This window comes from Vulpes lagopus, chromosome 17 (genome assembly GCF_018345385.1).
Source record: "Vulpes lagopus strain Blue_001 chromosome 17, ASM1834538v1, whole genome shotgun sequence".
NCBI classification, from domain to species: domain Eukaryota; kingdom Metazoa; phylum Chordata; class Mammalia; order Carnivora; family Canidae; genus Vulpes; species Vulpes lagopus.
In genome coordinates, this window is record NC_054840.1 from 14,889,639 (window position 1) to 15,348,992 (window position 459,354).

The following is a 459,354-nucleotide window of genomic DNA, read 5'->3' on the forward strand; positions in this document are numbered from 1 at the left end:
GAAAGAACCTTTATCTCTTCTCACACCTCTCTCCCCTCCAGATAAGATCTCCAGATATCAGAAGTAAGTGCTTGGTGTCAAATGTCTCTGCCACAAGCACAGTGTGAACTTGCTAAGTAAGATTCATCTCAAAACGAGGTAATACAGGCAAATTACACCAGAGAGAAATTTGGTTTGCACAGTTAATTTAATCCTCAAATCAAAAAAAAAAAAAAAAATCCTCAAATCTCATCTTGGAGAAATGGGTTCTCTTGTCCCATACTCTGTATATTAAGGATCTCTGTGCTTATTCAAATATTTGCTTTAGTGTGTCTTTACAAACTTAAATTCTATGTGTTTGACCATGGCATTAAAATGGAATTCCTGGGGCACTGGGGTGGCTCAGTGAGTTAGGCATCTGACTCTTGATTTCAGCTCAGGCCATGATCTCAGAGTCATTAGATCCAGCCCCACATTGGGCTCTGCTCTAGGTGTGGAGTCTACTTAAGATTCTCCCTCTTCTACTCCCTCTGCCCTTCTTCCCCATGCTCTCTCTCTCTCTAAAAAAAAAAGAAAGAAAAGAAAAGAAAAAAAAAGAAAAAAAAAGAAAAGAAAAAAAAAAAGAAAAGAAAAAAGAAGAAAAGGAAAATAAAGAGATTATAAATACTGAAATTTCAGTGTTCAGTTTGTAAAATTCATTTATCCATAATATGATCCATGCAGGGACGCCTGGGTGGCTCAGTAGTTTAGCACCTGCCTTTGGCCCAGGGTGTGATCCTGGAGTCCCTGGATTGAGTCCCACATGGGGCTCCCTGTGTGGAGCCTTCTTCTCCCTCTGCCTGCGTCTCTGCCTCTCTCTCTGTGTTTCTCATGAATAAATAAATAAAATATTTTAAAAATACGATCCATGCATATATATTATACTTCAATGAAAGCTTTAAAAATACAAAAAAAAAAATAAATCACATAATATCCCAGTAAATAAATCAGAAAAAATAAGGATGCCTGGGTGACTCAGCAGTTGAGCATTTGCCTTTGGCCTAGAGTGTGATCCCAGAGTCCCAGGATTGAGTCCTGAGTTGGGAGGACTCGATCCTCCACCCTTGTATGGAGCCTGTTTCTCCCTCTGCCTATGTCTCTTCCTCTCTCTCTGTCTCTCTGTCATGAATAAGTAAATAAAATCTTAAGAAAAAACAGAAAATAAAATTACAATAATACTCAAGAAATCTCTTCATTTTTTGCGAATTCCAAAATTCATATTGACTGAATTTGTAATGTTTTACTGTAGTTTTTTTTTTAAGATTTATATATTTACTTATTTGAGAGAGAGTGTGTGTACATGCAAGCAGGGGGAGGGGCAGAGGGAGAGGGAAAGGAGCAGATTCCCTGCTGAGCATGGAGCCCTATGTAGGGCAATCCATAACTCTGAGATCACAACTGTAGCCAAAATCAAGAGTCAGATGCTCAATCAACTTAGCCACCCAGGTGCCCCTACTATAGTTTTAAAAAGATGTAATCACTGAATGACCTCTAGCTTTAAGATGTTAATGATAGAAGAGAATTACTACTATAGTAATAGATGAAGAAATTAGAAATACCAAAATAAATTTCAACAATAAAACTTTGGATGTACTGGGTCCCAAAGAGCTGAGAATCTGGAGATATGAAACTGACAGTTTTGCTCTAATCCTTCTTTTCAGTAATTGCTACCATGTCATTGACCCATTCATGCTGAGATCCTCCTCACCTATTCCTCTCAGGTGATCTCAAAGATTGCCAGTGCTGTTCTCTCATTTCACTCCTGTAGCAAGAATGGAGAAGACATCAAAACTGTACTTGCAGTGACCAGCAAGTCTGGAGATGATGGGGAAAATGTGCCTTTCAAGACTCTTTAGAAGTGAACTTACTTCTATTATGTTGGTATTCTATGGCATCTGAAGTTGCATTTAAGGACACATCCCAAAGATGTACATGGAGTATAAGTAAGCAAATTTAGGTGCCAGAAAAAGAACTTTCTAAAATGTCTGGATAAGGATGCCTGGCTTCGGTAGTGTCTGGCTTCGGTACAGGGCATGACTCCAGGGTCTAGGATCAAGTCCTATATCAGGCTCCTTGCAGGGAGCCTGCTTCTCCCTCTGCCTATGTCTCTGCCTCTTTCTCTGTGTCTCTCATGAATAATTTTAAAAATCTTTAAATAAAATAAATACCTGGGTATGTAGCTGATTTGTTTTAGGACGCTTTTCAGTTAGTTGCCTATGGTGTCCCAATTAACCTCCCAAATTATTATAAAAATTATTATTGAAAAACTAATCCAAGAAATATTTTCCAAAATGTATGGACATGAATTTACAAATTGAAAGGATCTGCCATATTCTTATCAAAATGAGTATTAATAGGTATATACCAGAGATCATTGTCATGAGATTTAGAACACTGATGATAAAAGAAAGATCCTGGAAACTTCTGGGAAGAAAAAAAACAAGTCACATATAGAGGATCAAAATCAGAATAACTTTGAATTTTCAAAAGCAATGCCAGAAACAAGAAAACAAAGAAGAAATACTTTGAAAACTCTGAAGTAAAATTATTTCCAAACTTCAATTGTATTCTAAGCCAAAATTATCAATAAAATATGAGTGTATAATAAAAATATTTTTAGTCTCACCCTCCTGAGGAAGTTACTGATAGATATAGACCAAGAAAAAGGATGGCATAGGACTCAGGAAACAGGAGAGAAGTTAAGCAAAATTAAGGTGACAGCTTGATGGTACACAGAGAGTGCAATAAGATGGCTCCAGGGATGCTTCAGTAGCTCAGTCAGTTGAGCATCTGACTCTTGATATCTGCTTGGGTCATGATCTCAGGGTCATGGGGTTGAGCAACCAGCATAGAGCCTGCTTGGGATTCCCTCTCTCCCTCTCCCTTGCCCCTCCCCTACTCATACTCTCTAACAATAAACACATAAATAAGATGGCTCCATATTGGAGCAGTAAGAGGGATCTGAGAGAGATTTCTACAAGGAACTAAAAATTGATGATATATACAATGTTTATGAATATCTTGAAGATTTAGATTGCTAGTAAAGAGTCAGAGACTGATAAGGAAATACTACAAACAAATCTACATGCAAAAATTTGAAAACTTAGATGAATAGATCAAGTCCTGAAAAGGCACAAACGACTACAGCTCACACCAAATTTAGTAGATGATTTGAATAACCCAATAATTAGTAAGGAAACTGAATTTGTAATTTAAAAATCCCAACTTCCCCCCAAAAAACCTTCCAGATACTTCCCTGGAGAATTCCACCAGATGTTTAAAGAAGAATTAGCATTAATTCTACAAAATCTCTTACAGAAAATAGAAGAGAAGGGAACACTTTCCAATTCATTTTATGAAACTTTTATCACCTTGATACCAAAACCAGATGAAAGAAAGAAAGAAATTAAGAAAGAAATGAAAGAAAGAAATTAAGAAAGAAAAGAAAGAAAGAAAGAAAGAAAGAAAGAAAGAAAGAAGAAAAGAAAACTAAAGACCAATAACCTCATAAATATAGATGCAAAAAATCTTTAACAAAATATCAGCAAGAAGAGTTTAGGAATATTTACAAAAAATTATACACCATGACTAAGTGGAGTTTATATCCAGGATGCAAGCCTGGTTCAATACTAGAAAATCAATGTAGTCCACTATATTAACAGGGTAAAAAAGGAAAATCACATAATTATATCAACTGCTGCAGAAGAAACATTTAAAAAATTCAACAACCATTCATGATAAAAATTCCTAGTAAAATAGAAATAGAGCAGAACCTGTTCAACTTGATAGAGAACATCAACAAAAACCTTACAGGTAACATTATATTCAATGGTAAAAGATTGAATACTTCCCCTGAAGATTAGGAACAAGGCAACCATGCTCACTCTTACCACTCCTGTATAGTATAGTGTTGGAAGTTCTATTCAGTGCAATAAGGTAAGAAAAGGATATAAGTACACGTATGATAAAGGAAAATATGGGGTGCTCGGGTTGCTCAGTTGATTAAGCAAGCACCCAACTCTTGATATCAGCTCAGGTCTCAATCTCAGGGTTGTGCGTTCAAGCCCCACATTGGGCTCCATGCTGAGTGTGGAGCCTACTTAAAAAAAAGAAGAAAAATCAAATGCATTTATATATACTAGCAATGAACATGCAACTCCCAAACTAAAAATACAATACTATTTACAATGGGAAAAAAGGAAAACATAGGTAAATCTAAGAAAATATGCACAAAATTTGTATGCTGAATACTACAAAATGCTAATGAAAGAAAACAAAGATCTAGACCAGTGCAGAGACATGCTCTGTTCATGGACTCAAAAACTCATCACAGTAAAGATGTCAATCCTTCTCAAATTAACATATAAACTTAATTCAGCTCCTGGCAAAATTCTGATAAGGTATTTTTTTGTAGATGTAGACAACGTTATTCTTAAACCTATATGGAGGGATGCCTGGGTGGCTCTGTGGTTGAGCGTCTGCCTTTGGCTCAGGTTGTGATCCTGGAGTCCTGGAATCAAGTTCCACATCAGGCTCAAGGAAGACTGCTTCTCCCTCTGCCTATGTCTCTGCCTCTCTCTCTCTTTCTCTGTCTCTCATGAATAAATAAATAAAATCTTTTTAAAAAATAAAACATATATGGAAAGTCAAAGGAAATGAAATAGCTAAAACAATTTTAAAAAATAAGTAAAATGATAAGAATCTTTCTAACAGATTCCAAGATTTATTATGGAACTACAGTATTCGAGATCACATGGTATTGGTGGAGAGATAGATGCACAGGTCATTGGAACAAAATAAAGAAACCAGAAATGGACTCCCACAAATATGCCCAAATGATTTTTTGAAAAAATATAAAAGAAATTCAATAGAGGAAAGATCATCTTCTCAACAATGGTGTTAGAACAAATGATAAAGTGATATCCATCCAGTAGCAAAAATTAATAAATAAACTTCAACTTAAGTATCACATCTTCTATAAAAGTTAACTCAAAATGGATCACAGATTTAAGATGAAATGTAAAACTATGAAATTAAAAAAATAAAAATAAAAAAAATAAAACTATGAAATTTTTGCAAAAAATTAGGAAAAAATCTTTGGGATCTAAGATTAGGCAAACAATTCTTACATTTGACTCCAAAAGCATGATCCATAAAATAAAAACAATTGGTTAAGTTGGACATCATCAAAATTAAAAAGTTGGGGGATCCCTGGGTGGCTCAGCGGTTTGGCACCTGCCTTCGGCCCAGGGCATGATCCTAGAAACCCAGGATCGAGTCCCACGTCGGGCTCTCTGCATGGAGCCTGGCTTCTCCCTCTGCCTGTTCCTGTGCCTCTCTGTGAGTCTCTCATGAAGAAATAAATAAAATCTTAAAAAAAAATTAAAAGTTGCTCTGTGAAAGACCCTATTGAGAGGATTAAAACAAACTACAGAGTAGGAGAAAATATGTTCAAATCATATTTAACTAGTAAAGACTAGCTCTTGAACATATAAAAAACTCTTGTGGTGCCTTGTTGGCTCAGTTGTAAGAGCATGGAATTCTTGATTTCTGGGTTATGAATTTGAGCCCCACATTGGTTGTGGATTTTTTAAAAAAATAAACTTTAAAAATAGTAAAATAAAAAACTCTCAACACTTACAAGTGAAAAAAAAGATTCAATTAGAAAATGAACAAAAAAACATAGACATTTCACTGAAGAGGATATCCAATAGTCAAACAAGCAAATATGAAGATGTTTAACATCATTCATTAGCCATTAGGAGTGTGCAAATTAAAAACACAATGATATATTACTACCCATGTATCAGAATGGCTAAAATAAAAAATAGTGATAATACCATATGCTGGTAAGGATGCAAAGAACGTGGATTACTCATACACTACTGGTAGGAATGCAAAATGGTATAGCCACTCTAGGAAACAACTTAGCAGTTTCTTAAAAAGTCAAAAATGCAACTACTATGCAATCTAGCAATTGTACTCCTACGTAGTTCTGATGAAATTAAAACTTACGTTCACATAAAGACTTGTACACAAATATTTATAGCAGACCTTTTTTTTTTTTTTTTTGGCAAAGCCAAAACAACGCAGGTATCTTTCAACAGGTAAATAAACTGTGTTATATCCATACCATGAAATGCCATTCAGAAATAAGAAGAAATAAACTATTGTACAAACAACAACCTGGATGAATCTCCTGATTCTCCAGAGAATTATGCTGAGTCAAAAAGCCATTTCCAAAAGGTTATACACCATCTGATTCCACTTATGTAACATTCTCGAAATGACAAAATTAGAGAGCTGGAGAACAGATGAGTGGTTGCCAGAAATTAAGAATGAAGGAAAGGGCAGGAGGGAAGTAGATGAAGCTATAAAAGGACAACATAATGGATCCTTGTGGTGATGGAAGTGATCTGTATTTTGATTATATCCAAGTCAATATCCTAGCTGTGGTATTATTACTTACAGTTTTGCACGATGTGACCCTTTGTGGGGACAGGTTAAAGGGTTCAGGAGATCACTCTGTATTGTTTCTGACAAGTGCATGTGAATCTACAATAATTTGAAATTGTTAGATTAATTTAAAAAATAGGGTAAAATTTTCTGTTAAGGAAAACAACCCCCTGCTTTCATCTCTTGTAGTAATTTTTTTTCACAAGGCTTCCATACTTTTGTCTACTCCCTTGGTTGGCTGCCTAACCCCTGCTCCCCAGTATCCAGTTGTACCACTTGAAACAACCATGAGATACAATTTTGGCCCGCAGTTTAGTAGGAGAAGTCTACTGGGCAATTTTCCAGGTAAATTTCAGCTTTCTTAATAAAAAGGCACAGACTCAATGGATATGCCATTTTGCCCTCGCTCTTTGCTCCTTTGCCTTTCTGTCGGCTTCCTGTCTGGAATGCAAATGTGATGCCATTTCCTGACCAAGGCAACAAGCAGTAAAGGCTGATGCCATCATGCTAAGGATGGTGAGGAAGAGAACTAGGAAAAACTGTGTCCTGGCCGTGTTCTTATAAGGTGGCACCAACTCGGCTGCCTACCTTTAGAGTTCTTTCTATTTAAGAAAAATAATTTTTTTTCTTTAAGCCAGTGTTGGGCAGGCTTTCTATTATTTGTAATCAAACATATTTCTAACAAACTCCTCACTCATGGGAGATTCTCCGCAGGGCTGATATATTTTCCCTACCTTAAAAGACTATTGTAAGGATGAAAAGCATGATAGCTACTTAATATTCTTTGTGTGTTTCAGAAACCAAATTGCTGACACTGCATTTTCCTTTCTTCGTTCTCTACAGTATTTTATGTTTCTTATTCTCCTCAGCTAGGCCTGAATTTGTATTATAATCAGACTCTTGCCAGTTGCTCTCCTAATTGAATTGGGCTTTTGTTGTAGCTCAGACGCTCAGAATTTTTTAATGGTCTTCCAAAACCATTCCAGCCCAGGGCAGATGCTCTCTTCTTCGACCTCACAGCACTTACTGTCTGCACTTCCCAATCGCCGATTCATCATGCACTGCCCCATGACACTTCTTATACAGCTGTCATAGAATAATCGATGTTCAGAGCTGGAAGGGACATTAAAGATCATCTTCTCCAGCCACCTCAGTGCCTGTGAGTTGTGGCTTAACTCCTGGATTTTTCTTTACCCCCTCCTGGGTGTTTATGGCATTATAGTCCCAACTGCATCTTAAGCTCTTAGAGAAGATACAGAACACATATTTGTTAAATTACCTATGACAAGCCAGACACCTTACCCTCACTATTTAATTTAATTTTCACAACAATCCCAAGAAATGTGTAGTGATCCCCATTTAACAGGTAAAGGAACTGAAGCTCAGGGAAGTTGTTACTTAGCTAAGGTATGATACCTAGAAAGAATGGAAGCCCAGAGATTTTGACTCAGGTCTTAAAATACATAAATGCCTTTAACCTCCTTCCAAGTGCTAGGCCACTTAATTGGATTTTGCCTTTTGTGGTTCTTCAAACTCTAAGCTTCAAGAAATTCTACATTCTGTTTATAGGCTTTCTTTCTTAGTAAGAGATTTAAATTCTATCTGTGACATTGGGAAGCATAATAAGAAATATATATTTGGTCTTTATCCTGAATCCCTGACAAAGGGCTCCTAAAACCCTTGTAAATTCCTAGGTGATAAGAGCACTAAGAGTGTTTTTTGTTTTATTGAGGTGACTCTGGGCGGGATCCTCTTTGGTTCCTGGGTGAGCGTTGGTTATCAGAAAGACCAAGTCATTTTTAGAAGCTTGAAATTGTTAGCTTCACCGACCCCCATCCTCCAGAGGGGGAAATGGGCTGGAAATGAAATTAATAATTCATCTGCTTACGTAAGGGAAGCCTCCATAAAATCCCAACAGTAAGGGTTTCAGAGAGCTTCCAAGTAGGTGAACACATCCATGTACTGGGAGGGTGATGCACCCCAATTTCATGGGGGACAGAAGCTCCTGTGCTCAGGACCCTGATAGACATAGCTGTATGTATCTTTTCATATGAATGTTTACCTGTATCCTCAATCATATCCTTTAATACATTGGTAACATTACTAAGCATTTCCCTGAGTTCTGCAAGCTGCCCAGTTCTGCGAATCTAGGGAGTGGATGGTGGAAACCACTGATTTGTACCCATGTCAGACAGAAATTGTAGGTAGGCTAAGGACCTGTTACTTGAGACTGACATCTGAAATGGGGTGAGAGCAGTATTGTGGGACTGAGCCTTTAACCTGTAGGATCTGACACTATCACTGTCTCCAGGTAGACAATGTCAGAATTGTAGGACACCTACCAGGTATGCTGGAGAATTGCTTGATATGGGAAAACCTCTACACATTTGGTGACCAGAAGTATCAAAAGTGCTATGAGTGTGGCAGAAGCATGAGACTCAAGGGGAAACACGAAAGAACCATAGGTTTTTCCAACTCAGTATCTAATAGCCAAATAAGAAAATGGTTGTGTTTATTTTTTTAAAGATTTTATTTATTTGTTCATGAGAGACACAAAGAGGGAGAGGTACAGACACAGGCAGAGGGAGAAGCAGGGTCCACGTAGGGAGCCCAACATGGGACTCAATCCTGGGTCTCCAGGATCACACCCTGGGCAGAAGGCAGCGCTAAACCGCTGAGCCACAGGGGCTGCCCCTGTTCTTTAGGTTTAACATTAACGTTTTTTAAATGCAATGCTGATAGTACAAAAATATTATATTTGTTTTAGTGGAAAAATTGTTAGATGTTTGCCATGATAAAATTTTATAGCAAAAATACATATACTGTTAATGCAGAACAGTTTTTGTTCTACAGCAAATAAAAGTGCTTTGTAGAGAATGACTTTGTAACCTAATCGAGATAACTTGTACCACTAAGAAAAACTAATAGAAATATTTAGAGAAATGAAATTTAATAGTTCAAGATTCAAAGAAATGTCAACGACTTTTGATTCTATCCAATAAACCAACTGTATCTTTCTTTTTCATCTGCAACATTCCCAATTTTAATCCAAGCCTAGCAGGTTTTAATTTGCAGTTTGAAAAGCCTTTCAATTGCACTATCTTTTTGCAGAATGTTCTTAAATGCTAGATTGACAATTAAAATGCGGGGGTAATTTCCTTTTTAATGCCATTGCTATTGCTTATATACCAAAAAAAAAAAAAAAGTTATGTAATTGGCTTTGAAGAGTACAGTCCTGTAGCTGATATCCATCTCTGATATAAATCAAATTTGATTTTTGAAGTATATAGATAACCTATTCACTTAAAAGGAAGTGTAACTTTATATCTCTGCATTTTCAAAAGAGGTTTGTCATAATTTTATTTTATTTTATTTTTTTAGAGAAAGAAAGAAAACATATATGTGTTTGAGCAGGGGCAGAGGGAGAGGGAGAGTCACACTCCCAAGCTTGAGCTTGGGCTCGGGCTTGGACTCACTCTCACAACCCTGAGGTCATGATCTGAACTGAAATCAAGAATCAGAGACTTAACCAACTGAGCCACCCAGGCATCCCATGAGATTAGTCATAATTTTAGATGCATGCTTTTAGTTAATGTACCTGTACATGTCACCTTTGGGTACATGGGAATTTTATAACTTGCTGGTTATAAAATACTTAAATCTGTAAATTGGAGCTACTGCAACAAACATCTTTTTTTTTTTTTTAAACATCATAGGCTCTGGTAATTGGTTGTACATGTCTAAAATGTTAGCTGAAAATAAATAACCTAGTAAGTAAATAAATATATCTAATACGCTCCTGTGTACCATCAGGCCACACAGGTATCTAGGCTTTGGAATAATGGTACTCACTAAGCATAAGCTTCAGAGGACAAGAGCTGTAATTTGTATACCTTTGTATCCATTGTATCTCATAAAATAGCATGTAATAAACATTTGAAAGATGAATGAATGAATGTGTTTCCTTCAAGGGTATTCAGGGGACTCACAATTCTTTGAGTTTTTCCAGATTGCTAGCATAATGTTTTGCTTAAAATAGACAACATTTACTGATTGGCATGAATGTTAAAAGAAAGAAAGGGAAAAGTCTCCATTGTTTTTCTCACCAGGCTACACTATTTTTCCAGGTATTAGGAAGTATGCTTCCACAGTGTGCCAAGAGCTGTGTGGGATCCCTGGGTGGTGCAGCGGTTTAGCGCCTGCCTTTGGCCCAGGGCGCGATCCTGGAGATCCGGGATCGAATCCCACATCGGGCTCCTGGCGCATGGAGCCTGCTTCTCCCTCTGCCTGTGTCTCTGCCTCTCTCTCTCTCTCTCTCTGTGACTATCATACATAAATAAAAAAAAATAAAAATTAAAAAAAAAAAAAGAGCTCTGGCACCTAGGTATGCCCTATCAGCCATTCTACCTCGATCCTTGCCTTTTCTTTGAACCTATAACAACCTGTTAAAGAATTATTATATAATTATTCCTCCGTTAAAAACACCGTTTTAATTTTTTTAAATGAGGAGGGAAAAAATGAAGAAGCCTAACTTGTATGGATTCTGTTCGTATTTTTCTATTTTCCCCCTTCATTGATAAAAGGAGCTTATCACTTGTCAGGGAGGTCTCAAATTGGCCACACCAAATCCACCCAATCCGTGAAAATTTTGACAGCCTAACACTGGCTTTTAAAAAATTGAATTAATAGCTCCATCACATAATAATCCTAGTTACGAGCAAGAGAGACTGACTCTGGCTTATTTAGCAGAAAGGAATTTGTGAACATGCTTTTGGTAGGTCCCAGAACACAAAGGAAGGTGGAGGACCAGACTTGGGCCATGCAGCCAGGAACATCACCCAACATCACACATTAGAGCCAACTCACCCCGTCAAACCCACACAGACATCACTCTTGCAGGATGCACACAGCAGTCTGCACCTCAGACACAGCTATTCCTGTTAACGCTGTGGTCCCTGCTTCCCTGGGAACTTGGCTAGGTAACACCTGAGGGGCTTCCTGCAGGCCCTGCTTCTTTGCATAAGTTAACACAGAAGTTCAGGGCCGGCATCTGTAATCAGGTGAGCCTAGTTCATGTGAGTGGATGGAGACTGGGCAATAACCAGAGATGGAAAGAGAGTTGAGCCATTGCCTGTTACTGTCCTGTCCCTTTCTTGCTAATTTTCAAAGAACTCCCTCTATATCCCCATCTCTGCTCCTTCCAAGTTTAGAATCCTTAAACGAGCTTAGCAATTTGCACATTCATTGCCCAAATTAACACAGTTGGGAGCACAAAGTTAAGAAGTCTAATAGCCGGATGATCTTGGTAAATATTTATTAGACCATTTTTAGACAGTGGTAATGTGTTCAATTAATATTTATAAATGTAAAATAGAAAGCCCTAAATGGTCATGACTGCAATCTTCCAGTATTCCTTTAAAATTCAGAATTAGTTCCTGAATAGTCTGCAAGTGCCTTGAGAAACCAATTAAAACTGTAATCCCTACGTAGCGTCATTTTCCTTGCCTGCATTGTTGTGCAGGCTCACTCTTTCCTAGTCCATCAGCTGCCCTGTCAACTATGCCCCTCTCTCATCTAACAAAGTGGGCAAACAAACAGCTCAGTGAAAATTTACTTGAGTTCAACAAACTCTTGGCTACACTCATTAATTTTCTCAAAAAGCTTCCAAGAAAGTAAGTGGTGGCCCAGAATATGATATGTATTTGTGAGTCACTTGGCATGTAGTCATGAGCCTTAGTTTCATGTACAAGGAAATGCTTTTAGCTGCAAGCATTTTTATTTCTGTTCAGAACATAACAAACTTAACTTCTGGCAATTAATTTACTGCTGAAGTTTAAAGGTTTTCAATAAAACCCATCCCTGGCAGTAGAAATTGTGGACAATAAAGAATTTTGGCATATGCTACATATTCTAAAAGACCAAACTGTCAGATTTAGACTTAATTTATTTATTTACCAAACATAGACTATGAGTCAATCACTGTTCTAGTCAAGGTTACAAACCTTATCTTAACTGTCATTTCAAATCCACGAGGTAGATTTAATCCCACCTTACTCAAGGTCTACGACCCTAATAAACATTATAGAACCAGAGGTGGTAAAGTCAGGGTGTGAATCTGGCTTCTGATTCTAACCAGTTCTCTGCCTTAGCAGAATGACCCAGGACGAATAAGAGTTTCAGCATGAAAAAGTAGTGAAAGTAGGCTATGCTTTAGGCAGAGACATGTAACATCTAGCAATTCTTCCCCAATTAACACATTATGGATTAATCCAATGATGAACCTGAATTGCTGGGATTGCATGTAGACACTGCAACTTTACATCCTATCACTTATTTATTTTTTAAAATTTTTTAATTTAAATTCAATTTGCCAACATATAGTATAACATCCAGTGCTCAGTCCATCAAGTGCCCTCCTTAGTGCCCATGACTCAGTCACCCCATCTCTCCCATCCCCTTCCTCCATTCTTTGTTTGTTTCCCAGAGTTAGGGGTCTTTCATCGTTTGTCTTCCTCTCTAATTTTTCCCCACTCAGTTTCCCTCCTCTCCCTTATAGTCCCTTTCATACATCCCATCATGTAAAACTGGGTTGAAAGGAAGGACATGTCCCAACCAAATGGTTATTTCACCCAATTAAAGGATAACTAGATATAATACTCTTCATAATTCAATGAAGAGGTTTAGAAGGCAAAAACAAATGAACAAAATAAAATCATGTAAAAAATAATGATGTGGAGAAATTGTCTTATAATGGCTAGTGACTACATAATTAGACAGACTATTGGCTGGGGCAGATATTTTGCAGTCTCTTTTCCTTCCTTCAAGTCTTATGATTCCTTGTCAACCTAAGTAAATCCGGACTTGTAGAATAGGCCCTAGAACTGGCCCAATGGTGCATTAACATGACTTCCAGGCCATCAGGGTAAAGGATTCTTGTTCTGCTCCACAACACGGAAATCAGGCTTACATCTGGCCCAAGGTATTTTAGCTTGGGGGGGTTAGACTAATGAATGAAATGTTTGTTTAGGAGTACAAGTACTATTTACTGCACACCTACAAGCCTTATATGTATCATATGCCTCTGAGATAGATGACGTATACCTGGCCATAGGACAGCTGTCTCCAGCATGTACCCAAGCGAGACCACGTCCTAGACTACTTTAGTGCCAAGTGTGTAAGACTAGGTCTGAAGTGGCATCTGAGCTTTGAAAGGTATAATGTGAACTTCATTTGCTCAGATTTACCATCTGCAACTGTGTGTCTGCTGGTGTGGCCTTTTTGAGGGATATTTAAGGAAGTGAGAACTGATCTCTTTACTGTATATCCTACATGTTCCAACTTTATGCTGTACTTCTAAATATATAAACCTTGTTTGACTTAACCAAGTGGTATCTGCATCCGGATGTTCTGTTGATCTGAGCCTATTCACATTTATTAATTTGGTTATATGTGCAGAGCCAAATGTGTAAAAGAATTCCAAGATCTTTGATTGTTGATTAAAGCAACTTTTCAGAGATATGTAGCATTATTGCCAAACTGGTGGTGCTCAGTGGTGGTGTTCGTTCTTGACCAAAACATAAAGCTCACAGGAATCTTCAAGAAAGGATTTCTTTCCATCACATTAACCTAAAATGAATACTCTTTTAGACATATCACATATTCTTTAGCTAAGTTCTGCTAAGCAACTCACACAGAAAGGAAAGTCTAGGTCAAAGCAGGCATAAAAATTTATGAAATGTGAAATGTGCTGTAGCAGTAAAACTTCTAGGAGGGTCTTTGTGTAGCAACAGAATCTAATGTCTTTTTTACATAATATTTTGATATGCTATATATGGGAGGAGAAAACCTTCAAAATTAATTTGATACTAATTTGAAAATGTAGGTATAGATTTATAGGAATTAATAATCTCTGGAAAGTATTTTTTATCTGCAATATACATTGCTAAATTAACTTCCATTCAGCAGAAAGCTGCTTCTTGCCTTTCCCCATGTTTATAGCTGATGGAACCTTCACTCCATTTCCAATATTCATTTAACCATTTATCCATATCTTTCACTAGGAAGCACTCCTTTTTTATTTTATTGGCCTGCAGCGGTTTCCCTTCTGTGGATCCAAGCCAAAGGCAAAAATGAACAAGGTTATTATGTCTTTGAAGACTTTTAAAATGGCTACTTCATTCTTATCATGAAAGCCATATTTTTAGGGAAAACATAGCATTTTTTTCTCTGACATAATTTTGCTTCATAAAACATTTAGATATTTTTAAGGTTAATACAGATATTTGGGGCAGCCCCGGTGGCGCAGCGGTTTAGCGCCGCCTGCAGCCCAGGGTATGACCCTGAAGACCCCGGATCAAGTCCCACATCGGACTCCTTGCATGGAGCCTGCTTCTCCCTCTGCCTGTGTCTCTGCCTCTCTCTCTCTCTGTGTGTGTGTCTCTCATGAATAAATAAATAAATAAATAAATAAATAAATAAATAAATCTTAAAAAAATACAGATATTTGATAAGCTTCTTCTTTCAGCAGTTTTCTGATTTGTGTAATTCACCAATACTACTGTCTTATAGTAGAAAGGATTGAGTCACAAAAGGAATAAAATTCCTTTCACATAGTCTCATGGTTAGATAATGTGACTCCATTACCTAGTCTTCCGGTTTCTACTCTTCTACTCCTTCAGATATAATCAAATCAACCAATTTATTTGAAATTAACAGGTCAGTTTTAGTTTTTTGAAATTGAGAGGGTGCATTTAAACATGTTTTAAAGTAAATATATTTTTGAAGTGCAGCAACCATGGAAAAACACACAGGTCTCCAGTTGTATATTTTGATGAATATTCATAAACTGGACACATTTGTATACACAATGCCAGATAAGAAAAAGAACATTGGGTGCTTGGCTGGCTCAGTTGATATAGCATGTGTCTCTTGATCTTGGGTTCATGAGTCTAAACCCCAAATTAGGGGTAAGGATTATTTTTTTAAAAAAGGATTAGGTTAAGAAAAAGAACATAACCAGGGCCCTAAACTTTGAGCCCTAAACCCTAAAAGGTATTCATTCTCCTCACCTTTATACTGTAGATTAATTTTGCCTATTTCTGAACTTTATATATGTGTAAACATACAGCATGTATGCTTTGGTCTGGCTTCTTTCACTCAACATTACATCTATGAGATTCATCCATATTGGTACCACGAAATAATAGTTGGTTTATAATCGCTGAATACACTGTGATTTATTTATCTATTCTTTTTTTTTTATGATAGTCACACAGAGAGAGAGAGAGAGAGAGAGGCAGAGACACAGGCAGAGGGAGAAGCAGGCTCCATGCACCAGGAGCCCGACGTGGGATTCGATCCCGGGTCTCCAGGATCGCGCCCTGGGCCAAAGGCAGGCGCCAAACCGCTGCGCCACCCAGGGTTCCTGATTTATTTATCTATTCTATTACTGATGGACTTTGGGTTGTTTTGGTTCAGGGCTATCATAAATAGCGCTGCTGTGAACATTCTTGTATATATCTTTGATGAATATATGTGTGCATTTCTGTCATATGTCTGGGAATTGAATTGTCAGGTCATAGAGCCACACTTGGTATTGGCTATTTTTTTCCTTCTCTAGGTTGAAGAGTATGCTAAAGTTGGCTTATACCAGCTGTCAGGAGCCAATGGTTAAATTTTCTATTATTTTGAGAGCTATTTGTTAAACACAATCATTATTAAAAATTAAATTATATATAAACTTAAGTAGGTTATATTAACAAGGTAATAAGTATTCAAATTTCATTACTTTCTATTTTACTACATCTGATGATCATCAATGCTATCAAGGCTATTTACACCAATTGTATTTGTATGGTGGAAAGAACTATATAATGGTGCACCGCCATGCATCACTTCAGCAGAATCTTGTGGGTAATATGAAATTGACTACAGCTCAGTGTTTATACCATAGAAATTGAGAAATGTTACTTATCAGGGCTTGATTTATTGTACTGTTGATTTATATAGACTTAAGAAAGTGATGGAGAAATGTTAATAATGCAGGTTAAACTCAAAAGTGTCATATTTGTAGCTGATATGTTGTGAATAGCTAAAAAAAAGTCATCAAAGCATGGTTGAATTACAGATATGGATTACAAGAGTTCAGCAAAGTGATGCCTGGGTGGCTCAGGGGTTGAACGTCTGCCTTTGGCTCAGGGCATGATCTCATGTCGAGGATCAAGTCCCACATCAGGTTCCTTATGAGGGGCCTGCTTCTCCCTCTATGTCTCTGCCTCTCTCTCTGTGTCTTTCATGAATAAGTACATAAAATCTTAAAAAGAAAAAAAAGAGTTCAGCAAAAACCAATAAAAGCATTCATTCTATAAACATCAATTGGCTAAATGGAATTTAGAAGAATTTATATTATATTGTATTTTTTTATTATATGTCAATTTGTGATATACTTTTTTTCCCCTACTGGAAAGCCCATTGTCCAACATTTGCCACTACAGTTCTGGTTATTATAGTGCTACCTGTCACACTGTGATTTAAGTTTACTTTCCCTGATGACTAAGGAAGTTGAACACATTTTCATAAGTTTATTGCTCCTTAGAATTTTTTCGCAAAATTCCTATTAAATTGTTGTCCATTTTTTCTACTGTATTCTTTTTCTTATTGATTTATAAGAATTCCTTACATATTCTTGATGAGTCCTTTATTGAATACATGTATTGCAAATGTCTTCTCCCAGCATGTGATTTGCCTTTCCACTCTTTTTAGAGTCTTTTTTATTTAAAGAAGCTCTTAATTTTTGTTTACTACAATTATCAAAAATTTCCTTTGTAGGCATTATTTGTATACAGTTTGAGAAATATTTGCTATCAAAGATGCCTATGTTTTCTTCTAGAAGCTCCTTTTTTACCTTTTACATTTAGATCTACAATCCACCTGGAATCAATTTTTCTCTATGATGTGAGGGGGAAGTTAAGATTCATATTTTTTTGTCCTGACAGATATCCAATTGGCCTAGAATTTTTTTTAAAAGACCACAAAATTAATTCTACACATTCAATTTCCTTTATCCTTTTATCTCCTTTTCAACCATTATCAACACTGGAAGTCATATAATAAGCATTTCTGTCAACATCTTTCTTTTCTAATATTTATCATTATCTCTTTTGATAACTTTACAAACTATTTACTTTCATAATATTAAAATAGTTTCTTTCATAAAATTAAAGCAAATTCTGATAACACATTCAGATTGTCTATTGAACAAGTCAATATTTACTTACATAAACTTGTAAGAGTAGATATACTTGTCAATAAAGAGTGACCAATTCTTTTTTCAAAAAAGAAAACAGACTGTTGACCATGACAATTTTGTTTTCCCTATTTATAAGATAATGTGCCATGGAAGTAATTAAATAAAATCCATCCAAGAAGAGCATATGAATGGGAATATAATTTAATATGTAAGAAAATTAATTTCTTAATTCTTTATTGATTTTATTGTTCAGAAAGAAAGCAAAAACCCTACATCTCAATTGCATATGTAGAGCAGTGTAAAGTAAAACGATGGATAGCAGATTTTTTTCATGCTTTCAGTTTGATTGTAGAGAGGACCTAACTTTCCACTAGAGGGCATCTTTACCCTATTTGGTCTTTTGTAAAAAAATAACAGCAACAAATCTTTTGCTTCATGTTGTCTTATTAACCTTTCTTAAAAATTTTTATTTAATTTAAATTCAATGAGTTAACAAACAGTGTATCATTAGTTTCAGATGTAGAGTTCAGTTATTCATCCATTGCATATAACACCCAATGTTCATTATATCACTTGTCCTCCTTAATGCTTATCACCTAGTTAACCCATTCCCCTACTCACCTCCCCTCTAGCAACCCTCAGTTTTTTTCCTATAGTTAGGAGTCTCTTACAGATTGTCTCCCTCTCTGACTTGGTTTTATTTCACTTTTCCCTCCCTTTGCCTGTGTTCATCTGTTTTGTTTCTTAAGTTCCACATACCTTTTAACTATATCTGACCCTAAGGAGAAAATTGTGAATGATCCTGGTGTTAAAAGAGATCTTATAAACACACACACAATCTTCCTCACTAACAGTTCCAGTATTAATAACTGTTACTATTATGAAATTATCTTTGGAACTAATCACCATAATTCTTTATCTGTTCTTCTGCGTGCGCACACACACACACACACACACACACGAAGCCTCTTTCATATAGGCAGCATGAATATAATCAACACTAAAATATTATGTAATTTATTATGTACTATATAAAACATACTTTCTAATTATTATATAATGAAAAAATCACAAAGGAAAACATGGATAAATTTGACTCAAAAAATGTTTATTTATGGGGATCCCTGGTGGCTCAGTGGTTTAGTGCCTGCCTTCGGCCCAGGGTGTGATCCTGGAGTCCCAGGATCGAGTCCCACATCAGGCTCCCTGCCTGGAGCCTGCTTCTCCCTCTGCCTGGATCTCTGCCTCTCTCTCTCTCTGTGTCTCTCATGAATAAATAAATAAAATCTTATTAAAAATTATTTATTTTATTTTTTAGAGAGAGAGCCCACAAGTAGAGGGGGGAGAAGGAAAAGGGGGAGAAGGAGAGAATCTCAAGCAGGCTCCACACCCAGAGCAGAGCCGGATGCAGGGCTGGATCTCATGACCCTGACGCCATGACCTGAGCTGAAATCAAGAGTCTGATGCTTAACTGACCAAGTCACCCATGTGCCCCCAATGTAGAAATAATTAGATATAAGATCAAGGTATAAGCAAAGGTATAAGCAATATGAAATGCAAATAACAAACTAGAAAAATAACTGTCACAAATATGAGAATGAGTTAACAGCATTAAAATATATACATACCTCATACAAATATATAAAACACGAAGCTCCTAATAAAAGTAGATATAATATGAATAGATAATTTAATGAACAAAGTTAAAATTAATAAGCCTTATTAATAACATAGAAACACAAAAATTATGATGTACTTTCTAACCTACAAAGTTAAGCAAAAGATAATAAATGTTAATGAGGGTGGAGAGAGAAGCACAATTTCATGCACTGCAGGTGTAAGAAAGTGCTAACTCATTAATATGAAAAGAGTAGTTGCATGGGAAAATCTTCGTTTTTCAGCCAAAGTAGTAAAGATTGCCTCAGGTACAAATCATCAATAAATATTAAATCTACAGGGAATTTTTTTTTAAGATTTATTCATTTGAGAGAGAGAGAGAAAGAGCATGAATGAGAGGGATAGAGAGAGAAGAGAGAATCACCCTGCACTGAGCACAGAGCCTGACATGGGGCTCAATCTCATGACCCTAAGATCATGACCTGGCTGAAAAAGAGTTGGTGACTTAACTGACTGCACCACCAAAGCACCCTGAGAGGGAAATTTTTGATGAAGAGGTGAGAGTATTTGCAGGGTCTTATGGTATCTTCCCACTGTAAAGAGGGAAACAATTGTCCCTTTACCTTTCAGGGATTGTGGCTAAAATCCCCCCATAATAAAAGACAGATTAACACAAGAAAAAGCAAACAGAAGTATACTAACATGTTTATTTCATACATGGAATATCTTTAAAAAATAGACTAAAAAGATGTGACAACTAAATATAATCTCTGATCCTAGATTGAATCCCGTGCTGAAGGGGAAAAAATTGCTACAAAATACATTATTGGGTCAATTGACAAAATTGGATGGTGGATGGTAGATTAGGAAATATAATTATATCAATGTTAAACATGCTAAAGTTGATAACTGCACTGTGGTTATACAACAGATCTACCCATTCTTAGCAATGTTATATTAAGTAAACAAGGAGGCCATTAGACTGAGGTGGTTTTAATACCTTAGCATTCTACATAAGCAAACTAAAACCCAAGACAAAATACTTAACATTAAGAAATCAAAACCAAAGGACAACCAATAATACTCAGCCAGCTAGGTTTTTACAAATAAAGCAATTTTAAACTGAAGATTAAAACTTAAATAAATCTAGGGATCCCTGGGTGGCGCAGCGGTTTGGCGCCTGCCTTTGGCCCAGGGCGCGATCCTGGAGACCCGGGATCGAATCCCACGTCGGGCTCCCGGTGCATGGAGCCTGCTTCTCCCTCCGCCTGTGTCTCTGCCTCTCTCTCTCTCTCTGTGACTATCATAAATAAATAAAAAATTAAAAAAAAAACAACAAAAAAAAAAACTTAAATAAATCTAAGTTATAGTCAATCAAATAATTTCCTTACTTTGTTTCCACACTTTCCCTATATAAATCTCGACCTGCTTCTGTCAGTGGAGCAGCTCTGACCACTTCTGGTGTGGCTCTACTTGATTCTAGTCAGCTTTTGCTCAAATAAACTAAAAATGATATCTATGCTTCAGGGGGCACCTGGGTGTCTTAGTCCATTAAGCGTCTGCCTTAGGCTCAGGTCCTGATCCTAAGGTCCTGAGATGGAGCTCCGCATTGGACACCTTGCTCAGCAGGGAGTCTGCTTCTCCCTCTTTCCCTCTGCCCCTCCTCCCAACTCGTGCATGTGCACTCTCTCTCCCTCAAATAAATGAATAAAATCTTAAAAAAATTATCCCTTGTTATCTTTTAACCATTCATACAGACTGGAGTATTAGGGTTAAATATAGTAGGAAGAAATGTTCACAAAAAGATACTATTCTCTGAGTTTAAGTCTATATATCCATCTAGATAGATACATAGATTATAGGGGCAGAAAATTTTCTTTTTTATCCTTCTAGATTCTTTGGTTGGTCTAATAATTAAATTGATATAAGACAGATTAACAGAAGAAAAACAAAAGTTTAATAACATGTATACTTCCTGTTTCTGTGGGAGCGACCCAGGAAAACTGAGTAACCCCCTGAATGGCCGAAGGCATCAGTTTAAGCACCATCCTCTGCTAAAGGGAAAAGGAGATGTTGAGGGTTGGAGTCAGTTGTGGGAGGTTACCAGGAAAAGCAGAGTAAACAAGAGTAAGATTGTAATGCAGATAGAAGTCCTTGCCTTCTGCACTAATAAGAGTTTCTAGATTTAGATATCCTCCTCTTCCTGGTATAGAGAAGGAGACACCCTTACAAATGGAGATTTTTCCTATAAATGGAACATCCATTGGGTTTTCAGAGCTTCTCTTGTGTTGGCAGTTTCTTAAAATTAACCAGCTTAAAATAATCAATATGCCATAGAGGCATATTTAGGGTTGGTATCTTTTGTTCCCCTTCAGTTTCATCTTTGAAGCTTTAAAAAAGTTTCAAAATCCAGAAGCTAAGTTGATAGACTGCTCTATATCTCATTGAACCAGTCTCTGTCTTGAGAATATGTCAGTTTAGTTGAACATTTGTGTCTCATTGAAATGAGGGGGTGATCATGCAAGGGACTCCCAAATTCCGGTCTATATTGTACAAGCAATCAGGTAATTAGTAAGAGGCCTTTTTATGGAAACAAAAGAAAAACAAAGGTTAATGACCGGAGCAGATTAAAAACCAGTTTCTGATCCTAGGTAGGAGCCAGTCAAGATTTCTACATGTTAGGATCAAAGCATCTGCAGATAAAGTGAGGGCAGGCAGTGGAAATCTGAAAGATTTTCTTGGTTTGTAGTTTGAATGTCTCTGGTGATCTTTCTGAGTGGCCCACATGAAAACAGGCATGAACACTGTTTAAACATGGGCTATAGTAGCAATTTTCTGAAGTTGATATCAAGTTGACCAGCTTCAGTTTGCAGGGCTTCAGAAAAAAAGAACAGTTTTAGTTCTCAATGATTCCAAATCATAAGGATGTGAGGAAATTGGAAACATTAATTTGGGGAGTCAGACAGATATTTGAGGAAACCAGAATAATTTAGGATCCAGTCCAATTTGTAAGCAAACAATAAATCCTCAAAGCCAATTAATCCGAACTAGAATGTATGTTATTGAAGCATACTTTTTCTCTCTAAAATCATCCTCATTTCTACCAAAGAGAGCCAAATTAGGACTAATATTTTGCAAAATAAATCTAGTTCCAATAAACTTGGCCTGATTATTTACGTAAGTGTGGCAAGAATAGTGGCTGATCAAGTAGGCTCTTTTTAAATTTTCTCTGCTGGAACCTTGCATAAGGAGTCTCATATCGAACGTTAAAAAGTTTCTCCAGGCCAGAAAGCCAAGCCAAAGATTTGCCATCAGATTTACCTGTAATACCTATAGATTTGGGTAAATTCCTCTTATCAAGGTTCCCAAAATATCCTGAGGTTCCTGCATCTGCCAGAAATTGACCTTCTTACACACCTAACTGGACACTCTGTAAACAAGGTACTGGGCTGTTTTTCCAAGGGGCTTTATTAGCTCCATAAAGTCAACTTTAGTTTCTTAAGGCTGTCTGTTTATATCTGAGTCTATGAATGTCTCTCTCAAATATGGCATGCCAGTCAAAGCCTTGGTATATAACCAACGTTTATAATTTTGTCCTTTACCAGGAGAACAGGTGATTATTGAATTTAAGCAAATAAATACATTATCATGAAAATATAAGAATGCTTACTGACAGTTTCTGAATTCCGGAGGGATTGGGAAGAAAAATTGAAATGCTTCAGTTTGTTCACAAAGGTGTATTTCATCAAATTGCTGTAAATCATAGTTAGCTTAAGAGAAAAAGTTTCATTAAATTTGGAAAGACAAAATATTCTTAAAAATCAGGAATGTTTCTTAGGGCAGCCCCAGTGGCTTAGCCGTTTAGAGTCGCCTTCAGCCCAGGGCCTGATCCTAGAGACCCGGGATCGAGTCCAAAGTCGGGCTCCCTGCATAGAGCCTGCTTCTCCCTCTGCCTGTGTCTCTGCTTTTCTCTGTGTCTCATGAATAAATAAATAAAATCTTAAAAAAAAAAAATCATCCCCTTCAGTTCATTCAGTCCCATGCTATTAATTTTTTTTTTTTTTTTTTTTTTTTTTTGCTGAATCCAGTTTTCCCACCTGTTCCAGAAATTCTTACCCAATTCGGTTTTGTGACCTTTAGGTTATCAGAATGCCATATTTGTCAAAAGTCCTGTCCATGAATCTCTGAAGACAAACACACCTGCAAAATTATCAGAGTAAAACAATAACTATCTATAAGACTTAAAAATGCCCATGATTAAAGATCTGCTGAGAGTTCACTGTGATGTATTGACAAAGAAATTTGGTTATTTCTGTGACACACAACACTTCAAGATAATAACTAGAATTATAAGTGCTAACATTATACCAAGACAAACGAGACTTTTTAAAACTTCACACATTCTTTAGAACACTTATTAATAACATATATCTTCACAAATATAATCTAAGAAGGTTTAACATCACTTATTTGACAATGATTCCCACATAATTTAATATACCAAATAAGCCTAATTAGTTTAACAAATCTTTTAAGAACTTCCTGGGACCTCCTAAAATATCCCAAAATTTCTTCCAGATCAAAAAATAACTTCATTAAGAATTTAATTTTGAAGAAACAATAACTCTTGGCAAGGATGTGGGGAAAAAGAAACTCTTATGCACTTTGGTGGGAATGCAAACTGGCACAGTCACTGTGGAAAACAGTATGGAGGTTCCCCAAACAATCTAAAATAGAACTAGTCCACTATCCAGTAATCGTACTATTGAGTACTTACTCAAATAATACAAAAACACTAATTTGAAAGGGTATATGCACCCCTATGTTTATAACAGGGTTATTTACAATAGCCAAATCATGAAAGCAGCCTAAGTGATGTCCATCAATAGATGAATGGGTGAAGGTCCAAAACACACACACACACACACACACACACACACGACAGACACTAGAATATTATTCAGCTGTAAAAAATGAAATCTTGCCATTTGCAACATGGATAGAGCTAGAGAGTATAAAGCCAAGCAAAGTCAGTCAGAGAAAGACAAATATCATACGATTTCACTCATATGTGTAATTTAAGAAATAAAACAAATGAGTGAAGGAAAAAGAAAAGAGAGACAAAACAATAAAAAGACTCTTAACTATAGATGGTAACCAGAGAGGAGCTGAGTAGGGGGAGGGTGAAATAGGTAAAGGAGATAAAGGGTATATTTACAATGATGAGCACTAAATGCATAGAATTGTTGGATCACTATACTGTACACTTGAAACTGATATAACACTGTCTGTTAACTATACTGGGATTAAAATTAAAAACAAAAAATTTTTTTAAAGAATTTGATTTTGAAAACTTTGTCAGAAATGTCAAAATGTTTGAACACTTGACTAAATAGGATTATGGATTACTGTGAAATATCAGCATTGCTCTAGGACAAAATTACTTTCTTTTCCCTCAACAAAAATGCAAGTCCATTCCTCATACTTTTTCTTACTAAAAGTACACATTCTATTTTCTTTGCATATAGAAATGTGTTCCTCATTATTTCTAGCAGTTTTAATTACATATATTAGAGTTCTTTTTTTTTAAGATTTTATTTATTTATTCATGAGACACAGAGTGTGAGAAAGGCAGAGACACAGGCAGAGGGAGAAGCAGAGACACAGGCGGAAGGAGAAGCAGGCTCCACACAGGAAGCCCAACCTGGGACCTGGTCCCAGGACTTCAGGATCACGCCCTGGGCCGAAGGCAGGCGCTAAACTGCTGAGCCACCCAGGGATCCCCATATATTAGAATTGATATATATATAGAATTCAACTTTGGCTTTTATCAGTCCCTGAACATTAGCCTGCAGCTGATCACTTTAGGGGGCCTAGGAGGAATTTTGGTCATTTGTTTCCTCTGTGAGGTGGGTTATAAATGGACACTAATCTTTGTAACTCCTCTGTAAATTTGGAAAGATATGCTGAAGTGGAGGTAGAAGGGCTTTATAATTTAAAAGATCTGTTGCTGTCCAGGGGACATGACTTCTTTGGGTGGGATGTCTAGGATACCTCCACAAAGAAGATTGCATAGGAAATCTGAAGCTGGCTGATTTCAGAGCCCTGGAAAGTCAGAGAGGTAAGAAATAGCAAAGTGAGCCCCATTACCTGTCCTAGATGCTTCTGCTAAATTTACTTTCTGGCTTTCAGCATTTACATGAGTAATCTGTATACTTTGGGCCTAGAGATTAAGCCAGAGTGTTCTTTATAAATCTTGTAAGGAAAGAGAAGTTAAAACAGGCAGATGGGGCCAGGATTTGGGGAAGGGAATTTACATTGGATGTGGATATTCATTTTTGTCTTATTTCTGTTCTTTCATCCTGTAGAGGGAGACTTTAAGGCTAGCTATTATACCTTGGTGTCCACTTTTTAATCTGGTCTTTTCATAGGTACCAATAAGACCATTGTTTAGGAGGAGAACTCTCTTTTTAAAAAATTCAAATATAAAAGTTTGTCCAGGGGCACCTGGGTGGCTTAGTGGTTGAGTGTCTGCCTTTGGCTCAGGTCATGATCCCAAAGTCCTGGGATCGAGTCCCACATTGGGTTTTCTGTGGGGAGCCTGCTTCTCCCTCTGCCTAGGTCTTTGCTTCTCTGTGTGTCTCTCATGAGTAAATAAATAAAATCTTAAAAAAAAAAAGTTTGTCCACTTCGAAGGAGTCATCATATGGCCATTGATGAGTAGGGTCTATTTTTTAAGATTTTATTTATTTATTCATGAGAGAGAGAGAGACAGAGACAGAGACACAGGCAGAGGGAGAAGCAGGCTCCATGCAGGAAGCCTGATGTAGGACTCGATCCCATCCCGGGACTGCAGGATTACGCCCTGGACTGAAGATAGGCGCTAAACCACTGAGCCACCCAGGGATCACTGAGTAGGGTATATTAATCTTACTAGTAACTCAAATCAATAAGCCTTTTCATGGCTTAACCAAAGATGAAAGAGCCATCCTACAAGACAGTGCAAAATTTGCAGACCTCTCAGGATCTAGAAAGCTTGCTCCCAAAGACATTCTAAGAAAGCAAAGGCCTTCATTTTTACAGGTGGTAAGAAGGGTATGATGAATATATTTCTGGTTTCCCACAAGAACATGAGATATCTCCAGATACAGACCCACTAATCTGTGACAGCAGGAAGATGCCACAGTGATGGGATTTTTTTCAGCACTAACCAAACAATGGAGGTTGGGATGGCAAAAGTCCCTTATGGACCAGGACCTCCTATCACAAACTCCCTGAGAGCTGGCACAGTTGGACAAAGAGAATACTGCTTGTGACTTTGTATCTCAGAATCCCCGTCAACTGGCCACCAAAATGCACACCAATAAATGCACCTTCTGACTGGGAGACCAGTCAGAATATTCTCAGTGGTCACAAAGCCACACTCTCAGGACACAGAGCAAGATAACAACACAATAGACAGAGAGAAAAAGAAAAATAGTGACTATCTCTGGGATGGAAAGGATCAATAAAAAACAAAAGTACTCATTACCAATGTAGAGGCTACTTTTCGGAGCAGGGTTTGAGTAATAGAAACCTGAATAAGGTAAAAGAGTCCACAGTGACCACTGGAATGAATGTGAACAGGCTTATTAGTTAGGCAACCCACCTCAAAATATCTGCAAGTCCTAGCAGACCAATAGGCTACTTATAACCAGGCACAGTCTCCAAATAAGGAAAATTCCATACATTCCCATACCTCCTTACTCCCCCTCTTAATTATTACCCCCTATCACTGCCTCTGGGCAGTCTCTCCTTTGCTGTCCTGCCCACTGCTCCCTTGCAGTGAATTCAGTAAATGTCTATCTCCCTCTGTTCTGCCTTGGGTGAATTCTTTGATCAGTTGTCCACAATCAATTCTTTACCAGAGTCACTGTACCAAAGGAACTAGTTCCACAGATATTTTCTCCTGCTAATCTACATTCAGAAAAAGAAAAGTTCACTCATCACTCTTGTTTTAACCAGTCCCTGCAAACAGAACTGGGAGACAAATATGGTAAGAATTCTTACCTTGGGCTGGCCCTGTCAGAGATCCCAGGATTTCAGCTGCTGCAGCCTCACAGCAAGCAAAATCAAGCCAGTGAAGTTTGTCCTTCGTGGTCGCCATCTGCAGGGGTGGGAGATTTTTCCCTTCTTGTCTAGGTTCTTTGGCTGAACTAATAATTAAGTTGATGTAAGACAGATCAACAGGACAAAAACAAGAAAAAGTTCGATAACATGTATACCTTCTATATACATGGGAGAGACCCAGGAAAACTGAGTAACCCTCCCAAATGGCCAAACGCATCACCTTAAACACCATCCTCAGCTAAAGACAAAAGAAGATGTTGCAGGGAAGTCAGTTGTGGGAGATTACCAGGAATAAAACAGTAAAAAAAAGAGTAAGATTGTAATGCAGATGTAACTCCAGGCCTTCTCCATTGGTAAATTACTGGAGATTAAGAAACCACATAGTTTCCTCCTCTTCCTGGTACAGCCAGGAAGACACCCTTACAAATAGATTTTTCTTATAAATGTACATGTCTCTAATAGAAACAGTTACTTCCACTGGGTTTTCAGAGTTTCTTGTGTCTGCAATTTCTTAAAAATAACCAGCTTAGGGGCACCAGGGTCGCTCAGTCAGTTAAGCATATGACTCTTCATTTGGTTTAGGTCACGATCTCAAATTGTAGGATTGAGCCCCAGCTGGATCTCCAGGCTCAGCAGAGAGTCTCCCTCTCCCTTTGCCCCTCTCTCTGCTTGCATGCTCTCTCTCTCAATCAAATATAAAAACAAAATCTTAAAAAAAAAAATAAATAACCAGCTTAAAATACTGAATATGCCAAAGAGGCCTATTTTGGGGTGGCATATTTTGCTTCCTTTCTATAAATGTAAATATATATATGTATATACTTACACATATATGTGTGTGCATGCTGCAGATACATACACATGGAGCAGGAAAGATGAGAATACTAATAACTCACCAGAAAGTCATAAAGATTATTTAAAATGAGAAACATTTGAACTACAAAAGGTGCACAAACCTTTTCTGAAATTTCCTTATCTAACTAAAACAGAGCACCTGGAATGTACAGCTAACATTAACCCCCCTTTGGGGAATTTTCCTGTTTGTGAGTAAACAAACTCTTAGCACCAGTAGTTGAGAATTCAGCTGCCGAAAATTGCCCTCAAGGGGAGTTTCCATCCAGGAAGGAGATGGCCTATTAATATCAGGATGAAAAAGCCCAGTAGAATCTTGCATACATTCCCACTGAAGCTCTTAACTACCCACACCCTTTTCCCCCTAAGCTGCTAGATAAACTATTGTGACTGCTCCCACATGTATGTAAGTAAATCTTTTCCCCCTGTAAAACTGGAAATTGTCAGTTAATTCACAGGTCACCATACCCCCAATCTGACCCAAGTTGGTAGAGAAAAATTTTCCCCCAACAAAAAGCAAATGATAGAGCAAGTGAGGCAAGATGTTAATGGTAGGTGAATTTAGGAATAGTGTATATAGGTGTTCTCTGTACTATTCTTGCAAATATCTGGAAGTTGGAAATTATATCTAAATAAAAATATAAGGAAAATACAAACTAAACAAAAAACAGAGCTACTCATCTAAATATTATAACAAAAAAGGGTAAATTTATTAAATAAATTTTTATGTATCCATTCAATGTTATCATACAATCATCAAGTTGATGTTTTAAAAAATGTCCCATAACATGGAAGATGTTACACAAATGTTCCTTCTTAAAAAAGATTAGAGGGGTGCTTGCTGGCTCAGTCAGTGGAGCATACAACTAACTCTTGATCTTGGGGTCATGAGTTTGAGCCCCACATTGGGTGTAGAGATTACTTAAAAAAATTACATCAGGGCAGCCCTGGTGGCTTAGCGGTTTAGCGCCACCTTTAGCCCAGGGCGTGACCCAGGAGACCCGGGTAGAGTCCCACGTCAGGCTCCCTGCATGGAGCTGCCTGTGTCTTTGCCTCTCTCTCTTTCTCTCTCTCTCTCTTTCTGTGCCTCTCATGAGTAAACAAATAAAATCTTTTTAAAAAATTACATCAAAACATTCCATGCAGGGTAATCTGCATTATTATTTTGTGTTTGTCCCAGATGTCAACTAAGGTAAGAAGATACTCTGTATTGAGGTGGGAGTGGGTATGGAGGAGGAGGTACTACATTTCTCCTTGTCTTCTCTGGCTCCAAACTTTTGCTTTTGATAAATTATTTGTGTGCAGATGCTATATCTCTTCTTTAGAGCATGGTCCCCAATAGAAGTCACATCTCCTTTTTCTTAATTTCTTTCTAAAGCCTAAAAGACATGTGTTAGGCAAATAAAAGTCCTATGAACAAAAGAGACACCTCCACATCAATGCAGAAAATAAAGAAAATTGATTTAGTACTTGTGATACTGTGATTTCTAAGAAATATATATGACCAAAATATATTTCTCATATATATTTGGTCTTTGTCCACTGTTCCTGGCTCACACAGCTCCCTAAACCCTTGGAATTTCCTAAGTGTGGAGAGTGATATAGGTGTCTTTGTTAATGAGATGACTTTTGAAAGCACAGAAGGATGAAGTCTGGTGGCCAATGGAGCCAATGATGTGATTATAGATTTGGAACTTTCAATCCCACTCCAACTACCTCCTGTAGGGTGGGGAAAGGGAGTAGGTGCTGGAGGTTGAATCAATCACCAATGGCCAATGATTCAATTAATCATAAATGTTTAATAAAGGCTCCATTAAAACTCAAAAGGATGGGGTTTAGAGAGTTTCCAGGTTGTGAACATGTGGAGATAGGAGAGGGTGACAAGCTTGGAGAAAGCATAGAAACTCCAACCCCTTTCCCCATACCTTACCTTAGCATTTCTTCCATCTGTGGGAAATTAAACCCAAGTAGGAGGTCATGGGAATCTGATTTATAGCTAGTTGTTTAGAAGCATGGGTAACAGTCTGGACTTATGACTGACTAGTGTCTTAAGTAGGGGGAGTGGATAGGTAGCAAGCAGTCTTGTAGAACTGAACCTATAGTCTGTGGAATCTGAAACTATCTCCTCCAGGACAATAGTGCCAGAATTGAGTTAAACTCTTGGACATCTTGCTGGTGTCTGAGAATTGCTTGGTGTTGGGACATGCTCTCACTGCCAAATACACATATTGGAATTGAGTCCAAGGATCTAATTTACTACTCAGTAAGCCAATAGAGTAGTACATGCACATAGGTAGACTATGAGTATGAAGTTATAATAAAATTTCACATAATTAATTGAATAAAGCAGAAGAAAGCATAATTAAACTCCTCTTATCTACTTCAGAGACAAATAGTTACTCAAGATAGTCTGCTAGATTAACTTCAGAATTTGTGTGGAACTTTCAAGGGGGTATGAAGCCCAGATTTGGGAAACGTCTTTGCATAGGGAAACAGGAGATGAGGTTTATCTAGCCTTGGAGAGATTTATCTATCTTCCCAAATGTTAGAGTAGGGAATCAAGGACTCCTTTGTTTTAAAGAGACCCTTTCAAGGAAGAAGGAGAAGGGAATAATTTTCTTCTCCTTTACAAACAGAGAAAAACCATTTTATTTATCCTAACACACATGCAGCAGCTTTACAGATTCCGGAATGCTGTGTATGAAGGATGAGACTTCAAGATAGTGGCACCTGGCAAAAAACTTAAAGTTGAATTTTAGATGTCCTTGTTAAATTCTGTGGGCCACACCAATGACTGAAATTCTGCACAGATGACCTCCATCTCCAAAGGCTATGGCCTCCTGTCATATTTTTATATTCCCTTTTCACACTTCCTATTTCTCCTCTTTAGACACCTTCCTTCTCTAGATTTCCCTAGTAAATTCAATTTCCCTTGTATTATTATGCAGAGCAATTTTGTTTCCCAACCACTAACTAGGCTCTGGCACATGAGATATTTCCACTCCTAAATGCTTTAACAACTGTGGGCATTGACTGCAGGTCCCACTCTTTATCTGCAGAGAATAATGGACAGAGGATTTGCAATTTCAGTCTTTTTCCTTCTTCCTTTCTCACTAGCATCTGAAGAAAGAGAGAAGTAAAGATACATTGCTCAGCTGCTAATAGGAGTTATGCTATTGTAGGAGCCAAGGAGAGGTTGCCCCAAAACAGGCTACCTTGGATGTCAATTATTTGAAAACAATCAAGGCCCAGAAGGCTCAAGAAGAAACTCTGATATCTCTTCAAACTGCCTGGAAAGAATAGAAGACTTGCTCCAAGAAGAGAAACATCACCATAGATAATTATATTATAATATGAATTAGGGATTGTAGAGAAGTTTAGCAAAGTGTGTTTGTTAAAATTCCTATATCCCATTATATCTGCATGACCCAGCAAACATTTATTTACCATTTAGACTTTTTCATCTTCCAGTGAATTGTATTCTTTCCCTTTGAAGTCCCAGACTCCTACCTCTTTCTCCTTAGTACAGAATGAGATATATACCTAATTTTGCCTGGTTTTGGAATTTCATGTCTGTGTGGATTCCCCTCATGTAGAAAATTAAATTTGATTTTCTCCTGTTAATCTCCTTCGAGTTAATTTAATTCTTAGTCCAGTTAGAAGAATATTTTTTTAAAAAATATTTTATTTTTAAATAATCTCCACACCCAACATAGGGCTCGAACTCATAACCCCGAGATCAAGAGCTGCATGCTCTACCAACAGAGCCAGCCAGCTGCCCCTGGTTAAAAGAACCTTGAACAGTGGAAAATTCCTTTCTCCCCAACATAATCTTTCACCTTCATATCCCCCCTCAGAAGGCAGAAATATCTATATTTGTGTTTAGTTTTGAATTATTATTTTTCTTTGATTTTTCATATTTCTTTGTTCTCAGATACTATTTTTATTCATATCTAAAAATTGAGATATATCTTTTATTTGCTAACAAGTGATGATACTTTTATATGAAATTAGCAAAGATTTTTGTACAACCAGCGGGGTTAAGAAATATGTTGTCAATGCCTAGCTGAATAAAAAATGGGACTGATAACTGTATTCAAGGCTCAATTTTAACCTAAGTTTGGAGTCCTAATGCTTTTAAATTGTCTTCAAAAATTGTGTATCCTGGGCAGCCCAGGTGGCTCAGCGGTTTAGCGCCTCTGCCTTCAGCCCAGGGTGTGATCCTGGAGTCCCGGGATCGAGTCCCACGTTGGGCTCCCTGCATGGAGCCTGCTTCTCCCTCTGCCTGTGTCTCTGCCTCTCTCTCTCTCTCTCTCTCTCTGTGTGTGTGTGTGTGTGTGTGTGTCTCACGAATAAATAAATAAAATCTTAAAAATATATATAAAAAATTGTGTATCCAAAGAGCACAGAGATAGAGCTATAGAAAATATAAATCATATAAAGTAAGTAATAGCCACTGAGGAATGACCACATATCGATAAAGCTGTCTTTCTTATTGTCACTAATACAGGTGCAAAATAACTGCCTGTCACATGCCAGAAAGTGCTGTCAAAAGATTAGAGAAATTATCAGAGTTTTGTAATAGATCATAGAATTTTCAAGGCTAGAGGAGGTTGGTGTGACTCATCCATGCTTCATGAAGGACTCACAGCAAGATGTTGACCATCAATCTGTTAAAAGCCTCATGCTGACTTTTAGGAGAGCTATTTATCTTCCTTCAAAATAGAATTCAGTTAAGGAATGCGACAAAGCGTATGAGTTTAACCAAATACATAACATAGTCAAAACCCTGAAATTCAGAAGCGCATGTTCTGGACATTTTCATATCTCCACGATGATCTGCAGGGAATCTGCATATTGAAAAATGTGGGAAAGTCCTGGACTTAGATATCAGTTACAATAGTGAAGAGAAGAGAGTTAATTATGCCGATGAATTGTATTAGTTGCTCAGGCTGCCATAACAAACCTAGCACAAAAGTACAAAGGTCCAACTACTTCTTTGGGTGTTTATTTTCTTATGAGGGCTTCTATGTCACATAAAACTTAAATAAATCTGTATGCTTTTCTTCTGTTTAAAAAAATTTTTTTTTCTGGCACACCTGGGTGGCTCATTTGGTTAAATAATCAGCTTTTGAATTAGGCTCAGGTCATGATCTCAGAAACATGAGATTGAGCCTGGTATGGGGCTCCACTCAGTGGAGAGTCTGCTTGGGATTCTCTCCCTCTTCTTCTCCCTCTGCCCTCCACCCCACTCAATATGAATGTGCACATGCTCTCTCTTTTTCTCTTGCTCTCTCTCTTTCTAAAATGAATACATAAATCTTTAAAAAATGAGATAAATAAAAATTTTAAAATAATAAAAAAGTTTCTTAGTCCAATCCAACAGAACTGAATTGCTTCTGTTGCTCCAACTTGTCTCTATCAATTTTGTAAAGTTTTAGACCCTCTAGGTTATCTACCTGCTTTCCAATCTTCTTTATCTTTTCTAGCAGAGTTTGTTTCCTACTAAAAAGACTGAAAATGGCAAACTATCACTGCCCTGACTCTACTGCACTTAGGACAAGGACATATCACTCCATTCTGGTCCCATTTCTCTGAAAAGTACTGATTTTTGTTGTTGTTTTAGCAGGCAGCTTACTTGGGTGGAACCAAACTTCAAACTTTGTCTCCCCCATAATGTGTGTATATCTGAAATCATTCAGTTTTTTTAGCCTTACCTAGGCTGCTTAGAGCCTTCCCCGTGTATGCATGGTTTAGGCCCACCAAAAAATTGGGACAGAACTCATATGCAGAATGTGAGGTTCCCTCCCAGGTTCTCTTCTTGTTGGGATGTTTCCTTTTATTCTCCTGCTGTTGTGGTCCCTCCAAACTCTATCCTCTGGTTCCTCAAGCCAATAAAATTGTGGATTTCAATGCAAGAGGTTCTAGCCACACTGACTAGGGCTTTTCCTCAAGCTAAAAGTCTTTGAAAAATGGAGAAACTCACCCAGTGCAATTTTCCTTTTCTGACTGTTGACGACCCAATTTCTAACTGCTTTTGGTCTCCAATGCCTCTAGGTAGTTGTTTATTTTTGCTCAGAGTTTATAGGTGTCATATGCAGGAGGATTGGACTGGGAAAAGCTAGTTCACACTTACTTTATATTTCTCTTTCAAAAGACAAAAGAAATACAACAATGGACTCACCATTCATTTTCAGGTATTCAATCTTATTAAATACATAATATAAAGAGGATCAAAATCTGTATAGAAATTGCTTAATCTTCCTTTCTACAAAATATCCTCATTCTTTAAAGAATTGCTAATATTGAACGTGTTCATTTTTACCAATAGGCTAATGAAAAATGTCCTTGTCTACTATATGTAAAGCAGAAAAAACTACTGATTTTTCTTATATATAAAGTAAATATTGTTAATGATCAATTGTCTCCCACTTGGATTGACTTCACTAATTTAGGGTCTTGCTCAATATTTTATCATCAATAGCAGCCTGGGAAAGTATGACCACTTAGTAAATTTTTAAAATAAACTTTATCCAATGAGTAATGTCTACCATTAATGGAGCCATTCTCTCTGCAATTGGGAAATTGGGAAAGTATAGTTTCAGTTCAAACTTTAAGATGCAATAAATCTTACCTAACAGACCTCTCAGAAAAACAAAGTAGTCTATATTATTCTTTTCAGTAGCCAGAAATCAATAGGTTCAAGAGAACAGCTATAAGAACAATACATATGGTAGAAATAGCAGAATGTGATCCTACCTGGAAGAGGCTAAAGATATCATCTTTTCTCATTTCCCAGCAATTCAAAATGTAGTTCCTGCCATATAATTATGCATTAATAATATTCTTAAGATTATGACAAAAGATTCGCATTTTACATGAGTAGTCGTGCTGAATAAAGTAACAAACATTGTGAAAGTGAAAAGAGTAAAGGTCAAAAGCAGAGCACGTTTATTTAGTACCCTGCAGGTTGCTGGCATACTTGAGGTGATGGTGATAGAATCCTGGCCCTTGTGATGATGAATCAGTGCTAACCAACTGACAGATGACCTTTTCTATATTGGCTTCCATTTATTGTTTTTGCAGCTGGTTAAACAGCAGTGTTGTAACACAGGCCACTGTGAATCCACAGGAAAGTGATTATAGGCATGGGGGAAATGTTTTTCTTTGAAATTTAAACTAGTTTGACTGTATGAATGAGAACATTTGATGAGAAGACTTTAAACACTATATTTGTCTGATGATGCAGTGTCAGAGATGGCCTCCTTTTAGAAACCATGCATTATTTATCCAAACACCTGGAAAACACAAGCTTCTGAAACTTTCTTCCAGTACATACAGGTTTTGTCCACAAAATAGTAACTGCAGTCTATACACTCAGCTTCTCTCTCAGCTCTTTGTATCTGGGAAATGACTATAGTTCAGAGATATATCTTATCCAATCTGCAGATGTTTAAAACAAATAAAACAATGTTTTAAAATATGGAGAGTTTTCTCTAAAAATTTTTCAAAAACACATAAATTCAAACCCAGATTTCCATCTTCCCTTGAAACCAGAAGAATCTGGCAACACAGAATTCAAATTCCTGCAGAAGAACACTAGTTGAGCTGAGTATTTGCAATTCCCAGAGGACCTATGCTCCCCATTCAGCTCACCTCATTCATTTTCCTGATCTGCTCGGTCCCTAGAAGAATTGAGTTTGAGATCTAGGCCTTAAGTGATTGAAATACTATCTTGTAAAGATTATCCACCAGTGGATATAAAGATGAAGTTGCTATAGATAAGGCCCAGTGATCTTTGAGAAATAATCCAAAATATAGGAGATCATAGAGTGACCACTCTTTAATCAAACCCCTACAGAGAATATGTAGGCTTTGCTAAAGTGACTTTTCAGCATACCAGGCAGACGCTAATTTTTTTTATTCACCTATATACAAATGAATAGTTGAATATTTTTTCAATGTATTTTATTTTTATTATAAGATCTAGGAATTCACTATATTTGCCAATCATATATTTCCAGTATGAAATGAAAGTAGAAATGTCTGTAATCTCTAATTTAAGAGTGGTGAGAGAATTTGGAGAAATTTAAAACAAGAACAGAAAGTTATCAGAACATCAAAAAGTTCAGCTTGTCAAGAGAATAGGTACAAACTATATGAAAGGAGTAACTTCTGATCATTTCTGATAGACCAACCTAAAAATGATAATCTGTATTATTCACTTGCTCTCATTTAGTCATCAAGACAATCTTATGATAATAGGTTGTAGATGTTATCTATTACCACATAAAAATTACCCCAAAACTTAGAAGCTTAAAACAACAAGCAGTTACTGTTTGACTACCTCTAAATAAGACTTGGGAAAACCTATAATTACCAAACTAAAATATTGATATGTACATTCCCTTCAATTTGTTCAGATGCTGGCTTATGCAAATGTCCTCCAAAATATACACTACCCATGAAAAAAATACCGGTAAGGTAAGTTTTCAAAAGTTAACATCATACCACAACTTGGAATGTTTTCCATGTGAACTACTTCCCCCACCCATCACAAAGCTGTTCTTAAAATGGATCCACATCCTTGGCAGGCTAGAGCTTCACTGTTCTCTTCACTTTCCTTGTTTTCTTTGCTTTACTTTTTTCCTCTATTTGTCTCATCCCCTCTTCAAACAAAACTAATTTTAAAATATTGCTTGAGTTTTATGAACCCAATTTTGCTCTTGGGATATTCTATGTGAATTAAGAAAATAAAATATATCCTATTTTTATACCAACATTTTGGAGGAAATTAAAACCACACTATAACATCACATACACATACACACACACACACACACACACACAAACCCTGATAAATTGCTATTATAGGCTCTTCTATAATGTAAATTAAATAGTTGACTGCAGCACACATAGAACATCTGCTAACCCAAATTAAAATGAAGGAGGAACTAAATTAGAATTGCTTTTTCCAACTAATCATCAAGAAGATGAAACATATTATGAGTCAGATATTCTCAATGTTTTAAGGCATTGCCTATTAGTAAGCTTAGTACAGTAAATTGAAGCAATAACTAAGTAGTGTCCTGGGGACCTGAAAGAGTTAATGACTGTGGCTGCCTAAGTGCTTAATTAACAGCTGGGTAGAGTTACGAGGCAACTCTAATTCAGTAATAACAACAGGTACAGCTTTGTTCACAATCTCAAGCCATGGTCTTTTTTCTGGAATTGAACCTATTTTATGCTTTCTTGCTTTTATTACCTGTTATCAAATTTATTATTTCAATATACATATTATAAAACAGTGGTCAGTGGAAAACTATGGAAGGCAGAAAATAATTCTTAGAAACTTCTCATTCTCAAAAATTTGAAACGGTAATTTGAATGCCTGGCAGAAAGGGACAAAATATAATGCTTATTTCTCTACAGAGAACAGCCCATTGCTAGTTTCTCTCTCCCCTTCCTTGGCTCTCCGCACTGACTCCTGTAATTATCATTAAGGATGACAAGATTTGGGGATCCCTGGGTGGCGCAGTGGTTTGGCGCTTGCCTTTGGCCCAGGGCGCGATCCTGGAGACCCGGGATCGAATCCCGCATCAGGCTCCCGGTGCATGGAGCCTGCTTCTCCCTCTGCCTGTGTCTCTGCCTCTCTCTCTCTCTCTCTCTCTCTCTCTGTGACTATCATTAAAAAAAAAAAAAAAAATTAAAAAAAAAAAAAAAGGATGACAAGATTTGCTTGACCTTGATGACCTGACTTTCCTCTTAAACTTTTTTTCACCATCAAAGAAGAAGCACTATCCTGGTCTTTTTAGTAGCACATACATCAAAATTGGAGCGAATCTCAAAGATGAGATTAGCATGGCTCTATCTCAAAATGACACGAAAACTATTGAAGTACTCCACACTTTTTACATTGCCGAAAATTAAATGAATGGTTTGTAATAATTGGAATTGTTTTCAATTGTGTGTAACAGGAAACTTAAGAAATGTTTAAACAAACAATGGTGTAATTTTTTGATTCTTCAAAGAAGCTATCAAAGATCTAATTAGCTTTCTGCTCTAGCATCTCTAAGGTATAGCTCTTATCTCAAGATAGCTCTTCTCCTTCCACCTTACATCTATCATCTAGAAGGAAATAAGGAGGAAAAAAGACAAAAGACATAAGACATGCACCAGCTTAGACGGCTTTCAGAGACCTTTCCTAAATATCCCACGTGGTAGACTTACACAGTATCACCTTGGCCAGAACTGTGTTGTATGTCATCCATCCAACCTGCTTCAAGAAAGCCCTGTAAATCAACTAATTAAGCTATATCTATTGCCACCAAAACTAAAATAGAGTTCTGTTCGTGAGGAAGAAGAGGGAAACTTTTATCAGACAGGCAACTGCCATTGTCTGCTAGTTGACATGAAAGAAAGATGTGAGGATATCACAATGAATGCAGAGAAGAAAGGCAAAGAAATTAAAACAATTTTAGAGAACAAAATAAAATGAAGAACAAACATGACTTGTCCAATAATTGAAGTTCCTGTGGGGAGCTCCCAATAGCAGTTAGTATATCTTTAGTGCTTACCACACTCTAAGTATTATTGCAGATAATTAATATAGATGCTTTCATATGGTAACTCATTTATTTTTCACAATAATCCTTGCAGATATATATTCACCGTTTGTTTCTTGAAACTGGTTATTTTCCATCAACCTCATTTCCATTTTTTTGCCTTTGAGGAAGAGCATCTTAAGACCACTCAGGAATTGTTCCTACCCTTTCAGTGGCCTGAGCAGTGGGAGCTGCAGACCAGTCTTCAGTGGCCGGCTAACCACTCCTGTCTTTGTAAGGAACTGCTGAATAGGCACAGAGGACACCATGCCTTTGGGCAGCCTGCAACCCTAGGTTGTATAGCAGTGAACTCAGGAGCTGGAACAGTCCATTCACCCTGAAATTCCTCTTTGGTCATGGCCATTTCAACAGTGGCCTGCTCCTCCTTTGCAGGCTCTTCAGGCTCTCTGCAGAAAGAGAGATCAGGGAGGCCTCCCATGAATGTTCATAGGAGATGGTGCCAGGCATGTACAGAACTTCCCAGGCCAGCATCCACCACCTCCAGCCCACTGAGTGATCTCCCTTGCTGTTGCATGGGATGGCAATGCCCACACAGTGCAGAGGAGAGACTGCGTTACACAGAGTGATGATGGTAGGTGGATTAACATAAGACATCTCCGTGAGAGGCTGGTGGTCAGCCCTGGGATCAGTAACCTCCTAAAGACACTGGGAAGGCTGCCTGGATCTGGAGGTTAGTGGAGGTTTTAAGAGTGAAGCAACTGGTAATAGGAGAGGTTCCAATGGCAGCAACCAACTTCAGCGTAGCCCATGAGCCAGTACTCCTGGAAGATATGATGCTCATCATTGGAGTTTTCAATGGTGACAATGGCCTGAGCTGCCTGCAGAAGCTTCTAACAGGTTCTCTTCAGACTTATGATGTAGACGCCATCACTTTTCCTTTTGTAGATGGACTGTTCTATTTGGAAGTCAAGATTGGTGCCACCTAAAGTGGGTTCCTGCTGCAAGGAATTTGAGGACGTCCTCCTCCCTTTGCAGGATGTCGAGGCTCTAGACATTGTAAAAGTTTCTCATTGAGTTATAATGGGAATATAGAACAAAGCCCTATGTTTCCTTCCCCTGGGTAGTGCGGAAAAGGTGTTTTATCACCATTTTAGTGATGAGGAAAAAAAGCCATTTGCTCGTGATAAAGAGAAAATAAGCTGAAGAGCCAATTCTCAAATGTAGGTGTTAGAATCTACAGTCTTAGCACATATGCCCCAATGCTTTTCATTAGGGTGACCAAAGTTACTGGGCTTAGCACAGTTAGTCCTGAGGTCCAATACACCCCTCATTCCCAGGCACCCTGGGATGGTTGGACACCCTATGTCCCAGAGTTAATCCTGTTATTTTTTGTACTAGGAAAATTTTCAATGCTAAAATTAACACATAGTCTTAAAGAATGATGAAAACATAATGACTACAAATCTTTAATGGTTTTCATAATCTTTTGTCTTAAATTTAGAAGATAGGAGACACAATACGTCTGAATGGTGAAGAAATATTTATCCAAAGTTGACAATTCTTTAAATTTCACTTCATGAATGTGAGGATATTTTTATGGTCACAGAAAAGGCAATTTAGAAGTCACTTTGGTTTTTAAATTGAGTAATCAATTTATTAATTTACAGGTTCTAATTTCATTCTTCCTTAAGCATTTAACTTCAGCTTACAAATCTCATTTCATTATAAGTCTAGCAGATTTGAACTGTCACTTTGTATGGCCTTCAGTTAATACTTGGTTACATTCTCAAATGTAGTTAATTGAACTCTTTTAAATGTTTTAAACAGGGTTTAGAAATTTAATATATTGACTTTCTTTTAAGTCCTTCAATTGTCTAAATGCCAAACATTCCCAAGTAATTAAATCATTCTTATGAACTAAATTAGTTAAACTTAAAAATATGGTGAAACAAAAAAAAAAAAAAAAAAAGGGATCCCTGGGTGGCGCAGCGGTTTGGCGCCTGCCTTTGGCCCAGGGCGCGATCCTGGAGACCCGGGATCGAATCCCACGTCGGGCTCCCGGTGCATGGAGCCTGCTTCTCCCTCTGCCTGTGTCTCTGACTCTCTCTCTCTCTCTCTGTGCCTATCATAAATAAATAAATAGAAAAAAAAAAATATGGTGAAACTTATGGTCCACTAAATGTTCTAATACTATATATAAAGAGTAAAATTTCTTCTTAAATTCATAAATTTAAATCAATTACTCAGTTCTACATTTATTTATTTATTTAAAGATTTTATTAATTTATTTAACAGAGAATGCCAGAGAGCACAAGCAGCGGGAATAGTAGAGGGACTGGGAGAAGCACTGAGCAGGGAGCCCTATGCAGAGCTCAATCCCAGGACTCTGGGATCACGATCTGAGCTGAAGACAGCTGTTTAACCAACTGAGCCACCTAGGTGCTCCCAGAATTGAACACTTTTTAATAGGTTTTGTAAGTTTCTCTGTCTCACCTTCCCACATGAGTAGGTGTGTATATTTGCATGTGTGTGATTGTGTGTTGTGTATATTTGTGTGCATATTTGTGTATAAGTGTATTTGTGTCTATATTTGTTATTATTTGACTGTACGTATGTGTGTGAATGTGTATACACATGTACATGAAGGTGGTAGTGGGAGAATGACTCCCAGTATTTTCAGAGAGAGCTGATAGACAGAATGCTTATCAATAATAATCCGAGTTATTTTAAAATAGTGGAATTTAGGGACATTTGCTGCTTTTTACTTAAAGTTTTTCTCTATTTCTAGAACAAGTGTCACTTTTAAAAGAAAAGAAAAAAGAAAATCTATTTTATATTTTTAAGATTTTTTCTTTCTTTTTAGGGAGAGAAAGAGTGCAAGTGGAAGAAAGAGAGATGGAGAAGGAGAGAAAGAGAATCTTAAGCAGGTTCTACACTCCACACAGAACCCGAATTGGGGTTCCATCTCATGACCCTGATATTGTGACCTGAGCTGAAATCAAGAGTAGCTGCTTAACTGACTGAGCCACCCAGGTGCCTCTAGACCATATTCTTCAGTCAAAAGAGAAGGTTCAGAATAATACATACATTTTGGGGAAAAAACTTGAATAAAAATTTAATGTGCTATGAATATAGATGGGTCTTAAAAAAATACATACCATATCTGGGGTGGGTTTGGAATTGGGGGCTGGAAGTATGTAATACGTAGCTGCTTAGAACAGGAATATGAATATAAACAAAAAAGGAGTTTATTTTGGTCACATAAATCCAGGGTCTAAGCTCTTTCTAAGCTTAGACCCACCATCTTTCAGGTGTGTGTCTCATATTCACAGTCACAAGATTGTTGTTTTAACTCCAGGCATTCCCTCCAAATTCTAGTCCTGAAGAAGATAAAAGAAAATGTGTTCCAGATTTATCTCTTTCTCAGGGGAAAAAACAGCTTTGCCAGAAGTCTTTCCCAGTAAGCTTACATCCCATTGGCAGAACTATGCCATGTGATCACACAACGGCAAGAAACCTGGAAAACCTAGCTTATCAGTCAGCACATCAATCCCCCAAACATAACAGAACTTTTTGACATTAGAGGAGAAAAGATATTTTATATATGTACTCACATACTATTTCCATTTTTATAATAGGAATATACTTATATAGTGTGTGATTTTTAATTTATAAAGAATTTATGTATACAATGAGTGGAGGAAGGGCATTCCAGATAGAGAAAATTGTCTGATTTAAAATACTAAATATGTGGAAAATATTCTAGTATAAAAGATTAAAAACTGGTTTGGGGTGCCTGCGTGGCATAGTTGGTTGAGTAGACTGTTGGTTTCAGATCAGGTCGTGATCTCAGAGTCCTAAGATCAAGCCCTGCAACAGGCTTCATGCTGAGCATAGAGTCTACTTAAGACTCTCTCCCTCTTCCTCTGCCCCTCCCCACTGTGGACTCTCTTTCTCTCAAATAAATAAATAAATAAATAAATCTTAAGGGGGAAAAATAACTGGTTTGATTGTTATTATGGCATTCACTCACTTCCAGGCAGTTAAGAAACTAGCTGAAGATAATCGAGCACAAGCCCAAGTGAAAAAAAAAATCCATATTTGCACATCATACACAAATTAGTTTATTTTAAAATAGTAACATTAGATCAAAGCTTGAAAATGGCAAAAATTTACCCTCAATTACTCTATACAACTGTTTTTTGTTTTATTTCTTTTAAGTGAATATTTTTTCAATTTTATTTATTTAAGTAATCTCTGCACTGTATGTGGGGCTCTAACACATGACCCCGAGATCAAGAGTCATGTGGTCTTCCACCTGAGCCCACCAGGCACCCTACAATGATTTTTAAATTTAAAATATTTTCTTTTTTTTTTTAAAGATTTTATTTATTTATTCATGAGACACACACACACACACACACACACACAGAGGCAGAGACACAGGCAGAGGGAGAAGCAGGCTCCATGCAGGGAGCCTGACAGGGGACTCGATCCTGGCACCCCAGGATCACACTCTGAGCTGAAGGCAGACACTTAACCGCTGAGCCACCCAGGAGTCCCAATTTAAAAGATTTCCATCCTTCTATTCCCTGTCCTTCTGTGTACATGCTTTACCTATCTGTAATTTCAAAGAACTTTTATCTTTGTAACCTGGAAATCAATTATTACAGAGAAGAAATAATGCAAACTGTTTTTCTTATTTGCATAAACAAATAAAGAGATACAAAGCAGTGAGTCTAAGAGAATAAACCCAAGCATTGGAAGGGGAGGCTTCAGAAGGTGAGGCTCTGGAAATAGATGGTGCACTGTGGTTGGAGGAAGCAGCTGCCTGAGGAGGAACAGGGTGAACCTTACAGCCTAGAGCTGACAAGAGGCACTGAGGTTATGAAGGATGAGTCAGAAGCCTGAGCTGGGGAAATTCAGAGGATGTGGGGACAAAGTAAGATCCTCATCTCAACTATTGACTGCTGGAGGGAGGTAGTTCCCTCTGACTCTTGTGTGTTTGGGGGAAATTCTAGAGTATGGCACAAAGTAAGCAAGGAGATTGCATAGGACAGAGAAAAAAGTCCTATGATTTCAATAAAACTTTCACACGTCTAGGAGTGAAAATTAAATTAAATTAAATTAAATTAAATTAATTAAATGACATTGCAAAGTCTCCAGCAATGTACCTTGGATACAATAGATCTTCAAAAATGTTAGTCCCTTCTGCCCCCCTGGCTTTGATGGCCCCTTGGTGCCTATACTGTGCTTTGCATTTGTTAAGTGTTCACTAAGAACATATTAGATGACTGAGAATTGGACAGGTGGCCACAGATTGATCATCCTAGGAGATAACATTTTTACAAGATGCCTTTCAGATTTATAATCCTAGCTTTCTCTATATCAGTCTTTGCCCAGTATCTCCTGAGCTGATTTCTCTGTCTCAACTATCTTCCAGAGAGAGCAGGAATCTGCTTGTTTTATGGAGCTCGCTACCCTGTAGTCTATGGGATCTCTTTCCTTGTTGATGTTCTAATCCAGTACTTCAGATTTGTCTGTCACTTGCTGGTGGTTTCACAGTGCCTCTCTCCCTCACACCAATGCTATCCCTAATTGTGCTGCTCCTTGTCCTCCACGGAGACACCAGCCATGGCATCAGGCTTGGACCAAGCAGAGGAATCCATCCTAACCACTGGCCTGGGGCCACCAGTCCTCTGGTGTGCAGAAAGCTATCTATACAACAGGGAAAAGACAGTGTGTTCCAGAAATGGTGCTGGTGAAACAGGGAAACCAAAGGGAGACCTCCATGAGGAAAAAAAAAAGTTCTTTTTCCTTTGCTTCTTTTCAGTTTCTATTCTTGCTAAGACCTTCACCTTCATCCACTCTACATATACCTCTTAATATAAATATCATATGTCCTCCTTGTGAGGGACAAGGAATTAATGATTTTTCTAGAATAGAAAACATCTAAGGAAGAATTAGGGGAGAATGCCTCAAAGAAGCTACCATAAACATATTCTAGACCACCTGCATTAGACATCTTGATGCCAAGTTCCCCTGGCTCCAAGGAACAACACCTGGGCCCTCATCTTTGGTCTAACTGGTTCCTGGATGCCGAGAGGACATGTGCACTAGATCACCATCTTCAGTGGCAACTCCCAGGCACCCAAACAAAAATGCGACTCATTCTCTCTTTCTTTCTGAAACTCCCAGAGGATATGTCTGTATCTGCTCTCTATATATCTTTAATAAACTCTGCTTTCACTTCCTTCTGGCTCATGTTTGATTTCCATCCTGCGTGAAGCCAAGGACCCTCTTGGCTGGATCCATGAGACTGACTCCCTCCTTCAACATGGTTCTCAGACCTGGCCTGCCTGCATCACTTGGAAAACTGAATAGCTATATGTAAAAAAAAGGAAAGAAGAAAAAGAAACAAAAAAGAAACTGGACCACTTTCTTACACTACACACAAAAATCAAAATGGATTGAAGACCTAAATGTGAGACCTGAAACCATAAAATTTCTAGAAGAAAAGATAGGCAGAAATGTCTGTGACATCAGCTGTAGAAACATTTTTTCTAAAGGGTATTTCTTCTCAGGCAAGGGAAACAAAAGCAAAAATAAATAGTTGGGGGCAGCCTGGGTGGCTCAGCAGTTTAGCACCACCTTCAGCCCAGGGCCTGATCCTGGAGACCCAGGATTGAGTCCCATGTCAGGCTCCCTGCATGGAGCCTGCTTTTCCCTCTGCCTGTGTCTCTGCCTCTCTCTGTCTCTCATGAAAAAATAAATAAAATCTTTTAAAAAAATTAAAATAAAAAAATAAACAGTTGGATTACATCAAAATAAAAGGCTTTTGCACAGAGGAAAAAGCATCAACAAAATAAAAAGGCAACCTACTGAATGGGAGAAGATATTTGCAAATAATATATGTGATAAGGGGTTAATATTCAAAGTATATAAAGATACATATAACTCAGCACACACCAAAAAAACCCACAAATAATCTGAATGAAAAATGGGCAAAGGACCTGGATAGATATTTTTCTGAAGGCATATGGATGGCCAACAGATAGATCAAAAGATGTTCAACATCACTAATCATCAGGGAAATGCAAATCAAAAGCATAATGAGATATTACCTTACACCCCTCAGAATGTTTAGTATCAACAAGACAAGAAATAACCAGTATTGGCAGGATGTGGAGAAAAAGAAACCCTTGTGCACTGTTGATGGGAATGCACACTGGTACAGCCACTGTGGAAAACAGTATGGAGTTTCCTCAAAAAATTAAAAATAGGGCAGCAGTTTAGCACTGCCTGCAGCCCAGGGTGTGATCCTGGAGACCCGGGATCGAGTCCCACATCCGGCTCCTTGCATGGAGCCTGCTTCTCCCTCTCTTCTCCCTGTGTCTCTGCCTCTCTCTCTCTCTCTCTCTCTCTCTCTCTCTCTCTCTGTGTTTCTCATGAATAAATAAATAAATAAATCTTAAAAAAATTAAAAATAGAAATACAATACAATCCAGTAGTTTCACTACTAGGTATTCACCCAAAGAAAATGAAAACACTAATGCAGAAAGGTCTGTGCATCCTTATGTTTGTTGCAGCATGATTTACAATAGTCAAGATATGGAAGCAACCTTCATATCCATCAATAGATAAATAAAAAAGATGTGTATATATATGCCATATGCATATAAAAATATATATACCATATACATACAATATATAATATATTTGTTATATATAAAATATATATAACATATACATAAATATATATATACCATATACATATAAAAATATATACAACAGAATAATCCTCAGTCATAAAAAGAAAAGAAATCTTGCCATTCACAACAATGTGGATGAACTAGAGAGTATAATGTTAAGTGAAATAAGTCAGACAGAGAAAGACAAATAGTGTATGATTCGCTCACATGTGTAACTTAAGAAACAAATGAACAACAACATAGAAGAAATCAAGAAACAGACTCTTTTTTAAAAATTTATTTTACTGGAGTTCAATTTGCCAACATATAGCATAACACCCAGTGCTCATCCCGCCAAGTGCCCCCCTCAGTGCCCGTCACCCAGTCATCCCAACCACCCCGCCCACCCCCCCTTCCATTACCCCTTGTTCTTTTCCCAGAGTTAGGAACCTCTCATGTTCTGTCTCCCTCTCTGATATTTCCCACTCATTTTCTCTCCTTTCCCCTTTATTCCCTTTCACTATTTTTTATATTCCCCAAATGAATGAGACCATATAATGTTTGTCCTTCTCCGATTGACTTGCTTCACTCAGCATAATACCCTCCAGTTCTATCCAGGTTGAAGCAAATAGTGGGTATTCATCGTTTCTAATGGCTGAGGAATATTCCATTGTATACATAGACCACAGCTTCTTTATCCATTAATCTTTCAATGGACACTGAGGCTCCTTCCACAGTTTGGCTATTGTGGACATTGCTGCTACAAACATTGGGGTGCAGGTGTTCCGGCATTTCACTGCATCTGCATCTTTGGGGTAAACCCCCAGCAGTGCAATTGCTGGGTCATAGGGTAGCTCTATTTTTAACTCTTTGAGGAACCTCCACACAGTAAGAAACAGACTCTTAATGATAGAGAACTGATGGCTGCCAGAGGGGAGGTGGGGGTGGGTGGGTGAAATAGGTGAAGGGGATTAAGGGGTACAAACTTGCAGTTACAAAGTACTCACAGAGATGAAAAGTACAGCCCAGGAATACAATTAGATTGTAATTACATTGTTTTGTGACAGATGGTGACTACACTTACTGTTGTGAGTGCTGAGTAATGTATAGAATTGTTGAATCGGGGATGCCTTGGTAGCTCAGCCCTGATAGGCTCAGGGCGTGATCCCGGGTCTGGGGATCAAGTCCCACGTGGGGCTCCCTGTGAGGAGCCTGCTTCTTTGTCTGTCTGTGTCTCTGTCTCTCTCTCTGTATGTGTCTCATGAATAAATCAATTAAATTAAAAAAAAAGAATTTTTCAATCATTATGTTGTATACCTAAAACAAATATAATACTGTATGTTGGGCAGCTGCCTTCAGTCCAGGGCGTAATCCTGGAGACCCGGGATCAAGTCCCACTCCCACATCGGGCTCCCTCCATGGAGCCTGCTTCTCCCTCTGCCTGTGTCTCTGCCTCTCTTTCTCTGGGTCTCTCATGAGTAAATAAATAAAATCTTAAAAAAAAATACTGTATGCTAATTATACTTCAATAAAAAATAATAATGGAGGAAAAATTAACTATATAAAAATCATGCCAGATTTTACTAGGAATATTTAACATCTTGCCATCACTCTAAACTCCAGTTATTACTTATAAAGTCCACAGGAAAGTTACATCGTCTTTGTTAAATATAATGTTTATTTGTGAGCACTCTATTCCATGGCTTTTCTCCTAATTCACACCATTAATCCACCTCATGCAGGTTCATGGATCTGTCTAGCTCCTGGAGGAGGACAGAAGTTCCAGGCTCTACATTACCTTCAATTTATCTAACTGTTCTGTTCTGACATTTTCATGAAGCACAAATTTGATCATGTGACTCTCCTGATCAAAAATCTTGATCCCCTGTTGTAGAAGATAAACACCAGCTGCCTCTCAAGTCATGTCCACCTCCATTACCCCACATTGACTTGGGCTTCATTTCACACTCCTCTCCACTGTTGTTTAAGGTATTCCTGATACTGAGTGTTCAGCCACCATAGAAGTTTTCCTAGACCCTCCTCCATACTCCAGGAGCTTTTTGAACCTCTTTTAACAATCTGTCTTGTGCTAAAATGACCTATGTATTGGTTTCTTCCATAAGACCGAAACCCAGGGACAAGAACTGGTATTACATTCATCCTCCTCACTCCCATTTCTTCTTTGATAATTTGCCTGTGTGGTATAAAAGTATAAAAGGGGCATCACTGGGATCCCTGGATGGCTCAGCGGTTTAGCGCCTGCCTTTGGCCCAGGGCATTATCCTGGAGTGTTCGGATCGAGTCCCACATCAGGCTCCCTGCATGGAGCCTGCTTCTCCGTCTGCCTGTGTCTCTGCCTCTCTCTCTGTCTCCATGTCTCTCATGAATAAATAAATAAAATATTTAAAAAAATAAAATAAAAGGGGCATCACTAACCACACATGACCTCTGAACTCTTCTTCCTGCGGCAACAGCTAATTGGAGCAAAATGGATACTTGCTTTAGGCTATGCCAATCAGATTCTATCCTTCTGAATTTGGAAACAGAACACACATAAACTCAAGTTGGAAGCTCATGTAGACATGGAGCCTGAAAGTATTATTTGAGGGTAGCTCCTATGGGTCATGGAATAAACAGGTCAGAGAGCAGAAAGGAGGCTGATAGAAGGCAGAATGAAGCAGATATATGGCAGGGATAAAATGTCATGCGTGGGATAAAAAAACAAAAGAAGGAAACAGAAAGGAAAAGGGTGTGGAAGTCAGGGGAAGGGAAGAAGATGTCTGGGCAGCTTTCTAGATTCAGTGAGGTCAGCCTGTCCTGCTAGCATGGGCTCTATGAAACTGCACCCTTACCCTTTATGTAAACAAACCTCAATTAAAACGGTCTTCCCGGGATCCTTGGGTGGCGCAGCGGTTTGGCGCCTGCCTTTGGCCCAGGGCGCGATCCTGGAGACCCGGGGTCGAATCCCACGTCGGGCTCCCGGTGCATGGAGCCTGCTTCTCCCTCTGCCTGTGTCTCTGCCTCTCTCTCTCTCTCTGTGACTATCATAAGTAAATAAAAATTTTAAAAAAAGAAAAAAAAATGGTCTTCCCTTACAACTAGGGGATACCTTATTAATACAACCTAGCATTGTGCTTTGCTTATTAAGTGTTTATTAAATTGAAGTGTTAGACAACATTGCATTAAATAGAATTTCCTCAAGTTGAATCGGCTCTGGGCAGCTTCAGGAATATAAGACACAAGACGACCAACATCTTACGTATGATGGCTGCTAGTCATTCCCACTGAGCAGATCCTCCAACATGGAGGAAAGAAGGAAGAACTTTCTCCACTGTTCCAAATGGTCTCATAAATTTTACATTAAAAAATCAAGAGTGATTTCTCCAGAGAAATACACATTTATGACCTATGCTATTAAAAATGAATGATTCAATATTTTATATTTTATTCCAGATTTTCAGTAATCTTGGGGTTAACTTGATATTGATTGATAGAATGAGCACTATTACTGGAAGCTACATATAAAATATTCATAAGCATAATCCTATGGACTGAATTAGTCATAGGAGATATGATTAAGATGTATAGAATTCTATCTTTGCTGACCTTAATAAGAGGGCCAAAGTACAGCTTCCACTATAATTGGACCCTGCATACTAGGTCAGAATTGACCTATGGTAAAATTCAATCATTATTTAAACATTTCTATTCTGAAATCCCTTCCTAAATTGGAATAAATGAATTATATACTAGTCAGTGCTTAAACGAGAAACACTTTAAACATGAAATTTAGCTTGCATACAACATAGAGGCTATGTTGTTAGAACACATTTTAAGAATATATTTTACATGTTATTGCACCTTGTAACTGTTACCTTTTGTGTGTGCAGTTAAATGTACACGTGGGACCAGAAGTATACCACAATGCCTATGCAATAATGGGTTCTTTTCACCACAATGAGAAATATTTAGAGAATAATATGATTGCTTCATCAAGTAAAAGGAAAGACGTGTTTTGTATGTTCCTACTCTTACCTCATTCAATATTATTTTTAGATGTTCATTTGTGTAGCTAGTTATGCAGAATAGAGCAAAACACAGGATCCTGGTCATTTGGGCCAAAGAAATGGAAAATTGACTGTTTTTTGACTTGGCTTCACCTCTGGAGGAGAAAAGTAGTCAGCCAGGAAATTTGATGCTAGTGCAGACTGAAGGAGGTGCTACTGAGTAAGAAATTAAGAAATGCTACTCATATTGGGAATACATATACTTTAGGGATTCTCTGGGTGGCTCAGCGGTTGAGCGGTTGAGCGTTGGCCTTCAGCTCAGGGTGTGACCCCAGAATCCCGGGATTGAGTCCCACATCAGGCTCCCTGCATGGAGCCTGCTTCTCCCTCTACCTATGCTCTGCCTCTCTCTCTCTCTCTCTCTCTGTGTCTCTCATGAATAAATAAAATCTTTTAAAAAAAGGAAATACATATACTTTGGAACTGTATGCATACATATTTCCAATGAAATTCATTGAAAAGCAATTTGGGTAGATTGCATGTACATTAAAATGACAAAGAAGAAATAAAATGACAGTGTTCCAGCGTTCTTGAGTCTTTTCACACATTTCCTGTTCCTGTGAGCTTGTTAGTCTGGAAGGTTATAGTACAGAATTGGCCAGGTTTGCACAGCCAAAGCAGAGCAAAAATCCAGCTTTCTCACTCAGAAGGTACCAAATCTAGGGTAGAAAAATCCATGGTGATGTGAGCTGGGAACAGACACTGCCCACATTTACCAGCTAACTCTTGCTTCCCCATTTGATCTGTGTCAAAACTGGTTGGCAGGACAAGTTCTACATTGTTAACACATGTGACACTTTACTTTTAGAGATTAGTGCTTTGGACCAATATTTGAACTTGATTCATAATAAGCCAAGATATATTCAGGGAAAAGATCACACATAGGATAAGAAGTAATTAAAATTATTCTTTTTAATGTACATCTCACAGATATATTTTTACTTTTTCCTCTTTTTTTTTAAGGAATATAATAGGTATTAAAAGATCAGTTGAGGTGTGCTTGGGTAGCTAAATTGGTTAAGCTTTCAACTCTTGATTTCATCTCAGGTCATAATCTCAGGGTCCTGAGAAGAAGCCCTGTGTCAGGCTCCATGCTAGGTGTGAAACCTGCTTAAAATTCTCTCTCTCCTTCTCCCTCTGCCCTTCCCCCTCTCCCTAGTTGTACTCTGTCTCTCTCTTAATAAAGAAACACACAAATAAATAAAACCTAAAGAAAAGATCAGTTGACTGAACTCTGGGATATTATGCAGTGGAATATTAAAGGAATAATATACACTTAACTTATAGATACAGAGATAAAGAAAAGCTCTTTGATATATTATTAAATAAAAAGAACTAAAATCCTATATATATGATGTGATTTCAACTATGTAAGAAAGCCTATTCATAGAAAAAACACTGGAAGGAAATACATTAAAATATTTATAGTAATTGCTTTTGGTTACCTTAGAGTTATATTTTTCTTTTATTTTCAAACTTCACAAATACTCATTAATGAACACACATATCTGTTAACAATAAGCTTAAATATTTACTCATTTTATGAACAGATACGCAGTGAGAATATGGCCTTTAAAAATTTCTCCATAATTGATCTGATCTTTTTAATAAGCCCCCAAACAAATAGATAAGAAGAAAACATTAACTTTTATTCCAATCTGGTAAGCATAGTCCAATCCAGCTAATTAAACTATATATTTTTAAGTAACTCAGTCTTTGTCTGAATGACCCAAGTAAATGCTGTTTTTCAGAGTTTCACATCTTTTCCCAGATTCTCTCTAAGGTAGGCTCTAGATCCACTCATGAATTGTGCAGCTATAGGAGGTCATCACCGGGAAATGGAGACAAGATAGGTCCTGGGAAATACATAGTGTCCTCTATATTCTCGGTTGTCTAAGATAGAGAGGCTGGTCTCTACTGCTTCCTGGACTGACTCCCAGTCAGGCAGGTGCCTTGGAATATCCTACAGCTATCCACCACCAAAGTCTATAGCTGGTGTCACTGTGATCTGTTCTCAGTTCAGTGATGGCAGTGCTCTCCCTCACAGACTCAGCTTTTATTGACATAGCCCAGAAGCCTGATCAAGGATCATTTGAAGCTAGCTGGATTTCCAGATTTTTCAGTTACCATTCAGAAACCATCTACTTCTATTTATTGTTTAACCCGATTTAAGTTTATGTGTGCTGAAACATCAAGACTTGTAATTGACTTTAATTTCTATATTTTTATGTACAAGTTAGCATTGCTGTGACAGTCACCATGGTTAAAAATGTTTTGCTGACTGTTATAAAAGAATAAAAAGGAAATGATTATGCAGGAAACCAGTAAGGCATAAAATAACAAGATCTTGCTTCCAAAGACTTTCTTCTCTCCTGTTGAGCTTGAAAGAGACAGACAGATGATCCCTCAAAGAAAACCAAACAGTGCCTTTGATCTGCTGTTGGCCTTAAACTTCTCCGGTGATTAATCTGTTTCAAAGGTGTTGTCCCAGAGATGCTCTGTTCTAGAATCTTTGCTGGTATGTCTACAAGTAGTGGATATAAATAAATAGCAATGACATGTAGGGTTTGAAGTAGCACCTTCCAGAACCAGAGCACCAAATGAGGGGCTGTAGTCAAAAAGCAGGTAGTTGTGATATCTGAGGAACAGGTCATTTTCTTGATCAATGACAGTGACTGCTCCAGTGGAGTGAGGATGGGAAGGGTAGGGTAGGCCAGCCCATTGTAGTGATGATGCTCAATATCAATAGGATGTCCTCAGGACCTGGACCATCTCATGACGGTATCCCAGTGACCTGGGCCCACATACATGTATGTAGATTAGTTATGTGCTTAAGGTATCATACTGAATGGAGAGGCACCAAAAGTATTCGAAGACCATGTGAAAAATTTCAAATCAGCAGGATGACCTACTGTTGATTTTGTGGTAAAGCAAGAGTATTAGCTACCAGTTCATCTGTAACCAGTCATCCTGGTAGAATAAGCATCTTCTTCCAGGAGTGCTTTGGGTGGCTTTCAAGCACAGTTAACCAGAGCTGTTTATAGACATTTATTTGCTGCCTGTACTGGATGGTTTCCATCAACTGTGCTCAAGAACAGAGGTGCCTAGGAAGGTGCTGATGAGAAAGGCTCCATAAAAGGGGATGATATCTGCTCAGAGTCTTTAACAATGTCCGGAAGAAAAAAGAGCATGAATATGCAAAGGAGTTGCAAAATAATGACTTACCTGAGGAACTGCTAGTAGTTGGGCATGGTCATATTGTGTACATATGGAGAAGAGAGATGAGACCAAGGAAAGTATGCACTTATATGTGGAGTCATCATTTACTTGTGGTGAAAGTCCTTGTCTGACAAGGATTTTTCATTTAAGCTGTGGGTGATGAGATCCCATCAGAGGATTTAAACAAAGAAATGACATTGTCAGATTCATATTTTCTGGAGAAAAACAGGAGAAGAAAGAAACCAAAAAGACCAACAAATAATAAGAAAGGAAATGGTAAGGACCTATACCAGAGTCAGGTCTAGACAGTAAAGGAAGATTGGATCATCAGGAGTTGGGATGAGCTAGAACAAGCAACAAATTAAAAGTGGAGGTACAGACAAGAGTCTAGGTGGAGTCCCAGAGTTCCCCATTTGATAACAGATGAATAGTAAATGAGAGCATAAGAGAAGGTATGTGTTTGAGGCGTGAATACAAGAAGATATTTTCATTTAGAGTTTATGAGACATCTAAATGAATTTAAGTGAATATGTCTAGTGGCCAGGAGAGTAGTCAGGTATAGAGAAAAAAATGAGGATTGAGAGACAGATTTAAGTTATAGACATGGAAAGCAATTAAAGTCATTAGACCTTGCCTAGAGAGATGCAGAGACTATGCCTTGAACCTAAGAATTTCCTCATGACAGGAGGAAAGCAAGACTTTTATTACAAATATATGTGTAGCAATTTCTTTATTTTATTTATTTATTTTAATATATGTGCTGCCGAAGCGAGCCCTTATTTATTTATTTATTTTAGGGAGAAAGTGGGTGCATATGTGCACATGAGTGGGGTGGGGAAGGGGGGGACAGAGAGAGAGGATTTGAAGCAGATGCTATGATGAATGTGAAGCCCGACAAAGGTCTCCATCTCACAACCCTGAGATCACAACCTGAGCTGAAATTAAGAATCAGATGTTCAATGGACCAAACCACCCAGGCATCCCAGGTAGCAATTTCTTTATTAAACCTTCACAGACTTCCCTGAGCAAAATTAAGACTTCCCACATGTATTATTTCGCAAGGGCTGCCGTAACAAAATATAACAGACAGGGTGATTTAAACAACGGAAATTTATTTGCTCATAAGCCTGGAGACTAAAAGCCCAAGATCAAGATGTTATTGGTTATTTTTTTGGTTTGGTTATTTTTTCTTTTAAAGATTTTATTTATTTATTCATGAGAGACAGAGAGAGAGAGAGAGAGAGAGGCAGAGACATGTTTGGTTTGGTTATTTTTTCTTTTAAAGATTTTATTTATTTATTCATGAGAGACAGAGAGAGAGAGAGAGAGAGAGAGAGAGGCAGAGACATAGGCAGAGGGAGAAGCAGGCTCCCGGTGGGGAGGCCAATGCAGGACTCGATCCCAGGACTCTGGGATTATGCCCTGAGCCAAAAGGCAGATGCTCAACCACTGAGCCGCCCAGGGATCTCAACAGGTTTGTTTAATTCTGAGGCTGCTCTCCTTAGCTTGCAAATGGCTATCTTCCGGCTGTGTCTTCACATGGTCTTCTGTGTATGTATATGTGTCTGTATCCTAATCTCTTCTCCTTTTTAAAAATTTTGTTTAAACAAGTCATTTGGATGACCAGCTTCTTTGGTTTTAATTGAAATATAATTGATACACAGTATTACAATTATATTACTTTCAGGTATATGACATAGTAATTTGATAATCATACACATTATAAAATGCTCACTATGAAAAGTATAGTTACCATCTGTCACCATACAACTTTATTACAGTACTATTGACTATATTTTATAACTGGAAGTTTGTACCTCTTAATCCCCTTCAACTACTTTGCCAATCCCCTTTGCCCTCCCCTCGGGCAACAATGAGTTTGTTCTCTGTATTTATGTGTCTGTTTCTGCTTTTTGTTTATTTTTTAGATTCTACATATGAGCGCAATCATATAGTATTTGTCTTTCTTTGTCTAACTTATTTCACTTAGTATAATACGCCCTAAGTCCATCCATGTTGTTGCAAATGGCAAGATTTTATTTCTTTAATGGCTGATATATATACCATGTTGTATATATAACATTTCTTTATTCATTCACCTATTGATGGACACTTGGGTTGCTTCCAAATCGTGGCAATGGTAAATCATGCTGCAGTAAGTATAGTGATGCATATATCTTTTCAAATTACTGTTTGTGTTTTCTTTGGTAAATATCCAGAAGTAGAATACTGGGTCATATGGTATTTCTTTTTAATTTTTTGAGGAAACTCCATAATATTTTCCACTGTGGCTGCATCAATTTACATTACCACCAACAGTGCATGAGGGTTCCTTTTTCTCCACATCCTGCCAATACTTGTTATTTCTTGTCATTTTGATACTAGCCACTCTGACAGGTGTTAAGGTGATATCTCATTATGGTTTTGATTTGCATTTCCCTGATGATTAGTGATTTTGAATATCTTTTCATGTATCTGTTGGCCATCTGTATGTCTTTGGGAAAATGTCTATTCAGGTATCTACCCATTTTCTTTTTACTTTTAATATATTTATTATCCCTGTTTTAAAAAATATGGAATGCTTCACGAATTTGTGTGTCATCCCTGCACAGGGGCCATGCTAATCTCCTCTGTATCATTCCAATTTTAGTATATATGCTGCCAAAATGAGCATCCTCTGCCCATTTTCTAATTGGATTATTTGTGTGTGGGGGGGTTTGTGTGTTGAATTTTATGAGTTCTTTATATATTTTGGATATTAATCCCTTATCAGATATCTTGTCTCATTCAAATGTAAATAAAAGTGGTGAGAGAAGACGTCCTTGTCTTGTTCCTGATCTTAGAGGAAAAGCTTTCAGCTTTTCACCATGAGGTATGATGTTAGTTGTGGGTTTGTCATATATAGCCTTTATTACGTTGAGGTACATTTACCTACTTTTGGAGAGCTTTTTATCATGAATATTGAATTTTATTAAATGTTTTTTCTGCATCTATTAAGATTATTGTATGATTTTAATCCTTCATTTCATTAACGTGGTGTATTATGTTAATTGATTTGTGCATATTGAATCATCCTTGTGTCCCTGGAATAAATCCTACTTGATCATGGTGAATGATCTTAATGTATTGTTGAATTCAGTTTGCTAATATTTTGTTGAGGATTTTTGCATCTCAGTCCATCGGGGATATTGATCTGTAATTTTTTTTGTAGTGTCTCTGTCTGGTTTTGGTATCAGGGTAATAGTGGGCTCACAGAATGAATTTATAAGCATCCCTTCCTCTTCTTTTTGGGGGAACGATAGTTTGAGAAGGATAGATATTAACTCTTCTTTAAAGTGTTTGGTAGAATCTACTTGACATCTGGTCTCAGATTTTTTTGTTGGTAGGTTTTTGTTTTTGTTTTTTTTATTACTGATTCAATTTCATTACTAGTAATCAGTCTGTTCTATTACTTCCTGATTCAGTCTCAGAAGATTGTATGTCTCTAAGAATTTATCAATTTCTTCTAGGTTGTCCAATTTGTTGGCATAAAATTTTTTGTACTAGTCTCATAATCCTTTGTATTTCTGTGATTTTAGTTGTAACTTCTCCTCTTTCATTTATTTTTTATTTTTAAAGAAGATTTTACTTATTTATTTTAGAGAGAAAAAGCACAAGAGCGGGGAGGGGTGAAGGGGGAGAGAGAGGGAGAGAATTTCATGCAGACTCCATGTTGAGCATGGAGCCCCATGCAGGCTCCATCTCATGACCCTGAGATCTCGACCCAAGTAAGAGTCAGATGCTTAACCAACTGAGCCACCCAGCTGCCCCCTCTCTGTCATTTCTTATTTTATTTACTTGAGGTTTTGCTTTTTCTTGGTGAGTCTGGCTAAAGGATTATCCATTTTGTTTACCTTTCCAAAGAATCAGCTCTTGGTTTCATTTATCTTTTCTATTGTTTTATGTCTCATTTTTAAAATTTGTTCTGATTTTTATTATTTCCTTTTTTAAAAATATTTTATTTAGGAGAGACATGGAGAGAGAGAGAGAGAGGCAGAGACACAGGCAGAGGGAGAAGCAGGCTCCACGCAGGGAGCCTGATGTGGGACTCGACCCGGGTCTCCAGGATCACGCCCTGGGCTGAAGGCAGGGCTAAACTGCTGAGCCACCCAGGCTGCCCTATTATTTCCTGTCTTATAACAGCTATGGGCTTTGTTATTTTTTTCCAGATCCTTTAGGTATAAGGTTAGACTGCTTATTTGAGATTTTTCTTGTTTCTTGAGGTAGGTCTGTATTATGGTAAACTTCCCTCTTAAATCTGTTTTTGCTGTATCCAAAGATTCTGAACTATTGTATTTCCATTTCCATTTGTTCCCACGTATTTTTTTTTTTATCTCTTTGGGTTTTTTGTTTTGTTTTTTTTGTTTTTTTTGTGGGTTTTTTTTCGACCATTTGGTTGTTTAATAGCATGCTGTTTAGCCTCCAGGTGTTTGTATTTTTTCCAGTTTTTTAACTTGTAATTGATTTCTGGTTTCATGATGTTGTGGTTGGAAAAGATGCCTAATATGATTTCAACATTTTTCAATTTATGGAGACGTGTGTTGTAGCCTAATATGTGATCTACCCTGTAAAATGTTCCATGTGCCTTGAAAAAAATGTGTATTCTGCTGTTTGGATGAAATGTTCAGTATTATTTATTAATTCCATCTGGTCTATTGTGTTGCTCAAAGCCACTGTTTCCTTGTTGATTTTCTGTCTAGATTATCTATCCATTGATGCAAGTGGGTTGTTAAAGTCCCCTACTATTTTTGTACTACTGTGATTTTCTCCCTTTATGTCTGTTAATATTTGCTTTATATAGTTAGGTGATCCTACGCTGGGTATATAAATATTTACAATTGTTAAATACTCTTTTTAGATCATTCCTTTTATCATTATGTAGTGCCCTTCTTTGTTTCTTGTTACTGTTTTTGTTTATTTTGTCTGATATAAATATTGCTACTCAGTTTTTGCTTTTGTTTTGCTTTGCTTTGCTTCTGTTTGCATGGAATATCTTTTCCCATCCCTTCAATTTCAGTCTATGTGTGTCTTTAGGTCTAAAGTGAGTCTATTGGGCAGCCCGGTGGCTCAGCGGTTTAGTGCCACCTTCCTCCCAGGGCGTGATCCTGGAGACCAGGGATCAAGTACCATGTCGGGCTCCCTGCATGGAGCCTGCTTCTCCCTCTGCCTCTCTCTCTCTCTCTCTCCCCATCTCTCCCCCTCTCTCTGTGTGTCTCTCATGAATAAATAAATAAAATAGTTAAAAAATAAAAAAAATAAAGTGAGTCTCTTGTAAGGAACATATAGTCAGTCTTATATTTTAATCCACTAAATTCGCCCTATTTCTTTTGATTGGAGCATTTAGTCCATTTATATTTAAGGTAATTATTGATAGGTACATACTTACTGCCATTTTGTTCATTGTTTTCTGGTTGCTTTTGTAGTTCTCTGTTCCTTTCTTCTTCTCTTACTCTCTTCCCTTGACGTTTGATGACTCTCTTTAGTATCATGCTGAGACCCTTTTCTCTTTATTTTATGTGTGTGATTGTCTATTATAGGATTTTGATTACTAGTAGGTTCATATATAACATTCTATGTATATAGGAGTCTATATTAAATTGACACTTGCTTAAGTTCAAATACATTCTAAATGTACTATATTTCCCCCTTCCACATTTTATGTGATGGTACCATATTTCACATCTTTATTTTGTGTATCTCTTCAGTAATTTTGGTAGATATAATTGATTTTACTATGTCTGTCTTCTAACCTTCATACTAGAAGTATAAGTAATTGATCTACTGCCTTTACAACCTGGATATGTTTCCTTTCCCAGGTTAGAAAGTTTTCAGCTGTTACTTCTTCAAATAAACTTTCTTCCCCTTCTCTCTGGTTTCTCCTTGTGGAACCCCTATAATGCTAATGTTAGTATGCTTGATATTGTTTCATCCTAACCTATCCTCACTTTTTTTTCTTTTTGCTGTTCAGATTGGTTGCTTTCAACTATTCTGTGTTCCAGATTGCTGATCTGTTCTTCTGCATCCTCTAATCTATTATTTACTTTAGTGTGCTTTTCTTTTCTCTTTTTTAAAAAAATTTTTTTAAGTATTCATGAGAGACACATAGAGAGAGGCAGAAAGAGAAGCAGGCTCCACGCAGGGAGCCCAATGCGGGACCCGATCCCAGGACTCCAGGATCATGTCCTGGGCCAAAGGCAGATGGTTAACTGCTGAGCCACCCAGGCGTCCTTAGTGTGTTTTTCATACCACTTATTGTTTTCTTCAGCTCTGACTGGTTCTTTTTAAGTTGTTTTTGTTGTTGTTGCTGCTGTTGTTGGTTTTTTTTTATCTTTGTTGAAGTTCTCATTGGGTTCATCCACTCTACTCTCAGGTCTGTTGAATATCTTTATGACCATTACTTTGAACTCTTTATCAGGTAGATTGCATTTCTCCATTTCATTTAGCTATTTTTCTGGAGTTTTTTCTTGTTCTTTCATTGGAGCATATTCCTTTATCTCCTTATTTTGTCTCTTGGTTTGTTTCTGTATGTTAGGTAGGTCAGCTATATCTCCTGGTCTTAAAAGCAGTGGTTTGTGTAAAAGTCCTGTGATGCCCTATAGTGCAATCCCCCTTTGTGACCAGAACCTGGTGCTCTAGGAGTGTCCCCTGTATGGGCTCTGTGAGCCCTCCTATTATGGTTGGGCTGCAACTGCTGTTGTCACACTGGTAGGTGGGGCTGCTGCTAGCTGGCTATCAGTAATAACTGACTAGGACTGATTTGTGTACATTGGTGACCAGGTCTTACCCTCACCTTTACACTGCTGGCTGAGAAGCCTGGCTGTGGCTACTGCAGGAATGCTAGTTGGTGAGGCTAGCTCCCTCTCCCTGGGCGGGAGTCACTGGATAGGAGCAAGTCTCAGCGGGGGCTGCTCACTGGATGTGGCAGGTGGTAGTCACTCCGGAAGGATATCAGTCCCAACTGAGGCTACTTGCTAGGTGTGGCAATGTAAGAGCCACTTTGGATTTCTGCCAGAGCAGGTTGGTTGGGTGGGGCAGGTCTGATGGAGAAAGCTGGGGTGGGGCAAGCAGTGTTAGCAAGGTAAATGGAGGATATCAGAATTGCCTCCCAAAGGTGTTTGATTAGAAAAGCTGAAGGAAAGCAAGAAAAATGGTGGTGCCCACTAGCTCTTCCAATCCCAGAGAAAGCTTTTGCAGATCCCTGCCCCTCTAGTATATCTCCTAAAATGATTCAATAAGTCTTTCACATTTAACCCAGGCACTTTTCAAATTGCTCCTTCCCTGCTAGGTCTCTGACCAAGTGATACAGTGCACTGGCCCTTTAAGAGCAGTTATAGCCCTCTAGTTCTTTCAGAGTTAAGCCCTGCTGATTTCTGAAGTCAGACATTCTGGAAGCTCATCTTTCCTAGTGCAGGTCCCCAGGGCTGGGAGTACCCTATGTGGGACTTGATCCCCTCACTCCTCTGTGCCTATGATATCCCTCCCACTTGTAGGTTGCCTCCCGGGGTTTGGTTGGCAACAGCACCTCTGCTTCTACCTACTTCCTGATGTAGTCTTCTTTTTATGTTTTGAGCTGTGTATAGTCCCTTCTACTAGTCTTCAGGTCATTTTTAGAGTGAGTTGCATTACATGTAGTTGTTGCCTCAGTGTGTAGGAGGATGTGAATTCAGGATCCTCTTACTTTGCCATCTTCCCTGGCTCTCTTCCTAATCTATTCTGATAAGGACATCAGTCATATTGGATTAGGGCCCACTCTAAAGACTCTATTTCAGCTTCATTAGCTCTCTAATGTTCCTATTTCCAAATAAAGTCACATTCTGAGGTACCAGGGGTTAGGACTTTAATATATAAGTGTGTGTGTGTGTGTGTGTGTGTGTGTGTGTGTGTGTACAATTCAGCTCCTAACACCATGGCAGGACCAATACTGCATCTCTGCCTTTTTCTCTCTGCATACACTTATGTTGTGATCTAAGCCTTTGGCTACACGCCCTTCCCCTAACAAGACTCAGAGCTCCACTTGGGTAGTAGCAATGTGTCACTCATCTCTGAGTTCCCAGACACTGAACCACTAACCACTGGTTTCCAGAAGTTATTCAAAAGCTTGAACACACTATAAATTTGGGGGGAAACAGCTCATTAACAAAACAAGTTTTTCCTAGAGAAGAAACAGATGGCGAAGGACAAATTCCAGCCCACTGATGTATTTTGTTTGGCCACATTGTTGTTGTTTTATGAAATCAAGAGATTTTATTTTTTAAAAATCTGGAGTTTTCACTTTGAAAAATGTAGAGATTTGGCAACTCAAGGCATTATTCCTGTATAGCAAGAGTTAGCAGCTGCCACCTTTATTTCTTTTTCTGATATTTATTGTGAACATCATAATGAATTCTCATGTACTTGTCACATAACTAGCAATTATTGAAATGTTTCCAACCTCATTTTACCTATCCCTCTTCATTATTTTGCTTTTTCCTTAAATATTTTTAATTTTTTAAAATTTATTTATGATAGTCACACACACAGAGAGAGAGAGAGAGAGAGAGGCAGAGACACAGGCAGAGGGAGAAGCAGGCTCCATGCACTGGGAGTCCGACGTGGGTTTCGATCCTGGGTCTCCAGGATCGCGCCCTGGGCCAAAGGCAGGCGCTAAACCGCTGCGCCACCCAGGGATCCCTTCCTTAAATATTTTTAAAGCACATCCCAGACATTTTAGTATGCCTTTGTAACTGAAAAATATTTTTTAACATAACCACTATGCCATTGTTATATCTTTAAAAATAAGCATATTTACTTAATAGCATTTAATATACAGTATATATTTATATTTTCTCATCTCAAAATTTGTCTTTTTTATAGTTAGTTGTTCCAATCAAGATCCAAAATTACTAATCACATTTGAATGTTATGTCTCTTAAAATCCTTTTAAAATATCATTTAATTGATACAACTGGGTCATTTATCTTACAGAATGCCCAGAATTTAGAATTCCGCTGGTTTGTTTCCTCGTGCATCATTTAATTTGTTCTTCTTGCTTTCATACCTCCTATAAGCTATAGTTTGACCCAAGGCAGCACTGTTCAGTGTCACTTTCTATAGGGATGCAAATTTTCATGTCTATGCTGTTCAATAGAGTAGCCATGACTGCATGTGATGAATAAGCCCTTGCAATAACTGAGGAATTGAAATTTCCAGCCTGCTTTGTACTATCTACAGTTATGAACTAAGATTTAGTGGATATAAGAAGAAGGAAGTGATGGAATTGACTTCTGGATCTTGTCTCTAAAGGGAAGGGAGTTAGCCTTCACTCTCCCTTCTTCAGACTTCAGACTTTTGCCTGACATGTGAATGTAGTGATGAGTATGAAAAACCATAAGCATGCAAGCAATATTCTAGAGATGACAGAGCAATTAGAATAAACCTGGATCCCCAAAACCATAGTAACCCCAGGCTGTTGATGTTTAGGCTATTATGGGAGACTTAAACTTCTTTTTTTTTTTTTTTTTTTTGAGACTTAAACTTCTATTTTAAGCCACTGTTAAGTTGGATCTTACTACAAAGCAAACAGATCACTAACTAATACATACCCATTTAACTCATCATGCAAGGCCATGGGGGTAGAAAAATGCTATTAATAACCATATACATAGGATACTGTTTCTGTAGACGCCAGTTATCCCTTTTCCTCAACTTGTTGTGTATGTCTTCAGTTATCTAATAGACAAGCTACTTGTCTATTAGATAATTATTTAATACCAATAGTTTTTGCAGGGACAGTATATTCATGAACTCTATAAGGGATCTTCGCTCAGAGAAGCCAACCCTATCACTCTTGAGTACCTAATTTCTAGCAGGGTAACAAGCCCTAGCACCAGTATGGTACCGTTCCTCTAAGGTCCTAACAGCTAGCTACCCATTGTTAGGCTAATTTTTTTTTTTACCTCTTTCATCATGTAGACTATAATAAGAATAAATGCTTAAATGTGCATTTGAATAGGCTTTCGCTATCCACCATTCCTCTGCCAGCACTAACATCTGTTCACTTATTGAACATCCTATATCAACATGCTTTCTTAGTCAATATTGCCTCGATACAAAAATCTACTTAATGGCAAAAAAATGTAAAGCACTAGTATAATGTTCCTGCTGTTCTTATCATGTACTCTAGCCTTAAAGAACAAAACAGTGAATGGATAACAGAGGAGGGAAATCATTAACACCAAGCTAAAGCTGCATGACCACTTATGAAAATGAGAATAAGGCCTGTACTGTATTTTCTTGCAGGCAACTGGCCAACAGAATAATAATTACATTGTACAGTCTTACTTACTACTGTCTATGACTGTGAACTAAGGGTTACTGGATAGAAGGAAGTGATGGACTCGGCTTCTGGATTTTTGTCTCTAAAGAAAAGATAATAGCTTTCACTTCTTCAGATTTCAGACTTCTGCCTGGCATGAGAAAGTAGTGCAGAAGATTGAATAATTGCCCCTTCCCCTTATTCTTTTTAAGAATTAGCATAATTGAAACAGAATCTTTCATCTCTTTCCTCTTTCCCCTGTTGTTGTTTATTATAGTAGCCTTCAAACTTCTTTGCTGTAATTATTCAAAAGAATATTTTAAAAACATTATTGCATGATTTTAAGTAACCTAAAATTTTTCAGCATACATTAGATGGTTATAATTTGTGGCATATTATATATATTGACATTTTAAAAGATAAAATGCATCATTCTTTTAAAAAAAATTCAATAGTGGAATGCCTGGGTGGTTCAGCAGTTGAGCTCCTGTCTTTGGCCCAGGGTGTGATCCTGGAGTTCAGGGATCGAGTCCCACATCAGGCTCCCGGCAGGGAGCCTGCTTCTCTCTCTGCCTTTGTCTCTGCCGCCCCCCTCTCTGTGTCTCTCATGAATAAATAAATAAGATATTAAAAATAAATAAATAAATAAATAAATAAATAAATAAATAAATAAATAAATATTTAAAAAATCAGTAGAAACTTTACAGTATAGTAATTTGAAAGTTATTAGCATTCATTAAAAACATATGAACAGTCCCTCTTTTTAATTGCAGTGCAGTTAACATAACCGTATTATATTAGCTTCAAGTGTATGATATAGTGATTCAACAATTCTATACATTTTTTGGTGCTCATGATGGTAACAGTACTCTTAATCCCCTTCACCTATTTCACCCATCCTCCCCACAACTTGCCCTCTGGTAGTCATCAGTTTTGAACTAGTTCTTTTTTTAATAGTCAAAAAGTTCTGTATCATTTTTTTCATCTTAAATTCATATCTGCATTCTACTTCCTCATTATTTTATCCTCATTATTATATTTTCATCCTGGAGTGTCTTATATTGATCATTCTTTCCTACTTGGTGTCAAAAAAATACATATATACACTGAATTAATGTGTTTAGATTCTCTGGAATACAAGACTTTAAGGTCAAAAATATGTCTCCCACATTGAATCAACCCTACAGTTATTATGTAAACACATGATCAAAACAATGTACATACACAAACATTTTGATAAAAAATAATCAATATAAAAATAAAAGATTTATTGGATATTCATCTCTTATTGAATTCATCTCATATTAAACTATACAGCTATGCATTTACGGATGAAAAATATTCATTATAGAATGAGATGGGGTACTGCATCAAGTATATTCTAATTTTTAAATCTTTACAGATTTTATTTCTGCGAAATACTATAAGATAGTACATATGTAAATATACAGAGAGAGAGGGAGAGTGCAATTTCATTTCCCTTTTTTATCCCAAGCAATCTCCACTCCCAACATGGGGCTTGAACTCCAGACCTTGAGAGCAAGAGTTGCATGTTCCACCGACTGAGCCAGCCAGGCATCCCACATGCAATTGCATTTAATGTCTGAAAATGATAGTTGGTAATTATGCATTTGACAGAATTAGAACAGCAAATCATCATTTGCAAAAACGGAACTAATCTTAGTTGTATAAAATATTTAATTTGGGGCATTACATCCTGACTTCATTTGAATAACACTTATCATAATTGCAGTTTCTAAGAGTATAGTTTAATCTATTTTGTGCAAATTAACAAATTTAATCTATTATGTGCAAATTAAAATAAAAGAAAAATGTAGGGTTACTAGTAAAGCAGATCTAAAGAAAGCATTTCAGTGAATGCATTACTTCTAAAATTAAAAATATACTCCTGTTAGTTAATATATATCTAATTAGTACCTTTTAGGAATAAATAAATGAGTAGGAATTGGTTAATGAGTGACAGCCAACAGTAGACTTCAAGTAAAAATAAATATGGATTTAGAGTAAGCAATACATTGTTTTTTAAAAAAGATTTTGTTTATTTGAGAAAGGAAGAGTGCAAATGAGCAGGGGAAGTGTGGGCAGAGGAAGAGGGACAAGCAGACCCCTGCTGAGCACAGAGCTAGATCCCAGGATGCTGGGATCAGCACCTGAGTCGAAGTCAGACACTTAACTGACTGAGCCACCCAGGTGCCCCTAGAGTAAGCAATACTCTTGTTAAAGTTAATGAAAATGGGGATCCTTGGCAGCAGTTTAGCGCCTGCCTTTGGCCCAGGGCATGATCCTGGATACCCGGGATTGAGTCCGACATTGGGCTCCCTGGCTCCCTGTATGGAGCCTGCTTCTCTCTCTCTCTCTCTCTCTCTCTCTCTCTCTCTCTCTCTGTGTCATGAATAAATAAATAAAATCTTTAAAAAAAAGTTAATGAAATTGATTCTTTTACCAGTCTGAATAGCATTTAACAAAAGATATATTTTTTGGCTAATTCATGGGCTGTAGAATATATGAGGATATTTTGACAGAACTGGAGGAGTAAGCATGCTCTAGGAAATCCTTGGCTTACAAGTGCATGATTCCTATGGCATTTCCTCTACAGTAATAAAGGGACACAAGTTTGTATCATCTTCTATTGGAAAGGGATGACTGCAAATTGTATGTGGGAGAATTGCGCAATGAGGAGATAGGAAAGCTTCAAGTGTATGAAATGGGTTGGTCGGCATCAGGGAGAAGACAGTTTTCAAAGTACTGTTCAGCTTACAATATTTTATGTTCCTTTGGAAACTTTCCTTGATACACAAGGTTGACCACTCATCAATCATATCTATAATATATAAACTTGTTTCCCCAGAATAGATCATCAATTCCGGGATTGATACCCAGCCTAAGCTGAGCCAATTAAATATTGCTAGGAATTTGACATTTTTGGACTAAAGTCACCAGGAACATGAATTGTTAGATGTAAGTCACCTTAGTGGTAAAATTCTTTAAAAAAATAAAAATAAAAGAGCTATTTCTTGAAGCTTCCAGATTTCTGACATTCCTAAGGCTTAGATTTTTAGTAGTTCTTTGTAGTTCATGCAATGATACAGCATTCCTCATAGTAGCATTTTTAAAAATTCAGTAGTGCTACATATATAAGTAGATCAATGAAACAGAATGGAACCCACAACTAGACACAAATACATATGAGAATTTAATATATTATAAAGGTAGTATTTCAGACATTAGTGGAAAAAGAACTATTCAACAGATGGCCTAGAGACAGCCTCATTCTTTTTAGCAAAATAAATTTAAGATAGATCAAATATCTCAAATGAAAAAAATTTCATAAATTTGTCAGGAGGATTTTCCTGGTATGTTTTCTTCTAAGATTTCATTTCAGATGTGATTTGGGAGGCTGCCATTCTTGGGGGTGCACATGTTTTGCAGCTAATTTCATGCCTTTTGGCCCTGGGATTATTTTAAGAGTTGAAATTCACAAGCTGAGGTGTGAAGAATTTGGAAATTTTTGGCAATGTGATTATCCCAAAACTTAGTAGCATTCTAGTCTACAAGTGAGAACCATAACCAAAGACTTTGACCATACATATTTTTTATGTGTATGGTTATAATTTACTTATTAGCCTCTCTATTCTACACCCCTCTCACCTATAGCTAGCTCCAGACCATTTGGAAGATAACATTTTTTAAGTCTGATATTCATTAGTGAGTTTCCTCCTACTGTCTAGTTGAAGGCTCTTAGGAGAACATACTGGAGAAGGGGTTGAGACACAATTCTCAGTAGGGGACTGTTTTTCTTACAGCCACCAAATATTTAATACAACTTTAGGGCACTAGGATGACTCAGTCGGTAAAGCATCTCCCTTCAATCAGGTCATGATCCTGGGGTCCTGGGATGGAGTTCTGCATCAGGTTCCTGGCTCAGTGGGGAGTCTGCTTCACCCTCCCTCTGCTCCTCCTCCCACTTGTTCTCTCTCTCTCTCTCTCTCTCTCGCTCACTGTCTCTCAAATGAAAAAATAAATTCTTTAAAAAAAAAGAAATTAAAACAACGTTAGTCTGAGGCACAGAAGCAGTTGGGTTTTTCAAGCTTCAAAATAGAGTGGTCATAACTTGGACTACAGGCCACAATAGGAAGTACCTTCCTGTATTTCCAGACTGAGTCACGTTCAAGTTTGCTTATTGTGACTAATTTTGGGGGGACAAATACTACTTTATAGGTGGTGGCGTGTTCTTCTAGGCACGAAATATCTGTTTATCTGTCTTTTTGTGAAGCTAACAGCTACTGATGCTCGATGCTTAGATTTTATAATTCATTAGTGACTGTCAAAAAATGTTGATATTCAAATTCTATTCTTCTTTGGACTGTTTCTGTAAGGAGAAACTTCACATCATGCACTACTTGATTACCTGGTGTTACAGTTTCTATAGAAAAGGTAGGATAAATGCTTGTTTTCTCTTTTTTGCCAATTTTCAAAATAAAGAGTTGGTTGCCTAGCATCCTTCAGTGATGATCAATTAATTTTTGGGGTCAGGATGAAATCATGGATTTAAATATATTTAATGTGTTTTGATCCATTGCAGTTATTGTACTTAAGTGATACTATTCCATCTTCAGTCAGTAGGAGCCAGTAACACCACCACCAATGTGATGCCTAGAAAGAGTTAGAAATACAATTGCATATGCTTTCCCCATTCTCACCCCACTTCTTTTTACAATTATACTGAAGCCACATTGTCAGAGCATTCCGCCATTACTATATTCTCCTCCTTATATCTCTTATTTAGTTTTAGTTCCACATAGAAGTTCTATGCTCATCATGTCATTTTATCAATGTCACTTTAAGTATTTTGTCTTAATCCTCTTCTCCTGTAAATTTATAAAAAATACTAGCTCCTGAGTTCTTATGTTGATGACAGCTTGTATTTTTTTTTAAGGATTTTATTTATTTATTCATGAAAGACAAAGAGAGAGGCAGAGACACAGGCAGAGGGAGAAGCAGGCTCCATGAAGCAAGCCCGAAGTGGACTCGATCCCGGGACTCCAGGATCATGCCCTGGGCCAAAGGCAGGTGCTCAACTGCTGAGTCACCCAGGTGTCCCGACAGCTTGTATTGATATAAAATTCTTGCTTCATATTTTCCTGCTTTGAATATCTTAAATATATTAATTTTCCTTAAGCATAAAGTATTGATGTTGAAAAGTGTAAATACAGGGGTGCCTGGGTAGCTCAATTAAGTGTCTGCCTTTGGCTCAGGTCATGATCCTAGGGTTCTGGGATTAAGCCCCGCATCAGGGTTCTCTGCTCAGCAAGGAGGCTGCTTCTCCCTCTCCCTCTGCACTCCTCCTCATGCTCTCTCTCAAATAAATGAAATCTTTCAAAAAAAAAAGTATAAAGACAGTATTACTTTTTTCCCTATATAAATGACTTGGCTTTTTCTCTTAAGTGCCTAAAGGATTTTTTATTTCTTTCTCTTTAAAGTTCCAATAATTTCACTAGACTAGGTCTCAGTGATGGCCACTCTGGGTCAATTTTTTCAGAGAAACTGAGTGCCCTTTCAATATTTCATTTTAATTCTCATTTCAGTTTCTCAAATTACAGATTTCAGGATTTTTTTTGTCAGGATTTTCTTCAGATATTCCTATTTATGTTGGACCTTCTGTGTCTTATTGCTTCTTTCTTTTCTTTTAAGTAAGCTCCACACCCAGCATGCAGCCCAACGTGGGCTTGAACTCATGACCCTGAGATCAAGACCTAAGATGAGGGGCATCTGGGTGTCTCAGTTGGTTAGGCATCTGACTTTTGGTTTTGGCTCAGGTCATCATCTCATAGATCATGAAATCAAGCCTGACCTCAGACTCCATTCTCAGCAGGGACGATGTTTGAAGATTCTCTCCCTCTGCCCCTCCCTGCACTTGTGCAGGGGCTCTCTCTAAAATCAATCAATCAATCTTTAAAAAAAAATCTGAGCTGAGATCAAGTGTTGGACACTTACCCAACTAAGCCATCCAGGAACCTATCTTAATGCTTCTTGAATCCTTTTCATCTCTTTCTTTGTGATTTTTTAAAATTTCCCTTCTTTTCATCTTCCATTGAGGCATTATCTTGTATTATTTCTAGTTTTGATTTTATTTCAATTCTTCATTTTTATTTTTTTAGCACATGAAAGTGATAAAAAGTGTTTTTCTGTATGTTGGTAAATTGAACACCAATAAAAATTAATTAAAAAATAAATAAATAAAAAAATAAAAAGTGGTAGTTTATTAATAGACATTTGTAATATAAACTCAAGTTTATAATACCTAGTACAAAGTCAATAAAAACAAAAGTGAACATAAAATTAGTGAACATAAAATTTTTATTTCATTTATTTTTAATTTTTAAAAAAGATTTTATTTGTTTATTCATGACAAAGAGAGAGAGAGAGGCAGAGACACAGGCAGAGGGAGAAGCAGGCTCCACGCAAAGAGCCCAATGTGGGACCCGATCCCGGAATACCGGGATCATGCCCTGAACCGAAGGCAGACACCCAACTGCTGAGCCACCCAGTGATCCCAGTGAACATAAAATTTTTAACAGGGAGATATGGAAAACAGTGGCAATCTACCAACCTTATCATCCAAACTATTTCTGTATTTTTAGTTACAAAATATCAAGAAAATTTTGGTTAACAAGGATTTGTTTAAAAAGGCACCATTTGGGCACCTGGGGTCGCTCTGGCATTTAACGCCGCCCTTAGCCCAAGGCCTAATCCTGGAAACCCGGATCGAGTCCCATGTTGGCTCCCTGCGTGGAGCCTGCTTCTTCCTCTGCCTCTGTCTCTGCCTCTTTTGTGCTCTCTCTCTCTCTGTGTCTCTCATGAATAAACAAATAAAATCTTTAAAATAAATAAATAAATAGGCACCATTTGCAACTACTTCCTAGTTTGCAATCTCAAGATGTTCTCAAATTAGAGGATACAGAAGAAACTGTATAATAAGGTCTACATCAAAAATTGCATTAATTTGATAGTAAATGATAACATCTTGGTAATCTCTAATTTTTGTAATCATTGTGTATATATTGTTTTTCAGCACATACTTTTAATAGCTTAGATTAAAAATTTTCACTTGAAGTATAGTTGACATACAATGTTATATTGGCTTCAGGTGTACAATATAGTGAGTAGACAAGTCTACGTATTCTGCGGTGCTCACCACAATAAGGGTAGTTAGCCATTTGTCACCACAGTTATTATAGTATTATTGACTATATTGCCTATGTTATATTTTTCATTCCTTATTTATTTTATAACTGGAAGTTTGTACCTCTTAATAATAATGTACCTCTTCACGCATTTTGCCTCTCCTCTCTCCCCTACAGTGCTTACCCATTTATTCTCTGTATTTGAATCTGTTTCTATTTTATTTTTTTGTAGTTTGTTTTTTGGATTCCACAAATAAGTAAAATCATGTGATATTTGTCTTTCTCTGACTTATTTCACTTTGCATAATATTATCTACGTCCATCCATATTATTGTAAATGGAAAGATTTCATTGTTTTTGTATGGCTGAGCAACATTCTGTTGTATATACATAACCATATCTTTATCCATTGAACTATCAATGGACACTTAATGTTGTTTCTAAATCTTTTGTATCTGGCGATTATTAATAATATATCAAGAATTGAATTACTGTTGAATTACAGTAATTTAAATTACTGTTTTGTTTTCTTTTGGTAAATACCCAGCAGTGAAATTACTAAGTTATGTGGTATTTCTTTTTAACTTTCTGAAGAAATTCCACAGTTTTCCATGGTAGCGGCACCAATTTACATTCCCACCCACAGTGCACAAGGGTTCCTTTAAATTTTATTATTATTATTTATTTATTCATGAGAGACAGAAAGAGAGAGAGAGACAGACAGACAAACACAGAAGGGAGAAGCAGGCTCCATGCAGGGAGCCCAATGTGGGACTCCATCCCGGGACTCCAGGATCACGCCCTGGGCCAAAGGCAGGTGCTAAACCGCTGAGCCACCCAGGGATCCCCACAAGGGTTCCTTTTTCTCCACATCCTTGCCAATACGTGTTATTCCTTGTCTTTTTGATAATAGCCATTCTGACTGGTGTGAGGTCAGATTGTGGTTTGATTTGCATTTCCCTGATTATTAGTGATGGTGAGCATTTTTTCATGTGTCTGTTCACCCTCTGTATGTCTTCTTTGAAAAAATGACTATTCAGGCTCTCTGTTCACTTTTTAACCAGATTTTTTTATGTTAAATATGTTGTATCAATTCTTTATGTAGTTTGGATATTTATCCTTTATTGGATATGTCATTTGCAAATATCCTGTCCTGTTCAGTAGGTTGCCTTTTCATTTTGTTCATTTCTTAAAAATTTTAATTCTTTTCTGAGTTCTATCAACTCCAATAAAATTGATTTGTTCCTTCATTTAATATGTTATTTTCTTTGTGTTGATTTGAGATATTATAGTTTTTAATCTGCTTTATGAGAATGTCTTCTGGGCAAGTTTTCATCATCTATAGGTATATTATCCTCTCATTCCTGAACTTTGATGGAATTTGATCTCCATCTCTATTTCATAATTTTTATGTTAAGGTTGGTTCCCTAAGCTTTAAAAAAATGATGTTTTTGATAACTTTTTAGAAGAAAATTTTCTACCTAAATATTGATAGGCTTATATTAGAACATTATAATTCTAGATTCTCTTGTTTCAATGTTTTTTCTAATGAAAAACTGGCAAGAATATGGCAAGCTTACATTTTGAAATTTAACTGTTCCGTCCTACCTCCATTCCAGTATTAAGCTGGATGTTCCTTTTCTTTGGCTTTTGCTGTGTCCTGCTAAATTTGGATTCTATTCCCAAGTGTTTCTCCTCTTTGAGGAGTTTTATCCCTAAAGGGAGCTTTAGAGAATGTATATGGACCATATCATTCTGGCCTTTTCAGATTTTCCTGCAACTGTTTCCATTCCCTTCATAGAGAGACATGTAATATTTATTCTATCAAGGAAAGAAGAAAGATTAAGGTATTAATTATGTGAATCTGAGGTTTTTTAAAAAGTAAGAAAAATTCTCTGAGGAAAGTCCTTTTGTGGCTATTACAACAGCTAACAGAAAGAATCAAGAAAATAAGAGAAATTCCCCCTGAAGTTTCAGGTAGAAAGCACCATACTGGTTAACATTTCTCTTATAAGTAGCAGGAACCATTTCTTACTAGCTGAAATTTTATAAAGATAATTTATCATAAAAAAGCAGAGCTGATTCAAATGGGCCAAGGGTAAGACACAGCCAGGCCAGGAAGATGAGCCACTGCCACCCTTCAACTCTGCTTCAATCTATGTATGTTCTTTTTTCCTCCTCTCTTATTAGACACTGGTTTAGCCTACTTCCTGGTTCCAAGGTGGAAATTATCCATCGATACCTGATATCGATTCCATCTCTTATATTCCAAAAATGAGGCAAAATAAGCCTAGAAATTCTAGTCTACATTCCAAATGTCCTCAGAAGGATTCTGATTGGCCTAGCTTTGATTCAGATGCTCTGAGTGCATGACGAGGGCAAAGAGAGTGGGGGCAAGTTGTTAGAACAGGAGTGTTCCCATTGTGACCAAATGTTGGCATGGATTGAGCCTGAGGATAAGAAAGAAGAGAGAGACCTTTTCTATTCCATCTTCAACATTATTTTCTGAAACAAAATCAAGACTGTGAGACATACAATTGCTACCTGGGAGGTTAGAAGCAATAAAAACCATGTAAAGCAAAAACCCAAACCGAATCCTGAGTTTTAAAAAGGATATGTTTGCTGAGCACTGTTCTGTTACTTTTTCAGAAGCAAATTTAGATTCTCCAGTAAACTGAAGATGTGAGTAGTATGAGCTTCTGAAATATTTTGTTTAAATGGACATGGAGAGGTTAGCTACTGAAGTTAATATAAACAATATAAACAAAATAGAAGCAAATACTTTACAAACTATACTACAGGCTCCACTTGAGAAAGGTCAGCTATTTGAAATAGCTTTGGATAGTGAATAGTGAGAAAGTTTAAATCCCCAAGAGATTCATTTTCAGAAGAATACAAGTTGCAGATCCTAGAAAATATTTACTGTCAGCTGTCACTGAGTTTTTTTAATTTATTGTTTTACTAGTTTTTCATTTTTAAGATGAACAGAACAATAAATCCTCTCTGTCTTTGGAGAGCAAATATTTTGAAGATAAATATCTCAATTCTTCATATCATAGTCTTGATAAAGTCTTCTGGGGAAGATGCATATTACTCATAAATATCTATGGTACATAATTTTTTAAAACAAATTTGAAGTTTAAAATACATGCATGAATTTACATTGTATAAAAATCCAGTTACAGTTACCTGAGGTGGGCTTCTGTCATAGGAGAAGCCCTCCAGAGAATGAATTGTGCTGTGTCATTTTTGGTGAGGAAAGTTGGCATTGCTTCAACCATTTTCAAATACAAAGAATCTTCCTACAAATGTACCATGATGGTAAGGGATATTGGTAATGGGGAAGGCTGCACACCAGTGGGGGCAGGAAATATATGGGAAGTCTCTATACTTTCCTTTCAATTTTGCTGTGAACCTAAAACATAAAATCTTCAGAAAAAAAATCTTCCTGATCTTCAGAATAGCATTTGAGTTTCCCTCTTAGATATGTAGGTATCTAGTGTCCCTGATTGATTGCCTAAATTGTGAAGAAGAGGCTGATGTCTGGTAGGCCCTCCAAGAATAACATCCAAACTTGCATCTGTACACGCGAGCAATGACAATTTAGCCATGCCTGATGTCTAGTTAATCACATTCATAAGACACTAGCAACAGTTAAATGCATCTCAGGTTCAGAGATGTTAAATTTAACAAAAGTGCAGCTTAGAAGCAACATGATTAATCCAGATGCCTCTCTGATGAGAGCGGTCATTTGAGCTGAAAAAACAGAGCCATGCAAAAATCTGGGAGAAAAGCATTCTAGGCAGAGGGAACACCAAGTGCAAATATCCAAAGGTAGGATGAACTTGTGTGTGTGTTTATTTCAAGTTTTTATTTAAATCTTAGTTAACATATATGCAAAGTTGATTTCAGGTGTAGAATTTAATGATTCATCACTTACACATTACAACCAGTGTTCATCAAAAATGCTCTCCCTAACACCCATCACCCAGTTAGTGCATCCTTCATCCACTTCCCTCCACCAACCTTCAGTTTGTTCTACAGTTAAGAGTCTTTTATGGTTTGATTCCCTCTCTCATTTTTCCCCCTTTCTCTAGGTTCATCTGTTTTGTTTCTTAAATTCCACATATGAATGAAATTATATGGTACTTGTCTTTTCTCTGATTTACTTCAATTAGCATAATACACTCTAGCTCCATCCACATTGTTGCAAATGGCAAGATTTCATCCCTTCTGATGGTTAATATTTCACTATATATATATATATATATATAATACCACATGTCTTTTATCCATTCATCAGTTGATGGACATTTATTTGGGCTCTTTCCATAATTTGGCTATTGTTAATAATGCTATAAACATTAAGGTACACGTACCACTTTGAATCAGTATTTTTGTATCCTTTGGGTGAATTTGATGTGTCTAACAGAAGGAAAGAAGGCAAGCATAATGGATAAAATGAGCCATTAATGGAGAGGGTAGAAGGCAGATGAAGTACGGAGTCCAGTTTTGAGGCTGGTTTCAAACAGGGCAAAATGAGATGCTGTCCAAAGGTGAAGACCACATATTGGTTATGCGTCTACATGCAATTATTATTTTATTTATCCTACATCTAAATATTGCTGATGCAGCTACTTAACCAATTAACCAATGATAATTTTTTAAAAGATTTTATTTATTTGTTCATGAGACACACAGAAAGGCAGAGACATAGGCAGGGGGAGAAGTGGGCTAGGCTCCCCACAGAGAGCCCAATACAGGACTCAGTCCCAGAACCCTGTGATCACAACCTAAGCCAAAGGCAGATGCTCAACTACTGAGCCACCAGGTGCCCCTTAACCAATGACCTTAATTGAAACTGAATGTCACTAAATTTTTTTAAGGTTATTAAATAATTAGGCTTTACAGAAGTCTCAGGAAGGCCCAAGCAGCTTAAGACTGAGACTGCTTACCCCTTGGATTTAGCTAGATGAATATCATTTAGAATCATCATTGTGATAGAGCTTCATCCTAATTCTTTGCACAGATTTCTACTAAATAGAAATTAAAAAAATTGGACTCCCTTGAACTTGAGGCCCAGAATAAATGGTCTTGAACACTGCGTCTGCCAACATGCAGTTTTGCAGATAGTTCACATTCAACTCAGGAGAAATAGTAGGGCTACAATCCAGCCCAAGTTCCACTAACCCAGCTATGAGTCCTGGCACTGAGCTGTGTCCACCAAAGGGGGCTCTTTTTCTAATCTGCACAAAGTCCCCATGTGACCTAGCTTTGGCCCATTCCAACTACTCCCCTCATCTTTCTGGTTTTTGTAACTATTATAATTTGTTTGTATAATACTTTCTAATTTCCATGGGCTTTAAACTTAGCCTCTTGTCACACAAGGCAATCTTCTCATATGGATGAAAGACCAGCAAGACCATTTGGTTGGTCCAAGGTTTTTCCCTGAGAGTGGAAGAATTGATCGTAAGTCACAGATCTTCAGCTGGGATCTCACTCTATACCTCACTGCTTCAAGTATGATTATTGTGGGGGGGGGGGTGTGGAGAACCACAGTACTGGTTGAACTGATGTTCCTGACTTAGAATGCTCCAGAGCCTTCCTTTCCTTCTTTCCTAATGAGTTTAAGTAATCTCTATGCCCAATGTGGGGCTCAAACTCACACCCCCAAGATCAAGAATCGCATGCACTACCTACTGAACTGGCCAGGTGCCCCATCTCCAGGGCCTTTCTAACCATGGAAAGTACTTCTCCATCCTTCTGTTCTTCACACTCACTTTTCTGCTGGGCCAACATTTCTCCCTCTTCTCCTTGTCTTTGAAATTGGACAGCTGCTATGACTACTAAAAATGGCTTTTTATTTCAAAAGACAACCAGTTTTTTCACTTCATATGAACTTTATATTCTCACAATTTTTTCATATAGAAGGGAAATGTGTTAAAGAAAGCAGCATAAAGATGACATAATAGATTCAGGTATTATCTCTAAATAACTTGTTCTGGTCTCTATAATTGTGGTACCATTGCACAGCATACTGGGTCACAGCATTTTCCCAATGGGTTTCAATCTCTTTGAGCAACTTCACGCTCATCTTTCCATGCCATGCCTCCTTTTGGTTGAGACCTCAAGAACCCAGTTTTAATTCTCTCCAACTCATCCTAGAAGCACTGCCTAGGTCAGAGTCCAAGGAAACATCCTTAACCATCTTTTCTTAGGTTGCAATCTCTCCATTTGTCTGAAGGCAGGAACTTTCTCACTTTATCTTCCAAATTCTTCATTAATCTAGAAGTCAGAATAATATTAAGGCAGTTGCTTCTGATGCATATGGAGACCGAAACAGGTGAGTGACAAAGCATTCACCTGCTGAATACAAAGAGAGAATAAAGACACTGCAGTGAATTTTGAATAAAATTGAATTGATTCAATTCACCCATACATTAAATTGAGGTTATCTCTATGCTTTTAAGTTAAAATATCCTGGGGTGTTTGTTTTTTAATTATTTCTTTAAGATTTATTTATTTATCTGGCGGTACAGCAGAGGGAGAGAGAGTCTCAAGCAGACTCCATGCTGAACATGGAGCCTGACTCAGGGCTCGATCTCATGACTCAGATCATGACCTGAGCCAAAATGAGGAGTTGGATGCTCAACTGGCTGAGCTACCCAGCACCCCTAAAATAGCCTGTTTTTGAAATGATGATGGTAATAGAAAGTTGTTCTGTTTTGCTTTTTAAAAAATGTCCTTACTTGGAAAAATAGGTCACAAAGCCATAAGAAGGGGAGCAATTGTCCTAAGGTCTGTGATACAGGATGAACAAATCCTCACTGTGGAAAGTACTTCCATTTTCTTCTCATGTGTGTTTCACCCTTTGGCCACGACTGACTCAGCAATACTCAATCTATAATGGAAGCAACCTACTTTGCCAGAATGTTGCATAAAATTATTCTGAGAATAGAACACAGTCAGAACTTACGTACCTAACAAAAAGGAAATGGTTAAACATACCATAGAACAAAGGATATAATAGAGCATTTAAAAGAATGAGGCTGATGTAAATGTATGCCCTCTAATGTTCTCCTTGACCAAGTATCTTATGTATTCATTATCTAGTGTTTTAGTTTGAGATCTCCAGAGAAAGGGAAACAATAAATGTATATACTGTAAATCTATTTACTGGGATGCAAGGGTGGCTCAGCGGTTGAGTACCTGCCTTTTGTCCAGGACGTGATCCTGGAGTCCCAGGATCGAGTCCCACATCGAGCTCCCTGCATGGAGCCTGCTTCTCCCTCTGCTTGTGTCTCTGCTCTCTCTGTGTTTCTCATGAATGAATAAATAAAATCTTTTTAAAAAGTAGTCTTACTTTAAAAAAAATCTACCTACTTACCTATTTATAAACACATATTTATAGAGACAGAGATTTATCATAAGAATTGGCTGATGCATATATGGAGGCTGAGGAGTCCAAGATCTTCATTTGGCAAACTTACCAAAAAACATTAATTTTTCAAAATCATTGGGATTTCCCCTATTGATAGGAGATTGTAAATTTATTACAAGGAAAAGAAAGAACCAATGAATAATGGGTACACACTCCATTAATTGATGATTTAAACAGAAGTTATGCCCTTTGGAAAGCATTGTGTATCTTTGCTAACTTGGGACATCCTTATTATCATTCCTTAGTTCTACAGAAGACAGGCAGCATTTTGGCCTTTACCAATGACTACTCGATGGGACAAGCCCTTTCCTAAGCCATCCCCCCACCCCGCCCTCATAGCTGGGATACATTGGCAGGGAAATTTAGGGCAGGCAGTAACTTCTCAATGCCCTTAGAAATGGCTTCTGTCAAAGATGCCACCCTCAACAGGACCCTGTGTTAACAGTCTCTTTGTTTGGCCCCCATCTATTTTGATATCTCAAGGTCCACATCATATTCCCAGCAAGGACTCAAAAGAGAAAAAATTCTCTCTAGTTCCTGTCATCCTTAAATTTTGCACCCCAATAATTTACAATTATTAGTTATGTGGATGATTGCCAGTACAATTGTTTCCCGTCAAAAGAATCACCACTCAAACAGGGCTACGGTTATTCTAAGCTCCACCTCTCATATCCCTCAGGATTAATTGTGACATGAGAGCAGCCAACATCAGGACATTCCAGGTTATAGAATGTGAGGGGGCATATCCACAATCTAGTCTGTGCTAAACTGGACTCAGTCCAGGTCACTTCTTCAAAGTCCCAGAGGTAGATTAGGTATGCCTATCTTTCCGGCAGCTGTAGAGGTTCTGCTCCTAATTCCCTGTGTGTTAGTCCACAAAGAAGAACACATACATACATATTTCCGGCAATAAAAACCAAACAGAATAAATCCAAATATGGAAAATGATCCTTTCTCCTGTGGAAGACACAAGTCTGCATGATCTTGGCTTTGCTAAAATACCACTCTTTGGCAAGACAAACCAGTTTTACATTACAAAGTAAAATATTTGGCTTGGCTTCTCAACCTAAGCATCTCCATCCTAGTAGGCTCAGTTTCTCTCAGGAACAATACTTTTGTGTCTCTAGACGTGAGGAGCATTCCAAAACAACACACACAGGAAAGTCTCCTATTCCTGAGGATTACTGTTGAAGATCTTATAAAAGATCTTCCCCTATTCCTGAGCCACTGAAAGTTTACAAACATCAGGGTACAATTTCAATACATTGTGGGTATTATATTGCAATCTGCAGGGTGATAACATGCTAATGTGTGAACATCCCATTGCCCAATAATCCTCAAAAATTTTCCACCCAGTAATTTTAGCATCCTTTGATGATCTTTGCCTGAATTATTACAATAGTGGTTACAAATGGTGATTTTTCTAATTCTATAATTTTTTTCTACCTTTATTAGCTGGCAGCCTTTGAAAGAAGAAAACTCACCTCCACCAACCCCTTTATTTTGAGTGTCACTATGGATTAATGGGCTCTTTTCTGACTCAGAATGATATAATCCATTATCACCACTGTTCTTTTTGATGTTAAATTTTTCACAAATTTGGGCAGCAAGAAAAACTTTAGGCTAATTCCTGTATCTTTTTGATATGTCCCCATTAATTTTGAGCACTTCCTCAGTTTTGTGCACAAGATGTTTCCAACTTACTGTGCATTTCCTGTATTCCAGGCTTAAAATAAGCCATTTCCCCAAAGAACCTGGGTTCCTTTCAGTGGAAAATAGTATTTAGAAATCAGCATCTGGGGATGCCTGGGTGGCTCAGTGGTTGTGCGTCTGCCTTTGGATCAGGTCGTGATCCCCGGAGTCTCACATCAGGCTCCCCCCAGGGAGCCTGCTTCTCCCTCTGCCTATGTCTCTTCCTCTCTTTCTGTCTCTCTCATGAATAAATAAATAAATAAAATCTTTAGAAATCAGCATCTGTGTACAAGGTATGCCCAGTGTTATTAGAATGTTATTGTTTCTAGGCTTCTAAGAAATAAATTTTAAAGAAGGATGAGTTAATACTGATACCTCCAATTCAAATCAAATCTAATTTCAAAATAACATGATCCTTTCTAACCTCCTCTTATTCCAATTGGTATCTCTCTTCCCCTGTAGTGATGAAAAACCTCCTGGTTTCCAATAATTTTCTCAACATATACAAAATAACTTCAGAATTTCTTTACTGATAGATAGCATTATTAAAAACAAACTTATGAAGAAAATGTCATTATTTGCAATTCTTTTTTGTACTTAAAATACATTCTGTTAAGGGAGTACTATTCTTAAAAGTAAATTGAATTAATTCTTTCTTTTCTGAGTGGTTATAGTATCAGTGTGATAGTTTCAGTAGTGAGGTTAGTTTGTAGCTGTGTTCAATATGAGCGTTTGTTTTTTAAAATTTTTATTGATTTAATATGCAAAACATTTACATGGTTCAAAAGTCAAAACTATATAAAGAAGTAAGCTTAGAGAAGTCATACTATTTCAACATTTTCAATAGTTTCTGGTTTATCCTTTTATTTCTTTTTAAGATAATATGCACATACAGGGGTGCCTGGATGGCTCAGTTGGTTAAGCATTTGATGTTAATTTTGGCTCAGGTCATGATCTCAGGCTCATGAGATCAAGCCCCAAGCTGGGCTCCCCTGCCTGGATTCGCTTTCCCTTTTCCTTTCCTGCCTCCCGCCCCCCACCGCCCATGTGTGCTCTCTCTAATAAAACAATAATATGCGAACATATATGTCATCTTATTTCTCCCATTCCTACAAAAATGTAGGAATTTAAAAATTTTTAAACTTCCTTTTTGAAAAGTTAACAATATTCATTGAATATACTCCATGTTGGTTTCAGAAATTTCTGCTGCATAGGCTGTTCTCTGTCCCTGCCATGAAAACTGATTTGTTTAAACTTTTATCTCTATTAGGGACAGTTCTGGAAATTTTTAATTTCCTAGGATATTATTTATTTCAATAACTAGATTTCCAAGTGCATTTGCATGAAGCTGCACATAATCTTAAACTTTAAAAAATTTCTACTGTTACAAAGCTTAGATCTTCCTTGCCATTTCTTGTTTTGTCTATTTTCTCCCTTTGTTTCTTCTCTTGAACCTAAGTTAGCTGGTAGGGTGTCTATTTATTTTTTGCTTAAGAACTATTTAGTTTCATTTTCCCGAAGATTTATTTACTACTTCTGTTATTTTTTCCTATTCCAATAATTAATTTCTACTTCTTGATCTTTATCATTTTCTTCTTCCTGCTTTCTTTGGTTTCTTTTACTGTTTGCTTTCTAGGTTTGGAATTGAAAATTACATTCATTTATTTCCATTCTACTTTTACTGATAAAAGTATTTTAAGCTATTCGTGTTCCTTCTATCACTGCTCTAATTAACCCTCTACCCCACCCCCATTTCCTAAAAATAAGTTAGAAGCCTAATTAGTTTCACGCAAGAATACTTAACTGATGGTTTTGTATACTTCCAATTACATCACAACACAAAGCACACATTATTGTCCTAGTTTTATTGTTGCCAAAATTGATCATTGGGCTCTGGTGGTATCAGCCAGTTTTCTCCACTGTAACATTCCCTATCAACATTTTATCTAATATTTTTAGTAACCTTAGGTGATAGTTAACATAATTATAGGTTGCAAAATAGCGATGATATATCCTATCACTGCTTCTTTAATTCATTAGCTGGCACTCATCTACAAAAAAACTTTTCTCAGGGTACCTGGAGGGCTCAGTCAGTGGGATGTGTGACTCTTGATCTCAGGGTGTGAGTTTGAGCCGCACATTGGGTGTAGAGATTACTTAAGGGTAAATCTTTAAAAAAAGAAAACTTTTTTTAAAAAAATGAGATTACATAGCAATATGGCAACCTTCAATGGTAACTAATGTGTCCTTTAAAAATCATAATGAACAGATTTATACATATTTGATGTTTCAGTTCATCACAGTCACTACTGTTTTTTCTTCTAAAATTTTATACTTGTATCTTTTCTCATATAATGAAAATCTCAAGTTCACATGGTATTAACACAATTATTTATCTACCTTTTCCTCCTATGTCATGTCACTATTTTTACTACAAGACAACCAAATGGAGTATAAAATTACTTCAGTTCTTTTTTCTTTAGAATACATCCTACTAAAGGTATACTATATTTTAATGTGAAGTAATTATTTATCTACATAGGTATCATACCAAATTTATATATGGTTATGTTCATTTTTTCCATTCATTTTTCAACTTCAGGGATTTATTTTTCCCATTTTCTAACTATATAAACCATTTACATGGTTCAGAAGCCAAAACTATATAACAAGATGCACCCACAGAACTTTTTCTTCTATCTTTACCCTTTTATCCTGCACTGTCTCTCCCAATATAGGAAACCATTTTTATTTATTGATATATTGTTTCATTGTTATTTTGTGAAAAATGTTTTCCCACCATACCAATATTTTCTCACCATTTCTCATACAAAAGGTAATGTACAAACACTCTCTTGCATTTTGCTTTATTTCACTTAAAAATATAGCCTGGAGATTGTTGTATACCAACATATCCAGATATTTCTCATTCCTTTCTAGAGCTGCATAGTTCTCTACCACTTAGATGCACCAAAATTTATTAAACCAGTTCCCTATCATTGGGATTTGTGTGGTTTACAGTTTAACAGGTTTGTGCCTATAATTTCATATTTTTGCCAGTATATTTTTGGGAGACATTCGTAGAAGTGAGATTATTGGGTCAAAGGTAACATTGTCAAATCTCCCCACCCCCTTGCGGTTATACATTTTGCCTTTCTATAAGCAATGAATTTTGGAGCACGACCTCAACGTCATGAAGATTTTCCTCTATGTTTTCTTCTATGAGTTTCATGGTTTTAGCTTCTATGCGTTAAGTCTTTGGTCCATTTTTAGTTAACTTTTGTGTATGATGTTAGGTCAGCACCCAACTTCATTCTTTTGAACATGGATATCAGTTTTCCCCAGCACCATTTGCTGAAAAGACTGTACTTTCATCATGAATGATACTGGGACCCTTGAAGAAGTCATTCAAACATATATGTAACAGGTTATTTCTGGGCTTTCTGGTCTGTTCCATTGGCCTTACTGCCAATATCACACTGTTTTAATTACTATAGCTTTGTTAATAAATTTTTAAATCAGGAAACATGAGATCTACAACCTTGTTCCCCTTTTTCAAGATTATTTTGGCTATTTGGGGGTCTCATGAAATTTTAAAATGGATATTTCTATTTCTGAAAAAAATGCTATTTGAATTCTGATAGGGACTGCACTGAATCTATAGATCACTTTGGGTAATACTGACATCTTATTAATAAAGTCTTTCATTCCATGAATACAGAATATCTTTTTTTCTTTTTTCAGATTGTATTTATTTTTGGGAGGGTTGGGGGGTGGTGAGGAGCAGACAGAAGAGGGACAAACAGACTCTGAGCTAAGTATGGAAGCTGGCATGGGGCTTGATTTCGGGACCCTGAGATCATGACTTGAGCTGAAACCATGATTGGACACTTAACCGACTGAGCCACCCAGGCACCCCCAGAATATCTTTCCATTTATGTCTTCTTTCATTTCTTTGAGCAATGTTTTATAGTTTCCACTGTAGGAGTCTTTCACCTCCTTGGCTAATTCATAAGTACTTTATTCTTTTTGATGCTGTTGTAAATGGAACTGTTTTCTTAATTTCCTTTTCTGATTGTTTATTGTCAAATATTTTCTTATTACGGAAAGGCTGAGCAATTTTTCAGATATTGAGAGGCTGTTTTTCTTCTTTTTGTGGAACTGTTCGCATTTTTAATCACTTTCTCATTGTGCTGTTGGTATTTGTCTTCTCAACTTTCAGCAGCTCTTTATATATTACTATTATTAGCTTTCTGGATAGGAGATTGAATTACACAGGTGTATGCATGTCAAAAATCAGTGAATATACACTTAAGTTTTGTGCATTCATTGCATTAAAATTTTATATCTGGAGACACCTGTAAACAAATACTGAACTCTGATTAATGATAAACAGGCACAGGTACTTAAAAGCCGCATACTGATGTTTGCAATTTACTCTGAAATGCATCGAAGAAAATGAGTGGAGGGACACCTGGGTGGCTCAGCAGTTGAGTATTTGCATTCAGCTCAGGGCGTGATCCTGGAGTCCTGGGATCAAGTTCTACATCAGGCTCCCTGCATGGAGACTGCTTCTCCTGCTGCCATTCTCTCTCTGTCTCTCTCATGAATAGATGAATAAAATCTTTAAGAAAAAAAGAAAAGGAAAAAAATGAGTGGATATATGGGTGCTCCCTATACATTTTTTTCAAATTTGCTGTATGTTTGACAATGTTCAGAATGAAATACTGAGAAAAAAAATTAGCCCTTTAATCATATACAAGTATTTTCTCTAAGTTGTAATCTTTTTAAACTTTTCTTGAGGCTTCTTCTCATGAAAAAATGTTTTTGAAATTGTTTATATAGATGCACTTGTCAATGTTTTATTACTTAACTTTGAATCACATTGTGCAAAGTTTTCCTTCTCTTATAAAACAATTCATCCATTACTTTCTTCTAGTACTTGCATTGTTTCCTTTGTGTGTGTGTGTGTGTGTGTGTGTCAGTGAAATCATTTTTTTAATCATTATTTTTTTAAGAAATAAATCATTGTGGATCCAGTGAAGTGCTCTGGGAACCCTAGTCTCTGCCCCTTTATCCTATCCCAAGAAGTAATCACTGAGCTGATTTTGGCATTTATTACTTTTGTGCTTTGGTTATATATGTTCACCATATATGTATATTTACAAACAATATATAGCTATGGCTTTCACATCTGTAAAACATATTCATAAATAGCACCTTTCTGGAACTTGCTTTCTTTGATCAATATTATATTTTAAAAAATTATCCAAGATAAAAAATTTAGCTCTAATTCATCTACTTTAGCTATTATATAAAATTCTTCCTAAGAAAATACTGCATTTATTTATCAGTCTCCCATTTGTGTATTTTTAGTTTGTTTCAAATTCCTTTTATTAAAAGACAGCTGTCATAACCATTCTTGCAGATATCTTCTTGTACACATGTGCAAGAGTTTCTCTAGGAACACCTAAGAGTGGATCTGCTGGTTTGCAGGACATATGCATCTTCAATTTTGCTAGACAAATGGTTGTGCCAGTTTATACCCTCATCAGCAGTGATTATATGGTACTACCAGACTTCAAAATTTCTGCCAATGAGGAGGTATGGAAGTTTACCTCATTATGGCTTTAATTTGAACTTTTTTGATTCCTATGAAAATATGTATCTTTTCAAATATTTATTGACCATGAAGATTTCCTTTTTAGTAAATTACCTGTTCACATCCTTTGTTAGTTTTTTTCCTGGTCCATGCAAGGTAGTCTTCATGGGCATGGGATTCACACACTTAGAACCGAGCTTTGTTAATGCTCTACTGTTGCTATCCTGAAACTCTTAATAATTTTTTAACAAGGGTCCCTACATATTCATTTTGCACTGGGCTCCACAAAATAGGTGGTCCTGAGGTTGAATCATGTTTGAAATGAGTTTTGAAGGATGAAAAGGGATTCATATAGATCTGCACTGTTCAATCTGGTGGCCACTTAGCTACATGTAGCTATTTAAGTAAAATTAAAAATTCAATTCTTCAGTCTCATTAGTTATATTTCAAGTGCTCAATAGTACTTTCTCTATTAGAAAATAGAGAGTATGTTTATCTTTACAGAAAGTTCTACTGGACATTACAGCTCTAGACTCTTCTGCTTGAGCATACTAGGAGTGCCCTATCACCAATCAGTCTGTTAAGATGCAGAATCTCATGCTTTAACCAAGGGCCTACTGAATCAGAATTTGCTTTTAACATGATACCCCCAACCCCTCAGTGATTCTCATGTACCTTCAAGTTTGAGAAGCACTAATATAGGAGACACAGGTCTTGGGTGAGTTAGGTAGGTAAGTTTCTAGGGTGGAGGGAATCAGAGGCTGAAACTACATTCTGAGGGTACAGTGGGTGGAAAGACAAGTGCATGAAAATGTACCCAGAGTAGAAACCAGAACAGCAGGAACTGGTAGGCTGATGTTGACTGTGAAGAGCTTTGTACTCCTTTGGATTAGGACCTGTAGGGAACCACTGACCAATTGAAAAGAAGAGTGCGTCAAAAGATTTGAGTTTGAGGAAGACCACTCTTGTGGTAATGTGAAAGAGCAGATAGGCAACCTGAAAGTCAGAGGAGCCAATAGAGAGTCAGACACAAACCCAGGTGCGAGATGAAGCTTTCTAGGGAGCAGGTAATGGATCAGAAGGGCAGGGATCTCAGAGAGAGAGAGAATCCACAGGATCTTGGTGACTGACTGGGCCTGTAAAGTTAAGGAAGAAAAAGGAAGAACTGAAGGCCGAACTTGGGTGACTGATAAATGGGGCTGCTTTTAACAAAATCAGTTATCTGGAGAATAGAAAGATTGTACAAAGTTGACTTAGACATGTTAAATTTGAGATACTCTGGGACATCCATTCACCAGTTTCCTCACCTGCCAAATGAAGACAGTGATAACATCCATCCCACAGGACCGATGCATTAACAATCAGCTGATACAGTATATGTGAATACACTTTGTTTATGTTCAAGTGTCATATACATGTCATCTAGTATCAGCCCCGCATGTATCCACAGTCTGATGGAAGGACATAGAGGAAAGACTGAAATACTGCCTGCCTTTGCACAAAAGCAGTACCATCCATCTAGTTCAGTAAGACAAGAGACGCTGGAGGAAAATGCTGAAGAGAATGAAAAATGTGGACAGGCAAGTAAGAAATATAAGATAACAAATCATCAATTAGAAATACACCCCAGCTGCTTCTAAACATAATAAATTGTCAAAGCTTTCCATCAAGTAGAAGAAGACAGAGTTACAATGAGATTTGGGAGAAAACACATATTAAAAAATTCAACTGAGCAATTAGTAGCAGCATTTACTGTAGATTAGAAACCCTCTCCAGAATCACTTCTGTCTTGGAACACACACAGCATATATTACAAACTGTTACATTTCGATTTTCATCTGCAGACAAATTTAAAGCTAAAATGTAATAAGTCTTTAAAGGTGATTGCTAGTTCAAACTTATCATTACGTAGACTGCTTCCTAACTCTTGATTATATGTTTGTAAAACGTCTAGGAAGTTTAACCATCTGATTGGTTAGACAATATCTGGGTAAGAAATGTAATTCTTTGATACATGCTGTTCATTTTAGAATTTATAGTAGTGTTAGATTCTTAAATTTGTTTTGCTTTTGTGAAATAAGACAGTAATCTGACTTTAAACTTCATAAAACTATTTTACCAAATTTAATACATACCTTTTGACAGCCAGGCAAGGTGGGAGGGAATGGTCACTTCTCAGGGAGTGGGGTAATCTCAAGGCAGGGACACTTCTAAACAAGTACTGAGGAGAGTGAGTGTTCAAGGAGCCAGAAACAGGCTGGTAAATATATAGGCATTATAAAGTGTGAAGAATTCTATCTCATCAAATCTCTCGACTTTCCTGCTACCTTACAGGAAACACAGTAGCTAGAGAAATGCAGCATGGACAAAGGAGAGAGTAAGACAATAAGCTAGCATCAGAGATCATTAACTCAAAGCTTTATGACTCAGTTTGAAATGATCTGAATAAGGTTCTCAGAGCCAGTCTAGTGTCAAGGTCACCACCAGCCCTTCATCAGCCTTGGTGGGGCACACAGGAAAAGTTGGTCATTTAGTTCAGCTAGCTGTGGCCATAGTATTTACAGCAACAACCATAGACAGTGAGAGACTATTTGCCCAGCTCTTGAATACAAGTTGGCCTCTGGGTTTCCTCTGATCCACAGAACGTGGCCTATGTGACCTTGTTGGTTCCCCAACCTATGCTTTAACAAATCTGACAGCTTCCACATGCACTCGCTTAGATGCTGACCACAGATGGAGAATGTAGCCTATGAAGGATGAGGAGCCACAGCCTCCTGTCTATGAGAGAATCCTCCTGCAAGATTCTCCAGAAGAATCGTGGCTCTCAGTGGATAGCATCACCAACTGCCAGACATGTGAGGCCACTTTGGACCTTCAGCTCAGCTGATTCTCCAGTTCATGGTTTGGAAGTCTATAGTTTAAGGGCCAAATCTGGCCTTTAGCCTGTTTTTAATGGTGGGCCCTTGAGCTAAGAATAGCTTTTGGTTTTCAAAGGTTTATAAAAAATGAAATAAAAATTAACAAAGAATAATATGCAACAGAGACAAAGCCTAAAATATGCATTATCTGGATCTTCACAGAAAATTTTGCTGATCCCTGCTACTATGGCTGAACATAACTATTACGCAAGCCCAAACAAAACCACAAAGGAACCATCCAGCCAATTCTCAGAATTGTGAAGAATATTAAAGGTATACTTTTAATACAGGGGACAGTTTGCTCTACTGCAATGGATAACTGAATCACAAGTTGCTAAATGCTACGCAATGAACAAAGAGACTGCCTCAGAGAAAATATCTCTTAAAAGTTTAAGACCTTTTCTTCTCACTCACTTAATTTAGGAGGATTTCTTATCCCAATCTGGCTGTCCATGGCTCTGCTTTGCATTCTAGAGAGATTCTGGCAGCTACAAGCATGCATACATACTAGTTATTCATGGGATATTCAAAACATTTTAAAAACAAGTATGGGGGGGGGCGTGCCTGGTTGCTCAGTAAAGCATGTGACTCTTGATCTCAGGGATCTACACCCATGTTGGGTGTAAAGATTACTTAAAAATAAAAAATCTTGGGATGCCTGGGTGGCTCAGTGGTTGAGCACCTGCCTTCGGCCCAGGGCGTGATTCTGGGGTCCGGGGATTGAGGTCTGCATTGGGCTTCCTGCATGGAGCCTGCTTCTCCCTCTGCCTGTGTCTCTGCCTCTCTCTCTCTCTCTCTGTGTCTCTCATGAATAAATAAATAAAATCTTTAAAAAAAAATAAAAAAACCTTTAAAAAAAGTATTGGACTGTAACTTTCTAAAATAAAAATACAGAATTTCTAGGACATTATATCAATGTCCTAAAGCATCCTTCCAAATACAGAAGTCTTTTTTCCCCCCCATAGATTAACCTATTTGCAATGGGGCCTGCTGAGTTATGTTACCAATGGATTTCCTTTACTCAGTGAGGTAAACTGTCAGCCAAAGGTGGGGTGAAGAATGGCTGTGATAAAGGCATTAGCCAGCAGCTATCAGTTTAGCCTTTGCAAAGGGCACAGCTACCTGCCAAGGCTGGAATCAGGAAAGAATCACAACAATGATTTGGACGTGAATATTCACTCAGCCTGAACATCCACTATTATCTATTATAGTTTCTTTCTTTTTTTTTTTTTTAAGATTTTATTTATTTATTCATGAGAGATACAGAGAGAGAGAGAGAGAGAGAGGCAGAAACACAGGCAGAGGGAGAAGCAGTCTCCATGTAGGCAGCCCGACATGGGACTCAATCCCGGGTCTCTAGGATCATGCCATGGGCTGAAGGCAGTGCTAAGCCGCTGAGCCACCCGGGCTGCCCTCTATTATAGTTTCTATTATAGTTTATTAACTATTATAGTTTTGTTGTACATCCATTTTAACACCTATACTCACCTATATTGTTTTCAGAGAACCTTCAAATTATCACAAGTGATTTTTTTTTTTTTTACGATTTAATTTATTTGACAGAGAGCGAGTGCATGTATGTGCACAAGCAGGCAGAGCTGAGCAGAGCACCCTACTTGGGGCTCAATTCCAGGACCCTGGGATCATGACCTGAGCTAATGGCGAACTTTTAATTGACTGAGCCACCCAGGTGCTCTACAAATGATTTTTAAGGGTGAAAGATTTATGCGGTCTGAAGAGAAACCAGAGTATACAAATGATTTTTAAATGCATATTTCATTCTATTCTTTCCCTTTTGCAGACAAAGGAAAGCAGCAGTTAGATAAGGAAGCAACAGTTGAACCAAGGAACCTGTAAACAAAAAGAAACAGTAGGCCATATTTACAGTCGATGCAAATGTGTGGGTCACAATTGGGGATAGGCAGTTATGGCTAGGCTCAAAGTTAAATAAATGACCCAGACCCACAAGATTTTGAGCAAAGGACTAATACAATCAATACTACACATCTGAATTTGCATTTGGCCTAGAGCAGTGTTGTAGCTCCTTTCCCAGTATTTCCCTCCTCTCCCACAGTGGGTCTCTGCTCCAGGCGATCCCCCTTGTCTGATCCCCTTCACTTGAATCTTGAATAGTCTTACACTTGTTCTGACCAACAGAATGTGACAAAAGTGATGCTACATAACTTACAAGGCTTGCTTCCGCCTTGCAGCTTCTGGTCTTGGGACTCTCAGTATGCGGACTCTAATGAAATTCAGATCAACTGTTAGAGGCAAGAGCAGACACCAATTTGCTGATGCCAATGAAAGTCACTGATACAGGGCAGCCCGGGTGGCTCAGCAGTTTAGCGCCGTCTTCAGCCCAGGGCCTGATCCTGGTAGACCCAGGATCGAGTCCCACGTCAGGCTCCCTGCATGGAGCTTGCTTCTCCCTCTGCCTGTATCTCTGCCTCTCTCTCTGTCTTTCATGAATAAGTCTCTCTCTCTCTCTGTATCTCCCATGAATAAATAAATAAAATCTTTTTTAAAAAATGAAAAAGAAAGTTACTGATACAACCTACTGACTTAGACTAACTTACTAAAAACTGTCCTCTTTTGAGAAATGGGGATACAGGCTATCTGTTTAGAACTCTCCATTTGTCTGTGCATTAGATGATGCCTTTGAGAGTGCTCTTGTGGAAGTTGAAGTAGTCATTGTTATATAGAGTAAACTTGACATAGCCCCTGCCCAGCACAGTTTATGAGCTTAAAACCAATGAGCTCACATCCATAGATATGTACATGAGGCAGAGACCAGAGGACCACAGGCAGAGATTACACACAGCATTACACACTCTTGATTTGTTTCTGTTATTAGAAGGAAGCTGGTAGGATACTAAATATAGGACACTCCTGGATTTTATGAAATCTTCTTAAAGCATACATCACAAGACCTGTAGAAAGCATCACTGCTTTTACAGAATTAACCATGGAAACCCTAAGGTGGTCCATTTAATTCAATGAAGCATCTATTACAAGGTGATCTGAGGTAGTAGGTACTAGAATGAACCAGGGGATTACTTTACCCATCCAAGTGAATGGATTTTTAACCTGTGTTCTCCTTGCAGGAATCTAAGATTTTCTTCTACAAATAGTTCCAAAGTCTCCACCCTCTAGATGACTTATTAGCCACAAAAGGGAAAGTAGACTTTCTAATAAACTATATAGAGAAATCTGGAGGACAATTCAGATTTCAGTTATTGACACTGGGGCAACCTAATATCATATCTTTAAAAATTAATATTTTATGTTTACTATTTAATACTCTGTTATTCCTGATGGGAAACAATAGAAAGGGCACCTCCTAAAGTCTGAAGGATTTTTGACATCTATCAGACCTCTTGATCTTCCTTCTAACTTATAGTAAATGTGGGAACTAGAGAAAAGGTTAAATGATATCAGGAGGAAAAAAAGGTCAAATGGAGAGAGCAGTAGTACCTCTGCCAGGTAACTGGCTTAGACTCTCCAAAAGGTTAATGCCATGAAAACAAAATACATGGTGTGTGTGTGTATGTGCACGCACACGGGGGGGGGGGGGGGTGTTATTCTGCATATAAGAGATGAGCAGGGCAGCCTGGGTGGCTCAGCGGTTTAGGGCTGCCTTCAGCCCAGGGCCTGATCCTGGAGACCAGGATCCTGGAGTCCCACATTGCGCTCCCTGCATCTGTGCCCCGCCCCCCTCTGTGTCTCTCATGAATAAATAAATAAAATCTAAAAAAAAAAAAAAAGGGTGGGGCAGCCTGGGTGGCTCAGCAGTTTAGTGCTGCCCTCAGCCCAGGGTGTGATCCTGGAGTTCTGGGATTGAGTCCCACATCGGGCTCCCTGCATGGAGCCTGCTTCTCCCTCTGCCTGTATCTCTGCCTCTCTCTCTGTCTTTCATGAATAAGTAAATAAAAAGAGAGAGAGAGAGAGAGAGAGATGAGCATAACAAATGCAATGCATGCATCTTCATTGGAATACCTTTCAACCAAAGCAATATATAAGACACCTTTTGACAACTGAGAAAAATTTGTAAATGGGCTAGATCAGGTTATCGCATCACTAAGTTTCTTAGACGTGATCAGGCTCCTTGTGTGGTTGCACAGAGGGATGTGTGTCTATTAGTAGCAAATGCAGGCTGAAATATTTCGGAGAGAGACCAGGCCAGTATGGCAAACTGTTAACACTTACTCAACCTGGGAGTTGAGTACTTGGGTGCTCCCTGAACTATTCTTCCAACTTCCCACGTGGTGATGCTGGAGCCAAGCTGTTCGCAGTCCCGCAGCGAGGCGGCCAGAATGGGCAACTGTTTTCACATGGCTCTGTGCCAGCGGTGCTGGGAGAGGAGAGGAAATATTATTTCTGGATTAATTCAACCTCCTCCACCCAAACACCGGCACAACCAGCAACACCCAGCTCCCACCCTAAAGAAGCCTCACCGCTTCTCCCACTTAGTGACCCACTCCGGGTAGGACAGACTTTCTGTGAATTCTCCAAGGAAGAGTTTCCAGGGGCAGCCCGGGTGGCCCAGCGGGCCCAGGGCGTGACCCTGGGGACCTGGGATCGGGTCCCGCGCGGGGCTCCCTGCGTGGAGCCTGCTTGTGTCTCTGTCTCTATATGTGTGTGTGTGTGTGTGAACGGATGAATAAAATCTTTTTTAAAAAATTATTATTTTAAGAGTTTCCTGATGGATTCCCCGAAAGCAGGCGCCTTCCGGGGATTCCTGGCCGGACACCAGTCCACGGTAACCTGCCGCGTCCCACCTCACCCCACCCCCTTCGTCCTCCGTGGATTCTAGAAGGACGCACCTCCCTTCTGCGATTGAAGGACTTCCCGAGGCTGCTTCTCCACCTCACAGCTCCTCGCGGCCTGGAACAAGCGAGTCCCCTCAGGGCCGCCTCGACGCCAGGCGTCCCCGCGGCCTAAACAGGGCAGAATCCTGGCCGCAGCCCCGCGGGCCTCTGAGGTGAATCGCGTACCTGAGGGCCCCGCGGCGGGAACGCGAGGCGGCGGCGAGGCGGCGGCGAGGAGGCGGCGCGGGGGCGCCCCGACGGCGGGCGGCGGGGGTCGCGGCCTCGGCGCTCGGGGCCCGCGCGTGCGTGCGTGCGTGCGTGCGAGCGAGCGTGCGAGGGGCTCCCGCGTGGTCTGCGCGCGCCCGGCCGTGCGTGCGGCTGCGGGAGGCCGCGAGCGCGCGCGGGGCGGCAGCGGCGGCCGCCAGCCCGGGGCGTGGGGGCGGCTCCGTGCGGCGCGCGGGAGGTGAGCGCGAGGTCGGGCGGCCGGGGGCGGCCCGAAAGCCCGGAGACCGCGGGGCGCGCTGGCGGGCGTGGCCCCGGGGCTCGCTCCTCCGCTGCCGGGGCGGCGAGGCCGGCGAGGCCGGGGGCGGGCGGGCCCTCTCCCGGAGCAGCCGCGCCCGGGGCTCCGGCCTCCGCGACGAGCCGCCGCCGGCCCCGCGGTGAGCGCGCCGGGAGGGGCTCGGCGGGGCCCCGGGGGACGCGGAGGGGCGCGGGGGGGCCCGGGCGCGGCTGCGGGGAGCTCGCGGTCCTCCTGCGCGCTCGGCCGGAGGGCGCGGCCCCGGATCCCCGTCGCCTCGGGCCGCTCCCGTTCCGGGACCCGCCCGGGGACCCGCTCCGGGGCGCGTTGGCCGCGCCGCGGGGGAGGCCGGGGACAGGGGCTCGGGTTCCGTGGCTTTCCCGGCAGGCCCGGGCGGGAACGCAGCCCGAGGCGGTGGGGAGAGGGCCTGGGAGGCCCGCGGGGGAGGGCTCCTGTAGGGGAGGGATCCTGAGCAATGTGCGCCCGAGGAGGGAGGAGAACGGGGAATTAGGCGGAGGGACCGGGAAGCCCCGGGGAGCTGGGGCTGCACGATTTGGAAGAGGCGGACTTGACGGGCGCACAGGCATTTTAAGAGAAACCCGAAAGGTGCAGTGGAGCCTCACTTCTCCAGGCAGCGAGGAATGATGCCAGCAGTAACCAGCGCGCGTTGCATTCCCTGTTTCCTTCTCTTCCACTCCTCACTGTTGGCCTGGGAGGGAGATTTGCAGGGCAGAGATGGGGTTTTTTTTTTGTTTGTTTTGTCCTCCCCCCCCCACCCCCCCGTATTGTATACATAATGCCAGCGTTTAAGGACCTGGCTCCTTGGTCAGGAAAAGCTAGTAGCAAGGAACAGATGACCAAACCGTATCTTTTTTTTTTTTTTTTCTGTGCTCAGAGGTTAAGTGAGATCTGAGTTTGCAGTCTTCAACAACTGGGAGTAAGTTTGTGTTTCCGCTCTCCCCAGGTGTCTTAGGATGTAGGGAGGTGATTTTGTGCTCCCAGGAAGTGTTGATGCCTGATGAAAAGCACATCTGAGCTGGTATCAGTCTGGAGGAGGGAGCTATTTATTGAGAGATAAGAGTCTAAAACGTTAAAAAAAAAAAAAAAAAAGAGTCTAAAACGTTTCTTTCTCCTAGACTAGAAGGTTCACTCAAGTGAATCGGTCGTTGTAAATTCCAGCCACGAAAATAAAGCCTGTTATCACAACAGTGGCCAAATTATAATTCCAGATTGGATACCTAAGGCGGTTTGAGAGCAGGGAGGAAGAAGGGAGGACCAAGGCTTTCCCAAAAATGAAGAGATGCTGAGGTATAATAACTTCTGTAGCAGCTTGCTGGGCATAGAGAACATTGATTTTAGATGTCATGTTGCTCAGTGCTGTTGAGTTGTGACTTAGATGTATTCTTTTTCTGTCCTTTTGCTCGGTAGTTCACAGCAGATCGCTTAATTAAAGCATGGAATATGGAAAACAGCAGAAAAGCATCTCATCTGATTTAGTCTCATCTGAAATTCTGTAGGTAAGTTCATCTTATTTTAATTAAGAAATTATTCTGACTGGTTAAAATGGACTGTAATAATCTCCTTTACAAGGTTTTAAGGACCATTTACACAACCGCAAATTCTGTTGTATATTCTAATATATATATATGTTTTTTTTCCCTGAAGGATTTAAGGAGTTGTAAGTGTTAAGCTTTATTATTTTATTTTTTTTAAAGACTTTATTTATTCAAGAGAGACACAGAGAGAGAGAGAGAGAGAGAGGCAGAGATACAAGCAGAGGAAGAAGTAGGCTCCATGCAGGGAACCCGATGCAGGACTCAATCCCAGGACCCCAGGATCACGCCCTCAGCCAAAGGCAGACACTCAACCACTGAGCCACCCAGGCGTCCCAGTATTAAGCTTTATTAAACCATTTTGGATGATACATATGTTTCTAAAAGTTCGGTTATTGTTAAACTACTGTGGTATCTCAGGAAAAATTAATTATATAAACTTAATTTGGTTGTCATATTCACATTCACCTTCATATTCACCTTTTTATTCCTAAAAAGATACTCAAGTGAATATTTTTTTCTCCTATTCTTTCCCCTTGAAATGGCTTGCCTTCTCTCTGTGCCCTGTCTGCAGCTCTGTTCTTTCCACCATTAGGTGATACAGGGGTAGTCCCATTTGAGGAAGTGCCTTTATTGCATTCACAACTATATAATGTGCAGGCCAAATATGCTTTTTTTCTTACAGTTCTGACAGTTGTCATTGCTCATCCCTGCTCACTGCATGGTAACCACACTGTACAACTTGATGAATGGGGTCAAATGTGGGGGATCAGATAGGATGCCCTTAAATGGCCTTGTACAGCAGATGCATTCGGAAATTGCAGTTCATTTGACAGCCTGTCTTTTGCAGATAATATCTTTTTGGGACCACGAACAATGGTTTTGTTTCAGTAAAAATTGCCTATTATAAATATTGATTTGCTTTTGGCACCAGAGCTTTTGGTGCATTGTGAATTAGATGAGAGGGGAAGGTGAGGGTATGTGCAGGAAGCGTGGTTTGTAGGAGGTTTGTCTAGATGAGGGTGAGATGAAGCTACAGAACATCCCTAGGGTGAGGCCCTGAGATGCTGCAGGATGGAAGATTTGGCTAGGGAGATAATCTGTACCCCTTGAAGCTCTGAGAAATGAGGTATACAGATAGGAGCCAGAAAGCTAGAATAGATTATTAACTTTTCATTCTATGTGTTTCTGACCCTGAGTTAGTCAGGAAGCCAGGCCTTTTGTTGTCCCCTTAGAGTATCCGTAGCCTAGGTTAATACTTATCAGCCCTGTCAACCCTCCAGGAACCATGTTATATGGGGAACATGTTACCACCACCACTAGGATCCCCTCTTCAGTAATGAGGAAACACAGAGAAGAAAGATCTTAGGAGATTGAGATCTTCTTTTCTTTCCTTTCCTTCCTTTCTTTCTTTCTTTCTCTCTCTCTCTCTCTTTCTCTCTTCTCTTCTTTTATCTTCTCTTTTTTCTTTTCTTTTCTTTCTTTTCTTTCAGCTCCATGCCCACTGTAGGGCTTGAACTCAGGACCCTGAGATCAGGAGTCACATGCTCTACCAACTGAAACAGCCAGGCTTCCCAGGAGATTAAGATTTTCTTGATGTTCTAAGGTATGCCATTTCATGGGGCTTAGAACTCTTCCAGACCAGCAGCCTGTTTGGTAAATAAGGTTTATTAGAGCACAGCCACACCTATTTGTTTAATATTGTCTATGGCTCCATTTTTGCTACAAACAGAATCATGTGTCTGAGACAGAGACTGTGTGGCCCATAAAGAAAATAATTTGCTCTCTGCCCTTTTACTTAAAAAATTTTTTTTCCATTCTGTGGCTGAAACATAGATTTCCGCTAAACTCCCAAGCTGTGCATTTGGAACAGGCTTTTTAAACTTAGCATAAAGAAGCACTATATTTGGCTTCTATTTTTGGTAACAGACTTTGTTTTTAAGGATGGAGATACCCATTTTCTAAGACAAAAAAAAAGTATTATCAAATCTTCTTTCTTTCCTTTCTCTAAACTGATAGTAGGTTCTATAATTTGCATTTTTATCAAGCATCTCTACATTCTTAGAGTGCAAAGTTGGCTCCCTGCCATGTACCCTGACCACACATTTAGAGACATCTGGGAGGTCTCCCTCCCATCCTCTCTAGGTGGGCTTTACTCATAATGTTCAGTCTGGCCCTTAGAGTCCTAAACCTTCCTCCATGCTCTGCCTGGTGTCAGCAACTTGAAGGCAAGGCAGGTATCTTTTTACCCATTGCAGGAAAGCCTCTAACACAGGTCTGGCATATCAAATGAATAAATGAAGGACATACACTCAGATATCCAAGGGAAAGGTAATCAGTGACTTAGCCTAACAAACAAGAATGACAGAGATATGTAATATTCCTAACCTAGGTCAACAATGAGAAGAAATATTAACTAGAGCAGTTTCCCCTGTCCTTTTCCTCCAATGGGTAAAGCTGTTTATAACAAAACAGAGACAGGAAGCTCAGCTTTCAAGCCAGCCTTCCTGCTGTTCAGCCTGACTTGTACGATCTCTGCTCTGCTCCAGTTTTCCTAGATTCTCTCCGGACCCAGTCATCTTGTTACCTCTTCCCTCAGGCTGTTCCGTTCACGTGGCTGTTCAGGGGTGCCTCTCGCCCCTGAGTGCAGAGGTACACTTTTGCTCTGTTTGGGTGTTTAGGTCAGTATTATATCCTCACAGTCCAGCATGAGCCCAAGAAGTATATGTTGAACACATGACTGGCTATAGAAAGCACGCTGGCTGTGATTAATCAGCCGATTTTGAAACCAATGAGACAGTGTTTTGGGGCTCACTTTTCCAGGAAGACCATTTGGTGCCCTGCCCTCTTCAGAGAAGCTTAACTCTTGTGTGTTATCTAAGGCTTTCCTTGATCCTCAGGTGGAGGAACCCTTTTGAATATGGAGATAAGTTAGTCAGAAAAGTGCTCTGAATCTCTTTTGGCTCCTGATGGTCATTACTTTTGTATCTGAGTATTTGCTAGTGTTTACCAAAGCTCAGTAATTTATTCAGGGTTATTTGGAATATAAACTCATTATTAACATTATTCTTCTCAGTAATTCCTCCATTTCTGAAAAGTGGACTTGAAACACTAGTTGGAAATTGGGTGAGAATTAAAAAGAGCATGATTTGCTTGGAATTGAACAGTGTTTGCACATAGAATTCCCCCTTTTTTTTTAAGATTCTGGGTTAGCTTTGACAGTTCTGCATCCCTGAGGAAGATCAGAGGTATTGTGCTACGTGGAAGAGAGCCACATGGAAGATGGCAGGCCAGTGCAATTAACACAAATTAGGAAGGATGCATTGTGGTGCAGTGGTTGTGGAGTCCTCTGGATGATGACCCCTGGATCCCCAGCCTTGCTTTTAGTTGTGAGACCCTAATTAATGATCAGGTCTCCACATCTCCGTCTCCTCAACTGGAAAATAAATGCTGTAGTAGTAGTGCCTACCTCAAGATTGTTTTAATCAACATATAGTGGAAGTACAGAAAGTTCTTACTGCAGTGCCAGGACCAAGCCAGGGCTTTGGCTAAAATTTTGGAGAGAGGACAATGTGAAGAAATTGGATAAAGTAGAAAGCAAGTTCTTTTTGACGTTAATTTTGTTTGCCCTGACAGAGTAAAGCATATTTCATTTTTGAGTGTTATTAAATTCAGCTAGGATAGTGGTTACAGTTCGTCCACTCAGTAAATAAAATTTGATTTTCTGTTATATGTCCAGCTGTGCTTGAAAGTAAGAAGGAGGGATGTACACGTTATCAAATATGCATAATCCTTAAAATAGATTGATGCCACTTGAATATTTCACACCTTGGTTTGAAAAGACTAATGTATTTTGTAGTTCTCCTCCAGTTGCCAGAAGTACCTATTGTAGGACTTTTGACAGTTCAAATCATTCTCAGTTATGGGAAGATCATAGGCAGGAGGAAGATCATGGGAGAGGGGAGCTTATACGGAAGAGGAAGTGAAGAAGTTCACATTTGGCATGTGAGCCTCTACTAGTAGTTCCTGTGGGCTTATATGTTCAGGGTAGTAAAACGTTAGGAACCTTAAGAGCTAGAGGAAACACCATCTTTGGACTCTAAAAGGAAGCTTATTGGAGTGCCTAGCTGGCTCAATTAGAGCGTGTAACTCTTGATCTCAGGGTCGTGAGTTCAAGCCCCACATTGAGTGTAGAGGTTACTAGGAAAAAAAAAAAAAAAAGGAAAGCTCACTGACTTGGAGGGAGACTGTAGATAAACTAGAATTTATTTGCAAGTTTACATATACTGTAGACAATATGGTATCATATAAGAGACATTGGGAGTTAGCTGCAGGCTGTATAAATGGAACAAATGTAAGCAAGAGTAATATGTAGTAAGTTAGAGGAATATGTAGTGGACTCTATAATGGCTCTATAAATGGAACAAATGTAAGCAAGAGTAATATGTAGTAAGTTAGAGGAATATGTAGTGGACTCTAATAATGATAGGAATACCATCTACAGAGTTCTGATTCGCTGGGATCAGATGGGGTTGGGCCTGAGGCTCTGCATTTCTAGCAAGCTCCCAGGTAGTGCTCATGCACTGTACTTTGAATAGTGAGATCTAGAACAGCACATTGGAATCACCAGGAAAGCTTTAAAAATCCTGCCATCTGAGCCTAACCTCTCTCTGCAACTCTCATTTAGTTAGTCCCCAGTATAAACTGGCTTCCAGAGTTTTTCAGGTTCTCTAAGATACTGTAATACAATAGCCAAATTTAAGAACCAGTGGGTTTGGAAAGAAAGGGAAGAGAGAGGTAGCAGTCAGGCATCACTGGTTTTGTTTGTTTCTAGTATAATGAGAGGAGGTCAGAATGATAAGCTTTATATTGCTTTATTTATGAATTAACATGTTCAATTTGAAAGGATGCTGGTAGGGAAATTTTCTTCATGATGTGTATTGATACGTAGTTCTCCCTCTTTATATGAAATAAGACACAACTGATGTGTGTAATTATGATTTGTATTAAACTCAGTGTGCGCAGGACCTTGTTTGGACTATTAGGATTTCTGCCCTTTGCAGGACTGTTTTTTATGTGGAAGAGGAGTCGTAATATTGCACAACTGGCAGTAGTTTTGTGATTATTCTTTAGTGATGGCACGCATTTTTCACCTTGGATGACTCTAAATCTAGTATGCCCTGGCTTAGAATTTTATTGAAATGGGGTTTTTTGGTTTGTTTTTGCATTTTCATGTCTGGATCTTTAATATGAACATGATCAGAATTAGTGTAGCCTATTAGAAGAAGGCTTTGTATCACAAGAGAGCTGAAGAAAAATAAGCATATCTAACAGATTCTGGAGTTTGCTTTTGGATTCAAATTATTCTTGGGGATATTTTCTTAATATATTAAATGGATAAAAGCACACTACCAGGCCATTTGTACGGCATTGAGATATCCACCTAGCACCCACTGTGTTGTAGGCTCCAGGGACGTGGCAGTGAACAAGACATGTAAGACCTTTTCCTTTACAAACCTCAGATTCTTGCAAAGGGAACCGACAGTAGGCAAATAGAAAATCCAAGTGGGTTCATTGCCTAGAGGAGAATAGCGAGGGGTGTGCTAGAAAGTAGAGATGGGGAAACAACTTGAGAAAAGAGGTCAGGGAAGGACTCTCCTAAGTGGCATTTTGCTGAGATCTGAGGCAGGAGAAGGAGCCAGCCTTTTCAGGAACCAGCTTTTGGGTTTGGGGACAGTAAGTACAGACTTCCTGAGGGAAAGTTTGACACATTTGGGGCTCAGAAACGAAGCCATTATGGCTGAAATAGGGATGGGAGGAGGCATGGCAGCAAGCAAGATGAGGTGGGGGGACTTGTGTTTCCCTGAGAAACAGTATAGAGAGACAGACAGGATAGATAGATCTCCCTCAAAAAATGTTAACCAAAGCACTTTTTTTTTTTTTTTTTTTTTTTTTGTGGGTTGTCTTGAAGATTATGTGAGTTAGTGCCTGGTAGCAGTTCCTGGTGCTCTCACCATAGCTGGGCACCTAGGGCCAGGATATCATGTAGATTCCTGCCAACATTGATTGTGCACAGTAACCAAATAAACAGAATGGCTGATCGGATAGCCAAGCTGTTCTAACTTTTTTTTAAAGTATAACATGCAAAAGAAAAAGTACAAATTAAAAAATTAATTATCATAGTGAACACACTTGTAAGCACCATCTAGGTCAAGAAATAGAATATGGCCAGAATGCCAGAAAGCCCCTTCATGCTCCTACCAGTTATTTTTCCTAACTGTCTCCAGGGATTACCAGTGCCCTTGGTAATCTCTGACACCAGAGATTATTTTTGCCTGCTTTTCAACTTTGTATAAATGGAATTATAGTGCCTGTTCTTTATGTGTCTGGTGGCTTCTTTAGCTCAACATTGTTGTGTTTGAGAGGCTCTCTAGAATGTCAAGTGAGGTAGTTTGTTCATTTCCATTTTGTGTAACGGCCTATTATATGAATTTATTTCTCTCTTATACCGTGGTGGTTTCCATGTTATAGTGATCATGGATAGTGTGCTGTTGTGAATGTTCTTGAACATTTTTTGGTGTTCCTATTTGCATATTAGTGAGTGTTCTCCATAGGACTGGAGTCGCTCTATTGTAGGGTACATGTTTGTTCAGGTTTAGTGAATAATACCAAAAAGTTTTCCAAAAAAAATGAACCAGTTTGTATAATTTTTTGACTCCAAACTACTACTTAAATTTTTATTTATTCACCAAAATTAGTTTATTAATTCAGTGAATACAAAGATGATCTAGAACAAGAGTTTCCAAAGTGTGAGTTCAGTCCTGCCAGAGGCACTGAAGATTAAAATAGGTTCTTTTTTTTTTTTTAAGATTTTATTTATTTATTCATGAGAGACACAGAGACAGAAACCTAGAGGGAGAAGCAGGCTCCATGCAGACAGCCCAATGTGGGACTCCATCCCGGGACTGCAGGATCAAGCCCTGAGCTGAAGGCAGATGCTCAACCACTGAGTCACCCAAGCGTCCCTAAAATTGGTTCTTCAGATAAACTTGAGAAATACTGCATAATATATCCTCTTCTCAGACAATATACAATAGCATATTAAAAACTGAGAAGCCCTCCATAAGAAATACTAATTTAAGTTTATTTGAATGATTTCCATGTTTTTTTGGTCTCTGGAGCCGATTTGAAGGCTCTATAACACTTATGGATAAGAGATAGATGCAGCTATCTTTGCTGCCAGAAAGTTCTGGTGTTAATAAATGAGATGCAGATTTCTTCTCTGAGGGTGGAGGTTTTATTTGATGATTAAAGCATTGGAAGCACCATCCTGTTTTGTCCCTGGAAGTTTTCTGGGCATTTCTATTATTTGAAATGTTTCTTCAGGTATTGTGGATCAACGACCATATGGACAAGTGGTTACTGGTGGCCTCCTGTGCATTAGCATCGTGCTAGGCTTGTGGGATAGAGATTTTTTTGTTTAAATTATATAGAATCTACTTGGTGCATACGTGTTTAGTTAATATAATCACAAATTTAACTTTTATAAAATAGAAATTATTTTTAAATTATAAATATAATTTCTTCACAGTGATAAATGGCATTATTATTTAAAAAGTCAGTAACAAAATAATGGCACTTTTTCCTGTTGGGCCTTTTTATATTTTTCTGTTCATTGATGTTTTAGATTCTTTCTATCCCTCTCTTGGACGTGTGATTTAGAACAGTATCAGAGTTCGCAAAGCTCGACCTTCCTGATAAAGCTTGTGCTAGGAGAGCAGCTGCCCTGTGCTCCCACTGTCAGGGTATGAGCCAACCCCAATTCTTAGGTCAGACCAGCTTGAGTCCTGTGACAGCATAGCGTGTCCACATATATCTACATAATGTGCAGATACTGAGTGTCACTTTAACTTCAGAAACTACTTAGTGTACTCACTGAATAGTCTGTGTTCTCCGCATAAACCTCAGTAACTGAATTGGTATTGCGGTGCTAGGTTTATAGCTGGAAAAGATACTTTTGAGAAGTTAAGTAACTTCCCCAAAGTCACACAACCATTAAGTATTACATACAAGATTTAGGTGAGCCATTTAACTCTAATACCCAAACATTTTTATTATAGTTTTTTTCCCTGTTTTGATAAATTTAAAATACAGAGAAAACTGAAAATATAAGAGAAAGCCTATATTTCCATCACCCTGAATTAACAAATGCTAATACTTCATAGTATTTGTGGCTAGTCTTCTCTTTCCCCTTTTCACCACATGCCCCATTCATTCTTCCACAGCAACACCCACACTGCTGAGTGTGGAAGGTAGTCCAGCAGTTTCTTTAAAAAATAGTGTTGTGGGGGCACCTGGATGGCTCAGTGGTTGAATGTCTGCCTTCGGATCAAGTGGTGATCTCCAGGTCCTGCGATGAGCCCCACAGTCCCGCATCAGGCTTCCTGCATGGAGCCTGCTTCTCCCTCTCCCTATGTCTCTGCCTCTCTGTGTCTTTCATGAATAAACAAAATCTTTAAAAAAAAAAAAAAGTTTTGTGTGGGGGCACCTGGGTGGCTCAGTTGGTTGAGCAGCTAACTGGCTGTGGTGGGTGGGTAGCCTGCTTCTCTCTTTCCCTCTGTCCCTCCCCCTCCCCCAGCTCATGTGCATGTGCTCACATTCTCTCTTTCTCTCTTTCTCTCTCTCTCTCTCTCTAATAAATAAAATCTTTGGAGAGAAAAATAGTTTTGTGTCTGTACTGCTTCTGAAAGCTCACTGTTTCTTGTGTGCAGTTTAAAACTACTCATATAAATGGTATGACATATGTATTTAATTTTTCAACTTACATATTTTACTCACCATTTTATTTTGGGGGGATTACTGAGTGGCTCAGCGGTTTAGTGCCTGCCTTCGGCCCAGGGCAAGATCCTGGAGTCCCGGGATCGAGTCCCGCATCAGGCTCCCTGCATGGAGCCTGCTTCTCCCTCTGCCTGTGTCTCTGCCTCTCTCTCTCTGTGTCTCTCATGAATAAATAAATAAAACATTTAAAACAAAACAAAAAATATTTTATTTTTTGGTACTATCCAAATTGATACTCTGTGTATAAATCCAGTTCATTCCTTTTAACTGTTTCGTAGGAGTCCATTGGAAGACAGTACTAGATTTTATTTATTATCTTATGGATAGATATTTCCTTTGCCTCAGATTATCTGTTTTCATAGCCCCATAGTGAGCATGCTTGTGCATGTCTCCATATGTGTACACAAATGAAAGTTTTTCTAGGATATAGTCCCAGGAAAGGAAAGTCTATTTTTTATTTTGCTAGATGCAACCATATTGCTTGCCTACCAAAGGGCCAGTAATGGTGTGTACTTTGACTGACAGTGTATGACAAATAGCATTTACTCTAATATCTTATTAATAATGAACTTTTTGATATTTCCTGATGGGTTAAAAATTTGGTATCTGACTTTAATTTGAATTTCCCTGATCACTAGTGAGGCTGACCCTCTTTTCATGTTTATTGGCCTTTCTGAGTTCCTTTTATGTGAACTTTTTACTTACGTGTCACCCATTATTTTGATTTATAAACTTTATACAAACAACAGATGATTACAAATATATACTGTATATAAAATATAATGAAAAGATTCTGGATGCCAGCCCTTTGTTTTACTTCTATGTATCTTCTCTGAGTCTGTGGCTCTCCTTTTAACTTGTCTTGTTCTGTAAGCTTTATTTATTTATTTTTTGTAAGCTTTATATTTTAATGTTACCCAATGTATTTCTCATCTTTTTGGTGGGATATGCTTTTTGTAACTTGTTTACAAAGGCTTTCCCAACACATAGGTTCACAAAGATATTCTGCTGTATTTTCTATAATAGTTTGAGCTTTCCTTTTTAAAATTTTTTTTTTTTTCCTTTTTAAAATTCTTATATCTACTTGGAATTTTATTTTGAAAATAAATATGAATATGGTTTTACTTTTGCCACATTTATTCCAAAACCATTTTATTGAATCTTTTCCCCATTGGTTTGTGATGCACTCTGCCATTTTTCAAGTCCCAGTGTAGGTGTAGATCTGCTTCCGGGTCTTAGTGCTATTCAACTGTTTAATCTGTTTTTCTGCTGCTCTGTTTTAATTATTATAGCTCTGCGAGATGACTTCATAACACCTCACCCCAGCTTCATTCTTTGTGTTCAAAATTGTGTTGGTTATTCCTAGATCATTAAGTTCCTTTCATTAATCCTATGAATTTATTAATTTGGAAAAGTGGAATCTTTACTTTTGAGTTATCTTATACCTGAGAATGCTCTTTCTTGTTTATTCACTTTTTTTTTTTTTTGATTCTTCAGAAAAGATTTTTACTGTTCTGCACCAGGGTCCAGCACACTTTTGTTAGTTTTATTTGACACTCTGTAGTTTTTGTTGGTGCTGTATTTTTCCTTAGATTTTTGGCTTTTTTATGTTTCAGATACATATGTGAGTTCATATCCAGCATCTTGGTAAACCTGTTCGTTCTTGTATGTTCTTTCTCCCTTTGAGTTTTCGATGTAGGTGATTACATAATATAAAAATAATAGCAGGTTTTCTTTTCTTCCTTAACAGTTTTTTCATCTTATCTCCTCTTCTTGTTTTAGTGGACAGTAACACTTTCTAGAGCAACACTGAACAGTAGAGGCAATAATGGCCGTCCTTGTCTTTTTCCTGACTTTTTAATAGAAATATTTCTAAAGTTTCATCATTAAGTTTGCTACAGTTTCTCTGACAGGTTAAATGCTTCCCTTCTGTTCCTAATGTTTGTTTTTTAATAATTGTCTTTTTTGTTTTTCATTGTTCTCTGCTTTATCTTATCCCTTCTGTTTTCTTGTTTCTGTAATAACATTAGAATTATCTTTTAACTTCTTGAGTTAAGTACTCAGCTCATTTATTTTCAGTCTTTTAAAAAAATCTATTATTATGCTTGAAAGTCTGCATACTGTGTTATTATATTTACATGACATTTTCTGGTTTGGCAAAACTAAAGGGATGAAAATGGAGGTCAGGGAAGAATTGATTAGGAGACATTAGTAGGGGGATTCCTGGGGGGCTCAGCGGTTTAGCTCCTGCCTTCAGCTCAGGTTGTTATCCTGGGGTCCTGGGATTGAGTCCCACATCGGGCTCCTGCATGGAGCCTGCTTCTCCCTCTGCCTGTGTCTCTGCCTCTCTCTCTGTCTCTCATGAATGAATGAATGAATGAATGAATAAATAAATAAATAAATAAATAAATAAATAAATAAATAAATAAAATCTTCTAAAAAAAAGGAGACATTAGTAGAATTTTTGTTGTGATGCAATTGCTTGATCTTGATCAATTGCAATATCTTGATTGTGCTGGTATCTACTTGTACAGAACAGTAAAATTAAAAGGGTGAATTTTATTGTATATAAATTATACACCATCTTTAAAAAATTAGTTTTCTTTAAAAAGTTAGCTTTCTCTAAGGACTGCTTTAGTTATATCCAGTGTGTTTTTTTTTATATGTACCACTTTAAAATGAAAAGGGAAAAATTTTTATTTTCATTGTTTTGAATTTTGATGTATTCAAGTGTTTTAAGAATCAAGATATTATAAAAACTGTATAACTTACAAAGTAATATAACCAAATAACATTATTAAGTAATATAACAGGGAAATATAAAGTAATATAAGAAAGGGATGCTCTTGTGGTGGCTGGGTGGCTTAGCTGGTTAAGTGTCCGCCTTTGGCTCAGATCATGAGCTCTGCATCAGGCTGTCTGCTTAGTAGGGAGCCTGCTTCTCCCTCTGTCCCCTGGCTTGTGCTCTCTCTCTTGCTCCATCTCAAATAAATAAAATCTTAAAAAAAAAAAAAAAAGAATGTTCCTACTCCTTTTCTGATTTCCTCTATTCCTCCCTGCCCATTGTATGTGTCTTTCCATTGTTTTTCTCATACACATACAAATATATATATATATTTTTTCTTTTCATTTTTTAAAAAAAGATTTATTTATTTTAGAGGTGGGGAGCAGGTGGAGGGGCAGAGGAAGAGAATTTCAAGATTTCAGACAGACTCCCTGCTGAGCGAGATTCCCAACATGGAACTCTGTCTCACAACCCTGAAATCATGACCTGAGCCAAAATCAAGAGTTGGATGCTTAACAGACTCGGTCACCCAGGTGCCCTATTTCTCTTTCTTTTAATACGAAAGTTAGCACATTGTAAACATTGTTCTATATCTTCCTTCTCCACTTAATATTTTCCAAAAATCTTTCATGTCAGTACTTAGAAAATATCTTCATTCTTTTTTTAAAAACATCTGTATAGTATCCCATTGTTTTGGATGTATCATTGTTTATGTAAGTAATACTTTGTTAATGATTCCTTGGGTTATTTCTAATTATTTGCTATTATAATGTTGTATCTAATAACAATAAAATGTCTTATCATTTTAGACATAAATGACTGTGCCTAAAATAAATTCCAGGAACAAAATTACTGAGAAAAGAGTAAATGTATAAGTAATTTGTACAAATTAATTACCCTCCAGAGAAGTGTTAACCATTTTCTATTCCACCATAAAGGAATGAGAGAGGTAATTTCTTTCCTTAATTCTCTTTAATTTTTATTACTGAAAATTTTAAAAATAAATACAAATATCTTGACTTTCTATTCTTAAATATATACTCTTAATAATAGGACAAATGTTTTGAATTTTATTTTTAACAGCTTTTTTATGGTATGACTTACATACCATAAACTTATTTCATCTTAATCATACAATTCAGTGACTTTTACTAAATTTACAGTTCTACAGCCATCACTAAATCAAATTTTAAATATTTCCATTACTCCAAAATGATTCTTTATCTCCATTTGCAGCCAGTTGTTGATGCTACCCCTAAGCAACCACTAACCTGTCCATAAATTTGCCTTTTCTGGATATTTCATAGTAATAAGAGTCACACACACACACACACACACACACACACACACACACACATATGGTCTTTTGTTTCAGGCCTCTTTTACTTAGCTTAATGTTTTTTAGATTCATCCATGTTTTGAGTTTTTTTTTTAAAGGTGTTTGTTTTTATTTATTTTGAAAGAGAGAGAGGGTGCATGCAAACAGGGGAGGGGCAGAGTCAGAGGGAGAGAGAATCCCAGTCAGACTCCACACCGAGCATGGAGCTCAATGCAAGGCTTGATCCCAAAACCCCAAGATATGACCAGAGCTGAAATCAAGAATCAGACACTCATCCAACTGTGCCACCCAGGTGCCCCCATGTCCTGAATTCTTAAAACTGATATTTATTATAGCTTGTATTAGTACTTTGTTTCTTTTTGTAACTGAATAGTATTCCATTGTATAGATATGCCACATTTATTTACTGGAACATTTTCTTTTGTAGCTGGTTAACATTTTTGCACATAAATAGATTAATAATCTTTTTGGCATCAGCTAATACATATGTTGTATTCACATTTCTCCAGGACCCAGTCCAGGACTATACATAGCAATTTGTGTGTCCTTAAATCATTTTAAATCTATAGCTATCCCTTTTTCCTCTTGGTAATAACTAGCTGAAGATTTCATGCTAATTGACAATCCCAGCTCTTAGATTTCTTTGAATGTTGCCTATGGTGTTCCTTAGCTTGTTCTGTTCTCGGTATTTTGTATAAATTTTGATTTGGTTCCAATTGAACAGTTTTGGCTAGGATTCATCAGAGATAATATTGTCATTCCATACTGTATCTCGGTGGGAGATAAATAGTATGAATAGTATGTGTTTGTTCTACCATTTATAATGCTAACTTTGATTATTAGCACTCTAATTCTGCCAGTATAAAATTTATATTGTTTCAGTCCTTGTAGGTAAAGGGTCATCTTTGTTGTGTTACTTTAGCACCACACAGATGTCCGATTCCTTATTAATCTTTACTTTGATGACTAAAACACTGATTAATAATCATTGCCTGGAAGCATCTGCGTGGCTCAGTGGTTGAGCATCTGCCTTTGGCTCAGGTCGTGATCCCAGGGTCCTGGGATCAAGTCCCACATCACACCCCCCACAGGGAGCCTGCTTCTCTTTCTGCCTGTGTCTCTACCTCTTGCTCTGTGTCTCTCATGAAAAATAAATAAAGTAAAATAAAAAATCATTGCCTGAATCCATAATTTCACGAGAGGTTGCAAAATGATACTTTACTTGTTTTGTCTTTCTACCTACATTTATAATTGGCATTTTTCTTCAGAGAGGAGTTTTTCCTCTTTGGTTAGAGCTATTTGTCTTCCCTGAACTACAGAGGATTCTTTAAAACAAAAAACAAAAACAAACCCCACAAGCCTTGTCTTCTTTCCAACCCCTTGCCCCAAACCAATAGTTTTATATTAAGGAGTTGATGTAATAATGCCTCACTGAAATGTAGTAAATTCATCTTATTCAGTTGTACATATTTTACACTTTCCAGTATGGTATTCTCTTTAAATTTATGGATTAAACAGAAATTGTGTGTGTATAAGGATGTTGAGTTTCCAAACAAGTTTCTTTTGTTAAGAGTTTTTCAAATTACATTTTTGTTCTATTGTGGTCAAATAATGTGGTCTCTGTTAAATTAAGGTTTGTTTTTGTTTTATTTAAGTAATCTCTACATCTAACATGGGGCTTGAACTCCTGACCCTGGGATCAGGAGTCACATGCTCTATCAGCTAAGCCAGCCAGGCATCCCTGTTAAATTGAATTTTAAAGATTCTTAAAATGGCTTATATAACCTAACATCAATTTTTAAATAAATGTCTCATGTGATTTTGAAACAAATATTACTGTTCTATTAAATTACATTTGTTAATATTATTTGAAATACTCATATCCTTATTTTTGGCCTGCTTGATGTATTAGTTATTTAGAGGGATTTGTTAAAAACCTCCCATTAGGATTATAGATTTTTCCATTTGTACTCATACTTTTCAGAGGTTGCTTTATATATTTTTGAGGCTTTGTTTTTATGTTTATGTAGCTTCATGATTGTTAAATTATCTTATTGGATGGCTCCTTTATTGGTAGCACAATTTTCTTGTCCCTTTTAATTTCTGTTTATTTAAAATATGTGACATTAATATTTAATTGTAGCAGCCTTCTGATTGGCATTTTCCTGATATGTTTTCTTATTTACTAATTTTAAAATTTTTGTTGTTTTAGGCATGTGTCTTATAAGCAGTATAATGGCAGAATTTTAAGCCAATTTTAGAGTCTCTTATCTTTTAGTAGGTGAGTTTATATTCACTCTGACAATATATTTACTTCTTTTATTTTTTTAAACTTCTCATTTTACTTTTTTTTAGAAGGGGTGGGGTAGGGGCAGAGGGAGAGGGAGAGAGAATCTTGAGCAGACTCCATGCCCAGGGCAGAGCGAGACATGAGACTTGATCTCATGACCCTGAGATCATGACCTGAGCTTAAACCATGAGCTGGATGCCCAACCAAAAGCCACCTGGGGCCCCCATTTGTATTTAGTTCTGACATATTTTGTGTTTTCTATTTGCCATGCATTTTCTCTGTTTTTTTTTTTTTTTCTCTTCTCCTACTCTCTATTGAATTGATAGTTTGCTTTGTTCCTTTTATTTCTCAGTGTGGAAGATATATATTCCACCTATCTGTTATATCAATGGTCCTTCTGAAGGTTAATATATATTCTTAAATGAATTTTTTTGTATAGTGTTAAAGTTTATCACTCTTTCCTTGTGCCTTCTGAATTAGGTAAGACTATTAACATTTTAATTTTGTAAAAATCTTTTTACAGCAACCCTGTCATTTTTATATGTTATTTTAGTTTCACTTTTTCTGACCACATTAAAAAAAAAATCATTTTTGTTCTTCTTCTTCTCTCTTTGTTTTACTATCTGTATTAGTTTTTACTATCTTTTAATTATCTCCTTGCTTCTGTTTGTTTCTTTGATGCCATTCCATCCTCCTGAGTTCATTTTTCTACATTCTGAAGTATAGTCCTTTGGTACTTTCAGCTAGAGTTTGTGGACTTTATAAGTCCTGCTCTGTTTGAAAGTGTCTTTATTTCACTTGAAATCTCTAAAATTTAGCTATAAAATAGGTACAGTAAAATCAACTGGCCTAGTATATAGAGTTATTGAGGGGAACTAATATTTGTTGTGAATACTTCATAAACTATTTTAGATATATGTGAGTGTGTGTGTGTATATATATATACATATGTAAAGTGCTAATATTATTAGCTAATATAAATTCTATTAGATTTATATTAATATAAATATATTTATATTAATATATAAATATAATTTAATATCACATAAATATAATTATATAATTACATATAAATATTATAATTATGTAAATATAATATAATATTATAATTATATAAATATAACCTAATATAAATCCAGTTACTATGTTTTGAGATTTTTATTTTTATTTTTTATTTTTTTATTTTTTATTTTAAAGATTTTATTTATTTATTTGAGAGACGCAGAGAGAGACAGAGAGAGGTAGAGACACAAGCAGAGGGAGAAGCAGGCTCCACTCAGGGAGCCCGATGTGGGACTTGATCCTGGGACTCTGGGGTCACACCCTGAGCCGAAGGCAGACACTTAACCACTGAGCCGCCCAGACATCCCTTGAGTAGATTTTTAAAATCATTCCTTACTATATTGAGATAATATTCACTGGAATAAGAGAGAATAATACCAAATAGAAATATCATGAATTGGTCACACTTTGAGAGAAGAACTAGGATAAGATGAAACTCAGATCCTGACTACAAGCTTAGGGTTGCTGCTGCTCAGTGAACTTTGAGATACACAAGGATAAAATTAAATTTTTTGGCTTTGTTTTTATGTATTTACAAAGACTGTGCATCATAGCATGGAAAAATCCATATGATACAGAAAGAAAAATGAAAGAAAGAAGAAATCTGCCAGAAATCCCACAGAATAAAAACCATTGACATATTAGAACACATGATTCTAGAAATCTTGCTCAGCATATGTGACTCTGTGTGTTTATAGATCATTATCTTTTCATATTTCAAAAGGACTCATAGCACATAAGCAGTTTTGCAACTGCATTTTTCATTTAGTAACATATCAAGGGAATATAAGTAAGCTTCATTGCATATAATGAATAAACATACGTTCCTGTATAGATGTATCATAATTTTGTTGAACCAGTTCCCTAGTGGGAGGCATTTAAATCAGATATTTTTCATATTATAAATTAGGCATAGTCACCTGTTTATTTCTGTAGGATAAATTGCTAGCAGTAGTATTGCTTGGTCAAAGGGTGTACATATTTAAAATTTTGCTATATGTTTTCAAATCCCCCCCCCCCCCAAGTGCACAAGAATGTCTTTTTCCTCACACATACTGAGTATTGTTATATTTTTTCCTTGGATTTGCTGGTTTGCGATTTTTGTCAATATTTCTACTTGTGCATTTGAACATCTTTTCCTGTTTTATTGATCACTTTTGAGGGATCAGTAGTTCTTTTGAGAATTTCTCTTTTGACCATTTATTCTCTTATAGTATATTCATCTTGTTCTTAATTTATGTTAAGTCTCTATTTTTATTGGGCTTACAAATCTTTGTCATGAAATTTCAGGTGTTTTTTTTCCCCCAGGTGGCTTTTTTATTTATTTATTTATTTATTTATTTATTTATTTATTTATTTATTTATTTATGATGGTCACACAGAGAGAGAGACAGAGGCAGAGACATAGGCAGAGGGAGAAGCAGGCTCCATGAACCGGGAGCCCGACGTGGGATTCGATCCCAGGTCTCCAGGATCGCGCCCTGGGCCAAAGGCAGGCGCTAAACCGCTGCGCCACCCAGGGATCCCCCCCCCCAGGTGGCTTTTTATCTTTAACCTTGTTTGTGCTTCATATTGTTGTTTATTTTTTCAGTTTTTTGTTTTTATATTTTTGCTTTTCAATCTTGTTAAGAAATTTTTGAAATTTTTATCAAAATTTCCTTTATGGGTTCTTTTGGGTTCTATGCTGTTTCCTTACAGTTGAGTAATTAAAAGATCTTCCGCACTTCAAAACTATTAAAATATTCATATTTTCTTTTAGTGCTATGAAAGGTTCATTTTTCTCTCGCTTGAATCTTTAATCCATTGGGAAAATTTTTTGTATGAGAGGTATCTGATATATGTCAGTGCCTCCCTGCTTTTCGTATCTTGCTCTGGTTTTCAGACTGACTAGTAGAAATCAAGATATGAACATACTGAATCATGGCAGGAAGTGGGATTTGCCTCACTGTTTCTCTTCTCACAGTTTATTAATGCTCCTGGGGTATTTGTGAATAGAGATGTAGGTTCAAAGGAGAAGGGTGGGTTGAGAAGTGGTAGTTGACAGTCGCATGACAGGGTTGCCTCCTGTGAATGCATCTGTGGAACAGACAGTTAAAGAGAGGATACCAGACAGTGTCTCTTAGAAGTTTTGTGTATCACTTATTTTAGTGACCCTCAAGTTCTTAATCAGGGAAATGAAACTGGTAGCATGACCTAGGACAGCGGTTAAGGTAAGAACTTGAATGTATGTTTTAAGCCTTGAATACCAAGTGCTCTTTTTCCATGATGAAGCCATGAACTCTCTGAGTTCTGTGGACTGTTGGTGACTTAACTTTTTATTTCAGTATCTGTTGCTAGTTAAGAAAGAAATTAGAGGAGGTGGGCTGGCTTCTTTTCCCTTCTTTGACCTCTGATCTCCTGACTCATAAGTAAATGCTGTTAAGTTTCTTATCTATCTTACAGAAATTTCAAACATTATTTTTGACTGCTACAGACTACTGAATATCCAGTTGATGAAATTGAAGGTCTTTTACTCAGAAGAAATAAATCAAGAAGTAGGTAAGAAATGGAAATACATTCATGGCTCTGAAACATTTTTCTTAAAGTAGTAAGAGTTCATAAGGATTATTTTTGTAGGATAACTCCTTTGACAATAAAAATCAATGTAGAGAACACAAACAGGATAGAATAGCTGCCAAGAGAGGAACCACAGCTGGTGATGATAGACTCTATTTATTGAACACTTAACGGCCAGCAATGTGTTTTGTACACGTTATCCCCCATTTACACTGTCCTGGCATCTTTAGTGTAGAGATACAGAAACTGAGGTTATAAGAGAATAAGAACCCACCTGCTCACCTTGTTTGTTGAAGGACAGAGCTGGGGGGTGGACTCTGGTCTCTCCCTTTAGAACCACCTGTGCTGTGGGTAATCTACAGTCTGGCCGGTCCTTTAAAGACCTTTCCCCTTTTTTGGACCAGAAAGCTCCTCTTCTCCTCGCTGGCACTTTATTATCTTTGTGGGCCCACAAGGAGTAGATGTCACAACCACAGTCCCATTTTCACATTTAGAAACTGTGGCTTATAGGATGCACGTAAGATAACTTTTGTCATAAGATTTGCTGTTTTGAGTTCTTCCCATTACTGAAGGGGAACAGGGCCTTCCTTGCCTATGTGCAATTATAAATGCTGCTCCTCACACAGGATACTTTCTTCCTGTTTGTCTGAAATGTATTATAATGGGCTGGTTTGTTAGATGAGACGTAAAACTGTCATCTGACAACTATTGTCATAAATTTACAAATCGTCGTTGGCTAAGGTGTAAATTGAGCATCGTAAGGCTGTGCAGTGTCTAGTAGCCAGATGAGGAGAAAATGTAAGAGGTTAATTATTTCTCTAATCCTTTCTCTAGGTCTCTCTGTTTCATGTTTTTCCGAGCTGGCTGTGTAGCCTAGTAAGGTGGAGAAAGAAAAATGAAGTGGGATACACAGACCTACCTTTTATTCATATACAACTAGAAATAGCATAACACAAAAGTCTGTGTTCATTGCGCTCCTGCTGTAGGTCTTTCTCTGTCTTGCACTTTCATTATGTGAGAAAAACTTTGCCAACAAAGTCATGGACTATAAACCAAGAGGCAAGATGCATATATGTGAAACGAGAGTTTGTCAGAACATTCCATTGTATCATGCACCAAAGAAAGGAAAGATTACCGTGGCCATAACTAATCAGGGCAGGTAAGATATGGCCAGATAGAGAGGACACGGAGTCTTGGGATCCTGTCATCTTCATAGTATTAAGCGTAAGAAGAGCTGTGGGTCCAAAGACCTAAGATTGACCCAGGGTGGAACCCTTGGGAGGCCAGCCATTCCATATAATGACATTAATGTATACTTTCCATAACAAATTCTGGCTTCCGAGGAGCCCTACCCACAGCTGATTGTGGATGAAAGGACACCGTCAGAGCCTACTCCGCCTGCCCCTCATGTTGTTGATTTGTCCCTTATTTTGAGGTCCCATAACATTTGATATAAACAGGTTGTGCTACATCGTCCTGCCATGTTTCCCTGTTGCCTTGGGATTTTCTTCTTCTCCCATCTTCCTTTGGTCTTGGTGCCTCGTATAGTCTGTGAATGAGGAAGATCTAGGAACCACTTAGTATGTGTTTGTCTTTATATCTTGATCCCAGGAAAGCTGTGCAAGGTCCTGAATTGTAAACCAGCCTTGTCCTTGGGATCTAGCGCAGAGCAGGGGCTGCACTGTCACTGCGGGCTGAGTGCTCTGTGTCTCCTACCTCTGTTCTCATCTCAGCTAGGTGGGGGGGATTGAGTATAAAAGCACGTGTTCTTGGAGGTTCCATCCCACGATTCTGATCTGGCACAGGGTTACTGAAATAGACTAGAATGGGAAACACTTGAACACTCAGTACTAGGGACAGGCCTTTAATATTAAGCCCTTGCTATTCAGACTGAGCATTGAGTTCAGCCAGTGAGGTAAAAGGGGAGCTGGGATGTGTTTTGGGCAAATAAAAGCTATTTCAGTCTTGAGCATTTAAAAAGCTATGGAGATGGTTATCCTGTTTATGTGTAGAGGGCTTGCCTCTCAGGTGAAGAGTCTCTGCTTTCATCTCATTTCACATGAATAATTAATTGTAGCTACTGGGTTTTCCCTTATTCCAGATTTGCTAGAATGCACATCAGATCATACATAGGAGAAAGACCTTTGGTTTAATGGGACATGTTGTTGGTAATAGCTCCTTGCATTAATTTCTTTACTTCTTTTCCATAGCAGTGAAGAAGAAATGTGGCTTTTTTTGTTTTTGTTTTTGTTGAAGGTTTATTTTTTAACCTCCATTACACGTCTCTCCCTGTCCCTCTGGACATTCAGGACAAAATCCTATTTCAACAGTTATTTAAACCAAACAAAAATTATTTTCCCAAAGCAAAGAAGGATATGTTTTTAACCTCGGTCTTGATGTAAAAAGCTAAAATGTACTCTTGGTTGTTGGTATACATTTGCTTAGAGTTAAATGAAATTAAGTAGGTTCAGATCAGGATGCTGGGTTTTGTTTGGGAGCTTTTGTCCCAACTCTTTCACTTTAAGTAGATGAATCAATTATCATTTAATAATGAATCTTGGGTACTGGACTACTAACCAGCTCTCTGATAAATATTGCAGGACCTGAGGCTCACGTGCTTCTGAGCTGCTGTGGATGGCCCTCTCTCTCTTGACCACCCTTCCGAGTAGGATGTCACTGAGATCCCTCAAATGGAGCCTCCTCCTGCTGTCACTCCTGAGTTTCCTTGTGATGTGGTACCTCAGCCTGCCCCACTACAATGTAATAGAACGTGTAAACTGGATGTACTTCTATGAGTATGAGCCAATTTACAGACAAGACTTTCGCTTCACACTTCGAGAGCATTCAAACTGCTCTCATCAGAACCCATTTCTTGTCATCCTGGTGACCTCACACCCTTCAGATGTGAAAGCCAGACAGGCCATTAGAGTTACTTGGGGTGAAAAAAAGTCTTGGTGGGGATATGAAGTTCTTACATTTTTCTTACTAGGCCAACAGGCTGAAAAGGAAGACAAAATGTTAGCATTGTCCTTAGAGGATGAACACCTTCTTTATGGTGACATAATACGACAGGATTTTTTAGACACATATAATAATCTGACCTTGAAAACAATTATGGCATTCAGGTGGGTAACTGAGTTTTGCCCCAATGCCAAGTACATCATGAAGACAGACACTGATGTTTTCATCAATACTGGCAATTTAGTGAAGTATCTTTTAAATGTAAACCACTCAGAGAAGTTTTTCACAGGTTATCCTTTGATTGATAACTATTCCTATAGAGGATTTTATCAAAAAGCCCATATTTCATACCAGGAGTATCCCTTCAAGGTGTTTCCTCCATACTGCAGTGGGTTGGGTTATATAATGTCCAGAGATTTGGTGCCAAGAATCTATGAAATGATGAGTCATGTAAAACCCATCAAGTTTGAAGATGTTTATGTTGGGATCTGTTTGAACTTATTAAAAGTAGACATCCATATTCCAGAAGACACCAACCTTTTCTTTTTGTATAGGATCCATTTGGATGTCTGTCAACTCAGACGTGTGATTGCAGCTCATGGCTTTTCTTCGAAGGAAATTATCACATTTTGGCAGGTTATGCTAAGGAATACCACATGCCATTATTAATTTGATGAAAGCCCAGAGAAAGGGTATTCTGTGGAAAGTATTAAAATGACTAAAATCTCCAATGGCAAACTCATGGGAAGGTCACTGTGTTGACTTAACACTGAACTCATGAGGCTCACTTCATGAGGCTCATGAAGTGCCCACGGACTAGGGACTGGAGGGTTACTCTCATGGTTTATTTAGACAGAAATCAAGTCTGGCCCTTTGAAGGTGATAATAAGAGGAATTACATGTGTTATAAAGGAAGCAGAGATTTTTGTTAATAAAATTAATAGGACAAAACTATCTGAACATGCCATTCTAGAAACTAGAACTTGTGAAAAGGGTTTCATTGAATTATAAGCTCATTAGTTGGTAACAAAGAGCAACGTGGAGTTCTATTCATCGAACAGTCTAGTCAGGTAAGGGTTTTGTGTATATCTTACGTGGATTACCAGTTTTTCAAAATATATAGTTCTGTGTAAAAAAACTAAAATTATACTAAGCAAAATTTCATCCATTCTGGTCATTCAGAAAGTACTTTAAGATGTTACAGCATTTCACAGTTATGAACTGTTATGAATTACTGTTTAATATTACTTAGGACTTTCTGGTGTTTGAGTGTTATGGTCATTTCAATACTGTATAAAGAGAATAGTAAATCACCCTTTACATTTGAACTTTTTTCCGGTTACTTCACTGATGAGTTTATTTAATGTAAAGTCATTGGTCATTATAGCACATCGGTAATCTCTTGGACTTTGATAAATGTTTTACCATGGTAATGTAGAGAAGAATTAAAACAAGATCTGAATTATTGTCTTGTTTTTAAAAATATATTCCCAGTGTTTTTATGTCACTTCATCTGTCTCATTTTTTTCACCGAGAAATTAGGAATAAAACAATGCCAGGCAGCACTTTTTCCTTTCGGAAAGGACTCTGAAGACAGAAAAGGAAAGAGAAAACCCCTTGGCCAGAATATTATGAATATTATTGATCTGTGTGTTCTCATTAACAATCAGTTTGAGAATAAAGAGGGGGGAAAATGGTGCTGCTATTATTACTAGTTTCACATCAAAAGGAAAACCCTAATCTGCAGTCAAAGATCATAACTGAGTTCCATGTCACGTAGAAGCATGTTTCTTCATAGGAGTGGCGATGGAGTCACCTCTGACTACTGGTAGGTCAAAGAGGAAGACTCCTTGTCCATAACCTTGAGATTGTGCAATTTCCCATTGTGGCCCATATGGGACAAGTGATTGCTTTTTCTGGATGACAGGTTGGCAAAAGATCAAATCCATTGGCAAAAAATACAAACTTGAAAATATGTAGTTAGCTCTAGTAATACTCAAGTATTTATAATTCTCCTATAAGATGTGCTTAATTTCAATTAGACCTATTTTAATTTCTTAAAGATTTAGAGAGAGGGAGGGGGTGGGGCAGAGAGAGGGGAAGAAAGAATCTTAAGCAGAGACTCCCCACTGAGCTCAGAGCCTGACTCGGGGCTTGATCCCAAGGACTGAGATCATGATCTGAACTGAACTTAAGAGTTGGATGCTTAACTGACTGAACCACCCAGGTACCCCCAAATAGAACTATTTTAATGTGTGATTCTCTATAAGACAGTTATTTCCATTTTCCTGGTCTGAGATCAGTTACAATAAAATCAATTAAATGAAATATCCTGTGGAATCAATCTATGCCCTTGCTAATCCCCATTCACGTAAGAGTCACTTTCTTTAAGACAGATGGTGGTTATTTTTGTGTTATGATTAGTTTAGTTTTGTAGAAGTTTATATTGATGTTGGGGGAGCTATGTCAAAGAATTTCTTAAAACTTTTAAAATAAAAAATAATTTCCCTTTAAAACAAAAAAAAATCACAATGAAATGTAAACAATTACCAATTTCAGAAGGTTGTATCTTTCAAGTAGAAATTGGTGCCTAAAAGATCTCTAAGAAGTTAAATGATTATGAAAATCAAGAGGTTGGGTCATTATGCTTTTTGTTTTTAGTTACATGCTTCTTAATAGTCTAAACTTTTAGTAGTAAATACCAGTCAGCAGCGTTATTAAAATCTTAGCCTCAGATGTTTAACCAAATAGCATTTTTTATTTTAACTCATAACACAGCTTAATGCTGGAGGCTGACCTTAAGCTGATCCTCTCCCATCTGCCACCTCCCCGCTACCACCATGGCCTTGCACACTCTCCCTCACTCGTTTGCTTTGCTTCTCCATTGCATTGAGTTTGACCCCAGCACATTAACTTTTGCCAGATTATGCTGCAAGAATAACTCTCAAGTCTCAGGGTGACATAGTCACGTTTTCTTTTCACCCACATGGCATGCCACTGGTGGCGGGCATTGGCTTGAATCGTCTCATCTCAGGATACCCGATGCAAGGCAAATCTCATGCCAAGTCCAGGGCCAGTGCGGGTGGGGGTGGTGTATTCTCACAGGAAATAGTGCAAGTCATGTGGTGGCAGAAGGAATGTGTTGTATAGGACAGGGTACAGTCCTACAACCTGCCACACCTGGTATGTGAAAGGGAGAGGAAGCCCAGGGATCTGCAGGTCTGCGGCTGGCCTGAGTGGATCAGAAGTTTTCTGGCTCACTTGGAGCTGGTGCTTTGATCCCTTCCCCGAGCTGGCTACCCTTGCACCCCTGTTAATCTTTCCCTAGCTCCACCCTAACATGCTGGGCATTACCGTGTTCCAAACAACTCGGTAAATGCAGAGTGGTCAGAGCTGAGCTATTTATGACAATAGTATTTTCTGAGCATTAGGTTCAGGACAAAGGCCTGTTCCCTTGCAATTACCGCAGGCAGTCACTGCAGGATGGAGGGAGAGCAGGAGGCATCGGAAGGGGGATCCAGACTTAAGTGGCAGGGAGGGTGAATATGTGCCAGGTCCATCCTGCCATCTTTGGGGTTGTTCCATCCTTTAATCTGCTGGGAATTAATCAATATTAAGCCAACTCCTCTGGATTTTGTGTGAGCTGAACTAACACTAATTGGGCATCTCCTCACACTCTCCACCAGCTCCCTGATTGTCCCAGTGTGGTTGATATGGGAGTAAGCCCTCCAGCAAGCCATCAAAATCGATGGCACATGTTGATGGTGTTGGTAGGCGATGAAAGTGAGCAAGACCCTGAAAGCGAAGGGGAGGTTTGAGAGGTCACTCCCTTGACAGAGTTTGTGCTCAAGGGAAGGGCCACGTGATGGGTCTTGTAAGGACAAAGGGCCCAAAAGGACAGAAACCTCACTCTGTATTTAAGATAAGTGATGGAGGCACCAAACTTGGGCTTCGTCTTTGAGTCCCCGGTATGGTCCACACAGCCAGGGGTGGTGGTTAGTGGAGTCTGCACAATTTTCAAAATTCCAAAAGCTGAAGGGAATCCATACATTTACATAAGATAAGGTTGCCCAAGCTAAGGAAAACGTCTCCGTTGGCTAGAATCTACTCAGCTAAGACAACAGCCATGATCAGCTTATACTACACAGAAAAGTAATTGGAGGTTGTTTTTGTTTGATTAATAAAATAGAGAAACTATAGTAAGCGCAGAGTCATGGATGTGCAGCTCATCGAGGGCAAGGGGGCCTTTGCCAAAAAAAGACTTCCGAACTCTTGTTCTCGGATGGGAAGGCTTGTAACTTGTCCAAGGCCATTGTCAAGCCAGAACTAGGATGTTCCAGGCCCAGCTCCCCTGCTCTTCCCATGCTAACAGCGAGCTGGGTTAGGGCACATCCCACAGTGGAAGTGGAGAAATTTATATGAATACCCCTGACTCGGGGGTGAGGGGAACCTGGAGGAGCCGGGCCATGGTCTCCAAAGGAATTATGGAACCGTGTGGCCGCCGGGCGTCCTGGGAAGGTATGCGGGCTGCCGGGGAGAGGCCAGCGGGGGTGGCCGGTGGGGCAGAGCGCCCGCTGCCCCGCACTGTGACAGGTGCCTGTCGCGGGGCCGCAGGAGGGGAGCCCCGGGTCCCTGATAACATCACGCAAAGCTTGCCGCTGGGGCATTTCCAAGTAAGTACGTGTCCAGCGCCTTGGGCTGGGTAGGAGGAGAGGTGGGGCGAGGGCCGAGACCAGGGAGGTGGTTACAGGGGACCCGGGGCTTTGTGCCACAGGCTTCCGCCGCTTTCTTACAAGTGCAGGGAAGAGGCCTGGGTCCCCGGGAGGGAGGACCACGCCGGGCGCGGGGACTCGGATTTGCAGTCAGGCCCGGTGCCCCCCGGGTACGGACTGTGTCCCCCCCAAATTCCCATGTGGAAGTCTAATCCCCATGGTGATGTGTTAGGAGGCGGAGTTGGGGCGGTGACCGGGTCACGAGGGTAGAGCCTTCCTGAATGCCATTAGCGCCCTAGAAGGAGAGGTCGGGAGCTGGCCTCTCTTTTCTCCACCATCAGAGGATGCAACAGCTTCGCCATCTGGACCCGGGAGGGGGCCCCACAGACCCCACTGTGCGTGCGGCTGCCCTCAGCTCGGACTTGCAGCCTCCCCAGCGGTGACAAATACCTTTCTGCGGTTCCTAAGCCACCCAGTCTGTGGGACTTCGTCAGAGCGACCCTCGCAGCCCCTCCCTGGGCCCCGGGCCAAGCCTTCTCTCCCCGCATCGGGCCCTTTCGCTATAGTCACCAGCCCTCAAGCCTGTTTTAGGTCATCAACGAATAATTTTTAAAATGTCTTTTTTTTTTTTTGAAAGACTTTGTTAATGAGAGAGACAGAGGCAGAGACACAGGCAGAGAGAGAAGCAGGCTCCCTGCAGGGATCCTAATACAGGACTTGATCCCAGGATCCCGCAATCGGGACCTGAGCTGAAGGCAGATGCTCAACCACTGAGCCACCCAGGTGCCCCCTAAAAATGTCTTTCAATTTAGTCCTCTTTATGTCTCACTGTTGCCTTTTAGACTGGGAGGCAGGCAGGGTGCAGGTGAGTGCCACTTGTTTCCCCCTCGAGGAAGGCCTTTCAACACATTTCCCAGTTAAGAAATCAACTTCCCTCAAGATAAATTATGGCATTCTCTTGAAAGTTTGCAGCAGCTGCAGGGACGATTTTTAAGTGCCGCCTCCCCAGCTACAGCTACAGATGTAGGAACTGTACGGAAACAGGCAGGATGAGGATGTACTGAAATGTTAACAGGAATTGCCCCTCAACGACTTTATCCTGTTTAAAGTACCTTTTATTACTTCATTTTCAACAAGGACGAATTACTTCCCTAAATGTTTTAACAAATTTAGGTAAACAGCAGGGTCAGACACTGTCCTGGGGAGGCCGGTGGGTGATAGGATCTAGTGCGGTGCTCGCACTGGGTGCCCTCCCACCCCTGCCCGCACGGAGGGAGGCCTGGCGTGCAAGCCCGTCCCCGCCGGCAGGGCGGGAGTGTCTGCTGGTGCTCTTCTGGGAGGTCTCCATCATCATCAATCATCATCATCATCATCATCATCATCATCAATCATCATCATCATCATTGGACAGCCCGGGTGGACCAGCGGTTTAGTGTCGCCTTCAGTCCAGGGCGTGATCCTGGAGACCTGAGATCGAGTCCCAAGTCGGGCTCCCTGCATGGAGCCTGCTTCTCCCCCTGCCTGTGTCTCTGCCTCTCTGTGTGTGTCATGAATGAATAAAAAAAGTCTTTAAAACTAATAATAATAAAATAATAAAAAGACAAGGGAGAAAAGCTCTCTTCTTTGCTCAGGTGTTCCGTCTGTGATGCTGGGATCCCTGCTGCGCCCAAGGACAAACAAGCCTCCGTATCAGGGCAGCAGACTGAGGCATGAGCCTGGGCCACCCCGAAACTGCTTCCTTCTAGAAACCTTTCTGTTTGTTTTGGTTTAAGATTTTATTTATTTATTCGTAAGAGACAACAGGCAGAGACAGGGGCAGGGGGGAAGCAGGCGCCCTGCGGGGGCCCATGCGGGACTCGAACCCGGGAGCCGGGATGGGGAGGCGGCCGCTCAGGCGCTGAGCCCCCGGGGGTGTGGTCGTCCCGGCCGCGGGGCCCTGGGACGTGCCCTCCTGCAGCCCGAGGTGGGGGGGGGGCGGGCAGAGCAACCCGGAGAGGCCCGGAGGAAGCTGGCCTGGGTCTGGGAGCCTCGGGGTGGGCGGCCGCGGGGGCGGGGGCGGGGGCTGCTCGGGGCCACCTGCGGGCCCGTCAGGCTCGCCCGGACTGCGGCCAGCGAAGGGCTGTGCCAGGAGCTGGGCACCTGGGCACCTGGGCACCTGGGCACCAAGGCGGCTGTGCGCGCGGGGCCAGCTGCGCAACCTTGGCAGGTGCGGAGTTGGCGGTGCAAGGTCGGGCCCAGGCCGCAGGCCTCCGTGCTTCCCGCCGCGGGGCTGCTGCAACCCCAAGGTTTCAGGGTAGTCGAAACCTAGGAACAGTGATGAGTCTGAGGGCCCAAGGTCAAGGGCTAATCAACCCCATCTCTCCACTTTTTTTTTTTTTTTAATATTCCGCTTATTTATGAGAGACACAGAGAAATAGAGACACAGAGAGAGAGGCACAGACCCAGGCAGAGGGAGAAGCAGGCCCCATGCAGGGAGCCCAACGTGGGACTCGATCCCGGGTCTCCAGGATCACACCCTGGGCTGAAGGCAGGTGCTAAACCGCTGAGCCACCCGGCCGCCCCATCTTTTCGCTTAATGAGTAGCAGGAAAGTAACCGAATCTCACTTTTGTTATCGGAACTCCTTTGGTATGTACCCAAAGTAAAAATTTAAAAAGCCTTGTATTTGTGGAAATGAAATTTCATATTTCTCAGCCTTAAATATGAAAACAGAGTGGGCATTGTTGCTTTCCCGGCCAGATAACCTCTTTTCTAGAAACTTGGAGAATTTTCTGAGAAATGTGTCCTCAGCTAACTCCGCCTACAGGGTCATACAAGTCACCACTTTCGAACGATGTGACCCGAGCCATGAGGATTCGCGCCTCCTAAGACCCCAGGCCCCGGAGGCAGTCGGTTGGGCTACTTGACACTCTCTGGGCCGCAGCAGCCGCTCTCAGGTTTACAATGAGAGCTAAGCAACCCAAGCTACGTCTGAGCATTGTCTCCAACTAAGGAGATGTGAATCTGGCAAATTTTGGTGTTAGCTTTTTTTTTCTTCTAAAATTAGATTTCATTTTTTAGAGAAGTTTTAAATTCGCAGCAACGTGAAGAGGAAGGTATAGCAACTTTCCCTATGGTTCCTTGACCCCCGCACGTGCGCAGCCTGTCCTACTACCAACACGCCTTCCTCACCTGTGTGTTGCATTTATTAGGGTGGCCAACACCACAGGGACACAACATGATCCCCCAAAGGCCATAGTTCGAACACATTGGACTCTTGGTGGACCCTCAGTGAGGCTAACATTGTAATCTCTGGGGAGAGCTTCAGAAATGGAGTCCAGGGCTCATGGAAGGGCAGAGAAATGCCCACATTCAGACCAACCCTTAACCAAGGCCAGTACCCTTCCTCCATGGCTGGTCTGTGGCCTGGCTGGTAGACCCAAGACTCTATAGGCTTCTCTGCCATTTGGATCTTGCAAGACCCAGCAAGGATTACCAGGGATGGCAACCCCAGATTGGCCTCCCACTGGGCAGGCCAGCTAGAGGCCAAGCAGATAAAGGGTTAACATCTGGGTTCAAAAGGTCTTGAGGGGGATCTAGCACTTCAGGAGGTTTCTGGTTCCAGATCACAAATGTGTTATTCTTCTTATTGCTGAAAATTATTCTGTTATATGAGTAAGCAACATAGCCATTTTGGTGGTTTCCAGTTTGGCGCTACCATGAATAAGTCTGCAACAAGGAGCCTTGTACCGTTTTTTTCTGTGTGTTACTAGTTTTTGTTTCTCTTGTGTAAACACGGAGGAACAGAATCCTGGGGTGTTGAGTAGGTGTGTGTATAACTTTATTATAAAATGCCAAATACACAAAAACAGACACATAGATCAATGGAACAGAATAGAGAACCCAGAAGTGCACCCTCAACTTTATGGTCAACTAATATTCGACAAAGGAGGAAAGACTATCCACTGGAAGAAAGACCATCTCTTCAATAAATGGTGCTGGGAAAATTGGACATCCACATGCAGAAGAATGAAACTAGACCACTCTCTTTCACCATACACAAAGATAAACTCAAAATGGATGAAAGATCTAAATGTGAGACAAGATTCCATCAAAATCCTAGAGGAGAACACAGGCAACATCCTTTTTGAACTTGGCCACAGTAACTTCTTGCAAGATACATCCACGAAGGCAAGAGAAACAAAAGCAAAAATGAACTATTGGGACTTCATCAAGATAAGAAGCTTCTGCACAGCAAAAGAAACAGTCAACAAAACTAAAAGACAACCTACAGAATGGGAGACGATATTTGCAAATGACATATCAGATAAAGGGCTAGTTTCCAAGATCTATAAAGAACTTATTAAACTCAACACCAAAGAAACAAACAATCCAATCATGAAATGGGCAAAAGACATGAAGAGAAATCTCACAGAGGAAGACATGGACATGGCCAACATGCACATGAGAAAATGCTCTGCATCACTTGCCATCAGGGAAATACAAATCAAAACCACAATGAGATACCACCTCACACCAGTGAGAATGGGGAAAATTAACAAGGCAGGAAACCACAAATGTTGGAGAGGATGCGGAGAAAAGGGAACCCTCTTACACTGTTGGTGGGAATGTGAACTGGTGCAGCCACTCTGGAAAACTGTGTGGAGGTTCCTCAAAGAGTTGAAAATAGACCTGCCCTACGACCCAGCAATTGCACTGTTGGGGATTTACCCCAAAGATGCAGTGAAACGCCGGGACACCTGCACCCCGATGTTTCTATCAGCAATGGCCACAATAGCCAAACTGTGGAAGGAGCCTCGGTGTCCATCGAAAGATGAATGGATAAAGAAGATGTGGTTTATGTATACAATGGAATATTACTCAGCAATTAGAAACGACAAATACCCACCATTTGCTTCAACGTGGATGGAACTGGAGGGTATTATGCTGAGTGAAGTAAGTCAATCGGAGAAGGACAAACAGTGTATGTCCTCATTCATTTGGGGAATATAAATAATAGTGAAAGGGAATATAAGGGAAGGGAGAAGAAATGGGTAGGAAATATCAGGGAGGGAGACAGAACATGAAGACTCCTAACTCTGGGAAACGAACTAGGGGTGGTGGAAGGGGAGGAGGGCGGGGGTGGGGGTGACTGAGTGACGGGCACTGAGTGGGGCACTTGATGGGATGAGCACTGGGTGTTATTCTATATGTTGGCAAATTGAACACCAATAAAAAATAAATTTATCATAAAAAAATAAAAAAAGAATAAGAAAAAATAAAATGCCAAATAGTTCTCAAAAGTGTATCACTGTACATTCCTACACATTTTTTTCTTTTATAGTTCATGCTTTTTGTGTCCCACCTAAGAAATCTTTACCTACACCAAGGTCAGTGAGATTTTCTCTTATATTTTCTTCTAGAAGCTTTATGAGTTTTAAGTTTCAGATTTAGGTCTATAATCCATCTCTAATTTAAATTTTTAATCAGAGTGAGACAGGGATTGAAGTTCATTTTTTCCATACAAATACCCAGTTGTCTCAGCAACATCCAAAAAGAGAGAGAGAGAGAGAGAGAGAGAGAGAGAGACTTGCCTCATTAAGAAGTGCTTAGTCCATTGATATTTAATGTAATTATTGATATGATTGGATTTAAGTATACCATCCCATTATCTACTTTCCATTTTGTACCTATGTGTCTCCTCCCTCCCCTTTTGAGTTAATTAAGCACAAATATTCCGTGTAATTTCCTCAATTGCCTTCTTAGCTACTTCTCTTTTTTAAAATTCTTTTTTGAATTGATTGTTTCAGAGCAGGACCTTTCAGCCATTATGAATTTTAGGTTGGATCATTCTTTGTGGGGTGTGCTTTCTTTGTATTTAACTTCCCTATGGTTTGCTCATCTTCCCGGCTCCATATATTGATATTTTTCCTGCTATTTGAGAAATTCATGGCCATTGTTTCTTCAAATATTCTTCTGCCCCATTCTCACTCTTGTATTTTTCTGGCATTTGAGTAACATGTATCTTACACTGTTTTACAGTGTCCTATGAATCCCTGAGTTTCCATTGCTTTTCCTTCAACTTTTTTTTTCACCTTTTCTTCAAATTGAATAATTTGTATTAATCGAGTTCACTGACTCCTTTTGTCATCTCCAAGTTCTATGATGCCAATCTAGTGAATTTTTCATTCCAGTTACTTTCTGTTATAGAATTTTCACTTGTAATATTCCATTTCTCTGTTGAGATTCGTTACCTTTTTTTTTTTTCCATTAAGACCATAGCTACCTTTAGTTCCTTGAATATACTTATTATGACTGCTGACAATATGCTAAGATCAATTAACTAGGCCTCTCAGAGGTGGTTGCTATTGACTGTTGTTTCGTCATGACTATTGGTCACATCTTCCTGTTGTTTTGTGTGTCTGGTGATTCTTGGTTTTATATTATACTAGACAATGTGAGTGATATATTATAAATATATAAATATTCTGGATTCTATTATCTTCCTCTAAAGATTTTTAACTTTTGTGTTTTGTTCTAATAAGTAGTTCAGTTATTAGCTGATCATCTTGATCTTGTTTTGGGGGGAAGGCTTGGGGAGGGATGGACGAAGGAAGGGAGTACATGTTAGGGTTTGTTTCAGCCAGTCTATAAAAGCCTAAGGTGTTCTCAAGCCCCTCTAACTTGTTGGAACTCAACTTCCTACCTCAGCCTCCCTTGTAGATCTTGCCAGAACTTGGTTTTAGGCTCAGTTAGGTTAGATCTGATGTAAGCCTTAATCTAGATAGTTTTTACTCTTAAGGCATACCCTAAAGTGTCTCAGGTTGGATGTGAGGATTGTTAATAGTAGGGGTTTTTTTGTTTTGTTTTGTTGTTGTTTTGTTTTTAAGATTTTTGTTTTGTTTATTTAAGAGAGTGAGCAAGCAAGAGAGCACATGAGTGTGGGAGAGGGGCAGAGGGAGAAGCAGACTCCCCACTGTGCAGGGAGCCCTGGCATGGGGATTCGGTCCCAGGGCCCTAAGATCATGACCTGAGCCAAAGGCATATGCCTAACCGACTGAGCTCCCAGGCACCCCAGGGTTGTTCACAGTATTAAGGAGGTCTCCACTCTGCTTGGGCCAGAACTTGGTATTCCCCAGCAATGCTCAGTATCCAGTATTTCTCTCCCAGTCTCAATGTAGCAGTGGCCACTTTCTGTTAAGCTTCATCCTGGGCACACTCAGTAAAATCCCTCAGCTAAGGGCTCCCAAGGGGCCCACCCATAACTCCTGAAGTTCCCCCTCTGTACAGCTCCCCACAGATTCCAGTCACATCATTTGCCCCAAACTCTGATTTCTGTATCTTCATTTCAGTCCAGCTTGGACTTTAGCTTGTTGTGCTACAATCAGAAAACTGTTCCCTTGGGGCACCTGGATAGTTCAGTTAAGTTTCTGCCTTTGTCTCAGGTCCTGGGGTCAAGCCTGGCCACTGGGCTCCCTGCTCAGAGGAGAGTCTGCTTCTCCCTCTCCCTCTGCCCCTCCCCCACTGCTTGTGCACTCTCTCTCTCTCTCTCAAATAAATAAAAATCTTAAAAAAAAGAAACCTGTCCCCTTACACAGCTGAGTTGATCATGGAACAATTTGTGATCCCTTCTCTAAAGGATTGCTGTCTTGCACTGTCTGTTGTCTAAAGCCTGAAAACAGTTGCTTAATATAGAGTGTCCAGTTTTAGAGTTGTTTATGGTAGGTGGCCTAGTTCAATACCAGTTAATCTGTTCGAGCTGGAAGAGGAAGCCCTGTAGACTCCTTCACAGCTTTTGAGTCTTAGGTGTGAATTGTTCCCAAGACTACCCTTTAATACTGACTGACCTTGAATTGCACAAGGCACCACTTATATTAAAATCCTTAAAGTCCTCTTTCTGCTTAAGCTACCAGAATCTTTTGTTGTTACCTCAAAAAACTATAGAGATTGCCACTACTATATTTTTAAAACAAAACAAAAGGAGGGAAAGAAAGAGAGAATATAACCCATCTCTGTAAGTGAAATTGGAGTGTTCGTAGCTTTTGATTCCTGTTTCTTTGGTCTGTGGCTGATATTGGAAAAGTCTTGAGAAAAAAAAAAAAAGGAAAAGTCTATTCTTCTTCTACCCCAGATGACAAACATTCATCTTGAAATTTTGAATCATATCCCTCATTCTATATTAGAGATTTTCTGGGGCACCTGGGTGACTCAGTTACTTGAGCATCAGACTCTTGATTTCAGCTTGAGTCATGATCTTGGAGGTGGAGTTGAACCCTGTCTTGGGCCCTGTGTGGAGCCTGCTTGAGCTTCTCTCTTTCCTTCTCCCCCCACCCCACCCCTCTAAAAAATATTTAAAGAAGAAAAGAAATTTCCTACCTAGAGAATGGAATAGAAGACTAGAATTTGTGGGCGGCGTCTTCTACTCTGGCTATCATATATTATTTTAATGAAAAGGAGAAAAATAATCCAAAGCCATATTTTTCTGCTTTGTTACACACAATTCCAAAATCAGCAATCTGCAGAGTCACTTTTATTGTTCTTCATCTAGGTTCCATGTACTATTCACACTTGAGCATTTTGCCTTTAGAATACTTAAAAGTACTATCTTACGTGTATGCATGTGTATAGATGTATAGCTCCTTCTCTGTGTCCAGACTCCACAGTGTTCATTTCTGCATCTGTGAGAAACTTTGCAGATGGTTGTTCTCTTCTGAACACTCTTCTCAGAGGTGTGTAATACCATGTTGCGAGAGTTGGCATGTATGTAGAACTTCCCTAACCCTTATCACCTAATGCTGATTATATACTATATAAACTTGGTTGACGGGGCATAAAGCTGGGTAAAAGTTGTGTTGTGTGAACAACAAGCCATTTTAGTTGCATTTGCTTTTAAAAGTTACCTTGTTTTGAGCCAGAGCCAGGCTTATTCCTGTTCTAAATGAAAACACCCAAAGTTTCAACATCTCCTGTCTCTTGCTTCTGTTGTGCTTTGGTCTTGGCTCGTGAATTGTTCTTCTGTTTTCTACCTGGCATCTCAACTCCACAGCTACTCTCACTGAAAAGCACTGGGAAATGGTAAAACTCCAGAGCAGATATTAGAGTGGAAAATGAGTTGAACCAAAGGAAAAGAATAGCAGCAATCCCATGTATAAAGTCCAATAACTTTAATGTGTTTATTTTTGCTTTAATCTTGTCATCAAGGGTGAATTTTTAGCTGTTCATTTTGTATACAACAACACAGAATCAGTGATTGCATGAACACATTAGTCTCTACAAGGCTAAATCTACCCCTAGCACACATCAAAGGACCTGAATGACACGCCATGCATCTTGAGGGACTGCACCGCCATATCCTCTGAGCTCTACACCAAACTGACATTTTAACATTGTTTCAAATGTCTCTTAGAGACAAATATAGAATTGTAGGTATAAAAACCTTTGAGGAGTACCAAGAGTAATGATGTTTTGCCAAGGTTTTGTTGTATTTATTATGGATAGTTTCCAGGGACCAACTTATCGGAAAGCCTGATTGATTTGAGCAGTCATTTTGACCTGCAACTTAATTATTAAACACAATCTGAAGATTCCTAAAAGAAACCATTATCTAATAAATTATGGATCCTAGAATCTTTTTATATACAACCTCTTATAATTTTTAAAATATCAAGAAAAGGCTGATGGAAAAACTTTCATGGTGGTAAAATTGTTTAGTAAAAGCTTATATACAAAGTCACTGTTTCAAAATCCAGCGGCGGGGATGAGATCAGAACTTGGGGGATATACCATTCATAAAAACACTACTCAGTTATGTGGGGTTTTTTTTCTCTTCCTCTCTCCAACTCTCCTTTCCTTCTTTCCCTTCCTGAATAATGGGGCTCCATCTCTGGTTTTAATCTTACCAAATCACAATTTGTTTTGACTTAATTTGAATTTTCTTTTATATGTTCTCATGCTTAAAAACAAAATGGCAACAAAATCCTCCCACTTCTAATCACTATGAGATATTCCCAGTCTCTTATCATTCACTTTCTATTATTCTAATTCAATATGATTCTAATGTAATTGGCAGTAGCTACTATTACTTGGATAAAGAAGCAATTGGCATAAACAGAAAGAGATGTCCAGGGAGAATGACCAGGCAAAGAACTTAGAGAGAAGTGCTGCCCTATATGGTTAAAAATAAAAGTCTGGTATTTAGTTTTGCTTTGCCCTACTGAAAATAGATGTTGCAATTTTCTTCAAAATATAAAACTTAAATTCCATGCCTAGACTCTGGAATGTCTAAAGTTACTATGGATACCAACTTTATGTTTTTTTTTAAAAAAATCTGGCATTTAGTTTTCTGTTCATATTTAAAACCAAGAAATTATTATCTTCCTGAGACATGTCAATTTTCTGTGTAATGAATTCACTAATTTATAGATTCAGGAACACTGCTGATAAACACTCACAGTTCTCGGTTCTGTTTTGGGGGTATAAGGTTGTTACACTACATAGCTTCTTGGGAACAAAAATTAAGATGGGCCATGGAGAGATGTTCTCATTATTCCCTATTCTCTTTTCCAATAATTCTCTTTTTCCTCCAGGAAAGGGTCTTGGAAGGAGGGACACCTTGGCTTCGACCATACTACTGCTGAGTCCTTGTATAGCACCTGTCCCACTTGGGTGGAGGCCTCAGTGATGGCCTCCCGCTGGGACAGCCTTACCCCTTCCCTGGTCCCCAGGGGCTCCCTGTCTCACTTTCTCACTGTATCCTTGGGAAACTTAGGTGATCTAACATGGAGTAATTATCTGATGGAATTTGCAAGATATCCCTAGTCTTTTGGGGAAAGAGTCATGCACTCTCCTATGCATAGGAAAGAATGTCTAATTCTGCACTGTTCTCACAAACCCAAGGCTATTGGAGGAAATCATGAAAGATGCCAATTTTCACCCCATTCAGCCGATAATGAGTGTCATAATATCTATGAAGCCTCTGCTGGGCTGTAAACGCCAAGAAGGCAGAGGTGATGCCTGAGTGCTCACCCCTAGATCTACTCAGACTGTCTCTGCTTGGCACATGGCAGATGCTCAGAAAAAAAAAAAAAAAAAAGAAAAGAAAAAAGGAAAGGGAAGAACAAAACATACAACCAGATATACTTACAGCAAAAATAATTTTTCTTTTTTTTTTTTTTTTAAGATTTTATTTATTTACGAGAGACACACAGAGAGAGACAGAGACACAGGCAGAGGGAGAAGCAGGCTCCATGCAGGGAGCCCGACACAGGACTCGATCCCGGGACTCCAGGATCACGCCCTGGGCTGTAGGCAGGCGCTCAACTGCTGAGCCACCCAGGGGTCCCAATAATGACTTTTCTAATTAAATCTGATCACAAGGTAGAACAATCTGTTATAAATGCAGTGACGCTTATAGTTAAAAATAGAAATTATGTACATGAACATAGTTCACCTTGAAGTGTTTTGGAATTAACTTTACTATTTTCCAGGTTTGTCAGAATAACCATTCTCTGACCTTACTAAAATGTTTTCTTTTTGTCTTTGTTTTCTTTTTCCTGGCTCGCCATAGGAACACTGAGGCATTGCAAAATAGACAGCCTGAATTGAAGTGCGTAAGTGCTATAAATCAAATCTATTTGCATTAGTAATTAAAGGGTAAACTGAAGACAAAGTTGGAGGTGTTAATGTTTCAATATGAACAGGTATTTCAGACAAATTAAAGAGGCCTAACACTGCTTTTTAATTTTTTTTAAAGTAATCTCTATGCTCAACATGAAGCTTGAACTCATGACCCCCTAGATCAAGAGTTGCATGCTCCCCTGACTGAGCCAGCCAGGTGCCCCTGCTTTCTAAAATAGAAGGAAAAGTTAGTGGATTTTCTCCATTTTTATATTTATTACTCTATTTTCTGAATGTATACCTGAGGTAAAAAGACAATCAAAATGATCAACACATGAAGACTGTTTGATTGTAGTCTTAAAGCCTAAATGGTGGGGCAGTAGTCTCACTTAACATCCCATGGCTTTAGGTTTTTCTCAAACATCAGGATGTAGATCTATCTCTTCATTAGTACACTAAGCATTGTTCTTACATGAACTGATAAGGACAGAAATTTAAAATTTGCACAAGAGATAACATTCTGTTGGGTTAAAGATGTCTAAAACATCATTTCTCTGTGATTGGCATTTTAAAAAATTATATGAGTAAATACGATCCTTTGTATTATATGGGTTAGAAAACCCCCCAGAGCAAGAACATTGAATCTTCCTGTTGTTTTTGTAGTTTGTCTGTTTTAAATTAGTACTCTGGCTCAGTCGGTTAGGCGTCTACCTTAGGCTGGGGTCGTGATCTAGGGGTCCTGGGATGGAGCCCCATATCAAGCTCCCTGCTCAGTCGGGGGTCTGCTTTTGCCTCTCCTTCTGCCCCTCCCCCTGTTTGTGTTCTCTTTCAAATAAATAAGATCTTCTAAAAAAAAGTAAATAAATTGAATACTCACTGGCATTCATGTTGGCATTTGAAAATTATGTCTACATAATTTATGTAGAAAGTTATGTCTACAACTCGCTCTTGTAGCTGACTGCATTGATCTGACTTCAGTTTTATCTGGGCACTCTAAAATGAAAGGGTTATTACTCTAGCTCACTATTTAAAAAATTCTAAAAAAGGGGTATTTCCTCCTGCAAAATGCAAAAATTCTAAGGATGCAGAGTAAAACTACGTCTAAGTCTAAGATTTGCAAAGAGAACCTGGGACAATGAAGGTGGTTTAGGACAGCAATAAATAAGACCACACATTTTCATTTTCACAGGGAAAGAATGGAATAGGGGCTCTAATTTTACTAACTTTACAAATAACTCAATGTTCATTTCCTTATTTCAGTGTTGTGTCCTTAACTTCAGAAAAAAACACAAATATCAGAAAGCATGATTCATAATGTCATAAAATATGCCTCCTTTTCTTAATTTAAAATATTTCCTTTTATATCACTCTTTTACTTTTGTCTTTTATATTTTCTTTAAAATGCTTTTCTTTACGTTCCAACTTGGAGCATACTGAAATTAAATTTGCCTTTTTTCAAATTAAAAAATGTTCCAAACTATTTTTCTTAGATGTGACTGTCTGTACTAACAGTCCTATAAAAAAAGCTTTAGAATTCTGTCTTTATTAACATGTAAAAAAGGCATTAGCCAATATGCTAAGTAGGAAGCCTCCTGTTTGAATAGGTAACATGTGGGGACAAGAGCCTTCTACTGATCTGTGTGCAGGTGTTCGCAATTGCTATGACCGAAGTCTGATAATCCAAATTTTGGGAAACCTACTTTTTACATTTTTAATATCTGGATGCCCTAAAGGTTTTCTTTCTTTCTTTTTTAAAGATTTATTTATTTTCTTTAAGTTTATTTATTTATTCATGATAGAGAGAGAGAGAGAGAGGCAGAGACACAGGCAGAGGGAGAAGCAGGCTTCATGCGGGGAGCCTGACGTGGGACTCGATCCCGGGTCTCCAGCATCACGCCCTGGGCCAAAGGCAGGCGCTAAACCACTGAGCCACCCAGGGATCCCCACTAAAGGTTTTCTTCTCCAATTCCTTGATTATTACTTCTACCTTTGCGTCTGTGTAAACACGTTTTAAATTATTCATTGTCAGATTTATATAGAACCATGTTGAGATAATGCATGATATTCATCTTTAACGTCTGAATTTCCTCATGACAAAAGGTGAAGAGAGAGGGTGGCTGATAGTCCCTCTCCTATAGACACAGTGAGTGAGCCAGGCATGCTGTCCTGCCCCCACCCTCCCCATCACAATCTGCCACCAGAACCTTCATAGCAATCTGTTTGTGCTCAGAGCCAAGGACTCATGTCCTTGGAGATTTTAAGATTAATTTGGATTTGGCAAATGTCAGAGGGGATTTTGTGTTTAAATAATGCCAGATTATAGGATTTCTAGAATTAATGGAACCACATCTCTCAATATAAACTACACCTTTGCTGTTTGCTTGCTTATTGGCAGAGTTTCAAACTGTGAAAATGCCTACCTATGATGATTTGTTAAAATGAACAGCTACTATGTGCTTTCTTCAAAGTCCTTAACTGGAATTTATTAGAGTGTTTGTACAAATGATGGTGTGGTCATTACTAAACACATCAAAATTATCATAATCCACCCTTACTTAAACAGCCTGAGCTGAACAGTAGTAAAAAGAAAAAATAATAAAGCATTGAGAATTAGCAAAAAATTTACATACTACCAAACATGTTTAGAAGCACATATCTCATGGGAAGCCTTATAGTGTCAACTGTCGCTTGTCCTCTGAAATCTGCCACCCAGCTTAATCAATTTTACTTTGGGTTTCTTACTATTTTGGATAATGTCCACAGGGTGGATATATTCCTACACACTGGAAGTAATTCTGAGTTAATGACTTTACCCTAAATTCACTGTGCACTGTGTTTTGGACAAAATTGATTTCATCCATTATTTTGGGATTACCCAGAGCTTCCCAGCCTTGCCCAGGCTAAGAGTGATGAGTATGGAGCTATAGTCAAGCCCTACATTTTAGGCAAAAGATAACTCACCAAACTTAATCCTACACAAATTGTGAAAGGTGGGACAACATGGAATAGGGATTTTAGAATGAATGAGCTTTGATTGATTTTTGATTATTTCACTGAATCTGGAAAGAATGATGGAGGAAAGAGTAAATTAAGTGTTAATAGTTTACATTTCCATTACTATACAATGGATAAATAATTTAAAAATCTAGTTAAAATTTTAAAATGAATTATATAACTAAATGTCTTTCCCCCGTTTTCTTTTTTTTTAATATTTTATTTATTTATTCATGAGAGACACACACACAGAGAGAGAGGCAGAGACACAAGTCAGGGGAGAAGCAGGCTTCATGCAGGGAGCCCAATGCTGGACTCGATCCCGGGTCTCCAGGATCATGCCCTGGGCTGAAGGCGGCACTAAACCGCTGAGCCACCTGGGCTGCCCCTTCCCCCCCTTTTCTATTAAATGTGTATTTTAAAACTTTCACATGGTGATAAAATGTAAAAATATTTATTTTGATTCAATCTGGAAAGCAAAGATAACTTCAAAAACCCAACTGAAAGCTCTTGGAATGAATTTGAGAAATTCCTAGCTATAGGGCAAGGCTCCTGCTTATTATTCACAGACAAGAAGAGAGAAGTTTATTTATTTATTTATTTATTTATTTATTTATTTATTTATTTATTTATTTATTTATTTAAGGAAGAGAGAAGTTTAGAGCTTCAGGTAGCATTGCTGGGCTTCTGTTATCAATGGGAGGCTGCTGAGGGTCTTATTAGGTCATACGGTTTCTTAACACTGCTTTCATTAACAAATCAGCCTCATAGGGAAAGGACTAGTGTTTCAAAATTGCAAATTGTGCTGCTACTACTAAGAGTCACAGTGAATGAGAAGATACTAATATTTCCATACACCAGAATTTCCCAATGTGGGCCCTATGGAGCATGAGCTCCTTGGAATGTTATTAGGTGTCACTCAAAAAAGTTTCTCTGGCCAAATTAATCTGGAAAACAAACAATAAGCTACCTGAAATTACAGTTGTGGTGTGTCATGTCCCCCCCCCCCCCCCGCACCCCCCTTGCCACTCAGCCATAGGAAATTTATATTAAAACCTTCTATGTGCTTATATGCACTAACTTTTAAGATATTTTCCCAAACTCACTTAACCATGAAACCCTATAGTTAGAAGATCATCTTTGAAACTTGTGTTCTTGGAACACACTTGGGGGAACAGCAGATTCTTTTACTTCTGCAGTGTTCCACTAAGTAGCCCAGAAGTCTAGATACCAATGATTTAATCTAGAGGCAATTAAGTAGGCCCCAGCGTGGTATCTAACAGTCAAGTCATTTCTGCAAAGCTGGTTCAGGAATGTTGGTGTGACCAGCTAAGGCAATTTTAGGAGAATATTAAGGGAAGATCAGTCTAATGATGATGGGTCAAAGGAGAAAAATATCATTTCTGAATCATTGAAGAATAAAACTTCATCCAGAGCATGTATTCTTATACTTTCAAATGTACAGTAAAATGTTGCCCTTTTTAACCCTTCTTCCTTGATGAGGTTCTGAGAATATTAGGTATGGCATAACTCAGGGGGAAAAGATCTGGAAAATCAAGATATACCTGGTAAAGGAAAAAGTGATCACTCCCTTGTGTATCCTTCATGTATTGCTGGATATCCCAGTGATCCAATCAAATAATGTAATCAATATCCCAGAATTACTTCACATAGGAATAAAATGATGCCATCATTCTCATGCAATCCTGTTTGCACAGAATGTATGTGGGTTCAAATCATTACAGTTGTATGAAATAAGCCCTGTTTTAAATGACCTAGATTGCATATGCTCCTTCACTCCATAAAACACTCTCTGTTATGCTCTCATTACATAGACAAGAGGCCAATACCTTCTGTCTAAGGAAAGGAATTGAATGTAGCCACTGATTATAAGTAATGTGTACACATGCGCACAGTCAAGTTATATTAGAATAGTGACTTCATTGTTCAGTGCCTTGGGCAAGTTGGTCACATAAAATGAATGCAGGTCTTGGGAACTGCTTTGGAGTTTTTAATGTAAGTATTTATTCCTTTGATTAGAGAACTGCAGATACAATGAATTTTTAAAAAATTTTCCCTATCTTGTCCTACCCCCCACCCCCAATCCCAACTCATTGTTAAGAGTACAAATGACCCATGGGGCAGCAGCAGAGCAGTGCATTAATGAGGATCTGGGCTTGGCATCTTGCTGGGGGTTCGCAAGCATGTGGACGGTCATTCATTCCCAAGTTCATTTCTAAAAGACTGTAAAACCATCCCCAAATTTGGCACCGTGGGGCTATTGGCAATGTGAACTCAGGCTGGGGAGTCTGGGCAGCCTCGTGACAATTTCAAAGCTTTGGCAGTGCTGTTTAGGGAAGCTTCACATGCAAACTTCTCAAATCAATTTCCCTAAAGGCTAGATTCAGCTTCCCTCTTCCCTAGAAAATGAGCCACAGGGCACCCCCGGGGTGATGCCTGCAGATCCCTAATAGCTGGATAAGGGTCAAAGAGAGCTCCAGGACAGAGGAAGGAAGCAAAGTTCTCTGATTATAGCCATAACTCTTAATCAAACTGCTACCATTTTGCCTAAAATGTCTATCTTTTACAAAATCTACAAGCCAATGTGGGAGGGAAAAAGGCAGAAAGGCAGTAGGAAAGACATATACTACATGGTTAAATTCAGAAATGAATTAATTCTACAAAGCAAATTTTAGAAGACACCCGGTGAACCTCAGCTGGAGGGGGAAGTAAGCACTCCTGCCCTCGGCATCACTGAGGAAGACCTCGTAAAGGGTAAACAAACACTGATTTCCTGTAGCTTTGCTTTTTCATCTTCACCAAAACATGTCTATTTTCATTTTAGATTTTATCAATGATCATGGAATTTAAAAATCTCTTTCCCTTGTCATTATGAGTTTTAGAGCTAAGTTAAAAATAAAAAAGGAAAATGGACTGCATAGCATAAAATGCTAAAACTGCTTATTCCTTAACTTCACTTAGATGGTGGGCTTTGGTAACTCTCCAGAGTCAGAATGTCCGAGGTCTCCAAGCTCAGGCCACCTGGTTTGACCAACCCATTGCTGAACACAACCAGAATGTCTCCTACATTCCTCTCATGACCTCTGCCCCAAATACATACATCCAAATGTCCACTGCCTCTCAATAGGCAAATATTTCGATCTAAAATGGTGACAGATATTTTGCACTAGAACACTCTATAGTTAAAAAAAAACAAACAAACAACATTCTAATTCTAATGTTGGAAATGCTATTGTTACAGTTTACAAAAGTGAGCAAATCTCTTGGGAAATCTTTATTAATTCTCATTGCAGTCAAAGAAAGGTAAGCGCTTGGAGGAATCGAGACAGGTTGCGGTCCTTGGGAGCCACAAGGGAATCGTTTCATCCTCCCAAGTTCTCCCCTGGAATCTGCTTTGGGAGAGCTCCACCGTTGAAGAAGGGCAGGGGAGGGAGGGGACTGAGGGCTGGACGTGCATGGCCACTGCACTAGACCTTTGAGAAGCTCTAAAGACAAGTGCCCACTTGAGAAGCACAAAACCAGGTGGACACCTTGACATTTTAGACACAGAGCGGTAGGGACACAACAAAAATCTTGTTTGGTTGTTGGAGTCACCTCAGGCAAACAAGATGACCCAGAACTCTCTATCAATTAATTTATAAAATACTGAGATTGGACACATGACTTTGGTGATAGGAAATGAAGAGCAGCAAGCTTGGCCCTGGGATAACCCTGAGCCAGTTAACAATACAGGTCAGAGCATGAATTCCCAGCCAGCGTGGTTGCCGCAGAATGCAGGACGGTGTGGGGCAGTCTGTGTTTGCCTGGGGCAACCTACCTGGTGTGGACAGTGAGCTGCAACCAGACGTTACAGGCTGCTGCCTTCCCACTGTCAAGGAGAAACACATGCCAGCATCTTACCACCAAATGTCAAAGTGCACTGGGAACAGTGTACTTGGCTTCAGGGAACACACACACACTCAGTTCTAGGCTGCTGCTTCTCGAAACACCTCTGGAGAGACACCTGAAAGCTACTAGGACAGGAGAGAAACAAAAAACCCCCACACAAAAATGGCCACTGGAGCTCAATTCAGGGTGTTGACCTTCCCTAGCTTTCTCTCCTAATGCAAATGGCAGATTGCCCAAAGGGCACCTTGACTTATTTGGCTTCTATTTTCCTCTCTCTACCTTTAAAGATGGAAGAAATTATGGTATTGTGATTTACTCTATTCGCTTCCCCTAATAGGTTTCTTAGACAAAAAAAAAAATTGTGGTGTCTGGTGAAGTTTCACAGCTGCCTATTACATAAGGTCAGGTATAAGTAGAAGGTTAAGGTCATGCACGACTAGGATAAATGCACGAAGACTGGTCAGGTGGTACAGGGAGTCTATTAAACTAATAAAGGAAGCCAAGGCAAAAGGTTATGTCTGCTGTGCAGGCAGCTCTCATCCTCCCCACTTCCTTCCCTCAGTCTCCAAAAGCAGCCACGGAATATTAAACCATCTCAAATCTGTGTCTGGGCTGCTGCTGAGCAGAAAAGCTGGGTTCAGGAGGCCAGAGCAGTCTCAGGATAGCTCTGCCCTCAGCAGTGGGCCTCGACCCATCAGCCGAGACTCACGGGGGACGCTGCAGCCCATCTCCTGCAGCCCTGGAGGCCCGCTCTGCGCACTGCTCCAAAGAGAGGACAAAGTCTGATGTTGGAGAGAATCCTGTAGGAGATCTTGCAAAGACTCTCAAATGGGAGAATATATGGCACATGTGCCGTTCACCTCATACATGTGAATCTACAGCTATATATTTATATATTTTGAACATCGGATGAAAGAATTGGGAAAACACGAAGAAACCATTTTTCCAGCCTCTCAGCTACGCTGGCCAAGAGCACCCTCTGTCCATTCCTGCATAGAGACCTATGTCCACCAGGGAGGGGGAATCCCACATCTAGGTGGCTCATCCTAACTGTAACTCCCACACCTTTGACTACATTAAAAGAGACCAGTGTGTTGGAAAGTCCTTTAGTCTAAGGCAGCCGAGACCCCGAAGGGTTCACTGCTCTTCTGTTTTGCTGCTATTCCTGAACTTCACCACCATGACTGTTATATTGTCAGGGCAGCCTCTGTAAAATGACTGTAAAACTATGCTCTTAGCCCCAAAGTGAGGTTCATCCAAGCGCTCCTTGATGAATCGAACAGCTTCTTCGTTGCTGAAAGCATCCCAGAGGCCATCTGATGCCAAGATCATAAACTCGGGCTGGAGCTTGTCCAGGTCAAAGGTCAGGATATCTGGATCTGGGATGACCACGTTGAGATTTTTCAGCGGATAATCCCCCAGGGACCGAGACATGGCCAGGATTCCCTGGACCCTCCAGGAGCCATTGAAACTGATAAAACCACCTGCAAAGAAAGATGGAGCCCATTAGCTGGAGCGGCCAATATCACACACACACACACACACACACACACACACACACACACACACACACACACACGGTAGAGTCTGGGTGCGCATACAAAAGGCCCATCCATCGTATGTGCCCCCTCACCTCCCCTGGGCACTGCCAGGAAGGAGTAGCATTCACCTCACATGGCTTGAGGTTTCACACTCTACCAGTAGATCCTCATCCTTGGCATCTTAAAGGCTCTGAGGAATATATCAGTAAAAATAACTGAGGTTAGGAAGATCCATATAGGTGAGGGCATTGGTTTTAATAACACCTTGGTGGCTCATTGATTGACAGTAGGAAGCCCTAGGGTAAGGATTCAAGGACAATGGCAAAAGAGTGCTGAAAGGCAGGAGGACGGGAACCAGAGACCACCACTGCGCTATTCATTTAGCTCGAGGCCGCCCTTGGGTGCATCTAGATTGCAAAATAGATCCCCAGATAGGATCGGAATTAAAGAAAGGTGTATTTTTTAGCACAGTGGTTAAAGGCTTGGGCTTTTGGGTCAGGCTGCTTCGATTTGATACTTGGCTCTGTCACTTGTAGCCATGTGTAGCTTCAGATGAGTGGTTCTAGCTTCTAGGTTTCCCTGGCTACAAAATGAGGGCTATCACAGTACCTATTCCACTGTTGTGAGAAATAAAGGAATTACTCCATATAAATCACTTAGCATAGTGCCTGAATATCACATGCACTCGATATTCTCTATTATTTTTTCTTTAAGGGAGCTAGAACTTTGCTCATTCACATATTATTTGTCAGATATTTATTAAATGTATACTCCATGCAAGGCAATTTGTAGGCTACGGAGTTATACAAGATCCAGACCTCTCTCTAAAGAAGTAGATAGTTTGGCAGAAAGGAAAAGCTACACATATTAACAACTGTAAGCACCAAGCAGTCTTCTTTCAGGAAGAAACTAGTACCTGTTAAATGCTGTAGTCAGATGGAGGAGGAGCAATATATCTGGTTGTGATGATCATGGAGGAATGAGCAATAAAGCTGGGCTTTGAGCAATGGGTAGGACTTCTATGGGCAGGGATATATGAGAACATTCCAGGAAGTATGGTCTAGTAGGCAAGAGCATGGGCTCTGGGGTCAGTGTCCTGGGTCTTGATTCTTGTCTTACCATTCACTAGCTGTGTGTTCTGGGGCACATACGCCTCTTTAAGGCTCTGCTTCCTTGGTTGTCAAATGAGGGTAACATTATCAACCTCATAGGGTAAGTAAAGATAAAGCATATGGAAAGAACTAGGCTTGGCTCCCAGCAGAGAGCAAAAAATAAATGGCAGCTGATACCATTACTGTTGTTGGCAACAACAAAAGGAGTGAAGACAGAGGGACCAACAAGTATTTGGCCCAGGCTGCTTGCAGTATATTGTTATGCTAAGCAGGACAAGGAAAAAATGTCCTGAAAGGAAGGCTGAAGTCAGAGAAAATACACATAAAAGTAATAAAACCAATCACTGTCCCTTAAGCCTTGCTATAAAATACACCCTTGACATAGCAGTTTAGATTAACCACCTTAGAGACAGTGTCCAAATTGGCTTCTATAAAGCATTCCTGTAGGGTGGGGGTGCAGCTGCGGGGTACGGCAGGGATGAGGAGGGAGGATCGAATGGGAACACCATTTCAGAAGGGCATGCTGGATGCTAAGATGACATTTCCAGGTATCGTATACACATCCTTCCTTGCCTGTGCTTCCACAAGAGTAGGCTAATTGTATTTTAAGTCCAGGGTCACAGCAGACTCATGGGGAAATGGTGTCTTTGTAAGGAAGGAAGCCAGACTATTTGCCTGCAGCTCATCAAAGCTTGCTAGATGCTCCTAAAGCATCGTTTGTTCCATCCCACCAACAAAAACCCTGACTAAAGCTTTCATTAAAAATTATTCTGCATCTCAAGCAGTTACTGAAGCAGGAGGTTGTAATAAAATTCAACACTTTCTGACTCAACAGTACAGTTCCCTACTGTGAAAACTCAGATGTTGATTAGGTTCTGGGCAGAGGCTGACCCACAGAGGCCAAGAGTCAGCTGCAATTACCCTGGGCAGCAGGGGCCCATTCTGGTTAGAGACCCAGGGTACAGGAGCTCCCCTTGGACAGCTGGAGGGCCTGCCGCCTGGCATGTCATGCAGAGCCTACATGCTGCACTTGCTAGCGTGGAGAGGAAGGGATTCCTCCCATCCGTACGTAGAAAAGAATCCCCCAAAGTGAATCATGAAAACTGATAATCTTCCCTCAAGTCTTTGTCCTAATATCACTTTGGTGAGGCTTGTAGTGACCACTCCCGATACTCTCCAGATAAGAGAGCCAAGTATGTTCCTACATTGCGAAAGGTAACCCAGTTGGCTAGCCCCATAGGATGTTGGGAAAGATGAAGGGGCACCTAACGCAGACTGGGGGAACCTTTGGCGCGGTGACAGGGAAGGCTTCCAAAAGGATACCCTTAAACTGGCTCTTCAAGGCCAAATCACTGTCAACCACTGGACGGTGGGGACGCACTTGCCAAGGCACAGAGCTAGCAGAAACATGGTTCACTGGGGGAATGGTTAGTAGTTTGGTATGGCTGGAGGGAAACAGGGTATGGCAAGCAGGAGCCCAAAGATCTCATTAGGCTTTAAACTAGTAAAGGGCTTTTTGGGGGTGGGGGTGGGGCTCTTTTGGAATGTTGGCCATAAAGAAGGGCAAGTTCAGTGGCCATTTATTTGACAAGAAATGTCACAAAGTCAAGTCTCCGCTACCTCAGCAGCAGCCTCTGCGCTGATCTCTACTAATCACCAGGTAACTGAACATCTTATCCCCCACAGGCCATCCAAGCAAGCCACCTGGTTCACAGAACAGGATGGCAGATAGTCCTTGGAGGTGTTCACAAGCTCACCCGCTCTCTTTATCCTCTTTCTCTCCTTCAGCTGGTAAGGCTTGTGATCATGAGACAGAGGAATGGCGTTCCCGTCCTTGTCACACAGGACCCCTCTGGAGTCACCCACGTTGGCCACGGTGAGGTCCTTATCTGACAGCAGAGCAATCAGACACGTTGTACCTGAAAGACCGAAGAGAGAGGCGATGGAAGAGGTGAGCAGTGCATCGAGATTCAGCTACTTCTTGTTGTTAGCGGATTCTTCAGTCATTAAAACTGCCCCTGCTGGGTGAGAATTTAACTCCAGACACTCTGAGAATGATGGCTGTTCACTTCAACAACACTGATCAAATCTGACAGTCAATTTTCCTAACCATGTTAGAATGTTACAGAAATACGCTAGGCTAACATTATCATCTTCCCAAATCATTTTTGTTTCTGCTCCTCTTAATTTAAACACGTATCACATCTAAAAGGATTAGGAGAGAATAAAAATCAGTCTGAAGCTTCTGACAACTGATAGCTATTTTTTTGCTTCTCATTGGTGCCTCATTTCTATGGAGCTCCTGTTCAAAGTGGGGAGGAAGGGGGTTGTGTGGGCTCCTTGGCTAGAGGGTCTGGGAAAGGCAGTGAATGACAGACGTCAACAGCCCAATCCCGTGGTGCTCCAGGGAGCCGTTAAGGAGCTGCCTATACAAACTTGCCTTTACAAAGCCTGACGCAAAGACTGGTCACCAGAAACAGGGCAGCTCCAGGGGGCGATGGGGGAAGACTATAAACATAGAAGCAGAAAACCCGGCAGTGATGACAGAAATGAGATGTAGGTGGATGGGAGGTGGGGTGGGGGTGGTCGGAGTCAGAAGGGGAGCCAGACTGACTGAGGCTCAGACTGTTCAAAGGACAAGCTCTTCTGAAACCCTTTGAAATGAGAATGGATAAAAGCAAACAGAGAGGGATGGTCTGGTCCACCTGGGGCCTGGCCTTATTCCCTGCCTCGTGTCCTCTGCCCAGCCCTTTCCTCTCTCCTCCCTCCCTTCTGACAGTGTCACGGAGGATGCGGATGCCTGCTGGAATGTTCAACCCATTAAGCTGTTGCTTCAAACTGTTAACGCCTTTGCTTGTGAAAATTATCCATCAGTGCCTTCATTAATATTTCCCTCCTCATTTAGAAGGTCATATTCTACAACAGCATGTAAACTGCATCTAAAAAGCTCTTTAGCCTTCACAGAACAATAAACAAGACTGAACTCTCAAGTGGACATAAAGAATAAATACAAGTCAATAGCAAGAGGAAGGAGGATAATTAGAATATTCGGTATATTCAAGTATTAGATTTCAGTTTGAAATTCCATTCTGAAGCCCATTTAACTCAGAACTGCCTTGATCAGAAATGGAAATATGGGGGTGTCTGGGGTGGCTCAGTCCTTTAAGCAGCTGCCTTCAGCTCAGGTCACGATCCTAGGGTCCTGGGATTGAGCCCCATGTTGGCAGGGGCAGGCTCCCTGCTCAGTGGGGAGTCTGCTTCTCCCTCTCCTTATGCCTCTGCCCTCCCCCGGCAATGCCTGTGCTTGCTGTCTCTTGTGCTCCCTCTCTCTCTCTCAAATAAATAAAATCTTAAAAAAAAAAAAAAAGAAGTGGAAATACATGAAATAACTCAGGATTTCTGATATGAAAAGCTTTGTGAAAGAAAGAAAATGGCTAATCTCAGGTATTCCAAGCAAACTGCAAATCTTTTACCTTAAAAAACACTCTAAAAGTGAAAATGTAAACACAAAAACAATTCATACAATCAGAAATTATTATTCTCAGTTTTTGCTATGAGTTGCCTTTTGGTCTTCAACCATTTTCACTTTGTTCTCAAGCATCTGTTGGATTAACTTATCTAGCACAATCAAAGAATATAAGGCACATTTCTGAAGTTTGAAGGTGAAACAGAAACTTTTTGGGATATGCACTGCTGGGAGCCAGAGCACGTACAGACCTCTTGGAGATGTCTCTTTGACCCTCTTCCTTTCTTTGCTTCTCACTCTGCACACTCTGAGAGACCGCGTTCCTGACCTTGGCCTCCACTACCATCTAAGCCTGTGCCACTAGCCTGGTTGACATTCCTGAGGTCCACATCAACTGGTGTGTAGGTGTTCTGATTTGCCTGTACTGCTGGGGATCCAGGGAAGGGCTTTGGGGCCTCTTGGTGAGAAGAGCAGAGGGATCCACCTGGCTATGGGCCCTTTCCCTACCCCATTTCAGCACAGCAGCTCTACACTCATCTGTAAGCTGTACTGAGCTGCCATGTAAGTCTTTTTTTTAATAAAAGAGGGAAGGGAGAGGTCATTCCTACAGCTAGAAAAAATTTGAAATTTAATTGTATATGTGATTAAGAATCACTGAAGGGTTTTAAGCAGAATAGTGTCATGATGAGATATGTGTTCTAAAAGATCGTCTCAGTGGTAATATGGAAGATAAAGAGGAACCAGGGAGAAAGATAGAGATAATGAAGGTCTGAAATAATGCAGTAAACAGAGATAGAGGGTAGGAGACAGATGATTTAAAACCTGAATGGAGAGGTCATAGAGAGTGAAGGAAATAAAAGAGAGGGGAACAAGTCTAGGCTCAAGTCCTACTATCTAGGCGGGGGGAGCTGGGTGCTCCACAGACAAGCACTTAAGGGGATGTCTGCTTGGGGCTTCTGGGAAAGGCTTTCTCTCTCACTACAGGAAACACAGTGAAGAGAACGATCCACCTCTTTGGTCCAGTGTTAGCTCAGGTGTTTTCCAGAAGTGTGGCAGCCATCGTGAACTACGAGGCGATATGCCTCAGGGTCAAGGCTCTCTCTGCAGGAAGAGCAGAGAGGTAAAGAGCCTGAGTCCCTAAGATATCACGGAACTGCTGAACCAACCTGAAACGGACTTGTTTTGTGAGACATTAAGTATCTTTACTGCTCATGGCTTTTTAAGTTGGATTTTTCTGTTCCTTGTAGCATCTTAATTGATTCAGGGGCTTATAGTCCAATAAGGGGGTCTATGGATAGATTTAGAGTGGCTGCTTTGCTCTACTCACATGCTGTTGGATATACTTAAGATTCATGGCTTGCCAATTCCTTTGTCAAGAACACGATTCCAATGTTTCTGTGGGTTTAAAAGATCTATCCTATGTCGCGGATTTCAGGAATTTACTGCTTTGAGACAGTGGGGACTGCTTTTCTTAGCATTAGAATCTTAGACCTGGCCAAAATGGGTTAGCCCCAGATGGTGGAATTAGAGCTGCAGGCAGTTCTTTAGGATCACTGAAATGTCACCATTTCCTTTCTGTAGAAACCTGCCTGACTCCTGCGTGGAGTCCCAAGCATAATTTTTAAAAAACTGCTTCACTGTAAGCAATTTATCCTTTGGGCTTTGTAGTCTTAGTTAGGGGTTGCAAGCGGCAGTTTATACTTTACAGAACAAACTACCTTGTTGCTGAAAGACTCATGAAAAACATTGTGTCCCAAGAGAAAACGGACCAAAATCACCTCTTCTTTTGTTTGCATGAGTAAAAAAACACTTCCTCAAATTTGGATACAAGTTTTGATATAAAAGATTAATTCCAAAATAATACCATTTATCAAATACCAGGATCTGACAATATTACTTAATATGTCAGGATGTTTCTATATTCACAGTTTAATCTAGATGAGAACCTAATTGCCAATCTGGAAGGTATCTCGGAAATTTAGCCTATCAATCTCACTTCACAGATTAAAAAGATGAAGAAAGCAAATTCACACAGACTACACTTCGATGTCCCAACTGAGTGAGGTCTGGCAAATTATGTCTCTTAAGCCTCATAAAATGGCACCACAATCCAATCAGTCAAGCTAGGAGTCCTCCTTGTTTTCCCTGTTTCTTTTCTTTACCTCATTCCTGACCTTCAATCCCTCATTAAGTTCTGTCACTCTTAACCTCTAAGATACATCTTAAACCCTTCCAGCTCTCTTGTTCTCATTGCGTTGACTCCAGTCCAAGCCACTGTCCTTTCTAAGCACTGCTATTTCAGCAGTCAGGTGAGAAACAATGGTGGCCAGGTCCTGCATGGTCTGGCCCCCTCCCAAACCATCCAAGGTCATGCCATACTACTCTTTCCCTTGCCTTCCCTCCCTTCTGTTGTGCAAACATGCCAGTCCTTTTGTTGTCTTTGGGCTTTTGTACTCATTGTTCCCTCTGCCCAGTCTATTTCCCCGTTGTTGACACTGGCTAACTAACACATACGGGGAGGTCTTAATACAAGTGTGATATCATCAAAGAGGTCTTCTCTGATGGGAAGGATCTTATCTCCTCTTTACTTCCCTTATTGCCCTCACAACACACAATTATGTAAATATCTTGTACATTTATTTAGACTATTTAATTAATGCCAATCTTCCCCTATACAATGTAAACTTCACAAGGGTACAGATATTGCTCGTTTTCCTTCCTTACAATGCTGATGCCTAGAACATGGCAGGTACTCAATACCTGCTGAATAAGCAAATTAATAAGTGAATGCATAAATAACCACACACTGTCTCTTTGATCCCGCTCTGACATAATGCTGAGCTCCCTCTGACTTGCTCTGAACATGTCCACCTAGGTCAATAATACAATGTACACCATCTTCCAGACACCACCACAACAGGGAGACACTCAACTAGAAAAATATACTTTATACACTGATCAACCATGAGGACCCTCCTGTACATGTATAGCCAGGCTCACAGGCACACTGCCAGTAACTAGAAAGAACTTCTGGCCCAGGCCTGTCCTGGGTTCTTCCCTCCAGTCCAGGCTCCAGGTCCGATGTAAATGAAACATGGGTAGGCCTTCTATCCTCACCACACCTTTCAAAGCCACGGCCCCTTGTCATGTGATAAAAAAGTGCCTCATGGTGCTCATTGCGTGCACATTTTTTGTCTGCTTCTGACCTCAATTTATACTTGAGTAAAATAGGCACATTTTCATGTTGTCCTGTTAGTTCATGCTTTTGTTTTGTTTTGTTTTAGGAAAAATCCACAAATGCAAATTATTCATTAGTCTATTCCTTTAAACCAGCATTCTTTCCTCTGATTTAATTTCTGGGAAGCAGATAAAGTAAAGGCATGTAAGAAAATCTCCTCTAGACTTATCTCAATATTCTGGTTGGATAATACTGGGCACTTCATTCACTTGGTGAGTTGAGCTTGAGAAAAATGTAAATCCTTTTCTTCTTCTTCTTCTTCTTCTTCTTCTTCTTCTTCTTCTTCTTCTTCTTCTTCTTCTTCTTCTTCTTCTTTTTTTTTTTTAAAGTAGACTCCACATCCAGTGTGGATCTCATGACCCCGAGATTAAGACCTGAGGGGAGATCAGGAGCTGAAAGTTTAACCAACTGAGCCACTGGGGCACCCCAAGAAAAATATAAATCCTAATGAAGGTTAAGTAACTTGGGTTAGTTCAGGCATCTTTGGAAACCCTAGTTATCAATACTTTAACAACTTAGTTTAAACAGCAAAGTGGTAATAACAATTTGTTCAGCACTATAAACACCACTAAGTGGCTCACAAACACACTCGTAGTGGATTTCCTGACTCGTCAGTGTTGGGGAGGGCCCGGCATTATCCTCCCTTTGAGCCGACAAGAAAATGGGACACAGAGACTTCGAGTGTCTTATACATGGTGACACTGCTCAATGCATATGTACTGAATGACTATGTGACTAAAAACCTTGGGGTCCAGGATGATTATTCTAGTAATAATAACAAATATAGACCCTGCTACTTAAACTTTTCATTATCATGCTAAACATTTACTTACATTGTGTAAATTACTCTGCAGTACCCTTTGAAATAAGGCATAATTACCCCCATTTCACAGATGGGGGAACTAGGTCTTGGGTAGGATGACACTCTGTCCAGGTCACATACCGGGACTGACTCCACCAGGCCACATCTTGTAATAATCAGCGCTTCTTCCTGTTTTAAGCTGTTCTCTTCCTACTCCCGGAAGTAAAGATTTCTGTGATCCATTTCTAGTTTTGAATAGTCCCCATCCACTCGCCCCCTTTTACATGTTGGTGTACACGTTGGTGCAAGTCACAGAAAAGTTGGTAAATCAGGAAAAAATGTGATCATGTGATACAAAGTTTGTTTACTATAATTGTGACTGTATTAACTTAACCAAAGCTGCTACGTTGAAAATTCTCAATAAGGAGCAATCAGAAGGCAGCCAAACCTCTCTGAAATAAAAAACAAGTGGCTGGGATTAATTGACCTCTAAGTCCTTTTCAGCTCCAACATTCTGCTGGTCTTGAATTGGAACTGCAAACTCTAATGCCTTCAGGGAGGTCGGCCAAGTATAAGAAAAAGCTTGTGACCCTCCTGGAATAGCTCTATCCCCCTACTTTTGATAGAACCACGGGTTCTGAAATGTTTTACTCTAAGAAAGGGCAGGCCTGAGGATAAGTAACAAGAGACCTCAGGCTTCAGCACCAGGTCCACCACGGGGCATGTGGATGGCGCTTGTGGCAAACGGGAGGACACCCACTAAGGGGGCTCAGGTCCCCAGCAATTAAGGTCATTACCATGTAGGGATGCAGGCCCCTTGTGAATAGTTCTTAAGATTTTTTTTAAAGTTTATTTATTTATTTAAGTAATCTCCACACCCAATGTAGGGCTGGAACTCACAACCCAGGGATCAAGAGTCAGTCAGTCTTCTGACTGAGCCAGCCAGGCACCCTTTCTTCAGATTTTTTTAAAGGAAACCATTATTATGTGAACTCTCCTGATTTTTAAATGTTGGCAACTTTTATTTTAAAAAACAGTGCAAGACAAACAAAAGGCAACTGTGAATCAAATAATTCTTTGATTCATTAGATTAACAGCCTCTTTTTTGGGCCAGGGTGATGCTTTCCTTATTCATTTTTGTATATACATTTTTTTAATTAGAAAGTCCTTTAAAAGAACGTGCTTCTTATAATACTCATGGCCTCATCGCTATATTCCATAATAGGGCTTTGTACACTGCACAGACTCTAATGCGAAGGGTGGTGCTAAGTATTGAGATGACATCAAGTGCTTTTACCACGTGTACTAATGGTAGCATTGGTACAGCTCACACTTTGCACTTTGTAAATATATATATTTTGGCCATGTAAATATTCATTCTTTAAAAGAATACATGAACAAGGTTATCTAGGTGATGAGACTTTAGACTACTTTGTTTTCTTTATTCTTTTCTGTATTAAGATGAATGCAATATGTCATTTAAAACCAAAATGTGTTCACAACACTTAAGGAGCACATCCACCGCACAGAGCAGAGTATACAAGACATAAAACAGGAAAAGCAGAACTGACAATCTTGGTGCAGGTGGAAACAAAGCCCAGGAGAATAGTGACAATGGTGACAGCAGCACTGCTTACAGACAGTTCAAGTTCAGATTCAAATTCTTACCATCAGTGATTATCCATCAATGACTCGGTGACAGACAGGCAAGTCTCAGCTGCCTTTAGGCTCCTCACCTCCCCGACCCCCTGCCGAATAGCCTCACCTTATCTCTGAGAAGAGCTACCTCTGATTTCTACTCAGAGCAGACCTCCCTGCCCTGGTGCCAATCAGAGCACATCACCCTCAATCCCTACACTCCCCACCCCCACTTTCTGGACACCCACAGCTGTGATTTAAAAATTGAAGTCACGGTGCAGGGGAGCACCTGGAGGGGTGCAGTCAGTTAAGCAGCCAACTCTTGGTTTCAGCTCAGGTCATGAACTCAAGGTTGTGAGATCAAGCCCCATGTCAGGCTCTGCACTCAAAGTGGAGCTTGCTTAAGATTCTCTCTCCCTCTGCGCCCCTGCCTCTCCCCCCACCGACACATGCACTCTTTCTCTCTAAATTAAATAAATCTTTAAAAAAAAAAAAGATAAAAATTGGGAGTCATGAGAATCCTTATTTTCCGAAAGTTCACTTTACCACATTTTCTTATACGAGAGACACTGTAGTTTTACTTTTTCTTGGAGTGGGAGTGGGAGGCTGGACAGAATTAGTGTAGCTCAGGAGGCTGGCTTCCTAATGCTCCGGGACACGCTCCCATACAATGCCACATAGTGACTCCCCTCTGTGACATCAAGTCTTTTGTAAAAGTACAAGGAACAGTGACATTTTTTTTCTTTAGGAACGGGAGCAAGAAATTGGGTGTGGGATGGAGAAGAGGTCACCCCTCTTCCGGTAGGGAAGGGGAGGCGGAAAAGGGAACACACACCCACACCCACACACACACATGTGAGAAAGGATTTCAGTGAAGACATTAATAGTCTAAAGGTCCTTCAATATACGCAGCATAGGAAAATCAACACATTTATAGGTTGAGGAGAAACAGGTTTATCTTGTAAAGTTTTGACAATGAATGTTAGCTCAATAACACAATTCCCAAGCCTAGATGACATCAGGGCCCAGTGACTGACACAAATTATATTGGTGAGCAACATATTGGAAAAGAGCAGGCGAAGCCAGTCATCAATGAAAGACTCATGGGGAATGATAAGATCGCTGTCAGCAGGGACTCCAGCCTCCCCCTCCCACCGCCACCGCTGTGCTGAGCCCTGAAACACAGATAAAGGGCCAGGTATTTGTAGATAAGACTCCCTGGCCTCCAATCCCTGTCTACATAATCTTTAAGTCCGCCCAAGTTTGACCTGCTCAGAGCTTGTGGTAATAATTAATGCCATGTCAGAGACAGACCTGTCAGGGCCAATCTGTTGTCTGGAAAACTAAAGAGTAAATTCTAATGTTTTCCTTCTTTATCCCTTTTCTCTCACCTACTGCCTGGGTCCTTGTACCCCCTGCTCTGAATTCTCTCAGATGCTGGCCCTCCTCAATGTTACTTGAATGTGTGTAGCTGGGCGGGGAGAATCACCACTCATTCATCTAACTCCATGCACAAGGTTATTGAATTAGTACTAATTAATGATTCATACTAAAAAAAAAAATCAATAGTTCCACTCTAATAAGTCTTGTAGTAATGAGCCTCAAAGTTATTTTATGCTATGAGAGCCTTGGGTGGAACGTGTTTGGAAAGAGATCTATGTGTGTAGAGAGACTTGTACCGGCCAAGTGATGAGAACTACCACACACTGACCATTAATTACGTGTTAGGCCCTATGCCCAGTCCTTGGCATATGTAACTTCTCTAACCTTAACAGTTTATGAGGTACTGTTATCTCCACTTTGCAGATGATGAAACTGAGATTAAGGGATTAGCTCAAGGGATGCCTGGGCGGCTCAGTGGTTGGGCATCTGCCTTTGGCCCAGGGCATGAACCCGGGGTCCTGGGATCGGGTCCTGCGTCGGGCTCCCTGCGGGGAGCTTGCTTCTCTCTCTGCCTGTGTCTGCCTCTCTCTCTGTGTCTCTCATGGATAAATGGGTAAAATCTTAAAAAAAAAAAAGGGGGGGGGGATTAGCTCAAGTCACACAGCTGGTGAATGGGAGAGCCCAAGCACTGTGTTGCAGGAGTATTCCAACCTCGAGGCAGGCTGTTGCTAACCCATATTTAATACTTTTGTGCAAACCAGAAACAGGTTTATTTCTCCTCTAAGACATTTTACTACCATCTCCATAAAATGACTAAAATACATACTCAAATTGATAATGACCACAATGTGAACGGTGCCTCCTAGAGCTGTGTGGTCAAACCTGCACAACGATATGGGGGGCCCTGCTTCTAGGCTGTATCCTGCTTCTACCCACCCCAGAAAGAAGGCCACCATAGAAGAAGGTTACTCGGTGAGGAATTCCATCAGAAGAGCACATTAGAGGGTTTCTATTTCACACAGAGACTAGCAGTAGCCGTAAAGCCAACCTGAAGATGAAATATTGTTAGCAACACATCTAAGGCCACATTTGAGTGTTACTGAGGACACATTAAGGACTTCTTTACTCAAGATCTGAAATACTAATATGGCAAACTATCTTGGAAGGTTTCCAAATGGAGGAAGCAGTGATGGGACACCTCCATATATGCAGGGTGGCTTATGTGAGTCCCTGGGCGGGGCACAGACAGAAAGCTCCTTGAAATCACAATCCCGCTCATCACATTCCAGAGGGCAGAGGGGCAGGAATAACATTTTATGAGAAAAAGATCTATTACAAATTGCGAATTTTCACTTCCTTAGAGAGATTTTTTTTGCCTGAGCAAAAATTTCCACCATCGAATTTGACGCTGGCTGAATGGGAGCCCATTAAATAGAATAGAATTTGATGACAAATTCTATTATTTTAAACCCTAGTGCTATGTAGTTTAATTCTAGATTTAGGTATACTGGGGCTCTTCCTTGGCAAACACATAGTAATTAATAAAATGACTAGAAGAAAGAAGAAATAGTGTATGAATGCCAGAAAGGTTTTTTCCACCAATGAGGTATGACATCCTAAATATGAAAAATAATCTATCTAATGGGGTTGGGGAGGTAATAATTCAAGCTTTTAAAATCTGCTTGAATATTCACTTAACTTTCATACTTTGCCAGAAGGAAAATATAGATGCATCGTCTGATGCTCTTGAACACCATTTTGAAATTGAATAGTTCTTCAACTTTACTTTCAACTGCTGTAATAATAATCTTTATTTCACCCCTGAGTGTGGCCTGTGGACACCCTTCTAATCCTTCCTTTTCAGTTAAGTATGAGCATGTTAAAGACACTTGGTTCCTATTAAACTGATCACACGCATTGGGGAGTCTTAGAAAACCCTAGCAGGTCCTCTTGCTACAGGAGCTTTCATCTATACTCGCTGGGCATGACTATTTTGAGGTACAAGTAAGCAGACGAGCTTTTTTGATGCTCGCTGATACTCTTCTCGTATCTATTGCTGACATTTAGTTCAGATGGTAGCATGCTACTGAAAGTAATTTATAATTACATTATCACATCCTGGATCCTAAGTCCAGTATCTTTTAATGATAAATAAAATTAATTTCATGGTTCTTTGATTCTTCCTACATAAGCCAGAGATGTGCTGGCTACATTTTTTCATGTCTTCGTTATTTGAGGATTCTTCAGTGAGATATCTCACTTCTCTTTAGGGTTTCCAGCAAATTACAAGTACTGTCTCTGCTTCTTTATGAATGCTGTGGGAGTGGGTATAATAGGAACTTCAGAAACTGAGCTTTATAAAAGGGGCGTTTGCTTTTTAACAAAAGGCAGAGAAAAGGGGAGGGGAGAGGAAGGCTGGAAATGAGAGGTGCAGCCTAATTCTTCTGGTGCTTTAACAAATTACACTTTCTTTGACTTTTTTTCTCTTAGCATAAAAATCAACCCCCTTTCCTTTGGTTTCAATTAAAAATAAACCTGGGCTTTGAGTTTATTCAGTTATCATCACTTAAATTACCCTATAGCTATAAATGTACATATTCACGTTCTGGAAGAACGACATGTGGAGATATCCACTGAAGTTCCTGTCCCCTTGCATGTACCTGACTCTCCCTCATGCAGTCTGTGGCACTCATCATCCTAGGGAAGACTAGGATTGCTGTGCCCAAAGTGCACAGAGGAAGTAGTCATGTTTAGTCTCTTGAGCTTCCAAGAGGCTATGGAAACTCACAAAGAAACAGTATTCTCAAGAGAAAAATCTTTTTGGGCATCCATCAACCCAGGTTCTATACTAAACCACAGGCCTATGAAGATGGAGCAAACAGCGAGTTTTCCTGCCCATGAGTCCTCCCTTCCCTGTTCCTGACCACTAATGTTGGCCACGTGGTGGGAGTTGGGGGAATGGAGGGGAGACAAAGCGGAAAACAGGAGGGAATCTTTGATGTGCGGGTCTCCAAGAGTCACCGCTTCTGGAGCTTGAAGCAAAGAAGACATAGACCTTGCTCTCCAGGCCACAGTCTGAGAAATCCTAAACCTCTGTCCCAATATGGAGAGGCAAAGGCTGCATGAGCTCATGCTGGCAACCTCATGTGAAGCAGACAGGACCACTGAGAACTGCTGGGCTTCCCCTGAGGGAGGAATGGCAACTCTCAGGTGTTTCAAAGCTGGGATGAGTGGGCCTGCCAACCGCAGGTTCTGGAGAACCTCAGTCATCCCCCAGATACTAGGTCAGTAACAACATCCAGACACTCAGATCATCCCTGGTGAAGAGGGGGATGAAAACATGAACTTAATATAAGAACCTGAGAAAAATCAGGAAATGATGGGCTATACCTGGAAGTAAATAGACCAAGATTTTAGTATCAGATCCAATATGGACTCAAAATCCAAGGTACATTCAGTTCTAGAGAGATAAATTAAGTTACATCTTTATATGTTTATTTTATAGCTATATAATGTATGTGGATGGATAGATGTTAGATATCTCATGTCAACTGCACATTACACACCTTAAATTTTACCCTGGCCCAGAAATTATGAAATTTAATTTTAAATATACTATAGCTAGTACCAACATGTTTGATAACCAAACACGACACCTTCCCTGGCCACTGAATCAACACACATTTATTACTGAAGAATTCTAGCTGGAAGGAGAAACAAAGCCAACTTTGTCCTTGAGAAGCATGCCATCAGCAGGTTCTGCAGTTACCATAGATTATTTCTAGACAATCTCTTCCACCCAAACACAACACAGTCACTGATATCCCCATTTAAAGGGATAAAATAAAGGCCATACGATGGGATGCCTGGGTGGCTCAGCAGTTGAACATCTGTCTTTGGCTCAGGTTGTGATCCCCGGGTCCTAGGATCGAGTCCCACATCATACTTCCTGTGGGAAGCCTGCTTCTCCCTTTGCCTCCCTCTCTGTATCTCTCATGAATAAATAAATAAAATCTTTAAAAAAAAGGTCGTACAAATATGTTCAGTTAGGACAAATAAAAGCAATTAGATTTGGGGCCAATTTGATCTAATAATTATTAACTTCCCAACTTGGTTTGGGTTCAGTGGCCTATGGAACTGACTCTCCAAGCTGTGTCTCCAAGGCAAGCAGCTGCCTCAAAGGTCAAAAAAATCCTTCTGGCCCATCTGGGCACATACCAAAAGTGATATCCCATCTATGCATCAACAACTGGGAAAATACCAGGTCCCTGGGTAGCACAGTCATTTGGGCAACCGGTTCTTGGTTTCAGCTCAGGTCTTGATCTCTGGGTCGTGAGATCGAACCTCACGTTTGGCTCTACACTCAGGGCCGAGTCTGCTTGGGATTCTTTCTGCCTCACCCTCTGCCCCTTCCCCGCCCCCCCCCCCCACACTCATGCTTTCTCTCTCTCTTTCCCAAATAAATAAATAAATCTTAAAAAAAATAAAACCTGGGAAAATACAACCATGTTACTTTGTGAAAATGATCCCCTCCTTCTTCTTTCTCAGACTTCTATCTTCTACACCTACTAATAATATAAGATTGTGTTTGTGGACACATGTTAAATAGTTTTATGTTCTCTGTTCCCTCACTGAGTGCCTACTGCATGCAAATTACTAGGTTTGATGCTGGAACAATAAAGATGAGCAAGATACAGTCCTTAATCCCAAGGCATTTACTGCCTAACGACCAGATGGAAACAGACTGTAGAATCCTGCCTGGTAAATGCTTTGACAGTGCTGTCTGTGAGAGCCTGGGTGTGTGGACAGAAGTAATGGCAGGGAGGGAGCTTAGCTCAGTCTGGGGAGATAGTAGGTGGTGGGGAGAAATCCAGGGAGGAAATGAGACCATAACCCTCTCTTGAAGGTATAGCAGGTTAATGAATTCGCATACCAAATATGGTTCTTGGCATAAAGAAAGAGGTAAAAAAAAAAAAATGAATCTGTAGAATAAAAAGGAAAGGAAAAGCTTCCTCAAGGGGATTTCTTCATATTTCACTTTCTAAAAAAAGAACAGAGTAAACATTTGCTTATAGTCTTTGACTCAATAATGCCAATTCTTGGATTTTATCCTAAGAAAATAATCAGATGTGAACAGAGCCTCATGTACAAGGACTGACCTCACAGAATTACTTAAAACAGCGACAAGAGAAATAATGAAAATGAGCAGACATATATTCATTATGAAGTACTCAAATAATAAAGCATAGTGTAAACATTAAATGTAGTATTTCTGAAGAATATATATTGTCATGGGAAAGTGCTCTTAAAAGAAAAGTAAAACAGTACACAAAATTTCTTTCAATATGTAAAAATATGTTACATTAGTATTTTCATTTGAAAGAAACTATCTAAAATATTATTCCCATTTTCCTTTAATAAATATGTATGTAAATATACACAGAAGAATATTAGATGGAAACAAAAAGAAAATACTGGTTATTAAAGTTGGTTTAAATTATTTTTTGTAAAGTTTTCTGAATTTTCCACATTTAATGTAACTCATTTATAGGAATTTTTTCACCTTTACCGAATTCAGTGCTTTTTATTTCGGTGTTCTTAATGTTAGGCATTTATTGCCCCTTTCCTCCTACTCGAGGAAAGGTAGGTATTTATTTATTTATTTTTATTTTTATTTTATGATAGTCACAGAGAGAGAGAGAGAAAGAGAGAGAGAGAGAGAGAGAGAGGCAGAGTCCACAATGACTTGACCAGACTTTCTGTTTAGCTGTTCAGTTTTCCTTGTGGAGCCATCCTGCCATTTCAGTTAGACTGAGGCTATCCAACTGAAGTACTGATAAGCATTCCTGCCTTCCCTTGTTCCATTTCGCCCAGTGTCACTCCAGGAAAGAAGAAACAGTGTCAGGGAGAGTGCCAGGACCCACACTCATCATGGGCAGCACTCAGAAAGCTCTGGGTTTGCTGACATCACACTTCTGGCACACTGCCACGTGACATGATTAAATGCTGCTGCCCGGAAAGTGGCAAGGGATGACCATGGAGGGTGGGGGGCAGCAGGAACAGGCTGATTGTGACACACTTGTTGCACAAGGAGCTCTGACCAGGGACAGCCAGTTCCCCAAGGCAGCCAGGTGGTTCCTGCCACAGGCCCTTGCTGACTGGGGGTCACCTTACAGAAGGTGAGGCTGATTGAGGGGGTTGCAGGGGGTGGGAGCAGGAAACAAAAGAGGAGACCTTATAGGATGCCGGAACTTTAAGTAACAGAAGAAACTGAACGTCATTAAGTACACAAGCTACAACGGGCCAGGGACTCTGCTTGCTGCTCACACATACCTGACCACATTTAGTTTGCCAAAAATCCTGCATGGTGTATATCATCATCATCATCATCATCATTGTCCCTCCATTGTACAGATTTGGAACAAGAGGCTCAGCTTTTGGGTGGAAGAGTGGAATTTGAACCCAGGTCTGACACCTTCAGTGAGGCTTTGAAAATTTTCTCTAAGATGCAGAATCTTCTCAGGAGCATGGCAAGGAAGCAGTCAGGGCAGCAAATAGCTTTATTTAAGGATTCTGAAGTTTGTATGTGCCTTCTACTAAGGAAATATACAGGACAATACATAAACTAGATATTCAAAGAAAACTTTTTGGTAAACTACACTAACGCTATATAAAATGTTCTAAATTTTTTTTTTTTTAATACATAGCCAAGCTGGAAAATAAGGACGTCGTTTTCTTAGGGGGCAGAAACAATAATAAAGTGAGAAGGCCAAGGCATAGATGAGGGAGAGGGGCTGATCAGGAAACCCCGTCGGACACACACAGTCTCCCACATCCCTGAGACTAAGTCCTCCTGGAAGGGGCCCTGAGGTATGTAGAATGTAATGTTTCCAGTGCCAGATGGAGGGTTGGATAGTATTCAGAGTTTGTGAAGTGATACCAGATACTTCTTCCAGTGATCTCGAGTGACATTATTAATTTCCATTTATTAAATGAGGCAACAGCTCAGGAACTAAGACCAGTGGCTGGCTTGCAAGGGAACCAGAACTTAAGCTGCCTCTCAGCTGCTCAGTCTGGTGCTCGGGGCACCTCCCCAGTGCCGGGGCATATTCCAGGCTGCTAGTGCGGGCCTCTGTTGAACCTAAAATCTCATGTTTTCCAAGTGTGGGTAGAAAACCTCAGCAGTGACAGGCCCAAGAGTTGAAATTGACACTTAAGGCATGAGCCACGGGACTCTAACTGAGAAAGGACCTGGCCGGGTCAGATAAGGAGGAGATTCCATAATTAAATAGGGAACACTGTGCTCTAAGCAGGTCTAAAGGCCCTCTTGCTCCCTAACTTCTTACTACAGTGAACTGCTGGAGACATCTTTTGAACTGAAAAGCAGAAAACTCAAGGGGCACCACCTCCGTTTATCTAAGCACCCCTTCCAGCATCCCCAGAAACCTTCCCCCCCACCCCCCCACCCCCTGGCCGTGCTTGGCGGCAAGAAGGGAAGCTTCCCACATCCCCACTGGTGCTCCCTTGGATCCACCCAAAGTTGAGCTGGCTTCTTCTGAAGGTAATTTCTTCACTTGTCACCAGTCTATTTTCTAGGACTTGAACAGCAAACAAGGTTTTTAAAGCATTAAGTATGATTCATGTAATTGAATTTTGTTCAAAGCCCCACAGGGGGTATGTTTCTCTCCATCTATTTCACTTCTTGGAGGTCCTGAATAAGCAAAATGTTTGCAGGAGTCTCGCTCACACAGGGATGGTTCTGGCCCACAGACAGTGCAAAAGTGCCAGGCAGCAGGGATGTGGGATGGGAGGGCACCCCAGCACGCGGTTTCCCGTGTTGGTCTGGCTTCATACAGACCCTGAATCAGGAGCTATAAACCCCAGGGTGGCATTGTCTCTGACTTGCTGAGTTTCTGTCACCTTGGCTGCAACGAGGTACTGGCTGAGCTTATAAATGATGCATATATAGCCTCTGAACTCATCTGCTAGCTAGCCTGGAGGCTAAAGTCATTCATCCATTTAGCAAGCTTTTAACTAGCACTTTCTGGTTATAAATAGCTTCAGATGAACTGTCACTCCTTGCCAGGCATTCTGGTAGGAACTGGGGACTCAAAAACAAAAGACACAGTCTGGAGGTGAAGAAGTCACAGTTTGGTGGGGTGCCAGAGGGGAGAGGATAGAAAAATCATTCTGTTTCAATTGAAGCTGAAGAGGCAAGCACAGAAACCTGCTTGCAGTGGTATGAGAAGAAGATATTTGAGCTGAGTTTTGACTGATGAATAGGAGTTAGCTGAACAAAGTTGGCGGGGACCAAGGCTCAGATCGTGTGTGTGTGTGTGTGTGTGCATATGTGTACATGCATGTGTCTCTGTGTGTGTGTGCACGTGGTGGCAGGGGTTAGGAAATAAATGAAAGGGGATCTTTTTTCCTCTTCCGCACTCGAGAAAGATTTTTCGAATTTTTTTTAACGTAATGATGACTAGGACATCTGAGTTAATGTGAGTCCAAATATATGTCAAGTCTTAATATGGAAATTAGTGACATTAAGAAATGTCAAAGCTCTTAAACATCACTGAGTCGTAAATATGAACACAGACCCACATGCTATTTAAGAAAATTGTGTTAAGAAAGAAAATATGATAAAGAATCAAATTCCCAGCCTGACTTTGGAATGTCCACAAATCATCTACACAGAATTTTTTGTGATTACCTAATTAATAGTAAAAGCTTTGACCATATGCTGTCGTGCCCAATTTCCACACTGGAGATAGTAAATTACTGTGCTTGATTTTTTTCTTTTGCTCTATTTTCAGTTTTCGTGTTTAACCTTATAAAGAGCTTTTGCTTGCTTGCAAATTTAAACTAATGTACAATGGGAAATTCCCAGCCTTCAGGAACTTAAATTAAAACACACTTTATATCAGTCCTTTGTTACAATGGCTGACTGACATTCATCTGAAGAGTTTTAATACAGGAGGGGAGGAGGTTCTCAGCACTATTTAAGAATTAAATCTCCAAGGCTATAATTTAGAGATAATTATAAAACTATGTATCATACTGAAAGTTTCTGATTACAAAACATTGAACTGTCATTCCATGAAAGAAATATTTTTTTAAGAAATATCTTAATATAGGGCAGCCCCAGTGGCACAGCGGTTTGGCGCCGCCTGCACCCAGGGTGTGATCCTGGAGACCCGGGATCGAGTCCCACATCGGGCTCCCTGCATGGAGCCTGCTTCTCCCTCTGCCTGTGACTCTGCCTCTCTCTCTCTCTCTCTGTGTCTATGAATAAATAAATAAAGTCTTAAAAAAAAAGAAATATCTTAATATAAAGAAGAAAGTAAAGATTTATCCAAGGATAACTGGATGTATTTCACTAAGCATGAGTGAAGGATGTAATTCACAAGGAATTGACCAGCTAATACTTTTCAAAATGTGATCATGAACTGTAGCATATTCTTATGGCATTTGAGAGGGCACACAAATGGAATAAAGCATCTTAGACCCAAACCTGGTAGATTTATACCTAGTTCCCAAAGGGAGTATAGATTGCCTGAGATTTAGGACCACCTTTCTGGAAGTCAACTTTTAAAGATACAAAGGCTTGTGGGAACCAGACTTTGGCATCTGTACTGGAGGAGTTTATTTAATTCAGACTCCAGTTGATCAGCAGATGGAAAGCAGGTTTATTCAATGCCTTCTACTTAAACTTGCCAAATGGTACAAGTTATGTATTATAATTTAAAACACGATGAGGTATGAGCTTCATAAAATTCTAAGAGAAATTGAACCTTGGCAGTTCCAGTACTAAGATAGCTTCAGAGGGGAAAAAAAAAAACACATGCTTCCTCCTTACTGCTTCCCCAATCACTTACCCTGCTTCCTAATAGGGCAGAGCACCAAGAACCTGGATCATTTTTCCAGAGGTTGAATTCTTGGGGCTGGCTCTTCCTTGACTAGTAAGAGACAGAACCACTGAAGATAATGGAAGAATCTTCACATGATTGTCAGACTAATTACTAAAGAGGGAAGACTGAATTATAATATATACCAAGAAGATGTACTTATGATAAAGAATGAAAAGGTGTCAGGATGGAGACAATTTTGCTTTTTAAAAGAAAAGTAAAACTCTTGGCTACACCTATTGTTATACACCACCTATAACCAGCCTTCTGCTATAAATTATGTGAGGCAATGCGACTTACAAGAAATGGATACAAGATAGATTCATTTATCATACTCGCAGCTTAAAACATTTATTATTTCACACAGCTTCTGAAGGAATCCTGGAATGGTTTAGCTCGGTGGTTGGGACTCAGTGTTTCTCATGAAGTTGCAGTCAAGCTGTCAGTTATCTCAGGCTCAAGGAGGAGAGGGTATCTTTCCAACCACAAAGTCACATGGCTTTGGCCAGGCCTCAGTTCCTCACTTGGTGGGTCTCTCCAATGGTGGCCCGAGTGCCCTCATGACATGGCAGCTGATTTCCCATTCCCCAGGCCTGCCTCATGATGACAGCTGACCTCCCTCAGAGCAAGTGATTCATGAAACAAAGGGAGAGCGTGAGAGATATCCAAGAAAGAAGCCACAGTCTTTTTAGAACCTAGTATCAGTCATTCCACCATTTTTGGTCACTAGAAGGGGCTTTACTAGGTCCACACCACACTCAAGAGGAAAACTTGAGGGAAGAAACATCAAAGAATATGCAGGCATATCTTTAAAACCATCACAGTAAACTTTTGCTAATGGTTACTATAATCAGAAAATAAAAATCTAAACTAGCAAAGCACAGACCTGAATATGAAGAATTTTTTTAAAGGATTTTTACTTTGAATACTGACTTCTTTTAGGATTAAAAAATGAGGGGCTTCCTAGAGAACTAATCCTCATCAGCTCAAGAAATATAGTCACATGGGATTTCATAGAAGCCACTCACATTCTTGGCAGGAAAAATGGACTTGTCATATTATCTTTTTAGCTTTCGTGGGAATCTCATAAAATCATGGATCTCTGCTCTGAAAGCACCCTTGAATTTCCATCATTAAACACAAGTAGAGTGCCCTGACTGGTGACCACAGATTGATGATGATGAGCACAGAGAATGATGGTAACATTAATAAAGAGGAAAAAAAACCCCAGATAAACAAGAAGGAATGCATACTGTTTAACAAAACTCCCCCACAGCTCTGCAATATTTTGAACAGTGTGTGGCTTGGCTTAACCAAACTCTATGACTATGTATATATGTACAATTCACTATTTAATGAAAGAGAATAACAACAGTTTACATTTATTGAGCACCTACTCTGTACCAAGCATTGCTCTAACTGTTTTACACACCTTAATTCTCACAATAATTCTATTAATCAAACTCTCAGTATTCCCACTTTACAGATACAAAGAGGTTAAGTAATTTGCCCAAGGTCACATCGGTGTTAAAGGAGAAGATGGGACTTGAACCCACATACCCTGGAACCACTGCCTTCCATATATACACTTATAATGAGCCATTCCCCAGGAATGAAAACTTAGCAATAAAGATCTGTCAAGTCAGTAAGTACACTGTGCAAAGAGGATGACTAGGGAAGATCTGTTTATTTACACACCGACTTGGATATTAGTTAACATTGCCCCCAAAGTGGTTCTGATTTTAAGACTAAATAGGTCAAAGTAGGTTCTGATCTTTTCTTTCTTAAGAAATCTGAGTCATAGCCTGATTCAAACTTCTTGGTATTCTGTTTCCCCTTTACTTCTGTGGTTTTTGGTGATAAAAATAAAAAAGGCTATCACATGTACAGCCTACTAACGGGAGACAACCAAGATGTGTTGAAATCAGCTGGCTGGGCTACTGCCTTTCTGCATATGTTAGGAAAAGCCCTGCAAAACAGAACTGCCATGTTCTCACCTGAAGGATGTCCTAAAGAGAGAAAAACCATCTATTAGAAATGTCCTGGAACTGGGAAGACTGCATATGGACTATAGAGTCACTTTATTTTAAAAAAATTTTTTTAAAGATTTTATTTATTTATTCGTGAGAGATACACACACAGAGAGAGGCAGAGACATAGGCAGAGGGAGAAGCAGGCTCCCCAACAGGAGCCTGATGTAGGACTTGATCCCAGGACCCCGGGATTACGACCTGAGCCAAAGGCAGAGGCTCAACCACTGAGCCACCCAGGTGTCCCTATAGAGTCACTTTAATGTTTGTAGCAGGAATCACTATTTATACTCAGACATGACATGATTTTTATTTAGTTGGGAAATCAGCCAATCATTCTGATGTGGGTCAGTTTTAGCCCTGTACTTCTCCTACTCATGTCATTTTAATTTTGCACCTCCTATTTTTATTGATTTCTCAGCAGGTATTTCTAATATCAACAACAAGAAGGTATATCTTACTTTCAAACAATGAGACAAAGCTCTCAGCACTTCTGAAGACAAGTCAAAACCACTTTCTAGAGACTTAAAAGCAATGGTTAATTCTCTCAAAATTAGCTCTTTCCTCTTTCATCAAGGAGCTCTGTATCACATAACCATGAAAACTCTGTATGTTTTACCACAGGATTGAGAGTTTCCTGCACTGCCTGCCACATCCTTTCCCTTAGGTTACTCACCATTCAATAGGCAGAACTCACCATTCTCAAGCAAAACTGTGAGATGGTCCCTTGTTGTCTCAAAGGGTTTCATACTCTATTTCCTCTCCAAAGGTGGGGAGGGGCCCTGACTCCCTTCCCGAACACCCAAAACTTTAAAGCTTTCTGGTTGTTTTTTTTGGAAAGCTTTCTGGTTTTTGAGGCACTCTTCCTGGGTGTGTTCTTCACAAGCAATGCTTCAAGCCTCCAAATATCCTACTCCCACCCCTTCCCTCTCTATCTCTGCCCCCTCCAGTAGGATTCCTATTACCTTGGTTTGAGGATCCCAGGTATTAGGTGAACACTGAATATTAGCAACTTGATCTAGTAACACAAGGTCAGGAATCTGCAATGGCAGGATTTCAGGGAATGTCATATGCTAGTAGGAGAGTTAAATATATATATATATATATATATATATATGTATATATATACACATATATATATATTTGGTTAAATATATATATATATATATATTTGGGAAAGGAAATCTCTCTTGTGCTTTTCAAAGTATATCAGGTAGGTGATGCTAACTCCATTTATTTTTTAATTATTTATTTATTTTAAAGATTCCATTTGTTCATCAGAGACACAGAGAGAGAGGCAGAGACACAGGCAGAGACAGAGAGGCAGAGAGAGAGAAGCAGGATCCATGCAGGGAGCCCGACATGGGACTCAATCCCGGGTCTCCAGGATCATACCCTGGGCTGAAGGCAGGCACCAAACCACTGAGCCACCCAGGCATCCCATAGCCTTTATTTAAGGCTAGCCCTTGTAATAAATTTATAAGTCACTCTGGATGTTCACAAGTTACTCAGGGGTGACATTTTGGGTGATAGAACAATGAACCAGGGTAAGGGCAGGATCTCTTTTTGAAACACTGTAATGAATACCCAATCCTAATAGGATACAGTGGAGGTGATTTCATTACCGACACACAGGAAAAGGAACTGGCTCCTCTTTAACCATTTGATGAAATCTATTGATACCATTAAAAGGAAGTAGTTTCAAAATTTGGCCTCTTGTGTTCAAGCCCTGAAATAAAGTGAGTTGGGGAAAAATGGGAGGTGGGAAGGGAAACCAAAAGGTAGAAAGGTCAGCTCTGTCAGACTGTGATTTCTCTCCTGCATTTCTCCCCTAGGCAGAGGAAGATGCTACTAGGGCACCCTTGTTGCCCTATTTCACATTCCGGTGGCCTCAACAGGAAAGCTGTTTGGGATTCAACAGCACCACCAGCAGGTGAGCTAAATCAGCTGAACCTTCACTGCAGACTGGCTGTTTCTGCTTCAGGATGCAGAACACATGGCTGCCATCCACCAGGATGGGGAAGAGCTGTTCTGACAGAGAGGGATGGAAAGAAGGTGAGCTTTAGATTATACAACCTAACTTCGTGTTCTAGCTAGATGCCTTCAGGCAAATGCACAAAGCTGTCTTGGTTTCTGCAATATGTAACAAGACCCAAGAAATTATCTGGTACATAGTTGTTGCTCAGTGATTGTTCTCTGTGGTTTTCCTTCCAGGTCATGACAAGGCCACCATAACTCCTGCTGCCAGCTTGCATCTCGTGTCTTTCTGAACTTTCAGTCCTCTAACTTCACCTGATCTCTTGCCTACTCAGACAGATAAAGAATATCTGATTCTTCCTTTGTACTTCTCAGAATTACAAGCTTCTGACCTGTCTAGATTTGTGCTGGAAGGGACCTGACCGTTCATCTGGTCTTGGTGGCAGCTTACAAAGGCAATGAAACAGAATGAGGGTGAATCATTTCAGGAGCCTATTTCAGGAGGAAGGATGGGGAGCAATCTTTAGGGTGAAGCCTACTTGCCTAAGATCTTTTTCTTTCTGTTCTCTTACTTAGAAGTCTTGTCTGACACCTCATTCTTCTTCTAAGGTCTGATGGATTATACCAAATGAAGGACTTCTGAAAACCTTCATTTTTGGCTCATAGGAGGTCGTTTCTGTAATCTCTGTTGTGATTAGAATATAGTAGGTATATTAGGGACCTCCTCTCATTTCATATCACTTAGGATTTTGAATTATAGATACTGTACAAAGGGAAAACTTTGAAAAACACTTTCGGAAGCAAAAATATTGGAAGCCTGGACCCATCTAGATGTCTGAGTCCATCTAGAAGCCTAGAAGTGGTCCTCTAAAGACCCAAATTCCCACGTTTGCCTCTCTTGATAATAGATGTTACTGTGATGATCACAGGAGACTGCTAAATGGGAAATGACGGAGAGGTTACTGGAAAACAGGAGAGAGTGCAGGATTTTGTCTGAGCTCGTGATGTGCTCCCATGGTACTGGCAAGCATGAGGTCAAGAAAGTTTCCTCACACATCTTGGTAATGGAGTGGCCTTGGGCAGTCTCTTCTGTAAATGGGCTCCGTGGCCTGCCACCTGTGATCATGCACAGAGATTTCTGCCAGCCCACAAGTGACAGCATGGCAGCCATCCCCTCCGGTAGCTTGCTCATGGCCACCCATCACTATTACTGGCCCTGCTTGGCTTCCACTTCCAGTAACAGCTCCCACGGAAGTCCTCACCACCCCAGTCTCCCCAAGGCCACCCCCGGTCACTGATAGACAAGCTTCTTTATTGAGAAGTTTACTCTCCTGTTCACGGCTACGGTGTTGGAGTCTCCAGAATGCTTGGACTCTCCCCAGGCCTCCAGTGGCATGATCACTTGTGACTTGGCTCTGCAAGCCACGAGGAAGCAGTGTGGTGGTCAGCCAGGCAAAGCCAAAACTGGGCCCCAATCCTAAATGGCCACCACCAGGCTTCAGGAGGCGCTAGCTCATCAGAGCCCATTGCTTCCCCTCCTCATAGAGTAGGCAGGCTGCAGCAAGCAGAAGATACTTTTATATCAAAACAGCAAACACCAAAAAAGAAGTTGAGAGAACCCTCTTACTATCCAAGCTACGCACAAGCCTTCCTGACACCTTGTAACCATGTGCCTCACACCAAGTGGAAAATAAACCCCAAGCAGCCAGGTAGCCCTGAAAAAAAAAAAAAAAAGAAAGAAAAGAAAAAGAAAAAGAAAAAGAAAAAGAAAAAACAGAACTTCCCAAGCTTCCACAGGCCAGCTTGGGCCCAGCCTTTTCTTTATGATTTTCAGGATCTTGGGGAGGCCATGGTGGGTGAGGGCAGGAAGGTCCTGATCTCAGGAATACAATCAAGTTACATCTTTTATAAAACAGCCACAGAGAGACAGAGATTAAAGGCTTGCTCTCTTTTGATTCCTCTTGCCAGTACTGTTCTGTATCCTAGTGGCATAGCAAGGAGAAGAAGCATTTCCATGGGTGAGTGTATTAAGGGTGATAGGAGAGGGGAAGATGGTTCTCACGAAGTGGTATGAATAAAAATGAGCTCCTGCAAGGAGAGATAAACAGCAAAGAGAAAATGGTAATATATTAAAATCCTCTTTGGGGGGCTAGTGAGAACATATTTTTAGAGATTATTTAGAGGCATCTTTTATATTTTCAGGTACTATTTCTAATGTTAACAGTCAAAAATGTCCCGTCCACATTATGTATAGCTTTCTTCCCAAAGTTTAAAAGTGCTTTCACATGGCTTATTTATTTAAACTTTATGACATCCTTATAAGGCATGCAAGTCAATTTAATACACTTCTGTTTTGACACCATTAATGGAAATACTATGAGCTTTGGAGTGAGATGGGCAGGGGTTTCAAGTCTTAGCTCCATACTTAGTAGTTATATTATTCAACTTCTCCATTTGCTCCCTAAGTCTGGCTCTTTCTTCCAGCTACTTCAGAGGGTAAGTGAGAGAATAAAATGAAATGACCTATATAAAATGTTGGGCATAACGAGCACTCTATACATGCTATTTCCCATGTGTGAGACTTCAAATCCACACCTGCCCTTTCACATACAAGCTGCTCTCAGAAGATTTAGTCAAGTTTTTGTTTGCATATGTGCTAGCTCTGACCCTAGAGTTGAGATGAAAAAGCCAATAAGCATCATAATCACTGTTTAATGGCACTGTGAGTGTAATATAAAGCCATAAATCCATTAAGTGTGATGAATTAGACTTCCGTTAGTACATATGACCTCCCTGAATCCACACTGACCAGAGTTCATCAAGATTACTGCTGTCATGGAGTTGCATGTTAAGGAATTTAATCTCACCAATTAAAATTTTATAGGGCGTGCACACTGGCATTCTCTCAGCATCCTGATGAGTTTTTATTAATGACCGCCTCAGGGCCGGGTACCCTCTCCTAACAGTCTGCCATCTGGGAGGGCCTTTTTGTCTTTGATGTCCTGTATCCCTGTTCACTGTGGTGGGGGGCACGGTGTGAAAGGGGATGGCTATCAGATTCGGCCTCACAGTGTAGCTGCAAACAGCAACAGCTGCTGCTTAACCCAGCCCCTGTTTGCACTGACTGGGAGCAGATTTTCCCCTGGATTTCTGAGCCCTGTCCCTATCTCTTTTCTCCACGCACTGCCTTTTTACAGTCTACTTTACAGAAGTTTCTTCCTCCACTCTGTCCTTGGTGCCCTGTCCTCTGTTGTGCTTGCTAGGACCCCCTCACCCACATCCACATCTTCAGCCCCACCAATCTGTATACTTCCGTCTGCTAAATCTGTATTGCTAGCCTGAGTGTCCAACCTATCAGGACTCTGCATTCTGTTTTCCTATAGGGACCTCAAACTAAATATATAAATATATATTTTTTTTTTCTTTCTTTGCTTTAACTTGCTTCTTCATTCATGTAGCCTAAATCAGAGAATGGCATCAACATTAATACAAATCCAGAGACTGGGGAGTCAACATCAACACCTCCCTCTATGCCCATAGCCAATCACCTAGTGTTTTTGCTAATTCTATCACTTTACTGTCTCCAAAATTACCTTGTCTGTCAGTCACTTGATGATTATGAGAAGAAGAGCATAGTGGTTCAAAGCACTAGTTTTGGGTCTGATCCTGTTTTACCACATAATAGCTGTGTGGTCATGAACAAGGACCCTAGCCTTTCTGAGCCTTCGTTCCATCATCTGTAAAATGGAGATAGCACCTGATTTGGTAATGTTTTGTACCTGGACCACAAGGGGCCCTCCCTAGGGTTCTATTTCATTCAGTTTCTCATTTTTTCTCAGCTAGACCTGAGTTTTGCAAAATTGAACACACATAAGATTCACCTGGAAGGTTTGGTGCACCCTAGATTTCTGGGCCCCAACCCAGAAAACATGCATTGCTAACAAGTTTCCAGGGATGCTGACTCTGCAGCTCCTAAGCCTACACTTCCACTGCTCCAGGTGGCTAAGGGTCTCTTGGCCTGCTGGCTCCCCAGCCTCACCCTATACCTCTCTACCGAGCTGTCAAAGCCATTCTCCTAAAACATTATCTACTCTTTACATCAAAGTGACTTGAAGTTCTTAGTAATTGTTAAAGCACTTATGTGGTCAGACTGCCCTAAATCCTTAACATGAATGAACTTAAAGCTGAGAACAGCTTGTGAGGTAGATAATGTTATAGAGGAGGAAACCAAAGCAAAGAGAGTTAAAGTAACTTGTCCAAGGTTGCAAAGATAGAAAATTTCAGAACCAGGATTTGAGACCAGATTCCAGCCTTTGGTTCCAGAGGCCAGGATCACAACCGTTGGACTCACTGCCCTTACACTCTGTCATTTCCCTATCTTAAAAATCCTTCATGTCAACATGCACATGAAAAAATGCTCTGCATCACTTGCCATCAGGGAAATACAAATCAAAACCACAATGAGATACCACCTCACACCCGTGAGAATGAGGAAAATTAACAAGGCAGGAAACCACAAATGTTGGAGAGGATGCAGAGAAAAGGGAACCCTCTTACACTGTTGGTGGGAATGTGAAATGGTGCAGCCACTCTGGAAAACTGTGTGGAGGTTCCTCAAAGAGTGAAAAATAGAGCTACCCTAAGACCCAGCAATTGCACTCCTGGGGGTTTACCCCAAAGATTCAGATGCAATGAAACGCCGGGACACCTGCACCCCGATGTTTCTAGCAGCAATGTCCACAATAGCCAAACTGTGGAAGGAGCCTTGGTGTCCATCGAAAGATGAATGGATAAAGAAGATGTGGTCTATGTATACAATGGAATATTCCTCAGCCATTAGAAATGACAAATACCCACTATTTGCTTCAACGTGGATGGAACTGGAGGGTATTATGCTGAGTGAAGTAAGTCAATCGGAGAAGGACAAACAGTGTATGTCCTCATTCATTTGGGGAATATAAATAATAGTGAAAGGGAAGAGAAGGGAAGGGAGAAGAAATGAGTAGGAAATATCAGAAAGGAAGACAGAACATGAAGACTCCTAACTCTGGGAAACGAACTAGGGGTGATGGAAGGGGAGGAGGGCGGGGGTGGGGGTGAATGGGTGACGGGCACTAAGGGGGGCACTTGACGGGATGAACACTGGGTGTTATTCTGTATGTTGGCAAATTGAACACCAATAAAAAATAAATTTATTATTAAAAAAATCCTTCAAAGAGCAACATAGCCTAGGGGATTAAACCCAACCCTTAGCACAGCTTATGTGACCCTTAAGCCTCCTTTCCCCCCTTGTTTCCTGAGCTCCAATCATTACACACTTGCTTGTCAAGTACACTTTGCCCTGCATGAAACACATCCCTTCCATCTCCTATTTATAGAGTTTAGTTAAGAAGGTCACTCTGCTTTTCCCCACCAACTGTGGATTGAGGGCCCTCCTTTTGTGAAAGTTCCCATCACACCTTCACTGTCTCTTGGAACTATATTGTGCACACTTGCTTACTTGTCTGACCCTTCACCACACGGTGAGCACCCCTCCGCAGGGCAGTGCAGACTCTTGGCAAAGTAGCTGGCAGGCAGTTAATGAGTCAGTGTAAGCTATATATGATGCCCCTTTCAAGCTCTCTCCTATTACCTCCTCAGTGGGTTCCTTCTTTGGTCTCCCTCAGGCCTATGTGCAGAACCAGTCCTGATTATATACATATTTTTTAGAGATTTATTTACTTGAGAGAGAGAGAGTGTGTGTGTGGGGGGGAGCAGTAGAGGGAGAGGGAGAGAATCTCAAGTAGATTCTGTGCTGAGCATGGAGCCCTATGCCAGGCTTGATCTCATGACCATGAGATTACAACCTAAGCAAGAACCAAAAGTCAGACATTTAACCATTTATACAATCAAAATGCCCCTTGATTACGTATTTTTAAAATACATATATATAGTTATAATACATGTTTTAAACAGTATATATTTGCACTTATTATTGAACATTTCCCTAATTGATAAAATGTAAAATGTAACAAGTATCCATATATCTACTATCCAGTTTTAATAACTTTTAACATGTTACTTTGTTTCAGATCTTTTAAATATTATGTTACGGAAAAATACCTGCAGCAACCAGTTTCCTAATGAATTAGAAAAGATACTTAATCTCAGAGATTTGTTTAGATTTAAATTGCTTAATCTAATAATTTAATTTTAGTAAACCCATATATGGGGGATTCCTGGAATTGTAGAGTAAGGACCTCCAAAAATCTGCTCCTCCATAAAGCAATGAGAACATGGTAAAAGTTGTCAAAATCAACTTTTTCAGAATTCTAGAAATTAATCTAAGGAGTGTTTATTCAAGGACAAAAAAAAGGCTGAATTTTGGTAGGCAGAGTGAGCTTTATATTTTAACTTGACCTATTTCTATTCCTCTCTTCCCAGCACTGTCGTAGCCTTGAAAACCAGAAGCCTTATGAACACAGCAGCTGTAAAAATTAGCCTAACAGCCAACAGAAGGGGAAAAGCAAGTTTGGAGCTCCTAAAAAAGCCTCATCTCCAGAAAATGGTCACTATTTGAATTATCTGGCAGCAACTTGGAAAGGCTCCATATGTAGGGCTTATTATTATTGACCTGATTTAGAGTTTCCTCAATGGGAAAGCCTTAACTCTAGAGCATCAGTTTAAAACAACCCATGGCAATTGATAGGCACCACTGCTGTCTATGGGTACAAACAAGAGACTAGCCAAAAAACTCAAGAGAATAACTCATTTAGGTGAATGAGATATCCATAGTGTTTGAGAAGCTCCAACACATTTCTGAGAATCTAGAAAGCTATGTCTATGTGTAGAGACAGTGTTCATGCCCAGAAAAATGCCTGAAAAGGCCGTAATTTTTTACCTCTACCTGACCCTAAGGCCCTACACAAGCAGAAGTAAAAGATAATTATGATACATACTAAGAAACAGAAAAGTATGGCCTATACGCAGAAAGAAAAGCAGCAAATAGAAATTGCCCCTGAAAAAGCCCAGGTGGTGGACTTTCTAGAAAAAGTCTTTACTTGCTATCACAAATGTGTTTCAAAAAATAAAGGAAACTATATCTAAAGAATTAAAGGAAAGTGTACACTACCCAATATTTACCCAAAGAATACAAAAGTACTAATTCGAAAAGATATATGCACCCCTGTTTACTGCAGCATTATTTATAATAGTCAAATTATGGAAGCAGCCCAAGTGTCCATCACCTGATGAATGGATAAAGAAGATGTATTCACACACACACACAGACACACACACACACACACACAGAGGACTATTACTTAGCCATAAAAAAAGGAATGAAATCTTGCCGCTTGCAACATGGATGGATCTACAGAGCATAATGCTAAGTGAAATAAGTCAGTCAGAGAGACACATACATAGCATATGATACCATATGATATCACTCATATTATATCATTCATATGTAGAATTTAAGAAATAAAACAAGTGAATTTAAAAATTGACAAACCAAAAAACAGACTCATGACTATATAGAACAAACTGATGGTTACCAGAGAGGAAGTGGGTGGCAGGATGGGTGAAATAGGTGAAGGGGATAAGAGTAGGCTTATTATGATGAGTAATGAGTAATGTATATAGAATTGTTGAATCACTATACTGTATGTCTGAAACTAAGATAACACTGTATGTTAACTACACTTGAATTAAAAAAAAAGAATTAACAAAAAGTATGAAAATGATATCTTACTAATGGAGAATATCAACAAAGAGACAAAAGTTATATATATGTCTGTGTATATATATGTGTATGCATGTGCTGTGTGTGTATGTATAGGTATATATTATATGTATATAATATATATTATATATATATAATTTCTAGAGTGGTAAGTATAGTAAATGAAATGAAAAAACTCAAAGGGCTTGGCGTGCTTAAGTGGCTCAGTTGGTTAAACATTTACCTTTGGTTCAGGTCATAATCCCAGTGTCTTGGGATCAAACCCCACATCAGGCTCTGAGCTCTTTGTCCCTCTCCCCCACTTGTGCTCTCTCTCAAATAAATAAATAAAATATTTTAAAAAAACCCATAACCTCAAAGGGCTCAATAAAAGGCATTAGTAAAAATCAGTAAATTTGAGAATAAATCAATTGAAATTATCCAGTCTAAAAAACAGAAAGAAAAAAGATTGAAAAAAAATTAATAGAGCCTCAGAGACCTGTGGGACATTAAGTATAACAACATATGCATAATGAGAGTCTCCGAAACAAACAAAAGAGAAGAAGACAAAGAATACTTGAAGAAATAATGGCCAAAGAATTACCAAATTTGATTTAAAACATTAAAGCACACATCCTAGAAACCCAACAAACTTTAAGTGAGATAAAAATCAAAGTGATCAAGACTAAGACATAGGATCAAACTGTAGAAAGCCCCAAACCAGAAGAGAATCTTGAGAGCAGTAAGAGAAAAATGACTCATCATGTAGAAAAGATCTTCAAAGAGACTAATATCTAATTTCTCTTCTGAAACCAGGGGGTCAGAAGGCAGGGGATGACATATTCAACATGCTGAAAGGAAAAGACTGTCAACCAAGAACTCTACGTCCATTGAAATAAAATAAACAATAACTGAGAAGGTCTGTCATTTGAAACCCTTAACAAACACAAAATACTAAAGAGAACCCTTTAGGCTGAAATGAAAAAAAATACAAGATAGTAATTTGAATCCACATAAATAAATGGAAAACTGAAAAAAAAATCTTAAATAGGTAAATATAATAAACAATAAAATGTATTTGTAACTTTTTTCTCCTGTTAATTTAAAAAACAACTGCATAAAGAAATAATGATGGGGTTAAAATATATAAACATGTAATTTGACAGTGACAACATAGAGAATGGGGAGGGAATGGAGCTGTACTAAGCAAAGTTTTTGTATACAGTTTTTGTGTACAAATTAAGTTGGAATTAAAATAAATACATTTTTAAAAGATTTTATTTATTTACTTGAGAGAGAGAAGGAAGAGAGAAAGAGAGCAAGCATGAGTGAGGGGAGAGGCAAAAGGAACAGCAGACTCCTCGCTGACCAGGGAGTCTGTTGTGGGGCTTGATGCCAGCACCCTGGGATCATGATCTGAGCTGATGGCAAATACTTAACTGACTGAGCCACCCAGGTGCCCCAGACTAGATACTTTTAAGATGTTAACTGTAATCTTGAAAGCAATCACTAATAAAATAACTAAAAAATATAGTAAAAGAAACAAGAATGGAATAAAAGAGAAAACATCTAGTTAATGCAAAAGAAAGCAATAATGAAAAAACAGGGACAAAAAGACATGACATACAGAAGACAAGCAGCAAGTGGCAGACATAAATCCTACCTTATCAGTAATTACTTTAAACATAAAAACTCTAATCAAAAGGCATGGATTGGTAGAATGAATTTGAAAAATGATCCAACATATTAACCTAGTATGTCTAGGAAATATTTTTTTTTAAATTTTTATTTATTTATGATAGTCACACAGAGAGAGAGAGAGAGAGAAAGAGAGGCAGAGACACAGGCAGAGGGGGAAGCAGGCTCCATGCACCGGGAGCCCGATGTGGGATTCGATCCCAGGTCTCCAGGATCGCGCCCTGAGCCAAAGGCAGGCGCTAAACCACTGCGCCACCCAGGGATCTGTCTAGGAAATATTTTAAAGACACAAATAGGTAGACAGTAAAAAGGAAAAAACTATACCACACAAAGACAATCAAAAAAGAACTGAAGTGACTATACTAATATTAGACATAATAGACTTCACACAAAAATTATTACTAAAGATATACAGGGATATTTTAATATGATAAAAGGATGAATCCATCAGGGAGATACAACAATTACAAACATGCAAGCATGTAACAACAGAGCTCTTCAATGCATGAAGCCAAAGCTGACAACTGAAGGGAGAAACAGATAATGTAACAGATGGAGACTTCAAAACCTCACTTTCAGTGATGAATAGAACAACGAGGCAGAAGATAAACAAGGAAACAGAAGACATGAACAACACTATAAATCACAAGATCTAACAGACATCTGTAGAACAGGCCACCCAACAGTAGCAGAATATACATTCTTATCAACTGTATATAGCACATTCTCCAGGATAGACCATATGCTAGAGCATAAAACAAACTTCAATAAATTTAAGAGTGGGATCATATAAAGTATGTCCTTTGACCACAAAGGAATGAAATTAGAAATCCATAGCAGGAATACTTTGGGAAATTCAACAACATGTAAAAAGTAATGAACACAACCCTGAATAACCCATGAGTTAAAGAAGAAATCACAAGGGAAATTAGAAAATACTTTGAGATGGATTAAAATGAAACACCTGTTTCCACCCTGGGAAACTAGAAAAAGAGGAGAAAACCAAAGTAAGGAAATAATAAAGATTAGAGCAAAAAACAACAAAAACTAAACAAAAAAAAAATTTCAACCAAAACTAATGTTGGTTCTTTGAAAATATCACCAAAATTAACAAAACTTTAGCCAGATATATGAAGGAAAAAAAAAACTCAAATTACTGTGGTAAAGAATGAAAGAAGTGATCGATAATCTTACAGAAATAAAAAGAATTCTAAGGAATACTTTGAACAATTGGACATCAATAAATTAGATATCCTGGATGAAATTAATACATTTCTATAAAAACAAAACTACTGAAACTTAACTGGAGAAGAAATTGAAAGTTTGAATAGACCCATAGCAAGTTAAGAGATGGAATTAATAATCAAAAAATTCTCATGAAGAAAAGCCCAAGTCTAGATGGATTCACTGGTAAGTTCCACTAAACATGAAAAGAATTAATACTAATCCTTCACAAACTCTTCCAAAAAATAGAAGAGGAGGGAACATTTCCAATTCATTCTATGAGGCTAGTGTTACCCTGGTAACAAAACCAGACAAAGACATCACAAGAAGACTACATACCAGGATATCTTATCTTTTATGAAACTAGTATAAAAACTCTCAAAAAAAAAAAAAAACCCTAGCAAACAAAATTCAACAATATATAAAAGGTATTATATACCCTGCTCAAGAGTAATTCATCTCAGGTATGTAAGATTGATTCATCATATGAAAATCCATGTAACACACCATCTTAAGAAAGAATAAAAAACAAAAACCACATGCTCACCTCAATACACTAAAAAAAAAAAAAAAAAAAAAGCACTTGACAAAAACCAGCACCTATTCATATAGGAATACAAGAGAACTTGCTCAACCAGGTAAAGGACATCTACCAAAAATAAAGCTAACATCATATTTAATTTTGAGAGGCTGAATGCTTTGTCTCTAATTAAGGAACCAGACAAAGATGTCCACTCTTGCCAGTTATATTCAGTAGCCAGGGAATTAGGCAAGAAAATGAAATAAAAGGCATCCAGAGAGAGGGGAAAGACAACATAGATAACATGATCTTGCATACAGATAATCCAAAAGAATCCACATACATACACATTATATTAGAATAAATGAGCTGCACAGATTGCAAAATCCAATAACAAACATACTATTTCTAAACACTAGCAATGAATAACCTGAAAATAAAATTAAGAAAATAATACCACATATAATTGCATTGAAAAGATAAAATACAGAGGTGCCTGGCTGGCTCAGTCATGTGACTCTTGATCTTGGAGTTGTAAGTTCAAGTCCCATACTGAGCATAGAGCTTACTTAAAAGAAATTTTTTTAAATGAGAAAATATGGAAGAATGCATTTAACAAAATAAAAGAAAAACTTATACACTGAAAACTATAAAACACTATTAAATGAATTTTTAAAAGATCGAATTAAATGCAAAGTTCCATGTTCATGGATTAGAAAAGTTAATATTGTTAAGATGGCAAAATTCCCAAAACTGAGATTCAACTCCATCCCTGTCAAAATCACAACTCATTTTTGGGGGAAGAAATTGACACGTTGCTTCTAAAATTCATATGGTAATGCAAAATATTCAGAATAGCCAATGCCATCCTAAAAAATGAGTAAGTTGGAAAATTCAGACTTCCCAATTACAAAACTTATTTACAGAGCTTTGTAAGAAGAACAATCTTATATTGCCATAAAGATGGAACTATCAATGGAATAGAAATAAGAACCAAAAATAAACTCTTACAATCATGGTCAATTAATTTTTGACAAGGGTGCCAATATAATTTGATGGGGAAAGCATAGTCTATTCAACATTGGTGGACAGACAACAGGATAACCACATGCAAAAGGGATGAATCCACATTGATCCCTACCTCACACTATATAAAAAATTAATTTAAAATGGGTCATAGACCTAAATATAAGAACTAAAACTATGAAACTCTTAGGGCTAAAGCGTTGTGACCTTCTATTATGCAATGGTTCTTAGCTATAACACTAAAAGCAAAGGAAATAAATAAATTGGACTTCATCAAAATTAGAAACTGTTGTTGCTTCAAAGAACATCGTCAAAAAAGGAAAAGACCTACAGAAGGGGAGAAAATATTTGCAATTCATATATCTGATAAAGAATTTATACCTTGAACATAAAGAACAGTTACAACTCAACAATAAAAAGACAAACAACACAACTTATAAATAGGCAAAGGGTACAGATGTTTCTCCCAGGATGTACAAATGGTCAATAAACATATAGAATGATGCTCAACATCATCAGTTATTAGGGAAATGCAAATCCACAGTGAGGTATCAACTCCTACCTGATTGGATGGCTAAAATTAAATATACAGGAACACCTTTTTGGCAAGTATGTGGAGAAACTAGAATCTCCATACATTGCTGATAGGAATGTGAAATGATGCAGTCACTTGGGAAAACAGTTTAGCAGTTCCTGAAAAAGTTGTGCACAGACTTATAAGACCCAGCAATTATACTCCTACATATATACCCAAGAGAAATGAAAAACATGGCCACACAAAAATCTGTACATCCTTGTGTGTGTTTGTCACAATAGCCAAAAAGTGAAAACAACCTAAATGTCCATCGATTGATGTAGAGATAAACAAAATAGGGCATCCATATAGTAGAATATTATTCTACTATAAGGAGGAATGGAGTCGTGATAGATGCTACAACATGGATAAAACTTGAAAACATGCTAAATGAAAGAAATCGGCTGCAGGAGATCACATACTGTATAATTCCATTTACTTGAAATGTCCAGAATAAGCAAATCTCTATGGATAGAAAGTAGTTCAGTGGTTGTTTAGGGCTGGAGGGTCTGGAGGTGGAGGACCAGGGAATGACAGTCAAAGGGGATGGAGGCTTCTTTTGTGGGTGATGAAAATATTTTAAAAGTGTGATGGCTGCACAATTCTGAATGTACTACAAGGCACTGAACGGCATTCTTCAAAGGCATGCATTTTATGGTCTGTGCATTATTTTATTTTTCAAAGCTGTTTCAGAGATATATTAAAAAACAAGCAGGTATACTCCAAACTACTCTGGTATCTATCTCCTGAGACCCTGAACAATCCTTGCAGAGAAGCAAAAGTCAAACACCACGTTTGTTCCTTTAGAAAACCAACTCTTATGGAAGCAGTATTTGCGCTGGAATCTAAGCACCTCAGCTATGAATCTGTAATGAGTTATTTTTCATTACTGGATCTTTCTGTGGCTATTTACACTGACCATCTGGATGGTTCCCCTAAATCTGGACAGTATATCTTGTGCAGAGGCTGCCTGTCTCTCTCCCCACCATTCTAGTTTCTGCGTCTATAGAACATGACCCCATTTATCCAATTTAAGTCAAATGGAGAAGAAGAATGCCGAGGATGGCAACATTGGTGACAGTGTCTATAATTAAAGCTCGGATAGCAAAATGATGGTGTGAAACGAAATGAAAGCCTCCATGTAAGTGGACCTTCACATAAAATCTCATGTAGCACAGTCAGGAAAGCTAATTCCCAAATAACAGAATGCCTTTGGGGGCCTCTTCATCTTCTGAATGTTCACCCCACAGAGACATCAAGCAATTTATTTCTGAATGTTGGTAAAAGGACAGCAATAAAAAGTAGCCCTTGAGCCAAAGGCCAAGACTAAGCTGTCTTCTAGAGCTGTTTTTATATATTTTTTTAAATGTTCTTTAGAAATGCCACCAGTAAGCAATCGAACATAGGTTTGGTATTTAGAAGAGTAGAAGTGTTTAGCTTGGTTCTGTGGTTGCTTTTCTTCATCTGTGACCCCAGGATTTGGTAGGACCTATTTTAACTTGGAAATCGAAGCACTATAAACAAAGTTCTTTTTTTTTCGATGACGGCAACTTGTTTTCATTATATTCATCTAACTTTGTCTTTGGTTAAAACTGCCTAGGTACAGTACAGACATCTAGAGAACCTGTTATAAAAGCTGGTTATCAACATCGGTTTAACACGGCCATTTCTAGATATAAGACATAGTGCAAGTGTAAAATGTTCTAATTATAAAACTCTGGAAGCGTCAGCCGCAGAAACAGCTGCAAGCATTACCAACAAATGGTTATTTTGTACTCCTGCCACTTTTAATGTTTCAGGATAATGTTTCTGAAATCATATTCAACTATTAGGACAAACTCCACACTTTGAAAAAACACAAAAGACATCATCAATGGCCTGGCTCAAACTTCGAGGGAAATGTAGGCTTAAAATCCCAATCTGCTCCCTCCACTTCCTGCCTGCCATCTACGTAATGACTCACAAATCGGTTTAAAAGAACCTCATCGTTTCTGAACAGCAATGTAGTGATTTAAGTGAGAATCAACTTCTACTGAGACCAAAGATTTTATTTATACAGGATGCTAATGAGTGTGTATGAGAAAACGGAGGGAGTGGGTGTGTGGCAACAGGAAAGGAGATTCTAGCATAATTACCTTCTTCTGTCTCCCACTCCTGAGCTGCTTGTTCAAGAGCAGAGAAAGCAGAGAAATCCACCATGTGGTCATTCGTCTCTACCATTAGTGAACTCCTTAAAGAAAAAGACTGCTTTCTTTACCCCTGCAAGCCTGGGACATAGCACAGCGTTGCTCAAAAAAATGTTTGTGAAGGGAAAGAAGGAAAGAAGGAAGGAAGGGAGGCAAGGGCAGAGGAAGGAAGGTTGGCTTGTCCTGCCAGGGTGACACCACCCTGGCAGCCTGTCTGTCTGTCCCTGGCACATGATGAGGGCGTATCTTGGGAAGAAGGGGAGGGACAACTGTCTGGAATGCAGGCTTTAAACTGTGGCACTCTTCTTTCTTATTCATGGTGAAAGAGGAGGGTATCAGCTCCGGCCTGGACCCAGACATTTGTAACTTTATGAAAAGGTGAGGAAAGGAAAGAAAGGAGGACCAGACCAGGTTGACAGCCCAAATTTTTTTAGCAGTTACAAACAATGACAGGGGGTGTAGTAATTTTCTGTTGCTGCCTAACAACTTGTGGCAAATTCGGCAGCTTAAAACCACACAAATCTACTATTGTATAATTTCTTTGGGTCCCAGGAGTCCGGTCTTAGCTTTACTGGGTAGTCTTCTCAGAGTTGCCCCAGGGTGCAATCCGGGTGTCAGCTGAGCTATGGTTCTCATCTGGACCTTGGTGTCCTCTTCAAGCTCATTCAGGTTGGTGACAATTCAGGTTTTTTTTTTTTTTTAAGATTTATTTATTTATTTGTTAATGTGTGTGTGTGTGTGTGAGAGAGAGAGAGAGAGAGAGAGAAAGAAAGAGAGAGAGAGGGAGAGAGCGAGCAGCAGAGACAGGCAGAGGGAGAAGCAGGCTCCATGTAGGGAGCCCGACGTGGGACTCGATCCCGGGTTTCCAGGATCAGGCCCTGGGCTGAAGGCGGCGCTAAACCTCTGAGCCACCTGGGCTGCCCAGAATTCAAGTTTTTGAAGTCATAGAGCTGAAGCCATTTTCTGTCTGGCTGTCGGTCGGCAGTCCCTCTCAGCTCCTAGGCTGCCCCTAGTTGCTAGCCACATGGCCCTCTCACAACACAACATTAAAGCCAGCAGAGGCAGTAATCTTATATAACATAATATCATCATGGGATGCCCACCCCCACGTTCATCAACATGCTCATATGACATAACCCAATCCAACCACAAGCCCAGCACGTTCCCAGGCTCCTCCACACAGAGGGTTCCTCTGACTTCTGATGGGATTCCGGGCAGTTTCCCACAGGTTATGGAGCTTGAAACTCTTCCCTCAACGTCAACAAAAGAAAACTTTTTAATCTTACCCAGGACACTCCAATCTAACAAAGACACCAGTTAAACACCAAAACAATGAAAGGCAACCTGAATACCATGCAGAACCAGTGATGTATGTGGATTATGGCTGAGGCTGGATGTCACAGTAACCAGGAAGCCTTTAGCATGCCCTTTCTGGACCACATCCCGCTCCCCTCCACCATGAAGCAGGTGCTTATCAGTCTCTTTGCTTTTCTTTATAGTTTAATCATACGTGGATGGTTCTCTAAGCAGTATATTATTTTGTGTTGTCATGTCTTTACAAAAATAGAATCAATCTGTGCACATTCTTCAACTTGCTTTTTCCATGTAGTACATTCTTGAGATTTATCTATGTTGACATATATGGCTGTAATACATTTTCACTGATGTACAGTATTCCCTTCTTTGTATATAGAATATTTTATTTATCCATTTTCCTAGTGATCAACATTTTTGTTTCCGTTTTTTTCTATCTTTATTTAAAGACTGATTTATTTATTTGAGAGACAGAGAGAGCAAGCATGAGCAGGAGGAGCAGATGGAGAGGGAGACAGAATCTTAAGAAGACTCCTCACAGAGTGTGGAGCCCATCAAGAGGCTTGATTCCACAACCTAGAGATCATGACCTGAGCTCAAACCAAGAGTTAATGCCCAACGAACTGCACTACCCAGGGACCCCTCCAGGTTTTTTTCTAATTATAAGCAAGTGACTATAAATATTGTCGCACATGTTTTCTGATACAAATATATACATTTCTCTAAGAAATGTACCTAGGGATGAATCTGTTGGGTCACAACATGCACAGTTTTACTAGACAATGCCAAATTGTTTTCCAAAGTGATTTTGACACTCCACATCCTCAGCAATACTTCCTATTGCTGATTTTTTAATTTTTGCTAATCTGATGTGGTTAGCATAGGGCCTCACGATCATTTTAATTTGCATTTGCCTGATTAGTAGTGAGATTGAGCATCATTTTAATGCTTATTCCTATTTTGTCTTCTCTGAAATGCTGGCTCATGTTAAAGTCAAGGTTCTTCAATCAGCTTTATCAAAATAAAACTGTTATTTTGATTGCTTCTTGACTGTCTCTGATGTCTTAATTCTCAATTGCTCATAAACTTTAGAGGGAAAAGAGAGTATTATTTTAGATGTCCTGCTGAAGCAATAAATAAAGAACAAATTTGACTACATAAGAGTTCATTACTTAAGCACATGTTCAAATATTTTGAAGTACTAGAATATATTAGAAAATAAAATTGAGTCATGAGATGGCTATTTTTTTTTAACAGTTAGCTTGGTTTAAGATTTTAGAGGATAAGGCCAACATGCTCTCTGACACATCATATTATTAATATGTCACTGTGATCCTAGCAGATGTATGTCATGCAGCAGACGCTCAGCAAATATGAGCAGACTGATGATACAGTAATGTCAGAAAACAGAGACTTATTCAAATTTACTTATTTATTGTTTTATACCCAAGACTCTTACCACTAAATGATGCTTTGATTCTATTTTACTTCTGAATGAATTTTAATACGTTTAAAATATTTAAAAACTAGTTATTGACCTCAGCAAAACGTATCTAGAATTTATCTTAATAGTTAAAAAAAAAAACAATTACCAAAAATCTCTGGATTTGGATTGAGATCGTACTATGTAAAATTGACTAAATTCATCAAATAATCGTATCTTCTACTTCAGTGTTTCCCAAAGTGATTTCCATGGAGTACCACTTAGCCGAGGTTATTCAGAAAAGGGTTCATACTTTAGTAAGTATGGGAAATACCAAGTTATCAAGGTTAAACCAGTTAAACTATTGGTCTTTACAGATCCTTTAATGTACTGTCAAATGGTGGATCCCAAAAAGAGATACGGTGTGCAACATATCCCAAATGTTTTTCACCCCAAAATAGCTGGAATACCTGAGTTCTAAAAAATGTATGTTGGAGAATGTGCAGCTCTGCTTTGACTCTTGTCATCAGTGTCCTACATGAATAAAAATCTTTGTTTTCTTAATTTTTCCCTATAGTTATATGTTTTGGAAATGTTATTCTTGGATTTAAATTTTATATCAGCTTTATTGCAGTTGGACAATGTGTACCAAATTTATGCAAGAAAAATATTCACAAGCCTGAAAGTCTACAAAATTCCTTTTTAAAAAGATACAATTCAAGTTCAATAAAATGCTAATTAAACCTAATCCTAAACTAATTAAATATTGTTATCAAATGTAGTTTGACACCTCCTTACAAAATATGGTGCCTTAAATCCAAAATTTTAAAAAGCCCAAAGCAATAATAGCAGAATTTCATTTATAAAAATATTCATGCTACCTTCCATGTTAATAGAAAAATAAGACAAGATAGGCAAACCACTTGATCTTATTACTTTTGAATAAACAAAATATATTTGAAGATTTCTACTTGAGAAATTCTTGTTCAGAGCCAATTTACTTATAAAATGAAAAGAGCACTTTAAAAATTGACTCGTCATGGTTTTTTTATGGGTAAATGCAAATCCTGTATTTGTGATGTGCCATGGAGCATTCTTCTATAAAGATGGCTCTTCTTGACAAACTGCTGTAGAAGATGGGGTTGCCAGCACTTAATCTATATGAGGAGACAAACACATTCACACACAGTCTGCATGCAAATTTAATTTGGTTTATAATCTGCTCAGTTTCTTTTAAGATTGATAGCTGAATTAAATAATGCCAGGCTATATGCCCCATTTACTCTTATAAAGACAGGCTGGCACCTTTGCTCCAAGGACAGAATGGAACACGGAGGAGGATTTAAATGAGGTAATTACCCTCTCTCTTTGACCACTGAAATGTTTTCAACCTCCCATGACAATTCTGAGCTTAGTGAAATTGTAACATGATAAGCATAATGGGCACTTACTTCTGAGGTTGGCATTTACTTATGAAGATGGAATCCAGTGGACCTTCAATAAAACACCAAAATGTAGGCAGGCCATTAAGCAATATGCTAGAACCCTGAAGGTCTTTTGAGAATAGGAAAATCGGTGAAGAAATGAAACTGCCACTGAAGAGCCAATCAGCATAATCAGTTGAGTCAAGATGCCCAGACTCCATAATTGGGCAAAAAAAGAAAAATGAAGCACTGCTCTATATCTATCTCCTTCAAACTCCTTACAGTTCTGACAACTTGCTGTTTGCTGTATTCTGTGACATTTCCTTTCCCCTTCATTTTCACCATGACATCGATTCAAAAAATGTTCTTTAACTTGGGATCATTGCGGGGAGAATATGATCATGTTTCTTGAGATAACTGGACACACACCCTCAATTCCCTTTTTCTCAGGAGTCGCATGCAAAAACTAAGGCTGTGAATCACCTCTACTCACAGTTCTACATTAAAAATAAAGATGTATTCTATAAATCCATTCACTTCTAGCTACAAATGCCAGTTGAAATATTTCAAATAAGCTCTTTCATGATCTAGTGTGATAAGCATAAGCAAAAACGAAAAAAAAGTGAATTGTGCTGGGTTCAAACAACATTCCAAATATTATCTTCTAAGAAACTAGAAAAGCGAATCTTCTCCAAATGAATATCCAATCCATGAGCATGTGCTTTTCTCTTAAAGAATCATTGATTAGTTAACCTCTCAAGAAGTTTCTGAATCACAGACATACTGTTATAAACAGGGCCCACTCTAAAAACAATTGAGAATTAGGAAAGCTGCTCTTCACAAGCTTCCCAGTGTCCTCTCATTGTGTCCTCTACTCTCAATATTTTATTTATTTCTCTCTCCTATCAAAACCTATTTGTATCATGCCTTACTTTTCTGACAGGGACATGATAAAGTATTAGTTTCCTGCAAGAAGCAGTTCATCTGTTCTCAGAAACACACAGGTCACATCTCTCCTTGCCATAGGATCCCCCAAAGACTGGAAGGCTCTTTTCAAATGGGAATATACTTTCAAAGGGCATGCAATTAAAAAGCAAACACTGGGGTCAGATTGGCTGGGGGTAAATCACAATGCCCATCTGTTCTAATGAATAAAAATGGCACTCCAGTTCTGCGCAGGGCAGTATTTGGCTTGGAGGCTGCTTACACTCACACTGAGCATGTTTTAATCAGCCAGTCTAAACAGCAGCTAGCTTGCTATACAGATTCCTGCTGAAGAAATAAAGCAGACCAACAAGACAACCACTGAATCCAGTTGGACAAAAAGAATCAGAGCTAAAATATATATTCTGACATGAAACACAAGGGTCCAGACCTGGCTCAGCTGCCTGCCACAAGAAAGCCTTTGTCTAGAGACTGGTCCCAGGTGGTAGGTGTCAGAGAGAACTCAGGGGATTTAATTAGTGCATGCAGCTGAAGGATATAAATAATGACCAGTTTTGAGATGCAGCTTGCATCTTCTGATCAACTCGGTCAGCACCAGTATTAACAGAACACATCTGCTGGAAAATCCCCTTTAGGATTTCAGATCACACTTGACAAATTGTTTTTCTACAACTGCATTATCTCCAGGCCCCAGCAGTGAGGTTTTATGAAGAACTTGCACATTTCAGTGGCAGAGCCATATTTCAGTCTACTGCTAATTTCACTGTGGTACCTGGTAAATAACTACTGAGCTTTCTAGCTAGTTTGGAAGCACTGAAAAGAAAGAAGGATCACCAGCATTAACTCACAAATGAGACAGAGTCTGCAGTGGGATTCTAGATCTACAATGCCAAAATCTGGAATGTAGAACCCAATGTAGTGCATGGCTATTCATTAAAAATTAGAATATGTCCAAATAAAAACATATTACAATGCTGTTGGTGGGGGGAGGGAAGGGGGGTAGTTAGAGAATTCATTAGCAATTTTCCCCATTTTCTCCTTTGTGCTTCCCCTATCAACTGCCTTCCACACACCTCGACTTAGTGCTCCTTGGTTTACAACTGTGACTTCTCCTCAGGTAGCAGCTTTCTTCTTTGCCAGCTCCTTAAATATGGAAGTGGAATTGTCAGCACAAAACTCAAGCATCCTCATTTTGCTCCGTGAGTGGTAGGAGCACTACCACTCCTACCACTTCAGTTGCTTGGAGGTAGTGTAAAATAATCCCCAAACTAAAGGTGAAGGCGAGGAGAGAGATATCTGAGGAGTTAGTGCTTCTGCTACTTTCTGCTGCTGTACTATTAAAAATCTTGACCTGGAAAAAGAAAGTGATATTGTTTGGCTTTATGAGCCAATAATGTCCATTTCTTACTCCCTAATTTAGAGAATAGGGACACAAAAACAATAAGAATATTTTATGTTTTGGGGTCTGTGTTACAATGACTTTGGTTAAGTGACACACTGGATTTGAATATCTTCTATAACATACTTTTAGGAAAAGGTAAGTCATGGCAAGCAATGCTTCCTGTGCTTAACTAATAGGGTAGAACAGGCTAAAGTACAAAGGATTCCGACAGTAGGACGCATAGCTTGCAGCTGGTTTTGAGCTTGGCTTCTGTCACCTTCTAGTTAAAAAAAAAAAAAAAAAGGCTTCTGTAAAGAATAGAAAAGGACAGTCTATATATAGCCTTTTTATCTCACAGACTTTTCTGACTCACACTAATTTGTGGCCAGAGGCAAGGGAGGAGGTGTAATAACCGGTGAAATCAATAGGTTCTTACACTGCATTTTTACAGGCTACATTGAATGTCCAGGGTGGGAGATGAATGAGAAGACGGGTTAGGTAACAAATCTAGTTGGGCTGGGATTTCAAAATATTATTTTCAGTGAGATGATGGAGAGAGTTGATTTGCATCCTCTTAAAAAAAAAATCCACCATATACTGCATCTTTAAATAGTATGGGTGATATGTGGTTTTATATATATATACATATACATATATATATAATTTATCTATTTATAACTTCTGGATAAAGTTAACTTTCCATACATAAGCTTACATAATAATAAGTGTTCCATTCCAAAGGGAAAAAAACCAACAAACCAACAAACCAAAACTGAAACCACCTCCGGGAGAAACCCTGGGCAAACAATCCAGGACACTGGTTTTACTATTAAAGAGTAATTCAAGATCAACACCATCTACATAAGCAGGAGTAAAGATCATACTGGCAACTAATAAAAACAGGATAGAGATATGTATTAATCAGAGTCACTTGCAAAAGGGATTTTTTCGGAGACAGCAATCTCACCTCACTGACTGCTCCCAGTCTCTACAGCTTCTTCCTCATTTGTCCCACCCTGAAGTGGGGGTACCTGAGGGCTCAGTCCATAGAAGACAACCTCAGTTACACTTACTCCCTAGCTGGTCTCATGCAGTCTAATGGCTTTAAACATCGTCTATATGCTAGTTATTTCTAGATTTTTCTTTCTAGCCCCGATCTTTCCACTGAACTGTAGACTCATATATTCAATTCCTACTTGACCTAATTTAGCCTCTCAGACTTAACATGTCCAAAGCTAATGTCCAGATATTATCCCAGTAGACATGTTCCTCCTGTAGTGCTCCCTGTCTCAGAATATAGTAATTCCATCCCGGTAGCAGCTCGGGTCAAAAAACTTGGAGTCGTCCTTGATTCTTCTTTCTCTCATCCACCACATGCAAACCATTAGAATCTCCCCTGGGTCTACCTTCACAATCTACCCAGAAGCTGACTGAACTTTTCACACCTCTGGGGCTACCATTTGGTCTCTACCACCACCATTTCTCTCCTTGCTTGCTTCTCTGCTTCCCTTTTCTCCCTCCTACAATCTATTATCTACCCAGGTGTCAGAGAGACCATCAAAATAAGTTAGATCATCCCTCTGCCCAACATCCTCTGATGGCTCCTATCTCACAGTAAAAGTGATGTCTACATAATGGCCCACAAAGTCAATGCTCTGCTCCCAACTTCTCTGATCTAATCTCGATTCCTCCCCCACCTGCTTGTTCTCCTCCAGCTCCACTGGATTCCTCACTCTTCCGCAAACCCATCAAGCTGCTTCTGCCTCTGGGGCCTTTGCCTTCCGTGGTCCCTCTACACTGAACAGTCTTTCCCCAGATATCTACCATTTATCTTCCTTCATTTTTTTCAGATATACTTATTCAAATGTCACCTTCTATGTGAGGCTTCTTTTGATTACATTGTATGTAATAGCATTCCTCATGCCCTGACATTCCTTTCCAGGTCACTCTATTTTCTCTAAACCCTTAACACCATCTGACATACTATATATTTACTTGTCATTTAGTATCTGTCTCCCCCATTAGAATAGAATTAAGGCTGTAAGGATTCTGTTTTCTTCACTGCTAAATCCCTACTGTCTAAAATAATACCTAGCACATCGTATATGCTCAATAAATATTAGATGAATGAATGACTGGGAGCGTAAGAGTAGCAATTAGAAGTGGCACCTTTTCCTTTTTCTTTTTTTAAGTCCAGAATACTGACTTCCTGCCTTTTTTTTTTAAGACTTTATTTATTTATTCATGAGAGAGAGACAGAGAGGCAGGGACACAGGTAGAGGGAGAAGCAGGCTCCATGCAGGGAGCCTGATGTGGGACTCAATCCTCGGTCTCCAGGATCAGGCCCTGGGCTGAAGGTGGCGCTAAACCGCTGAGCCACCCAGGCTGCCCGTGGCACCTTTTCCTAATGGCAAAAGGAAAGGCGTAACATTGGAGAGGGTAGGATTTCAGAAGGTATTATATAGCACAAAAGCTTCAAACACCAGAGCAAAGAGGGAAAACATGGGATTTTGAAGAAAACTGATGATTTTTAAAAAATGTTTTTTCCACTTTGTCTTCAGTATTATTCAAAGTTTACTTAAATTTTTTAAACAAAGAATTATGGTAAACATATATGATAAAATTTACTTAACTATTTTTAAGTATACCTTTCAGTACTGTTAACCATATTCAGATTGTTTCATAATAGATCTCTAGAATTTTTTCACTTGCAAAACTGAACCTTGATACCCGCCAAACAACTCTCCATTTCCCTCATCCCTAGCCCCTTGCTACCATTCTACTTTCCATTCTACTAACATTCTACTTTCTTCTTCCATGAATTTGACCACTCTAGATTATCTCCTATAAATCGACTTATACAACATTTTCCCTTTTGGGGACTGGTTTATTTCATATTGTAGTATGTAATGGAGCTTCTTTTTTAAAAAAAATTTGAGAGAGAGAGCGAGCACACATGTGCGCGCATACACACACACACACACACACACACACACACACACACACGACACCCCAATGGGGTAAGGGCAGAGGGAGAGAGAGAGGCACAGACTCCTCGCTGAGCAGGGAGCCGGATATGGTGCTCAATTCCAGGACCCTGAGATCAGGATCTAAGCCAAGGGCAGACACTTAACTGACTGAACTACCATGCGCCATGGACTTTCCTTTTTTTTAAGGGCTGATTATTCCCTCCTATGTATGTGCCACATTTTCTTATACAGTCAGCTGTGGATGGACATCTAGGCTACTGCCACCTCCTGGTCATTGAGAATAATGTTGTGATGAACATGGCTGTGCAAATACCATCTTGAGATTCTGCTTTCAGTTCTTTTGGATATAGATCCAGAAATGGGATTGCTGGATCCATATGGTAACTGTATTTAATTGTATTTTTTGTTTTTTGAAGAATCTTCATACTGTTTTCATAGTGGCTGCATCATTTAACATTCCCACCAACAGTGCATGAGAGTTCCAACTTTTCTACATCTTCACAAACACTTGTTATTTTCTGGGGTTTTGTTTACTTGTTGTTGTTTTTCTTGTTGTTTATAGTGGCTACCCTAATGTTTGTGAGATGATATTGTGGTTTTGATTTGCACTTCTCTAATAACTAGAGATACTAAACATCTTCATATGCTTGTTGAACGTTTATATATCTTCTTTGGAAAAATGTCTATTTAGGTCTTTTGCACATTTTAAAATCAGGTTTTGTTGTCGTCGTTGTTGTTTTTAAAGTAGTTCTTTGTATATTGGATATTATTCCATATTAGATACGTGATTTGTAACTGCTCCAATTCTACAGGTTGCCTTTTCATTCTACTCATTATTTCCTTTGATGTGTGAAAGCTTTTAAATTTGTGTGGTCCCATTTGTCTATTTTTGCTTTTGTTGCCTTTGCCTTTGGTGTCATATCTGAGAAATTATTGCCAAATTCAAGAAGTTCTCCCCTTATGTTTCCTTTTAGAAGTTTTATAGTTAAATGTTCGAAGTTTACTTTTTAAAAATAATCACAAAGGCAGTTAATCTGTTAATAAGTTAATCTTTGTTGGTCAACCTTATTCAATTATGTAGAATGTTGGTGTTGTTTATGGAATTTTTTATGCAGTTCTTAATTTAATTTAGTTTTTTAAAAAGATTTTATTTATTTATTCATGAGAGACACAGAGAAAGAGAGGCAGAGACACAGGCAGAGGGAGGAGCAGGCTCCATGCAGGGAGACTGATGCGGGACTTGATCCCGGGTCTCCAGGATCACACCCTGAGCTGAAGGTGGCACTAAACTGCTGAGCCACAGGGGCTGGCTGCCCAGTTTTTTATTTTAATGGCAAACTTATCAACCTTTTAATTTACAGCTTCTGGATCTGGAATCATACCAGGAAGGCCTTCCCTACCCTGAGATTATAAGTAAAAAATATTTGTATTTCTTTTTTTTTTTTAAAGATTTTATTTGTTTATTCATGAGACACACACAGAGAGAGAGAGAGAGAGAGAGAGAGAGAGGGAGAGAGGAGAGACACAGGCAGGGGGAGGAGTAGGCTCTGTGCAAGGAACCTGATGTGGGACTCATCCCAGATCCTCGGATCTCGCCCTGAGCCAAAGACAGATGCTCAAACACGGAGCCATCCAGGTGTCCCTATTTATATTTAAGACTTCTTCTGTGGTTTAATTTTTTACATTTTAATCTTTGTTCCTTCCAAAATTCATGTCATTCTGACTCATTTTTGCCTGTCTAAATCCTACTTATCCTGTCTACCAAGATCTAATCTAAAGAATAATGGCTAATAAATCTTTTGTGGAGGAATTTTATTGTGTTTTAAGTGCTTTACATATCATCACTCAATATTCAAAGGAGATCCATAGGTAAATACTACTATTTGCATTTCATAGATGAGGAACCTGAGTCATGGATAGCTTATTGAGTAACTTGCCACTTACTTGTCAGTAAGTGACAGGTAGGATCTAAAACAGGTAAGGCTGTTTCTAGATCCTGTTTTTAATCATATTGTGTTAACCTTCTCAACTATCACTCTTTTTATAACACTTTCCCACTCTGAGCATAAGATGGCTCTCTCTTTTCCCTAAACTCTAGGAGACCTATACTTAATTTTTTTTAAATCTCAGATCATAGTTAATTGCACACATTTCAAGTTACTTGAAAAGGTAGCTTTCATATTTAATTTATCTTCTATTTCTCACAGAAACTAGTATTACACAGAAAGCTCAATAAATATTTATTGGGTGAATAAATACATATATTAGAAAAATGCTTAAAATGTAAATACCTTGAGAAGGTTCATATTAAATTCACATTGTTATGAATGCTTGAAAAAAATCCTTTCCAATCTTAAATTCCTTTTTTTTTTTTTTTAAGATTTTATTTATTTATTCATGGGAGACACACAGAAATAGGCAGAGACACAGGCAGAGGGAGAAGCAGGCTCCATGCAGGGAGCCCGATGTGGGACTCGATCTTGAGACTAGGGGATCACACCCTGAGTCAGAGGCAGATGCTCAATCACTAAGCTAAGGGGTCCCTCCAATCCTAAATTCTAATTAGAGGGAGAGGAAAGAGGGCTTGAGGGCACTGACAGCTCATCATATTTGATAGGGAAGAAGCAGGCCTGGGGGTGTGTAATTAAGATTTTTCTTATGGCTGGCCTGCTATATAAACATATCATATAGAGTTTCATCTATTTTCCCATCATTATGAAAATCTGATTTTATTTGCTTTAAAACAACAGCCTTTTAGTTCTTGGATGTTTTCTTGTAGTCTATAGAATGCTCTAGAATTAGTCAAATAATTGGTCTGTGATTATTAGAAAGATAAAAACTAAGAGGAACAAATAATTATTGTTATTTGACTTACTGAGAAATTACAATTACTTATAGCATACCTTAAAACTTGATAGTTTGAAGTATGCTCAAGCCATGTTCCCGAAATTAGGAAGAGTTTAAAATACATCTGAATCTTAGGAAGTAAAATTAATTCTTCTCTTACCATGGTGTTGTTATTCCCCTGCAAGAAACAACCCATCATGGCCTTTAATGTCATCACTGATGGGTTAACAAGGTGTTTTATTTTTATTTATTTATTAATGAGAGACACAGAGGGAGACAGAGAGAGAGAGGCACAGAGACACAGGCAGAGGGAGAAGCTGGCTCCATGTAGGGAGCCCAACATGGGACTGGATCCCAGGTCTCCAGGAGTACCCCTGGGTTGAAGGCGGCACTAAACCGCTGAGCCACTGGGGCTGCCCGGTTAACGAGGTTTTAATCAGATGTGTTTTTGAGCTGTGTAAAGTGTTGAGAGATAAAAAATCCAATGACGTATTAACAAATACACTCTTGGGTGCCTGGCTGGCTCAGTAGGTAGAGCATGTGACTCCTGATGTGGGGGTCATGAATTCAAGCCGCATGTGTGGCACAGAGATCACTTAAAATTTAAAAAAAAGATTATACAGTGCTAATGGGGAGAAATTCTTCAAGTTATTCTAGTGAACCTGGGATCAACCCAAATGATTATTTCTAAATGATGTCTCCAGTATATCTTTTTAAAAATATTATAAAAATGACAAAAGGCTACATATTGGGAAATACTTTTTTTAAAAAGTGATGCAGTCAATATAAACAAGTCATAAATGTGAAAAACAAACTACCTACTAGAAATGAAATCTTAAAGGTCTAATAACTTTTTTGTTGTTGCCAAATTCATTGACTTTTTGTCCCTCATTTTTCTTGACTCATAGATCTGACCCTGCTTACTGCTCATGTGTTTCATTTGTTTGTTTTTACTGGTCACTTTTTGAAACTTACTTCCTTCTTAGCTTCTGATATATGCATGTTCTTGAATTGCTTCTAACCTCTCTGAATGATACTATTCTCCCTCCTTTGTTGGATTTCATTCACCCACACTTTACGTGTGTTCCTCAAGGCACACTCTTTGCTGTCCCATCCTTCACTGCTTTCCTAAGACCGATCTTGAATTACAGCTTTAACCTTGAATTCTTTAGTAGAAATCTGAGCATCTGTATGTATAGCTCCACTTCTTATCCAATTTCTGGCTTTTAATATCTAATTATTTAAAGCACATGTGTACTTGAATATTTCATTATCAACTTGCTGTACCTTTCTATGATCCGTGTATTCAATCATCTGCTGTGCAGTAATTTACTAAATATCTGTTATGTGCTAGATTCTATGGATACAAAGGTACTCTGGAGTACCTTGGTGTCTTGGGAAGGAAAAATACCTGTAAATAAGTACTTAAAATACATACACAGAAAAGATTTTAAAGCCATAAAACTGCCATGTTAAGGGTTGCAATTAGAATTGGGCTACACATCCCCTCCTGATTCTGGAAAGGACACTTCTAGGAAACGAAAAGTAAGAAACTTTTTTCTTTGGTGAAGTCCTGAACAAAGCAACATGACCCAGATTATAGAAGCTGCAGGCTGGTATATTGGCTTTGTATACTGGGCATGTGGGCAGGACTTTGAAAATCACTAGGTGGTTTCAACTGAACTCCTAGGAACTGCTGAAGGCTATGTCCTTCCTGAGAACAGAGTTGGGGGATTGAGATAGTTGCATCCACAAAATGATTAGGCCCAGTAGAGCAGCAATCTCCTAAGAGGGTAACAGAAGCACAGCAGCAAGGTGAGAAGTCCAAGGAAAAAACACTGAGCATATAGGAAGCTGTACCCTGGGAAGCACAGCTGAAGTTTGAGAGGTTCCTATTTCCCTCAAGCTGGTCAGGGCTTATGGTACAATAATCTGGATTCAAAATGTTTATGACATGTCACAGATTAGGACAGTGAAACACAGCTTACTAAGTGCAACACAGGATGACATAAAGCTGTGGTAGACTAGAGGCTCAGGAATCAGACTGTCTACAGTAGAAGCCTGGCGTGGCCATTTATAAGTAATGGCATCTTGAGCAAGTTACTTTTCCTTTCTGTGCCTTGATCTTTTCACCTATAAAAATGGACATATTAATTATGCCTTCCTTCCTCATAGGATGGCTGTCAGGATTAAATGAGTTACTATATCTAGAATGCAGAAAAGAGTACAGATACATAGAAGGTGCTAAAAAAAATCTAAGCTATAATTAGGTTTTTACATTTTACTTCAAGTTCTACCAAAACTGCATGTATTTTGCTAGGAAGTTAGCAACCATGTCATACTTTGAGTGGCTTTACTGAGAAAACAACTCCTTTCACAAGTGGGTTTTTTTTTTTTTTTAATGGAGTCATAAAAACTGAAACCTGTTCTCTTACCAGGTCAAGTTCTTTCCGAAACAGCCATGTACCTTTGTAACTCAGTATTAATAAATGAAATTATGAAATAACTTTCAGGTTGATCCTGTCTGTTCTAGGCTTATAGGGATCATATCACCTTCCATCGACAGTAGTTTACAAATAATCACCATTATATTTATATAACTCAATAGTCAATATTTATTCTTGCTTCATAAAAATTTATACTAAAGACTTTTATAGTCTTGCTAATACTGCCAATTAATTTATTCATTCTTGCTCAATTTCCTAAAATGTCATCTAGGGGCTCCAAGTCTCCCCAGACACCTCTTTAAAGATGCCTGTCAAAAATCTCCCTCAAAAAAGTCCTTTTGAATTCTGTGACTCTAATGAAGGTGACAACAAAGTTACCTTTATGATTTGCTATAAAGAAAAAAGAGAGGAAGAAGGAAGAAAAAGTATAAGAAAATCAATGCTAAGAACTACAATAAACAATGTTTTCATTCTTGTTTTATTAATTTGAATTTTTTTTTTTAATTTTTTTTTTAAATTTTTATTTATTTATGATAGGCACACAGTGAGAGAGAGAGAGAGGCAGAGACACAGGCAGAGGGAGAAGCAGGCTCCATGCACCGGGAGCATGATGTGGGATTCGATCCCGGGTCTCCAGGATCGCGCCCTGGGCCAAAGGCAGGCGCTAAACCACTGCGCCACCCAGGGATCCCTGTTTTATTAATTTGAATATGCTTTTTGCTAGTTGGCAAATAAATACATATTCTAGCAGAGGTGATAACAAAAACATTAACAACCGGCAAGGCACGAATGCTAAACAGATGCTGGCTGTAAACAACTGGAATAGTGAGTCCCAGGTGACAATCAATCCTGTTATGCCTAAGTATGGTATCTGTGGTCATTTCAATACAATTTGGGGCACTTTCATTAAGCTGTTTTAATGTGGAAAATGGAATGTGGAAATGTCTTCCAACAGAGAGAAACTTTCCCAGTAATGTTATTTGACTCAAATACAACAATTATTTTTCTTTTCTTTTCTTTTCTTTTTATTTTCCTTTCTCTCCTTCTTTATTTCTTTTTAAATGAGGGGGGTGTACTCATGAAGGAGGGTAGGCGAGAAAGAGGGAGAGAGAGAGAGAATCTGAGGCAGACTCCATGCTCAGCCTGGGGCTGATACAGGACATGATCTCATGAACCTGAGATCATGACCCAAGCCAAAATCAAAAGTTGGACGCTTAACTGACTGAGCTGCCTGGGCACCCCACTACTTATATTTTCAAAGTAATCTGTACAATTGGAGCTCTTAGTTACATATAACTTTTCTTCTATTATATTTTCCAAATAAGTTCTGTGATACACGCTTCTCAAGTTTCTCAGGGGAAGAATTAAGATGACAGACTGGAAGGGGGACTCCATACTTGCTTTGTTCCTCAAACACAGCTAGATAAATATCAAATCATTTTAAACACCCAAGAAATTGATCTGAGGACTGAGACAACAAACTGCACAACTAGAGGTTAGAAAAGAGGTCACATTGTGGAGAGTAGGAGGTGTGGAGACATGATTTGGGGGAGAAAAGAACTGGAGGTGCTAAGGAGGAAAGGAAGTCTTGATCACTGAGAGAGAGAGAGAGAGAGAGAGAGAGACCACCACACAGGGGATTGCACAAGAAAAATACTTCCCCAAAACCATTTACTGGGAAGACAAAAAGGGCTGATTATTCCAAGTTCTTACAAGTTTTACTTATTGCAGTGGAGCTCAAAGACTGAAGTTTTAGAAGTCTACACCATTACTGGGATGGAGTCTGGCAGGTGTAAAGGTGTTCCTGTGGAGAGGGAGGGCAGAGGCCTGGGAGCAGAGAGCATGGTTTGAGGATCCCCTGGGTTGCACTGGGAGAGACAGTTCCTCTTCTTGGAGTACATTTGGGAGAGGTAGCACTGCCTCTCAGGGGACAAAAGAGCCAGCAGGTACTATTGCATGACCCTGTTAATTAGCATAGCAGCAGAGGCAGCTGCTGAGGGTAATTAACCTGGACACCAGCTTTTCACTGAACTTTATCATAAACTTCAAGCTTCTGTGCATTCATGTGACTACCCTTCTGCTGGTACCCCAGCACCAGTACCAGTGTGGTGAGGCCATCCCCCAGAGGATCAATGTGAATCCGTGCTGTGCTGTGTCCCTAAAATTTGGAGTTTTTAAACCCAGCCATGTCTGAGATAAAACACAGGAGTACTGCACCACTGGTTGGGCAGACAGCTTGGACATAGAGGGTGAAGGCAGGGATCTGAGGGATGCCTGGGACACGAGAGGAAAATTATTCACTCTTCTGTGAGGGCTTCCTGAACAGTGGCCCATGTGAACTCCTTTCTTCTGGGACAAGAGAGTAGGTTGATGCCAATCTCCCTGCCCATCAGCACAGATAGACTTCAGTAAGCAGCATAGCACCCTACTTACTAGGGCAAGTGTGCCTGAGAGTTAGAGCAGCAACAGGACCCTCTCTTAGAAGACCAGCACTAACTCCCCACATGGACCAAGTCTACTGACCACAGAGTGCTGCACAGCTTTAACTTTACTGGAAATAGGATCAGTCCTTTTTTTTCCCCTTTTTTTAAAGTAATCTGTACACCCAATGTAGGGCTCAAACTCACAACTCTGTGATCAAGAGTTGCATGCTCCACCCTGTGAGTCAGCCAAGAGCTTCCAGGTCTCTTTTAACAAGCAGACCAGAGCACACTTAATTTAAACCCACCACACACTGGACAAGGTCCAAGCACTCCCCACTGCAGGCAAGGAGAAACTCTGCAGAGGACTCACCTGAGGGAAAGAGCAGAGGAAACACAACAGCAGAGTGCACACAGAATACACAAGAAACATTCACAAGAAACATTTCCTCAAGTGCCTGTCCTGGACAGTATATGAACTCTTCTTAATATGGCCATTACTCTCAGAAGCAGGAAATATAACAGGCTTAACACAGAGAAAAAGACAGAGACCTAGACAAAATGCCAAGATGGTGGAATTCATCCCAAAAGAGAGAACAAGAAATGATCACGGCCAGAGATCTAATTGAAACAGATATAAGTAATATGCCTGAACCAGAATTTAAAACAACAATCTTAAGGATACTAGCTGGGCTTGAGAAAAGCACAGAAAACACCAGGGAGTCCTTGACTGCAGAGATAAAAGACCTAAAATCTAGTCAGGCTGAAATAAAAAATGCTATAACTACGATGCAAAACTGACTTGATGTAATGATCACAAAGCTGGAAGAAGCAGAGGACTGGATAAGTGATATATAAGATAACATTATGGAAAATAACGAAGCTGAAAAGAGAGAAAGAAAAATATTGGATCATGAATGTAGACTTAGGGAACTCAGCAATTCCATAAAGCACTATAACATTCATATCAGAGGAGTCCCAGAAGAAGAGAGGGGAAAAAAGAGCAGGAGGTTTATTTAAACAAATTATAGCTGAAACACATCCAAATCCAGGAGGCACAGAGAACTCTCATCAAAATCAGCAAAAATAGCCAATACTCAAGACATATCATAGTAAAATTTGCAGAATACAGAAATAAGGAAAAAATCCTGAAAGCAGCAAGGGAAAGAAATCCCTAGTTTATAAAGGAAGACAAATAAGGTTAGCAGCAGATCTATCCGCAGAAACTTGGCAGGCCAGAAGAGAGTGGCATGATATATTTAATGCGCTGAATGGGAAAAATATGCAGCCAAAAATACTTTATCCAGCAAAGCTGTCATTCAGAAAAGGAGAGATAAAGAGTTTCCCAGGCAAATAAAAGCTAAAGGAGTTTGTGACCACTAAACCAGCCCTGCAAGAAATATTAAAGGGGACTCTCTGAATAGGGAAGACAGACCAAAAGCAACAAAGACTAAAAAGAAACAGAAAATCTCTAGAAACAACAACTTTACAGGTAAAACAACAGCACTAAATTCATATCTATGAATAGTCACTCTGACTGTAAATGAACTACATGCTCCAATAAAAAGACATAGGGTATCAGAATGGAAACAAACAAACAAACAACACCCATCTATATGCTACCTACAAGAGACTCATTTTAGACCTATGGAAAATGAGGGGATGGAGAACCACTTATCACTAATGGTCAAAGGAAAGCCAGAGGAGCCATACTTTCATCAGACAAACTAGATATTATACCAAAGACTGTAACAAGAGATGAAGAGGGCACTATATCATAATAGAGGTCTGTCAAACAAGATCTAACAATTGTAAATACTTAAGCCCCCAACTTGGGGGCACCCAAATATATAAATCAACTAATAACAGACATAAAGAAACTTGTTGATAATAATACAATAATAGTAGGTAACTTTAACACCACACTTACAGCAATGGACAGATAATCTAAGCAGAAAACCAACAAGGAAGCAATGGCTTTGAATGACACACACTGGACCAGATGGACTTAACAGATATATTCAGAACGTTTCATTCTAAAGCAGCAGAATACACATTTTTTTGAGTGCATATGGAACATTCTCTAGAAGAGATCACAAACTAAGTCGCAAATTAGGCCTCAACCAATACAAAAAAAACTGAGATCATAACATATGTATTTCCTGACCACAATGCTGTAAAACTTAAAGTCAACCACAAGAACAATTTGGAAAGACCATTAATACATGGAGATTAAAGAACATCCTACTAAAGAGTGAAAGGGTTAACCAGGAAATTAAAGAAGAAATTTTAAAAATACATAGAAGCAAATGAAAATGAAAACATGACAGTCCAAAACCTTTGGGATGCAAAAAAAAAAAGGCAGTCATAAGAAGAAAATATATAACAATACAGGCCTATCATAAGGAGCAAGAAAAAAAGCTCAAATACACAACTTAAGCTTACACTTAAAAGAGCTATAAAAGAAACAGCAACTGAAGCCTAAAGCCAGATGAAGGGAAATAATAAAGATTAGAGCAGAAATAAATAATATATAAATGAAAAAAACACAGGAGAAAAAGTCAATGAAACTAGGAACTGGTTCTTTGAAAGAATTAATAAAACTGAAAATAAAATAAAACCCCTACCCAGATTTATCAAAAAAGAAAAGAAAAAGGACTAAAATAAATAAAATTGCAAATGAGAGAGGAGAGAATACAACCCAACATCACATAAATACAAACAATTATAAGAGAATATTATGAAGAATCATATGCCAACAAATTGGGTAATTAGGAAGAAATGGATAAATTCCTAGAAACATATAAACTTACCAAAATTGAAACAGGAAGGAAAAAAAAAACATTTGTTCAAATGTTCAGACCCATAACCAGCAAAGAAATTGAATCAATAATCAAAAAATCTCCCAACAAATAAAAGTCCGAGGCCAGATAGCTTCCCAGTGGAATCCTACCAGACATTTAAAGAAGAGTTAATACCTGTTCTTCCTAAACTGTTTCAAAAAATGGAAATGAAAGGAAAACTTCCAAGCTCATTCTATAAGGCCAGTATTACCTTGTTTCCAAAACCAAAAACCCCACTAAAAAGGAGAATTGCAGGTCAATATCCCAGATGAACAGGGATGCAAAAATGCTCAATGAGATACTACCAAATCAAATCTGACAGTACATTGAAAGGATTATTCACCACGATCAAGTGCAATTTATTCCTGGGATGCAAGGGTGGTTCAATACTCACAAATCAATAACATGGTACACCACACTAATAAAAGAAAGGATATGAACCATATGATCCTTCATACATGCAGAAAAGGCATTTGACAAAGTACAGCATCCATTCTTGATAAAAACCCTCAACAAAGTAGGGATAGAGAGAATATACCTCAATATCATAAAGGCCATATGTGAAAGACCCACAGAGAATATCATCCTCAATAGGGAGGATAAACTGAAAGCCTTTCCCCTAAAGTCAGGAACATGACAGGGCTGTCCACTCTCATCACTGTTATTTAACATAGTACTGAAAGTCCTAGCCTCAACAATCAGACAACAAAAAAGAAATAAAAAGCATCCAAAGTGGCAAACAAGAAGTCAAACTTTCTCTATTGACAGATGACATATTACTCTATGTGGAAAACCTAGAAGACACCACCAAAAAATTGCCTGAACTGATACACAAATTCAGCAAAGCTTCAGAATATAAAATCAATGTACAGAAATCTGTTGCATTTCTATACACCAATAATGAAGTAGCAAAAAGAGAAATCAAGGAATTCTTCCCATTTACAATTGCACCAAAACCCATAAAATACCTAGGACTAAATCTAACCAAAGAGGTAAAAGATCTATAATCTGAAAACTATAGAACACTTATGAAAGAAATTGAGGAAGACACAAAGAAATGGTAAAACATTCCATGCACATGGGTTGGAAGAACAAATATTGTTAAAATATCTCTACTACTCAAAGCAATCTATACATTTAAAGCAATCCCTATCAAAATACCACCAGTATTTTTCAAATAACTAGAATAAACAACCCTAAAATTTGTTTAGAACCACAGAAGACTGTGAATAGCCAAAGCAATCTTGAAAAAGAAAAGCAAATCTAGAGGCATCACAATTCTAGACTTTCAGCTATATTACAAAGCTGTAGTCATCAATACAGTATAGTCCTGGCATGAGAACAGACACATAGATTAATGGAACAGAATAGAAAACCCAGAAATGGACCCACAACTATATAGTCAATTAACTTTTGACAAAGCAGGAAAGAATATCCAATGGAAAAAAGACAGTCTCTTCAACAAATGGTGTTGGGAAAATTGGACAGCCACATGCGGAAGAATGGAACTGGACCACTTTCTTACACCACACACAAAAATAAATTCAAAGTGGATGAAAGACCTAAATGTGAGACAAGAAATCATCAAAATCCTAGAGGAGAACACAGGGAGCAACCGTTTTGACACTGGCCATAGCAACTTCTTACTAGACCTGTGTACTAGACCTGTTTCCACAGGCAAGGGAAACAAAATAAAAAATAAACTAGTGGAATTTCATCAAGATAAAAAGCTTCTACACAGTGAAGGAAATAATCAATAAAACTAAAAGGCAATCTACAGAATGGGAGAAAATATTCACAAATAACATATCTGATAAAGGGTTAGTATAGAACATCTGTAAATAATTTTTAAAACTCAACATCCAAAAAACAAATAATCCAGTTAAGAAATGGGCAGAAGACGTGAATAGGCATTTTTCCAAAGAAGATATATACATGGCTAACAGACACGTAAAGATGCTCAACATCACTCATCACCAGGGAAATACAAATCCAAACCACAATGAGATACAACCTGACACCTTTCAGAATGGCTAAAATTAATAACACATGAAACAACAGATGTTGGCGAGGATGTGGAAAAAAGTGACCCCTCTTACACTAGTGGGAGTGCAAGCTGGTACAGCACTCTGGAAAACAGTATGGAGAGTCCTCAAAAAGGTAAAAATAGAATTACCTTCTGACCAAGTTGAAGGGGCACATGTTTTCTGATGTTTATAGCAGCCTTATCAACAAAAGCCAAAATATGGAAAGAGCCCAAATGTCCATTGACTGATGAATGGCTAAAGAAATTGTAATATATAGGGCACCTGGGTGGCCCAGCAGTTGAGTGTCTGCCTTTGGCCCCTGGGATCAAGTCCCGCAACAGGCTCTACACAGGGAGCCTGCTTCCCCTCTGCTTCTCTTTCTGTGTCTCTCCATGAATAAATAAATAAAATCTAAAAAAAAAAAAGAAGTTGTGATATATTCACACACACACACACACACACACACACACACACACACACACAGGAATATTGTGTGTCCACAAAAAAGAATAAAACCTGCCATTTGCAGTGACATGGATCCACAAAAAAGAATGAAATCTGCCATTTGCAGTGACATGGATGGAGCTAGAGAGTATTATTCTAAGTGAAATAAGTCAGAGAAAGACAAATACCATATAATTTCACTCATATGTGGAATTTAGGAAACAAAACATATGAACATAGGGGAAGAAAGAAAAAAAAAGAAAGGGGGGGCAAACTAGGAGACAGACTAGACTCTTAACTATGGAGAACAAACTGAGGGTTGCTGGAGGTGAAGGGGCAGGGGATGGTCTAATTGGATATTAAGGAGGGCACTTGTGATGAGCAATGGGTGTTATATGTAAGTGATGAATCAATGAAATCAATATTACATTATATGTTAACTAGGATTTATTTTTAAAATATTATTTATTTATTTATTTATTTATTTATTTATTTATTTATTTATTCATGAGAGAAAGAGAGAGTGAGAGAGAGACAGAGAGAGAGGCAGAGGGAGAAGCAGGCTTCATGCAGGGAGCCTGACGTGGGACTCGATCCCGGGTCTCCAGGATCATACCCTCGGCTGAAGGCAGGCGCCAAATTGCTGAGCCACCCGGGCTGCCCACTAACTAGAATTTAAATAAAAGGTTGAAACAAGCAAACAAACAAAAAGTTTCTCATGAAACCTATTTCCTTTTGTATGAGACTAGGATCCTGCTTTCTGTGTTCTCAGCTATTCTAATTACTGGTAAGGTCTTTGGGACATGCACAATTTTATTTTGAGATTGTAAGTAATAGGTTGTCCTTATTTAATCCAGAAAAGAAGCATCAATCTATATTACTAGAAAAACACAATTGCAAAATATACCAACTTCTTTGCTTCCTGCTTGTCCATCTGATGTTTTAAAAACCTCATCAAGAGAATTTTAGAGCCAGAATAAGACCAGCTATGAAGACTTGGGGTCAGTCAGTCTTGTACAAGCTCAACCTAATGTCCTTAAGATGACAATGAGTTAGTCCTTAAATCAGCCCATTCGGCATGTGACTGCTTAGGACTGCCAGATTTCATATGATGTACCTAAACAGCCATAACCAATATGTATAAAAGAATATAAGAAATAGTTTCCCAATCTGGTTTCCTCTGTTGCCATCCATAATTCTGCCAAAAGCATTAACATTCTTTTTCAGTCAAGGTCCAAAACTCAGAAGTCATCTGAAGTGGATATTTAATATATTTGGAAATATCCTCATTTTTTTTAATAAAAGGGGAGACAGAGTCCAATTTCTGTTACAGAAGCTGAAAAGCCAAGAGACCTCACTCTTGCAGCTTCCCTTGCCAGCCAGGATGCTGCACACAAGCAAGACCTAGTCAATCAGAGGTCTCTTGGCCCAAGATGCTGGAATCCAGAGCTAAGCATAAAAAATTGCAGGGGTGGGTAGTGGTAGTATCAGCCAGTTTTCAGGAGAAACAACAGCAGTAATAGTGTCCAGAAGCCAGTGTAGGTAATAGAAACTGTGGAAACAGCGGCCTTACTGGATTGCTTCAGTGATGATATTTTAGCTGTTGTTCTGATATGCTGCCTCTGTTCCTGCATATTTTTCAAGCCTGGTTGCCCAACCTGATCAAATTTTAAGTGCAGTAGCAACTCCCTTAGCCAGCACATTTGAGACTGCTAGTTTGCCCAGTCCTCAAGTTCAAGATTGTCTTTTTGCATAAACCACATCCATTAGGTACCATCTGGAACAGTTCTTCTCAAAATGTAGCCCCTGGACCACCAGCAACAGCAGCAGCATTTGGGAACTTGACAGGAATACAGATATTCAGAGCCCACTCCAGACTTAACTGAATTTGAAATCCCAAAGTGGGACCCAAGCCTCTGGGTGATTCTGATGTATGCTAAAGTTTGAGAACCGCTGATCTTAGAATGTCCAATTTCATATTCCCTAAGCAGAACAAAATGTCATCCATTTAAAGACAAAAAAAACCTGCGAGCAGAATCTTCTTAATTTTTACATATTTCCTCTTATTACTTTGTTCATTCAGTCATTCAGTAAATGCCAAGCAGTTCTAAAGCACCTGGAATATACCATTAAATAGAACAAACAAAAATCCTAGTCTTGGTGGAGCTGATATTCCAGAGTATATGCTCTAGAGCAGCTGTCTTCCATGAGGGTTTGGCTTCTGTGGGTGTTGGTCAGTTTTACATGGGGATCAGAAATGGTCAGTTAACCTGACAAGTCATTTAAGTGGAGGTTGGTTAGGAGAACCTCCTCAATAGACTTGTGATTTTTTAATATTGGTTTATTTATTACTGTTGTCTCATGTAATTCCTACTTCATGTTTGACCAATTATGCCTATTGTTGCCAATAGTGAAAAGTTAGAACAGTCTAACTTTTCTAACAGTAAATGAATGATTAGTCAGAACAAATTAAAGGCCCACAATAGGGATTAGTTGGAATAGCTGAAATATTCAGAATTAGTGGGTGGCTTGAATAAATTATGGTTAAGTTATTATAAAACAGCATGTACAGAATGATTTCCAGTTTACAGAAAATAATAACATGATTATATATGTATAGAAAAAGGATTCTGGCCAAATAATATATACCATGATGAAAGCAGTATTTGTCTCTAAATAGAATTACAGATTTTTAAATATACTTTTGGTGGCATTTTCTAGTTTCTCTAGAATAAATACCCATTGCTTTTATGATAAATAAGATAAAACATTAAAAAGTAAACCACAATTTCCCCCAAACTGAGATTATAAGGGATTTGTGATATGTTTTCTATTTTAAATGTTTTTCTAATTAATTTTAAGGCAATTATGTTTGTTTGCCCTTATTCATTTATATTTTTAATTTTCATGTATAAAGTTGGAAGTATATTTAGGTCTTTCTAGTTATTAGCCGTTTCATTTTTCCATTTAATCCCTTATTTTGAAGCACTGAGGTTGTTCTAATTAATCCTCAATGGGTGATATTACAGGCTATTTTGAACTTGTAGCTTGTTCCAATTATCTCCTATTGTCAGGGATGTAGATTGTTTGATTTTATGCTAACGCAAATTACCCAAGAACTCCCTTTCTCAATCCTCTTGGCAGCTGGCAGTAGCAGCACCTGGCCCATGCCTGGCAATCAGAATAATGTCCCCTAGACTTTGAATCCCAAGCAGTTATGCTAAGTCCCACCTGGCTGCAAGAAAGGCTAGGAAATACAGTTTTTAGTCTAGACAGCATTGTGTCCAAATAAAAATCAAGTTTCTAAGACATTAGTTTCTTAGACATTAGGTCTGAGACATTAGGGTGGGCAGTTGGCAGGCTCTAGTCCAGACAGCAAACCCTAAAAGGAGGTTCCATTCATGTTCCCCTAAATGATCATCACTCACCTTTTTGCATGTCCTTGTCCATGGAAAGTCCAAGCCTCATTACCAGGACTCATCCCAATTTACCTTTATACATCCCCTAAGCTGTACCCTATCTCCTGTTTCTCCCTTTTGCTATCCCTTTCCAACTTTTCCAGTAGGTCCACTAGAACATCTAATCAGCAAAATCTCCTGATGCTTACAACTCTTTTTATGACCATTGCCTTTACCTTCTTGCTCCAACTAAGCCTGGCTCTAAGCAGAGGGCATTGCTTCTCCAGCATTCCTCTGAAGTGGTGGCTGTCTTCTTTCACATCCCTAAAACCAAAATGTCAAAGGGCAGGGTAGAGCACTCTGTTTCTCAATGCTGCATCCACACCACTTCCCCTCCCATAAACACCCAGCTCCTTGGAAGCATTTGCAGTTAGACTATTTGATCTCTTGCTCTATGTTGTAACCATTTACTGTCCTCAGGAGGACTAGCACCTCTCTCCCTATCACCTTCTGTATCACTGGCATTGTCAGCAGCCACATAGACCATCCATTGGAAGCGCTGCCACTTAGTTCCTTGATCCACCTCAGAAATCTTTACTTGAAGCATCTTTTTCTGCAACCACTACCTCCTAACTTTCCACAGCACTCTCACTGGCACTTGGACTCCAAAAATTCTTCAGCTCAACAGAATATATGCTCCATTAGCTCTACCACTTTTTTACTGTCCTTCACCCCTCTTAAATCCTCATATCATGTCTCTTACCCAGCACATCACTGAAATGCCTCCTTGCTCTTCTCTTTGTTGCTTTGCCTGAAAAATCTCCAATCCAAATTTGACTTCACGTACGCACTCTATAAACACAATCATCCTGATTGTCTCGCCTTTAATTTTATGACCATTAATCTCAGGACACCCATCACTGCATTTTAATTCTATTTTCCCAGTTAATTCCATCTCTCAGCGTCTGAGTTGACTGTTTCATATATCTCCACCTTTTCTCTAATTTCCAAAACCACTTTCCCTATTCTCACTCTCAATTCATGACCTCCCTATTTTACTAAGAAAAGTGATGCAATCAGAGAAACTAAGGTCTTCTCCCATCATTAATTTATTCACTCACAGAACCAAAAATCTCTTGCTTTCCTTCCTCGTCATTCCTGGGTCCCTCACCTACTCAAGAGCTTTCCTTTTAAAATTATTCTCTCTCCTGTATCAGGCATTTCTCCCATTCTAGCGGATCATTCATTAGCATATCGACATGCTGTTATTTCTCTCATTTTAAAAAATCTCTACCTAAATACCACAAACCCTCTGGCTACTGACATAGTTCTTTCCTTATCTTCATAGCAAGTTGTAAGCAAAATTTGTCTTTACTTGAAATTTCCACTTCCGTACCTTTCACAGTTTTTCCTTACCCCACTCCAAAGAGGATTTTGTTCTCAGAGTGCCAACAAACCCGCCTTGTGGAAGACAATGACAATCGTTATCTTGCCAAATCTAATTGTCAACCTTTGTTGTTCATCTTGTACCACCATTTAACAGCATTTGTAGCATTTGAAGTAAGTTTCATGACTCTCTTCATCTCTCTAATTTTACATCCTACCTCCACTGGCCTGCTCATTCTGTTATTCCTTGAAAAGACCAAACATTCCTGTCTCGGGGTCCCTGCATTTCCTGGTCACTTTGCCTGGAATGCTCTTGCTGAGCTCTTAATGACAAGGCCTCATTTCATTCAGGCCTGTGTTCTGAAGATTTGCTCACCCATTCACCTCTGTCCCTCCTGTGCCCCACCCATCAAATTCTAGTGTCTTATCCTGCTTTATTTTTCTCCAGAGCACGTAATCATCTATTTGCCATCCTATCAATCACTTGTTCATCATTTTGTCTCTGTCACTATCCTATAATCTGCATGAGCGCTAGACACTTGTCTGGTTTGTTCACAGCTTAATTTCTGGTACCCAAACTTTGCTTGGCACAAAGTAGGTGCCCAATAACTATTTCCTGAATGAATGAATAAAATTTATCAACTATATTTAAGGCTATTATTATTCATGAACAAATAGAATATTTCCCCTCCAAAATAAATCTTGAGTGAGAGTTGCAAAAGAGATCAGGAAATGTGTCAGGAGGAATTTGATTATATGCATGAGAAAGAAACTGTTGAAAGTGAAATTGACTGAGCAGTAAAAGAAAAAGGGAAAATTGGGGAGGGAGTGGAAGAGAAAAGAATAGGCTTTGTGTATCAGTACTTGATGGGAGAAAAATGAGGAACTAAGGAGGACTTGTTAGTCATGCTGAGTCTAGAATGGTTCCATCATCAAAAAAGGGGGCAGATGTGAATATGCTTATGTTTGTAGATACCATCTGAAGGTTCAGTTTTTGTAGCTTGGGTGTACCTGAACCACTGCTCTCTGTTACTATAGCATATGCTCCTCTGTAAATTACAGAGGTTAATTATTGCAGTTCTCATGTTTAGCAGCACATCAGACTTGCCCTAGGAATTTGGGCCCTTCCCCATTTACCAAATCAGTCTCCAGGGTTAAGGCCTATGAGCTATAGTTTTACAAAACTCCCCAAGTTACCCAATGTAGGCAGAGTGATATCAATGGTTTAGAATCATTATCAGAACAAAGTCTTCCAACTGGGATACCTAGGGCAGGCAAGAGGCAATTTTTTGCCACCTTGTGACCATTTTGTTCCAACCCTCTTTAGCATGAAATGTTGTGGTTCAGTTCCCCTGTTTTCTTAACTGACTTCCTTTTTGCCTCCTCAATTTGGTTTCAGAGAATCAGATACTTTATCAAACATGAGAGCAATCTAGATTAGAATATCTTGCACTATAATTCATGTAGTTGTTGACAAGCCTTGGGATATTGTTGCTTGGTGTCACCTGAGACTAGGATGCACTGTGATAAGTTCTTTGTTGGACATTCATTACTGAAGCAATAGCAAAAATATCATTTTTCCTTATGAGCATGTAATAACATCAGCTAACAATTAATGAACTATTATCCTCTGCCAGGTACTATTTATAATTCTATATCCTGATGTACAAAACAAAGAGGAAAAAAACCTCATTGTAACAACAGTGTACCTGGATCAACAATTCTGGTACAAATTGGGAGATACAATGGCCTGCAATGCAGAAATAACAATAGCCAGGTTCTGGCTCAGTTTGGGTCCTTGAAGTACTGACCTTTTATTTATAAATGTCCAGCACTGCTTTCCCCAGGGAGCCACCTATCTTCCAAGCCATGAGGTTCCCAGTTCCTGCTGACCCTCCTGTGGAGGGATTAGGCTGATAAGCAAATAGCTCAGGCTAGTCAATTAGAGTTCCTCCTCCTTGGCCCTTGGCTCAAAGATAGTCATATGATCCACAACGGCCAATCAAAATCTCCCCTGTAGGTATCAGGAAAGTCTCTCTCTTCCTCTGGAATTGCAGGTAATGAATTGCAAGCCATCTTTTGTGACTTCTAGGCTGAAACTATTTGCAATGTATAAGAAGAAGGTTAACATGCAAAGAAAAGCAGAGCACAAGGAGGGAGAGTTAGAGCTTTGATAGCATTTGAGACCTGGATCAAGACATTTCTAAATTCAGTGTATCCCCTGGACTTTTCATTTACAGACCCAATAAATTCCACATTCCATTTGTTTTGTTTTCTTTCTGCCTAAAAGAGTCAGAATTGAATGTCTGTCAGTTGGAATGGAGAGTTCTGGGCCCAAATTTTTATGAATTGGGTGAAGGCTACACTTACTTCCTCAGTTTTAGACACTGCTGTTCATGTGTTTCTGGTTACATTGGACTTGACACAGGGAGTTCCCTGTAGACACTTAAGGAATAAAGCTGTAACAGCACTATCCATTTTCTCAGACATCATCACCTCCAAACATTTAGCTTGATCAGACCTGGGAACAGGATGATATATAAAGAGGCACAACTTTGTGTATCATAAATTGACAACACATATCATTTACTAGGACATGTGAGGCATAATGGTGAGGAATATGCGTTCTAAAAACACAGACTGCCTGGGTTCAAATTCTGGCTTTGCTACTTATTATAGAATCTTAGATGAGTCAATTAACCTCTTTGTGCCTCAGTTTACATGTAAAAATTCTCCCTGAAAGTAAATAATACCTCCTACTTAGGGCTCTTGAGATATTGTAACATATGAAATGCTTGGAATAGCATCCAGCACATAAAAGTGTTCAATAATTTTTAGTTGTCATTATTAGTTATATTACCTAGGGGAAACTAGAGATTAAGCTCTCTTCATTAATTTATTATAAAGGCAAATACATAGGAATGGTTTTGTTATATGTTGAATTTTCCAGGAATGCAACTACTGTGAAAATGAAGAGGAGTTTGCACTTCGATTTGTTTAGAACTTTATGAAGAGTTAGCCTCATCTTGGAAAAATCAGTTCACTAACAACAGAACCACTTACTGTATTTGAGCTGTCAGAACAATCCAAAGTCTGCTTTCATAACTGTTGTATTTATGGAGGTGTCATGAGCATCTAAGTGCAGGCATCTGACCATTATGATTTCTGGTGTATTAGCGCCTAAATATTTACAGATTAAAATACATAAAGTTTTATTATACATTACTTTCCCTTTGTATTATTAGGACATTTCATTGAATTTTAGAAACATTATGCGCATGAATTTCTGAAATTCATTTCAAGATGATAAACAGAATGTTATAAAAATATTTGTTATAAAAAGAAAGTGTTGGGATCCCTGGGTGGTGCAGTGGTTTAGCGCCTGCCTTTGGCCCAGGGCGCGATCCTGGAGACCTGGGATCAAATCCCACGTCGGGCTCCCGGTGCATGGAGCCTGCTTTTCCCTCTGCCTGTGTCTCTGCCTCTCTCTCTCTCTCTCTCTCTCTCTCTCTCTCTCTCTCTTTCTCTGTGTGACTATCATAAATTTAAAAAAAATAATAATAATAAAATAAAAAGAAAAAGAAAGTGTTGGTTCTGTAAGGATGAGAATTACTGTTTTAGCATATTAATACCAATGAAAGAAATGCTTAAGTTGTTCCCACTACAGAGGAACATATTGCAGGACTTGGTTCAATAAAAATTAAAGCAAAAGAAAGGAAAAACGGGCAGTAAACAGATCAGAAGTAAATGAATTATGAGATACTGATAGGAAACATGAAGCACTAAATTCCTCAAAGTCTTCAGGTGACAGATTTTCCTGAGGTATTGTTCGATTCATTTCATTCTATTTCCTCCTTTCTTTCTCTTGACAGAAAAAGTGAGTAACAATACTCACTTTAATCAATACATTGGGTTTTATATCAGCCAGCGCTGGTTTGGTCTCTCCTACAAAAGAACCGTGCCTTCTTCCTTTCCATAGCAAATATTTGTTCTAGTAAAGGTTCTGATTATCCTTACAGTCTGCTGCTCTTGAGATCCACAGAACTAGTTTATGAAATCATAGACAGTCCTTGCCCTCTTCTCAAGCATAAAGAATCACACAGTTTCAGCTAACTGCACTACCAATAAATTCTCTCTGAACAGAAAAAGCAGGTTAGTAGAGCATAAAATTTTGGTTCCCAGGGAAGCTTTGGTAGTTAAAGCCTGGCTATTCTATTCTACTAAGTTGTTCTGAGACCCTGAGAAAGTCCCTTCACCTCCCCATGAATTAGTTTCCCAAGCAGAAAGAAAGATGAGAAAACAATTTCTTTTTTTTTTTTTTTTTAGTGCCTGCTCTAGTAGCACAAACACCAAAATTGGAACCATATTTTCCCTTTGCTAACTATCCCAGGATGCTCAGCTAAGCTAAGCTGATCAGTTAAGCAGCTTGAGAATCTCACGAAAGATGTTTCATTCAGTGTTGTTAATTATTGACCGGGACAGACACACTAAAAGCCAAGAAAATCTGATATTTAACATCTGCTTCTAAAAGTCAGAAATGTGTAGCAGCTGTGAAATGGTTCTAGCACTCTTTGATTTTGCTCAAGGTCAAAACTGTTCTCCTTTCAATAACAAGGTTGATTTTCTCATATCATTTACGGCTTAACCTGAATGTTTCCAGATCTCACTTTCTTGTAGATGTCATATAAACACAAATGAGTCAAATGTTATCCTCTTGAAAGAATCTGTTCCTCCCACGAGCTTCAGTCACTTCATAGCATTTGCCCTGTTCTCTCTCTTGCCCAGGTTCCCTCTATTCACCAAACTGCTTGTGGAAGTCAGTAATATGGTTACTCTCTCAAGAGCATGTATGACTCCTCTTAGAGGGCCTGCTTCTTTCAGAGCCAGGGAAGACCCTTTCTACTAACCATGTAAGCCTGCTCCTTTTGCAGACCTGACAGGACCAGAGGCCACAGAATGAGCTGAGCCAATCAAATTCCATAATTCAAGAAAAAGCGGAGTCTCTGTTCCCTCACTGAATCTGAGTGGGCTTTTGACTACTTTGGCAAAAGTGACTTCCAGGTTATGTAAAATAAGGTATGCAACTCCTACCTGGATCTTCTGGAATGATCATTCTTTGGATACCCTCCTTTTAGGACATTCCCTCTCAAAATACTACATTGCTATATAAAAAGCACAATTATCTTTTGGCCCCCAATGCTAATGAGCCCATCTGTGGGTACACTGGCCAAAAGTCCCAGTGAAGCCATTCCTACACCAAGGTACTAGAAGTATGAATATGAAGAAACCATCTTGAAAGTGGCTCCTCCAGCACTAAGTCCCCAGCCATATAAATCTTTCCAGCTGAGGCCCTGCACATCAAGAGGCAAAGACAAGCCATTCCTCTTATGCCTTAATCCCTAGGATCCATGAGCACAATAAGATGTTGTGGGGTCCCTTTCCACAAAGCTTGAGGTGCTTTGTTACATAGCAGTAATTAAACACACAAACATGACAGTGCCCCAGAATGAAGATCTATATACTTCTATGAGAGTTTCCAGAGCTGCCTTTGTTATATCTTTCTCTAGCTCTGTCTATTCAGCTCTTCCTAAGCCCTCCAAATATTCTACTCCTCTAATAATCCTTCCTTTTTTCTTGAGATAATCTGAATAAATTTCTTCCTTATAATATAATGTGCTGAAAGGGAATGCCCATCACAAAGCTGTCCATGACAAAGGTGCTACCTCCTACTGCAATCCAAAATGCCAATTCTCACGGAACCTCAGGGTTGTCAGGATAGTCCCATGAAGTGGGGTAAAACTGGTCCTCTGCTATAATGCACCTTGACCTCTTGGTCCTAAGGCAGCACTAACAATGCCCAGAGTCTCCCATAAGAGAGACTAAGAGAGACACTTTAAATTCCTTTAAGTTTCTTGCCCCAGTCCTTCTTCCCATTGGAATTCAGATCCAGAAGAGGAGTTTAGCAGAAGACAGATGTGATACTTGTGATTGGAGAAGCAGCACTGTCCAAAAGTGACACTGAGGTTTCACTATACTTGCTTGGATGCTGAGCTAGTTAGGACTAAGGATTTTCTCAGCAGGAAGGGCTCACCCAACTCAGCTTCCCACAGTATCTGGAGTTTCCTCCTGTCATCAGACGGGCTACAATTTCCCATGGCCCAAGGTCTCCAATGGCTGGGAAGCTGGTATTCCCAGACAACAACTATTAAAAGATGGCATCTAAATCTATATTTCTTGAGAAGTTTGTGCCCCAATACTGAGAAGGATCTATCACATTTACTTATAAACAAGGGAAAATAATGTGAGGTGTGAAGATGTGGTTTTTCTTTGTAATACAGACACTATGACACTTTTAGCATGACATTATCACATCCTCTTTGTTGTCCTCAGGTGCATGTCCATCCCGTATATTAGGAATCAATTTTAAAAAGATACCCACTCCTTCTCTTAGCCAAACAAAAACAAACAAATAAACCCCATGCATGAAACCCCTGCATGCTGCTTTACATGTAATATGTCAGCTAATCTCTTTTTTCAAGATTTGATTTATTCATTTGAGACAGAGAGATAGAGACACAGAGAGAGAGAGAGAGAGAAAGAGAGAGAGAGAGAGAGGGAGAGAGGATATGAGCAGGGGAGGGGTAGAGGGAGAGGGAGAAGCAGGCTCCCCGCTGAGCCAGGAGCTGGAGTTAACAGTAATCCTATACTGTCAGTGCCACTCTTTATTAGCCCCATTTTACAGATGAGGAAACTATTAATTGGGAAAATTAAGTAATTATCCCAAAGTTACACAGCTGATAACTGGATGGGGCAGGACTTAAAGCCAGTTTGGGTCAAAGTAAGAACCCTTATGCCAATAGTCTGACTAAACTTTGAAGTATTACGCAACAGATTATAATATGAGAGCCTAGTTACCACTATCACATCTTCATAAATTTCTTCCCATACTGTGAAATGTATCAAAACATAATTATCTAGGTAGTCTCCCCTTAGATGTCCCTGACTCTGCTGTTCAGTCAAGTAAAACACTATTGCTTTTTGTCTTTAATTTTACTTTAAGAGGAAATACAAAAACCTCCCAGAAGACATGTGGACACTGAGTTTTAAGAAATCAATTTCAGATCCCATTCCTCAGATCTTTCTTTAGTAACTTTGGTCGGCCTGAGATCGTTCTCCTTTCTCATTTTTCCTTCAAATTTGACCTCCTCCCGTATTACAAAACAACAGTATTTCCCACAATCATCAGAATCTTACAATGTAACATTGTCCAGAGTATAAAAACTTATTGGCGATCAAAGGAAGAATTTGAAAGTGTACTTTCTCCTAGCTGACATACCTAGGGCAAGGTGTCACTCAGATGATGATCTATCCATCCATCTTTCTCCCTCCCCCAACCTTCCTTTCTTTCCTTCAGCATATCCATCCATTTATCCATCATCTAACTATCAATCTTAGAATGCGAATTCAGACATAGGATGACTTTTATTAGGAGTTGTTTTCATATCTTTACTTTGGGTTGAAAAATGAAAACAGGCATTGTGTGATAGAAAAGCAAGTCTAAGTTGCCCCTTTTGTTTGACAGTAAGGACTGACTTTAACAACAAGCTAAAAAGTAGTCATTTCTCAAAATTTAAGATCTAAATATGTGGCTCAAGATTTGGTTAAAATATTTAAAGCTCATATGTAATATGCCAGAAATTATATCCCTTCTAACTATTTAAACTTAATGATGAAAGGTTTTATATGTTGATTTATAAATGTGCAAGAGGACTCTGTAGTTTTCAAAATTCTTTCAGAAGATATACAAACATTTTTTTTTCTGAAAGCATGATTTTAAAATATTAATAAGTGCCTTTCCCTAGCTTCTGCTTCCCACAGCTAAACTAAGTCCTCTGGGGCAGGGTTCATACCTGCATGATTCAGGACAAAATGTCACCATCCAGCATCTGGTTGCTATGGGCCTCCTATTCCTACAACTCTGCTTTCCTCTAGAAACCTTAAGATCAACGACTACTTAAACTATGATGCACTTGTTATACTCTTTCGACTTTCCTATCATCATCTCTCACTTTTGGATGGATGGGGTGACTGGTCATGCTGTGACTGGTGTTAGATCCTGGCCTAACCTGAATAATTATCCTACCTTCTGCCTGAGTTTTAATATCAGACATCTATGTTCCTTTGCTTGGGTTTTATGACCTAGTCTAAAATGTAATCAGAGTCTATCTTTCCTATATTACTGTCAGAAATGATAGTAAGTGCCTAAATAATCGCATTAAAAATCTCCTATCTCATTCTAAAGTTATAGAGGAGGGAAAGAATCAGCCCTGACCAAAGGCAGATTTACCTGAAGCTAATGCAGCTTAAACTTGAGGGCCATCCGTACACAAGCCCTTTCTAAGGCCTGGCTTATACGTTTTTGGAAAATCTGGAGAAGGCATTTGAAGTGAGAAGTAATCAGGTAAGACCATTGTCTCTTTTTACTCTGACATCCCTTGTTTATATTTTCCCTGTATAGAGTGAAGTTAGATTAGCCTCCAGTGGGGATCTAGCTAAGGGGCACTTGAGTTGAGGATATGTTATTTGAGCATAGTGAAATATATTTTTATAGCTTGCAGTTACTTTCACATATAGTTAAGGTTTTGATAGCAAGTTTCACAGGCCCACTGGGGGAAGAGCTAGGATTCAAATAAGAATTTGGTGGGCTCTAAAGCCAGCGATACTGATAATATACCATGCTTCTTTCATATGCTTGATGGTCCACCGATGGCCTTGGACTTCTTAAATTAAAAGTATACCAGATAATCTAACCTGAGGCACCTGCCAAATTGTGATGCTTTCCCACTTTCTTGCCTGGCTCCAGCACACCCTCCTAGTCCTGTTCCCCACAGCTGCCCTACTTGTACACTATACTGTATCCAAACCGGATACCATGCCTTTGCCAGATCTTTGCCATTGTTCTTCTTTGACCTAAAATGGCCTCACTCAGAGACACCTGGGTGGCTCAGTCAGTTAAGTGGCTGATTCTTGATTTTGGCTCAGGTTTGTGATCTCAGGGTTGTGAGATTGAGCCCCATGTCTGGCTCTGCACTTAGGGAGAAGTCTGCTTGGGATTCTCTTTCTTTCTCTGAGAGGGAGGCCTCTGTTCATATGCTCTCTCCCTCTTTGTCTCAAAATAAAATAGTAATAATAAAAAAATGGCTTCACTCCATCACATCTCAACATGTTCTTATTGGTAATTGACATTCAGTGAAGATACAAAACTCATAATGCACCATTACAACAAGGATAATAATAACCAATCGGTTTATGAGTGTTATAAATTCAATGAGTATTTATGATTAGCGACTGCATCAGAAGACTTCAAATGTCCTAAAATCTTTCATCTCATGCATGTAAGAAACTGTGATAGAGGCTTTCCCAGGTTAGGCAGCAATTCTCAAAATTGACATTACCAATAACAAGCTGAAAAGCTGAAGACTTTCTAAGACATCAGTTAAAAACCAAACAAGGGGTCCCTGGGTGGCTCAGTGGTTGAACGTCTGCCTTCGGCCCAGGGAGTGATCCTGGAGACCCGGGATTGAGTTCCGCATCAGGCTCCCTGCATGGAGCTTCTCCCTCTGCCTGTGCCTCCCCCCACCCCCCCGCCCTGTGTCTTTCATGAATAAATAAATAAAGTCTTAAAAAAAAAAGCAAACAAAATAAAATCCTGCAAATTTTGTTCAAGCATTCTAAAGCAGAGATTAAGTTATCTTCTTAGTCCCTCTAGAGGAAATACTGTTACAAATGCAAATTGTAGGAAGAGGTAAACAAAGAGTATGCCAAAAATGTGGGGAAAATACAGCATATGTCAGACTATAGCATATATTAGGCAATTAATAAAAATATTGTTATCAGGGGAGGAGGCACCTGGGTGGCGCAGTTAGTTAAGCATCCGATTCTTGATTTCAGCTCAGTTGTGATCTCAAGATCGTGAGATCGGTTCCAAGTCAGGCTCCATGCTCAGCATGGAGTCTGCTGGAGATTCTCCCTCCCTCTCCTTCTGCCCCTCCTGTTCATGAGCGTTCTCTCTCTCTCAAATAAATAAATAAATATCTAAAAAATAAGAATAAAAAAGATATTTTCTGGGTTCTGTAATATTTGGGTATTTGTTACCTCTTTATTTTTTTTTTAAATTTTTATTTATTTATTATAGTCAGAGAAAGAGAGAGAGAGAGAGAGAGGCAGAGACAGGCAGAGGGAGAAGCAGGCTCCATGCACTGGGAGCCCGACGTGGGATTTGATCCCGGGTCTCCAGGATCACGCCCTGGGCCAAAGGCAGGCGCCAAACCGCTGCGCCACCCAGGGATCCCTTGTTACCTCTTTAGATTTGCAATTTATTATGGTTTCTTTTTTCATTCTAAATAAATCTGCATTGTATACCTAATTTTTATTCTTTTTTCCTAAAGAGGTTTTCTCCAAATTATGTAAAATAAACTTCAGGCCTCAGGAAACCTGGCTCTCTCTGTTCTGCCTAAAGAACCTGACAAATCAACAGAACATGGGCAGCCTCTGGATTCTGTGGTCACCACCATTTTCTTCCTTATTCTCATTCTGGGGATCCCTGGATGGCTCAGCGGTTTAGCGCCTGCCTTCGGCCCAGGGTGTGATCCTGGAGTCCTGGGATTGAGTCCCACATTGGGCTCCTTCTTTTTTTTATTTTATTTTTTTTATTTTTTATTTTTAATTTTTTTTTCCACATTGGGCTCCTTGTACGGAGCCTGCTTCTACCTCTGCCTATGTCTGCCTCTCTCTGTGTGTGTATATCATGAATAAATAAATAAATAAATAATCTTTAAAAGAAATCTTATTCCCATTCCCCTTGACTACTGTCCAGCATCTACTGACAGGCTTGTGGGACACAGGTAGAAGAGCAGGTTAATGACCCAAATTTCAGGTGGATCTCCATGAGTTACACTATACTCCTTCAAAGGAGCTGGAGTTGGAAAACCTGATCTCCCCTGGGCTTGGGACAAATGTGGACAAGGACAGTTGTCCTGTCCACTAGGCGAGGATGTGCTGATTTTTAAAAAAAATTTTTTTAATTTATTTATGATAGTCACAGAGAGAGAGAGAGAGAGGCAGAGACACGGGCAGAGGGAGAAGCAGGCTCCATGCACCGGGAGCCCGACGTGGGACTCGATCCTGGGTCTCCAGGATCACGCCCTGGGCCAAAGGCAGGCGCCAAACTGCTGCGCCACCCAGGGATCCCGGATGTGCTGATTTTTATAAATACAATGCTTTTGACGATATAATACATCACTAAGAATTGTTCCATCTAACCTAACTGTCAAAAGCTTTGAGATGCATTTCTGATTTGCGGGGAGCCAGTTTGGGGTTCCCTGAGAATCTGTGCCATCAACACAGGCATCTAAAGAAAAATAAAAAGTTACACATTAATATTAATTAGAGAATATTTATTTGTTTAGAGTTCAGAGTGATTGTCCATGCACTTGAAGATTTGCTTTTCGGTGAAAGAACGTGGTTAGGAAGAGATACAAGGGGAAATATTCAAAGCAAATATTCTTAGAGAGATACTTCAGCTGTTTTGCATAGCACACCGATTCAGATAGATACAAATGATGAGGCTTGTTCACCAAGTCATAAAAACACATTGAAAACCTTCAAGGAAACTAAATCTCCAATACTCCAAACATCCCAAATGTTATCTGAGAGAACTTCCCTGACTAGTAAATACTTGTTATCTCCATTTGCCAGCAGGAGAAAAGAACATATTTTATTACACAGAATCAAGGGAAAGGAACTTCCAATATGGCCATGAGAATAGAAGTTCTTCACGTTTTAAGTGCTGGCTTTAGAGAATAGAAAAAGTTACTACAAATTCATTCGAACTTCATAATAATACTATAATGGGGCATTGCCCATAGATCAATCTACATTTTAATGAGGCCCTTTCGGGTACTTTAGTAAGGAAGCTACCTGGGATGATGCCCTACACTAGTCTTGCCCTCCAAAATCATTTGCTCTAAAGTAGTGGCTCTCAATCTTGGCTGTGCACTGGGATTGCCTGGGGGAGATTTAAGAAATATCGAGGCTTGGGTCCCACTGCTCAGAGATACTGATTTAATTGGCCTAGGTGCAGTTGGGGCATAAGTCCCCCTCCCCCAAAATGATTCTAATAAGCCACAAAGGTTGAGAACGACTGCTCTAAAGCAGCTCTCAACATCAGCACTACCAACATTTGGGGCTAGATAATTCTTTGCTGTGAGGGCTGTCCTCTACATTCCAGCATATTTTACCAGCATCCTTAGCTTCTACACATTAGATATTACTAGTTCTCTGCCTGACTCCTCTTCCTTAGTTTTGACACTAAAAATACCTCAAGACATTGCCAACTGTCAGGCGATGGGGGAGATATGTTAAAAAATGTCCCTGGTTGAGAACTACAGCTGCAGAATATTATAGTAAACCAATTTTATTATTTAGGGCTGTTAGAAAACAATTCCTGACAAATAAAAGAAGGGCAAAACAGAACCCCATTTGAGACTCTAGTAAATAGGACCCAGTGGACACCAGGGGATAGAGTGCACTGATCACCAAAGCACAGAATGTAACTGAGTATCCCCAAATGCTTAGAAATATAGAAAATGCTGAGGATGTCATAAATCCAGTACTACTTCAAAATATACATTTAAAAATGAACACAACTGGGCTAACAAGGGATTTACAGATTAGAAATGGACTTGACCACATCTGTCACATTTGACCTCATTCCATTTTGTAAAGCTTTCATAGTACCAAAAAAAAAAAAAAAAAAAACCTGCTAAAATCTTGCCAACAGGCAACTATTTTTAGACAAGCTCATTTTCCTTGGTGGCTCTGGAATACTGATTTCCCCTACAGGGTAAGATTTACAAGGAAGTATAGTCAACTGAAGAAGCTTGATGTTCTGATGTTATAGCCAAAAGGGAAAATTAACACACTTATTGTACTCTGAGCCCTAGACCTTCTTACATTTTATTTGAAAATGCAATTACACTAGGCCCATAACATTTTCAGGTATGATTTTAAGGACATCTAGGCCTTCAGATAAGTAGGTGAATTTGGCTGAGTTTACTTCCTTCTATTTGTTTGGGCCAATACCTTCCACATGCTGAGTCTAAGTGCAAAAATCAAATGCATCTCTAATTCTTTGAGGACATTTTTATGTGTACTTAATCTCAGACTGAATTTCGTGTAGATCAGAAAGTAATTTTAAAAGAGTGGTAGGTAAAAAAATATATGCATTCTCTCAAAAATAACACTTTTCTCAAAATATTTTTTAAAAATTTAGCCACAGGGGCACCCAGGTGGCTCAGTCGCTTTGGCATTCAACTATCAATTTCGGCTCAGGTCATGATCTCAGGGTCCTAAAGTCGATCCCCCTGTGGGGCTCTGTGCTCAGCTAGGAGTCTGCTTCAGACTCTCCTTCTCCCTCTGCCCTTCACCCTCCTCATGTGTGCTCTCTCTCTTTCTCTGTTTCAAATAAATAAATAAATCTTTTTAGAAAAATTTAGCCACAATGAAGCAGTTTCTAGGAAATGGGGGAAAGTTACTTGTTAGTTCCATCCCCATTCTTCTTGCACTACCACCAACACAGTGAGAGACTCAGTTGTTTACTGCTGTTTTTCTAGGAGAAGAATCTGAGGTAGGAATTTGGTAGGAAAGGAGAAGGCCACAAGCATAGGAAATGAGGGACTAGTAAAAAGTGGAAAAGACAGACAAGATATTCAATGAATTCTTCATTTTTGCTTCTTTACTTTTTCTCTACACAAAGAAGAGGCAGCCAAGAAGCAATAAAGAAAGGATAGGAAACTCTCTTTACTGAGAGCAACTTCTGGGTCAAATATAAAAATAACTTCTCTAGTTATACTATTCATCTATTTAAAAAATTTAAAACAGAACAGGTCATCAAATTATTTAATAAATATAAAAAATTTAAATGTGATGGATTTGAGCACTCAGTCAGCTAACAGGAAGAAACAAAGACAGAAAAAGAAAGTGAAGGAATGATGGAGGAGGAGAGACAGGAACTATTACCAGCCACAGAACAACGCCTTAATCTCGAAACAGGATAGTGCTGTGAAAATGAAACTGCAGTTTCACATCTGAAGACTCTGGTCCAGATGTTTGCCTCCCCGCCAAATTCTCATGTTGAAATCCTAATATGATGGCATTTGTGTTGGGCCTTTTCGGAGGTGATGAAGTCACGAGGGCAGCACCCTCTGGAATGGGCTTAGTGTCCTTATAAAAGAGGCCAGAGAGAGCTCCCTAGCCCCTTTCACTGTGTGAGGATGTAATGAGGAGTCAGAAGTCTGTGAGCAAGAAGAGGGCCCTTACCAGATCATGCTGGCATCCTGATCTCAGACTCTAGAGTCTGCAAAACTGTGAGATATTAATTTCTGCTGTTTATAAGCCACCCAGCCTGTGACATTTGTTTTAGCAGTCTGAATGGACTAAGATACTGGGTATTGTGTTAGGAAGCTCTGGAAGGAAAGGTCCTCATGAACTAGAGGAGTAAGAAGTAACATTCAAAATATTTAACAACTGATGGATTGGTGGCATTGGCACTGGCCAAATGAAATACAAGCTGCAGTTGTGGGAAAGGATGGTAAGTCTAAACAATCCTAAGACTATCCTGGCGCTGGGTGCAGGGCTGAATGCTCCAGCTTTGGACTTAAGGGAAGCAGAATGAAGGTGTGGATGAGAAAATGAGAGGAAGGGTGATAACAGAGAAAGAAGGTAAAGGAGTTGGCATTGTTAAGAGTAGATATTTTTATGACTCAGAGCGTGGTAGTCTCCAAGATGGCCCCAGTGATCCCCACCTTCTGGTATTTGTAACCTTGTGTGGTCCCCTCCCACACTGAATTAGGGTTGGTCTTTGTGACCAATAGCATATGGCAGAAATCATGGTATGTAACTTTCACTATTAGGTTATAAAAGTCTGCCCTTTCAGCGTTGGGTCCTTCCTTGCTCTCTCTTACATCTCTCAGAGGAAAACCATGTAGCAAACAGCCTTATGGAGAGGCCATGGGGAAAGAATTGGGGCCCCTGCCAAGAGCCACATGAGTAAGCTTGAAAGTAGTACTTCACAAAAGAATCAATAATATTCTGGGTCTTCAGAAACTGTGGGAGGTGATAAACAGTTATTGTTTGAAGCTGCTAAGTTTTGGAGTTATGCAGCAAGAGATAACTAATACACTGCACTGGGTTTTCCCAGTGCAAAAACATAAAACATAGTACTAATACACTTGAGGAGTTGCTTTTCTATTCAGGACAGCACAAGGAAGAAAGAGGAGATTGACAGAGGCAGTATTTTGTTGGTTTCTGTTGTGCCCTGTGTGGGAAGTTAGTTTATGCACAGTATTTGATAGGTAATCTCCTCTACCATGAAGGGTTAGAAAAAAATGCCCCTGTATACCAAACTAAAAATCTGCCAAGTTAGGTGACAGCAAAGGTAATAACAGAAAGGCCATCATATTAGAACATCTACCCTACGTATGTCATTTTCCATACATTATCTTTATTCCTCATAAAGCCCCATAAGGCATGATATATCATCATAAGAAATGATCTTGAAGCCACATTGGCTTCAAAGCCTAGGCTCTTTCTACTGTGTTATACTTCCTTGCAAGAAAATCGGTAGAGGTTTGGCTATAGTTAGGGATAGAGAATCAGACTAAAAGACTAAGTAAAGCAGCAAGTCAGGTAACTTGTCAGACACAGGAAGATCAACCATGGGCAAAGCAGAGGCAACCACCAGGGAGTAAGATAAAAAAAAATGCTGAGTCCAATACAAATTCAAAGGGGTACATGCACCCTGATGTTTATGGCAGCATTATCAGAAAGAGCTCAAGTGTCCATCAACTGATGACTAGATAAAGAAGATGGCTACAATACTACTCAGCCATCAAAAAGAATGAAATCTTGCCATGACGTGGATGGAACTAGAGGGTCTGATGTTAAGCAAAATAAATCAGTCAGAAAAAGACAAATACTATGATTCCCCTCATATGTGGAATTTAAGAAACAGAAAGATGAACAGAGGGGAAGGGGGATAAAAGAGAGAAGGAAGGAAACCATAAGAGATTCTTAACTATAGAGAACAAACCGAGGGTTGACGGAAGGAGGTGGGTGGGGGGTGGGCTAAGTGGGTGATGGTCATTAAAGAGGGCACTTGTGATGAGAACTGGGTGTATATGTAAGTGATGAGTCACTAAATTCTGCTCCCGAAACCAATGTTACACTATATGCTAACTAACTAGAACTTAAATAAAAATTTGAAGCGAAAGAAAAAAAAGACAATGCTGGATCCATATCAGCTCACTGCCCATGAGCTCTGTTCTCTCTCAGGTGAATTTTCTTTTTTTTTTTTTCTTTTTTTTTTTTTGCAATAAGGCTAGCACTCACTGGACTCTGGTACCAGTGCTGGCTCAGGGCATAAAGACTACCAAGAACACTATGGCAGAAGCCCTGGAGCCCAGGTGTCTGTCCATTGGCAGGGTACTGAGTTGGTCTCACTACTGACCTTCTCTGACCTTGACATTGCAGTTCCATGATGGCTGACCTTGTTGCTGAGTTCTTTTCTTGACTTATTCTAGGGATATATATGACTTAGGAGTGATAAGCTCTATTGAAGACAAGGAGAATGGCTTTCAGACTTATTATATTCTATTTCCAGCATTGAAGATAAGGGGAAATGTGCTAGGAAGGCTTGTTTAGTTTTATTTATTTTTTGAAAATTAAAAAAAAATAGAAAATGCATGAACGAAGTTAAAAATTCAAACAATACAATAAGAGGATAGAAATGTAAGTCTCCTTCCCCAGCTTCTCCTCTTCAGAGTAACCACTGTTGTGAGTTATCTATGGAAGGTAATTAATTTTTATACTGGTGAAAAGCTGGATCTCACTGTGCTTCTCAGGTTGAAAAGCCCAGGTACTTGAATTCATTAGCCATAAAAATGAGGATTAGTCAATTATTTTGGTTTGAGCTGGGAAGCTGCCAGCTGTTACATCAAACAAAATACTCTCTCCTTTTGTCTTCTGCTGTATGTAAGATTTTCCTATAAATGCATTTGAACAATCTCTGCATTGGATAGAGCCACATGCTATACCAGAGCTTTGAAAAATATGAATAATGTATCCTTGGCTTTTATAGATGGTTGTTATACAAGAAATGACAATAAAACAAACTCACATGTATTTCCCATAAAGTTGTTTTAAGATTTCATTTGTTGCGCTCATATGAGACTTCTCCTACTTACCATTTTGCATGCTCTTGGTCCCACCTTTTAACCTGGTGACTGGTGCTGGCACCAGGTCAGCCCCAATTCAGCCTTGCCCTGAGCCATTTATTACTAGCTTCCTTCCCGGGAGCTTCCCCGATGCCAAGGTGTGGCAAGCCTGCTGGATCCACTCAGCACTCAGGCATATGTAAACCAGAAGTGCAGAGAAGTTCACATGCGTGGAGCTACAGTTGACAAGTGAGGAGTGGGACTAGTACCTAATGCTTCTACTTTCACCTCCTAGTGGGTGGTCTGGGATGCAGTTCATAAGCTTCCTCTGTAGGCAGAAGCAGCAGTCACCCTCAGGGGAGGCCAACTCCATAATGTGTCCTCATTAATGTTAGCTTTCCCTGGTTTCTCTTTTCCCTTGCTTCCTTTTCCACTCCCAATGCCCCTCACTCCTCCGTTCTTTGGGACCCCATTCCTAAATTAACTATCTGCACTCAGGGCTTTTGTTCTAGGCTCTGCTTTAAGGGAATCCAGGTTGATAAAATGTTGTTCAATGTCCCTTTTACAAGATGCCTTTTGAAAAAATCTACATAAGCTCTAGTACCAGAAAAGAAGTTATGCCTGTTGCAAAAAACAGTTTTATTTTGTCTATTCTTCATGGCTAGTACATCTGCTGCCTTCTCTTTTTTTGACTTTGATTTTTTATTTTTATTGTAACATCATTATTATATGTGTATATATATTGATTGTATGTAAATCAAACTCTGAGGAAGAAAGTAGGATAGAAACAGCAAGAGTGTAATTTGTGTTACCTCCTTGAACGAGGAGGGCCGAGGTGAGAGGAATGGAAAGCCCTGACTCAGGTAAGGAAGGAGCCAGTAAAGGTGTCATTTCGAGGCAAGTCTCAGTTAGAAGATGGGTTTACAGAGACCACAGTCAACAGTAGCAATAAATTCAAAGGGAAAAGACTTCATAGTCGACTGTCCTTCCCCATTTCTTAGACTCTCAGCACCTAGCCAGGGCCCCGTACACAGCGTGTGTGTTGGATGAACAGGGTTTGTCATGGTGATCTCTCTGTGGTTGATTTATAGCTCCCTTGGACTGGTTACAGACCTACAAGAGCACATTCAGGTGCTTCTGGAGGGGAGGTACTGCAGAGACTCTTCATCACTTCGGCCTCATCAGAAATGGCCTAAGCGACACAGCCTCAAGACAAGGACATTAACTAAAGAAGCAAACACATTGAAAACTTCTCTGGGCAAGAGAGGGTGGCTTGAAAACGGTGCCTTTCAGAAGGCCATTTACCGAATGAAACTTTGGAGTGTCGGGTAGCTCCCAAAGATTAAATTTAACATTCTTGCAAAATGACATTAAACAGCAGTCCAGCTGCCTATGATTACAGATCTTCCGAGTCTGAAAATCAGCCAGAGGATGCATTTTGCTTACATCTCACTACTGCAAATGGACAGTCACGGTACATTAGAAATTCTGGCACTTTAAAAACTCGCCTATTTTTCCCTACAGACTGAAGGTTTTACAATTAACTTGGATCTCATTAAAATTTATTACAAGCATTCCAACTAAGTCTGTAGAATCGTGGTTACAAAATTCCAATAGTGCAGAGAGGAAAAGATACAGATAGTATCAGCAGCCTGTCTCTGGCTGGCCAATGCAGTCTAAATTATGACCACCTGGTACAATTATTTTCTTTGAAGTGTACACATTTTCTTAAGTCCTTGTAATCAAATACTACTTTACAGCAGGTAATAACATTACTTCCCTTGTGGCAAACAATGACAACTTGATTAGAAAGATAAACACAGCTCCATTGAAATGTTTTAATCACTAGAGGTGGCACTTCCTGATTCTGAATCTCAGTGTCAGCTTGCGGTTTGTAGTATTCTCAGCACAGTTCTTCAAAATTAAAAATTTTTTTTCTGCACACTACAAAACTTGGATCAATGTATTTTCAGAGTGGATATGAGGCTTTCTGCTAAAAATGCAAAATGAAGTTGGGGAATGTGATTTTTTTTAAAAAAAATAACTCCCCATTATATGACTTCCACAAAATTCAGTCTGAATTATTTTTTCTTTAAATTTTGGAGATCTCATAAGAAAACAGGCAATGCTGATAACATATTGATGTAAGCTAATTAATGTAAACTAATTAATATTAGTTGGAGAGCAACACTTAAAAATGTGGAAGGTGGGGGCACCCAGGTGGCTCAGTTGCTTAAGTGTCCAACTGACTCTTGGTTTCAGCTGAGGTCATGATCTCAGGGTCATGGGATTAAGCCCTGCATTGGACTTCAGATTCTCTCTGTCCCTCTCCCTACTTGCACGCATGTGTGCGTGCTCTCGAGTGCGCTCTCTCTCAAATTAGTACATAAATAAATCTTAAAAAAAAAAAGTAAAATGCGGAAGAGGCACAATAGGCAGAGGGCAAGAGCAGGTCTGTATGAGGCACTACATAATCACAGGAAGCAAAGAAGACATAAAGCATTAGCCACAATAAGCCTGCCTTTAAAAATGCAACTGACATTATGGTTCAAGAGGCTTATGGATTCTCTTATGATTTTCTAATTTAAGAACACTTCCTCATTCCAAACCTAATTCCTTTCTCCTCCACACATACACTGTCCTCTGAACATACCCTCTACAGGACCGACTCCACGTATTCCAGTTATACTCCTGCCATCTCTCTGGCCTCCTACCACTATGCACATGTGCACACACACATATGCATGCACACACACCTGGTCACATGGTCACTGGGGCATTCCTAGGGGAAGGCACCATGCCGGGCTCACAGGTGCTCAAATGTTTACAGAGTGGGTACTTAAATAAACCAATGAATGCTAAATGAACTAAAGACAGAGTCACACATTGGTAAAGCTGAGAGAAACTTAAGAAAATACCTAATGCAATGTCCTTTTTAACAGTGGAAGAAAGCAAGCAGAGCTAGGTGCAATGTCCCATCACAGACACGGAAACTGGCCCCGAGCTCATGGACATGTTTGGATACTTTCCAACATCTATGGCCTAGAGTTTTCTAGTTTATAGATGGTAAAGTTACTTTGTTACTATTCCCTGACCCCTTGGCTTTCCGAATCTATGATAAAAAGGGGAAATGTAAGAATTTAACTAAAATTCAAATAAATTAGCATGATTAAAAAGATTGCTATCATTGGCCAGAAAGAAGTTCTCAGTTTATAAATGGTTTCTGAACACCTATTTTAGTCTTCTGCTCCCACTGTCAAATGACTAATAATTGGCTGCATTACGAAAGTCCTCATTATGTTTTTATTAATAATACTATCATCCTCATCTTTTCACAGACCTTCAAACTCAGGGATTCTATGTGGTGATGAGAACTCAACTGTGGATAAAAAAGGAAGGCACCATGTTAGAAATATTAAAAGGTTATGTGAATGGTAACTATGGCATATCCACTCAATAGGTTATTTTGTAACCATTACAATTACTTTTCTGAGCAGTTTATAAGAGCATAGAGAGATATGACTACATTTCAGGCTTACATGAAAAAAAATATAATTGGGCATAAAGAACTAAAACCCAATAGAGAAAAATGAGTGGAAGTAATTATACTAAAGACAGTGGTTATATTTAAGTGGTAGAATTAGAGATTATCTTTTCTGTTTTGCCAATAAAAAAAAGTCCTAGAATGTATTTATATCACTCTTATAATGGAAAAATAACAGATTTAGTCTTTTACAGAAATACAGAAGTTGGGGGGCACCTGGGTGGCTCAGTCAGTTAAGCATCTGACTCCTGATCTCAGCTTCAGGCTTGATCTCAGGGTCATGAGGTTAAGCCTCATGTTGGGCTCCAGGGAGCCTACTTAGAAAAGAAAAGAAAAGAAAAGAAAAAAGAAAAGAAAAGAAAAGGAAGAAAAGAAAAGAAAAGAAAGAAAAGAAAAGAAAAGAAAAGAAAAGAAAAGAAAAGAAAGAAAAGAAGAAAAGAAAAGAAAAGAAAAAAAAGAAAAGAAAAGAAAAGAAAAGAAAAGAAAAGAAAAGAAAAGAAAAGAAAAGAAAAGAAAAGAAAAGAAAAGAAATTCAGAAGTTAGTGTTGGAGATCGTACAATCAATACTGAATTTCCCTTAATAAGTTTCTTTTGGGTCCCTATTTTTCCCTTTTTTCCAAATCCTGTAATCAAGGCTCTGGCAAGAGTATCTTTTGAGCTCAGAAATGAGGTCCTGATTGAAGATATAAAGTGAGGAAACCTTAGTGCTACTCCTTCCCTCAGGATGTGTTTGAGAAACATACTGAGAAATTTACTCTATTTGTTAGAGTGAAGAACTTCCTGCAAATGCCTTTTACTGCATTTTTTATGTTCTTAGAAAACCTGAAAGGGCCCTAAATAATTCACAGTCTCTTTCTTTGGTTTAGTTTCCCAATGTGTGTTCAATTTTTTTCCCATGACAGTAAATGGCTTTCCTTTTGAGATCACTGATTACTCTGACATTAATGGCTCAATTAAATCGTAGGTGTAACTTTAAGGTACCATCTATTTTGAGAAGAATAAAATAAGCTCAGTAGGAGGTAAACCCTCTGGCTACTTCCTAAACTGCTTAGAGCACACTCTCCACCCTTTTTAAAAGCTATTTCTCCAAAACTACATTATAGGACTTGGTGCGTCTTCACGGCAGGTAGCTTTGCTTGGGCACAGCTCCCGGGAATTTCTAATACAGAGCTGCATCAGGGAATCACAAAGCAAAGGCTAAAAAATTAATGCCGCTCTTTCTATCTCACCTCCTCTGGGAAAGTTGTATGTGATTGCCTGACACTTGTAAATGGATCTGCAGGTCCCCAGCTTTACTGATGCCCAAATGAACACAACAAACAGCCAGCTGAGTTCTCTCCCTTGCCTCATCTGCACTATCTGGTGCTCTCCGGACAAGGTGGAAACATATGCTCATCGGAAAGCTATATGGGTTTTTAGTGAACTGTCAGAAGTAAAACCCTTGCTGGTCTTAGGTTTAACTCTGAGATGAAGCTCTAATCAAGTAAGTAACTTAGGCAACTGTGTCCGAGGCCTGCAGAGGAGGGCAGGAGTAGGCAGGTTGCCCACTACAGGTACACTGGGCAGACAGCTCTTCACTCCCATTTCCAATGCCTTCGGGTTCCTGAGTGTGAGGCAGAGAATCTTACTCTCAAATGAATGGCCCTACTCGTCTCACAATTCCCTCAAATACAAGGCATTACAAGCCATCCTACTTTATCCCTAACCAGAGCAAATGTCGGCTATCTATTCATGCCTAAACTAGAAAAACCCCAAACAAACACACACACACAAAAAAAACCCTTAAAAACAACTTGAGATTATTTGAAGAAATATGAATGATATACCAGCATAAAAATAAATAGTACGAAGAAGGATCCCCTCTCCAGCTATTTCAACCCTTCCACTTTGCCCACTATGACAAATTAAGAAAATGTATGCTAATGATGCTCTGTGAGACAGTGTGAAATGCTATTTTGATCTCTTCTCAAATCATGCCACTGCTTTCTTTGTAAATTTTTCTATGCTAAACCCGACCTGTTGAAATGTGTATGAACCTGTACTTCAATTCAAAGAAAAACATTCATGGATCAAATGCAAAATACACCCTACTTCTTACTCTGAATTCTGCTTAGTATTAATAAATGCTAACAGAAATATCTAAGCTTTTTTTAAAAGATTTTATTTATTTATTCATGAAAGACAGAGAGAGAGAAAGAGGCAGAGACACAGGCAGAGGGAGAAGCAGGCTCCATGCAGGGAGCCCGATGTGGGACTCCATCATCACGCCCTGAGCTGAAGGCAGGCACATAACCGCTGAGCCACCCAGGTGTCCCTCTAAGCTGTCATAATGAGGATCCATGAATGATGGCTCAGAACCTCTCCTTCCAAAATCTTGTTTTGCTTGACTCTTACAGTCTCATTCCCCATCCCACTAACAAAAGTATGTCTAGGCATTTTCTTGTGCCAATGCCAGGAAAGCTGTGAGATGGTTTTTTTGTTTTGTTTTGTTTTAGCAGATATTTTGTACAGATTATGTGGGCTATGTGGGGGGGGGGAGAAAAAGGCAATAGAGCAAGCAGAAGGTTCAAGATAAAGTCACATACCAACTTGCAGAAACTATGGCAACCTGACTTTTCCAGTGTCGAGATCAGTTACAGTTTTAGAAATGGAAGACATCTATGGAATCCTGTTCATGTCTTTTATTCAAATATTCATTTATTTAAGGTTTGCTTGTTCACTTTAGAGAGAGAGAGCGAGAGAGAGCATGAGTTCAAGAAGGAGTAGAGGGAGAGGGAGAAAGAAACCTTAGCAGATTCCTCACTGAGCATGGAGTGCAATGCGGGGCATGATCTCATGACCTTAGCCAAAACCAAGTCAGATGCTTAACCAACTGGGTCACCCAGGTGCCCCTATCCCTTTGATTTATGGGAAAATGGGCCTCTGGGAGGTTGGGTGACTCACTCAAGATCATATACCTGGTTGGCACTAGAGTTAGAATATAGTCTGGGTCTTTTGGTTCCAACACCTCTTTCAATTATACCACAAAACAGCTTTATTCCTGTCAAAACTTAAAAATAAACCACTTTGATGAAAGTCTTTCTAAACTGGTTTACACAATTTCTATTTTTATATACAAAATATAATTAACATTCTCTGTGAGTCAAGATCACTACTCTGAAGATCAGTCATGTCAGTTCTCTAATAGAGTCTACAAATGCCGATTTCACAGAGCGTAGTGCATGCAATGCTGGGAATATGACAACTGCTTTTTACAGATTTCTGCGGATTTCCTCTTTACTCATATTCCTTGCTGTCCTCAGTGTCTGCTCCAATTGTCATCCCCTTCCCCCACCTTCTAATTCTAATTTTAAACTCCTGTTTTCTAAAGTCTATTCTCTAGATTAATATGAAACACAGGCAAATGCCCACCATATTCATTGCAGCACGATTCATTATAGCAGAAACAAATAAGAACCATAAATGTCCAACATAGGAGAACTTTTAGTGAGTAGTACTTTTAAGAACTGAATATTGTGCGGCCATTAAAATTATCTTCACATAAAGAGGTTTTAATGAAATGAGGGAGCCTGATGTTCTAATGTTAAGTGAGTAAAGCAGAATATAAAACCACAGAATATCAACCATATTTCAAAAATGCTTTGAGTGAGAGAAATGCACCAAATGTTTACAAAGGTAGGATTATTTATAATTACTATTCTCTTATACCATTCTACTTATCTCTATTCCTGCAAGAAAATGCACTCCAAGCCAGAAAAAGAATTTTAAGAAAGAAAATATCACATTGGAAAATATAACCTAATTAATCAGAACAATATAAAATAAATATATATAGATGATAGGTAAGAATCTAAAGCCTCTGTTGTATGGGCTTGTCCACAAATTTTGCAACATGGTATAGTTGCATGTGGCATATCCTAACTTCTAATTTCTTTGCTAAATTTCAGGTTTGTCAGTTTGCCAGATATTTGAACTGTGAGTGAGTAAAGTATTAAGGATGGATACTTAAGGAAAAGAGAGGAGGATGCTGAGAAGAAAAGACTAAGAAAGAGAAGGGAGGGAGAAAAGGTTCTGAGCCAATGCTTTCAGACAAGTGTCTAAGTATTTTTTCATTAATTGGTTTTTAGAAGTTTAGAAGCCACAGATGGTGGCAACTGTCAGTAAGTCACTTGGGCTGATTTATCAGTGGATAAGCATTAAAGACAAATTAACCTCTCAAGAGACCAGGCTAGTGTCCAATTAACAATTAACTACTTCCTCAAACTAGGAAAGCTGAATTAAGAATGTGAGAACATCAAAGCAGGGATAGTATAAGAAGCTAAACAGTAGAAGCAATGAGTGTCTTAGTATAGGATGTTTGTCTCTGAAGGTATTGGATATATACATATATATTTTTTTTTTTTTTTTACCAATTTTCTATCCCAATTCTTTTGTATTACAATGAAATATTTTTTCTGTTAAATAGCAGTATCTTTTTTTTTTTTTTGTATTTTCTCTTTCTTTAAATGGAATCTTTAGTATATGAGTAATGGAGGAGGAGGCAGTGACCTTTTGATCTGACAACACATAGTGACATTCATTTATTCATACACATATACTCAGCCCCCACAAAATGTGTCATCTCATGCAGGAATGACGACCAAGGGTAAATCAGGCCCAGATAGGTGACTTAACAAATAGATGTTGCTTGACTTCTCAAAGTGTCTGAAGATCATTTATTAAAATCTCATTTAAAAAAAATTTCCCTCTGTCTTCCCAAACATTATATGCCAAGAAAACACTCTTAAAGGCATTTTAAACTGGTCTGAGGGACAGACAAGATCCAAATCTGTTCTCATTCAACATTAGTAGCATTTGCAATATGATCTCTAAGGACTTCTGCAAACATGCTATATTTTATCATAATAACCCTGTGAGTAATTACTAGCCCAACTCTATAGATGCAGAAACAGAGGCTCTATGAGATGAATTTGCTTAAAGCTCACACCAGTATTAAGCCAGAGGAAAGTCCCCCAATGTAGACCTCCAGCTTCTGACCCTGTATGCCTTCCACTGCTTCACACTGCAGGCTTTACTGACAAATCCCATCCCAAACTATTTGCCCCTAATGTCCACGGACAAGTGTCTCCATGCAGAGTAGTAGTTGCTTCACAACAGTGCAGGTGAGTGGAAAATTATTCCCAAAGAAGGTAAAATTGACTGGGAGGAGGTTGAGGCTGATGGTCATTGCCACCTCCGTGTCCACTTGAGCCCCGTCATCCACACAGACTATGTCTCTCTTCTCTTCATAAAACCACGTTCATCATTTGAACTTCAGGGTTTAAACTAATGTTGGTCCCAAAAGAAATCCTTTGAAAATCTGAGCCACTTTCACTATCCCTTTACTCCACATCCCTCAGCTTACCTCTGATAGTTTGTCGTCATTATGGAGCCTCAGGCATTGTTTTCCAGAAGTCATACACAGATGTTTCAGCTCCCCAGCTAGACTTTAAGCAAGATTTGTATTTTCTACATCTCAGATTTCTCCCCCTCTTTTCAACACTCTTTCCTCTTTCTTCCAACTACCTAGGATATTGCTATGCATTCCACAAATGCCTTCTGAGGGAATGAGAACCTGTCTGAGTGTGGTGAAAGCCCAGCTTGATTAGTAATTAGGAGGCTGGAGTCCCAGCTCTACATCTAAGTATGTGATTTCAGGCAGGTCTGTGGGTCCCAGCTTTCTCAGCATAAAATGGTTATGGGAACAGGAAGTGGGTGGGCTACAAGTTCTATGATCTCTGAGATTCTAAGAATATTTATATTATTTTGATTGGGCTGATCATAGCCTTACTTTATTTCATTAGGGATGAGAGAGGAGACAAATGTGAAGTCCAAAGAAAAGAATGTTAAAAACAAGACAAATACAGAGATCAAATAACCAACCACCCAACAGGCAGAGGAAAGCCAACGTGTCTGGAAAATTAATAAGCAAAAGAGAAAGAGAGTAGAGATGTCTTGGGCTAGAAATGTAGATTCTAACAGGGATGTAAAGGGTTTAGAGGGCAAAATGTAAATGGCAGCAGATTGGCAACTCGAAAATTCCTGTAGTGCTTAGACATAGGTAGCATAATGTTTGCTTTTTATATTTGCTCTTCTGTTTGCTATTCAAGCTTGAAATCAAATGTTGAGAATGTCAGCACTGAGACTGCTTAGATCATGAGGAAGAAAATAAAATGCAAAGTAACAACTTCCTTGTGAAACCAGAGACAGAAGTTCCTGATATTGAAATGGGGATTGATATTATCAACATTTGACCATTAGCAACCGATTTTCCTATATTTTCCTCCATTTAGGGGGAGTAAGGGGCAAGTAATAACAATTTTAATCCGGGTATTTCTCCTAAGTGTAATTTTATTAAAGATTTAAAAATCCAGGTAATAGTGTACTGGTTTCATTAAAATTGGGCTTTAGCTGACAGACCTTATATTAAATTAAAGTGGTGTTACAAGGAAGTCTGTCTGTGCCTTTATTAAGAAATTCCCTTAAATAGGATGAACTTAAAGCAGGTAGTAAGCCAAAGCCTCCAATGTGGTATTAGGGGTGGGAATTCATCAGAGGAGGTAAAGGAAAAGAAATTGAAGTTTACCTTGAAACTTCAAGGGGAAAAAAGGTACCTCTTTAGAAAAAGAAAAAAAAATCTCTGAAATTAAAAAATAATACTTGAAGTAATAACAATCCTGGGATTATCAGGTGTAAAAGTTTTTAGTTGGTATCCAAAACTGAAGTGACACTTCAAACGATTAAATCAATAAGAGTACATGGTTCATGAAAGGTCAGAAAAATTCCATTTAAAAAAGAGCAAAAATTTTAAAGGGATTTGATTTAAGAGCCATTTTTGATACTAAATTTTTTGATACTAATTTTTGATACTAAAGCTGCAGAGAAAAAACTTACTGTTAATCCAAAGTTATATAACTTTGAATCCAGTCTGCCCTCCATCTTCTACCTCAGAAAAGGGCCTAATTGTAACCAAAGTCTATAAAGACACTTCTGCAAGGAGAAAAAAGTGTATGTATGTGTGTGTAAAGACAAACATACCTGCTTCATCATAGGATACAGTCAATTTTTCTAGCATTTCTCGGTCAATTGACAGAATCTGCTGTTCAAGGATGGTCTGGTAAGACAAAACACTATTTTCTTTGTCCTTCTCGTAGTCCTGAAGATGCTGTTTAAGAGCCTCTGGGAGTCTTGATTTTACATATTCAGCTGCAGTCTGCAGTTAAAACAGATAGAAAACCCATTAGTTTTTTTTCATCTTAGGCTTTTCCTTCCCCTCACATGCTGTAGGGAAAACTCAAAGCACTGTAGAATCAATGCTTTGGACAAGCATATCCTCGTCGTTGTCATTTTTAGAGTCCACTCTACTAAGTATGGATATTCAAATAGATTCACAGAGCTGCATGAATTTTCCACCAGGCTTAAAGGTATGAGAGATGATGGATTTGGTTTGGCATACAACGAGTTAATACTCAGTTTCAACTATTCCACTGAACTCTGAAGGCTCCATGATCATAATTTTATCCTATTTATTGGATATAAATCTCACTTGCCCTTGTCTAGAATGTAGAAGCTAGTCACTCATCTCAGCAGTGAGCCCACCTATGCTATGACATCCACATCTCTGCTTTGATGTTCTACGCTCATTAATGCTTCATAGGAACTCTTATGAAGTGAATAGAAAGGAGAGTGCTCTGCTGGGGCTGATGATGGAATAATGGGATAAACAGAGAACGAAGAGATCTAAGACAATGATACTCCTTACCCTGAAAAAATAACTGTTTACCACTTAAATATATATATATATATTTCTTATAAATATATAAAAAATAAGAAGTTTCTTAATTTCTTATAAGAAATTTCATATTTCTTTATATATATATATTTATTTATTTCTTACGTGCGCGCACACACACACAGACATCATTCTTAACTTGTTTTTTCTCTGCTACAAAATCTGCCCAAAGCCTCCAGATGAGTAACCTCTGAAATTACATGCAGTGATTTTTCAACCCAGTAAGTATGCTTCCATTTAAGGTAGGAAGGAAAGCATGCGTACTTTGAAAAAGACCTCCCCAAAGATTCTGATATGCTCATGCTGGAGAAAGCATACTTTTCTCCCTCTCAGTTGAGAATCATAGCTAAAAGCTAAACAGAACTTTAAGAGAGAAATTAAATGATAGAGAGGCATGTATGAATCAGGGGAATTCTGAAATTTTTAAAACACCCCTTTTAAGAATGCCAAGAGTTTGGCATCTCCTTGCAGTATGGCCCTGCATCACATGCATAAAGTCTGAAGTTGATAAAATAAATAAAGGCATACATATATTGTTTAAAATTTTACTCACAACCACTTGGAAATGTAAATAAAAGAAACTGTTAAGAAGGACTGCCTAGCAGTGCCTAGAAGACCCCTCCACATAGTTTAATATTTAAAAAAAATTCCCATATAGCTATTAATTGCATAATTTAAGACCAGTTTGAGTTAAACACACCCACAGACATATATACCATACATGCCCATCAACAGGGGTTTGTTGTGGTTTTTTTTTTTTCATTTATCAAACAGCATGTTCTATAACCCTTGGAAAAAAATGAGATAGGTCTATAGGTAGCAGCAAGGAAGAATGCCATGGTATTACTGTTAAGATTAAAAAACAAAGTCACAGAGTACCAGTCACAGTATATCCTTTTCATGGAAAGCATACACATATGTATATGTGCTATTCTGTAATATCATACATGTGGGAGAAGATATTGAGGGCTATATTCCAATTGCAGAACATACTCACTTTTTACTCCCCACATTTCTGTATTGTTTCAGTGCTCTTACTATTGTAATTTCTAAGAATTATCTTAAAATGTTTTTTTGTGACCTTCAGAGTTTTCCTTTTAAATGTTAGCACAATTTAAGATGAAGAGAAGCTTGCCAGAACAATGACAATTGACCTCCCAGGAAAGGCCTACCGGGAAATGATGAGGAAAAGTTATAGATCAGTCCTCAGAGTGGTCAAATATAGCACACAACACTTTTTATTTCCAGATTTACATTTAGATTTCATAAGTCAGTTGTTGATGAAATTACAATTTTAAAATATCACCAAACATTGTTCAATTTCCTTGCCAGCCAGCTAGTGCAGAACAAATAAAATTATTCCATGAAATGTAAATGGACTCAGAACATTAGCACAGCATATTTAATTCTAGAATTTAATAACAATTTTCTCCTGACACTGGAAAAGGAAGAGACACACAGTCAAATAACTATTCTTAGACTCATACTACCTTGCTATTCAGTGTAACATCTGTCTGTAATTTTTTTCCCCTGGAGATAATCTATGAGATACCAGAAGTAATTTAAAATGTACAGTTTATAGGTATTGGTATACTCTCTATTACTGAAAGTATATACATTTCCTTCTGATTATATCTACTGATTTACTTTTCTAACTAAAATCATGATGTAGGTCTTTGGACAGAGTCTATATCTTTTTACTATATAGGAGTTATATTTTGGCATCTCTTTTTTTTTTAAGATTTCATTTATTTATTTGAGAGAGAGAGAGAGAGAGAATAGGTGGAGGAGCAAAGGGAGAAGGACAAGCAGATTTTGCACTGGAGTGCCAGGCCAGTCATGGGCTTGATCTCACAATCCTGAGATCATGACCTGAGTCAAAAGCAAGAGTCAGTTGCTTAACCAACTGAGCCACCCAGGGACCCTGACATTTCATTTCTAAAACAGTATAACTTCATGCATGGGGTTCTTTCTGTTGGGAAAGATTTTTAAGAGGAAAAGAAAGAAAGCAACTCTAGCAAAATACTAGATTCTGTTAAGATCTTTCAAGAAATCACCTTTATACCAAGGTAATGTTCTAAATGTATTCAAATGGCAGTTAAAAACTTATGTTTGTTCAAGCTTGAATCTATGTTTAAAAAGAGGCTGTCATACAACTACCATATGACCTCACTTATATATGCAATCTAAAACAAAACAAAAGAAAACTGTACTCATAGATGCTGAAAACAGATTGGTGGGATGGGGGTGGATAAAACAGGTGAAGGTAGTTAAAAGTTACAAACTTCCAGTTATAAAATAAATAAGTCTTGGGGATATAATGTTTTGCATAGTGGCTACAGTTGATAATACTGTATTGTATATTTGAAAGTTGCTAAGAGAACAGATCCTAAAGATTCTTATCATAAGAAAAGAACTTGTAACTGTGTGTGGTGGCAGATGTTAATCAGACTTATTGTGATGATCATTTCATAACATATACAAATAGCAAATCATTATGTTGTACACCTGAATCTGTCAATTATATCTTAATCCAAAACCAGGCTGTCATCTTATTAACTGAGATTGTAATTATTCTACAAGTGATAGATAATACAAAGAAAAATTTACATTTAAAATTTTCATTGGAATTCTAAAAAAGTGAAAAATTAAATTAAAATTTAAGATTACTTATCTATTCTTTAATCAATGAAAAGTGCTACTGGAAGCTTAAATCCTAAATTGCATGTTCTTATAATTAACCAATTCAGAAACAATAATATTATTACCATTATCAATATCTTGCATTTGTGTGGTACTTTATATTTTTCAACAATTTATGCCATTACCATTCTGTATGTTCTTTTTTTAAATTTTATTTATTTATTCATGGGGGGGGGGAGCGGCAAGAGACACAGGCAGAGGGAGAAGCAGGCTCCATGCAGGAAGCCCGATGTGGGACTCGATCCCAGGGCCCCAGGATCAAGCCCTGGGCTGAAGGTAGCGCTAAACCGCTGAACCGCTGGGCACCCGGGCTGCCCCAGAGTAACTTTCAATGAAAGTACACAACTTCCTGGTTTGGGCCAGTCCTTCACATCCTTGAACGTTTGGCTCAAATGCTACAAATTCTGTTAGTGAACACACCAAACAACAACCAACAGCCTTTCAAGTATTTATACAGGCATTTGTATAGGGGTAAGTATTTTAATTCTCCAGTTTGGCTGACATAAGAACTGTATCTTATACATCCTTGAATTCCCCAATATCTGCTTCAGTGCTTTGCACCAAAGAAATTTAATATCTTGACTATATCCAAGAATCAGGTACTTTGAGATAGCCTTTGGAGAAAATCTTCTGACAGCTCAATTCTTTGCCTACATTCCAAACTTGCTTTCATGATTCCAGATAGAGCCTGGGAGTCATCTTCCACCAGCAAATGGTACTACACTTACTTTTTAATTATCACTGATGCCATTATTTTAGGAAAGTAAGCAGCTTAAACCCAAATCATTATTTATATGCCAAAATAGCAAACTATGTACTTCACATGCAAAGCTATATTTAATGTCCTCTTCATACTTGTTTGATCTTCTCCATCCTTATCTGTTTCAATTCATTGGACAATGAGCTTGCTTCTACTTAGGGACCCTGTGAGGTGTCATGCAGACTGTACTTCCCAATGGGGCCCCTCAGTTAAGGGCTGCCTTGCAGAGGTTCACTCTGCCTATAAGCTCAAGTTTGTGCCTGTTCAGCTGGTGGCAGAGAAGCCTCAGGGCAGAAAGTGGAAGATATGGAGTTCCTCGGCTCCCCAGGTTACACATGAGAAGATGGTTAACAGCCGGAAAGATGAACTAAAAGCTTGTGAGGTAGGACACAGAATGTGCCCAGCCAATGTATCTTCTTACGGAAGTTGTATACATGCCAACTTCAGTCTGTAAGACAGTAAAGGGCCAGAGCAGACCCTGTAAAAAACAAAAACAAAAACAAAACAAAACAAAACAAAACAAAACAAAAAAAACACTCACAAAGATAAAAGAAAAGCAGAATGACTAAGGGCCTAAATTTGGGAACCTAGTAGGTTAATGCTGATACTGATCATTAGGCTAAGAAACTATGTACTATTACAGTGGTTTGTTCTTTAAGAAATAATCAATATATATGAAAGAATGGGGGAGGGTGCAAAGTATTTTAAAGATACCTAAATGCTTCACAATTCATCTTAAAAACCTGTCAGCCAGCCAATTCCAACATATTGAGTGTCTGCCGAGTAAAGTGCATCAGCCCTGCTGCTGGGAGAACAAACTTCTGCCATAAAGGTACCTGCAAGCTTAATGTGCAAATAAAACACACGTGAAATACTGGAAAAACACACTTCACAAAGCCATAAAAAAAAAAAAAAGCATGACTCTCAAGATAAATTAACATATTTATTTAATATATGACCCATATTAAGTGCTGAATGGCCTCTAGGGAGAAAAATTAAGGAGCAGGGCCAAGAAAAGAATCAGGAAATCACTGGAGTTTAAAGATCATTGTTGAGGTAAGAGGCACTTTTATTGGAGGAAAGAAAAGCAATCTAGAAAGTAGTGAATGTGAGTTCAGAGGAAGAAATATTAAGAAATGGAGTTGGTAAAAACTAAGGTAAAAGAGAACTCGGCAGTTGGAGAAGTTTTAACTCACTGTTAAACCAGGGTGTTTTGATTTGTAGCAGTTAGTAACAGGAAATACTGAACATCTTAGAGTGAAATAAATGATCACATCTTGTTTGAGAAAGATTGTGGCTGGAACTGAGTTTAAAATGACTTGAGGGGGGCGCCTGGGTGGCTCAGTCAGTTAAGCATACAACTCTTCATTTCGGCTCAGGTCATGATCTTAGGGTTGTGAGACTGAGCCACATGTCAGGCTCCTCATTGGGTGTGGAGTCTGCTAAAAGTCTCTCTCTCTCTCTCTCTCTCTTTCTGTGTGTGTGTGTGTGTGTGTGTCCCCCTGCCCCCTTCTCTCCTGCTCTTTCTCTCTCTAAAAAATTAATTAATTAGAAATAAAATGCAATTGAATAAAATTAAAGAGATAAGTAAGAAGTCTGAAGGAAAGGAAAACTGGCCTTCTATATTGTGGTTGGTGTATAAACTGGACAATCTCTTTGGACAGCAAATGAAAAAATGTAATATGAATTTTAAAATGCTTTCTAGCTTTTACCTACAGTACTTGCTTTTCTAGGAACTTATTTTAAGAAAAAAGTTAAAGATGAGCCTGAAGATTTGGGTGTAAACATGTTTATCAAAGTATTATTCATGATAATGAAATCAGTCTTGAAATTGGTTGATTCAATTATGAGGCACCCATGCAATGGAATATAATGCAGCTATTCAAAATCATATTATGAAAGAACACTAAATTATCTGTGGAAATGTTCATAATGAAAAGCAGATTACAAAGCAGTTTGCATACTACATGTGTGAGGAAAAAACTGGCTGAACTATATTAATATTGATCACAGTTATTTCAGAGTAGTAAGAGTTCAGGGGATATTAATTTTTTTCTCTATGTAGTTTTCTGCATTTTCCAATTTTTCAAAAATAAAAATGGTAGGAAACGTTTGCCCACTTTCTATGTTCCAGGCACTGAGGTGAATGCTTTATGTGTATTCCCTTATTTAATCCTCACAATAACCCTGATAGGTTTCTACAGATGAGGAAACAGACTCAGAGAGGTTAAGTAATTTATCCCTGGCTCTGCAATGAGTGGTGGAGCAGGAAATACCAATCGTTTGTGAGCCAAAAGAGAAAAAGATCAATTTTTGAAAAAAAGAAGGCGATGCATACTGTGGCCATTTCTTTTTAAGGTAAAGCAGCCCCAAGCTGGGATAAAGTCCCTGAGAAGAGAACAAAAGAGCACTTGAACCAAGCCTGGTGATAGATGGGAATAAAAACATGTAAAATGGCTTCCATTTTGCAAAATTGGAAACTAAAGATGAGGTAGTGATATTGAGAGGAAACGGGAAAATTGAATAAGTAAAACAGAATAAACTTACTTTTGAACACTGAACTATAAGCCTGAAGACTATCCACCTCCACCACCACCTCACAAGGAGAAAGTATTAGATTTTTTAAATAGAATTCTAAAGAAAAATACCAGACGAATAACTTTGGTTACAAGTTCTAGGGAGGCAAAAGCTATTTTCAAGAAAAGATACTAGATGATATTGAATTAAATTCTAATAGAGCTCCCATTAGAGAAAGATTGCAAGCAAATTAGACCTATGTTCAAGTCACTTATAGTATTTTTCTCAGAGAATTTGCAGAGTTCAAGTTACTATCCATTTTGAACTTTAACAGACAGATTCAGGCTTCTGATATCATTGATGAAAGTGCACTTTACAATTTTTATTTAATACTGCATACTTCATAGCTTTGGGAGTTTTAAATTTTTTGCCTTTTCCTTTCTAATCAAATATTCTATCTTATTACCAATTCTCAGTCTTAGTTTATCACATGTAATTGTATATTTAAAAATTTTAGGTATGGTATTCAAAAAAAAGAAAGCTCCCTCTAAACTCAATAAATTCTTACTTAGAAGATATTTTTGAAACCAAGGAATGGATTTTTTAAAGATCTTATTTTTTAAGTAATCTCTACACCCAACGTGGGGCCTGAACTCACAATCCTGACTAGACCAAGAGTCACATCCTCCACCTACTGAGCCAGTCAAGCACCCCCTCTAAAGAATAGCCTTTATCATTAAGTTTGTAATGATCTTTGTCATAAAGCCCTGATGTAAAGACCCAATTTCAAAGCAATGTTGAAAAATTAACAAATGAGATCCTCAGATTACAGAATCTGAAAATGCATCTTAAAAAGACATAGCCACTTTTGCCTCAAGGATGGGCTGGAGTATGCTTTGCCAAGATAGAAAGAAGTTTCAGAATTTTAATATCTTTCAAATTCTCTGACTTTATAAATTTACCATTCTCCTTTTGTTTTCCTTAATGCAAGCGTGCACATGCACACACACATAGCAATTGTAATTTGGCTAAAAGAAATCCTCCATTGACATGAATGGGGCAAATAAGATGGAGTATAGTTCAGTTTATATTTATGCCACATTTTTGCCTCATTTGGAACACAGAGGGCTACTGCTTTGGATGAGTGTTCATTCTGAATGAACACAGGCTTTTAAAACTGGATCAGAAGAGACTAAAAGGGCTGATCCTTGGACCCATGTTACCCACAGGTAACAGTGATCTTGTATACAGGTGCTGGATCGGGCATCTGACCAGTGAACCTTTAGGTGAGAAGTGGACTTTGGTGCTGACAAAGACATGAGGGAGTTAAGATGGAAAATCAATTCTGCAAGTACTGAGTAGAGAGAAAAGCTGAATTTTGGGACATGGTGACCAAGGAATGATAGCTAGGTATTCACAAGATAAAGGAGAGACCATAAAGGAGATCCTTCATAATTCGTGCCACAGGAAGATAGAGGAGAGAAGGGAATGAGGAATATTTTTATTGCAGACAAGGATTGCCTGCCCTTGAAGAGACGTGAATGTGCCTGTGCTGATTTGGCAGCAGCCAGCACACAGATCACACGTTAATTTACTTAGGTCCACCTTGGAATCCATCTTTCTTCGGGTAACATATCATTAACTTTTGACAACTGCTCTTTGGCTCCAGGCGCTTTAAAACCAAGTCAGAGTGAATGCCCTTGCTCACCAGAAAGAGGACATAAGGCAAGAGAGTTGTTCCTCTCTCGCACACCTGCCAAGAGCCTCATTTCTTGCCATTTTTAGTCTCTGCCTCTTTGAACCTGGAAGATGGTTATTTAAATAAGAAAAGCATCCCAGAGAGGACCATCTTGCACTCCTGAATTCATAATTCCGGCTCAAGAAGGTGAATTTGATTCCTCCAAGAGAGAAGGCATCAGGAAAAAGTTCCAGGCTTATGCTTGAAGTATAAAAATGAAATCCTTGGCTTATTATGGAGATTTGAGATTGCTCTGGAGAACCTACGCTGGGGATGTGCAAATGTTAGTCAGGCATGTGACAAAATGACCACCACAGAGGGCATAACACTCATCAAGGGAGGGAGCTGAAATCCTATTACCTACTTAATATGGAGATTGAAGTTTTCATTTAGTTTAATCATAAAGGTGCTGACTGCTAAGTTCTAGATTATTCAGGATGATTTGCCTGGGATTCTTCAAGTGACAAACCGTTAATAACTTTATCAGTCATCTGATCCATATTTGATCTGAGGCCTTATTCACGTGGTAGCACCAAGCATATCAGAGTATGAAAATATAACTCAAATTTCACTATTCCACTCCCTGAATGACAGCTTCCCAGACTGCAGATGGTTGTTTTTTATGTATATAAAAACCAAATTACCTTCCTTTTCTAGATCCCTATTCTTGAATCACAGTAAGATATCATTAACTAAGGTATCAAATATTGTTTAGCCGCATGGTCTATTTTCCTAATCCTACTACTTTGGTCAAATCTACATTCAAACTCCAAGGGATTAAAAGTTTCATCTATTTACAGTCTGAAAAAAAAGGTGAAGTTATTTCCCTACTATCAGAAGGATGATTAGGAAGCCTCTGCACCTTAGTTAACACACACAGTCTAGAGAGTCAGAGGGGATTAGACTACATAAAGGCCATGGTCCTTCTTTTTTTTCTCAAAGCACACATATGCAGCAGTGTTCTCCTGAGAGATGGCAACATAAGAACAGCCAACAATCAGACTTTCTCATAAATCTGTTGAGAAAACAAGCAGCACTCCACCAAAGAAGTCTTGTTAAATTTTTGTGATAGGTGAGTTCCTATCATTTCAGCAAATATAGAAAGAAGTAAGGAACTGTTTCACGTTCTGTACACTTGAGATCTATAAAAGAAAAAAGCAAGGTAATGTTTGTTTACAGAGAGAAAAATGTATATTTCAAAGAAAATTATGGTTAATTACTGATAAAATTCCCTTCCATTTCTGAATCTTGGGCTTGGGGAAATACTAATTTCCCTAGGTGCTATCCAAACGTGTTCTAGAAAGTTCCATGCAGAATGCTAACTGAAAATGCCCTTGTTGGTTCAGGAAGCTAATGGGACCAACTGTTATAAATGAATTATAAAACACTCACGAGTTATTAATCAAAAAGAACTCCGTAACTATAACAATAGAGCAATCCCCCAGGGAGGCAGCCAAAACACAGTCAGAAAAAATGTTCCTTGGCTGGCAGTTAGAGCCAGAGAACCCCTCTTGGGCCTCACTTGGCTTCTGCTTCACGGCTGCCTGTCAGGCTCTTTGGGGATCACCTCCAAAGAGCAGGTATGGTCAGGGTGGTGGGGAAGTCCAAAGCCAATGCCAATTGTGCTGATGTCTCCAGCCTGATATGACTTTAAAAAAATGCCTTCAAAGCCAGTATTAGATTTAAGCTCCTTGTATGTGCCTTGGAAATGTTGAGAAGCATCCATCTTTCTGTTCAGGAAACTAGGAGCTATCTCATTCTACCATTCTATTTTCTGCATAGAACTTTCGATGACTGGTTTTTTGTTTTTGTTTTTGTTTTTGCTTTTTTCGATGACTGGTTTATTGCTAGTTCTCCACCTATCAAAAGGCAAATTCTGAAGGAGTAATACACTAAGAAATGTTCAGTCTTAACATGGACAAAATGAACCATTTTTTTACATATAGGTATGTAAAGTGAGCAGCAGTAAAGCACCCAGAGAAATTCCTGTGAATGAGACATAAAGTGGGAAAGTAAAGGTCAGGACAGACAGACATTTTTACTCTGAAATTTAACTCTGCATGGAGGAAAACACAAAAATCTGCACTATCTTAATGTTTAATTTACTCTTCTCCATCTCTGGCCCCACTTGCAAGGCCCACCATCAAAACTTTTTTGAGGCTAACCTAACAAACAAACAAACAAAAACCCAAACCTGGGGCACCTACGTGGCTCAGATGGTTAAACATCTGCCCTCAGCTCAGGTCATGATCCCAGGGTTCTGGGATTGAGCTCCATGTGGGGCTCCCCCGCTCAGTGGGGAGTCTGTTTTTCTCTCTCTCCCTCTGCTGTTCCCCCTGCTTGTGCTCACTTGCTCTTCCTCTGTCAAATAAATAAGTAAAAATCTTAAAAATAAATAAATAAATAAATAAATAAATAAATAAATAAATAAATAAATAAACCCCCCCCCCCAACCTTAATCTGTTGCATCTCACACTTAGGGAAGTAAAGAAATGCATTCGGTAGTATCTACTGCATGCACATGGTTCTAAAACTTCTCCTGTGCAGATAGGAGTCATACTTAGGTTGCAAAACTAGTCTTCCAGAACAAAAACTATTGTTTTCCTCACCTGTACTGCCACAGCACCATCCTTTGTTGGGACCTCTGTCACAGCTCTCAACCACTTGCACTGTCTCTCCAGTCACCTATTTTCCTCCTCACGAATTTATGAACAACTAACAGGTGGGGCAAGCATGTTTTTCACATATATGGGTTTCCCTAACATCAAACTCAGTTTGATGGCATGCTGGGAGGAAAGGGTGGAGAGGGTGTACTTGAAAACTAAGCTTAATGCTCTATGAATGTTAATTGTATATGATCACACACATAAAAGATAAAAGGACCAGGCCCATTGTGTTTCCTTCTATCACTCTGACATTTCCCACTCTTCTGCCATTTATATAAATGTCATACTAGTTTACAGTTTTTGAGCACTAAATTTTATTTAATACAACAGGAAACAGGACTGCTAGTTTGGACACAGCCAGCCCCTATTATATCTCAAACTTAGTGTTTCTTATTGTTTTTGTATAATTTTGAATGTAAATGAAAATCTGAGGAGAGCAATGGATCTCTTCCCAGAAATACACACACACACACACACACACACACACACACACACACACACTATGCATACATACAGATGACAAAAAGAAATAAAAAATATACAAAAGCTAAAAAAGACTCAAATGTATATATGTATAAAAAGACTCACGTATGTATGTTACATATATGTATATGTATACACATCTCTATGTATGTATGTGTGTATGACTCATGTACGTATATGTTACATATGTGTACACATATCTCTACGTATATGTGTGTGTGTGTGTGTGTGTGTGTGTGTGTGTGTAGTGTCTCATTTTAGGAACCCGAGTATGAAGTTCATGAACCAGGTCTCAGGGAAGCCGTATTAGATCCAGTCATGGAAAGGACACTAGCAACAGGGCTTTAGTTTTCTCTATAAAATTTGGTGGATGGACCTGATCAGTGTTTCTCAGGGGTATTACTAGGATCAACTGCTTCTGAACCACCTGGGATGGGAGCAGGGGATGTCTTCTTAAAAATGCAGACTATGGGTTCTGCTCCATATTTAGTAAATCAAGATATTTCTGGTGGGACTCTAAAATCTGCTTTTTAAACTTGGCTATGTTTTTACAAGCTCACTAAAGCATGAAACCTACCAGTTTCTACCCCTTAAGAGTTCTGATCTTATAAGGTGTAGGCATGCATGCATATTTTTGTAAAGCTATACAACAAATTCTGATGTATATCCAAAGCTATATCAGACCCTCCACAATAACAGCCCTGCTGCATCCCCCAGGACTCAATTTGGCAAGTAAATATTTTTAATTCTTGTAAAAACCTTGACTGTATGCAGTGACATTCCCACACGGCCTGTCTACCCTCCTTGCCACAGGCCTTTTTTATTGTATAAAATTGCCAATCTGTTCAGCCTCTCAAAGGCTGAGCCCTCCCTAAAGCAAGCTAACTGACCTTGAGTACTTCTGATGCCAGGAGCACCTGGAACCCTTTTTCCAACAGCTTGTGCGCAATCAAGCAAGTCTCAGCAAGCTGTGTGAAACAGGCCACAAAATGACCTGTGGCAAAGCACCTTGAAAACACAGTGATAGCCTTTTGACCATGCCCAGGCATGGTTAGAACACTGTCTTGACCTCTGCCAGGAACTGCCAGTGGAATTTTGAAGCCTGAAGAGTGGCAACAAAACGTGGCAGAAAGGAAAGCAAATCAGCCTCACCAGCAGTGTTGCATAACTTTGCATACAGAGTTTGAAAGGGTATCTTATTTTAGCAAGAGGAAAATGGGATACCTAATTGCGTGGCAAAGCTATAATTTAGCAGTGAATGCACCTGCTTATGTAAATATAAAATGACACATTTTAAAATTTGAATGGGCAAATAGTTCACGGACCTTACAGAGAAAAATACATCCTTTCCCCAGTCCTACTTCAACCCCAAACAACAAGGGCTGGATGAGCAGGCACGCAGTCATGGGCTAGACCTACATCCTCTCAATTCATATTTATTGCTTCCTATGTGCCTGGCACTGTGCTGGTTGCTAGGAATAAATGGTGGGCAAAGGTAGACATGTCTCTGCTCTCATGGTGGGGAGACAAAAACTAACCAAATATGTAGTCTCTTAAGTAAGTGTATAAATACAAACAGAAGTGCTCTAAGGAGAGGAATAAGGTGTTTTGAGGGATATAGCAAACCTGAATAACCCGGTGGGGAGAAAGGAGGCTTCCCTGAGAGAATAATGCTTGAGCAGAGATCTGAACACTAAGGTGCACAGGTAAAGGAGTTAAGAGCTAAGAAGAGGTCAATACAGGCAGTAAAAAAAAGCCTATTTTATTGATATGGATTTTCTAAAATGTGGTCAATGAGAGCCATAAATGAATAAAAGTTGCAATTTTATAGGAGGGAAGGCTTCAAGATGGGCTTGTACTCTGAGGTGTTACATATGGGCCACTGAGTCCTTTGAAGAGCATATATGCAGGGGAGCGATATACACTACAGTTGTCCAAATAAAACCAAAAATAACTTTCTATTGTTGAGGGGGTTTGCTTCTGAATTTCTTTTCATTAACATGGGTTCCTTATAAAGAAGTTAAGAACAACAATAGGCCCCAACAAGCTCTTGAGCTCCCCAGGTAATGCCTCGTGTATTTTTAATTTTTTATCTTGCTCACTTAGTCTTCACACTGTTGCCTAACTTTGTTTAGTATACACAACTGGAAGAGCCTTTGCTCTCCTTCCACATCACTCTCAAGTGTTGAATTTACACCAGATTTTGATCTTTTTGCAATCACATACATAAATAAATGCCATCACACTTCTAGGGGTCTTATACTATTCTTTTTTTTTTTTCTTTAAGTCAGAGAAGATGTTCATTTTATTTATTTATTTATTTATTTATTTATTTATTTATTTATTTATGATGTTCATTTATAAAGATAACTATGAACTAAAATAGCATTGACTAATAAGTATAAACTATCTTGGAATCATTCCTCACAACTTGTAAAATTCTTGCCCCAAAAGTCAGAGGAATAAAACCAAAATGAGATAAATAAAACTAAATCTCTTGTAAGAAATGTATGGAAGTTGCCTCAGCAGGGTAAGAAAGAAGCCCAATGGTCTTGCCACTTCATGATCCTTCTATGTGGATAACATGGTCCTATTCCATGCAGAAAGTTCCCCACAAAGAAAAGAGTAGAATAAAAGACTCAAATGGATACTATAACTATAGCTTAGTATTTCCCCCTGGGAGAGACTTAGTTCAGAAAGATAAAATCTGAGTAATTGAGACATCTCCAGGGTTTTTCCCACCTACCTGGGAGAATGGCTAGAGAATCATAAGAAATGTAATTTACCCTTCAGTTTGGGCTAGTCCAGCTTTTTCACATGCATATATTTGACAGCTACCATTTACAGAGTTCTTATTGTGAGCTGGGTACTAATCTTGGTACTTTCTATAAATTACTTCATTTAAACCACACAACAACCCTAAAAGGTAGATAGGATTGTCAATGTTTTGCAGATGTGCCCCTGCAAAGGACCTCTCATAGTCCTTTGCTCTTCAACAAAATCTAGAGTTTCATAAGTATTCTGTGTGGGCAAGTTTTAGGAATTTGGGGCTAAGAAAAATAAGATAGTAAAACTGAGATGAATCCAGGGATGAACTTGAGACACAAAATATATGCCTTCAGATTGTTTGTTTGTTAAAGATGAATTAAAAACCGATTGGGTTCCCTAGCACCCAAAGAAAAGAAATAAAGGCGACCATCGGTACAAGTTACAGTGCCCTTTGAACAAATTCTAGAAAGAACCAAAATAATGCTTAGGGCAGACATCGTTATTCATTATTATTCAAATAAAGAATTATCCAACATTGAACACAGACCCATATTGAGAATCCCCCTCAATACTGTATTCCAGGCAGCCGCCAACCAAAAGTAGCACAAGAGATGAAACCTGTTTATGAGCCTGTGTCTAAATCCAGGGTGGCAAACTATGGCCCAAACACCTGTTTTTGTAAATATGATTTTACTGGGACACAGCCCCAACCAATTGTTTACATATTGTCTATGGCTGCTTCCAATTTCAATGGCAGAGCTGAACAGTTAAAACAGAGTACATATGACAAACAAAGCCTAAAAACATTTATTATATGGCTCCTTACAGAAAAAGGTTTGCCAGACCCTGTTGTAGATGAATAGCCAAATTAGAGCAAAATCAGCAGATGTGTGTATACGTCTACATATAAATATATGTATTTATATTATTGATGTTGTTGAGCTCACATTTATTATTTGCCTTGATATATTGAAGAGTGTGGCATTCTAGCTGTATACAAATAAGTTATATGGATTCATCACCTAGAAATAGCTCAAAGCCTGGCTAAAGAAATGACTAAAGAGGTAATCACAAAACAATTTCTTAATCAGTTCATTTTAGAACTAGATCAGTTTTAAAATGTTAAGAACATAGAATTTACTATGTGAACCCAACAGAGTGATTTAAAATATCTAACATCCTCGAGAGATTTCTCATTCTATTGCTTTCTACTTGACCATATAACCTAAAAAGTCAGCAGGAACAGCAGCTCTGTAGCAACCCTCAGAGGAAATGGATGGATAAAAATGCAGACAGGCATTATAAAGAGTAGCTGCTTTAACTTGATATAACATTAAAAATGAAAAGTCATTAGGCATTCTAGAAACAATGGACAACTGGTGATGCACCATAAAAAAACTAACTTGAGCAACTTTGGATTCTCACGACTGTCATTTATCAGGAACCACATTATCACAAGAAAATTAACAAGGTTCCAAAGAGACAGGTAAAGTTTGAATTAGGATTCATAGTAGATTGGCAGGGACATAATAAATTCATAATTATAGTAATCCACAGCTGCTTCAACCTTAGAAAATAATGAATTCCTTAGTAACGGCTGGTGTCTATGAAACGGCAAGCAAAAACCATTTGCTATGGTGCAGTGTCCTATCTTTATGTCCTGTACCCAGATAGTCCAAATCCAAGGGAAATCCACCTAAAGATTTATTGTTGCAACAAGCAATTTCCAAATGTCATAAATCAGCATGGAAATTGTCAGACTAGAAAAAAGTATAAACTTTGTCATCTATGTCTTCCTTTTATTCCACAAGATAGTACCTAAGATTCTTCTTCAAAACATATTATGTTGAGCTAAATGCTCTAGGATGGAAGAGGTCATTAAATAAGTCAACATGACTTATGAGACACACTCAACAAACCAAGCTTTCTTTCCTAACACAAATCATATATCTACATTCAGGCAATTAAATAGTGAAGGTTAATAGAACTTGAGAAGACAGGTAGCTGGCCATTTGGCTTTGAATAGATATTAACATTAAGTGAGTTGCCAGTTTGTTTTGAAATCTTTCCTTCAAGACCTGTACAAAACAAAATTTTATATATAACATGTTTTAATCTAATATTTTAATGGCATCCTTCCCAAGAACTAGGTAAATTCTCAGAGTCCATTCCAGTTCTTCAGTTAAAGAGAAAATTAGATTTGGATATATGTGTGTCCTATGTAATTTTTCAAATGAGAGTTCTATAAATGATAGCTCAATTCTGTAATACCTCATTTAACAAGTGTCATCAGGGAATGAAGAGTTCCACATAAGTGAATGTCCCATTTAACTCTACTATTCTAAATAATGAAAAATTATTTTAACCTCTTTTGATGGAAATGTTTCTAAAGTGAAACACACACTTCCACAGTTTTTCAATGAGAATACACAGAGGAAAATCTAGCATTCTTTGATGCCTTAAGGCCATCTTTGGAACATGAAGGGATGTGGAGACACTCATTTCTCCTGCACATGAAGTTGGTTCTCACACTCAAGCAACCTGATTGGTTCTTGGTTCTCTTTTCTCTCCATAGGTGGATAATCCTGCATGTAAGCGGCTACTTTATTGCATAATTATCTAGCCTAAAGACTTGGAAAATGTTTAACCTTCTTATTGGAGAAATATGCATGGGCCTTATTATTATCTTCTCCTTAGTCCTTTTTTGTTTACTGCCTGGTTCATTATGGTGCTCCAAGTAGTTGAAATGGTGTGGGTGGGAGGGAGTCCAGTCTTCGGAGAGGTGGAATTTAAGTAAAAAATGTGAATATTGGTGCATATCTACTTTCTATTAAAAATTGTAAAGAATTTCCCTTTAAATTCACGTACACTAAGAAAACCCATCAAAATGACATGAATAAAACTGGTAACTTTATACCTATGATGCTTATGATGCACATGGATGGGTCAATGAATATAAGGAACTCATGAAAATCTAAATGGAGTTGGTATGATTTGTCTTATGTAAAGTTATTTAGCTTTCCATTCTTACCTAAATATTCACTGTTTGGGCAAAAATTAGAACTATGTTTTTCATCTCTGGTTCTTTAGCACTTTGTACAATATCAGGCATTAGGTACTTATTAGGCTCATAAATACTTGGGGAATGAAAGAATCAAAAGACCTAAGTGTCACAGAAACATTTTAAAAATTCAATATCTAACTTTCAAATGATCAGATGATCTTACCTCACTTAAGTTATTACACAGATTCTTTTCCATTTTATTATAAAAATTCATATGCAATCTAAGAAGTTAGAGTTGTATATACTGGATGGCCCATTTGCTCTCAGATCTCTGCCATTGGTTTTCACTATTTTCTATATGAGCTAAAGCAATTAGAAATTGGGGTCTGGAAAGTTCCTAACTTCACAGAATTTAAATATCTTTATAAACAAGCATTATAAAGTTTTCCAGTTTTATTCTATCACACACTGGAATAGGTAAACAATACTTAGTTATATAATCTGACTAGCCAAAGTAATGTTTGAAAACATTACTCATAATTGACCAACTTCCTAAAATACTAAGAAACCAAATGTACATGAACAAAAGAACAACGATTAGGGAGTTTTTCCTGACGATGCTTCTGGAAACCACTGTAAAACAGTGGAAACTTCCATATTAATGAACACTAATCATTTTCACTTCCATATGGTTTTGGTTAAGCATGAATCTGTAGTAACCCTTTCCTCCACCAGATGGCATCCATGAATCAAGCGAAATGCCCAATTTCCATGCTACTCAAGAGGGAAACTGAAAAAATTTAGTAAGGTGCGGTTGTCCTTGTGTCTACTAGATGAAAAACAGTTAAAATTCAGTTATGAGATGAAGATGGCTGCCTGTACTGGGTTGCAAAGCAGGCCTAAGAATTCATTCGAGTATTCATTCTTTCAACATTTATTGAGTGGTAACAATGCTCCTAGCATTACACTGACCACAGCAAAAAGAAGAGTCCTTGCCCTCAAAGACCTTATGATTTAAAGAAGCGGATGAGTGGTAGAGTACAATAAATGTCTCTAGCTGAGACACCTTGAAAACTCCAAGACACACAAGATATAAGAGTTGACTCTTGGAGGGATGTAAGGAAGGAACAGAATAATGGGCAGGGTAGCAATCCAGGCAAAGAGCACAGCCCATATGAAGACCCAGGCATGAAAAATCCTGGTATGTTTGAGGCTGAAATTGACTTTAGGGCTGGAGTGAAGAGTGTTTACCTAGTTTCAAGATGGGAAGGGTAGGTGGAATAAAAGGCAAAAGATGAACACCAGGCAGGAACCATGTATGTATACTTATGAATTTAAATTTTTTTTAAGATTTTATTTATTTATTCATGAGAGACACACAGAGAGAGAGAGAGAGAGAGAGAGAGAGAGAGGCAAAGACACAGGCAGGGGGAGAAGCAGGCCCCATGCAAGGAGCCCAACATGGGACTCGATTCGGGGTCTCCAGGATCAGGCTCTGGGCCAAAGGCAGCGCTAAACCGCTGAGCCACCCAAGCTGCCCAAATTCTATAATAATAATAAAGAGCAATAACTAATATTTATTGAAACAGTTCTATGTACAGAACACTAAGCTAAGCACTCAAATTTATTGCATTTATTCTTCATTATGACTCAACCCATTTTTCAGATAAGGCCAAAAAAAGTTAGCTAATTTGCTTAGCTTATTAAATGGTAGTGTTAGGATTTGAACCCAATTCACTTTTGACTGTAGGATCAATTTATTAAATCTGTAGTTTGGAAAGGATCTTCTTGTAGAGTCTATAATATAAACAATTCCTTAAAGTGTTTTAAACAAAAGAAGGGACTGCCAGGTTTGTGATTTAAAATAGTAAGTGGGGCAGCAGTGTGGAAGATCTATTGATAGGGGGGACTTCTGGCAGAAGGGAGACCTGAAGTAGATATATTAATTTCATTAAATTAAACCAGATGGAAACAGATAAATTATTTTCAAACACCATTGCTTACCAGGGCCTTACACTGACTTTATCATATTGAGATTAAAAAAAGGGTTTTTTTTTTTAGAAAAAATTTCCAGGCTGCACAGTTAATTATGCTTTGGTGTTTTATAAACTAAGTACTTCCCATGGAAATTCCAAGGTATGATTAAATCAAATTTCAGTTCTTTTTTTTCAGCTTTATTGAGGTGTAAGTTGACATATACAGTTGTAAGATATTTTAAGTTCAACTCTCAACAAATGTCAATGATACAATTCACTTGTTCTTTAAGTAGGGAGTAATCAGGGAAGGAATGACTTAGAACAATCTATAAGATAACTTACTTTTCTAATTTACTTTCTAAATAGAAAAGGAAGAAATATAACATTTTTGTTAAGCTATTTCATGGACCTGTGAATTAAATGGATCAAAGCTTGAGAGTAAAAAAAAAGGAGTTACTATTCTCTCTCTAACTTTAAAAGATGAACTGAACCAATTTTGGATGCTTTTAAAAAGAAATTTCCCAGCTACATCTCAGAACTCATTCTAAACAGTATGTTGGAACAATCCTATTGGTCTGTCCTTGGGTTCTTTCTCACTGTGGACCTGTTCTAGTAATAGTCTCTTCCCACCACCCACCTACTTTAAAAACCTTTGAAGTAGGCATTCTTTCCTTGGGCAATTCCTTTTACTCCAAAGTAAACTGAAAGACAATAAAGTTTTGTCAGGACACCTGGGTGGCTCAGTGGTTGAGTCCCTGCCTTTGGCTCAGGGCATGATCTTGGGGTCCTGGGATGAGTCCCAGATCAGACTCCCTTGCAGGGAGCCTGCTATGCCCTCTGCCTATGTCTCTGCCTCTCTCTGTGTGCCTCTCATGAATAAATAAATTAAAATCTTGTTTTAAAAAAGTTTTCTGTTGTTCCAACTTCATTTGGAAGGACTCCTGAACAAGATAGGAAAGCTGAATCCTAGATCACACTGCAATTGGCCAGCTCTGCAGTTATGTACTCTTGAACACAACCTTTCTTGCCTTCTCTTTCTTTCCTTCCTTCTTTCCTTCTTTCCTTCTTTCCTTCTTTCCTTCTTTCCTTCTTTCCTTCTTTCCTTCCTTCCTTCCTTCCTTCCTTCCTTCCTTCCTTCCTTCCTTCCTTCCAAGATTTTATCTTGAGAAAGAGACAGCATATGTAAATGGGGGGAAGGGCAGAGGGAGAGGGAGAAACTCAAGCAGACTCCCACTGAGCACAGGGCCGATGCAGGGCTGGCTCTCACAACCTGAGCTGAAACAAAAGGTGGATGCTTAACCAATTGCACCACCCAAGTGCCTCTTGAATACATCTCTTAAACATGTTTGGCCTTAAGAAAGGCCATCTGTGAGACAGGGGAGTGGGCTAAAGGGAAAATACTGGGTCCAAGGATCTTCAAAATCCCTTTGTGTCTTAAATTTTACTCTATGAATTTTTAAATTTTATTTATCATCTATTTCCTTCTATCATACCATCCTACTTTGGAGGTGCTAATGAGTAATATAAAGCAGTATACAAAGAATTTATAAGATCTATATGACCTAGAAAGCCTGAGAATTAATTATAATTTGGTCGACTAATTGCAGAAGAAAATAATAGCTCATGGGTTCTTAATACCTGTTTTGCAAACTTTCTCTTTTGCAGGTATTATATTAAGTAGTAATCTCTCAAAGTTAAATTGTATACGCCTAACCAAGAGAAGGCATACTGATTATCCAGTTAAAAACATGCTCATATTTTCATGTATCATTGGAACAGAAGTTTCTTGCAAACCTCTATGTTAGCTTTAGTGACTTAGCAGCCATCAATCGGCAGTATGAAGCCATTACTGAATTAACAGAACCAGCTAAGAAATCAGATGGCTTCAAATTCCTTCTGTCACATAAGCGACAATGAACAAATCCATCTCTTAAAGAACAGCAATTCTCTAACTGAGTCTTAACTAAGGCAGCAAAAATGAGACCTAGTACGACTGTCTTTCAACATTACAAGAGTATAATATTAATAAGCAGTCATGACTTAAGAATAGAGCAGAAAAAATGCTTGTAAGAATTTAAAAACACAACACTTAGGCCATGCACTATTGATGCCAGTCTTTAAAAAAAAATTATTTTAAATATCTGGCGCACCCGGAGTGGCTCAGTAGGTTAAGCTTCTGACTCTTTTTTTTTTTTTTTAGATTTTATTTATTTATTCATGAGAGACACACACAGAGAGAAAGAGAGGCAGAGACACAGGCAGAGGGAGAAGCAGGCTCCATGAAGGGAGCCTGATGTGGGACTCGGTCCCAGGACTCCAGGATCCTGCCCCGGGCTGAAGCCAGGTGCTAAACTGTTGAGCCACCCAGGGATCCCCTAAGCTTCCAACTCTTGATTCAGCTCAGGTGATCAGGATCCATATCAGGATCACAGGATGGAGCCCTGTGTGGGGACTCTGTGCTCTGTGGGGAGTCTGCTTCTCTCTCTTTCCCTCCCTCACCCTCTGCCCCCGCTTTGCTCATGCACACATGCGCATGTGCTCTTTCTCTAAAATAAATAAGTTTTTAAAAAGTATTTTAAAGATTGAAATATCATCAAACTTAAAACCACATGCTCTTAATTTTATGTAAATCTATACCTGTTAAAAATAATATTCAACAATAATTTAAATATTGAAATACACTACACACACTTAGAAGATATCCTGAATGTATGGCATAAGTTCGTACCATTCAATGACTCATACTAATTCATTGCACTTTTGGGCATCAAACATCTGGGACTAGATGAATATAGAATTTTTAAAATAGTACAAAGTGTTGAAATGCTTTAACCAGACAACAGGCATTTTATTCTTGTTGTGTCAAAGATTACCCTTACGTGCTTTTGCATTTCTTTATCAGCAAGTGGAATGGACAATAAATAAGAAGAGTTTTAATTCAGAGATGACTATGAAATGAATTTAAATTATTTTACTAGCTCCTGGGAAACATACTTTATTAAAATTTATTGAGTTTGCTTTTAATTCTGTGAGACTATGCAAATAATCAGAAATTTAATTATTTCAAACAAAAACATAGAAGCTGCTACTAGAGGTTAAAAAAAAAGAACTAAAGTTATTTTGGTGAATATACTAAAAATGCTTACAACTGCTAACATTTATTGAGCATTTACTATGGGCTAGACACTGAGCTCAGAACCACACACACATTATTGCAATGAAAGTAAACAAAAATTGAGAGGAAATAATACCCACTTGGTCAGCATAAAAATCCCACTAGATTGGTTTTCTCAAGTGAAAATCATTCTACTTCAGAGTGGTTTTGTCAAACATTGCATAATTATTAATATACATGAGGTTCCACCTATGTGAAATGAAAAATATAAGAAAGCAATTTAAAAGGTCACGGCCAATAGCATCATTATGATGACAAATTAATTAAACTCTCCTAAAAAAGAGATATAATATTATTAGGCAGGAATTATTAAGCCCATCTGGGAAACATAAATCTCACAACTATTTCTAATGCTTCATAGTTCAGGTTGTTTTGCATTACGTTTCTGCCATTAGCTATCTGGTATAATTACACAAGCAAAACACCTAGTATGTTAAAACACAATTCTGTTGCTCCCGAAGTCATGTTTCAAAACACAAAACCAAATTCCAAAACCTTGGGAATATTAAAACCTATTCAAGTTCTATTCACTTATAGCTGTTTAGAGAAGATACTGCAGAAGTTCTTCATGTGTCCTTAGACTGATACCTAGGACTGAATGAATCTTGGGCCATGAAAATAACGTCAAGAAATTGAATTAAAGGGGCACCGGGGTGGCTCAGTGATTGAGTGTCTGTCTTTGGCTCAGGTGATCATCCCGGGGTCCCCCACAGGGGGCCTGCTTCTCCCTCTGCCTATATTCTCTGCCTCGCTCTCTGCCTCTCACAAGAAGAAAGAAAGAAAGAAAAGAAAGAAAGAAAGAAAGAAAGAAAGAAAGAAAGAAAGAAAGAAAGAAAGAAAGAAAGAAAGAAAGAAACTGAATTTAAAATTCTGCCCCAATTCTCTGCACAAGACAGTTGTACTAGAGGAGAGAGACAAACAGAACAGCTAAATGGAGAAACTGCCTCAGATCTGACCCAGGTGAGTCTTAGATTATTGCCAAATCTTCAAATTTCTTCTGCAGGGCCTCACGAGCCATCAGATGGTAGCCTGGGAGAGCAACGGCGGCCGAGGACACAGCAGCTGGCACCTCTAGCTTTACTAGATTGTCAAAATGTTTTTCTGATCTTTCTACAGTACAACAAAACACGAACCATTCAAAGGGAGCATGCATTCTTTAGGAGCTAATTTAGTACAAGGGCCCGATGACATTTTCCAGCAGTGGAGCGGCTAGTAATTAAATATCAAGGAGTTAATGACCTGGCTGACTCAATGAGCCTTGATTTGGTGCAATTAGGACTCCTTTACTGAGGCTGACTCTCCTCTCAGGCTCCTGAGGTGCTCAGCCCCAGGCCCCAGCCCCAGGCAGCATCCACTATTTATACACCACTACTTCGGCACTGCCTAAGCATACGCTGTCTTCACATTTCCAGTGTCTCTGCTGCACTGCAGCATATCTGCACCGGCAAACTGTAACTGATGGATCACTATTCTTTTGACTACATGAAACCAAATATGAGAAAAAGGCATTGATATACCCATACAGACATAGGCAGCCAATCACGCTCCCTTAGTCTCCCCATCACCATCCCACCAGAAAGGTTATCCTGGCAGTTGCAAATGACACAGTTCTTTAAAGATGGAGCTGGAGCAGAGCTTAGATTAATAGATCAGAATCTAGACTACATTCTGCAGGATGACAGAATGAAATGAGTGCCAATATAAAGTTCACAGGAGTCATTATTCATAATTAAAAGGAGTTGAACAGTCCCTGCAGAGTCCATGTCCTCATGGCTTTCAAGGGAAAAAAAAAACCCTACATATAAATGATCTTGTTCATTTTAAGTGATGATAGCTGAGAAACCCTCTCCTCAGGCTTTTATCAGCCACTAAGGAAGTAAAGCACCAGGCATGTGAACACTGGGATGGAACGGTCCAGACCCTCCTCAAAGTCCTCTGGGTCATCCCAGCAGCTAGCCTTCAGCAAGCAGACACATTTCGATGATAGAACACCACATAGCCATCAAAAATGATGAGGTAAAAGAAGTTCTCACAACATTAGCAAAATATTCACAATACATTGCTAACTGAAACAGAGAGTGTAGCGAACTGCCCTATGGTGTGAACACCCATCCCCATAAAACAAGAGTGCGCATCACTACATAGAATCACTATCGATAGCGGTTCTCTCTGGGTCGAGAAATTATAAGAGATTTTTTCTTCAAGTTTTTTGGTATTTCTTAGGATTTCTTACAATGAGTACATATTACTTTTGTAATAAAATAATCTGGGGTCAAAAGAAGAGAAGAAGGAAAAACAGGAAGATCGTCAGACCACCTCCTTCTGCCAAAGAAGAGAGAGCCAAGGAACTCTGAATCATCTCTTAAGTGTACCCCTTAAATGCTAACCTTTCCTCTTTTCCCGTTGTTTGACTTTGGTCGCAGCAGGAAACCTACCAAAAAAGTATTTGGGGTGGGGAAGAGCAGAGCTGGCACAGAAGCAACCTACAGAAAATCAAAGTCCAAAAATAGAAGATGCAGCAAGAAGTTGTTCTGCGCTAATACCAGCACAGGCAGGGGAAGGGGGCTGTGAGGCATTCTTCTTAACACAGTTTAATGGTTTCTACTTTCTTAAAAAAAATTATAATCTCGATTTCTTGTTTTTCATATCCTCAACTTGTCAACTCACATTTAAAATGAATAATGGCTAACACTGAAAACATTTGCTCTTGTTACCCTCTAGCTTTGAAAGGGGAAAAAAAAAGATAAATTCCCTGTGGGAATCGGATTAATGACATATGGTAATTACACCATTAGGTTGAAATATCCATAACAGCCTAAACCTCCATTAAACACATTCCTCAAGAGGCACTTTTATGAAAGAGAAATTCAGTCATTTTCAATTCATAAACAGAAAGCTATGTGTCAAAATCTTTTTTTCTGTAATCAGATTGTCTGAAGTCATTTGCTCCACTATTCCTGGCTGGGAAACATTTCAGATAAAGAGAGAAAGTTAGGTTATATCCCAGGCAAAGGATCACACACATGCAGATGCAATGTCTGAGGCTCTCAATTCAAGAAAAACTGTCAAGGCAACAAAAAGAATGTACACTTTCTATTTGTGTGCTCAAATTCTTGGTCAGCGTTGGCTCATTTCCCACCAACCTCCTGAGCACCCGTGTCTCCCATTCCCGCAAAGGAAGAGGCAGGGCAGGGAGGTAGGTGGGGCCCACTCCAAAAGGATCATGAAAACTGCTGATACACAGACAAGAAACCCAAAAAACAAGGAGAGCTCTTGCTGTTCTCTTCCCTAAAAGGGACTTCTCATTGCTTATCACCAAGGCCTCTGAAGATGGCTAACTGCTTATCTTATTTTTGTTCCAATTATATTTTTAATTGCTTTGTTTTCTATCAGGCTTAATTTTGTAGACAATTTTAAAACTTTTCTGAAAAAGGGCAAGATACAAATCCCATATAAAAAAATAATTTATTCAAGTGGTAACATTTCAAATTGTAATAAAATAAAAATAAATTGCTTCCTATAATATTTTTTTCTTCCTATAATATTTCTATTAAAAAACAGCTGTCCTCAGTTCCATTATTAATAATAGGTGTACAGTACTAAAATACTTTAAAATATGATTTTATTAGTAAACAAGTGCACCTGGATGGCTCAGTCAATTAAGTGTCTGCCTCCAGCTTGGGTCATGATCTCAGATTCCTGGGATCAGTCCCGTATCAGGCTCCCTGCTCCCAGAGTCAGCTTCTCCCTTTCCCTCTGCCCCTCCCCCCTCCTCATGGTCGTGCATGCTGTCTCTCTGTCTCTCTCTCTCTCTCAAATAGATAGATAAACAAAATCTTTTTAAAAAATTAAAGTGCGGAGGTGTTTCATTTTCTCAGCTGCAGCACAATATGAAAAGAAGCTGAGTTTGTGTTCATCCTAACTGTCGATCCTGTTATTTAACTGTTTTAGAGGCAACTGGGTGGCTCAGTTGGTTAAGCATCAGACTCTTGATTTCAGCTCAGATCACGATCTCAGGGTGGTGAGATCGAGCCCTATGTCAGGCTCTGCACTGGGCATGAAGTCTGTTCAGGATTCTCTCTTCCTCTCCCTCTGCCCCTCCCTGCTCACATGGTGCTTTCTATAAATAAATAAATAAATAAATAAATAAATAAATAAATAAATAAATAAATATTTAAAAAGCTAAAATTTAAAAATCTGTTTTGCAAATCCTTGGTTCCATACTGTTTGTTTTAAAGGGGAGGAGCACTAGCACAAAAAGCCTAACTCCAGGTAGTGTGGTAAGCGTTTTCATAATTTGTATCATTTAATCCTCAAAGCCATTTTGCAGGATAAGGAAACAGAAGCACAGACAGTGGCCCAGAGGTTTAGCGCCGCCTGCAGCCCAGGCTGTGATCCTGGAGACCCAGGATCAAGTCCCAAGTCGGGCTCCCTGCATGGAGCCTGCTTCTCCCTCTGCCTGTGTCTCTGCCTATCTCTCTCTCTCTCTCTCTCTCTCTCTCTCTCTGTGTGTGTGTCTCTATGAATAAACAAACAAAATCTTTTAAAAAAAGAAGCACAGACGAAGAAATCCACCCCCCTCCCCCTTAAGGGTATTTAGAACTAAATGACAGGGCTCAGTTCTCTTGTACTTCAACAGACACACTTCTGTAATATGCACCCCCATGAGGAATACCTGCATGAGTGGCAGCCATGTGACACTTTTACCCAACCAGATGCACAGATAAGAGGTCATAAATCTTGGCCTCAAGATAAATGAACTTAGGGAGAATGGCTTTACAGGCTAAGATCACTCATGAACAGAAAATTCAAAAACAGACAGATGGTCATGATAATGATGCATCAAATGTGAAAGCTTTTATTATCAAAACACCTTAAGGTTACTTCATTAATCCTCACAACAAACCTGAGAGGCAAGTGGCAGGTATTACCACTCCCCGCACCTTGCACCTAGGGAAAGTACCACCAAATGACTCACCAAGGATAACCACTAGTCCGTGGCAAATGAGAAGCCATAAACCAAGTTTCTTAATGCACTGCCCAGTGCTACTTCTCCCATGTCAGGCAGCACTCAGGAAATAGTTCTTATCAAAATGAAACTAAGAACTGACAGCTTGGGCAGGTGTAGTCCTCATTTCAAGCAGACATTGCATCCCAGTGGAAATACAGGCCTTTAATGAATTCATCACATTTCAGTCTAGACAAATTATTTTGTGTTCACAATATGCTCCTAACCATATTCACCTTTTTTGCTTTTTTTTTAAATTTTTTATTTATTTATTCATGAAAGACACAGAGAGAGGCAGAGACATAGGTAGAGGGAGAAGCAGGCTCCGAGGGGAGCCTGATGTAGGACTTGATGCCAGGACCCCAGGATCACGACCTGAGCCAAAGGCAGGTGATCAAACACTGAGCCACGCCGGGTGCCCCCATTTCTTTGCTTTCTTGAAGATAATGTTAAGTAATTTGTTTTGGAGGCGATATTCTTATCAGTAAACTATTCATAGCCAGAAGGCTTTCCTCACTCATCTTTTTGACCCTTCCTCTTCCCTGCGATCCCTGCTTTGAAATGGAATAAACAGAGGGATTAACCACAGATAGAGAAAGCAGAAAACAAAAAGAACAACTCTGCTGGCAGAGCTCTTCAGATTTCTGATAACAAGAAGCTCTGAGAGGGCAGACTTGACCACTTAGAGAAATTATTATACACAAACTTCTATTCCACTAAACAGCAATGTCTCCCAAAGTAGTCTTGTTAAACAAATTCTAAGCTCTATTTGGAAAGAGGGTAGAGAACCATCTGAAGAAAACATTAGGAAGAACAGGCCTGAGTGGTACCCTTGGAAAACTCAAGTCCTAATTAAATGTAATATTTCATTTAGAATTACTGACGACTTTTACTACATTAGGAATGCATGGAAACTGCAGGCTTGGACAAATAGTGGGGGACCCACCCTTCACACTTCCTTTTCCAAGAATGCCTCCTAGACATGAACCCCAAAGTAAGGTAGGAGATCTCTGCCCTCCCTTGTCCTGTCATTATTCTTCTTGTCACTTAGCACAATCTCCCATTGTACAGTTAAGTGTTTATCTGTTTCCCCCATTAGATCACTAACTCTGATGGTTTGGCTCACTACAGACCGAGCAGCTAGCATAAATGCCTGGTAAAAATAAGCATCCAATAAATAACTAAATGGATGAATGAGGACTTGTGGATTCCAAGTGATGGGTGCAGTTTCCCACTGGCTCTCTACTTTTCTGACAATTCCTCCAACCCTTGAGTGAAGTTTTCTTTGAGTGAAGTATGAGATAGTCAGTTTACGGACCTTTGCAAAATATAACCACTGAGTGTGTGGACATGGTGTGTATTTGTACAAACTGTAGGCTGTGTAAACTGAAAGGGAGAGAAATGTTGGGCTCCATGGATGACTCTCATCTTTCATTTCATATGTTTGCCCCCTACTGTCCTGATTACTGGCATTTATACATTTAGTTAGAAGAGCAGCACTGGGTAGTATTAACAATTCTACCTTAACTAAGTAATGAAGTATGTTTTTTTTTCTTTTCTTTTCTTTTTTTTTTTGAAGTATGTTTTAACTAGACACAAAGTAAAGTCACCCAGACTAACCTATATAAATGTCTTAGAGATGTTTGCTTCTTCAAGAAGTAGAGCCACATTTTATTTTTCATTCTATCTCATTGAGTCCCTATACCTCTTCAAGGCAAAGGGAGTTAATTCCTGACATTTGTGTAGCACTTCACAGTTTACAAAGCACTTTTTCCTTTAAAGGTCTGTTAAATTAGAAGTTCCAACTGAGATACCAAGACAGCAGTCAAGACATTCCAACTTGAAGTCCAGGCTCACACACACATTTGTCAGAGAAATACTGAACAACCTACTTTGGATTCTAAAAAGCCCTAATCCACATTCAAAATGAGAGGGTCAAGAGAATGAAAATGAAGAAGGTATCTGAGGAAGATTTCTTGGGAGAATGCTGTGTTATTGTCCCTTCTCATGTATAACACGGAAGGAAGGGTGCATCTCCCCTCACTTCATACTGGGACAAGAGGGGCTTCGGAAGGGCCATTGAGGAAGCCTAGCATGTACCCCAGGCAGGAGTCCATGGGGGATGCAGATCTGAATCCCACCTGGAAAAGGTAAAGAAATAAGAACTTATGGAGAAGTGGGAGGGTGACATCACTATGCCAGACAGGCCTATACTACCAGTCTGTCCAAGGAGCACAAGGGACAGATGACTTCCCAAGACAGATGTGGGCCACGTGGGGGAGGGGGCTGGTCTAAAGCCACTTAGGTCCTGCTCAAGAAGGCTGCCTCGAAGGGTGCAAGGACTCCACAGTGGCAGGAACCACTAAAAACCAGGAGGCTAGGAAAATGCATTGCTTCCATTACAAGGAAGTAAAATGTAGGGGCATTTACACTGTGGCTGAAAACCCCCCACAAGAGACCAGGAAAGAAAGAGTGCGCTCTAAGCACTTATGGAACACTAAGGGCATGAGGCCATCTTGTGTTACTGTCAGTGAAGAAGCACTTCCCCGTCCTTCTCTTTTCCTCTCCTTCTTTTCATTCCTTTCCAGTTGGACCCTAGTGAGATCAGAAACTTAAGGTAGGATTCCCAATTGTCAAAGGCCTTGGCTAGGGGACAGAAGCAGAGAGATTTACTTTCAAATCAAGTTTGAAGTTTTGATTACCTCATTGAACTGGCCATTCTCTCTGATCCAACACTGTATTTACAACTTAAAAGGGACTGTAATCAAGTGTATTGCTTACAAATTACCAGGCAGGTCATAGGATCACTCAAGTTTTCATTCTTGGGTATTGGAAGAACTTCCCCTACTAAATACATTCTAATGGGCAGTGGGAAACAAAAACAAAGATGTGTTCTGACTGGAGCCCATGAATCTTGTTTATTCAATTGATGGTTTCTAGATTAACTGAAATTCCTTCAGTAGAAAGTCATAGAAACCGGGACACCTGGGTAGCTCAGTGGTGGAGCATCTGCCTTTGGCTCATGTTGGATCCCAGGATCCTGGGATTCTGGATCTGGTTCCCCACAGGGAGCCTGCTTCTCCACCCCTGCCTATGTCTCTGCCTTTCTGTCTGTGTCTCTCATGAATAAGTAAATAAAATTTAAAAAAAGAAGTCATAGAAACCCAACAAAAATACCTGTTATGAGCTGTAGCCTCTAAAATTCATATGTTGAAGTCCTAACCCTCAGTATCCTACAATGTGACTAGATTCGGAGACAGGGCCTTTGAAGAGGTAACTATGTTAAAATGAGGTAATTGAGGCGACTCCTAATCCAATATGATTGATGCCCTTATAGGAAGAGACGATTAAGACACAGACACATACAAAAGGAAGATCATGTGAAGACACAGAGAAAAGTCAGCCATCTGCAAGCCAAAGAGAGAGGTCTCAGAAGAAACCAACCCTGCCAACACCTTGATTTTGGCCTCCAGCATCTATAATTGTGAGAAAATACATTACTGCGATTTAGCCACCAGTCTATGATACTCTATTCTGCCATCACAGCAAACTACCTTACACACTAAGTAGGAATTATAGACTTTATTTATTTACTCATGAGAGACACAGAGAGAGAGGCAGAGACACAGGCAGAGGGGGAAGCAGGCTCACTCAGGGAGCCCATGTAGGACTCCATCCCAGGACTCCAGGATCAGGCCCTGGGCAGGAGGCAGGCACCAAACTGCTGAGTCACCCAGGTGTCCCACTAAGTAGGAATTTTGAGGCTAGAAAGGAGGAAACCTGTAGCAAAGACAAGAGGTTTACCTCACGGCCAAGGAACTTAAGTCTCCTTGGCCCTTTATCTCTACCCCTCAGCATCTTACTCTCCACAGTGGGAAGAGGAAAGCACTACACTACTAGCAGCTCCAAGCTCAAGTCCTCACTCAGTACCTGGTTAGAAAAAAAAAGGCCTTGTCAGGTTTGGTTTGAAGAATCCCACAGAAAGACTTTTTTTTTTTTTTTCATTTTAAGTTTTTATTTAAAGTTACATATAAGGTTACTTTACTCCTGCATCTTCTCAATGGTTTCTTCCTTATATTTGCCCTTTTCCTTTCCTACTTGGCGAGATTTGGCTTTACGCTCAAGGATCTTTTTGCGGTCTTTGTCCAGTTTTAGTCTAGTGATAACCACCTTGCTAGGGTGAATGCCCACGTGGACAGTTGTGCCATTTGCCTTCTCTCGCTGTACTCGTTCAATGTAGATGACATACTTCTTCCTGTAAACCTGGACTACTTTGCCGATCTGCTGACCTTTGTAGTGTCCCCGCACAACTTGCACTTCGTCATCCTTCCGGATGGGCATGGACCGCACGTTGTACTTCTGCCTCAACTCTTTGGAAAGCGGGGTGTGAAAAAGAAAACCACAGGCCCAAAATGGTGTCATTTAGGGAGTCCCAAAACTGGGGCTTAATACATATTCTAATTGCAGTTTTAACCTCCCCCAGTAATTAGTCTTAACTGGTCAGTCAGGTGTTTTTGGATCAGCACCAAACTGTCTGCCTCCTGGGCCCTTTCATCCCCCAAAGGAAGAGGAGATAATCTGCATGCTAAGACCCCCAAGGGAAAGCTGACCTTGCCTAGAACAATCCTTTTCTTGCTCCACCTTCCTTCTATGAAAACCTTTTACTCTGTACAACTCCTCAGAGTTCCCAACCTACTTCCTGGATAAGATGCTGTCCAATTCATAAAGCCAACTAGATCTTCAAATTTACTTGGTCGAATTTTGTATTTTAACAACAGTCCTGCTTCCGTCATGTTTCTACCTCCCAGAGCAGTTGCTGTATCTAGCTGGGGTGAGGTACCAGGCCCTGTTCAGGATGCATATATCATCTGTTGCTAAAAGTGCAAAAGGGTACCAAGCAGATTAAATACACAAACTCTACAATTTGCATCCATTGTCTCATTTTATCTGTTGGAGAGCAAAAAATTGAATAACATAATCAAGGTCATACAGAAAAGCATGTGGTTAGCTGGTATGGCACCCGGATCATCTAGCTGTATGTAAATCTAGTATCCTTTCTAATACTCTAAATCTCTTTTAAAGAAGATTTTCTAGAGCAAATAGATCTAGTTCATTTGATATCTCCTAATAGAAACCTAGACTGACCTCTAATGTCACTTTCAGCTGTAGCATTATATGATTCTAAAATAGGTCATTAAATGATTTTTTCTGATTTTGTGGTATACTCTGGAGTCATTCATTCTGCTGTTTATTTAGTCCATTCAATGTATGTTTACAGAGCACCTATTATCTACTACATGCCTGGCAACCTCTTCTCTTACTGTACTTCTCATGTAGGAGCCCCAAAACAGAACTGAACCACTGAACCACACAGCAGCTACCTGACAATAGAATGGAAAAATTAGTATAATAAATTCGTATAGTCACCAATTAAAATAAGCCATTAGTAGCAAGATTCATTTGACTAGCCACAGGGGAAGACAGAAGCAAACAGATTTTCTTATAGACATGTTAATCACTAATACACACACACACACACACACAAAGGAAATGATAGATGTCATAAAAACAGGAAACCTCATGGTATAAAAATCACATAATGTGTAATAGTTTCACCACCAGCCTGTATAAGTGTCTAATTTAAAAAGAAAATTTGCCAACATCAGAATCTAGACACACCTACAAAGTAAAGGAGGAAAGTAAAATTTTATGTTGGTTACTTTTTAGGCCTTAAATGTAGTTGTTCAAACAGTTCTTCTATTTATCACTTTATAATTTCTCCCTATTTTTAAAATATCCACAGTAGGTATTAGAAACCCATGATAACACACCACACAACTTCAAAGACACAACTGGAAATTATTTTGCTTTTCCAACTGTACTTTCTTGAGAGAGCTTCTGGTTAGAAGAGATAACATAGCCGGCTTTGATTCTGGGCCTCTGCTGATGTTGGTGTATTAAAGTGACACAGGGTAGGGTTTTCTATCTTCCCTTCAGGCATGGGATGTTCCTTGTACACACATCTGGCAAAGGCAAAGATGCAGAGAAAGGCCCCCTGCCTCATCATCCTTCAGAGTATCTATTTGCATGATATCAACCCATTTGCCTTAGGTAGAAAACTTAACAACTCTGGCTTTCTTGATTCATCTATAAAACAGAAATACTTGCTGTGAGGCATCCTGGGAAGATCAATGATTATTTATAGGGCTATAACAAGCTCCTTGGAATATACTTGAAATAAAACAAGCACGAGTGTCTTGCCTCTTAAGGAAGTTTCTCTATCAATTCATGCTCTACACATCCGATATTCCAAACAACTACGGAGGCTCAGGAGAATATTTCCATGATGACCATTTATTTAGGGCAGAGTGCAGTCCTGTGAAATTAGTACTTGACTTTGTATCCACCACCCACAGCCACCACCACTACAGCACATTCATAGCAGAGCTAGAAAAGGGTTTTTCAAATTGAGACAAATATCCCCTCTACTTGGTTCGAGGGAGTCAGAGCTAGCACAACCAGCAAAATTCTTTTGCTCCAAATCAATTCAGTACCTACTTCCATGACCTTAGGAATGTATTTAGCACCGTGGAATGGTCTGGAGAGATCTAAGAAGTCCTTGTCCTCCAAAATCTTAAATTCTTGGTGTGGAATCTGGCTTATGAAAATGATAATACAGAAAACAATCATGTGGTGTAAAGAGATATGAAATAGGAGTTCTGGTTCCAGGCCTACTATTTATTAGCTGCTTCATCTCAAACATGGTAGCCTCCTCACTCAATTCATTTGAACAAAGGGCTTAGCTAGATGATCTTTTGTTCCCAGATTTTGGAATTCTAATTAAGTATAAAAACGCATGATGCAATCTATTAAGGTTCAGAAATCATAAAGGGAGGGAGGGTACTGCTGGAGCCCTCCAGAAAGAGGAATGTACTAGGTTAAGATATAAATTGGCAGAGAAGCAGATATAATAATCTGCCACCCTCAACTCTGTCAAGACCATCCTATAAAGAATGCTAGCGGGATCCCTGGGTGGCGCAGCGGTTTAGCGCCTGCCTTTGGCCGAGGGCGCGATCCTGGAGACCCGGGATTGAATCCCACATGAGGCTCCCGGTGCATGGAGCCTGCTTCTCCCTATGTCTCTGCCTCTCTCTCTCTCTCTCTCTCTCTCTCTCTCTCTGTGACTATCATAAATAAATAAAAATTTAAAAAATTAAAAAAAAAAAAAAGAATGCTAGCACCTTGTAAGAGTAAAATGAGCAGGGTTTTGGCTGACTGGCCTTAGCCTTAACTAATTCTTCAAACCTGGACCAGTCATTTGCTTCTCTGGGCTTCAATTTCCTCCTTCAAAATAACTGCTTTAGATATATCATCAATTTTATTTGAAGAAACTACATGATATAATAAGTATGACTGGGGGAACCTGGCTGGCTCACTCAGTAGAGCTTGTGACTCTTGATTTCAGGGTCGTGAGTTCCAGCCCCACATCGGGCATAAAAGTTTACTTAAAATAATAATAATAATAAGCATGACTAAACCTTAAGCTTTTTAAAATTATAAGGTAGTTCTTTTTATCCTTATTAATAATGATATAGATATTAAAACTCAATGAGACAAAGAACTAAAAGAGTTTGATATTCTACTCCCAGCAATGGGGGCCTACTTTATGCAGAACGGCCTTCTGAGAATCCAAGGACAACTGCTGTAAAAATTCAAAACCACAAATTCTGTGGTTAAAACAATATGCCAAACTCAACTCAACCATTGTTTTGATCACCAAATGGCTAGCTTAAAGTAAAACTATATTGTATTTCCATCTATGTGCTCCATGACATATGGATACTAAATAAAATAAAAAGCCTCTCCAAAATTTCATGTTTCCTACTTCCAAAACTCACTGGCAGCATGGATTGGAATGAGAAGTTCAATTTTATGCATGCAATACACTTATAAATAGGGGTTTTAGTGAACTGGTAAATCAGATTTGCAGAACAGCGGCTGTTGCAAATGGTCACGACTGCTTCTCATTTGATAATAACACATACTTTCCATATTTAAAATTCCAAGAGCTGATTTCAATGATTAGGAATAGCTTCCTGATTTTCTGATTTTTACAAGTTGAATTTGTTTGGACAGATGCAGTTTATTCTTAAAGGGAATATAAAACAAACAGAAGAAAATAGTCATTTCACACTTTTTTGCTGAGCTAGGTAAATATGAACCTTCTAGCACTTCTGCAATAAGGTTTTATGTCAGTAAAGAGCTGAAAAAAGGATAACATATCTGCAAGGAAATCTAAATGTGAATTATTTCCTACCATCAGACATAAGTCAGAATTTAACTTGTAGTTTTAGGTTCACTTTGCAGAAATATAATTGACCTATCTTAGTCCCATATGGAGAAGTCAGCCTCACTATTATATAACTGCTCCCTCTGCTCTAGAGATTTTTGTCTATGATATGCCATGAGGTGCTATATATTACATTTAGATTGAGGAGGACATGTGCCAGTACCTCTGTCAAGCCTTCAAAAAGCAAATGTTTTTCTCGGCATCAACTATACTAAAGATGCTGCATTTTCCTAACACAAAAGCTCTATGACTTATTAAACTATTTTATATTGTCCTAGACAAATGTGCAGGTAAGTGAGCGCTGAATTCCGCATTTGGAAGTTGCCCCACTGACTATCAGGCTACATTTGGCTGGCTAGATTTGATTCTTTCATTCTTTATGACAGAACATGCCAAAGCTGCAGATGATTCATTTTCTGGGATAGACCTTCCTTTGATTCTGGAAGTTTCAGAATAAAAAATGACAGAAAAAAACCAAAAGTTTTAAATGTTCCTCTCAAATAGTCATTTGTTATTACTCACACTGCTTCTAACTTTCTACCAAAGATTTGATTCTTCAATGTATACAATCTTCCTAGGCTTCAAGCTGATGCGGCTGGGTTTTACTCATAGCCCATAGCCAAGCACTGTGGGAGCAACCCCACTGACTGTTCCAAAGAGGATAATTATTTCCCATGGGGCAAAAGTTGTGTCTCATTGACACATCCAATCACATCCTCCTTCATCATTTGGTAAGCCTTATACTCTTTTTTAAAAGAAATAGAAACAAGTGATTATAATTTCTAAAGAGAGACTTTTAACAGGACATTTGCAGAAAAATTTACATCTTTTTTTGCTAAAGTAGCTCATCCTCTGGAAAAGGGGGGCACAGATCTTGGTTTTACTTGCCCAAGAATAGCAGATAATGGGGGCTGTAAATTCCATCTGCTTCTCCTGAGAAGAAAAAGAAATCATCTTGTGAAGGTGTCAGGACTCCCAGAGTCCTAGGAAAAGATCGTCCTGAGACTTTATTATGCTCAAAGGTTCAAATGCACTCCTGTATGCTTTGTTGAAAAAGACGATTTTGCCTAGCAGAGAATCATTCTTGGGTCCTGTCAAATACAAGTAGTATCTGAATTTCCTCAATATTCATTTAAAATGATGACAACTAAAGAGGAAACTGGTATTTCCTATAGCTAACTACTTTCCAATTTAGCCTTCAAGGACCCATTTCCATAATCTTTGATGCTATATTATTTGAGAGCAGTGGTGAGAGAAGAATAAAACTCTTTTCCAAGAGTTGCCATGAGTTGAACTCACTTGGGAAACCAGTTTGCATATACTATTTAATGACCTAAAATTTATGAAAATAAGGCCACAATTTTTAAGTCATCCTGAGTGATTAGAATAGCTTCTAAAGCCTTTTCTTGAGAATCAGGAAGTAAAGCATGTCATTTTCATATGAAGATCTTTCAGAATGATAAATATTCATTCAAAAATATCTTCCAGTGGAAATAAAGCAGGAACCGGCCTAACTGGTTTCTGTAATGTGTGACTCATCCCAATTTCCAATGATCAGGCTTTATTGTGATATCTATAGTAAGATCTTAAAAGGCAGAGTAGCTTCATTTAAAAATAAACCTCATCAGTGAACAGGGAATAAACTGATTGCTTTTGGAAGTGAACTTTTTTCCTTGTCATGAGGTTACTTTTGATGTAACCAAACACAAATTCTAGTTATTATTTGCTAGTAATTATCTCCAAGTTAATTTTATAACGAGTCCAACTGAACAAGGCATTCGTTTCACTCCAGAGAAGGGGAAAATTAGTACCTTTAGTAGTTTATTCATTGGCAGAAATCAGGCCCAATATGTAAATACTTGCCCTTATCATCTTCAAATTTCACTGCTAGGATGATCAACCTCACTTTATCATGTGCTTTAAGAAAAGAGAATCCATGTTTGCCTTAACAGTGATTGCATTCCTTTTTTTTTTTTTTTATTTCTTTATTTTACTTTTTTATTTATGATAGTCACAGAGACAGAGAGAGAGAGAGAGGCAGAGACATAGGCAGAGGGAGAAGCAGGCTCCATGCACCGGGAGCCCGACGTGGGATTCAATCCCGGGTCTCCGGGATCGCGCCCTGGGCCAAAGGCAGGCGCCAAACCGCTGCGCCACCCAGGGATCCCAGTGATTGCATTCTTTTGTCTAGTATAGTGCCTGCCATAGAGATGGTTCTTTTAAAAAAAAAAAGAAAGTTTTTACATATGTTTGCTTATCTGTAAATACCAAAAATGCATAAATCTTTTCACTTTTTACTGCTGTGGGAATTATGATTTCATGAGAGGTGACTTTAAGGTAGATACTGAAATATTCCTAGTTAATCAATATCATTTTAAGTTAGAGTTATGTGGTCCTAAGAATATGTAAGAAGATCTCATCTAGCTCAAAAGTCTTCAGATGTAAATGGAAGAGTCTTTTATATAACTTAGGAACCAAAAAGATGCAAACAATGATCCTGGTATATGATGGAGACTTGTGTCAGTTATCAGTAGAACTTGGTAAGGTGTAGATCATCTAAACCCAAGGCCATATGAGCATGCAATGTTGTGGCTGGTTTGATTTTCTATCAAGACCATCGAAACTTTCTCCATGTCAGCAGTAGCCTGTTACTTCCTTATCATCCATGTGTTCACTGGGGTAGCATTTTAAATTTCCTTTAAAAAATTTTTCTCGTGCATTCAAAACTTGGCTTACTGTTTGGTGTAAGAGACCTAGCTTTCAGCCTGTCTTGGCTTCCAACATGCCTTCCTCACTAAGCTTAATCATTTCTAGTTTTTAATTTAAAGTGAGAGACTTGTGACTTGTCCTTTCACAAACACTTAGAGGTCATCACAGGGTTACTAATTGGCTTAATTTCAATATTGTTGTGTCTCAGAGAATAGGAAAGCCCCAGGAAAGGGAAAGAGATGGGGAATGGCCAGTCAGTGGAGTAGTCAGATCACATACAAACATCCATCCATTAAGTTCACCATCTTATATGGGCATGGTTCCTAACACCCCAAAATAATTACAATAGTAATATCAAAGATCATTGATCACAGATCACCATAACAAATATACTAAAAATGAAAAAGTTTGAAATATTGTGAAAATTACCAAAACATGACACAGAGACACAAAGTGAGCAAACCCTCTTGGAAAAGTGGTGCCCAGAGACTTGCTTGATGCAAACTTTGAATATGCAAAACTTTCAATATGTAAAGATGCAAAATCTACAAGGCACAATAAAGTGAAGTACAAGAGAATGAGGTACGCTTATATTAATTTTCTGTTCTTTGTTTTCTGATATCCTTTATAGGAACACAATACAGTGAAGAAAAGAAATTATCTAAACTAAATTTCAGGAGTTTTAATGACTTTTGATAGAGAAATCTGATCAGATTTGTATATCTTTGGCAATATCAGAGTTTTTTTTTAATCAGAGTTTAGAAAGTAATTTGTAAATTTCTGATTTAAGCTAAGCAAGATAGGACTGGAAAGCCAAATAAAAATAGAAGGACAGACTGCCATAGTCACTACTGTGCACTGTCTCACAAATGTGGCCACAGTATAATGAGGACCTTCTGGTAACTATGCCTTCTTAGCTGCTGGGTATATGCTAAATTCCATGCTAAACCTGGATGGTACTATAGTCAGTCTCTAATATATGGAGAAAGTTTGGTGAATGAGTAAAATAACTCTAACATTAGCATTCTGAGACAAAGATTACCTCACCACCACCCTTTGATTGCTAAGAGATTTTCCAAAATAAATACTCAGATCTTTAAAAGTGTATGTGTGTATGCGTGTGTGAGACAGAGACAGAGACACAGACGGAAATAAGGAGACAGACCAAGAAAGATGAAAGACAGAGAGAGACAAATAGACCCATCTTTAAGATTATGTGACAGCCACACACTTGCAAAGAATATAAGACCCTAAATCCTTACACTGTAGAACATGCCATGATTAAACTTGCAAAAACTTGGGTGGGGATGGAAAGCGGGTGATAGAGAATTTAACGCGAGAGTATATGAAAACTCAAGCATACATGCAACTGCTGGCTTCCAACAGCCTCACATAAAGGTGCAGTCTATCCTTGAGGGGGAGGAAAGGCCATATTACTGAATTCTTAAAAACTAAACCCTCTTACGTGCAGTTTTATCCATTTAGAACTTCCAGATGGGTCACTGAACCTCACTGTGAAAGAGGAGGCCAAGAAAGGCCCTTCCAGATCTGAGATACTAGGAGGCTGGGAAGAGGAGGAGCAGGCTGGGGGTCTAGTGAGTCCAGTCTGGGGGCCCCGGTCCTTATTCCCATAGTGCATCCAGAGATGGCAGACCTCTGAGCAGACAATTAGGTGACTCTGGAGCAGGCTGTCCTTGACTGGCACTCGTAAAGCCTGACTTCAAGGCCGAGGACCACGGGTAGGCACTTTTGGGAGTTCCCCACGCCCAAGCAGTGGAGTGTCTTGGCAGAGTGAACAGAAGGAGCCATGGTGACCATGATGATAGCTCACGACCAGGCCTCTCCCAGTGTTCCCAGGACCAAATAAGCCCTGAGAGACCAAGACCAGGGCAATACAGTGTGCACGTGTGTTTGTGGGGCGGGGGGGAGGGCTGTGGGAATGGGAGGTGGAGAACCCAAATAATGGTTGACATCAGGTTCCTCACCAGCCCTGGCAAGAAAGGCTCAGAAGTTGATTTAATTTGAGTGATATAAATAGACAAGTAATGTTTTCTTGAGCCCAAGTTTCATAGAGTAATTCACACCATCTACTCTCTTATTAACTTTCTAAAGCAAAACAGGAAGAAGCAGGTATCTGACATTTTGATGCAGCTATTTCTGTCATGAGGAAATTTTTATTCAGTCTAAAAACAAACTATTACTTTAGCTTTTGTATAACAAATAATACAATCTGTTCAACAGACATCTTCTTCCTTCCCAAGAGTCTTACTTCATCCTTGAGCCTAGGAGGGTACCCTCCATAGGTGGCATGAGAATGAGGTCGTGCATACCTGTCATATTAATTGGTTTGGTTTTTTGTTAAGTGCACCTTTTTATTTTTAAGACAACACTGTTCCTACTTCTCCCTCTCTGGCTCCTGCTGCTTGTGTTCTCTCCCTCTCTCTCTCTCTCTCTCTCTCCCTCTCAAATAAATAAATAAAATCTAAAAAAAAAAAAAAAAAAAAAGGACAACACTGTTAAATGGCCACAACCAAATATCCTATTTTGGAAGAAAGCCCAGTTCTTAAGTGGCTCAATTATGATCTCAGATAATGAAAAAGCAGAACATAGTTGACATAGGCCAGATGAAGCGGGTAAAGGAAAAAAGAGAAGACTTCAGAAAAGGCCTCTCAGGCAGTCATCCTAAGTCAGAGGGTTCACACAGCTGGCCCTAAAATATCCAGTCTAACTCAACTCTTCCTGTGCTTTGTGTGTTTCACCAATTTTATTCTAAATAGTACTAATGGCTATAATTCTCACTCAAACAAAAGGAATTTCAAAGCCATTATCCTACTCTGAGGAAATTTCACAATCTTTTTCACTAACCATCCAAGGTTTAATAACGCTTCTTTTTAATCTTTGTTTTATTCCTGGTGCTGTACTTTAAGCCTGGTGCCCTCTTCATTCATATGGATTATTGTGCTTCTGAGTCTAATGACATGAATGTGGCATTTTGAAATTTAATGCTATCACCTAATGTTTTCTACTGCTATCTAATTTTTGGTCATTAGCAAACTTGTCAGTAATATGCTTTTCTCTTTTTCTGGATTCAAATTATTCCATATAACAGCATTTTATTAATTACTAGATCCAAGAAATGACACGTTTCTTATTGCTCTCTTTCAGCCAAGTCAATGCTGAACTATTAATGGTTCTTAAGGTATCATTTTCTAAAATAACTTTTTAAATTATAGGAATATATAGTCCATTCAATTGTATAATTTGATGTGGCTATTTTAATATCAACCAAGAGCTCTTAAGGAACAATATATTTAATCCATAATTTCTGTATTATATCAGAATATTTCTATATAGTACCACTTTTTTTTTTTTTAAGATTTTATTTTTAAGTAATCTCTACACCCAATGTGGGGTTTGAACTCACAACCCTGAGATCAAGAGTTGCATGTTCCAGGGACTGAGCAAGCCAGGAGCCCCCATAGTACAGCATTTTTTAGATTCACTTTTGTTTTTCACATCTGAAAGACACTCTTGATCCTACTCTGAATTCTAATCCACTGTGATGCTTTGTGATAGCAATTTCCAAACATATTAGAGGACAAATTTTCAAAAGTTTGGGCATGCTGTTTTTCCAAACTACTATACAAATAAGCCTTGACTACCTAGAAGTTATTTTGGATTCATTCACATTTATTCAACCATTCATTTATTCAAGAACTATCTATGAAGCATTTATTATGTGCCAGGTACTACTGTGCAAAGTGGTAGGCATGCATGTTAGTGAATAGCTTTGGTTTGATGGGAAAGATGAGCAAGTAAACAGGCCATTACCATACAGGGTTGTGAAAGTCATGAGAGTACAAGTAAAGGACATCCAAAGGAGGGGCAGCAAAACCAGCCTTTCCTAAGGGAAATGACTTTAACAGGTGAGTCCTAGGTGAGGAGTGTGGGCACAGAGGCAACAGGTCAGGGAACAAGAAAAAGTTTTCCTGATGGTCAAGACCTTAAATCTTGAGGCAAAACAACTTATATTTAATCATTCTGGTTTGAAATCTGTCTAGAATTTTATTGTAAAGAACAAAAAGAACACTGATGATATTTTAATGTTTTCTTTATAATTCAGGGCCACCACATCACATAACAAAAGGATGCCCTCAGGCTCCATTGGGATTTGCTACACTTATATTAAACAGTTCTAAATTGCCTTGTCTTCAAAGTCATGTCCTTTATTTTATTTTAATTCTAGAATAGTTAATATACAGTGTTATACTAGCTTCAAGTGTACAATATAGTGATTCAACAATTCCATACATTACTTAGTGGTCATCACAAAAGGTGCACTCCTCAATCTCCATCACCTATTTCACCTATCCCCTGCCCACCTCCCCTCTGATAACCATCTGCTTGTTCTCTATAGTTAACAGTCTGGTTCTTGGTTAGTCTCCCTCTGTCTCTTGTCTTTCTCTTTTTTTTTCCTTTGCTCATTTGTTTTGCTTCTTCAATTCCACATATGATTGAAATCATTTGGTATTTGTCTTTCTCTGACTGGCTTATTTTGCTTACAATATACTCTCTAGAGCAGCCCAGGTGGCGCAGCGGTTTAGTGCTGCCTGCAGCCCAGGGCGTGATCCTGGAGACCCTGGATCGAGTCCCACGTCAGGCTCTCTGTATGATGCCTGCTTCTCCCTCTGCCTGTGTCTCTGCCTCTCTCTCTCTCTGTCTCTATGAATAAATAAATAAGTAAATAAATATTTAAAAAAAAGAATATACTCTCTAGTTCCACCCATATCACTGCAAATTGGAAGGCCTCATTCTTTTTTATGGCTGAATAATTCAGCCATAAAAATAATATGTGATATATTATATAATAATATATAATACATTAATATATTATATAACATATACTGGATTATTATATATTATATCCATCATATTTATCATATATATGATGTGACATATACACACATATACATATATCACATCTTCTTTAGCCATTTATCTATCAATGGATACTTGGGCTGTTTCCATAATTTGGCTATTGTAAATAATGCTGCAATAAACATAGGGGTGCATGTATGTCTTTGAATTACTGTTTCTGTATTTTGGGGGTAAATACCCAGTAGAACAATTACTGAATCATAGGGTAGTTCTAATTTTAACTTTTTGAGAAACCTTCATACTCTTTCCATAGTGGCCTCACCAGTTTGCATTCCCATCAACAGTGCAGTGTTCCTTTTTCTCCACATTCTTATAACACTTGTTGTTTCTTGCGTTTTTTATTTTAGCCATTCTGACGGGTGTGAGGTGATATCTCATTGTAGTTTTGATTTACATTTCCCTGATTTTAAGTGATGTTGAACATCCTTCCATGTGTCTGCTATGTCCTTTTTTATATGGTGGCATCTTCCTCTGATCTCCTATCAGTGTTTCTGCACATAGAAGTCCTTCTCCATCCCACCTACCTTTTTGCTTTGAAGAACTGTGGACATGGAAACCAGATAACCAGGCTTATGCAAATCATGTCTAATATAAGAATACTAAGCTATGCATAAGGCTGAAGGAATTCTACTATGCCTAAAGTGTATGAGATAGGAAGGAAGGACCTTATGAAATCTATTCTAGTCATCCAGCGATCACTTTGTTTACTGTCCATTGATTAATTATATTCAAAATAATCGGGCCAAAAATGCAAGTTCTAGAAAGGTCAACAATTTCTAAAAGTAGAAACACTTTCACTGGCCTGTCACTCTATAGTTTACATAACAACAGAAGCTTAGATGAATCTACCTAGAACACACTATTTATAATGCCAGTAGATTGGGAGATTTCTCTAATACCTTTAAGCATTAGTGGGATTGTGAGACCAAATTTGTCCTACTAATGCATTCACAGAATGCCTACTCAATGTCACTGAACCTAATACTGTCATGTAAAGCCTCTAAGTCAATGAGAGCAGATGATGCTATCCAGTTGTAGAGGAACAGAAATGAATGGCACTGGAAGCATTCAAGAATCCTAATTCCCTCTCTTGTCCTCAGCACCTGTTCTCTAAGCTCTTGAGAGTGGTGTCTGTGTTCTGCCCCCATGAAGTTAAGCTTAGAAGAATGCACAGAGATGGAACAATAAATAGCTCATGAACAACTGTTCCTGTAGCTTAAACATTAAAGTTCCTGGCAGAAAAGGGTTTGGCACTATATTTTCTAAGTCACTTTAAAAACTGGTGGTGGTCAAATTTTCTTTTCTCTCATATTTGGAAAGCCTGACTCCCTCAATAAGCTCCATGATCTTAATCATGCACATATTCAGCCCAAATGCCTTTCTGATACCTAGAAATGGAACAAGAAGCATATGGAGCAAAAAGCAGTAGCTAAAGTTGGAAGCATATGTTTCTCAAAGGTGCTGCCAGAAAAAAAACTCAAATATAAAACTGGCACTCAACTGGCAGCTGTCTAAAAAAATATATTTTAAAAAAGGTGGATTTCAGAGTGTACTGAAAAGAGATATGTAGGCAGGCATCTTGGTTGAAATCTGAGATCATGAAAGTTGAAGATGACAGAGTATTTTTAATCTGTATTTTTCTATTAATCTGTATACTCAAATGAATGACATTAGAGCAGATGTGTTACATTTTTAGCATCTAGATCATTATTTTTATTTCAATTATGCACCGAATCCACTACTATGGCAAGATTTCCAATAATTTCTAGTGGCCAAAAATTAGTTTCAATATTCACAGCACATATATCTGATTTAAAAAATCTCTATCCAGAATATATATAGAAATATTACAATTCAACAATACAAAGGCAAACAACACAATTATATAAAATTGACCAAGGCTTGAATAGACACAAGCCACTGTATGATGTAGAAATTCCACTCCTCCGTATTCACCCAAGAAAAATGAAAAGATATTTCTATTCAGAGATTTGTAACATGAATGTTCACAGCAGTTTTACTGATGATAGTCAAAAATTGGAAATGACCCAAATATCCATCAATAGCTGAATGAATACATATTATTCAGAAATGAAAAGAAAAGAACTACTGATATATACAGATGAGTCTCAGAGACATACTGAGCAAAAACAAGCCAGACACAAAAGACAGTGTATTGTACGAGTCCATTCAGATGAAACTCTAGAAAAGACTAGTTTAATCTATAGTGACAGAAAGCATACCAGTGGCTGCCTGGGACCAAAAGTCAAGGTAGAGGATAACTGAGCAGAGGCACAAAGGAACTTTCTGGAATGAGGAAATGTTCTGTGTCTCGGCTGTGGTGGTCATTACACAGCTATACAACTATATCAAAACTCACTGACATGTACTTAATATGGTTTGCTTTATTACAGATAAATTATACCTCAAGATAAAGACAAATTATACTTTAAGAATTAGTTTCATATTAACAAAACTAAAAAGTCAGATTTTCTTCAGTCTATGACATCATTGTTCACTGCCCACTCTTTGAGAGCCAGATTCCCTAATTTTGTTCAGAATACAGCATTTACCTATTTTGCGACTTCATAATTTAACTTTTCCTACATTAACTCTTTCAAACTCATTAATTCAACTCTACTAGCTATTGAGAGATCCAGAACTCTACATGCTGTTAGGAATCTCTGCTCTTCCTCCCTTTAAACACAGCCCCAGAGACAGCTCATTTATTTCAAAAAATTCATGTATCATCTGCATGGAACACTCATGTGTTATTCACAGACATCTTAGTTATAGGACATCCCACTAAACATCTCATCTATCTTCTGAAAACTTGCTTCATATTCAACTTACCCCATCACAGCACATAATGCCACTAAATAAATCTCTTAAATTGGTTACCAAATCCAACTTTCACAAAAGAAAACTTAGGGTTATTTATATCACTGTTCTTCACTTCCCACAGCTACTCTGTTTCCAAAATCTCCCCCTCTCCCCACTGGAGGATCTCCTACTATATTGTAAAATCTCTGGGAAAGAGATAATTTATTATTCCACATTTTATCCCTCACAGTACCTACAGCAATGTCCTAAACTTCAACAATTTCATAATAACTGTTTGTCACATAAATCTGTAGATCAAACTACCAACCAATCTGCTATAATTACTACGTCTTCAACTATTTCTATATGACACACTTCAATTTAAGCAAATAATCTCTTGCATGGACAGTCACATTCTTATAGAAGATCATAGGAGATTTAAAGAAGTAAATTACTATAATTGATGGAATTTCAGGTCTTAGAAGAGGAAAGGGAATGCCTTCAGAATCTCTCATACAACTGCCTCTTAGTATCCTTTTCCCTGCATTTAAGGATTTGCTCTCCCAATACAGAATCATATGAACAAAGGTAGTTCCACAGTGGTTTAGAGTGTACCAACCCTAGACAGAGGCTCTACACAGAGTGCATCAGTATCTTCCTCTGTTTAATGGACTGGATTAAATGTTAATATATAGGGAAGTCCTTTGTAAATGCAACACTAACAAATATAAAGGATTATTTCCCTATAAGAGGTAGGGAGGTATAGATTTGCAAAGGGATGGCAAGTAGACCCCATCTTGCAGAATAATTTGCCTGAAGCACTACATGAGGAAAAGCAAAAAGGTTTACCCTGGCTCAGGAGGAGTTTTGAAGACTAAATATCCCAGGTATACTCTAAATTCTGTTCAATTTTCAGGGTGTGTGATTCTAGCCTTGTCAAAACCATGTATCTTATAGCTTTGGCACACCATTGTTTGGTCTTCCCAAGCCTTTTAAATCCCCCACTCTCCCTTCTCACTACTGCTCCTGATTTAACACAGATTAATCTCACAAACTGAAAAGTCTTTTCTACCAACCTCTCTGCTTTCCTTCTTATATGCAGAGATACAAACTACCCTCAAGATTTCAAGACTCCACCTCTTTCACGCAAGAAACAGAAGAGAGGCGCCTGGGTGGCTCAGTTGGTTAAGTGTCCGACTCGTGATTTCAGCTCAGGTCATGACCTCAGGGTTGTGGGACTGAGCCCTGAATGAGGCTCTGCGTTGGGCATGGAGCCTGCTTAAGATTCTCTCTCTCCCTCTCTGCGCCCCCTGCCTTCTCCCTACCTGAAAAAGAAAGAGAAAAAGAAGAAGCAGAAGAACTGATGTTCATGTAGGGTAAATACCATGTGATCCACATATTGGAAAGTGGGAAAATCTGAACCTTTTAGGGATGTTCCTTTTGGATTAGAATCAATAGAGTCAATAGAAGTTATATTAGAGTCAATAGGGGTTATTGACTCTATTAGGTTAGAGTCAATAGAGGTTACTGTTCTTCCTTTGAAATGCCTCCTTCCATGTGTAATAAGCTGCCTCTTGCTTGGTACAACCCTTGTCCCATAAAGGCCTAGACTAGGAAGCAATGCTAGTATACTCTTCTTTCTGCCACTGGGGTTTATTTTTTCCATATCATTGAAGTGACAAGAACCCATGAATAAAAATAAGAAGGTTGTACCTTGTGAGAGGAGTTCACGGAGTGTCCTTTTAGTGTAAATCATAGATTAGAGGGGTAAAATCAGTACCTACTCATAAGTGGTTGAGCTAGGGCTTCCACAGAGAGCTTTGGCATCAAAGCCCAGCAACAGGGATGCCTGGGTGGCTCAGTGGTTGAGCGTCTGCCTTTGGCTCAGGGTGTGATCCTGGGGTCCTGGGATCGATTCCCACATCAGGCTCCCTCTGAGGAGCCTGCTTCTCCCTCTGTCTATGTCTCTGCCTCTTTCTCTGTGTCTTTCATGAATAAATAAATAAAGTCTTAAAAAAAAAAAAAAGCCCAGCAATAATGAGCAGTGTGCATGTGCTAGGAAAAGCTACACTACAGAGCTCTCTGCAGAACCTATGGCAGTGCTACATGGCTATGGTGGAGGTTGGGGCTCCTGTCTGGCCAACCCTCTCTATCACAGACACATACAATACAACCTCATTCTAAATCTCATTACTCTCCAGTAATTGACATTCCTACCAAGAACAAACTCAACATTAATCTTTATTGAGATCTCTTACTTATATTCCGCCATAGCTAAAAGAGAGGTAAAAGATGAAGCTGTTATTATCAGAACAATACAGCTGTGGCATAAAAAATACCAAAAAAAAAAAAAATCCTAGTTGTCCATGAAGCTACAGATGCACATCAACGATGTGCAAACCATCATACACTAACAGCTAATTTTGCTGGCCCTAAATGAATGCTAACCTATCTTGTTTGTTCATGTTATTTAATTTTTAAACTATGTATAAAAATGCCGTATTGTTGAAGTTGTTTATAGAGTAAATTCAAATTTAATTTCCTAAATCCCTGAGTTCAAGAAATGTCTTTGAGTCCCAAAAGAAATGGCTTACCATGGTGCATATCATCTTGGTTACCTACTCAGCCTCCAACCAAGACAACATTTATTTATTTATTTTTAAAGATATTTATCTATTTATTCATGAGAGATACAGAGAGAGAGGCAGAAACATAGGCAGAAGGAGAGGCAGTGGTGTGGGACTCGGTCCCAGGATCCTGGGATCATGACCTGAGCCAAAGGCAGATGCTCAACCACTGAGCCATCCAAGTGCTCCCAAGACAACATTTAAAAAGTTATTTCAATTTCTTTGAAAAAAATGGAAACACAAAAACCAAAAGAAACACTTCATAGACCTCATTTAACATAAACAGTTCTTAAGAAAACTTCTGGGGGTGCCTGTGGGGCTCAGTTGGTTAAGCATCCAACTCTTGATTTCGGCTCAGATTATGTTCTCATGGTTGTGAGACTGAGCCCCCATCAGGCTCCGTGCTGAGTGTGGAGACTGTTTAAGATTCCCTTTCTCCCTCTTCTCCCTCCCCCTAAAAAAAAGAAAAGAAAACTTTTAAACACACGTATTAAAAAAAAAAAAGGGTTTAGGAAACAACTGGCTTTAAAAAGAGAAAGAAAAGCCATGAAATTAACTGACAGAAAAGTGAAAAGTTTCAAGTTCTGATTATATTTGAAGACGGAAAATCCATGATAGAAAGCATTATAGTTCTTCCCACATGTTGAATGCTTTAACAGAACAGCCACTTTCTTCTCTCACTTATGGCTTCAAGAGGGAACATAGTTAATATTTATGGCAAGATTTGACACGACATGACATGACCTATCATAACAAGAAATGGAATCTGCCACCACAGCCCCTTCCTTCTTCTCAGAACTAAGGGGTATGAACTAGGCCATAGCACCACCTCAGCAACAGAGACCACTTTCGCAGCTTTTAGAGATCCAAAGTTACTCCTGCAAATGAAGACCCCCCCTCAACCCACCATGGGATCTCCTGGGGGCGCGGAGGGGGGCGGCGCCAACCTACAAGTTGCTATAAATACAGTTCTCTTAATGTCACATTGTCAACTTCTAAAAACTCCTTAGCTTCTATGATAACTGCAGTCCTCTGATTTTCCTCCTCTTTGATTTTTCCTTCTTGGTCTTCTTTATAGCCTTTTGTTCAACCTCTCCTTAAACAGTTCTCTCTTTGGCCCACTCTGAATTCTGAACTCTCTCTGTGGGGGAGGGTTCACTTATTCTCATGGCTTTAAAAATATCCTCAGGCTGATGTTCCCAGATTTCTATTCTGAGCCCAGGCAACTCCTGAGCTTCTGACTAAAATTTCTAATGAATCTAGCGGACATCTATACTAGACCAATGCTCCAAAACCTTGAATGCAACCAGTCTAAAATTGAACTTGTTAACATGCTTCCTAGGGCCAACTCTTTCTCTTCTATTGACTGTTAGGTAACAGCATCACCTCCTAACAATCATCCCAGATGAAAATCAAGAAAGCTCCTCACACATCTATTATCAGCACCTAAGGTATCTCATATTTGTGGTCTCCATTTTATTCCCATGCCATGGCCTTCATGCAATTCCTCCTCATTCTTCTTGCACTACTGCCTGAAGCCTCTGTGTACCATTCTCTTACATCTCCAGATGATCCCTTAACTTCATCACTATTTATCTCCTCTTTTCAAAAAAAAAAAATCCATAGAGGCCATATACAAAACATAAAGTTCTTAGCAAAGCACTCAAGGACCTTGAAAATCTGGTCCTATTCTCTCTTGCTGGTGTACTCTTCTATCAAATGCTTCTGAGCACCCTTTACATTATTACTGCTTGTACATGTAAGAGTTCACCTGTCTTCATAGTTGTATTTTTATTCAGCTGTGCCTTATTCATGCTGTTCCCTGAGCCCAAAATGAATTCCCCTCTCCTCTACTGTAATATCATTCTTACTATCCAAGGCTCAGCTCAAATACTAGTCCCTTTGTGATCACTAAGCACTCTCATAAAGGAGCGCAGAGAGCCTATATCTCCAACACAGTACATGGGGCCCTGCCTATCATTAGTGTCAGTTGTTTACACATTTAACTACCCTACTTGGTGGTGAAATGCTTGAGAGCAAAGACTATCTTGGTAATCATCATATTCTTACACTATTTATCTCCATACATTCACATTAGGTAGACAGGCCCCCATAAATATTTGGTGAATAAATTTCATCAATCCTTAGTCTCTGTGGAATGATTACTATTTCCAAATATAAGATATGCTTTTTAAAAAGGAGAGTACTGATAAGCAGATTACATATAGTCTCAAGTTATGTTAAACAGACTTTCTCCTCCAAGTTTATGGGTATTTAAAAATAGGGCTCAAGAAACTGATGAACAACTATTTAACAAAAATTATTTATTTGCATAAACAGCATGGCATCCATTTCTTATTGTTCCAAATTTAACAAGGATCCATATTTCTTCCTTGTAAGTCACTTTAAGGACAAACACCCACAGTAAAAGCAACTCTTAGGTCACGACTTTGATCATAAATAGAATCTAATATAAACATGATCTAATACTTAAAAAGGAAAGCTTAAGACCAACTTTCTTGAGTTAGCTGTAACCATTATAGGGTCATTCTTCAAAGACTAGTAAAAATTCAAAACTTTTTAGAGGAGACAGTGGGTACATCCAAAGGAGTTCATATTCCAAACAAGGACAATACAAAGAAATTAAAAGACTTTTCTTTTTCCTTTCGTCCCTCCAGAATCATTTTCCACCCTCTCCCATGCTCTGCCCTGAAAGACTGATCTATATAGCCAGCATCAATTGGGCTCCCTTGCCTCTGGCTTCTCATTGGGTCTGTCTGGCCAATGGGAAGCAGGAGATCAGAAGGTAGGAAGAGAAAGAAGTTAAGACATTTATCTACTTGGATTCCTCCCTGCCAGACTACAGGCTGGCAGTGTGTGTTGTTCCTGTAGAACAGTGCCTCTCTCCTATCTTCAGCTTTTGCTGGTTTCCACCAACATGATACCCCTTGTCTTAAGGCTTAGGGATATTAACAGCTTTCCACTATTGCTGGCCCAAGGATGCTTCACCATCTCTCTTTGATTTCCCTTAACTCTGACTTTTGTAAATAGTCTTTTCATTAAACATAGTGACAACACTTAGAAAGGAATTTGGCAAGTTAGTTTATAATGAAGAAAATACTGAATCTCAGCAACAAATAAAACAAAACAAATAAACACAATATATACACCTAAGAGGGAAAACAATTAAGAAAAATGGAGAAAGGCAGAATAAAAAATATAAACTTGAGAGAAAAAGAGAAAAGCATGCATAAGTTCTTCAAATTTTATGATAATTTCTTAAACATAAATTTTGTAAATATTTTTTTTAAAGATTTTATATATTTGAGAGAGAGAAAGAGAGCAGGAGTGAGAGAGAGAGAGAGCAGGAGCCGGGGAGCAGAGGGAGAGGGAGCAGTAGGCTTCCCACCAAGCAGGGAGCCCAACATGGGGCTCAATGCCTAAGAGTTGTTGCTCATGACATGAGCTAAAGGCAGATGCTTAACTGACTGAGCCACCCAGGCACACCAATTATTCTGTTTTTGATATGATTTTCTTCCTTAATACACTGGAAATAATGATTTAAAAAGTTTAATTTTTATCCTAAGCTGCTTATTATCTATATTTTTACAAAGTTATGCTACTGTTCCAGTGTTGAAACTCAAGGAATTATTTCAAATTTGTACCTTTTACTGCCTTCCATGTTCTCTGGACACTATGCTTTTGTTGCATCCAAGTATGTACTATGTTTCATTTTTTTAAAAATATTTATTTATTTATTTTTGAGGAGAGAGAGTGCAAGCACAAGGAGGGGCAGAGGGAGAGAACCTCTAGCAGACTCCCCACTAAGCATGGAGCTGGATGCAGGGCTTGATCTCACGATTCCAAGATCATGATCTGAGCTGAAACCAAGAGTTAGACACTCAACCAACTGAGCCACCCAGATGTTCTGATATTTCATTCTTAACACACATTCAATGGTATATGTCTCCTAAGATTGCCCCCAATAATCCCTGGATTCTAGTATTTTTTTTTAAGATTTTTATTTATTTATTTTAGAGAGAGAAAGAGAGACCAAGTGAGGCAGGGGAGGGGCAGAGGTACAGGGAGAGAATCTCCAGCAGATTTCCCGCTGAGCATGGAGTTGGATATGGGACTCAATTTCACGACCCTAAGATCATGACCTGAGTCAAAATCAAGAGTCAGATCCTTAACTGCCTAAGCTATCCATGTGCCCCTGCCTCCCAGTATTTATGCCCTTATGTAACCTCTCCCCTTGAATGTCTGTTAGAGCAAGTCACTTGCTTCAAAAAAAAAAAAAAAAGAATATGGCAAAAGTGATGATTCCAGAGTTAGAAAAAGATTATAGCTTCTACCTTGGGTGCTCTGTCTTGTGTTACATATTTGTGATATTTTTAAAAAGTTTTAAAATACGTTTTCTCTAAAGGTGCCTGGGTGGCCCACTCGGTTTAGCATCTGACTCTTGGTTTTGGCTCAGGTCATGACCTCAGAGTTGTGAGATTGAGTCCCACATCAGGATCCTTGCTCACGGTAGAGTCTACTCAAGACTCTTTCCTTCTCCTCCTGCACCACCCCCCCCATCATGTGCATGCACTCCCTCTCTCTCAAATAAATCTTTTATTTATTTTCATTCTTTTTAAAGATTTATTTTTTATTTATTCAGAGAGAGAGAGAGAGAGAGAGAGAGAGAGAGAGAGGCAGAGATACAGGCAGAGGGAGAAGCAGGCTCCATACAGGAAGCCCGATGTGGGACTCGATCCAGGGTCTCCAGGATCACACCCCGAGCTACAGGCGGTGCTAAACTGCTGCGCCACCGGGGCTTCCCTCAAATAAATCTTAAAAAAAAAAAAAAAAAAAAAGTTTTCTCTATTTCCACTTTTCCCATTAAAAAGTAAAATGGGAAAATGTTAGCCAATACTAGAATTTTAACAACAGAAAACTGTTCTTATTTTTTTTTTGTTTTTTTTTTGTTTTTTTTTTTTTTCAGAAAACTGTTCTTAAAGGCAACAAGGACTAAGGGAGGAAAAGAATTAGTGAAAGATAATATAAGGAGCTACATAGATTTGAATCTATAGATGTGATGACTTGCTCTGAGGGTACTGAAAGAAACTGCTTAAACCTCTTGATGTTCACTTGTCCTAATATCGAAAACAAAGTATCTGTAATGTACGAAAATTATAAATACATTATGATTCTGATTAGGACTATTAAAAGAAGATAGCCTTACAAGTTACTGTTTTGTAAGCTTAACTTTAATGAGAGTCACCAAAAAGTCAGGAAAGTAAAATACAGTTCTCAGAACTATCAGATGGACATTCAAGTGATTGAAAGGTCAAAATTCCATGCTTATCAATCAATCAGTTTCAACCTATAAAAACAATGTCCCAAGGTGAACAAGATTCAGTTGGGATGTAATGAAACAGAATGACCAGCTGGCTGAACAAGCTCTTTATAATGATTATTTCAAAGTAGGGCCACAATGGGAACAGAACACTTAATCTGAAAGAAAATATTATATACTAGAACTGGAAAGAAAATGCAAACGGGAAATTCAGTACAGTAACTTTATATGAAGTTAGGGTCGCAAATCACACGATCAGAATTACCCTTAAGACCTCTTAGAAAGTGTCATGGAAATATAGATTGTAGCACCTCTCAGCCAGGCCTTCCTCCAGCACTGAATCAGGCCTTTATTTTTCTGCTGTAAACCAAATGAAGAAGTTGGAGCATGTTGTACAAAATAACATCTTTCAACACCAAAATAATACCAAGAATGGCAAAAGGCTCATAACACGAAAGGCACAAAGCAACCAAGATGACTGAGCAACAGCAGGTTCACGTCTCACATTGCAAGCTAAGCTTGCTCCAGGAATAGCACAGGGGAATCACTCATATCATGAAACATGTTCTATTCTCTCTCTCTCTCTCCCTCCCTCCTTTCCTTGGCCTCCTTCTCTCCCTCTCCATTCCCATAACATAAAATGCATATGACAATAAGCCACTACGGTTAACGAAGGTAGAAAACATCCAGTTATAATGGCCGCTGACAGCAATGTAGCACTGATACTTTTAAAAAACGAGGTCACTAGCAATTTGGCCCATTGACTTGAGCTCAACTTCTGAACACAACCGGCCATAGTCATATCCTTACCATTTGTTCCTTTTCTATGCTGGGATTACACTAAGTACTCCCCTACCACAGAGGATAGACACATGGAGGGGTGGGGGGAGAGAGTGGGAATAGCACCATTCTAAAAGTCAAAAGACCTGGGCTCTAGATTGGTTCTACCCTACACTAGCTGTGTGAATATGGCCATGTCCCAAGACTTTTCTAGACCTCAACTTTCTCTTTTTAGAAATATAAGCATTATCCTAGACAGTGATCTAAGACAATTTTTGGCTTTAGATTATGCATCTAAATAAATCATAATTTCAGAACTACATCATGTTCTGAAATCTGTTTTTTTCCTGCTACTGTAATGAATCTCTTGTGAAGTGTTACAGTCTAATGCTTAAGAGCTGGGGCTCTGGAGTCCAGTAAATCTGGATTCATATCCCAGTGCTGTCACTTTCTGAGACAATGGGCAAGTTGCTAACCTCTATGAGCTTCTGTTTTCCCTTCTGAAATGGGGACAATAATCTCCCTTTTGCAATAAGACTCTTATGAAGATATAGCAGGTAACATATATAAATACCTAGTACAGCGTCTAGCACACTCTAAGCTTTAAATAAATGTTATCATTGATGATGATGATGATGATGATGATGATGATGATGATGATGTTACTGGAATAAAATGTTTTAAATGTCTGTTTAGGGGGAAGCCCCAGGCCTTTATTACAGAAAAATGGGAAGCAAATAACATCCTAGGATGTCAAACCAATGCCCTTCCCTCATTAGCAACGAGTGCTGATCCACAAAACTCTCCAAATCAAATCCTGTCCAAGGTATCATATCTATTCTGGCTTCATAGTCTAGGACAGGCTTCCAAAGTATAGACAGTGGTCTTTGTCTACACAGAAATAGGAAACCTGTTTATTTTATTTTTTTTAAAGATTTTATTTGTTTATTCATGAGAGACAGAGACAGAGACAGAGAGAGAGAGGCAGAGACACAGGCAGAGAGAGAAGCAGACTCCATGCAGGGAGCCTGATGTGGGACTCGATCCTGGAATTCCAGGATCACACTCTGAGCCGAAGGCAGACACTCAACCACTGAGCCACCCAGGCATCCCGTGAGAAACCTGTTTAAAACAGATTATATGCTTATGTGACAAAGTCAAAGAAGCTTATCTGAGATTTTATTCTGCTACAAAAACCACACACCCACTTCTTATCAACTTTTTTTAAGTTTAAAAGGTAGATTTAAAAAGGAAGAAACAGAAAAAGAAACAAAAATGCCTATAGTTAAAATTCTGTTAATAGAAAAGTTGAAGACAAGAACTTGTATACCATACAAGAAAGTTAATTAAAAACAAATTATTTGAAAAGGCATTATGATAACAGAAAACACAATTAGCATGTTTGTTTTAGTTAGCTTTTATCCATCAAAGAGCAACTTAATCCCCAAACACAGAACCAATTCAAATCTATACAATAGTGACAATAAAATGAGTATTTCTTCTCTTAAAAAAACCTGTTCTTCTAATGGATATTAACTTAAGAAAACCTTACTTTTACATGATATATACTATATATCCATTCTGTGCAAGAAAATGAATTCATTTGGCTGGTAAATTGCTTTAGCTGATGAGCTTTCCACTCACATCAGCTTCTGGAACACTGAGTTTCAACTGTTCTGTTTTTACTTGTCTGTTCTAAGTGGCATGTATTTCACTATATTTTATCCACACCTTGTACTGCCCTAAATCCCAACTGATTTTCATCCTCAAACACTTGTTCTTGATTTTTCTGATGATTTTCACTTCATCATAGCTACTGGAAAATAAATAGAACTTCAAAAGAAAGTAAAGATGAAATCAAATAAACATCTTAAAGCACTGATCTTGATTTGTCTTACCTTTGAAGGTAAAACAGAGCTTTGCTAAAAACTAACCAAGAGAAAGAAATCTAGATTCTCTAAAGTCACCCAAAGGGCCCAAAATGGTTTCCTTTGCTGGTCAGTTCAGGGTACCTAGAACTAAGAATAAACAGCAATAGGGTGTGATAGTACAGAGAGCAAAACAACAACAAAACAAATTTATCTAATAACAATTTTAATTAATTAACATCAATTAATATCTGTATTATTAAAAACAAAAGAACAAAAAAACTACTATGATTAAGTTTTATAATTTGTCAGTTTGTTGATAGGAAAACCTGAGCAATTTGCTCCTGTAGACAGAGTTCTGAATCTGAAGCCCTGAGTCTATTTCTAACAATGCGTCCACAGCCTTTGAATATGTAAGTTCTATGCCTCAGATTCCTTGCAACTTCATCCAGATGTTGCAAGGATCAATTTGACAGAGTAAAAAAGATAAGAAATATCACCTTCCTATTCCTACAAAATATATATATATATATATATATAAATTTCCATGTGTGTGTGTATATATATATATATATATATATACACACACACACACAGAAAACTTTCAAATAGAGCAAAGGACAGAAAGGAATAGTATAGATATTGAACTTCAACTTAAGGATTGTAATAAATGGATTACATGTATTAGCATTTTTATTTATTTAAGTTTTTTTTTAAGTAATCTCCACCTCCAGTGTGTGGCTTGAACTCATGACCCCGACATCAAGAGTTACATGCTCTTCTGAATGAGCCAGCCAGGTGCCCCTCTGTATTAACATTTTTAAACCAAGCATTATAATATTCACAAAGCATTATACTATAACAAAATATTCAAAGAGAAAAAGGCAGAATACAAAATTATAAAAGGCAAGAAAGTAACAGGCTTCCCATGGAGACTTCCACTTTTCCATGCTTTTCATTCCCTCCAGTGAGCTCACATGAACTCTAAGGAATTCCAGGAGCAGAACCACTATAGAACAGTGGTTCTCAAATTTTAGCACACCTCAAAATCATCTGGATGACTTGTTAAATGAAGAAGACTCTCTCCCTGAGTAGAATTTACCTAACAGGTTACTCGGTGATATTGATGCTGATATGGCTGATAAGGACCACACTTTTAAAATACTGTTTTAGAATGCTGGATGGTATGCCACAGCCACTATCCACACAATCTCCATAAGTGTTGGGGAAGGTAATCAGCAAACAAATTCTTGTCCATCCACACAATACCTCATTTCCCCTCTCCCTAGCATTCATCCACTCACTAGAAAACAATTTTTGTAATACCCTTAAGATGATTTCTATAAAGTGCAAGATGGATGCTTTCATAATCCAGAGGAAGAGAGAGAGAGAGAGAGAGAGAGAAGGGAGCAGAGAGAAAATTTGAAAAAATAATGGCTGAAAACGTCCCAAATTTGATGAAAAACATGAATATAAACATCCAAGAAGCCCAACAAATTCCAAGCAAAATAAACTCAAACAGACTCACGCTGAGACACAGTATAATCAAACTTTCAAAAGACAAAGAATTTTGAAAGCAGCATGAGAAAAGTGAATCAATACATACAACAGATTTTACCACAATTTTTCAAAAAAGGAAAAAAGTAATAGACATTCATATTAGAAAACTTTAGAAAACCAGAAACATATAAAGCATACAATCAAAACCAGCTATAATCCCTTTACCCCAAAATAGCTACTATGGACTTTTTGGCATATTCCCTTCCAGTCATTTTCAACACATTAACGCAATTTCAATGCATTTCAATTCAATTTCAATGCATTGAAATGCAATAACATTTTATATGAATTTCCTCCTACCTAACAAATTATAAGAATGTCAAATATTCTTTTAGAATGATATAATAACATCATACTATTTTATCATATGGATGAGTCATAATTTAACAGTACACATTATTTAGAACAACATTACAAAACCTATAGGGAAGTGGAGTTTCAGCCTTGGTCCCATACAAAAGTATTTTTTTTAAATACTTTATTTATTTATTCCTGAGAGACACACAGAGAAAAGCAGAGACACAGGCAGAGGGAGAAGCAGGCTCCATGCAGGGAGCCAGATGCGAGACTCAATCCCAGAACTCCGGGATCACGCCCTGAGCCAAAGGCAGATACTTAACCGCTGAGCCACCCGGGCGTCCCTTTGCAACACCTTTTTAAACAACAGAGCTGCCTGACCCACTATCATCATGACAGATTGACATCAACAACTTATCCAGAGTAAGCTCATTCAAGACCATTTTTTTTTCTTCTCTTCAACTCAGGGTAAAAATGGAAACAAGGCTCCAATGATTAGATGGATAGATGGATAGATGGATGGATGGATGATGGATGGGTACAAAGAGAATCTGAGTAAAGATAAATATAAGTATAGATATAAATATAAATATATATCAATGGCATACATACATATTTTACAGTGTTACTTATGCACAATTTCTAGCATATTATAATTTCCCCACAATTAGAGTATAAACTCCTAGAGAATAAGTGATTTATCTTATCCATCTTTATCCTCCTCACACACACACCTAACACACGCCGATATATGGTAGACCCTTAATGAATGTTTACTGGATTAAAAAAAAATGATAAAGCAACAGAAAATGTCATCCTTAAAAATTATAGCCACCATTTATTAAATATCTTTCCCATAAAATATTCTTAAAAATTGGTCTGATCACAATACTAAGAAAAAAAGGATTAGGATATAAAATTTTATACCCATTCTTGATAAAGACATTTTTCAACTATGCACAGACATCAACAAATGTTTACTGAGGAATTACAATATGTGAGGCACATTCCAAGCACAGGAGAAAAGGTGACCTATGAGCAGAGACCTGAAGGAAGTAAAGGAGGGAGTCACGTTGAAAGGGAGAAAGCATGCAGACAGAAGGAACAACAAATGCAAAGGGCTTGAAATAAACGCTTGCTGTGAAGGAGGAACAGTAAGGAGATCAATGTGGCTAGAGAAGAGTGGATGAGGAGGACAGTGTTTGGGTACAGAAAATGAGAGTTCAGTTAATTGGAACATATCAGGGGCATGTAACTTTGGACTTATCAGGTATATAGGGGAAGGTACTCATTCACAGGAGACGTAAGAGCTAACAATGTAAACTCTGGATTTATACAGATGGTATTTAAAGCCATGAACCTAAATGAGATCACCTAGGGAACGAGAGTAAAGAGAAGACAGCAGAGTTGAAAAACAAGCCCTGAGACATCTCAACACAAAGAGATTAGAGGGAATAAAGAAAACCAGCAAAGAAATAGTGTCTAGTGAGCTAAAAGGAGAATCTGATTTTTTTTCATTCCAGTGTAGTTAACATACTGTGTTCTATTAATTTCAGGTGTACAATACAGTGATTCAACAGTTCCATATATTACTCAGTGCTCATCAAGATAAGTGTACTCTTAACCTCCTTCATCTATTTCACCCATTTCCCCCACCCATCTCCCCTCTGGTAACCATCTGATTGTTCTCTATAGTTAAGATAAAAGGAGAATTGTTTTAAAGTGGCATCTTAGAAGCCAAATGAATACAAGAGAAAATGAGTACGTCAGTTGTTACAGAAAGCTTAGGATGAGGACAAAGAACTGATTGTTAGGTATAATGATATGAAAGTCACTAGCGGTACCAATATACTGTTCACTCATTTACCCTTCCTGGAAAAAATACCTGAGGAAGAAAAATTACTCCAGCCAAATGAAAAATTAATTCAAACAAAAAACTCAAAAAATAGGTGTGATAACAGGCACAAAGTGGTTAAGAGAAATGAACCCAGTAAAACAAGGTTAAATTACTTCACTGTGGCTATAAATGTTCATGTAATTAATTACCAAGAAAATATTTTTAAAAGAGACAGTATAGTAAAATACACCTACATGGATGATGATGTGAAAATAAATTTTCAGATTATTTCTATAAAATACTTGAAGTATTGAAGGAAGAGGAAGGAGTAAGAAAGGATAAATTAAAGCATGCTAAATGTTTTCTTATCCATTTGGAGGTTATAGATATTTTTGTTTTGAATATTAATGAAGTGTGTATGTATTGATTAAAAGGCACCACAGTAGGAAACAAAATGAATAATAATTTTCAAGTATTTGTAAAAGAAGTCAATAAAGCAAAAGAAAGAAAGGAAGGCTAAAATAAAACATACCAACAAAATATCAGAAAACACAAACAAAATGCTGGCAGGCATAAGACTTATCATATGAGCAATCAAAATAAATACTAATTGGCTACATTTTTAACAAAAGTAAAAAAAACTATTAATATAAAAGACAATCCTAAAACAAAATAACACAGAAGAGTGGTGGATACAATGTATCTCATATATAACAGATTAACTATGACAATTTTTACAGTAAATTTTTTATCTTATTTTTTTAACTTAAGTATAGTTGATGCACAATGTTACATTAGTTTCAGGTGTACCATTTAGTGATTCAACAAGTTATATATTTTGCTATGTTTATCAGAAGTCTAGCTACCACCTGTCCCCTTATATCACTATTACAATATCACAGCCTGCGTGCCCTATGCTGTATCTTTTATTCCCTTGACTTATTCGTTCCATAACTGGAAGCCTGTATCTCTCTGTCTCCTGTTTCATAGTAAATTTAATTCACAAAAATTAAATGGAGCAACATAGATATTTTATATTCATTAGCAAGTATAATTTAAGAAGACACAACAATCCCACATTTTTATATACCAAAACACACAGCATCTAGTCACATAAAGTAAAAACTGAGAAATATAAGAATTTCATGAATTCAAAATATCAGTGGAAGACTGTTGTCTCAGAATTTGTTAGCTCTTCAGACAAAGAAAAAAAAGTAAGGATTAGAATCATCCCATTAAAAAACTTGATAAATGAATAGGTTCATACCTTTGACTCTTTGGAATATTTATCACATTTGAATATTCATTTCAAATATCCATGGAGGGCAGCCCCGGTGGCTTAGCGGTTTAGCACCACCTTCAACCCAGGGCGTGATCCTGGAGACCCGGGATCGAGTCCCACATCGGGCTCCCTGCATGGAGCCTGCTTCTCCCTCTGCCTGTGTCTCTGCCTCTCTCTCTCTCTCTCTCTCTCTCTCTCTCTCTCTCTGTGTGTGTGTGTGTCTCATGAATAAATAAATTTTAAAAATTTAAAAAATATATCCATGGAACACTTATTTTTTTAAAGATTTATTTATTTATTTTAGAGGGGAATTGGAACAAAAGGAGGAGAGAGAGAATCTCCAGCAGACTCCCTGCTGAGCAGGGAGCAGGACGCGGGGCTGGATCTCACAACCCCAAGATCATGCCCTGAGCTGAAATCAAGAGTCGGATGCTTAACTGACTGAGCAGCCCTCCAGGCACCTCTTCATGGAACGTTTATAAAAATTGATCATTTTATAGGTCACACAGAAAACCTTAATGAATTCCTAAACCAAGAATAGTAATTTTCTCTCACCCCAAAATAGTACAAACAAAATAACTTAATAGGTAACAACAACAAAAAATCTAACCAGTTATAGATTCTGACAACCAAAAATTAAGTCACGAACCAATGAGAAAATTAAAACTAAGGTTATGAACTATTTAAAATTAATAACAAAAACACTACACCTTCTAATCTAAGAAATATGGCCAAAGCTGTACTCAAGAGGAAATTAGTTCCTTGGCCTGAAATGTGTTTCCTTTCATTTTCTGTATTTTGAAATCCAATTCATTAAATGCCTCCGTCTTGGCAAAACTATTCTGTACCTTTTATTTGGCAATTTTTTCCTACCTCTGTGCTTTCTCACCATGTTTTAAAAATCACTTCATTTCATATTTACATCATTCTGCTGGGCTTTATAGACCCTTGAATTTGTGCCCATCTCAACTTAGTGGACTTCCTGCTACTAGAGTGTAGGGAGCAGCCGTTGCCACCTTTCTATCAACTCAGGTTCAGCACAGTTGGAGTTCTGGCTCTCTAACAGTAAGAACATAGGTTGGGAAGGTCAGATAGACCCAGGTTAGAATCCTAGCCCCGTTATCTTGGAACTGTCTGACTTGGGACACACTGCTTAACCCTCCAGCCCTCCTTCTTCACTCAGAAGTCTATTTTAGAAGCTTACATAATAAAATACCAAGTATAATATCTGAAACATATATTTGCTAAATACATGGAAGCTGCTGTGAACATTAAGAAGTTACACAAGTAAAGGAAAAATCTAGGAAATAGGTGAATAGTGGAAAACGATGGACTTTGGAGCCAGACTTATCAAATACTGGTTCTGCCAATCACTTAACAGTAGGATCTTGAGCAAGTGACTTAACATCTCTGAGTCTCCATCTCCTTATCTGTAATTCACTAAAGCTATAGTTGAGTTTAGAAATTGGCAATATAAAATGCTTAACAGGTCACCTGGCCCACAGTTAGTGTTTATAAATAGTAGTCCTTGTCACTCCCACATTGCCTCAGTGAGAGGTCAGCATGAATGCCTGCTGAATTGAATTAGAACTTTACTGTCAGAATCTCATTTGGGTTGGCTTGGTCCCCTGATAACCCACCAAGGGCCAGAAATGACAATAAGTTATCAATTTAGTGAGGCAGGTCCTCAAGAAGCTCCAACATGTGACAGTGGTTCAGCTGAGGTCAGAGTAACTGAGGCCTCACAATTAAAAAGTAATCTCATATGAGGTTGTCTTGCTGAATAATTTGTTAAAAATCCTTTTCATGAAGTTAGATCATTAAAATTGACACCAGAGCAATCTCTGAGAGAGCCCTAGGCAGGTCTCACTCCTCATTAATATAAATTAAATTTCTCAGGAGATGTTGTGAGTCTCCCCACCTGACAAACAGTGTTGACATTTACTGGATTTCCCTCTGACCTTTCTGGACCTAAGAAATACCTCCAAATATTAGCTATGAATAAGTTATTATTTTGGTTTTTTACTTCACAATTATTCTTGAGAGTAAAGTGATTTTGTCTACTTTATTTTTCAGAAAGACCCTTCATTTAATGTGTCACCTTCCATTTTATGCTTAAGAACACATGAGGTTCTGCATGCCTAAAGAGGAGCAAGTGTGAAATGAATGACAATTCTGGGACATTATTCTTTATCGGAGATCTTTTTTCTTCCATTGAATAAAAACAGGTGATTTTTTTTTCCTTCCTTAGAAGTCATAGCTAAAAGTCTTTCAATTGGTTTCTCAAATACAAGGAATGATATTAAAGGTATATTAAAATATCACTGTTACTCCCTTTGTTGGTACTAATGAATTTCATTAAATTACATAGTTGTAAAATGTTAAGAGGGAGAAAGCTTCTTGCTAAGTGAGTGATTGGGTGGAGGTGGGATGCTAAGAATATTGTTATTAAAATATGCAAACATGAATGTTCACCAGGGATAGTGTAGACTGAAGCTTTTAGCTCTGCCATTTCCCTGCATCCAGCTGTCATTCTATCTAATTAGATAGTGCCATTCTGGCAGATGAATTTTGAAGAATTACAGAATCTTAGAGCCAGAGGCATCTTTGAAATTACCTAATACAACTTACATATTACTGATCAGAAAAACGAAGTCTGGAGTCATTTGCTCAAAGCTTTAAACCTCATTAGTGGTCAGAGCCAATGCTAGCACTGAGCTCTCTTGGTTTCTTTGCCCCATTTCACATTCCTTTATATTAGAATTAAAAGTAAAGACTACCTCCACTATAGAGGTTCATGGAGGGGTGACAGTAAATGACTAAGAAAAGTAGAGTGACTATCGCGTCAGAGACTTTAGGAGTACTGTCATCATCTGATAATGAATCTTTATGAAAGCAATAACATAAATGTCAGTTGGTCACTGTGGCTAGACTTGTAATCATGATAAAAGATGTCAAAGGAAGAGTGCACACTAAAGTTATACTTAGTGGGTCCACCCAAAGATTGAAACACAAAAGATAAAACACTGTTTCTACTTGGCCATAGAACCATCTGATTATCTAAAGTTTCCAAATGACCTTCTAATAAGGCTAGACAAAATCATAATGAAGCGATCCCCATTAATGTCAGCTTGAGTTGATTCTATCAAAATTTCCATCAAACTCCAGACAAAGATTTTAAACACAAGGCTCTCAGCCAACAAATATCTTTTCTTTTTGACTATAATATTGTAAAGAATGATTTTTATCATGTTAGAACACTCTAGCAGTGGAAAACAAACTGTAAAGCATCGTTGTTCACAATGGCTCCTACACATACTTTTGAAAGAGGGTAGTAATACTCTGGTCACTATCTTGAACATGTCATCAATCTTTGAGACAACACACTTTTCTCCTAAAAATTGATTTTTCTATGAGTAAATGGGAATAAATTTCCTTTTAAAAAGTGAATATAATTTTTTGAGGAATCATTTGTCAAAGACTCAGTTTTTAGTTTTAAATGCTTAAATATGATCACTAGAAAAAAATGAATGGAAAATAAGATTTAAAAATCAAGATGTGCAGCTGAATTGACATATAAAATAAATTATGATCCTCTAAAATACCACTTTTTTTCAACATCTCTAATTCCAGTTAATAAAAAACATATATACTAAAAGAATTTGAAGGTAAAGATTTTTCCATATTATATTATATTATATTATATTAATTATATATACATATTATATTATATTACCTAGAGTTATCTAGGTAAAAAACTCAAAGTAAAATTATAAGGAAGGAATGGAGAAACAGTACTTTAAAAAATGCATTTCCCCCCAAATTCAATTTAAGATATATTACTGAGCAACTACAATGTGCAGGATTTCTCCTAAATGCTTCATGAGAGCAATCCCTGAAAAAGTTTTCACTCAACTTATACAGTAAGTACAACAAAACCACTATGATATCCAACCTAATGTGGGAGAGGAGAGGGGAATCAGAGAAGCTTTAAGAAGAGTAGCACATGAGAGAGGACTTTTAAAAAGGGTAAGATTTGGGGGCACCTGGTGGTTCAGTGGTTGAGCGTCTGCCTTTGGCTCAGGTCATGATACTGGAGTCCCACATCAGGCACCTTGCAGGGAAACTGCTTCTCCCTCTGCCTATGTCTCCGCCTCTCTGTGTCTCTCATTAATAAATAAATAAATAACTGGGGGGAAAAAGAAAGAAAAGGATAAGATTTTGAAAAATAGGACAGGACAGCAAATGGCAGAGTAGAGCAATTTCCTGGCCCTAAAGTATCAATTAAAAAACTTTTGAAGGAGAGGGAGTTTCCTGCTAACAATATTAGATCACACTTTACACTGTCTTTAGATAACACTTTTCAATTTATAAAACATTTTTCCTTCTCCTCCCCCTTTTCCTCTTCTCCTCCTCCTTCTTCAGGAACAGATATTAGGGGTTTGAGGTGACTCCTTAATGTCTCTTTGAAAGAAAATACCCAACAGGATCAAAGGCTTCCAAACAAAATCGAGTACTCTTTTATAAATTTCTCAGAAATGCTATGAGTGTCAGATTCTAAGACACAGATTAGACAAGTATTATTCCCATTGTATCTATCACAAAACAGGTTCAGAGGGTACAGTGATGACCCAAATGAAAACAGTGGGTGAAAAGTAGGAACTCAGCCAGGGCTTCCAACGTTAAGAGCTTTTCACACCAGCTCACCAATGTGAGGATGAAATTCAGCCAGGCTATATACCATAGTGAAGTCCCAAGTGACATCTAGCCTCTGTTCTTAAGCAATAATGTGAATGTAACATCAGATACAAGCTATGAAAACTTCCTTTTCTTCCCCAGGACACAGTATAATAAAAGGCATGGGAGAGGGCACCTGGGTTGCTCAGTGGTTGAGTATCTGCCTTCGGTTCAGGTCATGATCCCGGAGTTCTGGGATCAAGTCCGACATCAGGCTCCCTACAGGGAGCCTGCTTCTCCCTCTGCCTATGTCTCTGCCTCTCTCTGTGTTTCTCTCATGAATAAATTTTAAAAAAATATTTTTTTAAAGGCACAGGAGAAAAAAGTGTATTTTTTAAACCTTTAAATATTACTTTAAAAAAGTAATAAAACAGATAACAATAAATTAGCAAGTTTCTATGAAGTGAATTAAAATAGCATAAAATTGTAAAATTTCAAAATCGTTAGATCCACACTTCTAAATTGATCATGATGCCTGATTATGGGAAAATCAAATCTGCTGAAATCAGATTTATTATTGAGCATATTTTTATGCAAAAAAAGTATGCTAAAAATATGAGCAAAGCCAACATGCTTTGTGTTGTTGATATTGTTGCTGAACAATATTCCATATCTATTGAACTGAAACATGAATAATAAACTGGGGATCTGGCTAGATGGCTAGACAGCTCCTAATTCCACAGTTATTAACTGGCTTGGTCAAGGTACCTCTCTCTCTAGAACTTAGTTTCTGATCTGAAAAATGAAGCAACTCAACTAGGTATTATTTATGGATCCTTCTTTTCTAAAACTGAGCCTATTAATACCCAAGCTTCTGGACGTATGAGAGGCAATTCAAAAGACTACATGAGCCATTTTCCTCTAATGGAATATAATAAAACTTGCACACCTGAAAACCTAAAGTGCACACAGAACAGATAAGTCAAGCTTCATGAAACCAATATAATACCCCAATAGTTACATAGCACTTTGGTGTTTCACAGTGCATTTTCACTTCGTGTTTCCTCAACCCCTTGAAGCCACACTCAGCTAAGTATTTGCAACAGAAACCCAAACAAATGATCTATATCTTTCTTGCAATGCTGGAGATGTTAAAATAGCAACAGAGTTTCAGTGTAGTATTTATAAAGGTCCTAAAAGCATTTGTTACAATGATTATCCAAGGCCCATGATAATTTTACTCTGGCAGAATTTATAACAGCAGATTATATAACTCAGCTAAAATGGCCTCAAGTATTATATATTGTTTTAAACTACAATGAAGGTTAAAGATGATTTAGAAACTCATAGGGTCATGGGTGGCAGGGGATAATCTTGGTTTGATTTAAGGAGGTCTGTAAATAAAAACAATTTCATTCACTTTCACCTTTATATTTTGACATCTGGAGAGTGGTTTGTGGAATCAGGAAAATGACAGATGAGACTGAACAGGAAATGCTATTCAGATATTATTTAACAAAAATGCTGAGTGAGCTATTTCAAAGGCTCAGCTGGAGGGAAGGCATTCACTATATGCTATTTATGATGCTCATAGAAACATCTCAGAGGTATAAATTTTGGCAACTTATACACATTCCTTTAGGCATTTTCCTATATTGGTTCCCTGCCTTCTATATATAAAAAATTCTTATCCATCACAAAAAGAAGAGATATTATCATTTCCAATAGGAAGCATATGCATTTTGATGATGAAAGGAAAGCAAGTTCAACATATTTTGAGGTACTTGGTCAGGAAGTAAACACATCTTGCTTCTGAGAATCACTGAAGACAGTGTCTTCTATGGGTCCACTATATGATAGTACAGTATGTATGCAATTTTGCATGTGTGCACATGGGCGTGCATGCACACACACACATACACACACTTCTAAAAAACTATTAAGAAAAAATTATCATAGAGATCTTTGTCAAAGTACAGAACATGTATACTTTAAAAAGAAATACAGTTATGCAGCCAAAAGAATAATGATTTCTACTGAAATGATTGATCCCTATTATTAGTGAATTCCAAGAATCTAATAAGCAATCGTGATCTTCCCCAACTTCCACAAATCACAGCATGTAGCAAAAATTTAATTTTACTTTTTTCTGGCTTCTCAAAAAAGTGCTAAGAATCTAAGAATCAAATGTGCAAAGAGAAGTAATATCAGTTGCAGAACATACCCTTGAAAATCTGAGCCAAATTATGTGTTTGCTTTATTTAAATCTCAAAATATCAAACCTCAATCTTTAGCGGAAAGTTTTCTATACTTTGTATTGTTTGGTTTGAGGATACATTAACGTGGGTTTACAATATTCATATCAAAGTAAATTGGGTTTAGAAATAAACTTATAGGGATCCCTGGGTGGCTCAGCAGTTTAGCGCCTGCCTTCAGCCCAGGGCGTGACCCTGGAGACCAGGGATTGAGTCCCACATGAGGCTCTCTGCATGGAGCCTGCTTCTCTCTCTGCCTGTGTCTTTGCCTCTCTCTCTGTCTCTCATGAATGAAGAAATAAAGTCTCAAAAAAAAAAAAAAGAAAGAAACATAAATTTTCAGGGCACCTGGGTGGTGCAGCCAGTTAAGAGCCCAACTCTTGGTTTCCACTCAGGTTGGGATCTCAGGGTAGTGATCTCAGGGTCGTGATCTCAGGGTCATGATCTGAGGATCATGAGATGGAGCCTTCCCATTACCCCCACGATTTAGGCCCCCACCCAATAAGCCCCAGGTTCATCATGGAGTCGGCTTGGGTTTCTATCCCCCTCTCTCTGCCCCTCCCCCCTACTCTTGCGCTCTCTCTCTCTCTCTCTCTCTAAAATAAATAAATACATCTTAAAAAAAACAGAAATAAACTTGTGAATTCAAAATCGTATTCTCTTTGTGTGATAATAGTCCAGATATGATATTTGCCAGTATTTTAGGGGTGATCTATAACCTTTGTCTTTGCTTATATGTTTATATTTTTCTTCACAACTTTATAATAAGATTTTTCTTATAAAAGTTGAGCAATTAGGGTTTAAGCCTTAACTGTTCATGCAACTCACAGCATAATTTACACCTTATGTCAAGTCGTAGATGGGAGAGAGATAGGGAGTGGGAGGTTGCAGGAATGGATGGGAGATATCAGAATCACCAGGGAGCCTACATTGCTCCTAAACTTTTTTAAAATTAATTAATTTATTTATCTATTTTTGCTCCTAACCTTCTAGGTACCCTCCTAGTCCTGTCCCCCCAGTTTTACACTGGTAAGGATAAAGATAAGTTTAACGTCTGTCTTTCAAAAAGCTCCACAGGTATAAGAATACTGACCCCTGACAACTGGAAGAGAACATCACTGGGGAGATATTAATATAAACTCAAGGAAAAAAAGGTTCTGAGGTTCAATAAAGCCCTGGAAATGACACACACTAGTAAATCTTCCTTCATGGGACTCATACTGCATATTAGCACAGTAAATTTTCAGAAAAGTTTGGGAGTAAAGAAATCTGTTTAACTTTATTTAATGATGTTAAAATTTTATTCATCTATTAAGCTTTCCCTCAACACCAATTTGGGCAGATAATTTAGGAATCCTGAAATATTTATGAAAATGTCCCTATTCCATTGTATGTGGGCTCTGTGCCAGATTATATGTGTGCTGGCTCTTTACTACAGTGACCAGATTTTTAAGAACATCCAGTAAAAGCTTAATCTTATTCAAGTACAAGGTTATTTACTTGGTAACAGTGCCATAGTGGTTATTAAATGCATTAGTCTACTCAAAAGCCGCCATTAGCACTGCTAAAACTATCTGTACCACTGGGTCCCTGATAGCACATAGGCCACAAATTTATAATGGCTGCTTAATCTCCATTGTCTCTGAAGAAATAAGGCCACTTGTTACATCTCAAGTCTCTTCTTTCTCATCTCCATATCATTGCTTTCGTTTTTTGCTCTGCCTGGAATGCTCCCCCTACTAGGTCTATAAATGTCAGTCTTACTAACCCAGGTACATCTACCTACCTAAACACCAGCTCCTCCACAAAGCCTTTCCTGATCTTACACAACTGGCTGGATTCTACCTCCTTTAAAACTCCCCAACCACTGTGAGTATCTCTTAAAGAATCAAATTCTTGTGATATAACCATAGGTCTTCTCATCTCATCCTCCAATTAAGTGATAAATTCTTGAGGTATAGAAACTGTGTTTTTTTTTCCCCATATAGATGAAGAAATTTAAGCCTAGAAAAATGTAGCAGCTTGTCAAAGGTCACATAACTAGTATGTGGCAGTGCTGGGACTTATACCAGATCTGTCCAACCCCAAACGCAGGATTTCCCCCCTTCTACTCCATCCCTTCATCTCTCAGACAGCAAGCAAATGGTTCCTATGGCAACAGAAAGACTATAACCTCTTATTGGAGACAGGTACCATAAAAGTTCTACCTATCTGCCCTAACTCATTGCCTGGCTTCTGACTTGATGTGTTCACTCTATCTTCTGCATTTAGACCTTCTTTTCTCCAAGTATATTCTGGGAAACAATAGTAATGAGAGATGCAAACTGTTTCTTAAAAAGAACTTTATGGGAAACCGTATGCTAAACAAAGTTAAAAATATTGGTTGCTTACTGCACAACTTTGCATATCATTTAATATGCTACTATGCAGCATTATATATAGTTTTTGTATATATATTTCATATTTTTAGAAGGTGTAAGATATTGGTACATATTTTAAGTATCAAAGAACAGAACACAAATTTCATCAAATTCAATAGAGCAGTGCCTCAAAGAGTTTTATTTTAATAGCATCATTTTCACAATATAACATATACAAATTCATTTCAAAACCACTTAATAACATGCATCTAAATAAGAAATATCACAACCAAATGCTATAGGATTTAATGTTACTATGATTTAAAACTAGCAACAATATACTTTGTGTCAGCAAGTGATTAAGTGCTACCCACACAATGTCTGACATTTAATGAGGGAGTCGCATGGATATAGAATATGTTTCACTCAGTGATTAATATAGGTTCACTATATTTAGTTTCTACTTGAACATTTCACCTTTTTTTCCCCATCCCTGAACTCAGCCAAGGACATGGGATAAATTTGATGACTAAAAATCAGGAAGTTTTGATGAATGAAACTGATGAGAACAGGACTGACTCTTCTAGGAGAAAATGAGACTTTCCTCCATTAAGTCATATTCAGACCAGTTGCAATTATTTAAAATAAACTCAGATAATATTGGTGATCTCTCAGGAGGGCAACTGGTTGACTTGGGGACACAGGTGAGAAAGAAACTTTTCATTTACACAGTTTGATATCTGTAGTAGGTAGAACTGTGTCCCCAAAAAAGGACATGTTAGAGTCCCAACACCCCTCTCCCCATACTTATGAACGTGACTTTATTTGAAAAATAGGTTTTTGCAGATACAATCAAGTTAAAAAGAGGTCATAGTGGACTAGGGTGGGCCTTTATCCAATAACCAATGTCCTTAAAGGAAGAGGGAAAATTGAATGCAGGCAGAGAGGGACACCAAGGAGAACCCCACTAATGACAGAAGCAGAGAATGGAGTGATAAAGTTGCAAACCAAGCAACACCAAGAATTTCCCTAACCAGTAGAAGCTAGAAGAGGCAAGGAAAGATTCTTTCCCAGAGTGTTCAAAAGGACCATGGCCCTACCAACACCTTTGTTTTCAGACGTGTAGCCTCTAGGACATAAGAGAATGCATTTCTGTTGTTCAAAAGCACTCACAATGGTACTTTGTTATGGCAACCTTAGGAAAATAATAGAACACTTTAAAAATTGTATACATTGCAATTATGGTACATATTGAAAATTAATCAAATTTTAAAAAGTAAGTTCAAGGGAATGAAAAACAAGACACAGACTGAAAGAAAATATTAGCAAAAGATATATCTGATAAAGGAGACTATCACTTAAGATATTAAAAAAAAAATCTCTTAAAACTCAATCGTAGGAAAATAGACAAGTTAATAAACAGTAGGAAAACAGAAAACAGCCCAATTGAAAATCAGCTAAAAACCTAACAGACATCTCACTAAAGAAGATACACAGATGGCAAGTAAGAAAATGAAAACGTGCTTCATCGATATCATATGTCATCAAGGAAATGCAAATTAAGACAACAATGAGATATCACTACTTATCTAATGAAATGGTCATAATCTGGAACAATGACACCATCAAATAAATGCTGGCCAGGAAATCTGATTCACTGCTGGGAGGAATGTGAAATGGTACAGCTGCTTTGGAAGACAGTAAGACAGTTTCTCACAAAACTCAACATACTCTTACCACCCAAGCCAGCAATCACACTCTTTGGTATTTACGCAAAGATATTGAAACTGTCCACACAAAGATCTCCACAAAAATGCTTATAGCAGTTTATTTATAACTGCCAAAACTTCAAAGAACCAAGATGTCCTTCAGTAGGTGAATGAATAAATAAACCGTGGTACATCCAGACAATGGAATATTATTCAGTCCTAACAAGAAATGAGCTACCAAGCTATGAAACAACAGGGAAGAAACTTCAAGGCTCCTAAGGTAAGAAGCTAATCAGGAAAGGTGACACATGCACAATTCCAACTACATGACATTCTGGGAAAGGCAAAACTATAGAGATAATAAAAAGATTAGCAATTGCCAGGAATTAGGGTGGAGGGAGGGATGAATAGACATAGCATGGAGGATTTTTAGAGCAGTGGAACTTTTCTGTTCCACTAATTAGTTATGAAACTAATTATGATAGATCCATGTCATTATATATTTGTCTAAACCACAGAGTGTAAAACACCAAGTGATCCCTAATGTAAATTATGAACTTTGGGTGATAATGCTGTGTCAACATAGTTATATCGATTGTAAGAAATGTACCACTCTAGTGCGGAATATTGCTAATTGAGGTCATCCGTATGTGGCAGGGGGAAAATGGGAAATCTTTGTACTTTCCACTCAATTTTGCTGTGAATTTAAAACTACTCTCAAGAATAAAGTCGAATAAAAAATATTTTTAAGTCATAACGTAAGCCACAAGTTCTGCTCTTTTAAAAATAAATAAACAAACAAACAAACTCTACCCCCTGGGGCACCTTGTTGGCTCAGTCAGTTAGAGCACAGGACTCATGATTTTAGGGTTGTGAGTTTGAGTCCCATGTTGGGTGTAGAAATTCCTTTTTTAAAAAAATAGGGATCCCTGGGTGGCGCAGCGGTTTGGCGCCTGCCTTTGGCCCAGGGCGCGATCCTGGAGACCCGGGATTGAGTCCCACGTCGGGCTCCCGGTGCATGGAGCCTGCTTCTCCCTCTGCCTGTGTTGTGTCTCTGCCTCTCTCTCTCTCTGTGTGTGTGTGTGTGACTATCATAAATTAAAAAAAAAAATTTTTAAAAAAATAAATAAATAAACTTTAGGGATCCCTGGGTGGCGCAGCGGTTTGGCGCCTGCCTTTGGCCCAGGGCGCGATCCTGGAGACCCAGGATCGAATCCCACATCAGGCTCCCGGTGCATGGAGCCTGCTTCTCCCTCCGCCTGTGTCTCTGCCTCTCTCTCTCTCTGTGACTATCATAAATAAATTAAAATAAATAAATAAATAAATAAATAAAGTCTTTTTAGGAAAAACAAAAGTAAACTCTACTCCCAATGTGGGGTTTGAACTCACAGCCCCAAGGTCAAGAGTCATATGCTCTATCGACTGAGCCAATCAGGTGCCCCAAGTTCTGCTCTTTAAAAAAAAAAAAAAGATTTTATTTATTTATTGGAGAGAGAGAAAGTGTAAGCAAGGAGAAGGACAAAAGGAGAGGGAGAAGCAAGCTCCCCACTGAACAGGGAATTCGACGTGGGGCTTGATCCCAGGACCCCAGGATCAAAACCTGAGCCAACGGCAGATGCTTACCCAACTGAGCCACCAACCCAGGCACCCACTGCTCTTTTTTATATTATAAATTTGCTAACCATGTTGAACCCATGACTAAAATATACTATTTTCCTTCAAATCTTTACATGTTCTTTGTTTCATTTGTTCATTCAGATTTCAACTAAATTGCTAATTCTATGCCAGAATACAGTGGTAGACTGGGAAAGGTTCTAGAGAATCCAGAAATCAGATGCTTCTTGCCCTTTAAGATGATATCTACTCCGATAAATAATTGTAGAGGAAAGATATTATATCAACTGGTAGTGAAAGCATTATTCATGTATCTTGGGGAATTAAGATTAAGATCAAGTTTTTAAGTGCTATTCAACTATGTATACAAGAAAGATGATCTTTCTCCTTCCCTCTATTCAAAGATTAATGATATCAAATATACATCAGTTACTTGACTTTCAAGAAGGATCTTGGGAGATAAGACACAAACTGCAAGAGAGTGAAGTCACTTCGTATGTATCACGGCATAAAAACCCTATTAAAATTCTTAAAAGGAAGAATACAGAAAAACCTTTATTTTTTTAAGATTTTATTTATTTATTCACAAGAGACACAGAGAGAGAGGCAGAGACACAGGCAGAGGGAGAAGCAGGCTCCATGCAGGGAGCCCAATGCAGGACTCGATCCCAGGACTCCGGGACCACGCCCTGAGTCGAAGGCAGCCGCTCAACCACTGAGCCACTCAGGCATCGCCATATAAAAACTTTAAAAACACACCTGAGAGAACAGTTGAAAATGGAAGAAGATGCTGAAATCACTAAAACTCTAGTATTAAGAGAATGAAAACTAAAGACAAATGAGCCATGTTGGAGGATTCTATCATCTTAAAAAAGTATGAGTATCTTGAATTTATTCTAAAAAGATACTGATCAAAAACATTATGTACAAGAAGCTCAACAAACTTCACAGTATCCTCTCTCCTAACCTTCTGTGACAATGCTATTGCCAAATTAAGAAAAAATAGATGACTCAGTTTCCTGAAATTGACAGCATAATTTAGTGTTTCCTCATCATGAAAAAAAGCTTAAAGAAAACACTTAAAAGAAATGATGCCCTCTCTAGGAACCAGGTCCTCAATCTTTTTAGAAGTAAAAATAGAGCAAAAGTATCAGACACTATGTTAACATGCTTCTTCACACTCAAAGGATTATTGTGTGAACATGCAGTTTAAATCATTGCCAAAAAAAAAAAAAAGTACAGTCTTCCTTAGTGCCTAATTATATGTATGCATTGATATGCTTCAAGATAAAAGAACATTACCTTAGAGAATGGTGTTTTTTAAATGCTGCTGAAAAAGAAAAATAACAAGCTGCTCTCTATATTAGGAACCACATGCAACCAGTATTTAAAAAATTACCATAAAGTAAAACAAAGAACTACTGCCCTATGAAATACACACTGAGTTTCACTATATCGCAAATCCTAATACCACTGTATTTGGGGAGTTGATTGTGTATCATTGGAAAAGAATGAAGGAAAAGGATAAAGCTGCAACATCTGGGTTGGAGGGGAGGACTTACAGTTACTTGTTCTTGTTTAGAATGCTCCCAAGTCAACTTGATGAGATCAACCTTAGGTTATCAGGAGGTTAGGAGCTGGTTTCCCCAGAGGACAGAGATACTTTAGCAAAACTTCTTATTCTGCTTATAAACTAAAAACTTGCTAAAAACTTCAAATGCATTTAAAGTAAGGATTCCTTGCTTAAAAAAAAAAACTGCATAATGCTTTTTCCTCAGTAATACAAAGTAGAAGGAACACATATCTGAGAGTAGAATCATTTGGATTGCTACTAACTTAATAGCAATGAAATCTTCCATTTTGCTGCAGTAAAACATTATGACAAACCCCCATCTAGAGGATGGGAAAATGTTACTGCATTTCTTTTCCAGAAATGAATATACTCAATAAGCAAGTGTTCTTCTCCAAGCACCAAATAACCTCTTCCACAGAAGCTTATTTTCTGAACTCTTCACCCTACGTTATTCCTAAATTTTACTCCTCTCCATTTTCCTAATTTTAACCTAACTGGTCCTGAATCCAAAGACACATGTTTCCAATTTGCATTTGGCTGCAGAAAAAAAAAATCTTAATGTACATTAGGGAATGCAGAAGTGAATGTGAGAGGCAGGAGCACGGTGAAAAATAAAATAATAATAGTCAAAGCAAAAACAAGAATAGAGTTTCCTTCCTATTGTTGCCAAGTAGATGATACAAATTTCCATTCCTTGTAAAGAATTACCTAATTATAGGAAAGAGCTTGCTCTCTACTTACAATATCACAAGTGAATATTTTAAAGAGTGCTACAAGCTGTCCTCTTAAATAGGGGCCAGAAAAGCAAAGCATGGGTAACTGCATCACATGAGCGACAACAAGAAGCACCATCTCAATACCTGTCAATCATACCTTTGCCATCATCTCTCTATTCCCTAATCTCCTAGGGCAGCAGTTAGCAAGTCTTCAGATCAGCAGCTCAGCACCAATTGGGAAATTAAAATTCCAAATTCTTGGGCTCTACTGTACACCTACAGAATCAGGAACTCTAGGGGCAGGACACAGGAATCTGTTTCAACAAGCATTCGATGGGATTCTGACTTGATTAACCATATCCTACAGCAACTACTATCTGCCAATTCATTCTGGCTCTTAATCATATGCTACTGGAATTGTTACTAAACATTTTGATGTGTATACATTCTCCAACTAATTTATAAGGTCCTTGGGGCAAAAATTCTATCTTCTCTTGTCCCCTTTGCTTACTCTTCTCCGCTAGTACCTTTCCTAAAGCTAATAAGCAAAAGGAAAGATAATGAGCATTTCTAATGACAGGAACTGGGGAGGGAGACCTTGGAAAGAGTTACCCTCTTTTTAATATGATGCTTCTATCCACCTGAGATATATATTTCCCTTAATTATGATCAAGCAATAAAGGACCTGAGTTCTCCAATTTACAGTCTAGAGAGGATTCGCTCATTCTTAAGATAGAACTGCTCAGCTTCAGAATTTGGATAATCCAACTGAAAAACAAATTAAAAGTTCTATAAAATATTTCCCTCAAAGGCCTGGCAAACTTCAATAGAGAGGAGAGGAAGATGAGGCAGCACTTCTTTCTCAGAAGCACACAGTAGGAATCATATACATGGGAACATTCATTAGTTACCCCTGTGGCAAGATCTAACCTTCCAAACTCTTTTAATATGAAAGTGGTCTTTTGTTTGCCTTCTCTTTCTTTGCTACATTCACAACATGAAAGGCAAATATCTCCCCTCTCACACAGGGTGTCCTCTTTATCCTTGAGCAAAATGGAACTGGATGCTCAGTGGCTAATGATTCAGGTTCTGAGTTTTAAAAATGTTGGGAACTTAGTGGTGGTTCCTGGGGAGGCTCTAACCACAGGGGAATTTCTCCATCTGGCATAAATAAATGAAATTTGTTCAGATGTGTTCTGTTAGCATTGAGCACGTATCCTGTTAAACTGAATGTGCAGAGATGTTCTACATTGTGATGGAAAGGATCACCCTATACCCACTCTGTCCTAAACCCCATATTTTTTAAGTGTCTGCACACTTAAGAGTAAGGCGGTCTCCTAGGTTCTTCCACTCTTCCATAAATCTGGTTGGTTCCTCAAGCAGATCTGAAAAGCAGATCTGTCCTTCTTTTGGACAGAATGCTTATATGCACGCCCCCGGACCCCCCCAATTTATATGTTGAAACTCTAATCCCCAGGGTATTTGGAGATCTCCATATCTCCTTTAGAAGGTAATTAGGTTTAGATGAGGTCATGAACTTGGGTCCTCATAACAGTATTAGTGCCCTCCTAAGACATCAGAGAGCTCATGCTTAAGCCTGTTCTCACTCTGCCATGTGAGGACAAAGCAAAAAGATAGCTGTCTATAAGCTGGAAAGAGCTCTCACAAGGAACCAAATCTGCCAGTACCTTGATCTTGGCCTTTAAAGAGCTGTGAGAAATAAATGTTTATTGTTTAAGCCACTTGGTCTACCGTATTTTGTTACAGCAGCCTGAGCAGACTAATGAAGGCCCTAACCCTGAGCTTCTCTTCCATGGCTTCTTACTAGACCTCTGACCCCAAATCCTTAGTAAAGATAAGAAAACCTTTTGTATGTATATGCCAATGCAGGTGTAAGCTGAATTACCTGCGTGCTGTCCAACTGGGCCAATGTAAGTGGTGCCCTATGGAGAGGAGATGGCAGGCACTGGGTGCCCAGCCTCAAAAACCAAATGGTTGGGTGGCTCAGTGGTTGAGCATCTGCCTTCACCTGAGGACGTGATCCTGGGGTCCTGGGATGGAGTCCTGCATCGGGCTCCCTGTAGGGAGCCCACTTCTCCCTCTACCTATGTCTCTGCCTCTCTTTCTCTGTCTCTTATGAATAAATAAATAAAATTTTAAAAAATGGTTTCTATAACTAGGCATAATCAGAAAGCAAGAGTTGCCAGACCTGAAGAGAAGGTAAGTACTGAGGCAAGACGCATCTCAGCAGAAACGACTGTACTCCCCAGCTTGCCATGAACTCAGACTTAGGAAGAACTTTAAAGATCAAATTTCTCTCCAGCCTGGTTGGAATGAACGAAGTTCTCTGCTGAAAATTCAGGTAACCAAAAAGTATTTTTAAACTGTGATATTTCTTATAGACTTGAGTTTGGAGTCAGATTTATACCTGTGACACACACGGCTCATAATAAATAGCCCTTGGAGAAGAATTCAAGTTAAATCCAAGTCTCTGCAGTGAAAACCAGAGCAAATATTAGACTTAAAAAAAAAATGCAAACCTTTGTCCTAGGCTGGATTCTTGCAAACCTAGATGCTCTAGAATGTGGCAATGTCCCTTTCTCTGTGACAAACTAGTAAAACTGCTCTTTTCCTCTCTGGTTGGGGGTCCACAGACTATGATTGGTTACCTAGGTGCAGAAAATCACTCTCAAAGGATATAAAAACAGCAAAGGCTTTCTGTCCCATGCTAGGCTCAGATTGCTGTGTGTAAGACTCAAAAAGAACATGACGTCTCTTTTCACTCCCTCTGTGTCATTAGGGAAAATGGGACATGCCCATCTCCCAATAAGGCACTTCAATCATTGTAGTTGTGCTCTCATAGAACCTCTGCATTAAAAGGACTTTTGGCAACTCAATGCAGGGTATATGGGAGTTCTGAATTTCCAGGACCCCGTTGTTTGCTAGGAAATCATTTCCTCTAAATATAAAATTCAGCAGTGCCAGCATATGGTATAGCATTGTATCTGCAGTAACATACAGGAACACTTTCAGAGAAGAGATTTGGGCTTTGGTGAGGAACACAGAGTTGATTTTTTTTCTAACATCTTGTTTGCAAATTTTCTCCTATAAATCATCTATGCTGATGAAACTAAGCAAGATATATACAATTTTTTTTAAAACAAAAAAAGCTAAAGTAATCAGGATCTCATTCAATATCAATATTTTCTTTGTTCTCCTTCAACTCAAGGTCTGCAGTTTGCCATCATCCCATACTAACAATATGGCAGGGAGAGTACATACACACAAACACACAAAACCAGCATTGTCTCCAAATTCTTCCCTCAGAAGCCCTCAATCCCTTGCATTACTGTCCCAAATCTCTCAAATTTCAAGTATTAGAGGTAAGAATCTTCTACTTTAAACACTTACCAATTAATGTCATTATGAAGAATAAATTAGTTTGCATCATTTGTATACAATTTGTACTCTTCCTACAAAAAATAGATTTGATTAAAAGAATTGGTGGGAACAGGTACCACAGAAGCCACTAAGATCCCCATAAAGCTCCTGTACTTATGCTTTTCCTAAAAGAATAAGTGGAGCCTCTTAAAACACTTCAAGACTAAGGCTTAACACAAATGGGAGGTGTGAAAAGTGTCTCCTTGACTGACTCCAAGAGGGAAATTTGCAAAAAACAGCTAGGGTTATTGTGTGTTTCACTGAATATTAGGGGCCCCAAAGGTAATCCAGGACAGGGAAGAGAAGGCGGGAGCTAAATGCTCAAGTATCACTCATAGTCATTCTGGCTGTACAGGATGGTGGTTACAAACACATATATGGTCTTAGAGACACATATAGTCATGGGTTCAAATCCCAGCTGCTAGCTATGTGATTTGAGCAAGTTTTATTTACCCTAAGTGTGTTTCCTTACCTATAAAATCAGGAGAGTAATAAAATCTACCTCATAAAATTATTGTGATGATTAAATGAAAAGACCTAGAGGTATTTAGCATAGTGTCCGACACATAGTTAAATTCTCAATAAAAAAAATTCTGGCTATTTTTCCTTCATTACTAAAACTCCCTCTAAATCCCCTGGTTGGGACATCCAACCCAAAAGAAAATCAAGATTTTTATTTTACTTCATGAAAGATGTGTTAAGAGTCTCAACAGAGGGAATGAATTTATATTTATAGACTTATTTATACAGAGGATGCCCAAGCAACATTTTATCATGGCCACGATTGGAATCAGATGTAAAGCTGCTATAAATACTCAGAAAACTAGCATTTTTAATATCTCAATATTGAACATAGACTTGATATTTCATATTTCCAACAATAAAAAAGCTCTGCAATAATATTCCAGGTAAATAATTCCATAACAAACCAAATAAATACCACTCTCTTAATTTACAGAATGCAAAATGAGGGAAATTAGATCAGCAAGTCCATTTTATATCAATAATCCTGTCTTTAAGAATCTGAAGACTTGATTCTATGCTAGGAGTTATAACTAAGTACTCTGGTTTGAATATTTTATTATAGTCATAGTTCTGGATTATATAATGTTGTATAATGAACCCAAAGTGTCTTAAAATAATAGCAATACCTGGTCTGTTTATGAATCTGTATGTGGGCTCAATAGAGATAGTTTATTTCTGCTCCAATCAGCATCTGCTGGGCCAGCTCAAAGGCTGGGGGCTGAAATCACCTGAACACTTACTCACTATATGTCATCTAAACTGGGAAAACTCAATCAGCTGGGAGCTGGAACAGTTGGGACTCCTCTGGCATCCCCTCTGATTTGATGTAATTGTCTTTCCATGTGATCTCTCCAATACGGCAGATTCAGGATACCTAGACTCAGGTTCATAAGGAACAGGTCACAAAAGAAGAAAGAGAACGAACCAAGAGGAAACTATATTGCCTTTTATGGCTTCACATTGGAAGTGACCCATCATCAATTCCATCACATTCTATTGATCTGCCCAGGTTTAAGGCGTGAGAACACACATCTCCTCGTGGTCTATGAAACCACACTGTAAAAAGGGCATCTAGGAGAGGATATATATTGGTGGGGCCATTTTTTGGAAGATATAATCAGCCGCAGTTAGCTTTCACACAACAAATCAGTCAGGGTTTTTGGTTATAAACAACAGGAACCAGCTTTGGCAGACTTTAAGGAAGAAAAAAAAAGTAGTTTATTTGAAGGATATTGAGAATTCTAAGACTCAAAGAAAAGCCTGGTTGCCTGTCCTGGAAATGAGCCAGAATTAAGGGAGGGTAGGAAACAGAAGTCTCAGCCACAGAAGAAACCCCGTGAACACACCATTCCCCTGCCAACCGCCATGACAATAGTGATGCTGCTGGACTCTCAAACCACCACTGCTAATAAGAATAAACTGCCCATGCTTCTTTGAGTCATATTTTCAAGACTCAAAGATCTGAGTGATTCCAATTGGCTTAGCCTACCACATGTCCAAGACCTAGCAAACAGGGACTAGAAAAGGGAAGATCTGGTTCCCTGCCTTCTACAAAGGCCTATACAGCAAGTAACTCACTCAAATAAGAATAGAAGTTTGGGTGCTGGGTAGCCAAAATCCCAACAAATGTCTGATACACAAAGAAAACTAACAGTCTTCTACAACTTTGAAGTGAAAGATCATGTCATTTTCTGTTAGCAAAGAGCAAGAACAGAGGCTGATTAAGAATCAGATTTTAACATGGAATAAAGGCCAAATCTTCAATCCAAGTTGCAATCCAGGAGAATGAAAAAATTCCTCAGAGTGAAATATATTGAGTAAACTAAGATAATAATTGAACTGGAGCCTAGTGGATTCTAACACTATGGACATCCCACAAATAGAAATATGCTTGTTCTCTTCACAGAGGATGGCCTTATATACACCCAGTACAAGGGCAAGTAATATTCCAACATTCACCTATGGGTCAGCTCTTCTGAATTTAAAACAAAATCTTCCAAACAATGACTAGATTGCCAGGTTGACACATAAGCATCTAATTAATCTGAAACAAATGTATGCAGTGGACTACAGACAATAATATTGCCCATAGGACGTAAGCAGTATTCAGAACATGGCTTTTATGGGGGAGGAATGTCCACATGCTCATCAGAACTTTGAACACCCTTGCTTTAGCTTTGGCATCACAAAGAGTATCCTTGCCTCATCTTTGGTGGCAGCAAAAGAGGTATGCTGATATGGTGGGAAGAAAAGGCTTCCCATGGCACGATGACTGTATGGAAGGAAATTCTGCATACTGACTTTTTAAAAATCATCTTAGACACTACCTACATATCAGGCAAAGGTGGCTAAATCTTCCACAAACTTTTCAATGCAAATGTTGACAGACAAGTAACTCTCTCAACATCCTCAACAGTATAGTTACTATCTTTATATAAGCTCTGAATGTGTAAAACCAGTAGTACCTTCAGTGTTTCTCTTACATTACTTTAACAAATTAAACTATAATCGAAATATTACTATGTGCCACATCTCAGACACTGATTCTAGTTTGTTCCTTGTCATGCAGGTGTACACAAAATAATGGAAAATAATATAACCTCCATGCAGGCAGGAACCTGACCTATCTGGTTCAAGGCTTTGTCCCTAGTTCCTAGCATGGGGAATGTGGCAGGTGCTTGACAAAAATTAATTGTTGTTGTTGCAGCTTTACATGTGTTGGAAAGAGAGAGGATTTAAAAAAAAAAAAAACAGTAAAAAGAAAATAATAATGGTGTTTTTTTAGAAAAATATTTGGGCCAATGATATCTTTTGTAAGCACTGTTCAGTCCTTTCTTCTGGATAGCGAGATGCTGTAAATAACCCCTAAACCTTTCTTCTCCAAAATTCAGATGCCTCATCTCTTTGCCCCTGCCCCACCCCCAACCCCCAAGAATGACAGGAAATGGCCAACAAACATTTCTTAAATTGCTGAGTGATTGCCAGCTATTAGCTTCAGTGCACACTAAAAGCCCAGATCACCTTTCAACACTATAGGAGTGTCTCACTTGGGGCAGAGATTTACTTCTCTGGAAATTACTGTTCTGAGTAAGATGGAGAAAAGATCTGTATTGCATATAACATAGCTTCATTGTTCAGGAATTGCTTTAAAAAATAAATAATGGATTAAAAGGATGCTTTAATTGGAACACAAAAGTGGACATTTTCTCCTCATTAAAAATGTTTCAGTTACACTATCTGAACATACACATGAACCACAGTAAAAAGGGACACTTTAATATAAATTTTTAAACTAACATCTATGTAAAATAGTGTTCAGTATTACACAATATAAGGAAAAAAGAGAGGGAGGGAAGAAGGGAAGGAAGAGGGAAAATACACATAATTCACCCACAGAGACTGCTGAAATAAACCACTAGATCTTAGGATTGGAAATAACCTTGAGACATACCTAACCATCTCATGTCAGTTTAAAGGCTATCTAAGAAGACTCAAGATTCTACAACCTAATCAGACTAATAGGGTAGAATTATCGGCATAGTTAGTCTTGTCTAGATGGTGAAGGTACTTGGTTTAACAAACAAATATTTCTAAATGCTTCTTTGTCTCACCTTAACCTCCTTATGTTTCAGTCTTAAAACTATTTCCTTTTATTTTTGCCCGTAGCAGAGATGAAGAACAGCTAATCCCCAAAGTCTAAAATCAAACAGTTCATGTGCATGAAGACCTTTATGATAATATATCAGCTTTCTACACCTGCTCCAGTGGAATAAATCAGATCTTTTCTTTCAATCTCTTTTTGTTTTCGTTTTTAGATCCCACTGTTATATACTTCTTGATTCTTCCAAATCATCTTCTCTTTCCACCCAAGTTCAAATCCTATTCCAAAAAGGATTTGAACACTGCCAATTATAAGAAAATAGTTTAGAGGAAGTATAACAGCAGACTTTGAAACTGAAGTCTTGACATTAATTATGTGTCTGTATACACACACACACACACACACACACACACACATACACACACACATATATACGCACACATACATATATTTAAGGCTGAGGTGAAAAGGGAATAAAAATTTCTAAAATATCCCACAGTAGATCCTTGGATTTCAAGACAATTACTTTGAAGTTACCTATTTAAATTTCCAGATTTGGATTCAATCAACGGGTCATGCTATTTAATTTCTGAGAAATCACAAAGGTGTACTCAATAGATGATTGGGCAGGTCCCACTTGTCTACTGAGATTTAAAAATAACTTTCTTTTCTACAGCTGCTTTCACTCTATGATGATGATGATGATGTCAGAATTTTCCAAGAGCTAAAACCATACTACAACCTTTGTCTAAATCAAATATTACAGAAGATAATTTAAATAATTCTCTATTAATTATTGTTTTCATAAATTGTGTGTAAAGACCTGTCTTATGTAGAAGTACCTCAGGAAGCCTAATATCAGCTACAGAACAACAAATTATAATTTTAAGGTTTTAGATTCAATGGCTTTAAAGCCACCATTACCTGCCAAAACACAGAAATGACAAAGAACAGTTCATGAATTACCACGGAGACACAGCAATGTTCTGCTGAGTGTTCACCACCCTGTGTTGTGGGTCTTGGGCCACCGTGACATCAACAGCTAATGATTTGCTGGTCCTGCACCAGAGCAAGTGGCTATTAATTATTACAGTGGCATAATTTTTTTAAATGGGTAATAAATGTAAAATCCTTTTTGAACTAATTGGATGTTCCTGCTGTCTTAACTCCCAATAAGCAATCTTCCATTATATTCTTATATTCTTGGGTTACTTTAGAAGGATAGTTGCTTCTTGGCCTTAGACTAACCTTGATCCTCTGTTGGAAAAGAGGACAGGATGACTTTCTCACAGTGGTAAAGAGGTAGTGATAGCACTTTGCCCTGAGAACTTTTACCTAGTATTTTAGCCTTCTATTCTGTGGCCTGTTTTATAGGATCTGTCATCCTCCTCCCCACCTCTCTTTTATAGTTAGGGTCTGGCAGGTGCAGGCAAGAAATACTAACCCAAGGCCAATTCTAAACTATTGCCACTGAAGATATTAGGAGGGGTTGAGTTACTGTGTGACAGCTGGATAAAAGCATCAGCCAGGGCAGCACATGATTCTGGTAACAGACAAGTCAAGACTAAAGCATCCTATAGCAATACCTGAAGTACATGCCAGGGCCTTTGCGCTACAACTACATGTGTCAACTACATCCTTTCTAGAATTTTCTTGGCTGGAGAGAAATGTTTCAGTACTCAAAGATAATACAAACATGACCAGCCATACTGAGTCATGTTTGCATTATCTTTGAGTACTGAAAATAAGTACATTTTACATAAAAACCTTCCTCCACTTAATGATATGGTTATGTCCTGATAAACCCATTATAAGTTGAAAATATCATAATTTGGGATCCCTGGGTGGCACAGGGGTTTGGCGCCTGCCTTTGGCCCAGGGCGCAATCCTGGAGACCCGGGATCGAATCCCACATCGGGCTCCCAGTGCATGGAGCTTGCTTCTCCCTCTGCCTGTGTCTCTGCCTCTCTCTCTCTCTCTGTGTGTGACTATCATAAATAAATTTAAAAAAATTAAAAAAGAAAATGTCATAATTCAAAAATGCATTTAATACACCTAACACACTGAACATCACATCGTAGTCTAGCCGACCCTAAACATGCTTAGAACACTTACATAAGGGATTCCTGGGTGGCTCCGTGGTTAAGTGCCTGCCTTCAGTCCAGGGCGTGATCCTGGAGACCCAGGATCAAATCCCATGTCAGGCTCACTGCATGGAGCCTGCTTCTCTCTCCGCCTCTCTCTCTCTCTCTCTCATGAATAAATAAATAAAATCTTAAAAAAAAATCTCTTTAAAAAAAAAAGAACACTTACATAAATTAGCCTATAATTGGGTAAAATCATTTAACACAAAGTCTACATTACAATAAAGTAGTAAATATCTCATGTAATTTACTGAATTCTGTACTGAAAGTGGATAACAGAATGGATGTATGGGTTCAGATTCCCAGTTCAGAGCTCTGATACAGCTTCTGAGCATAGTGCAATCCTAGAAATTCTATTCAGATAAAACATGCTCCCTGAGAACAAGGGCAAGAACTCAGAGTTTAGACCCAAAGCAGCAACTTAAGGCCAGAGGCATCACATTTCGTGAATCTGAAATGTTTGTATCTAGCTGCATAGGAAATTTCTTAGAGTTCTTTTTTTGGGAGGTGGGGAAGAGGCAGAGGAGAAAGAGAAAGAGAACCTTAAGCAGGCTCCATGCCCAGTGGGAAGCCGGATGTGGGGCTTAGTTCTGAGATCATGACCCAAGCCAAAATCAAGAGTCAAAAGCTTAACCGCCTCAGCCCACTCAGGCACCCCAAAACTTCTTACAGTTCTGATTGCAATTTTTTCACACTTTGGAAAAGGCAAAGTTCAGAGTCATATTAAAAATGTTTAGATTCAAAGATTAAGTGTGTTTGATTGAAAATAGATAACTTTGTAATAGTGAAACCTTGACTTGAAAAAAAATTTTTAATTCTTAAGTGTTACTAAAACACCTTAGTAAAATAAAGCAGCTGCATTAAAAGTAATTAGGTCCCTATTCCTCAGTTTTAGGTAGGAAAAAAACAAAACAAAAAATAACCCCTCACTTTTACTGAAGCCCATCCAAGGAAGAGGGACCAGTTACAAGCAAGCCCTGCTCTGAAGGCCAGGGGGTAAAGAACGCTATCTAAATGGTCTGACACGAGGGCTACTGGAGTTAATGTTACGGTCATGTTGTACACATGCGGCCCTGAAACATGACTCTAACCCTCCAGCTCCTCCAACACTGAAGTCTTGGCACGGTGCCTTGAAGACAAGTCACCGTCTAGGGAGTCACCAATGTTGCATATGCTGTTAGCTGCCTACACTTCCAGGTGAAAAATGGCAGGGCCCTCCTTCTCTCAGACCAGGGTTGGGGCAATAGGGAGAACAGGCAATAGACGTCACTTTCATATTTGTCACTATACAGAAAAGCAGGTCTGTTAACCTTTTTAAAAATATCAGGTATTAACAGCGCTCAGTATGACGCACGTGGCTGGGTTATAGTGGATTAAAACAGGATGCCTCCAATTCCTTAGTCTTAGAAACCTAAGGTTTCTATGATACTTCTCAAGTTCATCAAAGACTAATATTTATTCATAACCTTTTTTGCAGACCAGCCTGCTCTTTTAAAAACCAACTATATTCTTTTTCTTGACAACCAAAATGTAATCTAGTAGGAAGTCAAGCATTTGAAGTTACTTAGCCTAAACTCTGATCATTTTTGAGAATATGTTAAATACGTTAGAGTGTCATGGCCATTCTGTCCTGGAACTCAGCCTCCTAAAAAGTTCCCAATTAAAAGGACTAAATCAAAATGACTCTTTTCAGCACAGCTGTTTAACCTTTAGGATGACAGCATGCCACCAACTGCACTGTGCCAGCTGCATTTCACCAGCCATTCATCAAAACATTGCCATAGTTTTTTAACCAAAACAACAAAGAAAATGGATCCTATTTTCACATACTTCATCAACAAAGATGAGGTTTACAATTGTCTGTTTGCAATACTGACTAAAAAATATTTTATTCATGATAAAAATTTCTTCTAGATTTAAACATCTAAGGAAAAGGGAGGGAAGGGAGGAGGGCTAGGAAATGTGAAATATCAAGAAAAACTCTATACTGTTAATATGTCACTGAAATTATATTAGTTATGGATAAGAGCGAGATTGGAAGAGGGAAACAGAGGACCCATAACACATAGGTATATGTACTTAAAACTGAATGTACAAGGATAGAAATACAAGCAACAAGCTGTTTGCCATACTGCAAAAAATAGAATATGGAACTGATTTTAGGCCAGAATAATAAATTGGAGTCTGATTTTAAAGATTCCTGCTAAATCAAGTAAGCTTTCAGGTACTTTTAAGAGTTCATGAAAAATTCAAAAACAGTCAGGTTCAGGTAATTTCCAGTAACTACATATTATTTGCTGATCATCTTTTCTCTCAGTTCTTTTAAAAGTTATAAAATCAATTGATTCTAAGAGTATAAAAAAGGCATTTTAAAAAAGAGTATAAAAAGGCAATGAAAAAAAGCTTTTGTTTGAGAGGGAATGAGATGTCATATTAGTTGCCCAAAATACCTCAAGAATAAAGACAAAGCACCTAAAATATAAAAGAGAATAGATTCTTTATTTGGGGATAGATGATTTCCATGATCACACCTTTGTGCAGTACCATGGATATCACAATCAACTTTTAAGAGAAATCTATTAAAGTGGTTTTGAGCTGAAAATCTTAAGATTCAAAGACATAATGCTTATATTATGTGGCGATATATATCGTTATTTCAGTATCATTACTCTCATCATGAACACATCATCATCTAAAATAGTAAAAATTCAGCACTCAATGTGCAATATTTCTTTTTTTAAATCCAATTTAATTAACATATTCTGTATTATTAGTTTCAGAGATAGAATTTAGTAATTCTTCAGTTGCATGCAACCTCTCATGCTCATTACTTCAAGTGCCCTCCTTAATGCCCATCACTCAATTACCCCATCTCTCCACTGACCTCCCCTCCAGAAACTGTTTCCTATAGTTAAGTCTTTTATGGTTTGCCTCCCTCTCTATTTTCATCTTATTTTGTTTTTCCTTCCCTTCGCTTATGTTCATATATTTTCTTTCTTAAATTCCACTTATGAGTGAAATCATGGTATTTGTCTCTCTCTGATTGACTTATTTTGCTTGGCATAATACCCTCTAGTTCTATCCATGTCATTGTGAATGGCAAGATTTCATTCTTTTTGTTGGCTGAGTGTGTATACACACACACACATGCATATACACACACACACAAACTGAGTCTTTATCCATTCATCTATCAATGGATATCTGGACTCTTTCCATATTTTGACTATTGTGAATACTGCTGCTATAAACACTGGGGTACATGTGCCCCTTCAAATCACTATGTTTGTATCCTTTGGATAAATACTCAATAGTGCAATTTCTCAGTTGTACGGTAGCTCTATTTTTAACTTTTTGAGGAATCGCCACACTGTTTTCCAGAGTGGCTGTACCAATTTACATTCCCACCAATAGTGTAAGAGGGCTCCCCCTTCATATCTCGCCAACATCTGTTGTTTCCTGAGTTGTTAATTTTAGCCATTCTGACTGATGTATCTCATTGTGGTTTTGATTTCTATTTCCCTGATACCAGTAGTTCTAAAGGAAATGTAAGTCATAAAGTATGCATGGGACATGGATCTTTCCAACAAAGCAGAATGACATTGTAAAGATGAATCATGTTTCCATAGATTAAGGCCCCTCTTGCTTGAGTCCATCGTGAAATGCAGTAAACAGTTCTACCAGCCTTATAATTTATAAAACTAATGAAGTTAAACCATCCCATTAATATTAAAAGCCCAAAGATTGTCTACATGACCATTCTTCATAGCACTAAATCCAAAGCAGATATTTTGTAAGTAGGAGGCTTTACACTCTTGATATTCAAAAGCACTTTAGCCAATACTACTTTTCTAGACACAGAGAGGAAAAAACTTCCCTGATTATCTGATGGGAGATGAGGGACCAGGGGAGAACACAGTAGGTGTAATAGTTTAGGATAAGAGATGCCTTTTGAATAACATTAATTGTGGACTTGGCATTTGGTCCCTGACACTGATATCACAACACTTTTTAAGAAAAAATACATTTGCTCTCCAAGATGCTAAGTGACATATATTTAACATTGTCTGTTTCTTTAATAATCCACTATGAATTTACCATCCACTAATTAACAGATATTAATTTAATAAGTCTTTATCACTCACTGAAATAATTTCTACATATATCTGAAAATCTGTTAAAAGACTCATTTGCCTTATAACTATAAATTCAGAAGTAAAAAAAAAAAAAGAATGATTTTGAAACTAATCCAAGGGGGGATAATTACTACAATAGCAAAAGACAGTCTTCTTATAGTAGTTTCATATTAGGCAATCTTATGGCTTAGACCTTAAGGTCAACAATAAAAGATGATCTCTGTGGCCTTTCATCTACCCTAAAATTACTTTCTCAAAGCTTTAAAATGTTTCTAGAATTTTATGAATAAGTTCATATTTGCCCTATTCACATACTTCATGATTTTAGAAACCTGGATCGTGTGTCCTCTGAGACTTTGTCTTTCTGGAAAATCAGTCCTCCTGGTTAGTTATTATACTGAAGCCACTTCAGAGCCTCAATTACTGACTTTCTCAGAACACCTCAGCTCTCTGCTTTCAAATATTTGACATCAGAACTGGATACATGAAAAACAAACTATGACTAGGACAAAAATACTAGAATTTTTTAAATTTCCTTATTTGTCTGGGTTTTCCTGAACTATATAAACCGCTACAGTGGATTGTCTTCATCTGCAGACAACACTTGATAGATTAAAGTGCTAGATTTTTACCTGAAACTGGGACACTTGATAGATTCAAACCCATCTTTTTAGAAATAGCATTGGATTTTTTGGTATATGCATTTATTTAAACTTGCAACTCTGAATTCATCGCCAATTTTTCTACTCACTCGTAAGATATAATCTCCTAGACAATCTTGGTTAATACTTTATCCAGAAATTTCTGCAACCTTCTACTCTTCACTTCCCACTGAGAATAAAGCACTGTAATTCCTCAAGGAACAGTGAGCATCGGGCCTTTCTCTGAGGATAAGAACGATTTCTTGTGGAAATGGCACCATGTCAGTGGTGGTGGTTATCCGTGAGGACAAGACTAATCCATTTATGCCTAGCACCTGGCAAATAGTAGCTGCTCAAAAAAAAAAAAAAATATTTGCTGAAACAAATGATCCAAGATTTGAAAGCAACTACATGGATATAAATGGATTGCTCTGGAATTCTAATTTTCTAATTTCTAATTTTCATTCACATATCCTTTCACACCTTCCTTCTGGGGCAGTGGTAGACAGTAGTCAAGAAAGACAGAGAGAATGAGGTTCGAAGATCTTCTTGGGACATGATTTTCCAAATAGAGTTAGAAGGACCTACAGTTTGATATAGGGTGATAGCAAATTTAATAGAATTCTGAGTGATCAAGAAAGATTCTGAGATGTCCATCAGAAGGCTTTCAGGCACTACTGAGATCAGCTTCTTTACCTACCCAAGAGTCCTTCATATAGCTATATCCATCCAGCTAGTTTTTCCAGCTCAAATATTTCAATTAGATTAGTTAAATTCTTCACATAATGAACTTTCTTACCCCACGTTCTCCATGGGAGCTTTCCAGGGACTATCAAGTCCCTAGGACTCCCTTTGACCCTTGGAAGAAAAGACGATTCAAGGAGAAAAGTGGAACATGAGGGTTTCAGAGAGGAAGAACAGTTTATTTGAAGAATTAGGCTTATTTGACCAAGGGGCCAACTACTAATTTTAAATTGTGAAGGTTCTAACTGCAGCAACATACTTGATCACACCCAATCTAGAAAGTGGCCCTCACAATCTCATAACTTCAGAGTCACACTTTATGCAGATACTAGACACTTTTCACAGCAGCACATGACTTAACACAGGGCCAGAACCAATGGCTGGAGTTTTAATGATAAATGACAACCTGTTTCATTACTGGGTAATGAGAGCCAAGCTGTCTCCAGGTAGCAATAATGATGGATGAAGTTAAATTTCTATAGGAAATAATAATTTAATCCCAAAAGGCAATTAGTGGGGTGAAGGGAAACATATAAATGCCAAGCAAGAAAGAGTGAGGTTAGCTGGCTGGTAGACAGCACTGGGAACCCCAGGAGCTGGGAAAGAAGGCTACAAAGCTATAGTCAGACCAGATAACTGAGGCCTTAGGTTTACTACAGATTGTTTTGAATGTGGTCTCCAGGCCTGTATTTTTAAAATTCTACAGATCTGTGCTATTTTATTTGAAGAAAATAACTCTAATTTATGCTATAAATTTATAAAAGCACACAATGTGTGAAAATGTATTGGTGGAAGAGTCTGGAAAAATAAAAGCTACATAAGCATTTTGTCTGAGAAAGGCTAGTAAATGAACACATTAAGTGGTTATCAAAATTAGTGCAATACCCTTGTGCTGTGTAACAATTTATCTGGTTTCTGTTTTTAAAGGACATGACAGCTTGTTCTTTATTTTTTTCTCTTCGGGAGACCTATAATTTATACTAAATTAGAAAAATTAAAGCAAGAGGTATTCTCCACACTAGTGTTTTTAAAAAGCTGATCATCATTTTATTCTACTGCTACTTCACTCAAGCTTTTTTTTTTTTTTTTTTTTACTACTTTCCTAAACATCGTCTCTTCGTATTTGTGGTTTTTAATTTTTTTTTCTTCCAAATTTTTATTTAAATTCTAGTTAGTTAACATATAGTGTAGGGCAGCCCCGGTGGCTCAGCGGTTTAGTGCCACCTGCAGCCCAGGGTGTGATCCTGGAGACCCGGGATCGAGTCCCACGTCAGGCTCCCTGCATGGAGCCTGCTTCTCCCTCTGCCTGTGTCTCTGCCCCTCTCTCTCTCTGTCTCTCATAAATAAATAAAATCTTAAAAAAAATATATAGTGTAATATTAGTTCCTGGAGTAGAACTTAGTGGTTAATCAGTTACATATAACACTCAAGGCTCATTATACAAGTGCCCTCTTGGCCTCTTCATTTCAAAACTCTATAGTTTTCCCTGAAAACTAACACTCTTTTGGGAATTCAGCAATATTATGGTTTCAGAACTCTGTGTGTGTGTGCACACACATGTAGGATCAGAGGTGAGATAGAAACGTTCTGTGGATCTTCTGAACAAGACTATCCCCTCACCAGGGCACCTGAGTGGCTCAGTTGGTTAAGCATCTGCCTTCGGTTCAGGTCATGATCTCAGGGGCCTGGGATGGAGTCGTGCATCATGGGACTCCCTGCTCAGTGGGGAGTCTGCTTCTCTCTCTCCCTCTGTCCCTTCCCCATTCATATATGTATGTGCACACACACACACGCACTCTCTCAAATAAGTAAGTTAAAATTTTAAAAGAATAAAAATCAACTTTAAAAAAGACTGTCCCCTCGCCAAGTTTTAGCCAAATTGTTCAGTATTTCAAATATGAAAAATGACCTTCTGCTATGAACAATTCCTTTACCTCATTCTAAATCAAAACCCACCTGCCTTGTTTCACATCTCATCAGTGCCTCATTTGATTTTCCTAACAGTCACTTGTGCTAGGCTGATAGTTGGTTTCTCTCCAGAAAACATAATTGCATTTTGCTAGCCTTTCAATGCTTAAATCAAAAGGATGACTAATGTAAACATTCCAGGGGTTTCCAGGCAGCCTTGTGAAAGAAACCATTTTCATCTGCAGGGTGAAGAAAGTTTTATCAAATCAACTCAATCCCCTTAAAAGGCCAGCCTTGCTCTTCGTACATGTTTTGGGACAGAAGAGTTTATTCTCCTTGACAAAATAGTAGAAGTAATTTAAGGAGCAAGTGAAATATTAATAGTAGCTACTATTTCTCATTATCTTCATTAGTATAATCATTATCATCAGTATGGTAGGCTATGTCCCTCTCTCTCTCTCTGGCTAACTAGTAAAACTGCTTATCATCATCAGTATGGTAGGCAAAACAATGATTCCCAAAGATGTCCACATCCTAATCCCTGACAGGGATTATCTTACATAGCAGATGAAACTTGGCAGGTATGATGATGTTAAGAATCTTGAGGTGAGGGGCAGCTGGGTGGCTCAGTTGATTAAGCATCCAACTCTTAATTTTACCTCAGGTCATGATCTCAGGGTTGTGAGACTGAACCCTGCATCAGGCTCCCCATTGGGCATGGAACCTGCTTAAGATTCTCTCTCTCCTTCTTCCTCTAACCCTCCTGCACCTCTCTCCTTCTCTTAAAAAAGATTCTTGAGATGAGAAGATCATCCTGGATTATCCTTATGTGAAAGAAGCAGGACCATCACAGTCAGGAAATGTGACAATAGAAACAGTCAGAGTGATGCCACTGGTGGAAGGGGCTGTAAATCAAGGAATGTGGCAGTCTCTAAGAGCTAGAAAAGGCAAAGGGCAAATTTTCCTTATGTGATGGATTGAACTCCTCCTCCCCCACCCCCCAATTCATATGTTGAAGCCTTAATCTACAATGTAGTTGTATTTGGAGGTAGGGCCTTGAGGAAATAATTAGGTCACGAAGGTGAAGCCCTCACACCTGGGTTTAGGGGCCTCAGAGGAGTCACAAGAGAGATTGCTTCCTTTGTTTTTCTAATTATTTTTTTTATTTGAATTCAATTTGCCAACATATAACACCCAGTGCTCATCCTATCAAGTGCCCTCCTCAGTGCCTGTAGAGCTTGCTTCCTTTTCCTCTCTTTCGGCCATGTGAGGATATTGCAAGAAGGCGGTGTCTGCAAACCAGAAAGACGGCCCTGACTAAACATAGAACCTTCCAGAATCTTGATCTTGGACTTCACAGCCTTCAGAACTGTGAGAAAAACAGGTTTACTGCTCAAACCACCTATTCTGTGATAATTTGTTATAGCAGCCCAATCTAAGACAGGATCCTTTAAGATATAAAGTTCAATAACTTTATCACTTCCAAATATAACTTCCAAATCCATTCAGGGACTCCACTCCTTTCAATAAGTGCTTGTCCTAAATCTACAACTCCTTACGCAGTGATTCCAGTTGGATGTCTTATCACCTCATCACCTCATCTTTACTAACCTGCCTCCTTCTGTTAATAACACCCCGATTGTCTCAGTCTCTCAGATATATTTTTACTTAATCTTCGACCCTATCTTTCACTCAATATATTTATCAGTCACAACATCCAGCTGCCTACTTCATGCAATTAGAGTATATTACTTCTGAGGAAGAGAAATGAGGCAGTAGGATGTTGAATATGGAATAGACTGGCATCAACCAGGTTTTACTGGTTGTAGGAATAAAGAGAAAAGAACAAAGGTTAAGATATGTTCTGGAGGAAGGCACCTACAAAAGGTAGCTAATGCTCACATTTTTATACAAGTTGAAACTTTTCAGGCTGGATTTCAAAATCTGAACTGTTTGCCTATCTAATCTTATCTCCTAATATTTACCAATCTGTTCCTTCTGTCACAAATTCATCAATGAAACTCACTATATCAGCTAGGCTCATTCATCCCCAAATGATTTCAGCCATCATCAAATTGTACATGAAAATTGCTTTCACACACTTTAAACTGTGTTATCCTCACAACAACCCAGACATGAGGGCAGATGAGGATAGTTTACAGACTTATCTAGGTTATAGCCAAATAAAGAGTAGAGTCAGGACTCTCACCCAGGATTTCTGCAACCACATTACTTCATTATTGCGTACCAGTTACCATGTTACTGGTAACTGCATCCATTCTACTTCCCTACTTCGTGAGCACTCTCACAAACACATAGTTTTTCAGACATTTTATAGGTGCTTTCCTTTATATCTATATGCAGTTTTCTTAGAAAGTCATCATCACAAAATGTACATATTAACCCAGGGATGGAGTGGCTTATGAAGGGACCATTTGCACATGTGATTCAGAAAGGAATAATTTTTGTTTATTATTTCTAGTATCAAGCAGAGTTTTTCGTCTCTTTCTTTTCTTTCTTTTTTTTTATATTGTTGTTGTCATTTTATTTTGTAGGCTGTAGTGAATATAACTGGATCAAGAATGTGTAAAAGTTACAGAAGGTGAAGTATGCTATAAAATAAAGATAAATGAGATCAAAATGTAGAACAACTACTCTTGACCCTTCCTCACTGATATTTCTCAAATGGAGAAGCTACTACTCCATAAAATATCCATTATTATTTGTCTAACCTTGCTCAACCAAAGTAATTTAACTTGCATATGATACAGAAAGGCAGGGAATCAGAGAATGTGTAAAATGGAACAGCTTTGGAGGTTAACTAAAATGAATTAGCCTGTACTTTGCCATTTGCACGAGGCAAAAGAAAGGACAACTCAAACTGACAGAAGAAAAACAAATATTATTGGGCAAATATCTGGAAAGGCAGTAGTAGATCTAGGTATCTATTGGATCTGCTTTCCTCTGTAGAGGCTTCACCTCCATCACCCCATGTAGATTTTCCCTATAATTCCAGCTTTTCATCCTACTTAATTTAGGAACCTTATAAGTAAATTCTCAATAGTTCCAAACAAAACCTAGCAGTTGACTTCTGATTTGTCCATCCTGGGGTTGCCCACTGACCCTAACCAACTACAGTGACCAGAAGAGGCAGCAATTAATTGATCTAGTCTGGGTCACACACACACACACACACACACACACACACACACACACCTCTAGATAAAAGCAACTGGACTGGGTTGGATCCACCTGAACAATGAAGACCAAATATGGGAAAGCAGCAAATCCCCTAAGAACAGCAAGGAATGGAAGCTGAGCAGAAAAAACAAATATCTATCATATCAACCACTTATTACAGCTGAAAAAACTGAAGAGTCCAGGCTCAGAGTTAAGTCTATATCTCAAGATTTCTGTAACTCATTCAGAAATTAAGCAGATAAATACCACCTACATAGAAAATCTTGGATTTTATTTACCATGCTTCATTGTTTAGCAAACATTCGTAAGCCCTTTACTATTACTCAAAATATATTATGAAATATAAAGGGAGAAATCTCCCTTTAAGGGTAATATATTCTCTTTCACTATAAAAACAAATCAGGAGGTAAGTCTCTATTGTGATTCATAGCACTTGAAGCTGGCTTTGAAAGTTTCTCATTCTGAAATGCTTTACTTACTGCATACATATGTATATGTGTATTTATATATATACCTGATTCCATATTCTATAAACAGCTCACATTATATAAAATGGATATTTTCCTTTTAGGACAATAGGCTTTGCCATTTTTCATAACAACTGTGACACCTTAAATGCTTCACAAGTAATGAGACACATTATTTTTTCTCTATTAATATTTAAAGGTAAAGCTGGAATATTAAAGAGAGCTACCAGAATAGTCAGGAAAGAAAGCAGTCATAGGGAAAAGTTTTTAGACCTTAAATGGGGAAAACTAAAAGCAGAAAAGAGGAAGTAAGCAATATGTACAAGTGTGTATCTAAAAAAGAAGTTGAGGGACACAGAGAAAAGACCCACAGAAGAAAATAATCAGTTGGGGAATGTGGGTAGAGAGTTTAAGCCACAACGGGGACTTTGTCTTACCACTATAAAAGCATTTATTATTTTAGGCCATAATTGTTTATATGCCTGCCTCTCCCACAGCCTATAACCTCTTCAGCAGGGGAATCATGCCTTCCATTTCTGTACTCACAGGACTGGTACAGAACAGATACTCAATATGAAAGAATGGACAAACAGAAGAATATAAATGAAATGGAGTCCACAGAAAAAAGAAGTATACATATGAAGTTCAGAAAATGATATGGTCCCAAACGACAAGAGATGAATGGCTTTTGCATTATACTTTTTCAGGCAGCCATCTTACTTTACCATTTAGTCACAGAGTCTAACCTTGATAATCCAACCAGAAACACAACCAAAACGATTTTAGTTGTATAGCAAAGTAGAAGTTCTGTTTTGGTTTTTAATTCTAAACTTGTAGTTTTTATGAATAATGGTTTAAATCTTAAGAACTATTAGGGCTAATGATGAAACATGTTGAATTTTATGAAAAGTAATTTAAAAGTTATGGTAGTAAAATTTGCAGGGCACACACTGTTAGAATTCTAAAAAACATAATTAGAAAAAAGAAACCACGACTTCTAGAAGCAAATTTCCGTAGTTTGCCTGAAAACCAAAAGCATTTTTTAAAGATATGTGTAACATCAAGAATATTAACCTCTTTCTTTTTCTATAAAGTGGTAGAACCTTTAAAAATTCAAAATCCATAGGCACCTGGGTGGCTCAGTTGGTTAAGTATCTGCCTTCAGCTTAGGTCATGATCTTAGGGTCCTGAGTTCAAGCTCTGAGTCAGGCTCCCTACTCAGTGGAGAATCTGCTTCTCCCTTTCCCTCTGCCCCTCCCCACTCTCACTTGTGCTCTCTCTGTCTCTATCTCTCTCTCAAATAAATTTTTAAAAATCTTTCAAAAAAAATTCAAAACCCAGGTATTTTTGTTTGTTGCTTTTGACCAAGTGAAGGATAGAAAATTTAGAATCAAACCTCAAAACACACTTTTGAAAAGGAGTTTCAGAAATCTGTTTAAAATTATTAGAAAGGAAAGTATTACTAATTGAAACACACACACACACACACAAATTAAGCAAATCCACTGCCTGCCTGTTCTAGGATAAAACAAGTAGGAAGAAGGATATTAAATGAGAGGATCAGAAAAAGTAGAAAATCCAAATTTCTAAGCCTAGTATTCAAGGCCTTCCATGATTCGGATTCAATGAACAGTTCCACTCTTATCTCCCACTGTTCCCTACTCACTCTCTGTGACACCCAGACAAGTATATTCTAAAAAGACCTCATCTTGTACATTCCACCATTTTTATCACTCTACAGAAGTAGGAAAACACCATCCAGACAAAAGTCTAATGACAGTCCCAAATGGCTCTGGCTCCTTCAAAAGGAGTTCCCTGAATTTCAGGTAAATAAATGTGAGCAAACAAGAGTAGCTCCTTCCTAGGCCCTAGTCTTCATTTTTAAACTAGCTGAACCACATCAGGGAGTTAGATATCTATCCGGTTTACACATAAAAGACATTTTTAAGGTCCAAAACAGAAATCTCTAAATGACTTAGCATTGTCTGCTTAGCAAGCCGCCACCTAAAAATTCAGTAAACTTTACTACTCGAGTACACACTAACTTGATACTGCTATCAATAATTGATGTATGTGGATTCATAATTATAAACACCTGCCTATGTAAGGAAGGTCCAGGTACAGGCAGAGAAAGTTTAATTGAAATTTGACATTACATGTTCTCTTTCTTCTGAATACTATAAAAAGATGAAACATTTTGATGGCATCTACCAAAATGAATTAAATTGGAAACAAATCCAGTGCAAACTATCTTTAGTTTCACAAATACTTTGTATCAAAATATTCTTGCTAAATTGCTTAAAATGTATGTACTTTATGGATTATTTCATTGACAAAATTTCAACCCCAAATAAGTTATTTTCAATACCCATTCAAAATAACACAAATGTACCCCTTATCATTTAATGCTTTCCAGTTGTGTAAATGATGGTAAAAATGACTTTTAATATTTTAATGATTTTAAAATTTTTATACTTCATAATTGGCCAAGGCCAAATATAAGAAATACTAGGATTATTTTCCCTTTCGTGTTTTCTATTTTCTATTCCACTAGTGCAATCTAGAGCATTACTCAGAAAGGCAGAAGTTCATATTTTCACCTCTATCTAGATCTATTCAGAATTTTGGAAAAAGGGCAGCCCGGGTGGCTCAGTGGTTTAACGCCGCCTTCAGCCCAGGGTGTGATCCTGGAGACCAGGATCGAGTCCCACATCAGGTTCCCTGCATGGAGCCTGCTTCTCCCTCTGCCTGTATCTCTGCCTCTCTCTCTCTCTTTCTCTCTCTCTCTTTCTCTCTCTCTGTGTGTCTCTCATGAATAAATAAATAAAATCTTTAAAAAAAAGAATTTTGGAAAGATTATGATGATATATCCTTAATGCAGGTAGGAATACATACATTGAACATTCTCAATTCTCAGTATTATAGATCAATGAGAAAGGGCAAAGTGGGCTGAATCATGGGTCTCCAAAAAGACAGTTCCATGCCCTACTACTTGAAATCTGTACATATTACCTTACATGGCAAAAACATGATTAAATCAAGGATCTTGAGGAGTTTGGTGGGTTCTAAATGTAATCAGAGGGAGTTTTCAGAGAAGGAGGCAATATGACCACAGAGACAGAAAATAGAGCCACAAATCAAAAAATGCCAGGAGCCACTAAAAGCTAACAGAGGCAAGGAAAGGCATTTTCCTTGAGTCTCCATAAGGAGTGCAGCCTCCAGAAATATGAGAACAAATTTCTATTGTTTTAAGCCACCAGCTTTATATATAATAATTTGTAACAGCAGCAACAAGAAACTAATCCAGTATCATAAAGAATATCTGTTTTCAGTTAATTGGGGGAAATGACACTGCTTTTGTGTGAACTCCAAAGAAAATAAAATATAGATACCATTGTATTATAAACATAAATTCTACAATAAATCACCTCAAGTACCTTTAGAGGTGACTATGCACAGAATATGGGTGGAAAAGTACAATGTTAAAAGCATAGTTGCTCACTGACAGAAAAGTTGGAAAAGTCCCACCAGTTTGAAGGGAATGAATTGGTTTTTGCAGTGTAAGGGTCTGACTTTTTGCATTTGGATAATATGCTCCATTGGATGATCAAGATAAAATTACCAATCCACCACATCCTAAATCAATAGATTATCTAACTATAACAATTTTATTTGCAGGGGAAAATAACATGACAAAAATGGGGGAAGCTCTTTCTGGTATCCTTTTTCACTGAACTCTGTCAGGAATTAACATGCTTCTTTAAAATACGGTTCTACTTTTAAAGAGTAAATATTTTCCTTCATTGCTCTGAAGGGAGAAGACTATATAAATGTGCAGTTTTTTTGTAAGATATAGACTGCACAAGAAATCTCAGTTGTCCCAGTTGCCCCGATTGTCCTGGATGCTTAGCTGCCCCAAATTCTCTAGCTTCTGATGTTGACATAAATCTTACTTCTCAAAATGGTTTCTTATCAACAATTTCCTTCTGAGAAGGGATAATAGCAAGCATCTCCTTTGTGAAACACTTGTCATGAACATTAAACTCACAGAGTTTAATACATCCTAACTAATCTTCATTTGCTATAAAGATTAAAGCTGAATTTCACTTGACAGTTCAGAAAATGATTATCTATAAAACAGACCATGGGACCTTTTCTTCATCAGAGAGTTCTAATTATCTATCCCATGGGGGGAAAATAGACATGATATCAAAAACAACAATGAACTCATTTTCTATGAAGAGCAAAACCAGGACTGACACTTGAAAGAATGGAAGATCTTTGCTCAGAGAAAATAAGATCAAGCCAGGGTCACCCTAAGGAAAAATGACACTGTGTGTCTAGGCCTTACCACATTCCTCCTTCCTTTCAGTTTCCTGGCTTGCCTCCCTCCATTCCCTGAATACTGGTCTTGAACTCTAGTTAATCAATGTTCCTACGAGGCACTCTACCCAAGACATCGTCCTTATAAAAAGTCTTATTCTCAAAAATTTATCTCTTTTCTTCCCCCATCAAAGCTTCGTGTAAGATGTTCAACAAATATTTTCAATATTTTGATAAGTTATTCTTCTCAAAGACGAAGTGTTTACTTCTTCCAGGAAGATCTAACTTCCTAAATTTAAGGAATAATTTACCTCAACTTAGAAAGCATTGTACTAAACCAAATTACTCTTGCTAAGCAGCCATGGAATCTACTTGCAGAGGTAATTTACTCCTAAGAAAAAAACAGTCACTTAAATTGCCTTTTTTCATAGGTTAGCCTCAAGTTTAGACATAGCCCTCAGCTTTCTAAAGAAAAAAATACAGTCACTGCTTTTTTTTTTTTTTTTTTTATTCATGCTAGACACAGAGAGAGACGCAGAGACATAGGCAGAGGGAGAAGCAGACTCCACGCAGGGAGCCCACTGTGGGACTCAATCCCGGGGATCCTGGCATCAACCCCAAGCCGAAGGCTCAAGCCACCCAGGCACCCCTCAGTTACTGCTTTGAGGCCTTTTTTAACCTTAGATGATAGACAATCAAAAATATATCTACTTAAGTAAATACAGATCAATAAGAGGTAGGTACTGTCTTTAATTTGTAAACATCTCTGATGGCAGAGGCTATCCCTCTGGTTTTCTAAGCAAGATCCCACGAGACCACTCCCATGTTTAAAATAAATCCTGCCTACAAGATAAGTGAAATTTAACATCTGTCAGGTCTTACACCTGCATAATACTTCAAATCCTTTGTGATAGAAGGAGGGAATAAAAATAAATGTGTAGATTGGTAATATTTACAAGGATGGCTTTAGAAAGGGATAGGCACTGGGAACGGAAAGGACATAGAAACCCCTGCAGGAATGACTGTGGAAAGAAATTACTCTTTGACAAGTATGGGGAAGGAAAGGGAGAATAATGACAAAAAAGCAGCCTTCCTTAAAGTGAAATAAGCTCCTTCCTCCTGTGGAATCAGCAGTGGAGCCATGACATGGAGCCAGCTAAGCTTCCCTACTCCTTGCTCAGCTCAGAAAAAATTTTAATTGCCCCTAATTCTAGTCCAAGCTCTGTGACAACCAAGAGAATACAGGTCTCCTTGACATAACTGAATCCTCTGTCTGCCACCCAAATAATGGAGTATGTTGAATGTGAGAGAGAGAACATTCCTTAATGGACATGCCACATGGCATTTGTTAAAGACCCATGTCTTTTTAGGTCTAGGGCAGTCCAAAGCATTCAAAGGCAGTCCACACCAGCAGAGAAATCATGAAAAGGTGCATGTGTAGGTGAGGAGGAAAAAGATAGGTTTCTGGTATAGAAATGTCAGGACCAGAAAACAACACAAATATTAACGTTTGATACATGTCCACATAACTAACAAATCCTGAATTACTACCCTGAGATTCAAAATGAAATCACTGGGCTGGATGGTATCAATTTCTCCACTCCCCATATGAACTCTCCATCCTGCAGCATTACCAGAGAGAGAAGGCAATAGCTTTGGAATATCAAAATTAATTCACAAAATATCTGAGTCTTCTTGGTTAATTTAAAAGACATAGCGAGGAAGAATGATGGTAGAGAGGTGGTAGGTTGCTAGCTTCAGTAATTGAGTAGATGGTGGTTTCACCAAATGAAAGAAAATGAGAATATAGAAGAATTAATTCAGCAAGAAAGAAGGGTAATTTCATTTTTTAAAAAGATTTTTATTTATTTATTCATGAGAGACACAGAGAGAGGCAGAGACATAGACATAGGGAGAAGCAGACTCCCCTTGGTGAGCCTGATACAGGACTCCATCCCAGGAAGCCAGGATCACAACCTGAGTCAAAGGCAGAAGCTCAACCACTGAGACACCCAGGTGCCCTGGGTAATTTCATTTTAGACATGTAGAGTCTGTGAGGCTTTGGATTATCCTAGTAGCAATGTCAAGGAGGCAGCCATAGAGATGAGAAGAATGCTCACTCAAAAGGAGTACACTAAGGACCCCAATCTGGGGATTATGGTCAGAGAACAGAAACAGGGAGAGTGGCTGAGATGTTCCAATGCAGTGTAGAGAAGGATGGGAACAGAAGACACAACCTGGGAACACCAACTTAAGATGCAGTCAGAGGAAGAGGAGCCTATGGAGGTATGAAGAATGATGTAAAGGGGATGTGAGAGAGGGCACTGTTCCAGAAATAAGAGAGTAAAGAGCTTCAGAGGTGGAGAAGTTATAACAGTGTCAAATCAGCAGAGAGCTTCAAAAAGATAGCATTGAGGGGGGAAAGGTACATTGGATTTGGAAACTAGGTCACTGTTGACTTACCAAGAACAATTTCAGTACTCTGATGGGTGCTAGAAGCCCAACTGCAATGCACTAAAGAGGGTATAAAAAGCACCAAAAGCTCAATTTATTCTGAAATTAAAAAAAAAAAAAAAAAAACTTCGAAGCTTCAAAAAACAAAGTTATCTGCACTATTATACTCCACCAATTTTTGTCAACCAGAATTCATTCATTAATTCAAGAAAATATTTATTAAACATCCTCTTTGTGTCAGAACCCATATGATGTACCAAAATACAAAGATAAATAAAAGACAAGCCCCATCTTTGAGGAGTCAACAGTTACAAAGAGATACACAACCATTACCACCTCTCTCTACCTAACCAGACTGCCCGAGATTCCATAATTACATACCATGGTAATTACAGCAACAGAGACAGGAAGAAGGTATCTGAGCAGCATAATAATAGGGAAGACAGGGACAGAAACTATGTGAGCTGGAAATGGAGGAAGGAGTGGGGAATCTGACAGGATGGGGCAAATGGGTTGACAGTGGGGGCATCCCATGCAGAAAGAATCTGAAAAGGGTTGGATATTGATCCAGATCTGTGAGAAGTTTAACATATTGGGAAGAAATTTCATACCAGTCTAAGGATTGTAGGCAGGGCTTTGGAGTTTGTTGGGTTGTTCTGGTTGTGTATTTGTTTTGGAATGCCAGAACTTTATAGTTATTTTCAAGGCAGAATTACTAGTAGCAAAGAGAGAATGTGAATTAGGAAGGGTTCTTGGGATCATACCTCTTACCAGTTGAGATCAAGCACAACAACTATTTGAAGTCTAATGTAGTTCATGCGAATTTCGCATTCTACCCTTTTGTATTTTTTATATTAAGCAACATCTTCAAATTAATATAAAATATTGGTTTTTCTCTAAAATGTTTAGATAGAATTGATGCTATAAAAAGTTGTGCAAAGTTGACCCACACACACAAGCCCCTACTTAGCCACCAAGGTTATATATATAACCTTGAATGAGTCTCATCCATTAACTTTGAAACATGACCTTTGGCTGTAGGAATCAGAAGGGAGTTTTAAGGAGGGAAGCAGAGTGATGCAACCTGTTTTTAGGAATATAAGTTTGGATTCATGATAGAGGTGAAGCACTATCAGACTCAAAGTTGTAAATTGAAATGCTTTGCTTAAAAGAATATTACATTAGCTTCAGTTTACATTTTTGGTATATTTATTCCTCCCTTCCAACTAATGTTTTTGAACTCTTAGGTCATACTGTTACAACAAGCATCCTATTGTAAACTACCTTGACTTTGTTTTTGACATATAAAATTGGCAAACATTAACCAAAAAGGATTGACAAATAATCAACAGAACATTCTAGAATTAGTGGTGATGATTGCACAACCTTGTGAACATACTAAAAACCACTATTTGTATACTTTAAAAAGGTAAATTTTATGGTATGTGAATTATAAAATTGCATGCCAATAAAAATGTTTTTAAAAAAACATAGCAAAAGTACTATACATATTGTCAAAGTATACTTTATAACTAACCACCTGATTTTATTGATAACCCACCTATAGTATATATACTTCTGTTATTCAGTATTCTATATAAAAGAGGACTGTTGTAAAAAAAAAATTTTTTAAAGGTGGGGGGAGATTGTTGTATTTTTTTTTAAGTAGGCTCCATGCCCAGCATGGAGTCCAACATGGGACTTGAATTCAAGACCCGGAGATCAAGACCTGAGCTGAGATCAAGAGTTGATCACTCAACTGACTGAGTCACCAAGGCACCTCAAGATTGTTGTACTATTAAAGGCTTATTTTACATGCCATAATCTTTTTTGAAATACATCTTTCAAATTGAGCAACTTAATGATTCAAATTTTTGAAGGAATACAATGAGGTATACAGCATCTAATGCATGGCTGCAAAACTTAAGAGAAAATGGGTAATTTAAAACAAATATAAAGTATCTGCAGAGATTTCCCAGGACAGAAAGGCCAAACTTTCATAAAACAGAAGTTTGTCTTAAAGCAAAAAACTGCAAAGAAAGAGGCAACAAAACCACATGGAAAATTTATTTTCTATTAATGAGGTGTAACTGCACCATATGTGCACCAACTGTTCACAAACAACCTAATAAAAAGCCATGGATGAACAAAGTTCCAGGCAAAAAGACTTGAAATATGAAAAGCCAGTTCTTTTTTTTTTTATTGTAGTTCATTATTTTAGCTTGAAATCTTTAGAACTTTAAAGCATGTGTTTTCATCTTCAAGGAGAAACTTCCTTTCCATTTTATTTATTGGGAGGTAATTTTATCAAGTGCTATTCCATTTGTAAGTCTTTTAATGATATTATCAAGTACCTTTATAACAAGAAATTTGTATTTCTTATTTTAATCCTATTTTTATTTTGGCAAGAAGTAAGTATTATCTTCCTTCTGCAGGTGGAAAACTAAGGTGGTACAACCACTTCTTAGATTCTTGATACCTCTACTTTTTATTTATTTTTCTCCTTTAAAGGCTAATAATAAGTGGGGGGTGGGTGGGTGGCTCAGTCGCCTAAGCATCTGCCTTCAGTTCAGGTCATGATCTCAGGATCCTGGGATGGAGCCCCACATTGAGGCCTGCCCAGTCCTGCCTCAGGTTCTGTGCTCAGTGGGGAGTCTGCCTCTCCCTCTCCCTACGCCCTCCTCCCCCCATCAAGCCTCCAACCCCCCACTCATTCTCTCTCTCTCTCTCTCTCTCAAATAAATAAACAAAATTTTCAAATAAAATAGAGGCTAATAAATGGAAGATTCCATCTCAGATGTACTTCCTTCTCAGAAGAAAAACCAGCTTGAAGTCTGACTGCATATTAAATGCAGTTAAATTTCAACCTAAAAATTTTATTTGAGTTCACCAAATGGTAGTGTCACAAGTGGACATAATTTTTACAAAAATAATTGAAATGGATCACAGAATTAAATGTAAAACTTAAACTTGTAAAACTTTAAAGCATAAGATACATGATGAATAAGTTCTGAGATGTAATGTATAGCATGGTGACTATAATTAACAATACTGTATAACTTGCAATTTGCTAAGAGAATGGATCTTAAATGTTACCACTACAAAAAAAAAAAAGTAATTTTGTGAGCTAAGAGAGGTCTTAACCAACATTATCATGGTAATCATTTCACAATACAACAGATGTGTATCAAATCTTTACGTTGTACAACTTAAACTTATATAATGTTATATGTCAATTATATCTCAATAAAGCTGAAAAGAATTTTAAAGCATAAGAAATATTTATGCCAAAAAAAGAAATATTTATGCCATACACAAAAAAATTAATTCAGAATGGACCATAGACCTAAATATAAAAGTTAAAACTATAAAACTCTTAAAAGAAAACATTGAGGTAAATTTGTGACCTTGAGGTAATGGATTCTTAGATATAACACCAAAACCACAGGAAAGACAAGAAAGATAAATCTTACTTCAGTGAAATTAAAAATCTTTGCATTGCAAATGACACCATCAAGAAAGTAAAAAGACAACTCAAAGAATGGCAGAAAATATTGGTAAGTCATCTGTCTGATAAAAGATTTACCTCCAGAATATATAAAGAACTCCTACAAGTCAACAATTAAAGATAAATAACTCAATGCAAAAATGGACAAAGGTGGGGGCGCCTGGGAGGCTCAGTCAGTTAAGCATCTGACTCTTGATTTCTGCTTAGGTCATGATCTCAGGGTTGTGAAATCTTGCTTAAGATCCTCTCAAAAAAAATAAATAAATAAAAATAAAAATTTTTTAAAAATTAAAAAAAAAAGATCCTCTCTCTCCCTCTCCTTTTGTCTTTCCCCTCCCCCACTCTCTCTCTTTTAAAAAAAAGGAGGCAAAGGATTCAAATAGATATTTGTCTGAAAAAGATATACCATATTCTCTTCATGTGCATGAACACACACACACAGGAGCACATATTCCCATTAGGGAAATGCTAATTAAAATCACAATGAACTATCACTACACATTTATCAGATTAGCTAATGTAAAAAATAATAATAATAATAATAATAATAATAATACCAATTCTGGTAGGGATTCAGAGAATGCAGAGAAACTGGATCTCTCATACTTCACTTATAGAAATGTAAAATGCTACAGCCACTCTGGAAAGAGTATGGCAGTTTCTTTTTTTTTTTTTAAGATTATTTATTTATTTATTCATGAGAGACACAAAGAGAGACACAAACAAAGGGAGAGGGAGAAGCAGGCTCCCTGCAGGGAGCCTGATGTGGGACTCAATCCCAGGATCTCGAGATCATGAGCTGGGCCAAAAGGCAGAGATGCTCAGCCACCCAGGTGCCCCTAGTATGGCAGTTTCTTATAAAACTAAACATGTGTCTCCCAAGACAGCAATTATACTGTTGGGTATTTATCCTACAAAAAAGAAAACTTACAGCTACACAAAAACCTGTACACACACACACACACACACAGAAAACCCTGTACGCAAACGTTCATAGCAACTTTAAAAGTATTAGCCAAAACCTGAAAACAATCCAAATGTCCTTCTAGTGGGTGAATGGTTAAACCAACAGTAGTACATCTATACCATGAGATGCTACTCAACATTAAAAAGGAATGAGCTACTGATAGACACAATAACTTGGATGGATCTCAAGGGAATTAGGCTGAGTGGAAAAAGTCAATCTGAAAAGCTTACCTATATAATTACCTTAATAAAAAATTCAATTAATAAAAAAAATCATGCATATCAGATTTATGTATTTTCACAAATATCTGTGTGAAATATGGAAAGTATCTAGAGCCTGGAGGATTAGCTGTTGTTTGTCCTTCTCCTGTGGTAAATGACTTAGACTTAAAGAGTGGTTCCTAGGCCTGGAATGTTTGCCTAAAAAAGAACACATACTGCATGATTCCAGTTATATAATATTCTTGAAATGGCAAAGATGGAGAACAGATTAGTGGTTGCCAGGAGTCAGGGAGGCAGAGAAGGAGAGAAAGGTAGTTAGGGCTAAAGAGGGTAACACAAAGGGGTCTTGCATTGATGGAACTGCTCTATACCTTGATGGTGATGGGGTCCCATGAATCTATACATGTGATAAAACTGCACAGAACCACACACACATACACACACACTCACTCACATGGGTGCATGTGAAACTAGTGAAATCTAAATAAGCACTGTGAATTGTGGTTGTGATAATTGCACTACTATTGGGGAATGCTACTATTGGGGAAAAGTGGGTGAAGGGTGTGTGGGATATCTTTGTATTATTTCTTGCAACTGCATGATTATCCCAAAATTTTTAAAAAATTTAATCCAGTTTAAAGACCCAAATAGATAGATGATAAAAAATATATAAGAGCTTCTACAATTGGAGGTCTGAGTACACAAAGATATTTTCAGATATGTGACAAATGTTTATATATATATTTGTTGTTACATGATTATGGTATATATTTTACTGAGTCTGACTCTCAGAATTCCAGAGGTGATGACCAGTACAGGTATCTGCAACTGCAAAGCAGAAACTGGCACAAAGTATATGTCAGTGGAGGCTGCGAGGTGAGACTCTGTTGAGATCAGATCCCAAATTCTAAGACCTCATAACTATAAAAAGGATTAATGGTAATGCTAGACTCAGTGATTACAAACAAAATCTTAAACTTTTTAACTGGAAAGTCAAAATGCTTCATAGATTAAAAACTGAGGATAAAATATTCTACATTAAGAGTATTGGTCAAATGGAAACACATTTGTGGAATATTTGATTATACATCCATGAGAAAAACATCATAATTGGTTTTGCTTCTATGGTGTCACTGGCATAGCATATTGAATACCTTGGCAGAGACTATTAGTTACCCATCAAAATCTGATCTTCCCCTCTTCCACGTAGAGACCACTCAGGGAGGAGACAACATGTCCCAGCCTCCACTCCAGCCAGGTATGGCCATGTGACTAACTTTTAGAATGAAACTGTACATATCACATGATAGTGTCTTGGCACCCTCCTTAAAAGACTAAGGATTTTTTTGTCTTTTCTTTCTCCTAAGTCAAGATCCTAGGCTCTGAACATATCCACATCCTCTAGGGTGGTAGGAAGGGAAATAAAATACAGGAAAAAGAATAACGCAGTCGGGGAAAAAATTAAATTAATAGGAGGACTAGGAATGAAAAAAAATTTTAAGAATTATTACCCAATATTTGGAAAGATTCCTTAATAAGTATCGTTTTTTATAGTGGAAGCCAAAAACTACTCTGGAAAAAAATGGAATGAAGAGGAATCTAAATATTCTTAGCTCTGAGTTATATGCCTTTGGAGTCTGAAAGAGCCAGACAAATATTTAAGCAGAGAAGAAAAAACACATCTACTTTCAGTTAAATGGTGAGTTAGAAGTAGGCCACATCTCATTTTTCTATCCCAAAGTGCTTAATTTAGAATCAGATTTTAAAAACAATCCTCCACAGGCCAGGTTTGGCCCTTCCAGTTGGCACCTGGACATCACACTCTTGCGACAATCTGGAACAATTGAAAATAGCTTTGGGCATTCAAGCTATCATGCAGTAAGAAAGGTCAAATTTGAATTAATGTATTTTAAGACTTTAAAAAAAAAAAGGTTTTATGCAACCCTTAAAAGAGAACAGGAAAAAGAAAGGGAAGAATGAAAATTAAGCAGCTAATCCAACCTATATCCCCATCACAAATGAAGACAGAGCCGCTCAGACTTCTTATTACTGTCTTCCACTGTAAGGCAGCTCAGTTCAGAGATGTGCCCTGCTTCTACTTTAACTACAAAGCCATTTCTTGCATTTTGTGCTCGTTTTTGTTCAAGAACTTTCACTATTTATCCATTTTCTACAGAATAAAGTCCCAACTCTTTTGCCTGGCATTCAAAGCCCTTTCCAGGGTGCCTGGGTGGCTCAGCAGTTGAGCGTCTGCCTTTGGCCAGGGCATGATCCCAGGAGTCCCAGGATTCAGTCTCACATTGGGTTCCCCGCATGGAGCCTGCTTCTCTCTCTGCCTATGTCTCTGCCTCTATTTCTGTGTCTCATTATTTTAAAAAAAAGCCTTTTCCAATTTGAGTTCAACCTACCTCTCCAGCTTTATTTTTCATTATCGTCTGTGAGTCCTCTAGTAGAGCCAAACTGGGGAAGAGGCTGGCACATTCTGGCCTAGCTGCCTTTGGTAATGCCATCCACATCCCGCCTAACCAGCTCCTGCATGAGTGCTCCCTAACTGCCTCAGGAGGCATAAGAAGCCTCTCACCTCCAAAATCTTTATACCAGTTATGTAATATTCCAAATCACTCATTTGGATCTCATCACAACCTCTCTCATACCAACATTTATTTATCTTCATTCTACCTCCTCAAATAGACCTGAAGTTCCCTGAGGGAAAGAGCTTCAATCTTCCTTATCACTATATTTTACATAACAACTAACCAGAAACAAATTAATGTTATATGACCTTCAGCTAATAGAATTTTAAAGCACTCGTGCAAGGATGCTAAGCAAATTGCTATTTGTAAGCCAAAGGGAGGAATATATATCACCAGAGAATTTCAATACTTCATTGTTTCCATATTTCATACAACAATAGTTCTTTTAATCTCTTTAATCAAAATAAAACTACAGGCATCCTGTTGTGTTATCAAGTCAGGAAAGTGTAACTACTGAAGACAAAGTTATTTGCACCAGCTGGAAAAAGCAGCAATAAGTTTAATCGCAGCAAGCAGGTTTCTCCGCTTGACTCCACATAAAATATGACTGTGCTGCTCCCTGCAGTCTATGAAAGAAAAGGATTATAAGAAAGCCTATTCAAAGACTAATCAATGTTTGGGCAGGAAATAATTTTCCTGCTGTTTTAAAAATACTAATCAATTTTCCTCTCAATGTTATCATTACACACTAAGAATACACAATTGAGTTGTACCTGCAATCACCATTGTGTATTTGGAAACAGATCTACATTCATTTTCTTATTCTAGAATTAAAGAAAATGATGTGTCTCTAAAACCATATTACTCTATGATCTCTGATTCTCTGAAAATAATCTCTATATAGTTAACAATCATGTTCATTGGGTCCTAGCTGTGAGAATATGGCTGAGTTCCAGGATAGGTCTTAAGAAATAATCCCAAATTCCCTTTTAAGAGGTGATCTACCAGGAGAAGAAACATACTAATAAAGGAAGTCTTGGACTCTGGGAATTCCAGGCTGACTCACAATATGTACATTCAAGTTCCCAAATCCAGATTGCCAAGTTCCATTTCTGCCCAGGTCAATGCTGGGAAAATTCCAGGTACAAATAGCTGGTAAGCAAACACTTCAGAACACTCAGGTAGATCTTGCACTTATGGAACCCAGTGCAAACTGGGATTCAACAAAAATTCTGTAAACTGATTAAACACACATCTCTCCCCCGGAGAATTCCAGAAATACTTCAAAATCAGTGTGTTCTTAAAGACATGCTTTGCAAATATTTCATGATGTTTTCCAAAGGCTCTGATTGCCAAAGGAAACATTTTAAAGGTGCCATTAGCAAATTAAGTTGGGAAAAACTACACACAATGTATTTGTACTGGAGATCACTGGTTAGATGAAATGTTTTGGAAAAGTACTCTTAAAAAGAAATCAATTTTTAAAAAAAGAAATCAGTTTACCTTCACTTAAGCCAACATTTCCCAAACTTACCTGAAATCCTAGTAATACTTCCATGGGGCTACCCCATTTCACCCCATGATTTTTATGTACTTTATGTCTCATCTCTATTACTAAAGAAATTCAAATAGGAAAGATATATACACTCAAGGTATATTTTTGGTATCACTTAGGGAAAGGTCCCCCAGAGGACCTCTCAAAGTAGCATTCATGACTTTGGCAAATTTGCCATAGTATAAGTATGTCTGGCCCTGAGCTGTGCAAGTTCAAAATAGAGTTTGTCAGCATATCAAAGAGAATCTACATTTCACTGCCAGCTCCACAATAACCAGTCATAAGCACAACACCAGAATGTCATTTATTCAATTACAATTAATAATATGTAGCCATAGAAACACCTATATTCTAACCTATGGAACTCACTCATTCCCTCCCTCTGGTAGATCCATTCAGTAGGTCAAATTGTATTCAGGTGAGCACACAGTGGGGGTGGGGGAGGCAATGGTTAGATAAATTGCATTTTTAATGGCATCAGACTAAGAAAAGCCTGAACCGTCCATCTCATAATATCTTCTTTTAACAATAAACCATAATAGTACTGGGCAAAAGTTTGGTCTGGAGGTGTGAGAATCTTGTATTCCTCCTTAAATCTCTGGCTGAAGCAGAACACAGACCATGATTCCCCTAGTGCCCACACCCCTGCCTACCACCTCCTGTTGTCTTATACCCACTCTTCGTGGGTATTTCCATTTGCCAGCCCCTGCTTGATCCATCGTGGGTTGATTTTACAATGTAATTCATAGAGAACAACCTTACTGCACAAAGTTTTCAAGTTCTTAAGGATGAGTTCATTGTACCACCCAGGTTTTCTTTGTATAATTTGCTATTCCCTTTACCACCCTATAACTATGAAAGTAAGGTAGGAAGGCAAAGCACCACCATAGGATTTTAAGGCAAAAGAAATCCTTGTTAGATCCCTTAACCTATGAACCAAGGTCAATCAGAAGGGACCCACCAGGGAAGACCTGAAACTGACTTTTCACAACTCATTTCTAGTTTTCATTCTTCCATTTCTACCCCATGAACCTAAACCATGAAGCCTTCTACAAACATCTCCCTACCCTACCCCAAGAACTGGCTACATTTGCAGGGCCCAGTATAAAATAAAAATGTAGGGCCCCTTTTTCAAAAATTATTAATTATTTTGAGATGAGATGATGATAGCAGAGCATTAAACAGTGCCCTTCTAAATGTGGGAACCTGTGCAACCACACAGGTTGCATCCCTATGAAGCTAGCCCTACCCACCCCCTTTCTTTTAACATTGCTCTCCAGTTTGTTTTTCTCGCTTCCAAGGGTCCTGCCCTACACTTGGCAACCTGAATCTGATCTCATTTGCTTCTGACTCTGTTTTACCTTCCTGCAATAAGGACAAGTATTCCTTTCTCTGGCACAGACACTAACCTTCTTGACAAGATGCACAGCATATCATTTACATCTATATGGTCTTATGACTCCAGTTACTGAATGAAGCAAGAGTCATCAAAAAGAGTGTGCAAATATTTAAGGCCCAAAATGGAGTATCATTTTGTTAGACTTCCTTCTTTATATGCACCATTTACCTTGACAATAACAGTGGCTTGAAATCAAGGAAACTTACTTCTTTATCTTTTATAAATTCATGTTTCCATTTTCACTTATCACTCATATAACTTATACACTTAAAACAGCATCATTTTTATTTAGCTCTTTTTTAGATCTTTTCTATTCCTCCCTCTTTCACCATTCAACCAATAGACCCAGATAGTCTTAAGGTTTTCTAAAGCATAGTATATACACACAAGAAAGTTTTAGGTGGCATAAGGATTTTTTTATATTAGTTAATTACTTAAGCAAATTGGAAACAATATAATGAAACAAATATACAATAAACAATATATAATATATAAAATATATATTGAACAAATATAATGATATCAACCTGTGAGTTCATGGTTATTACATTTTTAAAATTTACTTAGGTGTTATAAAGTATGTCATTTTAATGAAAAACAGTTAAGGAAATAACAGTAATGATGACACTCTGAAAGGAAAAAACATCAATGTGGAACTCAAATAAATTAATGCAGAAAAGATGCTTTAGATAATAGGGCAAGAAAACTCTGATTCTTAAGATGAAAGAAGCTTTTGTCTTTTTCCTCCACTGGAATTAATGTCTCCTTAAGAAGAGAAGTGGAGTATCAGTTTGTATTTAGAGAACATTATTTAGGGCTTCCATAATCCTTATCAAATGAGACTGATAAAAATCCACTGAAAGGTCAAAAGGATACCAGCCAACTAAGGAACCTAAAAATGTTTGGAATGTACATAGTAATAACCAAGACTGCTCAGTTGACTAAAGGAGTCCATTCATAAAGAATAGAAGGGGTCCAACCTCCACTCATCTAATTGACTATCCATGTACAAAGCAGTTGCTATATGGACCGAGATTAGGGAGGAAAGCGGAATGTAAAAGTGACATTAGAGTTCCAACACTGGCCCTACCATGAGTGAATCATGTGACCTTAAGTGCTATGGTCAGATATTGTTGTCTGCCCTAAAATTTGTATGTTAAAGCCCAAATTTCCAATGCGATGGTATTTGGAGGTGAAGGCTTTGGGAAGTAATTCATTTTAGATGAAGTCATAAGGGTGGAGCCCCTATGCTGAGATTAGTGCTCTTATAAGACAAGGAGGAGACAGAGCTTTCTCTCTCTCCCCCTCCCTTTTCTCCCTCCCTCTATCATATGAGGATATAGCAAGAAGGCAGTCATTTGTAAACCAGGAAGAAAGCCCTCCCTTTCCAGACACCAAATCTGCTGGCACCTTGATCTTGGACCCTCGCTTTTAGAACTGTGAGAAATATTTGTTGTTTAAGCCACTCAATCTATGGCATCATTGCAGCAGCCCAAACCGACTAAAACATTAAACAATTCATTTAGCTTCTCTGCATCTGTGGATCACAAATACCAAGATTTTAGAGTTGAAAAAAACCCACTTGAGCCCCCATATTCTACAAATTATGAAAATCAGGTTAAATGACTGGGTCAAAGGCACACATCTTGCTAGAGAGCTACAAGAACAGAACTACCGCAGAAAGCTTCTGAGTCCCCAGACCAGCATTCTATGCCTCTCTCAGGCTGTCTCCTCTTGCTGGAATGCCCTTCCATACCACCCCTTCTGTATTTCTCAGCACTCCATTAAATCTCAGGACTCACTCAATTACATCTCTGGAAAGCACTGCCTGGGCTGAGTCGCCCCCACCCCACCAAGAATTCAGACTGTTCTCCTTCATCCCCATAATCCATAGCAATGTATCTATTCAGAGTAAAACTTTACCCCATTGTACTCTGGACAGTTAACTTTGAGTTAACTTTTTCCCTATACACTGTGAATCTTTGAATAAAATGAAGTCTTATTCATCTTTATACTTCTAATATTCCAAAAAGCCTGTTGCATAAAAGGTATGCAAAAAGTAAATATAGATTTACACCTGATTTATAATGAACACACTACATTCCAAACTGCAGTGTAAGAACTAGTTATAGAACAATATAAAACTATCATTAACTACATAAATACTACTTGTAGAACAATCCAAGTTATCTGCCCCAGCACCATTTCCCAGCTGGAAATCACTGGGAGTTGAAGAGAGACTGCCAGCACTGACCTGAAACATGTCAAGCATTGTGCTAGGTGCTTTGAACTTAATCTTCACAACCTGCAAGTAAGTAATATATCCATTTTGCTGATAAGAAGACCAAACTTTAGAGAGCTTCAGCTTCATTAAGATAACACGAGTGGGATAAAATAACATAAGAGGGAGCTGGCACTCAAATCTATATTTCTTATGCCTCTGTTCACTGCTTCACACAGATCTTGAGCTTCTCACAAACAGCCTGTCTGACCCTAGAAGGTAGCCTAGGGGGAAAAACACAAAATACTAAATCAGTTCCATGAAGTAGCAATGCAGGGAGCCTAGCCACCTGCCTCTCATCCTCTCTGTATCAGCCTTTGTGTGGCAGAGGTCATGTTAGCTGCCTGAGATTAACTTGGAATAGTATTTGAAACATAATGTCTTAGTGATATAATTCTGAACAGTTTAAACTTAATTCCACTCAGATTACAGAATAACACCAAGCATCACAAAGGATTGCTGACAAAAAGAAGATATATATGAGCAAAGCTTCTACTGCCATCAACTCATATTCAAACCACACCTAATACCCCATACTCCTAACTCATCACTGATTTTTATTAAAAAGTTAATCCAGACCACACATAGGTTGATTTGTAATCATGTGGCCAGTAATGAAAAACCCGGTTTCTCCCTGGCAGCATATGAAACATATTCAAACAAGTGCATTCCAGTGTGTCCAATATTAAACCCTCTTGGGTGCTGTCCAAGGTAGGTGGTGGCTATAGTTGGTACTGTTCAACTGAATTCCATCCATAACACCCAACATAGTTCCTGGCATAGAAGAGGAATTTGGAAAATGTTTTGTTGATTTATAATCTGTGCTAAAGTAGGTAATTAGAAAGCTTCTCTAAATAGTTCTTAAATACTCCTAAATCTACTACTGCTGTAATCTTATACACACTTACAAGTAGCAGACTTAAGGATATTTTTAAACTATTTAGTTTTGAAATTTCATGAGAAATTATAATATCAAGATTTACCAAGAAAAAAAAGCTTTGAGTACAATTTTTAGGTCTTAATTTTCCCTGCTGCAGAATGTGCAACTATAGACAGAGTAGAATATGACCTATCAATCTTACATAATCTTGAAACCAAAAAATTCAGCAATAAATGAAAATTTATTTTCAGAGCAACACAGTATAATTATGATTGACTTGTTTCTCTTCCATGTGAATCCAAACCTCTCTAATCCATTTAGAAAACTAGATATTAAACTTTTAGGGTAAGGTGGGAATAGTACAAAGTACTCTCACTCCCAGGAAAAAGTTTACAAGTGATTTCCCTTCATGGCTTTACCCTACCCCAAACTAATGCCTCCAAAGGCATTTATATGCTCTTTATATTTATATGCTCTTTCTTTCTGATCTAGTATAGATTAGGGTTTAAAGCTCAGGGTCAATCTTTTCTTGGGAAGGTTATTGGGAGATTAAAGGAGTTAATCCATGTAAAGCATAAAGACCATGGCTGGCTCAGAGTTGACATTCAATAAATAGCAGCTATGACAATGACCAAAAGGATAATAAGGATAAGAATGATGATGATGATGATAACAAAAAGAAAACCTAACACTGTTTTTAAATTAAGCTAAAAACCACTGTATTCAAAGAAATGCCTTTAGCAGAGAGCAAGGTCAGCTCATAAAGCCACGATTCATCATGCCACACTTTTAAAATTCTTTCTTGTTTTTTCAACTACCCTAAAGATTTCAGTCCTGTCTATGTCACAGGCCAACCCACTTGAGTTTCCCAGGGCTGAGAAGCAGCTTCCAGGCTACACCTTTGCAGGCTGAGGTGCAGCATGTGTGAAGGACAGCCTGATGTGTTGAGGAACAGGCCAGGAAAGGTATGCCAATGGGACCAAAGCTTGAGATTTTTGCCCTCTTTAATGAACTGGAAAGTATCTGTGTGTTCATCTTGCACCTCCCACCCCCTGATAAACCAAAGGTGCTGCTCCTGTAATAACCCTACTTCCCAAGCCCCTCTTAATGCTCAACCATATCTCTGCCAGCTGACAAGTAGAGCTGACAGGCTACAAATGAAACCTGTTCCAGCCTGTCTACCTGCAGGATGTGAATGGAGTTAGTGAGGCAAGAAGGGAACAGAAGGCCCCCAATAAGGGAAAATTAGCCATTTTTTAAAGGTGGATGGAAAAATAGTAAACTCTATCTGACATACTTAAAGATATAAAAGCAAAACTACCCTCTCTGGTAGTTGAGCGAGTTATCTGGCAGCCTCCTTAACCTCAGTTTTGCTTCGTTTTAATTAGAGAAATGTGGTAGGAAGGAAAGTCTAAGACAAATCAGAGATAGAAGCATAAAAGTTGCTTCTTACAGCTAGCTGTGGACTAAAAAGTGAGGTAGGCAAATGCCAACTGTGCTCCCCTCTTTCATTCCACTCACCTGTTCATATATCATACATTTATTGACCGCTTACTGGTGACAGGTACCACAGGCGCTGTTAGGATACAGAGATTGGGTCCCTATCTTCCAGGAGATGGATGGGGTTTTGATAAACAAAAACAAGGAGTGGTGCATTCCAGGTCAAAGAAATCCACTTAACTGGTAGGGGGAAAACATGCAAAGGTAGGCAGCAGGTGCAGAGCATGTTCTGGAATACTGAGGAGACCAGAGTCTTCTATCATTTGCTCTTCTTTGGGCCAATAAATGACAACATGTATCATGTTCTGTGTGACTTCCCTGCCCTGGAATTAGTGCTTCCTTCTAACAACTGGTCTCCCTAACTAAGCTAAGAATGACAATCCTAGTGGAGGTACACAGTTCAGACACAAATGTTTCAACTGACAGCAGGGTTTTTGTGTTTTTTACCTTATGCATCTCTCTCAGGGTATCTAAGCCATTTTAGCTGATTTTGGTAATCTATTATAAATAAAAGGTGTTTGGGGTGTTATGCTTTGGTTTAGTTTCTAGTGGTTCTACTTATCTATGTGGAAAGGTTCAATTTCCCTAAGGTTACAGCAGGTTGTGGAATCTAGGGGGAGACTATAGGAGACTCAAGAGCTGTGGCTGAGCAAAACACACAGGTAGCCCATGACCATGTATCCCACTCCTTATCAAAAACTGTCATCCCTAACCACCCAGCAACACTTGTTAACCCCTTTCTATACCTTTTTTCTCCTTAGTACCCATCACTATTTAACCTACCCTATTTTTTTTTACTTATTTATCTATTTATTGTCTATCTTCCCCTCTCTAGAACATAAGGAATTTCTCTTATTTTGTCACTACTGCATCCCCAGCATCCATAAAAATGTCTAGCATATAGCAAGCATTCAATGAGTACTTGCTGAATGCATGGTGAATATACAAACTCTATGGGATAGTCCCAATTCTAAATATTCTGTTGCACAATCCCCATAAATAACTCCCTAACTACATCATGTGTCATGATTTAGGGTTTGGCAAATACAATCAAGCAAGGCATGGAATACATACATACGTAGCTAAAGTAGCTTACATCTGCTAATCATAGTTAAAAATACTTAATAGTTGTTTTTTCCAAAGATGCTTAAGCACCATACCTACATAGCATCAAGAAGCACTAAACCCACATGGCTTCTACATACAAGTAACTACACTAATGACATTAAATCATCAGTCAATTGATGGAACACAGAGGCCTGTGTGAAAACAGCTAATATCTATCCCTTTTTCAAGCATTGTGATTTGGCCATACACTTTTTTTTTTTAAGATTTATTTATTTATTCATGAGAGACACAGAGAGAGAGGCAGAGACATAGGCAGAGGGAGGAGCAGGCTCCATGTGGAGAGCCTGACATGGGACTTGATCCTGGGACCCGGGATCATGCCCTGAGCCAAAGGCAGATGCTCAACCACTGAGCCACCCAGGCATCCCTGGCCATACACTTTCATACTTTCTGTCCTACCTCTCCAAGTGTCTTCTTTAAAAGTAGAAGTCTGGGCAGCCCCAGTGGCACAGCGGTTTGGCGCCGTCTGCAGCCCAGGGCATGATCCTCGAGACCCGGGATCAAGTCCCACATCGGGCTCCCTGCATGGAGCCTGCTTCTCCCTCTCTGCCTGTGTCTCTGCCTCTCTCTCTGTCTCTCTCTCTCTGTGTTGCTCATGAATAAATAAATAAAACCTTAAAAATAATAAATAAATAAATAAAAGTAGAAGTCTTTCTGGATATTAGAGTATGCACACACTTTTCCCAGTTCTGCTAGTCCTATCCTTGGAATTTAAAATACATGCATACCTGAGCACACATCTTATACCAAAACACTTTCGCAGTAGGCATTTTATATATCAAGGCGTGTGTGCGTACCTCTAGAAAGGGGAAAGAAAGAATAACAAAAAAGAATATTACTTATCTATCTTTAAAGATTTTTTTAATCAGCCAGTAAAAACATATCTCAGAGGATAACAAGATTTCTGCTGGAAGCTAGCCCTTGCACAGGCTGACCACATTTGCAGATGCAAAATTCCATTACATCCCCCAACAACCTCAGCAACACTAGTCTCTGGTCAAAGGATCAGAGGAGGAGGGAGGGGGACTGTCCTCCTTCTAAATGGGGAGGGAAAGCAGCCAAGCAAAAAGAGTTTGAGAAAGAACAATGGCCTCCCAGTGAGAAAGCGTGTTAAGTAGGTCGGTATTGGAACCGTATTTTGTTGCACACAAATCCATCATTGTTCTTTTATATTTTCTTTTCCTTTTCTTTCCCACTTCTTTTCTTTCTTCTGCCCTATTCACCATTATTGTCATCTAATGTGAGAGTTTTTTTTAAACCATGATATATTTGTTCAATTATCTGTAGACCTAGAGCCTCTTCATCAAATTAGTGGATCTCTATTTATAGCTGATAATTCTGTACAGGGGATCTAATAAAAATTCCTGAGGGTGATAAAAACTAAGTCAAATTTTGCATTGCTGCTTTTGACCCAAGGATCATTGCCATTATCTAATAAATTTGCTTCAATGAGTGTTGTACGTACATATTTTCTTTTAAAGATAACACGTTTCAATAAGCAAAACTAGGCTGAGTAGTATCAGGAGATAACATTTTCACAATTTGCTTCATTCTCTACTCCAAGATCACATTACCTTTAAAAATGAAATTTAAGAGATATAACGATGAAATAAATTTAAATAGACTCTGCATAATGATTCTATCAGGGAGAGGATTCATCTGTACCTTGTAAGTATAATCAAGTAAAATGTATTGATACATTTTTACCAATTAATATGTAAAATTGCCAAAGAAACTCTATACTACTCAATACTCAAGTGTGACTTTTTTGTTGCTATCAATACATCTCCATACCCATAAATTTAACAAAACATTTCATTTACTATACTCAATTTACCAATTGTTCTACTGGCTTCTGATGATATTTAAAAATATAATGAAGGAAAAAACTAAAACAAACAGCATCATTAAGCCAGAGTCTAATAAAGTCCCCAACCCAGAATCTGAGTCATGGATCAAAATCCATGTGAAAGCCCAAGCTGCAGTTCATCATATTCTTTCAACAATTAAGGTTGAAACACCCAATGCCAATACATTTCTGTCTATCATAAGACTAATCTCAGAGGCAAGACTATTACTTTTACCTACAGTGAAGTCATGTCTGCAAACAATGAAATCCTGCCAAGATTAGTGAAATCTCAGAAAGCAACATCAGATAAGGGAAGACTGACTACAGGATACAATTGTTTTTTTCACTGGGGCTTTCAGTGACAGAGCTTGGATTTGTGACCATCATCCTAGCAATGGAGGTACACTGATCTATCCACATCCTCACATCTGACACCCATTATGCCCAAATGCCCACTTTTGTCAGATGGACAGCTAGGGTTAAAAGGACAGACTCTGACCACACAGAATGAGCAAGCTAACGGACACCCACAGGATTCCAGCCTATGACCTTTCCCTCATAAGAACTCCCTCCCCTAGTCACACAGTAACAATGCAAAAACATGCATTCAAAATACCACGAAGTTTATGATTCAGTAATTTAACAAGCACTCATAAATAACTGTTTTTGAAATTCAATAAGAACTTTATGTCTAGATATGAACTGCATAATAAAAGCAAGAGTTCTTCTAGTCTCTGGATATTACGTCCACAATAATTCAAATAAACCAACTTTACTATCATAAATAAAAAAAAAATAAAATAAAATAAATTAAAAAAAACAAATAAACCAACTTTAGATTAAATCAGACCTGATCACCTATACTGAATAGCACTGTTGTCAAGGCTACTGGTATTTAAATTTCAGGCTTAGAAGCTATAGAACTTAAATTATTTAACTTCTCTGTGCCTCACTTCATCATCTATAAATGAGGGGCACTAACATGCCTACCTAATAGGGTTCTTACGAGAATTAAATGTGCTAATATATAAAAAGTACTTATCTGAGTACCTGGCACATAGTAAATATTGAAAAACAGTAAAAGTTATTTAGTATTCGTGTTATACTAGTTACCTCTGGTCATATCTATACTAATAATTATTTTATAAATATAGAAAATGAAAGATGAATATTAGAAAGATGAATCACATATGATGATCAAAAGTACAATCATTTACACATTTGCACAAGAGATGAAGAGCCTTAACATTACCTCATACGAATATATGATACATTTTTTAAAACTCCCTCACTACTCTAGCCATCTGTAATCAAGAGGAGCATTAAGAAAAATCAAAAGCAGTAAACAACTAGATAAAGAACAGAAAACAACATTAACTGGTTTCTTGTAAATTAGAACTCCCCTGAACTTTGTCTCACTAAAGGCTATGCTGGCAACCTTCCAGGAATCCAGAGCTTGTACAAATGATGCAGACTAATTTATGTAAATTGGGCTTTTTTCTTTCAAGATAACAGAAGACAGTTCCAATCTTATGAGTAGTGACTTTTTTTTTTTTACTTTGTCTTCTAAGATTCACTTTTCATATTCTTTTTGTCTCATAGTTTTTGTTTTTATGTTTTCCCCTTTTGTTTTTTATCTCCAAATTTTTATTTAAATTCCTATTCATTAATATACTTTGTAGTATTAATTTAAGGTGTAGAAGTTAAGTGATTTATGACTTCTTTTTTTTTAAGATTTTATTTATTTATTCATGAGAGACACAAAAAGAGTCAGAGACATAGGCAGGAGAAGCAGGTTCCATGCAGGGAGCCTGATGTGGGAATCGATCCCAGGACTCAGAGATCACACCCCGAGCCAAAGGCAGATGCTCAACCGCAGAGTCACCAGGCATCCCTAAGTGATTTATGACTTACATACAACACCCAGTGCTCATTACAACCAGTGCCCTCTTTAATATCCATCGCCCAATTAATCCATTCCCCCACCCATCTGCCCTTCAGTAATATTGAGTTTGTTCTCCATAGTTTAGAGTCTGTTTCTTAGTTTGCCTCTCTTTTTTCTCCTCCCGTGTTCATTTGTTTTGTTTCTTAAATTCTCCGTATGAAACTATGATACTTGTCTTTCTCTGGCTGACTTATTTCTTAGCATAATATTCTCTAGTTCCATCAATGTCATTGCAACATGCAAAAGCATGAAACTGTACCACTTTGTTACACCATACACAAAAACAAATTCAAAATGGATGAAAGACCTAAACGTGAGATAGGAAACCATCAAAATTGTAGAGGAGAACATGGGCAGAACATAGTAACCTCTTGGACATCAGCCATAGGAAATTCTTATTAGATATGTCTCCAAAGGCAGGGAAACAAAAGCAAAAATAAACTAGTGAGACTTCATCAAGATAAAAACTTCTGCACAGTGAAGGAAAGAATTCAACAAAACTAAAAGACAACCTATGGAATGGGAGAATATATTTGCAAATGAAATATCTGATAAAGGGTTAGTATCTAAAATATATAAAGAACTTATAAAACTCAACGCTCAAAAAACAAATAATCCAGTTAAGAAAAGGGCAGAAGACATGAGTAGATATTTTTCCAGAGAAGATATATACATGGCTAAAAGATATATGAAAAGAGACTCAACATCACTCATCATCAGGGAAATACAAATCCAGACCACAGTGAGATACCACCTCATGCCTGTCAAAATGGCTAAAATTAACAACACGGGAACAACAGATGTTGGTGAGGATTCAGAAAAGGGGAACCTTCTTACCCTGTTGGTGGGAAGGCAAACTGGCACAGCCACTCTGGAAAACAGTATGGAGGTTCTTCAAAAAGTTAAAAATAGAACTACCCTACAATCCAGCAATTGCACTATTAGGTATTTACCCAAAGGATATGAAAAAACTGATTTGAAGGGATACATGCACCCTGATGTTTACAGCAGAACGATCAACAATAGCCAAATTACGGAAAGAGCCCAAGTGACCATTGACTAATGAATGGATAAAGAAGATGTGGTGTATGTATGTGTGTGTAAAGACAGAGGGAGAATGGAATATTACTCAGCCATAAAAAAGAATAAAATCATGTTCTTTTAAACACAGTTCTTTTTTGAAAATTCTTCCTTTTAGATATTCTAATTCAACTTTTCTTAATTTAGCATTCAATTTTATGCACTCTAGGGCCTAGGATAGTGCCTTAAACATAATAGACACTTCAGTTATTTGTTCAATAATTGTAGCAGAGTATCTATGAACAGCCCTGTCGTTTCAACATTCTTAGATCTGGTGAATGTTAGTTTTCATTACTACTAAAACATTTTCACCATCATGGGACTACATAAATTATCACTTACACTTGGGTAATTTCTATTGACCACATTTCAAATTGAAATATGCTTTCCAATCTATACTGTTCATGGGTAATTACTATTATTATGCTCAATTTAGTTAGGAAGGGGGGGGGCCCTGGATGACTCCATTGGTTAAGCATCCGACTCTTGGCTTCAGCTCAGGTCCTGATCGTAGGGAGGCAAGATCGAGCTCGGAGACGGCTCTGTATAGAGTCAGCTTAAGACTCTACCCCTCTTGCCCCTCCTCTCTCTCTCTCTCTCAAAGAAATAAATATTATATAAACAAATAAAGTTAAGAAGGAAGTTTATTTATGGAAAATAAGGCAATTTTGTAAAGAGAGACTTTTAAGGAACCTAAAGACAATGGCATTACATTAAATACTAAATGCACAAACCAAAATTTTTGAACCCAGAAACACCAATATTTTACATAAACATACTCATAAATTACATATATATATATATATATATACACACAAACATATGTGTGTTAGATAGATATGAAATAGGTATAAAACATCTAGTAGATATAAAATAGCCCTAGGAAATTTTTCCTTTGAAAGGACACTAATCATGGAAGGTGTCCTATAATAAAAAAGTAATTACAAAAGGAGCAAAGATCAGAGAAGATAAGAACTATTTTAGTTATTTAAATGATAAGAATTTTGATTCCTTTAGATCCAAGAATCCTAGGATGCATAATTTCTTCATACAAATAATATCTCATTTGATAATCTGCCAAGAGGTCAACTTTTATAAGATGAGGATTTGTGAAAGTGAAAAGATTTTAAAAGAATAACAATTATGTTGGGTAATTTCTCTTACATCTTACTAATTATAGCATACAATTAACACTGTTACAAAAAAAAGAACACAAAATAAACACATACACACTGTATTATAAATCTTTTTCAAATTTTATTTTTTAAAAAAAGCCTAGAGGCTATGTGGCATAGTGGGAAGAACACAGTCTTGGCCACCAAAAGATATCAGGTCTGATTCCACCTTTGCCTCTTTAGTCCTAAAGCTATCAAGAAAATAAATAAAATTACATAGGTAATATATTCAGTGCAGTACCTAACACATATTAAGGGCTCCATAAACAATACCACTACCATTAAAAAAAGACACACTGAATTCATATTTAGTTTTGTACTCCCTTGAAATTCTACTAGAATGTAATGGAAATCAAAATAAAGAAAGAACCCCACAAATATAATAAAAAGAGAAGATTAACAAAATTTGAGAGCTAGGAAGCAGATGAATAAGTCATAACTAACCTAGCAGAGTTGACAAGGCTGAACCCTAGATCTCTTCCAGGACTCTTAGCCATACTGTTTTAAACTAAAATTTATCAAAGAAATGTAATTATCTATTATGGTGTTACTTTGTTAAAACATTAGGGGTTAAAACCCCTAATGTTTTAACACTAGGGGTGCCTGGCTGGCTCAGTTGGTAGAGCACGTGACTCCTGATCTCAGGGTTGTGGGTTCAAGCTCCATGCTGGAGAGAGAGCTTACTTTAAAAAAAAAAAAAAAATCCTATCTTTAAAATACTAGCTAAGCAAAAAAATTTAAGGTTACATATAAAACTGTAATCCATTGTCTCACACTGGAGATAAAAATTCTAATATATTCCCATTTGTTTTAACTGCAGAAATAAAGAAAAAAACAAATTATTAGAATTGGGCAAATTCACCAATAAACAAAACAAATTAGAATGAGGGGTTATAATGGCTTTAGATTTGTTATATAAGGATTAAATCAATCAGTCACCAAGTTGAAGGTTCTCAAAGAGCAAGTAAGGCTCACCAAGTAAGAATAAGAACTTCTTATAGTTAAATTTCCCAGTTCCCAGTACCAACAACGCATACACACCAATGGATCAAAACATAGATGGAAACAAAAAGTGGAACAGTGTGTGCTTTGCGACGTGGTTCTCCTACATCACATACTGACTGTTAAGAAGCACTAGTCTACAAAATATAGGCCCACTTCCCAGCTGTCAAGTTCAAGAACAGTCTCTGCAATGCACACTGATGAAACTGCAAATTGGTGAAACCTATTTGGAGAACAATTTAGTAATATCTAGTACAGTATAAGGTGTACATATCTTACCATCCAGCAATTCCACTCCTACAATATATCCTAAAAACTCTCATACATATAAAGGGGCACTTAGGTGGCTCAGTTTGTTAAGCATCTGACTTTGGCTCACGTCATTATCTCAGAGTCCTGGGATGGAGCCCAGCATCAGGCTCCCTGCTCAGCAAGGGGTCTATTTCTCGCTCTCCCTCTCCCTTTGCCCCTCCCCCTCCCCGCTCATGCTCACTCTCTCTCTCAAATAAATCAATAAAATACCTTTAAAATTTTCTTTAAAAAAAAACTCTTATACATGTTCAAAAAAGAAACACGTACAAAAATGTTCATAGCAACACTGTCTATAGTATCAAAACATGGAAAACACTGAAATGTCCATTAACAGAAAATGAGATAAATGAATCCATGATATAGCCACACAATGAGCAGCAGTGTAAAGGAGTGAACTAATGCTACATGCAGCTAAATAGTGCAACAAAAAACATATATACATATATACGTATATATGTATAATACTATACATATATACATATATATGTATAATACTATACATATAAAGTTTAAGACTATACAAAATGATACTATAAATTTCTTAGAGATACAAACATATATAGTTTGGGGTTGGTTTTTTTAAAGAGAATGATACACAGCCAATTTAAATGGGGTTTCTACTGAGGCTGAAAAGAAAGAAATCAAGGAACAGAATACAAAGGTAATACATTTAATTTCTTACAGTAGGAGGTATGAGTGTGGGAGTCTAATGCATTAAATTTTATATCCTTTTGCATATCTTTTTATGTCTTAAATATTTTATAATAAAAATTTAAATTTCATATAAAAATTCTGAGACTCTCTAACTTTGTAGGACTAAATGTTGAAAGTATGAAACCAAATAAAATCAACAGTGATTTTTGTCATCATGCACCTTATCTAAACACATGTGAAGAGTTAGTGAATAATAACTCTGTGCCATAATAGAGATGCAATAATGCATTCTCTCTTAAATGCTACCCCATACAGTCCTTTATTCCACTCTCACTGCTTAGGCTACGCCTCATCATCCCTCACCTGAACTGGTCACCTCACTTCATTCCCTGCCCACCTCTTGTCTAGACTTTATATTATCCCCACTGCCCACTTTAAAAAATCACTTCAACATACAGGTGACCAACAGACACATAAAATGCTCAAATCACTCATCAGTTAATGCAATTCAAAGCATCCTATCAGGATGGCTAAAATCAAAAACATAAGAAACAAGTGTTGGTGAGGATATGGAGAAAAAGGAACTCCCATGCACCAATGCAAACTGATGTAGCCACTGAGGAAAAGAATATGGAGGTTCCACAAAAAATTAAAAATATAATTACTACATGATCCAGTAATTCCACTACTGGGTATTTACCCAAAGAATACGAAAACATTAACTCAAGGAGATATGTGTATCCCTATGTCTATTGCAGTATTATTTACAATAGTCAAATTATGTAAGCAACCCAAGTTTTTGTCAATAGATGAATGTATAAAGAGGTGGTATATACATACATTGGAATATTACTCAGCCATAAAAAAGGACAAAACCTTGCCATTTGCAACAGCATGGGTGGATCTAGAAGGTATAATGCTAAATGAAATAAGTCAGAGAAAGACAAACACCATTTGATTTCACTCATATGTGGAATTTAAGAAACAAAACAAAAAAAAGAGACAAACCCAGGGCACCTGGGTGTCTCAATCAGTTGAAGTGACCAACTCTTGATTTCAGCTGAGGTCATGATCTCAGGGTCCTGGGATCTAGCCCCACATTGGGCTCTGCACTCTGTGGGGAGTGTACTTGAGCATTCTCCCTCTCCTCTCACTCTGCCCCTCCCCCTGCTCACTCACACACACATGTGCTTGCTCTCTCTCTCTCTCTCTCTCTCTCTCTCTCAAACAAATAAATCTCAAAAAAAGGGGGGTGGGGAATGCCTGGGTGGCTCAGCAGTTGAGTGGATGCCCTTGGCTTAGGGCACGATCACCGTCCGGTGATTGAGTCCCACATCGGGCTCCCTACAGAGAGCCTGCCTCTCCCTCAGTCTATGTCTCTGCCTCTTTCTCTGTGTCTCTCATGAATAAATAAATAAAATCTTAAAAAAGAGAGACAAACCAAGAAGCAGACTCTTAACAAATTGATAGTTAACAGAAAGGAGATGTGTAGGGGAGAAGTGAAATAGGTGAAGGGGATTAAGAAAACACTTATCATGTTGAGCACCAAGCAATGAATAGAATTGTTGAATCATTACATGGTACACGTAAAACTAATATAACACTCTAATTATACTGGAAATAAAAATTTTAAAAATAATAATGATAAAAAAGTCCTTTAAAAATCACTTCAAAATAAGACACAAATAGAACCTATCTAGTAGATCAAAATTATTGTTGATGTTCTAGTTTCTGGCATTGGTGATGGGCTCATAGGTATTCCTTACATTATTAGTACATTAAGAAACTAACAATAAAATGACCAATGATGCACTCTGTCATGAAGCAAAGACTATGATCAATCTAAATCTATATATCTAAGGTCCATTAAAAAAATAATAATAATGGTGTCAACCTACCTCTCCAGGCTAATCTATTTCCCTCATGGATCCTACAGGCTAGTGGAAAAAGAAAGACTACTAATAAAAGTGATGCATAAAATTTAGGCAGTGAAACTTATTTTGTTTACTACCAGTTACTTTTTTCTAAAATGTAAGCTCCAAGAGGGCAAGAATTTTTCATTATTGTATCCCCAGCACCCAGAATACCACTTGACACATAGTAGGTGATCAATAAATATTTGTTGAAGGAATGATCAACATATGGCAAAATAAATATTCAGCCAATATTAACTGCTACAGTTCTTATCACTGTATCTCTAGTACGGCCTGTTCTACTAGACATTCAATGATAATGGGAATTGAATTTTGGAAAGGCAAAACCTTTTCCCTTCAACAAGGCTGGAATCTGAATGAAAACTTAAGTCTATAGTCTAGACCTCCGCCAAATGACTCTTATGACTTAAACTACTCAGTTTCTTATTCAATGAGACTATGTAACATCACTAATCCACATATCTGAGCATGCCTTGCACAATATTTTTAACCTTAAAAATGTTTTGTCAGGGATCCCTGGGTGGCTCAGCGGTTGAGCATCTGCCTTCAGCCCAGGGCATGATTCTGCAGCCCTGGGATCAAGTCCCACATCGGGCTCCTGTGTTGAGCCTGCTTCTCCCTCTGCCTCTGTCTCTGCTTCTCTCTCACTCTGTGTCTCTCATGAATAAATAAATAAAATCTTTTAAAAAAATGTTTTTGTCTTAATGGTAAAGAAAAAATTCAGACCAATTGTCATTAAGCAATATGCCTAAAGTCAGACCTATTAAAGACAGGTTTAGAATTCTTGAACTCATAATATTACTTCAGATTCAGCACTACCCTCTCCCACAATAATGATACTCAGTTTATACTCCTGAATTTCTTTCCACCTACTGTTCAACTTTGCCACCGAGGTAGTTAAACAGCTATATATCTATCACTTTTGACCAAATCATAAATATCAAGGCAAGACTTCTGGCAGCACACAAAAAGAGAGACAGGGCAACAGAAGTTAGAAGTTACCATGCACAAATAAACAAAGAAAGCCTTGCTTTTGCTTGTCCCATAACATATCAGAAGATACCACAAAATGACAGCAGAAGAATAAAATGACAGCAGAAGAATGGTAGTTGAAAAATAAGGAGTATCAGATTTCTAATAGGATAACTGCTACATTTTTCTGTGGGCTATATTTTTTCCAGAATTTAAAAAACTATCAATTGATTATTTTTGTTTTGTTTTTTTCTTTTTAAAGATTTTATTTATTTTTAGACACATGGAGAGAGCATAGCAGGGGGAGCAGCAGGCCGAGGGAGAGGGAGAAGCAGACTCCTCACTGAGTAGGAGCCTGACGGGCTCCATCCCAGGACTCTAGGATCATGACGCTTAAGCAACTGAGCCACACAGGCGCCCTGATGCATGATTTTTTTTTTTGTATATTTTTTTATTGGAGTTCGATTTGCCAACATATAGTATAATATCCAGTGCTCATCCCATCAAGTGCCCCCTCAGTGCCTGTCACCCAGTCACCCCATCCCCTCCGCCCACCTCCCCTTCCAGTACCCCTTGTTCATTTCCCTAATTTTTCCCACTCATTTTCTCTCCTTATTTTAGTGAGTATTTTGGCGTACTAGGAATGTTACTAAGTGGGGTAAGGAAGTGAAAGAAATGTAGGGCAGCGAGCTCAATGACTCTGTAGGACATCAGATCAAAGACATTCCAGTTTACTAGAACTGTGTCACAAGTACTAGACAAAGGCTTTCAAACAAATACTCGGTGAGCAACCTTGAGTAAGGCACTAAGTTCATACAAAACATGTCCTATTCTCATTAAGGTTACACTGGGCTCCATTTCACCACCAACCTTTCTTAAGCTGTAGTTTTGTCTTTGCTCTGTAACTTTTCCTTTGTGTTTGATACTGCCCTTAAATTTCAAACTTTTTCCTCAAAGGCTTTCCTCCTTGAGCTTCTCTGACTTGTACATTTCTGGTTTTTTCATACTACGATTCTACCTCTCTTTAAATTATCCCTTTTCCTCCATCTGCTAACTACCCCTGGACTGCATTCCACAGTTTTAGCCAACTGCTCTGCATCATGGATTCTCAAATCTCTACTTCCAGTCCCTGTCCCCCCTTACCCATTCAGGTTCTAGCCAATACCAGATAAGTATCTGCCAATTGTCTCCTCAATCTAAATATGTCCAAAACTGAACTCACACTCTTCCAAACCACCCTTGCCTCACAATCAACCAACTCCCATTTTCAACTTCTGTGTCTTTATTAATGGCACCACAGCTCTCTCCGTTCCTAAGACACAGATCTTCAGTCACCTTTGCCTCTCTGTCTCCTTCAGCCTATTAAGGTACTAAAATCTTGACTTCTGGAGACAAAATCAGGAAATGATCTATAAAACTGGAAGAAAAAGAAAAGTGTCACCATGAAAGCAAAGCAATTAAGGAAAAAAATAGTTTGAATACTGAAATACTAGGATCTGTCAAATATTACTACAGTTTGATGACAGATATTTGTTAAGTGTGTGCTATGTAAAATTCCAAATGTGTGGCTCTCATACACATCCAATTACTGTCACCCTATCTTAGAATTTCTTGTCTTCATAGCCATCCCCTCCTGTCTACTCATCAACACCATTGCTCTAATTCAGGCTTTCTTCATCTCATATCTTAACAAATCTTGCCCCTCTCTCCATCCACTTTGCCCATCAACCCCTGACATTGATCAGTGCTTCAAATTTATTATACCACTCACTTGCCCAAAGATCTTCAATGACTCTACAAACTCCCTAGTGTGGCACATAATCCTTTTTTTTTTTTTTGGCATATAATCTTATATTTCATTCTGCCTCTGGGATTGGGAGCCTTTCCACTTCATATACAGCCTCACAGTTCACAGATTGAAGGTGCCCATGCAGGTGAGAGATCAAGAAATGACTGGTAGATCCAACTCACATCTACAGCTTCCTTTTCATTCTCGCTCTCCTCTTATTTTTCTCTTCAAAACTTTTCTTCTTTTCTACCATTTTCTTATACTTAATTTCATTTTCACTTTCTTCTCTATGCCAGTGGCACCAACAGGAATTTCTAATCCACAGTGATTCTAAGCACTAAAAAGATTGACCACTGTTCTAGTCAATAGTTTCCTACAAGAAAGATACAGACATAGGGTGCCTGTCTGGCACAGTCAGGAGAGTATGGACTCTTGATCTTGGGGTCGTGAGTTTGAGCCCCACGTTGGGTGTAGAGATTACTTAAATAAATAAATAAAAATTTAAAGGAAAAAAAGGAAGAAAGCCATAACAGAATGGAAAATGGAAGAAAGGAGATTTTAGCTGTAGAATAATCATGTACCCAACTTTCTTATTGCAGTCCTAACACAAAGTCAGGGGTAAGGCCATACAAGCTCCCACATCTGACAATGGAGGCCTCACTGAGAATGAAGAGTATGCCTTACTGTATTCAGGAATACAGAAGTGCATGAACATAGTATCTTTCAATATAGTTTTGTAGATTTGCCCCTATATCTCATGAGAATCTAGACAGAGCCCTGAGTTTTCCTCCAGGATAAACAAATATCACATGGAAAAGAACTCAATATAAAATAAAGAAATCCTGGGAAAGTTTTATTATTATCCTCCCCCCCAACAAACCAAGGACATTTTGTGTTTCCAGAGCCTGTAATTTGTTGAGTTAAAAAACATACTTTCTCTGCCTTTCACAAATTTCACATTTCAACTGCATTTTCTTCTTAGGCCGAATTTACATCTTCGAAGGAAAATGAATTTCCTTTCCTATTTCATAAAACATTCTGTTTTTCATGGAAATGAAATATAACAAACAATTCTCACTGTACTCACAAATATTTAAAGCCCCAATCTGAGGTCTATGGGTTTCACCTAAAAATGAAATTGCTGTTGATCACAAATATATCATACACAATTCACTCCTTTCACCTTAGCTGTGATACTTTTTACTCTTAAGAAGAAAGAATCCGTTTAATTGATATCCAAGTAATTTTAAACTTCTTTCCTCTGTGTCTTCCTGAGTTGAAGGAAAAGATGGGGGCTCTGTGCAAAAGGCAAGACCATATGTATTCTGACAGTGTATTATCTTTGTGAGAATGCAAAAAAAAAAAAAAAGCAGAGGAGAGAAAGATGACTTCTAGATAACTGAGAAGCAGTGTTTACATTTAGGATTTCTCTTCCTTTCAGTTTTTGGCATCTCAGTTTAACACCCTAACCTTCCTAGAGAAAAAGAGGACCCAAAACATTTGTAACCTTTCATCGCTCCCGTATCTGTCCACCAGATCAAATGTGAATCCTCATTTAGACCTCTGCCCTAGGCAAAATGTAAAATGTTGGGTTTATTTTAGCAAAATTCCCTTTCTACATTCTTCACCCTTCTCCTTCTCTCTGATTTGTAACTGTATATCTCAGAAATCTGGTGCTTCCTGCACAGCCTCTGGGAATAATGTCTAATGGTAGAATATTAAACATTATGAGACTATCAGGATACTTACTCATAGGAAGAATACTTACTACTAAGTATCAACTATGGACCATTTGGGCCTTCCTCAAAATGTCAATCATTGTTCCTAGAAAAGTTCTGTAATCAAAATTTGGTTTGGGTCAAAAAAAAAAAAAAACCACTAAGTTAAACAGGTTTCTAGAACATTTAATATGCTAATGAGCACTCAGGACTCTACAAGAAGCAGTTCTGGCATGCAAGGAATCCCAGACTTGTTTGACCAGCACTATTTTCAATGAATGTCTATTTGCTGCTCTGAAAAAGATTTTGGAAGAAGCTGTGCTTGGAGAATTCAGAGAAAGCAGAGAGTATCTGTGTTAGAGTGGAAGAATTAGAAATAGCCTCATGGAAGAACATTTGAGCCAGGTCCTGAGGATGGAAAAAATGCGACTGTGCAGAAACAGGAAGAAAGAGAAGTGCGGGGCTGTCATGGGCAGACCCTCAGATCACTCTCTTTGTGTCATTTGCCCCGCCGTGTGCCCTGGGCCCAACCTACTCTGAGGCAGATCTATTGTTCGGACCCCACCAGGCCAGAGACAGGCATGAAGACACAGTTCCAAAGAAGAGGTGAGCAATGAGACATCAGGTGGGAGAAAAGAGGCAACTTCCTGGTAGGAGGTTGTGAGCTGACTCTCATCCTCCCCTAACTTCTTCCAAACATTTCCTTATTTAACTCTCTTTGGTCTAAGCTATATATATATCTTGCTAGTTGCTGTTTTTAAATGACAAAATCCTTGAGAATAAAAAAATCTTTACTTTTCTATGTACCTACAAGAAAAGTTTCCCAACTGTGCAAACTATACTATTGCTCCACTTTGTTTCAGATGTAAAGATCTGCATGTCGAGTTGTCAAAAATTACTGCTTTCTAGCTCAAAAAAGATGCATACTGTGTGCAGATAGTTCCAATGAATCAAAATCATTCCCTTCACTTCCGAATCTCTCAGGCAGGGATTATTAAAGAAAAATATTTTTGAATTTCAAAGTAAACATTTGCCTTAAATGTAGGCATGAAGCTAAACCAATGGTTAAATTAGCTCTAGAAGTATGAGGAGAGGGGTGCCTAGGCTGGTTCAGTTGGTTAAGCATCTGACTCCTGATTTTGGCTCAGGTCATGATTGAGCCCCACATGGGCTCTGCCCTCAGCCCAAAGTCCGCTTGAGATTCTCTTTCCTTCTCCCTCTCCCTCTGCCTCTCCCCTTGCTCATCACATGCTCTCGCTCACTCTCTCTAAAACTAATTAATTAGTTAATTAATTAAAAAATAAGTATGAGGAGATAAGAAGTACTTGTTAGTATTTGTAGAACACTGCTTTAAAAAAACCAATTCAATGTATATTTATTGAAAAATAACAATAAGAAGAAAAATGGAATATGCTTAAAAAAAGAGAAAAAATTGAAATTACCGAGATATAACACCTATTTAATAATTTCTTTAAAACTAAATTTTGATAGTTTAAAACAGATTTTCAAAAGTTGTGGTAAAATATACACATGAAATTTGCTCTCAACAATTTTAAGTATACAGTTCAATGACATTAAGTATATAAAATTGCCTTTCACATGCAGAAAACTTGGGTTTCTCAGACCAGTTCAGAAGAGCCATTAGGCCCTTAAACAACAACAACAAAAACTATTTATTGATAATACATTAGGGGACAAAAGAAATATCCTCACAGAATATTTAAGTAACATCTTAATAAAGCCTTCTATACTTAAAAAGAAAACGATATATGAAAAAGAGGCATTATAAACATCATCTACCTTCTTACCAGGCTGGCAAGGATCATCTCACATTTGGGTTTCTTCACTTCCTGCTACATACAACCACCTGCTAGAGGTGCAGAGCCCTAATTCAGCATTGGTGATAAATTCAGCATTGAATTAGAGCCCTAATTCAGCATTGGTGTAATTGGTGTTAAAAATCCTGGCAAGCAGCCCTGTTCCTGAGGTCACACACTAAACACTGCTGTATGGCCAGGCTTGACCAGCCAGCAGCCTTACCCTTCCAGGAAAAGGACAACAGCCTGATCTTTGCACACATCTCTCAGAATCTCATAGATTGAGGGTGGGAGTTCATAGAAATAATCTATCAAGCTTTTCCTTGGAAAGTCAAGCAGTGCATAACTACACAGCCAAAGAACCTCTAGTCCCCAATCATTTCAAAACAGCAAGTGTAAAGGAGATTTTTTCTAAAACCCACACCCACAGCTCCAGCCCAGGTGCTCTCACCTCTGAGTCCTCTTGATATAAAGCAGAGATGTAGAAGATGTAGACTATTTCGCTTGGTTTAGAAAGAAAAAGAAATAACAGTTTAAATCCCTTGCCTGAAGTCCTTGAAAATCATAGTGACAACTTAGAAAAGGGACAATTAAGAAGGATCAATTCCTTTTGACTCTGTTAATGCTCACACTATCTTTAAAGAAAAAGAGAAGACAGGAGAAAGCACAGTTCCTGGTAGCAAATCAAAGACCCACATGTTCACATATATCTGGATTAAGCACCCAGTGCTTATACTCAGAGACATGACTACCTTCAAGTGGCTGAGGAACACTGAAAGTGTCTGAAGCAAGGGCCAGCTTTGGAGGAGCAACATTAGTACCACAGTCCAGGGGAACCTGCACTGGGACAGAAGTGATAAGATGATGCCTCCCTGGTATTAACCAAGTGCTCAGCATGTCCTCTTTGCCCATTTACAGACAAGCCTGTTGCAATCCTTTTTACAGCTCTTGACAGCTTTACAAATGATCCTGTAAGTGCAAGAACAGAGACACAACCCTGAAACCCTAAAGAAGCTGAGGCTTAGAGGAATAAAGTAACTTCTCCTGAGGCTCTCAGGTAGAAGCCACACAGCCAGGATTCAGAACCAGCTCCATCTAGCTCTGAAGCCCATGCCTATTCCACTCTTCCTCTATGCTTGACTTCCCAGAGGGCACAGTTTAGAAAGTCCAATTGAAGCTCATAAAGAGAAAGATCTTACAATATATTAAAACGAGAGTTGGGGATCCCTGGGTGGCGCAGCGGTTTGGCGCCTGCCTTTGGCCCAGGGCGCGATCTTGGAGACCCGGGATCGAATCCCACATCGGGCTCCCGGTGCATGGAGCCTGCTTCTCCCTCTGCCTATGTCTCTGCCTCTCTCTCTCTCTGTGACTATCATAAAAAAAAAAAATTAAAAAAAAAAAAAAAAAAAACGAGAGTTGGAAAACTTTTCTGTAAAGAGACAGTGAATATTTCAGGCTTTGCAAGCCATGCCGAATATTCATGTGGGTTTTTTTTTTCCTCTTACAACCCTTCAAGAACATAAAAACCACTCCTAGCTCATGAGGCTATACAAAAACCGGTCATGGGGCAGCCCGGATGGCTCAGCAGTTTAATGCCACCTTCAGCCCAGAGCCTGATCCTGGAGACCCAGGATCAAGTCCCATGTTGGGCTCCCTGCATGGAGCCTGCTTCTCCCTCTGCCTGCATCTCTGCCTCTCTTTCTCTCTGTGTCTCTCATGAATAAATAAATAAAACCTTAAAAAAAAAAAAAAAAAGCCATAGCCCAGTGTGCCGAGTCCTGTGTTAGAACACATGGTCCAAGCAAAGCTTAGTGATTCTAATGGATAAGAACTGGGGCACTGACTCGATGTCTTAATTCACCAAGGTGCTTTTTGCTACAGGATGGGGAGAAAAGAAGAAGCTAGAAGAGAATCAGCACTCAATCTAGTCACTTCATATACATTCCACCAGTATGTGTAAAGAATAGCGGTCCCTTACGTAGACTTCCTCATTAGAGTAGTTTTAGAAGCTATCTTGCATTTATTTCATTTATTTCTTCTTTGTAAATCCATGCCTTTGTATATTCCAAGTTGGGCATTAATCTGTCACTAAAAGTCAATTATTTCTGCAGTCTAATTAAAACTATTTCAGAGGGCCATAACATAATGAACAGAAACGTAGCTAGATTAGAGCTGACCATGGGCTCTTTCAATATGATCAAAGGCCTCTGGGGTTCTGTTATTTGAAATTATAAAAAATATTTTCCATTCACTTTATGACACTTGTAAAATAGGCTTTTGAACACTCCCTGCAACTTACAATAACCATCAAGTCAACCTAACAGATGTTGCAAACTGGATCCAGTTCATCAACACTAGAGCACATAATGAAATGCACTTTAAATGACATTCAGATTTTGCTATGCAAGGCAAAATAATGAACAATTTATGACCTCCTTAATTGTCTTAGATACTGAACTTGCATCCAGGACCTGCCCTCGGGCCATCCATAAAGCATACACTAGCATGTGCCCTGTCAGTTGGCTGGCTAACCTCTGCCTTGGTCTGGGCAATACAACCTTAGTGCCAGGTCCAAGTGTTTCTGGTTAAAGTATTTTCAGCTCTGCTGATTCATGCCTAGCTGCTTGGTAGCTACAGAGCAGAAACAGAAGATGGCCACTAGGGACCAATTTAACAGCAACAACTGTTATTTTCACTGTTGGGCCAAACAAGTTGGAAGCTAGAAGACGAGAGTCCAAAAACTGATACCTTATCTCATAAGCCTACGTGCAGGACCATGTAACCCATTCTACAGGTAAATATTCACAGGCCAATTTTAATCACGGGAACAGCTAGCAAATTGGAACAAGAGTGAGAGCAATTAAAATGCTCCCTTCTTGGATTTTGCTCCCTTTGTCCAATTGCATAATCCCTTCTCATGAAACCCAGGGCAGTCAGGAAAAAGAGCTGGCCTAAGACCTACTAACCCAGATAAACAAAGACTGGAAAAGTGACCAACTAAAAAAGCCAATAACATGGTGTAGCCAAGCAAGTAAAGTGCTCCCTTGTGTAAAAAGGGCATGGCAATTTCAGTCATGATGAAGACATCAAACAGAGAAAGGAAAGGAATCAAATGTGAGTTCTTCCTAAGGACTTATAAGTGTGCTAGGCATTTTATGTATAGCATACGATACAACCATCCTTAACTCGTAAAATAGGAATTAGCACTTCCATTTTACAGACGGAAAAACTGAGCCTTGGAGAGAAACTTATCCAAGATTACACAAGTAGGAAGTGCCAGGGCTGGCATCTGAACTGAGTCTGTCTGGGATCAAACTTGTCCTTTTATTCCATCAGCTGTTGTCACCCACAGGAAAAACACCAAAAGAGAGCATGGAGTAGACAACATTCAGGAGGAGTTAGACAGGCAAGTAGTATTGGTAAGCAGGAGGACTCCAAGCTCAGGACAGGAATCTACTGTCTCAAGAGAGATGGCAAGAGCAAGCCAGGATGCAAGGGCCATAGGAGCAAATGACATCATACTTGGCATCAACAATCTTCCCAAAGTCAGTTCCCAAGGCCCAGCACTGTCAACATGAAGCAAAAAAGTTGAAGGGCATCAACTAGAGAAGAGGGAGAACTGAGACTCAGCTGGAACCATGGGAGTCCTGAGGGGTCACCTCTCTTTACTCTGGGTAACCTGGACTCCACTGACCAAGAGGCTGAAGCTGTTTGAATACTGTCCATCTTGGCACCAGATTGGTCCAGGAACTAAAGTTGAGTCTTCAGATTAGAAACTCGATGTGGTGAAGAAGAGGAGGTAGAGGCTGGTGTCATTAGATAGAACTGGCAATTTTTTACTTCAGGGCCATGGCAAATACAATCAACTCTCCTTTCCATTTCATCATGTTGATAACCTTCACAGAAGGCCAAACCTCCACAATCAAAGGAACAGAGGGAATCCGGATAATAACCTGAGCAAACTCAAGAAAAAAAAGAAGTATTTTTGGCAGAATTAAATCAGAATTTTGTATTTCCAAACACAGCAGCCTCATGCCGGCAGAGCTGGGCCTCAGGAGCAGATTCTGGGAAGAACACTGGTGCCAGGCACACCAACATTAGCAGCTGGCATCCCTCCCTGCCCTTGTTGCCAGCACTCTCACCCTTCTGTGGGCTACTGCCTACCACTTCTTTACCCAAGTCATCCAAGCAAATGTATGAAGCCAGACCTGGATCATGTGAGGCAGAAGGGAAGGCAGCTGGCAGCAGAAGCAGTCAGCAGAAGGACAGGTGTCCAGGAAGCAGAAAATGCCTCCAATGGCGACCTTCCTCTCCTCTCCAGAAAAAACTGCTCTACAAATATGGGGTGGGGGGAGTCGGGTGGGGGGAAGCAGGATTTCAAAATTCAACTAGGCTATGACTGAAGAGAGAGCCAACTAAGTGTTCCAGGCTGACTAGGTGATTAATCAGTCCCCTTCTCTGCTCTGTGATGGAACACACTGTGTCAAGACATGAAATTATATCCCAGGTGTCCTCAGATCCCAGCAAGTGACACCCAGGCTGGGCAGAGCTTTGGGTCTGGCCCTTCTGAGCTGGCTGCCTCTCTCTCCAGGGCAAGTAATGCTATTGCTCCAGGCCTGGGAATGAGCCAGCCAAGGTCAAGGGGAAGAGGTCGGGCTGGAAAATGAGGCCACAGCTCCTGGTAAGGGCTCCCCAGGCAGCTCCTGGATCCCTCCAGAAGCCCAGCACCTCCCCCACCCTCCTCCCGTGAGGAGGAGAATCCCTGTGAAGAGAGCTCAGAACAAGCAGATCCCTCTCCTAGCCTCTGTTAGCCCAAATGGAAAAACGAGAGTGGAGTAGGCAAAAAATTTTTAGAAAAGCTTATTTGAATAAGGTACTACTGCTGGAGTCAATCTAGATAAATCAGCTTTCACAGTAAGATAAATGGGAAGTTTGAAAAAAGATTATTTGCTTCAGATACAAAAGATTAATTGGAAGAGATTTTCTAATCACAGAGATAAATCTCAAGAAGTTAACCAGATACTGGTCAATCTTCATAAAAATCTCTGAAAAAAAGAGATTATACACTTCTAAGAGTCTTTATAAACAAGAAATGATTCTTCAGACATAAATCCCTAAAACTCTCTTAATTTTAAACCAAATGCCTACTTCCTCATTTTTCATGGAGACAAAAATTACCATCCACAGAAAAAAGTGTCCATACAGAAATTCTTTTGCCTCAGTCTATTCTTCTCCAACATAAAGACAATCTCAAGTCATAAATGTTTCCTCAATTCTTTCACTATTTTCTTGTCTTTCCTTTCCTTTTTTTTTTTTTTTTCCTGAACCCTCTCCAAACTAATCATGAGCTCAGGACTGATAGGACTGATCATTTAATTACTAGACAATGTAGCTGGTGATAGCTTTCACCAAGTTAAAATGGCTTTTATCCCAAGTGTGTTTTCCACATGACACCAATTAATGTTTTGGCTTTGTCTATTTTCCAACTAGCAGTTCCAATATAAAACAAAAAAGAATATGCAGAAAAGAGAAGCAGTTGGTATTGGAAACTCAACAAATGCCTGAGCTAATTTATAGAGTAGACTGGAAAATAATTCACTTGAAATTTAAATCAAAATGCAGCAACGTGGAAAATGGCACATGGCTACACAACATAAACTACCAAAATTATAAAAAGCTGTTAATGTACTGCACATGACATCGCTGATTAGCTATCTGTCACCATTATAGCATGCAAAATTATTTGACTGTTGTAAGGGAAACTGATTTCTTGAAAATAGGTTCCTACTTATTTAAATGCCCACATGCTGCCAAAGTTAAGTGAAAATGTGCATCCCAGGCAGACTCTCTTAAAATCATCATGAAATGTTCTAACTCCAAACTAAAATCATGGCAAATGTCTTTAGATTACCCTAGTCAAACATCTTAGACCAGTGGCTCTGGCTCTCAACTTTGGCTGCCCATTGGAACCTCCTAAGGAACTTTTAAAAATGAATTCCTTGGATGCCTGGGTGGCTCAGCGGTTGAGTATCTGCCTTTGGTTCAGGGAGTGATCCTGGAGTACTGGGATTGAGTCCCATGTCGGGCTCCCTGCAGGGAGCCTGCTTCTCCCTCTGCCTCTGCCTGTGCCTGTGTCTCTGCCTCTCTGTATGTGTCTCTCATGGATAAATAAATAAAATCTTAAAAAAAAAAAAAAAGTCCTTGACCCCACTCTCAAATTCTGATATAATCAGTCTAAGATGAAGCTTAGATATTGGGATTGTTAGAGCTGTCCAGGTGATTCTATTTTTTTTTAAAGATTTATTTATTCATGATAGACATAGAGAGAGAGAGAGGCAGAGACACAGGCAGAGGGAGAAGCAGGCTCCATGCCGGGAACCGATGTGGGACTCGATCCCGGGACTGCAGGATCGCGCCCTGGGCCAAAGGCAGGCGCTAAACCACTGAGCCACCCAGGGATCCCCTGTCCAAGTGATTCTAATGTACACCCAAGGTAGAGAAGCCACTGCCTTACACAATGTTAAGCCTATCAAACTGGTGATGCTATAATTGCAAGCTTACTGTGAGACAAGAATTATCATTTACCGGGTAAAAGGAAAGATGTAAGACAGACTCTGCCCTAAAGACCCTCAATCTAAGGGAGAGAAAGACACATAACTCAACAGTCACTACACAGTGTGCTAAGTGCCATGACCAAGGCACAGAGAACAGTAAAGGGAGCCTGAGAGAGAGGCATCTAACACAAACAGGCTGAGAGGGAGTGGTAGCTTCTCAAATACAGTGACCGAGCTGGGTCTTGAAGGCTAAGATTCTATCAGGAAGTGAAAGTAGGGAAAGACATCACAAGAAGACAGACTAGAATGTGCAAAACCCCAGAAGCTGGGGAAGATGACCCTCTCCTTAGAGTTCTACAAGTTATTTTTTACAGGTAAACCGGAGAAAGATGTGAATACAAGAGGGCAAAGAGGCTGGGAAGGTTTTTTTTCAGGGTGCCCAGAGGGCCCACTGGATAATGTAAATGGACCAAGTACTCAAAGTGTAAGGCAACAGTTGGTATGGCAGACTGCCCAACCCAAGATGGTGCAGAGGGCAAGGGGCCTGTTTCTTCCTAGTTCTAGCCAATGTGAGAATAAAGGCTCAAAATTGACACATCTTCCAGATTTTCAAGGGATGCTGAGACTCTGGGCCTTATGCGAAATTTACAGGTTTTTAAATGCTGAGCAGTAGAAATAGGTCTACAGGCTGCAGGTATGGGCTATACCTTTTCATTACATCATGAAAAATTATTGGGGGATTTGATTCTTAAAAAAAAAAAAAGTTGTTTTTTTTTTTTTTAATGCAACATCTCTACCCAACATTGGGCTCGAACTTAAAATTCTAAGATCAAGAATCTCATGCTCTACCAACTGAGCCAGCCAGGCACCCCTTACTGAAGGATTTTAAAGGGAAGAAGGGAGTAGTGTCCAACTTAGATTGAAACTGAACTGCAGTGCGGCAGACAACAATCGGACGAGTCCACCAGCACAAAGCTTTACCCTCACAGTAATGCTAGTCAAGGTACCACTGTTCTGAAATTAGGCTTCTACCTTTTCATTCCTCAGATTTAATACAGGATCTTCTGACTTTTAACTATAGGGAGGAAAAACAATCTGGCAAATATTAAGATGTACGTAGAGACTACATTTAATAGGCCTCAAGGTGATATAAATTGCAGTCAGATTTGAATTACATATGTGGCTGGAGTACAGGGGTAGTAATAAAAAAGTCACAGATCATCTGCCCAACTGGGCTAGGGCTCTAGGCCCTGGGCAGTGATCCTCTGTAGGCTGGGAACATAGCCAGCTGCCCAAAAGGGCAGCTTGACTGGACAGAGTGGAAAAGCCAGATGCCAGGAGAAGGTCACCCAGGTCCCAGAGAGGACTTTGCTTCTTCCATGTGGGCCCTTCCTCAATTTCCTCCCCGAGGTCAATTTCCCAAATGTAAGGGAGGAAACAGATCCCTTACACATGATGATCAGTTGTCAAATAATGTAAGGGCCAACTGCAAATGTGAATTCTCTGCACCCTCTCTAGCAGTTGGTTGGTATCTATTTAAAGTCTCAAGGCAAAGCCCCATCCATGGCAAAGACAGCACTTACAGAAAATTCTCCAAATTATCTGTAACACTTGGCTTAAATTTGGCAAAGGCGTATTTCACAATTATAGCTGCCTATAAACAAAACACAGAAACAAGAATATTTGTATGACCTCACAGATTTGATTAGGAGAAAAAAAATCCTAAATCAAAAACTGCGCAGTGAAGAGGAACATATCATAGATACACAGCTACCACTGATTCTCAAATCAAATAAATGGGCAGAAATACTGTCCAAAGAAAGATAAGACTATTTATTTTGTAGAGAGCTACCTGGTTGATTTTTTTCTTCAAGTTTTAACAAAAAGAGAAAACATATCAATACTATGTCTGGTAAAATGCCTGGAGTCTCTGCATGCCATTTCTAATTTTAGCTATGGAAATGGGATTCTCTCAGGCATTCTGACTTTCAAAGAGGGGTTGCTGAACTGAGAGCTATTAGGATCTCTGAAAGCCTGAAATTATACAATAACATTTATAATTCAGCAAAAACAATTGTCCTCTCTATCATAAGGAAGAGGTTATTTAAATTACATTTTACAATCCTGATGCTGAGTCTGTCAAATATTTTTAAAGATTAAATATTACATAAACTCAAAAAAGATCTCTAAAGGCAGAGATGGGAAAATGCCTTTGAGTATGAAGGCTCACAGCTTAATTTGCAAAATTGTTCTCCATCCATCAATTGTCATGCATAATTAAATAGCTAAATAAAGAAATAATAGCAGTGAAATCATTAGAAGAGGGGTTTTTTTTCAGTGAGAAAATAGTCACCTTAGTGAACCCATAAAGCATGTATTAGAAAGGATTATATATTAGAATGTATCTTATCTAAACTTGTCTGCCATACTATTTTCATTTTTTCTTGACACAGAAATTAATACTTGTGCAAAAATTGCCAGTGGTTTCTTTAAGGTATGGTACAAGTTTTGATTTCTAAAATTTTTATTGAAAGAAAATGTAACCGGTTAAACAAATAATCAGATGCTGGAAAAGTTTGGTCCTGCCAAGGAATGAGGCCACACAGGAAAAAAGGAAAATAAGTATATGACTGCCAGCACGGGGGAAGAGGGGGACACGGAGACGACACAAACAAAAAAATCCAACTCTGCACTATTCCTGGATTAGCTTTTGAGTAGCACCCTAAATTTCCCTGATGCAGATTTTACACTAAATGGTGAGTCATCTCCAGAGTTTGCTTTAATGCTACAGCCAGACGAGCTGGCCAGCCCCATTCCTTCTATTCACCTCTGTGAGCTTTCTGAAAAATCTAGGAATCTTGCAGTTAATTCAGGGAGGGAACTTTACCATTCTCTTTCTTAACGAAGTCCATGTTCTACCTCTAAAGAGCCTATACAAAAATAAATAAATAAATAAATAAATAAATAAATAAATAAATAAATAAATAAAATAAAAAATAAAGAGCCTATACAACCACACCAGTGCTTAAGTAGTGACATTTTTTCATTTATTTTTTTTTAAGATTTTGTTTATTAATGAGAGACACAGAGAGAGAGGCAGAGGGAGAAGTAGGCTCCCCTTAGGGAGCCCCATATGGGACTCGATTCCTGGCCCTGGGATCATGCCCTAAGCGGATGGCAGTCATTCAACCGCTGCGCCACCGAAGCGTCCCACATTTTTTCATTTAAAAAAAATTTGTAATTATACTTTTTTAAACCAAACCTCTGTATTTGTTACTTTTAAAAAGTACGTTGGCCCAGTAGGACTATTGCTTTTGTTGGGATAAAAGTGAGATTTAAACTCAGGTCTCTGTGACTTTCCAAAACCATACCAAACCACACTGTCTTTCTACCATATCACACTGTCTTCTAGTGTGACTTTATTAGGCACATTTATAATTTACAGTATAAATAATGTATGCACCTTTTTGTATCCATATGCATGTTTTCTTAGATGCATCTGCCATCCCCACTTGCTCCTCTACAGGAATGTTGTAAGGGCTGAATGAGAACAGGGCTCAATAAACATTAGTGCCCTTCCTATCTTTTAAGACCTAATGGCCTAGCTTTTTTAAAATGAAGGAATTCCAACACAGAGTGGATTTTTGCCTGCATAGGACCGCAATAGCATCTTTAAACCCTGATTCTGAACACTGGTTTGCAGGTTTCTAGCCACTTGCTTATATGGCATACCACAGCCTAGCCACATGATGACCACATCCTTCTCTACTAATCACATGACTGAGCACTGGCACAGATCCCAGAAAATGCCAGGAGTGGAGTTGGTGACCCTGGGTAAGAGAAAGTAGAGCAAAACCATGAGGTCAGAGTTGTGAGAAAGCTATAGCCTTTGGAACATTGAGAAATCAAAAAGACAAAGATGAGCCTTTCCAATATAAAGAATCAGTTCAGGAAAGAAGTTTGTAGAGTTAATTCCTAGGACAAAACATCTTAGTAGGATCCCACTGGACAGGACCTTGGTTAGCCACCAAGATGTCTTCACTGAAGTTACAAAAAAATATCTCTGATATCTCTAAAGCTAAGTGGGGCTGGGTGTGGGGGGCAGCAAAAGGGGGGGAGGAGGTTGTGGGGGGGTGGAGACTGGAGCTTGCATTCCCAGTGACCAAGGCAATGGATAGAAATAGTTCTAGCTCAGATTAGACAGTGCCTGGAAGGAGAGATGGAAATGGCTATATAAACTCAAACTCTGTGTGACACTGAGCTAACCAGGATTAAGCAATGTGACTCAATATAACATCCTAATTTGTAGATAAGCCCTGAATTCCCATACACTATGGAAAGTTAAATTTATCTCAGGCTGAGAAACTATAAGAGAGGAAAAATACTAAAACAGAAATGCACTAGAGGAAGTGGAGAGTTTGAGAAGAAAAAAAAGAAAAAAAAAACCTACAGAAGTCCCCTGAGTGTAGTAAAGAGAGGACAAGTTACCTTGGCACAAACAGCCAGGCACTGCTCTGCTGGAGGACTGTGCTATGCCAAGCCGCATCATAGCAACACAAGAACCCCTTGGCACATGGGAACAAACATAGTTTGAATTATTTGCTGATGTACATAAAACTCAGAAGATGTAGATGGTTCTACTTAAACACTCTTCATTGTGTGAATGGCTGTGCACGGGCAATCCTAAATCAGACTGTGTTATCCATCCCACGGTGCCAGAAATAAAATATTACTACTTCTCTAGCCTCATGGGATATAAAATCCATTTACTTAACAAATTTTGCTTTGTTCCAAGTGCAAAATGTCCTTCAAAGCAAAGGTTTTATTTTCATATATCAGAAAAGACTGGCCCTAAAATGGATAAACCTCCTACATAAAAATCCCAAATGTTTGGGATTGTCTTGGTAGGTACAGTAAATAATGTGGTAAATATTTTTGCTTTTTCTCTTATCATCACTAAAAGGACAAAAAAACACTGCCATGTGAATATTAGTAAAAATTTAATAAATTTCATCATTTCCACGCTGAAAAGACTTATTTATAGGTCTATGTTTTCTCAAATAAATTATGAAATCAAAGTGTAACACTCTTAGAACAGGCAGTACTAAACAGAAAATGAAAACTTTATGCAGTCTTATTAAAAAAAAAAAAAAAAAGAAGCCAGAACTCATGAACTAACTCATTTAAAAATCACTTATCAAAGTTCATTTAAAAAGTTGTTTTAAGGGATCCCTGGGTGGCGCAGCGGTTTGGTGCCTGCCTTTGGCCCGGGGCGCGATCCTGGAGACCCGGGATCGAATCCCACATCGGGCTCCCGGTGCATGGAGCCTGCTTCTCCCTCTGCCTGTGTCTCTGCCTCTCTCTCTCTCTCTCTGTGACTATAATAAATAAATAAAAATTAAAAAAAAAAAAAAAAAGTTGTTTTAAATATTTATCATTATCCCCTACCTGAAATAAAAAGATAACACATGAAGGTCATAGAATTCATAAGGATACTAGATAATCCTGTTTTTGAATGCTTTATTCATCTAAAGGAGTCTAGGTACAGAATTAGAGGTAAAGCACAAATAGAGCAGAGTTAAAACAGCATCTTAGGTGAGAGTTTAAGAGCTACATGGAAAATCATCTGGCTGACAAGTGTAATTATCAGCAGATTTCGAAAATTAAAATGACCACAACTCCAGTTGTTTAAATATTGCATGCTATTTAATATTTAATTTTCTTTTAATTTTAATTTTCTTATAACTTTGATTTTTAAAACTTAATTTAATTTTCAATATGTAATTTTTAAAAAGCAATTCAGATTTTTCCCCATAGTAGTGAACTGGTGTTTGATCACAAAATACCTCTTGACACCAATTTAGGTTATTGAGAAAATCTACCTCAGTATATCGTGTATTTCAACTTCTCCATAAAAAGAAAAAAGTACTGGGATTTTGACAATCAGATGAAGGTCACAAAAAACTGATATAAGTAGAATATAGGACTCTCCCTGTTTTCCCAATCCACCACAAAACAGTGACCTACAGACAGGAATGTTAATGATACAATTAAAAGTTCTCTAAAATTAAAACTGTATAAAGGAAAAAAGCCTCAGAAGAAATCATATTGTAATATAAAACAGTGAAGGCTAAAAATGGTCACCTCTAAATTGAATAATATTTTGAGGCAATAACAATAAGAGATAATTTAAATATTTTTAACTATTTTTAAAATCCAAACCACATGGGTTTTCTCTTGAAAAACTCAAAAATGCAGCATGAATAAAAAATAATATTTATGCGTACATCTAACAAATATTTATTGAGTACCAAAAACAAGCCAAGTATTCTCCTAGGCACTGAGCGATATGGCAATTAGCAAAGAGTCCCTGTCCTTATGAGGCTTCTATTCTGATGAGATATAGACAGTACAGAAACAAAAATATGCCAATAGATCCTGAGCGACATGGGGGGAAAAAGAAGCAAGGAAAGGAAGTTGGGAAGTACCAGGAAACAATGAGTCCTATTTCATACATAGGGGTCAGAGAAGCTTTTTCTTTTTCTTTTTTTTTAACATTTTATTTAATTTTTTTTAGAGTAAGGGAAAGAGAAAATGAGTGAGTGTGCTGGGAAAGGGGCAGAGGGAGAACAGATAGGAAATCTCAGGCAGACTCTACACCCAGCGCAGAGCCTTACACAGGACTCTGTCCCACGACCCTGAGATCATGACCTGGGCCAAAACCAACGGCTGGACACTTAACCTACTGAGCCACTGGGGTGCCCACCCCCCCCCCAGAAGGTTTTTTCTGTTAAGTGACATATAAATAGAGACCTAGAAGAAGTGAAGGAACAAGCGACTGGGATATCTGGGAAGCAGGCTCCAGGCAAAGAGAATAGTAAATGCAAAGGCCCTGAGGCAGGAATACATTGCGGTGTGGAGGATTAGAAAAGACAGGCAGAGTGAGCATGGGAGAGAATGGTGGGAGAGGAGGTCCTTTTGTTTATTCTGGATTATCCAAACTATATGGAATTAACTGGCTTCAATAGGTGAAGGATAAGAAAAGCAGGAAGAGGGGCACATGGGTGGCTCAATGGTTGAGCATCTGCTTTTGGCTCAGGGTATGATCCCAGTGCCCTGGGATCAAGTCCCCCATCAGGCTCCCTCTGCCTGTGTCTCTGCCTCTCTCTGTGTGTCTCATGAATAAATAAATAAAATCTAAAAAAAGGGGGGGGGGGAGAAGAAGGAGGAGGAGGAAAGAAAGAAAAGAAAGAAAGAAAGAAAGAAAGAAAGAAAGAAAGAAAGAAAGAAAGAAAGAAAGAAAGAAAGAAAGAAAGAAAGAAAGAAAGAAAGAAAGAAAGAAAGAAGAAAGAAAGAAAGAAAGAAAGAAAGAAAGAAAGAAAGAAAGAAAGAAAGAAAAAAGAACGAAAGAAAGAAAGAAACAGAAGGGAAAGTGAAAGGACAGGAAGCACATTTCACTGAGCTCCTACCAAATACCTGATAAAAGACATTGTCTCATTCAATGCACACTCCTAGCCTATGAAACTGGTGTTGTTACACCTGTTTTACAGATGAGGCACAGAGAAGCTAGAAGACAGAGCTATGAATGGGCATAACCAAATTTAAATGCCAATTCCAAAGTTGAAACCCTTAATCATTATGCTCCTCTGCTTCCCTGGGATAGCCAAAGGTACCAGCTGTAAAAGGGAGAACATTTAAATTATTGTTTTTCCATTTTATTGACGATTTATTTTATTTTACTTTATTTTTGTATATATTTTTTTTAATGGAGTTCGATTTGCAATAGCCAAATTGTGGAAGGAGCCTCGGTGTCCATCGAAAGATGAATGGATAAAGAAGATGTGGTCTATATATACAATGGAATATTCCTCAGCCATTAGAAATGACAAATACCACTATTTGTTATAACGTGGATGGAACTGGAGGGTATTATGCTGATGAAGTAAGTCAATCGGAGAAGGACAAACATTATATGGTCTCATTTATTTGGGGAATATAAAAAATAGTGAAAAGCAATAAAGGGGAAAGGAGAGAAAATAAGTGGGAAATATCAAAGAGGAAGACAGAACATGAGAGATACCTAACTCTGGGAAATGAACAAGGGGTGGTGGAAGGGGAGGTGGGCGGGGGTGGGAGTGACTGGGTGATGGGCACTGAGGGGGGCACTTGACAGGATGAGCACTGGGTGTTATGCTATATCTTGGCAAATCGAACCAAAAGAGAGAGAGAGAGAGAGAAAATTCAAATTAAATGAGGTCCCACGAAGGGAAAAGTACAGTTACAAGGCTGATACCCATGCAATTCTTCTATGTACACATTCCACTCAGGGTTTCTTCTTTTTCTTTTTTTTTTTAGATCCCACAAAAGAAAACAATGTGCTAACTGATGTAAAAGATACTTTCAAAAATTAAGGATGAAAGGTAGATTAGGAAGCAAAGTAGCAGAGATGTAGCCCAAAAATACCTTCCACTGAGTCTAGGCACTTCATTCTACCCCTTCCCCCACCTCCACCCCTAACTCCAGCCTCTGGTCAGAAGCAACCTCTCAACCTATCTTTTGGGTATATATATCCAAAAGGAAAAGATGATGGGGGCAAGAGATGATGCTTGCAGGGTTTTTGTTTTGTTTTGTTTTACTCCATTCTTACATAAGGCCATCTAAGCAAACAGCATGAACTTTCATTTACAATGTACATGAGATATTCAAAGAAAGTCGTAGAGATTTATTCCTTTAAGTGTTCCCAGGCCAGGGTTTCCTAAAGTCTCAGCTTTGGATAAGAGGAGGTAGAGGGATCCCTGGGTGGCTCAGCGGTTTAGCGCCTGCCTGTCCAGGGTGTCGGGATCGAGTCCCATGTCGGGCTCCCTGCATGGAGCCTCATTCTACCTCTGCCTGTGTCTTTCCCTCTCCCTCTCTGTGTGTCTCTCATGAATAAGTAAATAAAATCTTAAAAAAAAAAAAAAAAAAAAAAGGAGGTAGAGAGGAGGAAACCCATGGTTGCTGGTTGGTTCCCTGATTGAAAAGAAAGTATTCCCTTTCTCAGTATTAAATTCAGATTTAGGGGAAAGAAAGTAATAAGGACCCAGAGATCTAACCCATCAGGTCTTCAGGGAAACAAGTAGTTGAAATCACCAGCACTGAGAACTGGTTAGCAAAACCACTCAGAGATCAAAGAGCTGCAGACAAAAACTGCTGGGAAAACCCTGTGAAGCTTTACAAAGAGGTTAAGTGGGGGGATGTTTGCGGTTTTCCTAAAGGTAAAAAGATAGGAACATAATTGAGCAGTGACAAGATAGTTTAAATTCACCTGGGGAAATGTATTTAACTTGTAAATATAATTTGGATTATATTTCAGTGTTCAACGTTGTGTCAAGAAAATTTGCTATACAAAGTTATTCATTAGTGTTTTATCCTCTAAACCAAATCCTGAAACACCATAAACAGGCACAAATAATGTCCCTGATTTTACAGTTGGAGAAAAGGAGGCTGGTGGTGATGCATGGCACTGCCTACTTATACATGACAATCAAAACCGGGGTCTGAAGGTTGCCTTGCTAAGTCTAGAGCAGCGGTTCCTATCTAGGGGTGATTTTTGCCTCCTGAAGGACACTTGGTAATGTCTGATAACAGTTTTGTTTGTCACAATCTGGGGTGGGGTGGGGGTTGAGCAGGAGCCAAAGATGCTGCTAAACATCCTACAATGAATAGGACAGCCTCCACAACACTGAAGAATTATCTGGCCCAAAAGGCCAACAGTACCCTGTTGAGAAATCCTAATCTAAAGTTAATTAGAAAAAGAGCATATTTGTTATAAATAGGTAGAGATGAGATTAGATAGATAGATGATAGATGATAAAGCTGGAAAAATTACTGGGGAAAACAATACTTACTGATGGATCAATATTTTGAAGATGAAAAGTATAGCAATACATTATACAGTCTGGTGTCTGGGTGGTACTTTCCTGTTTTCCAGTCCATAAGTAACATTTCTCCCTAGACGTGTTATTCCCTGCACAGTAGGGTGAGGTTCACCAGCTAACATACAAGAAGCATCTTTTCTTTTTAGTTAGATACAGACCCAGTCAAGACAACCAAAACTAATTTACCAGGTTCAGCCACTGCCTCAAATCAGATCATGTCACCATCAGCCCCCTAGGTTTCTTCTTCAATAAAGTGGAGGTAACACTCTTGCTCTCAGAGGGTGTTATTTGGATTAATCAGCCCATTAAGAGCTGCATGTTTTATAAGGAGGACAAAAGGGGCTAAGTGTTTTTAGATGTTACAAATGATGTGTGTTGCTTGGAGCACTTGAAAGAATAATATTAAAAAGATGCAAATCCAACTAAAAGGGAAACAACATCTCTTTCCCCCCACCCCACCCCAGACCAAATGCCTTTCAGTGAATATTCTGACTTAAAATTTCATATCATTTACATGTGGCTGGAAGCTAGAGTTTTATCATGAGGAGAGCTATTTGCATTGAGGACACCTGTCACAGCAGGGTTCTCAAATACTTGAGTCAACTCAGAAGGTATTTTTCCCACTCACCAACTATCAAATTTAATATAGTGATCATCTTTTCTCTAAACAGTCCTACAAGTAATCTGACATCCCAAGAACCTGAACGGATATAACACATTAAAACAATTTTCCCGTAAGCCAAAAACTGAACTTTCCAGATTAAAAACAACAATAACAAAATCAAAATTCAACTTCTAGAACCAGCCTATAGAAGAATTAAATTTCACAGAAAATAACATGCACACCACCTTACACATGAAAGCAGCAGCTCCCACTGTCTTTCCTATCATAAAATACACTTAAAGGTGGGGAGCGGGGAGTGGTTGGGAGAAGACTGATGGGTTCTCATTCAGTAAGGTTACCACAGGTCACCTCACTCCACAGATAGCAGCTTCAGACAGAAACATATAAATGCAGCACCTGAGTTATTACAGTCCCTCTCCCTAGCAAAGGACTCTACCAGTCTCAAACTCTATAGCCCCTTCAGGTCCCATCCAGCTCTAAGATTCCATTTTTCTAATACTTGAAAAAGGTTAACAGACTCTTAGTGACCTACACATTTCAAATCTTTTCTCTTTCTATCAAAAATGCCTAAATCTTACTCCATGCTCAAGGAGGCAGAGTATAATTCCCCACTCCTTAGGTGTGGGCTGCACATAGTAACTTCTCTCCAAAGAGCACAATACGAAAAAAGGGGAAGGAAGGGAGGAGTAAACTCACAGTGGAGAAATCTGACAAACACTATCTCAGTCCAGTGATTGAGGTCAACATCAACAGTCATAAGTCATGTTGATTATGTATCCTTGATGTGATGGGGTAAGAATGGCATTTTAGCTCTATAGTCTTCTTCTCCAAAAAAACATAACCCCAATTTAATCATGAGAAAAACATCTGACAAACCCCAACTGAGATATTCCACAGTGAGCTTTCCTGATTGGTAATCATGTATATCAATGTGCCTTGGGGTGATACATCCTGAGGCCATGGAAGCTTCCCATTTGGGACTCTCCCATACTCGGCCCTATGCATCACTTCATTGGCTAGTCCTCATTTGTATTCTTTGTGATAAAACTGTACTCATAATTATAGCACTTTCCTAAGTTCTGGGTCATTCCAGCGAACTAGTGAACCTGAAGAGTGGTCAGTGGAAACCCCTGAATTTATACAGCTACTTGGTCAGAAACACAGGTGGTCTAGCCACACGGAAGCCTCCATCGGATGTCTGAAAATGAGAAGAGTTTTGTAATGAACTGTGACTTCAACCTGCGAGTGTACACTAGTTCCAGGAAGTTAGCATCTGAATTGCTTTGCAAGTAAAAATTGAGTTTCTTAATTATGCATCAATGTTGGTTCCTCAATTTTTATTAATGTACCATACTAAGTAAGATGATAGTAAGAGCAGAATTGGATGTAGAGTTGTACTATCTTTACAGCTTTTCTGCAAGCCTAAAACTATTCTAAAAAATTTATTTTTAAAAAATATACCTTTATCTTTATTCTAGGCTACCATCAAACATGAATGATGTTCAGAACAAATTTCTTACCTGTGTGGTCATTTTTCTTTTCATGCCACAATATCCCAAGAAGAGTTATCATAAACTAAATGTCACAAAGAAAAATAATTAAAAGTTAATTATATGAGCATATTACTTTAATCACCTCTCATTAGCTAACATAAAAATTAGTTATGTGTATTAGGCCTCACTTTGATTTTTAATCCACTTATTTCACTATATTAAGATAAGGCTCTCATTCTCATTCTCCCCGAAGGATAATATTATGTATATTATCTGGGTGCATGCTGAGATTAGACTGTTCCCACAACAGTTCAACCATGATAATTAACACACATCCATAGATCTTAGGTTTATGAGAAACCCCAAACTCCCCCTCACACCAAATTCCAGATGCTGGCCTATGAGGTCCCTCAAGATCTAGCCCTTGTCTAAACAGTTCACCCTCTGTTCCTGGATCATAACAAGCTCACTACCACTTTTCTGCTACCTAGTGCCTCTGCCTGGAATGTTCTACCTCCAGATCTTAACACTGCTGGCTCCTTCTTGTTATTCAGATCTCAGTAAAATGTCACTTATCCAAGAGGCTCTTCCTGTCCACCTAATCTAAAGAAGCACTTCTAACACTGGGTTTCTCCCTCTCCTAGTTTATGTTTTTTTATCATGTTGCTAATCACCGCCTGATGTTTTCTAGTTTTTTATTTCTTTCTAGGTAGGTATTAGAATGCAAATATCATAAGAGCACAGACACTGCCTCACTTAATAATTCTTCTAATCCCTCCGGAACAGTGACTGAAACAGAGTAGGTGCTCAATAAATGGTGTTTTGAATGAATGAATGAAGTGAAACTAGCCTTAAGGAAAATCATGCAATAAAACTAAATTACAAGCTACTAAGGGAAAGGAATGAATTTATTACAAAATTTATTAAATACTAATTACACTCCAAGTTCTTCAGATAACATTATCTCATTAAATCTTCACAAAACCCTGCAAAGTACATATTATTATTATTCCTATTTACTATCTACAGATGAAGGCTCGAGAAGTCTAATAAGTAGTTCAATGGCAAAAGTAACATGACTTCACATCTGATTGACGCAAAGCCTGCATGCTTTTTCCACTCCTTTCAGGTATAAACCCAATTCTTCATTTATGGCCCTCTTTTAAAAATGACCTCATGACAACCAGAAGTTTAGTAGAACGCTGTCTGCAGTGACTATGTTATGACCTTAGTCTGATAAAACTAGGAAGTGAGACCAGAAGACAGAACAGCATTTATGGAGCTGGACACAATGAATGAAAATACTGTGAGCTGTGAGATCTTTACAAGCCGAAGACCTTCGAAATGTATTGGCCAAAACACTTAGTTAAAATTCAACTGCAAGATGACCTGAAGCCTTCTAGTGCCTAGATCCTCTATACACACTGTAAAACCTACAAATAACTCTCCCAGATCAGCTTAACCCTGACTGACATAATCATTACAATTTCCTTCTGAAGTTAAACATGCACACTTGGACTAACACGAATGAGAAAACATGAAGTTACATATATAAATCTCAATGCCAACCCTTCAACGACCAGGATATAGCTGGTCTTCCCATGGCAGGTTCTGTTATCCCTCAGCATTTTCCCCGAAGCCTGACTTTGTCCCTCTGTCCTATCTCCACAAAGAAGATCCAACAGCAGAGCAGCCACAAAACTTCATGACAGTGATACTGTCCAGGAGTCCCATAACCACCCTTTAAAAAAGGGACACGGGGCAGCCCCGGTGGTGCAGTGGTTTAGCGCCGCCTGCAGCCCAGGGCGTAATCCTGGAGACCCGGGATCGAGTCCCACGTCAGGCTCCCTGCATGGAGCCTGCTTCTCCCTCTGCCCGTGTCTCTGCCTCTCTCTCTCTCTCTCTCTGAGTGTCTCTATGAATAAATAAATAAACAAATCTTTAAAAAATAAAAATAAAATAAAATAAAATAAAATAAAATAAAATAAAATAAAATAAAATAAAATAAAATAAAATAAAAAAGGGACACTTGGGTGGCTCAGCGGTAAGCATTTGCCTTTGTGCTCCCAGGGTCCTGGGATCAAGTTCTGCATCAGGCTCCCTGCAGGGAGCCTGCTTCTCCCTCTGCCTATGTCTGCCTCTCTATCTGTGTTTCTCATGAATAAATAAATAAAATCTTTAAAAAAAAAAGATAAAATCCCATAGAGCCATCTAATTTATGATTCACACTGATATTTATGTAAATATCAATATAGAAATTCTGATGAAAATATCAATAAGTAGAATTCATCAATATTTTAAAAGAATAATATGTAAAGACTTATATGAACTTTAAGACCCCAGAATACCATAGGAATTGCAAATAAATTATAAAAGTATTCTGTTCCTGTATTATAAAATTACCAATTTATCTTAATTAAATTATGAAGATACTGCAACCTCAAGAATACTAACAGAAATCTTGTCATTGTTGTTGTTTGCAATCACATAAGCTTATTCTAAAAGTCAGATATTAAAATGAAACATGCTAGAATACCAGGAAAATTCTAGATTTTAAAACACTATAAAGCTATAGTAATTAAAAGTTTGCATTGGGTGCATGAAAACCAATAAAATAGAAAAATGTCCAATAATAAACCCAATTATATAATAATTTAGTATGCAATAAAACTATACTTCAAATAGATGGAGAAAATATAGACTATTCTAGTAGGCCGGAAAAATAAAACTAAATTTCTATCTACCTCACTTCTCATAATAAATTCTGATTGATCAAAGGTAAGAATAATTAATCCATGAAAATACTGGAAGAAGAAAACAACAGAGAATCTTTCTCACCTCTAAGTGTGAAAGGGCTTTCTAAGGAAAACATAAAATCCCAAAAGTATAGAAGAAAATTGCTAAACTTGACAGCAATAAGAATGTTTTTAAATATACAGAGAAAAAAGTATCATAAGTCAAAACATAAAAAACAAACTGCAAAATACACTGGCGGCACATAATACAAAGGGCAAATTTTCACATATAGAAACTCTTAACAACTTGATCAGAAAAAGACCAATAAAACAATAAGAAAAAGGCAAAGGACATGAAACAGAATAGAAGTTTTTTTGTGAACAGAAGTTCACAAAATAAATACTAACAAATGGCTTTTAATCCATAAGAAGACTTTCAGCTTTAGCTGACAGGCAAAGGTCAAAAAGTTTTAAAATGCAGTGCTCTGGTAAGAATGTGGGGAGATTCAGGAACTCTCACCTAGCACTAATGGAAATACAGACTGGCCAACCCCATGAACTTCCTCTGGAACATATCTATCAAAATTAGAACCATATTCTCTTTGACCCAGCAATTCCACTTCTAGAAATTTATTCCAAAGGTATATACATAGGAAATTTATAGGTAAAAAAATTATTATATGTAACTGTCTATAAGAGCAAAAACCTGGGGAAATGCTAAATGTTCATTGGCAAGGGATGATTTAATAATGAACAGTTCATCCAGACAATGGGATATTGAGCAGCCAGTAAAAAGGAATACAATAGACCCGAAAAAGTACAAGAAGCAGTAGAGTTCACGTAATATGTTCCCATATGTAAGAAAAGGAAACTGGAATCACATATGTTTGTGCATGCTTAAACTATTACTAAAAATATGCAACAGTAAACTGATAAATAATAGTTGCTTCTGGGGAGGGAGGTCTGGAGTAGAAGGGAAGATCCAGAATGGAATAGAACTTAATTTTTTATTGAATACTATTTTTATAGTGTTTGGGTTTTTTGGTTGGGCATTTTTATTTTTTTTATTATATATATAATAAAATATAAATAAAATATAATAAATATAATATATATTATATATATATATAATAAAATATTGAGACCAAGAGTCAGACATTTCACCAACTGAGCCATGCAGGTGCCCCCACTTGGGCATTTTTAAATATAAAAAAAGTATATCATCCTAGTTTCAGACGTGTTACTTACAAAATGCCTATTTTACTTTAAAGATTTTATTTATTCATGAGAGACACAAAGAGAGAGGCAGAGACACAGGCAGAGGGAGAAGCAGACTCCCTGCAGGGAGCCTGATATGGGACTGGATCCCACAACTTAGATCCTGCAACTTATCCCACAACTCCTCCGGGACCACGCCCTGAGCTGAAGGCAGACACTCAACTGCTGAGCCACCCAGGAGTCCCTCAATTTTACTTTTAAATAAATATTTTTCTTTTTCTTTTTCTTTTTAAGAATTTGTTTATTTATTCATGAGATACAAAGAGAGAGGGAGAGAGAGGCAGAGACAGGCAGAGGGAGAAGCAGGCTCCACGCAGGGAGCCCGATGTGGGACTCGATCCCGGGTCCCCAGGATCACGCCCTGGGCCGAAGGCAGGCACTAAACAGCTGAGCCACTCAAGGATCCCCAATGTTTTTCTTTTTAAATAAATAAAACTTTACTATTTCTTACACAAAGCTTAAAATTATATAGAACATTCACAATATTCCAGGAAGTGAACTTTTAAAATTCCTTCCTATAAACATATAGATACTGAGATCCTTAAGCACAAATCTAATGATTCAACCACTGGTTTGGAATACGTAGCACACTGGTTAACAAGGAGTAAGCAAATACTTTATAAGGCTTGTTGGAGGAGATTTTTTTAAAAATGAACTGAGGAAAACAAAACATGCTCCCCAGTACTAGCCTTCATATATGAGAAACAACTTCCTGGTTGTAATAAAGGCTTAGAAGTTTTCAGTCACCCTCAGAACAATCACAGATCCAGACATACTGGTTAGAGTGGATTCTTGATAACATACTCTTACCCAAACAATCATCACTTTTGTCTTCCCAATTCTGGCTTGTTGATCAGAACACCTTTTCTTCAATCTCCTAGGTCTTCCTTTAGGTATGGTTTATCTGGACAAATAGAAAAAGTACTCTCCTTTCAACTAATTCAACTGACCACTGATCTATGCAAAATTCAATACTTATCCAAAATTCTGTGCTTACTACATAGTAAGAGCATATAAGAATTTCTTGAGATCAGGACGCCAGGGTGGCTCAGTGGATGGGTGTCTGCCTTTGGTTCAGGTCGTAATCCCAGGGTCCTGAGATCGAGTCCCACTTCAAGCTCCCCGCAGGGAGCATGCTCTGCCTGTGTCTCTTCCTCTCTCTGTATGTCTCTTATAAATAAATAAATAAATAAATAAATAAATAAATAAATAAATAAATAAATAAAATCTTAAAAAAAATTTGTTGGGATCAATTAATGTTTGATGGGGTGATTATACAAGGAAATGAATTGACCTTTGAATGAATGGGCATATAGGGAAAAAACCAAAATCTTTTGTAAGTACTATTTAGTAAGTATAAAGGAGCCCAACCTTTTGTGGACTGCTGAACACACAAGGTAAACTTCAAAGCCTACAAATTCTTCCCTGCTTTACAAGGAACACAGAGTATGTGTAACCTGACCTCATTTTACACTGTGTGGCATTTTTTTTTCCGTTTTCTCTTTCAACAGTGAGTGCTATCTAATATCTATTAAAGCTCCAGTGTTTTGGGCAAGATACTCTTATCGCTGATTAACTATTCATATAGTAGAAGATGGTTTGCTTGGCTCTTTACAACTTTTTCCAGTCCATTATCAATATCAAGTCACAGTCCAACAGCCACACAACTCCGGTGTATGATACTATATATGAATGAAACAATGGGGCAGATGAGAATAGTACTAAACCATTTAAAAACTACAGTGAAGATACAGATATATACATCTTAAAATTAATTTGTTACAAGTTACCCTAATAGAATGAAAACATTATTGCACATCCAAAGATGCTAAGGCAATTAGGTAGTCATTCAGGCAAGAGCTGAACTCAACTTGCTTATGTGAAGTAGTAGCTCACATCCATTATATAGCCTTCCTAGATACTTCTGACCTAAAACAAATTTAGAATTCTCTTCCAAATTCCTCTTTGGAAATTCATAAAGCTTACTGCTAGAGCCATCTCTTCTACCAATAAAGCATGTCTCAGTCCAATAACTGATTCCCAAGAATGCAGTTCTAATCAAGCATCCCTATATAATTACAGTCTTTGGGAAACTCTAGGAGATGATGCAAAACATTAGGATTCAAGAGTGAAAAAAAAAAAAAGAGGCATTTAATCAGGGGTGGGGATGCTTTTTTTTTAGTGAATCCAGTTAACCATAGACTTTTGATGCCTTCTATTTAATGTTTTTATCTAGTATATGATAAATGCCATTCTATTGCTGAAAATCACTGAAAAGTGTGCATGTTCAACTGTATCACTATGATGAAATATCTGTGCCTGAAAAAATTCAGATGAGATTGAAGTCATTTGATCCTAAAGTCTTTGGATAAAAGCTGCTCTTAGGGAGGAGGCCTCTTTAAGAATTCTGGACTCACAGCCTTCTTTGATGATAAACAGACCTAGCTTTGAAAGTATGTACATTTCCACAGTTGCTCAGAAGTTCCACTAGACTGGGAACAGATGAGGGTAATTTTTTTTATGACTTCTTTTTATTATTTTAATTCCAATATAGTAAACATAAAGTGTTATATTAGTTTCAGGTGCACAATATAGTGTGATTCTACATTTCCATACATCATTCAGGGCTCATTATGACAAATACATCCTTAACCCCATCATCTATTTCACCCATCCCCCCCCCCACCTCCCTCTGGTAACCATCAGATTGTTCTCTAGTTAAGAGTCTGTTTCTTGGTTTCTCTTTTTTTCCCTTTGCTCATTTGTTTCGTTTCTTAAATTCCATATATGAGTGAAATTATATGGTATTTGTCTTTCTCTGACTTATTTTGCTTAGCACTATACTCTCTAGCTCCATCCCTGTCATTGCAAATGGCAAACTTTCATTCTTTTTATGGCTGACTAGTATTCCATTGTGTATATATACCACCTCTTCTTTAAATTTTTCTTTAAATTCCAGTTAGTTAACACAAAGTGCAATATTAGTTTCTGGTGCACAATACAGTGATTCAACACTTTCATACAACATCCAGTGCTTGTCAGAAGTGCACCCCTTAACCTATTAACCTATCCCCTCACCCACTTCCCTTTTGGTAAATATCAGCTTGTTCTCTATAGTTAAGAGTCCGTTTCTTGATTTGCTTCTCTACCTCTTTCTTTTTCCCTTGGCTCATTTGTTTCATCTCTCAAATTGCACATGAGTGAAATCATATGTGGTATATGCCTTTCTCTGACTGCCTTATTTCACTTAATATAATCATCTCTAGCTCCATCCATGTAGTTGCAAATGGCAAAATTTCATTCTTTTTGATGGCTGAATAATATCCCATTGTGTATATATATCCCACATCTTCTTAATCCATTCATCAGTCAATGGACATTTGGGCTCTTTCCATGATTTGGCTATTATAGGTAAGGCTGCTATAAACAAACAGCAGGGTGCAGTATCCCTTTGAAATAGTATTTTTGTATTCTTTGGGTAAATACCTAATAGTACAATTGTTGTATCATAGGGTAGTTCTATTTTTAACTTTTTGAGGAAGCTCCATACTGCTTTCCACAGTGGCTGCACCAGTTTGCATTCCCCACAATAGTACAAGATGGTTCCCCTTTCTCCATATCCTCACCGACATCTTTTGTTGCTTGTGTTGATTTTAGCTCTTTTGACAGGTGTGAGGTGATACCTCATTGTGGTTTTGATTTGCATTTCCCTGATGGTCAGTGATGTTGAACATCTTCTCATGAGTCTTCTTTGGAATAATGTTAACACATAATACTTATGTTTTCTGCCCATTTTAAACTGCCTCTTTTGGGGGTGTTCAGTTTTATAAGCTCTTTTGATGGATTTTGGATACTAACCCCTTATCAGATATGTCATTAGCAAATATCTTTTCCCATTCCATAGGTTGCCTTTTAGTTTTATTGATTATTTCCTTTACTATGCAGATGCTTTTTATTTTGATGAAGTCCCAATAGTTTGATAGTTTGTTTTTATTGTTGTTTCTCTTGCCTCCTGAGACATCTAGAAAAAAGTTGCTATGGCTGATGTCCAACAGGTTACTGCCTGTGTTCTCTTCTAGGGTTTTTATGGTTTCAGATTTCACATTTAGGTCTTTCATCCATTTTGAATTTATTTTTGTGTATGGTATAATAAAGTTCATTCCAGTTTCTTTTTTTTTTCATTCATTCCAGTTTCATTCTTCTGCAGGTTACTGTCCAGTTTTTCCAATACCATGTGTTGAAGAGACTGCCTTTTACCCATTAGATATTCTTTCCTGCTTTGTCAAGGATTAGTTGACCATACAATTGGGGGTTCATTTCTGGGTTTTCTATTCTGTTCCATTAATCTATGTGTCTATTTGTGTGCCAGTACCATACTGTGTTTTTTTATTTTGATCTTCACAGCTTTGTAATAGAACTTGAAGTCCAGAATTATGATGCCTCCAGCTTTGCTTTTCCTTTTCAAGGTTGCTTTGGTTATTCGGGGTCTTTGTGATTCAATACAAATTTTGGGATTGTTGTTCTACATCTGTGAAAAATGCAGGTGGTAATTTGATAGGGATTGTATTAAATGTGTAGATCACTTTGGGCAGTATAGACATTTTAACACTATTTGTTCTTCCAATCCATGAGAACGGAATATCTTTCCATTTCTTTATGTCATCTCCAATTTCTTTCATCAGTGTTGTATACTTTTCAGAGTATAGCAGACCACAGTAATTTTTAAGAAAGATTACTAAGAGTATCTATCAATCACCATTTTGGAAGGAAAAAAAATGTTAAATCTCCCAGAAACTTTAAACAGTGTTAAATTGCAGAACAACACAATTCATTAAATAAGCATTGCCATAGTATGTTTAAAAGTTAAGTAAAAATTAAGCAGGTTATATGATTAGACATAAAAATATAAAATCTATAATGTGAGAGGCAGGATGACAATTCTTTTTGTACTTAACAACTCTTCTAAGCTTTACATATCTAATTTTTCAATTAGCATATATTACTTTTTAAATAATAAAATACAGATTCAAAAATTTTTTTAATCTAAATTGTTAATCTAAATCTTAAATAGGTTAATCTCATTCACATAGAAATAATCAAGTCCAGTCCTTCAGAAATCAACTAAGTGTAAATACAAATACGTTTTATGCATTTTTTTCAAAAACTAGTTAAAGAAATAAACTTAAACTTTCCCACATAAGCTAGATGAACTGATTTCTCAATCCATTAAACTTATAAAACAGAGCCTAGATTTGGCAGGTAATCAGAAATCTTTAACATGTTCAGTTAGTTTTGTGGGAATGATGCTGAAGTTCACATGCACTGAAATTTTCATAAGTGATTATTTTTTTTCATAAGTGATTGTAACTAAACATCTGTCATTTTATGTTGTAAAACAATTTCAGTCAACATACTATTTGGTGGTAGTACTGAAAATGCACCCCCAAATCAACATTAGAATGGATGTTAGATGGGATAAACCTCTATGTAAAAGGTCACACAACAGTCATTAACACCCTGTAGGAGAAAGACTAATATGAAATAAAGATACTTAATGACATTTATCTGGCAAAACAGAATGGGGAGATTGACTGCTAATGGGTAGGGGTTTCTTCTCAGAGGTGAAGAAAATGATCTTGAATGAGATAATGGTGGTTGGGATGCCTGGGTGGCCCAGTGGTTGAGTGTCTGCCTTTGGCCCGGGCGTGATTCCAGGATCAGGCTCCTTGCAGGGAGCCTGCTTCTTCCTCTGCTTATGTCTCTGCCTCTCTCTGTGTGTGTCTCTCATAAATGAATAAAATCTTAAAAAAAAAAAAAAAGAAGATAATGGTAAATATCAGTACTAAAACCCATTAACATGCACGCTTTAAAGAGGTAGATTTTATGGTATGTGAATTATATCTTAATTTTTTAAACTAACTAATAAATCTCAAGAAATAAAGCAATGGCCAAAAATGACTAATGATATTCTGAAATGCACGTATAATATTTTAGTAGAGCCATTAACTGGGCCCAGTCTCTTAAACAAGACTCACAAAGCAAGGCTAACGTCCTGGTGATTTTAGAGTTAATGTGTTCAGTACTTTGATTCAAAAAGAAGATATAAGAACCTTGAACTCAACCCCCAAATTTTTATTCTTCCTCTGAGAAGCTGCCTTCTGAAAAATTCCCCATGGTTTTCTAAATATGTCTAGACAGAAGCAAAGGAAACACACCGAAGTCCATTACTTCCAGAAGTAGCCAGTCCTTCAGCCTTATCACCTTGTTCGATGGCAGACAAGAGCCCACAAGTGCACCCAGTATTGTGCAGTCTTCCACCACCACAGGATTTCTTTCATGTGCCTTGAGTTCTTTTGAATGTGGAATGCTTTTAAAGAAGACATCTAAGAGGTCTGTGCAGCTGAGCCAATCTCCTTTACTTTGAGTACAATGGACAACTTTTTGGTTTCAATGGACTTCTACAGTATGGACAAATAAAAGCAAAGAACACATCACCTATTTGCAGAGGACGATCTACAAGATCATTCAGCCTACCCATGTCCAAATGCAACAGCCTACAGGACTGAAAACCTTTTCCAGGAGATGTGATTTTAAAGCATAAGAAAATAAAAGCATGTAATGAGGCTAGCTATAACTCTCAGCCATAGCTACTAAGAGTTTACATAAAGCCATGCACGAGTAGCTTTGAATGTCACTAAAGAGAAAAACAATTTTTTTTCCCTAAAAACTAAAGGATAATGGCAAGAAGGGAACAGGAGTGGAGCTTCTAGGGTACTGCTAATATTCTGTTTCTTGACTTAGGTCTTGAAGGCATGAGTGTGTTTAGTTTGTGAAAATTCATCAAGCTGTAGAATTATGACACATGCTTTTTTGAATATGTGTAAGTCTATAAAAAATAAACTTAAAAAGGGAAATAGAATTGCTGAATAAATATTAAAGACTTCATTAGTTTCTTAACTAAAATAAAACATAAGTTTAAGAGTAAGGATGATGATGATGATGATGATGCCAGCTAACTCTTAATAAAGCACTATAATACCAGGCTGAACCCTTTACGTACACTTTATCTTACAATGAGATAACATACTCTAATATTTTTTAAAAAGGGCCGGACCATGTGTGCTCTAGAAATATGTCTACAACCCAATATCTAGCAGGGACTGGTATAACAGGATATTTGGTTACACTGTGAATTACCTTTGAGTGAGTCTAAATTCCCCAAACTGTCAAAAAGGAAAGGACCCCTTCACCTGACACACACCCACACCACAAGGATAAACAGGGAGATTGAAAACAATCCAACTTTTCCTGCTATTTCTCTACTTCCTCCTGCCAAGGGGGCTTTCATGAAAGCTGGGCTAGAAAAACAACTATTTCCAACCCAAACATCCCTCACCATTCCACACACTTAGGTGGCTGTTCTAGTTGCCTCTTATAATTCCATAGAAGCCTGGCTAGGCCTACAGTTCTTTGAGCACATTTTTCAACCTGAATCCAAAGGAATCTTTGCCAGGTAAAAGTAAGAAGCAAAAGAATGACCAGTTTTCTTTTTGTATCCTGAAGACTTCTTAAGACAAAATCCCTACTAATTTAACTTGAGGAACTAATGAAAATTTTGTTATGATGGCATTATATTATAATAAACTGTCAGCAACTAAAATTTAAATTTTGAAAAACTAGTTATCAAGTACCTTCTTTTGCTAGACACTACAGGGTCCTTTACATCCTTATCTCAATTAACCCCCAAAATAGTTACCACTTACTGTGCCTACTATGTGCCAGGCATCAAGTGTTTTACATTTATTAATTCATTTAATGTCATAAAAGCCCTCCAAGGTAAATATTAATACAATTATTCTCATTTCTCAAATGAAGAAATTGAGATCTAGAAAAGGTTGAGAAACTTACCAAAGGGCACACAACTAGAAGTAGGTGAGTGAAGATCTGAAGCCAGGCAATTAGATGTGAGAGTCCATAGCCTTAACCACTGTACTCCACTGCCTTTCACCACTCAGTGAAGCAGATATTATCCCCCTGGCAGGGAAGGCAATACTGAGTTCAGAGTATATAATTTACTTGCCCAAGATCAGACAGCTAGTAATGAATGGGCCTGGATTCAAATCCAGATCCAGAGGAGGTCAAAGTCCATGCTATTTTTATTCTCCTCCCAGCTTACTGGACTTAGTGATAAAACAGAACTGACATCTAGCTTCTCTGCAGTGAACCGAGGATTGAAAGGAAGCCATCTAAGGCACATTCTTCCAGCACCTCTGCTTGCTTCCTCTAAGCTTCAGGATCTTTTGTATAGTACTGTTTGCTTTTTTCAGAGTTTACCTAGTTTTTTTATGGCAGAAAGTGGCAAAAGAAAAGAATGCAGCGAGAGGAACATGTTAGCCATAAGTGACTGCAATACAGAATAAAGCTGGGCAAAGCAAATTTTAGGCTGTTTGCTGCAGAAAATTTATAGTAAACAAAGCAACTAAGCCTCCTTACTGTGGGTTATGCACAAAAAAGAGAAGAAAATATTTTTTCATACCTTATTATTTTACCAGAGTCCTCGTTATGTTATTCAAGTGTTGTGGATGTATTTGAGAGAGTTTCCAGGCCCAAAGCCTTTAAAGTCCTCAAGATAGGTTTTCTGCAGTCTGCTTCCCAAGGATAGGGCATGGTCTCTTTGCCTTGGCACTATTGACATTTGGGCTGGATAACTGTGTGGGGGTGTTCTGTGCATTGTAGGATGTTTAGCAGTATCTTTGGTTTCTATACACTATACACCAGTAATATAACTTCTGCTATGACCCCTACAGTTATGACAACCAGTATATCTCCAAATGTTGTAAAAAGTCATCTAGAGTAGGGATGCCTGGGTAGCTCAGTTGGTCAATTCAGTCAACTCTTGGATTTGGCTCAGGCCATCATCTCAAGTCATGAGATGGAGCCCTGTGTTGGGCTCACGCTGAGCACAGAGTCAGCCTGAGATTCTTTCCCCTTCCCTCCCTCTCCCTCTCTGTTCCTACCCCTACTCACTCATACATGTGTGCTCTCTCTCACTCTATCTCAAATAAATAAATAAATAAATAAATAAATAAATAAATAAATAAATAAAATCTCTAAATCTAAAATCTTTAAAAAAAAAAGTCCTCTAGAGAACAAAAATCATCCCATGTTAAAAAACACTGGGATAGGTCTCCAATTCTCATAACTCAAATTATTCTTACTTTTAGTCCCCTCTCACTTTTGTTCTTATTTGGATTGTTCTCATCTGCAGTGGTTTCTTTATAAACATCCTTATTTGTTTTGATATTCAGACAGGGACCATGTTTATACTTGTACATCTCCCACAGCTGCAAGTTATCTATTCTGTTTAAAGGGCTTAACACAATGTCAAAGTGTCTAGAAATCCAGGTGCTCCTTAAAAAAAACAGTAACTGAGAAGAAAGGGTATATGGGAGTTCCTTGTACTAGTCTTGTAACTTCCCTGCAAGTTTGAAATTAAGCCAATATTAAAAGTCACAAAAATATTTTTAGAAATGTAAGAGAAAATATTTGCAAATCATAATATCTAATAAGGGGTTAACATCTAGAACATAAAAAACTGCTAAAACTCAACAACAACAAAAAACAAATAACTAGGTGCAAATTGGGCAAAAGACTTGAATAGACATTTCTCTGAAGATGATACACAAATGGCCAATATGGATATGAAAATATACTCACATCATTAATCATTAGAGAAGTGTGAATCAAAATCACAAGGTATCCCTTCACATTCATTAGGATGGATACTACTTAAGAAACAGAAAACAGGGATGCCTGGGTGGCTCAGTGGTTGAGCATCTATCTGCCTTTGGTTCAGGGCATAATCTCGGGTCCAGGGATTGGGTCCCACATTGGCTTCCTGCAGGGAGCCTGCTTCTCCCTCTGCCTGTGTCTCTGCCTCTCTCTCTGTCTCTCATAAATAAATACATAAATACATAAATAAATAAATAAAATCTTTTAGAGAAAAAAGAAACAAAATAATAAGTTTTGGCAAGTATGTAGAAAAGTAGGAATCCTTGTGCACTGTTGGTGGGAGTGTAAAATGAGGCAATCACTATGGAAAATAGCATGGCAGTTCCTCAAGAAATTAAATATAGAACTACCATAGGATCCAGCCATCTCATTGCTGGGTACAAATCTAAAAGAACTGAAAGCAAGGGGTACCTCAGTGGCTCAGCAGTTGAGTGTCTAGATGCCTTTGGCCAGGTCATGATCCCAGGGTTCTGCGACAGAATTCCACATCAGGCTCCCTACAGGGAGCCTGCTTCTCCCTCTGTCTATGTCTCTGTCTCTCTGTGTTCTCTCATGAAAAGAAGAAAAGAAGAAGAAGAAGAAGAAGAAGAAGAAGAAGAAGAAGAAGAAGAAGAAGAAGAAGAATTGAAAGCAAGATCTTGAAGAGATAGTTACACACCTATGTTCATAGCAATATTATTCACAATAGCAAAGTGATAGAAGCAACCCAAATATCCATTGATAGTTGCATGGATAAACAAAATGTGTAAAAAAAAAAAAAATGTAGTTCATACATACAATAGAATATTATTCAGCCTTAAAAAGGAAGGAAATCAGGGCACTTGGGTGGCTCAGTCGGTTAAGCATCTTCCTTCAGTTCAGATTATGCTGGGATGGAGCCCCGCATGGGCTCCCTGCTCAACAGGAAGTCTGCCTCCCCTCTCCGTCTGCTCACTCCCTACCCCCACCCAGCTTGTGCACTCTCTCTCTCTCAAATAAATAAATAAAATCTTTAAAAAGGGAGGGAATCATTGCATTCTACGACATGGATGAATCTTGAGAACATTTTGCTAAGTGAAATAAACCAGTCACAAAAGACAAAATACTGAATGATTAATTTAAGAGACATTTATGGGGTACTCACTGTATAAAACACCAAGGTGGTACAGTATATCCGAAAGCAGACGTACAAGAACTAAGGAGTAAAAACGGGCATAATGCTAGCCTAAACATTACTACTCAAAACTTCTACCCAATTTCAGGAAAGTAAAAATGTTTTTCAACTCAAACTCAATTATGCCAAGGAAACATGTTTTCATCCTGAGACCTCATCTTTCTCTGAAATGATTAATGATAATTGCATGGGTGAAAAAAACCATGAAGCAACTTCTGTTTCCCATAGTTGGAGGAGCTGAGAAAGAGATAGCTAATGGTATTACCTGTTAAGAACTGAGGTACTATGGTTTTCAATATGATTCATAAAGCTCTCCAATGTAGAAAATGTCTTTTTTGTAGATGAGAATTTTACAAACTCCTCATTTTGTACATTTTCTAAAAATGCCATTTCTTTAACTCCATAATTAGCATAGAGGTAACAGTATATTTTGATGACATTATACAAAATAAAATAAGGTTGATGACTTATATTCCTTTCAAAAGTATTCCCAGACTATCAATAAGCTGTTTTCTGTTTATACAACTTATTGATGCCTCTCTTCTTTGAATATAAACTAAGAATGTTTGAGTTCCAAAGCTTTTTTTTTTTTTTTAGGGACGTAAGATCAGAGGTGCTGAAGGCAGAAAAGAGGGAGAGAGAAAATCTTAAGCAGGTTCCACACGCAGCACAGAGCTCAATGGGGGGCTTGATCTCACAACCCTGAGAGATCATGACTTAAATGGAAATCAAGTCAGATGCTTAACCAACCCAGCCACCCAGGCACTCTAAGTTCCAAATCTTAAGTCTATGAATCACTGTTTCCACCCCCAGGAAGCTGAAATTGTTCATTTACATTTCCCACTCTCTGATACTCACCAAATACTATGTATTTAGTTACATTATTTAGTGTATTTAGTTATATTATTTTTTGCATGATGCTTTTGGAGGGAACCCATGTATTAAACTGTTTTTTTTCAATTGAGCTCTAAGATGTGTTCTTTTGTACTTACATTTAAAAATTGAGGCATAACTTGTATCTTATAATCCATAACACTACTGACCAAATAACTAAGTCATCTTTTGAAGGGCACACTGAGGTAAATCTGAAAATGTTGCCTAGCTTCCTCTGAGGGGCCAGCCTCAATTCCCCAAATTCCTGCTTTACAACCAAAAATAGAGTTACCTGTCAAACACATGAAAATCACTTGCCTAGGCTATCCTGCAGAATTCTACATGCTTAACCTGGTTTTCCTTGGTCATTATTTAAAGGGCTCCTGGTGGAATAGACACTGCATAAGCCATAAGAGTTGATGAAAGAAACAAGGAGAGTAAATACAAGTGAATAATATAAATAAATTACTTTATTTCCTCAACTTGATTCCATTCCCATACACTTGAAACATTTATTACAGATAATCTAAACTGTTAGACACCTCAGAGATGACCCCCATATGAATGCCTTGCTAAAGCACCCCTGCAAAAAAAAACAGTGTGGTGCAGAGAAGAGGACTTTGGAATCAGACAGACATGGGAAATATTTTAATCCCAGCTCTGCCACTTATCAGTTATGTAACTCTGGGCACACAGAAATCTGAGCTTCATAGCCCCAACTATAAAATGGGGTAACAACTACCTCAAAAAACCATGGATTCAGCAAGAGAAAAGCACCTGACAGGCTGCAGGCACTCAAAAACAAGAATGAGCACAGCCCTTTGGTTTCCAACACATAATAAGACATAGAAAAGCCAGTCACACAACTTGGTGTTTCCTTTTCATTTGTTAGGTATCATTCTTCCTAGAATTACTGTAAGGTATTGTTATCATTGAAGCACAAGCATCTGGGACAGTGCAGGCACACCACAGGAACTCATCAGAGGCATGAAACTCAAGGAAGATGAACTCTGGTTGGAGAGAGAAAGTACCTTAAAAATGAAAAATAATACAAATGTTCAATTGCCTGTCACAGACAGTAAGTTCAAAGGAGGGAATGATTATTTAAGCTGACACACCAAGCAAGAATTCACGTTAGAGCTGGAAATTGAGGGGAGCCTTGAAATTAGGCCAAGACAAGGGTATGAGAAGGGGAACCAGAGCTCTCTCAGAGAATGGAATAGAGTTGACAAAGTAGCAGCAGTGGGCAGATGTATCCATTGGGTATTCAGTGAATAATAGATCATTTTTGTTGTAGTGCCAAGTTTTGTGTAAAGGAGCCATAGAGATAATAAGGTTGAATAAGGGATGCCATTAGAAGAGCCCCCAAAAAAATTTTTTCAAAGAAATCATCGTTGGTATAAATCACAGACTTTTAAAAAAGAAACAATGTATAATCCAGTGAGTTGAGAAGACTGATCTATCAGAGACATCAGTGAGTGGGTTGGACAGAAGAGAGACTAGAAACTAAGTGATTAGTTAAGAAACCACTGTCACAATCCTAGCAGGAAGTGAAGAAAGGCTGAATTAGTATGGTGGTGGTGCAACTATCAAGATGGAGACAGGGAGGAGAAGAATTATATAAAGTCTTACAGACTGGAATGAAGAGGGAAGCAGCAGAGATGACACAGTAGTATCAAGACTGGGATAGTGAGAGACTGATAGTACCATGAAAGAAAGAGACAAACCTAGGGAGGAAATTAATCTAGGACAACAAAAAGCAAATAGAGTTTCAGACAAGTTGTTTTTTCAAGGTTACATCCAGAAAGAAAGTCCTAAGTCAGCATGTAAAGACATGAACTTAAGATAGGAAAGAAAGCTCTATGTCAGAAAGAATGGCTGACTCCATGGAAGCTGCTGGTCCAAACAAAATTGGATCAGCACACTGAGTACAGCCCTCCTCAAAACTCAGGTTCACGATGAAAGTGAAACCCTCAAAGAAATTGGAGAAGAAATAAAAAAAATTAAGTGTTGTCACCAAGGTCAAGAAGATGAGTCTCAAGAAGAGACAGAGGTAGTGAAGAAAGTCAGAACCTACAGAAAACCCCAAGATCATACATGGCCATTACAAGATCCCTGGAAATCTTAAAAAAAAAAAAAAAAAACAGGTTCAAAGGTGCCTGGATGGCTCAGTTGGTTAAGTGTCTGTTTTCGGCTCAGGTCATGATCCCATGGTCCTAGGATCAGGTCCCGCATCTGGCTCCCTGCTCCCCAGGGAGTCTGTCTGCTCCTCTGTCTCCCTCTGTCTGCCATTCCCCCTGCTTGTGCGCATGTGATCTCTCTCTCTCTCTCTCTCTCTCTCTCTGTCAAATACATAAATAAATCTTTAAGCATATCCATCTATAAATTATTTTTTTAATCCATCACCTACAAGTTTCCTCCTGTTGTCTTTACTTATTGTGTGTGTGATAAGAACATTTAACATAAGATCTATCCTCTCAGCAAAATTCTTCCTTTCCCTTTCCCCACTCTGCCTCTTCCTTTCCCCCCACTCATGCTCTTTCTCTCTATCTCTATCTCAGATAAATAAATAAAATCTTTAAAAAAAAAAAAAAAACAGGTTCAAAAAAGTGTTAGAAGTTAAGAGCAAATGAGTAAGTAGGAAGAAAGTGAAAGCAGTGTCTACAGTCTATGCTTTCAAATGCATTTTTCTAAAGGAAGTCTCATTCACATTTTTAATCTGGAATACAAGAACATGTGGATTTAAGAAAACAAACTAATAGGGGCGCATGGGTGGCTCAGTCAGTTTAGCACCCAACTCTTGGTTTGGCTCCAGTCACAATCTCATTGGATCAAGCCCTCCGTAGGGCTTAGCACTCAGTGGGGAGTCTGCTTGAAGATCCTCTCCCTCTGCCTCTGCCCCTACTCGCACTTGTGCACATACGCCTACTCTCTCTTTAAAAAAAATAAATAAATCTTTAAAAAAAAAAAAAAGACAAAGAATCTGCTAACACAAGCTGTCTTTAGTGGTCATAGGCCCTAACCTCTCTCTTCTGCTCTCCTTTTTTCATCTGAATCATTGGTTCCTTTGTGCAACCTCTTAATACCTCTCATTTCTATCTAGGCTGTACTTCTGAGCCTCTCACCTTCTCTCCGTTCAGTGAGAGAGGGCCAAGTCTCATCACTCCTAGCCTTTTTACCTTTCTCCTTTTTTCATTCATATCATACAGATAAGGACAAAAGTCAGATATTACAAAAAAGCCAAGATTTTATGGTCATTCTTCAATATTTTCAAAAGAAGTCCATCTTTTCAAAAAGTACATTAAAAAGATAATCATCATTAGTCATCAGTAAAATACAAACTAAAACTACATTAAGAAACCACTTCATACCTACTAGAATGACTAAAATTAAAAAGACTGGCAACTAGAACTCTTATACATCACTAATGGAAATGTAAAATAACACAACCACTTTGGAAAATAGTTTATCGGTTTTTTAAAAAGTTAACATACACCTACCATATTATCCAGCAATTCTAGTCCTAGGTATTTGCCCAAGAGAAATGAAAGCATACATCCATACAGAGACTTATCTATGAAGGTTCACAGTCAAAAACCGAAAGCAATTCAAATGTCCAACAATAAGTGAATGGGTAAATACATTTTGGTATATCCATAAAATATAATATTAAGTGATAAAAGTGAATGACCTATTGATAGATGATGTAACATAGATGAATTTCAAAATGATTATGCTGAGTAGAGAAGAAAGCCAAAAAATAAGAAAGGAGTGCATGCTGTACATTTCCGTTTATATAAAATTTTACAAAATGCAAACTAAGTCTATAAGGACACAAAGCAGATAAATGGTTGCCTAGAGATGGAGAGAGAGACTAGAGGAACACAGAAGAAAGGAATTACCAAAGGGCATAAAGAGATTTTAAACAGCGCTGGCTATGTTCATTATCTTGATGATGGGGATGGTTTCACAAATACACACAAAACTGATCAAATTATATATATTAAATGTATGCAGTTTATTTTATGCCAATCATCCCTCAGCTATTTTTAAAAACAGATGGGACAATCAACATTTGAATATGGACTGTGTATCAGACAACAATACCGTAACAATGGCAAATTTTTAAAACTGAAGTAGATATTCTAATCTCCATAACATAAAGTCACCACAAAGACCGGGGATGAGGACTTCTCTCTGGTAAAGTGAGAACATCATTTGGGCACTTCCACTATTATTCTATTTTTGAGAGAGAGAGAAAAAAAAAACTAGCTGTCCTCTTCCTCAGAGAATTCCCTCTTAAGCAATATTTCCAAAGTACATGCCTACCTGTAGTTTTTCAAGTCTGAAACCTGTTTGCATTACATAATCCTTTGGGAATAAAACAATTTCTGTCTCTACGTGGCTCTAATAGGAAGGTTCAGAGAACCTCTCTGGCCACGGTCAGGTTCTCAGTTCTCTACCCATGTTATTCTTTAGCAGCAGCCACTTGAATCCTGTAGATAGCATTAAAAATACAAGCTACTTTTCCAAGAATTCTTTGCTGCTCAAAGAGTCTCACTCTTAGACAAACTCATGGCCAGACATTTATCAAAACAGTTTAGACCTACGGGTACCTATCAGGTACTTAGGAGGGATGCCAGGAAAATTGGAATGGTCAGAATTGTCTTCTGAAGTCTTTCTTCTGAAATCACTGGACCCCCAGGGTCTCAAGCCATAGGCAAGAAAGAAACAGCAAGTGTAAACTTTTTGTATGTATTTATAAGTATAAATTACCGGGCTAAGTGCCCATCTTCATATTCCCATCTGGTGTCAAAGATATGGCTGGCACTTAGATTAAAAATAAAGCACTCAATATGGCATTATAATTATCTTTCTAAAATTGACTTTTAAAATAATCAGGATAAATTAATCTTACTCCTAACTCCAAAAGCCACATGTTTATATTCTGCTTTGTATCTTTAAAACTAACAAACTAAATTTTCTCAAGAGGATCACACATAGAAATATACAATATGCTCTCTATAAAATAAAAAATTTCCTGTCATCATCCAAAAATCTCAAAATATCCATCAATTTCTTATTCTATTATCTTTCAGAAGGTACAGTGAAACAGTACCATTCACAAATTTACACAAACTCAAGATACTCTTTTTTTATCATTTAAAACACTATAAAATTATATTTTATATGCACACACTTTATTCCTTACATTACTTTGAATATGTAGTTATGCATTTATAATTACATATACCTCTACAAAATAAGAGGTGAAAATCACAAACTCTTCCCCTTTATGGACAATTTGAAGGATCTTACCTAAGATTTTCCCTTTGCACACTAACACAACCTAACCCCACTCAGTATGAGAATCTTCTGTAAACAGCTGTTGTTTCCTTACATGACAGGTAATAGAAATAGGGCAAGGATTTTCTGCAGAGGAAATTCCAGAGAAAATAAGGACAATCTTCACCAAAACCAGCAGAAATACAAGGGTTAGATGGCTCCAGATTTCTCACTCCTCTAGAACAAGATGAAGACATCCCTTGTGTATATCTTGCTAGGTCTTCACACCTGCAGAATCAGTATCCTCTACAATTAGATATTGTGCTTATTGTTTAGACTAATGCTTTCTGCGACATTCCCATGAGAAGGATCTAGTGATGATAATTTTTCCCCAAAGCAGACAAAACAATGTTTTCCCCTTCAGGTAATCAATGCATGCTAGTTTTCAGCATCACATCTACACCAAGTTCTAGTCCATCCTCATGATCATTAATTCTCTTGATTACCATACCTTGAATATCTTTTCTTCTTTGGCTCTTACTTTACCTTTGTATTTCATCTTTCATTATATCGGTAAAGATACTTTAGCCTTTTTATCCACAGACTGAAGCCATTTCACATTTCCCTGACCTCAAACTATTTAAATAATCTCAAATGCAGGAACCTAACACTCACTATCATGAGTATTACAGAACATTATTCTGTTCTAGTTAATGCAAAGAGGCAGAAAACAAAAACAAAAAGTATAACTATTTAGAAGGCAGGAGACAAAATTATATTGTTTGTAGACAATATGACTGTATATGTCTTAAAAGAAAAAAGGAGAGAGAATGAATCACCAGGAATGCCACTGTAAGTAAATAGGAAGTTTAGTCAGGCAGCATTTCTATAGACTGGTAATAAAGAGTCAGGAAAACATAATGAAAAGATGGCCTCATTGTAATCGATTTATAGCAGGATGAGTACTTCATCCTCATACACAGAATTTACCCCAAATGCATCCATTTGGTCTACAGAAAAGTCAGAGGACCTTAATGCCCTACCCTCCCACTGGAGCCCAGACCATTGTCAGGCTGTCCTCTTCCAAAATGTGTACAAAAATTCTGACCCTCTCAGGAATCTCTTCCCCTCAGGCTTGGAGTAGATCAGAATATTTTAAAACAAAATAACAAAACTTACGATAACTAATAATTAAGAGATAAAAATCCTACTGAATTTGAACAAATTCATTGTTAAAAGCAGGAAGGTACCAAAAGAGAAATGGATAGCCACCTAAAAGAATATGATACTTCCACATTCATCAGTAGCATTACCTGTACTGAACACATAGTCTTAAATTAGAGCAAAAAACACCTTGCTGTTCTCCAAACACTCAGGACCCTCTTTGTTGCTAGTTTATACAGAACAGAGAGAAAATCTGAGTTAGAATAGTAACTATTAGTTTCTTAAGACCTGTTGGGGTCCTAAAATATCAAATTTACATCTCAGCTCCCAGGCAAAGTCACCTCTAAGCAAATCCAATGGCTTGCCCTTTTCTAAAGTCTTCCAAAGTTTCTTTTTCTTCACATTAATGTTATATATTTTACAGCAACACTCTCCAATGAGTTTGCTAATGTGTAGACAAGAAATGTTCTCCAGGCTACCTTCTCTGAACCCCCCTTCCCACCTGTGTGGCCCACCTAACAACTGCTCCCACGTCTCCTTCGTCCTAATTAGCAAAACTCTAGCCTTTTTCACCTTTCTAGTCTGTCATGACCTCCAGAGAAGGCTGGGCTCCTCCCCAGACTAGGGTGAATTATGTTGGGTCAGAGTTCATCATGGTGATGGTATTCCCATGACCAAGTCATTGGTTTAAGTAAGCAGGGACACAATTCTGGCCTAGGAAATATAGGAATGTTTCTATAAAGGTTTCCTCGGGCTTGAAGAACACAGGACAGGTTCAATCTCTTTTTTGTGTCTCTGATATAAATACTTGAAGTCACTGAACTGCTTAATCAACCAACTTTGGAAATATCCACACTTCTAGGCTTTTTATTAAGTGAGATAATAAATGTCCCTAGTGTTTAAACTGCTTCCCCTAGAGTTTTCTGTCATTTGCAACCAAAACCTTACAAATAATAGAGCATGTAAAATGTCCAGCTAGAATTTACTCCACCTATAGCCTAAGCATCTGACAACAGACATAAAAGACAAAACTAACCAATCTGTAAAACCTGAAGACGACATTTCCTTTATTGCCAAAATAACACATTACGAAGAGGAGCTATTATTGATCATCTGGAAACTATTCTGTCTTTGGTAGAAATTACCTTGTGTCTCCTTTCGTTGAGATGAGTGTTTCTCCTATAAATTTAATGTGCTTATTTAATATAAGGAAGGAAATTTTTTGAAAAATTTTGATTACCATAATCTTACAAATGGTAACAACCTAATCCTAACATATCTCTGTTAAGGCCAAACTAAGAGACATAGGTTTAAACCAAAGGGAACTAGTTCATATATAAGGATGAATTTCCTGAGAGAAAGGACTACAGAAAAAAAAAAAATTCTCCAGGGACAGACAGTATGGAATCTCCCTGATGAAAGTCTTTAAAAATAGATTATTCATGTAGCTGTGAAGCCTTAGGCACTATATTTGGATTATATGACAATTCAATATCCCTGCCAGGCCTATCTAAAGAGAAAAATGTATCGGTAAAGATACTTTAGCCTTTTTATTACTTTACAGAAATATAGAAAACCTCTAAGTGTTTAAATAAAAGAGAAGCAGAAACTTCTTAATCCCAAATTCTGGGTCAGTCATATTTATCATATAGGTACCAGTTGTTACAGCAAATTCACCTCATTATTCTAGAGAGTAAAAAGGTAAACATCACAACAAAAAATCCGACTATGTCTCAATTTCCAGAAAATACAAGTATCAGTAACAGACTTATTTGACCAGAAAATGTCCAGTGACTAATTAAACTGAAAGTTAAGTTATTTAATCAAAAAATATTTGAAAGCACTTACTAGATTAAAAAAGAAATGATATATACTTAACAAAACAAAACAGTTCTTGCCCAATTCTATAACTAAAAGAATTTGTTTTGGTTTTTTGTTGTTTTTTTTTTTTTAAGATTTATTTATTTATTTATTTATTTATTTATTTATTTAAGAGAGACAGAGAGCAGGCAGAGGGGCATATGGAGAGGGAAACAACTACAGTCTCCACTAAATGGGGAGCCTGACAATGCCGGGCTGGATGACAGGACCCCAAGATCATAACCTGAGCTGAAATCAAGAATCAGACACTTAACCGCTGAGCCACCCGGTCGCCCCTTAAATGTTCTTAGATGAAAAACTTTACTATCCAAGAGTACTGCTGAATATAGACTGTCCTATTAAAAATACAATTTCAAGTATTTAAGATTTATTCCTACAGACCATTAAGCCCTCACTCATATTTATAATGACTATAATCTAGAACATTCATGTTGAAAAGCAAATGCAAATAACCGTTCACTTCTCTAGGAAAGTCATAAGGTTCACCAACATGATGTGCAATGGATAACTGGTCTTTGGTTCAGCAACTAAGACACATAGATTATCTGTCAGCTGCTCAACACTGAAGCTGAACAAGGAAGGCAATAATGATAGTGTAATAAAGAATGTGAGTCTCAGAAATACAGACTACTGCTATGGTGCCTTTTACTTTTGTACAAATTAGAAAAAAGCACCCTTTCCAAGTGATTATGCCTAGCTTGGGGAGCAGACAGTTCTTTTTTACATTAGAAATGGTACCTTTCTATCTGGTATCATTGTACAAAGAACATTTTACATAATCATTTGTAGTAGCACCCGACTCACTATCAGGAGCCCTGTGCCCTGACAAGAACTCCCTTGTCATCTAGGAATGGAGGAAAGTAAGTCAGTCTCACTTTTAACAGACTCAACTACCAAAACCGTCCCTCATTCTAGACAAGTTGGAGGCAGCTAACTTTCCATTAAATTGGGTCCTATTCTCATTAAACAGAGAAAGGGGAAAAAAATATTCTCCAGAAAGATACTTCTGATCAAGTGATCAAACTTCATGGATTTGTTTTCAGATGTAGGTTATTATGGCTTCACTTTTTAAGCAAAGATTTTCATAGCACAGATTTCAACTTTGTTGAAAGAATATCAGTTTATCAATATGCATAATTTTTCCCTACATGAATACTTAAAGTGCTTTATAGGGAGGACCTATAACTATAAAAGAAAGCTATAAAAGGTACTGTAGTGGCATTAACCATTTTTTAAAAGATGATTTCCTTTGTTTATTTAAGCTTTACCTTTGAAGATTCATATTAAAAATAGATCATAACTAGCCATCACCAAAGCTTGGGCTTAACTTAAGACCAACTAAGAGAACAATGTATGAAGCAGCCTTCTAGAATGGAAATACAAGACCATCATCTACTCAAACTAAACATATCAACTCAATATTGTAAACGAATGAAAAAATAATATTATGCTACTTAAAATTAATAATTGTTTACATATTAGTTAATTATTTTAGTTCTAAAAAAAACAGTGCTTCAGTATGAAAAGAAATTATTCAAATACATATACACCACTACATATCTATCCTAAAGTCAAGCCTTTGGTACTTTAAAATAAAATCTAAATCATTTTTTGCAAATGGCCATGTTAATGCCACTATAAATTCTATGCAAGCCTTTCGTGAGCTAACAAACAAAAATGTTAGAGATTCTCTGTAGTGGAACAGAGATTCTGCTAGCAACAAAGGGAAGTGGGTGAGAATGGCTGTTTGTGAGTCACCACCTGCTCTGCTTCTGACCCCAATTTTTTTTAACTGTAGGATTTCCTTAAGTAATTATCAAATCTACCTATCAAGATTTCCAGCATAGAGTTTTCAAGAACAATACCACATGTCACAGGGACACAACTGTCAGAGTCAAATGAGAGACTCCAAGTCCTAGTAAGCAATAGGAGACCAGGCACTCTTCACCTAACAATGCTCCCCACACACCATTGCCAAAATTATGAGATCCATGGAATTTAAATGATAGCATAGGGTTTGGAGACAGCTTTAAATCAGAATCCCAGTTTAAAATTCTAGTTTTACCACCTACGAGCTACAAGAGACTTTTGGTTACATTACTTAACTTCTCAGAACCTTAATTTCTACATATATAAAAAGAAGATATATAGAATCTACCTGGAATACTGTTATGATAATTAAAATTAGATAATATATATAAAGTACCTTAAACACTGCCTGGTAATAATACACATATTCAATAAGCATCAATCATCATCATCATCATTATTATTGCTACCAGTAATGGTGGTTTCTTTATTTCTCCTCTGATCCAGAAACCCCACTTCTGGAAATCTACCCTAGAGAAATAATCTAAACTACAGTAGAAACACAAAAATTATTATAATCTCAAAAATAATTATTATTACAATGTTATTTACAATGGTGAAATTTAATGGAGTCCAAATGTATACCAACTAGAAAGCAATTGAGTAACTCATCAAATAGCCATTTAGTAAAATACTAATCTGTCACTACGAAATACATTAGAAATATAATACATAATTGTGGAGCAAAATGACTTTGTGTTTACAGGCTTATAAAAAGTGGAACAAAAAACTCCATGATTTTAAAACTATATGTACATCATTATAACAATGTAAAAATATATTTAAAATGTATATTAAAAAAAGATGAGCAAGTAATACACCAATATCATAATAGTGGATGTGACAAGAGGATGAGATTTTGAGTGATTTTTTTCTTTTCTATACTATCATATAGTCATATTACTTTTATAATTTTAAAGTTAATTTATTTTTTTAAATGTTTAACCTGCTACATATTTATCTATTAAATAGGATTATTCAAATGGTAAGAAAAGTTAAACCACAAAAATATATTACTGAAGTGGTTAAAGTTCAAAATAGAAATTAAAAATAATCAAATATTTCAAATATCAGCAAAATAAAGATATTACTTTTTTTAGTTTTTCAAGTATTTTTGAGATATCATTGGCATAAAACATTATATTTCAGATGTACAACATAATGATTCGATATTCATACATATTGAGAAACGATCACCATAATAAGTCTAGTTAATAACCATTACCACATACAGTTACAGAATTTTATTTCTTGTGATGCAAATTTTTAAGGTTTACCATCTTAGCAGGTTTCAAATATGCAATACAGAAGTATTAACTACAGTCACCATGCTGTATATTACATCCCCATGACTTATTTATTTTATAACTGGGAATTTTTACCTTTTGATTCTTTTCATCCATTTTGCCCATGCCTCAACCCTTGCCTCTGGCAATCACCAATCTGTTCTCTGTACCTCTGAACTTGGTTTTGTGACCAATAATGACTCAAGTAACAAAATCTGTGAATTATTTACTTTTTAAACTAAGCTAGAAAAGATTCAGGTTTATTACTATAATGTCTTCTCATTTACCTGCATTAGAAATGGGGGTGGAATTTCTGCTAGACCATTGGGAACTGCCCATAACTCTGGGTTCCCCATGAAATCTTTGCTGTCACAGAAGTCACAGTGGAAAGCTGTTCCAAACCAGAATTCTTTCAAGAGTGGCATCTCTAGACATACCTTCCATCTAGGAAGGGAGTAAGTAGCCTGCCTTTCTTATTACGGACAATTATATTTCAAAAGCCACCTTTTTGTTCATAAAAAGCAAGGGGAGAGGGATAGAGAAACTCTAAAGGCAACCAGAGACTAGGAGAAGATCATTCTTCTCTTTAAAAAAAATAAATAAAATAAAAATAAAAATCATTCTACTCTATCATAATGGAGATGGCTTCTCAGCAGGTTGGAGGCCAAGAACTTCATTTAATGATCTTCCCCCTCACAATGCTAATAAGAGGTTTCTTTTTAAAATAAATATACTTAATTTAAAAAAATAGTCAATCTAAAAAATATTAGTGACTACATAAAAACACAAAGGTTACTAAAAAATGAAAATAAATAATGAATTGGCATCTAGAATGATAGCCGTCCGGGAAAGCCTGCTCTAAACACAGGGGCTGCCTGTGTTTTTTCTAACTGTGCCTGCATTTTACTTCCTCCACGTCATTTTCTCTTTTTCTTCAACCTGTAATGTTATTTTCTCATCTTCCCTCCACCTAATCTCTGTCTATGGAAATGCTAGGATATAATCAAAAGCCAGTTCCTCTTGCAAGAGTGCCCAAGTTCCCACAGCCAGGCCATCACCCTCTTGTAGGTACCCAAAACACACCTCATAGCTCTGCTATTAAGAAGCTCGTTTCTCCAAGCAGATGGAGCGTCCCTTGAGGGCAAGAGAATGCACCGATTCATCTGTAGGCATCAGAGAGAACAGAACACTGTTTTCCACATGTGTCAGGATATACAGAAAATGTTGGTTTAATTGAATTGAATTTCTAAACAGTCTGTTCAGAAGATGCACCAAGGTCAGCAGTCAGGATCCTACATTCACCTGCAAACAAACTCCTAGGGATGGGAGAGAGGAGCTGACTAAGGAGGAAACTACCCCTCCTTTTTTGTCTTTGTTTGTTTGTTTGAAGATTTAATTTATTTGAGAGACAGAGAGAGAAGAGGGAGAGAGAGAGAGAGAAATAAAAACAGAGAATGTGGGGATGGGGGGCAAAGGGAGAAGCAGACTTCCCACTGAGCAGGGAGCCCCACCTGGGATCACGACCTGAGCCACACAGGCGTCCCACCCCTCCTTTTTTGGCAGAAATGTCAATGTGTCATTTTTTAAACCAAAGTAGTACAAGTTTTCTCTTAAGTCATAAGGCATTGGTCCACATTAAATTCACAGGCCTCATAACCTTGGTAATGCGCGACCTTACTAGCAGCAGCTATGTCTGAAAAGCAGATCATTCATCACGCCTTTCATAATTTAACTATTCAGGACTATATCTTATTTCAGAAAGGATCCAATGAAACTTACATAAATACATATACCACAACAAGACAAAATGATGTATCTCAGAAGAGAAAGAGAAAAATAAAACAAAGGGAAACTGAATGTAGAGAAGATATGCTGTCCTGGGAGTGAGATTTATACACCAAATTAACGTATTCTATAAAATCTTGCACATTTGTTAGAGGCAGGTCAGAGGTTTGGCTCTAACACTTCTAGTAGCCAACAAACACAGGATGATGTGTTTGAATCATTGAATTATGTGAACAATCAGTCACATAATTCAATACCCCTAAGATAAAAACACAAAGCGATCAGAGAACTGTCTTTCCCTTGGTCCTCATAAAAAAAAGATATTTTATCATGCAACAAATAAAGTCTTCAGGGACATCTTTGCTGTTGATTTCTCAGAAAACTTTGGAAGACCATTCCTCATAACAAGCCTCACAGGCAAATGACAGTACACAAGTCAATAAATGCAAATGATGGAGAAGATGATGATCAAACCAAGGAAGGGGTCCAGGTACATAGCTCCCTGCAGGTCTAGATTTATCAGAAACAGATTTTATTCTACCTGGACTAACCCAAAATCCAGAGGCTTCATGTATCCACCTATCCTTAACATTAAAAATAAAACTTGATACATGCGTCCATTCTTCTTGGGACTATGTCTTTAGTTTCATAACATCCTCAAAGAGAAGCAAGACTCAAGAAAAGTGAAGAACCATTGATCTAAAGAACTAGACTAGGTATCCTTCAGGTAACCTTCCATAAGCAGTTTCTACTCTGAACTTCTGAGAAGTGCTAAGCTTCAAGACTGCAGCCCCTTGTAAGCGTCTGAAGTCCAGCTTCTCTGAAGAGAAGTATGGAACTCTGAGCTTAATCACTGACCAAGCTGTGTGTCAACTGTATGATGCAATGATATATGACTGTTAATACAGTAATGATGGAGCACATAACGATGGAGCACCGTTTTTCCAGATAGGTTTCAGCCATGAACACTGACAAAGTTGCCTCAAAAGATTGGTGATATTTCTTCTACATAACATAAAAAGTAAAATAAGCTAACAACAACAGCAACAAAAAATCCACCTTTTGCCTGTAGATAAAAATTACAGATAAACATACACACACACACAAAACTTCCTAAACATTTTTTAATTTTAAAAATAACCTTTCCGGGGATCCCTGGGTGGCGCAGCGGTTTAGCGCCTGCCTTTGGCCCGGGGCGCAATCCTGGAGACCCGGGATCGAATCCCATGTCGGGCTCCCGTTGCATGGAGCCTGCTTCTCCCTCTGCCTGTGTCTCTGCCTCTCTCTCTCTTTCTCTGTGTGACTATCATAAATAAAAAATAATAATGATAATAACCTTTCCACATCAGTTGGTATAATCTGAGCTTTTTTTTTTACCTTTCCAATGTTTTAATCTTTTTAAATCTTTTGTTATACAGAAAAACAATCATCATCATGGCTTTAGACAAACACACACACACATACAGGTGCACACATACACGGAGTCAAGGATCCACCCACAGTATCATGGTTAGAATGTCTCAGGCGCCTGGGTGGCTCAGCAGTTGAGCATCTGTCTTCCGCCCAGGGCGTGATCCTGGAGTCCCAGGATCAAATCCCACATCAGGCTCCCTGCGTGGAGCCTACTTCTCCCTCTGTCTGTGTCTCTGCCTGTCTCCCTCTCTCCTTCTATCTGTGTCTCTTACAAATAAATAAATAAAATCTTTAAAATATAATAAATAAATAAATAAATAAATAAATAAATAAATAGTTAGAATGTCTCAAGGGCCCAACAGCATCATGTGAGGAACCTGGCCTGTAAGACCAGAGACAAGGCTCTTTAAGATGTCATTCATGTAGAAGTCACAGATATCCAGAATCTGGTCCTCAGCATAAGAAGTCCAGAGATATATCTTTGTCAAAAATACACAATTGAATAGACTAAAGAGAACCAAGTCATGCTAAGAAGCTGAAGTACAAATCAGAATACCAATTTATTAATTAATCATGGAGAATATTCCTTTTCACTAATCAGAAAATTTGCACCAGAAGCCAGGATGCTGCTTCCCCAATGCTAAGATACCTGAAATCCTGAATTAATAATCAGTTTACTGTAAGTTAGAACAAAGAGAAATAGAATTTGGGGGATACCTAATAAATTATCCATATCCACATATGCCTTTCTAGTGATCAAAATTGTGGCCTTCACATGTAGAGTCTCTCTTCCTAGAATATTGTTGCCCTAACAAGGCAGACTTCTTGGTCTCAAAGCTTTATTTTTCCACATCTTTCTCTCCACTAAGTATTTCTCTAGATAGGGTATAATACAAATGATGGAGGTGTACCTTAGGTGATTATCTCTATTTTTCAGATTAATAACTTCCAGATAAAGTTAGTAGACTAAGCAACTCGTCCATGGTCACAGCTAGTATAAGGCAGAGCAGAGATTCACAGCCAGATCTCAAACCAAAGCCTGGTAGTAAATAATAGTAAATTGCAGTAAATAATGCCTTCTCTGGGCGTATCTTTCTCTGGGCGTTCCACCTCCCAGTCCGATTTAAATGCCCCTACTCAGTGTTCCCATAACACCCTAAGCACAACACGACTGTAATTTTTGTCATACAGATCTATTTTTCTCACTACACTGAAACTCTGGGAGGACAGGAACCCTGTCTCGTTCACCTCTGTATCCCTGGGGCATTATCAATTGAGGTACATATGCAAACTAATCTGTCCAGTGGCTTAACCTAAAAATCACCAAACTGCAGGCCTTGAACTAACTTTAGGAAGGTCACATCTTAAGACCATCAAAAAACACCTCATCTAAAAAATGATATGAAACATATATATACGAGGTGGCTCAGGTCCTTTCTATATTTAAAAAGCAGTACCATTGTAGATGGGCTCCCATATTTGTATAAAATATCTCATTAGTTTGAATTATTAGAAATAAAATTAAGGTCCTCATTTATCTTCTGTATACAACATATATAAATAATAGAGAGTTCAAAAAAAGCTCCCTCTTTCCTGAAAGGAGACAACTATCATCTATACCAAAATCAAACAGTGGCACCCTCCTCTGGTGAATGTTACAGGAGCTAAAACAACACAAAAGACAACAATTAGATGGTGTATGGGGGGAGGGGGAGTTTCTATGAATAAAAGAAAAGTAAGAGAAAAATTACCTAGTATTATTTGTTATTATCACATTCCCAATAGCAACAAAATGACTACCTTTTACATCACTTTTCTTATTTTGCCCTAAAATGAAGCCAAGCTGAACAAACTGGTTACATACTATAGGAGGTTATAGATAGAACAATTACTCTATTTTTAAGGAGGTTACCATATATGTAAAATTCATCTATTTAGATAAAAACATTTATCATGTCCCTTTTCCAAATGATACATTTACCAGAAGATAGTACTTGAAATTTTTCAACCTGAAATCTGTTTAGATCTGCAACTTTCAGGTTTTAGAATATCAGCTTAAGAGAAAATTTAAAATACTCATTCACTTACACGTGCAGGCTCAAAACATGCCGGTACAGCACACCAAGCAAGCACAATCCAAAGTTTCATGACATTAATACTACATCCAGACCTTTAAGAATAAAACTGTGCTAAGACCTGAAGCAGGTTATCAGCTGCCCAATTTTAATTTAAACATATATAATAAATATAAGCTTTTTAAAAAATAATTCACAACAATCTAGGCTAGAAATATAGAATGAAAATACAGACATTCTGATCAAACCAAGAAAGCAATTTAGTCATTATATTGGGAACATTATCATTCACCCAAGCACAGAGCATCTCTTCCCTCAATTAATTTCAGGTTTTTCACCTATCCTGGGACCAAGGGGAAACAAACCCCACACTACACCAAGAGCTGTAAGATCACAACCAGTAAGAAACCTTCATTTTGAAAGACAGAACTTGGGCTAGGGTGGATGGAAAAATAGCAAAAACTGTTGTTAGTTCTACCCCATAAATTTTCCAACTAAGTTTGTCATTCCTGGCAAAGTTGGTTTAAGGCAGATAGACACAGTATCTCAGAATGATTAGCAGAGTGGTGGGTGAAGGACTTTGTATCAAAGACAGAATGCAAATAAGATAACCAATTGAAAGCTTTCCCAGTGTTCACCCAAAACAAAGGCCAAAGAAAAAGCAAATCCTGAAAAAGAATGACCTACTGACATCCTCTGCAGCCCACCAGAGACCAGAAGGACCAAGATGAGAGCTGGAGGGAAAGCTGGATGCCAGCACAGAGCATGAAGGTAGGGAAGGGGGCTAATGAAGAAGAGGGCAGAGGTAATAGGAGTAAGAAAGTATGCTGAAAAAAAAGAAAAAAAAAAGGATGTATGCAACACTGAAACTCTTACAAACTACCAACTGAGAAGATGGGGTGGCTGGCCTGATGTGCTTGGGAGCCCGGCGCCGGAGCCACATTTGCCACTCACTTCCCCTGGACCAATGCCCAACCACCAGAGCCAACCCTCGCCCCGACCTCCAGGAAATCTGAGCCCTGGCACGCAATCAGGGTGCCGCAGAAATGCAGCAGAGGGACCTGAACCGGCCTCCCGCATCGTCTCTTGCCCCAGACGAACCCCAAATAAAGGAGTTTAGAAGCAAGGAGATGCCTGCGCACCCACGCCGGCCAGCGCGCCCGGGCGAGATCTGGGCACCGCCGCCCATGCGGGCATTGCCACCTCCGCAAAGGCCAGAGGCATCCCGGCCCCGCGCCTCGATCCAGCTAAAAGCAGGCGACCTGCGAGGCGCTGCCGACAACCGGCCCGATTGCACTTGCAAAGTTAATGGAGTTGGGAAGAGGCGCAGAGCGGTCCCTCCGGTGCCCCCTCTGGGAGGATGCGACGGGAAGGAGTCCCAGCTTCCTTCAGTCTCGCCGAGCCCTGCCTCACTGCCCGGGCTCTGCAGATTCTGCCTCTCTTCTTGAAAGAGAGTCAAAGATATTATCTTTCTTCTTTGTGGCTAGCTTAGCCTCAAACCCTAGAACAAGGGGCGCTGAGGCCCTGGGCCAAAGTTGTCCGTGGGGACCATAAACTCTCCCCGAAAAAAACTAGCACAGTCATTTGCCTGGTTCTGGCCTTGGGGAACCTCATAAATTACGAGGCACAAACCAGACGGTGGACGACCCTCCCCCCACCGCCACCCCACCCCCACCCCACCCCCACCTGGCCCCTGCGAGACACCAAGAGGTGCGGGTCCAGCAGTATTTTTCAAACAACCTGAGCCACATTTGGATCCGGTGTCTTTGTGCAGGCGGACGCCGGGTCATCAGCACGCCCCTCGCACCCGCTCCCACCTCGCTGCTCACACCACCCTCGTCCACGCACACCCACACGAACAAGCCCTCGAGGGCTCCTACCTCGCCCCCGTGTCCGTCAAAGATCCCGAAGATGGACGGGTGCGTCTTGTTGGCCAGGTCCGTAAGAACTTCGAACCGGTCCTCCATGTGGTCTCGCCGGCCCTGGATGGAATACACAGCCACGTTGTGGCTCTTAAACTCCCAGGTCTTGGAGAACTCGGCCTCCAGGACGTCGAGACCCCCGAGCCGGTCGTTCTGCATGATCTCGGCCACCTTGCCCTTCACCATCTTCACGGCGTCCCGGCTGGACTTGACGATGGTCTTCACCTCGTCCGTGTGGAAGAAGTAACTCCACAGCGCCAGGCTGATGCACAGCAGGAAGAGCGTCTCGGGTCTCAGCAAGAAGTAGCGCATGATGCGACCCAGCAGAGACAGCAAAGTCATTGTATCCTCTATCATTTATTATCGCTACAGCCCCAACCACCAGCAGCGACGCGCGGGGCCCCCGAGGCTCGCCGGGTCCCGGAGCACTGCGGGGCCGGCCCGCGGGGAGGGAGGCGGAGCAGCAGCCGAGGGCGGGGGAGGAGACTCGCCGAGCCGGGCGGCAGGCGGGCGAGCAGGCGGCTCCGGCCCGCACGGCGAGCGCAGGCAGTTTCCCTTTTGTCTCCCGGCCGCGGCGGCGGGGAGGCCCGCGCCCTGCGCACCGGCGCCTGTGCCCGCGGACCGCGCCGCCTCCCCTCCCCGCGCCCCTTTGTGAGGCGGCGGCCCGGACGGCAGCGGCGGCCGCGAGCCGGGGGGAGGAATCAAGTTAAAGTTGCGCCGGGCGAGTCCACCGCGGCGGGCGGGAGGATTCGGGTTCGGGCGGGGGCGGGGGGCGCGGCCGCTCCGCGGTACCCCTCGCCGCCCGGGGGAGCGATCAGCAGCAGGTGAGCAGGCGCGGGGCGCGGGAGCCCAGCGGGCAAGGGATGCACGTCCCCTCGGCGGCCGCGGCGGCCGAGCGCTCCGACGCCTGCAGACACCCCGAGGAGCCCCAGAGAATAAAAGTTTTGCGGGAGCCCGGGCAGAGGCGGGGGTACGCGGCGCCCGGCGACGCAGCACGATCCGCGCGGAGCCGCAGGCGGCCGGCGGGCTCTGCCTGCCTCTCCCCAGCACCTCCCGGCTCGGCTCGGCGCCGCTCGGCTCCGCTCGCGCGCTCGCTCCTCGGCCCCGGCCCGCGCTCGCCCCGCCCCGCCCCGCCCCGCCCCGCCCCACGCGCGCTCGCCCCGCCCCACGCGCGCTCGCCCCGCCCCGCCCCGCAGCCGGGGCTCCAGGCCCGCGGTGCTCGCGCCGAGCTGTCAAGCGCCGGGGAAGCTCCGCCGCGGCCGGCGCGCTCGCAGCTCCGGGCCGCTCCGACGAAGCGAGGGGGAGGAGGGGGGCGCGCCCGCTGCCTGGCTCGAGGCGGTGACCCTTCCCCGCTCCTGCGCGGGCTCCCGGGACCAAATACTGCGGCTCCCCGGTACTGCGAACGGCGGTTTCCTCGGGAGCTGGCGTCGCCGCTGGAAAGCAGAGCGCCGCCCGGGAGCGTCCCCCCCTCCGGCCGGCAGCACTGTAGTGCGGTCCCCGCCTCGCCGGGCATAAGGCAAGCGAGAAGGGACGCACTTCTGCCGGCGCGCGAAGCGAGGCGGACGGGACCCGACGGTTGGGCTCTGCGGCGGCGGCCTGCGGGGCTCTCACGCGGGCGGAGAGCGAGCTGAGGCCTAGAGGCCTCCTCGCCGAGCAGAGACGCTCCGGGAGCAGCGGGGCGCGAGGACTCCAGCGCCCTGGAAGCACGGAAGCGCGCTCCGCGGGTCAGCTCGGGAGGGAGGCGAGGGCCGGCCTCCCTGGGGCTGCGTCCGCGCCGGGACCGGGGGCCTTGGGCGGAGACGCACGGAGCCGCCTAGCGGAGCCCCGGGGCGTTCCCGAGCCTGCGGCGGCCGAGACTTCCGGGACCGCTGGGAAAGCTCCAGCCTCGCGGCCTCCTACCACCTGCTCGGCCGCCGCAGGACGGAGGGAAGCGGGGGCGGGGGTCTTTGGAGGTGCAGGTGGGAAGGGCCGCGGGGCAGAGCAGACCTCTCTGCTCCTCTCTGGCCTCCAGAAGCCGCCCAAGACAGCTCGTTGAAATGCGGGCAGGTGTCGATGGGGGGACGACAGTGTGCGGGTCACCTTAAAATACAGAAAGAGGGCGGCCCCGGTGGCGCAGCGGTTTAGTGTCGCCTTCAGCCCAGGGCGTGATCCTGGAGACCCGGGATCGAGTCCCGCATCGGGCTCCCTGCATGGGGCCTGCTTCTCCCTCTGCCTGAGTCTGTGCCTCTCTCTCTGTGCATCTCTAATGAATAAATAGAAATCTTTTTTAAAAAAATAAAATACAGAAAGAAGTAAGCTTTAAAGGGAATTATTCACTCTCGCTGCCCCTGTCCAGGAAGAGAAGTGCTGATCCGCCAGCCTGGAGGGTAGACGCCGCCTGACCCAGCCCAGCCCCTGCGCGTCTGACCCCCCCCCCCCCCCCAAGCATTCCCGCCTTGGTATGATACCGACTACGTTTAATTAAAAAAAAATTTTTTAAATTAAAATTAAAAAGGAATAAAATATTGAAAGGAAATACACCAAAGTGTTCGGCGTGCTTAACCACAATAGTGGATGATACGTGGTTTTCATGTTCTGCTTTTGGACTTTTGTCTGCTTTCTACGACTTTTCCAAAATATTTACAAAAAAAACATAGCTTGCTATCATAACCAGAAAAGAAAGAAAGCTCCGACTTTTAAATGGCATACACAGTACGTTCTCAATTATAAACGCATGCATACAGAAGGCAGGAAGACTATAGGAAAAACTGCTAACAGTATGTTGTTTTTGACATCTAAGATACTGGCCCCCTCTTTTGTTTTGCACTTTTCAGTATATTCCACCTGATAAATTGAATTAATAGTTTTGAAATAAATTAGGCCATCCTGTTCAAAAGTCTTAAGTCAGGAGATTCCAAAGTGAGATAATGAATTTAAAAAGCCTTTAGGAACTCTAAAGCAAAAGTAATACATTAGTGGTGTCGTGAAGATACGAGTCCACGATATTTCTTACTGTAAATTAGCAAATATCTTCTGGGTGTATTGTCAGTTTCTCTGTACGTAATGGCAAAAGCAGCTTCCACATAAGCTGATCAAGATTCCAGAACAAGTCTAATTAGGCCCTGGAGCAGAAGTAAAATTCCAAATCTAGGGGTCCACCCAGCTGGTCCACTACATTACTATATTGGTGACAGCAGCAGATACTCATGAGAGGCATGATTTGTGTTTCCTCCATACCTAATAAAGAAGAGAAAGGACCATACTGGTTTCTCTAGAAGTAGCAAAAGGAGGGCTTGACTTGATTAATAGATCTAAGATATCCTGTGGATTCTGGGGAGATATGCTTTGACATTTGCATCTAGGTAGTTCATTTTTATGAAAAATCAATAAAATGATTTTTCAAGTAGACCCTACAGGCATTTTCTTATTTCTATTAAGAAATTCATATCGTTTACACAGTAACTTTTAAAGGCCTAATAAAGTGTTTTGTTATGGTTTGCTATGAATGTTAATATATTTGAGAAAAAGACCTTCCTCTAATGACAAAGTAACCTTTGCATATTCCTAGAAATTATGAAGGTTTTTATGTATATCAATTTATTTCCATCCTTATAATAATCCTAGGAAGAAGATCAAGGAGCTGCTATCACTGTTATAAATATGAGGAAAATGAGGCACGAAGATGTAAATGAATACCACAAATCACAGGAGCCCCAGTGACTTAGCGGTTTAACACCTGCCTTCGGCCCCAGGTATGATCCTGGAGACCCAGGATCAAGTCCCATGTCGGGCTCCCTGCATGGAAACTGCTTCTCCCTCTCCTTGATCCCTGCCTCTCTCTCCTTCTGTGTCTCTCATGAATAAATAAATAAAATCTTTTTAAAAAAAAACCCACAATTCAGTATAAGAAGTTGGAAAGTCAGACTCAGTTCTTCTGACCACCAATCCAGTGCTCTTAAGATCCATTGATTTCCCAGTGATACCGAGATGATTAGTCTAATTTTTATGCTTCTCTAGTAATATTTCAGTGGCTCTTTTGTCACAGAAATATGAAAAAGACTACACAGATTCTTATCCCACAATTCTGACTTTAACCTTTGGCTTTAGCCTTGTCAAAGCTGCACTGTTAAGTACCTCACCCACTGAAAATATGTGCTGCGCAGAGGACAAGTACAAGTAAACTGTCCTTCATCTCTACAAAAAAGCCTAAAAGATTTGTTGCTAGAGTGAAATACTATCTGAATTTCACAGGGAAGAAAAAAGTACCACAGACTGTCCCTTATACAAATTCTATACCATTACAGGTGACATAGTAATGAACCAAAAGCTAATTGCAAGCCTAGGTTTTCATGAAATACAATAATAATAATAAATATTTACCAGGTAATTACCATTTTCAACTATGCAATGAACTCATGTCAGCCTTGCAAGAATATAAAGACCAAAAAATATAGCTTTTAGAAGTAACACATTCAGAAAGAACTTTCAGAATTGTAGCTCTTAGGTTTAAGAAATCTTTAAAACAGTTTGATAACACTTATTTTCTGTATGATGTCAATCTATGATGTCCCCATTTCTTTTTGTTTTTTTTTTTAAGATTTTATTAATTTATTCATGAAAGACACAGAGGCAGAGACACAGACAAAGGGAGAAGCAGGCTCCATTCAGGTAGCCTGACGTGGGACTCGATCCCAGGTCTCCAGGGTCACACCCTGGGCTGAAGGCGGCGCTAAACCGCTGAGCCACCTGGGCTGCCCTTCTTTATGGTTTTGTCAATTACTAAGTTGTAAAAATGAAGTAAAATGATTTATCAACTCTAAACAATCAATGTAATGAAAGTATCCCTGAAATGTTTTAAATTCATCTTCTATACATATAGAAAATCTCTGAACATTTTTCAATTTCCCAATTATGAGTTTAATTTGTATTCTGTATTGTTCATGTTTGTATTTTGTGTTGTTCCTGCCTAATGCATATAAATATATACGGCGTACTGAGTAGTATTCTTTAACTAATATTCTATCAATATACATCTATATTTTTAAACTATACATACAAAGGGTACACGAAGCACAGCAAACATCAGTACTACACCCATGAATCCATGAATCCATCATCCCACCTAAAAACTGACCTGTGACAAATCTGTGTACCAGCCTAGGAGTTTCTTTCCCTATCCCACTTCCTTCCTTGTCCTGCACAGGTAACAGCTATCCTAAATTTTGTGTTGTACCATCCCCTTGTCTTTTTAAAAAATAACATCATCATATATGTCTGCATCCCTAAGTAATATATATTTTTTTAGTTTTGCTCACCTTTAAGCTTTTTATAAAGTGGGTATCTTACTGTGTGTAGTCTTCTGGGGGTTTTTTGTTTGTTTGTTTGTTTGTTTTTTGGGGTTTTTTGTTGTTTTTTTTTTTACCTAATATTGTACTTCTAGATCCTTCTATGCCATTACAATGGCATGGAAGTCATTTTCACTACTACATAATATTTTAGTGTGTGGCTGTTCTACAATTTATTTATCTTCATTCTATGGACATTTGAGTACCCAGTTTTTTGCTGTTATGATCAATGAGTTCATGAACAATTTTTGTACTATCTCTTGGGTGTGTGTGCAAAAGTTTCCCTACAGTAGTATAGAGTAGTTGGGAATGAAAATCTTCAACTTTACAATTTGGGGCCAAATAATTTTTGAAAATACATTGTTCTCGTTTATACTCCCACCAACAGTGTGGTCAAAGCCCTTTAATAAAAGGGCCCATTACTATAAATTCTATCTTAAAAGTAATTTTCAACATTGGTCTTTAGGTAAATGATTAACTGCAATCGTGACTATTAACCCATATTTAATCTTCAGTGTTTCTCGTAAAACCTTCTTAGATGCAAAGTTTAATAATAAATCTTCAGTTTTAAATGCACTTTAAGTGAAAATGAATCTGTTTTAGTAGTACAGCCAAGAAAATAAATTCATCATTTTAAGTCAGTATACTATATCAATCTGGACTTGTAATTTTAATATCTCAATTGTATCAAATGGAAAACTAATCTGACAGACACGAATCACTTTATAGTGTAATATGATTTTATTTCACTGGACTCCAAAAACACAAGGTTTCTATCACCCAAGTTTTTGTGTTAATTACAAAGATATATCAAGGATACTTTTTTTTTAAGATTTTTTAATTTATTTATTCATGAGAGACACAGAGAGAGAGGCAGAGACACAGGCAGAGGGAGAAGCAGGCTCCATGCAGGAAGCCCATTGTGGGACTCGATCCCGGGACTCTGGGATCATGCTCTGAGCCAAAGGCAGATGCTCAACTGCTGAGCCACCCAGGCATCCCAGGATACTTGTTTTCTGAATAAGATTTTTATATCATTGCACCAAGTCTGTGTACATAAACCACACTTATCCTAAGAATCCTTCATCTATGATAATCTTCAAACAAGCTTCCTAAATTATAAAGTTAATCTAAAGCATTACCTGAATTTTTTTATCCTAATTAACACACATCAACATTCTAGCTAATTTATAATGTGAAAAATTATGAATAGTTTAATAGTCTTGCTTAAAACCCTTAAATGACTTCACAGCAGTCTTAGGATAAAGGTACATGTCTTAGCTATGTCCTTCCTGTCCTTCCCAGCCTTATGCCATAGCAGCTGCTCCCTCAGCCCATCCACTTCAGCCACATTTGCCTTCTTACAGTTCTATAAAGCGTCAAGCTTCCTTTTGACTCAGGACCTTTATTCATACAGTTCCATTTAGCTGGTACGCTCGCCTTTCCCGAGCCCACTCTTCCCTCCACACTTCCTAGTTCACTATTATCCCTCAGATCTCAGCTCCTACATCACTCTCTCAAGAGCCCTTCCTGACTCAACAATCTAAATGAGATCCCTCTTGCTCTCTCTCATGGCAACTGTACTTTTACTTCAGAGTGCTCATCAAAGCTGTACGTGTATATTTTGTGTGATTTGTTTAAAGTTAATGTCTGCTCCCTGCCCCCACTCTCACTATAGTTTATATGCTCCATGAGAACAGGAACGTTTCTGTCTTGCTCTCCAAGGTTAACTCCAGCACCTAACACAATGCCTGGCATGCAGTAAGCGTACTGTAAGTATTTGTTCATGAATGAATGAAGGTAGTTATTCTAAAATCATTATTTCAGCCCCACGCAAATTCTTTCTACTATTGCTGGTAATAAGTGAAACTAATCAATGTGCCTTGAATTCTGGACAGCAATAAAAAAAAAGGTCGAAGAATAACTCACCCATGGATAGTTGAAAATTGATTTTACTAACAGACAAAATGTTAAAGGCCATTCAGGGTTTTTTTTAACCTTTTTTTTTTTTTTTTTACATTGTTGCTCTTCTTAAGATCATACTTTCATTACAGATACAAGGAAATTCTTTGCAAGAACAAACATTTTTAAAAATGAGTATCCTTTGTCCATTTTTCAACTAGGATATTTGTCTTTTTTTCTTTTGATGTGTAAAAGTTTTTTTATCTTAAGGCTGATATTTAAGCCGTACATATTTCCCCCATCTTATCATTTACATTTCCATTGTTTATGATGCTTTGAAATATAAGAAGCTTTACTTCTGGTTTTGTTTATATTTTATTTTTATAAAATCAATTCTATCTCTTTTGTTAATAATTTATGCCTTTTATATCATGCTTAGAGTGGGCAAGTAAGCTTTTTACCCCTCCAAGCACATCAGAATCTCCAAAGCACTGAGGGCACATTTCTCCAGCAATTTTTCTTACCATTCCCAATACAGTATAAAGTATAACTCATTCATTGATTCATTCATCTATTTATTCATTTATCATTTATTCAGCCTCTATTTCAGTTATGCACTGTACTAGAAACCAGGCAAAACTGACATGTTTCCTACCTTCATGGAGCTAATGGTGAGAAGGACAGTTTTTTAAACATATAATCATCTATAAACATACTACAAATTGACAAATGTCATTAATAAACGCATAAGCACATAGTATATACTTCCTGTGGTGAGCGTGCTGATTGTAAAGTCAGAAGAAGGGTCTGGCAGCCCTTCTGAAATGGAATAAATTGCCGTTCTTGGGTTGGCACTCCCCGTGCCAGTGTTCACTACTTCCACCACGTTGATCCCTTGTCATTTCCACTGCAAAATCACCAGCCCATCTCCTCCACTCAAAACACACAATGTGGCAACCTGTTTACCTCCATTTTCCCATCAGTGAGATAATTATCATACCTATTTTATAGGTCATTTTAAGTGTTACAGGAGGTAATATACACAAAGTGCTTAGTGCTTAGTGTTTGGCACATAGTAAGCATCCAATAGAAGTGAATTAGTATTAAGTCAAAGGGGGTGAATAGATACAGTAAGTTTATAGGCAACTCATAATATAGAATAGGGCATAATAAGACCCTATGTGACACAAGACATTCTGGGGATTTTTAGGAGAAAGAAACCATATCTGACTTGAGAGATCAGGAAGGCTTCATGAAGGAGGGAATGCGAGAATTTGGACATGCAGAAAAAGTGGGGTTGCATACAGGAGATAGACTTCCAGAAAGAAGAAAGGGCATCTTTTTCTGTTTGCTCACAGTGTTTCAAAAAGAAGAAAGCTTAGAAGAGTAGCAGGAGATAAATCAGGATTCATCACTAGGCCCTGTATTTTGGAAAACTTTGAATAATAAGTTTATATTATTTCATTGGTTATACAGAGAGGTGGCAGTTTTTCAAAGAAGGAAAATAATAAGATCAGAGATATGGTTACTCTAATGTGACTAAATCCACTCAGACCCATCATCATAGTAGGAAAATATGCTTCAAAACTTATGCCTTGTATTTGCACACCCATATTCATAGCAACACTATTCACAATAGTCAGGAGACAGAAGCAACCCAAATGTCCATTGACAAATGAGTAGACAAATAAAATGTGATATATACATACAATGAAATAGCTTTGAAAAGGAAGGAAATCCTGTCACATGCTGCAACATGGATGAACATTATGGACATTATGCAAAGAGGACATTATGCTAATAAGTCAGTCACAAAAAAACAAGTCCTATATGATTCCACTTATAAGAGATACCCAGAATAGTCAAATTCATAGGAACATAAAGTAGAATGGCGATGACAAGGGGTTGCTAGGAGGGGGTGGTGGGGAATGTTTTTTTTTAATGGGTGTGGAGTTTCCAAGTTTTGCAAGGTGAAAATGTTTTGGAGATTTCTTGTACAACAATGTAACATGCTTTACTTTCTAAACTCAAAACGGTTAGGATGGTAAATTTTATGTTATGTGTTTCTTACAACAACAACAGCAATAATAATAAAACTTAGAACTTGCTCCTGGCAACTTCAGTATTTACTACTAATAAACTGATCTGAAGTCTTTTTTGAAAGAAGAGTCAGCCTCGTTAACATTTATTTATGTGCCAATAGTGTCAGGTCTATCTTTTATGCAAAGCCTTCCTTTGAAACAGGCTGATCACATTTGGACTTCGTGCCTCCACAGTTACAGTTCTGTGGAAGTCAAGTTCAAACCAATGCAACTTTAGTACCAGAATATCTATAAAGACATTAAGAAACAGAAGGTCTTAAATATTATGGCATCCAAAAAAGAAGTGAGTGCATCTAAGACAGATGTTAAAATCATGATTATGCTTTTGGGAAGAGAAAGCTGTGAGTGGATATAAAGCATAAAATATTACTCCATTGTAATTGTAGACCCTGGCTATTCACTGAAAATGTCTTTCAATAAGAATCCATGCCTGCTGGATGAGACCCAATCAGAAGTTGAAAAGAAGTCTTGATTGATGTGATTATATGTCTGAATCTCATTGTAAAATATCTATAACCTTAAAATAGAAATATCCTGTGATTTCAGAGCTTAAGAAGAGAGTATATTCTTATTTGGGATTCATCCCAAAGATTAACAGTTACTGAACAGTAAAGCCTCATCATTCCCACAGATGATTTTCATTGGGAATAAGTGGGGAGGAGGAGAGAAAAGATCACATAGGAGAATGAGATGGAAGGAGGTGGGAAGTGTGGTTTGACAAAGTGTACTTTTTAAGCTTCCTTTTGTTCTTTTTTAAGAAACTCAGGGGTGCCTGGGTGGCTTAGTGGTTAAAAGTCTGATTCCCGATTTCAGCTCAGGATATGGTCTCAGGGTCATGATCTCAGGGTCATGATATCAAGTCCCTGTGCTGTCATTATCTGTCTGGCTCCTTGTTTAGCAGGGAATCTACTTGAGATTTTTCTCTCTCTGCCCCTCCCCACCCTGTGCTCAATTGCTCTCTCTCTCTCTTTCTTTTTCACTCTAAAATAAATAAATAAATATTATTAAAAATAAATAAGTATAATCATAATGGTGAGTTAAAATAAATCAATTCAAAAATAAATAAATAAATAAATAAATAAATAAATAAATAAATTCTTTTTTTTTATTTTGTTTTTATGTTTTGTCCTTGTAGCCTTGCATAAAAAAATAATAATAAAGAAGTCACTTCCCTCTTCCTCTCTGAGGAAGAACCTTCAGCCCTTAGGCTCTAGATATCTGGGTTCTCTTAGCCCAGGAGATCATGAATGATTCATTCAGTGGTATTGAGATTGTTCAGCAGAACATCCACATTGGTTTGGAAAGTCCGTGTCTGTAAGAGAGAAGGAAACTGAAACTGTGGTTAAGATAGTTTTTGGAGAGGAGGAGCCCTGAGGGGCAAAGCCATAGCATCCTGGGGGTGCTGAATGACCTTACAGAACTCAGTGCTCAGTCCATGCTCAGAGACCCAAGCTTGAGACCAGGGGAATAGATGCCACCATCAGAGACCACCTGCTGCCTTATGGTGCAGGCAAGAGCAAGCTGGACACAGATCCAGGCAAGCAAGACCTGCTTCAGATGGGCAAGATCACTGGATGACCTCAAGGACAGGCTTCTTTTCCAGTCAGGATTCCCAAAGATGCAGATCAGTAGGGCTGCTTTAAAGCTGTTAGAGTCCCCGGAACGCCTAAATGGCTCAATCTGATGGGGGAATCTGCTTGAGATTCTCTTTTTCCCTCTCCCTCTGCCCCTCCTCTGACTTGCATGCACTCTCTCTCTAAAATAAATAAATAAAAATCTTAAAAAAAAAAAAAACCTGTTATAATCCCCAAGCACTTACTTTCAGAGGCACCACCTTACCTCATGTAAACCATATTGAAATACACCCATGTCCCACACTAAATAAAATTTCTTTGGCCCAAAATTTTTTTTGAGTTTCTGTAATTTTGCTTCTGAGATTATTTTTCTATGCCTAATTCATTTAATTTATGTTTGGCTCTAATTTCTGAGGAAGTTATTGTGTACATTCTGAAAAACCTTTTGAACCATTTTCAAATGTGATGGAATTTTTTATATTAAATTCAATTATCAAAAAAAAATTCAATTATCAAAAAAAAATTCAATTATCAGCAAACATGCAACAGGAGAACATTTTATAAAAATTTAAGCAAAAAAAATTTTAAGCAAAAAAAATTTAACTAAGCATTCATTTTGATTTAGCTAGTATTTTTTTTTTTTAATGAGTGAACTTTTTAGACCTTAAGGTCTTTTTTTCTCTTTTTAAGATTTATTTATTTTTGAGGTGGGGAGGGGCAGAGGGAGAGAATCTTCAAGTAGACTTCCCACTAAGCAAGGAGCCCAACTCTGGGCCTGAACCCATGACCCATGAGATCAAGACCTGAGCCAAAACCAAGAGTCAGATAGATTCTTAACAAACTGAACCACTCAGGTGCCTCTTAAATCTTTAGGCCTTGGGCAGCCCCGGTGGCACAGCGGTTTAGCGCCACCTGCAACCCAGGGTGTGATCCTGGAGACCCAGAATAGAGTCCCACATCAGGCTCCTTGCATGGAGCCTGCTTCTCCCGCTGCCTGTGTCTCTGCCTCTGTGTGTGTGTGTGTGTGTGTGTTTCTAATGAATAAATAAATCTTAAAAAAATATATATATATGGAAATATATTACCAACCTTGTGGACTAGAAAGCTCAAATCAGGTTTAATTTAAGGTATTAAAGAGATGCAATACTCCTTATCTCTAAGGATCATGAAAATATTCATGCCTGAGACAGACACTGAAAAGAGTCATTGTAGAAGACACAGGCTTTAAAGATTTGAGAAGCCCTGATCTACTCAGTTCTTGTTCCAAGGGTCTTTAAGCAGCACCAAACAAAGGTGCTAATTGAGAAGGGCAGACTAAATCAGATAGCTTATGTGAAGAGCCCATACACCAAATGTAGGCTACTAGTTTCCAAACTTTTTAGAATAATTGCACAAATTTTGAAGTGAGTAATCTTCAACAGTAAATATTTTTAAAGACAAAACTCATTTAGGTGAATGTTTGCATTTGCTAGTGTATTTAGTTTCATTTTATTATTTATGCTTAGTACTTGTGCTACACACATAGGTTAAAATGCTGATTTACAAAAGGTATTTTACTTTATTTTTTAGAAGTATAATCTCTTTTTTAAAAAGATTTTATTTATTTATTTTTTCATGAGAGACACACACAGAGAGAGAGAGAGAGAGAGAGAGGCGGAGACACAGGCAGAGGGGGAAGCAGGCTCCATGCTGGGAGCCCGACATGGGACTCGATCCCGGGACTCCAGGATTGCGCCCTGGGCCAAAGGCAGGCGCTAAACCACCGAGCCACCCAGGGATCCCAAAGTTTTATTTTCTTTACAAAATGTACATTTGCATGCCACATAAAAGGAAGTGGTAGCTTTGTCTAATGGCAAAGAAGTGAATTAAATAATCTTATTTCTCCAAATCAATTGATTATGTCTTGATAGCATACCACACTAGGCACCAGCATTTCCTCTACCTAGTATGTGCTAATCCCTGATCTGAACAGGTTATGCTTCTTTATAAGAGAAAATGATGTACTATCTTACCCCAGGTCCCCTAGAAAACAGAGCCTGAGGCAAAACCAATATGTGAACTCTTCGTTTGTGAAAGTGCAATACCAGGAAGCAAAAGTGAAGGGAAAAGGGAAATGAATCCAGAAAAAAAGAGGAAGATATACCAGGTGGTACATCACTGAATTGCCCACAGCTATCCCAGAAAACACAGCTAGGTTCTCACTCCTCACATTCATCTCTCAAGAAACTACATGGAAACATTGAGTCTCAGAACAGTTCACAGGGGAGAGGGTAGAAGTATTTATTTGCTTGTTTCTTCACATCTACTCTTTCTTATTGGATAAAGTTTACCCCAAGGGGCACTAACTCCCCCATAATTCCCAGTTGTTACTCGACCCTCTCGGCAGCTATGAGATCTGCCAAAGCCTATGTCAGCCAAGAGGGCTTCCTCTGAGTGAGTTAACAAGCAAGAGACAGTGAGCGAAAACCAGGGAAAAAACCAGGACACTCTTGTCTGCATACCTGCAGCCTCATGACTGGTCAGACCAGTGCACGTCAGGCATGCTAAGCAATCTTGCAGCACATGGTGCTTCAGTAGTGACAAGGAAGCCCCGGGAGGCAGATGAGAGGGATGTGGACTGAGGCATGAGGTGAGGTGCTAATGAGTTGTGCTGTGAGCATGGAGGACTAGAAACAACTATTGCAGAAAGCTGAGCTGCCAACTAGTGAAATGCCATGACAACACAACTTCCACGGTAAGCTCGTTGAAAGCCTTCCTCCAGTAATGATCATAATCTCCTCTCTGTGGCCTATAAGAATGTAGTTCATGCCAGGCAGTCTTCCCAGGGGGTCATCTGCAGCACTGAGCAAAAAGCCATCTTCAAGAAAATTTGAGAAGTTTCATAAACTAAATCTAAACTCAACCAGAAAATAATTAGAGAGCAATTCAAGGTAATATAAGTATATTCCACAAAACATCTTCCCAGTTAACATTTTCCTGGTAGGATGCTTCTTGATTTCAGTGGTTTTCAGTGTATTTACAAGGTTGTACACCCTTCACCACTATCTAATTCCAGAATGTTTTTATCATCCCCAAAAGAAAGTCTGAATACATTAGCAGTCACTCTTATTTGCCCTTCCTCTAGCCCCTATCAACCATTAATTTGTCTCCTATCTTTTTATTTGCCTATTCAGGACATCTCATATAATTGGAGTCATATAATTAGTGGCCTTTTAAGCATGACTCCTTTCACTTAGCACATTTTCAAGGTTCATCCATGTTGTAACGTGTATCAGTACTTCATTTCATTTTATGGCTGTATAATATTCTATTGTGTGTACATACACCATTTTGTTTATCCACTCATCAATCAATGGATATTTTGGGTTTTACACATTTTGATACTTCTTGATTTTTAACACTCAGTTCCCATGCAATGTCACATCTCTTGAAATACTGACTTTCAGCAATGTTTACATAGGAAAAATGTATATTTCCATCCTCAAAACTTAATATAACATTTTAGACAAAATTATGTAGGAGGAAAGTAATGGTATATATTCTAAATAAAATTGGTAGCATGTCGGGGTATCTGGGTGGTTCAGTGGTTGGGCGTCTGTCTTTGGCTCAAGTCGTGATCCTTGGGTCCTGGGATCTGGTCCCACGTTGGGCTCCCCACAGGAAGACTGCTTCTCCCTCTGTTTATGTCTCTCCTTCTCTGTGTGTCTCTCATGAATAAATAAATAAAATTTTTAAAAAATTGGCAGAATGTCAGAATCATAGATATTTTGAAAAGTATGCTGAGTGTCAATGGAGAAAATATCCATCTGGGATATTGCTGGAGCTAAGAAATAGATTAAAACAACATAGTCATCCATAGTGCATAAAGCCTATGGTAAAAAGTCTTGGTAAAAAGTCTTGGGTTAGGTCCCTCAAAAACAGAAGCCTGAAACAAGTATTTGAGTGCAAATACCTATTTGGTTAACAATCTGGGAAACACCAGTAAAGAAGTCGGTGTAAACAGAATATACAGTGTAAATAGAATAACTCAGAGTTATTCCACTCGAGGGATAATGGAGCAGCAGCCTTTATCCACCCACCTCTTCCCATCAGTCATTGGATGAGAACTGCCCCAGAGGGTATTAATTGGAAAACATTTATATTCTGTAACAAAGTCCTTATCCAGTGGACTGTGAAAACCCTGAAGCAAAGAATCTCAGGTGCTGGCAGCTAGAAATCCAATTGCTGCAGAAAAGGCCAGGGTCACACACAGTGTCTGCTGGTCTTTTACTCAGAGTTCTCCAAAAAAAACAGAATGAGTAGAACCAATATATGAAGATATAAAGGAGGAGATTTCTTGCAGTAATTGACTAACCCAGCAATGGAGGCCATGAAGCCCCACAACCTGCCATCTATGAGCTGAAGAGCCAAGAGACCCAGGAAAGCTGCTAGTGTAATTCTGTCTGAGGCCAAAAGCTTGAGAACCAGGAGCTTCGATGTCAAGGACAGTAAAAAGTGGATCTTCCAGCTCAAGAAAAGGGTTCATCCTTTCTTTGCCTTTTTGTTCTCTTCTGGCCCTCAACAGATTGGATAATGCTCACCCACATTGGTGAGGGCAATCTCTTTCCTCAGTCTACTGAATCAAATGTGAATTTCTTCCAGAAACATCCTCACAGACACACCCCCAAAATGTTTTACCTGCTATCTGGGCATCCCTTAAGCCAATCAAGTTGACATATGAAATTAACCATCATATCTACACAGGACATGTAAACTGTACATGTTACTGCATACAGAGCGATCATTGTTAATTGCACTAATATTTGTGGTGATCAGAAAGTGATAGTTTGAGCAAATTACATCCTAACATGAACATTTTATGTATTAGTTTTAGATAGTTCAGTGTGTTATGTTGCATTTTAAGATATGCTTAACACTGACCAACACCCATTACACTTTTTCCATTTAAAATAATGAAAAATACAAAAATAATAATAAAATAAAATAAAATAGTGACAAATAGGACCTGGTTAGTATCTGTTGCATATAGCACCTGATTTTTAGGACTAGAGTATTCATGTTCAGAGAGAGAGGCTATTTACCTATTTATTTATTTATTTATTTATTTATTTATTTATTTAAGATTTTATTTATGTATTTATTTGACAGAGAGAGAGAGAGAGGAAGATCACACTCCAGAGAGCACAAGCAGGGAGAATGGCAGAGGGACAGGCAGGCTCACTGTCAAGCAGGGAGATTGATGCGGGGCTCCATCCCAGGACCCTGAGATCATGTCCTGAGCCAAAGGCAGACACTTAACTGACTGAGCCACCCAGGTACCCTGGGAGAGGCCTGTTTGTAAGCAAATGCTATATACTCTAGTTCAGATCCCATATAGAAAGAGATCCTTATATGCTGTAGTAGGTAGGACGCAGCCGGAGAAGAGAGGTCAGCCAGGAGGAAGAGCAGAATGTGCAGAGGGAGCATGACCGAAGTGTGTGAGGGTCAGATGTATCGCTCCTGTGATGTAGCTAACCACAGCACAATCTTTATTGAGCTACCCTTCACCAGCAGGTATTTCAACTTGTCTTTTGTTTGTTGAAGTGTTCTTGAGACCACAGGAACTGGGTTCTGTCCATATGACCATGGAAACTGTTTACTAAACAACTTTGTCCTTTGACTTTTTAGAACAAATCAGGGATGCAGACATAGCAACATATAGCTACTTGGTAACTTTGTAACTAATCTTTAGGAAGCCATTTATAAAAGATAATTTCCAATAATTCATTCCTAAAATAAACATCAAACGGAAGGTATTTTTCTATCTCCCATGGTCTCAGGGACATGACACATCCCACCCGTCTCTGGTGGCCTGGCCAGTGTTTCCGTCCAGGCAGCAGGCCCCTGTAGCTGCTAATGACATCTTGAGTTGGGGTGGAAGGGCCAAGGTTGGAGATGGTGGAAGCTGCAGAGAGACAGCTCCTCAGGTGATGCAGATACCCTCCCTCTCTGGGGCCATGAGGATGCACGCCTCCAACATCAACTGTAGAGTAATTGATGACTCTGCACTGAAACCCATTGCTGATTTTGGGCTGAGGCCAGGCTTCCAACAAGCTATTCCCAGCCAGCGACCATGTGCTACAGAGACAGTAAGGACCAAGATAAACCCAGTCCTGGGAGACCTGGGGCTTCTTTAGCACGTGACTTTGGTTCTAGGACTCCCTGACAGCCTTGCTGAACTTGCTCAGGCCACAGGAGACCTAGGACACTTCCACCTAACCTTCCTACTCAATCTCTCTTTTTTTTTTTTTAAGATTTCTAAAATTTATTTATTCATGACAGACACAGAGAGAGAGAAGCAGAGACACAGGCAGAGGGAGAAGCAGGCTCCATGCGGGGAGCCTGATGTAGGACTCGATTCCGGGACCCTGGGATCACGCCCTGGGTCGAAGGCAGATGCTCAACTGCTAAGCCATCCAGGGTCCTCTCAATCTCTTTCATTTGGAGTCAGACTTGCATCATAATTTGATGGTACTCCCAGCTTATCTGCCTTCTTCCCCATGTTCTCTCACTCAGATGTTTCCCTTAATAAAATCCTTTCACATCTACTCCCATTTTGGTGGCTGATTCTCAGAGGACCCAGAATAACACACTTTCTTAGTTTATAACAACTGATTTAGATTCTCCTTACCCAGAATTTTTGGCACTGCCTCAGAAATAGAATACTTGTAATACGTAGTTGTGAATGTTCTTCAGAATATTCCTCTAGCCAAGAGGTTGCTTTTCTATGAAGTTGGCTGCTACTCTTTAAAATTTGCCCTCAAAATAAGCTCTTCAGCCTTAACTTCAGAATTAACTTCTCAGCCTTAATTAAACAAATTAGTAATTATTTTCTAAATGATGCCATAGCTACAAAACCTTTAAGAAAAAAAGAAACAATTGGCTTCCTTATACTCCCCTTTCAACAACATAAGACAATCAAAAATATATTTATTTTTATGATACATTTTTATATATTTTTTAAGATTTTATTTATTTATTCATGAGAGACACAGAGAGGAAGAGACATAGGTAGAGGGAGAAGCAGGCTCCCTGCAGGACTTGATCCCAGAACATCAGGATCATGACCTAAGCCAAAGGCAGATGCTCAACCACTGAGCCACCCAGGCATCCCTCATTTGGTTTTGTTTTGGTTTTTTTTTTTAACAAAACTAAGAATATTTCTAGGTTCTAAGATACTATTTGCTGAAGTGGTGACTCTCAACTTTTATTGGGTTCAGAAACCCTTCAGGGACCTTGCACTCACCCCAGAAAAAGACCGGGGCATGCAAAATTTTACACAAAAACCTAGGCTAAGGGTCTTTCTAGGCTAAGAGGCATTCCAGAATGTTCTAGTTGCTGCTTTTAATGGAATATTTTCTGTTTCCTAGTGTGAGCTGTTTTTGAAAAGAGAAAGTCAAATTTGTTGTCTACACTGGTTCGTTGGAATCTGTGTGTAAGTCAACCTAACAAACATGAATCCATATTACTTATATTTCACTGTGGTGATCTTTTTCTTTTTGTCACACAATCTTCCTGTCTGAAATAGACAGTTTATGAGAGAGAATGCAGAAGACAACATGTGCATATATAAGACAGTGTAGAGACAGACCTCCTGGGTTTCAATTCCACATGGCCATTGCTTAAATACACCAACCCCTCTTCCACTTCAGGGCCTTTGCACTTGCCGGACCCTCTTCCCAGACCACCTTTTTCTCAAATATTCACAGGGCTCATGTCCTCACTTCTTCAGCTGATTTCTTTTCTTTTTTTTTTTTTTTAAAGATTTTATTTATTTATTCATGAGAGACCCAGAGAGAGGCAGAGACATAGGCAGAGGGAGAAGCAGGCTCCATGCAGGGAGCCTGATGTGGGACTCGATACCGGGACTCCAGGATCACGCCCTGGGCCAAAGGCAGGCACCAAACCACTGAACCACCCAGGCACCCCTTCAGCTGATTTCTTAAGTGTCACCTTCTCAGAGAGGCCTTCCCTATAAAAGCCTACTCTCCATCATTCTCTATCCTGACTTTGCTTTATGTTTTTTCATAGAACTCACAAGTCACCTTCTTGCTTATTTACTGTCTGTGGCCTCCTTTTTTTTCCCATATAAACCGTTTGTTTTAATAAATAAGACATATTCATGGCTTAGGTTTTAAATCACATTTACAGAAGAGGAACACTTTTATGCCCAAACAGGTTAGCAGTGAAGCGACTACTGCTGGGAGGAATGCACGGCCCCCATGCACTTTAAGCCTAAGAGCAAAAACTTCATGTCAGAGAACACCATACACATCACCTCTAGGCTCAAGAACTGGAATTAGAGGACTGGAGGAAGAGTGGAGACTTGGTGAAGCTCCTGTGACCACCATCTGATACTTTCACCTTCACACTACAGAAGCCGATGGAAGTTGTGCTGCTTTTAGATAAGCTAAGAAGGAGCTTTCCTGATTATATGAAGTGAAATTTTCTCTTTAGTGTTAACAATTAGGATAAAGGCATTAGCTACACAGAGTATCCTCTAACAAATACAGACTATAAGAACAGGGAAGAGGAAGCCACAGAGATATCTCGTTTCTTCAAATATCAGAAATTTCCACGTCACAGCAAGAGCAGTGGATGAACTCTACCTCTCCCAAAGGTTTAGTCCAAAAACTTCCTGTTGGCATTTGCGCCAAATAAGGCTCCCCGTACTTCTGGCATCATCTGCTGGGCTATGAGGTCCAGCTGGCTTTATAGAGTATTGGAAACCTTTATTTTACGATCCCCATTGTAGATCTGCACTCCACCAGCTATTTCTTCAGGCAGGTAGGATTCCTGATCAATTTGGACATCAAGATCTTTTTTGGTGGCAATTTTGTACATAGGAATTGCTTTTTGCACTGCAGCCTTTACCAGAGGGAAATCCTGTTTCCTGCAACGAACAATCATTCGAGGCTCCAACGATTGGTACAAACCCTGGAGAACCAGTTCATCCAGCAGCACTTGTTACCTGGTTGTATCTTTTACCACTTTGCTGAGTCTCTGTTTTGCTTCATTTAGTAGGTCTTTAATAGGTCATCTTTTGCTCTGAGGCCTTTGAGCCTTGCTTGATTCATCAGATTAGACATCTGAATTTTCTTCTGCTACTCAATCTGCTTTTCTTTCTTCTCACAGTATTCCATAATCTTCAGTCTTTGGGTTTGCACAAGACGACCTTTCTCAATGTTGAACTCTTCCTCTGACTTTGCATCTATTTCCTCTGCTTTCTCACTGGCTTCTTGTTCAATGAAAGCCATCATATGCTTAATCTGCTTCTGCATGTTGGCATTGCTGAGGGCCATGGCGAAAGCTGTGCTAGGCCAGAAGGCCACTGGCTCGAGCTTAGCCTGGAAGACGATGGCAGAAAGCAGGAAAAGAAAATGTGTCTGTGTCCTCCTAAAAGGATAAAAGCTCCACATAAGCCAGGATTTTGCATGCATGCCCTCGTGCACACATGTACCATCAGCTCCATGCTGCGGCAATGCCTTACACACAGTGGTGCTCCACAAATATTTGTTAAATAAATTATAGAACCTTCAAATAATGTATGTTTGGAGTGTTTGTATAGAATCCTAATATGGTATACTAAACTACATTGAACTAATAGAGCCCTATGTCTTTTATTAAGATATTAAATGACTTTTCAAAGCAAATGTCTGCAAAAATATAGTATCAAAGTACACAATGATTTAGTTATCTTGGGATTCTAATAAAGCTTCCTTTGGTCAATGTATCTGAAAGTTAAATGTATCAAATAATTACAGCTAATGTTTAAATAGTGCTTACTACTTTAAATGCTCTATATGTGTTAATTAGTTAAAACTTTTAACAAGGGCACAGGCAATTATTATCTCCATTTCACAGAGAAAGAAGCCTAGGCACACAGAGTTTGAAACCTATCCAAGATTACCCAGATAACAAATGGCAGAGCCAGAATTCAAGCAATCTGGTCTATATGGAAGCTTTTTTTTTAAATTATTTTTAAGATTTTATTTATTTATTTGACAGAGAGAGAGCACAAGCAGGAGGAGCAGCAGGCAGAGGGAGAGGCAGAAACAGGCTCCCTACCGAGCAGTGAGCCTGATATGGGGCTCAATCCCAGGACCCTGGGATCATGACCTGAGCCAAACATGGACGGACACTTAACTAACTGGGCCATCCACCCAGGCACCCCTAGACTGGAGCTCTTAGCCATTACCCTATACAGCTCTTTTAGTATGTGAAAGAGGAAAGTTGAAGTTTATGGTCAGGGAAATATCGATGTTTTCCATCACTTGTACTTTCTACTTACAGTGTGAACATAGCACTGCTGTGGTTATTTAAAGTGCCCAAACTGTCTTTTCTAAAAATTGAAGAAAAAAAATAAAAGGTTAATTGCTTAAACCGCAGATAATCTCAGAGCATTAGGAAAGAATTATCATTGGCTACCTCTTTCCTCTCTCTCCTAAGCAGCTTATTTATATACACATTGCACCACATTGAATTTTCAAAATCACCCTTCCAGTTCAGTCAGGGAATACATCTCCATAATAAAAGCAATTAGCTTGTAGAATGGTTTTCAGAGAGAAAGTAGCACATTCCTTACAGCTTTGGGTATGGATCATGTCACCTAACTGGGAATGTTTCTAAAGGAAGGATCTTGGGCCAGCCAATCTTGGAACCACAGCTTCTCTGTTCCTAGTTTGTCCTGCTCTCGTCAAAATGATAAGGACCTCTGAGGGCATCAGGTTCCTTTCTGAAACAGATATCATATTTTTTACTGATTCCAGATGTCCAATAAATTTGAGAACTAGATTTACTCTGATCTATAATTTTGTACAATATGCTGGAATTTTTGCAAAATCCATCTGGGAAAATAAGTTGGCAGTATTTCTAGGTTTCCAAAGCAGGTGTGAAATAGATTTAATGTGTACAGGGTGATGAGTACCTAATCCAGGCTCTCAGATGACCATGGTTTGCCACTGAGCATCCTGTGCCAAGAATCCATGCAAACATAGGCTGTGGATTTCAAGTGCTTCTGCAAATAGCTGGTTGTATATCCTGCCAATTTTGCTTAATTTTCTGGTGCAAATGGCAGCTGTGTCAGTGTCTGTGGATTTGACTGAATCACATTGCATTATTTTTTTTATATATTAGTGTAAAGAGAGACAGAGACAAGAGGTCCAAAATGGAGTTACTTGTGCTAAACCCAAATCAGCAAACCAACACTGAACATCTAATTTCAACCTCTCCTAGGAATGTAATCTTAAACCAGTAAATCTGGAATTTCCAGATCAGCCCTAATATGGTAGTCCATCTGATAGGCCCATTCTCCTCACTCCCACCCAAGGAAGATAATCCACTCTTTCCCTGTTCCTACCTTTCTGTCTATAAAAACTCTCCCATTTTGTAATTCTTTGGAGTTCATTTCTATTTGATAGATGGGATGCTGCCCAATTCATGAATTGTTGAGTAAAGCCAGTTTGATCTTTAAATTCATTTAGTTGAGTTTTGTTTTTTAACACTAGTAATTTTGGATTTCAGAAAAGTGAAGGTGTTGAAAAGAGTTCACAGATTTTTAAATTTTCCATTAACATTTTTAAAGAGCAAAGAGTTTGACATTTCTCCTGAAGCAGCTGCTTTAAATCACTATTGATTGCCTTGACATCTAGTTCTAGAAATAAACGGAAGTCTCATCTCACAAATGTTCAAACTAGGGCTTAACAGAGGTTTACAGACAGTCAGATCTATTCTTAGTTTACCAGATCTTGTGCTTTATTGGTAACCCATGGGTCTAAGGTCATTGGTAATCTCTACCTCATCCTCTTTTGAGAGTATCAGTAAATTTCAAACACATTTTGAAAAAGACCCTTGGCATTATAATTCCAAGTCCATGGAGTGGACACTTTATGCTTGGGTCCCAGCATTTCATTTTTCCTTTCTAACCTCCAATTTTGATTTAGGAAGTTCTTAGAAATTTGATTCCATCCTCAGCTCCTAAAATAGAGCATGTGACTTAAGCTAACCAATGGCTCAATCAGAGTTTGAGGGGTGGAATGAGATCTGAAATAACTGTAAAGGTTTGTACCATGAAGAAAGACAGCCTGAAGAAGAAGCCAGAACATGGGGAGAATAGAGCTGAGAACATCAGGGCAGAAAAAAGCCAGATCACTGATGACCTCAAGAAATCCTAAATCAAATCCCTTAAAGCATGCCTTACCTCTGGACTTCTCATTTACATGAGCCAATGAATTTCTTTTATTGTTTAGATCTGAGATGTGGCTTCTGTTACTTAATTTAAAACTTTCCAGTAATAGTCTTGCAAGGTATAAACTGGTACACAGAGAGAAAGTTTCTTAATATTGGAACACCATCTGCCCCACTTTATGAAGTAGGATGCTTTTGGCTGCAACTATAGAATATCTATCTAAAAGTGGCTTAAACAGTAAGTTCCAGGACTGCCATGTTGTACAATGAGAATGGTTCTTCCTAGAGTTATGCAATATAATATAGTGGCTTTGATAAGGCTATTTATAACATCACATCATAAGAAAATCAGAGGAAGACCTGAAACAGAGTCCGTCAATTTGCAACTCAACAAGATCATTAAAGACCTAGATTCTTTCATCTTTCCACTCTGCGTCCTCAGTGGTTTGGCTTGGTCCCTTGTAGTCCCAAAATAACTGACAAGGAGAAAAACATTTTCTCAGAAGTGCCCTTTAGACTTTGACTCATATCTCATTGACCAGAACTGAATCACCTCCCTACACAAAAACAAAGATGAATGAGATTGGGAAAATATTAATTTATGGTTTTGGGCTTAGAAGGGATCTCACCTTCCCTGTGTACATTGCCACCTGATAATCTGAAAAAAATCAGAGTTCTTAACTAGGCTGCATTGGCAACAGACAGTGTTGCCATATCCAAGGGAGTCATCAAAAACATTTTTTACAGATTTGTTTATGTTCTACCTTGAGAGAAGTGTTTCTCTCCAAATGCTCAAAGCACAATCATAAAGTGAAAAGAAAAAAGCAACTCAGATCTGAGTTTTTAATGTTCATTTTATTATGTGTCAATTATACTTCAATAAAGTTGTTAAAATAATTAAGTTATAATTAATAGTAGTATCCTGTCATACCTGATCATGATTGATGATTGATTGATTGATTGATTGATTTGAGGAAAGAGAGCACACCCACAACAGCAAGGGCAGGTCTAGGGGAGTGTAGAAGAGAGGGAGAGAAAATCTTAAGCAGTCTTCATGCTCATTGCAGACCCTAGGTGGGGCTCATCTCATGACCCTGAGATCGTGACCCTGAGCTAAAATCAAAGGACTGACACCTAACTGACTGAGCCACTCAGTCACCCCGACCCATGTTTTAATATTAAACACAAAGTCCCTGCACCTCAGTGAATTCAAGAGCAAAGATATTAAACAGAAGAGGATGCTCAATGACCTATTGTGCAAGCAAGGTGTGTCAGATGAGGAAGTTAATATCCTCTCACTACCTTCCCTTGAGGAAAATAAGTTGGTAACCAGAGAGTAACTAAGATATTTGTTTTGTGTACTTGTGATTCAAGATATATCATTGCAAAACCTAGTTGTATTTCTATAATTAGGGACAAAGTTTAACCAACAATAACTCAAGAAGTGACATATTAGAAGATACAAAAAAATTTAGATAGAAAAAAAAAAGGAAATCAAACTAAGGAGAAAGGGAAATACAGAAAGGGAAAGCAATAAAAATAATCATTTTTTAAAAATAGTTTATGCCAAGCTACCATTTAAAAAATACCCAAATATAAGTGATATTTATGTTTTCAGAGATATTGTTATCCATATAATACTATTTCTTTTGAGTTTTTTAATATCATCAGTCCCATTTGCCAGCCTTATTATTTGTTTGCATTAAATTGTTCTCATAATAATCAAAGAAGACATACTGTGGGTTTCGTTTCTGTGAATGATCTGATGTATGGTTTTCCTTCAGTTCTAACATATTTAGATTAGTGGGGTTTTTTTGGGTTTTTGTTGTTGTTGTTTTTTCTATTGCAGAATGGATTCTAGTAGTGGAGAATTTGGTTTTGACTTCATATTTAATATGTCCACTTTTCTAATAAACGCTCTTAGACCCTACTTATTTTAACATACGTCTCCCACTTTTTAATGTCTTTTATTTATAATGGCAGTTGCAAACTCTCTCAGGGAGAAATCGGTCCAGGATAGAGAAATTCTGTCTAAGTATCATAGTAGATAGTAATAATCCTATTATGGCCACTCCTTATATGGTATGATTTAGTTTACCCTTGCTAATCAAAAGTGTACATTGTTGCTTCTGAGATGCATCATTTTCTAGTGTCCTATCCTCTACATTTATCTCTCTTTAATGGGAGTTAAATTGACACATATTTCTTTATGTCCACATGGATTCCAAATGGTAGGCTCTAACATAGCTCCCAACAATCCCACACTCCTGGTATCCATGAACTTGTGCAGTGCCCTCCCTTGAATGTGGGCTGGACCTGGTAACTTATTTTAATGACTAAAACGTGGCTAAAGTGATGGGATGTCTCTTCTGAGATCAGGTTACAAAAAGACTGTGGCTTCCATCTTGGACTCTCCCTCTGAGGGAAGCTACCTGCCAGGCTGTGAGTACCCAGTGGAGAGACCCCCATGGCAAAGAGCTGAAGGAATCCTCCAACTCATGACCAGCAAGTAACTGAGGCACTTCAGTCCAACAACCTATGAGGAACTGAATGTTACTGACAACAGGTGAGTGAGCTTGAAAGTGGATCCTCCCCTAGTCAAGCCTTCAGATACTGCCCTGACTGTAACTTGAGCCAGAAGCCCCCTACTAAGCTGTACCCAGATAAGTGTGACCCAGAGATACAGTGAGAAAATAAATGTTTTATGTTTCAGCCTCTAAATTCAGAGATAACTCAGTAAACGAGAATAAATAACTGACTTAATGGCCAATTCAGTCCTTTCCCCCCTCAACAACTAGATTGAGAACATTGTAAATGGACTGTCAGCTCTTAAAAAGGGAGAATGAGTTCAAGGCTATCAATTCACCTTCAGAAGTAGCCCCACTCTCTTTATTTAAATGGTGAGGTGGAGAGGGAGGGAAAACCACAACTCCCTGACTTCTTACCACCATACAGTCTGTCCATAATTAGTATTTGTTAAGTATATTAGAGTCCACTTTTCATTGCCCTTTTTCAAAAACAGGTTCGAGGCAGCTTATATTAAAAAGGGTAAATACAATAAAGTTAATACTGAAATTTAAAAAAAACTTATTTGAGAATTAAGATTGTAGACAGAATTAAATTTGTTAATCAGCCAACCTTAAAATAAAGACATTATCCTGGATTATCTAGATGGGCCCAGTGTAATCATAAGAGTCCTTAAATGGGGAACAGGAAGATAGAAGAGTCTGAGCCAGACATTTGGCATCAAGAGAAAGCATTTACTAATCACTGTGGGCTTTGACGGTGGAAGGGGGCCTGAGCCAGGGAATTATTTTTTCTAAGTTTTCAGACCCTTCTCATTTTATCTGGTCATCAGACAAGACAATTTTAGGAATAAGTGGGCATCAAGGCAGGTTCACAATTTCAAACTAATTCCATCCTCTATTCTTTCAGTATTGACTTCTCATTTATTTATTTTTTTAAAGATCTATTTGAGAGAGAGCACGCCCATGAGCAGGCAGGAGGGGCAAAGGGAGAGGGAGAAGCAGACTCCCCACTGAGCAGGGAGGCCTGACATGGGGCTCAATCCCAGAACACTGAGATCACCACCTGAGCCACAGGCAGACACCCAACTGACTGAGCCACCCAGGCACCCCTGACTTCCCATTTATTTAGAGAGGCTGAAAGCTGTGTGCCAGGGGAGGCATGAAGGACAAGGCGTGGCTCCTCCCCCCCTCCCCCCGCCCCTCAGGTTCAGCTCAGGCTCCAAGTCTGTATGCCCCACACGCTCAGCAAAAACAAAAGCCCCATCACAAAATTAACTACACAGACTCACACATCTCAGAAAGAATTTTGCAATGATTTGTTGCTCCTTAAGCAAGTCTCCTTGAAAGTCTCGTAGTCCACATCCATGACCTTATCAAAGTGCTCTGGCCCATCTCTTTCCTCTTTCCTCTTTTCCTCTTTCCTCTTCACTCAGGTCATACTGGCCTCTTTTTTGTCCTGCAAATGCCTCCTGATCTTTGTGATTCTGTTTTTTCCTTTGTGGTATGCTCTTCTCCATTGCTCCCTTACCCTGCCGATATCTGCTCAAAGTCACCTTTAAAATCTTTCCTCTCCAACCAATACAAAATGCTCCTGCCCTCACGCTGTCCCTTAATCTGATTTAACTTCATAACTCTTATCACTCCCTCGAATTTTCTATAGTTGTTCTGTATTGTCTATACCCGCCACTAAAATGTAGTCTCTACAAGAACAGGGGCTCTGGCTTTTTGTTCACTACTTATCCCCAGCATCCACGACAATGGCAGGCATACAGAAAGCAAGCAGTGAATGTTAAATGAATAATGAATGAATGCTTTCCAATTTTTTAGTCATCTCCCCCAGAGAAGTTCTCATAAATTGGCTTTTCTCCATCTTGCTACAATCCAGCAGTCTGGGGAGTTCTCCAGCACCTGAGAAGATCCTTGTTGACTCTCTACTTGGCTGGACTTTGAATAGCCACAAATCTGACTTCTGTATGCTCATCAGAGTTATCTGTGACGTCTGCTCCATTCACCTAGAACTTACTTCTGTCAATTCAAATCTATGTCTCCAACAAATAATAGGTTTTAATATTTCCAGATTTATTTTAGTCCTAGTCCCTTTGTACAAAGGATGAGGGGAAGTTGAATATGCAAAACTAAAAAAAGCAGCTATGCTCCATTCCTACTCCAAACTCACCCCTGCCCTGCCTCTAACTCTCAATGGGGCTTCCACAGCTCCCTACTCTTCTAAGATCACACAGCATGAAAACATCTATCTCCAGGCATATATTATTCCTATTGATCCCTCAATTCAGAAGTCAATAACAATCAACTCCCCTGAGCATCATATACTCTGAGCATTTATTACCAGTTTACTACTATCAGAGTCAAGGGAATATGTCTAAAGGGTAAGAATTTATGGAGTTCCACAGTCCCTTTCTTTTGGCAGAAATATCCCCTAGGTCTAGATAATCTACAATCAGCTCATCTACTCTCAGATTCCACAACATCTGCCAAAGGCTTAAGATGTTTGAATCCAGGCAACATTAATAAGACAATATCATTAATGAAATGGAAGGAAAGTCCTAAATACTCTTTTTTTGTCATAAAAGTTGTACATGGTCATTTAAAAAAAATTTTAATCAAAGAATACAGAAATGAATAAAGTAGATATAACCCACTTTACCAGGTTAAAGTACAACTAAAAGTGACATCTCTTTTATTTTCCCTTTAATTACTTAGGCTCCGTATGTTCTTACAAGCAGGAAGGCCGGTATCTCCTTCCTTAGGCTTCCTATCTTTCTCTTTATTTGGCCAAGAACTCCAGGCTTACTCAGGAAGAAATATCAGACCTGTTACTTCCAAAGGGGATACAATCACTAGTGTCACCAGGGAATAGCTGACCTCTCTTTCCGTTGATTTTCTCATTTTGCTGCCATTCAGGATTGCTGTGGAAGTGGTGGGTGGTCTGTCGCTCTTGCTGATCAACACTCTTGACAAAGTCACCAGGGTCCCTATATTTCTCCTCAGCAATGTGATATTCATCTTTTTTCCTAAGATTTGATATTTATTTATTTATTTGAGAGAGAGAGAGAGACGGGGGGGGGGGGCAAACAAAGAGGAAGGAAGAGGGAGAGAAAATCTGAAGCAGACTCCAAGCTGAGCACAGAGCCCAGGGCAGGGCTCAATCTCATGATCATGAGATCCTGTCTGAGCTGAAACCAAGAGTCAGACACTTAACCAACTGAGCCACCCCAGTTCCCCATGCACATTCATTTTATGCACAGGGCCAAACATGGCTATTCAAGCAGGGAGAAAAGGCTGAAACAGGAGCTATTCTATAGAGGAGTTCCCAATCTGGGGCCCCCAGACCCCCAATTTTTCATTATAACTGGTTTTCTTTAAAATCATATACATGTAATTTTGTGCTCTTAAAAATACTATTCTGAGAGTCTCCATAGATTTGACCAGACTATCTAAAGGGTCCATAGCATAAAAATGGTTAAGAACCCCTTGTTCTTAATGATTCTTGTGCTTAAAAAATAAAATGAAATAAAGCTCTGTATCTTCAGACATCCATCATGTATAACACACAAAAAGTAAAAATCCTGGGACACCTGGGTGGCTCAATGGTTGAGTATCTGCCTTTGGCTCAGGTTGTGACCCCAGGATCCTGGGATCAAGTCCCACATCGGGTTCCCCATGGGGTACCTGCTTCTCCCTCTGCTTGTGTCTCTGCCTCTCTCTCTTTGTCTCTCATGAATAAATAAATAAATCTTTAAAAAAAATTTAGAATTCTTCCTTGATCCCTCAAATGACAAATCCTATGGATTGTACCTCCTAAATATATCTTGAATCCATATACTTCCCTTCCTCTCCATGGCTACCACCAAAAGCCATCATTCATCCCCTCCCAGGAGTATTGCCATGGCCTCCCAGAAAATCCACTGTTCCCTACTACTGCTCATTCTTGCCCCTGAACTCCTGCTGTTTGAGCAGATATCTAAAGAAGATGAGTGAGCAAGTTAAGCAGATGGTGGGAAACCTGGGAGGGGGATTGTGTCTCAGCAGAAGGAATAGCGGGTGAAAGGACCCTGAAAAGGTGGTATGCATAGAGATTGGAGAAGCAGCGGGGAAGCTAGTATGAATGGACAGAAGAGGAGAGGTGAGCAATAAGAAGGTAGGGGAGGGTGGACGCATAATTTAGGACATTATAAGATACTGTATAAACTTTGACTTTTAAGGCAACCCCAGTGGCCCAGCAGTTTAGCGCCACTTTCAACCTGAGGTATGATCCTGGAGACCTGGGGTCGAGTCCCACATCAGGCTCCCTGCATGGAGCCTCCTTCTCCCTCTGCCTGTGTCTCTGCCCACCCCCCCACCCCATGTCTGTCATGAATAAATAAATAAAATCTTGAAAAAAAAAACTTTGACTTTTACACAGAATAAGATAAAAAACATTGGAAGTCTCTGAGCAAAAGAGTAATATGATTTGACTTCTGGTGTTTGTGTTGAGAATGGACTGCAAATGAGCAAGGGTGAAATCAAGGAGACAAGAAGTCTGGATAGCAATAATCCAGGCTGGAAACAGAAGTGGTAAGAATCTGCATCTATTTTGAAAGTAGAGGATAAACTGATGGATTAAATGTGGAGTGAGAGAGATAAAGTCAAGTATGATTCTTAGGTTTTGGGTCTGTGCAACTGGTAAAATGAGTTGCCATTTACTGAGATATGAATCACTATTAGCAATGATGTCCATTTTTCTAGATTTGGTTTTTCAATACACAGAGAAAAACATGTTTATTTATAAAAATAAGGTCATACTTGCTTTAAAAATTCCACTATTAAAGCAACACATCCCTCAGGTAGAAGTTCAAACAGGAAAGATGGGCAAACATTGAAAAGTAAAACTCCCAATCTCACATTTCCACTCACCAGAGGCAATCATTTTTAAGATTTTCTTTTGTATCATTTCAGAAAAATTTTTTGCATATATGAATGTGTGCGTTATTTTTTGCATAAGATCCTATTATTTGTAACTTATTTTTTATATTCATCTTGAATATCTCCTGATCATATCATATATACATCTACCTCCACTCCTTTTTAAAAAAAGATTTACTTTTTTATTTTAAAGGGGGGGGAGGAGCCGAGGGAGAGAAAGTCTTAAGCAGACTCAGGGTGGAGCCCTACTTTGTGCTCAGTCCCACGACCCGAAATCAGAAACCTGAGATCATGACCCAAGCAGAAACCAAGAATCAGACGCTCTACTAACTGCATCACTCAAGCACCCCTACCTCTTTACTCTTAAAGTGGTGTGATATACCACTGCACACATGTACAATTATCCCCCACACAGCGATATTATAGGTTAACTCTAGTGTTTTACAACTCAAAAAAAAAAAATGCCTCCACTATCTCAGCCAGGTGATCAAGGTTGACATCAACAGCGATAAATCATGTTGATAGTAACACACTTACTTAATAGGTTCAAAATGACACTTTATCTCTGTTGTCTTCCTCCAAAAACCCTTAACTCCATTCTAATCATTAAAAAAAATCAAACTCAAAAAAAAAAAAAAATCAAACTCCAAAGAAGGGTATTCTACGAAATACTTGACCAGGACTCCTCAAAAAGGTTGAGATAATAAAAAACAGAATATCTAAGAAACTCTCACAGCCAAGAAGAGTCTAAGGAGACATGACAAGTACATGCAATGGGGTATTCTGGTTAGAATCCTAGAACAAAAGAGGACATTAAGCAAAAATTAAAGGAAAAAAATCTATATAGGAAGATAGATATTAGCTGAACCTATTGTGGTAGTCACTTCACAGTATATGTAAATCAA

General features: G+C 38.6%; 5 protein-coding genes, 1 non-coding gene and 1 pseudogene across 42 annotated transcripts; 1 reads left to right on the forward strand and 6 right to left on the reverse strand.

Annotated features, from left to right (window-relative positions):
• Positions 1 to 23,463: 23,463 nt before the first annotated feature.
• On the reverse strand, positions 23,464 to 95,724 carry LOC121477618 (translation initiation factor IF-2-like). Its single transcript, XM_041732064.1, has 5 exons — positions 95,597 to 95,724; positions 93,857 to 94,785; positions 93,240 to 93,384; positions 27,389 to 27,534; positions 23,464 to 23,539 (listed from the first exon to the last, which is right to left on the reverse strand). The coding sequence occupies exons 1-5, from the start codon at positions 95,722 to 95,724 to the stop codon at positions 23,484 to 23,486; spliced, it is 1,404 nt and encodes a 467-aa protein (XP_041587998.1). The 3' UTR covers positions 23,464 to 23,483.
• LOC121477631 lies at positions 56,410 to 56,516 on the reverse strand. The gene has a single exon (XR_005984302.1). It is a non-coding gene; the product is annotated as a U6 spliceosomal RNA (small nuclear RNA).
• Positions 93,880 to 119,249, forward strand: B3GALNT1 (beta-1,3-N-acetylgalactosaminyltransferase 1 (globoside blood group)). 37 transcript variants are annotated; one of them, XM_041731787.1, is made up of 7 exons: positions 93,910 to 94,014; positions 95,588 to 95,666; positions 95,787 to 95,875; positions 108,344 to 108,483; positions 111,086 to 111,154; positions 114,668 to 114,763; positions 117,382 to 119,249. In XM_041731787.1, exon 7 carries the CDS (start codon positions 117,416 to 117,418, stop codon positions 118,409 to 118,411), a length of 996 nt encoding a protein of 331 aa, XP_041587721.1. In that variant the 5' UTR covers positions 93,910 to 94,014; positions 95,588 to 95,666; positions 95,787 to 95,875; positions 108,344 to 108,483; positions 111,086 to 111,154; positions 114,668 to 114,763; positions 117,382 to 117,415; the 3' UTR covers positions 118,412 to 119,249. The 37 variants fall into 37 exon arrangements, with proteins under 37 accessions (XP_041587728.1, XP_041587734.1, XP_041587724.1 ...); XM_041731783.1 differs by lacking the exon at positions 93,910 to 94,014 and adding an exon at positions 94,328 to 94,500 and having other exon boundaries at positions 95,495 to 95,666; XM_041731785.1 differs by lacking the exon at positions 93,910 to 94,014 and adding an exon at positions 94,328 to 94,500.
• Positions 119,250 to 139,043: 19,794 nt separating this feature from the next.
• On the reverse strand, positions 139,044 to 428,231 carry PPM1L (protein phosphatase, Mg2+/Mn2+ dependent 1L). Its single transcript, XM_041731505.1, has 4 exons — positions 427,830 to 428,231; positions 238,157 to 238,331; positions 145,362 to 145,523; positions 139,044 to 142,435 (listed from the first exon to the last, which is right to left on the reverse strand). Exons 1-4 carry the CDS (start codon positions 428,226 to 428,228, stop codon positions 142,089 to 142,091), a joined length of 1,083 nt encoding a protein of 360 aa, XP_041587439.1. The 5' UTR covers positions 428,229 to 428,231; the 3' UTR covers positions 139,044 to 142,088.
• Positions 269,697 to 270,089, reverse strand: LOC121477315 (60S ribosomal protein L26-like). The gene has a single exon (XM_041731506.1). The coding sequence runs from the start codon at positions 270,048 to 270,050 to the stop codon at positions 269,751 to 269,753; it is 300 nt and encodes a 99-aa protein (XP_041587440.1). The 5' UTR covers positions 270,051 to 270,089; the 3' UTR covers positions 269,697 to 269,750.
• Positions 428,232 to 428,237: 6 nt separating the features above from the next.
• Positions 428,238 to 429,384, reverse strand: LOC121477620 (basic proline-rich protein-like). Its single transcript, XM_041732065.1, has 2 exons — positions 429,095 to 429,384; positions 428,238 to 428,778 (listed from the first exon to the last, which is right to left on the reverse strand). Exons 1-2 carry the CDS (start codon positions 429,382 to 429,384, stop codon positions 428,238 to 428,240), a joined length of 831 nt encoding a protein of 276 aa, XP_041587999.1.
• Positions 429,385 to 447,434: 18,050 nt separating this feature from the next.
• On the reverse strand, positions 447,435 to 448,114 carry LOC121477295 (annotated as a pseudogene).
• Positions 448,115 to 459,354: the final 11,240 nt, after the last annotated feature.

What these genes read in the sequence shown, in the direction of transcription:
- B3GALNT1 (XM_041731794.1), top strand. Translation starts at nt 117,416, where the DNA reads ATGGCCCTCTCTCTCTTGACCACCCTTCCGAGTAGGATGTCACTGAGA.
- LOC121477315 (XM_041731506.1), bottom strand. Translation starts at nt 270,050, where the DNA reads ATGCCCATCCGGAAGGATGACGAAGTGCAAGTTGTGCGGGGACACTAC.
- LOC121477618 (XM_041732064.1), bottom strand. Translation starts at nt 95,724, where the DNA reads ATGACATCTAAAATCAATGTTCTCTATGCCCAGCAAGCTGCTACAGAA. An exon ending in CCTTCAATCGCAGAAGGGAG is followed by an intron (nt 93,385 to 93,856) that starts GTGCGTCCTTCT and finishes CTCCTCTCCCAG; the next exon opens with CACCGCTGGCACAGAGCCAT. An exon ending in GTACTCAACTCCCAGGTTGA is followed by an intron (nt 27,535 to 93,239) that starts GTAAGTGTTAAC and finishes CTTAATTATTAG; the next exon opens with TTCAGCCAAAGAACCTAGAC.
- LOC121477620 (XM_041732065.1), bottom strand. Translation starts at nt 429,384, where the DNA reads ATGCCCGGCGAGGCGGGGACCGCACTACAGTGCTGCCGGCCGGAGGGG. An exon ending in CCGGCGCTTGACAGCTCGGC is followed by an intron (nt 428,779 to 429,094) that starts GCGAGCACCGCG and finishes GGGTGTCTGCAG; the next exon opens with GCGTCGGAGCGCTCGGCCGC.
- PPM1L (XM_041731505.1), bottom strand. Translation starts at nt 428,228, where the DNA reads ATGATAGAGGATACAATGACTTTGCTGTCTCTGCTGGGTCGCATCATG. An exon ending in TTGACGGACACGGGGGCGAG is followed by an intron (nt 238,332 to 427,829) that starts GTAGGAGCCCTC and finishes TTTTAACTGCAG; the next exon opens with ACTGCAGCTGAATATGTAAA. An exon ending in TGTATCCTATGATGAAGCAG is followed by an intron (nt 145,524 to 238,156) that starts GTATGTTTGTCT and finishes TCGGTCTTTCAG; the next exon opens with GTACAACGTGTCTGATTGCT.